The following is a 576,716-nucleotide window of genomic DNA, read 5'->3' as shown; positions in this document are numbered from 1 at the left end:
GTGTTGGTTCCGAGCCAAAGTATCTTGATATTTGAGATCCATACAAACAACCTTTAGCGTTTGTTAATAAGGCAATTTAAGTACATTTTTTTAACTGATCTCCAACATTAATTTTTTTTGAATCTAAAAACTTAAAATAAACAACCATTATACGGTGGCTCGGACTTCATTTTAAAATTGTAATCTCTCTGCTGTGCTGTTGGATTTGCCGCTCTAAATCTAGATTGTCAATGTACCCTTATTGTATAAACAGGATCACCATATATGCATAGGTGGATTGCCATTGCTATCAAAGTTGTGTTGTTGGAGTTTGTTGAGTGATCCAGAATCTCGTAACATTCCACTATATGTCGTTTACCTTTAACTGGCCCAAACATGTTAGCAATTACAGCATTCGCTGAGACTAATGAATTGAACTTATTAAATGAACTTTTCATGGCCATTATATAAAATCCTTTCAGTTACCAGGTCTACTAACCATTCGAACTGTGCCAACAATGAAGCCGCGACAGTTTGCAACTGGATCACCTGGGTTACGTACAGCAAGGACTGTATTAAGATCTTGTGGCAATCAATTTTTTTTGCATACGCCTTGCCTTTACTGCTTGTTGCATGGAAGTAGTATATTCTTGCCTCGTCTACTACATGTGCTAGGATCGGATCAATAACGCAATCAGTAGAGCAATCAAACGACAAGCGGGAGGACGTAGGTTTAAGTCCCACTGGATCCATCGTCTTTGCAGCACGTAGGAACAATGTGATGTTTATTTATACTGAAATACACAATGCTTACATACAACTCCATTATAACAAGTTTGATTTAATTGGGTACTTGAAGAACCTCGACCAACCTTGGTATGTCATTTTTTTAAAATATAAATTCAACGTTGCATTTGTACTCTGACATAAAATTTAGCTCAGACTTTTTACAATTCATTAAGTTTGGATTTTTAGATTTATCGATGTCATAAGCAAAAAAACTTGCAATCAAATGTTATTCGAAGACGGAAACGTGAACTTTAAACGGCTAGATTCTGGCCCTTGCCGACGCCGTCGTCGTCACAGTTTAAGTTCCCGTCTTTGTTTCGTAATGTCCCTGTTATGAACTGGTACTCCGGTTCTCAAATTTAGAATCACTTCTGGAACTTCTGATCATGTGTCTTTATATGCATACAAAAATGAAGATCTATTTCGTTATTTTCCTTTTTTTTATCGCAAGGATAGTGGGAGAACAATCTAAAAACAACTTAAAAATGAATTCTTTCTTCATGCGCACGTGATACTTTCACCACCATATATAAAAAAATATGACAATAAAAAATATATAATTTAAAATAACTCAAAAAGTGTTATTTTCCCTTTTTCCTACGAGAATTTTACTTTCTTTAATGCAATTTTTGCTTGCTATTTTTAAAAATCTCGTTAATTTTTTTAGCACAAAAATGCTCGCTTGTTATGTTGGTTGTTGGCTATATTTGCTGCTTTGCTAAGTTAGAATAGTTTGCTTGTTTGTCAAAATTGATTAAAGGTGCGACAGTATTTTCAACTTGCTCCATTTTTTAATAATATAACAGGAACTGTATCATATTTGCGCGTACCTTAAAAGTTTGGCGCAAATCTGCAAAAAAAATGTTCGTAAAAATTCTAAAAATTAATCACCCACAAAAAAAATTTCACAAAATTTTCTATTTCCTTTATCCGTAACAATTCATAGCGCAAAAATGTCGCACTTTAATTGAGACCTAAGAGTTCCGCAAATTGTTTGTAGGCATGAGGAATACATATTTGATTAGAAAAAATGTAAATATTTCAGGAAAATAAGAACTTAAAATCAAATAAATATATATTTGTTCGAAATGTGTTTATGAGTCGTCCTACAAGACTTCGTGTTGTAGTTCCAATGGCATCTCAGAGAAAACGTTTTTCGTCCTAACATCTGGAATATCTTGAAGACGTAACAAAAAGACGTTCATAAGTAGACTCATCGTTTATACGACAACATTTTCGAACGTGCGGTGAGCAACGAGATTTGACGTTCGGTTGACGTGCATATTTTGTTGGCCCGAGCTAAGGATGTCCTCCATTATTACACATGTGCAAAATAATGAAGATCCACTGAAAAAAATATTGAGTCATATTCCAGACGTACGATTTTTCTACTTTAAAAGGTTGATACGAGAAACTCACAGTGACCAATTTTTAAATGGAGAAAAAATAAAGTTATAAAGAAAACAAATCCTTAAGACATAAGCCATTTTCCCCAAATGTACTAAAAATTCTCTCAGGCATAATACCGAGTATAACACCGAGTATAATACCGAATAAAGTGTTAGCCAAATTTGGCCTAAAATGATATTTACTGACAAAAAATCAAAATTTTGATGTGAGTCACATCAAAATTTTTCATAATGGTCACATTGTGACCATTATGTTTAGCATAAAGGAAACGGACAAGTGTGAGGGTAGAAAAAAATTACTTTAAAAGCCAATTCGTCTGACCTAATTAAACTTTTAATTATAATCTGCGTACGTGTATTTTCCCTTTATTTTGTGTATGCTGTCAACTGAGTATATTAATGAGTAATTATTATTCTAAGCTCTGTCCCTGCCAATATTTTAGGATAATTATATTTCTGTAAATTCAGTTTTTTGTTCATTGTTCTGTTGTACTAGTGAAAATCCTTGTGTAAAATATACAGACTAAAGATGAAGTTGACATATGGCGAAGCATGTATCAATCAATTAAAACAGTATTTTATTAGTGTGATACTAATTAACAAGCCAATTATGTAACAAGTCAATCGAACATCGATAAACATACAAAGAACAGTGTTTAGTAAGGTAATCATTAGAATGATAATTTTATTTATAGTTTTATTAATGATATTAAGGAAAAAGTCGATTAAAAATTTATTTGACTAATAACAAGTTGTGCAGTAGCATCACCCTACCGCCGTCACTATCGTCACTAAACAAAACAAAACAATCTATTTGTGCTAAAATAAACAAAAATCTTTGAAGAAAGTAGGATTATTTAATTATCTCGCATCATTTTAATTAATTGACGTTAGTAATTAGCATTTCATTAGTGGACTTACTATTTTCCGCGGCACATTAGTAATATTTTCATTCTAAAATAATTACTGATAATCAGTTTAAGTATTGCTATCAAAGCAATATCATCATTTTGTTTCATAGCTACCATATCAGTAGTTCTTTTGACATCATTTCTAGAATGTAACATCAATTATGTATGATTCATTAATCATTGGTAAAACGGATGGTGTTTTATCATCAAGATTGATATTTTCCCACTCTTCCCTCACACAACGTTCTGAGGGCTTATCTCCCAACAGTGTAATGTCATCTTCCCATGTTTTTTTATTATAATTCCAAAGTCTTTTATTACCTTTATTAAAACGTTTTATGAGATGATAAAGCCAAAAACTAAGTTGAGAGAAAATCAAAGCCCGTGAAATTAAGGAAAATTATATATTCTCCTGCCTATAAATGCTAGCGTAGCGTTTATTTGGCGTATAAAGAAACAAATTATTTTTCTCTTCTTTTTCTGTATTGAATTTTCTCACAAGTCCAAAGAAGGAATTAAAAAAAGGATGAATATTTTTTCCACATGTCGTGTTTTGTGAAAACCTGAAAGCTGGGTTAAGGTTAAAGAAACTTGATTCTATTTGCCTTTTTCGTGTTGCAGGGGAATAGTGACGTGTGAAAAGGGACAAATGCTACAATTTAGCTGCAGTTTTTGACTTTATTCGTCATACATAACAAAGTTTTGTTAGAAGAGACACAAGATACTGTGCTTAGATGATTGTGTTTGTCCACCTAGTGTCCGAATAACTTTGACACCAAAGGTTCAGAGTAAAACTGATGAAATATTACCGTTTTCTTTGTTGGGTGAACACAGATATTTTAGTTTGTGTCTTTATAGGGTTAACTACATAAAAAGTCTTGGATTTCTTATGTAAAAGCATCAGTTACCAACGGATAACATCCCATAAAAATAACTATTCGTTGTTTTTCTTTGGATTGTTGATGTTATTTTATAGCTACACACCTGTAGAGTTACCCTGCAATTTTTCTTATGGTTATAGAAATAAAGATGACAGAATAGTCAGGTAGCTTTTTTGATACCTATACTTTACAGGGGTAGTGGCTAGTGTGTGAAATATGCCAGGAGAGTCTGGTATTACTAGCACCGCTATCCTTATTTTAAAGCTCTTCCGGCCAGTTTCTTAGCCATCTGTCCAACGCGGAAACTGAGTTAGCATGACTGAAAACAATTTTAAAGCAATCTCTGACTAATTTTATGATTTCGGGTTGAACAATTGCTTTTTTTATTATATATATGCATTATAAGTTTAATTTTAAATTAGAACATTGTGTTTCTCCCACCTGAGGTTCGGAAACATTGGAAACAAGACAGTTTTGCAGCAAAATATTTTATAACATTTGCAGCATAAGGATTGCACGTTACAAATCTCTTCAATGAAAATTAAACTTTATATTTAATCGCTCTACTTAATATTCATACATTTAGGAAGTTTAGGGACAATAATATTTCTTATGCTGCACATTCTTTTAAAAAAACCAGTTAAATCTGACTGAGTTTTTTTGTTTTTTGTTGTAAATAGATAGAAATAAACACAGCTTTAGAATTTTTATAGAAAATGGAGCCAATTTATATAATAATACAGAGACTGTGTCTGTCCGTAACAGGCAAAGTGGATGTGTTCATTTTCTTTTGATGTTGGCGAAAAATGCATGTCTAATTTGTTAAATTCTCTGACGTTACAGCGCGACGTCAGTAACACTACTTTAACGTCAATATCCTATATTAAATTAATGAAACCATTACAGTGCACCTGAAACTTTGAGGCCAAATAACTTGGAAAAGAGGTGGTGACGTCCATGATCTTTTACCGCGTAGGTAACTAGGGACCACCTAGGACCAACTTGGGTAATTTTCCCAAACCTTTGGAATGGACGGGTTGATGACGTCTTCAATTTGTCAAAGATACATGATCCTATACATTTTCTTGATCAGCGTTTCAAGATCTATACGATAAGGCAACGGGTAAACAAATTTAAATAAAAGAATTTTCGTATTTTCGCAGGGCCTTGCTGACGTCAGTTTTAGCAATTTTTAAACCTTTACATCTCCTCAACCGTTCATTAAAAGCACACGATTCTATACATTATTTTGATCAGAGCTTCAAGCACTACACAATAGTGGAAACGGATAAATTAATTTCCAAGAAAATATTTTTTGTATTAACAGGTCATTGCAGATGTCATCAAATTTCAAATGATGGTTCTCTTTTTCATTGTTCCTCTACCTAAGTGGATTTTTCCACAGGTTATATCGACTAGTATAATATTATTTTACAGTTATTGAGGTGAGAAACAAACCAATTACAAGCTAATAGAGAATTTGCATCCTGGATTGTAATCTTATCAGATCACATGGTTTTCTTTTTCTTTTTCCAGAAGAAACCTGAGCCTAAATTTTTTTAATTGATTTTGCAATATTTTCAAAAAATGTTTGATTTACAAGGCCTTTGCGAGGTTTCGAGAGCTTTGGTACAGCTATATAAACGACATTTGCCTTTTCTCCCTAAAATGAAATAGCACGTTGCCATAGGATTTTTCTTTCAATATGAGTGATTAATAATGTTCACTTATTTAGATGTTTTTTAAATCTATTTCATGAAAAGCAACCTTTTTATTTCGTTTTTTACCTCTATTTTCTCAGCCTGTCTAACGTCTCTTTAGACTAATTTTGTATAAAAAAACGTCTTTTAATTTTCACGAAATGTGCCTGTGGGAAGCTCAACTATAATTAGTCACTAAAGACCTGTTTTGTAGTTTCCGAAATATTTTCCCAAAAAAAAAAGCGGGGGCGTTTTTTAGGACCTTAGAGTAGCATATGTACAGCTAGCTAGGCAACTAACACTACCGTTACATTACCTAAATAAATATTTTTACTTTAATTTGGCTCATTGTCTAAATAACAGATGATGAAAAAAGGATTTCCAAACACGTCGCTGGCTAAACTTAAGTGTTCAAAAAGTGAACAACATTGAAGCACAAAGCACATGTTTCTATATATGTACAATTATAATGTCTTTGTAATTAGTGGCAGAATTCTTTACAACGCCGACTCGATACAACAATAGCATTCATGTAAATGTTATGTCTATTTCACAATGTCCAACCAACCGCAGTAACGAGAACTAATTGTATATTTCATTGACAAAATCTTTTCCCTTTATGTATCCGATTGTTGTAACAAATAGTAATTTGATAAGTAATTCTCCCTACGTGAAAACTATGGATGATAATTATGCAAGATTGAGTAGTCGTGGAAGTGCTTTATCAAAGGAAATTTAAAAACAAACAATATACATATTTTTTCAATTCAAAAGTATACTTCTTCTGTTAAACGAGAATTGTGATTTAAACAGTTATCTTGGTTCTTGATTTTAATTTTATCTTGAAAGATACCTTGTCACAAAGCTGGAGCAAATTGACGATATTTTATATACTTAGAAATGGTATCGGCTTGCATCTTGACCTCACTATTATTCATATCCATTGCATAACAGGACACTCCTACCAGTTGGGATACAGTAGGAGGGTTTCCTCCCTCCCCATCTGCGATTCCCGTAGTAGGACAAATAGCTTTAATTAACATTATAATCAAACCAACTGGAAAATGCTAGTTGCGTATTTTGAAAATTCTTTATTTGGTTAAGGAAGTGTAAAAGTAAATTAAATTATATATGTTAAGTGAATTTAAAGAATTTTAGTCAGCACCAGAAAATAAAAATAATATTCTAAGTTTATTAGAATAAGCCATATTAGCTGGCAGCAGCCTGCAGACCCGAAGGCATGAGTTGTTATCCTGAAACCAATTTTGGTCAAATTTACTTATTATCGCGACATGCACCATTCACTAAACACTTCTCTACAACGCGCGTCAATTTTTTATTGTTACTTCATGCACGTCTAAGAACACATGGCGTTTGCCATTTCACAGGTATTTTTCTAAATTTCATTATTTCCATCATCGCAGGTGCATGTTTGTTGAAAATTTATAGGAGTAGCGTACAGACGTGTTTTTCCTGCATATATAGGTGCATATCAGCAAACAGATAATCGTACTGGAAGCTTTTGTTTATTTATTTATTTATTTATTTATTTATTTATTTATTTATTTATTTATTTATTTATTTATTTATTTATTTATTTATTTATTTATTTATTTATTTATTTATTTATTTATTTATTTATTTATTTATTTATTTATTTATTTATTTATTTATTTATTTATTTATTTATTTATTTATTTATTTATTTATTTATTTATTTATTTATTTATTTATTTATTTATTTATTTGAAATTGCTTACCCAGGATAGCCTCTTCAGTTCCTATTTGTACTACTTTCCAAGGGGGTCCTGCGAAGGGGTCCTAACGCATTTAAAGCTCCCATTTAAGGTACAAAAGTCGTGCAAGCACAGCAATCGCTCAACTAGACAACCGCCTAAGATATTATCCTATGCTCATGCTAAGCGCTAAGCAAAGGTCAGGTTCACACTTTTATAGTCTCCGGCAAGACGGGGGGTTGAACCAAAGACCTCCCGCACTAGAAGCGAAAGCTCTACCACAAGGCTACCAGTTGGCTTCTGGGATAAATAAGCTACTGGATGTTAGTATGTAGGTATACCTCCATGATGTAAGTGGCTGGTTTGGGCTCTTAAAATGGCTGTAAATTTGAAAATAAATAGTGTTTTTACTTTTCAATCTTGGTAAAATGGGCAAAGAATATACTTGGTCGCTAGACAAAAATAAATGAAATTGGGCAGACTCTATGTTGCACTAACAGTGAGATAAAATAAAGCCGAAGCTAGGATACTCAGCGTTTTACATCAGATTAGCACTACAAGTGAACTGAACTAAACTCTTTTACTGTGGAATCACAGTCTGAGGTAAAGTGTTTTTTACAAACTAAGCAATTTTAAAAAGTCGGTCGAATATCAAGCTTGATTTTTAATAAAGTGTTTTTTTGTATTATCGTGCAATAATTATGCAGCAAATGTAGCTAGTGTAAGTCGCAAAATATTTTGCTAACTGAATTTACATTATATGTTCTAACTGGAAATTAAACATATAATGTAAATAAAAATAAAAAGACATGCGACCCGAAAAAAGGTATCACTAAATTTGAATGTTAAAAGAAAGAAAAATTAGAATTTATTTTAACTCACAAAATTAAAGTCATAGATTGCTTTAAAATTGTTTTTAAGGAGAATATTGTGTACTCAGCTCATAAATTGGACAGATTACTAAGAAGCTGTCTTGAAGAGTGTTAAATAAGGAAGGCGTAGTAATATTAGGTTTGATTCAAGCCTCTATCTTTGTCAAGCATGAATGTCAAATCGTCTTTCAATTCTGTGATCATTTAACCATTAGAAACAAATTAGAACAATTTGTATTATAGCTATTTCATCACTTTTAACTCTGAGTCTTTATTGTCAAAGTTATTTTATAATTAATCGAACCCCTGTTTTATTAATAATTTCACGGCACAACGGCGGTGTCTGTTTAACCCATTATGAGGAAAACATTGTAATATAATACTGTCCGGTCTCAAACTATAGAGTCGGGTTAGTAGGCCACAAACTCTACGAAGGAAAACTTTGTTCACTTTCCTTGCGTTTTTTGCAATATGCTTTATATGTAGTCGCTTCACCTTTGTTTATTGTATGCCACGTTTCTTACCTTCTTTCTCTTGGATATAACATATTTCTTATATTCGTGTGTTATTAATATTCTTTGTTAGTGTGACATATCTGTGTTGTTTGTGTGCTTGTGTGAAGTGAAGTATTGGGATGTTTGTGATGCCCTGTTACAGCAACGTAGCAACGTCGCGGAAGTGTGGAATATAATGTTAACAATCTTTTCAATGAACCAACTTTCTTACTTGCTGCTTTAAAGTTGCCATAACTGTTTTTGCTTTTTTCTGAAGTTTATCTTCCGTTCTTGTCATTAAGTCGTCTTTCAAAAACATTGGAAAATGTTATAGAGGTTTCCCCAGATCATACACTTTGAAGTCCAAGTCTACCTGAGCCTATTTAAACACCACGTAAGATCTGGTGTGGCTTATACCAAGTGATTTAAAACGATGTATCCCTTCTTAACACTGGGAATTAAAACGCATGATCTCCAGCTTACAAACAAATAGAAAGGTTAAGTGATTACATTCGGTATAATCATACTTCAACTGAGATGTGTATACAACATTGTCATTTCTGTGTGGTTGCACTTCGGCTTTTTAATATTGATTTATATCGTATCGGAAATATTTAGCGAATTCTTACTGAGTTTGCAAAAACCATCATAAAAATAGCATCCTTAGGTTGCTTTTCTTCATTCACAGAAGCAGAAAGCCCTAAACAGCAAAGCTAATTGAACAGAGGGATAGTTGGATGATGTTTCGTATCGTGCCATGTGTATCCCAAGGTAAACCTTGAAATGCTAAAAATGAGCTCTTCTTGTGGTTTGTGCCTTTGTATGTTTTAAAAATAGTGGCCCCAAAAAACGTTTTTTGAGAAACCATATTGATTATTTTTACACCATGTTAAACTGATATAATATCGAAAAAAAAAGATGAAATTCCAATAGCTTTGCTGTTACAATTCTTAAATTGTGAATCTGTGAAATTCAATAAACGTAAAAACGATAAACTTGTCGCAATGAAACTACCCCGCAGAAGTTAGGATTTCGTATTGCGCATTGCGCATGTTTCTATTTTTTGTATATAGTATTGTGATTGGTTATATTTGGTCACGTGCTTATATTCTGTATATTAACGCTACCGTGTATATTTTTTTCTCTTGCAAATAGCCTTTCGAGAAGGAAGTAGATCTGTGTCTTCTAATCCCGTTTTTACATACCTGAAAAGAGATAACTATTAGTTTGTGACCAAAGTTAGCATTGACTTCTTGCATCTAGGAAATTACAACTAAATTTATCAGGTGTGATACAGTAGAGAGTTCAAAAACATGTTTTTCTAGTGTTCCTGCCCATAACATCTCGAGAACTTCATTTAGGTTTGAGTAATGGAGTACTGTAGGGTGACCTACAAAAACAGTTATACATACAAGTTTCGTAGGGTATGAATGAATTGGAAATTATGTATTATGTATTATGGGTATTATGTATGAAGTTGGATATCATGGATAATGACCGTAGTGCAGAATAATGCAATACAATATTTAAAAATGTCAGGCTATAAAATCCCAGGTAATGTTCAGTTTAAACATTACGTATTCCGAACATTGACATTAACAGTGTTATTGAATTCACTAAAGCTATGGCATTGTACCTATAATTTGGAGGTAGCTAAATTAACTGAGACGAGGTTAAATTTTAACCTTGTCTCAGTTAATTTACTTGAAAGTAAGTGACGGTTTCCCCAAGAAAAATAATTCTAGTTAACTCGAACCTCGGATAAGTCAAACACATTCGTTTACTCGACCATTTTTTGCACTTTATATTCAGAAAAGACTAGATAAATATCAGATCTGTCAAGGAAAATTCAATTAACAAGGAACTTGCATGCCTTTTTCATGGTCAAGATTGCATCTTTTTCGGTAACTGTTACCCAACCCCTTGCAAAAAATCGCTTTAACTCGAACTTTAATCTCATTTTAGGCCAAATTTGACTTAACAGGCACTTCATATAACTCGAACATTTGTTAACTTTCCACCCTTGGAGGTTCAAGTTAGTTGTATAGCAATAAATATGAAGATGAGTGGTTACACAAAGCTTCTCGTCTGCCAGCTGATATTAAGATAAGGATGTTTAAGGTCGTCAATCTTTTTGGTAGCTGCTCCCACTTTCACATGCTGTTGATCATATTCGCGTTATTGCAGCTCAGTTATGCAAAAAAGGAATTCCTTATTTCAGTCTTCTTCAACTTATTTTTTGTAGTATAAAGCTCTTTTTTATTTTATTTTCTGTTTGTAAACTTTCCATGCAGTATTGTTCTACTATGTTTAAGACCGCACATAAGAATTTCAATACTTGTTTTACAATTAGCCATGGTAGCGCAACATTACATAAAAACGAAATTAGTTTGGAGAAAGTTCAGAAAGCTAAGCATGTTTACTTTGCTGTTTTGATTTCAGTTGTCAACATACGTCTGTGTAGAACGTAAATAGGTTGAAGAAATGAAGGTTGTAACAGCGTGGTTTCAAGAAAATTTCCTCTATCTAAACATAGAAAAGTGTTATTTTACGATACCACGATTTCACAACAATCTTTCTCCTTCTATCGATTTAGGTTCCATTGTTCTAAAGAGCGTCACATCAGTCAAAGTACTAGGAATTGACGTTGATAACAAATTGAGCACATACACAAGCTTTGTAGAAATGCCAGTAGAAAGCTGAATGCTTTAGTCAGGTTGGGTTCTTGCTTGAACAAATGGAAACTACAAAGCTTGGTAAATCCATTTGTCAAACCCCAGTTCAACTATTGTCCTCTCATTTGGAGGTTCTGTCTTCGGAGTGTCATAATAGAATATCTCATACTCATGAAAGAGCAATGAGGTTTATAATACAATGTGATAAAGACTTTTCTTATGAAGAACTGTGCAATTTAAGAGGTGAAAAAAATATTCATGTGCAAAATATATTTATTTTAATAATATGAATCCTAAATTTATTTGCTATCAGATCCATACCATATTCTTTTCGTAGACCTCAAGCGTTCCATTGTAAACAGCCTAAGACGATAAACGATGGTCTTGAAAGAGTTTCTTACAGAGGTCCTCAATTGTATGAAGAATTGTACCACTCTCAATACTTTCATTTATCGTCTAAAAGAAGGTGAACATTTTTCTTGTCCGTGTCGTCTCGGTTGGGCTATATCTAATCCAAAATATTCATTTTTATTTTATATCTACATCTTGTTTTTCTGTATGTGTATTTTATGTTACTAGTCGATTTTTATCAGCTCAGATCGCTTAGATGCTACATTATTGTAACTCCACTATAAATAATAAAATAAATAAAATATGAAAAATTAAATACGTTTGCTTTATAATTAGCATCATCCTTAATTCAATGATATGGGGACTGTTAGTAGTGGAAGAGGAACGAAACTCGTAAAACGTAACTTGTGAATGTGTATTTATGGCAATTTAATGTTGGTTAGCCAACAAAGCATTTTTATATTTCTTCACGATTTTTAAGTCTATTTAGGAAGAGGCATAATAGGACGAGTGGAGTCCCACAGAAAGGGGTATTGCCCAACCTCGTCCCCAGGGTTTTTTGCCTGCAAGCAAGCGATAGCGGTTTTGACATAGGCAACAAACCCTGGGGGTATCTCCCTACCATCATAACTTCGCTTGTGTTGGGTTGCAAGTTACAAAAAGTGATGATGTATGTCACGTGGCATTTTGCTGAAATCTAAAATTCTAATTTTAAATGATCTAATTTCGCATTTATCTTTGTCCATTTTTTGAAGAATACTTAAATGAAATATTAGCTGGGTGATAATGAACGTCAGGTTGGACGCTTAAGTGCAGGTAAATCCTGTTACACATCCATATGGGGCTTTTAGTATATAGCTATCGTGTGAAGTAAATTCCGCAAACCGCTTACAGCTTGATAAAGCGTTTTAAATGTATAACGTTTTAAAAAATTGTCCCGCAACTTCAGCCCTTTTCCAGTCATAGCAAATATACAGTCACCAGGCACTTTTTTACTTTGTGGAATATTTTCTCATAAAAATTAATTTTGGTATTTTTTCGTGGTGCACATATATTCGTTTCGTCTAACGTCCATTTCCAAAATTCGAATTAGTAAAGCAAAAATTACACGGGGTTCTGTGCTTATAAATCCCATCATTATTTTTGTAACCAACCAATCAGAATGGTAAAATGGCAATGAATCCAGTGATGAGAAGTAAGAATACATGCTATTTCAAAATATGTATTCTAACCAAGGAGACGAAAATTCAAATTAGAAGCTCAGTTAATGCTTTCTAGGTTTTACTATCCTAGTTGAAGAAATTGATGCAAAAATTTCATTGTCCACACGATTTGTAATTACCATCACATTATCATGTCGGCAGCACCCTGTTCACTTAAGTCGGGTTTCCACGAATGCGGTCGTATCGATCGTTGAGTGGAAGCCCCCCTTTAAACTTTCGCAAGGCAAGTTAAAAGCAGAAAGAATCTTACGCCCCAAAACGTAAGACTCCTATCAATACTTACGATCAATATCTCCTATCAATACTCCTATCAATAGTCTCACGATCAAACCCTAGCGAAAGAACACACTATATACTTATTCCAAGAAACAACCTTGACATAATTTAGTGTCTATTCTCACGATCAAACCCTGGCGAAAGAACACACTATACTTATTCTAAGAAACAACCTTGACAGGGTTCGTGTGTTGTGAAGTTTAGTGTCACGATCAAACTCTAACGAAAGAACATACCATACCTTGACAGGGTTTGTGCTCTATAAAGTATTAGGTCAGCCTGACCTAAAACAGATCTTAAATCAACATTGGTTTATCGAATTTACATTATATGAGGTTTTATCTAGTTAAAATGCGAAACAAAGAAGCCCGTTTTTGATTTCGGGACTCCGGTTAATGGTTCGAAACAACCGGCCTGGTGGCTTGACAATTTCCGCTATCCGCAACAACAAATAACAAATACATGAATTATACACAAAATATTTTAAACAAATGCTCATGCATTTTGTTTGTTTAGAATCTATCTGCACGTGCCGATCGCATGACCACATGTGTGATCTATTAAGGCTGAATCATTAAAGATACACATTCATCGCAAAGAATGGCATAAGAATAATTACATGAAAGCACGAGTTGACCAAACTATTAAGTCAAAATGTTTCATTTTCCTTCAACTTTCAGAATCAATATCGGAAAATACTTCAATTGTTATTATTAACTTCTTATGCACAATAAGCAGTAATCTCGAAAGTTATTACGTGTTTTCAAGACACACTAACTTAATGTAATGGAAACCAGGCTTAAATTAAAAACATAAATATTAAATACAGTTCAAAGTCCGCGTTGTAGTATTTGAGAGAAGGCGAAAGAGAAATCGTAAGTTTTAAACTTTTTTGTTGTCACCAAAAAAGAGTTTTTAGTATTTTATGTAATTTAGTGTCCTTGTCCTTATTGTTTTTTAAGTGTAAATATAGGAAGCGGTTATTCGAAAATTGTTCCATCACGATGTGCGTATTCTGTAAGCTCAGTTAAACTTTTTGAAGATATATTTTGAATATACATGGTTAGCTAAATCTTAACCTCCCACTTTGAAACAACTCAAGGGGAGGGGTTCACACTAGAATTTTAAAAGCATGCTATAAATTTAAAGCATGATTTAAAGCGTGTTTAATAATGTGAACGAATTTTTGCTTTATTAAAATGTCTTTCAAATTATGTTTACTTTCTTTAAACATGCTTTAAATAAATCAAAAATAAAGAGTGCTTCGAGGCACTCTTAATTTTTGCTTTTTTATACTAAGCATGCTTTATTCTAGTGTGAACCCCTAGTTTATGCGTATTATAAAAACAAAAATAACATTTATGAGAGGACAGAACTTATTTTCACAGCTAACGTGGCTATATTTTTCTTTTTATATCTTCTTATAATTAAAATTAAAATAACTAAACAGAAATATAAAATAACATTCTTTTCTTCTTAAATTAGATGTTTTTGTAAAAGTGAGCTGCTAACACCAAAAAAAAAAAGGGTAGTCTCCGTTAGCTCTCCCTGGTCTTAAATATAAGCGTTCACTGAAATAAAACTCACAGTTCGCAAACATGGCACGTGTGTTCATGCAGTAAAATTAAGCTCCTCTGCACAAGTTGAAAGGAGACACAGGTACTAAGGTACTACTCACACTAGTACTAAACATAGTTCTTACACAGCATTTTTAAAACAAGGCTTCTGATATTTAAGCAAAATAATTAACAATTCCACTATAAATAACCCTTAAAACACATCAACCCAATTCTTTACAAAGGTTGATAATAGAAGAAATAATAATGTTTTTAAACAATTAAATATTTTAGCTTGCATAAAGAAATACATACAGTTTCTATCATTTAGTAGCATCATAAGTTAAAACCAGGTTTTTCTTACGCGAAAGCATGATAAATCTTTTTCTACAGTGGATTTCGCCTATTTCGGTTTAGTTTAGTTTCCATTAACCTAAATTTTCTTACACAAGAGTTGCGTAATAATTGCACAACAGTCACCGGTACACCATTTTTTGGAAACAGATTTTGCACAATAAAAACAAAACAAGAGATGTTGCACTACAAATATTGTAGAGATGCGATGTTTTCTACCTTTGCAACAATAGAACAGTTTCACAACAATTAACGGGTTGAAGAGCCATTGTAATATACCCTGAAATGAATTTTACTTACTTACTTACCAGCCTTAAAGATAATATGCATAACATAAGGGCAAAGCAAAAAATGACTCAGCTGTTTTTTCTGAGCAATACAACATTTTCTCTGCAAGTTTTTTTAATAAACAATACGCGTTACCCACGATATAAAACATTTCCCACAGGTAGGCGAATCATGAGGAAGACTATAGCTCTACTTATAGGGGAAACCTTGAGGATGCTAACCATGTGTGTAACAGTTTGTTACCTAACAAATATTTCGAATGTTTTGCGCTGGAAATAGCTTTTATTGTTTCTTTTTTTATCAAGGGACGCTAGACCCAAGTTCGTACCACTCTTCGAATTGCTCTCTTTAATTTTTTCGATTTTTCTGCCAAAGCTTTACGTTTCTTCATTTTTGATGCAAGTCGAAATTGCATTTGATGGGACTCCATATTTGATAATAAAGGCATCTTTATTTTAAATCCCTTTTTCTATCTTTTTAAATGCTTTTCATAGAATGTTTTTACAGTAAGCTGTCTCTTTGATAATTCATAGATATGGCATTATGAGCCCGGTCTTACAGTATTATTGGAATAAAAAAACATCAATAATGATAACATTTTTTTTGCATAGCTCTGTTATTTTTGTTGTAAAAGCATTATATTTCATTATTTTGTCTTTGGCGATAAAATAAATTTTGCTCTGCAGATTATTTCACATAACAGAAAAATTGAAGTTCTGTTTTGAGGAGGAAATAAAGACAACGAAAAGGGCTGTGTTTGGTTAATATCTGGTGGTATTCTTTTATCAGAAAGCAAGGTGAATGCTTATATGTGATGAATTGAGGATATCAAATATATGTGAAGACTTTTTTCTATCGTTTTCAGTATTTTTGCATGTCTCATATGATCTTTCAGTAAATTCAAGATGTTGTTTTTGACATTGGTGTTTATAAACCTTTCTCCCGCCAATTATTTCGACTTTCGTGCAAGTCACTAAAGTTTAAAATTAACAGTCGGTGTTGTAGCCCCTTTTAAAGGCCCGTCTCTATTTAGCTGTATTTTCCAGTATAGCACAAAATGCCCGTGAGTTTTTTGTTAGCGCGTGCTCACTTGGACAAAATCTTTAATTCCATCAAAGAATGGCCACGTGAGCTTTTTGCGCTATAGCAGAAAACCCAGTCAAATAAAATATGTTTTAAAGTGATAAGTTTAGTAATATAGTTGTTTCACAGTTTTTTAGCCGACCTTTATTATTGTTCGTTTTAGTCCAGAGAATCAACAACTTAGAGAATGTTTGCTAAACCTGGGAAATGTGCTCCTTCTGTCACTAAAACATCCTGTATCTTACACTCATCTCTTTTCATTTGGTATTGTTTTGGTATTTATCACGATAGATGCTGCTATCCTTTTTCAGAAAACAAAACCTACGGTGGACGAACGAAATATTTAACACATATAACAGCATACTTGGTATGGATAAGTTCCGGAGTTGCATGCTTCGCAGATCTCATACAACTGACAACAAATTGGCTGGAATCGAAAAGCTCTAAAGAAGAATCACGTTCGGTGATTTTATTGGTTCGTGACGAGCTGATGTCCTTTTGGGCGTTTACATTGTCGGTTTTCGTGTGTATTTTATACTGGGGTATACTCTATGTTGACTACGATGGGATGCATTCAGAAGCGATGGAAAAAATTTCACCACTTTTCGGATGGTTCAACCAGTTTTTGCACACTCTTCCGATTATAATTGCGTTTATTTTAACGATTTGCGTTAATTACCAACACCCTCCCATTTGGAGAATCTTAATCTACATTGTTACCCTCGGTTCCGGCTATTTATCTTGGATTAACCATTGCGCAAAAATGAACGGATATTATGCTTACCCTTTTATGAATCATCAGTCGAGTAGCGAATTTATTATTTTTTGTATATTCTGCCATTTTGTTTTCTTCTTTATATATCTGATTGGCCGAAAGTTTGCTTCTTACGTATGGAGTGCTGAAAGAAGCAAAAACTATAATTCATCTAAGAAGAATTGATTTCTAATGAATATTTGACATGCATTTTTCTGTTAAAAGCACTTAATCAACGTCCAGTGCTCAAGCAAATATATCATTTTGTTTTAAATCTTGTTTTTATCTTTTTGTTTTAAGTCTTGTTTTTATCTTTAAAAACACTGACACCTAACTAAACTCTGGTCTCTTGAAATGTCTTCAAACTCAATTTAATTTTTTTGCTGGCTATTATATAATTGTAGTATATCACTTTGTAACCCCATCGCACTTTGTGATCCAATTTTGTCAAAATTTGTAATTCCATCGCAATGTGTACCCCAATTTGTCGCACTTTTGTAAAGCCACCTTTTTACACTTTGTGATCCCAGATATTTTTGCGATAGAATACACCCCTCTCATAATTTCTGCATATTTATTTAAAGCAGCTACATTACTATATCTGACTAAAGCGATAATTTAAGGAAGTAAAGTAAAGTAACTGAAAATTTAACATATTCGAGGTAAACTCATCCCAACATTTGGCTCTTGATTCTCTTCGACTGTATAACGACGGTACATTGTTGATAACACAACGCGTACTTCAGTATTAGCAATACTTTCGTAAATATACCACAAGAAGATGGCTTCAAAGGGGAACGCAACTTGCACAAAGAAATCATGAATGCTTCAGTTTTTTTGCGGTTCATAGGAAATTAGCAGCGCAGCGTTTGATTTTTTTTATAGCTGATTTATTAAGACCAAATTATTGATTTTTGAGTTGTATACAAGAAACTTCAAGACAGACTTCTACGTTTAATAAAGAGAAGTGTAAAATTTATTTTGGTTTCAATTAAAGAACATCCACCAACATATATCTTATATCTCACCTGCAGAAAAATACGCTATAGATCTAAACGTTTAGTTTTTAAAGTTGATAAATGTTTATGTTGATTCGTAACACGAAAATACATGCATATCAACAAAATAGGAATCTCTTCTTAATATGGACTGAATAGCCGGTATTTACGTTTCGTTTTAGAAATGTTCGGAAGAAAGAGTATTTAATTTCGTGTGAAAGAAGTTAACGTACCTATTTCCATTCATCTGTATTCTAAAAGAGTCTTAAAAACATTTGCACAACAGAGTTTTTCGCTTTTTCACCGAATATTCTGTCTTTTACGAGAAGAAATTTGGCTTTGCAAACAGACACATCACAAAAGAGTGGATGACATTTAGTAATCTTTCAGTGATGGAAAATATGCTTTGGGTATTTTTTTTTACCTATCAAGGATTTTGATATGATCACAACATGCTGTTAGGTTAAACTAAATGCGTATTGGATAAGTGAAGTAAAAAAAAAAACAGAAAGTACGGAATTTTGATGCAACCAAATACAATTTCCAAATACTCTTTCTTATGTTAACTGAGGTTACGTAGCTATACCTTGTACTTTGGCAAGGGCTTAAAGTTTATTGATAAGGCATCAGTCTCGATCAGCTTTTCATACTTAGCGTTGTTTTTCTATCTAAATTGGTAACGACAGGCTGGTGGATGTGATTTTATCTGAACTAACAATAAATAGGAAATTTTACGAAAACTTGTTTCGACTGTTTCAGCTGGATAGGGTAACAACGTGTTGTTTCCTGTGTTTTTTATTTAAACTGAAGTTGCGATAAAAAATCTTTAAAAACGGTATTAAGCGTAATAGGGTGCACAGACGTATGTAAGCACTTCACGCAGATGTGCCGCATGGTCTATGATGTATCTCTACTAATGGCTCATCCAAGAATAATGATTAATTTTTTTAACGAAAAACTATTCTACAAAATATAAAAACTTTTGGCAGAGTGATCTCCTGTGACAGATACCAAACAGTTATAAGCCGTTTTTTCTTCATTTTAACCAATGTCTTGGAAAAATTATTTGTCAAAGAATACATTACACCTGAAAGGTTGTATTTCTCTTAGCGGTTCAGTGGATTTGCGACATTATGGTGTTGGAACTGGTGGTGTGTTTTCTCTTCTTAATACGATGTAATTATAAGAATATTTTTTTGTGTGTTTTTCACCTATTAGGATGATGTATCATCACGTTGCATAGCCATGTACAAATCTTAAACCAATTTTAAGTTTTTGGCTATGAGTATACACCATGAAAACATAATCTACTGGCCTTTAACTAGCTAATAATTTTGTGAGTTTTACGGAATAATAAGTTTTACGGAAAGACAAAATGGGTTGCTACCATATTAACTATGAGATGATAATTGCAGACTGTGGTTTGTTTTTATTTAAAACGATGTTGCGGTTCACTATTGGAACTTTCACGAGAACTTTTTTCCTAAATTGGTAAGTGTTGGGTGACTGTCTTGACTACTTTTTGCGGAGAAACTTTTGCGAATTTCAAGTTTTTTGGCCTTTTTCGCGGAACTTTGTCTCGTGAAACTTTGGAAAAGGCCATTCGCGAAAGTTTATTCAGTACAAACTTTTTAAATTGTCGATTTGCGAAAGTTTATCCACTAAAATTTTTAAAAAAAATTGCTGGTTTTAAAAGTTAGTTCTTGGCTCGCCCTCACTTGGCTCTCCCTCCCGATACAAAAAAGAGACAACTGGCACTGGGAATGAGGTTGGAATAAACTTAGAAATAAACAAAAGCAATGATGTTTTAAACGTATGTATTTAAAGAAAATTAATCATGGACTTTTTTCTTCTCCTCTTAGCCTTTTTGGATCTTTACAACGAAACATGTTTCAAATGTCTAATAACTTCAGCGGTTTTGCTTTTTTTGGTTTCTTTTGCTTGCTGCTTTTTCTCCGAATTTTTAGAAAGCAGGGGATTATTAAATGAAAAACGTCCTCCTAAGTGCACCTATAATCTCAGTAATCCAAGGAAATTTAATTGCTTCACGCTAAAAGGCAGGAATGGATCCACAAAATAGCCATTTGGGAAATATGTTTAAACTGGTGAGCTTCTTTTAAATCTTTACGGAAGATTGGTATATCAATACTACCCATTGCCTGTCTGTCACGCAGGATAATTTTTAACGCTTCCTGTGACTTCTTCACGGGATACTATTTTACAAATTGCTGTTCATTCTTCCTTTTATCGTTTTATTGGCCAAAATAAATCTGTTAATAGCATTTTCAAACAAAATTGTAAAGGAAAAAAAGTTAGCCAAAGTCTGTCTTTATTCAAGCAAAAACCTGTATTTCACAACTAAGCAGTTTTTTCAAGTAATAAAACGGTGTCTTTAAATTCAGTGTAAACACCTTAATTTTTGGGTGTGATTGCCGGGCTCTGTCACCTTATTCCTGTTAGACCACCTGCAATTGGTGCACGTGCGTTCGGCTAAGCTGTCTATTCGGGGACCGAGTATGAGACGATATATTTCCTGGGATTTACCTGGAGATGGTGATTTTTGGCATCAGTAAAAAGATTTAACAACTGGTAAGATGGTGTCTCAGGAAAAACACCTGGATTTTACCTTCAGCCAGTTGACCCATAGTTCTGCTCATTTTACACTTATAATGTTTAGACAAGTACAAAAACGGCCCTCAGTCCCGGTGTACCAGGGTGCGATAGAAATCTGCCGGAAGGTCGTTTAACGACAAACATTGCCACATGAAATGTCAGAACACTCAATGATAGTACTAACTTCAAACTGAAAAACCTCCTGAAAGTAAAATGGATCGCTTCAAAACAAATATGCTAGGTATCCAAAACTCATGGGACTGACAAAGTGGATGAGGCATTTGAACTCAATGGATATGTCATCACTCATTTTCCGCGACCAGACGGTATTCACAGTCAAGGTGTTGCTTCTTTTATGACCAAGGAAACTTCTCAGCAGATCAAGGCTATCACCTTACCAACCAACCGAAGATGTTAATTCAGCTACAAACTCGTAACGAACAACCTCGTTTGCGTTCGAAACATATTCCCCAGACTCCTCATACAGCGATATCGAAAAGAACGAATTCTATGACCAGTTGCAACAAGAAATCAATGACAATGTAATTTAATCATCTTGGTTAATTTTAATGGTAAAGTTGAAAATGATGGTTGTACAAGATGATCTAATGTAGTGAGCAGGTTCAGCACTAGTGTAATGAAAGATGGCAGAGAGAGGCTTCCACAGTTCTGCGCTATTAAAAACTTAAGCGTTATGAGCACTATGTATAAGCACATAGATAATAGGTTTAACATCTGGACATCCCCGGATGGAAAAACACAAAACCAGATTGACTTTATTATTATTGTTCCCAACAGCCAAAGAGGGCTGGTGTAAAACTGTAGAGTTACAAATCTGCAGATATCTTCTCTGATCACTCTTTTCTGATGGCAAAATACTACCTGGAAACTAAAAAGAAGGAAAGGTTTCATGCCAGAATTCTCAAAAGATATGATGTTTCGAAACAGTCGAATTCAGAAACTGCGAGGATTTCGAAGTCAACTTAGAAGGAGCCTTTGAACCGCTCATGAACTCTGATAAGAAACTTGATGATCTATATGATGACTTTGTACATGTCACAAATAAAGTTACTGAATTCACTATTGGGTTTCGATGTCGTAAAGCTGTGGAAAAGATGTCCAAAGAAACGTCACAACTGTGTTAAGACAGACGTGAACTAAGAATGAAGATGATAACTGCTCCTTGAGACAGATCTCTACAGGAGAAATACAAAAAGCTAATCGAAAAGCTAAAGCTTCAGTTGAATCCGAGAAAAGGAGACTATTGGAGGAGAAAATATGAGGTTTTGCAAATGTGGAAAAAGCACTTTGAAGCTCATCTTAATACCGAATTTCTACATGGCGATGAAGCAATCGACTACATTCTAGGTGCTCCCTCTGATTCAGATGACTTCATTGTAAATCTTCCTATGTGGAGAAAGCTGTTTCCTCCCGATAGCAATGCTCTCAACACCTGGCAAGGTAGTCAGCAAAATCATGCTGAATACAATCAGAGAGAAAAATAAAATATTTACAAGCAACTCTCAATTTGTTTTTGGACTGGGGCGTGGCACAGTGGATGCAATTTAATTTCGTAGATTTTAAAAGTTTTGACACAATATGGAGAAAGTCACAGTGAAATATGATGAGGGTAATTAGCATCAAGAAAAAGATTGTGAAGATCATCGAAAACACGTACAACAAATCCACCTGTACTGTTGTAATTGATGATTACATCACAGAATGGTTCCATGTAGCTGTGGGTGTGAGACAAGCTTGCCTCCTGTCACCGACTCTTTTCAATCTGTTTCTCGTTCTAGACAACAATTTAAACTTTGATTTAAAATATCCAGATCAGCTTCAAAACGTTTGTAGCAAATTTGGATTGAAAATAAATTCAGCAAAATACAAAGTTATTTCTGATGATCTGGATGAACTCATGTTGTGTCATTTTCGGTCGATCGACAAAGTTGATAACTTCGTTTTCCTTGGATCAATGATTCCTAGTACATCTCTGGATGTTAAAAGAAAAACTTGCAATAACTCCTTTTGGAAATCATAAAAAAATGTTTGGTCAAGAAAAGATGTCGGCCGAAACTTAATACGTCTTTACTATGTTTTGATTCCTTCCGTCGCAATTTAAGGCTCAGAAACGTGGGCATTAACGAAACAGGACTTGTCCGTTTTAGAAGTATTGTAGCTACAAGTTCAAGCTACAAGATCGAATATCAATCAACGCTATTAAAGGGGCTACGGAACGGCTGTTGGTTTTCGACTTTAGTGACTTACACGAACGCCAAGCTAATGGCGGTGGAAAAGATTATAATCACTGAGGACAAAAACAACAACTTAAATCACTCTAAATATCAAATATAACTGAAAATGAGAGAAAACATTTCTACATATTTGAATATCCATGATTTATTCGATATAAGTACTTATCTTGCTTTTAACTCAAACTTTGTAATAAAATAAACTTTAAATGTTTTGAACTAGCTAGTTAGTTATATCCTTCGAAATTTTGCGTAAAAACATAAGTTTATTGTAGATAAAGCCAGTCGACGCAACAACAATGACTTTAAAATCTATTTATAGAGGTATTAATTATCTTCTTAAAGCTATTAACATAGCATTTTTTAAGAAATACAGCTCCTTTTGTTGTCTTTGTACCCTCGTCAAAACAAACTTTCGATTTACTGATATTTTATATATTTCACAGACCGTAGCTTATTTTACCTCCAAAAAGAATGCTGAAGGAAAATTTTTGTTTTTCTAGAAAATAAAAATAAAAAAGTAGCAAATTCATCATAAAAAATTAAATATTTTACACATTTCTTCCACATTGACCTTTTGAGTGGTCAGTCTATTACACGCCATTTTTTGAAAATTGCGTGAATTGAGCTTGTTAAATCGTTTCGTATCCCCTTTAAATATATGTTGGGTACGACAAGCAATATCACAAAGATAATTCGCAAAAGAAGTCTTAAATGGTTCAGTCGTGTCTGTAGATTGCCTCCTAACATTATAGTAAAGAAAGCCTTCATTGAGAATTTCATAGATACGCAAAGACGAGAAAGACCAGCGAAACGATGGATTGACCTGGTGAAGGAAGACACATTCAACTTCCCCCTGGTACCGTAGAAAAATACGCAAAGGATCTAAAAAAGTGGAGAAGACTTGTCGATACAAAATGGGCGAATCCTCTATTGGGGTGTGCTACAAAGTAAAGTTAAGTAAGTTAAAATTTTTGCATCGCAATTTATATTTCTCATTATATTTCTTATTTTTAACTCCAAGTGCTGGATTTATTTCCCTGTCTATTTTTATTTTTTAATGGCAATGTTATAAACCAATTTTTATTGTTAATTAGTCCATATTTTAAAGCACTTTGCAGATTTTCAATTACTATTTACAGGCGACTTTATCTATCCTAAATTTATAACTTCCGGCAAAGGATTTCTAATTAGAATACATGAAGTTACCTACAAGGTTTATTATTAGCAAGTGAGTTCAATAAAAGTATCCTTTTTCTAGTTCCCTACTTTAAAAGGTAATTTTTATATCTTAAGTGACATAGTAGGTCAATTTTCTGTCTCAGCTGTCTTTCGCCATTATCCCAGTCTTTCTCTGGTAATATTGCAACTTTTGCTACTTACTTACTGCGTGGTATAAACATCAGCGGGATCACACAACAAAATAATTTAAAAAATTAATAACGGGACCAAGTAAGTAAGTAACGGGAAGTTTTGACGTCCTTAAGGATTCCATCCTAACGGTTGGCTCTTTCTCCCCACCGACTGTACCTTGTCGCTAGAGATACGTACAGAACTTGCTTGCCTGCCACACAAGCCGATTATCGGTCAGTAGACAGCACTAAATGGGCTGACAACACTACATTTAAATTGTGCCGGAGTGGGGACTCGAACTGAGTCTCATAGCTGACGTATGTCATGCAATGACGCCAGATTAGGTTTGCAAGTTTAAGGATTGCAGTATGAACTCGAAGAAAAATAAAAATAAAGCAGAGAAACTTTATGTTTTGTAAAAAGTAATTACAATTCGACATGCATGGTTGCTCACGATTTCGCGTGTCGCTATATACGGAATAATCGCCGCCAGGTAGTATGTTAGTGATGCGCAAAGTAATTCCACATAAATACGGAATATTTGTCATCCTTTTGCATGCAGGAATGACAGAAAATGTGAAATATACGCATATTCACTAACAATACCAACAGTTTCTATAGGGTTACACCCTCAAATCGTGCACATATGCACCTTTAATCTGCATTATTTTTAGCACAGTTGATGCTATCGGATGTCTAGATATCCGCTGTTACGATCTGTTTCTAGGCGATTTACAAACTACAAATTGCAAGTCATGACAATAGAATCTGATTACTTTTTTTAAACAGTGCCAAAGTTTTCCTCAATCTTTTCAAATGACAGATATCACGGAAAAAGTCACTTTCCACAAATTCCAAGTGTTCTAACTTTCGTACAAAAGTACTTATTCTTAAGAAGTTTTTTTCCTATTTGCAAACGAATAAAGACAACCAGCAAGAATTTTAAATATACCCTGAGCAAAATATCAGAGCAATAACAAATAGGCAATTATCGACTAAAATATATCCAATATATATATTAATATATATATATATATATCAATATATATTAATCCAAATTCCAATCTTTACATAGCGGTTTGTATGAAAACATACAGTTCAGTTTATAGCTGCACGTGACAGTGCATTTAATATTTTAGTTTTTAATTCTTTATTTCTTTTCTAAACAATTCTAATGTTTCTATTGCAAGTAGATGTTTTATAAAGTGCAAATCATTTTAATTCGAAACCTGACGAGAACTAATTTTACAATGTGTTCAATTTGGAAAGAGCATTCTTATTGACTTGAACGTTAACTTATAGGACATTTACTGGTAGTAAACCAGTCCTGTGCATCTTGTAGATAAGTCAATAGAGATTCCTTGGTGTCGGACAATAGTAAAATAGCTAACTAATAAACTGCTGTTGAATGTAGGCATTGAAATTTGAACTCTGTGGATCACATTGTACATATAAAGCTTAATAACTTTCAAACGTGTTCACGATTGAGTTACGATTATTCACGATTGAGTTACGATTATTTACGATAGAGTTACGATTATTTACGATAGAGTTACGATTATTTACGATAGAGTTACGATTATTACAGTTACTTTATTTTTACAAATATCATTCTTCTGTGCGTTTTGTTTTTGTCGTAGATATAGTTTTCCTTATTTGTAAACATCTTTCTGTGTGTTTTGTTTCTATAATATTCAGCGTCTAAGAAAATGACACAGCTTTTGTCGTACATATGATTTTCCCTCTTTAAAACATTTTTATATTCAAAATATGAAAATACTTACGCACGTTAGAAACCATTTTTAATACTTTTTAAGTCTTACTTCGTCAGTTTGGTGGTCAGGTAATTTATCACTACATCTGAAATTGCTAAACACATAAACATATTTAGGACGTGTTTTGCTTACTGGCAAGATCAAAGAGGAGCTATAGGCAATGTGAACAATGACTCGCAATATGCTTCTGGCCTTTGATGAATTAATAAAATTTCTTTTCAGTATACCGAATTTAAATATTACTTTTTCCTACTTTACTTGATAGTTTTTCTTTTTGTATAAGAATTAAAATTCTTCAACAAAACATACGTACATATGTACTAAAATGTGAAAATAGCATTTTAGAGCTAAGACATTCCCGACAGATAAATGCAGACGGGAAAAAAATATTATAATTAATTACTTCCGGCGATTTGTGTTCACCAAGGTTACAACTCAATTTTCTTTTACAGATATTTATTAAAAATGTTAAAACTGTAACGTTTATTTTAGAAAAAGCAAACAAAATTAACACCACGAGGTTCTAAGAAGAAATAGAACCACGGATCTCAGTTTAGAAATGTATTTTTTGCACCACTTTGATTAAAAATATATATTAACGATACAAAATAGAAAGAAATTATCATAAAATGTTCGTATAGTTTTTAAACACTTATAAACATGTGTGTTTTGTCCGCCAGCTCTTTATCGACGCTAGATAATTCCTGATATATATTTTTCCAAATATTGCACTTATTGAAACGCATGGCTTGCCATCTTCCAAGATCGTAATTAAGGTCTCCCAAAAGGGATGTAATCATTCTTGAATCGATTCCAAGAAATGATTTTTCTTCGCAATCATGAAGAAAATATTTCCCCATGTTGTAATGATCCACTGAATGAAATATTGTATTGCATGATAAGATGGACACAGACAAACCAGTCGAAGCCAGGTGTTTGTTATATATCGTTCTTGCTTTTACTGTAAATCTTACGAAATTACTCACCTTCATACATTGTGTTATTTTATAGTGGTTTTGAATTTGTTGCGTTGAATTGTAACCAAGAATTTCTTGCAAGTTCTTACGTGGAATTCCCCAGATATCTGCAGGATAGTGATTGGCAGACTCGTTCATTCCTGAAACTGTTGCATGCATATCGTCTATGCTCTGTTTAAATGTGTCGCTCAAATCACTTCGCCTTTTAACATCGTTTAAATTCATTTCTACAACACTACCTGCCATTACATGAGTTAACGTGTGCGTATAAACACACCATACAGTGTTAAGGAATGAAAACATTTGATTTAATTCAGTGATTTCTTCATTATTCACAGTAAGCTTGTAGAGGATAGTATCTCCTTCTTCATTTAATTCGATATAAGCACGACATTCTTCCACAAAATAATACTCTCTTGTTTTACCGCGACATGGCATTCTAAAGTTCGTGTAACAAAAATGGTAATGCCCATTTGTTTCGCAGTCAAATCCAAGCACAAGTGTAGTCTCCAATACCATTTTAGCTAGTTGTATTTGTTTTTCGTAATCTGGCAATTTAGATTTCTTTGTTCGAAGTAAAAGTTGCTTCAGATATTTGATTGGTACACTCCATAGGTAGGGAAGGCAAGCCAAATGTAGATACTTGAGATATTGTGGAAATGAACATCTTGGAGCAATGACTTTTGTTGGATATATTACTTGGTCACCGCTTTCTTTTTGTTTTCTCAGTTTGGAAACAACAGTATCAACTGATGCAATTTCTGGATTTTTGCTGATGATATACCACTTGTATCGATCAAATGCATACCAGATGAAAAAACTTAGTGCCGCTGTTACAAGAAGTAGTTCCATATTTACCGGAGGTATATGTCGGAGCATGCATCTAAAGTGTACTGAAAATTATGCATTTACATGGACTATTTATACTATTGCCATGTTTATAAATTGCTTATTGCGTTGATCTTATAGAATTTCTTTGGCATGCCTTTTACTGCCGGAAATTTAGAGACAATGCCGTTCAGTACAATACGCTTCGAATTTGCGTCAACTGGGGTACCCTTTATTGCTAACACATAATATTTCTGGCTGTCTAAAGCATAATTTTCCGTAAGTTGGTAATTAGTGAAATGCCTGACTTTCTATTATGTATGTATAGTTAAGGCTGGATGGAGATGAAAATTCTCCAATACATTTGAAAGTGGCTACCATCACACTATTAAGAAAAAGGAAATCATTCCCGTGAATTAACAAAAAATTATCAAAAATATCATTTTGAAAATTGCTTTTCGTTGATAGTAAGGGACACATTGATAAAATGCAGATTTAGCCACTCTGCGTACAATTATGAAACTTTTTGTCCTAGTAAAAATAATTAATAGGAATACGTCCATACAATTTAATGATGCAGTCATATGATTCTAGAAAATGCCAATGAACTGAGTATTAAATAAAATGATGCAAGAGACACGAAACAAGAAAATGTACTGATGAGCTCAAAGTTCACTTTAGGATGCAGTCGTTTATTTCTACGTAATACAAAACAGAGGTAATAATCTTCTTAAACTGTATCACGTTTTTCAAACGTCATAATTTAATATCATCTCCTTTTTATTCAGTCATTATATTACTCCGCTTTTAACTCACATATTGATGTAAATTATGTGAGTCAATTTAAATTTATGTTTTAGAGAATTAAAATTGTAGTAGTATAACAAGAATATAGGTGTTTTATTTTCATTTTATAAATCAATCTACTTATGCAGCACCGGTAAAAAGTGTTGAAAATTTTGCTCAATGACTAATGCTTTACCAAATGAAAATTTTTTGCTGACTAGGATTTGTAAAGTATTTTGCTTTTTCAATGCGTTGAACAAAATACCTCAACGAGGGGTACGAGAAGGATACAAAAATCTTGAGTTTACATCGAGTAAAAATTCTAAGGTGAGAAGGAAATTTGGTATAATTTCCTATGCATTTATGATTACTTGTTATCCATATATTTTATCTTTTAAACAAGGTTTGCTTTAAAAAAATCATTTTTTCGATCCGGTAAAAATGTAAAATATTATACTCAACGTTTTTTTAGGCGACTGGCAATTTTTAATATGTTAATTAATTCATTAAGCTCATTCGATACATCAAAATGTTTCCTTGTTAATTGCTATTATTATAATACCAAGCCTTCGTACTCCATTGCAGTGTCATAATTACGCTTCATTGCAGTGTCATAATTATACTCACGTGGTTACGCCTTACTTGATTTAAACTGAAAATGTTAGTTGTGTCCGAGAATATTTTTTTAGGGTGAGATTAAAATATTCCTCCGTCGATCACAATTTTTCATTTCATTCCTTCTTATACCTTTAAGCTTAAATGCAATAAAAACAGGCAACCAAAAACTCGAGGTGGGTGGATTCATTTGATTGGATAAAATTGAGTAATTTGGACGGGTCGAAAAAACTGATTAAATAATTTTATTTTTTTTATTTCTTTAAATTTAATCTCCGAGAAAGAAACAACTGACTTCAGAAGGGAAGAATTGACGTTAAGGGAAGCATAATAGCTTACACAAGTCTCATTATTCAATACAAAGCAACAATGGAACAATGAATTTCTCACAACGCTTTATTCTTATACCTTGTATCATTTTCCATTTATAAAATGAAAATGTCAATTTTTTGTGTTCTTACACCTTCACATGTCGCCATATAGACCACATAAACACGTAAAAAATTGGCACAAGCTTTATCCTATCTTGCGGTAAAACTAATTTACTGAAAGCATCGAATGCAGCATCTATAGTAAAATCGCCTTCATTTTTTCTTGATTAACGTTGTTTTTTCTTGAAACCTTATTTAAACAAGCAAGCGTTATAAGTTGCTTTTATAATTTATTTCTTTAATCCACTGTCATTAATTCACAATTTGAGATTGTAGCTTCATCTCTTTACTCCCCCTTCTCCCCCCGCCCTCCATTCTCCCCCATTTATTATTTTCTTCCAAAGTTCATTTGGCCTTATTGTTGTTACATCATTTTCATGTTACTTGCAATAATTTGTTTTGAAGCAGCGATTTATAGCGTTTTTGCAGTCATGCTACAGACTGAGTTGCGACTCGATCATTTTTTTAGCGTTTAGCACCATAATAGGATTTGATACCAGTTGTCTAGTTATGTGATTGATGTGGTTGATTGGCATTTGTGGTTTAAGCTCTAAATGTAAATCATTGTCACATTTTGATTCTAGTTAAATTATGCACACAAATCAATATTGGTTTGCATATATTACATGTTTTTTTTTGTTTTTTTCTTGGATAATGCAATTAAGGATTTTAACATTCACATCTTGTATGGCAGTTGCTATCATTGTGATCAATTATGGCAGATCATTGATCAATTTTAAATAAATGTGACTTCATTCAACTAAGGTAAAGAAGAAAAACGTTCAATGAAATACATGTCACGTAACTCATAATTGACTAACAGTAATTATGAATATTAATGATAAAATAATACATTATTACTAACATTGAGGAAATGTAATTCTATCTAGTAAGATACGAGTTCAGACGTGTATTTATCTTGTTTTTCACATAACTCAAGTGCATCTTTAATTGTTCAGCAATGGACTACATATGCGTTCTTTAGATCGGGTCTGCAAGTGACGCTTCGTTTTTCCGCAGAGCAGATGAAGAGCACATGATACGAAACATCCACCAAGTTCGAAAAATTACAAATAATAGCAACTACAAAGAAAAGCGACACCGAATTTTACATCAAGCAAAAAAATTGATGTGGCTCTGCACAAAAGTTTTTATAGGCTGTACATATTGTTTATATCCAAATGAAATTTCTAAATCAATTTTTTCGCAGCAGAATGTGGCATGATAAAAGTTACTCAAATTTTGTTAGGGTGTTTACGCTTTTAATTTCTTTGGCTTTTGTTGCTATGGTGGACATGGTGTTTATAAGAGTAGGTAATCATTTTCTTGGAATTTAGCGTTTTTCTAATGTGCTTTCTAACATGTATTGTTTTGGTCAGAATTATTTGCTTGAAGTTGTAATTTTTTTTAAATAGTGTAATTAATAGAGATAGCAGTACCAATTTTCGGATTTAATGATTGGAAAAAAGGTTGTGTTCAGTAAAAATCTGCGGATTCTAATTGTAATTAGAGACACGAGAGCAATGTATTGGTAATATGCTAATACTAATGACCATGGCTCTTTGAAAGAAGGAAATGGTTTTTTTTTGGAAGAATTTAATAGTGATCATTATCTATACGATATAAAAAGTCCGATTTGTAAATCTCACATATACTGGTCTGCAAAATAGACTTTTTAAAAATCCACTCTAAATAAGTCTAGATTATCAATAAACAATTACTACGATTTTTTTATATGAAGTGAAGATTTTAGTTTAAAATACTAACAGAAAAAGGACATTATTTTTCAGATAATACCCCCTGTCAACAAAATAGCTTCCCCTGAAAATATTTCTTTTTATTGCTGTATTTTTTTTCTTTCATAACGTACTTTAACCGTACCAAGCCTGATTCGATTTTGACAAGCCTGTCAAAAGTTATTATACCAGGCCGAATAGGGTCAAAACTTTAATTTAAATATAACTTTATTTCATCGAGGGGCTTCATCCTGTAAATTTTCGACACGTGATTAATCTGATTTCCCAAGTTTTCTGAATATTACTCAATAATCGAGAAAAACTGGATTTTTGGATAATTTTCCAAGGTTAACCAAAAATGTTAGAATTCGTTTCAGAACATACGGAATTGAATCTTAAGCAGGTGGTAATAATTTGACAAATATCAAGCTTTTGATAACGTTTCATTCAATTTGGAAAGATCAATCAAAATTTATGGATGAGGGGCAATCCTCCCTCCCTCCGGTCATATTCCCCTCCCTTCGGACCAAATAGGTTTAATTGCTTTATCATGCAAAATACTTTGGCTCTGATAACTGTCACCCAATTGTTTGGCTTCCTGGAAGCCCTATCTTACTTGTTCCCGACTTAACTCTCTTTTTCATTTTACGGGATCTACAGAAATCGTCTTTTAAAAAAATTTAAAAGAGAATTTCTTTGTTTTTAGTAAATTATAAACCCGATTACCTTAAAAATGAGGACTTAGATTATTCTATGAGAAGGAGCATTTGTATAAATTTTTTGTTGATATTTTATCACTTTTATAAATTCAGGGGATTTGTAAAAGAAGACGGCATAAAGTGACTAAATTTTGGCCCTAATTTTACGGCCTGGAAATTTTTTTCGACCCATTGACAGATAGCTTAGTATCGATTGCATATCCTTGGACTGTTTTCCGTGTTTAATCGATAGTGACAAAATAAGAATACAAAATAGATCGAGAAGTAAAACAGAAAACTAAGTTATTTAAAAAAACTTTGAGTCAATGCTGGGGGTAGTGTTACACTCCATTAAGTCGCCTCCCTTTATGTCGCCTCAGAATAAATCCTGTAGTTGAAGAGTTATATAAATGAACCTTCCTAATTATCATTTAAGTGTTTCATGCATCATATAGTCTAACGTCGGCCGTTGCATAACCTTGGTACCTTCTTCATTTAACTGACGCCTTGAGAATGTTGCCAGCGTCACTTTAGTTACCCTCACCAAAAAATTTATTGATAACCCTATTAGACGCCACATGCAACTTAAATACAACTTATTTATTACCATAAGAAGTCAGATGTTATAATATAGATTGTTACTTACATCTCCTGCAATTTAAACGTAACATTGACGTTTCGAGGATACTACATCCGGTTGTTATAAGCAACTTAACCAGTAATCCAATTTACGTGACACCTTAATAAATAGATGTTCTTTTATGATTCTATCGTAGTAATATAACTAATCGATTAATTCACATTTACCTAATTTATTGAGATCATTTACAGGATATATTTGGAAAATTGTTTTTCCTTTTACACAAAATGCTTAGGTTGGCAGGTAGCAAAAGAGCAACTGGAGAAAACATACTGTTCTATTATCTTTTATATATTTTTCATTTCCTCTAGTGTCTTTAAACGTTAAGTGTCTTTGCTGATATAACAAACGCGTGTGATATCAGCAAACATTGCATAATCATTTAAGCGATTTAACATTTATTTACCCAGATACATTTTGGAAGCCAACTTAAATCTAAAAATTATCACAGTATTCCACGAGCTTTGTTGTTGTCGCGAACCGTGGATTTCTTGTCCATGACATGATGTTAAAAAGATTAGTTTGGTTAATCCCATTGGGACAAGTTTTATTTATTCCATTGGTATGTCAAGTATCCTTTCTATGCAAAAAAGTGTAGCTATCGAGTGATTATTTTTATACTAACTATTATTAACTGACTAGCCGGGGGACCTGGCGTCTAAACGCTGTGTTGATTCACGAATAACTATGTGACAGGGTGTTAAACGCTGTGCCATACTTTCAAGTGGAGCGTTTTAGCACAGATATGCAGTATGTCGAGTAAAGTGTACACCACATTATAATGCTTCGGGTGTAACGTATTTTTCCAAAATTAACTTCACTACACCTTTAGCTGAAATAAAAACACAGCTTACAACCTACTGTAGTTACCCCGTCATAGCAAAAAAAATCGGCCAGGTTTCATTTATTTACGGTACAAGTTGCCATGAAATTCTTAAAATTAATCGCGACACCAGGCTAAGCGCATGGTACAGTTAAACAATTTTGAACATTATTTCAGGCGTAATTGTCCAAAACTATTTATCACAACTTTGGTTTAAATAAAAACACAGGAAACAGCCTGTTGTTCACACCGGACTGAGCGCTCAGTACAAGTAAAAGGTATCGCACATGCGTATAAGGGTTGTAATACCCATTTCAAAAAAAAAATTGTCACAACTCAGCAATTATATTTTGCAGAATTAGTTTGCAAAATTTATTGTCAGTTTAAATAAAAACACATCCAAATGCCTGTATTATGTCACATAAAAGGTTATCTAGCTAGCTACCTAACACTGCACTTACTATAAAAACAGAAATAAAAAGCTTTAATAAGACAAAAAAGTGAAAAAACAAGACATTAACGCTTTAGCTTTCCTCAGTCAAGCTAGCTAAGATTTTTTTTTATATTCCTTCATCTGTAAAAATCAGGTTCTGCGGGGATTATCCGAATTTTCCGAAAAAGCTGCGCGCAACCATTTTGGACACACAAATTACGACTATTATTAAAGAGATAGCTATTTTCAACCTGTTTATTATAGCTACGGGAAATCCACAGCGCTGATTGGCTAAAAAGCCTTTATACTAATACGATATAATTTTGTCTATCTATATTAAAAAATATAACCTGAAGTCGATACGCTGACCAAGGGCAATATTTCCCGGAAAAAATAGATAAATATTGTATTTATTAACTGATAACTATTTTTGTTTAGGTTTGTAGGAATCAGGATTATTTTCTGAGGATTTACTTGTGACTCGCGAATCAGTCATAGTTTTGATCATATTTCTCGACTAAATAGTTTGTATTGTATTATTAAAAAATAAAATTTAAAAACCCTTATTCTTGATTTTGAAAGTTGAGAAAATAAGTTTATTTCCTTCGTTTTTGTGGGGATTTGTGAAAGAAAGAAAACAGCAAGATTCTTGGCGTGATATCCGAAATTCAATGCATGATCTCCGAAATCCAATTTTATATCTAACTACTTTAATTAAAAAATCAGTGTGTCTAATTACCATTTCATTATTATTTTTAGTAATATGTATTGGTTGGATATACAATATACATGATATTTATAGAAAGATGATGTTTTACTTAAGTTTAAATTCAATTTTTTAGTTTTTTTTTTTTCAATCAGTTTTCTTTATGTAGCGCCAAGTTACTCGCTGCAACTTTTACAAACATTTTTATCTAATCCAAGAGTTTTCTTTTTTTTCTCATAAAACACTGGTCCAATGAGTGCATCATTTTTCATTTACAGCCCTCTTGCTGTATTCATTACAACTAAGGTTACTGAGGCAAGGTCAGGAGTCATAAAAGAACTAAGTAATGCTCAGTTTATTACATTTTTTTGCATGCAGTAATACTATTTTACGAAATTGCATTCAGAAAAGGAAACATATTTGGCCAAATCTTCCCTACGCTTAACTCGATTCACCCCGGGCTTCTTCCAACATATTATGACAGGTGTTCCCCTAATAACTGTTGATAAGCTTTTCCAAATTGGATTAAACTTGGTGGATTTTAGTACTTTATGAAAAGAACAAAATGGCGACAATAAATATTTGCTTGTGTCAGCATTTTTCCTGTGACGTCATTTTAGTTAAATAATCCATAATACCATTATCTGTTTTTAATTCAATTGCTTTATTTCTAGAACGAATTTTAGCAATCTGTTAAAAATTTGTAAAAACCAAAAAAAAGCTATTTATAATATTTTCCGCTTTTTACATAATTCGCAGGAAAAAATGAAAAGCAATTATCCAACAAAAATCCAGTTTTCCGATTTTCTGATGAAATTCAAAAAAGAAAGTAAATCGGGTAAATCACGTGTCCAAACTTTGCAGAATGATTGAATTGATTAAATAAAGTTGTGTTGTGACGGAGATATGCATCAATTAAAACACTTAAAACGTAATTTCACATAAGTGGCTACAATCCTGTGCAAAAAATATTGAAATAAATGGATATGTTTAAATATTGTAGCCACAAAGAATTATTACGGAATTTTCATGTTGGACCCACGTACTCACAAAATGACCAGTATGTCCTATTTTCTTATTTTCTCAGACCTTTGCCTGCCGTCGTGTTCATTGTTCCAGAATCCGGAAATCGCAGAAACTGCGACTAGTGAGTTCTAAGTAAATCATTTTCAGCCTTTTCGTTGCAAATTATTCAATTTATCGCAGTTTATTACGATTATTTATTTAGAATACAGTCCTTCTCTCTAATTCGAACTTTTGTAATTCTAAAATCTCTCTAATTCGATCAAATTCAAAGTCACCGTCTAAATTTCTTAACAAACTCTCATAAATGGACCTCCATAATTTGATAATTTCTAATTCGATAAACTCTCTAATTTGATCTAGAATTTAAGTCCATTTTAGGTCACGGAAAAATTCTCTCTCTTATTCAACTTCTTGAGTGCAAAAAAGGCCCTAGGCACAATTCAGAACGATATTTCGAATTTTGAGTTTTCATTCATTCGAATATTTTGAAATTGCATTTTGAAAGAAAATATTGTAAAAGCAAAGGCATTCGCATTTATTTAGCTGCTGTACCGAAAAAAACGATTACCCAAAGAAGTGAGTTTAGAGTTAAAATACAAAGCCTTGCTGTAATCTTAAAAAAACAAATCTAAAATTGTTAATAAAGCTGTTCTCCAATGGTCTAATCCAACTGCACTGTTTATATTAAAAATGTTTTAACCCCTTTTTGCAACTTTCTACTGTCATTCGATTTCTTTCTATTTGCCGCGAATAAAAATACGGATTAGAGATTCCCTCTCTAATTCGATAAAAGTTTTATCCCACTGGAAAATCGAATTAGAGAGAGTAGAGAGTTCTTATAATACTGGTTTTATTAATGGTGCTGCGAAGGAGATCCTAGCTTTGATTTGAACAACAAATGCCAATCAACCACATCAGTAGCTTAAAACTGGTATCTATCCTATTCTCATTATGAACGCTAAGGAAACAAAGGTCGATTCGCAATAAGAGTCTAGCATGACTCGGCCGCGGATTAAGCCCACGAACCTCTGCTTCAAGGCTACAATTTCGCTACTTTAAGTATAACGAAACAAAACTGGAAGTTCAATGAAAGAATAAACTCTACTAAGATGAAAGCAACTTTGAAAATAATAAGCAATGAGCGCTCAGGATAAATAAGAAAAAAATATTTAAATAATGAATTAATGACCACGGACTAATAAAACAAATTGAAAAAGCAACATTTAATAAACGCTGACCTTAAAGTTTAACTAAGATTTTAAAACAGACATTTTAATCAGAAAAATAATTCACAGAAATGTACAATAGATGCTGCATTCGTTGCTTTCGGTAAATTAGTTTTACCGCAACATAGGATAAAGCTTGTGCCAATTATTTACGTGTTTTTGTGGTCTATATGGCGACATGTGAAGGTGTAAGAACGCAAAAAACCGACATTTTCATTTTATTAATGGAAAATGATACAACATACAAGAATGGAGTGTTGTGAGAAATTTATTGTTCCATTGTTGCTTTGTATTGAATAATGTTGCTTTCAAACAATTTCAGCTCAATGTACACTCAAGATTTTTGTATTCTTCGTATCCTTTTATTTTTAAAGGTATTTTGTTCTTAACGCATTAAAAAAAAAGAAAAAATAGGAAATGAATTTTAGTCAGCAAAGTATAAAGTCAGAAAAATATTTTAGTGAATAATAAACATTAGGCCGTCATGAAAAATATGTTGTGTTCGCCTCCTCCGACGGACTCACCTTAGGTAATAAAAACTCGAGTCGGTAAGTCGGAAAAAGTCTGGGAAAAAATTTCGCGAGATATTTTTAAAAAAGAAAATTTTTTTCGCCAGAACTAATTTTTGCAAAATTGACAAAAACTCGCGACAATTAATTTCGGTAAAAAGTAATAATTCCTTTAGGGCACTCCTGTGGCTACTGACAGTTTACAGGGCAGGGAAAAATGGTCTACAAACGATGTCGAGTGGCGCTATACTGTCTTGGCCGTGGAAACGAATTTGCTTGCTCCGATCTGAAAATTCCCGGCAAAAATACGCCCGATCGCCCGACCGACTCAATTTTGCGGGGTCTTTAGAACGCGAACACAACATATTTTTGATGGTGGCCCTAGTCATTCAACCAAAATATGGTTACTTTTCACAACTTTTTTAACCGACAATTTTGTATAATTAGATTGATTTAAAAAATGATAAGAAAGCAGTGTCCTTAGAATATTCTGTTTATATTCAGTGGTCCAACTCTCTATAATATAAATTAAAATTGACTTGCATAATCTACATCAATTAGCAAGTTGAAGCATAGTGTTATATTAAGCAAGTAAAAACAAATATTTAATTTTTATCTTTTGAAAATATGACACAATTTTAAATTTATATGGGGGAACTTTAAACACAGCATTATATTTCTTGTTTCGTGTCTCTTAAATCATCTTACCATTGGCATTTTATAAAATCATATGATCGCTTCGTTAAATTGTATGGACACATCCCCTGTTAATTAATCTCACTAGGACTTGCAATTTTTATGTTTCAAAAGAAATTTTTTTCGTAGAAAATTACATTGATGTCTCCTTTTGTGTCATCAAAAAGCAGTGTTTCAGATCATCTTTTTTATCATTTGCCATTATCTGGCTGACAGTGTGATGGTAGGTATAACCAAATACACATTCATCACCCCAATGCTCGCCCCATATCAGATCACTGCATTTTAAAGTTGGCTTTTGGCAGATTTTAAATTAAAATGATTTGTATTTTAATAAGAATTCTTTTGCAGTAGCAACATTAAAATTTCTTAGATAAAAAAATAAAATATTAAATGCATTGTCATGTTGCAGCCAGAAGTTTTCTTTTTACAATATCAAGGAAACAACATTATACCATTTCATTTCTGATGTGACTGCGGAAGTTTTCATAAAAAAGTCACCGAAAAAAAATACGGCATGCGCTAGTGCAATCGTTTATGCGCTAAAGTGTTGCGTGAATAGAATTCGAGCAGGGAACTGTATCTTTCCATACAATCCGCCCAGTAACGATTGAAAATTAGGTTAAAAGGTTGAGGAGCGACTCTACAAACATATTTTAGGGCGAATTTAAAATTCCTGCTGGCTGTTTTTATTTGTTTGCATTTAGAAAACAAAACTCTGAAGAATAAGTGCTTACGTACGAAAATAAGGTAATTAGAACGCTTAGAACTTGCAGAAAGTGACTTTTCCGTCATATTCGTCTTTTGAAAGGAATGAGGAAAACAGAACACAAAACTTACAGAAAATGATTTCTTGGATATTTTTGTCTTTTGAAGGAAATGAGGAAAATTTTGACAATGTTCTAAAAATAATTGAATTCAGAGTAGTCATGACTCACACTTTGTCTTCCGAACAGTTTGTATATCACCCAAAAACAAATTGTGACTGCGGATATCTAGACATCCGATAGCACCAAATGTGCTAAAAATTTTGCAGATTAAACGACTTCAGGGCTTAACCCTATAAAAACTGTTGGCATTGTTTGTGAATAAGCGTATGTTTGTAATTGTGTATAATTGATTTTTATTTGTATTTTGCATTCAGAACATGACAATTATCCCATATATGACAACAGCTAGAACCGTGAACAATCGCACGTTTAGAAAGAAACTGATATTGGAAGGGAATACAATTTTAGCATAAACTTATTATCCTTCGTTTTAAATATTGTAAAAAAAACTCCATTTCCTTGCAGTAGACATTTAGTGATGATTGCCCATTCTCAGGCCCATTTCGTAAGACACAAAAGTGCAACCACTTCTAGTATCTATAATAATAGCCGTCGTCTGTCTGTCTCCGCGCGGACCCCCCCGCTGAGTTAGAAAATCGTGCTACGGAAACACGAATATCAAATGCGATATAGTTTTATCCACTTTGTTGCCACGGGTGAATTTAAAGGACGGGCGAACCTGTGGATTTGTACACGGGTAACGACTAGTATGATGATATTATTCTACAAAAGTGGACGATTTAATAAGCGCATTAAAAAATCCACTTGGAAAGAAAACAAAAGGTGGTCTTATAAATTTTGATGACATCAGCAACGCATATTCGAAAATTAGTTTTTTGAAATTTGTTAGCACGTTGTATTTGTTGTGAAGAAGTTGAAACCCTGATGAAGAAAATATATCGGATCGTGTACTTTTAACATACGGTATTATCAACAAATATTATAAAATATTACCTATAAAACTGTTCTATATTTTTTATATAATTTTGAAGATTAACGTTAGTATTATTGCATTGGTTTGTGAAGCAATTGCAGAGAACTTATAGGCTTTAGGCCAAATAACTTGGAAACTGATGGAAATAACTGACGTCGACTTCAGCGTAGGCAACTAGGGACCAAAAGTTTTGTTGTGGAGAAAAGTTGTGGAGAATGACGTTTTCATATTGTTCAGCTAGTCACTGTGGAGGTGGGGTCAAGAACTATTGGTCGATAACACGTCAATACCACGGAAGTTATTGGGAAAAATGTTTTTAAGGGATAAAGGTGCTTTTTATATTTTACAACCTTCATATGCTGTGAAAAAGTAGAAGAAAGTTGGGGGGATCGGGGGACTCAGCATCCGTGCGCTTGTTTATTTTTTAAACCGCTAAGATGGAGCGCCTATTCAAAGGGGGCGGTTCCCAGCGCCTGTTGTCTCTTTTATAACGGTACGGAATATTAATGTGACACATACTGTTGTATTTAGAAGCAGTAAAATACTTTCGTCAAGAGAAAAATTAGGAAAATCTGGTAAAAAGGTACTCGTCGCCATTGTTGTATTTAGAAGCAGTAAAAACACGTGCGAATGCTACTCTATATATTTTCAACTGAACTTCACGTCTCGATAGCCTCAAACACAACACATACGCGCCAATCAGGTTTCATATTGGACTACTCTCCTCTAAGGCCATGTTCATATCGCCGTCCCGTTGTCAGAGAAGATATAAGATGCCCTGGGGACAAGGTTGTCGTACTATCTCAAGCGGGTAATTGATTTCCATCAAGTTGAAGCTTGGCAGAAAAATGCTATTAAGCTTTTTGTGCTAGCGGAATATGCGGTTGTGTGGAAACTACTTTGAAGAACATAATACCAAAAATTTCATCAAAAAGTAAACACATTAAGCTTCAAATTTATAGTAAGTATAAAAAAAATCTTTTTTTATAATTCGATTTATTAATTTCAATTAAATGGTGGAAATAAAAAGTCAACGCGTGTTGATAGCAATGTTTATAAATGTTTTTACCCTGTATAAATAGTTTCAATAATAATAATAATAATTATAAAAAACAAAAAATCAACTTACATTTTAAAATTTATTTTTCTTGTCATCATAAATTCGTTTTGTTAGTTGCTTTTAAAAGGCGCGAGTTTGATTAAAATTTTTTTCAACGAAATATACAACGCAAAGTTTGTGCACGCAATTTACAACAACAAAAACTGCATCAAGGGAACAATAATAAAAGCGAATTACCCATGACTTTTGCGTAAGAAAAAATTTATAATAAAAAATAGTTTTTGTGAAAACAACGAAAAGACTAAATAAAAAGACAGACAAAATACGGCTATAATTATAGAGACCAAGCGAGAGACCCGCGTACGCTTAGGGATGGGCGCTTAGTTTTGGTAAACCAGGTAGTTCATCTGTGTGTGGAGTACTTACATCAGTGCGCCCTATAGGCGTGTTACACGTTTAAAAGAACCTTTATCGCAACTTCGGTTTAATAAAATCACAGTCCAGCAAAGAGAATCCCTCAGCAATTTTATTTTGCGCAAAATTTGCAAATTTATTGTCATCTTAGATAAAATCACATCCTACAGTCTGTCGTTACCAATTTAAATGTAGGTGGAAAGTAAAGTTAAGTATCAAAGGCCAGTCCAGACTGTTGACTGTCTCATTAAATCGATAAACTTTAAAGTTTTGCCAAAGCTTTTATTATAGTTAAAGGAGTAACTTCCTTACTGCATTAGGCATAAGAAAGAGTCTTTTAAAAATTTTGTTAACAGTCAACTGTGAGGCAGTAACCACAGTAGCCAAAACCCAGTTGCGGTTTGCTACTGTCAGATTGCTGGAGGTAGCAAAAAAAATAAATCATGCTTGCTAGGATAAAAGGCTCTTGGATCAAAATAAGTAAAGAATACCAGTAAACAAGGATAGCCAGCTGACTTTATGATGCTCCCCCAAATTATAGGTTTGTAGGGAATCTTAAAATTGATTTGTTTAAGATTTATACATAGCTAGAAAAGGTGGTGATATAGTTTACCTTTATATGTAAAAACATATGCAGAAAAAAAAGTATAATAAAAATACAGACCTTTGAAGTTGGTGTCCACCTATGTTAACAATTGTCATTGCAGCATGGACATATTTCGCGATGGAAAATAAAAACATTTTCATTTATATCGCGAAGTTTTCTTTAATGACAACTGGTGTTTTTTAAACAACAAAAGAATGCCAATGATCTTTCTTGAATTTTCAATGTTTTATAAAAACTCGCTTTACAATATGTGACGAGCTTTTGCGTCTTAACCTACGTGTTTTTTTTCTTCCTTTTTATTTTTTTAATATGTCAGCCACAGGATCGTGTGAACAGGTGCGTTTCATCCGTTTAAATGGATGGGAAAAGCTTTAACTGTTTAGTTCAACCTGATGTGTAATTAATCGGGTAATACCTTATTGGTATGTGGCAAAATAATGTTCATATCTCATGAATTTGCCTTCCATACAATGAAGTGTGCAAATCAACTTTGAACACAAAAATCTGAATTGTGAAATTACAAAAAACGTATACAAGTAGCTAAAATGGTATTGGAGACTACACTTGTGCCTAATTTTGAAAAAAATGGACATTGTCATTTTTGTTACAAGAACTTTAAAATGCCATGTCGCAGGAAAAACAGAGTAGCTATTATTTCGTTACAGACAGCATAGCCCATATTGAATTGAATGAAGAAAGAAATACTATTCTCCACAAACTTTCTGTCATTGGTGAAGAAATCACTGAACATTTTCTAGCCATGTAAAAAATTTTTAACAAACTTATTTTAAGATTTTGAGGCAGCATCCTGCTAAAGTTATTTATTCTACATATTTTTTTAAAGTTTGGTATATTATTATTCATTTTATGTTAAGGTTGTGACTCTCTAGCTCTTTAGATACTTCTGGCTAAAAAGTGAAAGTAGGCAAATGCAGTTTGACTACACAAAACCCTTAATCATTAATTTTTATGCTATTTGCAGTTAGATAGCTACACCTATTATTACTGCCATGAAAACTTTTTCAGCTAAATAAAATCGCAGAGTGATTTATTTAGCTGGACAGGGTAACGACGGTCTGTTTCCTGTGGTTTTATTTAAATTGGAAGTTGTGATAAAGTTTTTTTGAAATAAGTTATTACGCCTATACGGATGTGCGGCACGGCATACCTGTAGCGCTCATCCCAGTGTTAGACAGGCTGTTTCCAGTGCTTCTATTTAACCAAAGTTGCGATAAATCTTTATTTTGGAAAAGGATATGACACGTATATGATGTGCAACATCCCGGAGTAACATTCATTTTTGGTGAAAGCACCAGGAACATATACAAAACGATTGGCCAACTGTTTTTGCTATTACGGGGTAACAACAGGTTGTACACTGTGTTTGTTTTTTCAGCCAAAGTTGTAAAAAAAAAATACAGAATTTTTTTTTAAAAAATACAAAAATTTTTAAAAAATATATTACACCATAATGTTGTGTTTGTTTCACTCGATTTACAATACAATGCATGCCTGTACTAAAGCGCTTCACCTGATTGTGTGGCACAATTTACAGTTCCTATTAATCGCCCCACCCTTCACCGCCGGGTAACATAGTTAGTTACTTGTAGTTTAACCCAGTATTTCGACGCCATGTCCCCCGGCTAGTATATAACTGTTGTCTTTACATGGCATCATGCAATGCAATATTTTATTTGGTGGATTACTACATCATGGGAAAGTAGTTACGATATCGAGAAAAAAATCTCTATTTTAACAATTTAATTTAAACAGGGACATAATTGCAAATTGAACGCAAACCATGCGTTTTCGAAGTGTAATGTTGAGACAATTATTATACTATACCCACCGTTAGCCTGTGGAAAATCCTTTGGATCATTATTTACCGCCAAAAGTATTTCGTGCTTTCTCAGTCCGTGTACCAGGCCAGTGTGATTTTTATTATCTCTTCTTCATTGAGAAAATGTTTACTTTGGAAAAACATGGCTAAATTTTGTGTCAGCAACTAACACATTTTCTCCAACTAAAATTGTTTACCAACTTCTAGCAAAAATTTGTTGAAAATAACAAACCAAATTAAATAGGGGCTAGATAGCAATTCTGCAGCGTCAACAATAAATATTGTAAATCCGCCTGTTCAACCTTTGATAATAAACGAAAAATGGTTTGGCCAAGACTGATTTCAATTCTGAAGAAAAAAAAAACATGGGGAAAGAAGCATATGGTATGGCGTGGAGCTAAAACTCATGAAACACACTAAAAAGGCACTAAAACGAGGGGAAACAGATAGTGAAAATGAAAAAGCTCTTATGTTTTCTCAAGGATATTTTAGGTTGAAAGTTGAATTTACTGGCGTTTATCACAAAATGTTACAAAGCAGCTCTGTTGAAAGTTTTTTGACAAAGCAGCTTAAATTAATGAAAGAAATTTAACTTAACCAAAACTCTGAGGTCAGTCATGTGGAAGTAGGCTTTCATTAATCCAAAGAAGGGCAAAATCACACTCGATGGTTTTTGCTACTGAGAAATAAATGGTTAAATAACCATTTAGCTAGCATATTTTTGTATTTATACTCAAGTTGCCAATTACAAGTATATCGGTGTTTTACTTAATACGACTTTAGCTAAATACACATGCACATAAATCATGGGAAGGTACTACATCAATAGCCGAATATATTTGTTCGAGATGCTGTTGGCTAAAAAGCCTTCTGTTTTTTAAATTATTTATATTTATATACTATTTGCTAGCTATATGCAACAGCAATGGTATCAAGAGATACTAGCAGGACAAGAAACTGTCTGTCTTGGAATATAGTTAAACACAAAGAGGTTATATACACTTTACTCTGTGCCTTATACACACACACACACACACACATGTACAGTCTGTCTATGCAGTCTACGACACTACACCACTCCCCTTTTTTTAAACCAGGAGGCTTCGTTCGTTCGTGTGTAGATCTTTTCACTTGTTCCATCACAATGTCTTGATCGAGATTATCCCATTCTTTCTATATGCTGCACTCCACAATTTGCATACTTTCATCTCCACTTTTTCCTGCATCTTGTTTCTATCTGCATCTCGTTCACATGTTACCGGCTGTAGATCACTGTGTTACAGGATTGGATATCGTGGATGGTTGCTGAATCCTTTCCTTCCTTAGATGATTGATAATCTTCTTAAAAAAGGTGCTATGCCATGCGATGACATACATAACCGAAGGGCTGTTATCAGATTCCACATACTTTAAAATTCTAAGAAGTAAAAAAAATGCAATCCATGGCTGCTAGTGTGAGAATACATATATTAGGCAACTGGAAGGTACTTATTACTATCCGCAATTGCTCCAGATAAGTTGGTGTTAATTTTAATCAAAGGTTTATCTCTTTTCATGGTCTTCTTGCTTTGTGTCCGTTACAGCTTGACAAGGGTTGCACACTTCACCATGGTATATTTTCCTAAAAAACCACATAGTGCTTCTGAAGAGTTTGTTGCATGATGGTCTTTGTGTGCTGATTGTACAGTTTTCTGTTGTAGCTGTGATTGGACAAATGATCCTGTCTCTTCGCAATATAATACCGGAATCGTCGACAGGGATTTCTATGAAGATGGCTTTGTAGGGTTGTAGCTCTTTCTGCCTTTTGTCAATGTATCCTTGTCGGACAAAAATGGCAAGAGATTGAAGCGAGGTTTGCTAACACAATTTTATCAGTGTTTATAGCTGGATCACCTCCCGTTACAGCGTTAGTGACTGAGTATAATTCTCCTTCTTGTTTGAATAGAGCCTACTTTTGCTGTGGATATCGGGAGAGTGGATATCAGGAGAGATAATCATATTTTTTAACTGAACCAGGTTCGTGTATTAACAGGAAGTTGTAGCCTTGTAGTTTTCCTTGATTTCCTTAAGCTTGTTGTATGCAGTGTTGCACTTGTCTATCTACTTAAAAACATGGATTTCTTGGTAGTTCTCTTAAGGTGCAGTGATGTTACATAGGTATAAACGTTCGGCTGAATTTATCATACCTAGAATGATCTCACTTCTGAGGAATTTAAATGTAATGTTATGGCATCTAGGGCAGCCACCTTGTCAGGATCTTGCGTGGCACTATTAGCAGAGAATATCACACCATAAATGTTTACTGATTTGGCATCGGTCTGCAAGTTGTTGTAGTACTTTGAATAATGTTAAACATTTCTTTGTTGAGTACGACCAAATACAATGTCCTCATCGTAGATATTAGCAGCCTGTTGAATGTTAGCCAAAGTGTTAGCAATTTCGTCATAGAATACCTCTGCGGCTGAATTAGTTCCAAAGTGCCTTTTGCGGTGTGCAAACTGAATATCACGTTGTGCTAGCACAGCTAGAGAGACTGGTTCGTCAATATAAAGGTGAACATGACGATATTTATGCTTCCTGATGCCATTGAATACTAATACTGTCAGGCTCCTAATTGTCTTTTGTGACTTCAAAAAATGGTCAAACAACTAACTCCAATTGAGAAATTTGTTGTTGAAGTTTGTTGATTGTCTATATGGTTTACATTGATGACCAATACATCTAAATCAAAGCTTTTATTTGGCTATTAAACTTTACATAGCTCTCTGTTAAATAAAAGGTAGCCTGAACATTCTTATTGTTGTTGTTGCCAGTAATTTGTTCATCAAATGTCTCCTTCATTGGTAAGGTAACCGAGTTGTATGTTTGCAGGTTTGCCTTGGTCAAAGAGGATTGTGTTTCAAGTGTTTTTTATAAACATGTCACGGGATTACATTTAGATTTGGTCCTGAATTTACCTGCATAGTGATCCTGTGTTGTTAATGTTTACATCGGTTACAGTGACAGCTTGCATAGTTTGCTGTCAGCTTCTTCTTCGCTGCATTAAGTTTGATTTCTGTTGCCCCATATTCGTAGCTCAAAATGAATTGTCTTGCCACAGTTAGTGTTCACGCCTTGCAACTTTCTTTGTGCAGAGCCGTTTTTCTGCAATAACGACACAACTCTACCATTATTGTTGTTTTGTTGGTTGGTTTCTTTGTTGCAAGCCGCAGACCTTGCTTATCCGCATAATGTGTCAGTTTTTTATGGTGGTTATTCTTCGCCGAATGATTAATGTGAGATTCCATAGTGTTTGCCTACATGTAGCTTACTTCTCGGTGTGCCAGCTCCATAGATTATTTGTGCCAGTTTCATTCTTCGCTTAAAAAGTTATTATCATAAATTATTATCTTGTATAATTGCTGTTTGAAATTTAGGAATCGGATGGCTCGAATTCACAGTCTTTAGCTTCAGTAACCCATTGATCATGAGTGCAGTGAGAGATTCCTTGATCCTTTATAATGCTCTTCAATCTCCTTTTCAACTCAGTGTATGTCGTCTCTGTATCTTCTTGGAAGCTTAAGAGCTCCCGCAACTGTTGGCGCCTAAAACTAGGAGCGCTGCCTTTTTCTTAACTTTTGGTGAGAAAGCTCAATCTTCTATCAGTACTGAATCTTACCATTAACGCGAAGCAATATTCCAAATTTCCTATCGACATATGCCAAACTTTGTATAAATTTAAAGTAGCTTTTTCGTGATCATTAGTTGAAATTCTTGCACACACGAGCAAAAGTTCTCTAAAGTACGCGCCATATTTGTTTATGTTTACGCACTGGACTCTTTAGAATGTTTAGGATAATTTAATTTTAACGGTAAAAGAGATATTTGGGATTACTCAACACATTTAAGTCTTAGCATTCTCATATACGAGCTAAAAAATTATTTGATTGGTTGCTATTGCTATTTGTTGCTAGGAAACGTATAAACAAAATATGAAACTTTGCACTCAACGCTAAACCAAATAGTTGACTAGAGTGCGCGACTTCAAACGCTACTTCAGCCGTCTATGATTCTTAAGCGTCACTTGCGTGGATTTAGAAGGAAACGGGTTTTTTACCGTTTAATCATCTTCCAGAGAACTGATGCGAAATTTAAAGAACAAGAACAAAGAAAACAGGGTGAAACTGGCTATTTCTTGGAAGAATAACTAAAGGGTTTCCGAAAATCTTGTGGTAAAACTTGCAGAAAGCCATATATGGAATAAAACGCGAATGTGGTCGAATCTATCGACGTCGATCTCATCGACCACATTCGTTCATGAGGGTACATGTGCTACGGGAATTGTGATAAATTCGGAAGCTAAGCATATTAACTGGTTATGCAAAATGACAATTATTTTAACTGGCACGATCAACAAATAATAAAACGAGTTACCAACTATATATTGTCAGCCTACGTGCAAAGTACATATTAAAAAAAAAATTTACGCCCAAGCCTATCAGCGACATACAATATAACAAATAGCAAGTGACTCAACCTCGTTCCCAGCGCATGTTGTCTCTTTTTTTATTTCGGGCCGTATCGCCGTCCGGTGTTGGAAAAGATAAAAGATGCCCTGGGGACGAGGTTGCAAGTAACTCTTACTAACAATATGTATATCGTAATAAGCAAATTCTCGATTCTTTAAAACCTTTTCGTTCTTTAGCGTATTTTTTATAGCACATGAAATTTGAGAAACCTTACAAAACTCCTTACAAAACTTATTCTCACAGATTTCTTTTACTACACAAAGCAAAAAAAAAAAAAGAAAGAAAATGTTAGTAAAACACAAAAAGCAATGAACGCAAATTACGCCGTAGAGATTTAACTGACCGTAAAATTAAGTTTGCATAATTAAAAGCTAAGTGTCCTCCGTAGGGACTCACACACTAACCATTTTACATAATACCAGGAGAATACGCAAAAATTTTAATTTATTTATATTCCCTGTTACTTCTATGTATTTTTGTAGGTCATTCCACAGTACTCCATTACCTAAACAATCCCTGAAAATTTTATACAAAACCAAATGACTTTGGTAATAAATTAATTGTTATGCCTTTAGGTAGTTTTTTTGTGACAAGTCTGTCATCTTTATGTTTATAAAATTTTCGCATATAATCTATTATTTGAAATTTGATGAAAAAGTAGAATAGTAAAAAGTAAAATGATATGACCAATGCCAAACATAAAAAATAAGTTATACCCCAGAACATTCAATGAACAAAGTGAAACAGCTATACATAATGTGTATTACAAAAAAGTGTTCCCTTATAGCGTTTGAGGTCAGACAGTATTGTACCACAATGATGGTCCATGGTGGATTTGCATCTGTTCTCCTGTAGAGTGGTACCAACCTACTCCATGCAGGTTATTGTGTTGTGGATAAAGAACGAATAATTAGCAATACAAAGTACTTTAATCCGAAATTTTATCGGGATTTTGGGAGGAACAAATTTTTACGATTAAAATGCGTTTTCATGCAGAACGTGAACAAAGGGAATGCAGAACAACTACAGTTTGCGATTGAAACGCTGATGAGAGAATAATTACCTTATTGGCGCAATCTTTATCAGCTTAAAGTTACAAGGTGATGAACATTATTTAGCCGCCGAAGTATTTGCGTATATTGGATTGAATAAAATGTCGAAAGTGAAGACAATGGTTTGATATTGCTTTATGGTTAGCTCTGCATACTGAATTGGTATAGACTGAAATAGTTATGCGCATGTGCCATGTATGTTGTGAGGAATAAGCATTGAGGGAGAAATAACACCTATAGTTATCACTTCCAGGCTTATGGCAATAACAACTGAATAATATTTTGATTCTTATAGTTTATACTTATCTAAAACTTTCAGGAATAAAAATAAATAGTTTTTTTTCTCTTTTAACTGGTAATTTTAGGGCTTTCCAGGGCTAGCAAACATCACGATGTGATGGGTATTTACAACTTAAAGCAATTACTAACCAAGTCTAGATCCTAAACCTTTTCTCATCTTAATAAGGTACATACATGCCTTACTAAATATCGTTCCCACATGTAATTGCAAAACTGATATATTAAACCACTGTAGTAAGTGAAAATGCTAAAGAGTAAGCTACTGATTCTCTGCAGCAACATATTTTCCCTATAAAATAAATGTTCTGCCAGGAAGGGGGTGATTTATCCCTGCAAGTGCTTTTCCAATGCTTGTGCTTAATCCTTAATTTCATCAAAATGACAGAAGTATCCATTTCTCCAGTTTGTAATCCTTTTTTCCCTTACAATATTACAGCAAAATATTTTTAAAATGGTTGCAAAAAACCCAAATATATATAAGAAGAATCCTCCCTTATGTTGCTATGTCCCTTTTTTAGTTTAATTCACCCCTAATAACTTTTACCAATGAAGAAATATCCCTTTTTTTAATGTACAACAATCAATAATAAGAAGTAAATTGCATCGTTTTGTATGATCTAAACTGTCTAAGTTAGTAATAAGAATTTCCTGCTCCTCGGGCAAAACCACAGTAACTGAAGGAGCCAAAAAAAGACTTGGACAAAGAGTTTGTATTCCTTCAGGCTCTCTGGAAGTTCATTGACTTTATAATAATAAAAATGCGTACTACAATAGCACATTGATATCACATACTCCCGTTTATCTAATCTCTTTCCTCTGACTCATAAACTTGAAACTTCGAACAATACATTGCAAGATATCCTTGATTGTGAAATGTTTAAATCACTTAAATGGTTTACATTGTAATATTAAATGAATTTGAATAAATGATTGTGCTTAGACGCGTACCTACGCAGATAAGTGCCATCAAGATATTGAACTTTGCATTAAATTTTGTCCATCCATCATACAAATTTCCACATCTGTTATGAAAAAGGTGGGCCGGAGCAACCTCGTCCCCAGGGCATCTTGTATTTTTTTCTGAAATCCCGACGCGCTGCCGCTTCAATATAAAAAAAAGAGACAACATGCGCTGGGAACGAGGTTAGAGCGAGGACATGTTCTTTTTTTAACTCCTTTTCCCGTCATTTTGCTAAGCTAAAGGGAAAAAAAATAAAGAACAAACAAAAGCTGAATTTGATTTTTTTTTGTTCGTTTGGACAATAAAAAAAAACATGGGGACGAGTTTTGTTTGAAGTAATGTAATCACCTCTTGGCCGGAACTTCACGTATCATGTAATGAATAAAACGAGCGAAAATTGAAATACATTGTAAGGTTTCATAAAAACGAGTTTCACTCACGATAACGAAAACTTCCCATATACATGACTAGGATTTAAAAGCTGTGAAATAGGAATAAAAATGTTAAATCTGGACGTAGCTCTGGGTAAAAGATCACAAGTTTCACAAATATTTAGAACATATCTTCTGTCAATAGTGAAATTAAAGCATTCATGATTCCTATCTGTAATGTGTGTGAATTTAATACTGTATTTCCTTTATCAACTACCTGGGCGCATATTTTTCAAACTTTAGGGAGGGGGTGGGTAATAAAAGGGGTGCTTAAAACAGGAAATCGCTTATGAATTTATTTTCAAACTCACTACAAACTATAAAAGCAGTAAAAGTAATCTTTTGTGTTGGCTTTTTTAACTGTATATTTTACTATAATTCTAGGAACATAGAGATTGTTACTTTACCTAACCTTATTATTGAGTAATATAGTTATGTGATAAAATGAAACCAGTTTTATGGGCTGAAAATACTCTATGGATCGTGCATTTTATTTCAAGGAAAATTATTGTATGTCACTCTCGCCCCCAGAGCTCTTATCTTAAAGAGCTCTGGAACGAAAATGATTGCATGTCGGATTTCTTATTTATGATATATTCAACTAATCATTTTACGATGAATTTTAGGACGTCTTTGTACGGATTTTTCCGCAGTTTCGACAACCATTTACCTTGCATCGATATAAAAACAAAACAAGATACGAATATTATTTAGAGAGGAGAGTAGCAGAAAAAATTATTTTGGACGCTGCACCTGCCGAAAACGTTAGAATTTGTAGCGTTAGGAATTTGTAACTTTGGCTAAATTACTAGTTCTAATACAACAGGAGATGTTTCTACAGTATTCAGCCTTAACATTCCAGTGGGATGAGAGAAAACACAGTTTTGACAAATAAATCCAATTACAACATGAAGTATGGAAGGAAGTTCACTTTAGTATCGAGGTCAACTTGATATGACACTCATTTTTTGTTTTTTGATGTATTATTTTGAACAGCATGGGAAAATTACCTTTATTTCTATTTTCAGAAAAAAAGAAAGAATCAGTTAATTTTTAGTCCTGTCATTGTAGTTATTTTTTTCTAGTTTTTTACTCATTTCTTCATTGTTCTTATAAAAACAGAATTGTACCACATCAACGATTAACATGCAACGAGACTAAACCTTTGCTAGTTTATGTAAGGAAAAATTACTAAGTTTGAAGAGGGCCGCGAATCCGGCAACATGACCATAATTTTAATTTTTTTGCTATGAAATGAAACAACAACAACAAAATCAATCGCTAATCCCGGACTTTATTTCCAACGTTGTGTAATTCGGGTCATTGTGCTGCTTCCTTTAAAAATAAAATAAAGCAAAATTTTAAGGTGGTATCATTTCTAATAAAATATATACAATTCATATTTCTTTATATTAGATATATTTGATAAAGTATAAATATGGATAAAATTACGTTTTACTATATTCCATTCTGTGTTTTTTTTTTATTTTCTAAATAAATCGCGTAGTTCTTTCCGAACTGCTGGGTTTTTCAAGAAATATATAATCGGGTTGCAACACGAGTTCGTCTGGGATATAAAAATAACAACTGTGTAAATATATTGAACAGTTTCTGTGTTTATAAAATTGACGACAGTTGAGTTGACTAGATCAAGAATACTCCACGATGTAATTGGTACAGTACAGCACAAATGACAAATAATCAAGATTGTCACTGTTTTTTCCAATCTTTGACAACAACTCTCCTTGACTGAAGTTTCTAACCTTCTCTGTGGAGAAGTAAAGCTGATTTCTAAAGCATGTTTCTTCATGATTCTCTTTTGCTTCCTGACCGCTTTTGTGATGAAGATGTAACAGATGACCAAACAGAACGAAGAAAACACCAGAACAGCATTACCAATACACAGATAAGGAAACTTTCCAGCTAGTTTCAATATAGGAATCAATCCAGGACATATCCAACCGAATGCTATGATTATAGTTATTTTTCTCCTTGTCATATACTTATCATAGTTGTTGAGCTTAGTCAAGCATATATATCTATCATAAGCGATTCCCGCCAGCGCGAAACAAGACGAACCAATTAAAAGAACGAATAAGTACCTTCTGATCAAATCAACTTTGCAATTAATCAGGGCTTTGTGCTGAAACATTTGCCAGGCGGATATAGGGCCTACAAGTAAACCAGTTAGTGCATCTGATATTGCCAGAGAAGTCAGAAGTTTGTTTGATCGTACTTTTTTACACCTTTTACTTAGAATTGCTAAAATCAAAATGTTTAGTGATGCCGCCATGATGGATACGATAACGAATGCGCCACCAAATAAATAGACCGCCGGTGGTCGTAGCAACGACATTCGCGGATTACAATCCATTTTGTAATTTTTTATGTGATTCTGTCTATGCAAACTAACGCTCTGATCTCTTACTTGTATTGATAACTTAGTCTCAACTTTATAACCTTTTAAACGTCAAGTAATTAACACGCAGTTCGTGCATGAAAAGGAAACATTTTTCAAATTACGTGTAATGACAGTGCAATTTCAATTTCCGTCCATATTTTCAATTCCGTTACTAATTGGTGCCAGTACAAGTGCTTATCAGACATCACGCTGGCGCACACAAGACCCCTTTTCAACCCACCCCTAAGATCGTTTTTAACGATACATTGAAATAATGCGTGGGATAAAGAAACATCCTGTCACCTACAAACATTATTATTATTTGACTTGAAGTATCTCTTTTCTCACATGATACTGCAGATTTTCTTGCACGCTCACATCTTGTATAATTTCTACATCGGAAATTATTGGTGTGTTTTTTCATTACGAACGTCCTGGTTAATTTAGTTGCACGCGATAAAGACTGGCTGTTCTTATTTTTTAAGGCTTTTATTTCGCTGGGTTTGTTCTGTTATGTTTTTAATAGGGAGAACACAATCAGAATCCAGAATTGTTCTTATTCATTGCCTTTCTTCTTAAATTTTCTCTTCCAAGTTTATGTGTTAATTTGGAAAATAGTTTGTTTTTTTTGTTCAGAATACAGCGCTATAATTGTGTTAATGAAAAATGGAAGCAGAAAAATGAAACGACCACAGGAAATCGTTATCTTAAGAAAGTATCTTAAGAGAGTAAAGATCCGGGATTGTTTATATTTTATGGCAAAAGTGAAGTTTATGTAAGTTCTTAGTAGAAAAACAACAATTTAAGCCTAAGGCTGATTTTCTATGTTCTTATTTTTTGGCTGAAACTGAGGAGGCTCAGTGTATCCGTTTAATTTCTAACTAATGCTTCTTACAACAATAAGAACACTCAAATTCTTGTTGAAATATTCTTTCTAACATAGAAAACAACAAAACGAGTCATATAAATAGGATTTTGTCGTTAAAACGTAAAAAAAATCATTTTATTTTAGAAAAAACTGGAGAAAAGATATTGAAAGACATTTTTTCTATATCCAGGCTAAATAAAAAATTTTCGTATCTATATCTTTAACAGAAATGAGAATAATTTAGGTGAATTTACGGAGCAATTTTATACACATGCGCTCTAAAACGGTTTTATAAGCATGAACAGAAATGCCATAAGCTTTAAGACAAACACAAAAACAGGTAAACGTTAAAATGAAAAGAAAGCGGCAAATGGCATAGTGTTTCCGACATTTACGCGATCACATCCAAACTTATTTACAACTTATATTATTGCTTTCAAATAAAAATAGTTTTCACATGAGCACTAGAAGACCTTCGACTTGAAATATTTTTATGGAGGGTTACGTCTCTACTTGAAACACAGTGGTCCAACGTGGAATGAGAGAAGAGATGAATCCACTGTATTGAAAGAATAGCTGCTAGTGTAGTAGCCATGTAATTTAAAGTCTGTTATTGGCAACACGTCTACATCATCTGATGACATCGTTATAGATAAACTACACTTTGTATTCTAAAGAAAATAACATATTTTTCTTCAACTTTATGATCTGATAAACATTGAATTTCTCGTTTCTGGGAAGCTTTCTTTTTTATTCCCCAATATTTTTTTAAGTAAAAATGATTTTTAAACAAGAATAAAAAATAACAATATTATTTCCACTCCCTTCTTAAACGGATTTTATGCAATTTCAAGACATTTTCCAGCAATCTAGGGGTGCCGACTTTTATCCCAGGGTAAAAATCATGGTTATCCTTCGCGCACACACTAAATTCAATATTCACCGGTTTCTGGGAGAGTTGGGGTCGTTAGTTTTACGCATTCTGAGCACCGCTAAATTAGGCAACTAAAATAGGAAGAGAAGAGTTTAAAATGGTTTCAAACTGCTTCACTTTTTCTAAGTATTTTTAAAGGTTTTTTAAAACTAAACGCAGAGGACAACAAAAATATTTGCATACTTACCATACATATCTGCTTGCGCGACGTCACGAATTCCTTAGAAATATAATCTTGTCGATTTTTGAATTTTAACCTGCGCAAATCCACGTCGGTGACTTCGACCGATGACGGTGTTGTGATGGTAATATTCTGATGTACTTCATCGCTTAGCAACCGCAAGAAAGTCAACTGTGAGCGGTGAACTTTTGTATATGTCACCTAAGGTAAAAACAAAAACTTGTCCTTACGTTACCTATTACTACTAACTTTACTAAGAAATTAAACACAGATGAAGCGATTAATGAACGAGCTGTTGATACTTGAGTTTAGTGACTTACACAGAATTTTAAAGAAAAAGTACTGGTAAAAAAATGAGAGAAAAATACATAAAAGTGAAACATCCACAAACTCACCCTGAAGCCTTCCTTAGTTTCACTAAACCATTTTTTCTCAGTAACATCATATGGATATTCAGTATATATCTAAACATAATGTTATCTGGAATCAACAAAATGAAACTAAAAAAGGTAAACTTCTATAACGACCCCCATAGTTTGCGTCAGTTCTACAACTTGAAAGATGGGAGGAAAGTAACAGGTTAATAGCTCGCAATTCTGCTTACCGAGTAATTTCTAGGATCGGCAGAAACACATGTTTCGCCACCAGCAGTGAAGTTACAAAATGCCAGCACAGCATCTGATGGATTGCCCTGATTTGGATCGATGTAATAGTATCCTGAAATATTACGGACATAAATATAAAGAACAATCTTTTAACAGTAACTCGAATTGAATGATTGTTACGTTAGCAGTAATGAATCAAACGTCTTCGGCACACTCGAATTACAGAGAATAATCTCTTTATAAAATGTTCACTAATAATTTCTGTGTAGTTCCTTCAATCACTTCTTTGTTCAGGTGAACTTTTTCGATCAAAATTTGGCGAAATATTTCGCTAAAAGACGAATTGACAAAAAGAAATTCATCAACTCTCTACTTAAGTGCCATACATAAACATGAATAGTGCATACCATCCACATATTTTTTGCTGCACTTCAGCATATCTTTACAATGTCGTATCGGATTGTCTTTTTTCCCTTCAGGTTCTTTTATCTGACCAACAGTTTTAGCGACCTTCGTCATCTTTTCATCAAGTTCAATAAATGTTTTCTCTTCTGTGCTTCTTCGTTTACGCCCGTGGCCGCCACTACCAGGCTCTTCATACACCCCTAAATTTTTATCTATAAACCCCGAGAGGAAATGATTCTAAACAAAGAAATAAAAAACAAATAAAAATACTTATGATAAAAAATAACGATAATAAACAAACAAACAAGCAAATAAAAACGGTAAGACGTGGATAAACATTGTAACTGATACTTACACTTCCCGGATTTCCCTGAAAAGATAAAAAAACACCATTGGTTACTTGACAGTCTCAGGGGTGCACCAATACAATAAAAAACGCTATTGTTATAAACAGAAACGTTTTGTCAGGAGTTATTGCTAAAGTGTTGACAGTTATTAGCCCCAGCTAGATTCGTATTATGCTTTTGTTAAATAGATTGAGTGAAAAATAAGAAAAATAAACGAATATAAAATAGTACTTACCGGCGGTCCTGGTGGTCCCTGAAATAGAATAAAAACATTACAGAAAGAGGAATAAACGAATTGGTAAAATCAAAAATTTATAACAATTAAAAACATTATTTTTAGTCTTCGCAAATTAGATTTTCGCGAAAATGTCGACTTCAAAACGTTACCATCACAAAGAAATATGAACGATGGAGGTAAAAAGGGAAATTATGAAGTATATAATCTTACGTCCGGGCCTTGTACACCCTAAAAACAAAAAATAAATATTGTTTAGTTAGTTCAAAAGTGTTATCAACATTTGCCTAACAGGTCTGAAAAAAAAATTTATACGAACCAAAAAACTGGTCACTATACCTTGTTGCCGTCATATCCTCTGTCTCCTTTTTCACCCTAAAACAATACAAGAAGTCTTCACAGAATGAACTGTTTACTTATGCGCTTGTTGAGTTTTACTATGGAGACTGCATTGTAAATAGCTAACTCGTCTAATTATATATGTATGTTCTTGTTGCGATTCCAAAGATGTACTTTAAGGGCAAAAAAAAAATACACTGGCATAAACTTTCTCGCAAAAGTTTGTGTTAAAACATTTTAAAATAAAAATCGTAAAAATTTTTTTTTCACAAAATAGCAGATAATTGCTTACCCGCGAATGTTTTACGCCCTAAATTTCGCATAGTTATCCTCGCGAAAATTTCTGCCGTTAATGCAATATTTTAAAGCATAGGTATACAAAAAATTACAACGCAAAATAAACATTGTGTAACGTTTAATAATGCTTACCTTGAATCCAGGCTCTCCCTGAAATAAAAAGAAAACAAAATTGTTTTGAATATTTTTTAATTGATAAAAATTCATCAAGCAGCCTTGATTTCTGAAATACAAATCTACGCGAACATAACGATATTGACACTGTTAGAAGTTTCTCCGCTTAAAATAATCTGCTAAATAACCCGACTCCTTCCACTGAATTTGTTTTTAGCAATTTACAAAAAACATCTTACCTTGGGTCCTATCGGTCCCGGTCGTCCATTTGAGCCACCATCACCACGCGGGCCCTGAAGGTAACATTACCATAAGAATAAAGAACTCTCGTTATGTTGACGACTGTTGTAAATTCTAAAATATATACATACGGTTTTTCCTTTCTCTCCACGACTTCCCATCATGCCGTCCATACCACGTTCGCCCTAGCAACAACGTCATGTAACGTCAGAAAATGCGACAAACATAGAATACAAAAACCGTCGCTTTAAATATGGAAATTTAATCCGAAGTTTAAGTTTTAAAATCTCAACTATGTTGTAATTGTAAAATATACCTGATTGCCTTTTGGGCCCATTTTTCCAGGTACGCCTATTGGCCCAGGACCACCCTGAAAATAATAGTCAAGAAGAAACAGTATACTAAAGCACTTGTGGTTCACCAATAAACACACACGTGAAAACTTGTCTTGTGGACGATCGAAAGTGTTATTATTTTTTTAAGACTTTATTTTACAACTGTAAAAAAAACAAAATAATATACCTGATCTCCGTGTTCCCCAGGCAAGCCTTGAATTCCAGCGCTACCTGGAACACCCTAAAAGATTTAAGATATTAAGCTTGCGAACTGGTTGTTTGCAGGAAATAACGAGAGCACAAAAAACATATCTCAAAAATGACACAGAAATATATAAGTATTCACATAATCCTTATTATATACTTAATTATTCAGGAAGTTTAACAAAATGATGCCATGGACAGTAAACCTTTACCAAAGTATCAATAAAATCAATAAAAAATAAAAAAAAAAAATTTGCATTTAAAACAAACTTATTATGTGTAACAAAGCATGAAAAGTTTATCTTAATGGGTTGCTATTTTTTCTTTTTCTATTCGTTAGATAATCTTTCTTAAAAGGAAAAAATAACTTACCACAATTCCAGGACTACCAGGTGAGCCAACTGGACCCTTGTCTCCTGGTGGACCCTGGGAAGAAAAGAAATAAATTATGCATGTAATACACAAATGTCCTCACATTTAATATTTTTGTGAAGTTGTTTTCCAAATTTTTTACGAACCTGACCTTAAATAAGATAGTAAATTTGAAACAAAAATTGTACTTACAGTTTCGCCTCTTGGACCTCTTGGGCCAGCTTCTCCTTCTGGTCCCCGTTTACCCTGAAACACACAAATAAAGCCAATGTAACCAAACCAGAAATGAGATATAATAGAATATTTCACAGCATATTTAAATGTCAGGGGAAAATTAATTTAAATTTAAATTCGCGAAAAAAACTTTCGCGAATGGATCGATTTAAAATATTTTGACATGAAAACAAAGATGTACAAAACATGTTTTTCAAAGTTGACAGTTTGTAAATGATTTCACTTACTTGTGGTCCCATTGCACCTGTTGGACCATTGATACCAGGAGCACCCGGATCGCCCTGTATATATTACAAAAAAGTCATTCCAATGAAAAAAAAAATAGATTAAAAACAAATGTGTAAAAACCAGGCTCGCATTAAAACTAAGATAGAATAAGCAAAAAGTTGTTTCAGATTTCGCAATTTCTAAAAATTAAACTTAATGCACGTAAAATTAAACCTCGTTTCAGTTTTTGCTATGAACGCACGTTAAAGTCAAACATTTTTATCAGAAATTTTTGGGTTACCTGTGGTCCAGTTTTGCCTTGTTTACCCTCAATTCCTCTTGGTCCAGGTGGGCCCTAAAAGAAAAATTTCTATCATTATAAAAAATGGTACACGTACATCATTTGTACGTCAAAATATTGAGAATGATCTCTAATAAAACCGGCTGTTAAGAATAGATAAATCATTAACAGCATTTAGTTATGTCCATAAACTTTACCCAACAATACTTACAAGTGGGCCGGTGGGTCCCCGTTCGCCAACTTCACCAGGTGGACCTTGCAAACCCTAAATATTAATTAAGTGTATAAAAGATCAATTCAGTAAATACAAAATCGAGTTTAGTCATAAAAATAAACTCTTTTCATTTTCTGTTTTTACCAGCATTATCATTACGAAAGCAACAAACTCACTTGTTCACCAATGCTACCTTTTCTCCCATTTTTTCCTGGTGAGCCGTTTAAACCCTAAAAAAACATACGTTTAAACATCAGAAATCCAATCAGATTCACAATCATTTTTATGGTACTGCAACTCATATTGAAAAAAAAGGAACCTATTTTAAGGTTTTAAGTTGCTTGGAGCGATAAGGTGGATTTCCCCTCAAAAACAAAATGGAAGAGATCGAGGCAGGAAATTGTAATTTCTGCAGTATGACTGCTTGATTTACATTTCCGTCCCGATCTGTTCCGATCCAAACTAAAAGCTGAAATCATTTCAACTTTTTTTGCGTATAAGAACAAAAAAAATTATAAAAACAAAAGAATGAATAATTAGCAGAAAGCCAATCAAATTTTGTTTTCTTCCGTTTTGCTGTTGAGAGGAAATTCAGCTATACAGAATAAGAACGCTGCATAAGTGACGCAAACAACATAAAATCAAGAAATTTATCAACAATCAATTCAACAATCAAGTGAAAAATGTTGAACTTACAGGAGGACCTGGCAATCCTGTCGATCCATCTGATCCAGCTCTTCCCGTTGAACCCTAGTGTTTTTAATGAAAAAAAAAATTAATAAGTTAAAAAATCCTCCATAACAAATTTTTTTAAATAACAAAATTCACATAATTTCATTTGGATTTTTTCTGTGGATTGAAATCCAGATAATCTAAATCATTCCCGCAAGATACAAACATTTGTTTATATTGAAACAGTTTAGAAAATAAAATATTTGGACTTACCTTTTCCCCTCTCAAACCAACAGGTCCTTTTGGTCCTGAAACACCTTTTATTCCCTAAAAAAGTAGAAAAATATATGAACACCGAGAGAACAATAACGACGCATTGCAAATAAAAAGCGAAAACACAATCAGAAGAAGCGTATAGTGATCTTGGATTACCTTCAAGCCTTGTCTTCCTATTTCACCTTTATTACCTTTCGGACCATCGTTACCCTAAAAGTAAATACTATATGTAAAAAAGAATGTAAACTACAAGCTTAGTGAAGGATAACAGTATGGCAAGATGGTACAATGTTAAGACGGTTTCCACGAACCTGAGAGCAAAAAAGATGCTGTTTCCTTTGCGTTGGAGAAATAATACTGAGAAAAAAAGAGATAAATACAAACTAATACATACGGACAGGCCTGGCTTTCCAACAATACCCTTTTCCCCAGGTACACCTATCGAACCCTATGAAAAAAATGGTCCATGTATTTTAAAAAAATGAAAATTAAGCAAGATAATAGTAAGCAACTTAACTAAAGTATATCTACCTTCTCTCCACGTTTTCCATGTAAACCAGGTTTTCCCGATGCACCAACATTTCCCTTTGAATATAAAACAATCGTCGCAAACAAGTCAAAACATAGAACCCAACCCGGAATCTAAACCTTTCTTTTCTTTCCTACCTTAAGTCCAGGTTTCCCTTGCTTGCCTCTATCACCTTGTGCACCAGGTTCGCCCTTAATAAAGTTATAAAAAAACTTAGAACAAAAAATTGCTTACAAGTAAACTTTGAAAATAATAACATACCCGCAAACCAGTGTTTCCACGGTCGCCTGGCGGCCCATCTTTTCCAGGAACACCCTATAGATTATGTGTCATATTTAAGCAACACTTTTCTCGTTACAAAACAATACATAAAAAAGGTAGTGTGCAACTTACAACAATTCCAGGAGGACCTGCTTCACCAGGAATACCCATTGGCCCATCTGGTCCCTAAAGAAATACTGAACATTATTACTGAGGCTCATTTCAGGGACGTTAATTACCTTAAACCTGATATTGTTAGTTTTTGGTCGGAAAAGCGCATGGCAAAGAAAATTTTGCGTTTTTTTTTTTGCTCACCATTGCGACACAAACTTTCCTGATTTAAGCCCAACACTTTAAAATGAAATGCAACAAAAACAAATGGTTTTACTTAAATTTATAAAAGCCTAAATATTAAGAGTTAGAATATACCTTACTTCCTCTTGGTCCTGCTTCCCCAATATTCCCTCGACTTCCAGCTGGTCCCTATAATACGCAAAAAAAGATAGAAAATAAAAAGGAAAAGTTGACAACAGCAGGAGTACTTTTAAAAACTACGAATTCATACCATTGGCCCAGGGAGTCCTCTTTCACCTTGAGAACCAGGAGGACCTTGCTCACCCTATAATTAAATTCAACGTTTTTTCTTTATCCCCTTGAAAAACTTTGAATGAATAAATGCAAGAAACGCATATACAGATAAAAAAAATCATAACAAATTCCATTATTACCTGCTCTCCTCTCACCCCATCTTTACCAGGATTCCCTCTTTGTCCAATATCACCCTAGATTAAACAATTCCACTACATCAAAAACAAACAAACCTATTCACATTAAATTTATAAAACAGATTCCCACCTTTTCGCCATCTTTGCCTATCTTGCCAGGTAGTCCAGCCATACCAGGTTTTCCCTAGATATACGGAGGTGAAATTAAATCCATCTCTATAGCACCTGTTCACGATAATAAATCCCTTATTATTATACCGTAACGCCTTTCAGTCCTCTGGGACCAATTCTTCCTCGGTCGCCTGCTTCTCCCTATCAATATAAAACAAGAATTACTTAAAAAGCAAGAAATCTGTGTTTCACAAGAAAAGTATTTGTGAGTTAACTAATTACAAGGTGGTCACAGATTTAAAACTTCGTAATTTAGGAGTTGAATTTAGGAGGAAAACACTAAAAAACCATTCCATATTTTAGGAGGAAATGAAGTCACTGATCAAGCCTCTCCTTATTTTAATGCCCTAGAAGTTTTCAATTCGAATTGAAGTAAGTATGGTCCATTTTTTGTCACATAAAACGTAGTAACAAAAAGTTACTATTTGATTAAAAATAATGTTACAATAAACATTTTTTTTAGGAGATTTTAAAAAGAACCAATATTTTGGATGAAAATTTAACTTTTTTGGAGATATCAGAGAAATACTCTTTCTTTTTATGTTATTAAAAAGATTTTAGGTGACGGCCCTACAATTCACATTTATGAATAAAATATGGAAGAACTTACCACTTCACCCTTTGGTCCTTGTACACCTGTAATTCCAATAGGTCCAGGAGCTCCCTGAAACACAAATTTTTATTTACGTTACATTAAGTACACATTCTTCAAGGTATTAATTACTATAAATGTTTAAGCCATTATCACAACATACTCTGATTCCAGGTTGTCCTGGAGGTCCAATTTTTCCAGGGATACCAGGAGGGCCCTAAATAATCAATGACATTTAGTAAAAATAAGAACACTTAGTAAGTTTTCATACCAACAAGAAGACAAACAAACTTACCATGGAACCGGGTATACCAGGAGGTCCTTCAGAGCCTTTCGGACCTTTAGTTCCCTAAAAAAAATTAAATGCGCTTTAAAAATTGATAGGGAGGATTTAATAAATTAAAAAACCTGAAAGCTACAATTTTAACACTATCCTTACCGTGACTCCTGTTGCTCCTTTTTCGCCAGGACTACCTTCATCACCCTAAGATATAACAAAAAAAAAAGAATTACAAGGTTTTTCATCTATCAAATCGATAGATTGCAGAGTGTCGTAGAACTAATTGTTATTTTTACTTCATATACAAATAATAATACCCCTAGATTTTCCCCACAATCTGTAATGAAATAAAAATGGTAAGCATTTAAATAATTCACCTGACCTTTTCTCCAAGTTTTCCAGACTTTCCAGGAGCGCCTTTTTCACCCTAAAAGAAAAAGCAGAAAATATCAATCTACCTGCATTTGCAATGAAATCATTATAAAGGATTTAAACCATTACATCATTCCCAGGTTTTCCTACATCACCGGTAGGTCCAATTTCTCCTTGTTTACCCTAAAAAAGAAAAAACATTGAAGAAAAATAACTTTAAGTAATTTAGGTGTTCAGAAATCAAGATGTAAGCGAGAGTAAAGTACACACTTGTCGGATGTCTTACAATAAAAATGAGCGGATTAAAATAAAATATCCTTATCCGCAAATTTGCTTTCTTCTGACAATAGTATAAAAACAAATCACCTGTCTTCCAGGTAAACCTCGTTGTCCGGGAGGACCTCGATCTCCAGCAGGTCCCTGAACCAAAAATAAATGTTTTAATCTCCAATTTATAAGCTAACTTTTATTTACAATGAAAGTTTCAACAGATTCCTACCCTGGGTCCAGGTAATCCATGTGGACCTGAAGGACCAGTTTTTCCTGTTGGACCCTATGAATAGACACATAAGAATTAAAATTTAGAAAATATAAAAGGACTAAGTCAAGTAGGATATGAACAATTAACAACCACTATGAGCATCACTGAATGTGAACTCAAAAAAAGACCAGTATGCTTTGATAAGGTGTAGTCTTTCTGTTATCTATGACGTCTATTTATTGTATATATTTATTGCTAGCAAGGTTAATAAGAGAAAAAAAATTTGTTAACCTTTTAAAATGTATAAGTACAGAATGTTTGTTTTTATATTAAAATAAAAAACAACACCAGGAGAAATAATTTCATTCTTACCATATCTCCCCTTGGACCTGGAAATCCTGGCTGTCCATGAGGTCCTGGGGGTCCCTAAAACATTTAAAACATGATTAATATAAGCAATTAAGAAAGATTAGTACTTTGAGGATACCGGCATGTAACTAAAATTAATTATTCCTCACGTCTTCTCCTGGTGATCCTGCAGCACCAGGCAAGCCTTGGTAACCATGTGGTCCCTAGGTAAATAAACAAACACGCAATATTAATTCTATTCGTGCTTTGGAGGAGGGCTAATTCAACCCCCATCCCCTGTTTAGCTTTCCCCGCAACTTTTTATGTGTTTATAGTTACGTTTTGATTCTTTTCAGGTTACAAGCTTTAATTTTCCGCAAATTGTACTTTTGGAAACATGAGGAAGGGTTTAAATTTTTCAAAATTGTCAAAGTCAAACCATCGCATATTTTTTTTCAAAAAAAATCTTTAAAATGTTTTGCTGAATTACCCCCTCCAGCATTAAGGAGCATCTAAATAGCCTAACAGGAATAGGGTTTAAGGCGATGGATTTATTACCAAATTTACTGTCTAATATCCTTTTTTGTTATTTTCAACATACCTTTGGACCGTTGTCTCCATGAGGACCTTCATTTCCTTTTGCTCCCTGTATTACAAATATAAACACAATTTAAAAACTTATCAATTTCCACTCAGAATAATTCACTTAGCATCGAGAATTGACCATACCTTGACTCCATGAACACCCGGCCGACCACGATTGCCTTTGGGTCCAGGTTTACCCTATAATAATAGTTTATCATATTTCAGGGCCTTTTTTGTGTAATTCCACAACTCCAACACTGTAATACTAAATTTAGAAGAACTACGTCATATAAAATGTAGCAAAACTGTGTCATACCCTGGGTCCTTTAATACCTGGACTACCTGATGTTCCATCATCACCCTATAAAAGTACACAAAATATCAATACAAGATAGTTGTTCTTCACCTTTCCATTCAAATTAAGAAGTACGTTATTTTGTAAGTGGTAACCTTATCTCCTTTCGGCCCAACATTACCCTGTGCACCACCTATACCAGCCTCACCCTATGAAAATTAAAAATTTTAAAACCTCACTATGGGAAAATGCAGGGGCGATTATAAAAAAAACTAAATTCCTCTCACCTTAGTACCAGGTTGGCCAGGATATCCGGACATTCCTGGGATGCCCTTGTCACCCTAAATATAAACATAAATCTTCCTAGACGTTTTTTTAATACCTCATCGATCTTTTAGAATATATATCGCCCTAATGAGTGTGCATTTATTCGACAGATGTAGTGTTCGTATATTAAGCGTTGCAACATATACCTTTGCTCCTGGGGGTCCAGGAGAGCCTTGTGCTCCAGGTGATCCAAGTCTTCCCTAAATCAATTTAAATAGATATACATATTTCTTTTATGTATATAAAATTTGGGCTAAAATATAACACATTATTAAAACACTCTACCTTTGGACCTTCGCGGCCTTCAGGTCCAGCTGGTCCAGCAGGTCCAGTAATGCCCTGAAACACAACAAAAGATTATTTGATTAATATGACTTTAAAATATAAAATTAACAAATGACATTGGCTACCCTCCGCGGGTGAAAAGAAAAATATTTATGTATTGACACACTAAACTGATATAAAAAGTAAAAAAACTAACTTACTCTCCCACCTTTCGGACCTTTCACACCTTTCTCACCTGTATGTCCATTTTTTCCCTAAAATTTAAAACAAATATATTTTCTTGAATAGCGACATTCCATTAAGACCAAGTTAAAATATTACATGTATAAAACTAGTGACATAAAAGGTAAGAAATGGATATACATACAGGGTCACCTTTTGTTCCCTGTTGTCCAAGTCGTCCTTTTTCACCCTGAAAATAGTAATTGCATTGCATTATACTTCATTTTTTATTATATAAACATCCTAAATATAGTGAAATAGATAGCATAAGCACCTTCTTTCCTTTAGGACCAGGATATCCCATTATCCCTGGAGGACCAATCGTGCCCTAAAATGAAGCCATATTTTTAGATCATACAACAACATTCGGCTACAAAATTCCCTAGAAGATTTTTGTCAATAGTCAAAGTTTGGGCATTTTTTGACGTTATTTTGAAATTCCAATTTGATTTATTCGTCTTGTTTTCACTTTTACTTAACTGTAATGATTCAAATTTTGACTTTATACATGGGCACTTAATCCAGAATGGTTGAAATGTTCAATTTGATGTTTGTTTTTAGTTCTTTTAGATATATAATACAAATTTGACATATACAAATTTAACAACAGTTCCTGGCCTTATTGAAATGTACAACTTCTAAAAAACATAATAAAAGTTCTACACCGTAAAAATGACTTGTTTGAATTATATGGTAAAATCTTTCAACACACTCAGTATATTTGAAATATCTCCAAATCACTACATAATTTTTCATTGAAAATATATCTTCTGAAAGATGAATAAATTCTCTACATCATGGTTATATTCTTTTTAAGGAACTTCCAAAAAAGAAAAAAAATTAAACAAGAGCGCAACCTCAAACTGTATTATTCAGATTTCTGTCACTTTGCTCCACTTTTCAACAAACAAAACTCTCTATTTAAAAAATACGACATTTTTTCTATTAACTAAAACTGTAAGAAGTTATTGTATTCTCTTTTTCAATATATTTATCACTGTTGACTTTGACTTCAATATATTTATCACTCTTGACTTTGCAATAACAAACGTGTGAACAAACATTAATGTGTGAACACAATAATTGAACTTTCGTATTTTAATATGAGAGATTATTTAAAAGGAATGATAAAAATGATGTTTGATAATAATTTGAACCATTATTGTACCACTTATGTGTGTGTGTGCCTATCTCACACACGTAATAAATCTGGGACCATGCTATAAAACTAATTACCCTTTCGCCTTTTTCTCCTTGTGGACCTTCCGTTCCAGGAAACCCCTACAATAAAATTTTGTTCAAATCATAGAAGTAAAGCAAAATTGGTTGTTCGCTTTTCAACGTAACTTTTTAAATTAGAGGTTTACTGAGTACGTACCGGTGCTCCATCAGAACCTCTGGGTCCTGTTGCTCCAGGTGTACCACGATCACCCTAAATAACAAAAAATTGCCAAAGGTTATAAGGTGCACATGGATTAATTGAAAATCGAAAAATATATTTGTAACTCCCTAATAAAATTTATAACAAACCTTCTCTCCAGGTAATCCCATACTTCCTGGTGTGCCATGTTTGCCCTAAATACACACACACAAATGGTAACAAAAATCTATGCTGTATCTGTTAAAATATTGTTTTCTTTTATTTTTTCGTGTTGCATATTGTGTCATTATTACGTTTTTATAAACACTTTAATTAATAAGAAAAGGGAAGTTACCGTCAGTCCAGGTAGACCAACTGGACCAATGGCTCCTGGGGGTCCAATTGCACCCTGAAAGTGAAAAAAAGAAAAGATTGAGGTGTAAAAGAACTAAATCAGGAATTAAATAGAAAATTAAAATTGGCTATTTGTTTTTTCGTCATATCTTCCTGATGTGAGGTTTACATTTCTTTTATAAACATAAATCCTAAAATATGTAGGAATATTATAACTCGTCAATAATCCTAAAGTGTTAATTCATAAATCCTAATCTGGCTTAACGTAGCTTAAAAAACATTATTGACTATTCTATTGATAATATAATCTTCTGAAAAATAACAAGAAAAAAGTTTTAACAAGATTCAGCACATAATCTAGTAAACTGGAGAAAAGAAATTTAAAATTAACATAGGGTGTATTAATAATAGAGCTTAAAATGATTCCTGAAAGAATTTGTACACGAAAAAGTGAAAATTAATCAAATTATATATTAGGAATTTTGGCATTACTTGGCCTTACCACTGGACCGCGTTGACCAGGTGGTCCAACTTGACCAGGTAAACCCTAAAAAAGCAAAGCAAAACCATGTCTATACATCATTTTATCTATCAATATGTTGCGACATTTCATTACTTCGAGGAATATATTATAACAATAATAGAATGTTCTGAAGGATGCATCAACTAAACAAACTCAAGTTTTTATATAATGGTTTTCTTATAATTAAATTTAAAAAGAATTACTTGTGGTCCTCTTGGTCCAGGGGGTCCTTTATATCCAGGTTCACCAGTTGCTCCCTAATCAATAAAATTGATTTAACAAATTATTTAAAATCCAGTAATTTTAACACACCAATAACAGATAAACAACAAATAAAATGGAGCCAATATATTTGAAATTAATCACTCATATAATTTTAATGATAAAAGCATGGAAAACCTTTCAGCATAAATTAATTAGCATATAATACACATACAGACAGACAAATATATAGGAGCATATACACACTTTTTCCCCTGGCAAGCCATGAACTCCTTGATCTCCAACATTACCCTACATCAAAATAGTCTAATATAAAAAAATGTCCAAAAAACATACTAAAGTGTTTAAAGAATTGAGGGTGTAAAAAATACATTATGTCCATGTCAAGGCATAAGTTTTATTACCTTGGCTCCTTCAGGTCCTCTTCCACCAGGTGGACCCGGTAGACCATGAAGACCCTATAATATTAACAGTGATTTTCATTATAATATATACTAAGTCTGTTAATCTAAGATGGTAGCTACAAGTAGCAATAGAGGATTTCCTGAGAAATTTTCCAACAGGCCACCGGATTTTTTCTGATAAGTTAATTTCTTCAGAGATCTTTATCGGCTTACAACTATAAATATTGTATGAAATATCCCATTAAGGGCACATAGTAGAAAATAAACGTTTTTTAGAATATGACTGCTTCTGGAACATTTAGAGAGTAAACATTGGTGTTCATTCAAGAGTAGTGCCTACAACATATTTCCAATCATTACAATATTCTTGCAAAACTTTTTTCCAAAAAAAATACATACCTGTTCCCCTTTGGGACCAGGTCTTCCTGGCATGCCAGCCATTCCATGGAAACCCTAAATAAAAGAAGGAATTAAAAAACAGTTCAGTTGCTCTAACTAAAAATATGTGCACACTTTTTTCAGCATACCCTATGTCCGGGTGGTCCTTCAACACCTTTATCACCTTTTTCCCCAACGTGTCCCTAAAAAAATAATTCATAAAATCCGGTTTAATAAGTAGAGTTTAGTAAAGTATGAATAGAAGAAATAAAATTATATACCTACTCTGTCTCCAGATGGTCCTCGTTCACCAGTCACACCTCGCCTTCCAGGATATCCCTGCAAAACAATGTTTTTTAGGTAAAATGAAACTAAATAAATCTTCTACATTTTAATAGGTTTAGAGATCACGTAAATGATATCCTGGTCACACTGTTACTTCCTAAATTAATATCTGGCTTAAAATACCCTATCTCCTGGTATTCCTTGCACACCTTGATCACCCGGATCTCCATGTGGTCCCTAAATATTAAAAAAACTATTATTATTGTGGAAAATTATTCTGGAATCAGGTGAATTAATGTTAATTACGATAAATATAGAATTAATTAAAGAGAATTGCCACATAGGTTATGAAATAAATTTGTAAGAATATTCACACAACTTTTGGTTATACATTGAAGCTGCTTAAAATTACGGAGTTATCTACATCAGGTCCCATGAAGTTCAAAATATCTGGGGAAAAAAGTCACGAAGACTTCACAACAATTAGCCCAATTAGCAACTAGTAATTATGAACTTCAAAGGGATAGCTTTACTTACAGTAACTATTACTTTTTCTCTCTCTGGTCTTATTCTAACATTCACTTCTTTTGTTGTAACATCTGGAAAAGTTAGTGCTTCCTGGGTATTTGAATATGAAGTAGTTAAAGGTGCCACTGTTGAATCGGTTATGGTGCCTCCATTCAAGCTCCCCTGTTACGTTCAAAAAATGGAGCAATTTAAATTAAACTGATTTTATAGTTTTTCAATGTTTTGTTAAAGTAATGACACAAGTTTGCTCTAGAATCAAGATGTGGTTGATAATAAAAATACTTCTCTCAGAAAATAAGATCAATAAGAACAAAATTTTAATGCAGCACTCACCAATGGGTCTGGCATTAAAGGTGGTATTAAAGTGGGTGCTAGTCCGCTTTCCCGTAAAATCGGTAAGTGACATCCAGGCATTAAGGTCTCACAATATGTCTTTGCAGTGCTCGCATCAGCAGTAATTCTGAAATCTTGAATTGCACCCTAAAAAATGGTATTGCTAGTGAAGTATAAAATAATATGTACCTACTTAGCCATGGGAATTAGGTAGCAATTGACAATGTCCAACCAAATCATGTTTTATTATGTAGTTGAGTTGTCTTTATAAACATGTTTAGTTAGTTTAGCTATTACATTCATTTTGATGTATATGTACATTCACATATGATTAAAACCTCTATATAAATAAATATATATATATGACTTTACCTGTTTACAATTTGTATTATGTACACTAACTACTTAATGCAAACTAATGTGAATAAAAAGCATACCAGAAAACCTGCTCCAGATCCATCCACATTTTCTCCAAAATTCAATTTTATTCTATCATCACTGTTATGACTAAATGCGTTGGGCAACGTATCTACCCTGATAATACTGCAGTCCATAAAAAATGTTAACAAGTTATTGTTGATGCTCAAACCTAACCGATGCCAAGTTTTATCAGTAATCTGTACATTATATTCTATAGTTGTCAACTTTAAATCAAAGTAATCAATAACAATGCTGTCTGAAATACGAATACCAAACCAGCGATTGCCATACTGAAAACGTATTAAATAAAAATCTTGTTTAATTGTAAGTTCTGAAAGTTTTAAAGTCACAACAACAGAAATATGATTTGTAGAAACTAATGTTAATTTGGGTAAAGATTTTGTAAACGGCTTTTTGGCAAGCAAAGCCTTATCACCATTGAAAAACTTTCCATTACTTTTGGGACGGTTAGGACAAAAGCCACTTGTTACTTCAAATGCTGTTTGTATGCTGTGTAGGTTTAGGTTTTTAATAACATCTATTGTGCCTAAAAGATAGAAAAATAAGTATGATAAATATATACAACTTTGTTAACAAAGTCAAATAATAATTTAAGCTTAATAAGAAAATGTGCAAAAAATTTCCAATACAGTTGGGAAAACAAAACCTTAAAATTAATTGGACATTAGGATAATAAGTAGGGCTAACAAAAGTGTTATTTTTAAAATGTGTATATATCTGCTATATTAATACAAAAAGTTGTCGTGACTGAAAACACAGCAGGTAAAAATTTGACTTTTCAAAGGAGATGTGCTTTTCTCATAAAAATTTGCAAATTCAATTTTGTTTCTTGACTATTTAAACATTGCCTAAGTACAAAGACTAACATCAATGATTATTAAAGTTTGTGAAACCATTGCAGTGCACTTTTAAGTTTGAGGCTGAATAAATTAGAAACAAGTAAAAAATAACTGACTTCATCATGCCTGTGTAACTAGAGACTACCTGCGACCAAAATCCATCAATTTAGGAAAAGATGTATATATGCATAATGTCATGAAATATTTTAAAGCAATATCTCTATTACCATTCGGCAAAAGTATATGTTCCTATATATACATTTTCTTGATCAGGGTTTCACGACCCATACAAACAGAGGCAATGGGTATACAAATTGTACTTTGGCTGGTTTGCTAACATCAAAAAAATTTTGAACCCTCATATCTCCCTCATATAACCCTCATATAACTGTTCATCAAAAACACACAATTCTTCGCATTTTTAGCATCAACTTATCAAGCTCTACACACCAGAGTCAACGGTTAAACAAATTTCTTAAAATAATTTTTTTTGTAGGACTGTACAATTTATGAAGTTGTGTTTCCAGAAGACAATAAATAGGTTAAATTCAACAACCCTTCTGTTTAACCTTCACGGCGTAAAGCAATGAGAAGAGGCAATGTAAGTATAATTTTAGGTAGTTGACCTGTCACAACAGATGCTTTTATTAAGATTTTGCAAGTGATCACCTTTTTTGAGCAATATCTTGCACCCAATCCTACAAAACCTGTTTTCCACCAACCACTCATATCCGAATATACAGATGATGTAGAAACAAATACAACTACCACAACCTTTCCCCTTTAACCACTTCCTGCCCCACCCCAGTATCAAATGATGATCGTCCCTACCTGAGTCATCCCGAAATCCCTCCCTAACTTTTAATGTAAATGAAACACCAGAAGTGATTCAACATCCAGTCAAAAAAAAGGGAAACACTACCCCAGCAATGTTTAGGCTGCCTACTCTCTGTGTAAAATGCAGAAGTTTCAGTACCAGTGAAAATGGTAATACAGTAGATCGTATATGTAGGCTCAGGATATTATGTCAGAGCCATGCTGTGTTGCCAGTGAAAAGACAAAGTTATTGAGAAAAGTAAAATCACGAAATTATGGTGTTTGGACGGTATACACTACAGGCCTATCAATAAGGGGGTTAATTGCTCATGCTCATGCAAAGGCTCACCCAATTCTGGGAAATGTACACTAGCTGAGCAATTAATTTCTCCCCCAATTCCACAAAAAGTTTTTCTGGCTGAGCAATATCAATTCATTAATGCTTTCTTTCTTACTATTTGTAGAAAAATAACCAAAATAATGAGAAAAGGTAAAAAATATTAAGATAAGATGGATAAAAAAGATTTTGTAATAAAATAAACTTATTCTATTTTTTCAGATTGCTCGCCCAGTCTGACAGTCAGGGTAAACACTTAATTAGGCGACGGCAGGCTAATTAGGGCATACCACCTATCTAGGCGACTCATTGTAGCCTAAGTAGGCCATATGTAACCTAGCTAAGACATTACAATATTTAATGGCTTTTCACACATTCCTTAGACAAAATCGCAAAAAATCTTTGTTCAGAATGGATAGTCTACGCGACCATGATTTCCAAATTGTCACTCGTGCCTTGATATGTTCGCGCAACTAAGAATTATGTTAAAATGAAATATATAACCTAATTAGGTTAAGTGTTGCCTATTTAGGTGACGTTTTCGTCCGGTTTGGGCCATAAGTTACCAATGCGCGATGCAAATAAGACGATAATTGGTCAAAATTATCTGCAAAGTGGACAGATTTGATTCACATAAAAATTGTAGTGCAAAACGCAATGATTTTGACATATTTACAACAGAAAGTTTTCGTTCGCCTAGTTAGACTACAGGTAGCCTAATTAAACTACATCACGTCGCCTAACTAAACAACTCGCCTAATTAGGTCATGCCCTAATTAGGTGTGTACCCTGACTGTCTAAATTATTGTAACTTTGGGAGAGTGATTTATTGCTCAGGTGTTATTTTCTTAGGCTTGCACACTATATATAGGACAGTTGAAAAAACTAACCTATATATTACCAGAACAATAGAGATTGAAATCTATAAATTAATAAAATAATAAGCCCTAATTTATAAGGTGATCCAAGTGGCATGTTCTCCCTCAAGCTGTGTCTGGTTCAAAAGTACCCCACACATGATAACATTTGCTGACTCGCTGGCAGGGGAAAATGACATATCATATTATATATTGGAATAAGTAAAATAATTCTATACATACATGGAAATATTGGACGATTATGTCAGTCCCCGAGCAGGTCCGTAACAAATTTCTGTCGTATGTATCCCACACATTTCAATTTCTCGGAGAAGAACGAAAACGAAAGTGTTTGTTGTATACGGAAATTTGAGGCAATCGAGACTGTGCAGTAATTGTCAGAATTACTCTGTAGCGCTTATCAGAATAACTAGGTAATTTTTATATATTTTCACGATACAGTCCCCTGTAAATGTAAAATGCATCAACTTTGGAAAAAATCCCTGTCAACAGGTGTCACAACCACACTAGCTTCATTACTGAGTTGGCGTCAAACTGTATGCAGATCCCGAATAAATCTATTCAAATCTGTAGAGGGTCCTCGATTGACGTAAAGTATTAGTGCACAAAATTGAAGGGAAGGAGGAGAGGGAATTCAATACACGACTGTCTGACACGTTATATTTGTCCTGCACTTAGACAGCTGACAAATAACTACTCATGGATTAAAGCAGAAATAATAAACACTGTCACCGCATGGACAAACGCTAACACATGGCGTGTGGAAAAGACGAGCGCATCAATAATCATCGTTTAATCTGTGAAACGTTGACTGTTCTGTTTGTTAGTTTACTTTGCGGTTTAAAAAGCATCAACTCCAGCTGGGATTACCAGATAATTAAGAATACATTTACGTTCTCGTATCGCCCACAAAGAGATTAATTGTTCTAATTAGCTCCTATTTGATTTTTGATACTTCAGTCCTGACAGTGATATTCGTTACACGTTAAAGTTAACAACTTTTAAATATTTGTTTGACGCACACACCGTCAGAAAACAAGATATTTCCGTAAGGTACAAAAAGACGCTGTTGGTTTTCTCCATTAGTGAAATTGCTTTCTCTGTGTTGTTTCTAGTTCGTGTGTTGTAAGTTTATGAGAGGAACAGCTAAATAAAATTCAAAATTGATCTTTTTAATAAGTTATTTAGGAAACACATCTTGATATTCCTTCCTTTGAAACGTTTAAACGCGGCTTGTGGTTGTTTGCTTGGCCAGACCGCAAAAATCAAAAAGAAATTAATTTTGTTGTTTTCAAAGCAAGGAAAATCTCCCGCCAAAAAACAAAGACGAAAAAAAAGCGGATAGAAAGTTCGCCCATTTAAATTTAGGAACTTTTTAATATACATAACTATTTTATCAGATTTCAAGTTCTTAAAGAAAACTAAAGTCACAAAGGTTATAAATAATTACTGGAGTCGTGGACGCAAAAAAAGCCTGGCTTTAGAAAAAACGTTGGGGTGAAGTTTTATTAAAAAACAGCTGAAATTCTCCAATGATTAATAGGTATACTCATACTGGATACTCATAAAAATGACATTCTTTTTTTGTGACGAATGTTATCAAAATCCAAAATTAGCTCTTGAAATTATTATTGTTATTATGATCCAACGTAACATTAGACACTTCTAAAAAATGTAAGTTTATTGTCATTTTTGTGATTAATCCGCCATTGATCACCGTTGAATTTTTTTTGTTTTTTAAAGGTAAATACTCAACAAGCTTAGTAAATAATTTACCTGGTGAATGTAAATTTTCTAATACTACCTATCATAAGGCATAACTTAACCTTCACAATGTTAGTGTAATTTGAGAAATCTGTAACTTAAATAAAAGTGATGAAAATTTTATTTAAGTACATTCATATACGCTTTAAATCTTTTTTAACTACAATTCCAGACATATTTCTGCAAAACGCCGTTTTTAGCGGCATCAATTAGCCAGTACTCTGCAGCCTAAGGTAGCTGAGTTGTACATTGGAAGACGCGTAGACCAAGTAACTGACATCATGCACATGTGCACTTTTCACCAAGTCCGCATTATGAAATAATCTGCTCCACTACCCGAAAAAAGTCCGTGAAATCCAGGCGTGCATAAGATCCAAAATCCTGAGTCCTCGATGAACTGGAACTTAGACAAAGTCGAAGTGCGTGTGACTTACATAGAAACTTTCTCTTCTCGCTTTCTCCACTGCTTGTGGTCATGAGCTTTTTGAATCCGCTCTTCTTTCAAATTTAGGTCATTGAAAAAATACAAAGTCCGGTCCTCAGATTATACACCTTGTGCATATTCCCGGCATGGCTATTGCGTGCATTTTTGACACAAAAAAGCGATTTGACTCTCATTTTGAAATACAACTATTATTATGTAGCCTGGGTAAACAGTGAAAACAACGATTGTTGAGCTTTGTGACAGTTTGTAAATAAAAATAAAAAAAAATTGATGACGATTTTATATGTTTATTATATGAGTATTATTTCGCTTCCTGTGTACCGCAGTTTATTTGCTTTTTCTTTAAATGTTATAAAAATATTAAAAATAAAAAGCGCTACCATAACTTAGAGCAATACTTTACTCTTTGAACGTGAGTGAACAGAACAGAAAAAAATCAACATTTGTGTTTATTCATACTAAAATAACACACGCCTTGAGTGTTTCCATATAACAACTTTAAAGAAGTTTTATAAAAGATTATTTAAATCATTTAAAAAAAAACACAAAGTATATATTCATACCTCTTGGTGCGCCAATCACTTCTGTGGATGAGAACTGAATACCGGTTAACACTGTAAAAAGTATCGATAGTCCAAAAACACTCTGCGTGTTTATAAAGTTTATGTCTATCTCAGGTTCATTATATAATCTCCATACATTCATCGTAAATCCAGTTACAAATTTATCTGTTTCATTTTATGTGAATAGAACTTGTTAGCCGGTGAACTGGCTTTTTAATGTTCCCTTAGGTGATTAGAAGAGAACTGGCGCAACAATTATGGGACTCCTCCACATGTAATCACAAAAGCTCCTTCTTCAATAGATTTAACCCTTAAACCTTCATGCTTACACAAATATAAACGATTCGTCAAAATACTGTTGTCGTCTGTTTATCATAACAAAGCACGATAATTCATGCTGTCAATAAACAATGGATATAATTTATGTGAACAATACTCTCTTGTTTTTACTATTTAGTATAACTGAGTTGAATATATTTCCGGTAAGTAGATTTCAAGCTAATAAAATGTTTGACAGACCGTGCTTCTCCCTGAAATTTTTTTAGAAGTTTAACAACAAAACATAACGTGAACCTATGAGTTTATAGCCAATACGGCAGACGACAACATTCTTATTATTTTTAAAACCTAACAGATTTGCTTTTAAAACCACAACACCATTTTGTCCTCGATCACTTAAAAAACAGACACACTTAAAATAAAACTAAGTGACGTCATTAAATCAAATTCATAGCATATCAGCGACTAAAGTTGTAAGAAAACATGTCTGAACTAGCATCCTCTAGGCTGGAAGACGAGAAAAATATTGTAATAAGAACCTTGGACGGGATGGCTATTCGGTTTATTGCTTGAAGTCAAGTATTTAAGCAAATATATTAAAGCCAGTAGTTATCCCCTGAGAAGTCCACGAGTTAACAGGTCCTCATATTTTCGCCGTCGCACGTATTTCCCGCGTTGGTATTTTGTGTTTTCTTGTTTTTTGTCAGTACAAAATAATTGAATTACTTGGTTGGAGGGAAGGTGGGTTCGAAAAAAAGCTGCTCGCCAACGTTGTGAACAGAATACTTCTAGTATTGTAGAGAATAGTCGTTAACCCGTGGAAAAAATCCACAGGCTCACCAGTTGTCTAAATTCCAACGGAATTTGCTTGTCGCAACATAATAGATGAAAAGATGTTGCAGATATTTCTTGTGCCCCTAAAACGCCATCTCGACCGCTCTATTTGTCGTCCCCATATAAAAAGATCTGGGATCAAGGTTGCCCACTGATTTTGTTCTGAGCACACACACACAGACAGACCGAATACGGGAACTAGTGTAATGGCCCAAACATAACAAACTCCATTTCAGCCTAAATTTTCTTCTTTTGATTTAACATAAACTTTAACATAAAAATTGAAAGGATTTATCATGTTTTAGTGTTTTTCAAAAGAAAATGGCTTAATGCCATCGACAATGCTGTTTCTAGGGCGGTAAACGAATTTTAGAGAGGTGTCAAAACAAAAGCTGCTTAAACCTTGGATTTGTTTATTTCAAAAACATCTGCTCAATAAACAATTACTACAAAGGGAAGGAACATTTGCAAGGAAATTTAAATGTACTTAAAATTTCCTTCTGACTGCGTAAATGTCTTTATATGAGACTTCAAACGGCGCGTTTCAAAACACTGCTATGTATAGCAACTTCACAGTTGAAAGCAGTTTCACTATTCAAATATTTTTGTTCCTATGCGCGATTAGTTTCTTGTGCACGATTTTAAAATTGGTAAGAAGATAGATACTTTAATTAAGTTTAAATTCAACTAATAAGGCCACCTTCTAATGGGCACTAAATTCTTAGATTTTTAGATTTGTTGCCAATTTTGCTCGGCGATTTCTTATTTACCTAAAATCTCCTAAAAAACGTTTTGATATCTTTAAAAACGTTATTCCAAAAGTTGACGAGTTATTGAGGTTACCATTAACAAAATCTCTTTTAGCAAAATATAAATCTTGCAATGTTTATATTCCTAAATTTACCTTAATAGGATAAATTCATCAAATACCAGACCATTTGCATAACTATTTTCCAAATTAGCAGGTGCGGGAAAAGTATAGCAATCCTTGCCGGGAACGAGGTTTATAAGAAATTTTGTGATGATCCCGACCTTTTAAAATTTTTGAAACATTTCAAAATCTTTTTAGTGTTGTTGTTGCTGTTTCTACATCTTTGAAGTACAGTACAGGCTGACTTATCTGATGAATAATTGTATCATTAAAGAGACATTTTGAAAATGAATGAGAACGATTAAATATAACGGCAGCTGTATTTTTAAGAAGTGGCAATAACTGTGTAATTACATGAAATGCAAATTTGATCATCAACATGGCAAAATGCTTCGGTGAAAGTGATTTTCCACTTTATTTGTTGGCTTTCTAAATATTTTCACTTTACATGACACGGCTATATGTAGCTATAAAAAGACTAGCTTTTTACTGGCAGAACTATAACAGACAATTCGAAAATAAACATTGTTGTAGTTTGTCGGAAGCTTATCGACTTTTCACAACTAATTTGCATAGTTAAAAAACTGAGAATTGAAACAACTTTGACTGTCTGGTTGGATTGAGCAAAAATGTGATGTCGTTTTCTTTGTTGTTCAATGATAGAATGCATGAGAATCAAAAAAGATATAAGCATTTCGTTGTCAACTTTAAAGAGTTTTTGTTTCCCTCTTTAAAGAAAACAAAATTCTATATAGACATCAACTTAAAATTGCAATAATGATGCATCTGAAGAATATTTCAGCTGGAAAAGAGATGCTCTGCGTGAAGCACCAAGTTATTATCTTGAACTGACTTCGGGCAACCAATGTATAAGCTACTTGAATTCTCAAACTTTTAAGCAATTTAAACCATTTTCTTAACAACGAGTAACAATTTATTTTTTTGCTTTCTCAATGACCATTCATCAGTGAAATTAGTCCAGACGTACATTGAAATAATGTTCGAACATATAAAACTTACTTTTTATTTTACAAAATTTATAAGCATAACTGGAGGCTTTTACAAACTAAAAGGCTGGGTGTACAATGCTATACACAGTGAAAAAACACATATGCAGGGACCACAGACACAAAAAGTTCAACATTCTTGCTAAGCAAACATTGAACAAATTCGCTATCAATTTTAAAGAAACTTTTTAGGTGGTGAAAAGTTGACTTTGTTCGTAAACAATGCGTATTAGTGAGTTCGAATTTATGAGGATACCAAAATTAAGTTTCTCTTTATACGAAAGCTCAGACGCAAACAAATGTTTCGGAGAGAGCTCGAAATTAAAATTAAACATTAAGCACATTCACAAGCGTTTTTACTCTTTTTAAAGCAGTCCGGGTGTTAATTTTCTTTATCTGGGTGAGTGAGCCAATTCTTTTACAGCATGGAGTTTCCATGATATTGACTGTTTGAGCAAAGAACAATAGCATGCAACCAATCTAAGTGCCGTCAGTGCTTTGACAGCAGAAAATTTGTTTGCCATGCAGCGTGAAACTTTATAGGTATTTTTGAGCAAGAAGGCGGCTGGTCTTTGAGAGGATGTCAAGGAGGTGCCGTATTTATTTTGTTTCTTATACATGCTATAAGATTTAAGGTTGATATGCATCTATGAACTTCAATCGTCAGCATCTGATAATTTGTTAAAACCAAAAACATAAAAAACATGTACTATTTGTCAATAATTAGAAATAACTAGTCGTTTAACACGTGGAACAACCCACAGAAATTAGCCGACGTAATTATTTCGCGCACCTGTTATGAGATTACTCTGTGGTAGTCATGGTTCCTGGAAATATACACTTATAGGCATGTACTATTTGTCAATAATTAGAAATAACATTCGAAACGACATGCATTTGAACCACTCTTTCAAACTTTTAAGCTCCTTATTCACACAATAATATCTTTTAGCAATAAAATAATTTGCTTCATGCGCAAATAAAAAATAGCATTGTTAAATACTTAAACAAATATTGAATTTTGGGATGACCACACCCTTAATCATCACGTGGTTTATATATAATATGGTTAATAATAATATTAGGATGAGATTTCATATAAACAACAATAGATTTTTTAAAACAATAGAGTAATAAAAATAAGAAAATAATTAAGTAAAGTAAGTAACGGCAAGTTTAACGTCCTTGGGGCTTCCATTTGAACGGCTGGCTCTTCCTCCCTCCGACTGTAACTATGTTACATTACCTCCAGAGATATGTGTAGCATTGCTCTAACTTGTTTGCCTGGAACACAAGCTGTTACACAGTCATTAGATGCCACCAAATGAGCTGACAACACTACATTTAAAGTGCGAGGGAAAGGGGCTCGAACCTGAAGCCTTATGATTACAAGTCCACTGTACTACCACGGCACCATCATAATTACAAGTCTGGTTAGAATCTTAGGATTTTTATAAAAAAGTGTGTATAAGAGCATATCTGAGTTACAGCTTTTATATGAGCACTAATGTACGAATGTCAAAGTTGCTCGAAATTGTGACACATGAGCATGTTTGTTTTTACCGTGATTGTCTTTTAATGTGCTAAATCGGTCATAATTTTCACATTTTATGAACCCAGTCAAGTGTGAAGATTTGAACACATAATGTATGTTATGTCCTTAAGACCACTAAATCAACTGCAGTTCAAATTCGTAAGAAAAAAAGTAATATTTAACCTTTGATAGTTAACACTTTACACTGCTTGGAAAGAGGCCTTCCTGTATTAAAATAAATTTTTCACAGGAAAGATTCCTTCCAAGCCGGGTAAACCCGACCGGGTCTGCATTCTGTTGACTTTTGTGTACTTTATTTCCTACGATGTAACAATGGTACCGGTGGTTTTGACAAAATATAGCAGCGAATTGGGCGGGGCGACATTTTATTATCCTCGATCAAGTCCCACCTTTTAGTGGTACCGTTTGAGGGTCTTCTTCGTGTGTATCTGGATGCAGGTTTCGTTATTTTTGGGGGCGCTGGAAGAAAAGGAACAGTGTTTGCAGCATTTGATGAAAGGACGTATGATGCAGATTCCTTTGCGACACCCTTTAGTCGTTTGTGCACAGTATTCATTGGTGTAAACGGAAGGGCGAACTCATTTTTTCTAATAATAATAATAACAATAATAAATAAAATGATAGAAAATAACATTATATAGATATATAGACATCAAAAACATTTTTTAAGATGATTGGCAAGATTATGAAAACAGTTACTAATGAAATTAACATTGTGTTTAAAGTTCTCTTTGCTTATGCAATGTTCCTAATGCTTTCTCCAACTTACACTGAAAATAAAAATACGCTAGAGGCATCCTCATAGTGCTTGAAGGAAACAGGGTTTAATTATAAATTTTAAAAGCTTATTTTCCTGCAAATGCGACAAAAAGCGGGAAGATTGGTATATTTCTGTCGAATTTGCAAATAGAGTTGAAATTTTTGTAGATCAACGTACCGTGCAAATGTCTCCTCCACCTTCTCCGTTGATGTTTTCAATTTAGCAGTATCTAACGGCAAGAGGGATCTTTCATATTTAACTTTATCAGATTGAAATTTCAATTCATCTCTTTCCTTCTCACATTTGTGCAGAGCATCTGCTAAACTTCTACAAAAAGTTTTACTTTGGGAGAGTTCGTCATTAACGTCTGCTACTTCAGCTTCCAGCATTTTAATTCTCTTCTCTAACCTGTATTCTTTTCACGTTCCAAAAGGTAGCTGTAAGTAGCATCTTCTCTCTCTATATGATAGGTTTTTTCCAGCATTTGAATATGTTGCACTAAGGCTTCCACTTCTTGTCTCAACAAAAAGCATTCTCTTGATTCTTCGGCTTTCAAACCTTCTTTTACAAGCAGGCAGCGAAAATCAACCTCTTCCATTTTTCTGTGAAACTCACTAAGTTTACGGCACACAAGTAATTTCTCAATTAAACAAGAAATCACACGAATTACGTTTAGCACAAATCCAGAAGTCTAGCACGATTATACAATCTATGAAGACTGACAATTGTCATATACTTGATAATATAACGTCATCCTTCGAAATAAAATTTGACGTCATCGGAAATTTATAATATAACCTAGTTGGTTGGGAAGGGAAATAGTGACCTTCTTCAGATCCATACTTGCAGAGGATGCTACTGGAATGGGTGGATTTACGGCCAATGTCGTTTAGCCCGGGAGAACGGCTGCATTAGAACATGGAATTCTATTCTGGGTCCCTAAGACCGAAATGAACAACTTATATTGCATATCTCCCACTTCGGGAATGTACGCTCTCATCTTAACGATACAAATGTAAGATATGTAATATTACACCAAAAAATAATACTCTACAAGTGTTTTTTTAGTTCCGCTGCAAAGTTTAACACAATAATAATGTAGTTTTCTTTAGCGTTACGTTATTCTTACTTAAATCTTTTTTTGGTTTGATTTTCTGTATCTATCGATGGGAACATAAAATCCTCACTGCCATTCCTTACAATATAACGGTTGGGAAATTTTTCCTGTTTTTGTGAATCCATTGGTGTGTTAGAAGACAAAACAACCAATGACTTTATCCCTAACGTTGCCATTATGTAAGAGTCTTCCTCACTGCCTTTAGATCGACCAATCATTCTTTTAAAATCTGAACGAAATTGCTTGTTCGAGATAACGTAAATAAATGGATTTGTTGCCGAGTTAAACGACGGTAACGTAAGCGTTACTATGAAATATATAATCTGTACCCACTTTGTCTTGCTCATTCTTTTCCAATAGGCGACATTAATGTAAGTTGTAATGATCGTAAAGGTAATGCATGGCAACCAGCAAGTTATAAACACAACAAATACAATAATTACTGAACGCAAAGTTCGAGTTTGCTTTTCTTTAAGCTGTCGTGCCTTGACAGAAACTGTGCGATGTACCTCGACTTTCAAAATCTCTGATATATGTCTAAGAGCTGTCCTGTATATATATGTATACATATATACCATTAAAATTGTTGGGATAATAAAGGAACATACGTAGACGGTGGTAAAATATTCTCGGTTAGAAATGCCACATACAATTTCTTTTTGATGTTTTATGCTAAGCTTATTTGGTTGATCCCACTTAAATATTCCAAGAACAGCCGTAAGAAAAGAGAAGATCCAAACAAAAGCTACGACCATAAAAATTCTCTTCCGAGTCATAACAACATTATATCGATATACGTATTTTAACGAAAAGTATCGATCAATTGCAATGACAAACAGGTGAGTAACAGATGACAGCGACAACATTGTTTCTACCAATATGGTAAACCAACACATGAAAGTAGGAAGGCAGAACAGTCCATTATCCCACGTAATTCTCGCTTTTAATACCAGTGTTATCGCTCCGATCAAAGCGTCGGCAACAGCCAAGGAAGAGAGGAAGATGTATGTTGTTTGTTTTCGTAGGTTGGGAGACATACGCACAACAATAACGACTAAAATATTTCCAACGATCGTCGTAGGAATTAAAACCATTAAGTATATAAATCCAATCAAATTGAAATCCTTTGGTTTGTGCTGTTTTTGACAAAAGTTTTGATAATTTGGTTTGACTGGCTGTTTAGGTACTGTAAAATTGTTGAACGGTGTAGATGTTTGTAAATCAGAGTGTTGATGGATTTTCCGAGAGTTATAATCTTCACTTTGAGACAAAACAGGGCACAGGTTGAATAAAAGAATAATAAATATTTGAGATTTTTTTACCTCTGACATCCTGCCTCTGAACTATGTTGAAAGTTATAAAAAAAAATCACATATATTCTCTACAACTTTGCATATAGTTTCACATCTGTATTGTAAAGATACAATAGAAGATGAGAAAATTGTGATTTTGTGAAATCAATAAGAAATACGATTTATATGATCTATATTGTCGATTTTTTGTGAATGTAGAATAGGTGTTTTATTAAAAGATATAAATATGAAGGTTGGTTTTTATATCATATTTTTATTTTACGTGACTTTCATTATCAAATATTCTTATCAAATATTCGCCACACAGCTTGTCGTCGTGTTGACATTGAAGAAAAATTACGGTTTAGCGATATGCGCCTTAAATTATTGAAAACACTTCAAACAAGAGCTTATTATCTGTTAAACCTCTTTGGAAGTTTCTTTCTGATCACTGACACATAAGAGCAGGAACAAAAATTTCATGAATTGAATAAGACTAGCCTGGTGACCCGGCATTGAAATTAAGGGCGCGTAAACCGTGCGACCCATCCAGGTGAAGCGCTTGGTAACTTACAGGGATACTTCACGCTGCATATTTGTGAAATTTTTATTATACTGCGGTGCCCTTCAAATAAAAGCAAAGTATACAGCCTATCGCAATCCCATTCTGGCAAAAACAGTAAGCAAGCTTTTTCTATTTGGAGAAATTACCTTTATAGTAAAAAAAAGTCGTAAAAGTGAACTTTTTGTCAAGTGATTAATATTTTAACAATTTTGTAGATTTTTTATCTCGATCACCATTTTTTGACGATTTTTCAATTCAGTACTTATGAAACCATATCGGTGATAAAGAGAGCAAAAATAGCCTTGTATCAATGTGAACAGTGTGAATAATGTTTTAAGTGGAGCGTAGCAGAGTAAAAAGGCAGCCCACACGAAAAAGAAGCAGAACTTCGAAGAGAAACCAGAGGAAATGTTCAAATGAAAGAAAATATATAATAATCATTGAAATTGACTAATTTATATAAAGCAGCAAGTTTTCATTTCTTTCGTTCTATTCCTTTTACCATCTATTCAAGAATGAAATAAAATTTCTGTCCGACAGATTTTTTGATGTTTTGAGAATCAACTAAATGATGCATTATGCATTTTTGTACTACATGATATTTTAGCGAACATAAAATTGAAACAAAAACGTTAAAAATTTATTTTTTACTCGCAAATTAAAGAAGAAAAGCAGTCAAATTATTCTGTTCGACAGATAAATTATACGTTAAAAGTTACTGTTCAAAGCAAGCTCCATGAAACTATTGTATTCAGGGGAATAATTCGTAATTTTTGACACGTGACCGGAAAATATATATCTTTTATTTAACTATTATAAACTTTAAACAAACTGTAAAAATTCGCTCTAGAATTAAAGTAATTACAAGCTCGTGAGCTTGTATTAAAACACAAATGTGTCCCACAAGAATGTAAATTTTTGCCTCTCTGAGCACCGAAACGGGAGTAGTCGTGTGTTCGAATCTCATCTTGTTAATTATTTTTACTTTTTTTTTTTTTTGCTGTTATAATGATAAGTGTTAAAAATCATTAAATAACTAACTGGTAAAGTAAAAGTGTCTCCACCAAAGTTTACAAAAGTGAATGTAGGCAGAATTAAGGTCTCCCAAGTGCCTGGAAAGTAGTCTGCAAAAAAGAAACGAAGACTTATCGACCATCAACTTTCTGCATTCCTCTTCTGGGCTTCACGTTCGAGGAATTTTCCGTTCAAGAAGATCTCACAAATCAATTTTGAAGATTAACTGCATAGTGCGTAACAAATATTATTGCCTATCCGAATAGCAAAACATGTCGTGTCTAACTGCGTAACAGAAATCACAATTTGATAGACAGCTTTTTGTAAACTTTATTCGCGAGCTTGTTTACGTATATCATACGTCTTGTTGAATTTTAAGCAGATAGTGGTATTTTTGATAAAGTTCAATCTCTTGATGACGTCACAGAAAAATTGCTGACATAGGCAAAAATTTATTGCCGCTAACTCTTTTATTTATGAGGTTCTGTAAGTGTACCAGATTCATTAAGAGGATCACATTCGCCTTTTTGAAATAATGTGGTTATTAAAAGGAAGAATTAATTCGAAGTCTTACTGAAATCTTCAACTGAATTAATAATAATAATTCGACTTCACTTGTCCCCTTAAAAAAATCTTTAATGTCCACCTATACTGTCAATGCGTCCTTTTCCATGACGAGATCATTTGTTATATTGAATCGGTAAGCAAATCAGGGTGGTTTGTGGGTATGAAAACAAAACGTTGCACATCCATTACTCCAAGGAATGAATTCACGCAATATTCTCTTCGAACGGGAACTATGTTTCATAGCAAACCTGTCGCCCATCTTTTACATATCGCATTTCGTGTTTCTGTAACAAAAAGACAAATAGACGCACTAATAGACAGACGGAATACGGCTATTACTATAGAGACTAGCCGTTAACTCGTGGAAAAAAACACGGGATCGCCCGTCCTTTATATATCGCATTTCGTGTTTCCGTAAAAAGACAGGACAGACAGACAGACGGGATGCGGCTATTATTAAAGAGACTAGTCGTTATCCTGTGGAAAAAGCCACGGGTTCGCCCGTCTTTTAAATTTACCCGTTGCAACAAAGTGGATAAAAACATATCGCATTTGATATTCGTGCACATTTTAAAAATTTCGTGTTCCCGTTACGGGACGCCGCTTTCGCGGACACACAGACAGACGACGGCTATTATTATAGAGACTAGTCGATAAAACCCGTGTAAAAATCCACTTAGACAGAATAACAGTAAAAAAGAACCATTATTTAAATTTTGATGACGTCAGCAATGATCTGTCAACAACAAAATATTTTTTCATGGAAATTTATTTTCACGTTGCCTCTATTGTGTAGAGCGTAAACTGCTGATCAAGACAACGTATATGATCATGTGGTTTTAATAAGTAATTAATGAGATATAAAGGTTTAAAATGTTTCCTGACGGCAGCAATGGCCTGTTAAAACCCCAAAAAATTTTTTTAGAAATTTGTATACCTGTTGCATTTTGGAGGTAATCCAGAAGTCCTTGGTAGGACTCTGCTCGAAGCTGGTTTTGATTTAGGCGAATAAATGCAAGCCGTTGACCTTCAACTTTAACATATGCATCTACTAAAAATTGCTGAAACAATTTACCTGCTAGATGAAGGGCAGAGAATTCTCGCCTAATAGCAATGCGGTAAATATAATATTCCAACTGGGTTAGCCTATTTCTAACTCCAGTTGCATGCTCCCTGACATGGGCCATGTTTGGGTCCCAACCCGGCTCACCACGTGGAAATAAAATGGGATACATCATAGGATCAATATTGCATGATGTATAAGGGATTTGTCGCAAAGGTTGATTACGTGGATAAACAACAATATCCCTTGCAGCAGGAGGTGCACCATTATTACCAACAAAGATGGCAGCAACTTCCTGATGCAAGGGGGCATTATACCTTCTGCGATCATTACCCTCTCGCATTACCATACTTACAACAGAAGGCTGTCTGTTTTCCGCAGCTACTCTGGCTGTTTCTTCACGTTCCACTTCAGCCATATTGCTATAAGCTGCAGCATATGGAGAATCTCTGTTAAGAACATCTTGAATTATCTGCATTGTTTCGCGATTACAATGAGCATGTGTTGGATTCTCAATACGCATGTTTAAGGCAGCTGCAGCTTCTACAATATACAATTGGCTAAAATTAGGTAGTTCATTCTGAGCAGGTAATAAAGCACCATACCTGTGAAATAATTGACCACATATTCTAAAACAGGGTGGTCCACGACCTGGCGGTGGTCGAATGTTTGCTAACAAAGAAGCAAAACTAAAAGCATTATTGTATACTCTGATATACTTGCGAAACTGTTTAGCTTGGGCAGAGTCGTTGCTTAACAATTCACGTATTTCAGCAGGAAATTGTAATATGGCACGCAGGGCCACTTTGCCATTGTGACAACACTTAAAATGATTTTCATTATTAAATTTAATAGCTCCACAATGCTGACATACTATATTAAACTCACCTGCAGAATGTGTAGGAGGTAAAACATTGTTAATCCTAGCAAAATTTAGTAAACGTGGAGCCCTAGCTACTCGATGACGCAAAACATCTGCCCTGCGTCTTACTGCAGCTTGCTGAGGTAATTCATTTTCTCTATTCGCACGATGACGTTGTGCATCAGCATGCTGTCGTGCATTTGCATCTGCAACATTTTCTACTGCTCGTCTTGCATTTTGGCGTAGAGCATCTGCTGCTCTACGCTGCTGGGCCTGTTGCAAAGATTCATTGGCCCTCCTTCGTCGTACAATTTCAAGATGATGTTGTCTTTGCCTTTTAGCATGCTCAACATCTTCAACATTTTCCAAGCGGGGTAATGCATAATTATGTTCCAATAAGAAAAGTTCATTTGGCTGAGGAAAATCCATTTTATGTGGTGTATTTTTTTAGCAGCTACACCAGTGTTTATTCTTAAGCTAGCTATATGTAGCCCACAGCTATAGGTACGTAGCTAGCTAAAGAATAAAAATTGACGCAGCTAATAAACAACAAACTAAAATTAAGCAAACACCAAAGATGTAGCTAGCTAGCTAGCTAATTGTATTCTCACAAGTAGAAATAGAAATTAATTTCAAAAGTAGAAATTAGGAAGGGTAAAAACGGCAAATAATTAATGAGATACTTTCCAAAGAATTAATCAGGAAAATTTCTTGTCTTATCTTGCCATAACTTCGTTGCTACATCGTATTTTCTATTTTCTTATCCGGGCAGTAAAAGTGTAACAATTGCCGCGGAAAATGCAATGCTTATTGATTGGCTTATACATATAATCAAGACTGTTGATTGGGTAATTAAATCGAGGCACAAGTGCAGGGAGGAACCGGATTATTTATGTAAATATTTATCCGGTGAGGGTTAAAACATGCGATAAACGGCGATTGAGGTCACGGGGGTAACTATTATTAAAAATGGCGTATTAAAGTAATTCATTCATTTTTATTTCTTAATTTATTTTTTTCATCAAGGTTCATAACTTAAAGTAATTAAATTAATTAAGGTAATAAATTAATTTCTTGAGTTTAGTTCAATTAATTATAAAGTTTTCCATTAAACAACCCCCTGTTTTCTAAAAATTCGCGGAAAGATCAAAGGTATATCGGTAACCCTTTTGAACAGACAGACAGACGACGGCTATTATTATAGAGATGTCATATCACTGAAAATTTGAATTCGGAAAATCTTATTTCTAATTTGAGTAGTTCTAGGGTTTTAATGATGACAAAAAAATGGGTTTCCTTCCTTTCTAGAAAATATATGCAATTTGATTTCTGTCAGACAGGCGAAAATTAAATTAGGTGGGTCTCAGAAAAACGTCAAACTGTAATAGAATGCCAAAATTAATTTCAAAACAATCCATGTATTCCTATTTAGAAATTCAAAACACTAAATGAAAATTTTTCTAAAAACCCCTTTGACAAATAAAATTGATCACCGCACACTGAAAAGGCTTCTGTGTACTGTTGCCTATATATAAAACATTCTTCTTTTCGATTCTGATTCCTTAATGTTGATGTGAAGAAAACTTGAATGTCGCAATTTCAAGAAATAAAGGGAACTATATGTAAAAATATATAGCTTATCAAATTTCCAACATTGATTTTGTGCGTATCTCAACACTAAGGGAGAAAGTAATATAAAGAAAAATTGAAGATAAAGTTATGCAAGAAATTTTAATATATTTTAATATATTTTAAGAGAATTAGCTCTCCCAATTAAGCCCAAAATCACGAACTTGCAAAAGTTTCTGTCTATAAAGTAGTCATTTTTCCCTATTGCCCATCTTTAGAGTATATTTAAGCTTAGAACATTGAACTGAAATATGAATGTATTACATGCATAAGTTTATATTATGTACAAATTTCAAACACAGGAATAAAATGAATACAAGTAAATAAATGAATAAATAAATATACAAAAATGATTTACAAAGGAACACATATCGGAAAAAAATTCTCATTATTGAAACTGACTGTAGCAAATTTGTTTCCGTTAAGTTATTGAACAAAAATATTTTACGGATTCTTTAATAGATTTGCGATTTTAAGTGCCTGGTTACTAAAATTAATTCTGTTGATTTGCGAAATATTTGAAGGTTAAATATTTATTTATTGGTCTAAGAAGGTTTTTTGGTTGGTCCAAATTTTCTTTAGCGATATTGAGGACAGACGAAAGTTTTCTTGATAATTTATCATCTGTTCCTTCTCTGCCTGTGATTATGTAGTTTTTTTAACAATTTTCTAAATCACAAAACTTAAAAGAGCTCATATTATGTAGACCTGAATTTTCTCATCAGCTTAATTTTTATCACCTCCTTAAAAATTCTTCACTCAGAGCTCACAAAATTTGCGCTGCGAAATTCAAAGTGATTGACGAGTAGTAATTCTACTTACCTAAAAAATATTTCAAATCCCGTGTTGCTAAATTAAATAGTTAGAAAATATAAGATAATTCCTAAAAGTTTGTGGAATTTGCTTGTTCACTACATGGGGTGGAGCCATCACTTTGACACATTTCACCATTACTCACCATAATTTGAGGTAGGACCAAATTTGTTGATGATATAGTGTGATGTCTTATAGTACTTTTGCTCTTACCATTGAAGCTTGTCTTTGAAATAAAACTTGAGTTATTAATAATATGTGGTGAATTTCGACCAGTCAGTTTTAAGACGATCTGCATAAAGGACCTGCGGAATTGTTTGTTTATAATAACATAAATAAAAGGATTCGTCGTCGAATTTAAAGGTGGCAGAAATGTAACTAAAACGAAATATAACGTCCTGAACCACATTTCTTCTCTAGATCTAATCCAAAACTCTGGCTCGATGTAATTTATGACTATGTAGAAAATGACACAAGGAAACCAACAAATAAAAAACACGATGAACACGATAATAACTGAAATCATTGTTCGAAATTCTTGTTTCTTGCGGCGTACCTCTTTGGTTCTTCTTGAATCCTGTACATTTATCCTTGCAATTTCCTTTATATGACGGACAGCTGTTTTGTATATGTATACATATGCATATAGCATGACTAAAGTTGGAAGAAAAAAAAACAATGTATACAGTGTTGTGAAGTAATTATAGTTTTTGATTGCACAAATGGCTTCGTATTGATGTTCTATACTAACCCCACTTGGTTGCTCCCATTTAAATATTTGAAGAAGGCATACAACAAAGGCAAAAATCCAAGTAAAAACTATAGCTATGGAAATTCTCTTTCGGGTCATAATCACATTATATTGATAAACGTATTTTAACGAAAGGTATCGATCAACTGCGATGACGAACAGGTGGCTAAGAGATAAAAGCGACAACATTGTTTCTTCCAATATGGTGAACCAACACATGAAGGTAGGAAGGCAGAAAAAGTTGTTGTCCCAGCTCATTTTTGCTTTAAGGGGCATGGATACAGCGCCAATTAATGTGTCAGCGATGGCGAGAGAGAGTAGAAACATAAATGTCGTTTGCTTTAACAAGACAGGAGATAAAAGAATGACACCACAAACAAGGACATTTCCAAAGATTGTGACTGGTATAAAAACCATCAATGAGACAAATGCAGCCATATTATACTTGTTAGGACCGTCTTGTGCATTGCAAAACCGATCTCTAATGGATAAACGCTTTGTGTCTGTTTTTGTTCTCGTCTCGTTTAACTGAGTATTATTTTTTGTGGACGTGTGATGACTCTGCTTTACAACGAGTAAAAATGCCAGTACAAAGATGGTTCCTCTAAGTACAGCTACCATGTTCAACTCAAAGTCCTGCCCTGAAGCGAAGTAAAAAAATCTACACTGAGAAACATTAACTGAATGATATTAATATATATGTATAAGAAAGAAGAATATTGTAATAAAAAGAATGTACGTTTTTATTCTCTTCAGCTGTTCATGTCAAAAAATTTTTTTTGTTATCTCAGATTAGATCTAATCTTACTTTTGTTGTTTTGTCGTTATTGTTATTAGTATTTATAATTAAGCTTTTTTTTTTCTTTTTCCAAACTTGACTTTTTCGTTTGTCAAATGTTGAGACTGGATATTCATAGGGGGAGGACTTTTCGAAGACTGGCATTATTTAGGTTATTAATTTATCTCGACAAATAAAATAGTAGCCTTGTGCAGCTTCTGCGAAGGAGTGTAAAAATTATAATTTTTTTTCATAATTCTAAATGCTCAATATAAGTCCTTGAGGAAAAATTGTTTTATAAAAGAACTTTAGACATTTTTGTTACAGAAAAGTAAGTTCGTAATTATTAACGGCTGGTAACATTTCAATTATTTTGTATTTCGAAATATGATTGATAGTGTTAGCTTCCTTCCCTCATATACTTATAAGTCCTTTTAAAGGCATATTTAAATCCATACTAGTACCGTGACACTTGTAAAGGAAGCTCTTAATACACAAAGACAATATTTGGCAGAAAAATCAGACAACTTTTCCAACAGATTGTATAGAAAAGTTTTGTGTTTATTGGTGATAAGATTCCCTATGTTGTTGTTTTCTCTCGTTTGTGTGCAAAACACAGCTGTGTTTTATCGGCGTGTTGATACAATTGAAATTCAGGTGAAGAAAAAACACGATAAAGAAAAATTCCGACGAAAGCACTTCTACTTGAAATATCTATCAATAAGTATTTCCAATTCTAGATATATAATTAAACCACTTAACCTCATCTGTTTTTCCCTAAAAACAACTTTCCGTAATTGGTGTAATCGTATACGCTGCAATAAAAAAGAAAATGAAACAATGAGAAGAAACATATTCGTATGTTTTTGCTGAGAAAGAACATGTTGGTAGTTAGATATCCCGTTAGGTTATCAAATGCTTCATTACCGTGCAATTACACTTCATTCCACATGTTGTGTGTTGATCAACCTCATCCCCATGACTATTCTACACCATTAAAGGCTGAGCAAAAAAGTATTATGCATCTAATGTTATCTTATGAATCATTAACCTCACATTTCCAAATAAATCTTTGGGTAGATTTATGCTAGGGCTCGACCAATTTTTAACTAATTTGATTCTTTATGTACTGTTAGCACGATATTGGTGAAATATGCATTAATTATAAAGATACTTCCCTACAGCGAGTTGAAGACATTTCTGGGAGAGTCAGACCTTAAGATAATAGTGGGCGCCAGTTTTAGCTTCCACCCTCACCCACTCATATAACTCCTCTAAATTTAATCGTTCTAGACTCATGCGTAGGTTTCTATAAGGTACTGTAGATAAAAAATGTAATTCTTTAACAAAGTATGGTATGAACATACTTAAAAGAAGCACCTTTTTCGTGAAGAAAATTTTTCTGCTGTAACCCACTCAACAATTTTCTTCAAACAAATTAATTAAACTTTGGAGAGATTCTTATTAAAGTCGTTGCGCATGACGCAAATTGATCATTACTATTTAATATTTTAATGGAATATGTGGGTGTGGTTTACTTCATTGATAGGAATCTTTTGCCAAGATAAATTTGAATCAAAGACTTATACTCATAACCACTGGTTGCTATAAACAATTTTATCCCTTATGAAAGCTTGCCTAAAATAGCACAATATGACGTTATATAATTTTGATAATAGATATATTTAAAAAAGACCATGGGCCGAAATATTTTTCTAGATTTCTGTTAACTTTCAACCCTTTTTCTATCACAAATGCAAATGAATTATTTTAAACACTGTTATTGTTGTAAAAACCACGAACCAAACAGGTGAAGTAATCAAAATTTTTTTAAGTGATCAAAATTTTACAATGCAGTTGAGAAGCTTAATCTTCTGACGTCATTCCATCTGCAAGAAAATCCAAAAGTTGTATCTTCGTATTGAGTAGTTTGTTTTGTTTATTTAAATTTATTTAAACTGAAGTGAAAACCCACATAACAACTCAGATTTAAAGCATAAATGCAACATTTTGTTAAAATTTCTTACTTTATTTCAATTAAAATATGTTCCTAAAATTTTCCTAAAATAAATACGCTCCATCGTTCGTGGTGAGCCAGCTTTGTTCAGTTTTTTTGACTCAGGTTGTATAACGGAATGCTAAAAGTGTGCCTGACTGTAAAATATAAGTAACCCTTGCTCGCCAACTAAATCAAAAGTCATGTTTATGAAGATTGACACCAAAACCAAGTTTTTATTTCTTTACGCTTGGACTTAGATGATAAAATTGGTATGAGATGATAAGCGAACAATTTTTTTGTTCAGACCTTCCTTTCAGTACTCTTGATCAATATGTTATGACCGTTTGAAGTACGTCTACAATAAACGGGTAAATTTTCTTCTGGTGAAAAAAGGTGGGACAAGTAAAGACGTGTATCTTGTCGGGATGCTTTCCTATTTATTGCATAAAGCGTGTTCTTAATACTTCGATTAACAAGAAAATAAATGTTTATCAGCAACACAAAATCTTAACTGGGTAACCTGAGGCCTAATGTGGTTCGAGTTTCTATTTTTGTTACAGGCTTAACTGTTGCTTACTTGTCGCTTGTTCGTTTTCCACTTGGGAAGACAAATTTTACGTGTTTTTGCATTTTTGTCGTACTTAATTTTTAACTTTTAGAACAAGGAAAGTTTTAGAAACTTTTGCTGTGTTTAGAAACTCTGTTGTCTTCTTTTTATGAATCACTTTATTTTAGTTAAAGAATTGACGCTTCATGTAGCTTTTAAATGCGTAGTACTAGTTCTAGCATTGTTTTTATTCACCTGCGAACACGAAATAAAAACAGGCGTAACTCCTCGTATGCTTATTGTTCTGTGAGAAATAGAGTGATAATTGAATTGAATTGAATTAAAACGTAGCGACAGTTACAATAGGTGTAAATTTCTTACACTAATTAACACTAAACATGTTTAATAAACTTGCTAAATAAGATTCAAGTTGTTCAAAACTTTCTGCTAACTGGATTAACAAAATTAGCAGATGGCTTTACGTTTTATTAATTATTAAAGTTTAACCGTGTCTTTGTTTATTAGAGGTGGTGAAGTAACATTGGGGTTAGTTAAGATTAGGGTTAGTTAATACATTAGAACTCAAATACATATGACTATGACAAACTCGGATTTGAACATTGTCAATGTGAAGTCTGAAGTGCGGAAAAACAACAACAAGAAAACAACAAAAACAAAGATAATAAAATCAACAATAGCTTTCGAGACTCTTCTTGTTCTAAAAGTTATGCAAATTTTAGAAGAAAAACGTGTGATTAAGTCTAAAAATTTCTATCGGCGAATTAGCCTAACTGGGGAAGTCAACACACGATTTTAATTTTGTGAAGTAGATTCCTAAAAACTAACAAAAAAGAAAGATTCAACCGAAATTTTGTGATGTTATTAAAAAGCACATATTGCTCTGACAAGTAAGTCTTTAAATTATTTTAAATCTTTTACGACAAGAGGGTTTTACGTCATTAAGAATGACAATAATAATACATGCACTATCAATGCATTGTCAATTAAGACGACTGATTGCGATAAGAGTTAAAAACGAACTGCTACAAGAAGGTCGAAGGCGTGAAAAAGGTGAGAAGAACTGGGAACTAAGAGAAGCGAATATAAAAACTAAAGAAAACCTCACACGGCGTGCACTGTGAATTGGGACAATATGCACTGTAAATTGGGACAGTATGCACTGTAAATTGGGACAGTATACACTGTAAGTTGGGTCAGTATGCACTGTAAATTTGGACAGTATGCACTTTAAATTGGGACAGTATGCACTGTAAGTTGGGTCAGTATGCACTGTAAGTTGGGTCAGTATGCACTGTAAATTTGGACAGTATGCACTTTAAATTGGGACAGTATGCACTGTAAATTGGGACAGTATGCACTGTAAGTTGGGTTGTAAGCGAGGATAGTAAATGATATTAATTTTAATTACACACTCTGCATGCTAAAATACCAAACAAGAGAAAGCATTCTAATTTGTTGTTTATTTTTTAAATGTCTTAATGAGCTTTCTTACCCTTAAGTGGACAGAAATGTGATTTTGTAAAAAAAATATTAGTAATTTGGCTCACCGAACAAGCTGGTTAGTCACCTAAGAATATAATGGATATAAATGCTTAATGCATGATAATTTTCTCCCATTACAGATAGTTTTTTAACAAATAGCTAGCTATAGCAGGTAGCTATAATTTCATGATGAGATAAAAATTTTTATAGATCAAATTTGGCTGGCCAGCCTATTAATTAAGATTTAGAAATTAGCTAACTAACTTTTTTAACAGGTTATACAAGTTTTAGCCGTGAAATAATTATAAAAGTGACGAAAAGGAAAACTTTTCCAAAGATTAAAAGAATAACAAGGAAATAACTATCCTCCGATTTTTTTTTAAACAAAAGCGAACAAGGAAAAACAGAGGTTGCTTTCCTGTTAAAACTGTACGGTTTGTTGCATGTTTTCATCTAAAGTCTGTAAATTTACTAAAACAAAAATTTAGGAGATTTAAAAAAAATGTTGTTAAAACAATCTAATTTTAGATAAGATTTTTATAGAGAAGAACGGGGAGGTGTTTCAAATGGTTTTAACAAGAAAGCAACCTATGTATTTCCTTGTTCGCTTTTGTTTAAAAAAAATCGGAGGATGGTTATTTCCTTGATATTCTTTTAATCTTTGGAAAAGTTTTCCTTTTTGTCACTTTTATAAAAATTCAAAAAGATTACTATCTTTCAAATTATATCTTGAAAAAATGTTATGGCACCGATTACTACATTTAAGGTGGAAATAAAATTGATTTCAGGCGTTTTTTTTCCTAACAAAAATGTTTTTCATGACTATCCTCCCATTTTTCAAAAACAACTCGATATTGACGCAATAACAAAAAGAGAAAAATAATTTTGTTTTGTCTAAATTTTGTGTCTCACCTCCCACGTGTTTTCCAAATAAAAAATTTAAAATATTTTTTCGTATCAATAAAATTCCGCCTTAATCTTTTATCATACATCCTCAGATAAATTTCTTTTTTTAAAAACAGTAGGGGGAACATTAACCAACACAGATTCCAAAGCTGCAAAATTATTGACAAAATTTTGAATTAAACATAAATTAAAAACGCAAGAATACCAATCAATAACATTCGCAGAACTCTTTGAGATAAATCTGGAGGGTACTTAGTGCTTTCGGAACAACATCGAAGGAGGAGTGCAGGGTTTGGAACTTTTTTACAAAGACAAAATCAAAGTCTTGAGATTATGAAATTATCAACAACAACAAAAAAGGAAATGAGATTTTCCAAGATATTTACGAAAACACAAACTAACGTTGTCTCCAGCAAACCACTTTACGTCATGTTTTAATTTTGCGTTGCATTTTAAAAACGCCATCTTCACTTAAACGTGGCGAATTTTTAAGAGAGAATATAAATATTTAATAATATAAATAAAATTAATTTCAATCCCTGTTGACGAATTTCAATACCTATTTTACTCCGCATGGTCCTGCTTTTTTACATACAAGAATGTGTGCGCATGTACACATTCTGTAAACTTTAATAACATTGGAAAGTCATCTATAAAATGCAATTTAAAACCTTACCATATAATTTTACACTAACTTCACTACGAAAAATTTAAGATTCAAGGATACATTTCTACTAAAGCTACTTTTGGGGGAGATTAAAAACTTTTTACGCCTTTATTGGTTGTAATTTTAAAAAATATTTTGAAATTTAATCTAATTTTGCTGCTCCTTGACAGGACGTTTATAGATAAAATTAACCCACCTTTCAAAATCCAGTTCTATACTCTTCCATGTTGCGGACACAACGCTGCGTTCCTTCCACTTGTAAACACGACAGGGGGCTCCACCTCCCACAACACCAGCGGTTGCCATATGGCTACCACAGCAAGTAAAGGGTTAAGGAGACTTTTAAAAATTGATGAGTACTTTACGAGTACAACAGAATAAAGTTTTTGTCGTGACTAAAATTCTGTAAATAAAACTTTATCGCGAGCTTGGTTACGAAATTTAAATAAAAAAACAACACGTGGTTTTAATTCGCCTTTCTTTCTCACAGTAAGGTTAAACTCCTTCAAGAAACAAAAATAAAGTTAACAACATTAAATTAATGACAGGAAAAATTTTAATCTTTTCGTTCAATGCTCTGATGAAAAAAGAAAACTTGCAAAAGTCTAACAAGTAGTACATCTATGTGAAATTAAGAAATTAGAAATGATGTACAATGTTAAGAAATATATAAAAGTAGAAATTCCGATATGTGAAATAGTGCAGGATTTTGCAACTTACTAAAAAAGAACTATCAAATGTTGGCTCAAAATGCTTACACATGAAAAATTACGAAAAACGTTCACTAAAACTGCGAAACATTATCGTGCAAAAATTTCTTCAAATAATTCCAAATATATAGAATGTTAACTTTGTGGGAAAATGTGAATTATTTTCAGAGTTGAAAACAGATCTTGATGGTTACAAAAAACCCAAAACAAAATGTTATGGAATTTTAATTTTGCAAACTTTAGCAGACCTGTAGACGAATGTGTCGCAATGCATTACAAAGTCCAAACACGATTCACAACATTGAATAACAGTGCTACGAAACACGCCAGAAAGAAACAAAAAACGATAAATAATTTTCAATGAACCACCACAAATAAATATTAATTCTCAAAAATCTAAAAACGGCTACTCAAATGTTGCTAACAATATTTCTAATAATAAAAATAACTCTCGTGCCTACATACGACATTAACCGCGACCCTTTCGATTCTTGTAAACCTCTTTTAAACCTTTACTTAACCAGTATTTAACGATCTATATTTAATTTAATGACCCAAACCTCCCGATACCAGATTTATGAACTTTATTTCGGCTGTTTTTCTTGCTCTTTATGTTCAAAATATCTGAACTGTAAAATCGAGAAAGGTTTCCATGCATATCGATCTCTTCAATCGTGTGGAGATCGAAACTTTTGGATTTGGCGAAGGATTTGGAACCACAGTCGACGTGATTTTCGGATTTAGTGAAAGGCTTAGAACCGTTTTGAGTAGGAATGCCATCTAACAATGCGCTTGCTTGCAATGAAGGCTTTTCTGAAGGTACTTTATGCATACAGAAAGCTCCTGAAATGAGGATGACAAATTACTTTGTGAATATAGTACAGTATAGTACAGTCACTTTAGCTAGCTGATACATTAAACAAATTACAATTAAGATGAAATTTGGCATATATCCTTAGAATATCGTGTAAAACATCAGATAAAAAACATTTAGCTATTGGAAAAAAGCAGTTTAGGCATTTTTGACCAGAGTAACTTTTGGGGCAATATATTTCTAAGAACCTCACCTGTAATACCACTGATCAATTTATTTCCTGCAGAAAATAATAGGCCAGCTGATTTCGACACTTTGGCTTCTTCGTCTTGGCTAAAAATTTGTTTGTCTAAACCACGACTTTTTTTTCGTCTTTTTCTTTTACTTGGACAATTAACTGTACCATTGCAAGTGCTTAAAACATGGGTGGGACTGGACTGTTGTGTGTTTACATGGGGGACGGTTCCATTCATTGCAATGCTTCCAGTGGAGGACGAAAGGTAGGGTCGTTTCAACGTGCCTAACACGGAAAAATATATAGACATTGTTACCGTAAACATTTTGTTTATTAAAAAATGCCAAACTAAACCAGACTTCAGAACACGTTTGCGCGAGGCATATTATATTACATGAACATCTAACAATAAAACTTAAAGGACGGACAAATTTCAACGTAAGCAACACCAGCTCACCATTTGTGTGCTTGTAATTCATCGCCGGTTCACTGTATCTTCTTCTGTTCTCCTCCACACGTTCTTGAGCAGGCGCGCGACGACACAATAATACAACCATTAACATTATTACAATTTCCAAAAACATCCAAGTAAATTGAGTCTCTGAGAGCTAAATAAAAAAACAGCTAATGTGCTATCGAAAAGTAAGTTATGTGACAGACACTCAATCAAGTCAATTAATGAAATATATCAACTCTAATAACACACAGAATGGCTATATTTTTAACAAAATTAAAATTAAATCATGAGAGTGTCTTTTTGGATCGCCATAAAAACTTTTGGATCACCATAAAAACTTTTGCGCTGCCAAAATCACAAATTTTTTGTAACTTTAACCATATGCTTTAACAGTTAACTCTCGGGAATAGATTTTCGCGGATCCGTTGCATTCATTTCGTTGGAGAAAAATTTTCAAAACACTGAAGAATATTCTTTTTTAAAAAATAGGATATGTGTGTTATGGAAAGAGATTTCGCGTTAAGCGGGGTCAAATTACTAGAAAAAAATTTAAAAATGCCTTGAAGTACTTTAAGGCATTTTTAAAAAGACAGATTTGACACATCTTGACATACTTTTGTGTGCTGGTGTTGTGTGACATTGGTTAAATCTAAAATCTGCTGCGTCAATTCTCCCACTTTCTTTGTAAGGTTAGATATGAGGGCAGCTTGAAGCTCGATCTAAAACCAAAACAAGCAAAGAAAATTATAGCATGTATAAGACGACCTTGTAAACCGTGTAAAGTCAGTATAGTCTTGCCTAAAGAAAGTTAAACAAAAAAATTTTTTTTAACAACACTTTTCATAATTCGCATTCTAATTTAAAATTCAACTAAAAAAGACCGAGTCAACTTATCAGTCTAATGCGCTGACGTCGCCAAAAACCTGTTAGCACGGCTTGTACTTAAATGTACCGTCTTGGACGGTACATTTAACATAAGCGAAAGTCGAATGAAATTATTTCTTAATGATACCATTTTTGATATTGAAGTAAAACTAGTTTGCGCATCACTAACATATACTGGCTGACAGCGGGCGGGATTCCATCTTCAGCCCCGAAAAAGGGAGGGAGCCACAAACGAACCCACTACATTATGTCCGACAATATGTTGGTGACGCTCGCAGATAGTTTATCTGCCGTGTGTTTAAAAGATTCACCTATATATGACATTATTTGTCGCTAAATCATTATTGTGCTAAAAATAATTTCCACCTCATCTGTCAACAAATCAAATCTTATCCACGAAAGGCACCATAACCTTTTTGAAAATTATAAACAATAACATGTAACCACCTGTTTTAGGTACTCTAATGAGAAGGTGTATAACATACCATATCTTGATGACTTTTCAAGCTAACATTCAGTGCAAATGATTTCTTCTCGTGGCGCTTGTCTACTTCTTCCACTGCAGCTCGATATCTAGCCAAAAAAGGGGAACACTTAATTAACTTTTAAGGAAGATTTTAGGACTGAATATATTGTATAAATACGAGCTTTCTTGTTCGCGCATGCGCATTTTCACAAAATTAGACTTTTGTTTAAATGCACACGTGCTAGCAAGAAAATGAGCTTTTTGAATAATTGTGCAACATTTAAGAGGTGCATTGTGTGCGACGTCAGAAAAAATTATCATATTCGCACATACCTTTCACTCATCTCCTCTAGGTACATCATGCTCATCGTGAGATTCGCCTGCAACGCTTTAACCTTAGCATTTAATTTAACAATAATGGATTCTTTGCTACCTGAAAGTCCTGTTGGATTCTTCACTTGAGTGGTGGAGGAGACAATAGTGTTTTCAGTAATAACCGCTTCTGATTCAATCGACACACTTTCTGTTGTGGAAACAGTAACAATGTCACTTTCTGTGGTTTGAACAATGCTGAACATCACTTGACGAGATGGTGAAGGTGAAATATTAAAAGGCGTTTCTGTATTAGGAGGGGTTGTATTTAATACCGAAGGTAACATTTCCGTACTAGATGCTGTCAAACTTTCTAGGGACTGTTCGGAAGGACTGTTTACTGAAAAAGAGGATGAAGAGACGTCTACAGCATCAGTTTTATTTTGCCGTGCAGTTGTAGAGTCACTAGAGGCATACTTTTGACTTGAATCTGTTTCGGTAATTTCAATACTCTCCTCATTAGTTTCCATTTCCAATGTGTTTAAAATATCTGTGGTCGAGGTGGTGTGTGATTGTGCACGACTTATTGTTTCATTTTCCAAAATTTTTTCAGCAACTATACCGCCTTGGACAGTGTCGTTGACTTTAAATTCTAAAACATCCACAGATTCCTGCGTTTTTTCAACTGATTTTAAAGAAGATGTTGAAGTTATAAAAAAAAGTTTTGTACTGGTTTCACTACTGGTCGTTTTTTTGTCCATTTTACTCTCGATTTGCACAGCATCCAGCGACTGTGTAGCCAAAGATAACGCAGTTGTTATGTCCACCCCATAGGAAGGCTGTAGATTAGGCGGTACAACGCTGCGTACGTCAAGTGACATAGTTTCTTTGGAACACATTTGTTTGTCTACTTTGCTTTTCTGCGTAGTTGCTATGTCGTTTTTGCTCTCAATGTTTACTGCTTTATAAACAGACGTAGTTTTTTCTACGACACTGGAGCTGGAAGCTGAGGATTTAAATGCAACACTAACTTCCATAGACTCTGTCACAGCCAACGGTGGAACAGGTAAAGGAGGCACTGAATTTTCTTCTACTAAAATTTCAGAACTATCCAACAAAGTTTCAGAACTACTCACAATTATAGAATCTATACGCGACTCTGTCTTGGTTTCTTTTATAAATCTCTTGTAAGATTTTTTTGTTCTATGCTTTTTAACATAACGCGAAACATTATGTAATTGCAAATTCAAGGTTGGACACATGTGTTTGCACAAAACAAAATTGAACCACAAGCTGCAGTTAGGATTCGCAGACTTGTTCAGATGTGCTAACTGTTTCTGTGGTACGCCATTTATAAAATAGTTTTCGTCAAAGTCAACATTGCTGTCAGGAAGTAAAGTCACAACAGGTAATTTTCCGTCCTCATTGGTTTTGTTTACTTTCAGAACTGTATCATCTTCCGGTTGGCCTGATAATTTCTTTGCCATGCCGCTTACTAAACCGACAACGGCTTTTTTAGCTGTGGTGAAGATGTTATCGTTGTCTGTCTTTTCAGTTTGTTGTTGCGTTTCATCAGTGTTACTTGCATCGTCTGTACTTTGCTCGTGTTCATCTTCGTCTTCGATCTGTTCAACTTCGGTTATTCCAAACACACGGAGAAGACTTAATGGACAGTAGTGTTCTTTTCCAAAATACTTTTTAATTTCAATCTAAAGAATGAAAATAGAAAGATAAATAGATATAAACTAAAGTTAAGTTATATGCTTTAAAATTTTAAGGATAAAACGCTAAATTTTACAAAACCTATTGCATATCTTATTTAAGGGAAATAATTTTCCCCTTCGCGAAAATTTCTACTCACGAAATATATTTAAGTAAGCCATTTGCGAAAATTAACTATCGGGAAAAAACCCTAAAATTCTCAATTCAGGAAAAAAATATTGTCTGTATAAACTGGTCAAACAAGATATGGATAGTAGGAAACTCGAACGAATATAAGAAGGCTATTCTGTTCAATCATCAATCAAATACAATTCCACTATTTACACTCTTTGCTACTACTATTTGTATTAGTACTTTTTATTTACCCTTATTTATAAAAACTAATCACCGTGGAAAAAATAAAAACACTTGGTTCGCCGGAATTTTTTTCCGCGAAGATCACCTTAAGGTATGTAAAAAATTAATAGCCATACGTTAGACAAAAACAACGAAAGATTACCTTGATATATTTTGCATAAAATCTTTCTTCGAAAGTGTACGTGTGGACATTTTTCTCTGGCTTTCCCTGAAATTTCCCCGCCACTTCCCATTCACGGGTTGGATATCGGCTGCTCACATGCACAACAAACGATTCCGGCGTGGACGAAAACATTTCAAAGTTGGCAAAGTCAATTGAATGAAGTTCAATTCGTTCACAAAGTTCTACAATAAACCATGCTTTTACGTTGCATGGATTCAACATATACGCATCTTTGTCTTCCTTCAACACAGAAATAATGTTCGTGGCTTCTTCGTTAGCTGAAATAACTTTCGCTCCACATTCCAGAGAAGCATAGTTCTTTTTAATTTTGTTTGTTTTTTTCAACACAGTCTTGTTCTTCTGCGAAACGAGCTTAGAAATATCAACAACGTCTTCTTCTTCTTTTTCTCTTTCTTTCTTAAGGTCGAGTTTTTTCTTCCATTCTGTAAATGATAACATGCCGCTATCTTTTGATTTTTCGCCTCCTTCAGAATCTTCTTTCTCCTTTTTATCACTAGGTGGTATCGTCTCACTTTCATTACTATAAACCACACCGTTTTTACTTTCACTCTTACCATCTACAACAGCATCAAAAGGACTTTTTCCTACACCATGTGACTTTAATTCTTCGTTTTCGTTTTTAGTAGCAATAACTTTATCATCACCGACAGTAGGGTTATCTAGTCTTGGTTTCTCATCTACTTCATTTTCACTTTTCTTCTCAATATCCGTAGTTTTTGCAGAGTCATCATCTTCAGCAATTTTGCTATTTGCGTCATCGCAATTGGTCTCCTCTTGGTCATGAGGTAAGCTAGATTTAAAATGTTAGTGTTATCAATTGAGAACATGAAAAAGTCTTGCATTAAATAAAATCTAGTGTTTTTGCAAAACCTTTTTACATCTTGCAGGTAAACGTACAACATACTCAAAATTACTACTAAGAACAAAAGTGAAAAATATATACAGCATAAGAATAGTAAAAAAACTTGAAAAATTCCAATATCCAAAAAACCCTTAAAGGAAAACTGCAACCTTATTCATGGTGAGGAATAAGGGGTTAGGGTGAAGGTCAGTCCCACTGCTTAAAATTTTATGTGTCTAGAGTCACACCGTAAAATTTTTGCTACCTTTCCTAACTCCTATTTAGTTGTAATTTATTAGAAAATTTGGGTTTGAAAATATGGCAACCATTTTTTCGAGTCATTTCTTCTAAAAAAGCCTGGAATGAATAGGTCTAATTTTTTTTGGATGACAGCTAGCAAAAATTAAGCAGCTAAAGAATTTTTTTTTAAATACGTTTATGCATGTTGTGACAAAAATAATCTTAACAGCTGTTCCAAATGAAAATCTGATAAATACATTGGGTAAAAACCTGATGTAAATAAACAAGAGGTTTAATAGTGATTATGACAAAAAAAAAATACAACTTATCGATCATAAAATAATTTTGAATGTCAATAATAAACAACAAATAACAATTTATTGGACATGTGTTTAAGTTACTTACGAAATGAATGCAGAAGAAATGATTGTGGAAAAAGAAGAATACAGTATTAATGTAGCATAAATGCAATTAAAAAAATCTACTAATTTTAAATCTTTTATTCCATGAACCTTTCCTTCACAAACAAAAGAACAAAAATCGAAACAGTACCGTTTCTCTTCATCTTCAATCACGGCTTCCTCCTTATCATGATTTTCCTCACTTGCACCAGTAAGACTTTCATACGAAAAAGTATTTCCTTCAATTTCAATTGTATTTTCATTTTCAAGATGGTTAATTTCCGCTTTGGCAGATTGTTTAGGAATGATTGATGCGGAGGGATTGACAGGTGGCAACATGCTGATCACTGAAGCCATCTGCATCACTGATGATGGAATTAGTAAAAGTTCTGGGGTAGCTGGTGCAATGGAATGTGAGAAAACAGCATTCACTACAGACGTTGTGGCATCTTCCTCATCTTCCATGGAGTTTGTGACCTCCACAATAACGTCGTTTGATGGCTTTGATAGAAAGAAGAAAAACACTAAAATTACCATTTGTAACACATACTAAAAACTTAATATGCATACCCAATAGGAAATCGTTTGTTGAGACCAAAGGAAATTAAGGCTAAGAAAAATTTCACAACACAGTGAAAAATGTGTCTGTTTACATGTTGTTTCACTTCCATTAAATTTAATTTTGGGTGAGTTTATTTTGCGTGGTAAAGAAACCCAAAGATTTCATAGTCTTAGGTCATTAGACTTAGGAAATATACAACTCAAACCTACTTTAGTTCCCTTTTGATCTCATGTAAAAAGCCTCTAAGTGAGGTAAAATTTGAATAGATACATAGACAGTTGAACATGGCTTGAGTATATCACTCCACAGTTTAGAGGGAAGTTAAAGTATTTGCATAAAAAAGGCTGGGATTAAGGATCGAGTTAAACACAAAAGTCAAAAATCCTTACTGTTACTGCTGTTTCATTTTTCTTTTTGACACTTGCACTTTCAGCTTTCTCTACACTTGAGTCGTCAGCAAAGCTGATAAAACCACTAAAATGTGAATTTGGAATATTTGTTTTAACTACACTAATTCCAAGCAAAATAGTAGAAAAATGGGATATACTAGTCAAAGTTGTCTCCCTGGACACTTTTATAAGACAAACACCTCTCTACTGCAAAAATTCATTCCACTGTACGTTTTTAGTACAAATCTGACTGTGCAAGGCAACATAGCCAATTCTTCAAGCACAAAATTAAAAAAAAAATCTTTTTGACAGCACTACTTACATTATTTTTTTACAAAAAAATCCTTACCAAATTTTGATACCTAAGAAATCAGGTATGACAGACGATGGCTACCCATTATTGTATGAAAATTATTTTTATGGAATGGAATGGAAATACACTGCTTAAGACAGCTAATTATGCAAAATTTAAACTGTGGCACTGTAAACAAAGATGGCCACTTTTTTCTTCTAATCGTAAACAGGTTCGACTGAATACATGAACTGAGTTAGTACGTCCAAAACAATTTAATTTATTAAAACTTTATCACCTCAAATTTTCAATATTTCCAAATTAGCAAAACTTCTTGCATACGAAAAACATTCAGTAGGTCTTTCTATTTTGGTTCATAAAGTATCAATTTCGTGACTTTTGCTAATAGTGCCAAAAAGCAATTCAATATTGTTATTTTAAGACATAATGTATATGTTGCATACTAGATGCAATATAGTCTCTGAAGTCCAGTAGTTTATCTTCCCACCAAAAAACATAAATGTACTCAAATACAGCACAACACTTAGTAATTGGGATGCTGATTTATACATAAAAATATTGGATACTTACCCTATCCATGATGACATACACACAATAAAAACTGTCCAACTAAAAACAACTTGATATTTACTTCCCATGTTTACAACTCATCATTCCTTTAACATTTTTTTTATTATATAAATTATTATCTACTGAAAATAAAACAGTGAACTTTATAGAGCACAGGAAGAGGATAAGACAATCACGGTACACCATCAACTGTGCACTAAAACAACATTAAGAAATATATACTACAAAACACAAGTTTAAAAAACACGTTAAACCAGTTTCTGTTTGTCTTACAAAATTAAAAATGTAGATTGTTTGTACTGTGCTTTTTATGGGAAACAAACATTTCTAAAGCTGCAGATATATAAAAAAATAAAAGTATTATCAATGGTCAGTTTTTTCTAAATACCTTCTATAAAGAACCATTATGGAGATAGCATTTATTGTAAAGCTGGATCTTCACTAATCACTTTATACTATTATGTTATTTAACAAAAAGTATAAAATAGTGAACTTTTCTCCCAGTATAAATGTTACAAATCAGGTTGTATGTACATGTATTTAATTCTGAAGAAAAAAATTTAATAACTTGGCAGTTTTAAACTAAGCCACTGGAGAATGTATTAACTGATTAAATGTTGTTTTTCTATGATGGTTATATAATACTACAAAACTGTTTTAAAACAACATCTGTAGCATGTGCAGTTTTAAAGTATCAATAATGGAGACTTATAAAACAAACACAAACCACAGAAAATGTTACAATAATACACAAAAATAGTAAAGAAAAAAAGAAAGAATGGACTAACAAGTGAAATAGTGAATAATTTTTAACAGGTTGAATTGACACTCTGAGAATCTTCCATACAAACATAAACTTTTAAACAAGCAAAAACCCGCCAACAAAAATATAGAACATGACTTTTGTGTTCATACAGGTTGTAGCAAACTTTTCTATGAACACAATCAGTCCTAAGCTTCAGAAACCACATGCAGCATAGACAGAAATGTTTGGTTAAATCTTATGGTCACTTAAAAAAACAATGTTTGAATGAAATTCTTTTAATGATCACTCTTTGACATTATTACAACTGCTGTAAATTAATTAGGACCACAGATGAGGAAATATCTTTTCACAGAAGGAAGTCCAATTAAGATAATTTCTAAGTGCATTCAACTCCAGAGAAAGAGAAAATTTGATTTAAATGCTCTGAATATGTTACTTACTCTTGCGTTAGTGTAAGAAAAAAATTTAACAAATAATTTTTCTTGTTAAGCTTTTTATTTGAACAGTTGTATCGCTACCTTTTGCAAAAATCATAGAACAAAGCATATAAAAACTATTTGTTTACAATTAGTTTGTACAGACAGACTGCAGGTTGTTACTATTACTTTTCTACTTTCTAATTATCTGTATAGGCTTTAAAAAATTAAATTGGTAAACAAATTTATACCATATTAAATTGAGTATTTAAATTGGTACAGGAAGATTAATTTAAAAAACGATAAAAGTTATTGTACTTTTAGTTTTCCACCGTAGATGACCCTGTTTACATTCGAAACTTTTTTATCCTTCACCCTTTCTGTGTTTCTGGATTATCTTTACTATTTTCTGTACATATAAAGTGAAAGTGACCCTTAGTCAGAAAGCTGATTTTATCGACAAACAAATCTGATATATGAAACTTAATTTTATTTGCAACATGCTTTTTTTAATAAGCAATAAAACTGGGACTGAGGCCGGCTGTTCTTATTTCTCCTGTATATTATTTTACAGTATAACACACTAACTAAATATGAAGCCAACCACCTGATACAGAAATTTTTAAAGTAATAGCATAAATTCTGGTTCCTAATTTAAGAGAGAGATTTAAGAGAATATCCATATTATTGTAAATTTGTGGTCAAATACATAAAAATTGTGAAAACAAAGCAACTAATCACTCAATTTAATCATTGTTTGCCCATGTATGATTTTCACAAAATTACATTTTAAAACAAGCCATAACAACTTTCTTTTCCGTTTTGAATATGAACAAAAACACTGTATGCATGTATGCTGTATGTGATTCTGCCACTACACAGATCAAATGACCATATAGTCTATTTACTTTAGACTAGAAATGAATTGCATGGTTTTACATAATTTGGTGATAGTTATGGTTAAGTCTCAACTTGGAAATTATGTTTGAAGTCATGTTCCTAGAGCCAGGCCCCTATAATACCAGCAATCAAGTTCACATGGCCTTAGAGGCTTAATGGCTTCTTGAACATTAATAAGGGTCAAAAATATAAATTACATTAAACAGTACTGAACCATCACATAACTTTAAAGTGTACTGTAAAGCTAGAGTGAAACTGGTAAATGTCTTTGAACAATGATATTGAAATAAATACCTGTGGTAACTTGTAACAAAAAATCTCATCACACTTTTTTGACTTCCACAAAGTACTTTGAAAACGTTATTCCCTATGGCATGCAAATTTGTCTCCACAAGTACCATCTCAAAAGACAAAGACATTCTCTAACAGTTGCATGTGAAAAGGAAGGACCATAAAGCTAGGGTAAATCGCTATTAAATAGTTAGGCACAACTGCAAATTAGACTATTATGCCAAATTTGGATAGTAGCTAAGTTAGGAAATTATTCATAACTTAGGTAGGGAAGCATCTCCCATTTAAGCAATTATAGGTGTGACACTCAGATTCTCATATTAAAATAAAACTTAAACTCGGACAGTTTAAAAAGCTCAAAATACCACAGATTTTTCCAGGATTGCTAAACCAACAACAAATCATCTACAGCATCCAAGGAAATGGTATGACCAATGTCATATTATGATGGATAAAGTTGCTCTGGCTATTGATAGGGAAAATGGGTGCTATTCATTGAATCAAGTAGGACAAAAAAAAACGGAATTGAAAAATGGCAGATAACCTCAACCTCATACCTTTCCTATACTATTGGCTTCTGTTTGTATGTCATGAAAAATACAAATACAAGTATATACAAATGTTTATTAGTAGCAAAACCAAGAACGAAGATTATTTTGACACATTTTTTTCAAATTTGGCCATCAAGGGTGAGGGGAAGCAGTTGAAAACATAATGGCTAGATTCCAATAAAAAATATAAAAATCGATTGTCAAATTATACATTCTCTGCATCAAATCCAATCATATTCTATAGCTACCCTGCACCATGCACGGATTACAAAACCCTTGACCTAAACTAAAATTGCTGTAGTAACCGGGCACAGGCGGCCCATTTAACGTCAAAGCATTGGTTAGGGTTTGCAGGCATAAAGCTATATGCAGCCATAAAGCTATGCAGCCACAAAGCCCTGCAGCGACACAACTATATTATGTGGCAACGAAACCATTTCTGCTACATCAAACAAAACTTGATGTATTCTCCATCTGTGAAACCAAAATTGATGACACCATCACTGACAATGACGTTAAAATTGATGGCTATGTTTGTTATAGGAATAATCGGAATAGACAAGGTGGGCGTGTTCTAATTTTTGTTAATGAAAACTTGGATAGCCACCTTTTGAAACACCTTTACTTCGAAAATGTTGAATCATTATGGGTGAAAGTGTGCCTGAAAAAAACTAAACCTATTTACGTGTGTGGGGTTTACAGGCCACCTGGAGGTAGTGATTTGCAGAGTACCGAAAACCTGTTTACTCATTTTAAACAGTGTTTTAACAAGCTCCCAAAAGAAAAAGAAGTTTTTATCTTGGGAGATTTTAACTGTAACATGCTTTCAAAATATGCTCTTTCCTCCAAAATAAAGGAATTATGCTCCACTCTTTTCCTAAAACAACATATTACGGAGCCAACTCGTGTTACTGAAAATAGTAGCACTCTTATAGACTTGATACTTTCTAACAGTTCTTGTATTTCTAAAACTGGTGTCATGGATTTAGGCATCAGTGATCACAATTTAGTTTATGTGATCAGAAAATTCAAAAGGCCAAAATTTGAACCTAAAACATGCAAGGTTCGTAGCTACAAGAACTTCAGTGAAGAGGCTTTTCTGAAGGACCTCAGGAATTTAGACTGGTCATATTTTAATAATTATGATGACCTTGATGAAGCATGTGAGAAACTGAATAAAAATGTTAAAACAGTGGCTGACAAACATGCCCCTTTCAAAACACATAGATTTTCTGGCCGTGTTGAGGCATGGGTCACTGATGAATTAATAATAGCCATCAAAGAAAGAGACTTCTTGAAACGGAAAGCATCAAAAACAAAATCCATCATAGACTGGGAAGCTTTCAAACAAAAAAGGAACCAGGTAATAGGTCTCAAAAATCGACTTAAAAACGAGTACTATAATGACGTTTTGCAGGACTTTCAAAAACGGCCAAAACAACTTTGGAAAACCCTAAAAAAACTGGTTCCTGATAAGTCAGGCAATACTACCTCGATAAAACGAGTAGTCCAAAACGATGGTACAGAAACTTCTCACCCAAAAGAAATTTCCAACACATTCAATTCATTTTTTGTCAGTGTTGGTGCCAAACTAGCCTCTAAATTTTCTTCTGACACTACTAATGTTAATCCACCTGTTAGCGGACACGATTTTCGGTGGGCTCGTATTGAGACCAAAAGTGTCGAAAAAATAATTAGTTCACTAAAACTTAATAAAGCTACAGGCTTGGATGGAATTAGTTCACGACTGCTAAAAGCAGGTTTGTCAGTTTTAAGTATTTATTTATCAAGTCTTTTCAACAAATCTTTATTTACTGGTTATGTACCTAAATGTTGGAAGACTAAAAGGGTCTCGCCTATTTTTAAAAGTGGCAATAAAACAGATCCTACTAATTATCTCCATTTTGCCAATTCCTATGAAAATTTTTGAAAAGTTAGTGCATGAGCAAATGTCTCATTTTATTTCTGAGCACAACTTCCTGAATGACAGACAGTCCGGATTTCGAAAACTCTTTTCCACAGAAACTGCAGTAGTCGATGTCTCTGATTTTATCTTACTGAGCTCGACGAACATAACTTTGTTTGTGCTGTGCTGATTGACCTTAAAAAAGCTTTTGACACTGTTGATCATAAAATTTTGTTAAAAAAACTATGGTGTTTTGGCATCAGAGATGCTGCCTTTGACTGGTTCGAGTCCTACTTAACGGGCCGAATGCAGCTGACTCTTGTAAACGACACAGGATCAGATCTGCTTCATGAAGACGCTTTTGGGGTGCCGCAGGGATCTGTGTTGGGGCCCCTGCTCTTTCTTTTGTATATTGATGACTTAAAATCTGTCATCAATTCAAACTACCACCATCTATATGCAGATGATACAATAATTATTTCGTCTCATAAAAACTTGGATACCCTTGTCTCCCAGGTCGAGTTAGAACTTTCGCAAGTCGACCTCTGGCTGAATAATAACAAAATGACTATTAATACGGACAAAACTAAAACAATCTTTTTCGGCAACCACAGCTAGTTAAAAAAAGTTGAGAACAAAACTATCAACTATAAGGGTATTCCTTTGAAGAGGAGCGAAAAAGTTAAATATCTTGGGGTAACATTTGATCAAAAAATGTAATGGGAAAAGCACATTAATGACATAAATAGAAAAATACTAATTAAATATTCTAAAATTAGAACCATTGCATCCTGTTTAACACCTCACACAAAAAACCTTTCAATTAATGCACTTGTCATGCCATATTTCAACTACTGCTCCTCGGCATGGGCTTGTTCCACCCAAGGTAGATTGGGAAAACTAGAAAAACGATTAAAATGTGTCAGTACCTTTCTTGGGAAAGAGAGGGAATATTCAATGAATAATTTACTCATCAAAAACGATGCCATATTAGTTTTCAAAGCCATGAATCACATTGCTCCTGATTACATGCGCTCAAAATTCCTTTTGACAAAAAACTGTCATAATCATCAAACAAGAGGAGCTTCAAAAAACAGGTTCACACTTCCCTTGGTCAACACGGAATTTGGCAAAAAAGCCTTCCCATTTAGAGCTGCAAAAGTGTGTAATAATCTTCCAGACCAAGTGACCTGTGATGGAAGTCTGCTTTCGTTTAAGACTTCCATCTCTAATGTATTTGGCAAATTCTAATGGAGATCACTTTTTAACTTTTTAATTTTTGTTTTTTATTCTTTTTCTTTTCAATTTTCACAGATTATAAATGTTACTATGTTTGATTGAGCTGAGGCAGTCTAAGGTTTATCATTTTTTGTTTCTTTTTTGTTCTAGTGGCCCCCAGTGGAAACAATCCACTAACTATAGGTTTTTGTGATTTTCTGGGCTAGCCACTTTAAATATTTATTATTATTATTATTATTATTATTATTATTATTATTATTATTATTATTTACCATGCAGCCACTAAAATAATTACACTGATTGACATTGTTGTTTCTAGCTAGTTAAAGTTGCTCAAAGTTTTAGGTTATGAATTGCCTAGCTAGCTAGTTAGTTTACAAAATGTGGCCTAATTATTAGGCTACGCATTAGCTATAGCCTGAAAAATTAAGTCATTATTTAAATTCCATAAAATCTAGCTGTGCTTCGCTAGCACACATTAGCCTGAAAAATCAAGACATTATTTCAATTCCATAAAATTTATAGCTAGCTAGCTAGCACGCATTAGCCTGAAAAATCAAGTCATTATTTAAATCACACAAAATCTATAGCTAGCTAGCTAGCTAGCTAGCTCTAGAGCTAGCTAGCTATTATAGCTAGAGCTCTAGCTATAATAGCCAGCTAGCTGCTTTTATGCATGAAATGCTAGCTAGATAAACTAATTGTTCTTCTTGTCTTGATCTGGCGAGAAAAAAAAACGAGTAAGTGAACACAGAGAAAGAAGTTGGATGAAAAAAAACCATGCACGCTGGACTAATAATCACATCTTAGATAGAAATTCCAGTTTCTCCACCAATATAAATGTCCGTATTCCTACTGTCCCGTCGCTACTGTTTACGAAATTATGAGTGAGCCTCTCTTTCAAATTATGACATTATCGATTTTCTCCACACACAGTGGCAGTTTCACAGCAGAATGGTCAAGCTGAGCAATACGTTTGGCTTGCCGAGACATACCGCAGTTTGGCTTTTAGTTGACCAACAATGTTGGATAACATTCAGCAATGTTGGATAACATTCATGATGTCGGTTTTTCACCCAAGTCTGTATCGCCGTCCCGGATGCCAGAGAAGATACATGGATCCTTGGAAGTTAGAGGATTGGTCAACCTCCTTCGAAGAACTATTTGTTACTCCGACGCATTGCATATGCTGGGATGGAGCTCGAGCATTGGTTATAGATCATATTACCTTTTGCTAGTAGTAATTTTTCCTCGCATGGTCGAAAAAATATATTTGCAGGCAATAAATTTCGCGAATTTTTCCTCAATTTAGCTACCCGCAATAATTTTTTTTTAAATATGATTCCTCGCCGCTTTTATAGAAATTACGACAATATTAAGAACAGATTATGTTATGGACTCCTTGCTATGGAAGCATTCATCACAAGTTGTTCTTACCGATAAAAACATTTCATTTCTACGTATGTTTCTTGAGCGCGAATGTTATAAGTTTTTCTTGTTTACATTTTGACTTGTACTTTATCTCATACGATAATCCGAAATCTTTTACCGTGCTTTTTATTAATTTTTCAAACCCAGCTCAGTGTGTTTTCAATAATAATAATATAATAATAATAGTTTTGCCATTGTCGATGCTTAACATGGTTTCTTGGGTTTGATTAGATTTATAACTAGGGTCAATTGCAAGTTAATCTTCCGGCCAGCGCAACTTTAAACTGACATGTCGGATAGATTGTATATATGCACTATAGTTACTATAGCATTAGGTAACGGGAAGTTGTAACGTCCTTTGGGATTTCATCGAAACTCTTCCTCTCCTCTGACTAAAACTATGTTATTTTACCGGCCGAGATATCTATAGCATTGCTCTAACTTGCTTGCCTGCCACACAAGCCGACTGGCGGACAGTAGATGGCACCATATTGGGCTGACAACACTATATTAAGAGTGCACCGGAGTGAGGATCCGAACATGCAAACTTACCATTACAAGCCGAATGCGCTACCGATACACTATCGAAAAACGTTACGTTGCTAGCACATGTTGCAGAAAAACGAGGAGATTAACTTCCAGGATATACCTCGCCTTCATAAATTCTCGCTAGGAGGTAATATCTTGTAATATCCATTTTGTTGTAGCTCAATAAATATCATCTTTCTCTGATTTCAGTGTCATGAAAAGATGCTTTAGCTTTATATTTCGTCCACAATTCTTTTCATAGGAAACTTATTTCCCCCCCTCCCATCAAAAAAAAACATTAAGCGCACTACTTCTCTTTATCGCCATTTTATCAAATTAAACAATGAAGACATTTTTTAGCTAAATACAATTTATTTACGAAGAATGAGCAGCTACAGATTCACCCAAGGCTTCTAGTAATTCTTTGCGATAATCTTCGAAATCTCCATCAATTTCTTCAATTGACTTATCCTCCACTACCCACAACTGACAGTTCGTTTCAAGGATTAACCTTGCATCGTGACTAACAATGACTACACCTAAAAGAAATATAAGTTTTACAGTAAAAATTAACCTTTCTAGATTTTGAACGAAAGAGCCTATGATCAACCTAAGTGCTAAATCCGTTGTAAACACAACCAAAATCACTTTAATACGTCTACGCAAAAACAGCGCGCACAGTTACTTGTTTTAACACTAAACCGACTTCGATATTAGCGACACAAAAATATTTCGTTTTCTTACCTCCAGTGAATTCGTTTATAGCATCCGCAAGCGCATCAATGGATTCGATATCCAAATTATTTGTCGGTTCGTCCTATGTTACATGAGAAAAATAGATAAGAAGAGAAGTTATCTTATCAGGGAAAGATTTCCGGAAGAATTTATTTTTCGTGAAGGACTAAAAAAAATGTTTTTTTTTAGTAATTGACTAAATTTCCGCCACCTCATTCTCCTTGATTTTTTTGAACGTATTATAAGACTAAGTTTTTATTAGGAAAATTCCACTTCGTAAAATGAAAAAAAATCACGCCAAAATCGCTCATGACAGCTTTTCTTTCTTTCCTTTTTTTTTTTAGTTTTTTAAATTACTGATTGATGCTCAACCCTAAGGCAGTGTTATTTTAACCAAAATTTGACCAATGAGCAAATAATAAATATACACATAACCCAAAAAGGAACGATTTTGGAAAAAGTACCAAAAAATCAAACTTTTGTGACAAAAATTATTATTTTTGTATTTATTTTCTTTTCTTATTTTTCTTTACATCGTCCCTTCGAAAAGAAAGAGCATTTGCGCAAACCCAAAAATTAAGCTTTATACGAGCAGTACGAACACAGATGAATGATTTTCTTCGTAAACATGCGCAAAGATGATTTTCTTCCTAACCATACGCAAAGACAATTTTTCTGTAAGACGCGCAAGGATGATTTTTTTCCTAAACACGCGCAAGGATGATTTTATTCGTAAACACGCGCAAAGATTATTTTTTTCGCAAACACGGGCAAAAAGAAACAGACATACCAGTATTATAATATCAGGTTCTCTAGAAGCCATATCTGCCAGTGCAACTCGAGATTTTTGTCCACCTAAAAGCCATCCCAACGATAAAAGCAAAGTTAAAAAAAGAGATTAAAAACAAACAAATGTTCCGATCAGTGAAGCAGCGAACATCAACCGTAAAAGCATAAAAAGAAGAGGAGAAGGCAACACGCGATCTTTTTTTCAAATTTGAAAGTTTATGAAATCTAACAGACATACAGAAAATTTGCCGAACAATTTGCAGAGGAAAACAAAAGGTAAAACAGGCCTAATTTTAACCTGAATAAATTCACAAGTCGAGCTATGCTAAAACACACAGAGAACCTTACTTTTCAAATGACATATGGAATGAAAGTGTTTATGAAAACCTTCAGCCTATGCACAATCAATCATACGTACCTGACAGGTCTTTGATTTTAATCGTGTGCGCATGCCCTGCCAATCCAAACCGACCCAGTAATTTTCGAGAGTTTTGATAGTCCATATTGAAACACCGCTGCAGGGATATAAAACAGATGAGTTTAAACCTCTCTTTGGTTATATATTGCTTTTGCATGCTTGTTGTTGCATGGTAATGTAAAATTATACATTGACTGAATAATTTTCGTCAAATTTTATTTATTGAGTAACTCGCTACTCGCAAAGTTCGGGAAAGTTAATTCTCGCTAAACTTGCATTATTTTCTTGTTCAAAAATCTATTTATACTTTTTTTCTCTTCGATTTACCCAATCACTATATCTTATAATATAAAAACTTTATCTTCAGCAGTCTTCAATTCATATTTCATACATAAAAACCCTTGAAAAATGAAATAAATTGAGAGAAAGAATTGCTATTAAATTTCGATTATGCGAAATTTGCTCAAAATTTAATTCCCGAAAAATATTAAGACTATGAGAAAATTAGTTGCCGCAAAAATTAATTTTAATTATGATAGACATATATGCGCATAAAAACAAGCCAACGCTAACCATAGATAAAATTAACGAAACACTGCACGAATCCAACATTGGCAAAGAAGGAAAAGGAAGAAATTTTTATATCACGCATGTGTTTATTTTTAGATACTAATGATGTGAAACACATTGTGCACAGATCAAATCTTATAATTTGCAAATTATGACAGGTCGAGATATTTTAATTTGAAAAAAAATATATGACTATCCCTAGAAACGAGGGTGAAATATGGAACAGGTTGGAACGACAGTGATGTCAGAAATGCAAAATCCAGTTATATGGTCCATCGTCACCACCATCATGGTGTACAAGCATAGCTATATGATATACAGCTGCTAAGTTTTTTTAAAAAAGCTGGCGATTCACAGCAATTTATTTTTACACAAAATAATTTCTTAGTCGGAAAAATACTTGTCTTTCTTAATACGGATGTGTTTAAAGTCTGAATAAAAACCGTTATCCTAAAAGCAGGGTGGATGGGTTACACCACGCAGTAATTAGTGATACTTAAGGTAGAAACAAACCAACCTGTAGATATTCAACAGGACTTTCTTCTAATGTTAACTACGAAAAAAAGAAATACTTGTAAAATCTTATACTTAAGGAAACGACTTTAGCCGAATCGAAAGAGATATTCTAAATCGTTTTGTTGTACGTATGAGGATTTAATAATAAAGTAGTAAAAAGCTGAACAGGGAATATGATAAAAAGTACAGCTATCCAACTATGGGTAACTTATTGTCTGCAAATGTTCTGCTAAAGAAGAAACAAACATTCCTAAAGTCATATTCTAACTCTTTGCATTTTCAAGCTCATTGGGCCCATCAAATCACGATGTAAACATTAAAAAGATTATTTCCTCTAAAAGGAATACAAACCTGATCTGCTGAATGCTGATTATAGAACCCAATCCTCTATAATGACAAAGAATAAATAAATTCCCACTTTCGAAAGTGCAGAATTTTAACACTACACTTCCCTCCAAAAATACAAATAGAAGAACATACCAGCCGTGGATTCTTTATGGATTCGCCATCAAGCTGTCAATGAAAAAACAGAACCATTAAGGGTTGATAGAAATAAAAGGAATAAAAACAACAACAACAACAGCAACAACAACAACAACAACAACAACGACAACAAAAACAACGACAACTAAAAAGTACCAGTGTCATCTTCCCAATCAACATTTTTAGAAAAGTACTCTTCCCCACACCATTGGGACCAACAATAGCAACTAAGATGAAATTAAAAAAAAAATTAAATACAATAAATATAGCAGAACAAATCTGTTACTTAGTTCCAATTAAAAGGTTAAAGGATTGAAACCGGTGAATAAAAGAAAAAAGGAAGTCAGTATTATGTGATCTCTTTTAAAACAAAATCATTAATGCATTAATCAAAAAATTCGAGCATAGCAGCTCATTGCTTTACAAATGTGCATTCTTTCTAGTTACCTTTCACCCTTCCACCCTGATGTAAAATAACAAAGTTATAAAAATGGAATTTTTATTGTATTTAAGTGCGCGAAAATTAAAAGTGCGCGAAAATTAAAAGTGCTCGAAATTTAAAAATGCGCGAAATTTACAATTGCAAGAAAATTGAAAGTGCGCAAAAATCAAAAGTACGCGAAAATTTTAGGGTGGGCGAAAACTGAAAGTACGGAAAATTAAAAGTACGCAAAAATCGAAAGTGCGCGAAAATTAAAAGTGCGCGAAAATTAAAAGTGCGCGAAAATTATAGGGTGGCCGAAAATTAAAAGTGCGCGAAAATTAAAAGTGCGCAAAAATTAAAAGTGCGTGTAGCCAAAAATTTTTTAAAAAAATAAAAAATAAAAACATAATTCAGAAAAATGTAGGAGATAATTAATGTCACTTTTTAATCACTTTGGAATCACCTAAAAATTGTCAAATATTAAATATAGACGCACAAAAATAATTGACATAAATAAATTTGTAGTAAATCTAGAACCCAATCCAAAAACACACACGGAATAGTATTATCTAATTGGAAGAAACAAACTCCAAAATAAAACCTGCTTTTGAAGATGTCAAAAAAGTACATACCTCTTGAATTCATATCTAAACCAAAGTCGACTTTGGTAAACAATAGCGGCTGGCCCTCATAACCAAATTTAGCATCTAAATGAAAAAAAAATGGAATAATATGGAATTAGATTGTGGAAGTTCACACAGTACCAAAATTAGTTGGACGTGTAGTTCGCACAGCTTTCGTAAACTTAATCAAATCGCTTGAAAAAACAAGTGCACTTCGTTCTACACCGTGAAGGAAATCTTTAGTTTATACCAGTGGCCTAAGCCTTAAGGCAGCTTGACTTGCTCAACCAGATGATCTTTTTTACACATGTCGTGCTAATGTCCACACCAATAAGCTATATACCGAAATGTTTTGACTCTTACCGCACTGTTAGTCCACTATTTCAGCCACAAATATTTTTTCAGTTAGCTAAGAAATTACGGTCCACATACACTAACCCAGTGGGAGCTTAGTGAATTAAGGTTTGAGCCACCGCTGTAAACCATACATTACAAACCAATAGTAACTAGGCAAGGCCTAGCTGCTGTTATGTTTTATAGTAGAAAATTCAACATGTCAAATTGAATGGAAAATATTTTATAGAACAAACAATATACCCTTCAATCCAAGGATCGGTGGATTAAGTGGTGGGGGATTTTTCAGCGTAAACTTTACTTTGTATTCTTTTGGTCGTTGTAGTAATTCAGCTTGTTGAGTTGATGTCTAAATGTAGGATGACAGTTGATATACACAGTAAACACACCTACAGAAGATAAATGCTTTAAAGATCAATACTCATTGGTTGACTTAAACTACGTAACGAAACTTTTTCGCCAATAAAAGATATAAACTTCCTCTAAGTTTCAAGCGAGTTTTCATATTGGGGTACAGAATTGTGGGCGATTGTGAGTTTTAAAAAATTTTTAACGATTATAACTACAAAAGAAATAGTTGGTATTTCTTTTTTTTAAAAAAAGATTCACCGCCTCACTTTTGAAACATTATGAAAGATTATAAAAACAGAAGGCGTAAGTGTTGAACCTGTTAATGCAGCAGTGATGATGGGAAAAAAAGAAAGCACTACCTCTTCCTGTTCACGCTTCGACATGTTCTTTTCTTTCTTTCTACTCGTAGTCACTTTGGCTTGAGCTTCCTAGTTCAGAAAAACAGATACCCTATCATAATTATGAGGGTAAAAGCCTTAATTAAAGACTGAAGACTATTAAAAGCTGACGCTTGTAACATATAATCACAAGATGTTTTAAATAACACCAAGTCGAAATCCGTAAAAAGACTAAAGAAACTATGCAACAGCCAGTCTAAAATGAGTAAAGTGCTAAAAGTCACAAAAATTTTATAAAATAACAATAGGATTATACATTTTATTTTGATTGGCAACCAGCCTTATAAAGCAACCTAACACGCGAATCTGATCTTATAAACGAGCAACAAGAAAAACTTCTCGGCCAAGTCAACCCAAAATGTCATGTTGCTCATGAAAAAAGAACCAGAAACTCACAGCTTGTTTTCCAGATTTTCCAGATGCTTTCAATGCTCGGATTTGTTTCTCCTAAATACCAAAATACATAAAATTAAAAAAATAAGACATGCTTGACTTAATTTGAATCCACTGAACATGAAAATATTACGTTATTTATAGCGGGCTTACTTGTTTTTCGTACGCTTTCTCGTGTTCACGCAGTTTCTGTTTGTACATTTTTTTAAAGGAAGCTGTAACGAAGAAAAACGTTCCGTTGGTTATTAAGGATATCATAATGATTCAATTATACTAATCAGCCAAATCAATTCCATGAAAAACCCCTGAGTATTTCAAAAAGTAACCATCTTTCCAATTTAAAATGCAGTAGAATCTCGATAACTCGAACCCCCGATAACTCAAACTTTCAATAACTCGAACCGATTCCGAATTCCCTTCAACCTTCACCAATAATTTCTCATAAAATACCCCCAACAATTCGAACCCCCAAAATCGAACCCCCGATAAATCGAACATTTGATAAGTCGAACCAATATTCATGTCCCTTAGAGCAATATACCCCCGATAACTTGATGTTGGGAGCAAAAATGGAAATCGATTTTATTTTTTAATTACTACTGTACTTTTCTTTCAATTAAACATATTTAACTGATTTTTCAAATATATATAAAGTTCTATTCTCTGGTGAATTTAAATACGCAAGGGACCATCACCATCTTTAGCAGTACAATTCGCTTGAGTATGACTTCGTAAATAATAGGATATGGTCTTTGCAAAATGCCCAGATCTTCCTTTTTTTAAATGTTGACTTTGTTAGACTGTTGCTCCATTTTTAGCCTTCAAACAAACTGCATACACATCAACAGGGTTTTCTTGTTCACATCGATTCCTTATCCATTGTTATTAATAAAGACATTTCAGCGAAATTGACTGAGACCGACATTAGTGAAGTATGTGTATGGTTTCATACGAAAAAAAAGAAACAATCTCTTAAAAACTCAAACTATTTTTTTGCAAAAGTTCGAGTTATCTAATGCCCCGATAACTCGAACTATTTTCTTGGTCCCATTGGGGTTCGAGTTATCGGGATTCTACTGTACAGGTTGTCTAAGCAGCACTATACCCGGAATCCTACTTATACTGAACTTTTTTAGCATCAAACATCCCACATTTATCAAATATTGCTGCCATGGCAACTCTCAAAATAGGATTTTAAAAACAATTTTTTTAGGGTGAAATTTGAAAAATATGAAAAGTCACCAAGTTTTAGCCTTGTCAAAGCTTTATTGTAGGTAAAATAAATGAGTAGTTGAATCTCACCAATTTTTATTGCTTTTCTAAAAAAAAACTTTGAAGGAAAAAATCAACATATATCCGATAAGAAAAACGATAGCTGGTGACTTGAGAAAATTTTGGCAGTTAATTAAATCAACAGAACCAAATGAGTAATCTAGTTGGTTCCATATCGATATGTAAATTAAATCAGAGAATAATTTATTTACATTTTGAAATAAAACACATATATTGTGAGTGAAAGAACTTCTTACTTTTAAGCGTGTTTTTTAAATTAAAATTTTTTAAGAAGTTAACTAACACTCTGTGAAAAAACTTAGGCACTAAACAGGCATCTCTGCTGGAGATGGTCAGCGTGTCATATTTCCACATTTTTTTCACGAAAGAACAAGTCTACTTACAATAATTTCCTCTGTAGTAAAATAACTTTTGTTGATCTGAAATGTAAAAAGGGAAGAAGAAAAATGTTTTATCTATCAGCTTGAAATTATTTGAGGAATAAATCATTTCCACTTACATGTTACAGAAGAACAAAAAATCAAACAGAAAAGAAATTTATTAAATTAGGTAGGATAGTATAAAGACTTGATATTTTATGCGACAGGCAGGAGGTCATTAATATACTCTGTCCAACCTACGCATGCATAAAAAGCAGACGTTAAGAATAGAATGATGATGAAACTGACTTTGTGATTAATCTCATACTAAAGTGTTGTATTTACCTAGGTGAATAATATCTGTGCACACGTTATCTAAGAAATGTTGATCGTGAGATACTACCAATAATGTCTTCTTCCATTGCTGAAGATAGCTAAAAAATTTAGTACATACTAAAACAGTTGCATTAAAATGTTTGCCCTGCTCTCTAATGCTGAGGAAAACACTTGCATCAAGAATGTTTGCACATGCTTGGGGGAAATGATTTACCCACCTTCACATAAATGAATATGTCAATTTTGTTTGAGTACAGAAGTCATCACTAACTCACTTACACAAAAGAATATCAAATGTAGGATCAATGCAATTTAGTGTTATTAGCCAATTAAATTACTGCAAAACTTACTTGTCCAACCAGATAACTGCATTCAAGTCTAAATGGTTGGTTGGTTCATCAAGTAAAAGTAAAGTTGGTTCCATAAACAATGCTCTAAATAAAAAAAGTACAACATTAAAACATAGAATGAATAAAATATAAATCTATCACTGATTAAGCTTGTACATACAAAGAACTTTTCCAGCTATGTGTAAGATATAATGCCACGAAAAGTTTCTCTAACAGACAAACAAATGAGCAAGACACAGATAAAGATTTCAGTTTTACCGTGCTAGTGAAACTCTCATTCTCCATCCACCAGAAAAATTTTTAGTTGGTCTTGTTTGCATTTCCGTTGTAAATCCTAAACCCTAATTTCATAGGAAGAAAATAAACATTTTTAATATAAATTAAAAACAAAAATACACCTCTAACCACAAAATAATTTTTTTGTTTACCTTGTGCTGTAAAAGAAGTTATAATCATACACTATTTGTGTGTATGTGTAACTTCAACAAAGTTTGTAATTTACAAAATTTGATATTAGCATATAATGACATTAGTTATATTATATTAATTAGTCTTTAAAACCTATAATTTTGAAATATCTGACCTCATCTACCTGGAACCAGATTTGCTATATGTTCCTATGTTGGGTCAAGTGATCTGTATTGAAAAAAACCCTTACTCTCTAATTTGTAAACTGTAAACTATTTGCCAGAAGCACATAATCCTAGACGCAATTTCAAACAGTGTTTTCTCTATTTCTGAAAAATATTTAGCGTGTAAAGGGTCCATCATGATGTCGACGTTAAAATCTAAAATTTATTGATGTTTTCCTTTGTTCGACTGTAGAAGCTGGTCTTTTCTATGGGCCGCACAACTAATTTATAATAATCTTAACAAAACACACCGATAAAATACGTCTTGCTCTTGCTTCTGCTTTATCAGCTCCAATTGCATCTAGCTCCACGTACACCTGGTAATAAGAAAAAAAAAAACTCGAACAGACAGTATTTACATATAACCTACATCAGTGACACTGGGCTGTTTTGAGTCCGCTAAACTTAACTGTTTAAGCACCTAGACGTCTTAGAAATTGGGAGATGAAAAATTTAAACTGCTCCTTGAACCCCTAATAGTAGCATTTGCTCTTGATAAATTTAGCTTTGTAATTCAGATTGGTCACAGACATTTTGAAATAAACTTCACAACTTTCCCATTGTTTTAGAATTAATTTATGAGCTTGAATGCTTTGACAATATTCTCAAAGGTTGCAATAATTCTTGAAATTGCATTAGCATGCAAGTTAGGAAAACAACGAAACTTGTTTTATCAATTTGATTAAATATAACAAAATATGAAACATAGCCTAACAATGTAACAAAAAACAAGCACTCTAATGCAAAAAAATTAGAGGAAAATTGTAGAGGAAAAAATGAAGATTTGTAAAAAAAAGAATAACAGGCAATGTCACATTCTTTCTGAAGACATTTGTAAGTATCAAAAGGTCTTAATTGCAACAATTTCTTCTTTAAAACTTTTATTTTCCTAATCTCTGTAAGATGTTATTTTTAATTGAAATAGTTTTATTGAATGTACAGTGTGCATAAAGAAGAACAAAATAAAAACAGAACTAGACAAACCAGAAGCAAAAATCCCCACACACCTCTTTTAATCTTTTATTTGCTGCATCACTTTCTTTTTCATCTTTGGAATCAATTGCTGTTAAAAGATGTTTTTCCTACAAATAATTTTAAACAATATCCGGAACACAATTTAAAAACCGGCTTACATAACTTCAATTCATATAGCCTCCCTTATAACATATTCTTTGTATTTTACAGATCTTGAACTTTCATAAAGCATTAATATTCTCTAATGTATAATGCTTCACAATTCTATGACATAAGTCTATGACATTTCCTTTGCTTTTCATTTTACCATACCTTTAGAGTAATGGCAATAAACATTCCACTGAGTTCAACCTAACAAATTAACCTGAAATCAATATGTCAGACCTTGGGTGATTAAGTAATCACACAAAAAGCAATGGGTGATATGCTTGAGTGCAGGTGTCACTCTAACGTTACCTCTTGAAGTAAGGATATTCTCTTTTTGTCTGCTTTTAAAACCATTTCTACAGCTGGAGTTTCATCGACTTGTATATCTTAGTAAAAAAATTAATTTGTTATGGGGGATTAAAACAATTAAAGCTCCTCTAGCAATCTTAAATTTGTTTATCTACTATCTGGAAAGTATATATAACAAATAAATAGTCATTATTCCAGCAAGCCTGAAATACTGTGTAATTCAGTGTCACCATGACTAGAGTAAATTAGAAAGTTTTTATAGTTCAAATTACTGTGATATTTAAAGTGACTGAAGATTTTTTAGGATCTAAAGGATCACGACTTTTTAATCAGTCTGAGCACCATAATTTAATACACCACAATAAAAAATAACTTCTGAAAAAGCAAAATCTTTGTGGAAAAAATCCCGCTTGGCAATGCATGATTGGACAAAATAAACATCAATTGGCAAACCACAGTTAGTTTGTCGTTATTTAAAATTAAAATGTTGCATTTAGACAAAAGAATTTAACAAACTGTGATTTTGTAGACATACCTTGTTCACACAATAGAACATCGATATTTGGTGGTATCGCAAGTTGCCGTCTAGCAATGTGAACCAATAATGTTGTCTTTCCCATACTAGTATAAATATGTAAGAAAATTACCTAGTGATGTAGATTCTTTGTTACTTGTTTCCAAACCTATTGATTTCATAAATTAGGGAAAAAAATAGGGAACTGCTGCTTTGTTTGTGTTGTTAATGGTTTTTGCATTATGCTAGGTGCGAAAGGTTTATTTTTGGTCTTTGTGTTACCCATTACCCATAACCATATTTGATAAATAAAAAATATGACATAAAACAAGATAAGACAACTGGTAACTAATAGTGTGTTGCAAGAACACACTTAGAGAGGACAAAATGCAATTGATATTGTTAATGGGCAAGACCTAATATACATGGAACAGAAATACCTACTGAAGCAAAGAAAAAAATACTGGAGATACTCAATCATTGTATACTAGTCTAAAGCCCATAGAAAAATCCACTTAGACAGAAGAACAATGAAAAATGTCTGTCAATTTTGATGACATCAGCAATGAAATGCCGATATACTTTTTGACGAAAATCGTTTACTTGTTGCCTTTATTGTGTAGAGTTTGAAACACTGATCAAGAAAATGCATAGGATCACAAGGTTTTGAAGAATAGTCAAAGAGATATAGACGTTCAAACATTTTCGATGATGTCATTAACCTGCTGGTTCAGAATGGGACATTTCAGCTTGGCTTTGGGGAGCTTGATTAATTTTGTTTTAGATGGTCCCTAGTAACACAGACTAGTTATTTAGCCTCAAACTTTAGGTGTACAGTAAAAGGCTTCTTTGTAATCATATGTTTAAATGACCGAAATAAGACTTATTTTTTGAATTGGTGCATTCTTCACAGTGAAACAAAATCTCCTTTGGGAAGCCGCATTTTGAGCTGGTTTAGTATTTTTAATCACAAAAAACTTGGCCTAATAATATAAGAGAAACTTCCTTATTTATATGAAAAATTGCTTAACCTGTACACAATTTTAAGGCACATACCCATTTGGTCCAACCAAACCATAGCGTCTGCCTTGAGAAATAGTCAGTGCTGCGTTAACAAATAAATCCTTTCCACGAGCAGCAATACTAAATTTTTCAATCTACAAAAAAAAATCAGTTAATTATGCAAAAACATGGAAAAGTCATTTTCTTCGCTTTGTTTTCAATCTAATTCTAAAAGGTATTGGAATTTTGAGACATTTAAAAATTGGAAAATTGAGATAGGGGTGGGGTGGCAGTAGGTACTAAAGTGCTTCATTCCATCCACAAATTTATATAATTGTAGTATGTGAAAAAACAAGTGGTAAGGTCAGCACATTTCGTGTGACATTATCAAAAATAGTAAAGTCTTGAAAAATACAGTCATGTACTTTAATTACATCCAGTTTCAGAAGCAAAAATTAAGAATAAAAAAAATTAATTAGCATTAGATACTTTCAAAATAACAATAAAAAAGTTGATAAAATGGCTTATTATGATCATGAAATTTTATAACAATCTTTTCACTTGACAAGAGAAACAATTTTATACTCAAATCATCATTTAATTAGAATTTACAGTACTTAGATTTAATACAAAAACCTATGACTTAGATGGCATTAATATTTTTACAAATCAGAATGAAAAAACTTCAAGGTAGGCTTTTATAGAGAGGCGTACAATATTCTGCAAGTTAAGTTCAAATATCTGTATTTTTTAAAAAAAAAAATCAGGATTTTTTTAGAAATTATTAGGACAAGTTAATTTTTTCAGGATTCCCATGAGTTTCCAGGACCATGGTATGGTGAACAAGTTGAGTTTTAGTTCTGTTTCAAAATTACAATAATGTAACTAACAATTGGACCTAATTGTTTGGAAGATAAAACAATTGTAAACATACTAAAAGTACAAAAATTTCACAATACGTAAATTTTTACGTAAGGGCTAACAGACAAAAAACCTCTTCCTATATGAGGTTTTGTTCACATATATAAGTAAGTCTCTCACATAACTCACATAAATGTACTATTAGGTTTCTGTTTTTCGATTCATTCAACTTGACAGCAATAAACAAATGTTTTTGTTGTGTTAACATGGAGACATCGCAATCATTAAAGAAAATAAAAAGGAAGCGCATCCTAAAAGAATATATGTCCTTGGTTGCTGAGCAAAGTTTTTTTTATGCTCACTTGTTTCTGAATAGACAATATTGTGGACATATTAGCCTGTGGTGGCTGATAATAGAAATTTTATATTGATGCTGGTTGCTAAAAGGAGAAAGTGGCTTGGTATTCAAAGGGTTAAAAACAACACTCTAGAGCTCTTTCTCATTATACAAAGACGTTTTCATTATAATTTTGTTTTCGTTTTGATTGAACTCTTATAATTGTAGACCTTCGAAAATAGAATTGAATGCTACTGCACAATTTTAACCTCGTTTTTTCCTTTATGCACATTTTTTATGAACAAAAACTTTTGTTTACAAGTAAATCTTAGTTAAGAATGTGACATGTATGTACAGATTTTAAATAACGTAAGAAAATTAATGAAAATTAATGAACACCAGCCATTCTGTAAGATCTTATATAAAAATTGATGTACAAGTGAATGCAGCTTGATAATGTAGCAAGTATACCAGGGGCTATTCAAACTTAAAATTGTGATGGGCATTTTACACCTCTCCCATAAAATTGGGTTAAGCTTTAAGCAATATTATAGAGAAAATGCAAAAATAAAAAAACTATGATGGTGCATTATTAAATAATCAACCATATTCATTTCGTACTGTATAAATAAGGTTGTACTGTCAACTAGTAACAAATTAAGATATCAATTCTCTTCAAATGCTAGAAAATAATGTATTTATAAGCCATACCTTTACATCTGTGGCATTTTCAAGTAATGCACCTTTAGCTGTTTGCTCTTGTTGCGATAGTGAAAATTGTGAGCCCTCCATCTCGGCTGATTCAGCAAGGTATTTTGCCTACAACATAGAAAAATACATAGTTCGTTTTAATAATAAAATAGGGTTTTCAATTCAAAATTGGCTCAAGCAATCTAAGAGAAAAATATAATTCCCTTTTTACGCCACTAGCTACTCCATCAAAATGTAAAAAACTACTAACTACTTCATCACTAACTACTCCATCAAAATGTCAAAAAACATTGAGAAAAGCATTGTATGGGACAAATAAATGTGATGACACTACAATGCAATCACTGCATTTGACCAAACCAATTATTAAAACTAATCCAACGCGATGAAACTTTTACGGAGGTGTGACTAAATGTATTTTTTCATTTTTACCATGTATGAACCTTTTTGTGGACACAGACTATCACAAGTTTTGGGTGTTTTTGCAAAATTTTATCTTAATAAAAATTTTTACTCTCAAAAATATTTTCTTACATTTCTTCATTTGAAAAAGCTGATGTCCTGAAGTTATTATGATCCCATTATCATTATTTAAAACAAACAACACAAAAAGGTTTAGCAACTTTTATAGGTAAGACATCATAGCTTTGAACTTGATAAAAACACCATATTTTCACAAAAATGTATTTACAATTAAATATACATCTCTATATTAATAATAGCCACATTGTTTGTCCAAAAGAAAAATGTGCTATGGAAATATAAAATGCAGTATTTTCAGGACAGGTGAATTTGTGGATTTCTCCACAGGCTAAAAACTAGTAAAAAAAATAGAAATAATGTTCTTTTTTTCTAATCACAAAGTTTAAGGCCAGGAATTTGTTATATTATAATGGTTATGCCTGATACTTTCCAGTTTTCTTTATTTTACAAAGGGTACTTACTCAAGGGTTCCCAGCTAAAAATTAAACTACATATAATTTAATAATAGATAAATTACAGGAAGCCTATAGTAGTTGAAATATGTTAGCATTGCTTTGCTAAGCAAAAAAAAATTACCTGCTTAGCTGCCTTCTTCTTTTCCTTTCGTGACATTGCTGGTCCTAAAAGAACATTTCATTAATAATTTACAAATGCAAAAGCTTTCAAATTGTTTTTATCAAGGTTTACCTTTATCTTGCTGTGTTTCACTTCCTTCACATATGTTATTTTCCTTCTCCTTTTCCTCCTCACTGTCATAATCAAACCTTTGTTCAGTATCACCTACATCCAGTTCTTCCAACTGTTCAGTAACTTTTTTTGTTGTGACAGCCTTCTTACCTAAATGTATCACAAAAATATAAAGGAGAAAGATTAAAATTTGATCAGTTACATCGTAGTCATCATATATTCATAATTAAACGTAACTGGCATAATTTATTGTTTAATATTCTTTAGTGATTCTGAAAGTGCATACGAAATTTCCACAGAATATATAAAATGCTAAGCTAAAGCAAGAATTTGTTTTATTTAGACCCTATTTGACTTATTCCAATCATGAAATTTGCTTTTAATGGTTTTTTGCACTTGCATTTTTGGTAAAATTAATATGCTTGCAAAAATGACTTATCAGTGAACTAAGATGATAGGACAAAAAGTTTTAGCTCTGTTTCATCAAACCATTTTACAACAATACCATACCATTTTAGGCAATATTGCATGTAAAAAAATTATTTTTTTGTAGACAGAATAATTAAAGAATTTAAAATCAGATGCCTAGACACTGCGAAAAAAAACTTTGAGCATGTGATTTATCACACAATTAACCTTTTCATTATTCACAAGACTGTAATAGACACTATACCCTAGAACAAACAGCAATAATTTATAAGTAGTCATGAAATATTATAAATAGTCAAGGAATGAAATAACTTAATGCATCAACATATAGCATTTATGCATCTACGCTATTGTTATTTCCCACAACCTTAAAGCCAAATTTCTATTTTTGTATGAGAAAAAACAGGCTAACAAATTGTAGGAAACAACAAGACAAATTAGGCAATGATACTCTATAACTAGATGTTTCACCTCTTTGTTTTCTTGCTCCTGTTTTTTTCTGTTCAGAATCCGTATTCTCCACTTCTTGAGTCTCCTCCTCAGCTTCGTCATCAATAGCTTGTTTCAGTGATTCTAATTTACTGGATTTTTTTGATTTACTAGCTTTAGATTTTTTCGATTTGTTTTGGCTAGGTTCAGTCTGATCGGGTGATTCTGTAGAAGCAACAGGCTGACTATCTTTTTTCTTCACCATGCTTTGTATTTTTATTATAATAGTCTTCGTGTTTTGTAATAACGATAATTAGATGCTAGAAAAAGAAAAAATTATGTTAATGTTCTGCCACATTTTTATACACCTACTGTAAAGGAAACAAATTTTGACATATAGAAAAAATAATTCTCTTTCGAATGACATATTTTATATTCCATGTAAATATTTGGAACATCCCTTTTTTCCAAAAAATCCTTTTCAGAGGTGTTATATCCTTCACACCTTCGACAAAATATGTGCTAAATGAGTTGAGCATATTTTTTTAAACATTATGCATGATATGGAACTACGGTATGAAAATATGCATAATATTTTTTAGATAGTTTACTTTCACCATCAATATATATATATAAATGTTGTTGTATAAAAAATTGTTAAAAAAAATCAAAGTTAAGGAGTATGCATATGAGCTTTCTCTTGTAACCCTGACTTCTGTCTGTTAATAATTCTGAACGCTTTCACGCATATTCAGCATAAAGAAAAAGTTCACACTTCCATCATCTTTCTGCATACTCAGTTCACACATTTTCATAACACCTACGAAAATCTTTAAAAACAAATATCTTGTTAGTAAATTTTCGCATACATGCCTTTACGTTTGTGGTCTTTTTTTCCGAAAGCTTCTTATTGGCTCATTGAAATTTTCGGTAATGGAAAGCTGAATAAATTATGCACAAAAGGCGCCCGGATTTTATTGTATAAATTACTGATTAGCGAATTATGACGACAGAAAGAAAAAAATATGCATTTTTTTTTAATGATAATTACAAATAATTTCATAACGACGTTGTTAGAAAAAAAAATACAGGAACCTTTTTAAATTTAATTTATGCTGAATATATTGGTGCAAAAACGAGAAGTCTGCGACCACACGTTCAGAAAAACAAGCCATTTTAAAACGTACGGTGAAAAAAATGGTGTGTATTTATTTCATTATATTTTCTTTTTGGAAAATTAACATCTCACGAAAATAACACCATCAAAAAAGTATTTCATCAACCATTCAGAAACAAAAAAAAAAAAAAAAAAAAAAAAAAATGTAAAAGTATTGATAAATTATAAGGGTTTTTCTGAGACTACTCATAGAGTGATTTTTTTCCTTTACAGTAACCTTAACCATGAGAGGTAGAAATAAAGAAGATAGAACTCTTTTGCTTCAACTGAAATCATTTGTGATGTGATAAGTTACAAACCTATTCATGTTGTCTTTTTAAATTCTGACGCATTAGATTCAGCAAATTTCATTGGTCAAAAAAAAATCAATGTTTTAAAAGTTAAAACATTATGTCATTGATTAGCAGGTAAAACAATTCTTCATTTCAAAATGGCTGATGTGCCTTGTGTGTCAACAACAACAAAAAAACACTGGAAAATGGCTTCACAAACATTTTAATAACCTTTGGATCTATTGATGAAATTACATCATTTAAAAAAAAGGGACTGTTAACTCTTCTACTTTTTAGCATTTGAGACTCAATCTTGAATCAGAGCTTTATCATGCTAAATTTTAAAAAATCTTCAAGCATTAAAACAGCTATATAGAGTTTCTTAAATATCAGAAATAATTGAAAATTTTTATGAAAACTTGCTCTTTCTCTGAGAGAGAAAACAGCTTGACAGCATTGGAATATTTGTGCTTTGTCCAAAAACCACTTTTTTACATGTAAGCAAATGACCCACTAAAAAATTACGTAATATATTTTTTGTACAAATCCAGTGAAATGCACATTGCGCATGGTTCTTAAAGAGATGCTAAACAATAGCAACTTGAATAAAATTTTAATGCACACTGAAATGAGTGTTAATGTTTAATATCGTGATTCTGAAAAAGTGTTACTTGCAGGATAGGTTCTGCTTGGAAAAAGTTCAGAAGTTACTTCCTTTGTTGACTAGCAGAGTCTTGCCAATTGAGTTAAAGGTAGGATTTTATCATGGTTCATGTGCACCACACTCATTGCACGAACACGATGTTAACAAACCTTTTCACAGCTCTGTACTTGATGAAGGTGATGCTGAGAAGCTAGATGGCATAGTTAGAAAAGAAAGTGATAAAACTACTAGATTTGCGAGGAAGAGCGAAGTGTCTCAAAGTAAATACTCCAATCACGGTAAACCTAAGCCAGAAACTAACATTCGTTATATGCTGAAAGATGGTCGTGGTGGTCAGGCAAGAGTTTTATCAGGGCAACCAAAAAGAACAGGTGGTTCTAGAGATTGGGTTAATGTTTTGAGGGCCGGTAAGAATGAACCAAGTAGTATAAATTAGAATCAGGTGTCTTGGTGGGAAAAATTGGCTTCAGAGGAAACTGTGTTGCTTCTTTTAGAAACGGATGAGTGTAAACAAGTTATGATTGATGCTAGGGAGAAGTACTCTTATCTGTGTGATCATAATGTGTTTCAATTGGTTGATGATGTTGGTCAAGCAACGGTGTCATGCAAGTGGGTAATTACAGAAAAGGAGAGAAATGGAGTTACATTGTTGAAAGCTAGGTTAGTAGCGTGAGGCTTTAAGGAGGTTGTAGAATGTAGTATTTATATCTTTGAAGTTAGAATCATTAGATATTACATCAGTCTCTTTACAAGGAAATTTATTAGAGAGAGATGTTTTTGTTCGACCGCTTGCTGAGTACAGAGAAAAAGATAAAGTTTGGTAACTTATGCGCTGTATCTATGGTCTTAATTGATAGTCTATAATCTTTTTGGTGGAACCCAACAGCTTCTCTTGCTTTCTAATATTCTTCCTTGCTCAATAATACTTTCATCCAATACTCATATGCAATCTTTCTTGTATAACCCAACACCATATGCAGCTATATCCGAGTTAACAACAACATAAGTCATTTGACACATAAACAAAACAGCAACTTTAATCAATCCATATTGTGGCCAGTTTAACGAAATCAACTCCAAAATGGTTAGTATTTGCAAAATAACAAAAATGTTTAAACTATGTACACATCTCTCCTCAGATCTCCTCTATTTTTATTTTTCTTGTTTGAGTACACAAGTTGCCAACGTAAAAAGAAGATTCTTGAAATCAGCTCCTCGTTTGGTAAGACAATCAGCGATTTGCTGTTCTTTTGAAACCTATGTTATTTCATTCACTTCTTTATTTCGAATCATTAGCCAAATCTACTCTTAAGTGATTATCCAAAAATTGTTTTGTGGAATGTACAGCATCGTAAAGTGTTTTACTATCTGTTAAACATTGAATTCATGGTGCAATATTAAAAATTTCTTCGAATAAACATCGAATCCAATATCCTTTGCCAGCAGCATCGATCAATTGCATGGTCTCTGCAGAAAGGGTACTATTCACTGCTCTTCAATTTTCTTGACTGTCACGAAATGAGGGATAGTGATTGAATTAGTTGATTCGCTTAGAAAATTTTGAATCCACCTTAAGACCCTTCTCCCTTTAGATTAGCAAATGATGCATCATGAAATACTAAAAGTTTAGCTTCCTCTATGTTTCCAACTGCCTTGAATTTCAATTCCACAGGTTTACACTTAGCTCTTGTAACACTTTGTTGGCTCTTCGCATATTTGAAACAGTGGCATCTTTGATGTTACCCATTAGTTCACAGCAATCAAAAAAAAACCGTCTGGACGTGCCTGTGTAGCCAACCAATTTAATTGTCCAATCAATACTCTCAAATCATGTTTTTGTTTCGTATTCAACAATTCATCTTTATCTTTGTGTTTATCAATGGGGAGTACTGTAATCCTCTGCAAATATGAATCTTGTGATACAATAATGCTATCTTTTCTTTTCATAAAATCTAATCCCAAATATTGAAATACTATGTTGTGCACTGTATCAATTTTAAAGGTCTGATGTAATGGCAATATCACATTGTTTAAAAAACGTTTGGTACCATCTTTTTGATAGTAGAACAATCCTGCATCAAATTTACTTACTGCAACTCCAAGCTTTAACAGTTCCTCCTTTGCTCTGAAATACCATGTTCTAGATGCATCCGCAAGGCCATAGACTGTGTTATTCAATTTCCAGATATATTCATCTTTCTGGAACTCTTTAGGTGGTTTAAGGTATATATCTCTTTCAATGGGTTTTCCTTGCAAAAAGGCAGCTTTAATGTCAATAGAGTTATAGTCCCATTCCTTACAAGCTAAAATTGACAACATTAAACGTAACGATTCCTTTGTGCAAGTGGGAGAGTCTGTCTGAATTGGTTTTTCAAACTCTTCAAAACCTTGTGCCACTAATCTAGCTTTCACAATTCTTTGTCCATCAACATTCTTCTCTGTCAGAATCCATCTGGTGCTAATGCAACTTTGCTTTTTATCTTCCACTTCATCAAAAACTTTATTTTCGATCCAGTTGTTCAATTCCTTCTCCTTGGCAGACTTAATCTCATTTTCATTGGCTTTATTCAAGCATATCAAAGCCTCTTGTGATACCTTTTCAGCAAAATCCCACTCTTCAACCTTTGTCCAGTCTAAATTCTTAACATTCCAAACTTCATTAACAATATTCAGCCAATACCTATACTTTCCACTTGCTTTCCCAGCTCTTGAGTGCACAGTTCCTGTTTTCCAACCAACTTCCGTTTTGTATTTCACTTTATCTTTAACGTTTGGCATAATATTCTTTGCTTTCACATTTGTCTTCAATAAATTGTTACTCTTAAATGAAGTATCCATACCTGTATCATTATTAACATCACTGTTAGTAAGTGATGCTTCACTACTAAATCCCTCATCTTCCAATATTTTCTTTCCAGTTTCCTGTTTTTCTTCATTGTCAATTTCCACTTCTATATGTGCTTCTAACATTTCTTCTTTTAATTGTAAGTGTGATAATACAGTACCGCCTGAATGTAATGTTACATGTACACGCATTACACGATGTTGCATAACTATGTCATGTTTACATAAAAAACTTTATGCCTATTGTTAACACACGTATTTTGCATGTTTCTATTGTTATCTATAGGTCCGTGTGTTAACAATAATATATACGAAAAAAATTTGTTTGAATTTAAGACATGCATGTTATTGTTTAAATGTGTTAACAATCACAAAATTATCAACTATAATATTCGGGAATAATATTAACACTCTTTTTACTGTGCTCAAAAGTTTAGATATTTATAACCATAAAAAATAAAAAAGTTTTTTGCAAGTATTTTTTCTTATCGCGCTTAAAAGCTTTATTTATAGAGAATATTTATAAAAAAAGTTTTTTTAGTAAAAACTTTGTTTTTAAGTTTTTAAATTGCGATCTAACGAAGCATTTCTATCGCTGTTTGTCGTTTTTAAACTTTTAAAATGCGATCTAAAAAAACATATTTATCACCACTTTTGGTTCTTAAATTTTGAAAATGCGATCTAAAAAAGCTTTTCTAACACCGTTCTTTGTTCTTTAATTTTTAAAATGCAATCAACAAAGCATTTCTATCGCCACTTTTCGTTCTTAAACTTTTAAAATGCAATCTAACAAAGCTTTTCTATCGCCGTTCTTCGATCTTAAATTTTTAAAAATCGATCTAAAAAATCATATCTATCGCCGCTTTTTGCTCCTCAACTTTTAAAATGCGATCTAACAAAGCTTTTCTATCGCTATTCTTAAAATTTTAAATCTTTATAACTCGTTGCATGTATAGACAAAACATATAACATTTCTTTCATGTGCAGAACAATAACATTCGCTTACGTGTTTACGAAATCGGAGATACTTTCACAAATAAATTCATGTGTGAATAAAAGATGTTCATGTGCTGAAACAATAGAGACACAAAGGATAATAAACTTTTTAAATATTTTTTTGTGTTAATCCCTTAGCAGCTGTGGTAATTATAAAAAACAATAAGCCAATTTCATGCGATCATTAAATTTCATGTGTGGGACACGAACTCTATTGTTTTTCACATGCAAAAATAGATCATGTATTCAACAATGAATATATAATAAAAACGAAAGTTCTGACGCTACTGAAAGCTCATGTAAAAGGTGATAACTATCGTGCACATGTAAAATTACATTCAGGCGGTACTGTAGAGTTGAATAAGTTTTGAAAGATTTTGGTGGGAAGAAAAGTCGTTTTGATTAGTACAATGTTTCAGACCAATAGAAGTGTCTCAACAGCAAGCTTCACAGAAAGATGATCTTACTCTTGAAGAAAAGAAATTTTTAAGATCTCTTTGTGGTCAGCTTGTATGGGTTACTTCTCAGACCAGACCAGATTGTGCCTTTGATGCATGTTATGTGAGTAACTATGGAAAGAATCCGAAAGTCTGTAATCTCATTGAGGCAAACAAAGCAGTTAAGAAATTGAATGCTACAAAACTATGATGGACATTTAATAATCTTGGTCATCCAGAGAATCTTGCAGTAATGGTATATGGTGATGCGACTCATGCAAGTCTACCTAGTGGTTCTTCACAAGTGCTTTCATAGTTTTATTGTGTGGTAATGGATATGTTTTACCTATCACATGGCGCTCAAAAAAGCTTGATCGTGTTACAAAGAGTCCACTATCTTCTGAGACGATGGTGTTAAGTTAGCCAGCAGATGCTGGATACGTTCTTGCATCATTGGTAAAGGGGATATTTAATGTTGCTCCATCTTTTGCATGTAAAACTGATAACCAATTGCTACGGGAGCATCTTGAAAGCACAAAGATCATCCAAGATCTGAGATTACGTATTGATATTGCCAGATTGCATGAAATGAGTCAACTCGGAGAAATTATTGTACAATGGGTACCTGGCGCTGAACAGATAGTAGATTGCATGACAAAGTATGGTGCATCGTCAGCTAGACTTTTTCATGTATTAAAGATGTTTGCTTTTTGAAAGCAAGCCTAAGTGTTAAATGTTGCGTTTAAAATGAAAAATATATTTTTGGAACTTTGGAATACAAAGTTGAGTTACAGAACGATACATACAATGACAATTTTAACTATGTGAATAATATGAATGGTATCATGGACTCGATACATACTAAATTGAATGGCATGAACTGCGTTTATCAGATGCCATGAACTTTTAAGTTGCAGAAGACAGTGCCAATGCTATATTGTGTTATAAAATGATTTTTTGGAACTTCGGAAATACAAAGTTAAGTTGCAGAAGACAGGGCCAATGTTTAATTACCGCGGATGCGAAACTCGCATGAATAGTTACATAGAACAATAACATTGCGATAGCTTTTGTTTTTTTAAGAAAATAATTGCCTCGCTGATAAACAATGACCCCACGCGATCGAACTCTTTTGAAAATTTTAATTGCAGTAATTAAATATAAAAGTTTAGATTGCATTTTAAAAGTTTATAAATGAAAAGCGGTGATAGAAAAGATTTTCTAGATTGCATTTGAAAAAATTTAAATACGAAAATGGGTCGATAAAAATGTTTTTTTAAATCGCATTTTAAAAGTTTATAAACAAAAAGAGGCGATAGAAAAGATTTTTTAGATCGCATTTCAAAAGTTTATAAACAAAAAGCGGCGATAGAAAGGATTTTTTAGATCGCGTTTTAAAAGTTTAAAAAAGAAGAACTGCGATAGAAATGATTTTTTTAGATTGCATTTTAAAAGTTTAAAAATGAAAAGTGGCGATAGAAATGTTTTTATTTGTTTCAATAAAAAAGTATGCGGAAGGATTATTTTACGTTGTTTGTTAAGAAGGAAATGTTTTCATCGAGAAATGTAGATATTGTATTTATTTCAGAATATACACCATTTGTTTTACAAAATAAACCGTAGTTGTATTCTTTTAATAAAAAAATGTGTGAGTCATTTAATAGTTGTGAACAATGCTTCTTATATGTTTTTTAAATTAAACGTGCTGGAATCTTTTTAAGTAATTAAATCAACAATACATTCTTACGCAATGTATATATTATAAAACTTTGCGAAAGATTTTTATTATTTAATTACCTCATGCTAGGGTGAAGGGTCTCCTTAAGAGACAAGAGAGGAGTTGAACGTCCTCCACCATGCCTTAGTTTAAAGGGGCGATTGTGGAAGTCCCATGAAATGCCACATAGTGATGGTGTCACTTTAAAAAACACCCAGTTCAGTCTGTGAACGGCTGGCGCTAGGAAGGGCATCCAGCTGTAAAACAATGCCAAAACTATATTGAAGAAGAACTACTTACTCACCTATATGAATGCCAAAACTCTTTATTAATGGCCGTAAGAATAGTTGATCAGACAAACTGCGTAAACGGGGCTGGAACTCTAAGGAGTGAAGGTGTCGCGCACGGTAGGACAGATGTCAGGTGTGAGCATCGTCAGACCGTTACCCAGCTATCACATCACAAGGTAGATAACACTAGGTTGAGGATGGCTAGTGTAAATGTTGGTACTCTGAGAGGTAGAGCAGGTGAAGTAGTTGAAATGTTAGAACGTAGATCTGTTGATATGTGTTGTGTTCAGGAGGTCAGGTGGAGAGGAGCTTCAGTGAGATTTGTGGAAGGTAGGAGGGCAAGGTATAAGCTTTTTTTGGATTGGTAATAATGATGGATATGGAGGAGTTGGCATATTCGTTGCAGAGAATCAGAAGCAGAGAGAAACAGATTTGCAGATGTGTTAAGAAGGGAAGACCAGCGCAATGAGGTATTCAAGATAACAAAGCAAATGAAGAAGACTAATCAAGATGTTGTAGGTGAGAAGTGTATACGTAATGATGAAGGTGTTTTGGCTAGCACAGAGGAGGAGAAAAGGGTAGCTTGGAAGAATCATTATCAGAGGTTGTTAACACTGAGTTTGATTGGGACGAGGATAATTTGTCTAATGATGATGTTGTAGAAGGGCCAGCTATGTAGATCAAGACAGAATGGGTAGTGGAGGCTATTAGGAAATTGAAGATTGGCAAGGCTGCAGGAGTATCAGGTATTGTTGCAGAGATGGTAAAAGCATCTGGATATATTGGAGTTGAGCTTATTACAAGTCTTGCTATCCAGATTATAAAGGATGGTGCTATTCCGATTGAGTGGCAGTCGAGTGTAATAGTGAATTGTTTCAAGGGCAAGGGTGATGCATTAAAAAGGGGTAACTATAGAGGTTTGAAGTTGGTTGATCAAGTAATGAAAGTTATTGAAAGAGTGATTGATAAGTTACTTAGAGAAAGGATTGATATAGATAAGATGCAATTTAGTTTTGTTCCAGGGCGTGGCACTACAGATGCAATATTTTTACTCAGACAGCTTCAGGAAAAGTATTTAGGAAAGAGAAAGAATCTCTATTTTGCCTTTGTAAATCTAGAGAAAGCTTTTGATAGAGTGCCACGTAAAGTTATTTGGTGGGCTATGAGAAAATAAGGTGTGGATGAGTGGCTAGTTACGATGGTACAGTCTATGTACAGCAATGCTAGAAGTCGTGTCAGGATTAACGATTCACTTAGTGATGAATTTAGTGTAAATGTTGGTGTACATCAGGGTTCTGTACTTAGTCCTTTGTTGTTTATTCTAGTCTTAGAAGCCCTGTTGATGGAGTTCAGAACAGGTTGTCCATGGGAGTTATTGTATGCAGATGATTTAGTTCTCATAGCAGAGTCGATGGAAGAATTAGTTGAAAAGTTTAAGAAGTGGAAGAAAGGACTAGAAGAGAAAGGGCTAAAGGTAAACACAGCAAAGTCTAAAGTCATGATTAGTAGCATTGCAGCCAAGTGTGACCTTATAGTTGGAAAGTGGCCTTGTGGAGTTTGCAGGAATGGGTTGGTAGTAACTCAAGCATTGGGTACATAAGAAGTGCAGTAGTATTAGTGGAAGGTTAAGAGCTGACATACAGTTTGTATACAAGCGTTGCAAAGGTGAGATTATAGAGAATGAAGTATTTCCAGCTTTAATGATGTACAACAGTGGCTCGTTAGAGATAGTTGAGAACTTCTGTTACTTAGGTGATATGTTGGGCAGTGAAGGGGGTGTTGGAAGAAGTGTTACTTGCAGGATATTTTCTGCTTGGAAAAAGTTCAGAGAGTTACTTCCTTTGTTGACTAGCAGAGTCCTGTCAATTGAGGTAAAAGGTAGGTTGTATGAGGCCTGTGTAAGAAGTGTTATGTTGTATGGTAGCGAGACATGGGCAGTGAAGCAGGAAGTTCTTGACCGTTTAGAAAGGAATGATATGAGAATGGTTAGGTGGATGTGTAACGCCAGTCTGAGAGACAGAAAGCTACTACTGACTTCGCCTGAGAACAACTAATTAAGGTGAGTGTAAATGAAAAAAAATGATTTCTTTTCGGGCTTTTTTTTCTTCGTGAAATCAGGGCAAAATATACTAAACTTTTTAATTATGAATTTTTTTTCAAAAATTCCATCTGGATCTCTGTTTATTTTGTTTGTTTACGTTTACTCGCTAATAACGCTGTGATAATCTTTGTAACACTCTTTCTGTGTCATATATGTGCTCACGTGCGCATATTTCCTTAAAAAAAAACAATTTTGAAGGGCTGATATTTTTCTCACTTTCCAAAGAGAAAAATATCACGCTTTAAAAATGGAAAACATGTCAAGTGTAACTTCAATGCCGCAAGTAGCCGCATGTGAGTAAAAACTTCAAAACTTTAAAACTCTTTTTCTCAGTGTTTATTTTTTGATAAAATGGTATCTACATCTGAACTTTCTCTCACAAACCTAATTAGCGTTGGTGTAGGAGAGCTGTTTTGAAATAAAGCTAAATAATATATCTAAAAAGGCTTCTTTTATTTTTTTGTAAAAACGTGTTTAATTTTTTTTACAGCCGTCTATGTGAAAGAAAACAAGTTGAAAAAGTAGCATTTGGAAGAATATGAAATAGTAAGAAAACTATAAAATTTTGAACAAAATAGTAAAAAACCTTTTTAGATACAGCTTAGGTGGGAAGAATAGTCAAAAAATTTTGAAAAAAAATCCAGCCGTTTTGTAAGAGTAACATCCGTTAGGAGAGACTGGGGTAAATTTTGTATACACCTAAACCTCAAACGACCTTAATATTTTTCCAAAAAAATTATATCACTCAATTGAGAAAAATAAAAGCTTCCAAAATATCTACATATCAGGTTATGAAAATGTTATTTAGAGATGATATAATCATGCGCACTTTCCTTTACACTCGCCTTAAGTTGGAGTCATCTAAATTCCTATTTCCAATATAATTATATTACAAGATGCAAAAGAATTTTTAAATGTAAAAAAAAAAACAAAGACACAAGATTATACGCATCTATTGTTTAATATTTTTAATGTTATTCACAATCCATCGCAACAATCACAATTAATGGTGACAATCGCGATAGCATCATTATTTTTATTTCGACTATCACGAAGTTCTTAGTTAACATTTTTTATCACGATGGTCACGATTGGATCACAGATTGTTCGTGTCGTGCATGATACCAACTCACGATGTTAGGTGTCCTGATTCCAGTACTGTGTAAGAAATAAAAACTATAAATATGCAATGACAAATTATTAGTTCAAATGCAAAAATTAAAAATACATCCTGCATTACCATATAAGAAGCAACGTAATCATGCTCTAAAAAATATATTTTCCATTGTTAATTTTTAATTTTCTTGTGCATGATATCACAGACAATTTTAGAAAGTTAAGCCAATCGAAATAAAGATTGATGGCATTGTAAAAACATGCTTTTAACTCCTTTTTTTGATGTCACAGGCCACCTGAGACATGACTGTTTCGCTATGATAAAAAAGCAGACATAATTAAAATGGCTTCTTCAATTGTTATGAGTTAAATCAGCAATGTATGGCATATCACTCTCTTAAATGAGCATTGCATGATGATTGCATGCCCAAGTTATGTTAAGGTGTGCAAAAAAGTATAACAGGTGTGCAGTTACAAAGATTCCACTTTCTTTCTCTTTCCATTTATGTAGCATTTTAACTACATCTCGACGATGATGATTTTGCTAACTTAGTCCCAACCCAAGATTTTATATATATAGAAAGTGATCTTATTTAATTTTAACATTGTTCAATATTTTTAACACAAATTAATAATTAAGTCCTTGGCACTAGGTTGTGAAATATGCATCAAATAAACCTAAAAATGATACCTGCTATATTGCTCCATTACCAAACGCAAATCATTTCAATGTGCTCAATGTGATTGCAAAGATATAAATAGCTTAGAATTACATTCAACACAAAAGAAAAATGATCTCCTGAATTGTGTTTCAAAGAGAGCTCGTAATATTAGCGCTGCCAAGCAATAGAAAGTTAAAGCCATTTCACTGTGTGAAAAAAATTAAATTACGTAGTTGAAGTAAGATTACGTAGATGTAGTATAGCGCATGCAATTATATTAATGTACATATTTTATCCTGTTGGTACTATTTTCTTTATTGAATGTATAAACTTTAAATGTCACAATAAATGACAGAAAATATAAAACTTATCACATAACCCGCACCACATTATAACCCGCATCAACGGTGGAAGTCGTAAAAATCAACTTATAACCCGCAGGTTATATACCAGAAAATACTACACATATATATATAAGTTGTATCTTATTATTATTAACGTTTCCTAAAATTTTGAAAGAAATTGATACAAAGGAAGTTAAAAAACTGGGGAATACACCTTTTCATCTCTAACAAACTCTTATAAAAACATGTTTTTTACCTCTTTTTTTCTGATATTGTAAAACGATGGAGAGCCGTAGGATATACAATTGAATTATCGTAAAGGTGTACTTAAAATATGGCTGATATGCCTTTTGAGTAAAAAACAAGAAAAACAAACTGGAAATTGGCTTAAAAAACATTTTAATAGCTTTTAGATCTATATGTTAATGAAACTACATCATTTTTTACCTATTAGCATTTCAGATTCACTCTTGAATCAGAGCATGCTAGCTAGATTTTAGAAAATCTTTGAGCATTAAAAAACTAGCTAAGTTATTAACACCTGACAAAAAGAGTATGCAGGGGAAATATATAGCTAGAAGCTGAAGATGGCAAAATAGTGACTGGTTTCCTCTGCTATAAATTATTAGTGCTGAAACCTTGGACTGGTGCCACACCAAAAACGAAGTGACAGATGCATGTGCTCAAACTTTTTCGCGTTTAAGGCTACCATCTTTTTTACATATTTAAATCGTATCCGTTGAATTACATTTTCACGTGATGACAACTTTATTGAACTTTCGCTTTCATTTCTCCGAAGCCCACCCCAGTGCAGGACATATTTATGAAGCAGGAGGCGTGTTGTTGATAATCGCGACACCTCTTACGCAAAGTGACAGGCAAAATAATGCAGGCGGTAAGTCATGGACCAACCCAATCCCAACTTTATTTTCAGGTAGTTTTGATTTTAAAATTAAAACTTAGCTTGAATATGTAGTTTCATTTTCAGTCAAAAATGCTAGTAGCCACAGTGCAAAAGTTTTGAACCATGATTTGACTTTCTTCAAATAAGGTCTGTATATGTTTTCCTGTCGATTTTTTTTATTTTTATCATGCTACGCTAGAATATAATAAAACGTAAAAAGCTATTAAACAACTTTCATAGTTAGCATACAATCCTCTTACTTTGGACATCTAACTTCAGTTAGACAGTTTAAAAAATCTCTGTGTTAGCTTCTCTGCATTGAGATAGCACGCAAGAAATTCTAAAAAGATCTGTCGTCTTTTAAAATATAGACATATGCTGCATCGGCGAGATCTGTTCCATAAATTACACACCCTTATTTTATCCTCTCTTTCTTTGTGTTTGTTTTCTCAGGCGAAGCGAGTTACTTCAGGCATCTTGCATTATCTTTCTAAACTTTGAAGGTTTGGGCACAACTTTGCTTGTTTCTTATTTAAGGATGCCTAGTGATACTTTATAAGGTTACATTTGTGTTAATGAAGGCATTTTTATGTCACATTTTAACTTTAACCGAGACATAATTTTTGCGTTCAAAACCTGTATATTTATAGTGTCCGATGTTAGGGGTAGAATGATTTTTGGTGAATTATGTCTTAAATCTCTGATAATTTAATGAATTAAGCCCTTTTAAAATTATTACAGCTTCAATAGGGTCATTCTATGCATTTAAAATTATTTATAAGTGTTTCTCTGATATAAATAAATTGTCCGAAGTTGGGGGTAATACAAAAAAATTGTAGTGTTTTTAAGAAATGGCACCAAAACGATCCTACCAACGGTGGTCAATTGAAGATATGGCTAATGCATTGGAAGAAGCTAAAAAAGACATGTTGTTAGGTAAAGGTTTCAAACGATTTGGCGTACCAAAGCAAACACTAAGTGACAGGATTAACATGAAGTGTAAAACTGATAAACCTGGCCGACACACAGAGCTGAATTGTGACAAAGAAACAGCGCTTGTCAATTACATAAAGTTTATGGCAAGCATTGCTAATCTGTTGTCAGTAACAGCTGTTAAGATGTTTGCTTGGGATATTGCCAAACAAAAGGAAAGCAGTCAATTCAATAATGTAAATGGCCCAGGACATTATTGGTGGCACAAATTTAAAAAACGGCACCAAAATGATAATCTTGATAAGGGAAGAAGTAGAATGGCAAACCTGAATGTTATAAACCAACATTTCAATTTATTAAAACATACTATGACAGATCTTGATATAATAAACAAACCTGACAGAATTTTTAATTGTAATGTAAATAAAATAATGTAAATAATTGTGGCGCCGTAGATTAGTGGTTATAGCTCTCGTACTCTGTGCGGGAGACTGGGGTTCGATTCCTCTTGACGGCGATTCAACATGGGAGAGTGAATGTTACCATAGCCCCGGGTTAACCCAAGCCATGTGAGGGAAATTGGGAAGATGGCACACTGTGTGGGCCGTTGGATGTTGCCAGGAGTTGTCTAGTAGAGCGCGGGCTCTAATTGGGTCTGCGTAGCTCAAAATGAGCATTAAATACTCTAGGACTCTCCATCTACGCCATGGCCCCTACTGGAAATAATAGACAGGGTATATTCCTCGATATTTGTGAGGCTAGCCATGTAAAATATGCACATCTATCTATGAGACGGGTTTGTTGCATTGTTGTGGAACGAAATGTAAGCAAGCTTACGCAGAGAGCAAGTGCAGTCGCGAACATATAACAGCACATGTTACCGTCTCTGCTGCTGGTTATCCATTACCCCCTTTTTATTATTTTTAAAAAGTGCTACCCAAGTGGCCCTACGCCTGAACAGGTTCACATAAAGCTCTATATGGCACTTCACCTAATGGATATATGGATAAGGAGTTGTTTAAGAAATGGGTGCAAGAGCTATTCATACCAGAAACTGAGCACGTTAAGAAACCATTGTTCCTTATCTTGGATAGACATGGTTCGCACATGAATATTGACAAAATCGACCTACTTATGCAAAAAAATTTTTACAACCTGACGTGGTAATTTTAAAGCCTTTGAAAACATTTCTTGAAACTAACAGATGATTAAGTTATCTTCTTTAGGGGAAAAGGAGCTGGTCAACATTTGCAAGAAAACTTTAATACTATCTTTAAAGTTGCATTTAAAAAGGGAAATGAAAATTGACGTCATCAAAACAGGCTTTTGGAAATACGGGATAGTACCATTCGATCCCAAAGCTATTGATAAGAAAAGGCTAATGCCTTCTCTAATCTCTGAGCTGCCAGAGGGACAACCACCATCACCAGTGTATTCACCTCACCCAACAGTTTCAACATCTGCCCCAATGTTGGCATCCATTTTTTCTTCCATGTCAATGGCAACGTTGTTTAGCACTGTAGTTAGCACACTATCTGCTACATCGGCTTCAATAGTAACAACACCTTATTGTTCACCAGCATCACCAGTACTATGTACTATGTGCCATAAGGGTCAGATATCAACTTTAATGTTATATCGTCAACGCCAATTTAGAAAAAAAAGCAATCTAATTCGTTACTGGCTGTTATTCCTAATTCCATCATTGAGTCGCTCATTATTCCATTGTCACTTGAAAAAACAAAATGCATTGATAAAGTTTAGGTACACATCTCTTAACAGGTCTAAAATTCTGATTTAATTCAAATCCTACAACTTTTGCAAAGCAGACGTGAAAAATAATAATTTAATGAACCTAGTCCTTCTTTGTGCAGCTTTAGATGTTACATCAAGCCATTGCTTTCATTAGCATGTGGACTAAAAACTGGACTTTGATATATACCATGTCTTCATTTTCATTGTATTTGCTATACCAGCTTTGCATAAGGAATTGAGCAATAAAATTTCCTGGGTAGATGTGCTATGAGTTTGTTGATTAAAAACTAGAAATAATGTTTTTGGTATATTTGTTGAGGAAGATTTGTAAAATATCATTGTATATTTTATTTTGGATAGTTTTCCTTTGGATTTTATTATTTAAAGATAAATTTTCCAAAGACTTCATTATAAAATTTACTTAATTTTTGAACTTAAAGGTAGTGTCTGCTAAAAACTGGAAGTTATTTTACATAAAGAATACATACTATTATCAACAAATTTCAGGTTAAAAATTAATAAATTCAAAGTACCAGTGCAATGTTGTTTTTCAAACTTTTAGAGCTTCCTTTCTTGTGCGGCTAATTTTGTTCTCCATTTTGTAAACACTACGCACACGAAAACGAGGCATATCTAATATGCTTCTGCCTACGTCAGTGGCCAGGTTCAAAATCAAGACAAAAAAAGGCAGACTACATAAAGAAGAAAATTAATTTGTAACTCTGTGCATTTAAAAGTTAGCCCCCGGCTATGAGCTAGACACTTTCAAATAAATAATTTATCGCTGCTATAAGTATTTTTAGATCGTGTACCTAAGGGCTATTAACAAAGTGGAAAAATAAAATCACAGATAAACGATAAACAACTTTATTTCATTTGAAAATATGCAGTATACAATGGTAACAACATATAAGTCGAAGTATGTCTATGTATGCTATAATAAGCAATACATAAAATAAATTCCTATGTTGAAACTTTTTTAAAAGGAATTTTTGGATGCCTTTAATTTTAAACCAGGCTAAACGATGAAGATCATGATGGTGGAAACGGAGTCTTAAGGAAAAAAATACAGTTTGATTGCAAAGTATGATGTATTTAGCACTGCACGATTGTGCGACCGAGCGGCACAATAGCTACTGGAAATAGAAATATGCGCTCAAGCTCAAAATGGCATCGATTCAAGCAAACTCAGTGGTCGAACTCAAGTCAAAAAATGATTTTGTCTTTTGAGTTTTCTTAAAATTGTGCAATGTTCAACCTTTGATGCGTACGCCTTAAGCAGACGTGCCAAAAGATTTAACTGGATTTTCGGCTTGAGCATTAACTATCTGGCCTATCTGGCTTATCATAAGCAAGCAAAGCTTGGTGCTCAGCATAAGACATATACCCTGATCATTTATTTCAAAATTTGTATTAGAGAAAGGGGAGCTTCATTGTCTTCCAGAACAACCCATAATTTTGCCTGAGGAAAAAAAACCTCAAATTAGTTCTTCTTAAAATTCCGGAGAGTGTATTAAAATTCAATAAAATTTGTGCAATTTGTTACCCTCTTTTAAACTGTTTAAAAGCTTTCTTACAAAGTGTAAAATCACTTTTTCGAGAAACTACACAATTTGTTAAAAATATATCAAAAACATTTCTTGTGAATTCTAAAAAGCATCTTCATGGTTTTTATAAGTAAAAGGTCATAAAAACAAGAGCCTCATAATTTCCCAAAAAGTAAGAACAAAATAAGAACAGGCTTGGGCTCATTTCGGTTTCCAAAACTAAGAACAACCCAAATCTGAATTTTATAACCTTTATAACCAAATTGCTTGTTGTTTGCGATGGTTTATTTCTCACATATAATGCATTAAATACTCTAAAAGAATGCCCAGTCTCTATTAAACGCCTGTATTCAATAAACACCCCTCCTTGAAAATAAAAAATATAGTAAACCTACTTCTCCAATAAAAGCTCTCTGTCAAAAAAGGTGCTTATTACAGTTCTCCTCCCTCAAGCAATTTTGATGTGTTGAATTTAAAATGAACATATAGGTACTGTATTTAATTTTGGCCTCTCTTGTAAACCCGCTTTTTTGGTATGGGTTGAAAGGATTATCATGCATCTCAGATAATCCAGCATGCGGGATTTCTGTGATTGTTATTGAGTCTGTCCTTTTTTTATTTCTACGGCTGAAATGCTGATCTTTCAGCGAAAAATAGGGTAAATATGTCAGAAAATAAATATTCAAATGTCGTAAAATAAATATTCAAATATCGTAGTTCCTTAATAAACAGCTAGTCTCTATTTAATACCAATCTCAATAAGCGTCCCCTTTTTAAATAAACGCCTGGGCGTTCATCACAGAATTTACAGTAACTACAAAATAATATTCATATGGGCGCGATTTTTTATGAACACGGTTAAAGAGTTGCATCAGAAGCAAAAACGCCATATTTTTACAGCGAAAAACAAAATGGCGATGAATTACAATCTTGTTCCCAACGCCTGCTGGGAACGACATTGGTCGATTTATTCAACCATGTCCTTGGTACTAAGAGAACAAAATAAGAACAAATTAGTCAAAAAGTTATTAAAAAAAAACGTATATTTGCTAAAAACTGTCAAACGTTCTCACTGTTGTTAGAGAATGTTGCAATTGAAAAAAACAACCTTAAAACGTACCGCGTAGCTTGATAAAAGTTTTTTTACACTAAAGCTACGTCGTGTATAACAAAAAATCCAAACATCTGAAGCAACAATTCCGTAGTGATACTACGGCTTATTGAAACAGAAGTGACCCAAATCGCAAAATATTTCGGAGTACTTTTTACTGTTCAAGGGGGTGTAATTTTATGTCATCAATGTCATGACAGCAAAACATATTATTGAGAAGAATTGCGATTACCTGTCCCGAAGAACACATATATTTGTTTCCAGGGGTGCTGTCGTCTTTTTGTGTGTTTAGACCTTAGAATTAACCAACCACTGACGTCAAACGCATAATTACGCATAGTAAAATTTCTACCAGGCTTTTTTCGCGCACGTTTTTCAGAAAGAATTTCGCTGTGCTTCGACATGGCTAACTAAAAAAGTTTTGTTTATATAAGTTTTCAGATAGTATTGATAAAAAAGGTATGCAATGTCTTTATTTGTGTATTAATATTGGTTAATATAAAAGTTTTTGTTTTGTAGCAGACACTACCTTTAAAATTCAAAACAATTTTTTGATCCCTCAGAGCCAAATATAGTGGTGCCTTGGGTTGATTTTGCAGCATCTTTCAAGTGCCCTGCTCACTTTCAAATTCATTGTGTTGACCCTGTTCTTATATTTGTAGTTACAGTTATATTTAGTTATACCTTTAACTATTGCTTTACAGATATACATCAAATTTCTATATAAACATGTTAAAAGCAATCAAATAAAATTTATTTGATTGCATACCTCTCACAACTGCAATATTTGTAAATCGTTTTGGTAGTAGATTCATATCTGTTGATACCAAAAAGTTTGCGGAAAAAAAAAGAACGTGCAACGAGAAATGGTCTTCTTTCTCATTATAATATGACACATTTTCCCCCAAGTCCCTCTTTTGCTTTGTCCTCATCTTCCTGCACATTGCATTGTCTTCTTCCTCCATATCTTGTAGTGTTGTCCCAGAGTAAATATGCTTCTTTACTCTGTTGTAATAAAGAGTAACAGTATATCACACCCTTTTTAATCAATCTGCTATTAATTGCTGCAACTGAATTGTTTGGTCATTGTATTTCTGAACCAGCTTTCTTTATTATAAGTAAGATCCAATCAGAAAAGTGAATAAAACCTTTTAAATCAAGACTTGCTGATGTCATTAACTTTAATAATTTATGATTATTTATGTTACTAACAATGGTATGTAACTGCAAAAGAAGTCTGAGTCTGTGATTTATTGGTGTTTCTTCTAACTCTACTCAAAATCACAATACTAATAGTTGTTGACAGAAAACCAAAGTTGGGGGAGAAGTCAGAACCCCTTATTTTTACCACAACCCTTTATCATTAGGAACCCCACCCTTCTTTTAAAGCCTTTTTTTTGTTGTTGTTCAAAAAATGTATAGAACCTACCAAAATGTTAAATAGTTACAACAAATTGATAGTGAGAAAAGGTTCTAGCAAATTATATTGTTCTCTTGCTAATTTCATATTTCTATATCTTTGCCTGGACAACCAAATGTGACTAAAAATACCAGCTTAAAAATAAGAACTTTCAGCAAGATCTATGCATAGATAAAGAGGTAACTTCAAAAAGAAAGAAATAGAAACTGGTTGCAAACTGATTCCAAAATAAAATTGCAATAATTTACTGTGAAATATATAGCAAGCCCACCGTTTTTACAACAATCCTTCTATTTAATCAGCCCCACCCTTTTTTACTGAAAAATTTTCAATTTTAATCTCTATAATAATACGCCAGTTCCGTGTGTCTGTAACAGGCAAAGTGGATATGTTCCTTTTCCTTTGATCTTACCGAAATTTTCTTTGAAGTAACCGAAAAATGCATGTCTAATATGTTATATTTTCTGACGTTACGGCGCGACGTCAATAACACTACTTTAACGTCAATATCTTATATTAAATTATGAAGCCGTTACAGTGCACTTAAAACTTTGAGGCCAAATAACTTGGAAACGAGGTGGTGACGTCAATGATTTTTCACCGCGTGGGTAACTAGGGACCACCTGGGACCAATTTGGGTAAGTTTCCCAAACCTTGGTCCCTGAATCCATTTCGGAATGGACGGGTTGATGACGTCATCACAAAACCTTCAAACCCCAATATCTCTGCAACTGTTTGTCAAAAGTTCATGTTTCTATACATTTTCTTGATCAGCATTTCAAGATCTATACGATGAATGCAACGGGTGTACGAATTTGTGAAGAAAGTTTTTTTGGAACTTTTGGTAGGGACTTCGCTGATGTCAGCAAAGTTTTTAAGCCCTTATATCTTCTTAGGCGTTTGTCAAAAACATACGATACTATGCATTATTTTGACCAGCGTTTCAACTCTACACATTACAGACAACGAATGACTAAATTTCACCAATTTTCCTTCTGTATATGCACTGCTGATGTCAGCAAAAAATCTAAAGCAACCTATTTTTCCATTGTTCTTCTGCCTTAGTGGATTTTTCCACGGGCTTTATCGACTAGTATAACAATATTATAATTAAAAAGAAATAATTTTTCTTTATTTGCACAAGTTTAAGATGATATCTTTTCATTCCTGCATTAAAATGGTCTCTCTCTTACTCCCTCCTCTCTTTTAACAAAATCTTTCGGAATATGCCCATAAGTAATTTGATTGTCCATTTTCAGTCCAAATTGTGTCACCTTTATCTGTAGAGTTGTACCTAGCAAAATAGGATAGTTTTTAGGAAATCTTAAGGTTTGCAATTTGTATAAGGGGGTTGTCATAAAATGTGTTTTGTTTATCTCATGTGAAAATAAGAATATTTCTACAATGATGGTTGAAGATGTTTCCCAGATAATAAGAAAGTTAGGTGTTACTCTTAGTATCTATATATATATATCTCTTTATAAATAATACCAGAAAAAGTGTTAGACAGTTTGCTGTTTAGTTATTGTGACTTAATAAATAAGTCATGAAATGTCAACATAATATCCATTAAATTTGAACCAAAACATAACCCTTCCCTTTTTATGGGACAGTTTTTTCTCAAAAATGGTAGAAGTGGGAACATTACACATGGTGGCGGGAAGGGTTAAAATAGAAAAAATAATTAAACATATTATTTTATATTTTTTTAGATGTATGCTGTGGTGGCTTGTTTACTCCTGGCTGTGCAAATATGTTTTTGTACAAACCCGTGTCCTGATGGATATTATATAAATGTTACCAAATCAAATCCGTCATGTGTTTCAAGTTCAGACAGGAACATTACATGCAAAAACTTAAGTGAAGCACTGCAATTGATAGCAAATTTAAGTTTAAAGAATCCATGTATCTTTTTACAGGATGACCAAATTTTAAAGCATCACCACATTTTGACAAAAGTTGGAAGCATTCTTCTTGTTGGCTTAGATCGAAAAATCAATGTAACATGTGATTTTATGGGTAGTAATATTTCTTCAAAAGATGTCGGCATTTCCTGGATAAACCTGGATAATGTTACACTGAAAAACATAGCTTTCTTGGGGTGTGGAATAAAGAATAATACCACTTATCCACCAAATAGAAACACTATGCACTACATGGCCACTGGCCTTTACTTGGAAAACATCACTAATGTCATCTTTAAAAAAGTAACTTTGTTCCAGAATTTAGGATATAGTACAATAATTAATAATGCTCTAGGTAGTATTAGTTTCCAAACTGTCATCATCAAAGAAAATAAAATCCCCCACGGGGTTGACAACAAAACAATAGGTGGTGGTGGTGTCTTTATTAAAATCGGTGTTACGTCAGATAAGGATCTTCAATTCACTGACTGTTTATTTCTCTCAAACCATGGTGCAGACATTCCTTACTACAATGAAAGTGAACCTGTTCCATTTGGCAAAGGTGGTGGCTTGACAATAATGCTAGGGAGCTCTTCTACAAATGTTATTTCCTTTAAAAACACAATATTTAAAAATAACAGTGCTGTTTGTGGTGGTGGCTTATATTTAAATCTAAATAATAAGGAAAGCAAAGTTTTATTTGACTCTTGTCAATTCAGTGATAATTTTGCAGTCAATATGGGTGGAGGAGTTTTGGTTCTTGCTCCTACTTTGGACCAACGATCTGGAGTTTATGTTAACTGCTGCAACTGTTTGTTTCAAAACAACACTGCAAAAATAGGTGGTGGCTATGCATTCAAGGTGCATTCGGGAAAATCTGTACGAAATAAAAATGGTACTCTGTTTACGGAATCGAATTTCACTTTTAACTCTGCAGTTTTAGGTGCTGCAATGTATGTATATTTAACTCGTTTAAAACTTCATAATGTCCAAATAAATGAAAATAAAAGATATAATTCTGAAACAGTATCTGAAGGCGCTGTAGTAATGTACAAGTCATATTTAGTTTTATCTGGACAAGATAATTTTGTGACAGGTAACAAAAATACAGCTTTTATATTTGATAGTACTTACTTTTATGTGAATGGGACAGTAAAATTTTTTAAGAATAAAGGGAAAAATGGAGGTGCAATATCAATGTATGGTCACTCAATTGTCCAGCTGCAGCCTCATGCAAATCTTGTATTTAAAGAAAATGTAGCTGAAAAGAAAGGAGGAGCTATGTTTATTGTTGTACCAGGACCTCCATTACCATTTTTAAATACAATTAAATTGAATCGCTATGATTGTTTTTTTAATGGATCATATGGAAATGTTACTTTCCAGTCAAATAAAGCAAACTCCAACGTTGGTAATACCATATATGCATCAACATTACAAAATTGTCTCAGAGATGATTCCGGATTCGTGGACGTCTTTACAAATAAAGCAAAATGGAAAAATTTTCATTTTGAAGACGTTAATGACATCTTCAAAATGAAAAAGAACACCATAGTTTCGACGGCACCCACTGCTATAGTATTAGAACCAAAGGAATGGGAAAATACCTCTCCTGGACTTTATGAAAAACGGGCTATAACCCTAATGGATGAAAGGGGAACAGAAGTCAGTGATGCGGTGGATATAAATATTTATCGTCACGGCAGTTTAAGAAGAAATGTAGTTGAAATTGCTGGTGGTTACAAAGAGTTTATGGTTACTAACAACAAAATAGAATTAGCTCTTATGGGAAAGATAAATGAGAAATTTAACCTGACCATTATAAATCCAGACAGTGGAGCATTATCGGTGACTTTAATCAACTTAACATTAGGATCTTGTCCCTTTGGTTTTAAGTATGACAAGACACAGAGAATTTGTGATTGCAATCAAAAAAAGCCATACCATAATGGAATAGCTCAGTGCTTGGGTGGTAAAATCTATTTGTTTAAAAATAGGTGGGCCAAACCGTTTCAAAGAAACAAAGATAGCGAAACATCTCAAGTGTGCCCTGAAAACTATTGTGCGGAATGTAAAAGTGAAATTGCTATTATTGAATGTTTATATCAGCCAAACAACCAGTGTGTGGAGCACAGAAATCAAACTTCCTATCTCTGCAGTAAATGTTCAAGCCCGAAATCTTCTGTTTTACTAAGCAAAGGAATATGTGAAAATTGTTCTGGTACTTATAACTGGATTTTAATGTCATTTATACATTTTCTTGCATGTTTTCTTGCAACCTTGGGGATTGTTTACTTAAATAGGAAAACATACGCAAGTTATTTAATTCCAGTTATATATTCTTATCAAATGATGGATCTTATTTTACCATCTGGTGTTAACACTGATTTTTTTATACTTTTCATTGTTGTTATAGTCAGTGGATCTACTGATCATAGCATGTATGAGGTCTGTTTTTATGATGGCCTTAATGATTTAACCAAATTTTGGGTGAGATATTGTTCACCATTTTCATGGATGCTTTCCTGGATGATTTGGTTAGGCATTTCAAACATTGAGTGTGCCCGTCGCTATATAAATCGTGACTCTTGTTTTAAAGCAATTAACACATTGCTGGTGATATGTTGCTGTGACTTCTTCAAATTTTCCTTTTCGGTAATGAAGTCAGTTGTTATTGATGATGAGCTGCGTGTATATTTTTATGCTGAAGCCAAGTATGGAAGTGCAGAGCATTTACCCTTGTTGATATGTGCTGCAATATCTTTAACTGCAATTGCTGTTTGCCTTGTTATCATATTGGTGTCAACATGTAGACGCTCTAAGGAGACACACTTTGATTCACTTCCTTGCTGCCTGTGGATGAAACCAGTTTTGGACTCATTTCGATATGGGTTTCGTAATGACGCACAATCAATATTTAAAGACAGAACTTGGTTTGCACCATTTTATATATTGTGTAGCTGCATCCTGATATCTATTAGCATTTTGAATGACCATTTCGATAAACACACATGGCAAGGAATAGTTTGCTTAATATTTATGGCCCTATTTATTGCTGCATGGCCATATCAGGAGGATTACATGAACTATTTTGACGTTGTAATGTTGACTAATTTAGCAGTTTTAGCTGTTGTCGTTGATGGTTCCAAGATCACTGACTATCAATTGGCTGTAGACATAATTCTGTACATTCCCTTGGTTGGCTTGTTAATTAGACTGTTCTACCATATTGTCACTGTGCATGGTCTTCTTCAATATTGCCCTCGAATATTCAGAGATCCAAGAGGTTTGTTGTTTTTCTGTTACCTCTTTCTTTCTTTTTTTCGCTTTTCAACCAGGTGGAGTATTACAAAAGTAGAACTTAGGTTATCGGTTTGTATTAAAGTTGGACTAAAAAATCACAGGATTAACGATAATTCATTGTTTACTGTGAATTGGATAAGCACTAATGAAATTAGTGTTAAAAGTGTGATATGTACTTTTACCTAGATCTCTTTCTATAATGACGAATTATGTACATAAGGTAGGAATAATTAGGTTAATTGTCACAAAAAGGACATCTATCCTGATCAATCAAATAAGTGTTTAAAGCATTGTGTATAGAAATGTTAGATTAAAGAATTAGGTTAGAGAATAGAAGAGAGAAGAAGAAAATTCTCCAAGTACTAGTTTATTTTTATAAGATATACGCTTTAGTTTCACAGTGATGTCATCATTAACCATGGCTGGTTTTAAGTCATACAACTTGCTACGAATGATGTCTGTCACAATGCTATTAAAATCTTGCCTTCATGATGGCTTTTTATAAGTTTTTTATAATTTTAAGTTTTCCAAAATGTATTATTGGATTATTGTATTATCTATTTATTATTGGATATAAATTTTCGACAATATTTGCTAAACAGTCTTAAATTAATTATCATTTTAATTTTTGAAATTATATTCTAAAACTGGTTTACCACTACACAAATAAAGAGCGGATTGGGCATTGTTATTGTAACAATAGTCCTCCTGCTTTCTGTTCCACCTGTCACTTTTCAATTTCCACTTGTAAAAAGTATATTTGTAGCATTAAAAGAAAGTTTTGAAAGGAAGGTAGAGTTAAAGTTTTGGTGGAAAAAAATATGTAAAAGTTACACCTATGAGAGACGAGGCTGTGTCAGTTGCAACTTTGCTTTAACAAAATCTACATTAAAGCATATAAAAAATACTGCCAACATTTGGGTATTTTCTTTACAAAATTTTTCAAGTTTTCAATATTTTTAACCAAAATTGCTCAAACATTTTCTATTTTCACGTTTTTGTCACATGGATACATATTTGTGCGTTCTGATTGGATGGCGGAAAAGTTGAAGTTAGTTTAGTTAGTTAGTTAACTTTTAATTCTGCGTAGTGATCACTACTGTTAAAATTTTAATCGAGAGAACAATGCCAGTTTCGCTCCACATAAAATAATCTGCCTAATGGAAATCCAGCTTAACTGCTTAGTCTTATTACACTAACTCATTGAGGCAATTTGACAGAAAAAGTGTTACACCTTGAATAATGCAATATACATTTTATTTGGTGCTTTTTTTTAGTTTTTATGCTTTATAATGAACAATTATGCATAACTTGTTTTTGCAACTGAAGGTGCACATAAACTAAATAGGAAGTTAATAATTAGTTTTTGTGAACTTATATGGTCCAATTTCCAACAATTTGATTTCACAAATTTTACAGAAAAAAACAATGTTGCTGTTAAATCAATTCATCTTAGGTAATTCACAAAAGGAAAAAATGTAAGACTTGATTGCTTTTTCATGAAGATCACAGGCAAAAATTTGTGCAGGAACTAATCAAAAAATTGACAAAAACTTAAAATCATTTCCCTTAAGGTAATCCATCCACATAGAAACTCTTTTTTTATGATGGAAAATACTTTTAGTTTTAAATTTAAGCAAGTTTTATCATTTTTATCATACTCATTTACGGCTGTTATGCTTTCTTTCTAATTCACGTTGGTACTAGGCAAGTGCTAATGCTAACAGATTAGTAAAACAGAGATTTATTCTAACAATTTATTAAAAATGCAATAAAATTTGATTTAGAGGGTCATTTCTTGCAAATATTTGTGTCAACTACTTTGGAAATTAATTTTATCACAGTTGAGTTTAAAGTTTTTTATTCACTATAACCATTATACAAGTTTTTTCTCTAAATCTGTTGCATTTTTTAACAAAATCAACCATTAAGAAGGATAATAATTGGTGGCATAAATGGTATTGTTTTTTTGTTGTTGTTGTTGAATAGGAACTAAGTTTTGACCAACACTCAAATTGGTACCAGTTCCTTAACAGTTGCTTATGATAATATTTTTTTTTTGATAAAATTTTACTTTTCCCCTCTTTAGCCCCTTTTTAATCTAGTATAGTTTCTAAAGTACCGAGCTGGGCACTAAAGGTCGCCTAAAAATCCACCTGTCCAGCACTAGTTTCTTATTGGATGAAAGTGTAATAAAACGCCATGCTGGGCTATTTAAATTCCTGCTAAAATTGTCAGATTCCCTTAATTTTTTTTTGTTTTTTGCTAATGTTTTCATTTTCTTCAATCTTTCTAAGACCATTACAGAGGCTGACAATTTTCTAACTAGAAATTTATGAAAATTGTGCATTTGAGATGCAGGAATTCAGATGTTTCTTTAATGCACATTTAGTGTATAATCTTTTATATTCGGCAATATGGTTGATATGTTATAATCTGTCAGAATAAAATCATTGTTCTTTTCATAGGCCATGCTGTTCCCATACCTGAAGTGCTCATAAACGATGACAGGGAAAATTAGATGTCCGCTGTCAAATTTTAAAGAAGATAAATTTGACAAAGACTGGGAAATCTCTGATCAGGTTTTTATTTAACATATAGTTGTAAATTTGAGCTTGGTTTGGCATAAAATTCCATGCAATTTTTTTTATTGTAATTTTTTACACTTTTTAAAATGTCTTGAGCAGATTTTTTTTATATAAAATTCAACTTTAATAATTTTATAATATTTTAATTTGCTTTTATGATCTTAAGTTCTGAAGAAAACATCAATTGTATGCAGGTTCTGTACATTTTTTGCTTTTTTTGATGTGATTTTGCTCTTTTTTATGTAATTTTGTAATTGTTAAAGTTGGAGCAGGTTGTCTGCCAGACCTTAGAAACCGTAAAATCAATTTAGGTAACCTTGAATACTTTGAAAACCAATCATTCCTTGAAGAAAATCAATGAAATGTAAATATATATTTAAAAAGTCATTTTTGTCGAATTATAAAACTTTGTCTAGTAGTAAGATGCTGCGTTTAAGCTTTTTGAAATAGTTGACTTTCAAATTTAAAATGTTCAGCACTTGTTGTTTTGTGGGACAATTTTTACATTGTCTGTGTTCTTTAAAGCCTTAAAATGTCGCAAAAGTTATAATAAAAAACACCTGATATTGGTGAAAAAACCTTTAAATTGTTAACAAAAATTGGCAGACACTTGTAGAAGATTAGTAACTACAGGGTCACTATTTGTAATATCTTTTTGGGGACTAATTTTTGCTCACACAAAAGTTCAATAGTGCGTGATATTTACTACAGAGATTATATGCAAAACCTTTTGTGTCAAATTTAAGTATGCACGAAAATATACTTTTTTTCAAAAACAAAAGGAACGCTGGAAATTTACCTTTTTCTCCTTGTTATTTGTAGGGAAGTAGGATCTATTGGTAGATGTGGGCAAATAGGTATTTCTTCTCCTAACTTTCCAAATATGTTTTTAAGGTATATATGTAGGTATATATACTTTTTGTCATAAGATTATCCTTATAGAAAAATTTTCATAATTTTTTTTCTTTTAAAAGATTTAATCTGTTGACTTTTTATGTGGCAGTAATTTTGCATACATTCGTTTTTTGTCTCTTTTTTCCATTAGAATCTGAATTGAAACAGTTTTTTTCAAACTTACCCCCAACAAAGTTTTTTTTTAATGTCACCGCCATTTTCTAGTGTAGGCTTCAAAAGCTACAGTCAAAATTTTGTTACACTTTTTTAAGAAAAATAAGTGGATTTTTACTAAATTTTGTTTGCAATTTTAAAAATTTAACCAAGCTGTATTTTAGTATTATAGAAACGTATAAATCTTTGTTAACCAGAGTTAGATGATGCACAGGTTGTATTGAAATTTTTTTTTGTTATTCTTATGAATTCTTAATTCTAGCCTAGAATTGCAGTTTTTTATCAAATGCATAAACAATACTTAGTCTTGGTGGAAAAATTATTGTTTTTTATATTTTAAACTTATATAAAAGTATATCTGTAATAGCACTTTATCAATTTACGGTGGAAATCTCTGTTGAATTAATTAATTAATTAATTAATTAATTAATTAATTAATTAATTAATTAATTAATTAATTAATCAATTAATTAATTAATTAATTAATCAATTAATCAATTAATCAATTAATCAATTAATTAATTAATTGATAATTTTTAATAATATACTGGCAATTCTAGCCTAGAATTGCAGTTTTTTTTATATAATGCATGAAAATTCTTAATCTTGGTGGAAAAAAAACTTTTTAATTAATTAATTAATTTAATTTTTAATAATATACTGGCAATCCCTCCTAAGAATACCCATAAAAACAACGCTACCCGATCTTTGCCTGCTTTACATCAACATTGAGGTAGAGTACGGGAGCCATCATAAAACTGAAACACAATGTATTATTGCAGTCTGAATAATCTTTATGAGGGATGGTAGATGAGAGGTGATAGGTACAAAAAAGTAAAAACAAATATATAAGTACACTTAAATTGTTTTCATAAGTTACTTTAAAGTCCAGAGTAGCTACGTCGTCTAAGATCCTGTAAAGTCCTTTATTTTGAAAAAGCTCTTTTAGTGTCATTGGGAATCAAAATTAGGCAAAATGTTCCAAAAATCTTTTAAAAAACTCTTGGCTTCAAGTACAAATTTTGTTGAATCCCCCTGCCATAGTTGTGACCTTAAACAGATCTTACATATGCTCCTGCTTATTATAAACTTAACCAGTTATCATCTTTTTATCAACAAAAGTTTCCGAATTTTTGACAAAATTCCTCTAAAACGATGGGGAAAATTCTTTTATTATCCTCAAAAATCTTTGAATTTTAAAGAGAAAGCTTTGTGGCCACCCTGTCCTTTATTGGCGTAAAATCATCTGCATGTTGATTCTTTAGGCTATGAGTTTTTTTTTTTCTAGATATTTAATGTTTTATTATCAACTTTAAAGGTAAAATCAATATTTTTGTATTGGGATAATTTCGGTATCAAATTTGATATAAGAATTTTACTTCTTATAAATGTAAAAGTGTTTTTAGAAGTTTAAGTAAATATTTTTTAAATGGCAACAGACAATTGATATAGACATTTGATACCTCTTAAAGAGAAATTTTGAAGCACTTTTTATGTAGAAATTGTGCTTTGCTGCTACCTAAGAAAATTTTACAATAACACAACAGAAAATCGCTGATTAAAATTTATTGTTAATTAAAGCCCACTAATTGTTTTAACAGGTAAAATCTTCAGGAGGAATATCTAGGTATTGTTCGCTAAGAAAATAACAAGATTTTTTTTAAACATTTTACAATAGCTCTTCTCTTCAGTTAAGGGCTAAACTATCAGTCAAGTTTGGTGACTGATAGTTTTTTTTAAGGTGCTCGATGAAAGGTCGTTTATAAAGTCTGAAGGTATACATGCGTATTCTTTTATGTTTATTTTAGAGAAAAAAATGAAGGATACAATGTTCATTCTGTTTTTGTTTACTTTGTTACAAAATATTCATAATGGTATTTGCGAGCCGTGTAATGGTTATGACAATCTCATGGTTGTTGCGAAAGAAGTAAACAGTACCCACATGGACAACTGTTGGAATATCAATTCAACCATTTATTGTAATTCCTTGTCTAAAAAAATGCAAAGTCATATAAAAAATAACATGTGTATACTTATAAAAACTAATTTGGTATTACAAACATCATTTACTGTTAGTAACATAGACCGACTAAAATTAACATCAACTTCCATGGAAATTAAATGTGAGTTATCAAAGAATAACAGTAGTAATGATATTGGTGTATCCTTTGTCTCGTCTTCCAATGTAATTGTTTCGAATTTGATTCTAAATGAATGCGGAAAGAGGCATCACATGCAAGACAGTAATGACCTTTCGCTTAATTCAGCACTGTATTTCCAGAATGTGACAAATGTCACATTGGAAAGTGTGAAGTTTAAAAACAGCTTTGGTTATGGTGTTAGTTTAGTGGATGTAAAAACTGATATTAAACTCACAAATGTGCTAGTTATAGGGAGCAAAGCCGTACCGCTTTTAATTAACAACACAGTAAAACATGAGTACTCTTCAGGGGGAGGTATACTCTTTAAATATTCAAAAGGTTATGAGCAACCTGGGGACAAAATTATCTTGAATTCTTGCCACTTAATTATGAATTATATCTCTGCTCTTAGCACCAAAACAATTCCAGACCATCTCCCTTTTGGTAAAGGCGGTGGATTGACTGTCATAATGTTAGGAAAGTTTACTAACAGTAAATTTGTTATTAATGGTATATTTGAAGGAAATAAAGCTGAATGGGGAGGTGGAGTATATATGTATTTCTCACGGTTAGCAAGAAATAACAAATTTAACTTCAACAAGGTTTTGTTTATGGACAACCAAGCCCAGTTTTCTGGTGGTGCTGTTTACATTGTGGAAAGTACCAGTAGTAATAACCAGATCACATTTTCAGCAGCTGAATTTCGCAACAACAAGGCAATGTATGGTGGTGGCATGAGTATTGTCGTGATGAATAACAACAACTGGAACAATCCAGGAGACAAAGTTCGACTTCACGGTGCTACTGTAAAAACGGACCTTGGAAAAGTATCACTTTATGCATGTAAATTTGATAATAACAATGCTATGTTGGGTTCTGCAATGCATATACAAAGAGTCAGAGTTGATTTTTATAACTTAGAAACAGCAAATGGAAATGTTTTAAAGGATCGTAATAGAAATGCTGGTAAAGGAGCTCTTTATGCGTATGATAGTGATTTGTTATTTTTGGGGACAAGCCACGTCACATATAACAACAACACAGCTTTAATTCTCGACTGCAGTGATTTGTCAGTAAATGGCAATCTGTATTTTGAAAACAATATTGGCTTTGATGGTGGAGCATTAGCTTTATATGGCCATTCACAAATAATTTTGGATTCTACTTCAAATTTGCAATTTAAAAATAATTATGCAAGCAACAGAGGAGGTGCCATATTTGTTATGATTCCAGGACCACCCTTTAAACCGTGGAAGACAACCGAACTTCAATTCTACAGTTGCTTTTTTAGGTTTGCCGAGTCTAGTGATAGTTCGTATCGCAACTTTACTGGACGTGTTTTGTTTTCTCGAAATTATGCTGATGAGAACTATGGCAACGACATATATGCTTCATCATTACAAAATTGCAGACAACCTTATCAAATGAATATGTCCGAAGTCATTACTGATTGGCCAAATTTCGAAATAAATAAAAATGATAGCCGCTCAATACTTACTTATGCAATTGACATAAGAGTTAACAATACAAATTGGATGTATGTTACCCCTGGAAAGATATTTGATGCTTATGTTTTACTAATTGATGAGCGAGGCAACAGTGTTCAAGGGACCATCGATGTGCTAACTCATAGTGATAATGTAAGTGTAGAAACTAATCCAGCATTTGCTGTCAAGGACAAATCAATCAAAATTTCCTTAATAGGCCCTGAATATAATTCGTACAATGTTGTAATTGCTTTAAGAGGTGGTGTGCCTGTATCAAAGACATTAACGTCCCTGCGGTTAGGATATTGTCCATTTGGATATAAATTTAATGAAAGTGGGAAATGCCTTTGTGATATGGTGAATAATATGAAGAAAGGGATAGCGGAGTGTTCTCCGGAGGAACTTTACCTCTTCCCTAACAGATGGGTACGGGTTGTTGAATCTAGATTTCCTGTCAATGTTATCAGCCATATTTGTCCTAATGGTTATTGCAATAAATGCAACACGACACAGAGTGCCGTTTATTGTTTTTATGAGAAAGACAAACAGTGTGACAGCTCGCGTAATCAATCTTCACGACTTTGCAGTGAATGCAAAACTGGTTTTTCAATACCAGTTGGTGGTGAAGTGTGTATTAAATGTAATAATACAAGAAATTGGATCTGGGTTTCAGTAGTTATAATATTCGGTTTGACCGTTTTTGTTGCTGTATTACTGGTATTTAATCTGGATATCATGTCTTTTTATATAAATGGTTGCCTTTATTCATATCAAATAATCGACATTCTCTACGCACCAGGTCAAAAAATTGATAAATTTCTGCAATTTATAATTGGAATTGCAGAGTTTACAACTAAAACCTCAGCATATCCATCACTATGTTTGTGGGATGGTATGAACAACATGCAAAAGTTGGCGTATAACTATATCATTCCATTTTGGATGGTAATTACCGTGTTTGCTGCTTATTTATATGCTAGTTACAAACCACGAACATATCTGACAAAGAAAAGATGTTTACGAGCGTTCACCATTATTGCTGTCATGGCATATTCTGATCTAATGAGAATCTCGTTTTGGCTACTAAACCCAGTGGTAATTGATGGGAATAAGTATCTTTACATATATGCGAAAGAAGAATTCTTAGGTGCTGCTCACTTGCCATATGCGTTGACAGCAGTATTTGTCCTAATCTTCTTTGTTATCGTGCCCGTACTTCTTTTATTTTCGACCCCATGGTTAAACAATCGAAGGTTTGGTCGCTTATCAATACCATTCTCATATTTTCAATCAATAGTTACATCATTTAATTATGGTTTAAAAGATGGCTATTTATGGTTTCCTACATTTTACTGTTTTTGTCGATTGTTTGTATTCTCGATTGGAGTGTTTCTACCAAGCGAACCATATCAGTACATTATATTGTCTATCTTCTGTTTGATTGTGTGTGCATCATTTTCTGTGATCCTGCCTTACAAGAATAAGTGGTACAACACAGTGGAAACAATTCTTTTAGCAAATTTGGGAGTAATTGCTGTTTTCAGCCTTGGTACAGAGAGCGTTTTTAAGGAAAAGGAAAAGAAGATCTGTCAAACTATCATATGGATGCTATCCTACATACCTATGTTTGTTGTACTTGTTGCTGTGTTGTATCGAGCTTCAAAGAAAATTATAATTCGTTTTCATCACAAAAGGCAAATTGGAGGTAAGCTCTAATTTATTTGGTTGTTCTACCTTTAGTCGTATGTTTTGTTTGTTTGTTTGTTTGTTTTTACTCTTTACACCAATTACACTCGCCCGTCATGATTGGAGGTCTAATCAGGGTAAGTCATTCTCAATTAAGAAGGGATATACAAATGTGCCATAATAAACCTTATGTGGAAACACTTTTTTTAAGTCTGAATGTTAAAATGTGCAAAATATTCCCTTAAAGTGCAACTGTAAGTTTAAATTTCAAGAGTTTTAACTCTGACAGACTGTAAGCTGTTTGTTATTTGACCAATTATTTGCCAGGCAAATTTGTTTAATTTTTATCTATTTATTTACCTCGTGCAAACTGTGTAGCAAATGTTTAAAATTTTGGCAATTTTGGGGGTCAATGGTCCGAATTTGGCATTGTTTATTAAAAAATGTTGGATAGTTAGAAGAAAACAAATTAAAAAAAAATGTGAATTGGTAATGAAACTGTGGCGAAACGAACAAGCATGAAGAATATTTTTCATTTTTTTGTTTCTTTATAGGTAGAGGATGGGCGCCTGTCCCAAATCGTGTAATCATGGACAGTGATGAGCTTGAATATCACGCTTATCAAGACTAAAAACAAAACAAAGTTACAACCTTTTTGGATAAGTGAGTGTGAATTTTAGTTCACTGTTTTGATTTTGATCAAGTGTTCATTATAGTGATTATAAATTTTCAGTCAATTACGACTTTGTTGTTCTTAATATGATTTTTTTATGATTCTTAATATGGATTTTTTGTAACAAATTATATATTAATTCTATTATAACGTAAACGTGAGATCCATTGTATAAACTTTTTGCCTGAGGTTGACTCAAGATTGAAATTTGAATTTGCATAAACTTTGTTGATTCTAAGCACTTGACTCATTTCACTTGCACTTGCAACAAGTGTCTGGCCGGTTTAACAGTCCTTTTTCCGGGTGCCATAACTCTGAAATTTCTGAAAAAAATCCTAGAAAATTGCGGAAATAAAAAAAAATCTGGAAAGCAATGTTTTCCCATTCTATTATTTGGTCTACATTCAGGTTTTTTTTCTCTGTCAAGTTTATGTTTTTTGTATTTTTTTATTTATTCATTAAATTTTTTTTGTATTTTTTTTTGAAACGAAATTACGCCGCGGTAAAGGTCAGAAAGACACCAGTAAAATTCCAGAAATTTGCTTTCTGAAAATCAGTGGCCAGGTACTTTGGGAAGAAAATTCGTTCATTCATGACCACATTTTAACCAGCATTTTTTCGGTAAATTTTTATAATTGTATACTTGTTTGATAATTTGTCTTTTGTCATTTTCGTTTGCTCCTGCTTTAACCTTCTAAATCTTTGCTATTCATTTTATATTTGTACATAGTAATGTAATTTTTAAAAAGTTTATTAATTTTATATATATATCTATTTTATAATACCCGTATACGTCTGTCCGTCCGTCTGTCTGTCACGCAAAATGGTAGCTTAGCTGCGCAGGTAGCACGCAATGTGGTATAAAAAGGACGGGCGAACCCGTGGATTTTTCCACGGGCACATTTACACATTAATGTATATAAATTTAAGTAATAATTGTTGATTCTTAGAACATGACAATGTAAATACATACCGTAACTTCTTAGTTAATCCCCAGGACACCTATTGTAACAATATTACATCTTGAAGGTGGCATCTAATCGAGACGCTGAAAAAATTTTACTTTACTGCTTTTAGTATTTTACTTTTATCGAATGTATGAACTTGCAACTTTTTATCAATTATATGGTAAGTTAAGTTCTAATGTGCTTATTTTTACTTTGTAAACAATGTTTTGCTTTTACAACTATACAGATGCTATTTCTGATCATTTGTGATTACTTTTTGTTGATATATTTGTTTGTTTGTTTTTATTTGTTTATTATTCAGGGCTAAGTCAGTATTTTATAGGTAGAATTGGGTAAAAAAAAGTTACAAGTAGTTGTGTTTTTGCAACTGGATGTAGCTGTGCTTTCCATATGATATTTTTATACATGAGTTGTGAATGTTTACAAAGTTCTGCATATGCGCGCGTATCCTGGCAGGCAATACAAAAAGATGTTCATCTTATCTGTTTTTGTTTCTGTCCTTTTAGACGTGAACTTTCATAAAATATTATAAGCTAATATATTTGCTACGTTTATTTTGAAGTGGATATACAGCTTAATCTTTTTAAACTGCAAATTTGAAATACCCAATCGTACTTTTATCATGTTCTGCTTTTGATTAGAAATAGGTAAGTCTGATAATTGCAGTTAAGGAGACAATGAAATCATAAATTGGTTCAATAATTGCTTGAAAATATTAATTATTTTCCATCCCGGCTTCCGGCTTAAAGCTGCCATTTTTGAAAGTTCCTGCGTTGAACTAACCGTGCAATGATGCAGATAAAGTTTAGCCCAGACAGCTGGGCTAAAATTTTACCGATTTTTTTTAATTACTTAACCTAACATTTTTATTTATTTATAGATAAAATGTATTTACTTCTGCTGATAACTTTATTTTTACCGAAAACCACAGCGAGTGAAGATTGTGGTAACGCTGTCCATTTTGTCAACGTTTCCACTGTGTATTCCAGCAAGACATCCAGCTGCACCACTGCTCAAAATCAAATTATTTGCTCCAGTTTTGTAAGTGCTATTAAGCTGCATGCCAAAAATCAAACTTGTTTGCGTATTTTGGATGATCAAGTTTTACTACATGAGTCTATAGTTATATCGCAGATTCATGACTTTCATATTGTCAATTGCTTTAAACTACAAACAGTCAATATAACGTGCAGCACAAAGAACCAATCTGGCCTTTCTTTCGTTAATGCAAGAAATGTGTTTATATCAGATGTGTTGTTTAAGCAATGTGGCGTAAAGCAGAGCTCTACAAGTTACCCAGCTTCTTCCACCCATCAAAACGTTACGCCGCCAATATCAACAGCATTGTATTTCAAAAAAGTTAAAAACATTAATTTTCACAACGTTCAATTTCTACAAAGTTTTGGCTATGGCGTTGTGATGTATGATGTTAGTGGATTGATTAGCTTTCAAACAGTCACCATAACCAACGGGCAAATAGTACCCTATTGTCTTGATGGTATTCGGAAAGAAGGTTATTTTTCTGGAGGGGGGATATACATTGAGTACACAAGCAACGCTTCACATGCAGATTCATCCAATGCGATCATTAAGTTACACAAATGTTACTTTTTTTCCAATCAAGCCGACAATGTGAGTGCTACACCTATAGGTGAAGGTTTAGCCGAAGGACATGTTCCTTTTGGAAGAGGAGCTGGTTTAACAGTGTTTTTCATGGGACAATCTAAGAATAACTCTCTCACAGTAAGCAATTCATCATTTTCAAGTAACAATGGAGCCTGGGGCGGAGCGGTTTATGTGCGATTTCGACACAAAGCTTCAAATAATAATGTTACCATTAGTAATGTAAATTTTAGTTTAAATAACGCTGCCTATGCTGGGGGTGCGATTATTGTCACTAGTACGCAACTTTCAGCTGAGCCCTACAATAATACAATCACGATAAAAGATAGTGAATTTCTACGAAATATTGCGAAGGTTGGCGGAGCCTACAGTCAACAACGCATCAATCTTGACTTTAGAAAAGAGGAGAAGACATTATTCATGAATTGTAACTTTGTCAAAAACAAAGCTAGCATGGGAGCTAGCATTCAACTCAAACATGTTCAAGTCAGATTTGTAAACGTTAATATAATGGACAGTAATTCACGTGCGCAAGACGCCTTAAAATTTAGACATGGTGGTGTGTATGCGTTTGAGAGCTCCTTGCATTTTTCCGGACGAAACCAGATACGTGGCAATCGAGGTACAGCATTAATACTGGACTGCTCTGATGTTTATGTCAAAGATTACGTGTTATTTTCCAAGAACAGTGGTAATAATGGCGGCGCATTATCTTTATTTGGACATTCAAAGATTTATTTGTACAATTCAACCAGACTGATGTTTTCTAAAAATACTGCCCTAAACAATGGTGGAGCTATTAATGTCAATATACCAGGACCTGCGGCTGAGGCAGCCAACGAAACAAAGTCGAAAATCTACGAGTGTTTTTTTCTGTTTCATGGTTCAAACAAGTTGGAATCTCCTCACACGTTTCAAGGCAATGTTACTTTTTTGGATAACCATGCACTTGGAAGTGGTAGTGGAGACTCGATATTCGCGACAACTCTAAAGGATTGCAAATCAGTTACCGATGATACCATCCACGATGTTATTTTTAAATGGAATAACTTTGCTGTTCCTTCTGGAAGCATCGCTACGCTGGCTGTAAAGATACATTTAAATAAAACCCAATGGCATGTGTCGCCTGGAACATTGTTTTCACCAACTATTGCGTTGCATGATGAATTTGGCAATCCCGTGAATGATACGGTTGATGTTAGAATAACAAACCCTAACACTTGTATTAGAATTGAAACGAACAAACGCTTTGTGGTAACAAGGAGTAAAATAACTTTGAGATTTTTATCCTGTAGTGAGGAGTATAAAAGGCTGGGAAATTCTAAAATTAATATACAAATTTCTTCTGTGAATCAAATCTCAACTTCTACAACTATTCACAATGTATCATTAAAGTCCTGTTACTTTGGATACTCCTTCCAAGGTTCTCAGTGTCACTGCAATATTAAGAAAAACCAGGCTAAAGGGATTGCGTTTTGTTTAAATCACAACACCTATCTTTTTAAAGGTAGATGGGCAGATCCAAAAATCGGAACAAATCGGGACCGTGAAGAGACGCAAGTGTGCCCTGCAGGATATTGCAGGCCATGTGCTTCCCCTTATAACAATTACGCGTGTTTGTATCGCCCTGAAAAAAACGAACAATGTAACACTGGCCGAGATCAAACGTCGCTCCTTTGCAGCAAATGTAAGGAAGATTTTAGTGTATCTCTTGGAGGCGAAGCCTGTTTATATTGTAAAGGGGGGCAACGATATAATGCTATATGGTATATTATTGTTATTATCATTGTTATTTCTGCGTTCATTTTATTCGTCATATGGCTTAACGTAGACATTTATTCAAATTACTTGAATGGGTGTTTGTATTATTATCAAGTTATTTCTTTGCTGAAGACATCGAGCCTACAACTGGAGGACCCAATCAAAAGTTTCATTGGTATTTTAAACATAGAAAGCCCCGGATCGGTGTTTTCTGGTAAATGCTTGTTTGATGGCTTGAACGACTTGCAAAAAAACGCTTTTAATTATATAATTCCTGTGTGGATGATTCTATTTCTCATTATCATTGGCAAATACGCTAAACATCACCCTGATAGTTATTTTTCCCGCCAAAACTGTTTCCGTGCATTCACTATTATTAGTGTTACCGCCTATTCTGATTTTACTCGAATTACTTTCAAGTTACTCGAATATGTCGAAATCAACGAGGAGAAGCGAGTGCAAGTTTATGCTGCTTTAAAGTGGAACGAAGGAGAACATAAAGTTTATGTGATATTTGGATTTATCGCCATTATTGTTGTTGTGATTGGTGGACCCATGATCTTAATTTTTTCCTCATGGTTGAGTGGTTTGCATTGTCGTTATTTTGTAAATCCGTTTGTGCGTTATAAACCAATCATCGACTGTTTTAAAATGTGTTTCAAACATAAACACACCTGGTTTGCATCATATTACTTCTTGTGTAGGACAACACTACTTAGCATTGGTACGTTCGTACCCAAATCTCCGTTTCAAAACGTTATCATGGCGGCAAGTTGTTTTGTTATTTTTGTCTTCTTCGCCATGAACTTACCTTACAGATACAAATGGATGAATTGGTATGACATCATGATTCTGGTCAACCTCACTACCGTGTCGATTTTAGCTCTGGGTATGCGAAGTTCGCGAACAGACCTGCTAAGGAATGTCTGTGGTCAGTTGACAAGAGTGTTGATGTACATTCCTATAGTGATCGTGCTTGGCCGACTGATTTACGTGTATGGTGCAAAGTTTTATCACTTCTGCAAAGATAAATATATTTCACTTAAAAATAGTAAGTAATTTTTATCCGAAAACATCGCCTTAATTCTATAGAATGTATTGCGCATGACAAATTTTAAGGGAAGAGATTACAGAAGAAACTTTTGCGGTTATTTAAAATTCGCAAAAGATTTTTTTCCGCAAAGAGTAAGGTCAGTTATCAACCGCAAAACTTCTAATTTTGTAAAACTGCGATATTTTTTTCCACAAAATGTAAAAACATTGTGGCGAAAGAGGAACTGCAAGTTCTTGTTTTGCTGCAAATTTACTGCTGAACTTTGTTTTAATACCGCAATTTTAAATGATTGCAAACTATTAAGGTTCGTTTCCATGTGACTGCATTTTTCTTTATAGTGCGCAAAGCTCACAAGCATTTTCCGCTATAGCTCAAAAAACTCGCAAGCCTTTTTCGTTATCGCTCACAAAGCTCACGAGCATTTTCCCCTATAGCCAAAAAACTCGCGAGCCTTTTTGGTTATAGTGTGCAAAGCTCACGAGCATTTTCTGCTATAGCTGAAAAAACTCGCGAGCCTTTTTCGTTATCGCTTACAAAGCTCACAAGCATTTTCCGCTATAGCTCAAAAAACTCGCGAGCCTTTTTGGTTATAGTGTGCAAAGCTCACGAGCATTTTCCGCTATAGCTGAAAAAACTCGCGAGCCTTTTTGGTTATAGTGTGCAAAGCTCACGAGCATTTTCTGCTATAGCTGAAAAAACTCGCGAGCCTTTTTCGTTATCGCTTACAAAGCTCACAAGCATTTTCCGCTATAGCTCAAAAAACTCGCGAGCCTTTTTGGTTATAGTGTGCAAAGCTCACGAGCATTTTCCGCTATAGCTGAAAAAACTCGCGAGCCTTTTTGTATTAACACGTGCACACTTTGACAAAATCTATATGCATTGATTATTTTTATCAATGTATATAACCTTGGCAAATCATTTTGTTCAGAAACAACATAAAAACAGTCTTCGAAAAGTTCATGCATTCATGGAAAAGGCAAATCAGGTGCATAGAAAGCCTTTTTCTTCACTCTTCGCGTGATATTTTCTTTTTCTATTATGATTCATTACTAAATTTCAAAACTCCTTTATTTTCAGATAAAAAGAATGTGGAAATTCCAAAAAGATTATTGCAGAAAGAGAACGAAATGGAAGAAAATTTCTAACAAAACTCACTATGCTCGTGTAATTTTGACTCCAACCTTAAAAGAAAAGGTTGGGGATATATACAAGTTTATATTTAGGAGTTTTTGTATGTTCATGTAGATATATTTAATTATTTTAGATGATTTGTAGATTAGTGTAATGTGTATTATATATGAAATTATAAGATATTCTGTTATTACAAGCTCGTGAGCTTGTATTAAAACGCAAATGTGTCCTACAAGAATGGAAATTTTTGCCTCTTTGAGCACCGACACGGGAGTAGTCGTGTGTTCGAATCTCATCTTGGTAACTATTTTTACTTTTTTTTTCTTTTTACTATCTCGCCCGCGAGGACGTGTTTACAGACTGACCTAACGAAAATTGAAATTTCGAGAAATTTTCTATCAATATTATTGCCTATCCGAATAGCAAAATATGTCGTGTCTAACTTAAGCTTTTTATACACTTTTTTGACGAGGTTGTTTGCGTATATCATACGTCTTGTTAATCTTTAGCTCAAAGTTTGCGGTTAACATGTTCCATTCGTCTCTTAGTAGATTTGCATTTTAACTGCTATGAAGTGGATCTTTATGGTTTGTTTGTTTGTTTGTTTGTTTTCGAATTATCCTAGAAATGAGGTCGACATTTTCTTAATTTTTTTTCTTTCCTACCTTCATACCTGTGTAGTTATCTGTACATATCTGCTTTACTAGTTTTTTTTTCTACCATTCATAAAACACAGAACGAACAATCGCGCCGGATTTTCATTAGAAAGGGTTAGATAAACTTTATTATCGTGGGAAGATCAAGCCTCATGATTTTCTTCAGCTTTCTTATCATCCATTGGATCTTCATTTTTTTAAAATTTTGTGTCTATGTTTACCTGACTATTTTAAATTTTTATTTTTATAGCATATTTTATGAAACCTTGTAAAATATTTTATGCATTGTATTATATTTTAAAAACTGACAATGATTTGCAAAATGTTCTCTTGGTAATGTAATTGTAGAGAGGGAGGGTTGAAAGAAGGACGAAGGGTTGGATGTTGGATGTTTTTATTTTGTTAGAAAGTTATGTTATTTCTTTGACTTTCGTTGTTTGTGATGCTGTTAAAACTTTCATTGAAAATTATTTTTAACCTGAATAATTTGGGGGAGGGATAGTCACGGTAAATTAAAATAGGTGGTAAATTTGGTGTTTCAACCACCCCACTTCTACCTGAAATTACGTTGCCAAAAATACTTCAGCTTTAAAAACATTTCATATTTTTACCATAAACTAAAACTTTAACCGAAAATCCAATTTTTTATCTACAATTATAATTTTAAGCAATTTTTTTTTTGTAAAATAATTTTGATTGGCAAAAATTGTAATACTTCTAATTTTAAAGAAATTATTTTTGTCGCGTGTTTGTTAATCTTGTGATGTGTTTGTAACAAATATTTAAATAATTATCCAGGTTAGAGTACAGGTGACAGTAGATACTCGCCGCGGGAAAGGCGGAATATTTTTTAAGTATTTCACCCAAAGCACTTTAACGTCACATATTCCGAAATATTGCTTTCTCAAAATGGTAACCCGGATAACACGCCAGGCGAATGATGAAAAGGCTTGATCACAAAATGTTATTCCCTCAAAATATATTGAAATCTTACTTTTCACAAAAGTTAATTTTTAAGAATTTTAGAGACAAAAATTTAAAACCATGTGTTTTTTTTATCGTCGATGCCATTTTATATTTACACGCTATTTCAAGACCTCCTTTAATATAAAAACAAGACGTATGATATACGCAAACAACCTCGCGAATAAAGTTTACAAAAAGCTGTCTATCAAATTGGGATTTTTGTTACGAAGTTAGACACGACATATTTTACTATTCAGATACGCAATAATATTTGTTACCCACTTATTTTTCAAAATTGATTTGTGAGACCTTCTTGAACGGAAAATTCCTCGAACTTTTAATTTTCGATGGGTCCGTCTTGGGTGAACCGACTGACAGGAAGAAGAAAGACCACAAACCCACAAACCCCAAAATTTGCGAAATTCATTAATTCAGTTAATTCTGCCTACATTCACTTTTAAAAAGTTTGGTGGAAACACCTTTATTTACTAGTTAGTTAAACAAGTGTTTTGAACACTTGTCTTATCTTTTTAAAAAAGAAAAAAGAAAAAAAAAGTAAAAATAGTTACCAAGATGAGATTCGAACACACGACGACTCCCGTGTCGGTGCTCAGAGAGGCAAAAATTTCCATTCTTGTAGGGACACATTTGCGTTTTAATACAAGCTCACGAGCTTGTAATAATGAACACCTATGCCTATCACGAAAGTTATTTTCCGCAAAGAATGAAATGTTAGTGGCGTGTGGTCTTGTGGTTATAAAGTTCGCTTCGTAATCACAAGGTCTGTGGTTCGGTCCATAGCGCGGGCATATTTAGCAAGTGTATTTACCACAGCTACAGTTTAACCCATGCCATGTGAGGGAAATTGGGTAGGCAATGTCAGTGTATACTTAATGTATACACTCCGAACACAGGACCCACATTAATAACAGTGTTTCCAACACTGAAGTGGCTATATCCTGTATAAATATTCGGAATAATAATAATTCACCCTTTGTGTAAATTGTGAAATACTAGTCGTTAGCCCGTGGAAAATCCACGGCTTCGCCCGTCCTTTTTATACCACATTGCGTGCTTCTCGCTATTGCGCAGCGAAGCTACCATTTTGCGTGACAGACAGACAGACGTATACGGGTATTATAATGTAGAAGTCGTTAGCCCGTGGAAAAATCCACGGGGTCGCCCGTCCTTCAAATTAACCCGTTGCAACAAAGTGGACAGAAATATATCGCATTTGGTATTGATGCGCATTTTAAAAATTCGTGTTTCCGTTACGGGACACGGCTTTCGCGGACACACAGACAGACGGAATACGGCTATTATTAAAGAGATATAATATAGATAAAATGAATTTTGTTGCATCACAGGCGCGAGCAAAATTTCACCGTGGCGCCGGGCATATATTTCTTCCCTTTTTTCATGCGATGCAGCAAAATCGACGAAAAAATGTACTAAATCAAGTTAATTTGATTTCATGCAACACTTTTATAGTGCTGCATTCATGAAGCCGAAATTTTAAAATGCTGCACCGTGGCGCATTGACTGCAACATTTTTTCTTGCTGATTTATTTTATGTAACCCATCAAAAGCGCAGAATTTCATACAGAATATAAAACAACAACAGGCAACTGCAATACAGGTAGAAAGAAACACGAGTGGAAATGTTTTAATTATATTTTAAAATCTGAATCATCAGTTCGTGAAAAGAATTCACACTTTTTTCGTCAATGTATTAATGAGCGAAATGGGAACTCATTTTTTTTTCGCTTCTGGCATATGAAAGTAGCCATAACAGAGCTAAATATTGTTGCATGCATTGTGCTGCATATCCGGCGCGACAACAAGATGTTTGATGCTACAAAACTGCATTGCATGCGCACGAAGAAGAAAAATCGCACCGTGGCCCAGCGCTTAGAAAATAGAAGATTTTCCTGCGACAAAAATCCTTAAAATTCTGTTGTGCGGATCCTTTATTTTATTTATAACTATATTTTCTCATTCCCAGGAATTGTTCCCCGATGTCTTGTAGGCAGGGATCGAATTCACTGAAATGAGATTTGTGGATTAATTAACGTGGATTAATTTTAGTGTAAACGTCCTATCTGGCATACTTTCTTTAATAACATTAGAACTGTTAACCCAATACCTGTGAAACTTTTAGTTGCTGATTTTTTCGTCATTTGAAGGACGAAAACATTCCAAGCATGTGGTGCGCCACGCCCATTCTCAATGTAAGTTTGGTGTGATGGCCAACTAACAGCTAATAGCACGCTTGTTGAAAGCGGTGGTTGGCGTAGTGCAAAGATAATCAGGAAGGTCATAATATGCCCGAAAAATTTTTTTGTGGCACTATTTGTGAATCATGTTGTGCAAACTGACAAAACAAAAGGCGCACTGACTTTTTTATTTTACGGCACAGGTTTGGACATTTTATTGCAAGACACGAATTACCAACTGATTATCCGTTCGTTCAATTAGCTTATGAAAGATGTTAAGGACTTGATATCTTTGTGATTAAAAGAAAGAAACCAAAGGATGCTATTTCTCCCAAAATGCTCAAATTGTTTTTTGATAAACACTGCACAAGGATTTCAGATATTCGATTTTTTAGTCACGTGCTTTCTCAATTTTAATAGATTTTTCGGAATCTAAAAACTTTTAGTTGTACGCTTAGAAAATATAGCGTTTAAAGGTTCTTATATAGAAATCACTATCAAAAAGTCAAAGTGCGACAACATACATATAAACGAAAACGTTGTTCATATCAATTTACGTGAATTATTTTTTTTTTGTTTGCCAAGTAGAAATTAAAGCTGACGTCTCGAGCTTTTTAATTCCATGATTGTTTAGCACAAAGAAGGGATTAAAAGTTCTAAAAAACACTTGATATCGGCTACAAATGAACTCGTTAAATATTTATGTAGAACTTAGAGGAATTTAATTTCAGTTATATGAACTTTGGACTGCACGGTTTACGCTCTGGGGGAGGGGGGGGGGACACTGCAGCGTCTTTCCATGATGTAGAAGGAACACGTAATTTTAAAGTTTCTGCGTGTGATGTAGAAAGGCGCATGTGATGTAGAAGGACGCATGTGCTGTAGAAGGTCGACTTGTTGAAAATTGCGAAAGAAAAATACAAAAACAGTTACATAGAACACTCGAGAAAAGAAAGATTAAAGATTATAGCTTATTGATGAATAACATGATATAAACATACCTGCTACTCTCTAGTCTTTGGACTAGAGAGTAGCTGGTATAAGTATTGGTATTGGATTGCTGCCGCCGCGAAATCCAATATCAGGTCCAACCTGTAATATTCGTAATTTATTTTGCTTGAGAGAGGCCGAAAAGAAAATTCGGAAAATGATTACCGGCCAGGCTAGAAGAGACGTTTGTAATGTTAAAAGTTGCGCGTGTGATTTTAATGTTTAATTTTGACGCTTCTGTAAGTGAGCATGAGGTTTCTCTCAAATGCGTGTAACACACCCGAATTGCGTGATACTCGATTTTAATATTTCCCTATTAGATTTACGCTGACGCTACTCTTTTAGTGACATCCACGTCCTATCCTGAAAATTTAGCGTGTTTTGTTGGGGGTGCTTTTGCTTAGAAAGTTTTTTCTGATTTCTATGATAAGAGCTGTAAAACTGCAAAAGGTTAAAAAATTTATATTTAGGGCGCAAATGGGCGTAAAATCTAAAAACTTTTAAGAAGTATTGTGGGCGTAAATAGGTGTTGGTACGTAAGGGCGTGAAAAATTTAAAGGATTTATGGCGTACAAAACCACAATTATAGAACTTCAATGATTAAAAAACAGGAAGTAGCAAAAAAATATTTTAGAAAAATCAAATAAGATAAGATAGTCAACCTCGTCCCCAGGGCTTTTTAGGGTTTATAATATTAGGACGGTTCCAATGAAATCCTAAAAAACCCTGGGGACGAGGTTGATAACATAGTATTTGACAACGACAACAAGTGTAACATATACCTGCTTTCTGACGTATTAGGTTAACAGTTCTGTTATTCGGGAAAGTATGTCAGGTAGGACGTTTACACTACAATTAATCCACGCTAGGATCTCACTTTAGTGAATGCGCCTTCTGTCGTTGGGACATGAGGTGCAAACCCTGAAGATGATGATCTTTCTAAATATAGATATCAATAAAATATCTAGCGGGTTTGCATAATAAAAATATTTTTTCTTTTTTCTATCTACTTGGTGAGAGAACGTTTATTCGTCTTATGCAATTTTCACACGAAGTTGCTTGCACCATGGCAACAAAAGGTTGAAATTATCTTTGTGTGTTTTAGTCTATTTTTATCCAAATACACCTGAATACATTTATAGTTGAGTAACAATAGGTTAACAGAAGAGCAAAACCCTTTTATCGCAAGAAAATATCTTTCATGTTTCTAACTGTTTCATAGAAGCTTTATTTGATTGGTTTGTTTATTTTAGAGATAAACAAGTCACACAGTGCAAAATAGTTTATTGACACATGTTACAGAGAAAACGATTTACTGTTAATACCTGCATTGTGATGTTGTAGAAAGAATATTTTAGCATGGCCTTTCAACCAGCTTCAACTTCGTACAGTTATACGGCATACCCACAAAGAAGTGTTTCAGAGCTAGCGTTAGCACTCTCGCAGGAGGAGTGTACAGGTTAAGAACTTTTATATTTTTAATATTATTATTTTATTCTTTTTATTATTTCTATTTCACTTGTACTTCTAAATATTTCATAAAGTGGCCGACTAATTATCGCATAATATCGAATTCAGATATCTCCAGGAGATTATAGTTGAAAAGTTGTTTGGCATAAAAAAATCTTCATCTGTTTTATCTTTTACGATATTTTTTACTGTATTGGAAGGATTTTAAGTACATGGGCAGTCTAAAAAATAATTTGAATTAAGGTTGCTAATCAGTTATCTTCGATAGCCAAATGTCTTGTGTCTTTGCCTAGAGATAGGCAAAGACACAAGATATTTTCTTAACAATTCTTCTTGGGTAATAAATGCAATCATTCTGGAGCATTGAATACTGAATCTCATGATAACGTGATTGCAAAACCAATTTATTTTTGAGCAATAAAAATTAATCATTTTTCATCTAACCTCGCAGATGAATTTGTTTTTATAATTATCAAGTACTTGAATTAACCTTGACATACTTATCCAATAAAAAAAATTTCCACAAAGATTAAAACAACTTACAGTGCTCACGAGACTTTTAACATGCGAGACGCTCCTCCATGGTGGTCGTATCATGTTATTTTCGTGAATCTCCCTTTGACCGTGTTATTTTTGGCATATTTTGATACAAAACGTAACGTTCAAGTGTGCAGTAGAATAAATACAGCAGATAAATAAGCAAATAAGTAACTGTGAAACAACTACGCGTGTTTGTACTGATGCGTGAGAATTTTTTTTTAAATTTAACCGACATAAAAACAATTTAAATACAAGATCTAGTTACTGTATAATAATCCTTGAAGACATTAAACTGTTATTATTTTATGTGTTGGTTCTACACACCAGTCATGAAATTCTACACAACGTAGCATTTCTTAACTTGTGTCCACATCCGCACGTAGTAAGTAGTTTTTGCACAATTGCGCACAGGTAAAGCACAGTTTTTGCGAGCGCAAATTCATAATGGCGCAAAAACTTGGCGAGACTAAGATAATATTCCCTGTGATCTCACATAACAGACCTCTCTATTTGAGTATTTAGGATTTTTGGAACAGGGTTGCACATTTTGGTCCCGGGGATTATTCATTCTGTTAGGAGAAAAAGATCTTGAAAAAAAGGTTTGATTTAAAACTGCAACTATAAAATGCATCAGTAAGATTAAGTAAAATGTATGTTAAGCGTTGTTAAATTATAGCAGACACTTATAAATTTCAAAATAGCCGCAACTTTAGCATGTCATAGGAGAGAGTCCTGGGAACAAGGTTGAGTCATTTACAACCTTGCTCCTGGTAATGTATTTACGCTTTTTTTAAGAGGATTTTCTCTAGAAGAATTGCAAGGCGCCATAAGGTTTTAGTAAGACAGAGAAGAAAGTGTTTGCATAAGAACTGCGGGATTTAGGGCGAAATTTTTGCCCTTTGAGTTTTTGTGGAAAAAATGTTTGTGGTTCAGAAAATTGTTTCTCTGGTTAGTCTTTATGAATTTTGTGTTATAAAAAAGACCTTTTGTGTTTCGCGACTGACCCAATTTTGGCAGGAGGAAGCTTTTGCGAATTTCCAAAAAAACGGACCAGTTCCTTTAGCAATCCAAAGCCGGTGTTTTATAGAATTTAATCTAGCATGCTGAATTAAGCGTGAAATTTTTCGTTGTTTACCCCGCTAGTAAATTTACTCACCAGTAAATCTCCCGGTGTTTTCTAGAGCTAAAGATTCCCGTGGATTTTCTAGTTATTCAGGCTAGTTTCACGCTTTTTTAAATATAATAATATATTTTTTAAGAATACTCAAGATGAAGTTCTGGATAAAACTATGGATGGCACGCTGTTCGAAATATGTGATTTTCCTTAAGTGCAATAATAATCTATCTGAAACGGTATTATCCTTGTTCTTATAAGCAATAAGAGATTATCAAAACTTTGTGCCCATTTGAAATTTGGGTAGATCATGGCGTTAAAAATGTCTGGTTCATCAACAAGAACCCAATAAAGAGTACGCTTGTTGCAAGACCTATTTAGCTGCGTAGTGTGCATGTCCTACCTTGTGTCGCCTATGGCCTATAGGACTTGGGTTTACTTGAAATTAATGATACTACGTATATGTTGGCGTCGCAAACTAACGTTGCATTTAAAGAATACAATCACCCGATGTGCACAGCTAATAACTAGTCTTCATACCAAGTGTAGCTTAATGACATGCTCAGTGAAGAAAATCCTCTAGCAACTGAAGGTCTTAACATGCCTCAAGAATACGATGCGCAAAGTCTATTCTATCCTTGGCATTTCTTTTTTTTGTTACTGTGTTAGGTATCTTCAAATATTTATTTATCACAAAATGCGTGGAACAGAACTTCCAAGGAAAAATATATTTATAAATGTGCACAAACACAAGCTTGAATAGAAATTTTTAATATAACGGGATAACTTTGAACGTTTGTTTTTTTAATCTTAATTAACTGATGTATAAATTTGTATCCTATTATTGATATAAATGCCTTTTCTCAGGTTTCAGTTGAAGTATTGTTTCCCACAATATCTAGTGTTTTGTCTGTTAAAAGAGTTAGACTGCTTAAACAACAGCACGGTTAAGGTTGAAAGATCTGAGAATGCAAACTGATGTAGAAATCACCCCTAAAAGTCTAGGATAAGAAGTCAATAAATGTCAAGGGTTAACAGGGTTGCTCAAGCAAACGCTCGTGTACATAAAGAAGTAAATAACCGCCCGTGCTCAAATAAGGACCCATGCTTAAATAAACGCCTAAGCCTACTAGGATATTTTACTGCATTTTTTAAAATAGCTCACGCCATTACGAAAAATAGGGTTGTTTTGATGACAGCTTTGAAATTTTAGAAAAAGAGCTCCGGATAATGCAAAATCTATTTCCGAATTAAAAAAATAGCATGACACAAAAACCAGAGAGAGAAAAATGTGTACACCACTTCTTAGTCGACTACTCGTTACAAGTGCTTGGCACTTTACATTCTTCTGCTGTTCCTCTGATGTTAGGGTGTGGATAAGGTTAACTGAGACTGTTCCTTTCATGGAAGGGTATGAGACAGGGGAAGTGGGTGCATTTGCTCTCATGCGGGATAAGGGTGTTTTATGTTCTTTCTCTAATAGTAGGGTTTAAGTTAGGGGGGCTTATGTAATTGCTTTAGTAAAATGGTGTAGGGCAATGATGGTTGATGCAGTTATTTTGATGGTAGGGTGGGAGATAGGGGTGGTTGATGCAGTTCTTTTGATGGTAGGGTGGGAGACAGGGGTGGTTGATGCAGTTCTTTTGATGGTAGGGTGGGAGACAGGGGTTGTTGATGCATTTGTTCTGTTGGTACGGTTTTGGTATGGTTAGGTTATGCAATTGCAGCAAACTGCAATAAATGAGAAACTTCTTTCTGCAAAATTACTAACTTTTTTTTTCTCTTTGTGCAGTGGAAAGTCATTCCGATGTTTACGACTCGTCAGGAGTAGGAGACACACCAGAAAACGCTGGTTTTGATTCCACTCTAGCACCGCGATCTAACCCCACTAATGCAGCAAAGTCTAAAATTCCTGTACAAATAAATTATCGAAAGATATCGGCAGAAGAAAATTCAAGATCTCGAGTGAAACTTCCAAGAAACAAATCCTTCGACAGTACAGCGAAGTTTTTGAAGAAAAACGACGAAACGTCAAGAAGATTTCGGTCTTTTAGTAGCTTGTTACGACAAAATTTCGATGGTAGCAAAGCTCGTAAAGTATCAACGCCAGAAATTCAGCGTCGATCGGTTGATCGAAGGTGCTCGCTAGAATCGCACGAATTAAAGTCTGATCGCTTACAAATGATTTTAGCAAAGCATGCCTCTTCGTACTTACATTTAGAAGACAGCACTGAAGCCATGAGTGTAGCTGATAGCGGCAGCTCTTTGATCGATATTAATGAAAACGCTATATCAACGCCAACTTCAAGATCCCGTAAATTGTCGAATATATTTCGTAAAAAGAGTACTCATAGTAAATCATCAAAAGAAAACGAACATTTGCGCGGGAGAAAGTATGGATGCTCAAATCGAATGAGTTTGGGTGCAAATGACCTAGATGGTGTTATTAGAGAGCGGGATCGTGCACTAGAAGAATGGGGAAAGTCAGCCACAAAATGTGAGGAGCTTATCGAAGAGCTTGAATTTACGTTGTCACAACTAATTATTGTAAGTATTACATTGTATTTCGTTTTGTTAGGTAAATGGTTTTTTTACCCCAATACCCTGCAGCCCTTATGTGAGAACGAAACCTTCCTTACTCGAGAGCTTATAGTTTAGAATTAACAAATTTTTTTTGATATTATGGCTTAACGTGTAATTACATTTTTGCGGATACTAATTTTCAGGAATTTTGAGCAAATTCGCGGAAATAATTGCCTGCCAAATATTCTTTAACATCTCGTTTTACCATTACGAAAACTCAATAATTCGTTAAATTCTTTACCCAGAGCGAGAGCAAACGCAATTTTGTAAAACTTACATTGTTTTCTTAGATTAACTCAGCAAAATCTACGTCATAACTCTATTCTCCTAGCTCATACCAGCATTTCTGTTGCGTCAATTTTTTCTTTTAATTTAGTCAATTAATTTCTGAAATAATTTGCTACTACATCAGTCGCAAAAACATTGGTAAACACACTCTTACGTCAATCAAAAATAAATATCTGTCGGCCTAAAAGGGCCGACGAAGAATTAGGACTAAAATCAGTTTTTGGGTGTTCTGTTCACATTCAGGCTATAATGCTGATTGACATATATGATTTTTTACGTGTGATTGTAAAGAGGACATGAAAGTAAAAAGTAATACTTCTTATCAATGTGTTAAACCTTTTTTTAATCAGCAAAATGTATTCTGTGTAAGGATGCTATATCCACAGGCTGCATAAATGTAGCTACAACTTTTTGCTTTGATTTCAGGAAGAATCCGCCTTTTGCTGGTGGTAACTTTATCTCTTGGTATTGTGTTCCAAGAATAAACCGAATTTAATTTTTGACAAGAAAAAGAAATAGAAAATTCGGAATTACTAACCCACGGTGTTCTTACTCTAGATTCGAAATGATCGCAATGAAAAAACCGAAGAATTAAAAGGTGTTATCATTAACTATGATAATGATTTGGATGATCGAGAAGCAGAACTCGATGATCTTCAAGAAGAGCTAAATGAGACCCGACAACTCTTGGCTGTCGCAAGGACGGAACGAACAGAGGCGTTTGATCAAAGGGACGAGCTACTTCAACAATCATATTTATCTAAACAGGAAGTGGAAACTGTTCGAACAGAACTCAATAATGCACATGAAGAAAATATAAATCTTCGACAAAAATGTACTTCGCTTGAAGAGGAGGTAATTGTATAATTTTTATATATTTTAATAAATAATTTTCATATTTTTTAATACTTTACTTATTAATATAAAAATATAGTGCAGTAAAAAAACTTAGCCAGTAAAAAAATATTAGTTACGTTCGCAAAATTTAGTCACTTTTGAATTTGGATTAAATTTTACGTCATAAGTCATAAACTTTTAACTTTTAACATGTAAATGTTATGGTGAAGATGATCAATGGGGAGTTATACATATTCTCCGGAGTTTTAGGTATCAGGGTTGGGGTTAGGCTATTGTAATTATTCATAACAACCATGCATAATTACCAAATGTAACATAATCCCTGTAACTTATATACAGAAATAAATGAATCTATTTTCTTCTCCATACAACAATCTTAACTAGACACTTATAGCGAAATATGTCCACCGTTCGTATCTTTTATTGAAGTTCTTAATGTAAATGCACTAAAAAAAGGTTTAAAAAAGGCGGTAAAAATATAGACGTTAAAAAAGGTCGATCGGAAATTTAGGTTGGTACAAAATATTTTGTTACTTTTCACCATCTTTTTTTTACAACGCCATATATGTAGAAAAAAATTAAAAATAGCTTTAAAAGTTTGACATGTTTTGTGGTTTTTGCGTTTCTGATCCGAGTTTCAAAAAAACTTCTAATTTAGGGATTTTTAGTATAATATTATTCCCGCAACTCGAGTGGAGAACCAGAGAAAACAAAATCTCTTATGGATGTGGTAACAGACTGGGATTTTAAATAAGAAATACCTTTAAACCAATTCAATTTTTCTCAACTCAAGACCTTTCCTTTCTTATATCATAGATTAGAAATATATTCATATAATAAACGCCGTAGGTTCCTTCGTAGGTTTTGTTACTTAAAAAAGAACGTGATGACGCATTAAGATTATGGAATACAACAGTGGAGGAGAGAAAGAAGCTGCACGATGAACAAATATTACTTACGCAGGCGCGAGATGAATCTTTGCGTAAAACTTTTGGACAGTTAGAAGAAATTAGTGTTTTGAAATCCGAGCGCAACCAACTTTTAAGACACATTGAAAGTATCAAAAGAGGTGTCGGCTACAAAGAAGATAGTAACTTTGGGGAAATAAATGGACACGATTCAGGTTTTAATTCCACAACATCTCCGGATAAAATGGTAATAACCAACTTTATTATGAAAAACGTACGTGAAAATGCATTCTCATGTAATATACCCTGACAAAAACCAATGTGACTATGCCAGGGATTTTCAAGCATCTGTATCGCAATTATCTCCTCCCAAAAACCAATTTTAAAGAACGAAAATATCGCGAGAAACAAGATCACTTCAAGGATTTTTTACGAGATTTAACTTTCGTGATAAGCATAGGTGTTGATTACTTTATGATTTAAGGAGGTCTTGTAAAGTTTAAATTAAAATGCCATCGACGATAGAAGACAACATGAATTAAATCAATTCAAAGAACTAGTTAATGATTAGTACATGATACTTTAAACAATAACAATGAAGTGATAAACAGGAATTTTTTTATCAATAATGAAATTCCGAAAAAATATTTTGAGCGTTTTCCAGCCTTTTCAACCATTTGAACTCTTTCTCTTTCCCTTACAACAAAACAATGCATTATTTGAGCAAACCTATACATGTCTAATCACCCTTCGGGTGAGCCAAAACCAAAAAAATTATGTAGTTTACCATGCTAAACTGAACAATAACTGAATTGATTTTGTTTAGAGTGAAGATGAAACCTCAGCAACAACGATATCAGTTAGCACATCAGAAGATAATGATTTTTTTGATGATTATCAAGAAATAGCGATTTGCATTGATACGGTAAATTACTCAATACCACACGTTTTTCATTCTAAAAATTATGAACACAACGTGTCAATGTTTATAATTTACAACAGTTTGCAGATTTATATACATGCGCACGCATTCTGATAGGTAAAAAAGCAGCACAATATAAGGCAAAGAGGCTGCTGATGGAATTCATTAAACAGATACTGGATATTGTGATTTTTTTCTGAAATGTTTATATATTCGTAGCTTTGTTTCCTTAAACATGGAGTATTGAGCTCGTCCTCTGGCCAAACCCGAAAAGTAAATCAAATTTCAATAGAACATGTCATTATTTTTGTAGTTTGACTCGAGACATGGTTTAAAGTTGGACAACGCCATTGATATACCTCATGTGATGGTGACATTTGTCACATCACAATTGGAGCAAAAGTGGAATATCAAGTAAGCTTTTTCTGTGTTTTTTTTCTCATTTAGCTAGCTAGAATATTCAATTTAAAAATTCCAGACACTTTAACAGAATCAGGGTTTTATGAATTACTAAGCATTTTTTTTTTTGCCAGATGCATTTTCTTTCAATGCATAGCAATGCGAGTCCTTTATGTTAAAGAAATCGTTCCTTAGGCACAAATTTCGTGCCTTTAATCAAAACTTTGCACTATACTTTATCGGTAAAAATAAAGGCAAAAAAATTAGTCGGCAGAAATAAAAAGTCGGCAAAAATATTAGTCACTTGGACAAAATTTAGTCACTTTTTGCCGACTTTTTTTTACCGATAATATGTTTTAAGGACAATTTAGGACGAGTTTAATCATGCTAAGATTTATTGGCTTATGAAACTCTATATTTGTTTTCTAAAACCATCATACGAAAACTTTAGACAAAAGAAAGTTCTAACAAAAGAAACATCTGTGGGACGGTAGAACAAGAAATCAAAATAATTATACTGTTTATGTAGGAAGCACGATCGAATTATCAGTGTTAATGGAGTATCGGTGAGTCGAGCAGATAAGAAGACTGTGGAACGATTGATACGCGATACTGCAGGGAGAACTATATCTTTGGTAAATATTCGACTACACTATCTTTTAATGCTGCAGCTGCCACGATTGATAACACTCGTTTATTAAACGCACAATAAAATAAAGAATGTATTCCTTTTTATCTATTATTGTTAAATGTTAAATTTTTGACCATAATTTCTTTTTTGTGTAGGTCTTGCGACGGGAGAGGCTTGTTCCTGGAGAAAAGAATCAAGCTGATATAGAAATAGGAATAGATAAACAACCTTTAGGTAAAATATCAGTATTCTGCGTGCATCGCAGTTCTGATTATCTCCACTGGACAGTTGCGAAATATTAGTTTTTCACCCGCCCTTTTTAGAAACAAAAGACTTTCTTAATGTTCAAATTACAAATCGTTACATATAGCCACCGATAATTAAAGCAGATTGTTATCTTGTATGCAATTAAAAACTTATTCTATCTAACTTTGTTTCACGTTTTAGAAATGCAGTATTTCGTTGAAATAAGTAATACAAATGAAAACTCAACAATACATGGATTGCGTCGACTGAAGAAGGGAGATCGTATTATGAAAGTAACATTCTATTAACTTTTGTTTATGTTTCTACCACCACGAAATTTCCTGCTTATTTAACTCGCGGCTTTTATTTATTTAAATCTGATGTCTTAAACATAATTTTGACATGTATTTCGCCGCATCTAAATTTTTGTCAATTTTGAAACTTTGAGAAACGCTGCCGTATAAAGACCAATAGGCCTATAGATATGCTGCCAAAATCTCAAAGAATTGGACTATTGATGGTCACGTTCCCAGGAAAGTTGTGGGCTACTGATTATGTGTATTACACTTAGGGGGGGGGGGGGAGAGCTATTGCTTGTGGAAAAAGACAAAACGAGACTGAACATGTAATAAAAGATATTTGTAAGAAAGAAAAAAAGTCTTCTGAATAAAGGCCCAGTGGGTCTAAACTCGGGTATAAACCAATGGTATCTTAAATAGGGTGGGTTTATATCTGGAGGGAATAAGGTATTAATTTCCATATTTTTTGAGCAATCAAAAAATTAAACACCTTATAAAACTAAAATAGTGATTAAAAATTTTTGTATGCTATAGCTGCAAAAATACATATTTTTGTATGCTATAGCTGCAAAAATATGTATTTTTGTATGCTATAGCTGCAAAAATATGTATTTTTGTATGCTATAGCTGCAAAATACATATTTTTGTATGCTATAGCTGCAAAATACATATTATTCTATGCTATAGCTGCAAAAATACATATTTTTGTATGCTATAGCTGCAAAATACATATTTTTGTATGCTATAGCTGCAAAATACATATTTTTGTATGCTATAGCTGCAAAATACATATTTTTGTATGCTATAGCTGCAAAAATACATATTTTTGTATTCTATAGCTGCAAAAATACATATTTTTGTATGCTATAGCTGCAAAATACATATTTTTGTATGCTATAGCTTCAAAATACATATTTTGTATGTTATAGCTGCAAAAATACATATTTTTGTATGCTATAGCTGCAAAAATACATATTTTTGTATGCTATAGCTTCAAAATACATATTATTCTATGCTATAGCTGCAAAAATACATATTTTTGTATGCTATAGCTGCAAAATACATATTTTTGTATGCTATAGCTTCAAAATACATATTTTTGTATGCTATAGCTGCAAAATACATATTTTTCTATGCTATAGCTGCAAAAACACATATTTTTGTATGCTATAGCTGCAAAAATACATAATTTTCTATGCTATAGCTGCAAAAATACATATTTTTCTATGCTATAGCTGCAAAAATACATATTTTTCTATGCTCTAGCTGCAAAAACACATATTTTTGTATGCTATAGCTGCAAAAATACATATTTTTGCATGCTATAGCTGCAAAAATACATATTTTTCTATGCTATAGCTTTAAAACTTTCAGACTTTCTTATTTTTGGACAGAGTTATGACCCAATATTTTATTTCCCGGTATATATGCTTTTAATCAATTTTGCAAATATATTAAAAACGCGTCCTGAAAAATAAAATTATTGAAAAAAAGGAAACTATGCCTAAAACCACCGGTTTGAGTGCTTAGTACAAGGAAACCATTTTGCACATCCATATGAACTGCTTTCGTCAGGGTTTACCCTGATTCTGAAAATTTGGTCTTATGTAATCTCTGGTTTTCTGGTTGACATCTCAGAGATTTTTACATTTGATGTTTTAGACGAAATAAAAATTACAAGAATATAATCCAATTTGCAACATGCCCGAAGTAGTGTATTATTATTTCAGACTAGTTAAGTGCCGTTAAAAAATCCACTTGGGCAGCAGAAACTTGAAAAAGATAATTTATATTAAAGAATATTAAAGAGTCAGTAATGCCCTTTAAATAAAATAATTTTTTTAGGTACTTCTTTAGCGGTTGGGTTTGGCTAGGTTTGGGTAACTCGATCGACTTCCTTTGTTACCCATACGGAAGTCAACGTCAGTTTGTTTCCAACTTATCTGTATAATGCAATGGCCTTGATAATTGTATTATACAGTTTTTAGTTTTTAACGTCAAGTTACTATCTTTTAGATCAACTCACAAGATATCAATGATGTAATGTCTACTATGATAAAAAAGTTGGGTAAGCGAACAAACGGAAAAGCAACTTTACGAATTGTAAGAAAAGGAGGCTTTACTAAAGACGACCTTATTGAGCCTCAAAATGAGGGTGTGTCACCTACAGTTAGTATCCTATTTTTGATTTTTCTATATACTTCTAACGACATGATCTATCATCGAATGTTATTGCAGTATGCATACTTTTTTAACCTTTTAAAAGATAAAATATACAAAATTAACTTTAGAAATCATCTATTCGAGCTTCAATATCATTTAACAATTTTCCACGTCGAAAAAGATCAACAACATATTCTGACTTCTCTGTCGCAAAATCAGTATTTAGCGATGTATCGTCGTTATTTTCAGATGTTTCGGAACCGCAATCTATCACTGAAGATACAAATTATTTTGCTACGCGCTCATATACTGACTCCATGAAAATTCCTGAGATTCAAGTTGAGACCTTGCCTGTTTTAGAACTCAACAACTCTCCACAATCTCGTCCGAAAACCTTACTTGTCAAAAAGTCGCCTCGCTTAAACACTTCATTGTTAAATCATTTAAAACCGTCGAAATCCAGAGTACTTGATGACATCTCTATTCAAAGTTCAGAGTTTTCCCCAAATTTAAAACCAAGTCCAAGACATAGCCGACGATCAAGTCCAGGTTTAAGACGCTCAGTTTCAACAATAGAGCGCAAAACAGAGCGTCCTGTGTTAACATATTCGAATGATGATTTCAGTACACTGCAATTACCACGTTCAAACTCTAGTGATCTTAGTCTAGCTGCCGCAAGTGAGACGCCTTTTACTAATGTACCTGGGTATGCCACGCTACCAAGAAGATACAAAAGAAGAATAAATACTGAAGATACAAAGTAATAATCGTCGTTTTAGGTTTATATAGTAACAGTGTTTATCAAGTTAAATATAAGAGGAAGCACATATATATATTTTTGATATTATTCTTAGACAAACAACCCGCGTCATTCGAATGGAGAAGCATGCTACTGATATTATAGGAATCACCATTACTGGTGGAAACAAAGTTGGAATCTTTGTAAAAGAACTGGCACCAGATAGTGTGGCCGAACTGTCGGGGTTAAAAGTTGGCGATAGAATCTTGCATGTACGCAGCAGGTTATTTCTGACGTATGCTTAGCAGATCTTTTTTAGGAGAGCTTTCACACTATTTTACTAACAGATTTGTAGGAAACTCTGCCAGGCTTTCGGATCTTCGGGTATGAACTTTAACTTAATTCTTCTGTTTTAGCTTAACTCTTCAGATTTAACAAAAGCAACCTTAGACTTCGCTACTAGATCTTTACTTAACCACCGTTCGTGTATACAACTACGAGTAGAGGTTGCCTTTTATGAAAGTATGTTATTTTTTTATTTCGGTGGTGCCTTTAAAGAAAAGAAAATACCTCTACATCCATGTTGCGAGTGCAGTGACAACCTTTGTTTAGTTACTTCCCCTAATTTTATTCTTCGTTTAATTTTCAGATGCTTTTTTTTAGATTTCGATACTCTGTTAGAACAGAAGCCGTATGAATCTATTTACGTAAGGTTGGTTGCAATTTTTATTTTTGCACCCACGCTTCGTACTCGCTGCCACTTAACAGCGTCACCAAAAAAATTATCTAAAGGTATAATCAAATCCAAAAAATTCTTCTGTCACTATACAGCAGGATTTTTCCGTCTGGTTCTTTTTGTTCAAGGAACAAAATACCGCATACAAGGTGGTGCAAGAAAAGAATTAAAAGTATACAGCTTTTCGAAAATTCGTCTCGTTTCTTGAGCAGTCTAAAACTGAACGTTTAATTTTTAAACATCAACTACCGGATTGTGTCTTGCATAAAATTTTAACAAATCACTAAGAGAAACTATTAGAAACACGGTGCAACAATATGTAAATGCAAAAGTAATCACATTTTGTATCTTTTTGGCTGACTAAACCTAAGTAGAAAAAAATATGGTTTTTGTAACGTTCTTCTAGATGTTTGCAACAATACACTGCTGTTAACAGTGACGAAATAAGTTTTGAAATCGGCGATATATTTCATATCACAGATACTCTACATAACTTTGATATTGAAACACTTACTTGGAGTTGGTATGGGACAAGAACAGTCAAGAAGACATTAGTAAATGTTGAAGGAGTCCTGCCAAGAATTGAAACGTAAGATTTTCTGATCTTTTATCACTAATTTCCCCTCTCAGTATTTTACTACGTAGGATATATCTTATTATTGAAGTTTGCTAGCTTCTTTATCATTCTTATCTTTTAGCATTCCCTCATTGTTTTCTTAAGTACTTTATGTCCTTGCAGCATTTCGTAACAATATGTCCACGATTGCACAATCAAAGAAGAACGACCTCTACATCATTCGGATCTTACCACAGACTTTATCAGATAATCATGTCGCAGTACTTGAATTAGAGTTGTTCATCCAGTCCCAGTGCAAAACTCGAAAAAGTTACCCCCTTTGACTGTGGTCTTCCTGATCTGCCTTTCACACTACTCCACAAACAATCATTTACGCTATTTCCGTATGCTTAACTTGCCGGAGCTATTATTTACATTTAAAATCGTAAACGGTGCAAATTTATACGGACAACAGCATAGTACTATATTTTCAATTCCCAGGAGCGCCATTATGTGGACACTGCCATGTCAAACCAGAATGTTGGAAAGTCCAACATGACTGTTTATCTGCCCTACGCGTTTGCAAAAACGAAATTGTTTCAGCTCACTGGCTGCCGAATCACAAAAGATCTGTGCATAGGGTTGTAGTTTTGTAGTTTTTATGAATGAGTTATGTAATCTTGACTTTAGGTATATAGAAGAACCCAAATCTCCTACACCGCTAGACACTGATAATGACATCATCATGGACGATCGCAGAAAGAAGAGACTTCTAAAATTTAACAAATCTGCAAATGACTTGAAAAAATGGTTTGGAAAAAAGCCAAGCTTTATCACGAAGAAAAGAAAATCTCAATCACGAGGAAGAGAAAGAACCTTTTCATTTAATGGTAAGTGTGATCTTCCTCCAGGGCGTGATAAGTAAAAGTGTGTGTCATTGAACCTCGTTCTCGGGGCATCTTGTATCTTGTCTAAGATACAGTTCAGGTTGTGTTTCATTTGGAAATTAAGAGTTGCACGATTGGAAGAAGGATGTGCGCTGACAATATTTGTAAAACACCAGACCATTTTACGCAATTGGTTCCTACTGATACCTACAACAGACTGTATCAAATATTTTATTTAGACAGTTTTTTGCCTGACATATAAAAATCTCTTTTTATTTCTAGACCTTCGAAGAAATGTGTTTTATGAAATTCTTCTGGAAGAACCTGTATTCTGTTGATATATGACAGATTTAATATTTTATAATCCTAGCAACTCGTGAAAGAAATATACGAGTACATATTTGCATAGTTATAGTAAAAAGAATGTACGATATAGAATTTTTTTGAAACAAGAATTATAATACCGATAGTCTGGTGACTATCGGTATTATAATAGAATAGTAATTATAGTAATAATAGTAATTATAATAGAAAACTCAAGCCAAAACCCTTGCCTTATTCGGGCGTATTAAATTTCGTGCAGTAGTAACATGAAAGAATTTGGCTCTTTTTTTCGTGAAGTTTCAATTTTCTCACAAATAACAAGGAAAAAATGTTAGAATGTATTGTTTTAGGCAAGATTGTGGATGCATTCAAAATAATTCTGTTTTTGTTTTTTTTGCAAATCGTGAAAAAAGTCAGGAAAAAAGCAATCAGTTGTGCTTTTTGAAAATGAATATTTTCGCGCAAAACATTTTACGCGTAAGTTCTGTACAAAATTTTGCGTAATGATGCGAAAAGGTTAGCAACGAATTAGAAGGTTTAAATAGGTATACGCGGTTAATAAACTGTCGATAACTGGTTACTAATAAAATACTGGGGGTAAGATAAAGAAAAAGTATAAAATATCATGACCTTGCTTCGCACCTGTGGTATGCCATGAAGAGTGAACCAAGGACGATATCAGTGACCATATTGATGATTTTAAGGAAAGAAAGAAAGCCAGTAAAACCAGTTGAACTGTTTCTTAACGACAAAACCTTGCTAGCCAAAGGTGCAGAGTTTCTAAATATTTAATTACTGAAACAATCAACATCTTTCACAAGAAATCCATGCCATAGTACGGAGGTAGTACGTAATAAAACGCCCTCTTCCTCAGAAACAAAAATATGTTATCAAATATATGCTTTTCTTAACAAAACAAATTTAATAACTACGGGATGTTAAATCTCCATCCGGCTGTGAACGGTTGGACACAAGGAAATGGGCCAACCTCGATCCCAGGACTTTTTTCTGTTTTTAATATAAGGGACGGCGTTTTAAAAAAGAGAAAAAGAGCCCGAGCGTCGAGGTTGATCCAGAGCATCAGTGGCATGTAGGCTAAAAAATGGGATTTTAACCAGGGATATTATTGGTTGTGAAAGATTTCAAGGTTTTATTTTTCCAAAAATGGCAAACTTAATAATTAATAAATTAAAAGTTCAATAAATAGAAATAAAAAGGATGTGGTTTGTGCTGCGCATGCGCCCGAGCAGTAGTTCGAAAATATTACAATATGGTTACTAATAATTGTAACATAGACGGTAACAATATACAATAAATTAGACGAAACATACAGTTTATTGATAAGTTTGAACAGAAAGTAAATCTGCTGTTATTTCCTTTCTTGAAGCGCAACCACATTAACAAGTTCTGATTACATTAATAACTACAAGTTTCGCTAAAAAAAAAGCAGAGAAAAGTGGGTATGGGTGCCCAAATTTCCTCTTGTAGTCAACTGTGGTAGGTATTCTTCCGTGCACCGTTTCCAATAGTGATCTGCTAGGAGTGTGTCTCCAACGCTTACAGTTTGTCAAATCTTTTTGTGCGAACGAAAATTGGACACACTGTGAATGTAAACTACGAAATCATTTGTGTCACTTTCGGAACTGCCAAATGAATAGCTCTCGCACCATGCAGGTGAAGAAACATTGTCAACGTTCCGTATTATTTCGTATAATATTTTCACAGATAAAGTAGTCGACACCTGTAATAAAAAATGCAGGTTTACTAATAGTTAGTCTTGAATAAGGTCAGTCATTAACTGCCATGCAGGTTTTTTAATCCACTTTTGACAAAATAAACTAATTCTTAGACCACTCCTCGTACTTATATAATCTAACAGCGTTGTCGAACATACTTAACAACAGACGTTCACGTCCACCATGGTCGCTGTTCTGATATTCTGACAGCAAGGAGTAATTCAATGGTTTGTAGAAGAATCAACTGGTGTTAAAAACGGAAAAAATTTCTTGCATTTTTTAATCATCCATAAACTGTGACTAGTTTTTTTTTCGACGATGAAAAGGTGTACAGATAGCAGATGCCATCTAGGTGATTCCTATTTTGATAGTGATGATATTGACTTTTCCTTTCTGTAGGCCTTTTCCCTATTCTGCAATTCAGGCAATGTTAATTTTCCCGTAATTGCACTAGTAGATTGTTTATATTCTCCGTACTGAACTTGCAATTATGTAGAAGTCTGTTAACTCACAGTAAAAAAAGGCATCATTTTTTTGCACGGAACACTTTTTTATTCGCTAAAGTTTTTGACCGGTTATAATAGTTAATTCTTAGCGTGCAATTCTGAAAAGTTTTTCAACAACGGACAAGATAGTGACCACCCAAATACGGTTCTTATCATATACGGCGTTCCATTCCCTCCTGCATTTACCCCTGTTGCGTGAAAAGCTCGTGGCAAATCCGGTTCAATTAATAGTTTCATATCGGTTGCAGGAATTTCTTTTATGTTGAATCTCCATTACGATCACCGTTTGTTTGTTGTAACGGAACCCTAAATCTTAATTCGCTAATTGCATAATGCAGATGTTACTTTATACCTAAGTTATTAGTTAGTTATTTTTGGGCGATTATAAAGCTTGTCTTTTTCACTGCAACTTTCTCTCTTGTTATCTTTGTACTGCCGATGGAAAGACTTTAATTTGTTGCAGATAGATGTAATGTATCAGTCGGATACTTTTGGATTAAGGTACTTTGACTTCCAGAATCTAGGACTGCGCAGGTGTTACACTGTTTTTATGAAGCATGCCAGCTAAAGCTAAAATTCACTTCACTTCACGTGATTGGTTTTATTTTGAAAATCACTTGTTTTTTTAAGGTCCAAAACAAATTTTCGAGGCTTTAAGGCTGCGTTAGTTAAAGGGACTGGGGAAGGTCTGCGGACCTATGAAACATCACAAAACAACCATTTTTGTTGAAATATGGTGTCGTTTGCTGTCATATCCTCCTGTCCTTGGAAAGAGAAACTGCTTCTACCACCACACTTACTCAGTTTTTGTAGTGTTAGTGACGTTATTTAGCTCATCTTTGCCTCCATATTTTTTTCCTAATAATAGCTTAAAATGTTTGTTATATATGCCTCTTTTAGCTACCACACAAAAGAGACCTTGTGTAACAAGAGTGTTTTTTTAAAGCAGTTTTAATAGCTAGCTAAATCACTCTGCTAAAACTTTCTTGGATTCCATGCATTTCTTATAAAAAGGCTTTTCAGGAAAATAATAGCTGGCTAGCTTCTTAGATGCAAAGTCTTAGGCCTGTTGACTGTTTTCCTACTTCTTGCGCTTAAATGATAAACACTGTGTCACAGAAAAGAGTCACTGGTCAGCGTATATATATGTATATATAGCGTATAATGTCCTTATTATGCTATATATATAGACAAACACCTCTATTGACATTTTGTGGCAACTTTTCTTGCTTCATATAGCTATAGCTCTAGGTGGCTTGCTATCTTGATAAATTCTTTTTTATCGTTTTTATTTTCTTGACAGGCAAAATAAGGCAATTCAATTGGCTAATAATTCTTTTTAGAAGACCTGATTGGTTAAAAAACTATTTGTCTGCTGAAAAAAATGTAAACAAAGCTTGAGCAAGTCATCTATAACTTTATGGTTTTGACTATTAAAAGCCATCTATTAAATCAACTTTACGAAGTGTGTTTGCTCAGGGTCAGGCAAAAAAAGGAATCTTCAGAAACGTCCTAGTCGCATCATTCACGACGCAGTTCTGTTTTGTGTTTTTTTCTAAAGCTAATTTTATGATAAAAATAGCTGAAATACTTGCCCACTTATTCTCCAGCTCTAGCTTGTGACTGTTTTAAACATTTTTATGCACCTTCTTTTATTTCTAAAGAAACAGAGGCACTGTTAGGTAAACTTGGTGAAGTAAATTAACAAAGGGAATGTGAGGAGAAGAGCATAGCGATGAGAATTTATTCTTAAATATTCTCCAGCCTGTCTAGTTGCATAATAATATAGTTTTTTTCATTTATTGAATGCTTACAAGGTATAAATTAAAATGTCTTACTCCACTAAACAAAGATTTTCTCATCAGTAGGTACCCCAACAATGCTGTATGTTTTGTAAAGTAAAGTACTGTGAAAAGGTTTGTTAACATCGTGTTCGTGTAACGAGCGTGGTGCACACGAAGCACGATAAAATCATGGTCTTTATGTATAACAAACATTCAAACATTCTATCGTGGCCACCACGCTAATATTATTATCTTGACAAAGGATTGTGTGTCCCACGATTGTTTTCGCGAGCTCCAACATTTTTAAAGCCAGTATAATTTTTTTTTCTTTTCAAAAAAGTCTTTCATTAAAGTTAATTTGTTTGTTTCAGATTTTATCAAGTTTAAAAAGCATATTGGTAGTTTTTGCTTGGTGTATACTTTTTCGCATTGGACGCCATTTTTTTTACGAATTGTCATTTGTCTAGAAAAGTTCAATTTCTCTGCGGCGATAGAAATGATTTTTTAGATTGCATTTTAAAAGTTTAAGAACGAAGAGTGGCGATAGAAATGCTTTTTTACATCGCTTTTGATTCCAAACGATTAAAATCATAAAGCTAGCTATATAATAGATATAGCTAGCTTTATGACAACGAATTAAAACAACAAGTGTTCATTTATTTTTTTGCCGTTAATTTTTGATTTAATTGATAAACTAATATGGTCTTTGTTGTTTTATAATAGAAGTTATATATCATGGACACCACAGTGTAATGTTTAATTTTTGTTCGTGTTCAAAAATATGCATCATGGGCTATTGTGGTTCGTGCGTAACATGAAATAAACACGAACCACAATGTTAACAAACCTTTTCACAGTTCTGTACACAAGTTTCTGGTGAAATTACCAATATGGTAGATCCTAGCCATGCAGTGTTGCTAATTAACAGAGAACTTTTTCCATAATCTTAGGAATGATCTTCAGGCTGTCAAATCCGACCTTAGCTATCGCAAATTCATTTGGATTCTCGCAACTACCACTTCATGAGTCCTCCGAATCTAGTTGGATTCTCGTGGTTCTTAGCTTTCGCGAATCCAATTTAGTTTCTCATAAATTCCATACGGGAATCCAATTTTTATAGTTTCTTTCTCTAGTATTATTATGATATGAAACACTTCATTTTCTTTATGTGAGTGGAAGATCATCACCAAAGCCGACTGGCTGACTGAAACTTGCCCTCAGGAAATGCGCCTTTTTTGATATTTTGTGCTTTGAGATTAAAGGCAAAGTACAGAATCCATGGTAACTATATATACCTTACGGAAATACCCTTTGAATACAGGGGTCCTTGGAGAGACATAGTAAACATATCATTGAGACGAGACGTCGTTCATGTAATAAACTTTTGAAAAGATGACAATAAAAAAAATCACATGCAAAAAAAGTTGAAGTCGATAACCAGACTCATCCTAATAATTAGGTTCCCAATGATCTGGACGCAAGGGCCTGATTCGTGATGATCAATAATCATTCTGTAAAGTATTCAATTCCAATAAAGTGAAAATAAAATGGTAACCATCGGCAGCAAATGGTTGATCTTGGCAGCGAACAAAGTGTTTGTTCGTAGATTCACCAATATTTGAAGAGTAGAAATAGAGTAGAAGTATTGTGACTAATGTTATTAATTGTGTGAATGTGATTGGATTTGCGGTATCAGAGGTCACAAGAGTCAACGCGCAAATCAAATACGCGGATTCGCATTGGATTTCACAGCCTGATTTTAGTTCCATAGCTGTGAATCATAATGCATTGCAAAGTGTTTATAATTGCCATCTTTTCTGATATGTATTATTTTTATTAAAGGAGAGATAATTTTATATATATATATATGGTATATATATTATATTTCATATTAGGCCCAGTCTTGAATTTCATTTATTATCTTTTAGAAAATGAAATGGCATCTAAAAGTTCAAATGATGATGATAGTTCAGTGTTTCAGAGTAAAAGTACATTGTTCAATTATAAGAATGAGACTGAAAGCCATAATGGTGCTACAGAGGAGAACCTTGTTGGTAATGTGTCGAAATTTATTGCCTACCCACCTGATAGTAGTGGAAAGGCTCAGCGGGGTTATTTAATGTTTCATGCTTGTTTTCAAAGTGGAAATTTGGGCCGTGTAGACTGTATATCTGAGTTTGAATATGATTTATTTATTCGACCAGACACGTGTAATCCAAGGTTTCGTGTTTGGTTTAATTTTACAGTTCAAAATGTACGATCCGGACAAAAGGTTATATTTAACATTATTAATTTCAGTAAGACAAAGAGTTTGTACAGAGAAGGTATGAGTCCTTTGGTTAAATCCACAAGTAGACCAAGGTGGCAACGAATACCGGCAAAGAATGTGTTTTACTACAAATCTCCAGAGCACAATAAAAATTATGTCATGTCGTTTGCATTTGCATTTGATAGGGAGGCTGATGTTTACCAGTTCTCATATTGTTTTCCATACTCATATAATAAACTACAGCTGTATCTTAATGATATAGAAAACATGAACCTTGATTACATAAAAAGGGACCAGTTATGCTTATCTGTGCAACAAAGGAATGTTGATCTTCTCACCATAACAAGTCCAAAAAATTTAAAAGGAGATAAAAAGCGAAGAGTTGTGTTCTTTACTGCTAGGGTTCATCCTGGCGAGTCCCCAGCCTCGTATGTATGTCAAGGAATTATAGATTTCTTAATATCCAACCATCCTGTAGCTCAAGTGTTGAGGGAACATCTTGTATTTATGATTGTGCCAATGTTAAATCCTGATGGTGTCGTGCTTGGAAATTACAGGTGTTCTTTAATGGGTTTTGATCTTAATCGTTATTGGTTAGAACCTTCTCCTTGGGCTCACCCATCAATTGTTGCTACAAAACAACTTCTACTGCAAATGAATTCTGATCCCATGGTCTCTTTAGATTTTTGTATCGATATTCATGCCCATTCTACAGCAATGAATGGATTTATGTATGGAAATGTATACGAGGATGAAGAACGTTTTGAGCAGCATTCAACATTTCCACGTTTGTTGTCGTGTAATGCTGATGATTTTTCCTTCAGCAGTACTTCTTTTAATAAAGATGCGGTTAAAGCTGGCACAAGCAGAAGAACACTTGGTTTATGTTTGTCAGATCGTTGTAATTGTTATACATTGGAGGTATCCTTTTACAGCTATTCCTCTGGTTGCTCCACAGCTGTTCCTTATACAGAAGAATCCTATTTAAAGCTGGGAAGAAATGTGGCACGCACATTTGTTGATTATTATAAACTAAATAGTTTTGCAGCCCAAAAGCTTCGGAAAAACTTTCTTGGTTATGATAAGGTGAGAAGTAGAGTAAGCAATGAAAAAAACGACCATCAACATTCTGAAACAATTGAAAGTCAATCAAGCAATGAAGAAAGTTGTAGCCAGCGAAACAGTTGGAAAGTTCCCAAAAAGACATTCTGCATTAACGATGATCATATTTTGAACCATCATAATTATATGTATGGAAAATTAAAACTGAAACACAGAAATAGCAAAACCTAGTATATAAACATGACCTACTGTAAACATCAGCTTTCCAGCGCAACAGGTTAACAAGATTGAGGAGGTTCAGTTACACTAGACTTTAGCCACTCTGATTTTTTTATGCCTTTTGTCTGGTTTGGATGATTTTATCTATGTATGTAATACATACTTCAGAAACAAAAAGCATTCATTTTTAATTTTATTAAAATGTAAATTACATTGTAGATATAGTTGTAAATTTAATAAAATAGTTTTCTGTTCATTTTTTATTGTTTATGTGAATATTTACAATCCTTTTACTTATTTTAGAAATGCAAGATTAGTGTATGTTAGCGAAATACCAGTTTATCTTAATAAGTACATATTCACAAAAACCATTTTAAATGCATTTTATTTCCTAGTGTGTCAAGCAAGCAAGCAATTTTGCTTACATCATAAGAAACTTTGCTCTGTTTTTATTGGTATTGATTAGAAAAATTAGATTAATTCTGAGAAAAATATCCCAAAAAATGTGTTAGTGTTGAAAATGTGCAAGGTTGAAGCAATAGGTTTAAAAAACCATATACTCTTAATTTTAAATCTCTATTAAAAATAATTTTAGGATATACAAACTTTATGTCTGTGGATTTTGGCAATCCAAAACTTTTACCTTGGCAAGAATATGCAGAAAATGAGTCCAACAAATTTAAAAAAAACAATGTGATATTACTGGAAAAGGATTTTTTAGAAGCTGCTCAAAAGGAAGGCCTACTTCACACTTTAACGGAGGACGATCTTATTTCTAATGGAAGCACCTTCTCTAACAAGAAGCCATTATACCCTGGTGATGCATATTTGCTTTTGTTGTCTTGCAAACGGCTTCGGGATGTCTGCTTAATTGATATTTGCAAAAAACTGACAATATGTAACTTGAGCAATAATTTTTTGCAAGATATCAAACCAATTCGATGGTGTGTCAATTTGATCTGTTTGGATATACATTCTAATCAGGTATATATATGCATAGTAGTTGTTTTTTTCTTCGGAAAAGTTGTTTTTCTTTATGTTACTTGGTATTGGACAATAAAGTCTTTTCTGTAGTGGTTGCTTTTTCAAGACAGGCACACCTAAATCTTCCAAAGTAACTTAAGAAAAAGTAGGCTGTCCTAAAATCTTATTTGAACCCAAAATATTGAACTCACCTAAAATATCCTTTCTCTTTTCTTTCAAAGTATTTATTATTATGTTGTAAAAAATGATAAACCAGTATTTTTGTTAGCAATTCCTACTGTATTATTTTTCACTTAATAACTATCGGTAAGTTAACATTCCAATGATGATCATCATTAATAGAGCAATTGAACAAAACAACATCTTTGATATTCATGGAACAAAAGACTTGATTATTAGTACGCAACCCTAAACTTTGAGCAAGGTGTGGATTGTTTTTATGCATACACTCAATCATAGTGTCATGTTTTTCCTGCGTGCGCAGAAATGGAGGTAACTTATTCGCTTGGTTTGTTTACATTTTTACCTCAATTGGGCATTACGTAATCACTTAGATGCACGCGTAAGTAAATATCAGGACTGTGATTCCATGCATTTTGCATTGTTTTTACCAAATTTTGAGCCCTAAACTGACCTCTAAAATCTTTGCAGAGCTGAGATTTTAAAGCTGTGACAACCCCAAATTTCTGACTCACAAAGATCGCTAATCTTTCTTATCACCAACTGATTGATAAATGACAGCTAGTAGTTCATACCAACGAGATGGCAAAATTTATATTTTAAAAGTTTTTTGTTTATTTAGATCAATCATTTACCCAAGCATGACTTCTGGCGTTCACTTTCCAAATTGACAACACTGTACATGCATGATAATGGAATATATAAACTTGAAGAGTTGAAATATCTATCCTCCTCGCCAACATTGTACAATCTAACACTAAATGATACACCAATCAGTATAAAAAAGAACTATCGACATTGTGTAGTGAACGCAATATGGACTTTGAAAGCACTAGATCAGTGCGTCGTGTCGGATGAAGAAGTCATAGAGGACGCAGATTTTCCTTTTCAGTTCAAATCTATGCATTCTCGATTCTTTTTTAATTCGTCTTACCTGGCAGCAAAACAGGTAAGTTCTTGTTTGTATTAATCTACTCAATTTTGCATTCATTATTATATGTAGCAACTTTCGTTTGCTAGTACTTTTATTATTATTGAATACAAAATGTCGTCAGAAATTCACTAAAATGCCTGTCCTACAAAATCTACTAATTTTCCCTTTGGTTAGTCTGTTTAAAAAAGGGAATTTAAAATTTTTAGATCCCAATAAACTACTAGTAACATTACTACCTGTGTCATATTTCAATTTTGCTGTGTTTTTTCGTCGATATAAATGGGTTTGATGATAGGATTCAGATTATCTGAGTTTCTTATTTTTAGGGAAATAACACCACCAAACTTTTGCTGCTGTTAACATTAAGCTTTTGATACATGGTGATTTTGTTTTTTAAAACTTTTACCAACATTTTAACATTTTATCTCTAGAGAGTTTTTTGTTAACTTCCATGTTTTACTGCCAAAAATTCGTGGTCGTCCCAACAATACAGTTCAGGATCAAACAAATATTGAGTTTTTCCGAAAAAAACTGTTTGTAAAGTTCTATTTGTAGTGGTGTCAGAAAGTTTAGCAGGTTGCCACACCTCCTCAAAACTATTTAATTCTCCTCAATTTTGAAAAGTCTCTCCTAAACTCATCTAAACTAAAGTCGATTTTGTAACAACTTTATCTTTGTTCTCAATCTTCTCAATTTTTTTGGAAAAGTATGAAAATGTCCTCAAATCTCATCATTTTTTTAATGAAAATATACCGCCGTCTTCTGAAAAATGGTTGAGAATTGTTATCAAAAGTCCTGAAATCTCAAATTTTATAAAAAGAGTGGCCACCCTGTATAATAATTCAACTGTGTTTGTTTTCCAGGATCAATCATATAGCAAAACTTTGCTTCTCATTAACCAAGACATGTCAACAATCAATTCTATTCAATCGAGATGGTGTCCTGTGTTGGTCATTCAGCGTTACATTCGGGGCTTTCTTGTCAGACTTCGATATAACTACGTTATGGATGCGCGCTTGTGGTAAGTCTGTGTTTTCTTTCCTATTGTCGACTTCGTCGTCGTATTGCCGTTATTGTCGTCGTCGGTGACGTTGGTGTCCATGTTATCGCTGGTGTCAGGTGTTGTTTTTGTTTTTTTCTGTTTGACGACAAGATGAGCATTGTCGTTTTGTTATTGTTTCCATTGTCGCTGTTGCTGTTGTGTTATTGTCATAGTAGCCGTCATCGTTGTGTTATTGTCGTCGTCGTTGTCGTCGTCTTCGGTGATGTTATGGTGTTTTTTTGTTTTGTTTTTTTGTTCTTGTTGAAGGTAAGATGACAGTGTCGATGTTTTTCTTTTCCTTCGTTCTTTTTTTTCATCTGTTTCATTGATTCAAACTGTAATATAGGGCTGCTGTATCTATTCAAAGATTCTATCGAAGTTTTAAAGGCTACCCTAACCCTCCACCGTCCACGCCCATCACACAACAACAACAAGACAGTTTGATATATCAGAGCCTATCCTCTCTAAAGTTGGACTACGAAACATATCTCAAGTTGAGACGCTCCAGACATAAGAGCTTTATTCCGTTAAAATCAGATAAGTCACTTCAGCCTGAAAAGAAACTGCCACTCTTAATAGAAGGTGAAGTTATAAATGTGCGAAAACATATCAATATTGACCTTGAAAAGCTACAAGGAAAGGCCGCCAAAATATTAGAAAAAGAAACAAGCTCGCATATTGGTAAAGTTAAGCCTGGCAAGACGAAAATCCAGCGGTTGGTTCTATCTTCTCCAGTCGAAAGGGAGCAATTACCAAAGGATGTGATCCAATTAGCTAAGACAATGGGTCTGCTTGAATCTATAAGCGGTTTGAAAAAACGGTCTAAAATAGGTAAGTATTATACACAATACGAATTTCTTGGAGAAGTAAAGCAGACAAGTGAAAAGAATAATGACAATGCAGACAGTGGATTTCGTTTAAGCGTACAGAAGCCTCACACGATGAAGCACGACCCCTTAGTGGAGCTGATCACGCGCACCGTGGAAGGGGCCGAAGACATAAGAAAATCTGTCAGAGAAATAGAAAGGCAGTTGAAAAGTGCACCAGCACTAAAGAAAAAGTTACAAAAGAAGAAGGTGAATGCTGACCAGAAGCTGTTTCTTAAAACACAAGGCTCAATGGGACTGTCTTATTTTCAGGCAGTTGACAAAGCATACAGAGACCGGCGTAACGCAGAGGTTTTAGTGGGGCGAAGGAACCATGTGGGACATATACGGGACGTCGAACGTAATTGCAGGGATCGAGTGAGACGACACAAGAAGAATTATCAAGCTGACGCTGTGGAGGGAAAACTAAGCGAACGAATGAAAATACTCAAAGCTGTTGAAGATCGTAGACAAGCCAATAACGTATCTTTCGACCAGCTGACCGCGAAAAGAACAGCTAACCACGAGACGCGAAATACCGCTCGCGAAAATTATAAATTCGCGCTCGAGTTTAACTGTCAGAATGCTTCGGTTGGAAAAGCTTTGGCGAACCACGATCGGATAAGTCGCAAAGAAGAAACGACGGAACAGAAAGCGAAAAAAGTGAAAGAAATTAAAAGCATAATGGCGGAGAGAAAAGGGTTGGCGGATGATTATATGGGTGGTAAGAAGTCGGCAATGCAAGCTGAGACTGTAGCGATGAAACACAAAATTAGAACGGTACTAGCTGAGAAAGAGCTGAATAGGAAAGCGGACTTGTTAAAACTTTTAAAATCGCGAACAGAGAAACAAGAAAGGGGTTTGAGAACACCTGCACTGGCCATAAAGGAGTTGCCACCACCAAGTGTTTGAACGTAATTTTTTTGTGCATGATGTCTGTTGCCCTTTAAGTAATACTTTACAGTAATTGAGATTCTTTGTTGTCAAAAACTTTAATTTGTAGATATTTTTCCAAATATAATTCCCCTGTCTTTTATTCAGAGAAAAGTAAAGTTGGTGTCAATACTAATTTTCTACAGCTGGATTTAAATGTTTCGATTGTCGATTATAAAAGTGCAGTCAAATACAGCAAACAAACGTGACGGCCAACTAGCCGATTGTACAATTATGATCTTACATTTTCGTCGACAAGAAAAATATCTATGGTGAAAATTATGCTACGTATTAAAAAAAGAGTGAATTTTGACACACTAAATGTTTAACTGTCTTTCACTAATACTATTCACGCGGTCTCGTTTTAGTCGAGCACCAATCATCTAAACCTTTTGAATTATAATTTTGCACCCTAAAGTATGTCAAATATTATTTTTAAATTTAGGTATGACAATGTAATAATTGTGAATTTAAATATTTAATATATTTATTTATATTTTTATAAGTATAAAGTGTACATAGTTTTTAGTTGTGAAGGATTGTTGTTAAACAAAATGAATGAGTTGTAGCTAAACAATGGTTGAGTATGTTTGTCTGATAATACTGTTGCAATTTTCGCTCTTACTTTTTGCTTTTTTTCTGTCCATAAGTTCTCGCATATCTTTTTTTACACTCTTTCACCTTTTTTTTTTCATACGTTTTCACTTATTTTTTTGAATGTGTTTTCACCTATTTTGGTTTCTAAAACTGCTGAAAATTAGATAATAAAAAAAAAAATTGTTATGGGCAATGCGAAATTCACGCAACCTTAAAAGGGTGAGTGGGTAAAAGTTTAGAAAATTATTTTTTAGGGTAGATGGGGTAAATATTTTAATGCTGTAATCTATTATTACGTAATTAATAAATGACGCCTGACGAATGTCTGTACTGTAATGACTGACGAAAACACAAAATTTAACACCCTTATCGTAACAGAAAGTCCTGCTAGGCAGAGGATAGCCATAACTTGTCAAAGCGTCCTGTTTTAGTAAATCTTTGAAAGATCTAGTTTCTCCATTTGGCACGGGGCTCAAATCATTTGTCTCCTTATTCTTTATTCTTTGGTACGAAGATGATAGCCTAAACTAATCATAATCTCTGTGAAAATGCAGCGTTTGCAGTGTTTTTTAGTCGACACAAGAACACATTCCAGCAGAGGGAAAGTTAGTAATAGGCAAATCTCGACGGCTAGGAAACTTTGTTATTCTATTTACAATTTTAAGCATAACATCTCAAACATATTCTTAAAAATCATCCCCAACTCTCAAATTTCCCAACATATGTTAGAGCAACATATTTGTATTAACAACAGATTTGTAATAAAAAAACATCACCACCAGGTGACAATCCTAAATGATTCTCTTCAATCCTTTACCATTTCCATATATTTTGTTGAAATTCACAATTAAGCTGTAATTGTGCATCGATTTTGTAATACAGACAGCTGCTTGTAACATTGTTTTCCTTATAGAATACATAAACACACATATATTTCTAATGTTGCTGTGAAGACAAATATGTAAGTAACCTTCTTTCGTTTTTGTTTTTAGCTTATTACTTCGAAATGCTCAGAAAAGAATTTTTTTTATGCATTATGCTAAGTTGGATACGTAAAAATATTGTTACAACTTAACATACCGGTAATGACGGAGTAAGCGCCCGGGCGCTTATTTCAGAATTTCATCTTGACAGGGGGGGCACTTATTTGGCAGGGGCGGTTAATTCAGCAGGGGTGTGTATTAATTTTTTTTTTCAGAAAGGCCGATTTTTTAAACTTTATTCTCATAATTTTTATGAATAAAAATTAGAAACAAAAACAAAAAAGAAAGAAAGAAATATATAGTATTTTTTATATGTATAAGTTGTTTTTCGTGCCAATCCACAAAGCGCCCCCTTTTCTAAAGGGGGCTGGGGCTCTTATTAGAGCAGGAGTGCGTATTTAGAAATTTTTTCCCTAACACCGGGGCGCCTAATCCGTCATTTACGGTAATATTAAAATGAAAAATACAATCGTGGACAAAATTAATGAAGCTACTTTTGCGCATGCGTAGACTAGGTAGAGAGCGTAGGTAGAGAGCGGTTAAGTGGCATCCTCTAGCGTGTTCGTGCAACGAAATAGTCCACGCTGGCGCCCACAAAGGTCGCGAAATTCAGGAAAAGTGGTCGTGCTGACGTCAACAACAATAGCGTCTTTCAAGAGTATGGATTTAAGCAAATAAATGAAGTCCTAAATCCGCATTGAACATTGACAAAATTGAAATGTGCGACTCTAATATAGAAACAACTAATATAATCACTTGTGGCGGCAAAATTCGAAATCAGCCGTCTTGTTTTGCTATTTTTTTTGTAGCGGGACATAGCAAAAAAAACATTTAAGTTAGAATTTATTAGACCACATTTAGGACAAATATACGATGTTTAGAACGCATTGTTTTGTGTGGTATTGTAACATATAATTATAACGTAATCTGATGGCTGGCCACCAGCATGGCGGATGTGGTTTCACTACACAATAATACAAGTATGCATTGTTCTGCAAATTTTCTAATTTAAATTTCTCGCGTAGCCATAAAATTGGCGACATAAAATTTTAACGTTGAAAAAGGCGCACGTTTAGTAAACCAGGGACGAGTAAATCACAATGTATGCTATTTTCATACGAGGGAAATTTTGCTTTCATTATTCAAAATCATTTCCATATGTCCCTTTCTACGTGTCTGGTATAACTAAGATAAAACAAATTATAAATTCGTAAATTTTTGATTGACTGGCTTAATAATTATACGTGTAAAGATGAACCAGTACAAATTATTATTAATCGAGCTTTGCCTCGTTCAAATGCTTACGCTTTGACAAAATTGTTTTTTAAGGTTTTAAAGGGAGCAAAATTTCCAGAGAATCTGGCACTTTCAACTTTTCTACTTTTGGTTTTTAAACTTATCACGGTTTTCATTTATTGAATTTGATTAAATTTTGTCACTTTTCATTTTACACAGAATTGTCAGGATAGCATAGCAAGTTATTTGACCTCATTAAAAGAAAAGTTCTTTCTGTATTTTTATATACGTACTATAGCGGTGGATGAACGTCCATTATGCCGAATCATTTTCTTGAACTCTCCTAATGCTTTCCTATAAAAACTTCAGTTAACTCGAACCTCAGATAACATGCCCTCTCCATCGCCAAGATTGCACTTTTTCTCGGTAACCATTGTCTTGTAACTTTAAACAGCATTAAATATTTTTTGATAAATATTTTGTTAATTTTAATATTCTGATTTTGAACACTTTGACTTAAATGCTTTGGAAATAAAAATTCGCCCCGTATAATCTTATCCAGGTAAACAATGACTGAACAATTTTCCGGTAATTATTCTCTAATTAGCTAATCAATGTTTGGGGCAAAATGTGAAATTTGAAGCTATTTTGATGAAGCACGGCATAATAACCTGGTAACGTGTTTCTATTTTTAGAAGGATTTTAGTTATAAAATTACCTGGCTAAAATCTTCAACTTTGTATAACGAGGACCACCCTTTTACTTGCGTCGGTAACTAACGACCTTTTTAACTTTGCTCTGTGAAGTAGTGCAGGCCAAAACTTGTTGTTTTTAGTGTTTCTCAAAATTCAAATATCTTGGCATTTTTGAAATAAGTATTTTTACTAAATAATAATTGGAACACGAGGGATATTTTTTCTTTCTAAGTGGGACGAAAACATTGCACACGCGTTCATATTGTGTGTGTGGTATTTGTTAAATACAGGGTGGTCGTGTGCCACACTGATCACTTCCTATACTAGTTGATCAGCATTTCTGTCAAACCACAACGCTGTTGCGTGTCAAATTGTGTAAAAAAATTCCAAAATAACAAACTTTAGAGTTTGTGAACAGAGCTGAGGGACAATCTAAAAGCCATTGTTTTTATTTGACAAGATTTGTGACACAACAAAAACAATCATTGTTCTAAGAACAATTTTTTATGGGTAGCCTTATGTGTCCTGCTTTTGTATTATGACAATGTAGCTGGTGCTAAACTTCATATTTACATTTTTCCACTTAGTTTCATTTGCCTACCCAGTTTGTCACCCAGAATTATGGCTGTGATTAAATATTATTTAAAATCTCAGATAGTGAAATCGAATGCAGTTCAGTTCTTTTTTAAGGACGAAGTTTTGAGACTGGCTTTACTTTTATGTGAATTTTTTGCATATCAAGAATAAAACTACTTAAATTTCAAATTCTCAACCATGAACTGAAAAATTGTAAAGAAATATACCCGAAGATGTTTTAGTGAAAATGTTTCGGGATTTATACATGATTGGTTGGTTTTTAATGTTAATTTTATTTTTTACGCAGGGACGAAAATATAACCAACGTCGAAAAAGAATGTCGCGAACAAATCCAAGCCTATGTTCATTGTGTAGATAACAACCCGGACACTTGGCAAACTGTTTGTCAGTCAGAGAAAAGGAAATTAAACCAATGCTCATCAGCGAAGTAAGTCAAATGTTACTATGGGACATGTGATTGCAACACTGAGTGACAATTAAGTTGTTTGTCTCATACAAGATTGTAAACAAAACGTTGTACACAGTGCGCTGCTACAGAAAACATCCGTTGTTCTGTAGATGGGAAAACAGTTCTTAATATAGCTACCTTTAGTATAACAAGCTGGAGTGATTTTAATTAGATAGACTAAATATTTTTTTGTATAGAAATTATACCTTTTTTAAAATAGCCATGAATGATGTTTTCAGAACATGACTCAAGAGTCTTCTTTTTTAATCACTTCTGAATTTCAGTAAGAAGGACAAATCATGTATTTAATCTGTTTCCTATCAGAAAAACTATCAATGGCCTATTTAAGCAAGCTGGTTCTTTATACCCTGCGATCCAACCACAGCCTACTTAGAGAAAGCAAGAGTATCACATTTAAGTACATGGTGAATTGAGGAATAAATTTTTGATTGTGCTTTTGCGAGAATGTGTTTTTTATTTATCTTGTAGCTTAATTACAAAAAAACACTCTTACGCGAATTTTTTATAAACATCTCTAATTTTCATTTTAGCCTCAATCGCTAACAGAATGCTAAACAAGATTTCAGCCATACACTATCTCTCGCTTTAATGTTTAATTTCGTGAAAAAAAAGATTCAAAGACTTCTTCTTGTTAAATTATTATTAAATAAATTAGATTGCTTGTTAAATTATCCAGGTTTAAGCCTTCTTGCTTAACTTTCTGAGTAGTTGCTTAAATTTTTAGCCAAACCTCAAGCTCATGAACTAGGTTACTTAAAATAAAGTGTAGCCAAACATAACAGCAAGTCACACTACCTTGCGAAATTTGTGTCGTTAAACACGATCCGTACGCCAGCTTCATATCTGGTACAACTATTTCTTTTTTAGCCCGCTCATCCAATTCATCAATGCATCGTGTGAAAAGGAATTTCAAAACTATAATACCTGCTTAAAGGATAATCCAGACAAACTTCATTATTGTTTCGACGTATTGGAAGCCTTCAATGAATGTGCGTCCAAGGCAGCTGCTATTTTTACGGCCAAAGACAAAAAATAGGATGAAATGTATTTTATATTTATCATTTTTAGATTTTTTTATATAGGTAAATACATTTACATTGTTTAATTTTTTTTTACGCTTACTCTTGAGAAAACCGATCTCAACGTTGAGTTTGCTGTTTTAAATGACGATGACGACAGCGACAGAACTGTAAACGTTATTGCGCGCTTTCCTTATAAAAATATTTAAATTCTAAAAAACCTGGTCACGATTCTTATTTCTCTAAATAGATTCTTATTTCTCTAAATTAGACGTGAATACAGAAGAAGAAGACTAAAATATATTTATGGCAGCTGCGATTGGTTTGAACCAGATACCAAGAATGGTGGGAAAAAAATGTCTTAACACGTGATCCCTATGAGGAATTTTTTAAGGGGGCTATAAAACGGTCTCATATTTTTTACTTTAGTCTAGTCAATGGTGGTGAAAGAATTTATGAGCAATTTATGAGCAACAATAGGTCTATTGTTTGGGACAATATTGTCCCAAACAATAGACATTGTTGTCTAAACAATATACCTATATTGTATGAAAAGCGTGTATTGTATGAACAAATATTTTTTAAGAATCAACCATACATTGACCGTTGGTTATATTGAACTTGCAATGCCAGAGGATACAATAGAATAGTCTTGCTTGATATGACTTTTAACTTCCGGTGCATGTTTCAATCTCTAATTAACTCGATTTCTTAATTACGTGTGCTAATTAGAATTCTGGTGTGTCTTGTTAGCTAATAACATCACGAATTAAAACATAATGTCCATCACGGGATCCTGGATAGACGTTTAGTTAGGCAAATAAAATTAACTCGCTGCGCAATCATTGAAATTGCTTGGTTCCTAATAAAAGTAATTTACTATGACGCGGGGAAAATAAATGAGGTACTAAAACTGAATGATTTCCAGGTATCTATTTTAGCTATTATCTATTAATCTATGTATCGTAACCGTGTCGTAGTTCAGTCGTAATTTTGAGCAAGCAGTTGGTTAGACCAGTTGAAGTTCAAATTTTGTGAACAAACGCACCCACTCTTTAACTGCTAATTCATTGCCAAGAACAGTCACCTGTAGGTGTAATGCAAAGGTTAAAATTGGAGATTGGGGTTTACGAGTTGGCAAAAAGAAGTGAGGAAGGAAGGAGTAAGTGCGGTTCACCCAAAAAAGAAAAAAAGGGTAGGTATTTAACTTCGTGATTAAGTTCCCAATTGACAACAAACAGTCGCTATGATGTGGTATGATGATGTATTCATGTAGTCAGCAATTTTGCAGTCATCAATCGGTAGGTCACTGGGTGGTTATTGATTTATTGAAACTAGATATCTTGTTACAAAGTCGTGGAACCTTTGATAAATTTCATTAAAAGGTAAGGGGTTTTTCCTCCCAGACTATTGAATTTTGTTTGTTTGTTTCAAGTCTATGACATTATTTTTGTGTGTTGACAATCAAACTACTAAAAGGGTTACATCGTTCACTATTTGTGAAAGTTCTCCGTCGTCAACGTAAAATTGTTTTACAGATGAAAGTTTAGCCCAGTAGTTTAGATTCATTTAAAGGAGCAAGCAAAGCTGGAAGAAAGAAAAAATTCTTAAAAATAATAGAGCAATATAATAGTAATTCCCTATTTTCAGAAATTTCGCTTCCATTGTTTTTCATATATTTGGTTCATCGCCTAGGGAAACAAATCTTAATGAGGAAATATATTATCTTAATTAGCAATGGAAAATCTATATAAACTGGTATTGATGTGGCTGGACTAATTCGTCAATTTCCAGCGTGCTTTAACCACAGAAAACGTCGTTTTGTCATTATTTGGACAGTGGTTGGATTTTTTTATTTTCAAATATGCCATATTTGGCCTCGCTTTCATTAAGAGATAAGCAGGGACAAATTAGTTGCATTTTCATAACAGGTTATTTATATCTGCGTGTTTTAATGAATGAATGTTGTGCGTTTTTGCATTGAATGACGTTGTCTCGTTTATAACTTTTCTGCTGTCTTTCGTTATAAATGATTGAGTGTAACAAAAAATCGCGCACTTATATACGCAGTTTTAGAATTACCTAATAAATCGGTAAAAGGATGACCAATTTTTGAATTAGTGACTAATATTTTTACTGATCAAAATCTTTCACCAACCATCTATTTTTTCCGACTAAATTTTTATGTCCATTTTGCGTTTTCATTTTTAAATGCATGCAATGCAAGAAGTGTCTTAAAATAAGGATAAAAGCGTTAGAAATTTTCATTTTAAATGAAATTATCCCTTCATAAATTGTTCATGAAATTATGTATATGAAAAAGAGAATTAACTATTTTTCTTTGTATACTTTGTATTTCTTTATACACTTTATAAAGTTAACAAGTATTTTCAAAAGTGAGTCCGTAAAAAGTAAAAATATTGATAAAATTTAGCCGGTAAACTGACCAAGCGTTGTATGTTATAAATATTCCTCACTACTAAAAATTTACTGACTTTTCAACAATGCCGACTTTCATTTTCCTAATAAGATATATAAATAACGTAATTTTCAGTTTCCTGACTTGGTCTTGCACAAATGATGCAACGTTGAAAAAGAGCTACTTCGTGCATTGTTAACATAGTTTTAAGTTCGATTCGCTGCGTATACATATACATACATAGGTATAGGGTTTATAGTGGCTTATTCGTGCATTGTTAACATGGCGATTCAAAGCGTGCAATATAGGTCTGCGGTGCAGTCAATAAGAATTTATTTCTGCATAGTTTTAGGACTTCTTAATCAAGAATGACATTCCTGTATAATTTTGAAATGCTTTCAAATTTTGCACTGAGTTTCATTTTTCATTTTCAATGTCCTGGTGACAAAGTTTTTTTTGTCAATATCAAAAATTCGAAAATAACCAAAGTTATTATTCAGCTCCAATTTTTCGTCCTCGTTGTTAAAACGAGACATTGTTAAAGTAAGGCTCACACAATGCAATAAGGCCACATGTTCATATAGTGAAAAAGCACCGATCCGATAGTTCCGATAGTGAAAAAGCACGGTAGATATATTACCCTCTCGTTATGCATTTTAATAAACAGACAACAACAACCGGTGAAGGAAGATGTAGTTTCGAAGCAAGCAAATTTCTCAGAACAAAACCGAATAAAAAGCGACCAATAAGCACAAGACTATTTACAGGCGTATTTATAAGTGTGGTCATATCATACACTCTCAAAACAGTCTGAGTGTGTAAATTATCTTTGTTTGGGTGAGTGAAACCATCCGTTAGAAATATATGAATTTTCTTGATATAGATCACATGAATAGTAAGTAACCAATCAATAAACGCGGTCAGTATTTTGATCGCAGAACATTCTTTTTTCACAGCGTTGTTTGTTCTCTAACTTAACTTTCCGATTTCCCGTTTTTTTGTCCATGTTAGTGGTAAACAGACGTTTGATCTCCTGGCTATACAACGATCAGTAAAGATGTCAGATCCATGTTGACTCAAGTTACTGTTATGCTATTGTTCGTGTTTAAAGTTTTGTTAGGAAAATTTTCGGCGACAGTTTTATTGTCAGTGGGAACAGATCAGTGGGATTAAAAACCCCTGTGATATAAAGATCAGTTTCAATTCTTTCTTGTTTCACAATAATTGCTTGTAACTTGGTTTCGGCGTTAGTGCTCAAGATTTTCCTCAAAAGTAGTGATCTGCTGTCATATAGCCAGAAGCTAAATGTTGCCTTGATTACCTCATAGCCGTTGTACTGCTAGGTCCACTTTGTGTAAGGAAAAAGCGAGATAAAATGTTTGGTCATTTTAGGCTATGTTTTAATTAACTAGCTATGACTTTTTTTGCAAGTAGAAACCATAGAAAAAGACTTTACTGAAATTTTATGTTGGGCCAACCGCCCTATGACCTATAACGAGGCTAACTGTTCAATAAGATCTTTCTTAAGCTGACTTCTTTGAATAGTTTGCATAAAATGAATTTAAAAGACCACTAATGAAATTTTCGTTCAGAATGACTAACAAAAGATGGTCAGTATGGGTGCGTTTACGTCATATTTACATATCTCACCAATGAAGCTTTACTGTGAATTATCTGTGATTTATTTATGCTTGCATAAAAATATAGGCTGGCACTCTCGAGTTAAACTCTTTCGTAGAGGCTCTGCCTACAAAACTTATGCTTAGGAAAAGTATCGTAAAACAGCACTACAACAGAGTGCCTTTTATAAAAAATATGTTATGAAAATAGGCGGGGAATTAGCTATAGAAATTTAATAAAACAATTATGATTATCCATCGAGGAATAGTTGATCTACTGACTGGCTTAATGGCCATTGATCAGTTTGGCGGATATAAGGGACTGAAAAGTATTTTTATCTATTTATTTACTAATTTATTTATTTATTTATTTATTGTTCATGTTCATGTATACTTTATTCTTTGTTTATTTATATTTCTTTATCTGTTGGCAGGTGTTGTGTTGTGAGTGGGAATTTCAATGTTGGTACATCACCACGCTTTCCTGTTTTTCATTGGCAAGCAGAAGTATAAAATATTGTTTTCCTCTACTCTCACAAAACAAACGCATTCGAAGTTCGTACTGTTAAACATTGATAACTAGCATTTCGTTGCTCGAAAAATTGATTTACCTCATTTCCGTCAAACGACTTTGCTCTGCTGAAACGAGCAGCAAATCTTTATACTCGGAAAAACTAAAAATACCTGGAAACATAGATGCGAATGAAAGAAAATCCGAACTACTTTCATTTTCATTTCCTAAAATTAGCCGGGAATAAAATCTAAAGTTTTAATAGGTTCATCTTGTCAAGCCAGAGAAAGTAAGTTCGTATTCAGTCTTCTATAGCAATTGCGTCACTAATTGCTTTGTGGTAAACAGAACCGAAACAGTAAAAATTTTGTCGTGTATTTAATGGCGTTGGTTGTCATGGTGACAGTTATGATATATATGCATGATTAGGTTAAGATTATCACTGTAGTTCAACTGTACAGCGTGGAGATGGTATTTCAATTGGTTTTGTTAACTTTATATATATATATTTTTTCAAGTCTTTTTCTTCCACAGCCTCTATTTTATTCTTATATATTTCCAATTTTTTTCTATATTTATCTGTAAAAAAATTCAAGATGTCCTGAGAAAGGGGCTTATTCCATCTTTTGCAATGGTTTAGGATCACGTTCTTTCTGTCTCCATATTACCTGTAAGTTCCTTTATATTTCACAAAATTTTTATTAATTTTTTTTCGATTCATAGACAAGAACGTATTAATGTGAGTTTGAGAAACAATTACTTTGAAAGTTTTTTTCCATACACATGATGTAACTTTAAGGTAATCTATTTTTGCTAATTCTTATAAAATTTTATTATTATTTGTAACCTGTCTCCCTTGTTTTTTACTATCAAATTTCACAACTTTTTTTTAAAAAACACAAAAACGTTAGAACTGAGAAAGTGTAAAAACAACAATAAGCATACCCATCTAAAATTCTTATCGCCTGCATTTATTTAAAAATAATCGGAAGCAAAAATAGGCCTGTATGTCTCGTCTTGGATTCGTTTTTAACTTTTGTCCTAATCACGGATGTTAAAAGCATTCGGATTGATTTATCGCAGTTTATTTTATGCGTGGACGACATTTTTCATTCGCGTTTAATTTCCTGTTTCATACTAATTGTAGCTAATGAAAAATGATGTATTAGTGATTGTTCACACGTACTAAGGGAATATAGTGCGCAAACGATTGTTCACACATACTAATGAAATATGGTATGCAAATGATTGTTCACACGTACTAAGGAAAACATGGTGTGCCAAATGATTGTTCGCACATATTAAAGAAATATGGTGTGCAAATGACTGTTCACACATACTAGTAAAACATGGTGTGCCAAATGATTGTTCACACATACTAAGGAAACATGATATATAATTAATTGCTCACACATACTAAGGAAATGCGAAACGTGACTAACAAAGACAATAAAGGTTCTTAAAACAGATGATTTAAGCCAAATCAAGCCTAAGTTATAATTTAAAAGTTTAGTTGTTTTTTCGACAACATTTTCGCTTTTTGTATTACGAGTTAAAAAGGCGCTCGCAAATTGACACAGCTTACAAAAATTGATACAGCATACCATGTGACTAAACATGCACGAAAATAAAAACATGTGCTGTGGAAAGGTAAAAATATCCAAAATAAAGAATCGACGGATAAGTAAAAAATTAATAATGTATGTCCTAGCAATGGTCCGTATCTCGATATACATACACAAAGCTTGTGCATCATCAATCCAGTTATGTATCTTTGGTCCACAGAAAGTCGGGTACTACAATATAGACTAGTCGTTAACCCGTGAAAGAATCCACGGGTTCACAAGTCCTTAAAATATAGCAACAAGGGTGAAGATATATCGCATTTGGTATTTCGTGGTTCCTTAGCACGACTTTTTTGCGCGTATAGACAGAATATGGGTATTTTTTAATATAAACATTTAAAAAGTTAAAATGTCAGTTCACACTTACTTAAATACATTTATCATCATTTGAACCAGAAACATACACTAATTGACCTCATTAATCAAGGTGATGTTACAACGAATAAACTCATTATGTTTCCGCCATCATTAAAAAAGTCCCGATGTAGCTGAAATCGGAGGTTGTTATAAATGTCGAAGAAGTTAAAGAAGAGAACATGAAGTTAATGTTAAATGTGATGTGTTGATGTCTTGTTGGTTTTTGTTATTGATTTTGTTGTTATTGTTGGTGTTTCAGCCTTAAAAGCATCATTTGCTTTTGTTCATCTTATTCACTTTCTTTTTCGTCTGGTTAATGATTGGATAAAAAACAGGTCATGACAAGAGATGGTGACTTTTGGTTTTTTTTAAAAAAAAAGGTTTGAATGTTTATTCAAATAAAAACACTGGCCATTTTTAGACTAATATAGTTATTAAAAACGAAAGCTTTACAGCCCGTGGGTTTGATGCTGTATTTCCGTATTCTATTATTCTCTCTGTATCATATCTTTTTAACGAATGGAGAACTCCTTGCCACTGAAACATTTTTGTAAGAGATTTATAAGCAGGTCTTGCAAACAATTGTCGATATATTTTATTAAATGATTTAACTTTTTATGTGTCGCCAAAACATGTTCAATCATCTTCTATAAGCTGGTATCATAAATTTGTTGATGATGTCTTGGCGCTGGTTTAACTTTTTTTTTTGCAACGATAAATAGAACAGGTTTTTGACGGTGAAATTTATGACAGCGAAACGTTGAAGATTTGTAAGACTCTGTCGATGTGCTAAAAAGGTTCTTGAAAGAATTTGCGCTTTTTTTTTTCTCTGATCTCTGCAGCATATCTCTTCCTTTTCCCCTCAAATCGCTGATTAATATTCACGTGAAATGTTTATTATTTGTTCATTACATTGTTATTGTTGTGTTCGGGTTATTTCTGTTCGTAACAGTTGGATATTTGTGCAAGCAAAATTTTAATTAACTTGCGCTTATTTTGATGCCGTGTAACTACAACCAAACAGTTGTAGAATAACAAAGCTATGCGCTAACCTGTTTTAACACAGTGTGATTATAGCCCTAAAGAAAATAAGTATTACATTTCATTTAGTTGCTAATAAAACTGAAAGTAGAAGCATCAATGGCGTTTAGCATATAAATTATTAACAGTGTAAACACAGCCATAAAACGTTCATAAAAGTACAGAACGGAATACAAGACTTAATCGATCGAAGCATGTTGGCCTACGATTTCTTGTTGATTTTATTAAGTGTGGTTTACACTGAGCAGAAGAGCTATGAATATTATAATAATGATGTTATTGGTATCCAAACCCGCTTTTTACGAAGGTTAAGTTTACACGCACACAAATACCGCGACAATTTACATTTGAAGAGAATACATGATGCAAGAAGAAGAAACGCAACCTGCATGGGTAAGTTTTTTTAATGTCAATAAAAAAGACACGCCCGTTTCCTTTATTTATTTTTTGAATTTTTGTCACAAAGATGATATTAAAATAGTTAAAACAACGAGTAATAAATCTATTTCACGCGTGGGATAAATCTCCCGCGCAAATAAAAATATTATTTCAAAAATTTGCGACAGTTTGCTGGGAAGTATATATAGAAAATCCTTTGTGTAAACTTTTTGAAACGGTTGATATCTTTAAAAAAAATTAAACTGTGCATCATTATTATAGTGTCAGAATTAATAAGTTTGACTTTCAAAGTAATTATCAGATGATCACATGTGTAAAATTAGGTAATTATTGGATATTGGTGATTGAAGCCTATATCTAGCATAGATTTATTAGTCAGAAAATTAAGGGAATCTTACAGATTGGCTACAAAATATTTTTCGTTAACCAATCAAAACAAAATGCAATGCAATTATACGATATCCATCTTCCTTAAAGATATACTTTACAGTACGAACTTCTCCAAAAAAACTTCCGGAGATTAGAAAATCGAAAAAGGTATTTCGCGAAAGTTAAAGAAATTTAATTCTTGCAAAAAATATAGTTTTTTATCGATTTTTCAAAGTTTATGTAATTGAATTTTAAAAACATTCCGCTCGTAAAAGTTTTTTTTTCATGAAATATAAAAATTAATCGCTAGCTTGTTTAAAAATCAGGAATTCAATCATCGCTACCCGCATCTACCATTTTGGCTCACAGACAAACATAAAGAATAGGGCTATAAAGAAAGTTTGTGCTATTAGCGAGAAGATATTCCTTAAACTTTTGAATTCATCCCGATCCGTTGAAAAACATTGTGATATATGCTTGAAGTTCTTACAAAAAGTTTGTTTTTTCTGTGATCAACTTTGAATATTGATTGAAATTAAAACAGTTTGTTATATAATTTAATTACAGATTAAGAACTCCACGGAAAACTTTAAGAAAAAACAATTTGAAGTTATTGCACAATAAAACAACATTATCTGGTGTACTTACTGAAAACTAAAGAGTTCTGAGGTTCTGAAATAACTGTTATGAAACTCATCATAATTTGTCGTCAACGTTTTTGGAACAAAACGAAAATGTTTAAGATTTTCTTAAACATTACTGTGTACGATATTTTTCCGTTTTCTTAAGAAAAATATCAAAGAAAACAGGTGACGAAGTTGCTTAATGATGCGAGATAGTTTGTAGCAAATATTATTTTCTTCATGAATTTAGGAACGTTAATTTAGTTTTATAGCCCCCTGCACATAGCTTATCCATTTTATTTTTATTTAACCTCGTGCTCAGGCCTTAAAGACTATAAATACGGCGTTTAAGTAAGCACTACGGTTTGATGTCGGGCCACAACCCTGGGGATGAGGTTGGGTTTTGAGTAAATTTTGATAAAAATTGCTTTTTATTCCAACCTTTTTTTCTCTCTATCTTGAACTTTTGAAGAACCAGAAAATTTGTTTCAGGCAGAAAAAAATCGAGATACAGAAAGTATGTTCTAAGGGAAAAACTAGCTAGGGACCAAAAATGTTTTTTGAGGTGGATAGTCCTTTGTATCTAAACGTCACTTTCTTTTCAATGAAACAGGTTTATTAAAACTTAGTTAACTAATCCTTCTTTGAGGATATCAAATTTGAGCTTTTTTCATGCCAAGGTTTAGACGTAACGAATGTCAGAGCAAGCCTCGAATTAAGATCAACCAATAAGCACATTTAGAAGCGTATTGACGTGCGTGGCCACACCTTACCTTCGTTAAAGCTGCTTGGGTGTTAATTATGTTTGTTTGGGTGAGTGAGTAAATTAATTCGTTTGACCCTCATATTGACTACGTGAGAAAAAAAAATAATAAGTAACTGATTATTTTCCCAAATTCCGATTTTCTAATGGTAAGAAAATTGACGCTGGGTTTCTCCCAATTTTTTAACTAAATTTTCATCCTTTAAAATGTAATTTTTCCAAAAGAAATAAAAAACGTTTGAGATGCAGAGCTTCCGCAAAACTTATTCGGGGAGGTATACGAATCCACAACTGTTATTAGTTTTTCCTTCGCATCGATACGCATCAAAAAACGAATGTATAGAAATCAGGAGTCGTTAAATTGAGTGGGTTGCGTTACACCCACTTTTAAAATGATATGATTTAAAAAAAAACGTTAAAAATACATGATAATCGACCTCAACACGTTTGTTACCCCTAATAGCCTGGATATTGGTACTTAAAAAAACCACAAAAGGAATTTGATCGTGTTTGTAGGGCAGCGGTGTGGCGCATATAATTACAAAGTTGATTTCGTTAATACATTCTTGAAATTTTTCTGGTTTTTCCTTCTTTCGTGTAACATGTCTTCATTTTTGTCATTAGTGATGATTAGTCGTTGAAACTTAACTTCGTTGTTATGTGAGCGCGACCAAAAGACGTCATTGCAAATATCTGTATAGCTATTAGCAGACATTATAAAGCGTTTAGAAGTTTGGTACTTTCTTTTAATGGATTTGTTGTCTCCCTATTAAACGATTAAAAGCAAAATTCTTTGAAAGCTGAAGTCATATTTTCGCCACGTTTCTCACGTAAATTATTATTTAATGTTTTTGCTTGTACACTCACAAAAGCCACATTTTTTAATATGCAAATAGATGATGTAATACCGGCAGAATTTCTCGGAACAGAACGACAAACAAACTCTATGTATGAAAATTATTATGGGAACATTTTGTTATAGCAGTCGTTTGCTTTATAATTAATACTACACTATGTTCTGATTGGTTTAATTATCTAACGGTGCTTCGTATACGGTGTAATGCGAATTCCTAAACGTGAAATAACAAGCAAACGGGATATTAACCAATCAAAACATATATAAATGCCTATATCATTTTTAATCTACGTTTTTAACTTTAAATAATTTCGTCCCAGTGTATTCCGTTATTTTTGCTGGATTGTCAGAGAAGAGATTTAGTAGTCATTGATCTTTTAAAATGTAAAAATGTCTACATTGTATCCCTAGAAGATATCTTTTTTGCTTTTTAGATGGTTCCGATGCTAAATACTATATAAGTCATCACGCACACTCGAAGGACTGGGTGATACATCTTCAGAGCGGAGGAGGGTGTATAACGTTCGACGAATGCAGCGATAGAGCAAATGGCCCACTTGGTTCGTCTATTCCACTGGATTCAAAAATCACCGGTGAATGCATGTTGTCAAATGATCCCAAAATCAATCCAACATTTCATAAATGGAACAAAGTTTTAATTCCATATTGTAGGTTCGTATAGATAAAGAAATAATTTCTTTATTTAAATCTTAAGAAAAAAACATTCGCCTTTCTAAGAAATTTTGACGATAACTTGGATTTAGAATTTCCCCCTCCCCAGATTCTTACTTTCACCCAGAACCCTCTTCACTAACACACTAGTGTGGTACCAAGGGTGGCATGAAGAACTGTAGATGCGAAAACAATAGTTGGGAGCACCTTAGACTTTTTTCCTTTAAAAACTCATCAACAGCGCAGTTATTTTCATGATCTTACTTTTTTCAGTGGTGATGTGTTTGTTGGGCGTCAATTAAAAGCCAATCATCCCTACCGCATGCCAATGCTCGGTCATTACATTGTTGTAGCTGTCATCAAAGATTTGATCAAAAAATATAAAATTAACAGAAAAAGAACAAAGGTAGTTAATAAAATTTATTTGAAATACAGTTTAGCCGAAAATGAGCTTTCGCAGATATCTGGACCACGAAACTGTGCCACAATTGCCTCACATACTTGACTCATCGTTCTTAGCTATCTATGGTGGTAAACACAGCAGCGTTTTAGCCATGACTCCATCACTTTCGTGTAGACAAAGTTCATAGCTTTCAAAACACTATTTTTTTTTATTCTGTCACAGTAACATTTCAGAGTTTGTATAACGTTTTATTCAGTCTGAAAGTCTTAAAATTTAAAAAAAAAACTAAGGCAGGCAAAATCAGTCAGTCCTAAACATTCGGTCCTAAACATTCAACGCAATTACTATATAGCAGAAAATATTCACGTGTTTTTTAGATACTTTTTGGCGGAACGTCAGCTGGAGGTGTCGGTGTAATAGCAAACCTTGACCATGTACAGGAACTTGCTTTTCCGGCTCAGGTAAGCCAAAGTACTGCAATTTTAGGGTAACTTTTTGAAGAAATAGTTTTTTTTTTCTATAATTTAATTCACCTGTACGGATATAATAAATATTGTAGAGCTTTTATGAGGAGGAAAATACGTTCCAGGAGATCTCGGACCTCTAACTACTCCAACCTTAAAATCATACATATCGTATGTTGATATTTTGTCTGGTAGATTCTGAGCAACTTAAAATACATTTTAGTATAAACTGCTACAACAAGTATTTATAAGTTTAAACAAGTCCTTCATTTTTTTTTTAAAGGTGAAAGGTTATAATGATGGCGGTTGGTTCACGCTTTTCCCAAACTTCGGTGAAAATCAGAAAACAAATGGTCTGATGGAGTCTGGGCTTCCCAAATTCTTCAATACTTTAACAAATGTGAGTACTTATATTTAAAGAAATGACAAAACAAGAATACCAACAAGGTTTTAAAAATTGTACTCTGCCGTGCCTAATTTCTGGGGGTGGGTCATAATTTTCGCTCTTTTATATGACCTAAGAATGCCCCTCTCCATTTGGCATACATCTCCCCATAAGTAATTCAACGCGTCACGTCCCGGCTCTCTTTTCTTCGGTAATTAGGCGACCATTTAAAGGTGTCGATATTAATTGTACATTTTTTGTGGCCAAGGATGAAGGATGGATGAAAAATAAACTTTTTTTTGACCAGTACAATGGATAGCTATATCAACCCTACCTTTAAGAAGAGCCTCAAAAAATGAACGTTTTAAAAATTGAGAGAGTTTTTGATTTAATTTAAATGCAAAATGTAAACGTTTTGATGCATTTACCTTATTTTTTGTCTTCTGCCCTCTGCGATCTATTCAAATTTGCATCTTATTAAGTGTGAAATTTCAAGAAAGATAGACATTTTGCATGGCCGCTCCATTACAATGGCTCAGGGGCAAAGACATCCTGGGAACGTTGCTTTCTCGCTTTCTACTTTCAACAGAGTGAGTAATTCCGTCGGCCAATCAGAATCTTTGATTCGTCTTGTACACAATATAATGATAATGTCAAAAAAAATAAATTAAAATTTATGTTACACGTCTTCTTTGGTAAAGAATTCAAAAATAAGTAACTTCTTTTATTTAAGTGCAACTCTGTTAACAATGCAACGTCAGAGAAACACGAAATTTTTGAAGCCTCGCTTGCCACGGTTATTGTTTTGATTTGAATTTGACGCATTATCGAAAACTGAGTTTTTTAACATGTCGGCGTTCTATAGTGAGCAAACGAAAAGGTCTATTGACGATGAGCGTTCTTATAACGTTTTTTTAAATACATTAGGTGTTCGAAAAGAACTGGGATGGCTTTGTTGATGAATCATGTCGTAAACAAATGCCCAAAGCAGCTGCGTGTTTGTATGGAGAGTTAGGTAAGTTCATCCACCGCTCATGTATCCAAATTGTTAGCCGAACTTACATTGTTTTCTGTTTTCAAAGATATATACCCAATCAATTTTACACTAAAAATACGCAGAATACACTGAAAATAGAACTAGCTGTAAAATTTGCCTCACAATATGTCATAATCCTGTGTTTATGCTTTCAGCTATAACTTATTTAAAGACGCCAATCTTCGTGCTATCAAATTTTTGGGATGCTTACCAAATGACGCAGATGGTTAGTATGGAATACCAGCCTGTCAATTCACCGCCACTTACGAAAGCTGAGCGACATTTTGTTTCGAAGTTTGGTAACAACACACGCAGGTCGCTACACAGGGTTCGTAACTAGACACCAACTTCATCGCTTTTAAGTCATATTTTGCCAGCAGACTGCTCTAATCTATCTCTCTGCTTTGTAGGTTCTTTTAAACAAAAATAATGGAGTATTTTCACCAGCTTGCCATGCTCACACGTTCTTTGAAAGTTGTATCGATGGCATCTTATGCGGAACTCCGAAAGAAAGAACTTATGTTATTGATGGTAAGTGTGGCTCTATAATAATGCCTGTCTGTTTGTAGGCCAAAACGGGGTGGTGCTAAACCACGCACAAAATTTTTTTCAACAAGCGAACCTGTGGATTCTTACCGACTTTTGAGTACACTCCGCAACAATTGCCGTATTTTGTTCGTTGGGCAGAAAATGACCGGCGAAATCATCAATTAGTCTACTTAAAGAGGAAAAACTTTTGCAAAGAAAATGGCCCCTTATGTTTTTTTCAAGGCGTTATATGTTTTTTCCTGGTTTTGCGATAGTTTGATGTACATAAGTCATGTGCAAAAGATCACAATATCATTTACGCTAGGCTGAAACAATTTAAACGTTAAATTAAAAATAAAATAATGTATTTAGGTCAATCGGCTTACGGCGCATTAGCAGAATGGTATGAAAGCGATGGCCGCAAAGGATCATATATTGATCAAGCAGAAGATGACCCATCATGCAATCCGAGTTGCTGTTCAATACATTGCTACAAATGTCGACCGTTTAAAATGAGCAAACCAACTGTTTCAAAGATAAAAACAAAACAAAGAAAGAAACACAAAAAGAACCCTATAGTTTATTATTCGTCGACTTCGACGAATTTTACCTCTATATTCTATACTTTAACGTGCTTAATATTTTCCATGCTTTGGAACAACAGCTAGCGATAGCTGGATGACATATTGACAAAAGATGTACATAACTTTATTATTTTATATGATGAACGTTAGAAAACACATATAGTTAGATGTATATATTGTATAACCTTGATAAAAGATAAATTATTTTAAAAGAGATCATTTCAACATAAGGAGTAAGAAATTTTAACTTCTTTTTATAAGTCAAATGAAATACATAACCTCCTATATACCGTAACAATGCAGACGTGAATGGAAAATATTTTGAAGCAAAAGGAAGCAAATTTGAAGTCCACTTTTTTCATATTGGATACATATATTCCCAATTGTGTTTCTGCCATATTCATAGCTGACTCCGAACTTAGGATCCTTAGGCCATATTCTACTTTTTCTGACTTTAACCTGAGATAAACCCGGGTAAATCTTCAGTCGGTAAAAATATATCTTCTGAACTAAGTTTAGTTATTTTTTACTTGCTAAAATTTACAGTCACCCTTCGCCGAACAATGTTGAAGATACGTGTTGTATTCTCAAACATTCGGTTATTAATGCGCGCTAAAAATATAGCCAACGTTTAAATTTCCAAAAATTCGGGTTATTAATGCGCGCTAAAAAATAGCCCACGTTTTAATTTCCAAAAATTCGGGTTATTAATGCGCGCTAAAAAATAGCCGTTTGTATCCTCAAATATTCGGGTTATTAATGCGCACTAAAAAAATAGCCCAAGTTTAAATTCCCAAATATTCAGGTTATTAATGCGCGCTAAAAAAATGGCCAACGTGTTCTATTCTCAAATATTCGGGTTATTAATGCGCTAAAAAATAACCAGCGTTTGTATTCTCAAATATTCGGGTTATTAATGCGCTAAAAAAATAACCAACGTTTGTATTTCCAATAATTTGATTTAATAATGCTTGCTAAAAATAGAAAAGCAAAAATCTAGAAAAGAATAAAGTCGGTAAAAAATCTTTCTACACTAAAAATAGTTAAAATAGTCAGTTTTCTTTTTCAGCGTCATTAAGCCAAAATTTGATCACTCCTGGTGATTTGCACTCATCTTCCAGCAGACAGCTGTTTTTCATATTGTGAAATATTTTTAAAAAAAAATAAGATCACATGCAACCATTATACACTCCGTTTATTTCTTTTTAAACTTCTTAGACGTCAGAAATTTTCGCTTTTTCTCGTTGTTTTTTCAGCATAATCGCGAATTAGGCTTTTGATGAGGTTTGTATACGATTCCTATTTTTGCAAAGTTCGACTTTTTAACAGTTGCGTATATAATTCCCTTCCAATGATCTTATCGAATACACACTTATTAAAACACAACAACTTATTAACAAAGCAAAACTTAAATTTAAAAACAAACTAAACATCGAATATGCAACAAATCAGGTTTGCATGAAGTCTAACTAAACAATTAAAACACTCTTAGTTGTGATTTATTCCACAAGTACAAATTAGGAACACTAATAAAACAAGAATTCCTATTTTTTAGCTTCAAATTCCTTATCAGCTCTAATTTTCGTCGAAACCATTTTTTTGTCGGACCTAATCTTTGTCACCTTGGAAAAAAGGCCGAAGAATATTATGGACCATTTTTATATTTTCTTGACTTAAAATAAAGTCGGTGTTAATTTTGGTTACATTTGAAAATCAGGGACACTGTCCTTATTGATCCGAAACTTTAAAAAAATATAGCGTGACGTCATAATTTTATCCTGTGACATAAAGAATTAAAGAGAATACAATGCTATTAATAACTCAAAAAAACTTATTTCATGCGCGAAAGAAATTGATAAAAACGGACAAAATTGTAAAAATTGTCGCGAAAAATTATTAACTTTAAGCAATTTTCGACATATTTAAACTATTATTCGTCACTCCAAATTTCCGCCACCTTAAAATTTTCGTCACTTGGGACCAAACAGTTTGAGACAATATGATAGCTAAATAAGAAAAAATAGAGAACGACTCAGCATGAATTTGTTGAAAATATAAAACATAACTAAACTGAACAGAGGAAATTAGTGTTTTCTACAACCTCATAAATGTCACTGCGTATCCAAACCGAATTGTACAAAACTGTGTAAATAATATATACCTCATTTACATTTTTTTGCAAAATTACAGAACTGCCTTATCATATGTATGGATTTCAAAAGCGCAGCATGTAATTCAGCCATTTAACTGCAATAGTGGATTACTCACGAAATTTCTTCCGTTATTTTTTCATTCTCACTATCACCATCGCCAGCGCATTCGCCGTCAATGTCTCTCTGCTGTTTCGCGTTGAGTATTGCACGCTTAAAAATATCACAGAATAATTCCACAGATTCAGGTGTGTCATCGTTCCCCGGGACCGGATAGGTGATCAACCGAGGGTCGCAGTCTGTGTCGATTATTCCAATGGTTGGAATATTACACATGGCTGATTCTGTTATCGCTTCTCGTATTCGCTCGAATCGCGACAAATTAAACGCGATTATCAGGTCCGGGAGTCTGTCAGTTCCAAGCATCTTATAAGAGTTTGTTAGCATTCCTTTCTGCCATCCACGTGTTACGAAGTATTCACCCGACGCACGGGCAGTCTTTTGTATTAGATAATCGTACCGCGGGTTGGTCGTCATAAACAAAACAATCCCTCGTTTGTACACGATATGACTAAGCACGTTCAAGGCGCACTAAAAAAAATTGGAGATGTAGAAAAACGTCATAACAATTACAACTCGAATATTTATCACTTTGCGAATTATCAATCAAATTCTCGCGTAAAGACAGCCATTCGCAAAAATTTGAACAAAAAGAACTTTGATATTGCTAAACTCGCGAAGATTTTATATTGCCCGCTTTTTGACAGGAATGAGATGCCAAAGGAAACTCGCACGACATTTTATCATCATCTTCATCAATTACAATCAAACTATTTAAACACATTACATTTCTGGTTTTTAAATAGTTTTTTAACATCAACACATTTGACCCTCGTTGCTTTTCGCTTGCGTATCATTGGTCATCTTTTTTTTTATATTCGCGAAAATTACTAGGCAACTTAGGATTTTCATCACACAAACATATCTATTCTTCGTTGCAGAATTTTTTGATTTGACAATCAGCGACCACGTGTTTACCTCTCATTCGCAAAGAAGCATATCGTCAGCATGTGGAAAAACAGGGAGAAACTTTCTCACACTAAGTTTTTTATTTTTTAAACAAAAAATGCGTGCGTCGGTCAATCATTACAAAAAAAAGAATGTAAAATAAATGAAAAAAAAAGAAAAGGAGATTCCAAGGGCGGAGGGAATACATGAAAGACTAGCACTTACCTTTAGACATTCAACTGTTTGGTTCAAGTCAATAATATGCTGCGTTGCTCTCTGGCCATAAATATAGGGTCTGGTGAGTGGTTCCCAGGTTCCTTCATGGTGGCCGAGGTGAACTCGACTGTCAAACAATTCTTTCATATTGACTAGTTTATTCACGTTGAAATAATCGTTATGTGTAAGGGGGTCTAAAAAACAAATAAATGTATCACAACTTTCAGGCTATCGTGAAGCCACATGGAAAATAATTTGAATAACCAAAGCCAAAGATGTAAATGCAGACAAAATAGCTTACAGACCTATTTCCTTGGGTTGGACAGTAGTGTATTGCATACATTTAATAACGCTTGGGTGCATCAACCTCGTTTTGTCTAGAATGAAAATAAATATTATCAGCATCAAATATAAATATGAAATTCCCTTAACTACCCTGGTTCTAACAATGTTAATATTCTTGTAACAAGAAGAAATCTGCGTTTTTTTAGGAAAATGCCTCGAGATTGAAAAACAATTTCGAAGATCTTTTAAAAAAAATTCATGTTCACCCAAAATTGTTTGACTTGATATCAAATTCTTACGTAAACTGTTTTACTAAGACTATAATAACCATATCTCTTTATTTAAAGCACTGAACTCGATTAATAAAAAAATCAAACTAAAGAACTTACATGACGTCACAAATTTTCCTATTGATCTCAATCCACAAGTTGCCATCATATATTTTGTTTAATTTTTCATATCTACAGAAAAGAATAAAAAAGGAGACATTATATACTTTATGAATGAGTAATGGCTAATGTCGCTACGCGTAAATAAGGCTTATATATTATTTGATAATTTAGGGTATCCATTCTACAACAAGGTCCAACATCTTCCACCTTCTGTAACAGAATAGATTACCTTTTGCAAAGGCGTTAAAACAGCTCATCACAGCTGAAAATTCTTAATTCGTTTAAAACAGTTATAAAATTTTGTGTATTTTGCAATTTCACTTCACCCAGTAAGCAACCTTTTTAGCTTGAAAACTAACATTGTTAAGTCTTGTTTCCATTTGACTGCTTTTTTCCCCCTATTTTTTTCCCTAGTACAAAAAGCTCACAAGTTTTTTGTTAGCATGTGTACACTTTTGCTAAAAGTTTTTGTTCAAGTGCACCGACAAAATTTTTTATAAGTCTTTTCTCCATAAAAGCAAGAAAATCATAACAGAAATATACTCATCCCCAAGAACACTGAAATTTTTTACCTTGAAAGATTGTTATATTTGTTATATGGCCTTTTCACAAAAAAGAAGAAAATCAGTAGACAGTTCAGCGTTGGTATTACTCTTATTTGTTTTAACTTTTCGACAAATCATAGTCTCGTTGTGTTTATATAATCTTGTTCTAATAAAAAAAAGTATGCAAACTTTAAAATCATGTATCTTAATATTGTCATCAAGCATACCCAACGTAAAAAGTTAGAACTAAAAACACACTGATAAAACATGTGTATCCAGTGGAAATACAAAAAAACTTTTGTTAGTGTAATCGTAACAATGCAATATTTGTGCATAAGTTATCGAAGACGGATGTAAAAATATACAAGATGTTAATGGATTAAAAGCACTACAACAAAAGCATCATACACAATATGATAAACAAACTATTTTCCATATAATTAGAATTTTGGAATAATGATAAACTTTTGTGTGTAAAAACCGACTGCCTATTCGCTTTAAAATCTAGACTACTGTTAAAATTGCACTTCATAATATTTTATACTCAACTGAAATTTTTAATTTTTTTTATGCATCTTATATAAGATGCATAAGCAATATTGTAAATTATCGATAAGCACCAAAATACAGCAAATTGACGGAATCTCAGTAAGATTAATATCAAAAGCACATAGCAGTGATGGTAGAAAACAGAATTGTCTCACGTATGACAAAGTTTATAAATATTAAAGGTAAAACCAGCTTTCCTACAATATCTGTTAATAATAGCAAAAAAGAATTAGGAAACATTTTAAGCTATATAAATCCATCAACTTTTTTCTCCACTTGTTTACATCCAGTTTTGGAATAAATATTTAAATCGTTGGGAAAGTAATGTAGTTCGTTTGCAACCTCTTCCAGTACAACTTTCTGAACTCTTTTACCTCGTTTTTTTATTACAGCTTCAGCACACAGCATCACATGCTTTCTTTCCATTGGTAAAAAGGGAATAAAATGGTCTACCAACCCAGCTAAAATTAACTCAGATCTATGCAAACCACCGTCCATATTAAATGCTGCTATTGATAAAATCTGTTCCATTTCTTTACTTGAAAGTGCCTCTCGAGCTCTTCCAGATTGGAAATGTTGTAATGTTTTTTTGTTGATATGATCGCCAGCTGTATTGCTTAAAAATATAAATATATTTTTGCGATAGTTTTGTCCTTCTATGTTGACATGAAAATCCAGAAATGGTTTTAGAACATCTGTCAAGCCAATTGGCATTTTATCCATCTCATCAAAAATAAAAAGCGAACGTTCGCAATTCTTGGTTTGTCTCTGTATGAAATTTTTTAACTCATCCTTATACTTATTTAGGTCAGCACTGTGTGGATAATTTAATGTTGCTATTTTTTTATGCACAAACTGACTGTTCAACCCTTCCCTATAAACATGCTTAGCTATCATATCAGCAACATAGTTCTTCCCACTTCCGGTCCATCCATGAAACGACAATACCAGTGCTTTCTTTGGGTTGTCATTCTGAAGATGTCCCAATACAGCTTTGTAAACTGGCCTTTTTACAAGATGTTGCCCAAACAACTCTGCATCAAAGGTTTTATAAAGTTCAGTTATGTTGTGATTAGTCCATTTTTTTGTGCAGCACTCTTTGAAATGACACACTCCTTTCCAATAACCAGCTAGAAAAGTCAAGACCAAATGATAATATCAAAGTGAAATACACCTTTTTTATAAACATCAGCCTTATCATTTATACTTATCATTTCAAGCTTTTAGCTATAGCTAATTATAGCCAAGGTCTAATTTTGGATGTATTTATTTTAGTGCGGAAACAATTTTTAATGGTTATTTAAACAACCAGATAAGCTGACTTCGAGAATGTCCTGGTCCAGTTTTAAGAAACTTAAAAATACTGAATGTAACAATATGGATAAAAATATTGACCAATTCAGGCTGAAATGGATATTTTTTTTTTAGATGAAATTAACCTCAACTTCATTTTTGGCAGACTTTTTTGCTTACTAAGCCAAATTTTGTCAGAAATCAAGCTTTTTTATGTGGAATAATTTTAGCCTACATACCAAACTATCTACATTTTCGCAAGTTATTGGGTTATCAGCAAAAATTAAGAGGCCTGGGACAAGCAAAGGAGTGTCACTTTTACAAAAAATTTATATTAATCAATTTACCTTTATATTATCTATGCATTGATAAAGTTTGAATGCACATCCCTTAACAGGTCTAAAATTACTGATGACAGAAAATGTCAAAATTTGCGATATATACTGCCTAACTAGACATCATAATGCATCATAAATAAATCCGAAATTTTTGAAATGTGAATATCTTGAGAACGAAAAGAGCTTTTTAAAAGGATTAAAAAGACTTGTTAAACAACTTTTTAAGCTCTATATGATATAAGTCTAACATCATTTTATACCTTAGGTTCCTTGAGTTATAAAGGTAAATTATTAAACATAATTTTTTTGTTACTGGTTGAAAATGATGTGCTATAGGTGCTAGCATAAATTTGTTACCATTCCTTGAAAAACTTGTCCTTTGTCCCTATGGTTAAACGTACCTGACAAACCAGCAACTAAACCAGCAACTGCAAATCCTGCTGTAACAGGTTCCAGACAGACAGTACACGAACAATAAAATACAATAATTTGCATTAACACCTTCATCGCACTCTGTTTTTATATCTAAAAGTAATACATAGAAACAGTTCATTAAAATAAATTATGATGCTGATAGCCACAAAAAATATCCTTGAAATACTTGACACAAATATTTCCATTCACAATGTTGTTTATGTTTATGTAAGTTACTATAGTTAAAATTACCAAATCTCTTCATTGTGCCTGAGGCTTTTGACAGGCAATCTGCTTAAATTATGCCTACCCCATTTTTAAACACTTGAAATTTATCCACGTTAATAAAAGCGTCCAATATGTGTTTCCCATAAAATCTTCTACAACAAATTTGTATTTTTCAAAGGGAGCATGATTATCAAAGCACTGATGAAAATATATACTAACATAATATATACAATATTATCTTCCTAAACTTGTGTCAATTACGTTAGTTGTTATTGTTTTCAAATGGAACGAAACTTTGTGGAAATTATATTTTGGGACCAAACTTAATTCCCGAAAAACGAATAATTTAGGGCATCTCTAGTATTCAATTCCCGCGAAACATAAAAATGGGCCCATCTATCCGTGAAATTTAGTTACTTCAAAGTATATTATGTTGAAATGTACTCACAATAGGAGTTTATACTAAGAATTACGTTGAGGCTCTTTTTCACTATCCTTAGTTGTTTTCAATGGTATATAATTTATCATGCAGAGAAAAAATATGTTGTTACGTTTTCCTTTGCAATGCCTAGTCAATGTTTCATTCACAAAAGTTTGAAGAAAATGCCAATCACAGCCTGCCTGGCCAGCCATTTTAGCGTTCAAAATTCGGTCACCATGACAACCAGGGCAAAAAAAGCATTATCTAGCCATGTGTGCATAACTCAGTCGTCCTGTTTATAAACAGGCAGTTTTTGCAATCTGGGCAGAACAGTTGCAGAGCGAGGTTACCAGTTATGAAACTTTTACTATGCGGTAAGAATATAAGTTATAATGTGTAACAATGCGCAGCGGCGAAACATTTGTGCAAATCGCCAGCCCTATGCGAAAAAACACAATAAAAGATAAGAAAGGTATTTAGTTTTGTTTATAAAAAAAATAATGTATTTTTGCAATAAAATCAAATTACCGTAGGTTAGTGGTTATAGCTCTCGTACTCTGTGCGGGAGACCGGGGTTCAATTCCTCTTGACGGCGATTCAACATGGGCGAATGAATGTTACCATAGCCCCAGGTTAACCTAAACCATGTGAGTGAAATTGGGGAGATGGCACACTGTGTGGGCCGTTAGATATTGCCGGGAGTTGCCTAGTAGAGCGCAGTGCCTAATTGGGTCTGCGTAGCTCAAAATGAGCATTAAATACTCCAGGACTCTCCATCTCTAAGCCATGGCCCCTCCTGGAAATAACAGACAGGCTATATCCCTCGATATTTGTGAGGCTAGCCATGTAAAATATGCGCATCTATCTAGGGTGTTTTTATCACCATTATTTGGATTGATGAGAATTCTAAAATACTGACGTTTTACTTTGAGCATAGTTGTTCGCACGCCAAAGACATCAAGATTTTACCTTATTATTGCTGTTTGGTTACACGTAAAGGCGGCATGAAGGTAGTCTAGCCTCTAGTAAACTAAACTCATCATTCTTCCCTTTTTGATATTTTTGATGAGAAACGGGAAAGCGATAGCGCATTAAAAAAAGCAGGGTTACAAAAGCAGGACAGACACAAAGAGCGAGAGCAGAAAAGAGAGACATGTATATGTCCCACACAAAGTCGGGCCTTATACAAAGTCGGGCGAAAATATTTGTCTTGCTTTAGGGGCACGACTTTGAAAGTTTTTGCCCTAATTGGTGCATGTATGAAAAATTACAGCACTGATTGAAAAAAAGAGAGCATTTTTAAGTGTTTTATTGGCAAAAAATAAAGAAATAATTTACGATGAAATAAAGTGAAACTTTTTACCATAAGTATAAGGAAACCACTGTATTGCAAAAAAATGCCTTTTGGTCAGTTTTGTGCTATTAAACCTAATTAGGCGCAATCAAAGAGGGCGTTTTTTTCACGTTCAGGAAAATAATACTTTAAGGATAGTTATAAGAAAAACTAAAGAAGGACGCTCCTATTAAATTAGCAGCCTTTATTCGTAAAGCTTTAGAGCTTATTAAAGATGCGCATTTACATAAATCCCGACTTACTTTGAGCATAGTGTTTTGCGTGTTTTTTTAAAGAAAGAAGTCAAAGGTACTGCAAATCCTGGCGTGTAGATAGTGTGTAGTTAGAAACCGTTGCCTGATGTAAACCCCACAGACACCATACTCAAATTGGTTTGCCAAGGTGAACTTAAAGAGGCCAAATGTCAAGTATCTGTTGACCACAGTATATTACCAAGATGTAACAGTATAAATTTCTTGATGATAAAGATGTACATTCTCCTATTTTTAATATTATTGAGATCATCATACTGCCACAATCCGTATTGTCCATCTCCTTTGGTTGTTACTGGCGTGCAAGATTGTCCGTCTTTAAATCGAGGGATTACACTATTAGATATTCAGCATCAAACACCTTCCTGGTTTAATGATCATATGACATCTACAAGATGTGGTCGAAAATCGCTAACGCGCCATTGAAATATTATTTCAATGGCGCGTTAGCGATTTTTTTATTGCTTTTAGGACATCAATACTGAAACAGGGTAGGTTTTCTTTTTTAAAATCACCAGTTTCAATAAAATTTTAAAATTGTTTTTATAAAAAATAATGTTTGTTTCTGTAGGCTTACCTCGCAATTCTGTAATGGAACAAGAAAAAACAAACTAATATCCTGTCCTAAATTCCCGCCACTGCTACCAGTCCACATTACCGAATCTGGTACTGGTAAACAAGTCACAATAAATTCGTTTCCAGTGAAAATTACAATGGCCATTTCAAGAAAGATAACTAGAGCGTAGGTCTTTTTTCATGAAAAATAAGATACATTACATTACATTACATTACATTTTTAAACTAACAAGCTTAAAAAATGTCAAATTTACATTTTCATATTATATTCACACCTTCTCCTTTTTGTAGAAACGAACTGATGGCTATTACACTTTGGGACAAGTCACATTACACTGCAAAGCTCCTTTACAATGGAAGCTGATACTTCCACGACGGAATGAAAAACTGATTGGTCGCTCAAAACCGCGAAGTGTTACCAAATGGTTACACACATACGTACCCTTTATATGCTATGATGTATAATGTTAAAAAAATATATTGGTTAACACGTGCATTTAAAGTTAACAGGCAACACAATGATGAGTTTTACTTGTTTGTGCTTTAGTGCGAAAGGACGGACAGAAGACGCAAATTTTACGAAATTTAACGAATAAATGTACTACACCAATAGCCATGTAAAAAACCTAAATAACTTGAACTGAGATACTTAAAAATGCTTTATTTTGTACAACTGATTCTTTAACATCGGATTTCCCATTTTTTGGCACATTATGATCAAATTTATTATCGCAAGTTAACTAAAAAAGGTTGTTCCATTTTTTATATTTGAGTATGTTTGTATAGATGATAATGCCGACGATGACAGAATATTTCAAGCTGCAGAAATTCTAAGCAACCTTCGTAACGCAAATACAGGTTAGTTTATATATAAAACGTTTGTCTTGACGTTTTTATGCCCATCTGTTTAATGTTTACCATAAAATTACGTATTTCTATGGTTTACGAAATGTTTCTTATGATATTTTATTAAGTGAACACAACCGATGGCTTAAATAGTACGGAACCCATGGATTTTAAAGTAGAAAATAAAGATCAAGATCATTATTCTATTGTATTGTTTCTGCTTTTACTGTTGCAGGAAAGAGGACATGGAGAAAGTATGTGCCACACTAATGATCTTGAACAACAATCTTGTGACTTGCCTTCTGTAAGTTCTGTTCAAGAAAATATGTCAGCTGACGCGGAAGAAGATCATACCGGTAATAATTATAATCGTATATTAAGAATTGGTTTTTTTATTTCCACGAAGAAAATTGCTTAAACTTTTTTGCTATAAGTTATTATAAAATATATTTCTATGTTGTCAGATAATTCTGAAAGTTGTTCACGCTTCTCTCGTTGTAACATCATTGTTGTATTTTCATATCCTGAATTGAAAATAATTAGGCGGCACGAAAGTTCATGCTGCGTGGTTTGAACTTTCTTCTTTTCTTCATATCGCAAGTTTGTTTTGCTTTGGATAGTTTTGCCCTACTTGGGGTATGATTTAAAATGTTTAACTTGTGGTACATGCCCTACTTAGGGAGAAACAATTCCACGAATTCGCGTAACAAAATGGCGAAACATTTGAAATTTTGCGGCAAAGAGTAACCTTGTAATTTTATTTACCATACGCATAATCCCTTATATTAATCTTTTGAGTATAAACCATAATAAGATAACACATTTTCCTTAGATAAACAGTTTTAATTAAACCTTATTTTCATTTTATGTGTGTATTAGAATTCCTCATGGTCCAGACTAGGTGGCTTTTTGGTCTGTAAAATAATCACTATTTCGTGGTAGATATTGGGCGACGACTATCAGGGGGAGACAAAATATGTTAAGATAGTTGATCATGAGATTTATAGAAGACATTTTACGGTAAGGAAGCTTATTTTCTATCTATATTTGCAAATGCAACATTATAGTACTTCTTTTTCCAATTATATAAAGCAAATAAAAAAAATTGCTGTTGATCTAAAATAGAAAATATATACTTTTTCGATCGGATTACAGGACAGGATTTGCAAACTCACATCTTGAAACGGCTGAAGACACTCCGGCGTGGCGGCACATAAAGTTCTTCCTGTGGCTGCCCTTACTGAGTCCAAATATCGGCTACCTTGTTTATAATGACCAAAAATATGATTTTAAATTTTGTCTAACCAAAATTTTTAGAATCGATTAAAAAGCTGGGACTTGCAAACAAGTAACAGAACAGAGCACATGACATTCACATGTTGGCAAACAATCTAAAAATTTTTTATAGATGGGCATAACCTGACACCCCCCCCCCCCCCCCCCCACCAGAATTTTTTTACACTCTAATTAGACTTAAAGCTGACCCAGACAATTTTGTGTCTGTCCTAAAATCAGACAAAAGATCATTGCAGTAAAATTCCACAGGATGATTAGGTACAGGCCCACTACTTTATTGTGATAAATTCTCAGGCCAGGATTAAATTTTACCATTAAGCTCATCCGTGCAAATCTAGCATTTGGCGTGGACTTATTTTTCGCGGATGAGCCATTTCCTAATACTTAATATTGCGTTTCAACATTTTTGACTATTTTTTTAAATGGCAAAATTAGCTTTCAGTTATTCGAAAAAGCGCTCCAAAAAATGAATTTACAAAGGTAGATACTTCTTTGTAATTTATGACCAGAGATAGTTTGTTTTAAAAGATAGAATAGATTATATCTCATAATTTTTACTTGTTTCTTTTCTTATGGGAAAACGGGAAAGTATGAACGCTTCGGAAAGTAGAGATTGCAACCACTGAATTTTTTTGGAAATTTTCCTATAGCTATAATTTTTGTATAATTTTTGTGGATCAGACGATTTTCGCAGGGACTTAATTTAGCCTATTACAGTAGGTCAAAATCCGTGAAAATTTATCCCAATAAAGTAGCTGTATATACTTGTGTTTATTATGACGTTTTGTTGAAACTTCATTAGGAAGTCAAAAAAAAAAAAAAAAAAGAATAGATACTTGATCAGAAAAGCCAACTAGTATTTTTAATTAGAAAATTGTCTGTCTAGCTAATGCCCTAGCAAGTGGGAAAAACAATATACATGTATACATGTAGATGATTGCAAATCGAATCCTGCTTGCAGCAAGACAATACTTTAGCAATGCACAAAATAGCTGTACTTCTAAATGTTATGGGAATATACATTTTTTTCTGAACAAATTATTTTAGGTAATTTTGTGCAATGGGTGAAATAAAAAAAGTAATTTTGCGTAGCCCTTTCATAGTCATATCTTTAAAATTGAATTATTTATATATCTAAGTTCACTAATCCATGTAGTCAATTTGAATTTTGTGAGAATGCAAATTTTGATATTCTTTTAGGATATAGAGTGTATTATTTAGGCAAAGAAAATGCCGCGAAAACAAAAATCTCAGAAAGGTATTCCTTTTTTTAAATATGTAACAACAGTGTTAAGGTCTGAATAGATGGAACAATTTTGCAGATCAATTTTCAAAATAAAATATTAAACTAAAATTTATCTAAAATTGTTGTGTATATATCATCAAAAAATAATAGAACGATAATACTCAAATGACGTAAAAACACAAATCAATATTCAAAAATTGATTTAATAAATGCAACTGGTTTGATTTTATTGCATGAACTTTTCGTCATAGCAATATTATTTCAAAGGAAACCACCAGTGTCTCACTTGATTTCGAAACTCACACTCAGCATTTAATTCATTTTAATGTTTGGGAACATAAAAAAGGTAAATAGTAGTGAAGAGAAACAATCTGAAATTTATGTCAGATAATTTTGAACGTTTAGATCGTATCAAAACCTGCCAATTTTAATTCGCTCAGAATGGTATCAATGCTCCCCTTTCATTTCTGTGATGGAGCCAATCTTTCACCCATACAGTTCTTTTTTTTCTAACTTTTCATTTATTTGAAAGAATAAAACTGCTTGAAAGGATTAAGGAGCACAAAATTGTTTCTTCTTCGTTCTTCTGATGTTATGATAAATTAAATTCAGATTGTTCTTTATATTGTATTGTGTATGCATACAAAAATATCAAATCAATTTAAGAACCGAATACTTATTGACTTAAAATTTTTGCGTGTATTTTTTTCAGCAATATTCCAACAAATAATATTTTACAAAAATTAATCTACAAAATTGTTCCATCTATTCAGGGCCTTTAAGGAATTTGAAAAACAGTTGTAGGTAAATATGTTCATTCATATGTGGTGTCTATAATAAACCAAAGATTGTTATAACATGTACACTAGACGTTTAATTGTTTCTCAGTCATTTATTCTAAGTTCTGAACATTTAGAGTGTATTTCATCAATTGTTGACTTTTTTGCAGGTATGACATTACGAGTTTGTTATATGTTTATTAATGACATACTATTTGTATTCTAATTTAGCATTATCGACCAATACTGAAGAAAGTAAAAGAATTGAAAAGGTTTCTGCTTTTTTCTTTAATTACTAGCATGGCTTATTAAAAAAAATCCACGGCACCAGGTTTAAATTTTTTTCTTTTGCAAAAATTGCCATGCCATATTTTCCAACCTCCTTTAAAAACTTAGACCTGCAAATATACAATGTGCATTAAAGCTTTACCAATATAAAATAAATATACAAAATATAATAAAATAACACAATATGAAATAAAATAAAAATGCACTATATATTGGTGAAGTTTATTTAAAAGAATATTTATTTACAAGTGTATAATTATGACAATAGAAAGTTAAAAGTTTTTAAAACAACATTAAAAGGTCTGAAACATAAGTTAAACATTGTTTATCCCCTCTGATTCCCTTTTATTAATTTTCATTGGTTTAGAAATGGTCATCATAATGACCATTAAGTCAAGAATTGTTTGACATATTAAAAAGTACACCAAACTTTAGTTTTTAATAAACATATATAAATACTCTAATATTGATGACCATGAAGGAATAGATAATAGCAGATTATTTTTATATTAAAAAATGCAGAATATATTCCAAAATTACATATCAAAACTAAACACAGTTTTTAGGTTTTGCAACTTTATAAATTTGTCTCCAATCAGTAACACATATAAATAATTTAAGTCTTCAACCAATTTTACATGTCAACAACTTTAGTGTTCAATCAATGATACTTGCAATTTCTTCTTGGGAAGAGCTTTTTCCAGGCTTCTGAAAACTTGAGAAACAATTTTTTTTCTCTGGACTGTAAAAGTACAATTGGGAGCTTTATAAAAAGTTTTCCTGAAGGCATCCTATGATGATGCCTAGAGAAAAACATTAACTTGTTATCTTTTACTTCATGGTCATCAACATGTAACAATGACAACATGTCATTTCCTATTTAAAGCCGTCTAAAGTTACCTAATAGGTGTAATTAAAAAAAAATACATTTTAGAATAACTGTGAAGTTTGTTTTGTAATAAAAAAACAAACCGGTAGCATTTTTTTTCTTTTCTGATAACTACATTTTAGCACATTTTTGCAATTTTAAATGTAGACACAATGGAGGTCAAATTTTTATCTCAATCATAGATTTCTTAAAACAGAATCCACAATAGAAATAATTGATTAAAATCTTTAGACAAATGAATCAGAAAATTTGCCAGATGCTGAAAATGATGTAAAAGAGAACGATACAGCTAGTGATAGTGACAATGAAGAGGGGGGAACTACACCAAAGGTTGGTTCTTGTATTAATAATTTTTTAGTTGATTAAAAGGTTACCTTATAGCAAAATTCTTAAAGATGTGTCAGAACATTGTGAAGTTATTACAGGAGGGTAAGCTGCAAAACCTGTTTGGGCAGGTAAGAGAGGAATTCAGAGTTACACTATCAGGTTAACTCTATTTAAAATAGTGTGTAATAATGTATAATTCTGATAAGAGGTCCTTAAAATATATGCAGTGAGTGCTTGATACAATGAATTTGTGGGTTGTTTTCATTTCGCAAAGAGAAAATACCGGGAAAATTAGTGAATATTCTTCAATACCATAATTCAGGAAATTTGTTCTTTTTACCTTTTTTTGTAACACTAACAGCAGATTACTAATTTTTGGCTTATCTGCAAGAGATTTGGCTTATTCTTGATGAGATAGATGTAAAATTAGACTAAAAAATTATGATGATGTCATTGATTTTATGATGACGTCATCGTTTTTAAGGTTTTTAAGTCGTTTTGTTCCATTCGGAGTGTGCAGCTATACGAAGTACGGCTCCGTATAGGCATGCGTATACGGAGTATAACTTCTTATATAGCGACATGTTTACTCCGTCTAGACGGAAATATTTAGTACAAAAAGCTGCAAGGGTATAATGCCGACACTGGTTTGGCTAGACAATAGCGAACGCAGCAAAAGCGTCGAAGTCTAAACTAAGCATTCTTATCAAAAGTTTATTCTGGGCTATTCCAGTTTAAAAAATCGTGCCTAAGACAAGCAAATAATTTGTGTAAGAAGAAAAAAGTCTAACATATGAGACAAACATGCAGGGTACCAATTAGTAATAGTAGAACTGCCAACTGCCACATTCGGTATAGCATACCTCGTATTTGAAGCATGTCACACTTCGTATGACATACTCCGTATAGAATACCCAGTCTGACATACTCCGTTTGGCAGACTCCGTATAGCTAAACCAAATTCCGTATAGCAACTATACGGAGTATTACTCCGTATAGAAACCACACTCCGTACGTTACAGTTTTATTGAAACATGGTGGTGGAGAAATTGAATTATTTACATTAGAGTCAATTGCAGACAAAAATTAAAAAATTTGATTTTTGAACCCTAGAATTTTTTGCTGCAGTGACATCATAAGAATTGTTTTGGAGCTGACCGAATCGCGTAATTGAAAGACCTTGAGCATTTCTGACATTATAGATTCCAATCTAATTCTATTTTTAGAAAACGGAGAATCTACAAACAATACCAAACATATGCAAGGAATCTGTAGAGAATAAAAATGTCAAGGAGCAAAAAGCAGAAGAAAATCAAAAGACCGGCTCTGCCCTAACAGCTGTAGCTGTTGTAGGTGCGGTAATTTGTTGTGTTTTTGCTGTTGGGTACATAACTCTCGGAAATCCAATTTCACGAAATCATAGTTATCGGAGTGAAGAAGAGTTCAACGAGCAAATCAAGGCAATTAGAAATAATTTTACCAATCAAGATGAATTTTATTGGAGGTTTCTAACCAACAGTGGGTTAAGACATTTACACAAAGTTCACAGCGGTATCCTGGATGATTTACGGCCAATGTCCCTATTAATTGCTGGTCACAGTGGATCCAGTGGGACGTTAGACTGTTTTTTAAAGAAGCTAGCCAGTGCTTATACTGAAGCAGAATACGTTACAATAAATGCAAATGAATTTACGGAAAAAGTCCAGTTGGATGAAATGATTAAAAAAAGCATCGGTGACAATCAGAAGGTTCTTGTGATAAAGAATATCGAGAAGTTAAATTTTGACTCGGCTACCTTGTTTATGTCGTATGCTGATGAACATAACGATGTAGCATCGTTTCCGCAATCTACCTTGATCCTATCGACGCAACTCCCCGATACGTACGATAAAAACACGAAACGACACGAAGCGGAAGAAAAGGTAGCAAGCTTTCTAAAAAACACTGTGTGGAAAGGCAATGATAAGAATTATGTTGCTGCTCTTTGGACTAGAGTTGGAGACGGTACTGTTGTAATAAGACCTGAAGAAAACAATCCATGTGCTGAATGATAGTTTTCAGTTTGTACTTGGTACTATTAATGTTTATTGTCTTGCCCTTTTAACTCTATTTTGAGGGTAGTTTACAATATATTGTGCGCAATTAATTGGATGTAACTTTTCCTTGTGCAAGATGTTGTATAGCTTTCTTAGATCATATCAGTTTGATTTAAAGAACCTACTATCAGGTTCCTATTAAACTGATTTAAAAAGAATGGATACCTTTTTGGATTTCTGCGCATTTATATCCTTCTTGTATATAATTGTATATAATTGTACACTAGTTGCTACAATTAATTGTACAATATTGCGTGCAAAATATTGTAGAAGTGGAAACTACCGTTTGCTGCGGTATTTATCACAAATAGAAGACATATTGTATACCGAAATTCTTCATGTAATAATATCATGAAACAAGAGAAAGAGATGTTAAGGATGTTAAACTTTTATCGACATTTCAAAATAATATACGTGCAAATATTTCAAAAAAATTTTTCAAGATTTTTTTTCTTCTGTTGCCACTGCCATACATAATTTTTACCACGAAAACAAATTCTGTCATCGAAAACAATTCAAGCTAAATTCGGACTCGGCCAACCACTGTTTTTACCTTTTGACCCCAGTGAAGAAGTGGAGTTTAATTTAACCCGCGTAAGTTGGTGACACCGTTCCATCCAATCACAGCACAGACAGAGAGGCCTGCGTCAGGGTCATGTTCTTATCGCCGTCCTGATGTGGGAAAAGATACAAGATGTTTTGGAGACGAAGCTGGGTAGATAGCTATTTCTACGGTATAAAAGTAATATCTGAGTGGCTTAGTTTTATGAAAATAAACCTTCGAAGGAGAGAATTGTCAAGAAAAAGAAGTGTTTACAAAAAGATATATTTATGAAGAATTTAAACGTGATATCATTCTCGTTACCAAAACTTTTTGAGGTTGAACCTCGAAAGCAAGTAAACAAACCCCAAGGCTCATTTGAAAGAGTTTTGCAGTCGAGAATGGCAGTTATATAGCGTTATACATAAAACTTCCCGGTTTACAAAAATAAGAAAAATTCGTTGCGTGCAGTGCTTTGCAGTTTGGAATAACATGAAACAATTAAAGCAATTAAAATTACGCGAAATATTTTTCGAATTCCGTAAAGCATGGGCCTTTAAGGTCATCGTAGAGTGTCTTAAAAATGTTACGAGAAACGTTTTTTTTGTCTGTCTTCTTAAAAGTGTCCGCTTTAAGGTATAATGTATTCAACACTTCTTTTTGAGACTATCGCTTTCTGAAGATTATTTCAATAGGACTTTACATAACATTAGGTGGGCGGAAAACTCGAAGCACTCGAAATACCCTTTGTACAAATATTACAAATATTAAAGCAGATTTAAATTGCCGGCGGGGTAAAATTATTTTTGACATGTATTTAATTTAGGGCTGTTGCAAAAACATTTGTCAGAAAGAGAAAAACCCTGATGACGATGCTTGGGCGGCAACTAATTTGGCGGATAATGAAATATTTGGCCTTGGGTTGCTTAGGGGTGAAAGGCTTTTCGTTCCTTAGGTTGCTTAAAAATTTTCAGGATACCTTGCTACCCTTACGTAACCTCGTTCCCAGGACTTGTTCAGTTTTTATATGATGACTTACTCTGGGAGAATCTCTTGGATGGACTATGCATGCACTGCATACATTCTTAACTGATCGTTATAATTGTATTCTGGTACGTTTGTCATACACCAGGAATCATGTGTAAAGTGCGGTGCGTCGCTGAAATTTTAATTTACCGTGCTCATTTAGCTGGTTAATAACATAATCGGTTATTTGGGTATCTCCTGGTAGCAAGGAATGGTTAAACAAGACAAATAATCAAAATACTCTACTGCCTTAAGGAAACTAAATATAGACGGAAGAAATTTTTACGGGACTTATTTTTGCGAATATGGGCCAGGTGCAATAACCGTTAACCAACCCTTAAAATTGTTGTAAAATTGCGTGATCTTAAACGTCAACTTCAAATGCTATTTTGATCTCCCTGTGCAGTCAACACCTATGCCTATTGCAATTTTTTTCGCTTATTCCGGACAATTATACAAACATTTTTTTTTGGACTGACAAGTTTCATACCTTGGATTTTTATAAAGGTAGAATTTCTTCCCTTGTATCCTTTTTTACTGTAAAAAAAAAATAAAGATAAATATTGACTACTACTTACATTTACGGGCATAAAATTTTTAGGAACTTTGTGAAGGGAAATTCTCAAGCTTCTCCCTGAGACATTCCAATAAGCTATCCGGGCCTACATTCGACGCGAAAAATTATTTTTAGAAATCATTTCTTTTTAAAACAAATTTTGATTCTGAGAAAAGTTTTTGTTTGTTCAGTAACAGAAAACAAAACAATATTTTGCTGTAAACTTCAAACAAATCAACAAATTTTTTTCTGCAGGAGAACAGCTTCTGAAAAGTGTACCATTTTGGGAACAATCTTGCTGATACAGCAGTGTTTAAGTCTGCGAAGTTGATTATTTTCACAAACTTCGCAATGACGGCGTGAATTTAATTGCAACTAAAGATAGGCCTGGCCAACACGTGAGTACAGGTGTAAAATAAAACTGTTATGACTCGAAAGGAAAATTTATTCTTTTACAGCATATTTTCGTACACTGAAGTGAGTTTCTTTCTTAATCTGTCGTAGTGTCTTTAATCCAGCTTCGTGTTTCGTTAGTGCTCGACGCATGGCTCTCGTCTTTTTAGTACGCAAGTCAAGGGGTTGGTATTTTTTGTTCATGTGAAACTTTCGAAGATTATCGCGTTGGGAATGAGAGATGACAGTCATCACACGAGCAATCGATTTTCTTACCACCTTTCTAAAAGCAGAAAAAAGATAAATGTGCATAGAGTAATTCAGGGTGGCTCAAATTTACTGAAAATTCCGGGTCGGTTTTGCGATTTTTAAATAGCGTTCAAAAAATTGTATGACGCAGTTAATTCGTGTGATGCATCTAACAGGAGAAAGAGCAAAAAAAAATTTTAAAGGATTAATTTTTATTATAGGATTATTTAAAAGGGCTTTATCTTTTCCCTAAAATAAAAAGCTTATGACGTGCCTTTAAAGCATGATCGAGATTTTGATACCTTTATGGGAAAATTTTTTTGCAAAAATCTTTTTTTTTTAGATTGGATTGTCAGCCGGCTAGAGGAAACTATCTTCAAACTGGCTTTCATGTCAAGGAGGATTTGGTAAAGCTCCTTTGATCTGATGTATATTACATATATTAACAATTTTTTCCTTGGAAACCCATCTCATATGTAATTTGCAACATACTGAAAACACCACAATCCCAATCATTAGGAAACAATTACTGATTAGGAAATATTTGATGCAGTAAATAGGGAAAATAGTAACTTTCCACATTTCCACAACTTTAGTGGTGTTTTCCAAAGACAATAAAAAAGTAAACAAAAAATGAGTGGGTCTTGTGGGTCAATTTGCTATGTTCAGGTCTTAATTTAAATATGAGGAAGAACTACATTGTTCAGAAAACAATAATTTCTAGAAACCTGATTACGTGATATCTAAACAAACACCTGTTGTAACGATATGTTAACACTGCTCTTTACATAACTTTATGGTTAGACCTAATCTCCTGTCAATAGTAAAATCAATATAAAGAAAGAGTTCAAATAATCAGATTCCAGAAATCAAAATTGTGTTAGGTAAAGGGGCATTTTCAATTTTCCAGATTTGCAGTTAACACTTGTAGTGTGACATGTTTTTGAAAATAGCCTTGAATAGCCTACATTCCTAAATATTTTAGCTAAAAACTGACATTTTTGATTTTCTCCCTACTTTTTCTATGGCTTAGCTGAATGAAGAATGAATGAAAAAGAAATGCATGATCCATGTTAAAAAAATAAACAAAAAACGAAATACAAACTGAAGATATAACTGACATTGTCTTATTCTAACTTGCATGTCTGTTCCTATTTTGCACATACCAAATTTATGCATTGGACACAAAAAACACAGATTGAAACTAAATATTTTAAGATATATAAACACACCGAACATAAATTTTCTTGAAAGAATGTGTTCTCATTATTTTAGAAGGAAGTATGGCGAATATCTGAATTTTTGTAAATAACTTTTTATTAATTTCCGCTGGAGAGAGAGAGAGAGAGAGAGATAGAGACAGCCCAGAGCCTAAACGCCTGAAACTTATCCAGGCTAAAGCTTAAATCCTCGTTTTGACAGATTTTTTTTGAGAACGAGGCTACATTGAGTTTTAAGTCAATAATTTTAAAGTTTATAATCGAAAGTTAAAGCTCGTGCAGTGTAGCATAATGAAGATTGTCTTATAATGCACCATCTTTGATGTTATATAATTACGTCATTTCCTTCCGTACTACAATTTTGTAAGCACGTAGACTAAAGCTATATTCAGCAGAACTAATTAATTATTCATGAATTTTAATTTCAAGAGGAATTGTTGAGGCTGGATATTTTTGGTGAAAGATAATGTATTATAGCTAAAAAATTTTATATCTTTTTTCAGATTATTGCTAATGGCAGAAATCTTTATGCCGCAGGGCTTCTTGTCATTATTTATTTCAAATCCTGAACGTATTCAGAATGGTTGTAAAATGCTAACAAACAAGTGGGTTTACTGAGTGACATAGTTTCGTACTCTATAGAATATTAAAACAGAGCGTCCCAGGTGGCAACAAGGTTTTTAAACCCATCAATAAAATGAGGTCAAAATAATACTCCAGCCATGATAATTCTAACATGATTTTTTGGTAAGAAATGGATGGGATCACATTTTTGTATCACATTAGTATTACAAGTACTAGTACAAATTTTACAAAAAGAAAGTTATTTGTTAAATCTGAACAAACTTTTTTGTCACAAGAGGAGGGGAGATCTCCTTAGCAAACTTGCCACGCTTATCAGCTACAAGTTATTAAAGATGTCTTTTTTCACACAGGCAAGCATTACTGCAGGTAGATAAGCAGACCACAGTAATCAAAGAAATATTCAGAAAAAGAAACATCTGCCTAAAATTAGTGAAATTTTATAAGAATTGAAAGAATATAGTCAAATTTAATTTCAATTCTTCTTGAATCTTCTAGAACCTTTTGAATTATTACTTTCCGCAGTAAGCCCTTTCGACTTTAACAATTGCTTGGCAGGCAAAAAAGATGCAACGTTGGGTGAAGTGAGGCCCTTTTTAGTCTGTTTCTTCGCATTAAGGTATCATTACGATTTTATATGAATATATGCCAATCGAAAGTTATCCATCTAGACTTGATAATAGTTTAAAGAAACAAAAATGTCTCGATAGAAAGAAATTGGCTGAAAAAGACCTTTCTTCGGCAAGCTTCTACATCTTTCTGCCTGCCACGCAGTTGTGGGAGGGTGCCGATAAGCCGCAAACGGCCGCATATATAAGGGCGACTTTTCAAATTAAACTGGCGGTTGTTGCCTGGAACCACCTGCACTTTCCCGAACTCGCCCAGAACATTCCCGACATGCAATTCCTTGTAACATACCATGCGGACGATAGTTGGAAGAAGGCGCCTCAAGATAAAGGAGTTAATAAAGTTTATATATAAGTTATTTATCAAGTAAATCATATTTTAAACCAACAAAAACAGTTCTTTAAAAAACTTCGCTACCACATAGTAAGTTTATTTTAATTTTTATAGTTTTTGAATCATTAGTTTTTGTTTTCCTTTTCTTTTTCGGGCATTGTTTGTGTCTATTCGGGGTTTTTTGGGCAAATACTTGATTTTTTTTAAAACCCCGAACTCTCATAAAAACGCCCGCACTTTTTACAGCATATGCGGCTTATCGGCACCCTTGTGCAGTTGTTAGAGCCAGAAGGGCTTTCCGTGCAAAATGTAAACATATAAAAACGTCTATGCTACCCAAAAAATCTTTAACCCTCATTAACAGTCATTTTACCCTGTGTGTAAGTTCTGCTTTACCTACAAAATGAAATCAAAACAACACAAATGTCAAGTGAAAAGGTTTGGTTTACATTATATAGTGGTTTTAATAGTTGAAATTGTATTTGAGTAAAACTGCTACATGTGACTGTGTGGAAGGTGTACATACATACATACATACTTTTAGCATATATCCAATAAGCATGGTAAGTTTGGTAAGGAAATCACCTACCCCGAAGTACTAAGACGTTTCATCAATATAAAATAGTGTAGAATACTCACATCTTTGAAAGCTTCGAAGGAGCTCCACCAGTAACTTTTGCAACATGCAATTGTTGCAATTCTGTTTTCAACTCATTAAGTTGGTGAAGGAGTTCTTCCTTCTTTTTGCCCCGCAGTTCATGAGCTTTGACTTTGGCCTACAATTTGGTAATAAAAACAAGTAAAGACGTTTCTGTCTATATTCCTAATGAAGAACAATTTTCAATGAAAATGGCGGTAAAAGTAGTAAAGCAAAGGCATAATGAAGAAAAAATGTAAGTGTACAGGCAAAAATAAAAAAAAATTAAGCTGATAATTTAAGATTTAATATTGATGTATACCATCGTTTAGCACTGAAACTTTGCTTTGGCAGTGAAAAGAATCTTTGAACGTGGTTTCAACTAATAGCCTTATTTTTATCTCGATATTCTCTACGTAAATTATAACTTTTTCTAATTAACTCTTACTAATCAAGACGAAGGAAAACATTAAAAATGGCAGCGGAGTTGGCAGTCACGTTGGAGTTCAAGTATGAATTGAATTTGACCGTATTTGATCTATTATTCTTGCTTCTTAAGTATTATCATTATAAAAAGTGTTGAGGACAGGTTGCCAAGGTAAAGGCGTTAAGCACGGCAAGGGAAGGGTACGGCAAAGGCAGGCATGGAAACAGGAAGAGGAATCAGCAAGGCAGGGGTGCAAGGCATAAATGACTTGCCGAGAGCTTTGCAGCTTAATTAGGATGTGTGATACAGTCTAATTAGCCGTTTTACGGCTTAATTAAGATGTAAAAAACCTTGATCGTCGAAAACACACATTTAACTGAATTTTAGCATATATGTAACTGAGGAAATCCAATATTTACATGCATATAAACATCTCCAATACCTTAGTTTTTTTTATAGTACCCGGAGATCCGCTAAATTTAAAGTTTTAAAAAAAGCCGCTTAAATAGGCTGTATCACGTGGCGTGATTTCCTAACTAGGTACAGTACAGCTTAAATGAACTATTGCTACAATGAACCATTGTTTCTATTCCATATACTAGGGTGCCGATAAGCCGCATATGCCCTAAAAAGTGCGGATGTTTTCTGGCGAGTTTGGCGTTTTGACAAAAATTTAGGTATTTGCCCGAAATAACCCGCATAGTCCCGAACAATGCCTGAAAAAAAAAAAAAAAACAACAAATGACTCTCAAAGAATTATTAAAAATTAAAATGAACTAGCTATATGTGGTAGCGAAATTCTTAAAAGAACTGTTTTTTATGATTTTTGATAAGATTTACTTGATAAATAACTTATATATATAAACTTTATTAACTCCTTTCTCTTCAAATGCATTCTTTCAAATGTTGTCCGCCATGTTTATGTTACAAGTTTTTGGATTTCGTAATGCTCGGGGGTGTTCGAAAAGTGTGGGCGGTTTCGGCGGTCAATCGTCAATTTAATTCGAAAAGTCGCCCAAACTCGTCCGTATATATGCGGGCGTTTCCGGCTTATCGGCACCCTCTTTTCCATATCTCTTGAACCCGGGGTGCTGGAAGTACCTTTTTTTATAATGTAATGGTCAAACTGACATTGAAAGAGCTGCAGCAGTGATTCTGCTAAAATTTGGATTTTTCGAGAAATTGAAAAAAAAGCTTTTTCTAACTCGTAATTTAGATGTATGTCGCCTAATTAAGCTGTATGATAATGCTTATTAAGGAGATCTCTATATTAAGCTATACAGCTTAATTAAGAGGATTTCCCTGACTGTTGGAGGCACCGGGTAGGGTATAGTAGGCAGGCAGCAGAAAAGGTATAGGATGGGTAGGCAAAGGCACGGTCAGTGCAAGCAAGGCAAGGGAACAGCAAGGCAGGGACAGGCACCTTAATAGAAAATCTCCCTCCTACAACTAAAAGATTACGTATTATACCCCATATAGCTAATATCATATACTTATGAATACCTGGTTGTTGTAGGTGCAAGATAATTATGTTTTTCCAAGCCCTGTCCAGGGTTTGAACCTGGATCTCTCATTTGCATGAGTGTCATAACCATTACACCAATAGGGTTTGAATATTATACAAAACTTAATGGGTGAATATTATATACAAACAAAGTTTACATGTCATACTTCCGTTATAGAAAACGATCAACAAACATATTTAAAGATTTGCATTATATAAGTATATATACATTTTGGCAATTGCATGAGAACTGCTCTTCAAGTTTTATTATTGTTCCAGCTAAGTCTGCAGTTTTATGCTAGCTAGCTTTAGATGTAAGTGAGGCTAAAAAGGGGTTCGTTAGATGGATAGATAGATAGATCTGCATATTTTACATGGCTAGCCTCACAAATATTGAGGGATATAGCCTGTCTATTTTTTCCAGGGAGAGACATGGCTTAGATGGAGAGTCCTAGAGTATTTAATGCTCATTTTGAGCTACGCAGACCCAATTAGGGTCCCCGCTCTACTAGACAATTCCCTGCAACATCTTAAGACCCACACGTTGTGCCATCTCCCCAATTTCCCTCACATGGCTTGGGTTAACCCGTGGCTATAGTAACATTCACTCGCCCATGCTGAATCGCTGTCAAGGGGAGTCAAACCTCAGTCTCCCACACAAAGTACGAGAGCTATAACCACTAAACTACGATGCCACAGCGTTACATCATTACATGTAAAAAATAGTGATAAATCAGCTATACATATACATTCTTTTTCTCCCTTTTAAGCAGAGAACCCAAATCACAACAAATCTTCGCTTTGTAGCCATACTTCATACTCAGACCTTTCCTTTTGTTAGTCTCGCTAACTTTGAAGATCTGTTGTACCAGATGTTAAAACTAACTTGGGAAATTGAGACAACAAGGGCTAATTTTGTTTAAGTTGCGCATCCCACTTTGTCCCAGACCTTTTGTCTTTGTTATATAGCTGCTTGTACAGGAACTGATCGTTGCTTTAGTTTGAGTGTCTCGAGTCCAAACCCTTACAGGTTGGTCCAACTCAACATTTCACCTAAGGGAAATGGCAGAAATTTTTATATACGCCTGCACTATTAACAGCAGAAAATGGGCTTCGCTACGCTCCCCAAAAACAAGTGATCAATATATAAAGGGTTGTGGAGTAGGGAACAGGGTCCCCTAGGTTCGCAAGCAAGATATTATAGATGGTTAAAATGTATAGAAACTGAGCTTCCGTATATGTGCTCTAATTTGTCCAATCAAACGATTTTAACTTTGCAGCTTTAGTCTGAGAGTTCCCAAGACTGGTGCATGTTTTGGCTGTCCCTAGAAATCTCAGGATCGTGCATGTCAATAGTTGGGCCTGTCCTATCCTATAATGGTCTTATAACAGCACAACTGTCTTTATTCTTGTGGTCAGAATGTTCTCCTTCGTTGCTCTCTGATGGGGTACAAGGTGGACTTTTCATGGTCAAACCTTTACAGTAGAAATCTTAATGAAACAGATTTTACAAGCAAAACGGCGCAAAATGCCAAAAATAAGCAGCATCTAAAACATACTAAATATTTGACTAAAAAAATCCTTGAAAAATCCAATATTATATTTATGAAGGTTTCCCCACAAAAACATTACAATTACGGCATTTGTACACCATTTCATAATAGCTGCTTAATCTGAATATTGGCCCGTGATTGGTTCAACCAGTATTATGACGTGAATCCGACCGCAAGAATGTCAACAGTAGTTGGACCTGTCCCATCACATCTCACGACACAGTTTTAAGTGTAAGATTTGTTTGTCAATAGTTTGGCACGTCCCATCTAATGATTTTTAAAGTGCAGAGTCCTTTTTTAATAAATGGGTCATAACAGCTTGAGACAATTACACAGATTTTAAAGATTAAGTTGAGGAAATATCTTTAAAAGTTCTCTAGAAATCTTTTTATTTTTTTGAAAAATCTTATCCGTTCTCAAGATATTTGTCTTAAAAGTTGCGCTAATTATGCAAAATTGTGACATCATGAGTTAGCATTGAGCATAATTATAGTAACTAAATATTGAAATTTATGTAAAATGTTTAAAATGTGTCAAAGTGAACAGCCAGAGAACTTTTTTAATTCCATATGGCTTGTCAAAAATGTAAAATATAACACTCTTGCAGAGCTAACTCATGACATCATGCATAATAAGTGAATCTTTTCAGTCCAAATTCTGAAGAACCAATCAAGAATTTTAAAAAATGTATTCAAATTCCTAGACAACTTTTCAAGCTTTTTAGACCAGTCCCAGACCAGTTCCCTAATTTAAGTTGGGCTGTAGTTGGGTCAGAACAGTGACAAAACGTTTTAAGAATGAGGATAGGTTTGTCTTGTGAATCATGTTTTAGAATACTTAACTAGACTTCTTTACTAGAAACGTAACTAAAAAAACATAAACAAGTTTTTTTTAAAAATTGATAAATACAAAAATTTTTGGGGTGACAAATATGTTGTCTGACATTATTTTATTTAAAAAATTTCTTGTTCAATAAGGCATTTGCTAAAATCCATCCTACAATTCTTCTGTATTTTTAAAACAAATCACTGTGTCATGCTCCTGTGTTTTCCCATAAACCAACTTTTTCATGAAAGCAGCCATACACATGATTTATGGCAGATAATTTTAGGAATGTAAAACTATTTAATTTAAGTGTTGTTAATCGGACTGGTTTCAGAACATGACTCAGTTTGCTGAATTGGATTAATTGTAGTATAACAGCCGTTGTGTGAGGGGTAGACATGCATTATTGATGGAATATATAAGGACATTTAAAATTTATGAACTTGTAGAAATTTCAAAATACCTTAAGCTTTCAAAATATGTGTGGAGTGCAACCAGATTTTTATAAACATCATATTTTCACACACAAATTAGTATTTTCACGGAACTAGTTGTAGGTCAAAACAACGCTTGCTAAATACTTTCTTTACAGTCTGAAAGTTATGACCTATAGCTATATGCATAACTGTGTTCTGTTTTTTTTTTTAATATTTCTTTTTATTTTAGTGGTGGCGCGGAACTGTTATTTGATAAGATAAAGAGACATGAGATAAAACTACCACTTAGTCAACAATGTAAGTCCATCATATAAAATTTTGTTTAACCAATGGTGTCAAAAAATTGACACTTTGTTCTCTATGCTAAAAGTGTTTCCTCATGCCCTTAGTCTTTTTTGCAACTGCTTAATGCAATATGATTGACTGCATATCACTGTAAAAAATAGTAATGACCTGGCCCTAAAAGCTGACATTTTGGAAAAAGTATTTCACATAATGTTAAAGATCAGCTTAAAATAAAACCACCTAAAAAGTTCCCCTCGCAGAGACCAAACTAGGTATATATGCATAAAAATGAACGTTATAGAGAGCTGTAAAATAAAAAAAGATTGTAGCTTCATCATTGAAGTGTGTAGTTCTGGAGGTAAATTCCTTAAACAAATCATTGAAGGCAAAGGACTAACATGTAACTTCTAGAAGAGGCATACAGGCCATCTTTTAAGTAAAGAAAAACTGTTGTAAAAAAGAATAGTGGTATGAAAGTTTTGAGGTGGCAATATTACGTATATATTTTAGCAAGAAAAAGAGAAAAATTGTTATATTATTTTTTGGGGGAAAAAGCATTATAGACAAAATTTCTGCGAAAATACAGGTTAAATACCAAGAAGGTTTCTTCCCTTGTCGTAAATAATGTTTAAGATAATATAAGCAAATTAACTGTAGCTTATGGATAAATCCACACGTTCGCCTGTCCTTTATTATATTGCATCAAGTATTATTATTATGGGAAAAGCTACAGAGAGTGAAGTTGGAAGTTGGAAGTTCGGAATAGAGGGTATTTTCGTTTCAGAGATTCTACTTGTAAAAATTCACGACATTTGCCAATACCAATTCCTGCTAAAATTTATTACCTGAAGGTATTGGAGAGGTAGTGACTGATCTTAAAAGCTGTTTTTTGTAGGGAATATTCAACATTTAATTATGTGGATCAAGGATAATATGCTAAAGGAGAGACCAGAATTGTTTGTCCAAGGTGAAACTGTGTAAGTGTAAAGGTTTTCTTTGGATCTTGCAAGTTTTTGGTTTATTTTATAATGTTTGCTGTTTCTGTAGGAGACCTGGAATATTAGTTCTTGTAAACGATGCTGATTGGGAACTTATGGTAAGAAAAATTCGAGTTTATTAGAATAATACACACATTTTTCTTTGTTTTTTCTAGCATTTTTTTGGCGCGTTGGCATATCTTAACAAATGTAAAATCTTGAAGTCAACACGGGTTGCCACTTTTCTATGTAAATTTGTTGTTAGCTCGTTAATTAGGTTATGCATTGAGTTGTTAATAAAGTAGAGTTAATTTTCTTACTGTTTGTTTGAGCAACTTGATTTCTTTACGCATGTTACATGTTGTTTAGGGGGATCTCAGTTACGAAATTCAAAATGGCGACACAATAACGTTTATATCGACTTTACATGGAGGATGATACAGAACTCATTCGAAATATACAATTTGCCAATGCATAGCTTTTCACTTTACTTCAGATGTAACAACTGTAGACCTAATAACAAGTAATTCAAAAGGAAATTTCATGTACAATTCTTTTAATTTATTTTCTTTCAATATCAAACTCTTATTGTAACTATTATATCTTTTATATTTAGTCGGTAAAGAATTTCAAAGTAGTGGTACTCGTAATCGCATTGTATACCCTCTCAATTGTTTCAGAAGGGACGAGAATTGTCATGCTGTCATACACACCCCTACTTAATTATTAAAGACCGACTTGTTTTTTTGAAAAAAATCTCCGTGATTTTAATTACTTAATTCGCCTTTTTAATGAGCAGCACAAAATTTTGGCTGAGTCTCATTGTTGTTGATATAAGTTTCTATATTTGACATACACAATGTTTTTTACAAGAATATTTTATAAAGAAATTGAGCCTCGATAACATCAACATGTTGAAAATATTAAGAAAATCTCTAGCCTCAGTGTGTTAAGATTTAATTTTTGGAGACCTTCATATATACATTTATAGTTACTAAATCATCAATTTTTAAACACCACACAATCAAGTTTCTTTTTCTCTATTAAATACATCCTAACAAAGTTATCTTAAAAATAACAAAAGAAGTCTTTTTTTCTTCAATAAACATAAAAGATTTTTCAAATAAATCGTAGTTATTTATAAAGAAAACAAACAAAATAATAGAGGAATATCAATTAAGAAAAAAAAAGAAGAAAATTTCAGCCCATATTCAGGCATTTTACTAAGAAAATTTAGGCTCAGGTCTAAAACTGTTTTTGTATAAAAAAACCCTAACATTTAAATTGAATTTTGAACAACCGTAACTTATTATGACGCCGGAGCTTGTTGAGCTATGAGCTTTTATAATTTTTAGAATAGCTGTTTACATCATAGCTACATTAAGTTGATTAACTTTCGCGAGGATTAATTTTCGCGAATGTTATCTTTATTCCCAAAACTTGTACGCGCGAAAATTCCCAGAAAGGTCAATTTGTGAAAATAAATAAATAACTTTGCGATATGACTAGACTTGTTTACTGAAATTAACTTTGCGAAACTTTTAACAAAACAAAATAATTTTTCCGTTATTTCTTCTCTATTTTTTGCTAGGTCAAATTTTATTGTTGATAAAAATAATGGCCAGCATCTGTGTTATTAGGAAGTTCCATTAAAGGTTACCTTGGCCTGAATAAAATAAATTAAAATTGCGAAGTACTAGATTCGTGAAAATTATTATTTGCAAACAAAACTTAAAATGGTTCATTCGGAAATAATTCTTCGCGAATTATCTCGACAACACCAATTCGCGAAAATTATTTTTCGCGAAATGCATATTTTTTAACCTCGCAAAAAAAGCCTTCGTTTTTTCACTCAAACGAATGTGGTCGTATCAATCGACGTCGATCGAATCGATCGATGAAAATTTAGTTTCCACTCAAACGAATGTGGTCGTATCATCAATCGACGTTGATCGAATCGATCGATATTTTTTATTAAAATTGGTTTCCACTTACAATCGACCATGCCTCGATCGATGGCGACTCATTCAAATTTATTTCAAAACAATAGCACAAATTTTAATTGAAATAATGATATTGAGCATATTCTTAGAATTTCATGACTTATAAATACGATAAACAAAAATATTTTGAAATATTCTTCTAAAATTTCTTAGCCATTTCCCTACAAACTCTTTGTTTGGTGAGACTGACTGATTAAAAAACTTTTGGAGGAATTTTCCCAAGACACTGAAATCCGTGAACTTATTCTACAAATGTTATCTAAATTCCTCAACATTCATCTGCGAATAATCACTTATCGGTGATGCATTTTCATCTCACGTTTTCGTGTAAAATAGTATTTGCTGTTGCTGCATCTAATATGCAGCAATTAATTTTACGTACGTTTTTTCTTTGTTCTAATACTTTCAAATTAAAGAAATGAGACACATAATTTGATGAATGTGAACTTGTATTATTCATACGCTCTACTGTTATACAAACAAAAAACTAACAACTAAAAATACATTGTATTTTATATTCTACTCGAAGAAATCTTGGATTGAAGTTTGCTTTTTTTTTATATTTGAAGTTCCTCCACTTTTTCGTAACTGATGACAGCATTCTTGACTTTCCTCGTCAATAATAAGTTGTTTTTTTGTGTCCGCCTTACACAGAACTTTTTCAAGGAAAAATGTCATTTGGTGCGAAAAAAGTGTCCGTTTTATTAAGTGTCCGCCCTATAACTGTCCGTCTGTTAGAAATTTTCTTGTGAGAGTTTGACCTGAAATCAGTCCGTTCCAAGGATTGAGGTGTCCGCTTTAGACCATGTCCGCTTTAGAGAGATTTAACTGTACTTCAATTTCCTGTGATAATTTATTTTTTTTGTTCATTTGAAAATATTATTGAAAGTTAATTTAGGCAAAATACTCCTTGCGCTTCTACCACAATTACTGAATCCAAGCATCCGCACAAATTTTTGAAATATTTAGTCATCCGATTTATACGTGTATTTGTATAACTGCTTTAACTTTTTTTAATGATTTTTTACCCGAAGATAGATCCGAAATGTGTTGTTTAGAGAATTTAAACTCAATGCTGGTCAATTATTTCTAATATAATCTAAATCCCACAACGTTTTCGGTTTATCATCCGAAATAGGTTCTGGAAAATAGCATTTCAGGACTACTCATCGTAAAAAGTCTTTCTCTAGGTGTCGTAATAATACTAACCACACCCCTTTGGTCGATCCACAAGTCCAGCATCTTCAAAGCAATATCCTGACGCATTTTTTACCGTTTCCCTTTTGAAAATATTATAAGCAACTGAAAATTATTTTTACTCAATTTTATCTTACTGGTGTTTACTATATTCTCATCAAATAATACAAAACAACAGACAGTTCCCTGTAAATTTTTTTCTAGATGATTCTTTTAAGTGAGTCTACTCAGGGACTGGGTGAAAAATAAGGCAAAATAATATAATTGAAACGTTGCAGTTTGACATATTAAATGTATGGATACTGTTCTGCATAAACGCTTTATTAACTTCGAGACTGTCAAGTATAATTCAACGTCAAAGCGCTATTACGATTAACATTTGAAAAATTAATGGACGCTATGCCAAAATTTTACAAACAGTAAAAAACACACTCCATTTTAAGTTGTAAAAATTTTAAAATAATAACAAGTGGCTTATCATAAAGAGCTCTAGGAACGAGAATGGGTAATGCTAAGGAACAGAGATAAGCGAGATAAAAATAACAAATGTTTTAAAATAACTTGGTGAAGATACATTACTTGATAATCCAAATTTAGATATTTTACGTAATAAATATTCTTTTACAGCTATTTCCTCAATATATCTACTTCTTAACAAATTTACTGCGAATAAATCATATTGAAAGTATTACCCTTGCAAAAAACACTTACGAAAGAAGGTAGCGTCGTAGGGAAAGATAGCGAAAAGTTAGAAAGACAGCGAAAGAGAGATCGACCACGGCGAAGTAAATTTAGTGTTCAGTCGAGTCAGTAACAGTGTTGTTATGCTAGAAAAGACTTTTAAAAATTCACGACACAGATTGAATAGATAGATAGATTGAATTTACGTTAAACATTTTCAAAAAGAGTGGGATAAATTCATATATTAATAAAAATATTAGCTTCTTTTAACAAATTATTCGAGTCATAGAAATCCAACCAGAAGCATCGCCCTTTACACAATTTGTTTCCCAAAAAAATCTATTTTATATTTTTCTGGTTTATCTTATTTCGAAAATAAAATAAAAACATGTCGTTATACAAAAAAAGAAGCGAAATTAAGGAGGAAACAAACTAAAGAACATATAAAAATAACTGAAAATGAATAATTCACAATAAATTCGCAATTTCTATTCCTACACGCAAACAAATCCACATTTTTTTCTTCCGCAAACGATTTCTCCCCCTGGTTAAGTATGAACAAAATATTTCTGTAGTAAGTTATACATAGTCAGTTATACACTATAAAAACGCAATGAAAAAATCTAGGCAAGCGTCCCACGCATATTGTGAGGTCATAAATAAATAAACCAGATTAAATTGATAAACACGCACATTATTAGCTTCTAAAGTGTTGTAAAGATGAGGCATCGAGTGGCACTTGAACAAGCGACCTCTACCTTTCTGGGCGATTGCTCTACTATCCCTCTCAAGTCCCACTTCACCTATTATCTTGGTAAGACCCGGGAAGCTGGTTAATAATAATCACACATACACACATATATTCACAGTCAAATATACAGCTTTTCTAGTAGGTAATTATTCTGTCGTTGTTGGTTATATTTTTGATCAATCTGAATTGTTGTTTATGTGTTGCATTTATCATCAAATTATAGTACATGTTGGGTTAAATTTTTCAAAGCGAAAAAAAAATATAAAGTATGGGAAAAAACGCCTCTGTACTTTACTCACTCGTGTTCGTTACCCAGTGGAGTCTGTTGCTACACATGAGATGTTCTAATTTTTTTTAAGATTCGAACTTAGGTTCCAACTACATGATGCTTATTAAAAAAAGTGTGTGAATTAACATGCAAAGAGAACATTAACTATCAACAGACACTGGCCAAATATCTAGTTTTGTTAATAAAGCAGGCTTCAACAGCATTCGACACATACCGTAAACGACTATATTAATAACATATTACAAAAATACCAAATGTATATTTTGGGGAAGTTTACCAGCGTGTACTCTGGACATAAAACCTTCATAAGGTTCACCCACAGCGTTGATTCAAGCAAACATTTTTTCAAAGTTATTCACTATATTGAATCTTGAATACACGCAGGAAAATTTACTAGCTCGTCTACGGTACATATCGAATAAAACAATCATAGCTACATGTGATAAAGTACTGAATAGATAATTTAAAAGAGAAAATCATACATAAAAATAAAGATAGTGAAAAAAATAATAGCACACTTGATGTTAATAAATGCACACACATATATATATAGAAAGACAAAAAAAGTGACTAAAATTTAAATAGAAAAAAATAAATTAAATAATGAAAACACGTTGATGAATATTAGATTGTTTGAGTGACTTAAGCAAACAATGATCCCATACGTATTATTTCGTAATACCGCAATTGCATATTGAAGTTGAAGATGTGCTCCGAACGCTAACTTTCATTTTAAACTCATTTTAAAATGTTTTTGAGATCATATATATTATCGTTATTCGACACTTGCGTCATATTTGACATTGTTATAGACAAAACTACACATTAAAATAAAAAAATACACCAGACACGCCACATCAATATGTTTTTTTAGCAAAAACATAAGCTTGCAAGACATTTTTGTGGTGTTTTTACAACTTCGTAGTTATTTCATACTCATTTGATAAACTTTTTTCAGCAAGCTCAATATTATCTGTTTCGGTAAGTATTGTATCATTTCCAGTGTTTTCAACCATCGTCAAAGTGGTACCGGATTGTTCAATGTTTGAATTGTACTGGTTAATAGCCATTTCTTTTGAAGGATTTTCCACGTTTCCATCAATTCTAATAGCTTCCGTATCAATGTTTGTACAAGTTCCTGCAATGTCTTTAACGTTAGATTGCTCATAATCTTTGACATCGACATTTACAAAATCTTCACATTCAAACTGCCTGTTATCATTTGAAATACTTGAATTAGCATTGATTTCAGAAGGATCTGTCTGAAGCTTAATAATGGCATTTTGTTGCTTATCAATACTTTTATCAACTGCTACGATCCAATCCACATTTGATTCTTTAGGGTTTTCTATTTCTCTTAATTCAATGAACTGATCTTTGATATTGACTTGAGTTGAAAAGTCTTCAGCACTATTTTCCTTATTAATGACCCAATCAACTACAGAGGTATCAACAGAAGATTCATTATCTTGTAATTTCTCTAAATTAGTTGTTTCCATTCTCTCATTCGTTTGGCTTTCACTTAAAATGTTTTCGGGGGTGTTTTTTTCTTGAACGTTGCCAGTTATATTATCTGTTTCATAGTTACATGTTTTTCTATTGTCTAAATTCCCTGTTTCGTTGGATGTGGTTTCAGCATTTTTGCTCTCGCCAAGTGTATCTTCTGTATTTGACATTACAGTTTCATTTTCATTTTCATGAGCTGTGAAATTATTAGGTGGCGAAGAAACATCACTAACTCTGTCGCAAGTGCTTGATTGGGTGGCTTCTAACTCATTAAAACTTTCGTCCACAAGAAGACTAAACTTATCTTCCTCTGGTGATTTTAAACCAGGAAACATTTGACTCATCTCGCTTTGTGAAAATGAAGAAGAAGAGTCTATGCTTATTGATGAAGATGAGGTGTTGCCTAAAGATGACGATGTCGTTTGGGGAGAGGAAGAAGATCCACTTTCTAGGGTCTCATCAGCTGTTGGCTTTAATTTCTCTACCCTTGTGTCAAGCTTGTTTTTCACAATCTCAATAGTATTTTCAGTTTGGACAATATCATTACATGTGCTCGTAACTTGATAGTTTTTAGTAATATCTGGTAAGTTTTCTGGAACTGCTTTCTGTCCAATATTAGTTTTATCATTATCGCAACTTTCACTTACTGTTTCGCATACGCTTTTTCTCTTTTTCTTTTTTTTCTTCTTTTTCTTTTTTCTTTTGCCACTAACAAGTTGTTCATCATTACCTAAGTCCTCCCTAAGTTCTTCACTTTTAGGTGATGCAGAACTACTTGTAGAAACATTTTTCATCCCTTCTTTAACTAAGTCTACAATGTTACTGTTTGTCACACTAGGTATTACATTTTCAACCATTTTTTCAATAGCTTTTAGAACATTATTTTCACCATTAACAGGTTTGTCATACAAAAGTTTATTACTATCACTGTCTACACAATTACGTTTTTCTGATGGAACAGTATTTTCCAATTCATGCCTGTTGCCATTACCAGCTATTAAATTCTGAGTGTTTCCTTTCTGTTCAATAGTATTAGTTCTTGAAAAATCATTGACAGGCTTGGTATTATTTGTGTGCAAGTCCAGTTTGGCATTATTGATACATTCAGTAACAAGATAATCTGAAAACAAAGATAGTGTTGCTATTTTTATATCGCTGTTGATGAACTGTTGAATTTGAATTGTCAAATGATCATGCATATCCTTATTTACCAATTTTAATGTTGAATAAGATAAATTATTACAAAATTCATTGAGTAACTCTGTCTTCTGTCTAGTATTATCAAATTGCACTGGTTCAACAACAGTGGTATACTTTTCAGTAGCTAAGGTGACTTTATTAACAATGTCATCAAAAGAAGTTTGTGTGGAACTAGAAACTAACGTTTTATTTCCTTTTGCATCAACGTTAACTATATCACTTTGAAAAGTCTTATCAGCAGTACCATTTGTTTCATTTGGTGTTGACATTTCTTTCTCTGCTGTATTATTTGGTATAAGAAATGGTGATACTATTCCTTCTGCATCTCGACATGCAGTGCCATCATCATTACGAATCAATTGCAAAGAAGCTGACAACACGGCATGAAATCTTTCAGGATTTAAATCAGCATGAACATGGCGTAAATTAGATCCAAATGTTACTTCGCTCTCTTCTGCCACTGGTGACAGTTTACTTTTTGGTCGAAATGGTTTGTGAAAGCTAACACTAGGCGGATTCAAAGCAACAGGTAAACTCAAAGGAGGTAGCTTTTTAACAGCATCACTATCATTGCCAATGTTTATCTCCCATTCCAGATCAAACTTTTTGGCAGAATTTGGGTAGCCACACTGTTTGCAGTGTTGCAATTCCAGCTGATGCTGCAATGCTTTGGTGAGCTCCTCCCTAACCCTAATTTGTTGGTCTTTCCGACTTATCAGTTTTTGTATTTCTCTCTGTTCTTTGCGTAAACTTGTCTCGAAATCCATCATCTTTACTTCCAAGCTTTCCATGTTTTTCTCATAGATTGTTTTTTGTCTTTTCCGCTTTCTTTCTGACAACTTCAGTAAACAAGTTAATCTTTGCACCTCTCTCTCGAACCATGACTTGTCCTTTTCCAAAGGAGCTGCCATTGTATTTTTATAAACCTGAAAAAAAACTTGACAAATAAGATATAGTTTAGCACATGATCACTATAATAATGCCTTTATTGCAACAATATAGGATTGCTTCAAAAAAAGAAAAAATTGATTTAAATGTTATGCTTGTTATGCAGTGGTTTTATACTTCTGCTTATTATTATTACTTCTGTTTATTATTGTAGTCATTTGTTGTGTGTGGCTCTTCAATAGCTATTATTTTTATTGTTCTTGAAGTTTTCTCGTTTTTTTGCGACTCACTGTAAAATGGCAAAAACAGGCCTTTTCAGGAAAATTCTAATATGTGTGTGCCAAAAAGCACGCCTCAAGTATTTTAGGTGTGTTTTTGGGTGTGCTGCACTGGTTAACTTCTTATAAAATTTGTCATTTTACAGGTGCTATCAATAGCACGCCTAAGCCATTTTGCTTGTGTGTGGAGGTGTGCACGTGCTATTGCACGCCTCTCCTGAAAAGGCCTGCAAAAGAAATGTGAATTATCTTGGAACTTATTAGCTATAACTCGATCGGGTGGTGGTGAGAGATAATCATTGGTACTGACTTACTCAATTGGGTTACTTAATAAATTGGGGCTCTCCTGACCAGAGAAAAAAGCACACTGGTACACAGGCACAGCTCACTTTATAGATGAATTCCAGGATGGAGTTATTTTTTTACTTTTCAGCGATAAGCTCTATGGCTGTGGCATTTGCGTGGCAGGGAAAGAGATGACTCGTAGACTTCTTTTAAAGGTAAAGATTATTTGAGGTTTAAACTATTATCAAGTGTAGTGCCTTCTGATTTACTTAAATTTACTTAAAGCCCTAACAATGCCCTTGTGAAATGGACTGAAGAAAACTTTGTTTCACCTAAGCGCCTAGCTAGCTAACATCTTTTTTTAACTTAATATGTTTTCAGTTATTATGATATGTAGTAATACACGAAGTAGTGGTTTAAGAAAAATTTGCGCAGAGGCTACACTGCACAGAAACAGAAGAAAAAAGCCCAAAGCAGTGGGTATTTTTTTTTGGTAAAAAAGGTCATTTTCAGTTTTAATATTAAAGTCATGTCTTCTAAATTGATTTTAAGATAATTAGTACGGTGCAACTAGTTGTACAGATAACTTGAGTTGGATAAAATAAGGATTATGTTATTTTTCCTTAACTGTGAAAAGGCGTATATGCTGAAAATGTAAACAAAGAGATTTATCTAGTGCAATAAACAGTATGTACTGTAATCAAGATGGGTGGGTGGTTTGAATAATAAACTTGAGAAGAATTATAGAAATTTGTATCTTTAAAACTTTTAAAGACTTTTTGTGAATAAAGTCTTCAGGTTGGTGCAGCATTTTAGTTAGGAAACCACTGGAGTGTGACTGAAGGAGCCACATCCATAATAGGACACGCCAAAACGAAAATGTAGGACTAAAATACAAAGCTGTTGAGATTCCATCCCCTCTTGCCAATTCAAAACTTTAGCTGAATTAAATTGTTCATACCCTGGCTGCGTGCGTCAACTATATGCTAAACATGAAGCTTCGCTTCTCAATGAGAGCCATGTTTACTCGTTCGGCATTGTTTGGCTTGTACGTTCGCACTTACTAAACGTTTATATAAAATTACACAAAACTATGAATACCAATTTTGGGCAGTATGTGCAACCACGTGGTGATTTCGCAAAATGCAAGCGAGTGGAGGCGGTGAAGACAAAAGCACAGGAGGGGCGGACCCCTGTCCTGGTTTATTTTTAATTTTCAATTTTCCATAGAAACAGAAAAGTTATCACATACAACCTCGATCCCAGGGCCTGTAGCGTTTTTTGATATAAGGATAAAACGCGTACGTGTTTCATCTTCATATCAAAAAATGCTACAGGCCCTGTGATCGAGGTTGGATCACATAAGCATGTGAATTTTGTTGCATATCGTTACAAGGCTGTTAAGGATGATTTTATTAATAATAGTTTGCATTACTTTAGGACAATTAAGAAAGGCTGCTTTGTTGAATGTCAGCAACAGCAGAGAACTTCATGACGACTTGTGAGCAAAATTCCATTTAAAATTAGTTTGAAGTGAAGATTCGATTGAAAATACCATTGCATATATTTGGAGTACCAACAGTAGGGCTTTTAAAACAGAAAAACAGACTAAATTCACTTAAAAAAAACACTAAACGTTATGTGAAAAATTCAGAGTCAGTAAGCATAAGTAGCCATGATAGTTGTAGCAAAAAAGCTGATGGAATAAAAACTGAATTAACTATGTACAAAACTATCGCTTTATATCCCTTCAAGAGTAGGACTTTTGTGCAAAATTATTGAGAAAATGCGAGGGCATTGCGTCAAAATTATTGGCCGCCTCGTGATAACGGCTCAGAGGTCAAGAGACCTTGGGGACGAGGATACAACTTTTGCAAAAGAAGATTTTAAAACAATCAAGTTACAAAATAAACGAGTTCTTATTTCACTGCTGCTGAAATGAGGAATAGAAAAAGCAACTATTACTTTTCGAATTTAAGCGCGCGGTTTAAAAGATCCATAGAGAACTTTTCTAACTATTTTATAAAAAATCCAATCTCGTTGCCAGGGCAATTTTTCGCTTTTTTGATATCCGAGACGGCGCGAAGAAATGATCCGTATTTCATTCTCAACAGAGAATGCTTCACCCCGATCAGACCTCTGATCATGATGGGCGAGTATAATGCGTGTAAGTTATATATAAATGATTTCTTCTTCGCCGTCCGAGATTGTTAAAAAGAGAAAAATGGGCCTGGGGACGAGGTTGTAAAAAATCAACTTGTCTTTTCGCGGAGAAATGGCATATTTAAGAAGAGCATTTATTCAACCTTGTTTTTAAGGATTTTTGACAATGTGTTATTGTTTATTGACAATTATGACCGTCTCGCCATCAGATGTATAAAAATAGAAATAACAAGCTCTAAAAGGTTGATGTTTGACCTTTGTCCGTGAATCTCCTAAAATTAAGATTTTGAAAATTTGTAAAAAGTTTAGGATCCTAAAAGATCGCCAACATTTAAAGTTGTACGTCATAGAGATCATAAAAACATCATCGCTTTTCCCTTTGTTCACTCGCATATTCATTTATGTAGTAGTTGCATACTGAATCAGATTCTTTTTCTCAGCGTTAGGATGGTAATACCCAACATAGAAAACAAATCTAACTGCACGTTTCTTTAAAAAATTAATGTAGGAATTAGTTTCTAATATTTAGTCTAAATTGTTCCTATAAAAATACCTATATCGCGCGGACACTATCAGACATTTCCAAAAAGTTTTGATTATCCGCTACATAGGTTTTTCTCAAATTGGCAATATATGCTTCAAAAACTTACTTTTGGGTCTTAGGCGCCAGAGGCGTTACCAGAGATTTTTGCCTTTTTAAACATGAGAGTTAAGGGGCGAAAAAATATTATGTTTTTCGCCGTCTTCTCTAGATACATAGATAGATGGATGTGCATATTTTGCATGGTTATCTAGCTAGAAGGCCATGGCTTTGAAAAGGGATTCCTAGACTATTTAATGTACATTTTGAGCTACGTAGACCCAATTAGGGTCCTCGCTCTGCCAGACAATTCCCTACAACATCAAACGGTGCACACATTGTGTCATCTTCCCAATTTCCCTCACATGGCAGAGGTTAACACGGGGCTATGGTAACAATCACTCGCCTATATCAAATCGCCGCCAAGGGATCGAAGCCCGGTCTCCCGCAAAAATTGCAGAAATTATAACCACTAAGCTACATATCATATCAAATCAATCTCATATCAAAAAGGCAGAAATCGCTCGGAAAGAGGGTGTGAGTGGTTAGGGTAAAGTGATATTGACTGTAAATGTATCAAGACAGTAATTGTTAAAAAATAGCCCAATGGTATACCGTATTTCCTCTAAAGAACGCCGCCCTCTAAAGAACGCCGCCCTCCAAAGAACGCCGCACTTCTATATGAAAATTTGTAATAAACGCCGCCCTCTAAAGAACGCCGCCCTCCAAAGAACGCCACACCTTAGATGCGGCGTTTATTAGAAAAAAACCATTTTAATAGGGAAAGTAAAAAAAGTTGGTATTTATATGAATTTGATCTGTTTTCTTTCACAAAATTCTTCTACATCTAATGACAAATACGAATATTTAGTTTTACGCTTTAACAGTTCACTGTAAAGAATTTTAGCATAACTTTTGCTAGATGTAAAACAAATGAACTTTGCAGGTACACTCAAACCAATCTCTCGTTTTCGTTTCCCAGTAACTGTCGCATTTACATGATTATCTTCAATTTCAATAAAAAACGATATCAGCTTTGACAACTCTATTGGCAAATGTCCCACTAAGGTTTCGTTGCCGTCCATGAGTTTGTACGTTCCAATTGCATTCTTGTCCAGTTCTTGAGCCTCTACTCTCTTGTCTTCTTTGCAAACCAAAGATTCTCCTATAATGGGTGTCCATATATTTTTATAAACATGATGTCCGCGAATATTTGTAGAGAATTTAATGATGAAATACATTTCAAATGTTTTAGGAATCACTCGAGCCATGTTCTTCTCAAATCTCTGACTTCCACGTGTAGCTATCATATATTTCGTATGAGCGTGCAATCAACGATTGATAAAAATAGAACTTTTTCTTATAGAGAAAAAATTCTATTCAAAATCATTTTCCGCGCTTTTGATCTCGTCGAAAATAACACTCCCTTGGATTGTTAATAGTGTTTAAAGAAAAAGTTGACACCAGTAAACAATACTACAAGATAATTGCTCCCAATCTGTATATATCAACCTTACACACTTTTATGTTTGTAAGTGAAAGTTCATTAGAAAAATGTCGCACAACGAGGAGAAGCAGTTAATATCCCATAAAGGGGAAAAAAGAAGAAGCTTTACCTTTGAATTTAAGACAACAGTTGTTGATCACGCAATTAGTACATCAAATCGCGAAGCAGGAAGAAAGTACGGTGTCGATGAAAGAGTAAGAGAATGGAGAGCTAATGTGGAGAAGTTGAAACAAGAAGCAGCGAAAAGATTCAAACTAGAAGGAGGAAGTTGCAAAATCAAGAATCTTGATTTAGAAGAAGATCTGCTTGAATGGATACATGATAGGAGAGCTAATTCTTTGCGTGTTTCGAGAAAACTGATAATGAGAAAAGCAAAAGCAATGCACGATGAAAAAGCTGGAGAGGACACTGTTGCAAAAAATAGTTTCCAGGCTAGTCGAGGTTGGTTGGAAAAGTTCATGAAACGAAATTGTCTTTCATTACGTCGTAGAACGACAACAGTTCAAAAGGATCCAGCGTATCTTGTGGACAGGTTGGTGCAGTATGTAGTACATGTCCGCCGAATGTCAAAGAAATACCAATTTAACGCCGGTTCGATTCTTGCAATGGACGAGACTGCTGTTTGGGCGGATATGACAGCACCTACAACGGTGTCACAGCGTGGCGAACGAGAAATTATGCTTAAATCGACTGGTCATGAAAAGGTCAGAATTTCTGTATGCTTGACAGCAAAGGCAGACGGAAGTAAATTTAAACCATTTATTGTTTTTGGTGGTGCAAAACGCGAATGCAAAGAACTAAATACTGAATTCAAAAATAAATGCGTAGTTGTGTCCTCAAAAAATGCATGGATGAACGAGGAACTCACCTTACACTATGTGCAAACAGTTTTAGGAAAGTTTTCCTTTAATCGACGCTTGTTAGCTTGGGATTCATTTGAATGCCACATGATGGATTCCGTGAAACAAGAATTGTCAAAAGGCAGAATTGAGAATGTCATAATTCCCGGTGGCTGCACTAAATATATACAGGCACCAGATGTCTCATGGAATAAACCATTTAAGAGTCGGATTATCGATCTTTATAACGAATGGATGGTTGAAGGTGTTCAACAGTTCACAAAAGGAGGAAACCAGAAACCTCCATCGCGACGAAAGCTAGTGCAATGGGTTTTAGACGCATGGAATGGCTTGAGCACGGAAATGATTATCAAATCTTTCAAGTCGTGTGGTTTAAATTTAGCTCTTGATGGATCAGAGGATGGACAAATCCATTGTTTTAAAGAAGGATCGTCCTGTTCATCTGGTGCTACCTTAATGAAAAAAGCAACTGAGGCATTGGAAGAAGACCAATCTTCTGACAACCCATTTGAAATTTATTATTGTGATGTAAATGAAAGCTATGAGTCCTTTCATGTTATCGACGAAGACTCGGACGGAGATAGCGACATTGACATTGACATTGTTTAATAGACTTTTCATAGTTTAATTCTTTTGTTATCTATATTTAATCTTAAAGAAAATACTTAACGTCAACTTCTGCTTTTTGTCTCACTCATGGTTTTGTAATAAACGCCGCCCTCCAAAGAACGCCGCACCTAAAAATTGCATTTTGTAAAGAACGCCGCGGCGTTCTTTAGAGGAAATACGGTATGCTATCTTTTCATCGAAAAAAAGTAAAACAGACTTCACAAAACGATTTGAGATTTTGCTTTGTCTTGGCGCAGACAATTTATTATTTTAAACTTGTAATACAATTCCTTTAAGTGCAATTACAATGGCCCTGGGACCAGTTTCATAATTTCCACACAGACCCGTGTACAAAAATATTGAGACCTGTCGTTTGCCACGATAAGGGCGGTCAATAGTTTGTTTATAAAAGCAGCTTAAAAAAGTTTTCTTCCACAATTTTTGGCTAACACGATATCAAGGAATCTGAGTCAAAAATTAAAAAGGTCTTGACAAAAAATGACGCACTTTGAAAGAATTAGTTAGTCCTGTTACTATTTAGGGGCTTGGTGTTAATAGTACTTAAGCTGGTACTTTTGTAAAATTGTTAAACAGCTAGCAAACGAACGGATCGAATCAAAGTAGCTATCCGCGTCTCGTTGGTAAAATTTTAAGATGTAGTGGATTGTTAAATTCTACGCATACCGTTACATTAGATGACATCGAGTTTTGCTATGTCGATAGTTTAAGGTAAATTATAATTTATTGATTGTATATTTATATTGTAAAGGCAAAATTGTATAGCAAATTTACACCGGCGACCTGTTATCGGTATTACAAACAGAACTAACAAATGTTGTAATGTGTCAACAAAAATAGAAACTTGATTTGGAAAACACAGTTGCAAAAGATGCACAAAAATAAAAGGTGCTTGAAGGCTACCTTTTTGATTATGCATCAAAATTAATAGGAATTAAGGTAACCATGCCTGGGTGACTACCAACTTCATTCAATTCCAGGTTTGACTAGCGCTCAGTCTTGAAATTATCTCCCTTTTTGTGCAAAAAGGTCGGTCATATTATTTTTTTTCGATACCGTTTGGTTGATCAGGGTCGTATCGAAAAAATGGCAGCTATTGGTGGTCGAAAATTTATGAAAAGTACAATTCACTACAATGTTTCCTTTCACTAGATTGTTCAATTGTTTTGTATGATATTTCGTTTACAGAAGAATTAGGCTATATCTTATTTAACCAGCCAAATGCGTGTACTTATTTATATAGGATTAGTCTTGTTAAATTTTAAGGGAGAAAAGGCCCTACCCCTCTTTCTGCTGCGCCCCTGACTGACCAGAAAAGCTTGTCTCCCACCTTGCCTGTCATCAACTGTTTTGAAAATTGGCCACAAAAGTGGTTTGCGAGTACTTAAAGCTACAGCATTTCCAAATTAAATAATGGTGTGTCATCCTTTTATGCTCTCAATGAAGTGGTCATCCCAGTTAAGGCTCACAACAACCAGCAGACCACGAAATTGAGGAACCTGTTCTATGCTATACTGGTTTAAACCTAGCTTGGCTGTCTTAAATATGTTCCACTGTTGATATTTGAAACTCACAAAGCAATGTAATATACATTTTGTTGATTAATTCAAATATCTGTCAATGAAAGTGGATGCAATTTTCAGCCAATCTGACCACCATACAACAAGCAGAATTTTGAAGTCACCACCAGGAAATCAGCAGTTCTTTTAAAGAGAACCAGCAGTTAATTATTGATTTTACTTCAAATAAGAAACCAACTGCTTTCCCCAAGGTATTGATTTTCATGCACAACACTTTGTAACCTTAACTGTGATAAAAAGGGCTTTCCAGGAGCATTTTTTAAATACTTTATCCGCTTGCTTGCTATAGCTTGTATTGTATTATTTTTATTTTTCAACATACAACTTTATATACATTTATATATTATATACTGTACAATCTATATAGCAGCAAATAAATACTACTACTACTTGCGCTAGCAACCTTTTAATTTTCGTGAATTTACTGTCTTGAAATTTTAATGAGATAAAGTAGCCTTCAATTGAACATGCTCATACCACACAGGGCTGACCATCATTTTTATCTATTAGGCAACTCCAATTTAATTAGTTGTTCTACGGGCAAAGTCGATAGTAGCTTACGGTCGGGCGACGAAATAAAAATAATTTTATCGAGAATGTATGGTTGGAACAACCACAAAAACAATAAAATTAACAATGGAGGAGGGTGTTCAGACATATGTGCATATTTTACATGGCTAGCCTCACAAATATCGAGGGATATACCCTGTCTATTATTTCCAGGAGGGGCCATGGCGTAGATGGAGAGTCCTAGAGTATTTAATGCTCATTTTGTGCTACGCAGACCCAATTAGAGCCCGCGCTCTACTAGACAACTCCTGGCAACATCCAACGGCCCACACAGTGTGCCATCTTTCCAATTTCCCTCACATGGCTTGGGTTAACCCGGGGCTATGGTAACATTCACTTGCCCATGCTGAATCGCCGTCAAGAGGAATCGAACCCCGGTCTCCCGCACAGAGTACGAGAGCTATAACCACTAATCTACGGCGCCATACAACTGTTTTTTTCTATGTATTTTTGCATAAACGCATGCAGTTTATATTTTTTGGTTGCAAAGAAATAATAATAATTTATCTCACTGAAAAAATGTAACTAGTTCTCAAGATAAAAAGATAAAAATACTTGCATGCTCAAAAACTTGTTTTTAAAAGTTATGCAGCAAAAATTTTTCTTGTGTTATTTTGAAAGTTTACAGCAAGAATTATTCCTGTGCTGTTTTGAAAGTTGTACAGAATATACTTGCATTGTTTTGAAAGTTTTACAGGAGGTTATACTTGAGCTGTTTCGAAACTTATACAGCAAGTTATTCTTCTCCTACTTAGAATAATGAAAAAAACAATTTTAGTGTTCTTTTAATGTTTTTGGTGCAGTTTTATAGGAAAATCTAAATTTAAGTGCAAATTCTTTTTCGGACGGACTAGGTATGATTTTTCAGTTGAGAATATTTAAAGTCTTTTGCAGCGTTAAAATCATTTTTTTAAAAATCATAACAGGAGGTTGTTACGACAACCGTATTCTATTTTGTTTTAATTATTTTTCCTAAATTGTATCAACTGTATTAGCGTAATTTTAAACATATATATTAATCATAAAGAAGGAGGGTGTTACAACAATAATGTGTCTTGTTTTTTGATTGTATTATAACTACTTTAGCGAAAGTAGCTAATTTATGTTATAAATCACATTAAAATTTAAACTTCTGTTTAACTACGTAACTATTTTTGTGATTACAAAATTAGCGCATTGCGCCTTTTAGTTTTATCGCAACAAATTACCATGAACAAAAAATCAACTTCCAGTGGCCTTAACAACAGTGGTCCTAAAGTAACGTTATTGATTCACCTTGTTTAGTATAATTGTAGATTGACATTCAACCAACAAAAAATAACATTGATTATCTTCTATATGCTCATTATATTTTGGAGATGGGATGAGAAAATGTTTTCCTTTTTTTTATTTAAAACTTTTTGCTTGATATTATTATTTTTCGTGAAAATTAGGGTTGGTCAGGCCAGTAGAACAACCATTTAAATTGGAGTCGCCTTACAAAAAGGAATGAAATAATTAACTTCCCCTGACCATATCTAAGTATTTTGACTCAGTGATATAAAAAAGCTGGCTGCAGCAAATTGAAACTTAAGAATAACTTTTTATTTAAGTCAGTAATTTAAGAGTGCTATAGTTTCTTAAATTTTCATTTCCTAATTTTTCCACAGTACATTCAATGATTCCCCTAGGTTAACATTTTCCCCATCAAAACATTCTTTCCTAAGGCAGAGTTGAAACTGTCAGCCTCAGGTTTCAATTTTGGCCCAATTATCGGGAAAATTCTGCCAGCGTCATCCATTGTTAAAATGAAAGCTACAACATTGGAGAGGTTGCTAAATAATGAGCTTGAGGAATCATAATAAATTAAATAATTCTTAATCTGTTAGTAATCTGTTACTAAATAGTATCTCTTTCACAGTGCTGATTTTATTGAACTGCATAGTTGATAAAAATCAAATATCCATTTGAGTATGGTTTAAAATCCAATTGAGGGTTATATTTTTTAATCTTCAGGGATTTTTCAATATTTTAATTCCTTAATAGAGCTTACGAATATTCCTTGGAACACTTAGGTAAATCAGTTAGAATACCAGTGTCAATCTCTGTCACATTTTTGTATTCTACTTCATGGTAAGCATAATTCTCTTTCTATTAACTCAGCAAGTTTAGCTTGTAATAGTTCAAATTGTTTACATTTTGAAACGAGTACTTCTTTCAGTTTTCGGTTTCTACTTTTAAACTGTCCCAACCAATACATTTCAAATTATTGTCACCTTAAGTCTATATATTATAGATTAACATTGAGGATTACATATCATGCCTGATGGGATCAATATGTGATAGCTTTTTTTCTTCTAAAATTCCATTGCATCAAGCCCTTGTTAGCGTCCTTGATGGGCAGTATCGATGCATTGCAATGTGTTGATTGGAGTAGATATCTTTTTTTTTCTATTTAATTTGTAGAATAAAGAAAGATTGCACTTTTTAGCATCCAAGAATTTTTTGGAAATAAAAAGTTCCTCTTTTTGTAAGAATTAATTTTATAACCACTTTCACAAACCTGAATTCATGCTAATTCTTTTGATTTGTTGGACTTTTGATTCTTTTAATTTTGAAAAAGTTATTTTATTGAAGTAAAGATTAGAAAAATAAGCAGGCCTTGCCATGAGCAAGTAACCTCCCGAGCAATTAATTAAGGTGTAAGATATCTAGTCACAGGCCATGATTCTGATTTATGTCCAAATTTACCATTTCCTTTTTCCTGATTTTACATTTTTTTTAATGAGGTTTGCAGACATTTTTGTTAAGCATAAGTTGAATTTTCTTCGTGATATGTAATATTTCATGTTTTTGTTACATACTCTTAACTTTTTTTGCTTTGGTTACCCCCTAATTTTAAAACAGGAACAGGAAAGTGAACTTTCTTTTTAAGCTCCCTCTCTATAAGCTCCCTATATAAGTCACTTCATTTAATGCTTGGTCCTTAAATTAATACCTTTAAAAAGTTTTCGCTTTCAATGGTGTGAAATGTGTTCTCAAACGCAAATGATTTTAATGTCTTCCAAACCTTTGCACACAGATTTAAGTGGCTTTTCTTCATAACGAATATTGTAATCTGTTTTAAAAGTTGTATATAAAGAAGTAAGGCTCCTGAATCTTTAATTCAAACACAGTCAGAAATGCCTCAAAAGATTTTTCTGATGTTTTCTGAGGTTTATGCCAAAATCTTTTGATATTTATGTCAAGGTGTAGGGTATTGTTATAGATGCAAAAACAAAACATGACGTCATGCTAAAACTCATTAGTGTCAGCCAATATTGAGGATCAGTTAAGAGCTGGAATAAAAAAATTGCCTTTACATGTCTATGCACATAGAAGGACAAAATGACTTGCACTATCTATATAATTATAATATGTATTTAGGTAAATATAAAACTAATAATAGACACATAGAACTTTCAGGTGCGCTATAAGATGCAATATTGTGAGAGTGTGTGGTTGTTTTAAACTGGGGATGCATTATTTTTGCCTAAATTTCTTATGGTCTAGCTGAGTGTAAGAGTACACGTTAAATTATTGCTGGTATGTTTTTAGATAAGATTATGACTTAAACAACTACACAATGGGTCAAAATCAAGGAAAAGAGGGAGGCCACAAGGTGAAGAGTGGAAAGACCATTAAAGAAAAACATAAACATACTGCTACAATATCACAAAGGACATTTTCAACAGGCTCTCAAGTTATAACAGACTCTGAAAATGGAGGCTTTACCTTGCCGTGGGATTTGCGAGGAGGAAATCAAGAAAATAGTAATCAAGTTGGTGAAAACAATACAAATCATGGTGAGTTTTGTTTTAGGTGAAACCTCATGTTTTAGGTGAAACCTCCTTGGGTCATTTTGGTAATTTAATCTCATGCATGTCCCCAAACTTAAAGCAGTAGTTGTACACTGCAATACATCCTGTAGTATGTTATAAAATAATTCATGTGACATATAAAATAAAACTAATATGGCGTAACAAAAATTGAATTTTGTTCAATTTTATAGTTCAATTTTGCTATATACATCTTAAAAACAAGAGAGAATCTTAAGCATTGTTATTATTATTAAGAAATGTTTTCTCACGAGGCTTAAAATTTCTGTTTTGTTATAAAACCTTCAAAAGTGTATGTTACAAACCTTTAACATGACCATTATATTGTTAATTTAAGATTTTTTATGCTGCTAGTAAAAAAAGATATGATGTAACACTTAAACGTAATAAAAAAACGCTACATTGGTGTCATTGGGAGACATAAATAAAAAATTTTGGTCAGCATAATAATACAATGCATTTACAAACAACAGAAGTGCTTCAAAGTGCAAAAGATCTACATTTTAGTCTTCTGACCATTGAAATTATTCTATTTATCTCTAGACTTTATGAAAAACAGACCTTTGCCAACATTACCACCTGAAGAAGGTGGAATTGCACCTGCAAGTTTTGACATTGACTCTATTGATGATTCGGAAATGTTTTTTGTTCAATACGACTTTGATGCTGGTTCAAATGAAAATCAGTTATCGGTTTCTAAAGGAGAACTTATTCGTATTATAAGTTATGACGACTCTAAAGTGTGGTGTGAGGGACAAAATAAAAATGGTAAAATAGGTTGGCTGCCATATTCATATGTCGTTTCTTATACTAGTTTACATAAGTTTGACTGGTATCATGGCAGAATATCCAGAAACAGGGCGGAATATCTATTAAATAGTGGAATTAATGGTAGTTTTTTGATGAGGGAGAGTGAAAGTGCAGTAGGTCAACATTCATTATCGCTACGCTACGATGGTCGCGTTTATCATTACCGTGTTTATTTCGACGACGATGACAAGGTTTATGTGAGGGAAGAAGCTAAGTTTAATACATTGGAAGAACTTGTCGCCTATCATTCTGATGAACCTGGAGGACTTGTAACTAACCTAAGATATGCTGCACTTAAAATTGACAAACCTCCAGTGTATGGCTTCTCTCCCACTGAGGATGAGTGGGAAATTCCTAGAATGGATATATTTATGGGTCAGAAACTTGGTGGTGGTCAATATGGAGAGGTTTATAAAGCTGAGTACAAAAAATATGGTGTTACTGTTGCTGTGAAAACTCTGAAGGTACATGTACATAGTTTCATTTTTTTAAAATACATATTTTTTCTGCAAACATTTTTCAAGACACTGTGAAAATTATTAAAAATTTATGAAGCTTCACAGGTTGTTTTCACAAGATTTCATATTTAGAGTAAGGCATCAGTAGTTAAATACCATTTAAAAAGACCATAGAAATTGTTTTTTTGTACAAACATTATGCCAACCTGGTTCCCAAGGCATTTTGTCCTAACCACCACTGTACAGCATCAGAATTAAGTTGAACCGATGCCTGAAATAACAAAAAACGAAGCTGTGAACAAGATGCTACATGACCTAGAATTTTTAGAAAAGTATAGTCAGCCCTCTTCAGTCTTTTTAAGTAGCAAAAGATTGTTTTTGGTTACCTGCGTCTGAGAGTACATTTAAAACACATAATACAAACATGCCAAGCTAAGTAAATTCTTTCAAACTAAAAGAGATGTTATATATGGAAAGATTAAGCAAATCTTATAAAAGTGAAAGTAAGAAAGTAGAAAAGTAGAAGTCTTTGAATTTTAACTAAAATGCTGCACATATTTGCAAACATAATTTGGTAAAGGATGCAGTCTGTAGGATAAAAATGAAACAATTTTCCTCCTAAATCAAGTTTTTAAATTATTGACAAAAGTGTGTTCATTCTATTGCAAACTACTATGTTTATACACAATTTTAAGAGGGTAACATGCCACCATTACAAAATTTTTAAATTATCCTGTTTATATATTTTAATGTTTTTTAAGGAATCTCAAACAGATGTAGAAGAATTTTTGAAGGAGGCTGACGTGATGAAACAAATAAAAGATGACAACCTTGTCAAGCTCATTGGTGTTTGTACAAGAGAAAGTCCAATTTACATAGTGACTGAGTACATGCCACTTGGTAATTTGTTGGAATACTTGCGTCAGGCTGAAAAGGCTGACTTGCCAGCTACAACTTTACTTTATATGGCTTCCCAAGTGTCTTCAGCTATGAAGTACCTAGAAGATCGAAATTTTATTCATCGGTTAGATTTTGCATATTTTTATGTGATTTTGTTGTGTTCAGTTAATCTATATAATAATACTTTCTGTCTGTGAGCCATTTTTATAACCAGGGTTTATAATCCTCAGATATTTATCTGTCTTTATTATTGCCAATTTAGGAGTATATATGCCAAATTAAATTTTTCAATAATTTGCTGACAATTTGTTATACTTTTTTTGTTTAGAAGTTTATATTGGGTAATACATCTTTAAAATTTAGAAAACAGACAATTGTAAAGCATTAACAATATTTTACTACCTTAAGTGGATTATACTTTACGTGATCCACATTTTGCGAATTTTAGTCCGCCTGAAATATTTGAATTAAGATCTGTTCGCGAAATTAAATTAACACAAAATATCAAAATATTGATTCTAGTCCACAAAATTTAATAAACATCGTAAATTAACTTTTTTTTCATAACTTTACTTTTTTATTTATTTCTCCCCCTTGAACACCTCCAGACATGTCTAAGCAGAATTTGATGTGCTACTTTTAATAAATTGCACATATAAAACCAATATCAAATTGCATGTCTGGACACCATGAAAATCAATTTTGGGTCTGTAATTTGCTTAGCAAATCACACACCCACTTATATATTTTTGGAAAATATTATATTTATGATAACAAATAAATTCTTAAAAAAATTCTGAAGCGAATGCTTGATTTTTTATGCTCTTGCTGAAGCTGTTTTATTTAATAAAAATGTTTAAATCACAAATTCAAAGCTATAATTTATGTTGTTAATTTTAATAATAGTGTTATTGTGAAAAAAATACATGTATTATCTTTTTAGTGACTTGGCCGCAAGAAATTGTTTAGTTGGTGAACATCACTTAATAAAGGTTGCAGATTTTGGATTGGCCCGTTCCATGCAGTACGATTATTACAAAGCACATTCCGGTGCCAAATTTCCAATCAAATGGACAAGTCCAGAAGCACTTGCATATAACAAATTTTCAACTAAATCAGATGTGTGGGGTAAGAAATCTGTTACTTTGCTTTAATTCATTTTTTTTTCATTGAGAATTTTGTGCATTTCATTGAAAAACTAATGTGTATATATAAGATTTTCTTCCATAGTAAAAAGAGACTATAATTGTGTGTATTTGATGATATTTCTATGCAAAAAAGTCTCTCTGCTTTAAAGATGTGCTATGACTGTTATTTTATTACATGTATTTTTTATTACTTTACTGTGATATTTAAGCCTTGTACTTTCCTATCTCGAGGCTAGTACTATGTTAATCTCAAGTTAAATACTATAAAATCTCAATTATAAAAACTGTCTAAAAAGATTTTGTTTAGTTTGCATTGGTTATGTTTACTGGTAGTTAAAACTGTGGGTACGGTGATATGAATTAGTATGGAGCTTACAAGCTCAATCTTTTTCTAAGTGTTTATATTTAATACAGTTTGTTGTTACTGTTTCTTTAACTTGGTTTAGAAAAGCTCAATTTAATATTGTTATTTTACATACTTTATGTATCTTAAATTTCTTTAAATTCCTTTAAATGAAACCAGCCGTTCTAAATTTATCTTTCTTTTTGATCTCCTTACAATATTCCATTCTTGTGATTAACCTATTAATACTCCACACCATCTTCTTGAAGAACCCCAAATATTTTTCAGACAATCTTTCAGTGGCTAATAGTATGTCTGTATTTTGGCCTTGTTATGACACCAATTGCCATACTTCGAAACCAAAAGGTTTAATGTCACTTCATTGGAAATGTGGCTTAAGCCTTTTAAGAAATTGTTACTGCCCAATACATATGAATATAAATTATCTAGTAAGTTTGCAGAAGTAGCTGCCAAACAAATTCTACAAAGGCATCCATCTTATGTAATTTTGTTACTCTGCATTTGTATTAAATTTCTTTGTAGCGTTTGGTATTTTGTTGTGGGAGATAGCAACATATGGAATGTCACCATATCCTGGTCGTGATTTGAATCAAGTGTATGGGTTAATTGAGCAAGGTTATAGAATGGAATGTCCAGAAGGGTGTCCTGATCCAGTTTACAAATTAATGTTGGACTGTAAGTTCTTTTTAAATTTGTTGTTGCAAAAACAAAAAAGTTTGTTGTTGTGAAAATATCTTTTGTAACCATGGTTAATTTTTGTATTCTTTTACAACGTCATATGGAGAAGTCATTTTTTCCGGTATATAACCTGCACATCGTATAACCCGCAGCTCAGCTTTTTTAGGGAGTTATAAACTAGATGCTCTTAGATAGCCCGCACCTTCGTATAACCCGCATAAAATTTCAATCAATGTGTTTTACTTACCTGCACCTTTGCATAACCCGCATCGTGTTAAGAAAAAATTCAGCGTATTTTTACTTACCTTAATCACTTTATAAACATGTGCTTGTGTTCTGTTTTTTCATGATGGGGGCAAGTGGGGACGTTTAAACTCGTGAACCTTAAACACGAGAACGAGTGTCTGAACTTTCGACTCTCTCAGTCTTAACTTCCTTGTCTCCGATTGCCGAAATAATAATAAATTAAAATTAATTTGACAATGCTGTTTTCCTTTTATTTGTAAACATTAGTTTCAGCCAATAATAACTCTTGTTTCCTGCGATTAAACAAACAAACAAATAACAAACAAACAAAAAATAAAACCCATGCTATCAGGTTATAAATCTAAAGTAAAATCTCTATTTTTTATGTATATTTAAGTTTTTTTTGGCATAAAAATAAACAACATAATAATTATCACGGATTGTCTGTAACAGCGATGTACGGAACATTCTTTTCTAATGTTTATAGAATTTTGTTATCTATTTATATCTCAGCAATCACAGTGTGCATGATAAAATGAATGGTGGCAATTGGGAGGAGATAGTTGCATGTGTCTTATCAATTGTATTTTATATTTATTTTTGATATTTTCAGTGGCCACCTGTTGCTCAAAGGTATCAAAGATAAAAAAAGAAAATTATTATCTATACTTTAATTTTAACATTTTTCAATATTTTTAACAGGAATTAATAATTAAGTCCTAGGCACTAGGTTGTGAAATATGTGTCGATTAAACCTAAAAATGATACCTGCTATATTGTTCTATTACCAGAAGCAAATCATTTCAATGTGGTCAATGTGATTGGAAAGATATAAATAGATTAGAATTACATTCAACACAAAAGAAAAATTATCACCAGAATTGTGTTTCAGAGAGAGAGAGAGAGAGCTCGTAATATTAGCGCTGGCAAGCAATAGAAAGTTGAAGCAATTTCAATATGTGAAAAATATTAAATCACGTAGTTTAAGTAAAATTACGTAGACATAGGATCGCGCATGCAGTTATATTAATGTACGCAATTATCCCATTGGTACTAGTTTTGTCATTAAATGTATAAACTTTAAATTTCACAATAAATGACAGAAAATATAAAACTTATCACATAACCCGCACCACATTATAACCCGCACCACATTATAACCCGCACCAACAGTCGTAAAAATCAACTTATAACCCGCGTTTTACATACCGGAAAATACAGTAAATTGAGATAATGCAATATCGTTTTTTTGAAACCAATAAGCACAACTTTTTTGGCAGAGATAGTGTGATGCCTGTTGAAATCTTACATTCATGGAATGGAATGACACATTTTCTTATTTCCTGCAATATGTGATGCTAGTTTCGTTTTTTTTTAAAAAAAAATAATTATATCTTATTAGGTTGGCAATGGAATGCAGCTGATAGACCAACATTTCAAGTGATCCGGCATCGTCTTGATTACATGTTTGATACAAAAAATGTAGACGAAGGTAAATTTTTTTGATTTGAGCGCTCTCTGAAGATAAAGCTTAAATAGAACTACGTCTCTACAATGTATGGGGTTTCTTCTGTTCATTTTATAATGTGTAAAAATTTTGTCATGTGAAAGATTTCTTTTTATTTATTGGGGAAATGGTCTACGATCTTTATATCTACTTTTTATAGAGATTGAAAGAGCTTTGAAAACACGTCCTCTTTCAATGCACTTAAGTGATATTGAGGGCATGATTCTACCACCTAAGCCACCAAAACGAGGACAACCAAATGACAAACCAGATGCTTCAAAATTGTCTCAAAGAGACTTGCCCCCTCCATCAGGTAAACCATGTCTGCCGCCACCAAGAGCACCAGCGACACGACCTAACCAAACAGAAAACAAAAAGAAAGAACGTGAACCAAAAGAAAAGAAACCGCTTATTCCAATGTCAATGAAAGCAAAGAAAAATAAATCAAAAGAAAAAGATGAAAAAGATTATTCTACAGCCATAAATTCTGATCATGTCAATAAAGTGACTACTAGTGCCCATACAACAATAGACAACGGAAATACAAAAATATCTTTGAATGAACTTCAAGGTGGCCTTCAGAAAGTACTTACAAAGAAAAAGCAGATAGCAAGCAATGAAAATTTAGTTAACGTAGCTAACCATGCACTGAAGAATGAGCGAAGAGGAAGTCTGTCTGTCAACAAACCTCCTCCGCCCCCAAAGCCTAAGTTGGACAATGAGAATGACCGTTCTGTACACAACGATTTAATTAAAAAACCAAAAAAGCCACCCCTGCCATATCGCCCAGCCACGCCTTCAAAACCAACCATTGAGCTGCAAGAAGTAGAGGAGAAAACTAGCACCCTAAAGCCAACATTACCAGCAAAGCCTGTGCTTAAACCAAGGCCCAGTAAAATAACTCGCAATTCTTCACCTGTACCACCCCCAAGTGTTGATTTGAATATAGATGATTTTTTAGAATTTTCTACAAAAAATCTAAAGCCCGAATTAGTTCCAATTTCAGAAAATATGCAACAGGTTTACAAATCTATCAGTAACCTTATAACACTGGCTGATTCAAGACAGTCTGAAAATATTGGGGTAAAAATTGAAAGTGCTACAAAAGAGTGCATGAGTTTAGTTGATGGATTGTCACAATACCGTGACTCGATTGGCCCTGTTACAAGAATGAAAGTAAACAAACATCTGAATACCATTGAAAATCATGTGAATGATTTTTGCAACTTATCTAGGAATTTTCCACGTATTGCAACGGCTACTGATCTGGAAAAGCTTAGTAAAACTCTTTGTATTTTATGCCAAAGCTTAGAGTTGTTAAGTTCTTCGCTTCCAAATTTATGATGAATTAATTGTGTTTATAATAATGTTTTTATAAATGTTTGTATTGTATATAATTATTACATGGAGCAAACCTCATTTCAGACTATATCATAAATTTACATGTTATTATGTAATTTAATTTATGTAAGTCTATTTGAAGCTACATGGAATTTGTACAGTTTGGGAAACTCACCTATTTCACACCACAATCAAGAAAAACAACATTGAATAGCTCTTTGTACATTATTGTATAGTTGAAAAAAAGTTTAGGAAATTTAAGTTAAGAATTCTGTAGAAATGTTTCCTGTCATTTTTCTTAAATTTGTTTTATCTAGAAAGTACATAAATTGTCATATACCCAAGATAATTTAATTAGCTAAAGTAAAATTCAGATTTTAGTTGTTCTGTCCCCGAAATTTTGTTGACCAACTGTTTTATCCAGAAGGTATAGTAATCACTGCAATTAATCTTTTACTTAATTTGATACTACATGATAATACGTTACACACTAGCAATCCATTATTAATTCTACCTTGTTTTCAATTTTTCAATTTTTTAGCTATCATGAAGGATGGGTTAGAGGCCAACATGAAGCTGTGTGTAGAGTGCTATCAGGTTTTTAAATAGAGATAAACGATTTAGTACTAATTAATCAGTAATTTGTTGAACAAAACGAAACATTGGACGCTTGATTTAGCGTACATGTTACATAACCTAAAACGATACCTAACAGTTGTTTTAAAGTTCTCCTAGAAAAACTTAACCTAAGATGTTTGTTGTAATCTTTGACAATTGCCAAACTTTTTCACTTGTTCTTGGAAAAGTATGTACTTTTACTGAGATATGCATGTACATTCATTTGATTTTTTAAAAAGTGCATTTCAAGTAAATTGTATCCCTAAGTTTATAGAGATATGATACATAATCCCTGAATTGTAAATAAGAAATTCATTTCCTTTATCTCTTTTATATTAGGCGAAAGTCATTTTTTTAGTTCAATCTTATATGTTTTAAGTTTTGTATCTGAAATACATTACACTCAAAAGTGCTTACTGTTTCATTCCACAGTTATTAGGCGAATCATGACCTGGTGGGAGCGTTCTAATGAATTGAAACTCTGTGTAAGCACTTCATGTTGCGTGTTATGTATTTGTGTCTGTAAGAAAAAAAAGTTTGTTGAAAAAATAAAAGAAACTTAAATTCTGATGTGTTAGATGTGTTTGTATATAATATAAAGTCCTATATTTTGTAAATGCAAATGTACAACGTTACTTTTATAGAGTTCCTAAGAATAGATTATAACGACACAGTTGTTACATGTTGTTTTTTTCTCTCAACAATGCCTGATTGAAATTAGATAGGCTTGAATTGTTTAAAAAACTTTTCCATATATTTCTTCATAATTAAACGATCCTCTCTAAATGTCAACCTGATGTTGGTCAAAATAGATCAACATTTTGGAACAGTTTGCTGGGATTTTAGAAACGTTTCCAACCAAGATTTTTAAGTTGTAATTATGAAAACTGCAAGAGTAAATATAAAAAGGTTACCCTAGAAAATAAGCCAGCACATATAAATTAGGATTGAGATGAAAAGGTTTTTTACATGCAAAAGTGAAGGTGTCTCTAGAAAGGTTAACTTTGAATAGTGACAATTTTACCTATAAACCTCATTTTAAGCTTAGAAGGAGCTCAGAATAACAAAGCAAGAATATTATATTGGGAATCTTAAACAACAGCGTAAGGGTGTCCATAAGCACTAATGAAAAAGGCTTAGGTATCAACTACTCTAAAACTTTGTTTGAAATTGTTTCCACTGTTTCCTTATTTTGATTTTTTTATAACTTTAAAAATACCATTGTTAAATAGAACTATACTAAACCTAAAAAAAGGAAATGAAAAATCTATATGAATGTGAGAATCTGATTTCAGGAAATATAAATACTTTTACTATGGCTACAGACAGACCAAAACGAAGTAATGCTGGTAGTCGCATGCAAAAGTTAATTGAAGAACAAGAGGATGAGGAGGATGATTTTTATAAAACCACATATGGGGGTTTTAATGAAGAAGAAGATGATAACGATTACGAAGAAGAAGAAATAGAAGAAGATGTTTGTGATTCAGGTGTGAATGTACTAAAGCAATAATTCTGTTTTTATTATCAGTTGTAAATTTTGATTTGGATGCTAAAGGACAAATTTATTATAAAGAAATAATGAGAAATTTTGAACTGGCTTTCTTGTGATATATTGATGTTAACATTTGTTGGTACATTGAAAACAATTTTACTCTTATTATCATTTCAGATTTTAGTATGTCAGAAAAGGAGGACGAAGTTGAAAATGAAGAGGAAGAAAAAACAAAACGAAAACCGAAAAAGAAAAAACTTGTTAAAGTGTCAGGAGATGCACCTGACAAACCAAGAAAACCTGCTGTAAAGAGAGTGTATGAACCAGGTAGAGTTAGTGCACTTATTTCGATTACTAAATAAACTGGAAAAACATTAGAACTGTACAACTAAGCATATACATAAAGTCATGCGTTATTAAGGTTAAAAAAATTCTGCCACTCTAATTTTGAACAATTTCATGCAAAATTGCGATGCTTTCTACGAAAAACAGTCTTCATTTCATTCGGTTCATATTTTAAGTAATTTATTTCAGATATACATTCTACACGTTGTATTTAAAAATACACATTTTTTAAAACAAAAATGAAATATGCTATGTGAAAAATAAGTAACACTGCTTGTCTTTAACATTTTCTATTGACAACATGTAATACATGTAGCAATAACTTCAAAGAATTTCCTTAACTGAATGAGTGTCCAGGATATAACTTTTCTTTTTCTAAGTCACATTTTTTTATCAGTAGCAGGCCATGTGCTATTATTTGTCATTGTTAGTTGTTTCAGACAGGCGTTTTATTTTGAATTATTTTATATTCACCTTTAATTGAACTCAATAGTTTAATTTAAAAACAAGTGCCTTTCATTTTATAAGAACAAAAACATAGCTATACAAAGTCTTCTTGTTCTAAATTGACAAAAACATTGGTGTGTGAAACTTATCAGAATAAATTGGCTGTATAAAGTTTAGAAATGGTAATTTTTTGTTCACAAATATTGTAAAGACGGTGTTTAAAGCTTAAAGGGAACCCAAGGTATAAAATGATGTTGGGCCTATATTACAGAGCACCTTTATAATATCAGGAATTAATAAAGTTTCAATGCGACATCCCTTAACAGGTCAGAAATTACTGATGACAGAAAATGTCAAAGTTTGCTATTGCTTAAAGAGGACATCATAGTTTATGCATCATAATTAAATGTGAATATCTTGAGAACTGTGAATATCTTGAATGTGAATATCTTGAGAACTAAAAAAGCTTTTAAAAAAACTTTAAAATACTTGTTAACCAACTTTTTAAACTCAATAATATAAGTCCAACATCATTTTATACCTTGGGTTCTCTTTAAAAATTGATTTAACTTTGTAAGGAAAAACAAAAACACACTAAACAAAGCTTGAAAATCTGTGTATGTTGCTGGAAAATGAGAAAACCACTAACCTTACAAAAGCTATCCATATGAAACTTAAAAGTTGCGTTATTTTGTTTTCAAAAAATACAAAAAATGTTAAACCAAAGCATAAGAAAAGACAAGCAAAGTTTGCCATCTAAATATTTTGTACCAATATAGTGGTTTAAAAAGAGAAGGATTTTCTATTGAAAGCTTAATCAGAAATGCCCACAATACCCTATTTTTTAGCAGTAAAAATTGTTAACCAGTTTTTACACATTCCTAGTACATGCACAAAATAAGTCAAATCAGCCAAATGTGTGGGTTATTATTTCGAAAATTAGGTTAAAGATAGTGACATGGAGTGTGCATGCTTGATGAATCTTATCACCCTGAAATCTCACCCAACCTCACCAAACAATTGAAAACTTCTTTGTATTTACATTTGTTTTTTGTCAAAATACCTATGAAATTTGAAGTATGGCTGTAAGTTTGGTTCTATTGAGTTTGAAGTTATGAAATTGCAATCACAAGTTTGAATGTACTTAGAAAGTGCTAAATGTTGTAACATATAGGCCAATCACCATACACCCTTTTTCAGGAAACAATTTTTCTTTAAAAGAAATTTTGGTTAAAATGCTCAATAATGAAAGGATTAGTCAATCCTTTTATGTTGTATGCTTTCGCACATGGCTAAATCCAAACCAGTAGATAATTGGTGTATTACTATTTAAAAGGTCATTAAAATTTACTCACCATTCCTTAAACCAATGCTGTAATGCAGCAAAATCTTTTTAAAAAAATTTAAAATTTCTTTCATCTGCTTGTACCACATTAGTTTTTCAAATCTTTATTTCACAATGCCACATCTAGGCTCTTTTTTAATGGAACAAGAATAAAAGTTCAGGTTTAAATGTGTGGCCGTGATAGTAAATTATTATGAATACTTTGCCACAAAATCACTTTCAGCAAGTACAAATATTATTTTTATTATTATGGAAACAAATACAGTTTTTTAATATATTTATTGTCAGTGCTGACCATGTGAATATGAGACGAAAATAACACTATTTCTAGTTTAATCGTGACTTAGCCTTTTTTGTTATTTATTTCAGTCCAACCTCGTGATAAAAATGAACGAATGCGAGCTAGTACACTTATGAAGGCTGAGTTACTTTCAAAGAAAAACGCACAACAAGTACTAAAAAGACATCCAAAAATGCCACAGTTAAGGCGGCTGACTCAAGAGGAACTCTTAGCTGAAGCAGCTGTAACACAGGAACAAAATTTAGCTTCCCTCGCACAATTCCTGAAGTTAGAAGAAGAGAAGAAAAACAGTAAAATGACTAAGGTTCATTTTTTTCTTTTATTATCTTTTTATAAAAAGTGAGAATAATTAAAGGCATTATCCTTCATACTTTAGATACGATTCCAAGGACCTACCATTCGTTTTCAATCCTTGCGCATGCCGTTGATATCTTCTCAAGATGGTGAAGCTGAGGAAGAGTACTGCACGCGAAATTTTCTAGAATTTACAGATTCGCAAAACTTTCCTAAAAATTACTTTCCATCACGTAAAACAAAATACCCAGAAAAAGCCATATGTGTTGTAACTGGACATCCTGCAAAATATAGGGATCCACAAACAAATTTACCGTATGCATCTATAGAAGCATTTAGATACATTCGTCAACATCGTAAGCGAATAAAGGATGAGCTGCTCTTGAAGAATGAAGCATTGCGAAGAAAAAAGAGAAAAGTTGACACTATTTCTTAAATTATATATTATTATTAAAAACGTTGTAAATTATTCTGTGAATAACTTCAAGTAAAGAATGTATAGAATTCAAAAGTTTTTGTGTTGATAATGTCCAATTCTGTGTTTTTAACATATTCAGTTTTAGGTTTGCCACAAGAAATCTTATGTATTTGACAAGCATTTTATTGAAGTGCTTCTTGTGAATTAAAAAGAACATTAAAAAGGGGAGTGATTGCAATTCAAAGTACATAACCTTGAATTGCAATCACCTTCATGTTTTTATGATTAAGTAACTTGTACCCTGTTTAAAGAGAGCACTAATTTAACAAGTACAGATATCTTTGCTAAATAAATTTTACATGTATGTTTTGTTTAGGTGATAATTATTCAGTAGGATTAGAAGTACAATGGGGAGTCAGATTGCCAAACTAAAAAGGCTTTCAAGGATGCCAACAGCCTCATTAAAAAACGTTGATAAAGTTTTAGAAGTTAAGTCAGCTGCTCAACGACATCCATCAACTGTGGAGGGCTATAAAGAATTGTTAAAGTCGAATCCATCTTTCCAAAATATAGTAAAAAATAAAGACGAAAAACTTCATAAAATGCTGGAAACAGTTCGAGTTGATTCTGTTGGTGCTGCCCCAAAGGATATTTTAAAAACTGGAAAACGAGCAAGAAAAATAAATGTTGTTCCTGAAGGAAAGTTAACACCGCAGCAGTTGGATGAATTGTTTACAAACTATAAAGTGGCACCCGAAACTTGGACGCAAGATGAAATTGCTACAAAATATAAGATAGACAATATGGTAGCAAAAAATCTCCTGTCATATTTTAGTTCATTTCATATTTATAAAAAACCTGAAAGTAGAGAAAAAAGTAAAGATGCAAATAGATTTTTAAAAAGTGATTGAAAATTACATTTCATTTACTGATTAGATAACCCAGCAGTCATTTTTAATATCAAATATTTTTATATTTTAAATCCTTTCAATAGAAGGTAAGAACTACCCACCGCATTAATTACACATTCCAGTGGGAAAATGTGTGTTTGAAACAGTGTTTTTCCATGTTGCAAGTTTTGGCCCAACTTGTGCATCGTTTTAATGAATGCGCAGCATAACCTAGGAATTGTTTTCAGTACCTTTGCTAATTACATTTTAAAGGGAGCCCAAGGTAAAAAATGATGTTAAATTTATGCAACATAATTAAATCTGAGATTCTTTAAATTTGAATATCTTGAGAACGAAAAGAGCTTTTTAAAAAATTTAAAAAGACTTGTTAACTAACTTTTTAGGCTCCATAATATAACCCCAACATCATTTTACACCTTGGGATCCCTTTCAGACACCTAAGGATTAAATTGATAGTTTTGGTTAGCTATTTTTAACTCATCTGTGATGCTCTCTGGGAAAATCGACCACTTCTCTTTCCATATTTAAAAATGCGAAATACGGAAATTTCGTATTACAAAATACGAATTTTCATATTTTTAAAAATACGAAATTCTATTTTTAAAAATCAGAAATTCGTATTTCCTATTTTTGAAAAATACGAAATACGAAATTCGATTTTAAAATATAAAACATACGAAATTCTAATTTTAGAAATATTTTTTAGAAATGTTACGTGTATCAAGTAAGTGGTTGAATAAATTGAGTAGAACAATTACTCAATTTCACAAGTTTGTTTTAAGTAGGCTTTTAATTGGCTCTGATTTCACAGGGACGTTTCTTTGTCATTTTAGAATGAAATATGGCAACTTTAAAGCTTCGCAGAGACGTTTTTTGGTCATTTTAAAATGGAATACGGCAACTTTCAATTCGTATCAAAAATGACACGTACTCTAACCAAACATTACTTTTTTTTATGTCTTTGTATTTTAAATCTACGCTATTTTTAGAATTACGCGTATTTTTTAATACGAATTTCATATTTTTAAAAATACAAATCTTGTATATAAAAATCAAGGAATTTTTTAATGCGAATTCCGTATTTTTTGAAGATACGAAATGCAGTTTTTAAAAAAATATGTGTATTTTTAAATATGTAATTCTTATTTGTGAAAATACGAAATACGGAATTCTATTGTTTTAAAATAACGAATTAGAAATAGAAGCGGTCAATTCTCCTAGAGACCATCACATCCAATAAATTTTTGTGCCAAGGTGTGATTGATGATTGTGCAACTAATATGATGCAGCCTAAACTTATTTTAAAAATTTTTTTAAAAAATTTTAAAAATCAGCTCATTGTCAATGAACCCATTCTCAAAATAAATAAAAACATGTCCATTAAATTTTTCTTGAATTTACCGATTTGTGTTGTTTAATTGCTATTTTCAAGTCAATTTAGCTAAATCAAATGAAATTCTTTTGTAAAAGTTGTTATAGGCATTCACATCAATTTTCCTTTTGATAATTTCTTGATCATTAATATCGTGCCTCGTTAATTTCCTGGAGGAAGGTACATCTGATTTCTACTTTCGCTTTTTTTTATTTCTAAAGAATAAAAAACCCTTTTAATAAACTGAAGAATGTTGATAAGCATTGTCCAGACTCATTTAAATTATATCTTGAGACGTAAAAAGACTTATTGGCAAGCATCAGAAGGTATAAGGTTTTAAGTGATATTTCTACCTGCTGTAACAAAAAGTAAAACCTGGATCAAAAATTTGAAATTCTAACATTTTAATGTCATAAAACAGACGGCAAATTTTCCTTTTTGCTACACTAATAATAATTTAACACTCCCAACCTCTTACAGTGTATGCAAATTGTAGTTTTTAAAAGAAGTCACTTATCACAGAAACCAAAAGTACAATAACTTTAATAAATGATTTCAGACTAAACTTATTATGAGGCGCTTACTTAACTTTCTTAACTTAAAGAAATAAACATAAAAATTGTGTTAGCTTCACTCTCTGAGATTCATAATTTAGGTAGTTTAAGTTTGGCTTGAAAGATTTCTTAAGGAATATTGTAAAAATTTTCTTTAAATTATTTCTTTAAGGCCAATGTACATGCTAGTTGGGTAGGCTAAGTTTAAATAAATTAAACTATTGTATGTTTTCTCGTCCAATACATACTTTAGCTACCTTGGTCAGAATAGCATTTGTATTATTCTTCTGGCAATAAGAACATCATAACAACTTAATAAGAACAAGATAATCTAGGGTAAGGGATACACTCGCCTGAATTTATTATATGACTTACATAGAATAATGTTTTAGGAACCTCTGTATATAATGTTTATTGTCTGCCAAAATATCACCAATCTCATTGGCAAAAAGTCAAGTCAGAAGACTTTTTAGTGAATAGAATATTGTAATGGTGAATTGTTTAATTTTTTTGCGTGGGTTCTTAATAATTAAGGAGGCTGCTGAAAAGCTGCAGAAAAGATAGAATAATAGGAGAGAAACAGATTTTATAACATACGAAATCGTAGCTCTAACACTTAATAGTCAAGCTAAAGCTAGCTCATTAAGAAAAAAGTCAAACTTTTCTTTATTTTGTTGCCAATGGTGCACATGTGTAAGTACCTAATTTATTGTACAATCTTGTGAGTACAATGCGTATGAATCATTTCCATACATCCTGTACATAAACTCTTTGCTAACTTTCCTATATCACTCTGCTAAATAGAGAAACTGCATTCTCTATTTCCCCAAACCTGTATGGATACTGAGTGTGATACAGAAATTATTATTTAAAATGATCGCTACTTAATTTACCTATTATATACCTTGCGTATGCCTGCTGTCAAAATGTCTAAAAAACAGTTTTAGCTTGCGTAAATGTTGATACTTTCTTGTTTACCAGAATATGTATAATGAACTTATTTGATAAACAAAAGAAAGAATGTTTACATGGTATAGATCAAAGTAGAAAGGGAAGTTTCGATGCACCTATTCACGAATTGATTGTTTTCATCAATTCTCATAATGATTTTTTCACAACGAGTTCATGTTCTGGACGAATAGTTCTTTTTATGGAGGTATGTTTTTGTTATCAGTGTTAAGATGTACTATGGATACCCTACCCTATAAACCTTCATTTTTATTACACAACCAAGCAATAAGAACAGACTATTGTAGTGCACATAAAGATAATATTGACAAACATTGCATAATTTTTTTCTCTTAATGGTAATATCACTGTTATCCTGGTAAGGCAAAAATAAAAGGTAATGCTTAGAATGCAAATTTTTTATGGACTGGGAAATTAGAGGACTTCAATATTTTCCAGTAACCATTCAACCAATTTTTGGAAACATTGTCAGATTGACTTAGTGTTCTTAAGAAGACATGTTTGGTTTTTGATATCAAATTTATTAAATTGTTTTGAAATTAAATTTGTTTCTGTTTCCTTTTGAAGGGTGAAACGAAGAAAAAAGGTTGCAAATGGCTCCTTGCTTCTCATGATGAAATCGGTGCTACTCATATTGTAAGTATTAGTAACAATGTTACTTAGTTAAATGGTTGTGATTCAGTCACATTTTTTACTAGTAATTATTTGTAACAAAATAATAATAAGTAATAAAAACTCAGTAAAATCTAAACCTTTTAAAGTTGATTTTTTTTCAAAGCATCAATATTGTCAAATGCTTTGTCTTGAGCATTTATTTGATACCATCTTCCTCTCTAAGTCAATGAACCCTAATTTTTTGATTTTACTATAAATTTAGACTAAAATATGAAGTTTCTAAGTGATCGTAGTAATGTATATAAAATTTTTTGGTTTCTATTTATTACTTGTGCATATCTTATTTATTTAACAACTGCTAATTGATATTTTTACAAACTCTTAATTTTTTAAACTCAATCTAAATAAACAGTTTTATTTAATAAAAATAACTGATAATCCAAAATTTAGCGAAGAAAATGTTTGCCAGGTAAAACATGTTGGCATTTTTCAAAGAAAAAGTAAGATGAACTGATAAATTTTTATTAAAAACTGTAAAATAAATTGTTGTAAACATGGAAACTTTAATTTTAAAGCAATTCGTATTAGAATATTTATTTCCTAGCTAAAAGAAGAGTTTCTTCCAAAAATTTTAAATTAGAAAACAACAGAAATCCTGTGTTTAAAAGTATAATCGTTATGAATTTAACCTTGATCAAGTTTCTCATCCTTATTACTAGTATTTTTGGTTATTATCAATTTAAAGTTTAGTTCAAGTTCTAAATCCGTCATGTAGGCAAACTACTATAATGAGAAAATGCTTTTATAACAGATTGGTAGATTGGCAAACTGTTCTCATACCGTTTTCGGGAAAAATGTACACTTTGTACCTTTCATTTTTATCTTTAATTCTTTGTGTCTTCTAAACTTTTGGAGAATTAGAAGATACTTTATTGTCATTGGATAAGAACCTTTATTTGTATTGTTGCACTTTTTATAGATGGAGAAAATCGAAGAACGATCGGATGAAGATGATAAAATAGATCTCAAATATGAACCATTTATATTACATGTGCAATGTCGAACTTTAGAATGTGCTAAACTCATGGTATCATTGATTTTGTTAATTTTTTGTTTATTTTTCTGCTTGTAGCAACTTTAATTAGGAGCTTTTTTAATTTATCCTAATATCCTACAAAGTCTCCCAAATTGTGTAGATTTTAAATTGTCTAATATAGTAACATAATTTAACAGTATGGTAGCTTTTTGTCTTTTCCTGCTTGCGCATGTTTACTCATGTAATATAACATTGACCTGCTTATTTTCAGCTGAAGATTGCATTAGGTTGTGGCTACAGAAATTCTGGGATTGTCATCGGGAAGAAAGAAAAATTTATGCTGGTAAAATTCTTTGTATTTTCTATGTTGCAAGCTATAATGCAAAATGATTCTTCCAAATGTGTTTACGTTTTTTGACAGATGTTCAAAGCCATTTGCGAAATTTACTGTTGTCAGCTATTTTTAGGGTATTCCACAAGATGTGTCTGATTTAAGACGCAAGGATAAATAGCAGAAAAATATTTTCTGCTAATCACAACATTATTTAGTGTGGTTATGTTTCATAGTGATGTTTAGAATTTGCTACTGAGGAAAATTTGTTATTATTGCCAATTGTTTTAAGAAATCAATAGACTTTTTAGTTATTTAGTGAAATTCAAAGTTTAGGAGATGTGAAACAAATCTAGTTTTTTCATATGCACTAATTATTTTGCTTAATAATTAGGATGTCCGATGTTAGTGCTGTATATTTTCTCTTAGGCAGTGAGAAGTACGCATGGTGCAGAAGCTCCTCTTAAATTTAACAAGAGTGTCATTGTCTCAAATGAGGTTTGTTACAGCAGTCATATAAAGAGAACCAAGTATCTTCTGTTATGCACAAAATCATACCCTTGCTAATAAAATATTAATACTGTTAAAAAAAATTACTTTAAGACCACATGTAGGCAGAGACTTATTATTAGAATTAACCTATCTAGTTCTCAGTTAAGACGATAGTCTCTTAAGGTTGGTGACCCCCTTATGAAATACTTCAAAATTAGACACAACAGACAATATACAAAAATTAAAATATAAACAAGACCATTAAAGTTAAAATAAGCACCAATAAATTTCGGTAAATTTTTTTTTATTGCTATGAATAATTTTAACATCAAGAAACAGAAGAGTGCCATTCAATTTGATTTTAGATGGAAAAAAAATGGTGACGTGTTGGCTATTCAAGTAATTTCTAAATAGCTGTGCATGATCATGTGCAGAGAACATAGTGAAAACATAACTTTGAAACAAGTAACAAGCGATAATATCAGTTATTTTGTCCCTGCTTTGGTAGTATCACATTTTAGGATAATGCCCGTCTGTGAGCTAAAGGTGGTAATTTCAAGTAGTTTCCTAGAAAACAAAGTAAAACTAAGGAAACAGTGGCGTATCCAGAGGTTAGTTTGGGCACTCCGTGAGCACGAAGCCCAAGAATTTGAAAATCAGTTGAGGGGGGGGGGGGGGGGACTGTAAGACCCCCAGTGGGAACAGGGCAGAGCCCTGTTGGGAGGAGAGGCGACAAAGCCCCCGGGAAATTTTTTTGGCTAAAATCACATTTTGTTGTGAGCAAATTAAAATGTGTATTACTGACTTTATGATCCTAAACAATGTCGCTAATTTAACGTGTTTAACATTGAATGTATACTACAGGATTTATATGACAGCTAACACTCCAAGCTCTGCCGTATTTTGTTGGGTTGCGATGGAACTGATGGCCCAATTTGGTACTTTGCTACAGGAAGCCTGATGCGCAATGCTAAACCAGTCCACGTAATCCAACTTAAAAACAAGGGAGTGCGTACATGTACGCACTCCCTTGTCTCCCAAGCTAATAAAATTGCCAGAACACAAGAGAGCTTCGACCACTGAGAAACACAGTTTCTCCTTACAGACGAACTACAGTATTCCTTTGTCTCTTATATATAAAATAAATCGATTTTATTCAGGCTTAATGTGATTTCTTATACACCGTAAAATGATTACAGTAAGGTTTTTTCTTTTATGGATAAAATAAGAAAACCTTTTTTCAACCGGTTTTCAATATTTGGGCACTTAGTTTGGGCACCCAAACTGGTATTTCGGCGTCTAAAACCTTCTGGATAGGCCACTGATAAAAAAATTTAAATTTTTTTTATTTTTAACTGTCCAAATTTTGTGCCCCAAAGTCGATAATTACATTAACGGTCACCACCATTATCAAACAAAAGCCAATTTGGTTCATACATATTTTGTTGATTTGTGACATCACACGGCTGACATAGCTTAATAGGATTTGTAAGATGATGGATAAAGATTCAGTCACTTTTTCGTCTTCTCAAATAGAATGTCTTGCATACCTCTATTTGTAAGGAAATTTTTAGCCGTAAGGGGACAAATTAAAACAGTACTAGCACGTTTGAAAGGTTTCTAGGGTTTTTTCTGCTTAGGTCATTTCAACATTTCAAAAGATAAAAGGTTAATTTATTCTAAATTTCACAAAATTAGACATGTGTTTCCTGGTTAATCACAGTGTTACAAGTCCTCAAGGGGAAGGGTACGTACAACAATGATTAAAAAAATTAATAGAATGTTAATCAAAAAACTTGTGACTTTAACATATAATCTACAACAATATTTATCAAATCATTAAAAATTGATAATTTTATGATCTAATGATAACGACATTGAATATCTGAATATGAAATGAAATGACTGCTGACTCAACGTAACCACATTTAAACTCATTCAACTTTTTTAACGCATTTTTTTTCTCTTAAGCTTTTCAGCCAATGAAAGTCATGTAAATGCAAGCAATTGCACAATCAATTTTATTTATGAAAAATATAAAAAATTTTTTTATGCGCTAACTCGCTTTTATAATAGTAACAACTACCTATTCGAAAAGAAGTTGATGCTGGTAAGTAGAGCAGAGGGACCTGTTGATATTGACTCTTTTTGCATTTTTCTGAAAAAAACAAAAACGACTACTTCTTCAGGGAATAAATAATAACTTTGCAACTCGTTTTCATCCCATCTTTTTTTCGTTGTTGTTTCCTGTTACATCTTCTTTTTATACGCTGCCATACACAAGTTGTTGTAATTAAATTTTGGAGTAAAACGTAACTTTAAGACAGCCATTTTATTTTGAACAACTTTTCTTTTAAGTGAGATATTGACTTCCATTAAGTAACTTAGAGAAAAATGCTCTCAAACTTTTTGGCTAGAGCAGAAATGCAGTAGTAGGGAGACCTACCTTCAGTGAATTTGTTTAATAAATACTTTTATTGTTTTTTAATTCCATGAGCTATTAATTTACTGTACTACTTAAGTGTTATTTATGTATGCAGTGAATAAAGCTGACTCGCTCGATACCAAGTAAATAAATTCAAAATTTGACACCATGTAAAACTGTACATCACTGTCAGTTTCACATGTACTGGAAATAAACTCTAAAAAATGGAAAATGTATAGAATAAAAAAAACCTTAGGGAATATATACATTATATATACAGTTTCGTTTTACCATATTTGTAGTATATCCAACATATTACAGACAATGTGAACAGTAAACTTGGTGAAAATTTTGAAAGAATAAACAAGTAAGAACTTGACTAAATCTGTTAATAAATTTTAATTGCCTGTCATTAGCCAACTTTTTAAAATTATAAATATTATTGATAGACTTTCTAATTATATTATATTTAGTCGTTAGCCTGTGAAAAAAACACCAGTTAGCCCATCCTTTAAATATACCTGTCGCAACAAAGTAAATAAAAATATATTGCATTTGATATTAGTGTTTCCGTATCACGTCTTTCTGACTCAGCAGGGGGTCCGCACAGAGACAGACAAAATACGGGTATTATTAAAGAGATGTATATAGTTAAATATTTCTTTAGATTTTTTGAAGCACTAAAAGCAGGTCTAAGTGGCGGCACTAAATAAGGTCAGTATAGGATATGCTATGTCTTCTGTGTACTACTTAAAACAAGCGCCACCCACCAAGGTCCCCAAGAAAGTATTACCATTTTTGCTTGGTAAACCTCAGCCCATCCTCCATTTCTATAAAGTAAAAGTTTGTTTTTTTTTACCTAAAATAACAATAAATACCTTCTTAAATGACAACCTGCGTTTTCTACAAAATATAAGATGCTGGTTTAAGTAGGTTCCACTTTTAACGAAATTATAGTTTCTCATTTTCCATTAATTTTTTTTTTTCAAGTAAGATATGTAAGGTTGGCAGGAACAGTACAAGTGTACATCTTACAAATTTTTTGCAAGAAAAAATTCCTTGGAAATATCACTTTTTAAGGTATTATAAAAAAGGAGCTGAGAAAATAACGGTCATCAAGTTATTTCATTGAAAAACGAGTAATTCTAGGGGTTAATTGTGATCACATATGAACAAGTAGCACCTCGCCTCAGTATAAGCTGTGAATATTACTCTTTGGTCAGAAATAACAGAATCAATACCTCAGAAAGGTTCTTCAGGTGACCATTTTAGGCATTCCTTTAAAAACATATTGTGCATTCAAGTTTTAAAAACTAAAAATCTACTGCTTTCTTTAATGCATAGTGTTTCCAACTCTTTTTTTTACTTCAGAGAAGCTTGGTATTCTTAAACATTCCTATGGTTAACATTTTATATTCTTTTTAGAGTCATGAGTTTGTTGTCCTGCTTTCGAACAAGAGTTTATGATGTCTAATGCATATTTGCATTTGCAAACAAACCTGGAGGAATTACAAAGAGACTGGAGTTTGGTGATATCCTCAGACAAAACTGCATACATATGTACATAATTTAAGTTAGACACTACAACAGTTGTACAGAATGATTTTTCTATTTTATCTGAATAGACGTTTTTGAAATTACCTCTTGGGTGTTGATGTGCTTTCCATATATGTACTCTCCAGTTTATTACAACTTCTGTGTGGGTTTTTTTCAAAACCAGTCATTAAACCCAAGGAAAAATCTATGTAGCCCAAAGAACAATAAAAAAAATATTGGAGGTTTTAGAAACTTTTGTGATGTCAGGAGTTTATAAACAAAAAATTGTTTTATTGGAAATTTGTTAACTTGTTGTATTTATTGTTAAGAACTTCAAGCTGTGATCAAAATAATGTATAGGATCATGTCTTTTTAAAGAAACGGGATTCATGAAGCGTAATTGTAAATGGCGAAATCAACAGCAAATTAGCTGTAAAATATATTTTTGATCTGTACAAGAAACAAGAAAACATGGTAAATTCAAAATACTAATTTTAAGCACTCTTAGGTATTAAAAACAAAGTAGTTATTTTGAATTCTTTCCAGTTATGAGTTTTTCTAAGAAAAACACTAATTGGTTAAAGGTTTAAAGCAAAATATTTCGCTGCTAGAAAGTAGAACCTGTTTCTATTTTACGGTGAAGCAAATTTTTCAATGCATAATCAAAAACAAACGAAACTGCACATGATCAAATTCATTTGGCCAGATAATTTGCAGTCCAATTCACTTCGTGAAAATCCCTCTTAAGGGTTTAAAATACAAAAAATACACCAAAAAAAAAAGTTTTTTACCAGGAAATTATTATAGGACGGCGCATGTAGTGATTTTTAGCTGTCCAACCATTATAAGTCATTGTATTGATATTTCTTTTAGTAAAAAATATAGATAAAAAAAATGTATTTGCAGAACTGCTAATCCTAGCCAATTCAGAGAAAGGCTTGCATTAACAAATACACCAAACATGGTAACTTTTATTGAATTTTTTATGTAATGATAATTTTATATACTTTAGTTATTGACATGTGCATTAGTATTTCTGTTCCGTACAAAATGTACTTGAATTACTAATGAGTCTATGAAGTATAAAAAAACAATGATTTTTTAGGGAACTCCGATTAAAGATATCAAGATTCCAGAAAATGCACCAAACAATATTTTGCTAGATAAACATATTGAATTTATTAAAACATATGAAGAAAGCAATAAATATGTAAGTATTCATCAATTAATTGTTTTGGCGAGTCGTTAAATGTCTGGTAGCAACTATTAAAGCTAAAATCTACTTTGAAATCTTTTTAAGGGAAACTGTTTTCAAAGATTAATTGAACAATTAATTGCTTTATTTTGCAGTAGACATTGTTTCTTTTATTAATACTCATATTCTGTTTGTATAAGATGGCTGTCTTAACTATATTCCGAACCTCTCGCAGAATAATTTATCTTGCTGATGAGCGAATCCTTAAGCTAATAACTAGTAAATTGATAATTATAGTCAGGTCGGTTGTGACGAAAAATGCAAGTATAGGAAATTTAAAAAATAAAAACTTAATAGAAATGTTCTTATTAGATACCTGATTCACCTGGCCAATATAAACACCAATACAATGAGTCCATTGTTGCATAGTTTTATCTAATGCTACATATTATTAGATTTTCTTATAAAGGAACCTTTGACTTAGTTTTTTTTCAATGAAAAATAATGCAAAATGGTGGTAGATTTGGCCTTTGGCATTTTAGGTGGGATCTTTGGGTGATTTTTTGTAGGTTGGATCTAGGACTGTACTGTCATTTCTTCACGCACAACTATTTAGGGTGAACAAGATGCAGCAACAACAAAAATGAAATTAACAAATACAATAAAGAATGTGAATTGTTCTAAACAAAAGCACAACATAATCTTTACTTGCTTCATAATGTAAATTGTAAATTCAATTGTAAACATCAAACCATACAAAAACTTGGGTATGATTTGCATGCCAATTATGCATGTTTGTTCCTTAAATAATACAAACATAGAAAATGGTATATATTATCTGCTTCGATAGTTACTATGTAATTGTCAATCCTGTTTGCATTTATTTAAAATTGTGCATGAATTGAATCCGGTGTTGTTTGTTTTGCTAATGTCCCTTTGATGATTTTATAATTATGGTATCAGTTACAATACAGGTCTTTATAATCATTTCAAAGTAGCATTTTTTTCATGTTAGGAATACATTATGACTGAATACTTACGTATGAGTGGTGTTTACTGGGGTTTGACTGCAATGGCTTTAATGAAGAGATTAGATTCAATGGATAAAAAAAGTATAATGGAGTTTGTTCAGGAATGTCAACATGATTCAGGTGGCTACAGTGCAAGTGCTCAGCATGATGCACATCTTTTATACACTCTTAGTGCCATACAGGTTAGTTGTAAGAAATGATTTGTTTTAAAACTCGATAATATCATGTATACCGTAATGTTCTAGAATAGAAGCAAGGTCTCGCAAATTATCTTTTTTCTACCCAGCTCTATCTTATAGTGGTTGGTTTATGTAGTATCTGAAGTGAAGAAAAGTAAGACGGAAGAAAGTCCTTGGAATAAAATCAATGTACTATAAGTCTAAAATTTGCAGTCTTTAATTTCGCATTTTTTAAACAAAGACGAAAATTCATTATTTCGCATTTTACTTTTTATTGACTTGTTCATAACTTTTTCTTAAATAAGTATAAAATTCACTTTAGACATCAGCAAAAATAGCTAGCTTGTTTGCAGTTTTTTATTCTGGATTCTGGCACAAATTTTTAGCAATATTTAACTCTGCAACCTTTTTTTCTAGGTTTTTTTCTTTCCTAGGAACGTCAAAAAACTGGATTATTTCCCAGATTTGAATTCACACTAAATGCTATTAAAATATTCCAGTATGCAGTTACATATCAATTACACATCAAGTTTTAATGTAAAGTTTTGAATCATTTTAGGTTCATCTTTTTAGGCAGAAACATTAGAGTAATTTAATTGGCTGGTAGAGACTTCAGTCTTTCAATATTAGAATATGTTCAGTATTTAAGCCAGTTAATCAAACGTTTGATTATTCTGGTACTTTGTATCATTAGTTAAAAAAACATTTTACAAAAATAATAAATTTTTTTTTACTGATAATGCCATTATTCTCTTCATTAGAACTTTTTAATTTTGTTTTTTGCTTTGCATCTTAGATACACGCCTTGTTTGACGAGCTAGAAGAATTGGACAAAGAAAAAGTGTCAAATTTTATTGCAAGTCTTCAACAACCTGATGGTTCGTTTTACGGTGATAAATGGGGTAATTTTTATCACTAGTTGATTTTGTTTTCTCTCTGTTTTGCTCTCTTAGTTAACTCTCTTGTTGAACTTTGTACTTGATAAAGGCCGTCGTACGGCCAAAACGTCGTAAATATATTTCACCTAAAAGAGTTGTTGTTCTTTTTTCCCTTTAATATCATACACACTGAACCAATTATTTAAAATTTGATAAATATCTAAATTCTTTAGAAGTTTTTACATTGAAAATCTTTTGTGCCCCTTGTAATCAAGGGGCTTTGTGACAAAATTAGATTTTCTCAAAGTTTTATATTGTCAAACTTCAAAGTTAGCGTAATGCTTCAAAACATTTCTGTGTGTTGGAGAAAAAAAGGCCAGCTAGGAATGGAAACCCAAAGACAGCAAATTTAGTAACTACTTTCTATATGAACATACATAGAACACTGTTTTTTATTTCTTAGGAGAGATTGATAGCAGATTTTCGTTTTGTGCCTTAGCATCCCTGAAAATAATGGTGAGTATTGTTAAAAAATAAAATTAAGAATAAAAAAATGAAGCTTTGACTCCCTTGTGTCATCAAAAATTTGTGTAAAAATGTTTTGTTTTCAGGGTAAATTGGATCGCGTAGATGTTGTAAAAGCTGTAGAATATGTTATACGTTGCATGAATTTTGATGGAGGTTTTGGATGTACTCCAGGTTCAGAGTCACATGCTGGACAAGTAAGTTTTAGATCTAGCTTCAATGTTATATATTTTAGACAAGAACTGGCTTTATGCTGCAAACCACACTTAGTCTAATTTAGGAAGCTTTACCAAGGTTTTTTTTATTGCACAGGGCTAAAAAATATATTCTGGCGAATCTGTGTTATTCTCTCATCGCACCTCTATGATACGGTTTCCTTGTTGTGCCTTAATATCGGATTTATGCGGAGCACCAAAATGGCTTTTATTACAGAAGGTTTAAAGATATCTTTGATGCATGTTTTTATTAATCATAAGGAATAAGAAGCAGTAAAAGGGTAGTGTTAGGTATCAAACGTTTGTTATACATGAAAGGAAATCAAATGTCATAAGGAATAATTAATAGTTTCACATTTCTTGTATTCAGCCTTTCCATTTTGATTTAATTTTTTCAAAGTTTTGGTGTTATTTTTTTCTATGAAAATCCATATTATAATACCCGTATACGTCTGTCCGTCCGTCTGTCCGTCTGTCTGTCACGCAAAATGGTAGCTTAACTGTGCAATAGCGAGAAGCACGCAATGCGGTATAAAAAGGACGGGCGAACCCGTCGATTTTCCATGGGCTAACGACTAGTGTACTTAATTTGTCCACTTTATTGTCTAAAAATAGGAACCAAAATTCTTTAGGGACAGGAATTTTAAGTAATAATAATAATAGTAATAATAGAAACATTTCTGTAAATAAATTTTTAGGAAAATTATTTTACAAAAAAGTCAATGACTTGAGAGCAGCAGGGGACAGCACAGTTAGTACAATTATTACTTTACCCGGCGTGCAATCTCAGATCTCTAGAAAGTTTTAAATATTCAAATAGCGAATAAATAAAAGTAAAACTTTATCCCTGTGGAAAGTTTCTACCATTAAAGTAGTAAAAGCGTACAGTGTAGCCACCAAAACGTAAAAGACCATGTTTTATTGAGTAATTTTATGTCATAGTTTTGTTTTTCCTTCTCTTCAGATCTACTGCTGTGTTGGTGTACTCTCTATAACTAACTCATTGCATCTCATAAATCCTGACCTGCTGGGTTGGTGGTTATGTGAACGACAACTACCCTCGGGTGGTTTGAACGGTAGACCAGAGAAGCTACCCGATGTTTGCTATTCATGGTGGGTTCTAGCATCGTTGAGAGTGCTTGGTAAAATCGAATGGATAGACAAGGTAATATCTTGTTCTGTTGTTTTGGATTTTTTTTATGGTTATCAATTGATTCATAGTATGATTGAATTAATTAAAAAAGAGGGAAAGATAACAAAGAAGGTATTACACCGCAATATTTTCTATCCTAACAATTAAATAGTTTTTCTTTTTGTCTAGGACTCAGCTTTAGTAGGGTGAAATTGACTAATTCCATGCATTGGTGACTAAAATTTTCACCTGCTATTTTTTCTCATCGACTAATAATTCTCTCCGATTAACTTGAACGCAGGGTTTTTCCCCCGATAGGGTAACGGTTCGGTTAAATACGCCTAATTTGACAGTCACTTTATTTTTATAGTTTTTTTCACTTGAAAAAGAAAACGTGCGAACTGTTTTCATATTGTGTTTTTTAATTATCTTAGTGTGTGCTTTACAAACCTTTTTGCTTATCATAGTCTTGTTTCACCCCCCAAAGAAAAATCCCCAATTAGGAATTTTCGGGACATGAAAACAATCATATATCAGAAATTAGATTAGCTGCAGATATTTTTTAAATATTGGCAAGAATTAAATTTTAGAACTGCTCTCAAATAACTGTGCGTTCATTTATTTTACAGTTTGTTTCAATTCTTAGGTTAATCCAAGGTTAAAATAAGTTTAAAAGTTTTAGGCGAAAATAGCTAAAAAAAAATATAGGTAAATGTCTGGACTTAATACATATTTTTATCGAATGGACATTCTTATTGCATTAGAACACAAGATTTATATTTGATGCTTTTTATAATTCGACTTTATGATTTGAAATACTTTACTACTAGGATAAGCTAGCAAATTTTATAATGGCTTCTCAAGACGAAGAAACTGGTGGAATATCGGACCGACCTGGAAACATGGTACGTCTTTCTGGTTTTAACCAATAGACTATGGTAAACGTATTTGTGCGGTTATTTCTTCTTTTTTAATAGTATGGATTTTTGTGAGATTCTGTTACTAAAATGTGCTGAAAATATTTTAGATAAAGAATTTTGGTTTTGAAATATTGAAAATAGGTGTATATTTAAGTGAAATAATAAATTCTGCGCTAAATTCATTCCCGGTGGAGAGTGGTATTTATGCAAACATGAATTTAATGATGTTGATTTTATGTTGATTTTATCGATTAATTGTAAACAAAAGAGTTTTTACTTAAAATTATAGTTTTGTTTGTGGTGGATGCTACGTTGTAATAGAACTTCTCTATATTTTCATTAAACGTGTAACTTTATTTTCTAGGTTGATCCGTTTCACACCTTATTTGGCGTGGCTGGTTTATCGTTGCTAGGATACAGTCGTAAAGACATAGAAGAAGTGAACCCAGTTTTTTGTTTACCGCAATCTGTAGTTGATAAATATAACATCAAGATTCAAATTTTATGACGAAACTTATGAAGACGTCGACTCCTGTTAGTTAGACCACAATAATCTCGTTTACGTTATCAGTAAAAAAGTCTGTAAACAAATTTTTAGCGGGCAAGAATATTAGTGACCTGCACAAAGCTTTTTTTTATTGACCAATTCTTAAAAGAATTGATATATAACACTTTTTTCCTCAAAGCAAGCGATGTTTCAAATAAAAATAGATGAAAAAGGAAATTAATAAATTCTGCTTCTGATATAACAATAATTTTCATCAGAAAGGAGAATTAATGGTCTAATTTTATAAACGTTTTTGGTTCCCAAAGCCTTAAAAAAGGAAAAGACAATTAGCGTAAAATCTTGTGTAGAGACAAAGTGGATAACATCATTTCGTCGGTAAAAAAAAATGTCGAAAGAAATTTTAACCCGTAAAAATTTTTTTTCTCATTTAGTCAAAATTTGGAACTTGTTACTGTCTTTTTTATTGATAAGGTATAGGGTATATATTTATTTTCATAACTTTGGTTTTGTATATTAATAGATCATATATCAGTATATATAAATTGCATTTTTACCAACTCTATTATCTGAAAGTCAACCTTTCTTGACCAGTATGTGTGAACGCTGCTCATCTGGCCTGGTCGACGAGCCCTGTGAAAAAATCCAACAAGACAGCGTCAAAAAGTATTTCGGATATAAATAATAGCTAATGCGGGTGTCTTGGCTTGTTACACTGTGCGTTTTAACTGGTACAGTAGCTCTGATGAGGTCTTGCAGAACGTACTTTATTCAGCTTTCACATCAATAGTGGTTTTGGACTATGACTGATAACTAGCACGAAGAATAATTGCTCCCGTGATCAAACGAAAGTTTTTTTTGCACGTTGAAAATGGGGTATAAATTGCATAGGATGGAAAAGTTGAACTTTTTCTGCGTAAACAAAAGCCATATGAATGTTATCTAGTGCTTAACTTTTAACTTTTAGGTTAGAATACAATGTTGTTCGCAGGCAGACAATTTTCAATTAGAAATTTAAGAAGAGCTTGGAAAGCGGGACAAAAGACGCTTTTTCAAGCTTCTCGAACATTTTCTTGTTCCTGCAGACATCATTATGAAACACATTTTCGTAGAAGTGTTGAAACACCTGAAGAGTTTTGGGAAGAACTGGCACAGGATATAAACTGGTTTAAGAAGTACGAACGAGTACTCGACAACTCGAATCCTCCATTCACCAAATGGTACGTTTGTTAAGCGTTTTTTTTCTATGAATTTCATATTCAAGTTTCAAGAGTGCAGCGTGCTTCTACTTTTATGTATGTTTGCATTCTATCTATAATGTCATTACGTAAAGAGTTCGTCACTAATAACGGATATAAAAAAAACACCTTTTGGCACTTCTTTTTTCTAACAGTGTGATCATTTATGATATATAAGAGGAGTTTTGACTTTGTTGTTTCATTTTTGAGCAATACATGTTCGGACTTTTTCGGAGTGCTTGCTGAAAACTTCGAAAAGGTCAGTCACCTGGAACATTTAAATATTTGAAACTTGTTGGGAGCAACCAAATTTCTCCTAAGATTAACGAAGACAATTAGGAAATGTTACACTAACACATTCATGTTGCGCTAACACATTCATGTTTCAGGTTTGTGGGAGGTGAAATGAACACGTGTTACGAAGGGCTGGATGTTCACGTGGCAAATGGGTTTGGTGACGACAAAGCGTTGATCTATGACAGTCCTGTCACTGAAACAAAGCGTGCTTTTACGTATGATTACTTGAAAGAACAGGTATGATAATTGTGTGCGGTCGGCAAAATTTTTGAAAGGGCAATCTGAGAAATATTTTGTCCCGGGAAATGTTTAAAAACTGTCTTTCACGAAATGTTTTGAAAAGGGCCCTCTGCGAAAAAAGGTGTGTTCCGCGAAATGAACGATTAAAAGAGACTTTTTAAAAGTATGTTCAGGAATGCTTTCTTTGTTACTTTTTGTAAGTATTTTGTTTGTAACGGCATAAGTTTATTAAAAAATCAAAATAATATAATTAGTGCTATTTCAGTCAATATTACAAGTAAAAACAACGCAATAATCTCAAACGTTGCTCGGGATTATCACTTACTTTTATCTTCTAAAGTAAAGTAAAATATTGCAAGCATAGATTTTCATGGAAAAGTCCTACCTTGTTTTTTTTATCAATTGTTTAGCATGATTGCTTTCTTTGTTACAGGCATCGAAATTCGCAAGAGTCCTTATCAACAATGGCGTCCAAAAAGGCGACCGAGTGATAATTTACATGCCGATGATTCCTGAGGTTTGTACATCTCTATCCCATAAGACGGTAGCCGGTCTTTACATTGTGTTCAAAGAATTACTAACTTTTTTGTTTCAAAAAAGTTTATTAATTCTCGGTAGGCTATTATAGCAATGTATGGTTGCGCAAGAGTCGGTGCCGTACATTCCGTCGTGTTTGGTGGATTTGCACCCAAAGAATTAGCAAGGCGTATCGATGATGCTGAGGTTTGTCTATTTTTTTGTATTTGCTATTTTTATTAGCATCTTTATTCGTTGGGTAACACACTTTTTTCTTTCTTTTAGCCGGTTGTTATGGTGACGGCATCGTGCGGTTTAGAACCTAATCGCGTGTTACCGTACGAACCCTTAGTTAAACATGCAGTAGAGATCGCGTCACATAAGCCCCACAAAATCATCACGGTTGATCGTGAACAGGTATTTTGCATTTCTTTATGACAAAAGTGTTTTCTGGATATAAATTGTATAAGCTATAACTAAAGAAAAGTATAACCTAATGGTATTGGTTTATATAGAATATGACAAGTTCATCTTTATCGATTTTTTGTTTTTATTTGTATTGAATGAATGAAAAAATGAATGAATTAATGAATAAATGCATAGATGAATGAATATAGAGAGAGATGCGCATAACCTAAGGTCCATTTTATTCAGTGTCGTAAGATGAAGTACGATCGTGACGTCGATATCGACTGGAATGACGCTGTAGACTCAGTGAGCGGGCATGATTGCATCCCGGTCAATTCCAACGACCCCCTTTACATTTTGTACACGTCTGGAACGACTGGATCGCCTAAGGTTGTGTATTATGTTGACTTGTTAAGCTCCTTTTATTTTTTAAAACTTTTAGGTAAGATTTCTCTGTGCTCCCAAAATTTTTTATTTTTTTCTTATTCTTTTCATGTTAAGATTTATGACTCTCTATTGCTATAACTTTCACTTACAATAAGTTACCAACGGTATAAACTCGACATAGAAAGTCTAAAAGAATTTATCTGTGTGAGGATTGGGTGCGTAAAAAATATTGCGTTAAAAAACCTTAAATCTATTCTACGCTTTTGTAGGGTATAGTCAGACCTAATGGTGGGCATGCCGTTGCATTGAAGTGGTCAATGAAGAACATATATAATATTCACCCGAATGATGTAAGAATAATCCATGTAATGTTGTGATCTATTATGGGCAAACTGCTTGTATATTTGTTTTGATCTGCCCAATTTTGGAACATAGTGTACATTGCCGACGCAGTTTGCACGGTTTTTTTTATACGAATATGTTTTATAAGAATATCAGGAAACAAACTGAAAAATTGACCATTTTTTTTAGATTTGGTGGGCTGCTTCTGATATCGGTTGGGTTGTCGGACATTCATATATCGTATACGCTCCTCTGTTTAATAAAAGTACCTCCATTTTATTTGAGGTAAGTAGTCCAAACAGTTAGAAAAATCAGAAAGTTTATTAGAACATATTATATGACTTTTTTCGTATTAGGGCAAACCCGTTGGTTCACCAAATGCGAGTACATTTTTTCGTATTATCGACGAATACGATGTATCAGCATTGTTTACTGCGCCAACTGCGATTAGAGTGATTAGAAACGAAGTGAGTGGTTTCCTATTTTTCGATGCAGATTTTAAAAGAAGTCGTAAAACTCTGTTATTTCAAAACTTTGTCTGGGTAATACCTGACACGACAGAGTTTGCAAGCACAATTTATTTGCGGCTAATGTTTATGTTCAAGTATGGAGGTATCGTTCAGTATTTTGATAAACGCAGCTCTCTATTTACTACTCGTATTCTTTCCAAGAAAATGTTTTTTTAAAAAATTTATATTTCATATAGGATCCTGATGGCGATCACGCTAAAGCATTTACAATGGAAAGGTGGAAGGATTTGTTTGAAAAACGATTTACTAACACGCACACTCACGCTTATCCCCCGAGCATATCCTCCTAGCCCATGGTGTGTATGTTAAAACAAACCACATAGTGGTTAACACCTGCAATGGAGGTTTACATAGAGTAGTATGAAAATTCTAAGATGCCTTAAATGCCTTCAAACTTCACAGTAAGGTAAAAAAAAAACAAGAAACTTACGAAACTGTTTTACAGATGTTAATACCTTTAATTGTTATAATAGTCGCTATTTGTCTGTCAGTCAATTTAAGAACCGTGGTTTTCTAATCGAAAACGCCAATTATATTCGCACCTATAATCATAGTAATGAATGATCCCCGTCTAAGAAAAATGCGTGACTTCATGTAAGCAGGCAATGCACGAAATAGCGATGCTAGAAATATGTACGACGGACTAATCCTCGTAAAATATCGTTAAACGTTCTTACCACATTCACATGGTTAATAAGCTTCGGATTTTTTTATAACAAAAATAATTGGAATCATTTTAACTTTTTGATTGTAAAGATAAATCTGAGGTGCAACAAACGAATTGTAGTACTATATATTCGTGTCGTTTCACAGGGGGTCAGTTAAAATTCGTTACCCACTATTATTATTTTTTTCAGGCTTCAAGCATTGTTTTTGGCTGGTGAAAACGCCGATATTAATCTTTTAAAGTGGTGTAAGAATGTTTTTCGAAAGCCTGTTGTTGATCATTGGTGGCAAACAGGTTAGACTGATGAAAATTTAAACGTAAAAAAAAACATTCAAATTAACATTAATGATTAATTTATTTTTATTTGTTCGTTTTAGAGTCTGGTTGGCCAATCACAAGTCATCATTTAGGCCTTGGGTTACCAAGCGATTACAAACTCGGTTCTATTGGTAAACCAACACCCGGTTGGAATGGTGCGTATTTTTGCTGCATATTGGAAAATATAGTTGACTCTCGTTATCTCGAACATGCGCTATTTGGAATCTCCGGTCTAAAGAGAGTTAAAAATAGCGAGACTCAACTGTAGAATGGGAGGGAATTCAGTCTGTAAAATTAGTAAAAGTTTTTTAAAAGTAGGCCTCTAAATCAGTGTACTGTTTGAAGACATTTTTAAGTTGCGTGTAGGTAAAAGCTTAATAACCAACACGCTGAAAAGTATGTATTTTTGTGTGATTCTTGAATGATTCCTGCTGATGGTTTATTCGTGTAGGCGTTCATTATGATATATCTATACGCATTTTCGAATGGCCAAACCTTTTACCTTCATCCCTACTTGACTGATCGCATCTATAATTCTATATTTTTTTGTTCAATCCATTTTGTTCAAGTTTTTCTTAAATTCATTTTCTTAGTGAAAGTGTTGAGTAAACAATACGAAGAATGCAAACCTGGAGAATTGGGACAGATTTTTGTAAAGTAAGGACTGTTTTGAATTATTAACAGATTAAAAAAGCTGTCGGTGTTGTCGTTGTCGTCCTTTTTGCATTTCATGGTCGTTGACGTTCTCTTACATTCCGTAATTTTGATTGCCGTTTTTTGTAGTCGTTGTCGTTGTTGTGGTCGTCATTATTGTAGCTGTTGTCGTTTTCGCATCTGCTTTCGTTGGTGTTGTCGTCGTTCTGAGATCGACGGTAGATGGTGGTCTCAAAAGGCACATCTGAGATTTTTGGAGGTCGTGTTCGAAGCCGTTGTTGTTCTCGTTTTCGTTTTTTTTTTTACAGTTGGTAGGGGTGTCGATGTGTGCAAACACATGCTTAACATTTTTTTTGTCGTTGTTTTATCGTCGTTGCTTCCGTAGTAGTCGTTTTTATCATTATCGTAATTTCCAATGCGGAAATTGGAATTTTAAATTTTCAGATTTATCATGGCTTGTTGATTAACCTAATCAAGTAATTTCTTCCAAACAAATCTACTTTTAAATCATAGGTTACCGCTTCCACCCGGCGCCATGTCAACGCTGTGGAACAAAGACGATCGCTTCATTGAAAGTTACTTCGAAACAGTAGAGGTCTGTTAGTTTGTTTTTTTTAGTTTTTTTTTAATAGCCACGGACACACAATTACTTTATAAAGGAGATCTTATTATCTTGCAATTTAATTGACCACTGTTTATTTATTTAATTATTTATTTTTTTATTTATTTTTAGGGTTTCTATGACACCAGTGATGCGGGTATGGTTGATGAGAACGGCTACGTTTCTATTGGTGGACGCATTGATGACGTCATTAACGTGGCTGGACACCGGCTGTCAACACAACAAATGGAGAGGGTAAATGAAACATTTTCATCATAATAATGCTTATGTGACATATTTTCTCCGAAAATTTGAGCAAAATCTCCAACAAAAACATTCCTCGTCTGATCTTTCACCAAATTCGTTTATGCTTAAATAAATTGTAATATTTTTGATTCGTTCTATTGCAGCCTAGTCTCTTACGTAATTAGGTTATGTTAAGGAAATTGTAAGATGTAAAGTGCAGTGGAAATATTTGTATAACTTTCGCAGGCAATTGCACAAGATCCAGACATTATGGAACAAGCTGTCATTGGTGTGAAAGACGAAGTAAAAGGTTTAATACCAGTTGGTTTGGTTGTTCTAAGAAAAGGTGGGGAGAGGTTTCTGATTTTTTGGTTGGTCAAGTTTTTTAAACTGCCAAGCGTTTATTCACCCCTTGAATACTCTCAAGTTAAGAGGGTGGTATGATAACTTTGGGTTTTACTATGGTGTAATTTGATCAGTCGGCGTCGACAGGAATATTACGATTGATCTTATAGTCCTGTTGTTTCCTGAAAATATTCTGACAAATCAGACCCCAAAATCAAGGTTAGAAACTTCCGACTGTTTTCGTTAATGTCTCAGTGTGTTATTTGGCACTAAACTATGTTGTTGTTTTAAGTAAGAGCAATAACTTTGGTTTTAGTTTCGATATAATTTTCCAAATGTTATTATTCGATAAGTTGACAGGTTTAGATTTTCTTTTTTTTTTCTTGTCCTCTTATTAACTAGAGAGATCTCTGATCAACACCATATGATATTTTGCAGTTACTTTGTCAGCTTCCGAGTAACTGCACTTTGTCAACTTTCCGACTTTTCAAAATATTCATATTCTGTTTATTTGTAACTTTCTGTCTGTCTTCTCCAGGGTGTCAAAAAGACGAAGAGACTGTAAAAAAAGACGTTATTCAAGTCGTGCGTTCTGATGTTGGGCCAGTTGCTGCCTTCAAGAAAGTTATTATTCTGCCTGTGTTACCCAAGGTTAGATTTTACGTTATTCTTGTTTGCGTAAAACATTGTTTATCAACTTATTTCAACTCAACCTCAAAATACTTGATGTATTTTCATGTACTTTAATACTGAAAACTTTTGAGGGCAAAGGTTCCAAAAACAGTAAATGTTCGTAACTCTTCCGTTGGCGAATTTCAAGAATTAATTATCACGGTATCTAAAATCCAATTTTTTACTTCTTTTTTGGAGGTCATTAAAATGATAAGAATGTGATTTGGTAAAAATGCATTTGCGAATTATTTTTTCTGGAAAGGTTTCATAAAAGCTAATACTAAACGCATTGAGTATTGGTTTATGCGGTTTCTCTCATTTGAGTATCGGTTTATACGGTTTCTCCCATTTGAGTATTGGTTTATACGGTTTCTCCTATTTGAGTATCGGTTTATATGGTTTCCCCCATTTTACATGCAGGGATTCGGCATTTTACACGCAGGATTCCGCATTAATTGCAAACGTCTCGTTCAATAAAAAGAAATTAAAAATTATAATTTTATTGTTAACAAATTTCTATATTTGTTGACAGACACGTGCAGGGAAATTCATTAGAGGAACTCTCAAGAAGATCATGGATGGTGATGAGTATACGGTAAGTTTAAATGCCCTATATAAGCCCTGAGTCCATATTTCATCAAATGCGGTCGCATTGTGAGTTGAATTGTTTAAATTGATTTTTTGATTAGCTACGCGGGGTTTTATTTTAAATTACACCTGGTTCTATATTTGTTCGAAAAACAGCTACACTTTCCTTTTTGCAATTGTCCAAAGAAAAAAGTTTTTCCTCATGTCTTATTTTTTTTTTTAGGTTCCACAAACTATAGAAAATCCTGACGATTTTGCTGTCGTCGAAGCGATATTGAAAAAATCAGTATCTTTTGATGGCGATGTTTAATGATAACGCCTTACAAACATCACCTGTGAAGATGGTGCATATTTTTGTCGCAAAAATTTCTATAAGGGTAGCACTTATAAAGCCAATTTCCTGATTCTACCTGACTTGTTAATGTAAAGACGATATTAATCAGTACAGTAGACATATGAATATTAGAAATTAATTTCAGAAATTATCTATACAATAATTAATCAACGCGAAATTCCACTTCGATCTTTTAGCACGTCTGCTCGAGGTACATGCATTAAAATGCCTTTGCCTGCGCTGTTTGTTTTGAATGTCAAAATTGCGAAATTTTCATGAGCCATTATAAGCATTCCAGTGCTTGAATAGCCGCCATTTTAAATTTTTGCTTGCATTTTTATTTCTAGTGGACCCTACTGCTCAAACGCACGACCGCCGCGCGTCGTCGTGCCTTCCGATCGAAGTGGACTTTCGCCTTTAACGATTGACTAGAGAGGATAGAGAGAGAATTAATGTGAAAAATTGTAGAAACACTAAACTGAGAATAGTTACCGCATACACACTTTCCCTAATTAAGCTTGGAAAAAATAATTTCAGTCTTAGCAGACCTCTTGTCTCAGGTAATTTTTGGTTTCACAAAACGTTTTGCTCACATTTTTTCTACTTGGAGTATGCAGAAATTTACCGTGTATTTTATTAACTCTCGTATTTTTATCAATTTTTTACGCTTTTTGTATTACATAATTCTTTCGCATAAACGTAGTTATCTGACTAATGGATATTTTAGACATGCACTATATACGGTTAGAAATTACAGCATTTTTTTTGTTAGATTCTATAATTTTGTTTTTTTAGTAGAAAGGTACAAATTTTAATAGTTATTAATTTTCACGGAGTTAGGCAGTTAGCCAATCACGAATCATAAAAGGATTTGTAAAAGAGTACTGGGCTTTTAAAAATATTTAATATGTTTTACATCATTCGCCATAATTTAATGCTATTTGGGGTAAATTTGAAGCTGTCCAAACAGTTGCTCTTAAAATGATTTTGATGTATTATCTAAATTGCTTAGTAAGCAGAAATTTCCATTTTAGAGATATATAATGAGTGTTGGAAGAAGAACATTGTGGATATTGTGGATACATAGTCTACATATAGTAACTGAATATATAAGTAGTTATATGTATAAACAAAATTTGTACTGTTAGTAAATAATTATGAAAAGATATTTTTGCAATGAGTTTATTCAAACGAAGTTTTAGAATGGGGAGGCAAACACCTAAGTTCAAAGTGAAGTAAAAAAATCTCCCCCGGTCAGTTTAGGAAAAAAAAAAGAACGATGAACGAATGATGGTGATTTTTTTGGTCAGCTAAGGGGCCATCCATTCAGCACGTGTACGCATTAAATGACTGATCTTTTGATTTACAAATTGAAATTTGTTAAAACTTTAGTGGAGTAAGGCAAAGAAATTCTTTAGTAAACCACGCCCACTGGACGTTGCTTCTTGATATTCATTATTTCCATAAAGAAATAACACCATTAATTAAAAAAAATTAGTTCAAAAGTTTTTCAACGTAATAATTTCGGAGTCTGAAAAAGAAAATTGACTTTACATGTTTAATGAACCAATGCAACCTTGTCCCCAGGGTATCTTTTTGACACCGTCCTGGTTATAGAAAAGAGACAACAGGCGCTGGGAAGGAGGTTGGAACCAATGGCCCCCGTTATGATTATCAGGAAAATTATTGAAATTTTAACTTCCTGGACTGACTGAAAGTGCCCCCCCCCCTGACAGCTTTTAAGAATGATTTTCTAATTGGCCTCAATTCCACGTTCAATTTTTTTTTTCGATTACACTCCTTTTCTGTTAAATCCATTTCACAAGGCTAACAATTAGCATCCAGGCTAGAATTTTCACTAAATAAGTTTTTAGAAAACTATGCTTGGGACCTTGTTCTTGCTACTGTATTTTCAAGTGCTGTACATGATAGCGTTTACTTTAGACCACTCAAATGTTGACCTAATTTTTCCTGACAATTTTAGAATTTCTTTCTTGCTTCTCCTGTAGTTATGGCTAATAAACTAGCTAAGGGAAGGAAAAAGAAAATGCAATATACATAAAGAAACAGAAGATGAAAGAAATACAAACTGAACTGAAGATAAAAACTGAAGAAAAGAACATTACCTTAAGTAAACTTTTGCAAATTTCACGAATTTTATCCATGCCTGCACGAGAATTCCAAGAAAAGTTAATTCGCAAAAATAAATTTTCGCGAAACTTTTTAAAATGACTTTTCGCTAAAACAAAAGGATTTTTTCGTTTTTCCTTTTTTTCTAGGTCAATTTCTTTTTTGTAGTTGATAAAATAATGATCAGCCTCTGTTATATGAGCAAATTCTATAAAAGGCTTCCTTATCTCAATAAATAGGCCTGAATTTTTTTTCACGGCAAACTATATATACTTTGTGTTTCTAAAGTTGCAAGAATATATATTATCAGGAAAATAAAAAGCAAATTTGTTTTTTGATTTAGTACTGGAACCCATTTCCCTCAACACATATCAGCTGATCACCTTTATTCAAATGTCGACATCAATATCTGCAAATTTTCTTCTCAAACCTTCTGAGGGAGTGAGGTAAGGTAAACCAAAAAATAAAGAAAAACATGTCATAAAACTTACTGCGAGGGGGAAGAAAGTAATAATTCATGCAAACTTGTTGGTTACCTTTTTGTAATTTAGTGTACGCTGTCCTCACTTTATTCAAGGCTTCTTTATGGCGCACGCATTTAATAAATAAAAAAAAAAACGTGTCGAAACTTTGACGTCATTTTCGGCCAAAATTTATCCAAGGACTGAAAAAATGATACATGCATTGATACAAAAAAATGGCGTAAAAAGATTCTTCGGCAAATTGACACAGATGTTTATACTGCTTATTGCGATTTCTAAGGTAATATCTTAAACAGACAATTTCCGCGGGTTTGCGGATTTTAATAGAAAAAGGCGAAAATTTATTTCCACGAAAATTTGTTCCCTAAGGGTATATTACGGACCGAAAAAAAATGTCCACAAGTCTTATAGCTATTATGCCTTTCACGAAAATTATCATTACTGACATACAACAGCCGAATCTGATTGACACTGTCTCAGTGTCGTTGTTGGGAGGTGTACTTCTTCGTCATACGAGAGAGGCCTTAAAAAGGCGCATTTTTCATTAATTTTGGCAACATAAATCCACCGGCTAAACAACGAACTCGTGAAAATTACAGTCTAAATATGGTCACGATTTAAATGTATTGACTACAATTTGATTATAAGTGATGTTGATTTCAATAGCTAGTCTCTGTTTTCCTCACTTTCGTTTTTCTCTGGTATGAAGATTGGCACATAGGCTAACGCGTAAGACATTTTAAAACCAGGCGGGGGTTGCTGATTCGTGCTAGTTTTCGTCTGAGTGGTATTCAACGAAGGTAATGGCAACATCTGTTTCGATGAGGCTATCGAAACGTACCTCTTGGAAGCAGATTGACCTGGTTTCAATGCAGGTGACTTGTCTTGGATGATGGCGGCATTCGCTTGAATATTTTGTTCTTCGACTCGCTTACTTAACTTATCTAGGTTTTCATGCGAGTTCGTCATGTGCTCAACAACAAGTTCGGGAGATGGAAACTGTGCGGAGCAAAACCAACATGTGAATGGTGAGGTGTTCCAAGAATGAGAAGGATTTTGCATGTATTCGCGTCCATGCATTTTGAACGTGTGAACGTCTAACGCTCTCTTGCTGCAAAACACACGAGAGCAATGTGTACACATATTTACCCCAACGCCTCCTTCACCAACAATAGTTTTGCGTTTTGATTTGTTCGCCGTCTTAGAAGGCGGTTTCCTGATTGGTTTAGGCCTGAAATCATTCGTTTTTGTCTTCGTTGTCACAACAGCACCAACAGTTTCGGGCTTAGATACGTTTGAAATTTCTTTCGATGCTTCCTGAGGCGAAACGATCGTGGATGATGGCAGCATCAACTTAGATTTGTTGAAATCGAAATTATCTGTTCCTGCTAAGCAGTTGAAATTATTCCCACCACTGTACATTTGATCACCTGAAAAACAAAAAGACTATATTAAGCTTAGATAGGTAGCGTCTACTTAAGCCGTCTTCTTGTTAAAATCAAGAGTCGTAAAAGAGTTTTGCTGTCAATCAAATGAAGTACAAGGTTTAATTAATTGAAAACAGTAGAGCAAAAATTATATCACCTTTAGAAAACTTTGGTCAACGACGTAACATTTGGGGTGCAACATACACACTACAATGTTACGTTTCTTTGACCAGCGCTTGAAACATAAATAAACGCAAAAGCCCAATTTAATTTCGGAGAGGCACAAGGTCTACTGGAAACAGCAATGCGTGTACAAACATAAAATGGCGCGATTCATACTAATTCATTGGTCAAAATCATAAAATTGCAATAGTATATAACTTTCAGCCCTCATAGAAAATTCAAATTAATTTTGACTTTTGAAACAAACAGCGCAGGCTCAGGCTCTCCTAAATATTGCCCAACATTGAGCACTTTAATGTGTGCGCTTTAAACTGACGTGTAAAACATTGAAGTGGACTTTTGACTTAAAAATGGTGTAGTAAGTAAACATACCAGGTAATGGTTCATCTTCTATGCTGCCAGAGTTACCTCTCTCAACGCCTTTATTCTTGTTAAACAACAAAGATCCAGTCTTCAGTAAATTCATATCTTGCGAAGCCTTGTGCATAATCATGTGTAGTTCGTAGGCTTCCTTGCTTTCAAGCTTCTTGGGACATTTCGAGCAACGAAAACTGTCCACTGGCGACAACGAAGCGTCCGTACTGTTTTTAAATAACTTTAGCCCAACCTTCTGTTTTTCAGTCAGTTGATTTTTTAGTTCTGTCACTTCGACGCGCCGACTTAAGTTTTCTAAGTTGTCGTGCGTACTTGTCATGTGCGCAACAACATCCTCTGGACGATTATACGTCACCGAACAAAACCAACACCGAAACGGAACAATAGCGCCGTCACTGTCGGTAGCTTTGATAGAATCGTATATCATTAAGGGAGAGAAGACTCTGTCATTTTTCAGTGGTCGGTTCTTTTTCTTGTTTTTTTTCTTCTTCTTCTTGTGCTTCTTTCCTTTTTCATGTTCTTCGTCTAACGTGTTTGTAGATAAAGCGATTTTCTGTGAATTGGTAATAGTGTTCACGTTAGCGTCAGAGTCTGTAGTTTTCACTGCAATACTTGGGGACATCATTACCTCAACACTGCTAGATTTACTGCTGATTGTATCAGAACTACACGTCGTATGACTTTTGTCGTTCTCGTTCGGCAAAAATTCTCCATTGTTATTCTTGCATGCTAAATTCGCGTTTTCCTGATTGGTAGACGCACTGTTGTCTATGCTTTGGATTTTTTGGTCGCTGTTCTCCGAGGCTGCTTCAACTTGGTCCGGCAGATTGGATGGCATGGGACCTTTAGATGTCTCCATTGGTAAATTATTAGAACCGCTGTCAGAAACAGAAGGGTAGTCGGCTTTCAAGTACTTCTTAACAACGCACTGAACGTTGGCTTCGCTCTCTTCATGCTGGAGTAAGTTTAGTTTGTCTAAATATGGCGTAGAAGGAATAAGCAATGATGCTGCACGTTTCTCACTTTCGGCATGTAATGCCATGTGGGCCTGGTATTCCTCTTCACTTTGTAGCGTCGCTGGACATTGCGAACAAGACCATACACCGGAGGAGCTTACTGCGTTGTCACCGACGTTTTCTGTCAGTTCTACACGCTTGCTTAACACTTCTAAGCTTTCGTGCTCACACGTCATGTGTGATACCACTTCTTCAGTAGTCCCAAACGTCTGGACGCAATACCAACAACGAAACAATGGAGAAGAAGTTGTGTTTTCTGACGGAGCTTCCGTGACTGTTAAATGAGCTTTTATAATGTGCTCGTCCAAAGTTGAACGTAGTTGGAAATGCATGGAGCACGTGGGGCATTTTTGCGAGCCGCTATCAGCAGCACGTTTTCCTTTTGGTAGAAAGCCGACATCCTCGGCGTGTTCCGGATGTTCATCAAGGACGTGTGATCGCAACAACCGGTAGTCGACAAAACAGGACGAACAGAACTGACAGTGATGTAATCTTTGCAAACCGTACTGCAAACGAATTTCTTTACGTTCCAATGCGCTCAGCTCGCGATGGTAATGGTTTTCCGTCAAATGCTCGAAAAGTTTACGTATCGATTTTACTTCTTCGTTACATTCCATGCAGTGAATGCTCTGCCTGATTTTATTTGGCGTGCTTAGCCCTTCCACCGTTTCTTTGCTAGCCGCTTCTTTGTCAGGTTTTAAAGAAGCAGAAATCGCCTTCGCTTGAGCATCTGTTAAGTTTAACTCGCGATGTCGGACCAAATGCTTTCGCATATTTCGACCGGAAAAGATTTTCTTCTTACAAAAGGGACAAGAAGCAAGACGGTCGAGCTTGTTTTCGTGAGTTTTTAAATGACGCCTTAAGTGATCGGGCATTGAGAAAGAGCGGCCACACGTGTCACATATATGTGGTCGACTTCCACTATGACGTTTCTCGTGAGCTTGACGCGTTGAATTCAGTCGGAAGCACTTGCCACAAACTTCGCACCTGAAAGATTAGAAATTGCAGCAATAAAAGACACACAAACACGATGAGCAAGTACAGGATTGTCACTTTTTTTAGAGTCGAATTCAAAGAGATTTGCAGACTTCTGATGAAAATGCTCAAGATATTTTGAGAAGATGGCGATGTTTTCATAAAAAATCGAGGAGATTTAAGGACATTTTCTATTTTTCCGGAAAAAAGGAAATATTTGAAATCCTAAAGATAACGGCACGAGTAAAGAACAGATTATTGCTGTAAAAAAGTACCATTTCTATGTATTTCGAAAATAAAAACATGCCACAAGCTGTAAAATTAAAAATGAGGAGAATTGAGAAGAAAGTTGTTTAAAATCTACTTTTAGAGGAGATTTGGGGAGCTTTAGGAGACTTTTTAAAATTAAGGAGTGTTTTGAATGGCTTAAGCTCCGGAGGAATAACGTATAGATAAATTATAAGCAGGGAGAGAATGTGTTTGCTAACACCATTGACGTGAGAATAAAAAGTGAGAAAAAAGAGCACGTAAGAAACATATGAAAGCATGTGGGCATTCTACTCCCTGCAAACGCACCGAGATTAAGCTCGTCTTACCAGGGTAAATTACATACCCCTTATCAAAAACCAATAACAACAGCAAACGGGAAAACTCACATAAACGGTTTTTCTCCTGTATGTAACCTTTCGTGAGAGGTTAACTGACCAGCTTGTGCATAGCTTTTATTACAGTGACGACATTTGTAGGACTTCATACCAGTGTGTTTTGCCATATGAGCTTCCAAGGAGGAGTGTGATGTGAACCGTTGAGGACAAAATGGACATTTGTGTTTGTGAACACCTAGAATGAAAAACAATGTCGACTTTTCATGAAATACAGTCTACCCGAAATGAAACTATTGCGCATGTGTACAAAGTGATGAAATGAAAAACTCCATATAAACGAGACGAAGAGTCATTTCGGTTTAAAATCTGATTTTGAGTTCATGAGTACATTCGCTACCACATAAAATTTGGATGCACATTTGTGGTGATTGACTTTAGTGAAAATTAGAGTATTATTAATTAACACTAGTGGATAAGCCTGTTGAAAAACTCACTTATTCACTTCACAATAGATAGATAGATGTGCAATTTTACATGGCTAGCCTCACAAATATTGAGGGATATACCCTGTCTATTATTTCCAGGAGCATGGCTTAGATGGAGAGTCCTAGAGTATTTAATGCTCTTTTTGAGCTATGCAGACCCAATTAGTAGGGCCTGTGCTCTACTCCCGGCAACATCCAACAGCCCACACAGTGTGCTATCTCCCCAACTTGGATTAACCCTGGGCTATGGTAACAATCACGCGCCAATGTTGAATCGCCGTCAAGAAGAATTGAACCCCGGTCTCCCGGACAGAGTACGAGAGCTATAACCACTAATCTACGGCGCCATAAATGACCCACACAAAATATTGTTTTTTTTAAATTTGTTATCTGTTGCCTTCATTGTTTACTGCATCAAACCACCTGTTCCGAAACGGATGGCGTTAGAAAATTGATCTCATTTTCGTCCCAGATGCTTCCTAGCTAACCACACAGTGAGATAACATTTGTCATACTTCCAGCTAGTTCTGCAAATTTTATTTCCACAATATTTTCCTTCGGCAAAAAATTAGGTATTTTATCAGCAATATAAAAGGCAGCATAGCTTTTCTTTTTTTACAAGACAAAAACGGTTCAAACACACCCGACTCACCAATATGCTTGTCAATATGCAGTTTTAAATTTCCCTTGGTAGCAAAACTTTTTCCACAAATACGACATTTGTGGTTTTTCTCACCTATAAAATACAACACAAAAAAACGTAAGCAAAAAATTCATTGATAGGACAGTTTTTATCACAGCCAAGCTTGTTGATAACTGCGTGCTGTTTGAAGAAAATGCGGGTTTTGTACAAGAAGATGAAACGAACCAGTATGTCTCCATAAGTGTCCACGTAATTCAGCTCTCGTCGCAAAGGTCTTCGGGCAGTAGTTGCACTTGAATGATTTGTTTGTCATATGGAATTCTTCTCTATGTTTACGTAATTCCAAATGGTGAGGGAAAGCCTCGCTGCAGTATACACAAACGTAAGGATTTTCTTCTGTGTGGATGCGACGATGGCGTAAAAACTTTGCCTTTGATACAAATGGCAGATGACAGTATTCACAAACAAACTGACCTAGATATTAAAAAAATTATTTTATAGGTAAGAATTGTGATGTCTTGTCAAGTTCTTCTGTTCAGACTTTCTCAAATTATTTTCTTTGTCTTTTTTGCTACTAAAACAAAATAAAGAAATTGGCATGCTTAGTTACATGCAACAGAAAATTCAGGGAGTTAAAAAATTGCTGTACGTATGTACAAGGAATGATCAAATTTATAGACTCGGTACACGGTACACAAAAAAATTTGGGTACTGTACGACAATTTACATTCTTTATTTTGTTTTCTCAAAATGTATGTCATGGTCCCGTAATAGGTTATTTCTTGTACACTACTTCACTTCACACATGTTTTTTTAATTTAATTTTTTGCATTTATTGAGCAAGCATAATTTTCACTGCCTTCTGTTATTCATTGTCAACCCTTGGACCAAGTTCACAATAGCACTTACCCATTTTCTTTTCAGTGTTGTTTGTTAAGAAGATATTGTTGGTTGGTGGTGGAAGAGGAATTGCAGTGGACGAAGGTGGAAGTTCAGATGGCAAAGTTTGATGCATGATACTTGATTGTGAATGTTGATCTGGAATGATTTGAAAAAAAGTTTTTAACACTTGAAAAAGGTTCTTAACTGAAAGCTACTGCTTTATATCTTAAAAAAATGCTATCTTCTAATGCCATTGGCTAATTTGGGAAATAAAGAATATTAAATCAGCTTGATATAACACTGTGTTTGGCGGTTACTGACCACTTTTAATGATTTACTGTAAAATACAATCCAGGTGTTTAAATTACACACATCATCTTGTAAAATCCTTTAACTGCAGAATTTGCGTATTTTGCAGTTTAATCTGATAAATAAATTTTCTGTGAACGAAGTGAGCCAAAGCTATTCTTCACATTGTTACTCTCAAGTCCTTGAGGACAGGGAAAATAAGAATGTTCAATTTTGATCTTTCCGAATTTAACATAGCTCAATTTTTGTGTGTTTCTTTTTTATAGTGCTGTTTTAATAATGAACTTAGTATAAGAACCTCCTTGAAAACTGCTTTTAAAAAAGCTGTAAAATCAGACCTTTCTATATTAACCAGTTTTTTGTACCAGTCAAGTAATAATAATCAACAAAATTTTTCCAAAGTTAGTTAATATACAGAACACAAAACATTTAAAACCATCAAGTTTAAAAATACCCTGAACATACTCCCAACTATTACCCTGAAGTTACCCTGAACTATTACCCTGAACATACCCTGAACTATTAATTCATATTCATCTTGGTCTAGTACCCTGTCATCTGACAGGATGACTGATGTCACGGATGGTTGTTCTGATATTGAACGACTTCGGACGCCTTGCAGTATGCCATGAAATTTTCGATCAGATGAGTATATCAGCTTGAGAAGTCCAAGAGTTATTCCTTGTTCAACAGTTAACACAACTTCGTCATTTCTATACAATGATATCTATAAAAGAGTAAAAGTATTGATATATTTAAGTTAAGTTGGATAGATAGATAGATGTGCATATTTTACATGGCTAGCCTCACAAATATCGAGGGATATACCCTGTCTATTATTTCCAGGAGGGGCCATGGCGTAGATGGAGAGTCCTAGAGTATTTAATGCTCATTTTAAGCTACGCAGACCCAATTAGAGCCCGCGCTCTACTAGACAACTCCCGGCAACATCCAACGGCCCACACAGTGTGCCATCTTCCCAATTTCCCTCACATGGCTTGGGTTAACCCGGGGCTATGGTAACATTCACTCGCCCATGTTGAATCGCCGTCAAGAGGAATCGAACCCCGGTCTCCCGCACAGAGTACGAGAGCTATAACCACTAATCTACGGCGCCACATTTAGCTATTAGCTAGTCAGGTTAGAAATAATCCAAAAATGCAAAATCTAAGTGTCATGTATTAATAACATATAAGTGGGATTGACAAAAAATGGGATTCCCATTTTTTAAACCAATCAAAAAATTTGATGTGGGGAACATGTGATTTTACGCGGAAACTCCCTCGCTTAAATAGGCAGCAAAATCCATCTTGTTTTCATTCAAACAAAACCGCATAAGAGGCAAGATGGCGACAAGTCGCAACGATATTAATTTTTATCTCGCTTATTTTGATTGTATACATTTTTATATGTCTAGTCTACAGGCAAATTAAACTATACCTTGGTTAAAAGCGTGCTATCTCATAAAATCTTCGTTAAATGAACATGGTTTTATTAACAAAGCTACATTTTAAGTTATTCCTTCCATTAAAAACAAAACACAATGCGACCAGGAAAAAAAAGCCGCATATTAGCATTCAAAGTTTAACACAGCATATTTACGCTGTAATTTGCTTATTTAAGTTGTATTGAACGTTAAATTTGAAAATAACATACTATTTATACTGTACCATCATATTTAAAAGTTTTCCCTGACTGTTAAGCATGGCGAATTTGTGCCACTGTTGTCACGCTATGCAAAATTTTTAAAATTGATTTGTCAAATGAAATAGATTTTTTTATGTAAAATACTTCTTTAAGGAACTGGTCAGAATCTTCGAAGAAAAAGAAGTCTGTAAAGCGTAAAAAATTGTCGCTGGTTCCCTAACCCAACTGCCTTTAAATAAATAGCTGACATGTGATGGTCACCTGGGTTTATTCAAATTCTCCCAACTAAGCAGCTATCTTAATTTGGCATATTGTACCAGTATGGAGTTTAAAGGGATAACTGTAGTTACAACCACACTTTTAAATAAAATTAGGTAGCTAGCTAGCAGCCATCTAGCTAGCTAAAAGCTATAATTTGAATTTGCCCTCTGGGATCTCCACAGACATAAACTCTAAAATTACCTCTCTGTTGCGCCTGGATCCATCTAATTCCAAGTCTGCCCCAAGGAAAGCTGAATTGTAAGTGTCATCATCAGGTTTGCTAAGGATATCTTCCCCTCCTTTCAAGATAGACATTTTATAACGTTTTTTTTCTTCATAACAATGGACTTATGATTGTTTTTTCGTTTTGATCCATTTTTGGAATTGGCGCGCCTAATGAATTACTTACTTATAAAGTGCCAAAAATGCCATAATGTTATGCGCGAACTTCGTGTGCCTGGTACATAGTTTTCTCGCTCGACGTCTTCACACAACTTTGGTTTTTAACACAACATAATTTTTATATATATTTATTTGTTCCTGCAAACAGTCCAGATACTAGGCAGTGCGGAGCACTCGTGGAGACGACTGGCTGTTAGCATAAGGGCGAATCTCCACGGGACGAATTTTACGACGATCGTCATAAATACTCGAATTTGATTGTTCGCGATTTTCGTCATGACGAAAAGTGTAATTGTTTTCTACTTTTCGTCACAAAAATCGTCACGAATATCGTCCAGTGGAGATTCGGCTTAAGACATTCACACGCTCATCTTGCTTTGTCAAATTCAAATTTAATCCACTAGAGCTTTTTTCTTTTTTGACCATCAAGGCGGCAACTACGCAATAGCGTTTTTGACATCAGGCAACAACACCTGCATCAAACGTTTTGCGAAGTAGATCTTTTCATCGTGCCCAGGACTTCTTTATCGTGTCCTGATATGTGGCTGCACGAAAGAACGCGCCAGCGCATATATTCTAAAAACGAAAAAGAAGCTCTGTGAATTTTTGTTCCCGTCACAAATAGAACGTTTTTTACGTCACAAAATATATTTTAAGATTGAAAACATTCTTGCTAAACAACGTGACGAACGAACAGACGAGAAATTGTCTAAAGCCGTTCGGCAATACCCTGCGTTAAAATTTTTCAATCAAGCGCATTCCTTATACAATGTTGTAAAAATCATCATTTCCCCGTCTCTTTTCTTCTTTAAATATTTTTCTTATCCACATACTTTGTTCTATTATAACACGCTGTTTTCGCTATCGCAAGACCAGAAGAGGTAAACAAACTTTGGGCAAGTCATCGATTTTTACTTCGGCTAATCACGTTTTTTACTTCTAGTATTCTCCATTTTTATCAACTGTGGCACGTAAAAACATCTATGTTTACTGCCAGATTCGTACTGTAAAAAATCGCAATTTTTATTAAGGACAAGAGTACCCTTCTCTATACAGTTTTTTCATAGGCAATCTAAAATTTTAACAATCGCCACTAAAAATGCTAAAATATTAAACAATTTCTTTATGGTGAAAAAGTTACAACACAAATAAAATACTTTCGAAAAACACAATTCGTCTATATTAACTTATCTAAATAAATGTTTGGGGTAAAGTGCCAAAAAATGTTGTGTCGAAAAAACGGTAACAATGACGCCGAATGGAATAAAGCCTTAACCTATTTGCGCTTTTAATAAAATTAAAGATAAATACATGAATACGAGCAACCGTTGAGCTCTGCATGAGGGCAAATTGTTCCGTGCCGTAGCACTGTATATGTACTTCCTAATGTGCCTTGAATTTTTTTTGTACCGTGGGGTAGATTTGTACTGTGACACAAGCTACAGTAAATAAGCGTGTGAAAGAATGGATGAAATACGAGTTATCTCCTGTTTCAATCACGTGAGCAGACGTTAGCAATTTCCTGGTCAACAAAACACTTTTATGGAATTTTAAAAAATTTTTAATTTAGGTAAATATTAAAAAAAAAACCTATAAATTACGGACCGATCTACGACACAGAAACATGTGTACATAGAAAACCAGGTAGCTTCGTAGTACATGCAACAGCTGAAGGTTAGGGAAAGAAAGAGAACGTTTTGGCAACCGTTATTTATAATTTATGCAGAGAGTACACAGGTTCCACCGGCTTTCTTGATTTTTTCTTCAGCGCGACGACTGAAGAATTTTGCTTTAACGATAACTGGCTGTTTTGGCAAAATTCCTTTACCGAGAACTTTGTAGTATCCCTGAAAATAAAAAAGTTCAACATTTTATTTTAGATGTACAAAAATTCAGTTTAAAAGACGTCGGATAGGCTAACACAAGCTAAAATTAACCTTATCTATATTTTAATACCCATATACATCTGTCTGTCACGCAAAATTGTACCACCAGTAGCAAGACACATGCAATGCAGTATAAAAAGGACAAGGATTTTCCATGAGCCACAGACTAGTATATATTTTTTGTCAAAAATAATAAATTGTGAAGATGTAAAAAGTCATTAAACAGCTTTTTGAGTTGACGACTATTTGAGCCAAAATGTACAGGCTTAAATATTTGTACCTTTTGGCTAATGAAGGTGTATCAAGCAAAAATGCTTTTGAGATAGAAACACAGAGTTCGAATTTTGTTAAGAAACTAAATTTTATTTAAAGAACTAAAAAAATATTTGTGATTTCATATTTTTCCTTTTTCATCTTTTTTCATGTTATTGAGTGTATTTTTTTCACAAATATTTGAAGAACATTTTATGGGTACACAATTTTGAGAGTTTGGCAAAAAAAACATTTAGACTGATTATAAATACCTGTAAGAAAATTAGTACCATTTACACACGTGAGGCAAACATCTTTAACTATCTTACATATGCTTGGACACTCAAAAATATAAAATGGTGCTGTACCTAAACGAAAAATAGTGAAATAATACTTACAGCTCTGATGCAATCAATAACTGGAGCAGGCCCTTCTTTGCCAGCATAATTTTTTCGAGTCTGTTCACTCACTAATGACCACAACTTATCTAAGTTGATTGCGGGACAATGGTATTTATTCATAGTTTTGTGAAAGTGTCTCATACCAACTTTTCCAAAGTAACCAGGATGGTATTTATCGAATAACGTTCTGAGATGGAGCAGACCACCTGCCTTTCCTCGACCACCAGGATGTTTTCTGTGTTTACCTGGAAAAAATATTATTTACCTTAAATAATACATATTTTAGGACACTGGGCACAAACAACATTTTTCAGGCGCCGCAGCAAAATGTTGCTTGTGGTAAGAAATGTTGAAGTTAAAAATTATGTAGTGGACATTGTCCCAACAACATATTTCTTTGTTTACATTTTCAGCAGGAAACTCTTTCAGCTCTGTTTAACTTTGTGGCAGGAAAAAAACGCTATGTGAAGAAAAGTTATTTACAGTCCATTTTATCTCATGAAGGCATTGTTAGGGCTTTAAGTGAATTCAAATAAATCAGAAGGCATCATCTACACTCAATATTTAAAACCTCCGAATAATGTTTCCGCGAAAAGAAATCCACAGGCAAAGACCTCTATTCACCAAATCATAGCATCTATTTTCTTGCCATGTAAATGCCAAAGCCAAAAAGCTTACCACTGAAAAAAAACAAATAATGTCACACTGGAATCTATCTATAGATACCGTAATTGTAACTTTTCAGTTATCTTTTAAAAAGTTAACATTTTCCTTTTTTGTTATTATGTTTAAAAATAACTCTATAACTCTATACCTTCAATAACTTTGATATGTATTTGATTTAGAAATGTACTTTTGATATATAAAAAATGTTTATACAGAAAAATGTAACTGGCTTTATAAAGCTTTTCCAGGGTTACCACTAATAAAATGAGAACAAAAGTAAGGATATTAAGGAGTTTTAAGGAGACAAATTAACATTTTTTTAAGGATATTTTGCTGCGAACGAAAATAACAAAATAAAAAATAAGGATAATCAAGACCATAAAGTCTAGGATTTAATACTGGTGCCCAAATGTGATCAAAGACTTGCCAAGATAGGCGATATATCACGAGGGTGCCAATAAGCCGCATACGCCGTAAAAAGTGTGGGCGTTTTCGGGTGAGTTCGGCGTTCTAAAAAAAATTCAGGTATTCGCCCGAAAAAACCCGCATAGGCCCGAACAATGCCCGAAAAAAAAAGATATAAATCAAAGTACTATAAAAATTAAAATAAACTTACTATGTGGTAGTGAAGTTCGTAAAAGAGCTGTTTTTGATGGTTTTTGATAAAGTTTACTTTATAAATAATTTCTATATAAACTTTATTAACTCCTTTCTCTTCAAGCGCCTTCTTTCCAACTATCGTCCGCATGGTTTGTTACAAGGAATTGCATTTCGGGAATGTTCCGGGCGAGTTCGGGAAAGTGCGGGTGGTTTCGGGAGACAACCGCCAATTTTAATTAAAAAGTCGCCCAAATTCGCTCGTATATATGCAGGCGTTTGCGGCTTATCTGCACCCTCTTGATATCTTAAGAGAGAGCCCCTGATTTTTTATGCTTTGTTCCTGTTAACAGGAGATTCAAATTCCACCACCTGCGGGGAAATTAAAAAAGGCTGTACTAATCCAAGAAAGCGTACTGCATGGTTTGGTTGCTGTTTTTCCATGGGTGCTTAAGTTTTTACTTTGTGCTCTTCCCCTTTAATTCAGCATATGGTTGTTTACAATGAAACAGAATAGTAAACGATAGCGATATCACTCACCGATACGTCCATGTCCAGCGCTGACGTGACCTCTCTTCTTGCGATTTTTGCTGAACCTGGTAGTCTGTAAGAAGATCAAAACAACGTTTACCTCGTCCTACATACAAACTTGTGCCACAAAATAAAAAAGAAATAGTCAAATAATAGAATTGTGCAAGGTATAAAACAGATAACCATGTTTAAAGGAAAGAGCTTTGGCCTCAGCAGCTCAGGATAAGAATAGATAAAATTGATATTATATTAAGTGTCCTCACCATCTTGAACTAATGTAAAAAGGGTTAATAAACTCCGGCGATCAAAAAACAACAAACTGCGCAGAAAGAAACCGGTGCCGATGCGAATCGAAAGTAAATACCACAAATAAAGGACCCCCGAACCTATAAACCACTATAGTAGCAGCTTTCCCCACATCATGGTTAACCAATTTCCTTATAAGACATCAAGCTCTCGTCAAAAAAACAACAACATCGTCAAAATAGTAACATACAAAACTTTAATGTAACCGCCGTAATATCATTTTTTTTCAATTCTTTGTTAATTTAAAACCTGAGAGTAGAGTAGAAGGCATAATCGCGCTTCAGCTTAGAACTACCACCAACAACAACTTCGTCCCCAGGGCTTTATGTCTCTCACTGGTAGTGCACTTGTATGACGAAAAATCTTTGTCTCGTCGTCAGATATACGAAAAGAAAAATCAAGTCCTATGATCAAGATTGCGTCTACAAGAAAATACAAAGTTTCGTAAAAAAAAGTCAAAAATAAATGTAAAAAACAAGAATAAAAAGAAAAAAGTTTTAAAAGGAAAAACAGACTGTTTTAAATCAACTTTATTTTAACTAAGACTAATCGGCGCAACAACCCTTGTCCAAGTGTAGAGGAAGTATGGTCCTAACAGTCTGTACAAGTTTAGAGATATATGTGCCTCGTTAAAAAATGGGAAATTATAGCTGCAAGTTGACAGCGATTATAGGCAGTCAATAGTCAAAAAAGCAAAAGCAGAAGCACACACAAAAGCTCAGTCAGACCTAATTTAGAGTCCACCTACAGCGATAAAAAACCTCTGACAAGTCTGCTTGCGGACGAGACACGGAATGCGTAGAAGCGCTTCAAACAGAAAACGGTGGTGATCACTGTACAAACGATCCTCACCTTTATTTAGCTAATATACCGACCCAAGATTTCGTGTGGTGTTTACCACAAAAAACCGAAGCATTGCAACTTCTCACCCTTCTTCCCCATAAATACTACAATATCTGCAAGGGTGATTTGTAGTGCTGGATAGAAAACTTCACACACACCTTTAGCAGCAACTCTGTTCTTTGAACAGAATTTTCATCTTTTCAGTAAGAGTCTCGTCACCCTCAATCTCTAATTATGGTAGGCTTTCTTTGAGTTTAGTTTGATAACAACCCATGAGCTTTTTGTTTTGCTTTACGTTCATCGTGCAATATTGCCAGTTCTTCCTTGACCTTAGCTTAGTATCGTTCCATATCTGTTGTTGTGCCAGTGATGCTTTTTCTTATCCTTCAATATCCTAACTTTCGCCTTCGCAACCTCGCTATTGTAAAAGATCATCTTCTTTCAGGTTTCTGCGTCAAGTTTGAAACTCAACGGCTCTGTTGATAAAGATTTTTGACAGGATGCTTTCTGTATCAACTAGAACATTTTAAGGGAGTGGCATCATCCTAATCTTATCAGGGTTCACCCAGACATCATCTTGATCATTCAGAATTTTTTTGTGCTATAGCTTGTTTTGTTTAATCGAAAATTGTTTTTTCTTGTTATCACTATACCGTCATAGATAAGCTGGTTCCCCTGCAGGTTACAGTAATGATTGTGTTGTGTATTTGGGAGCCACACTGTCGTCCGACTTATCACTTACAGTGGTGAGAACATTGAGTGGTGGGAAGTTTTTTATTAAACTATAACCCTAGGATTAAGAATATTGCTATAACTGTGAAAGGACTGATTAATGAAAATTTCAAGCTGATCGTAATTTTATTTGGTAGTCCACATAGTTCAACTTCACAGTTACCATTGGGATTTTCATTAACAAAAATTATGCACTATTTGTTGACTTCCAATCCTTCAAGGTCGAAGACCTTTGCAAACACTCAGCGACGTTGTCATAAACTTTATTGCGTGGCATGTACAGTGAATCAAATGGTAACTTGCATTCGGCTTGGTTCAGCGGAAGCAAGGGTAATCAATTCTTTTTAGGCCTTGAATGTGTCGGAGCAAGCGTGGCCGACGAGAGAACTGGTGTGTGACGTTTTTCCCTGATATTTTACTTTCCTCAGCAAGGGTTTTAATGACTTCTGCCAGCTTCAAGCAGTACGAAGCATTCAGTCATCTTAAATGCGTCTTTTATATCAAGCTTTGCCAAGAAGACAAGATTGTAGTCTAGCTTTTCGATACTTTTTTTTACTTTCTTAGCACCTTGACTTTGGTCTTCCAGTAGAAAGTTTCGTTTGCGTCTCAGTTACAGGATTTCCATATCATTTGCATCCATGATAATCGTAGACTGTCACGGTAGTAGGCTCGTGTCTGTCGACCTATCATTCTTCCTTCCTATTTCGAATGACACGTTCTCCTTCCTTTCCACATAGCGCATGATAATTGTGTCTGTCAGTCTGTAATGATATTTTAGTTTTAGCCATGAAGATGCGATATAGCTAAAGTTTCCATCTTCACCCTCTTTACAGATAATTGGTGTTTTGTGCCCCTTGTATTCATGCTGTTTCAGGTGACATGCTTGCGTGAAGACCTGTTTGCAAGCCTTGCTTTCTCAGCTTTTTTCAAAATATCCATCTTCGTTATGTAGAAACAATACCATTCCAGCATACCTAGGTTAATGTCATCCAGCCCTTGTATGTATTGGTTCTTACCATAGACTAGTCTCTGTGGTGCCTTCCAGGGTTTGTCTTTGTTTCGTGCACTCCGATTTTAATATTGAAGTGTTCAACAATGCCTTTCATATCCACGAGCTTCGTACGCGTACATCTCCTCGCTTTAACTTTGGTTCCCTATAGTATTTCTGAGTAAGGTTAAGGCTTTCTGTGTGTAAAACTTTTTGCCCTAATTTTATTCCCACGGCAGTGCACGGCAAGACATCGCCACATGTATAAATTGTTGTTATTCCCTTACAATTTATACATCTCTTCTTTCTCGAACACTCTGGTAATGGTTCACATTTTAGCAGTGGCTCTCATATGTTTACGATCTTGATATGCATATGCCTAAACAAAATCTTTCCGTCGTACGACCTTGCGGCTAAATTACGTTTCTTTTCCTAAGGCGGGCCCACACTTTATTCGCCGTAGTCGCAATAATAAGCGACCATCCTCATCCGCACATGCGGAATATGTATTTTTAGCATACTGCGTAATTTACTCACATTTGCCAGCATTCGTCGCAGTAACTGGAATAAGTAACTACCACGCGAATAAGAATTTATCATGCAATCAGATTTCGATTTATAAAATTAAAACAAGACTTGTTTTAAACGCTAATTACCTATGACCTACGTGGGCTTAAAAGTAGAGACTTTGCAGCCTGCCGACTTTTGGTTGGTATTTAAAAAATGACGAAAAACTGCCCTTGTTTTATTAATTTTATCGTGTTTTTTTTTACTTTTATAAGTTAAGTATAAATATGTGCGTTAGTTATATAAAGACATGCCTATGATAGATACGTAGAAAAGCACTTCTAATCAAGACGTCAGGCTGGGTTTAATCCAAAAAGCAAATTTAATGGATCAAAGTAAAAAAAACATTTGAAATTACTTCAATTTATGCAAATAAATTATTTTCTGCATATACAATTTCAACCACTTTGTTTAGAAACTCTTCGCCGTGTAGCTATTTATTAATACAAAAAACCCGGCCAAAGTTCCGCAAATTTTTCCAGATCACCTCCATAAGATTTTGGCGCTTTATGCGGTAGTTAAGGGGAGCTCTAAAAGTAGAAATAATTTTTCATTTTAGATAGATGTAAACTAGGTTAGTATAAGATAAGTAATAACGCAATGTAATTGCGCACCTTTGTAAACCAGGAAACTCACAGAAGACAAAAAGCTAGGCTTATCAAACCTGTTTAAATAGTATAATGCCAGCAAAGATTATTTTGAGAAATCCTTTTAGAAATATCTAGAGCGGGGATGGATTGTGTATTCAGCTTGTAATCATATGGTGTTTCAGGTTCAAGTCCCCACTCCGGCGCACTTTAAATATAGTGTTGTCAGCCCATTTGGTGCCAGCCACTAACTGCTATACGCATGTCGGAGTCGGAGGGGAGGAAGAGCCAGCCGTTAGGATGATATCTCCAAGGACGTTAAAACCTCTCGTTACTTATTACTTACTTAGTTCACAAACAAAAACGAAGATCTCATTCTTCATTTCAATTCACTATGTTTTTTTTTTAAGAAAATTTTAAGAATTGTTCATTAAGGATAGATGGATCAATCATGTGTGTACTGTTTAAACTAAGCTGACCACAATATGAAGTTGAACACTGACTGGAAATGAGCAATTTAGTGTAGTTCGTCTATGCCATAAGCATGTCATTTGTCAATTAAAATCTTATAATTAACAGTTTCAGAAGCTTTTGAAAGGTCAATAAATACACCCAGGTATATTTTAATGCGCATATTTTTTTAATTGCGATGATTACTTTCTTAACTAAACACTTGACGAAGTTATAACGTGTTGTTTTGAAACGAATTCAAAAAACGTAGTTCTAAATTATGAGACTTGGTAATAAACATCGGATTTTGCTTTTGCCCGACAATTTGGATTGCCTGTTATAGCAGTTGTAACGAATTACACTTGATCAAACTAACTAAATAAAGAGATCATCGGTTGATTACCACTGTGGTGAGAGATTTTTTGAGGACTTATTAAGAACCCCTCGTGTCTTCAAAATAAGGTTTAATTAGATCCTCGCTTTTTTATGCAATTAGCATTTAAATAATATCGGGTTTTTTTATACTTGCATGTTCTTAAAAGTTTTTTATTATATCTGCAATTTTTTATTATTATTTTACTTACTTCGATAAATAAGATATTTCACCGTCTATTTTCGTGACATAAATTCCAGCAAAATATTTGACTTATTTTTGAATGGTGGGCTTCTGTACTAAAGTGAAATCTTAAGAGGGACACTTTTTGAGCATAAATCAGACAGTCGTTAAGGCGGAGATTTTTTTGCATTAAAATAAAAATTCTATTGTAAACACTCCTCTCTTTCCTGACCTATCAACTTGTATCTAAAGACCATAGCATTCACGTGTTTACCAGTCACTTTGCATCAAATTTTACAATGTGTAATCTTCAAAAATTGAGAGAAAGTATTGGTCCAGTTTTTATGAACATTCTTAACTGTTCGTTTTTGTAGCAGAATAAACGATGTGAGTATTCAATCAAATTTTATTTTACTCAAAGCTTGTAAACATGATTTAAGTACAACCTTTTAAAAAGAATACTTAAATGTGTCCAAACTAAATCTCACATTTGTCGTAAAAAGTCACATAAAAAACATTTTTGATCAAAAGCCCGCCTAGAACCAAAATTTCTATAATAAATAAAGCAAACATCCCGTTAAAGCGGAAATTTTTTTTGCACCGATGGTGTTTGTTTTAGAGAATTCCACTGTATCACTTTATTCTTTCGTAAAAGTTATTCAAATGATATAAGAGAGAGATGATAGGCATATTTTACATGGTAGCCTTAAAATCATAGAGGGATATACCATGTCTATTAATTCCCCAGGAGAGGTCATGTCTTCGATATGGGGAGTTATGGAGTACTTAATGTTCACGCAGACTCGATTAGGGTCCACGCTCTACTAGACAACTCCCTGCAACAACCAACGGCCCACACTGTGTGCCATCCCACCCCCTCAACCATTTCCCTTACATGACTGTGGTCAACCCGGGGGTTATAGCAACATTAACTCGCCCATATTGAAGCGCTGAGATATCCAATCTCAAAAGATAATGAACAAAAAAATGGAAAATTTAATTTGGCTCTCTAAGTTTCAGATAGCCAGCAGTAAACAATGTGATGTGTTTTCATTTTTTTTCTTGGAATAAATTAATAGAATACAGTTGACCCTTGTTTTAGCGAATTCCTCATTATATCGAACACAATGTCTTGGTCCCTTGATTTTCGCTAACAAACCTCTCTTAGAATACCTCTATTTAACGAACTCGCTTTTAACGAATTCTTCATTATATGGAACAAAAATATCTTAACACAACGCCTGATTTACCCTCAAAATAGCGAATAGTACCACATTTTAGAATCTCAATGCTTCGAATCACCAAAATCAAATCAGAAATTCAATCTTTGAATTTTATTCAATTGTTTGTTTACATATTTAAAAAATGTCGGCTGCTAAAAGAAAGAGGGTGAGCTTCGGTGAAAAATATAAGGCTATCAAAGAAATTGAATCTACTATTACATTTATTTGCAAAAATCTTTTCACTTTTTATTATCTTTATTGTATGTTAGCGTGGCGATAAGGTAATGTCAAATGATCGAAGAAGAAAGGGAAATTGCAATGTTAGTTGATAATTGTCCTGCGTTCCCTCATGTCGAGAGACTCCAAGCAGTAAAGTTTATTTACCTTCCTCCTAATACAACCTCTAAATTACAGTCAATGGACCAGGGAGTGATTAAATCGTTATAGGTCCACTGTTGTTATTTATGCTGAAGAGAACGTAGTGGAAATCGAACCTCCAAACAAACCGTCCCGATTTGAAATATACGTAGCTATGGAATTACTTAAGAGATGCAGTCTTTTTAAGGAAGGAAGAGGTAGCATTCAATAAGAGAAGGCATCTGGAGCAGTTCAATCTAGTATAGGATAAATGTCAAGAATCGAAAAAGCAACAAACAGCCATTGAAAATTTCTTTCATAGACTTTGATTCTTTAAGTAACTGTTCATGTAACTCTTTATAATTATTAAACTAAGCAGTATTAAAAAATCGTGAATGTATCAGATTTAAACCCATTTTTGAAAAGTTCGCTTTTAACGAGTCCCTCATTATAGCGAACTAAATTGCTAGTTCCCCTCTGGGGTTCGCTAACACGAGGGTCAACCGTATCTGTGGTAGAGGAAAGCGTAGACTATAAGGTACTCTGTTTTAAGACGCATGTCATCACAACATGTTGTACACTTTGTATGAGCAACACGTTACATTTTTACAATTGTCCAAACTTTGTAACTTTACCAATAAAGTTGGTTGGGTAAATTTATTTTTTCTGCGGGGATGTGATGATCCGTGTTAAAATGGGGATACTGCACTCCTTTGACAGGGTATTCTGTAAAATACACATACATCGACCCACATAATGGCGGCCATAGATGTGGAGACAAAAATGTGACTTCGTAGCTTAGCTGTATATTTCGTGTTCTAGCTAGCTAGCTATATATATACTTTATAAATGTTGAATTACAAATTTTTAACATATTTTAAATAGGCGTTTTTCAGAGGTTCTGTTACAAATAGAGTTCTAATCAAATAAGCTATTTTACCCCCAGCCAAACTAAAAAACAGTTTCCAAAGTCGGAAACAATTTCTGTTTTACAAAAAAAACATAAAATCTAATTTCCGAATTCGGAAACTGTTTCTTTTTTTTTAGAGTTCCAATATACAGAAACCGTTTCCATATCTGTACCTTATGCCAAACTGTTTATCAGTCAGGAGACCAGCAAGAAAAGTGTTTTGTCACGCTTTTTCTTACTTTGGGCATCTATTGATAGTTTATATCATTAAAAAATAATAGTGTAATCAACCTTAAAGAGTAAAAATGTTTAGTGGTTCTGTTCTAAAGATGGTATGTGTTCTAAGTTGGGTCAGAATAGTTCAGCTTCCATAGAGTTTTGTAAATACAAACAAGGAGGGTGCCGATATAGGCTGTAAATGCCTGCATATACGGGCGAGTTCGGGCGACTTTTCAAATAAAATTAGCGGTTGTCCCCCGAAACCGCCTGCCTCTTCCCGAACTCGTCCGGAACATTCCCGAAATGCAATTCCTTGTAACAAACCATGCGGACGATGGTTGGGAAGAAGGCGCTTGAAGAGAAAGGAGTTAATAAAGTTTATATATTAAGTTATTTATAAAGTAAACTTTTTCAAAAATCATCAAAAACAGTTCATCTAAGAACTTCGCTACGACATAGTAAGCTTATTTTAATTTTTAGAGTTTTTTTTTAATCATAAATTAGTGTCTATTTTTTTTTTTTTTTTTTTTTGGGCATTGTGTTCGGGCCTATGCGGGTTTTTTTGGGCGAATACTTGAATTTTTCTCAAAACGCCGAACTCGCCTGAAAACGGCCGCACTTTTTACGGCATATGCGGCTTACCCTCGTATACAAACATTGAAAAATCATTGTATATTTTACGCTTTAAAGAATGGAAATGTTAGGCCAGTTTAGCTACTCTAGAATACACACCTCTACAATAATTCAGGAAAACTAACACTCCATTGCAGCTTATTTAGCGATCAGAGGAGGTAAATATCACAGTTTTATAAGAGTTTATTAAGGATAACCGCGTTTTTTTGTGATAACTTTTCATGCAGCAATTTGCTTTTAATGAAAAGTTGTATCTTATTATTATTAAGGTTTCTTAAAAAATTAAAGAAATTGATACAAAGAAAGTAAAAAAACTAAAGAAAACACACTTTCGTCTCTACAAACTCGTATAAAACATGTTTTTTACCTCCTTCTTCCGATATTGTAAAACGATGGAGATCCATAGGAACGCATGTACAATTAAATTATCGTAATGGTGTATTCCCTAAACACAGACATTGAAAAATAATAGTTTATTTTTGCCTTAATGAGTGAGAGTAATTGGCATTTTAACTTCTGTAGAGTTCCATAAGTACAAAATGGCGTATGGACAAATTTAACCATTACAATCATTGATAACAGCAATTGCTTTTCAGCATCAGGGAGGTGGTTCTCAAGGTTTTGGATTTACGACATTGTAAGCAATTAAGGTTTTTCAAAAAAGTAAAATGATTTGTAGACAAATTTCCAAACTCTTTCATAGGTGGGAGGTAAGCTTTCAGTTGAACACTCATTTTGCTGATAATAGCACATAGTTAAACTGCAATAAATCCCTAAAAAAATAAACATACAAATTAATAAGAATCTTAAAATCCTTTATAAATGGCTGAGATCAACAAAATAAGTCTCTAAAAAAAGAAATTAATTCTATCTCGTTTACGGCAAAAGGCAGTCACTAAAACATCTTGATTTCGAAATGAGCAGCCAGAAAATAATAAACAACAACTATCAACAAAAATCAAAATCAAGAGCATTTAACTTAGGAACATCACATAAAATATCTTTATCCCAAAACTGAGTAGAATATATATATAGGTATATATTGTAAATCTCTGCCACTATGTTTTCAGGAAGACTTTTTTTAATATCTATTATGCTATCTTTAAATTAATTTAACATAAGTCGGTTCTTTTTGGTTTCAAGGAATTATCAATATTACAAAATAAAGGCAATATGGTTTATTAATTTTAAGCCTAGCAGGGAGCATTACATTAAGCTTTACTTTAATTCTAAAGTTCTTCATCTAGAAGATTGTATTAAATAAGAAAATTTTGCTTTGCCATTTTGTCATTTCAAGAAAATGTTTTGCTTATCATTTCTCCAACTCTCATAATTCTCATGCTTTCTTTTTATTTACTTTTCTTTTCTTCTTCTAGACTATGTTAGATCTAAACTTAAATTCCTCTGCATCAATTCTGTCCTTAACGTCTAACCAAATCTTTTTTGGATTACCTTTTGGATTTGCCCCAGGAACTATTAAGACTCTTCACTTTCTTACCCAACTATCCTTTTCCATTCTTTCCAAGTGTCCCAACCAACTCAATCTTTTTATTTGGATAACATCTTTAATGCTATGGATACCTATAGCCTTTTTTTTACCTCATCTGAACTCTTTTTGTCTCTCAAACTGGCGTTACATATCCATGTGACTATTCTCATATCATTCCTTTTTAAACGGTCAAGATTTTCCTGCTTCACTGCCAATGTCTCACTACTACTGTACAACATACATTTCTCACACAGGCCTCATACAACCTACCTGTTACCTCAATTGACTTGGCTAGTCAACAAAGGAAGTAACTCTCTGAACTTTTTTCAAGCAGAACCTATTCTGCAAGTAACACTTCTTCCAACACTCCTAGACTATATTAAGGTAGTATAAATGTATGTCTAAAATACCTAATAAGCATGGCAAGCTTGTCATCTCCCCTTATTAACTAAAAGCATTCTATCAATATATTTTTCTTTACTATTTGCATCTAAAATTAGTCACACAAAGATATAATTTTCTGGGTAAGCTTGTTTAGGCCCTATATAATTACTTGCAAATATTGATTGCAAACTGACATGCAGATCCTAAGTTCTTCTGGGGTCTACAGAAAAAAAATAAAAAGGCCTGGGACAAGCAAACAAATGTCATTTCAGCAAAAAGTTTTATGTTATTCAATTTACCTCTAGAATATCTATGCATTGATAAAGTTTCAATGCACATCCCTTAACAGGTCTAAAATTACTGATGACAGAAAATGTCAAAATTTGCTCTCACTTAAATATGACATCATAATTTATGCACCATAATTAAATCTGAAATTCTTTAAATGTGAATATCTTGAGAACGAAAAGAGTTTTTTAAAAACATTAAAAAGACTTTTGAACCAACTTTTTATAATATAAGGCCAACATCATTTTATACCTTGGTTCTCTGTAATGAACAACAAAAATACATAAAAAGATGACGTAACATGGTTGTTGTGATAATCATAAAAAAAGATAACAAATCGCATAAACAGGCCTCGTCAGGAAGAAAAATGCTGGTGTGCGAGCTTGCACGACATGATACTTCTTAATAATTTTGAGGCGTGCGTTGTTAGCACGGCATAATTTTTAATGGCGTGCGATGGCGTGTACTCATTTTTGTTCCATTTTTTTTCGAATAATCATAGAACTCACATACAGCAACACTAATTTTGCCATGTTTTGAAAAGCAGGTAATTTGTTGTGACGAAACTAAAATGTGCGATGCGTTCATTATTCATTATTTTTGAAAAAAAAAGTATACGACGTAGCAACAGAACGAAGAAAAATTATAAAACATGCAAGTTACAGTCATAAAACTCTTTCAGTTAATAACTTTTTTGTAAATATTTTTTTAGAGATAAATATTTTTTATTTTTATATTTTTTAAAAAAAATATAATTAAACATTAAACTGTTTTTTTATAAAAAAATCCCTCACGTTATTATTGTTGCTTCGATCTTAAAACATTCCCCCCTAAACAAAACAATTACAAGCTTTGTGACGTCCTGTTTCTATGGCGATGTTTTAAAACTATACAGATTGTTGTCTGAGTTGTAAAGCAATGTTTGTTGAAAAAGATTCAGAAAGAAAAGTCTGCATGTGGCAATTGATCACCATAACTATAATTAGATATCATGCTGACTCTGTGCTTGCGAAAGAACATGCTGGAAGTGATTTCTGCGAAAGAACATGCTGGAAGTGATTTCATATAATGAAAGTAGCGAAAGCATTTAAAGAAGTAAAAGAAGGAAAAGTTGAACTTTAAAATTTATTTATTAATTTCAAAAGAGCAACTAAATTAAAAAAGAATTAAATGGTGAATTAAAATTAATGTCTTTGTTATTCTTTAATATAACTCGCGAGTAACATGATTTTTAAAGATTTACTTGCGAGTAGTTTAATTATTGATTACCCTTATTTATTTTACTCGCACTCGCATTGTACTCTCACTCTGAATTATTTTATTCACATTTATTTGTACTCGTACTCTCAAAGATGTGTAGCTTTACTCACGATCGGCACTTTATATTAATCATGTGCGCATTCATTGAACAGAACATTATTTATTTTGGTGTGCGATTAGCGCACGCCTGAGGTATTTAGTGTTTTTTTGGCGTGCGAAGATCGCACAGGAACATTCAAACATGGCGTGTGTGGGCGTGTGCGCGTGCGATCGCACGCCATTCCTGGCGAGGCCTGCATAAATAGAAGATGATCTCCTAATGTAGCATATTAGAAAGGCAAATTTATGTGACTGATAATTTTATGTTTAAGTGGTAATGTGCACACATAGATCTCCTTTCAACTCTGGTTTGTTATCACCCATAGTGTACCATTTACCCATGTGCCTTTCTGGTTAGCAGTCGACACTAGTATTTAAGCTGTAGTTGCCTGATAGTTTTCATTTTCAGTACTAGCAGTTTTTTTATATGCTTATGTCTGCTGCTCAATAATTTTTTCTATATTTAATTAAATTGATTAATTAAATATAGAAAAAATTTAGCTGATTTAGCTTGTTGTGTCAGTTTTTGTGTTAAATGGAATGCAACCATTTTCTTATCTCATCAAATGCCACAGGGCTCAGAAGAAAAAGATTAAACATCAAAAACCATTTAACCTGATTTAATCTGCTGAAATATATGTTGCTTTTCAGAAATCATCTAAATTGAAGAAGAAACGTACTCCAAATTGTCCTGGCTATGAGGAATTTCTAGCTCTATAGAATTCAGTATTCCCAGTCGCTGTTATTAAGGTTTTTATTCCAACAATACATCAGCTATTCTATCAATATCTTCAACATGTTCCTAAAACAAAATTTTCCCAATCCACAGATTCTGTCTCTGTAATTTCAACTAGACCTGACAAACAAATCTGATCTCTTCGCCTGATGAACTATCTGTTCTTTAAAATCAACTAGCTGTTTGAGAACAGAAAAATCATTTCCTAAGACAAAGTTTGCAAATTGAAGAGCAAGACTTTCTCCATCAGAATGCTAAATTAGCTAGTCTCTGATCAGCATCTTCTAGAAATGACGCTCAGCACTAATTTCAAGCACTTCATGGCAGCAATTAAACCAATTGTGTCTACAACAATCTTGGCCTTACAACTCTCATCTTGTTTTAACTTATTGTTTGCTCCGCAACAGTCTGCCAATTTGTTGACCAATTACACTTACTCATTGTTACAACAAGAAAATCCTTTCAGATGTTTTTTGCCAACAAAAAGATTGTATCTCAGTATAAATTCTGCACCCTCCACTTCCTTCCAGTACTGGGAATGGTAAGCCTCTTCATATTGTTGATTTTGTGTTATGTCTTTGTTCTGTTGTACAAGGTAAGTTATTTCTATCAATTCTGTTTTGCAAACTAGACTATTGTTGACCATTGGCAAAAAGAAGCTGAAAGTAGAATTTCTTTCCATTGAACAATATAACAACAATGTAACGCCTGGTAAACGATCACTGGTCAAAATTTGACATTTGACCATCAGGATAGGAAAACAAATAGTTTAACTGACCGGCAACTACTCTTTAGCTGCAAAATGTTTTTTTTTAATGGGCCTTTAACAGTAATAATATTGAAAAAAAATGCTAGCAAAGAAATTGCTGTTCTTTTTAGGTAAAAAAATCACTCATTTTGGACATATCTTGAAACAATTTTAGGTCTAAAAATGGTGACAAACATTTTATTGTTTTTTTAATATTTGTTGGCCAACGTTTTTGGTATTATTTGCTACACCCACCAGCATGTTGGCCAACATTTTAGGCCAAGGTTTTATTATTTTCGAATCCTTATGTTACTGTTTAAATGTATAATGTTGTATTAAGACGAAATGAGTAAATACGTTGGTATGTTTGGGGTATGGCAAATTGTACCAAAAAAAATGTTGAATAACATGTTGTTTCAAGTTGTGTCAGCCTGAAAACAAAATCAAAAACACCAAGAAAATTTTCAGAATGTTGGCAATTTACTTAGTACCAGTCCCCTTATATTTTTGTTGCAAGCTGGTTTGCAGTAGAATTTTAAACAGTATCTATAGCCTACAACTTTTTTTATAACTGACAAGTTAACCCAAGGTTGTGAGTGGCAAAAACTTTAAGGTCATGTACATGTAAATTAGTACCGTTGTAAGGATATTTTAAATATTTTTTCGTGTTGTGTCTACATCCCTTTATGTTAAGTTTATTAATCTATATTCAGAATTTATAACAATATAAAATATTGAAACTTTTTGTGGAGCCAACATGACATCATAATTTATGAAGAATAATTAATGTCAGAATCTTTGATTCACCTCCAAGCCCCTTTAATGAGAGGCCTGATGTCAATTGAGCAACTAAGCTGTATGTTGAAATTGTTGAATTTAGCAGTGTGATCTGGCATCTGTCAAAGCCAAAATACTCGAATGTCCTAACCTTGCAGTTTTTGCAAAAAAATTTGTTCTATTTGTTTTACACTCAGCTATTTTTAAATTTGTAAGAACAGAAAAAAAATATTACTCAAGCCTTCCCTTTGTTCACTCGCTAATGATCCAATTAATTTTAATTTAAAATATTTATAGATAAAAAGAAACACAAATTACAATGCTTCCTCTATAGATCAAAGTGTTGCATGTGTTGGTTAAGTGAATTAAAAACGTGTTTAATTATTCTGGTTAGGGTAATAAACTTCTAATACCCCAAGTTTAAAACATGTGCATTGGCGGGGTAATCTTAATTATACTTGTTAATTTGGTGCATAGAATAATAGAATATTTTGTTTGTTTAAGCATGTCATCTTGTTTTCTGCTTTACTTTCTGAAAACTTATTTTTTCCTTTGGATTGTTATTTGTGTCATCAATTATTTCCGTAGTTAGCTTTAATTTTGTGTCTAGCCTGTCAACTACAAAATAATTAAATGTTTTGTTTAATTAATGATTTGTTGCTATTCATGTTAATTAATTTTTCTTGAAATACATATACATTGATAAAGTTTAAATGCTTAACAATGCTTAGCTAACAAGTAAAAAATTACACAAGACAGAAAGTGGTATGTATTAAAAATTGATATTTCTTAAATGACATAATAATTTATACAGCTTAATTAAGTATTTAAATATAATTATTAACCTTTTTCATTTATATCCCATTTATATTAATAAAAGCATTAAATGTTAATGTGTAAAATATCATTTTTTAACAAGCAAAAGAAAAAACAGTGCATGCATACATTGAATTAAATACATTTTTGTGTTTTCACAATAATTTAATTTACCCACAAGAGATTGTCAAGTGATTTTTCACTGAGAGTTTTATAGACCTATTTTTTTGACTAATTTCGAAGGGTGCTTTTCTGTCTATTTTAATGGCACTTTAATGCTGCTCAACTTCTCAAATTGTATGAAAAATGACTTTACAGATCAAATTTCTTGTAAAATAAACAAGTGTCTGTGATTGTTTCAAAATGCGGTGAAGAAGAAAAATGAAACAAAGAAACATCAAGCTTTTTTTGTCTTTTTTGCCAAAATTAAAACTGTCTACAATATATGTATTGAAATTTGTTGTAGCATTAATTATTATATGTTAATAATTTTTATGTCTGAAAAACTTTCTAGATTTATAAAAAAACTATTTGTTTAAAATAGATGATAATAAATTTAAGGACTTAAAATTAGTTTTTGATACCAACACTATAAATCTAAAAGATCAGAAATTTAAATTTTAGTATAAAATTTAAAGATTATTATGGATGTCTTTCACATTTGCAGGTCTTATAAAAATCTTTACACTTTTATATCTTAGGGTAAAGGGTCTCCTTAAGAGACAAGAGAGGAGTTAAACGTCCTCCACCATACCTTAGTTTAAAGGGGCGATTGTGGAAGTCCCATGAAATGCCACATAGTGATGGTGTCACTTTAAAAAACACCCAGTCCGGTATGTGAACGGTTGGCGCTAGGAAGGGCATCCAGCTGTAAAACAATGCCAAAACTCTTTATTAATGGCCGTAAGAACAGTTGATCAGAAAAACTGCGTAAACGGGGCTGGAACTCTAAGGAGTGAAGGTGTCGCGCACGGTAGGACAGATGTCAGGTGTGAGCATCGTCAGACCATTACCCAGCTATCACATCACAAGGTAGATAACACTAGGTTGAGGATGGCTAGTGTAAATGTTGGTACTCTAAGAGGTAGAGCAGGTGAAGTAGTTGAAATGTTAGAACATAGATCTGTTGATATGTGTTGTGTTCAGGAAGTCAGGTGGAGAGGAGCTTCAGTGAGATTTGTGGAAGGTAGGAGGGCAAGGTATAAGCTTTTTTGGATTGGTAATAGTGATGGATATGGAGGAGTTGGCATATTCGTTGCAGAGAAGTGGGTAGAAAAAGTAATAGATGTTATGCGTGTTAATAGTCGTATTATAGTAATAAAGTTTTTGATAGGTAATAGGATTGTCACTTTTCTGTCAGTTTATGCTCCACAGTGTGGACTCAGTGAGGAAGATAAAGATAAGTTTTATGATGAGTTGATAGCAGTCACATCAAAGTTTGGAGACACTGAACTTGTCATGGTGGGCGGCGACTTTAATGGTCATGTTGGGAAGTCATCTGAAGGTTATAGAGGTGTGCATGGAGGCTATGGATTTGGGGGCAGAAATAAGGAAGGGGAGAGATTGCTTGAGTTTGGAATGGCAACGGACATGGTGGTTTGCAACACATCATTCAGTAAGAGACAGAGTAGGCTGATAACATATGAGTCAGGTGGTTGTAAGACACAGATACTTCCTGGTTAAAAAGTCAGACAAGAAAGTGGTGAAGGACATGAAAGTTATTTTGGGGGAAGAGTGTGTTTCCCAGCATAGGTTCCTGGTTTGTGATATTTTCTTGAAGAGTGTTAAAGAAGCCAAGGGAAATTACAGGCCCCGTCGAAAAGTCTGGAAGCTGAAGGAAGAGATTGTAGCAAGACAATTTAGTGCAAAAGTTCAGCAGTTAGCCTACAATAGTCAATGTGATAGTGACAATGTTGAAAGTACTTGGACTACTTTGAAGAATTGTCTTGTAGAAGCTTCTGATGATACCTGTGGGTGGACGAAAGGACCAGCTAGACATAGACAGACCTGGTGGTGGAATAATGAGGTTGACCAGTGTATAAAGGAAAAGAGGAAACTTTGGAAAGAGTGGAAGTCAGGTGGTAGTAAAAATATTTACTTAGAAGCTAAGCGTCGCGCTCGTACAGCAGTGTATAAGGCAAAATCAGAAGCAGAGAGAAACAGATTTGCAGATGTGTTAAGAAGGAAGACCAGCGCAATGAGGTATTCAAGATAGCAAAGCAAATGAAGAAGACTAATCAAGATGTTGTAGGTGAGAAGTGTATACATAATGATGAAGGTGTTTTGGCTAGCACAGAGGAGGAGAAAAGAGTAGCTTGGAAGAATCATTATCAGAGGTTGCTTAACACTGAGTTTGTTTGGGACGAGGATAATTTGTCTGATGATGATGTTGTAGAAGGGCCAGCTATGCAGATCAAGACAGAATGGGTAGTGGAGGCTATTAGGAAATTGAAGATTGGCAAGGCTGCAGGATTATCAGGTATTGTTGCAGAGATTGTAAAAGCATCTGGATATATTGGAGTTGAGCTTATTACAAGTCTTGCTAACCACATTATAAAGGATGGTGCTATTCCGAGTGAGTAGCAGTCAAGTGTAATAGTGAATTGTTTCAAGGGCAAAGGTGATGCATTAGAAAGGGGTAACTATAGAGGTTTGAAGTTGGTTGATCAAGTAATGAAAGTTATTGAAAGAGTGATTGATAAGTTACTTAGAGAAAGAATTGATATAGATAAGATGCAATTTTGTTTTGTTCCAAGGCGTGGCACTACAGATGCAATATTTTTACTCAGACAGCTTCAGGAAAAGTATTTAGGAAAGAGAAAGAATCTCTATTTTGCCTTTGTAGATTTAGAGAAAGCTTTTGATAGAGTGCCACGTAAAGTTATTTGGTGGGCTATGAGAAAATTAGGTGTGGATGAGTGGCTAGTTACGATGGTACAGTCTATGTACAGCAATGCTAGAAGTCGTGTCAGGATTAACGATTCACTTAGTGATGAATTAGTGTAAATGTTGGTGTACATCAGGGTTCTGTACTTAGTCCTTTGTTGTTTATTCTAGTCTTAGAAGCGCTGTCGATGGAGTTCAGAACAGGTTGTCCATGGGAGTTAATGTATGCAGATGATTTGGTTCTCATAGCAGAGTTGATGGAAGAATTAGTTGAAAAGTTTGAGAAGTGGAAGAAAGGACTAGAAGAGAAAGGGCTAAAGGTAAACACAGCAAAGTCTAAAGTCATGATTAGTAGCATTGCAGCCAAGTGTGACCTTGTAGTTGGAAAGTGGCTTTGTGGAGTTTGCAGGAAAGGGGTTGGTAGTAACTCAATTTTTTGTCAGACTTGCAAGCATTGGGTACATAAGAAGTGCAGTAGTATTAGTGGAAGGTTAAGAGCTGACATTCAGTTTGTATGCAAGCGTTGCAAAGGTGAGATTACAGAGAATAAAGTATTTTCAGCTTTAATGATGTACAACAGTGGCTCGTTAGAGATGATTAGTCATAACAGAATCACCATCTAAAGGTGGACAATATCTGATGATAGACAATAAACCTGCCGAAGTCATTGGTGAAGGTTTGTTATTACTTTCGACTACTGTCTTCTGCATTTTTTATGAAGTAAATTTAGCAATTATTTACCAATGAAAAATTTTTGAATTTCTGCATAAATTTCTGCGAAGACTGCATTTGCCATCATTTTTCTTATCCCATGTTTAGGTTCCACAGGACTTTGGAAATATCTATAATAACCATAATCTTCGACTGAATGAAGTCATATGATTTATTTATCCTGATTTTTTTCTAATGTACTTTTAAATATTTTTGCCAAGCTTTGTGTCGATACCTAAATACGGTCAATGGCAAAACCAATTAGTTAAATGTAAGCATTACAATGCAAATTTAACATTGTTGTAGACAAAATGAAATGCTATTATTGCCAAATAATGTTAAAAGACAGATGTTGAAGATCCCTAACCATGTCACATACACTATACCTGAAAGTTTTTGCCTTAGTTTATTACAGGGTGTATGGATTAGCATTGTACCATCTTTTTCAAGTTTAGTATTCCAGCTGTGTTATGACAGAACTGTTTAAGCAAGTTAAATTTCCAACTGTATTTTATGCACATGAGTATGATTTTCTTCCTTTAGGCACTGTTTGAATGACATGATTTGTCACCAAATTAGACAAAAGCATCTTTTCTAGTCAAACATTGCCCATAATAATCTTGTGCATTTATGTGTTTTTGGTAACATCATTGCATTTTAGTAGGCAATAAAAAACAAAGTAAATTTTAATGTTAGTGTGCTAAGTAAAAGAAGGAATACTTTCAAAAGATTGACAAAACAATCTTTTAAGCATGACACAAAATTAATTAAACTTGTCACAATGACTTGTCACAATATGGTGACAAAGCTAAGCAATTAGCAAAATTATCAAAAAAGTTCGCAATGAATATTAAGTAAAATGAAAATTTAAGAAAGCACAGCCTTCACAGATGATTATAAATTTTTGTAAGAATAAACTGTATAAGAACATGGGTTCCGAGGTCCAAACATTTCTAATATTTAAGAATATTTAAGAATCAAGTATCAAAATCCACTTGAAACTTTAAAAATGACATAATAAAAGAAAAATTAAAAACAGTTTAAGATCACTTAAAGGTCTCCTTCAAGGTATAAATGTTGTCATTGGAAACAAAATGTGTAGACCATGTTGTAATAGCCATTTCTTTAGGATTCTGTAGTATCATGTTCAATTGATGCAAACAAGAAATGTTGATTCAGTGGCATTCTAAGATAATTTTATATGCCTTAAAAGAAACTTGCTTTTTTCACAAGCTCTATTTAAACAGTTATAATTTTACAACTTTTTATTGTTATATTTTAAACATTACAATGCTACAACAGACAAATATGCAAAACAATTCATAAAAACAGTGGGTTTGAACAATGTGGCTTGTAGCATGATTATATTTATTAAGCACTCATTAACGATGCATTAAGTACAGGATTGTTTCAAAAAGCTAAAAGACGGATGCTTATTTCTATTGTAACTCACTTTGTTGTCTTTAACATCTATTATTTATTTTTTGAAAGGATCAGTTCATGAGAGAATTATGCCATGTGTACATTTCAGTGTAATAATGCAGAGAAAAAATTTTAATTCAGTGACAAACACAATAAATTTTGTTTATGTAGTTATTTTTAGTGTTATATTATTTTACTTTGTAGAAAGTAACAATAACATTACAAAACAGTTAGATATGAGCTTTCTTAACACTTCAAAAGTCTAAATGCCTTCTTGTTTATAACTATATTGACTACAGTGTAGTATTAAAAGTTCTGTGTTAATTTTCACACATCTTCTTTGCTTATTTTTTTGTATGTAAGTTAAAAAAAATTTTCTCATACTGATATTAACAAAGAAAAAGTTCTAATACGTTATTCTTTGTGTTGTCCATGTACATAGCTGTTAAATGTATGTTTTATATTTTTATATATAGGCATATCATGTTTTTATTTCTATATATATTTTATAATAAACTCTTTTAATAATGCATTTTGTTTTAATAATATATTATTTGATTCTATTGATAGGCTAACTTCTTGCTCACCTCAGTATTCTTTACAATTTTTTTCTCTAGTCTTACAAATATAATTTAGTTTGTTTCTGTGTTTCTGTACACAAAATTTAATGTTAGAGTTTTTAGTTGCATCTTTTGTAATGCATCTTCTGTAATATACTTTTTTAATAAAGTTTCTAATAAAAGATTAAAATTTAAATTAATGTAGATCGTTTTGGGAATATTGGAATGTATATATATATAGAAACTTTCCGCTGGTGGAATATATGTTGTAGCATGTTTTGTTAAAGTTTTTAAGTTAGTGGCATAATTTTAAAAATTTGTTTTTGAAGGGTAATGTTCAATACTTTCTACAATTTTGTGAGAAGAGTTTTGTGGCTGTTGTATGTGTTTGACCTCCCTGACATGTGATAATACATGACTAAAGGTTTCTGTATCAGTTAGAGGTTTATGTATTGGTAAGCTTTATATGTTTTTCATTCTAAGTTAGCAAACTTAATAAATATTATTACTTAAATGTGGAAGAATTTAAACAAGTAAGAATTAGTTTAAACTAAAGTTGTATAGTTAATGTGGTTATTTTGTAATCACATCATCAACTGGTAATTAATTTAAAGTATGTTGGGTTGTGTTTTCTTTTGTTTTTGTTAATTATCCGTGATCTGACGAGGGGAATTAGCACAGAAATAAAGTATTTACAATTTTCTTCTTTGACAATAGGAAAGGTTATATTATGTAGAGTTTTTTTAAAAGAGAACAAAAATTGTTGTTTTTTAAGTACAAACAGAGAAAACTTTGATAAGTTGTCAGTTAATGTCATCATGTGTTAAGTGTTAGCATAGTGATATACGATATACCATATACATGTCTTCATCTCTGTTTGTTTCAACGTCATATTAAATGAGTTTTTTCAAATTATCTCATGTCTATGTGTGGATATTTTGTGTTGAATTTAATAAAGGTGAAGAGGAAGAAGTGTAGCTTTTTGTTGTGATCAAACATTTGTTATGATCTTTGCAGATTAATAAAGTTTACCAGCAGTCATTTTCTTTTGCTTAGTCATAATCAAGGTAAACATAATTTTTTTACATCATAAAGTTTTGTTGTATGGATAAGGAATAAAGCGTTTAGAAAGGATGACAACAATATGTGTTTACTTTGCATTCAGTAAAAAGATGTTAAATAAAATTGTTTTTTACTTTTTACTTCAATGATCGAAAACAGTTTTAAATTCTACTTTGTGTTGTATATATGTATATACGAATTATATACTTTTGTTCTATTTTTGTCTCCAAAAAAATTCTGATTTAATATTCTTTAAATACTGTAGCGAGATCTTTAATTTTAATTTCCAAACATTTTTCTATAGAGATTTATGTACAATGAGTAAAAGGCCACGTAGTAGAAGTTCATGTTGACAGTTACTTGCCAACATAAACAAAGTTAAGTTTGAAAGACTGCACACGTTAAGTTAAATTGTTTTATTGCTGATATTATTCTGCGCAGATGTCATTATAAGTTTTTAAGCAACAAATAAAAGAAGATTTTAAAGGGACTTTTCACCTGCACAATGATTTGAAATTTATGTTTCATTGTTCGAGAAAAATATTTATAATTAACCCTATGTTTATAGAGCCAAAGTTTTAAAAGAAGGTTTTCCATTGTAATGTGAGAAGAATTTTTCAGCTTATCAATATCTTATAAAAAAATTTTTATAGTTTAAAGAATTCTAATAGTATACACATTGTTGAATGAAATACACTTGTTTTGTACCTAGCGTGTTGTGGACAGATTATTAATGCATCTCTTGTTTACCTAGGGATAAAAAAATAATATGCTGGAGGTTGTAGCAGACCAAAGAAACTTTCACATTGATTCTAGTAAACTATATCATAGGAAAACCAAATCAGAAACTGTTGAAAATGGCTCTCGTTCAGGGTATGCGTATTTTTTGAGTAAGTGTATCAAACTTCTTGTTTCTTGAAAGTAATAATTTGTTGATACTCACTTTAATTCAGGTCTCCGTCATACTTGGGAAACATGCTTATCCGTAGGCAATATTTTGGATCGATGGAAATGGTAGGTCATATAGATCCTGTAGTGATATGTACAAAGTTTTACTAATATATTTTTTTGTGAAGTCTTGATTCGTTTTGGAAATGAATTATGGTCAATTTCAAAGGTTTCCTATCAATAACATTAGCCTTGTGCAAAGTTGATAGCCTCCTATTCTTATACAGGATAATATTGGCAGAATACAAGATAAAATTGGCAGAATGTGTATTTTTACACAACTCAGAAAATGACCATGGTTAAGGTTGAGTGTCCATAATCAGTGACTTTTTGTATGTTTACCTATTAGAAATATTTTGCCAATAATTTATAATAATTGAGGTTTCAGGGTCATCTTGAACAACAAAAAATTAATTTAATTATTTTTTCTAAAATTTTTTATTGTTATAGTAAAACCTGTGTTAACTGCCACCTCTCTCTATAACAACCACCTGTTTATAACAGCCACGTTTACATTAAACAAAAAAAGTTGCAATGGTTTCAGAAGTTTTAAGCCAATTAATTTTTTAAGAATTGAAACAAACATTTTCTTAAGAAACTTTATTATTGTAAAAGAATGAAAGCTGCAGGCACCAATGATAAATTCTTGCCCAATTTGTCTCAGACAGCTAAAGTTTTGTCTGTGACAGCAACCTATCTTAAAAGACCAATATTTATGGTTCCGTTTAGTGGCCATTATATACAGTTGTGACTGTATAGGGAGCTAAAGTTTACCTTGTTAATGTGTGACTGGCAGTGATTAATTTGTGTAAAGTTTCATTTTTTCTTACAGATACCTGTTCAAGCTGAATCAAACAGCCCATTACTGAGAAAAGCTAGCAGATTTCGTGTCGAGCCTAGTGATGATGTAAAGGTTTGTACATTAACTTGCTGTTTGTTTGGTAACATTTTCTTTGGTTTTAAAATTGTAATTTTATTGAAGTGATTATTCAGGATCACAATTTCATATTTCTGAGTGTAATTTTCTTCTTTCTCTGCCTGCAATGCTACCATTCCCGTTGTTGTTGTTATCAAGTTTATATCATTTTTAGTTATTTACTTTTTTACCTTTCATTTTAGTTTACTCAGTTAATTGCGAGATCCCCATCGTTAGCAAAATTGGAAAATCCAGAATTCCAAACAAGATGGTACTTCAAATTTTTTTTAGGCCAAGGTAACCTAATTTTTTGTTAGTGCATACATTTTATGTATTTAGTTGTGTGGAAAATCCACTCTAAGCTGGCTAGCAGTTGAGGATATGTATTTGCAATGATGTCACAATCAGTGATCCATTAATACTTTTCTTCTCAGTTGTCTTTATTATGTGGTGGTTGGAATACTTGTTTGTTTTGCAATGGCAATATTTTATAAGGAAACTTTAATTTTTTTCCGTCCCAGGATGTCAGTTATCTGTATTGCATTTGTTCTCATCTTAGTCCATAGCAATTATGTGTTTGTCGATTCAAACAAGGAAACTTACGCGCTGTCTATATGTTTGACTGATGTTGAAAATCATGGTATCCCACAGTATCGAGCAATATTATGGCAGAAGTCAGTAAGTAGACAGTTCTTGTGAAAACTGGACAGAGAACCATTCAATCTCTTGTGACGTTTACTGTATTGTTATGTTTTTGTTACTATTTTATAGGGATGTCGTAGAATATCTTTTCCCTATGTGCCAAACAAGAGCAACTCTGCCAGAGAGGTTTTAAGGTATTGACGTAATAACAACAACACATATCTCTTTCAATAAGGTATTTTTAAGTTAACATATGACAGTTGTGTTTAAACATCTTGTGTTTAAACATTCACTGTTGTTTTTAGGTTTTTTGGAATGGATAAACTTGAAAAAACTCCAAAAGAAATTGTGGCTCCAGAAGTTCAAAAGGTAACAAAAATATGAAACATAAATTCATCAGCATGACCCACTTAAAGAACTGTGTACTAAAATCTATTTCCTGTAAAAAGACCTGCAGCTTATTAAAATGAGATAAAGCACATGCTTTCTAGAAATTATTTAATTAACTACATTAGTATAATAGTGTGTGGTTCATTATGGGTGTAATAACGTGTAGTCTCATGTGCATTAACTTTGTCTGTGTTTTTTTCTTCAGGAACTGCTAGTCTTAGAAGAACAAGAGGTATTTTGTTATGTTTCAACCCCCTGACATTTTAAATGTTACATTACAAAATAAAGCTTAGAATTAACTTAAATAAATGTAATAAAAAAAACACAATCGTCCATTTAATAACTAAAAAAAACAACCACTTTTGTTTTACCCTGTTGGATTTAAAACAATGACTAATAGAGATATATCACCCATAAATACTGAACAGAAAGACAAACTTGCCAAAACAACAAAGTTCTTTCTTTTTCTTTAGGGTTCGGTCAATTTTAAGTTTGGTGTCATTTATGCTAAGCATGGACAAAGCACTGATGATGAGATGTTTGGAAATGGTTAGTGACTAAAATCTATTGCATTTTACAACACACATTGCCAAGATTAAATCTTACAGACTTATCTCATGATAAAAAAAGTATTTAGACATTCCAAAGATATAATCAGTCATTCCAGCATTATTTCGAACTTTTAAGGATGTTTATTTAAAAAAAGTTTTGGATTTTGAAAAATTGAGATATATACACATATTGAGTGAAGTCATAATAACTTGGTATAAGCCTGCAATTATACTGAATTAATGTAATATTGATTTATGTTTAATATGGTTAGCCTCACTAATTTCAAGGAATATACCCTGTCAATTTTTACCAAGAAGGACCACAAAGCAGCTCCACAGTGTTTAGCGTCCTTATCTGTGCAAGAGAAATCTTTTTGAACTTACTGCCCGACTAGACAATGGTCTTATATGTGGATTGAACCCATAACCTCTTGGATACCCGAACTAGAAAATAAATGTATGATGTTTGTGGTAACGTTTTTCTCATTTAGAGAGTGGTAGTGAGGAATTTGAAAATTTTTTGCATGTTCTGGGCGATACAGTAGATTTAAAAGGTTGGACTGGTTATCGAGGTGGATTAGATGTCAAAGGTACACTTTTAAATTCTGCAGATGTTTTTGACTTACATGTCATAAGGAAATTAGTTTACTTTGTTTTTAAAATCTTCAAGAGAACTTTTTGTTAAAAATTTCACTTTTTAGACAACATGACTGGTATTAATTCACTGTATACAATGTTTGAAGGACATGAAGTTATGTTTCATGTTTCTGTTATGTTACCCTATTCCAAAGATACACAACAGGTAAGCTCTTGTTTGACGAAATGTCAGTCTGGTTTAAAAATTTACATGTCAGTTATGTCATGACGTCATTCATTGTAGTTTGTGAAGCTAAACTAAATTATTTATGATACATTAAGTTTATATTATGTATTCTGTATAAATATATTTGATTTTTTGGGGGGGTTTTAAGTAATAGGTTATACTACATAAGCTTTCAATTCACGGTTGGTTTCATGTGGTTGAACAAGTTTCTTTTATTTATACATTAGGTTGAACGTAAGCGCCACATTGGCAATGACATAGCTGTCATTGTGTTTGTCGATGGTGAACCAGAAGAAGAATTGGCATTCAAACCCTCGTCGATTAGAACAAAGTTTACTCATGTTTTTGCTGTTATTCGTTACAGCAAAAAAAACAAGAGCTATTGGTAAGGAAATCCCAGTTCAAATATTTCACAACTTGGTGTCATTTTGAGCAAAAAAATGGGAAAAATCATCTTTACCACTGCTTCTTATAGCGTGCATTTCCCATTTCTTTAATTATGTAAATCTTTGTCAATCATTCACTGACTGGTGATTCTTTTAAACAGGTGATATGATTCATGTTCACATCTTAAAAATACACAAGTGCTGAAAAAAATTATTCTTTTTAATTTGTATGTTGCAAAAATAAATGAAAGTGAAAGAAAAATGTAAAAAAAAAAGATTAACTTTATTAAGCATAAAAAAGTTGAAATTATTCTATAAATATTAAAAGATTGTATTGCCACTGTATTTTTGGGGTTTTTTTTAATACAAAAGCAAAAAATTTGTTTTTAAGAAATGTAGAACAGAAAGTAGAAACACAAAAAGTGTTATTACGAAATATACATTTGTGAAATTTCTAACAGAGAGAATTGTCTTTTTTTTGGTTTTGTTCTGGCCCACCCAGGTAAAAAGATTTCAAATGTACAATAACAAATGGGATATAACTTTAAACACTTCCTTAGCAATTATACGTAGTTACAAAACTTTTATCCAACTTTCATAGCATGACTGATTACATAAAATGCAACATTTCCTCCTATATACACCCCTCTTTAAGTTTAGTTACAACAAATATGCAATTAATCTCTGTTTGTCTAGTGAACCAAAGATGAGTTGAGTTTTAATAATTTTTTATGTTGACTGAGTAAGAAAAGGTGAAGGATTGAGACCAGAAAGGGATAAATTGTCTGATAAATAATTAATATTTAAAGACAACGTAGATATGTTGAGAAAACTTTTATATAAAATAATTGGTTCAAAATTCTGTGCTTTATCAATAAAACTGGACATTTTTGTTGTTCTTTTTTTATCAAATAATGTATTGTAAGAATTAGATATTAAATTAATTTCAGTGCTTCCTGAAATTTTGGTCAGTGGTCAGGACCAAAAGCCAGTCAGAATATCTATTGACCCATAAGGTCTGCTTGTACAATCCAGATAATTCACAATCATGTTCAGCATTTCAAAAATACAAATCTTTGGGTTACTTTGTGGTTAAGATAGATACGAATTTCATACCTTTACTTTGTTTTTCAGGCTGTCGGTCTATTCAGAAGAAAATGTTCCAGTTTTTGGCCCACCACTGCCAGTGCCGGCACGTTTTGTCAACCCACAAGAATTCCGCTCCTTTTTACTCACGAAATGTAAGTTGTTACGGTAACAATCAGCATCGAGAATGTTTTTTTGCTTTTCTGTTTTTCTTTTTCACCTTTTTATGTTTTTTAATTTTTTATGATTTTGCCACAATAATTCCATTTACTGTGTTTCAAATATATGATTATAAAAGAACAAAGCTGTAATAATTTATTAACGTTGATATAGGTGGGCAAAGTTAAGTATGGGTATAAGTTCTTTTTTGTATTTGTATTATGGCTTTAAGAGTGTCCACCTTAAATTGCCTGCTCTAAAATTCACCCTATGGTAAATTTTTAGGCAATAATCTTAGTGTTGTTGTTTTTTCAAATGTATTTTTATTATAATGTTAAGCTTCTCTCCAACACTTCAAAGATTTTTTGCAAAGCCTTAATTAATATTTTAGAAAACAAAAAAAAATATCTATTTTTTTTATTTTTTCTGTTTAACATAAAAGGTTAAACACAATTCCCCATTGTTTTGTTTCGTTTTAGTGATGAATGGAGAGAAAGCAGCTTATGTCAGTCCAGTGTTCAGTCACAAGCGTCAACGAACACTGGAGAGTCTTATAAAAGGCTTACAAAATGATCAGTGGGCTAAAGTCGAGGTGTGTATATATTTGGTTGCTTTACTGCAATTGATGCATATATTTATGACCATATTTCTATACTTGATAATTTGGGTCAAAAATAATTTTATCCTAGGAATTGAATTTTTGCACAAATTGTTAGTTTTATTTTCTTCAAAACCCCCTTGTTGAGGAGTGGGTGAATTTGTAGGATTGTACACAGGTTGCAAACCACTCACATATTTGCTGTTGGGTGAGGTTAGATTTTCAATATGCACAACCATTATGAAAATATTGTTTTCTCAAATTTTAGAAATTTGGTATTAAACGAGCAATGAGTGATCAAATAAACAGTATCGAACGAAGAAGAGCATTCCTTGAAGTTGGACAGGTAAGCAAAAAAGCAAAACACAGTCTCATAAGCGATCCCGTTCTAAGTTACTAACCCAGTTACAAAACTTAATTAAAGTAATCATGCCTGGTAATCAAAAATACGTATATGATCTGATTAAATGTCCTGCATCTTGTGAATAATTATTTTTTTCCTATTTGAAAACTTGAATGTTTAAGAAGCTGATTTATAGTGGTATATAGGTAGAATCCATAAAGTGGAGTAGTACACTATTTTTTGCATTTTTAGTCGCTGAAAGTCAATAAAATCATGCAAGGTCATGCACCTACAAGTGTCAACAATGTTGGAGGTTTACTGGCTGTCAAGAATACTGTACGTATCTTCACTTGTTTTTATGTTTTCGCGTGAGAATAAGTTTATTCTAACAAGTGTAAAAGCTCAAATTTGTTATCACAGCGACTCTTTTCATTGTTTTTTCGTGTGATAGCTGGTATGAATGTATCAAAAGTTTTGACACTGAGTTTATAGCCTTTTGAAAATCAGGAAGATAATATCCCTTGCTGAGTGAGTCTGTAGAATGAAAAACTGCGTGCATTTTATGGCCATTAAAAATTATTGTTTAATTATGACCTCTAAATATATTTTTTCGCACATGTGAACATGACTTAACAAAGATTATATCAGTTAACCAACTGTCTCATGCCATTCTTTTCAGTTCCTTAATTTTCTCATCTACTTATTCAGCCCTGGGATCCACAACCCGTACTCTCCAACTTTCCAAGAAAAATCATATGTGGTGATTCCTTTGGTAATTCCCTTGTCGTGTCATGTGATCTTGGTATTTATCATATCACAGGTAAAATTTAGTTTGACGTGTGTTAAGCATTTTTTATAGATGTGTATTTATTACATTAACTTTTTTTTCTCTTCAAGTAAACTCCTAAAAAAAAGGTATCCTTTTGAACCATTTTGAATGGCAAATAACTTGTGGATCATTTGGATCACATTATGTATGTTTATCCCACTTTGTAAACTCTCAATGTGGATTTTAGACATTATTTAAGTTTGTCTAAATTTGACGTCCGTCAACAGCACGATAAATAGGTCAATTGATCCAAAATGAAAAATAATTTTATACAAGGTATAATGTCAAAAATCAAATAGTTTACTACAGAATATGAAGGAAAAAGTTTCTTCACCAATCATCATGACGAATCCTTTTTTTTTTTGCAATTCCAAACAGACCAACCTTACTGTAATGTTTGTAACAAAGAGACACCGTCCTCTGTTGTGGTGTGAATGACGAGAATAGCTTTTTTATGTCAACATTAGTTAAGAAAATGTCTGTTTTTTAAAACGTGATCAGACCAAAGTTAATGATTTAATGTCTCTCTTTATTTCTGGTCTTTTTTTTTGCGCCCATGTTTTACACGGGCGTAATTATCAGTTTAGTATTATTAGAAGAAAGAGATTGATGAAAATATAGAAAAGCATTGGTTAAGTTTTTTGACCAATGCTTTTCATGATAAATTTTATTTCATCTTTAGATAGCGGTGCTCGCCACATATTTGATCGCAGTATGACTGCCGATCAAATCAACGTAATGGACGAGTATGGTATATTTGTTGTTCGAGTTAAAAAGAGTGAGTTTTTTTCCTCGATTTTTTGTGCGAATTGCTGTCTGCATGTCTTCTATTAATCCAAGAAACATCAGATATGCGTGTTGTTGGATTTGTAGCTTTTAATTTGCGCAAACGCTTCCGTTTCAGCTTTTCCTTTGGGTAAAATTTATGAAGACCAGGCCGGCTGAAATGTCTATGTTTTTGCTTGTTTCTTAGACGGCAGAATCTATGTAATACCACTCACAGAGCTAGCCAATGAACGTCCTTTTACTGTATGCAGAAGACAGTGCGCGAAATATTACTTAAAAAAGTCAAAAGGTATGTATGGAATGTCGTAGAAAGTGTGGGTGTTTGTCACTAGTGTTCAACTAGATGTTGTATTGAAAACATTTATGAAAAATGCCCATCCTGTGGTGGAATTATGATGCGAGATATTCATTTTGAGATATTTTGATATATAGAGATATTTACATATTTTTTTTGCAAATGCACGTCTTTCCTAGATTTAAAGGGTTAAGTGTAAAACCTTTTAATCGAATAGCAAATGTGTGTAGCTATTCTCTAAAGAAAACACAACACATTCCTTTGCGTATCACAGCCACACACAATTTGAGTATTATATGAAGAAATTTTTGGTCGATGATGACCGAATCACGAGACTTAAATCTAAATGCTGTATACAAAAGATGTCGTGTACTCCATATTGGTCTGTGTAATAAACACTCTTTATACGACTGGTTGTTCTTATGTTTCGAGCGTTTTAAAGTCTGATTTATATTTATTTATTTATTGATAATAAAAACAGCTCCAGCCTTGATGACAAAATTTAGACTGGGGTTGTTCTAAATTGTTAATAAAGTGAGCCCGAGGCCACAACAGCATCAGTAACTACACCAAAGTTCAAGAATTGTATTCTCGTAAAATTATTTCTATCAAAAGTGTGTGTATTCTTTGTTTACACGTTTTTCTATTTGTTCAGGTTGTCACGTTTACTCCATCAGTCGACCTGAATCACCTTTCCTTGCATTGGCATTAGCTGCAGGAAAACGCATCTCACTTTTTTATTGGGAAGAATCGAGTATATGGTACCAGAAAGAAAATTCCAAAATTCCAGACGCCCCGCCCGCTCGTTTTGCAAGTGAAAAAGTAAGTACATATACTCTTGGAGGAGTGAAAATTTTGTCGTTGACAAAGGCAACCCAAGGTATAAAATGATGTTGGACTTATATTATAGAGCTAAAGAGATGGTTAACAAGTATTTTTAAATTTTTTAAAAAGCTCTTTTTGTTCTCAAGATAATCACATTTACCTTAGGGATGTGCACTCAAACTTTATCAATGCATAGATACTATAATGGTGAATTGATTAATATAATTTCTTTTGCCAAAATGAGACTGGTTTGCTCATGCCAGGCCTCTTTATTTTTTTGCTAACGACCCCATAACTTAGGATCTGCATGTCGCTTTGCTATCAAATTTTGTGAATATCTTGAAAACGAAAAAGGCTTTTCAAAAATTTAGAAGGACTTGTTAAACAACTTTTTAAGCTCTATAACGTAAGTCCAACATCATTTTTTATACCTTTGGTTTCCTTAAGTTTTAAAGCATTTTGAGCCTCTGCTTCTTTAAACATATATTTTATCACACCACATAAGTGGCAGTATGATTAGGACACGCGCCTAACTACAGTATTTTTTGTTTTTCACATCTATACATGAAAAGAAGAACATGTTTAAGTTTCATTTGGTTTTATTTTCATTGTATTCTTTTTTCATTATATATTATAGTTTTCAAAAAAAAAATCTTTCGTGTTTCTTTGATGTTTCTGAAGTTTTTGGCAATTGAGCCTCATGTTTCTTAAACTGGTGTTTCTTAAATAAAATCGTGTATATTACGCACCTTCTTTTTGTCATGTCAGGATTTTTACGTTAGCGAATCTCCACGTACCATCACGATTGTGCATGACATTAACGACCAGTTATTATTGTGTATCGGTCTGCGTCAGCGGTTTGACGTCATCAACGTACAGACGAAGCAAGTATCAGTGTTGAAAAGCATCATTAATTACCGGGTATGTCGTTGCAAGCTTCTTTCACACAATATGTCTCCGTCATAAAATACGCCGCCGTCACAAAATACGTCGCCGTCACAAAAATCTGAAATATATCAACTTCCAGATTATATTAGGCGTGCTCAGTTGTGTTATGTAGGGCAAATTTTTGATGATTTACTATATGGTATTTCTTCTTATAATAGAAGCCGAAAATAGTGTCAGCGCTGGACGTATTTGACGAAGAGAAACCCGAACTTCTTCTAACGTATAGTCGTGAGTAACCAACCGTGACCTTGAACTGCTTCTTGTTTTGAAATCCGGCATTCTATTCTGTTTTGTTTATTCTTTCTCATTATTTGTAGATACATCAGTTTTTGTCACGCTACGTGAAGGGCTATCCGAAGTAGTCAGTTTTCATTGGAACCACGCGCCTATAAATATTGGTGAGAAACTTTTAGTAGTTTTTTTTTTAAAAAAAAAATAATTATTAAGTTAGCATGTGAAATTACAGATGGCAACATTAGAGGAATTTACGACATCTTGTTTCGTTTAGTATGTGCTTTTCCCTTCATCCTGGGTTTCTCTGAGAATAACATTGAAATTCGCTTGATGGTTAATGGCAACTTGGTGCATACGCATTGTGTACCTCGACTGAAGTTAATCACGGCTAAGGTAAGAAAAAATTTAATCAAAGCTGTACACGAGAGGTGTCATTTTTTTCATGAGAGAGTCACTTTTTTTAGGGTTCTAACAGGCTAGAAAACCAGTACCCTAAAAAAGAGGTCGTGTTTCGTGTTATTCTGGCATAAATCAAAAAAAGGAAAACTTAGACTTTTTCAGTTGTAAAATGTTTTCTAGTGCTATTGAGCTTTTTAAGCAAATTTTCACAAATTGTTTAAAATATTTTTCCAAGTAACCTGTGCAATCATTTTTCATAGGAAGACATTTACTTTACGTCAACTGTTACAACAGAATCTCCCGTGAACATCAAAAAACGGAATAGTGTATCGATTCAGTCGCAAGCATTCTTGAAAATCGGGCTGTCCGAATTAGCTGGTTTAGACGCATTAAAGAATGACGAAGAAACGGATCTCGATGATATTGCAAACGTGTTGAGACAAAGAAACATCGGCGTGTATGAAGATCATAATAATTACAAAATGAACGCCATCAACAGACTACGCGTGGCTGGTATGCCGGCCAGAACTTACTCGGACTCGGCAGCATTTTGTTCGCCGAGAGACATCAGCGAAGCTGAAATACATATTCATGACTCCCCTTTGTCATCTAAAGAAACGTCTCCAGCGCACGTGACTACTACAGACTCTCATTTAAATAACAGTGCGCCTAAAACTCGCTCGAGATCGAATTCGTTCGTTGTTAAATCGAAATCTTCGGAGAACCTTAATAAATTAGACGGGCATAGAATGATAATCAGCCCGTCGAAATCAATTGAGAACATTGAAAAAGTATCAGAGAGAAACGTTAAGAAATATTCAGTTAATACGGACGGTGCTGTTCCTTTATGGAAGCTGGCACAACAGAATGACAGGACTCGGAGTTTACCCACAAGTCCCGTCAACCAATTACCGCAAGCCAGTTTCTTTTATACACCGCAAAAACGTTTCGTAAAATATCAACATTCGAATAGTCTCGCTCGAATTGAACGAGTCGGCGCTAAGTTTATCGAGAAACGAACAGCATCTGTGAAGTCATTACCGGAGAGTGTAAATGCCAGCGTAACAGCGAAAAAAAGTCCTCAAAAAGCGAAACGCGCGCAAAGTATTGTTGTAACGAGTAAATATGACACGATGTCGTGGGATTTGTCAGTGACGAATTCTTCAACGTTACCGACGCACAAAAAGTCGACGATAGTATGAGCATTTCCAAGAAAGTTACTACCATTTAATATCAGATGTTATAAAGCCGTTAGAGCGACTCCTGCAAAAAAACGACAGTTCGTGATGAAAACATGGATTGAATACGAAAATATGGAGTTATGATTATGATATGCAAATTTCTATTTATTGTTGTTTTTACCTGTCATTTTGCTACTGCTTGTTAGAATAAAAATGATTTTTCTTTATATATATGTACATGTATGGAAATATAGTATGCGAGTGTCCGTTCGAATAATACACGTTGGTGTTTGTTGATAATGGAATTGTATATATTGGTCGAGATAGATGTGTATGTAATACGCCTATTTTCATATCATATTGTCCGTAAATAAAAACGAGATTGGTAGGTAAATTCTGTCAGAAAAGTTTATCAGAAATGTGCAAAATATTTTCAAAATTTCAGAAAAAAGCCAGGAATATCAGCAATTTCTTTGATATATCAGGAAAAATCTCAACATTTTATTTTTCAAAATATATTGGCAAGAATTAAATTTCAAAGCAGTTCTTAATTAAATTTGCATTCATTTTTTTACAGTTTGCTCAATTAATATGCTTGGAGTTAAAAATTGTTAAGTGGACACCCTGGGTAACTGTTAGCTTTTGTAACCAAATGCGTTTGCAGTGAAAAAATAATCACTACTGCTTCACTGTACTTGCCTCGATTTTAAATACGCAGCCTCGTTTTTTACTTACGGCAAAATAGATATGAGAAATGGGGTATTGTTTGTACTCCTTCGCACTTGTTCAATTGTTCTCCACTGGTGTTGTTGAATATTTTGGTTTACCTTCGCTCAATCTCAAACGTTTGCAAATGCGTATTTGTGCACTAATAAAAGGACGAAAGCACAGATTTTCTTCAATGTAGTCTACTTCGTACCAGCCTTTTTATTAGACAGTGAGACGTAGCGGTTACAAATTGTAAATATGTCAGTTTTATTGACACAAAGTTATTTTTCTAATGAACTATTATCACATTCTTATTTTTTATAATCGATTATGGATGTGATAGCTTATTGCTGATCTATATAAAAAAGAACATGAGAAATTAGGATTTTGTTGTAATGCTTGACTACCCAAACTTTCCAAGTTCACAGCTATATTATGTCTTTTGGTGGCGAAAGGCAAAAGGCGAAAGTCCACTTCGATCGCAAAGCAACACGTACTTAGCGCTGCGCAGTCGTGCGTCCAAGCTGCACAATGTCTACTGCAAACAGAAGTGCGCGCACAAACTTAAAATAGCGGCGATTTAACCACAATCATTGGTTGAAATAATGAAATTACGTCACAGCGCTCTTAAAAAAGTCAAAATTATTTTCAGCGCTCCTAAACATTGAGCACTTTAATGCGTTCGCCTTATCCGACTTGCTAAAGGATTGAAATGGACTTTCGCCTTTAAACTCTTAGTATATACAGCATCAACCACGGTGCATGTGAATGTAACAAACGCGCTCCGCTTATTAGTTTTTTTGTGTCAACAGCGCTGACACTGTACGTTAGCCACCATGACACATTACTTCGGACAGTTTTTTGGTTGAAAAAATTTTAATATTTAAAACATGCTAAAAAAGAAATACAGGGCGTGTTAAATATGGCGCTCTTTGAAACCAATTTTTTAAAACTGTTAATTTTTTATAATAAATATTAATGAGAAAAAAACTCGGTTTGTTATGCACTGATATATTTTTTAATAATTTAAGGACCCTCAAACACTCAACGTTGAATAATTCAATTTTAGTGTCGCTTTCAATAGCCGTATAAATTTTTTAAATATCATTGGACAGTTTGACCAATAGCGATCAGATGTTCTCGCTTCCACTGTACTTCAACTGCGTTCTCTCCAAAACAAAACAAACCAAAAGCAAAGAGACAAGCAGAAAAATTTAAAGGCGAAGTAAAAAAAAAACAGTTTCCTTATGGTGATGGTGGTAGCTAGTTTAAGCTTAGCAGCTGGTACTGTGTTGACATTTCTGATGGCGAATGCTGTCGTTGTTGCGAGAGGATTTTTATTACCTTATACGTGTGAAAAGGATAGAGAAAGTGAGACGGGCGAAAGCAACGAAGAGCAGAAAAGCAAATGGACAAAAGAAGATGAGATTCTTTTAATTACATCCTAGTGAGTTTTGTTTTATTTTAGGTTGCCAGCTCCCTGCAACTTTAAAACTAACTTGGAAATTCTGAAAGTTCGGTCAAGAAATGATTTAGGCGCGGGTCGGAATGGATGGCGCCACATAGGTTCTATTTTGTACTAAATCGCGCACACGTAGATGAAAAATATACAAAGTATGCCCTAAGTAGGTCCCACTTATCCGAGGTCCTATTTAAATGAAGTTTTTCTGGTTTAATTTATTAAGGAAGTTCAAAGTATAAGTGCCCTCGAGAAATCCGGTTCCGGTTAATAAGTCCCACTTATCCAGGGTCTCACATAACGCGAGTGTACTGTAATTAAGCAACGTGAAAAATGTTCTTCGGACACGATAATGGTGGTTTACTTGGGTACGTTATAGAAAGAAGCTTTATCGCTCTTCGAGCCGACTACTGTTATGCATAGTGTATATTTTTTTATTTTCTTTTATAGCCCACAACCTTGACAGTTCGCTCGCCAATATGACATAGCCGCCAAATAATCTTTATTTTTGCTCATTAACACTGTAGCTTTTTTTACATTTATTGGTATCTTTCAATATTTCATTTCCTGCTTTAGATGCAGGATTTTTCATCTACTTTATTTCATGTAAAGTTCGTGTAGTTTGTTGTATTTTTCCTAACCACCACTTTATGAATAACCGGAAAATAGAAGTTAGAAAACGAAGCGCGCGAAAGCCCAAGGCGAGTACAAAATCCACAAACGTTATTTATCGATTTAAATAGGAAAACAATATTTTTGACTTTTTAGTTTCTTCAGTGTTTCAATTTTGTTCAATATTTGTACCTTTTTGGCCCAAACAAAGACGGTCCTCAGTGACGGAGAATTAAGGCTGAGACGGAGAATTTCTTTAAAAGTTTATTTTCATGCATCACCGAAATAAATTTTAAGAATGCATAGCAAAAATATTTTCAAAGGTGACGAAAACTTTAACCAACGTAAAAATTATATTTTGTTTTGGCAAAAGGTATATATTGAGTTTTGAATGGAAAACAATGCTTGTAATTATTAGAATATTTCTAAGTTTTAAAGTTTTTTATATTATATGTTCATTAAATTTATCAAAAAAAAAAATGTTTCATAAGGGTGTATTTTCTGGAAGAAGTTGAGTCGAAAGGTTACGGCACCCTCGTCCCCAAAGCCGTTATCAATTACATTAACAAGGAAATATGCCCTGGGAATAAGGTTGGGTTAAGGTTAAACTTCTACAAACAAATTTGTAACGCAGAACGACGCTTTAAAGTTTGCTGAAAAGAAAACACGACAACCGTTGTGATTTTACCATGCGTCATGTTAAAAAGGCAGGCAGGTGTTTGAAGATTTTTTGCTTTAAATCCGCTAATCCAAATACAGTTAACTCCCGGTAACACAAACCTCCATTTATCTGGTCTTTCATTTTCTTTTTCCCGAGCAAAAAGATTGAGTTTTACGAAATTAGCCTCAAAGGGAAAAAAAAAAATGGGTCGAGTTAACGAATGTTCAAGGGGCCAAAAAAATGGTTTGAGATAAAGAAAGTTCGAGTTATCCGGTATTTGAGGTACTGGAAGGAATTGTAAATATCTTCAAATATTCTGATCTTAAAGGTCTACAGAAAATGCTTAGTACAACACAGCAATCAGGATCTTCTATCTGAAAAAATCCCGATAGGTCACACCTCTAAGAACTTAACCTTCCAGCACGAACATTTTTTAAATTGTCCTCAAACTTTGACTAATACTTTCCCATTGAAATCACTCCATCAGCCAATCATTTTTGCTGATCCCTATCCAAAAATACTTCCCACCAAAAATTTATATAAATTTTGTGAAATTATATATTTATTTAAAAAAGCTAGCAAAAAAGTACAATGCACTGCCAAACTTTGCCATCATCAAGATTATATATATTCTTGTTTTACTTAAACAAAGCTGTCACTATTAACTCGAGCTATTTTTATCCTGATAACTCAAACTATTGAAGTGTCTTGGTGATCTATATTTAACTTAGAAACTATGTTAATATTAATATGAAAATATGTTACAAACATTTTTGTTACTCACATCTTGGATACGTTTTTAGCCAATGTTAGCTACCTCAAGGGAAGAAATTTTTGCGGGAAGAATATTTTGCGAGTTACGAAATTTAATTCCTGCGAAAAATCCGAGGTTTCTAAATTCGTGAAAATAAATTCTCGCAAAAAATGACACGCAATTATTTTTCTCACTATTGATTTAGAACTTTCTAAAGTTGTTAACATTTTAGCTATGGTTAAGATATGATATCGTGTGTTTTGTATTTAGGCCGATGTTGTAAATTTATTTTGACATTCCGCCCGAAAAGGACACGTCGCTGTAAGCGCTCCACCACAATTTTTGGGGCATAGCTTAGCATACCACATGCTCATCCCTTTCTGATTATTTTTAACATTCACGGGAACTTATTCTTAACTTAGAAAATAATTGAGGAGTAACGAAAAGATGTATCCATTTTGTTTCTATTTCAACCGCTGCACGTAAATTTATTTACGGCAAAGTTTTCCAAAGTGTTCCCCTTTTGTTTAAAATGTCATTTGTTTTACCAAAACGGATTCACGAAAAGAACCAAACGCGATCGGTTGAAGTAAAAATAGCACATTCTAAATTTATCTTCCGAGCACTTCACGGTTTACTTCATAGAACCAAACAAATATCTTCCGAAACTCGCATTTGATTTTGTCAAGTTCTTTTCCACTTCTTTGTATGATGGTAAGTGAGTCAAGTTACCAATCGCTGCTACTGCAGGTTTAGTGCTAAGCATCTTTTCAGAAACCCGTCTTAAATCATCTGCAGTTACACTTTCTAAAAATAAAATAAAGGTTATAATTTTAAAATTAAAAAAAAAAACGTATGAGAAAGTGAGATCGGAAACCCTAGGTAATCCCCAGAACCCGATACTCTGCAAGAATCGAGACCCTGGTTTTTTAAATGAAAAAACAAAATTTTATCTGTTTACTTTCAATACGTTTGTTTAATTTATTGAATAAAGTCAGCTCAAAAGCACTGGAGGGTGAAGAAATTTTTGGGTTAACTTGTGGTTCACCTTTTGATAGATTTTTGGCGTGAAGTTTAAATTCCCTCACAAATAATAATAGGAAACAAACTTCTGGGTGTTAAACAAAATATAGATGCGTTTCTATTCTTTGTAAAATGTACAATTATACTTTCGCACATATTAATTTTCGCGTGTAGCTATTTGCGCGTAATGTTTGTATAATATTTTGCGCAATAACGTGTTTGCACGAATGTGTGAAAATTATTTCGTTCCTCATCGATTTTTTTCAATAAATGTATTACGTAAGCAAAATGCTTAAACCGGCATACCTGTTATTTTAATAAAAAAAAAATTAATGAGAAAAAAAAGTAATATCCAAGGGCCGAGATTTAATTTATTTTTTCCTGATTTTTTCAAAATGTTCAATTTAAAATTTTTTGAAATTATTACGATTACGTGATTACGTTGGTTCTGTCTAAATAAGTACCTACCTAACGAATCATACAAGTTTTGCGGACTATGTCGAAATCCTAGCCCAAGAACTTGCCTAAATTAAAAAAAAACAAAGATTAAAAATTAAAGGCATGTAAAATTAAAAACAAAAAACAACAACAACGACAACAACAAGCGCAGAGGCTTTAACAATAAAGACAATATAAATCAACACCAAGCGAAAAAGGTTCATGAGACGTTTTTCAGAATAATCTATCAAGGCGTTCTGGCCTAAATTTAACATTTAAAGTGAGCTTGCTTTACTTACAATTTACAATTAAAAAATAAATAAATACAAACCTATGACGCTAGAAAAATTTATATCGCTGTTGCTAACATTGACAAAAACATTAAAAAAGCCTGCGCACGAAGCTGTGAATAAAATTAATTGTTGTTGCATTATCTGGGATTATAAGAGCGACAAAATCTTTCTTAGTGAACATAAAAATACGATCTGCACTTTTTTAAAACATTAAAAGTGAAACAAACTTTTTTATAAAAGATAAAAAAAATTAAGAACAAAATATTAAAAACAGAGTGACTTATATAGAGAGCTAAATTCTTTTAAATTCTTTTTAAAATTTACCGCAATAAAAAGAAAAAACAAAATTCTTTGTTAAAGAATAAAAATTAGAAGATTAAGACTACGGGTCTGTGTTTTACTGAGAAATCCAAGAAATGTTTGAGGGATAAAAACAACGACAACGAAATTCCCCACCTCCCAATATCTTCGAAACGTACGATTCTGGATTCTAAATTCATCATTAACATGGACTGTGCTTGCTTCTTTGCTCGGGCAACTTCGATCTTAAAATAAAAATGAAAAAAATCTAAACAATTTAAACTAATCCTAAACAATCCAATCCTGCATTATCTTTAAAATATATCTTACATAAAATATGGTGTTTCTATATTTCTATATATAATCTCATGCAAAGGTTTTCGAATGTTTTAGCCAATCTAGGGGGGCGAAAGTTTAAAAATTTTCTTCGCCCGTCGGCCTCAGCCATGGTCAGGCCTCCCGTAAAAATACTAAATAATTTAGCCCCTCCACTTTCAAAATTGCTCCGCCGGGCCTGTAATTCTGATGATTGGTTATCAATTCTGCTCTCAAGAGTTAATTACAAGGTATATTTTATGAGACACCTCTCTTTTGTCCTTTTTCATTTTCCACTTACGATTGTGTTGGGAGAAATTATTAAACGTCTTATAAAAAAAGCAAAGTTTCTTTACAGGTACTTTCAACACCTCACAACATATTGAAAAAATTGAAACAATGAATTGATACACATTTTGACAGAGATTTTGATAAAAAGAAATTTAAGAGTGTAAAACGGGATGTAATTCTACAAGCTTGTAGAACATCTCCTTTCAAATTACGAAACATTCAGGTTGAATCCCAGAAATATGTTACCTATAAAAAGGTGTAAGGGATATCAATGTGAGAAAAATGTCCAGAAATAGGTCTTTGCTTTTTATGGACGATTTAAAAATGTTTCGCAAACGTGGCTGGTTTAAACAGTGTGGTTTTCATTAAGACCGGGATTGATTGGATATGAAAGAGATTACGTTACCAATTGAAAAGAGAAATGTGTGATCCAGATGCTTGGGGTAATAAAACTTGATTGTGTTAAAGAAAATTTACTAAAAGAAACTTTTGCGAGTCGAAAAAAAATCGTATTTTTTTTCGACAGAAATAAATTTCGCAGTAGATGTAGGTATTGATTATTCTCTCTTCAAGGGCTAAAAATAGCGTGCAAAATTACTATCTAATGTCAGCAATTGTGGATCTCTTAACCATGCTGGTTAATAAGTAAAAAGTTTTGCGGCTTGAAAAGAGTTACGCTACTCTTTAAATTCCAATGAATTGAAAAAAAATATGCAGCGATAAACTCATGGGCTGTGTCTGCATAGTCATGTATTTTTAAATTTAGACACAGAAGGAGACGAAACAGTTAGATAAGACAAGCAGGTTTGCAAAGCGATAATTAAAAAGAAAAAATAGAGGAATTATGTAAAAAATAGCATGTCCATGTTTATACTTGATACTAAGGAAAAAAATTCATATAATTCGGCATTTCTAAGCATAGGGGACTTTTGAGACGGAGATAAAGAATTTGATTTGTGCTGCCCCTAAACAAGCATAAATACTGGAGCCATATGCAAAAATACGCGTGCAATATGTTGGCACAGGAGTACAAGTGACGTCACGACAAGAATTGTTTAAATCTGTATTAGAATTCGTGTAGAATGTATTAAATGATGTGTCAGAAAAATGGTACCAACATATACAAGTAGAATGATTGATGACGAAGTTTTAAAATATTGTCGGATTTATGATGCAACGTGATAGAGAAATCACTAACAGAAAATCGGATATCTAAATAAAAAATGCAATGAAAAGTTAAGTAAGTATGCAAACGTGCAATTGGAGAAGTCTCTCTAGGACCAATATTAGAAGATCTGTCTTGTACTACAGTAGCAAGTGCTGGAATTTGAAATTTTAAACATAATTACGCCAAATCTTCTCATTTATACGACTAAAAATTAATTAGCTTCGGTATTATATAACCGCCCTTCGATTACATAATCAGTAAAATATTACTGTGACAAAATAAACAACAACTTTTGGTCACAAGTTACACTTAATCCCAGCATCGAACCCGAGGCTATAGAGATTGATTATTTTTAGAATTTAATTCTGACTGAGTACTTTTTGGAGGATGATGATAGTGCCAATACTAGCAGATGTTTGGATCCATTCTATTACGTCTGGCATTCTAAACTGTTTCATATATCTCATTAGTCATTTAAAAACCACCAGTACTACTTTTTCCTCCCTCTCTGCTACTTTTTTCTCCAATATGTTTTAACATAGTCGACCAAGACCGCATTTGGGCAATTACGGGTCAATTTCTTCGTGAAAAGAAATTTTTTAAATAATTAGAGCCTCCAGAGTACAGAAACGCATTAAATTCAATAAAGACAGTGCAGTGGAACGGTTTTAAAAAGAAAAGAAAACGACTTAAGATTCAGACTATTTGCCACTCATTCAACATACAAATCTTCCCCCGTGACTGTTCTTGTCAGAAAATACAGAAGCTTCTGTACTTTACCTCCATGACCAGTCTTCAGTAGCTTCTTAATATCTCTGATATTACCATGCAACTCTTCTTTCAACCCATACTTCTTGTATTTCAACAATGTTTCCCCTTGCTAAATCCTTGACCGCCCATCTTTTTTACTTACATACTCACACAATCCATACTTTGTTCCCGTCACACATTTTTAAACACACTAATCAGACCACTACCGCCATTTGCCCCTTCAAGTACAACCTTATTACAATACTAATCAAATTTCCTGTGCACAACCTAGACTTGGCAATCAGCTTCACTCTTCTTAAATATCCCTTCTTAACCTTCATTTTCATATCCTTTTTAAGAATGTCAGCACATTACAACACTCCCAAATACTTGTGTTGTACCAGTTCTTGCTACCTATTTCACCATTTCTTCGTTTAAAATTACAATATTTTCATTTGTAGTCTCGACAACCTTGAATCTCAAACTCCATCCCGATGTCCATCGAACACCCTCTCATGCTTCTAATTGTTCCCCATATCTTCTGAACAGTTTACGGTCATCCATAAACATTAAAGTGGTAAATCCTCTGACCCTCTCTACCAAAGCAATAAAAATAATGATTTTTTTAAACTTTAATTAGTTTATATTGTGTAACATGTATTTACAATAAGTAACTCCAGTCATTTTCCCATGGAACGTTTCAAGATTGACACCAATTAAATTTTGAATTCAATGTGTCAAAACAGACGGTCAAAATGTTATTTACCTCATGGAAGGGTTCCGTCACCAGGTTCATAAATTCTTTCGTGATCACTTTCACCACAGCATCAGCCTATAAGTAGAAAGATTTTTTTTTATAGGAAAAATATTTGAGCTCTTTAGGTTGACTTATACATAGAAATTAATATATTTTACACGTTTTTGTTCAGGTTGGGTGATAAACATACCTCGTTTGGTGGAGCGCTAGATTGAATACAAAACAATCCTGAGTCAGCATAGGAAAAGTTATATGCAGTGGAGGAGTACATCCAGTGTCGCCTGTTCAAAACATTCGTATATAGGCGAGAATACATTCCTTTGCCAGGCCCACCAGCCGAAAACGACCCTCCTCCACCAAGAAGCATATTTAAAACAGCAAAACTGAACATGTCCGGATCTGTGTATTTAGCACTTTCAAATCCAACCGCTATATGAACGAGCTCAGGAAATTGTGTAATGCCTGGCTGCAAACGTGGTTCTTTCCGATGTTCCTAGCAACAAATTAATTATTATGTCATAATTTTATATCCAGTGAGACTTTAGTGAAATTTTTAGTCTACATATATAAATATTGTTCCTTATCAAGCCCATGCCAGCTCATATACTTGAAAGCTTGAAATTTAGGATGTTTGCAAACACAAATTTACTGCAGTAAACTAATGACCACAAGATACAAGGAAAACTATTTAAAAGGTATTTAAAAATGTTTCGGTAACATTGCACTAGTCTATTGAAAAAAAAAAACGGGAAAATTTTCACATGCAAATACAATACCAAGGTTAGTGATTTCTCTTTCACAAGACCTAAAATTTCTGGATTTCTTGGCTTTTTCTGAAGAAGTAATTACATTCATTGCTGATCATTATCTGTAGTAATACATTCAATGATAGCTAGTTTATCACACAGCAAGCATTAGTTAAGACTAACCAGAACTGAAAGACATAAGGGTTTATACAGAGGAAATTAAAAGGTAAAAGCAACATTTAGACAAAATCAAAGGTTAACCATGTTCTCCCATGTTCCTGGCTTCTTACAAAATTAAAAAAATTACCTGTCCAAGAAAAAATGTTGATTACCTGGTTTTTAAAATATAAAATTTGCGAAAGCAATGCATACCTTCACAAAACCTCCTGTGTACTGTGCAATCGAGCAATCTGGTTCAACATGTGCCTGTGACAGCCAACTTGGTTGTTTATCAACAAATTGCATGTTACAGTGTTTCACAAGTTCATTGTGGTCGACATTCACGCCTGCAATTGTTATTCTATTTGGTGTATAATATCTCTGCAAGTAATGTTTTAATATGTTTGAATTCAGAACAGATATGTTTTCTGGAGGGCAATATTTTGGCATACCAAGGCTATTTCCATTAAAAGCAGCCTAAAAAATTAACAAAGCAAAAGTTTAATTTTGTCAGGTTTTATTAAAATTAGTTGGTAAAAATATTAATGACATACATTTTTATACTGGCATTTTGTTTTAACTTTTTTATCGTTAAGACATACAATTTCAATTAGGATGAGGATTTTACAGTCAATAATAACACAAAACGTACAGCATGAATAAGATCTGTGAGTTGTGGTTCAAAGTCAGGTCTGTAATCTAGCGATTCCAGTTCAAACCCAATCGTCATTTTTTGCTCCTCAATCTAAAAGAGCAAAAACTCTTAATAGCTAGAATCTAAATAGCCTAAAAAGGTAAATGCAAGAAAATTTATTTTGCATTTGTATTAAGTTTGCAATCGCTAATGTCATTTTTTGGTAACTTTCATAAAAATCACTTAAATATTTTAATCCTAAAAATTTAAGGGATATGCCTTGTTGAGATCACAGCAGGCAGGATCTACCATTTTTTAAATATTCTTGCTAAGTGCTTCATGTTTATTTAATAACAATGCACAATATAAGTAAGAAGGTTCGTGAATGCATGACACATACCATACATGGTCCACGAAGTTTCTAGCACTGTAGACTGTATTATGCAATCAAAATTTAAAAACAATATGGGTTGATATAGAAAAACAACTTTAATGGTGGGGGATAAACTCCTACGTACAAGACAAGTGTAAACAGCAAAAACGTGAATATGGATATGCTGGCAGTTTCAATTCCTGTAAAGTGATGTTCCTGCAAACAAGGATGACTTTTTTATGACGGTTTAAAGTGTGATATAATTTTATTTTGAATAGTTACGTTAGTCTTATTAAAGAAGGTGCTGATACAACAAAATTAGTTAGACAAATTTAAATATACAAATATGTGTGTTACTTGCAGGATAGGTTCTGCTTGGAAAAAGTTTAGAGAGTTACTTCCTTTATTGACTAGCAGAGTCCTGTCAATTGAGGTAAAAGGTAGGTTGTATGAGGCCTGTGTAAGAAGTGTTATGTTGTACGGTAGTGAGACATGGGCAGTGAAGCAGGAAGATCTTGACCGTTTAGAAAGGAATGATATGAGAATGGTTAGGTGGATGTGTAATGCCAGTCTGAGAGACAAAAAGAGTTCAGATGAGCTAAGAAGCAGGCTAAGTCTCTGTAGAATTAAAGATGTTATCCAGATAATCCAGATAAGAAGATTGAATTGGCTGGGGCACTTGGAAAGAATGGAGGAGGATAATTGGGTAAGAAAGTGTAGAGACTTGATAGTTCCTGGGGCAAAGCCCAGAGGCAGACCGAGAAAGACTTGGCAGGAGGTTATAAGGACAGACTTGATAGAGAGGAAGTTGAGTTTAGATCTAACACAGTCTAGATCAGATTGGAAGAGGGTCATTAATATACCCCGTCCAACCCATGCTAGCATGGAAAACGGACGTTAAGCCGAGAATGATGATGATGATGATGATGTGGGTACTTTACATAAAACAGAAAGAAATCATAGCAAAAGTTTGACTGATGCTCAATTTTTACCTCATCTTCCGTCATGTTTGCTCGCCATATAGAGTCACAAAGGACATCAATTACTTCTCCAGTATTATATTTAAATGCTGATGCAGCATAAATTATGCAATCCCTACAAACAATTTATATTTATAAGAAAATAGTTATATTTTATTGTTTTTCCTGAAATCCATTTACACTATAGACAACGTTAGATCAACATTCGTCGGTCCATCATTGGAATCAACAACTTTTGAATTGTGCAATTTCATGTTTATTTCATCACAATTTTAAAATCTCCATCAAAATTCTGCATGAAATAAAGTTAAGTAATTGGGACAAAAATTACATTGTGACTTTGCGTTTTCAAACAGGTTTGAATGCCTAAAAGGGTTATTAACGTATGAACATGGTGTAGATGCAAAGCCTTAAACTACTTACTTAAATGACTGACAATCGACATGTCCACCAAGGCTTTCCATTTTATGCACTATTTCATCATGACTTGCAAAGTTGTCTGTACTCTAGAAGAAGGTATCTACACATTAAAAGGATTTTAAAACAGAAGCACGAACTAATATCTACAATGCTTTTCACAATACCTGAAATGCCATTTTTTCCAGCATATGACTTACTCCACTTGGATAATCCACTTCATATCGTGAACCGGCATCAATTAATGCTAAAGTAGAACCAAAATAAGTTAAAAAATTGAAACAAGTTAAGCAAAAGAAGTTGATTTCCACTTGTTCTTAAAAGTGTGCAAAGTCATTACATTGAAAAGTCTTAAGAAAAACAATCTTTCTTCTTTCGAAATAAATTTTTTATAAAACCGCTCTCTATTGAAACATCAAAAGCATGATGCGTTCAAGTAAGTAGCACCAAAATTTCTTGAAATAAAATCGACCTGTGCACTAATGCAGGGCATAGCCAGCGTAAGTCAGGCTCTGCGATCAACTGACCTACTTTTTTCATTTCAACACGTCGTTTTTTCCACCGCCACCGCGAACACATTGATGGGCGCACCAATTGTGCATCCAGCACAAATCTTTTCCCGGGCGGCGCACACAAGCTTCGCGCTTCGCGCTATGCACATCGTTTTCGCAGTATTCACTTTGTTTTGCAGGCTGAGGTGTTGAATCTCCACTTTGTTTCGCAGATAGTCTTTTTCACAGGATTACCTGCAAAATTATGCCTATGTACGGTCTTGTGTCTTCCATTTATGGTCATTTTGGACGCATTCTATTGGCTAGTAGATTTCGCAGAGAGGTTAAAAATTTGCTCCATATATGGCTTTAGAACATACTCAAGAAAGTCAAACAAAAAAACAAGGCTAGCGTAGTTGTGAAGATGAAGAAAGTATGATGTTGCTGTCAAACGATGGATAGCTTTATAACTTGCATAGAGCTCATGAAAATTCTCTATACTCGAACCATCCAATTTTTGTATCTGTATGCAAATCTTCAGATTTGTTTTCCTGTGTAGAAAGCACTTTCAAGTTTTCAGTTAGCTAGCTATTCACCATCTTCTGTAACTCTGTGTAGACAGCAGATCTTGTAGCTATACAGAATAAAGCTATTCTTATAAGCCTTTATAACAGTTTATTTAAGAGAAATATTTTAACTTCTTATCCTGATTGTGGTCAGCTATGATTCAAAACGGTTTTAAATCAGAAGATTTTTCCTCATCTGCCTTCAAATAAAAATTTACAACCATTATCTATTTTATTTTGCGATAATGACAAACATTCTGGGCAATTTAACCTAATCCCATCAGTTTCTTTAAGTTTGAGTAAAGCTACGTTAAAGCGTTCTGCTCAATATTGTAAGCTAGGTTGTCATACGTTATGATAACAAAGCAAAAGAAAAGAAAAAGGAAACGTGTGTATCATCTCAAAGTTGTTCCTTTTGCATTAGCCCAAACATTAGTTAATCAATGTGGTACTTCTAGCACTAATGACAAGACTTCTTCCATTTCTAAAAAGCAAACCTTTAACTTAAAATCTTTTTCGTCAAAGGGATATCTAAATCGAAACCTATTAAACCTAAACAAGTTTTATCTGCAGAACCTTGGTAGATTCATTCCCTTCCGGTTTTATTAACGGTATTGGGAAATATAATGTAGGCACTCACTACGACAAGCTCCACACCTCAGTGATCACGATTATTCTTCCCATTGTAACTTGCGAGAGGACGTCTTAAGGTTTATTCATTGTAGTGAAGGCTCTCAGGTTTGTCTTTTTCAAAGGTCATTTTAAAAACCTTATGAACTTTCTCTTGATATATATACAGAATTGATAAGGTTAATGTTGTGACGATGCTGGCAATATATCTGTTAAAATTAGCAGTTGTCATGCTAACATTTTAAAGCAAAACAGATTAACTTTATACATATCCTTGTTCTTCTATTGCTTAAATTTAGTTGTCTGTAATTCATGCTTTGTACATTATTTCTGAAACATGATGAATCGAATCAAACGTAACATATTTTTACAAATTTTCCAAAAGTAGGTTAAAATTTTACGCAAGAATGTTCTTTACTTAACTAATAATCCCAACTATGCCCATAATTTTAATGTTTGTAACATGATGTGTGGAACGTATTATTAATACAAGGGTTTTCAATGATTTGTATGAAGGCATTTTGTCCATGGTTCCATTTCATTATATTTTTGAATTTTTTATTATATTTATGAAGAAAGAAGATTTTGATTTGGTTATTTTTTAATGACCTCCAATCTGCAGAAAACTTTATTTTGGTGCTAAATATGAAGAAAGAAGAATGAACATTTTAATTGTTCCTTTAATAACCTTCAATCTATAAAAAACATTATGATGGTGTTGTGTTGTCTTATTGCTGGTTTGATTACACCCTTGATGACAAAGATTTTAATGTATTTTATGTTGTCATTTATTCCCCTTTTTCGATCAATTCAATCAATACTTAACGTCTATCGCGTATGTCAGAGAGTCAGTTTTGTGGCGTTTCAGTGCTTAAAGGGCGTAAAAAGGCGTTGGTTGGGGGCTCACAACGGCCCCCAAAACCCCATTTGGTTATTATTGCACCTGTGGTGCGATGTTGACCCTGCGGGTCAATGGTTCGACTAAGGTTAAATTTTTCTGGCTAGCCTCTGCTAATGTTCTTGCTCACAAAGGAAAAATTTTACTTCTGTATAAATAATAGCAGCACTGGAATGGAGACACTTAATTTAACTCTTAACTCTATAAGGCATAAACAATTAATCAAAGCCTTATAATTGTGCTTATAATAGTAAAGGGGACAATTTCAATTAACTACTTTTTAATTAAATCTTTTTTTTTTTTACATTTCTCTTATTAAGAATTGACAAAACGAAGTAAACTGTTATGAATTAAGAAGTGAAATTCAGTTACAATTCAGTCAGAAAAACCTGCCAACTACAGTACAGTCTGATTGTAAGCTACTGCATATACGCAATTTACATGCATAATTAATTTTATAATAGACCATTGTTTTTCAGAGAAAATAATTACATTGCTAAAAGATGAATAGATAAGGAAAACTTATTCTTCAAACAATAACCTACACAAGACATTTGAGAATACTTTCAGTGCAGAGTCAATAGAGTTCATAAACGCAATTAAAAATATAAAAATAAATTTAGAAACAAGTTTATTGTTTATTTTAAGGCAGTCTTTTTCAGGAGAGGCGTGCGATCGTAGGCGCACGCCTTGGGACACGCCTAAATAGTTTCAAGCGTGTGATTAATCGCACGCCTGAAAAATAAATATTGAGTTTTCAAAATCAACCTATAAAATCCATTTTGTCGCGTGCGATGGCAGCCCTCAAAAATTTTTTTGAAGACTCGTCAGACAAAATGTCGGCCACATTTCCACTTTGCTTGGACATGTCTGTAGCTTGTCTCAAAAATTCGTTGTACAAAACGTGCCAGAGATTTCCGTCTTGGCCGGACATTTTTAATTATTGAATAGTCTTGGTCTTTTTAACCCACGAGCAAGCCTATTCATAGCCAACCTGATCATCCTAGCCAATTCACCGACTCCTGAATTAGTTAAAAGAACTACGTAGACATAAATCTCTCTTGCCTGGCCCCTTCGTAGTTGGTAAACAGGTCTTACATAAGAAATCCAGTCGGTTCTTAACAAATGTGGAGGTGAATGCCGACGGAGCACGAATAATGCAAGTCTAGAAAGCTGCACTTACAGGCGGAACAGACATTTTATCATGGATTTAATTGTAGATAATTTCTTCGTTTGATAAAACAATTGGAGACCTTAGCAGGTTCGAATTTAATTGATTTTTTCTTTATGCCGCAAGTGTTATTTTTATTTAAACAATTTCAAAAATGAAACCCATGTGCGGTGTATTTTTTTTTCTGTATAAATTTTGTTAAAATGTAGCTAAACTTTCTGAATGAATTTTGAAGTTTTATTTAAGCCATGTGGATAAATATTTTTTTTATTTTGAAAACGAAGTATCCTTTTGCCTATTTGCTTGTGATGACTATTTGCAAAATAAACAATAAATTTATGAAAATGACAGTATAATCATGCATACTATTTTTGGACATGCAGAAAAGGATGTTAAGATTGAGAGAGTTGCTATGCGTAGACGTTCGATCATCGTGTTTGGAGTTCACGATTCAAAACGTCCCCGACTTTTCTACTGCAAAATGAATGCACAACAAAGATTAACCTTCGAGCCCGTATCGCATGCGTAACATCCTTTGCACGTGCGTTTTACATCGCACACGTTACTTGATTTACACATGCGAATCATCGCACACCTACTCAAATATTCCTGAAAAAGACTGTTAAGGGATATTCTTCTTAAATAAAAATATATTTTAAGTGCATGATATAAATACATTGTTTATTACATATTCATTGTGTCAGTCCTGGTCATATGAATTTTAGCAGCCGAGTGATACTTCACTCACCTCGACTGTCGTAGGTGCGTCTTGCCTTAATTGAGGAGAGTGATTATTCAGTTTTCATAATTTGAGGTGCGTATGAAAAGTGTGGTCGTCTGGTACAGTACAGTCCAGATGTAAGCGTACGCGTCGCTCAAGTTTCACACCTTTTTCTCGGAGGCGGTAGTTGTTTGTCTTTTGTTCTTATTAATTATCTTGCGAGTCTTATAAGTCATTAACTTGCGCGTAATAAACAAAAGATTATCGAAGAAAAAATAGCTTATTATAACTGCGCGTAACTATTGTTAAATAGTGTTAACATAACTATTCCCAATAGCATAATTGCAAATGTTATCAACTCTATCAATGTGACACGAAGAGCCATTGTTTAAAATTTTTATTAAACAAATATTTTGCGTGGAAACTAAATAAACTAGCGAGAAGGCATTGTTGGTTGCGCGGGTTAAATAAAGCTTTTAAGAGATAGAAATTATTATATTTTAACAAAGATTGAAACTTTAATTTTAATAGAAATGTTTTTTTAGATTGCATTTTAAAACTTTAAAAACGAAAAACGGCGATAGAAATGTTTTTTTAGATCGCATTTTAAAAGTTTAAAAACGAAAAACGGCGATAGAAATGTTTTTTAGATCGCATTTTTAAAGTTTAAAAACTAAAAACGGCGATAGAAATGTTTTTTTAGATCGCATTTTAAAAGTATAAAAACGAAAAACGGCGATAGAAATGTTTTTTAGATCGCATTTTAAAAGTTTAAAAACGAAAAACAGCGATAGAAATGTTTTTTTAGATCGCATTTTAAAAGTTTAAAAAACGGAAAACGGTGATAGAAATGTTTTTTTTTAGATCGCATTTTTAAAGTTTTAAAACGGAAAACGGCGATAGAAATGTTTTTTTTAGATCGCATTTTAAAAGTTATAAACGAAAAACGGCGATAGAAAAGATTCGTTATATCACATTTTAAAAGTTTAATAACGAAGAGCGGTGATAGAAATGATTTTTTAGAAAGTTAAAGAACGAAGAACGGCGATAGGAAAGCTTCGTTAGATAGTGTTTTAAGTATTTAAAATGTTATCAACTCTATCAATGTGACATGGTGATCCATTGTTTGATAGTTTTATAAAATAAAAGATTTGCGCGAAAACTAAATAGACAGCGAGATGCATTGTTTAAATCTTTTTAGAGATAGAGCTGTTGCGCTGAAAAAAAACAAAGATAATGTTTTTAACAATAAAATGTAGGTGATACTATAAAACGTCAAAAGTTATATTTTTAGATTTTTTCTTTCTTCGGTATTAAAATTTAATTTGTTTTCGAAATCTTATCGCGAAGGGAAAAGTCCCGAACGTAGGGTTTTCCCGTTTGCGTTGCTAAACGTTGCTTTTTATAAAAAGAACTTTTAAAAGTTTCGCATGTTAAAAAATATATTTCGACGATAAAGAAATATTACTAAAAGTTTTAAAAGTAGCATTAGTTTTTTTAAAATATTCAGATCATTGCATTTCTTGTTTTTTAAAAGAGCTTGTGTTTTTTAAATATATCAGATTAAAATCGCGTTACTATAATTAGTTTCGTTTTGTTAAAAAAAATAAAATTCAATGGCCTTCGCGTTTAATTTTTTCTCGCGCAGAGTATTGTTTTTAAACAATGTTTCTTGCTATGCTTTTGTTCTTAACACGAAGCAATTATTTTCGCGCAATTTGAAAGGAACTCTCTATCCTATTGTTTTTTTTTAATGAAAGCAATTATTTTTGCAAGTTGAGCGTACGCGTACGCTTACATCTGGACTGTACTGTAGGCCTACTGAGTAATTAAATGTATTTGCATCTTTATTAAAGGACCGTCTCAAAATTTCCGTACGTAATTCGTATAATTCGTATCAAAACTTCGTATATATCAATGACAGCCCTTAAAATCAGCGTAAGCATTCGGCACTGCCGACATAATTGCCGACGTAAAATATGAAGATACCGTAGTTGCGTCGGCAAAAACGGTTGGCGTTATTATGAAGAACGTAGAGTATAGAGAACATTAAAGTCGGCCCCTTTCCTTTATGCTGACACTCTTATGCTTGGCTGGTGCATTACACTGAGACTCGAACGAAAGACGGAAGACCATTTGGAACCATGCCACAAGTCAGTCCGACCTTCATCATCACAGAGAATGCTGCCAGAAGAGTGCGCACCCATGCAAGTCAAATATAACCAGAACATGGGAGAGGTTAGGTGTCCTGTACCATAATACAGCTTTCGGACGAATGTTCTCGTGATGTAATACCAAAGAAATAACATGTTGAATAAAGTTTAAAAATCTTTTTAAAAGGGGAAAGAGAAATCAAATATGTTTAGTAATAATAATCGAAAAAATTGTATATCTTATTAAAAAGAAGTCCAGAAGTTCTGTCTGCCACACAACACAGCAGCCAATAAGTCAGCCCTGCCCTTGGTTTTGTGAGAAGAGATGTTCTGTGAAGACTTTAACAATTAAGTCTCCTGTACAGTTTTGCTTCATGTTAAGCTGTGCCAGTGACAAGCATTTTCGAACCATGCCACCGGCGACTTCTGCGATATACAACCTAATGATGACGCTGCTCCATTGTTGCAGGAGCGTGCGGAGGTGTGATCGTGCACCTCAAAAGACTAGGACTGTTGCGTTATAGCAATCTAAATTTGAGTAACTTGTAAAGTCAGCATGACGCAAGTCCAAAAGACTCACATAAGGATTTTTAAAATTAATGCTAACAAGACAAACTTTTTTGTTGTGTTCGAAATTAACTATCGCCACACTAAAATGTCTTCATGGTTCATTTGAAAACTACCAAAACGGGCATGTATGATGTTAAAAAGTTGCGGTAGGTTGCTTTGAAAATTATCAAAACAATAATGTAAAAAGTCACAACAGTTCTGTAGGTCCAGACCATTTCGTACGAGGCATGCCATTGCATGTGCACTCCTCGCCTATGCGCGTATATTTGTTTAGGCGTGCGATTAATCGCACATGAAAATCTTTGTTTTCATGTCTGCAATAGGTTTCTGAAATTATCAAAACTAAGAAAAAAAGCAAAATAAAGGGGGTAAAGGAATTTTGTTTTTACTTTTGCTTCTTGAAATTTTAAATTTTTAAGATCGCACGCTCACCGCATGCGCAGAATTATTAAGGCGTGCGATTCATAGCAATAATTAGGATGGTAGCTAAACACTAGGAATAATTGTTTCTTCAGAAATTAAGAAATATTCATTATGCCCATGGCCAAGCCATATTAAATTCACTGTTTTATTCCTTATTTAATTCAGGAAATGACCAAAAAACTTAAACTATGTTGAAAAAGAGGTGTATTACTAGCTGATTAGCTACAAAGAGGGTGCCGATAAGCCGCAAACGCCCGCATATATAAGGGCAAGTTTGGCGACTTTTCGAATTAAATTGGTGGTTGTCGCCCGGAAACCGCCCTCACTCTCCCGAACTCGCCCGGAACATTCCTAAAATGCAATTCCTTGTAATAATACCATGTGGACGATAGTTGGAAGAAGGCGCCTGAAGATAAAGGAGTTATAAAGTTTATATATAAGTTATTTATCAAGTAAATCTTATTTTAAACTATCAAAAACAGTTCTTTTAAGAACTTTGCTACCACATAGTAAGTTTATTTTAATTTTTATAGTTTTTTGAATCATTAGTGTCTGTTTTTCTTTTCTTCTTCGGGCATTGTTCAGGTCTATTAGCTACACACTATCACCACTGTGGTGAAGTGAAAAACAGCATAGCACAATTTTTTTGATATCAGGACAAAATATTTTAAGCTTTGATTTCATGCAAACATTTAGTGAACAACTGTGGTAGTGCTGACTTAACCACTCAGGGAAAGATTCCACATTGAGAGTGACATTGTTGCGTTTTGATTTTATTAGCAGCAATATAGGCTAGCTATAGCTACATAAGTAGCAGTTAGCTAGAAAGATATCGACATAACACGCTACTTTAATAATTTTACCTCCTATCGTACAGAACTGACCAAAGCTGTCCTCTGATGCGACTTTTAGGCCATTAGATAAAGTTGTAATTTTCACCTCACCACGACCACCACCACGTGCAGGAATTATTACTTGGCCAGCATTGGTAAAATCATTTTTAGCGACATCTAATGGGGTAGTTAATGGTGGTAACACTTTATCACAATAAAACCTTTTAAAATTTAAAGCATTCAATGCTCCTTTTCTTGAGTCAATACGAAACGGAGCTAAATTACAAAAATAGGAGCGTGATCGACGTAAAGCTCCTGCAGCTCTAGCCGCCATGATTCCGTAAATTAATATTTTGCTGAATGCGCACTAAGCAAAACTTATCTATTTAACTTAAGACTGTGTCCATGATGGTATGAACGTGGCAAGGAGAAAATAAAAAAGGACAAACAAAAACAAGCAAAGAAAGTAGCTATCTGTACCACTAAAATGTTGCCTATAAATGATTACCAAAGTATGTATAGCGATGGCATATCTTAAATTTTTTTATTGCAAGCATGAGCTAACTATAGCTAGCTAGTTATGCCGGCTAGGAGCAACTTTAGTTAACTACAATCTCGCCCTTTTGGGGGGGAAATTGTAGTTTTTCCACTGAAATAATGAAACTAATTATCATAATATTTTTTTTAATTTTAAATGTCCCGGTACACAGATACAATGTCATAATTTTTTTCCTTAAAAATTGAACAAACACTCACAAATATTAGTAGCACAGTCAGTAGAGAGCGTAAGACTCTGTTCCGTACGATGTCATTCACTGTACGAAGTTGGGCTTTTTTGCCGTAGCACTGAGAGTAACCATCCTCGTACAAAACTGACCATCTTCGTACAGCGGCGAATATCGTCAAAATATAAAACTTTTATAATAAAATAATAACTTTTTTAAAATATCTTCTTTTCTTTTATTTTGTTTTCAAAAAGAATACATTCGTTTTACGATCTAGATGCCTATTTGAAAAAATACTAATGAGGCGAGCAGGTTAGACTCCTGTCTGGATCTCATCAACCTCGTCCCCAGGACCTATTAGGCTTTTCTTGGTTTTTATGGTAGTGACTTTTGAATTTTATGCTATATTGAATTTTCGTGCAAAAAAACTGTAAATCACCCTTGTCTCCAGTGCCTTTGCGTGGCTCGTACGAAACTGTTTTTGTAAGCATGGTTTTGTTAATAATTGAGTGAGAACGGAGAAGAACGCAAAAACTTTCAATATATTATTTTTTCTAACCTTTTAAGTTATTACGATAGGAAAAGGTAGGTAAATATCGACCTTTTCGAGTACTTTTTCGAACGCACATTTTTAAATTTACATTAAAACTTTTAACGCGTGTTTTTATGTTCAGCACAATGAAGACTGAAAAGAGGTACATGGAAGAAAATTTTTAGGAATGACTAAACGGAATTCCGTAATAATACCCGAACAAACTTATAAAACAATGATGGATTCTTTATGTGGAAGAATAGACAACGTTCCACGTGCTATGAAACGAAAACTTTGCAGAAAAAAATTCCAAATTGTACAAAGTTAGTATTGTTAAAAAAATTCAACTTAAGTAGAAGAAGTGAAGTAGGCCCAGCCTCGTACACAGTTATTTAAGTTGTACGAAGTTGGTATTGTTAAAAAAAATTCAACCTAAGTAGAAGAAGTGATGGAGGCCCAACGTCGTACAAAGTTATCTCAGTTGTATGAAGTTGGTTCGAATCAGAGAAATTCAAATAAATTAAAAGAAGTTAAGTAGGCCCAACCTCGTATATAGTATTTGAAGTCGTACGAAGTTAGTATGGATAAAAAGAATCAATTTTTAAGTGGGAGCAATGACGTTGCCCAACCTTGTACACAGTTATTTAGGTTGTACGAAGTTGGTACAATCGTTAGATAATAATGGTCAAAAATTAACGTTCAGAGAATATTTAAGATATTATAATGTTTACTGAATGTAGTTAGCAATGCTTAGATATTCATTTCTAAACTAAATTATTCGTTGCATGATTTTTGTACAGCAATTGTAATGCCCATCTTCGTACAAAATTGCCCATCTTCGTACAAGTGCGAAAAATGACCAACCTCGTACAACGGGTCAATTTCGTACGGAACAACTCATTTCCAAGTGGTTGTGGGTTTGATCCTCACAGAATGCTCTTGTCCAGTTGGGCAAGAATTTCGAAAAAGATTTCTGTAGCTCAAATGAAAGCTTAAGGACTCTGCTCGAAACTGGTGATACTGACCACATAAAATATAAATTAACTTATAATATTTCTTTAAATCATAGTCATAAACTTTCTGTTTCTTGAATGTATAACAAAATATTTCAATCATGAATGCCCCAGAAACGATTTTCACTCTCAAGTTACGTAATAGGTCAAGTTGCAATAATTCCATCAAAGATTATATTGAAAATTAAACATAGCAAAATAGCTTAAACAACAATATATACTGTAGCTACCTGTGAATATATATAATAAGAAATTACACTGAGCTAAATGTTATATTTTGATATCTGAGTCATAATTATTTAGCTAGTCATTATGCACACACCAATCCAATCATTCAACAAGAAAGTCTCTAACTGCTTTTTAAAATGCATTTGCAGATATAGTCTTGCAACAAGAGTTGCCAAGTAGTGTTGTTTTTGCTACCAACAAAAATCTTGAAATGCATAACTCGATTTAATCTTAGCTAGCCATATACAACAATACCTCTGTAAAGGTTGCAGCAGTTCATTTTTTTTACTTTATTGAAGTTAGTTTACGTTAAATACAAGGTCTTGAAGTATGCAAACATCTTTTAACGCCATGTTGGAAGTTGGTCCTGGCCCGTCAATTGACAGGGCAGCATGTCAAAAGATGGGCCACCGTGTCCAAAGATGGTCCGTCTCGCCTTAAGACCGTGTTCTAAGTTGGGTCAGAATAGTTCTATAGCTAACTTCACCTTGAACCATGATAAAATGACAGAAGCTAGATATAGCGAAAGTAAACAGCAAAGTGTGTGTTTCCTTTTTATGCTATTTTTTTCAAAATGCTATATACAAGAGCCCATTAGTATATGTGTGTATATGTAATAAAACACGAAAATCTACTTTTATTTTTGTCCATTGCACTATTTCCATAATTTTTACCCAGAGTTTTATGCAAAAGGAGCAAGTGTTAACCAATTGTTCCTTATTTGGAATAGTATAGTTAATCAAATGTGTGTGATTTTTGACCCCATCTTGTAAAGATAAATTGGGTGTGGCACATTGAATTGAAGTCTATTGGATATATCTGTATAGTTTTTTATGTATTTAATTTTAGAAATTGGTATTGGTGTCACAGGGTTTGGCCTGGTATTTTTATTCCTTGGTATGATGCTCTTTTTTGATAGAGGCTTATTAGCGATAGGAAATGTAGGTACATTATTATGATTGTATTTAAAAATTGAATAAATTCTTGCGAGAATTGAGTTTCGATTTCTCAATTTTTTGGCTTTCAGTGAAATACTTAAGTTATTGCCGCTTTCCCCATTCGCGAGCATAAATTCTCACAATATGTATTTTTTCAAAACTATTTGATTAATAGTTCCAAACTTGTAATAAAAACAATAAACATATGTCTTGCCATTCATAAAAGAAATTACTGAAACTATCCGTTCGTGAAATAAGATTGTTGTAAAATCCAAAAAATTGCAAAGTTTGGATTCACAAAATCGCGAAATTAAATAATTACGACAATTTGTTCTGTTAGGGTATATGCTTATGGCTATTTTGTCAGTTTTTGTGTGTAGATTTCAGTTTTGCTTCTTGTTTTATATGTGCAATAAATTTTTGAAATACAGATAATATCCCTATATATGGGTATGCTTTAGTAAATGCCTAAATTCTTGCTCTCGAGCTTTTGTTTATAAGTATTTATGTTACCTAATAAGACTTGTTGTATTATTGTGATTTTTTTTTCTATTTATAGATATTGTTTATATCTGGTTTAGCTCTAGTTATTGGTTTGGAAAGAACTTTTCGTTTCTTCTTCCAAAAAGACAAACTGCGTGGTAGTGCATTTTTTCTAGGTGGTATTCTCGTAGTTTTATTAGGATGGCCTGTAATCGGTATGGTGATTGAAATTTATGGATTTGTGCAGTTATTTAAGTAAGTTTTCTTCGAGCTATTTTCAAAACTTTTGGTGTATTTGGAAGTGTCCTGTTATAAAACCTTGATGAATGAGTACCATATTTTTGTTTTTAGGGGTTTCTTCCCAGTTGTTATCAACTTTTTGCGGAGAGTTCCAGTGATAGGAAATATTTTAATGATGCCAGGAATTAGTAAAGTAAGTTTTGTTTATAATGGATTGACTTTTTATATAGGTCCTGTGGCATCTTTTCCAATAAAAGCTGACATATTACAGAGACAGATTGATCCATATCTGTGTAACTAAACTGATGTCAATATACACTTTATTTATCCCAGTTCCATAAATTAAACTCTGTATTTTATAATCTAAAACACTCCACCCAAAAATACGCCCGCCCTGTCAACACAAACACACACAAAAAATCTTGATGCAGGGAGGTAGTATTTTTCCGTTGTTTGAAAGGCTGTAGTGTAGTTACTTTTCTTTTTCTTGTAGTTAGTTAATTATGTGGCAAATGATCCGAATAGCATGGTGTAATCGTTCAGCTGTGTGCATGCGTTTCCCAAATTTATCGCAATATTCGTTTTAGTGGCTTCCAGAAGAATGACATCGACATTCCGTATTAGAGCAAATTTTCGTGTGGGCGTATGTTTATGGAGAAAAAATCCTGGTGAAGATTTTTAAGAAGTTAAAACTCTCCGTCCGTCAGACAGACAACAGACCGTCTTTAAAGTGTTATTTATGTGCGAAATTTGGGAGGGGAAATTGAATTTTTGTAAATTGCCTTGGTTAATAACATTTAAATAACAAACCACTTTCAAAGTAATTTCAGTATGATCAGTTATTCAATTCTCCGTATATTTATTTTTGTTTGGTTAAATGTTGGTAAATTTCCCTATGTTTGGTTTAAATTAAGAAATATGTTTTGCTGTTTCTTCTTTGGTTCTCTTGCTGTGTTTCCTTCATCCGTGTGAATAGAAAATATATTCTTAATAAGGTTTCGCCGTTTATTGTCTACTATATATGTATATGAAAATATTTTTATTTAAGTTTTATAGAAGGTATTTTCTTTTCTTTTTTTTCTTTTCTACTTTCTGTTTTTGCGCTTGTTATATTGCAAACCATTATTTTCTGATTATGTGTTTGTTTTGTTGCAGTGTTTTTCGTTAAAATGCGCAAAGCGAAAAGTTTAAGCTTTGTTTCAGCTGGTCTGGCATTAAGGGTGTTTGCCACTAGCATTTTTCGGGAGAAATGTTTCAGCTAAATGTGTATTTAATTGCCGCTAAGACAAAAATAAAAAGATTTGATTTTCCGCGTGTACAGGTGTCAGAAAGGCCTGCAGGTTATTAAAAAATGATTTTGCGGCCAATCAGATGCCTTTTTTCCCTACCCGGTGAGCTGGAAACCTTATCTTTTTATTTTTGTTTTATTTTTGTTTAACAAAAAGGTTTAATATCACTAGTTATAAGTTATATAGACATTGACAAATCAAATCACTACTAAAATAACAAGTAAACCAATATTCCTGAGAAAAATATGCGCCAACGTTTTAAATAAGTTGGCTTTTAAGCTTTGCACACCCTTACCCTATTTCTCAAATTCGCCTCCATATTCGAATTCCGGTATTTTTGAAATAAAAGTTTACAAAGTACACGTAAATGCTATGAATTAAACTGTATCGACAAGTTTATACCAAGCTAACAAATTCGTTTAAAAAATATAGCGGTTAAGGGAGTCCTCCTGTAGTTTGGACTGCGTCGAAATTTAAGTCCTTCAGATTTGATTTAGGTGTTTAAATGAGCATATACTATCAAAAGACTCATTTTTATTTTTGTCTGTAAGATCCTAAGTCTTTAAAGGTTCGCGGCACAAAAAAGAAAAGACTTGTGACTTGCATGAAAGTGTAAATCGAGTTTTCTGCTGCAAGTTAGGTTATAGAAACCTATTCGATACATCCGAAAAATACGGTAATATCGACTAAACACGCCCTAGATATCCATTCTGTTATTACACAGCCTTAAGTGAAGTAGTCAAGCGAGTTCCAAAAATTATCTTGTGTAAACAGCATTACCCAGCTACAATCTGAATCATCTGTTAATACAATTTACCTAATTTCGAAGAGTTCTCTTCTCCATTTTCAGAGTGAACTTATGTCACTCTTATAACATGCAAATTGTGGTGGACATCAGCATAAAACTTTTCTACCAATTCTGCACATGACGTTGATTATTTCGTGGACACACTAAGAAGTGCGACTTGCATCAATTAATCGCTGTTCGTCTCATCCAGCATGCGCAACAGCGATTTTGCAGTTTGTCGTAGGGCTGTACGACGCTTAACGAAAAAAATGTCTTTGTGCAATATTTTGTCCAAAATATTGTAGTCGTATTTAAATGCTTGAACTGCACAGAATGAAAACTTGAGACTAGCTAACAATTATTAAAAATGAACATTCCCCTGTGCTAATCATAACAGTCTCAAAATATTTAAAGCATTTCAATTTACGTGAAAATGTAAAGAAATATTCTTATCAAGAAGTAGAAGACCAAACTTTATAACCTTAATCCTGGACATTACTTTTTGCAAATGTTTGTTTTGGTTATTTCCTGAAGTGGACAAACAGAATCACCTTGACAAAAATTTGCAGCGATCTGACTACGAAAGCTTTACTTTCGATATGTGCTTAAAGAAGCAACATTGAAAATGCTGTTTCCTGCAGATAATTTTAAGATTAAAGAAGAAAAAGCAGGACTTATTAAGCAAGTTTTTATCCTCTGCAACATAAAAATTCATTTTTCATGTTGGGCGCCTTTGGTACCAGAATGTAGAAACAAATATTTAGGGTCTTTTTTTTAAAACTGTTTTGTAAGGTTTCCGAAAATAGTCAGTTCGGCAACTTTCCTGATAAATACACCCCTCCGATATCAGGGAAATAATTTAATAAACCGGCTTGAGCAGTTACTCTAAAGTACCGAATAAACGGGAGTTTAAAAATTGAGGGGTTTGGATATTTCGAAGAAAAACCTATATGGTTGCTCCATTTAGTGGCATGTCACTTTTATGCAGCGTTGTTTTTTATTCTTTTTTTCAAACTACTTGCATCTCGCTTCTCCCTCTTGATTTTTTGAATGCGCTTACCGTCCATGACTAAAAAGCAGGTGCTTATTCGAATTTTTAGCCACAACAACTTGTAAACGTTATTACAACAACTTAAATTCTTCGTAAAATGTAAACCTTTGAGGATATCTTAGAAACGCAAGGCTAACGAATGAAAAAGTTTTATGAATGTTCTATCTTTACTTCTCAACTGCCGTGTTTAAATTATTTTATCCCCATAACTAATTATTTCTGACGTCATTAAACAGAAAACCATATGACGTCAAATTTTTGACAAGACATTACTGCCTTCGCAACATGACCAAACAGATGTGACCGCCAAGAAATCAAATTTAACAGTTGACAGAGAAAACAAAAATAACAAATGGCCAACTACCATTTGTCAGAGGAATTGGCAAATTCCGTTGTTAATGGTACAGTACACGGACATGAATATGTCAAGCATGCACCTGCATACGCTATTCTATTCATTTTCGCTGCTTGTATATTAGGAGGTGAGTAACAACAATAGGAATTTCTAAGTTTTTGTGCCTTCCTACAGAGGGCAAGTTTTCCAATTAGCGATGGGTTAGATACGTTGAACGCTTCTTTGCCAAATTCAACAGGATGAACTTCTGCAATTTAAAACCTTGTTTTATCTTGATTATAACCTTGTTTTTTTTTTTATTATAGCTATTGTTCGCCAATTGATGAAAGATTGGTCTCTACCATATACTGTTGTACTAATCATATTTGGTGTATCATTTGGAGCAATCTCAAGGCATTATCCGGAAGTTCAAAAGTAAGATTTAAGTGTAAATTGAGTAATTGCAATTAAGTAATTGCAATTAATATTCTATATGAAGGTATAGACTAGCTATGAAGTATTCCTTCTTTTGAAACAAATGAAAAAAGAAAAAAAGTTTTCTACAAAGAAATTCTGGTGACGAATAGAACATTCTCTGGACTTTAACTGTATTTGTAAAACAAAACCCTGATTATTGTTTATATCCTAAGATCATTTTCAAGCGCTTAAAATTGGAAACTATAAGGAACGGTTAATGTAAGTAGGTAAGTAAGTAAACAGGAATCATAACGTCCTTAGGGATTCCATCTTAACATTGTTGGTTCTTCCTCCCCTTCAACTGTAGTTGTACTGCGTTGCTACCAGTGATACGTATAGCATTGCTCTAACTACCTTGCATGCTACAAAATTCCGTTCACGGTCATTGGATGGCTTTGATGGGATGATAACACTAGATTCAAAGTGTGTCAGAGTGGTATGTCAAACCTACTACCAATGATTTTAGGCCCAACCTGCGTTACAACAACACCATCTCCATCATATTTTAAAGGTTATGTGTTGTTACATCTCATAATTTTCTTGCTTAGCGTTAAATCTTTTTCAATATTTACCTCTAAACAAATCAGATTAAGTTAAAACGGTAAACACGTTGTGTAATACAACGTTGTCTGTAGCACTAGGTCCACAAAAATTGAAATCCTATTCTCAACTAACTTAACACGACCCTAACTTAACACGGTCTATAGACGAGATAGATCATCTCTAAACACGGTGTCTTAACGGATTGACGCATCTTTTGACATGCTGCACCGTTAATTGAAGAGTCGGGATAATAAATAACAAGAAAAATAAATAATCAGAATGATAAAGGGGAAAACTTAAACTTTTGCAATTTTATGTGGTGCGACTAGCAAGCTGAGATTGAATTGAGTAATGCATTTCAAGTTATCTAGTAGCTAGATCAAAATGTAGCTAGCTAGCTATTCATCTTAAAATTCCGAACAAAATTTTTTCATCGTTGGGCCTGGATCATCTTGCACCAGGATCCAGAAACTAACAAAAAATCTAAAAATCTAAGGATTATTCGTAAAAATTTCGACGGTTGAAAAGTTCAAGAATTGTGTCAATAGTTTGGTTTGGACCATCTCATGACGGTATTCAAAAAGTCCAGGAGTCAGGTTTTAGTAGTTCGGTCTACACAATAACAGGTGCTAAAAAAAACAAAGTTCATCGTGAGTTTGAAAGCCATGTGCCAATATTTAGGCCTGGCACGTCTTGAGACAATAAAAATTTTAATATACGTTCCTCTAACCATGGCCATGGGCTGTTAATAGTTAATAGTTTGACCATCCAAACTGCAAACACACTGGTCCATCTTTTAGCGGGTCCTCGTGTCCAAAGATGAGTCAGTCCCGCGTTTAAAATTGGGCCAGCGTTTGTAGTTTGGTAAAAAGGGCCCCTCTATTTTCAAGTGTGTAAGACTATATCCGCTATCAATTTATCAGGTAGAAGATGTTAAAGAAAAAAGTATTGTTAAAGTATCAAGAAAAATTGTAGCTTGCATTTCTTGATGAAAGCATTTAACAACCGTACATGCTCGATTAAATGTCACATTATTATGGGCACCTAAAAGGGCGATTATTAGAAAGTGGTGGGCTATATCAAGTATCATATCAATACTTAACAACTTTTTATTTATTTATTTAGTTACACAAAGCTGGCAGTAGACAATCCACATTTGCTGTTGGCGACGTTTTTACCTGTGCTTTTGTTTGAATCTGCTTTTGCAATGGATGTTCACATATTCTACAAAATGTTCACTCAGGTTTGAAGTCGTTGTGATTTTGTTATTTGCTAAAGTTAATCATTTTTTCTTAAAAAATCAAACACTAAAAACAAATGCATGTATTTAGATTTTTTTTGACTACCGCCAGTTTAAAATTTAATTTTTCAACAATCGCCAAAAGGTTTTCTCCACAATCTTTTCAAATAATTCGTTCTTAACTATCAGCACTTACACATCTATTTAGGTGTGTATACTCGCAGTTCCAGGTATGACAATGGCTGCTGCTTTGAGTGCCGTGATGGCAAAATACGTGTTTTATTACGGTTGGTCCTGGATGGAGTGTTTTTTGTTTGGTTCTATAATCAGTGCTACTGATCCAGTTGCTGTGGTGGCATTGCTTGGAAGTTTAGGTAATTGAAATTCTGTATTTCTCTCCTGTTTCATATGTCAGCAGTTTTAGGTTTATAGGTTAAATTATTCTTAAATATGACAGTACCTTTATATACAATGTTTTTATAAAAGTCAGGTATATTAACTTCAGTCTTCAACGTACCTAAGTTTTGCTAAAACTTGAGTTTTGAAACATCGTTTTTTTTTTTCTGAAGATCTAAACGCCAACATGGTTCTAACTACACTTCCTGAATACAAAAATCTGTGCCTAATTCTTGAAGCAAACCTCTGTTTCCCAATCTCTCCCTTAATTGGTGGGAACTAACAATCACTAATTACTTTAAAAAAAGTGTGTTTTTTTGTAAAATAGTTTTTTAAAAAAATTTACAGGCCCTTCCACTTACAAATCTCCGTTTTTACTGTCCCGACTATCGTCATATAATGGCTCGTGTACACTAATCTTAACGCGAGAATATCTAATTCTAAACTAGTGGGCTTTTAGATGACGCTCAATACAACAGAGTATTTGTAAGTACGTTTATCATTGAATCCTCACCTTTAAGAATAATCTTTACAATGTTTAGGAACGTCAAAGCAACTTGGAACGATCATCGAAGGAGAATCTCTGTTAAATGACGGTGCAGCTATTGTGTTGTTTCATATTTTCTTTAATCTTTCATTCAAAGAAATGACAGGTATGTTAAACATGTAAATAACTAAACTTTCAGGAAACATATATGAGTTGCTTTTTTCAGCTATCATGAAAAAATATATTGTTACACGGCAGTTTTTGTACAATTATTTTAAAAATGGCAAACAAACATCAACTGACGTATATTAGAGAGTCAGTAGGTTGCAAAAATTTCTACTTTGGTAGATGTGTTAATCTCTTAAAGAGTGCTAATTGCAATATCTAATCCCTTTGCATTGCTAACTGTCCACATGAGGACCTCCGACGCCCTGAAATAAAAGGATTGGAGACTGCGCTGCCGTTACCGCAAATTACAACCCTCTATGAACCCTGTTATAACTTTTCGTTTGCAAACTAACAGAACCATCAAACTCATTCACCATGCGACACCACAAAAAAACGTTTTAATTGTAGCACACCAGTGTGTCTCACTATTCAGCCGATAAATTATTTTTATATGTTTTTTTCTTATCACTAGTAACTCAAATTGGACTTTACTTTCCTCGTGTTGCGTTTGGTGGAATGGCTCTTGGTCTTGTTGCTGGCAAAATTATTGTCTTTTGGTTACAGCGCGTTTTTAACGACGCTATGGTAGAAATTTCCGTCACCCTATCTTCTACATATTTGATATTTTACATCGGAGAGGAAGTATTAGGTGTGTCAGGTGTGCTGGCCGTGGTAATGTTGGGAATTGAAATCAATCAACACAGAACGAGTATAAGTCCTGAAGTGGAAGTGTTTTTACACAGGTAACTACTGTCTACTGTTGTCAATAATGTATTACGTTATGAACTCTGTTCTGTAAAAGTTGAGAGAAATCAGTCATTCATAGCTGGTTAAAATAAAACTTACAGGAGGAATTTTAAATTTTTGTAATTTTGGCACTGATAAAGCTGCAACTTACTGGCGTTAGTTTTCATTTTAAGGCGTTATGGGGCGTATCTTATATGTGTACATATGACAATTCGACTACGAATAGCAAAAAAAATAACGTCATATGGGTTGCCGTAAAGTAGGTCACTGTCCAGCTAATCATTGATATATGATTTATCCTAACATGGGTCACTCGCCTCGCCTCGCCTCGCCTCGCCTCGCCTCGCCCCCCCTCCCCTGCCCCGCCCCCTCACTTTTTAGCTACACAATGATCTTTTTTAAATAATATTTCAAACTTAAAAGGGAGCTGTTTTAGGGATCTCAGAGCCTATTAAAGTGAAAAATGTTTCTTCAGAAACTCTAAAATTTACGTATATTTTGTTGTTTATCAAGATTTTGGGAGATACTTGCTTACTTGGCAAACACTCTTATCTTTCTCTTGGTTGGAGTTGCTATCATGGAAAGAGCGTTTGATGTTATCGAGTCATTAGATTGGTTGTACATAATTGTTGACTATTTCGGCATTATTGTTATCAGGTAAGAACTTTTGAAGAATATCTGATTTTCAAAACAATGATAAATACATTTTACACGTATCTTCACTGTATTGCCGTTTAAGCCCCTACGAGGAAGTGCAAAACATAATATTGTTAACGTATTGCTGGTCTGTTAGCTAAGATGGCGTTTATCCAGGATTGTGGCGGTAAATTAAAATTTACGATATCTTTTATTTGTTTGTATCTGTTCTCCAGAGCAATTGTTATCATCTTGTTCAGTCCGTTTCTCACACGTCTTGGTTATGGCTTACCATGGAAAGATGCTGTTGTTATGATATGGGGCGGTTTGCGTGGCGCAGTAGGGTTGGCGTTAGCGCTACAAGTCGCTTTGGATCATGAGACGGTTGGAAACAAGGTATAAAACACATTTAATGCTTAACTTGGAAGTCAAAAATTAATTCACAAGCCTCGTAGTAAAAAAGAAAAGAGTTAACACTAGTTTTAATCTTCCATAGATTTTGATTCACACAGCTGGCATTGTGCTTCTTACTCTCCTGATTAACGCGACCACGATACGCCATTTATTAAAACTGTTGGGGATGTCAGAAATATCGGAATCTAAGAAAGCTTCGATGAATAATGCTGTTAAAAGGTAACTTAGAATTTTATTGTGTTCAAGCTTTAGATTACTGTATATTTTTATCCCTTACAAGTACGACCATGATGCGACTTTAATTATAGCTAAGTTGGTGTTCACGAAATTTATAAAATTATGTATATAATTAGCGCTGCATTGTCCAATAAAAGGATTGATAATTAAGAGACAAAGTTCATAAATCTTTTCCTCTGCAGGTCCAAGGCTTATTAGAGAGCAGATAAAAGAAATCTGCAAATCAACTCGCAGTATTTCGAATGCTCTTTTATTTGATTTTTTTCGGTATCTTTAACTAACTAGGCCTCTTTGACATGGAATTTTTTTAAGAGATTTTTTGGCGGTCATACAGAATAGCGATCGTAATTGCAAGAACTAATTATTCAAAAGTATAGCTTGTTTTCTTGATTCTCGCGCGATTAATTCCTTCATAGGCTTAAATCATACATCTATTGCGATTTTCCCTGTTTGATACGAATTTTCCGTCATTTCATCCTTGATCCGATCTCCTGAGAACCTAATCACATTTGATCACGATGTTTTTAGATTGGATCAAGGACAACAACAATCATTCGCTATGCTTAAAACTGATCGATTTCTTGCTGATGCTGATTGGTCGTATGCTGAGAAGGCTTGTTGTATGATTAATCCATATGCCGAAAGTGATCTCGAGGTATACCTTTTATAGAGACAACACAATTTATAATATCCAGAACACAAGTCGCTACCTGAGAATCAAGTAAATTTTGTTGTGTTGCAAAACAATTGGACAAAAAGTTGTCAGACAAGTCAAATTAAATGTTTCGTCTCTTTCTAGGACACAGAGTCGTATCCGCCATATTTGCTACGTTACAGCACGTGTCCAGAATGCGAAACCAAAGTGGTAAATGTGCCGTCACCAAAAGAATTTTCGGAAATGGCGGAGGCTGGTAGAATAGGTATGCTGAAAGCACAAAAAATGAGTTTCTGGAGACAGTTTGAACGTGGTGTATTGTCAAGTGACGCTGTCAATGTGCTTGTTAATCTTGCTGACACATGCTTGGACGTAAAAGACAGGTAGATAGATACATGTTATACTGATCCTAATGTGACATAGGAACACTTTTTGTTTCATGACAACACTAACGTATCTTCAATATGCTTTACCATAATTTTTACGGCTATAAATTTTGTAGATGTAATCAAACATATATTTTTTAACTATATGTTACTTTGTTTTATTTATTCTTTTTATTTTTCAAAAATATCTTATCACCATGGGGGTAAAAATAAGTGCTAGATTCGCAAATCGCAGTATTTCGCATCACGTTAAATTTACGTTCGTTAATAAAAAACTTAAATTATATTTCATATTTTGCTTCTTATAGATTGATCAAGTTAACGGATTTATCATTTCATTGGAAAGTTCCAAGATACTGGGAAAGAACAGTAAGTGCGAGGGTGATGAAACAAGCAGGTTGTCAGTCAAACTGCTTATCAAATTATTAAGTTTACAAACCAGGTTGTCAATCATTACTAGAATGGTTATTTCATTAGCGATTTAAAAAATTGGGGATACGTAAAATGAGAATGTGACCTTAGTGTTATCCAATCAAAACACACCAAATAAATCAGATTTTAAATAGTTATGGTTTCTGAATTTGTATTTTACACATTTATGCACAGAGATGCATTGTATATTACTTATATTTAAATTTTACATTTAATTTCTCTACTTAAAATATCAGACTGCGTTCTCTTTTTTAGCGTGTCCGTCTAGAAAAATTCAAACAGGTTAGAGCGTCAGAAACAGTCCCACCTCCAAGAAATTTATTTCTTCGTTACAACTACTTAATAGCGACGCATGTCGCATTTGATGCAGTGATGAATGCATTAATTGCTTTAAATATGGTACCCATTGCGTTTGAATTGTCTGTTAGCGAAACAGTATGGTATATGAAGTACTTGAAGATCATCAATTATGTTTATTGTGGTGTCTATATAATGGAAGCAATGATAAAGGTGAAAATTCTCATTCACAATTTTGTTCTACCTCATACCTAGGGTTTGATAGTTTTTATTTTATTTTGGGATAGATCCTAAAATTTTACAAGCTCTAGGGAAAGATTTTGCCTTGATCTTGTTCCGAATATGTAAATTTGCAAAACTATGCGGTTCTTTGTTGCTTTTTGTGAAATATATTTCCCACATTAATCAATTTCAACGCAACCTAAAAACAACTTAATTCCCAACTTCTTGTTTAGATACTGGCCTTCCGAGTGTACTACTTCAAAGATAAATGGAATTTGATCGATCTAACTATCGTTGCACTCTCCGTCATTGATGTTATTGTTGATTTGGTAACCGAAGGTGCAACTGGAAGCTTCTCCCCAGGTGTTTTAAAACTTGCTAAGATCTTTAAGATTTTGAGAATGGGTCGATTACTGAAATTAATGAAGGTAGGAGCTTTTAGAATTCCTTTACTCAGTTTTATGTGCCTTGCTTTTTTATATTTCTTGATAATAATTGACGTGTTGTACATGTGCGCAACGAAAAGCATTGTGGCGGTATAACACCCCTAAGGCTTGTTTCCCAACTTGTTTTCCTTGTAATTGGTTTGCAATTATTAGCGAGAAAAAAATCTACACCACTTTATCTGTCGTGCTTCTTTGTTGTATAACAAGTACTTGTATTAAAAATTTAACGATGGCTGTATTAAGAAAGTTGTTCAACAATTATGTTAGGACTAGGTTAACACTAATATTTTTTTTAGGGTTTGATTCCAAAACTAATTGACATGGTAAATAATAGAATCAATCGCCAATTGAGTTTTGGCTACGATATTGGAAAAGGATTCGTAGTTGCTGAAGAAGAAATAGCCAAAATTATTGACCAACTGGTTTTGGATCCAAAAATTGCTGGTGATTTAAAAACCCGTTCAGATTATACGAGGCTTCAAGTTGTTAAAAGTTTAGGTTTGTGTTCACTTTCTTCACTTGCATCACTTATAAAACGTGTTAAATTATGATTAGGTATAATAGGCTAAAAAAACTGAAAAACGCACTAGTCCGAAAAATGGAGTCAGGGAAAGTCTAATCATATGCTAAAAATTCAATACTTTTCCCTCGATTCTCATACTCTGATATAATAAAATTCCAGATTTTATTGATAAGCAAAATAAGAAATACAGGGATATTTTTGTTGTGACATTAAAAACAGAATAGTGTGGCATTTTTAACTCTATGATCAGCATATCAATTTTTACTGTCGTTTCAAAAGACGACTGCAATAACATAAATGCACCTTTCAGTAAAAGACAGTTAGCAAAAAAGGTTGGTAAAGGTTTTAGAAAAAATATTGGTCAATTGCACAAATTTACGTTACTGATACGGTATGTGCGCCAAAGAACATTTGATATGTCAAGTTTTTGCTTTAGACTCGACACCTTTCAATTTCCACAGTTTCTTGGTACTGTTAGTGTTATTTTAGTTTCTATAAGATTTTTTGTCCAATTTTAAGTAACTTTTCAGCTGTATTGACTGCATTCTGAACGGTTTTATTATTTTGGATTATTTATTTTAAAGGTTTGCTTCAAAGAGAACATCCTGGCATTGCAATTTCAGTTAAAACAAGGCAAGCGATTCGATCAGTCTTAAACAATGCAAGAGACGCATTAAATGACTTGCGATCAAATGGTGTTCTTGATAAGCACGAAGCAATAAAGTTGGAGCGCGTAAGTTTTGTAATTTCAAAAGTATTTCAATTTGCTTTATAGCTGATTAGTGATTTCCTTCAGTTTAGCCACCTGTTTAATTAATTTCTTGATCTCATTCCCTATATCTTACGAAAAATATTTTTTTATTTATTCTTTGTAGTTCGCAATGTGTATAAATGATAGTGATGCAACTCTCATCCGTGAACATCCGACATTCCTATAACGTTGTTGTTAGCGTGATTATAAATATTTCTTTGCACGACGAAACGATTTTAGCAGAATATAATACTCTCTGAGATACGAATATTTTTAAAAAAAATCTAAGTAACGTGGCAAATCTTCTCCTGTAAATAACATGCGTATAAAGTCTATCCGTTCGTCAAAAGTAAATGGTGCTACGGAAATATTTTAAGTGTTATATATATTTTATCCGAAATATGTACGGCAAACGAATTTTGAAGAGTTCTTTTACAGGCTTCGCCCAAATGTAGTTTAAACTCCAAATTCCAACCTGAAATGATTCACAAATGTACAGATGTATCAGACATATGTTTTATTTACTCTTTTTCACTCTTTTATCGAGACAACGCTTACGCACAATACTAAAAAACATTTCCTTTTAAGGTTGCTTTCTCCTTTTCAGGATATCGAAGTAAAAATGAAACAACAACTTCGTGCTCCTGCTTATATTCCACCGAAGAAACCAGAAGATATTCTTCGTAGCTTGGTTTGGTTACAAGGACTAGAGGAGGAGGCTATCTCCTATATAACAAGTAATGCTGAACTATCATCTTATGATTATGGAGATACTATTGTTAAACAGGGAGAATGTTGTGATGGAATTTACTTGATTATTTCTGGAATGGTAAAGGTAAGTGCTTTTGAGGTAAAACAAACCGAGTTGATCTACGATCGTCAGGTGTAGTGGTGGTTAGTGGTAGTGTGTATTATTCTTGTGCAATAAAGTCGTAGGTTCAAGTTAAGATTAATTTATAACGTTAGTTATAACGAAGTAAAGAAATCTCAGTGTTTAGGATGAAAATAGATTTTTTTTCCTTCTTTTTATCATGGATGTAGAAATAATTATTTCTTATCTCTATTTCTACCTCCATGTTTATTTTTCTCATTTTTTCCATGTTTATCGTTGCTGCAGAGTTGTAACTAATACATCATTGAATCTTTTGATGAATCTTTGCATTTCAAAATTATATAGATAATCTTAAAGCAAAATAACCAAAAAAAAAAGAAAAAAAAAGCAGGCAACCTTTCTCTATAATACAACAGACCATGTGCTCCATTGTGTTGCAGGTTTCTGTAAAATACGGGTTGCTTTAATAGTGTTCTTCTGACTTATAGCTCGTCGGTGTCTCTATGGGAACAGTTGATTTTCAACAGATCTCTTCATTAACATCATCCTTGCAAATATCTGCGGATTATTTGTACGCTGGAAATGTGATTGGAGAAATGGGATTACTTACGGATTCTGTTCGTAATGCGTCAGTGATTTGCGAAACAACTGTGCAGGTACCATTTTTTTAACCGCTTTTATTCCCAGGTATCTTTTGCCTTTATTGATACAAGAGAAGACGAGGGAAAGGGTAGGGAATTATATGGATGTTAATAAGTCATTGTTTCAGACTTTCTCTTTCATTCAAACTTCAGAGTAACGAGAAGAAAAATTAAATTTATAATTTTTTATTTCATTTTAGGCGTACTTTGTAGGTGCAGATAAAATTCATCGTGCAATGAAACGTTTTAAAGGTTTAACTGAAGGCTTATGGAGAGTTTGTGGAATTCGGATTGCGGTACCACTTCTTATGGAACATGATGTGTATAAGGTATTTGCTTTAACGAATAAATCGAAATTTTTTGGCGCGCCTTTTTTAATAACTACATTATGACCTTGTTGTGGACCATTGACAATCTCTGAGGCGTGTTACGTAGATAGAACTGGCTTTCCTAATTGCTTGTGGCTGCAATATAGAAAATTTCTCCTCCTTTAGGTAACTTGGAAAACATTTTTCTGTGTTTACGTTTTTTTATATGTTTTTTTCATAGTTCAGGGTTTGTTAAATTTTGCTTTATCCCCTTTCCAGGATCCCTTTCCTTCTTGTACCAATGTTAATTTATAATATTTCTTATTTACATGCAGCTTTCGAAGACGTTTTTGTATCTAAAAAGTGCAGTCATTTACCACGTACTCAGCCTTCATACCTCGTATATTTTGAAGAAGATTGAGCGTGTTATTTATGTTCACCTAAGATTTTATTTGTTAGCTAAGTGTAACTTATAAAAAGCGGCCCAAAAGTACGATTCTGATGGAACATACATCAAGCTGTGTTCAAATATGCAAATTTTAAGCTTATATATATTTTCATACATTATTTGTTGTTTAACTGGCTAATTATTTTAAGAAACATTATTGGTACGCACTTAAGCACTAGATTTTTTTTCTCTTCTGGATTAGATAAAATAATGGACTACGATGTCTTAAATCGTTTTCCTTGACGTCAGGCCCTTAGAACACCGCCAATTACGTGCACAGGCCTCCAAAGGCTGTAATACGGACATTTGCAAACTAATAAGAGCCGTACACGTAAATCACGTAGTTCCATGGGCCCAGGAAAAACACTGTCACAGGGAAATGTTTATGATAAAGACGTTGAGTTGATACTGGGTAGAGCTGTATTTTTGTGTGTACGCATATGCTTTTTCTTAACATTTACAGATTTGGTCTAAGGAATACCTCCGCATGGTATGTGAAAACAGCCACCTGGCTCATTTTGACGATATTTCTATTTATCATGTTCCTGAAAACGTCAAGGAGGCAGTGCTGATACAAGGAAATATCATATGTTTTCACACGAAGGAAGTTTTTAGAGCGCCTGCTTTATTGCCTAAGAACAAGAGAATATACTGGTTAGTAGAGCTTTAATTAAAAACAGATTATTGTGGTAATAGACGCAGAAATACTATTAATATTATATGCTATTTGAAACAAATTTATTTTAGTTTAGTGTAATTTATAGTCAAAATTTATGTGAAGGAGAAAAGTCAATAAAGTAAATTTTATGTACTAAATGTTTTTATGCTATATGATTTGTGTTTAGTTTTGGTGAAGCTAAGCCCCAGGTACTTCTCATTCTTAATCAAGCAGGAAATGCAACATCAAAAGTCAAAGCAATTATCGACTTAAAAGGTATATTTTACTGTTTTGGGTGTCGTTACTAGCGCTACTAACTGTTGCTGACGGCAATATCAAAGAACTACTGACCGACGTCAAAGTGTTGCCTCATCTTTTGAGGACAATACACGCTCTTTTATGACAATATCACAATTCTAACCAGACGGATCATTAATCTTATTTCTCTATTGTTCTAAACAATAGACCAACTCTTTTTAACCTGAAATCTCACCCTGATATTCATTTTAAAAAGAAGGCGTATCAATGCCGCCCTCGTATAGCAGCAAATGCTGCCTTATAATGACTACTACTGGTTAATACAAGTTATTACTGGCTAATACTGATCAATTCTTGTCAATACTGCTTAATACTGGTTGCATGTAATAAAATTACTACTACGTTTGCTTGATTAAAGTCACGTTAAGTACATTTTTAAAGCTTTTCAAGTTTAAAAACAGCCACAGAAATTTGTTAATGTATTACTCGGTGAAAACACGACAACTTTTATTAGCGCATTCATTGATTTATCTGAAAAACTTTAACAGTAAATTTACTCAATTAGGGTAGAAAAAACAAAAATTCGTCATCCATGTTTAAAACATATTTCGTGTATCTTAAGTGCAAAATAGTGATTTGGATGCCATTTTGAAAAAAATATGACTAGTAAGAAATAGAATCATATACTCAGTGATACCACAGTGACGTTGCACACCAATTTTTGAGATCTTATTTAGTTGCGCCTTTTATTGTGTATCTAGCCGAATGCCTTACAAAGCATCTTAACATTTCTTTAGGCGAGCCCGAAACTTCTACTGAACATGAACCTGAAACACCCCGACCTAATTCAAAGATGGAGGTAAGTCTGCCCATAATTTTTCCTTTAAATGCTACTTGGTTGAGTTAACTAAATGGTATTCTTTTTTAATAAACTTTTACATCTTCTAGAATGGAAGTCATCGCTCAGCTGGTTGCCAGGTGAAACAAAAGGTTATTGAAGATAAAGGTCCACAAAACGAATGAAATTTATAAATATTTTTTTGCATTTATCAAAAACTAAAATGATTAAAAATATATTTTGTTAATTTTCCCGCCTTTTTTGAAAAAGAATAAGACCTCGAGTAATTGGCAGGTTTCCAAAATGGAGAATAGGCACCGGAGCGCGAGAGTAGGAAGAAGAGACAGGTATCCTGTGTAGGGTAAAATGCTTCTTTACCTTTTTTAGTCCTTATTAACCCTTCCAGTATTCGTGGTCGTAAGTAAAGGTTGGCTACCAAAAAGATCTGAAAAAGTGGAAGATGAAATCAGCTTAGTTTAGGGGAAAAGAAAATGCTCAAATTGATATATTTGTTCATTTTGTAAAAAAAAACAGACACCAGAAAGTTTCAAGGTGAAATTTAGTTAAAAATACTGTACAGTTCTTTTTTAGCAAAATATCAAAATAATTCATTTGACACATGGTATATTTTTACTTTCATGAAAATGAAGACTTCTTAGGGAATTTCGCGATTATAACAATCATACTCAAAAACCTTACGTGTTACGCTGACACAACCCTTTTGTCTGTGAATTAGAGGTGTCCGGTTTACAAGTGTCCGATAATTGTTAGTCAGAAAATTAAATGTTGGCTCAATTTTTGATGAGTGATATGTTTTCAGTAACAAAGAAATAAAATTATCTTTAATAATCTCTTCACTACCAAATTCATTTTATTGTCGTGAAAAAGTCCGACTTGCTTTTCGAACCATAGATTGTCCGTATTTTCGACATTTCTTTCTTGCTTTTTTGTAGTCTTTAAGTCTTGCAAAATACACAATTGGGTCTATGAAAACTTGTGAAAAAGCCAGGCATATTAAAACTAGTTTAACCAGTTTATTTACTGCGTTTTTATCTACATCTATCCAGGCAATCGAGAATATAGGAGCATTGCATATTATAAACATACAAATCATGATAAGAACTGTCTTTGAAGCTTTAATCTCTCTTTTTCGATCTTTCACTAACCTTCGAAATTCTTTGGCAGCTTTTGCAGCGATACTATTTCCACGAGGTTGATGTTCTATTTTCTCCGGTATGTATATCGTGGGTGGTATCATAACCGATTCAAAACTGGATCTCACCATATCAATAATCGGGTTTGAGTAGGAACTTTCGGTTACAATATGCGAAGATGATACTTCACTCGTTACGCTAGTTTTGCGCATGTCATTTGCAGTACTATACGAAACACGCAATACTAGGCTATATGATATAACCATAACTAGTAGGGGAAATGCAAAAAACAACACGTGATACGCTATTATCCAATCGTCGTCTTTGTTTTGTTTGTAAAATATATCCTCGTTACTGCGCATTACTCTTTGACAGCCAAACATATGGGATTGAAATTCCATAGCATTGACCCAGCCTTCTTGAAACACGCATCCTGGGATCAGTAGGGTCACGATTGCTGGGAGTAGCCATAGCAACATTATAATAAAAGCCACATGTTTTTTCCTAACTGTTCTTGCATATCTGTAAGGAGAGACAATTAACATGCAACGATTGACACTCTCTGCAGCTAGATGAAACGTCGTGGTACATATTAAAGCCATACCTAAAGTGCTTGTTCCTGCACATATATTAAATAAGTCATCGTTTGCTGAATATATTGCGAGGTTAACAAGAACAACTACTTTGAACAGGTCACATACTGCAAGGGACACCAATATGGAGTACGGTTTCTTCCGCAAAATTCTATACTTTATCACGGAGACTAGAATTGATACGTTGCATACGATTCCAGCCAATGCGATAGTGGAAAATAAGAAAATTAGCCACATGGTAACTTTAGTTAATTTTTTTTTTCAACCTTCGTTGTTACATAATAATGTTTAATGTTTTTTTTTTTACCTAAAAAAAGCAGAAAATAGATATAATTAGAGAAAATGATTTTGTTTTTCTCTGTTCTATGTTAAGACAGTTTTACCTTTTTGGTAGCTTTCTAAATTGGTATAAACATAAACATAAAAAAGTATTCTTATTAATCAAAACATAGGACTCGTAGCTATATATTGCCCACGCTAAAAAGAATGTATGCACAGAAGGATGATATGTTAAAGGAAAGAGTAATTTTTTCTCAAATATGTTGTTCTGGATACAAAAATAAATCAAAATTACAAAACAACTATTTCAGCTTCATTCAGGATGGCAAACAATTCTGTGTCATATCATTATATATGCTAAAATATAAAAGTTTTTCCTTCATCCTTGACTGTGTTACGTTTCTCCTTAAGTATATGTGTTATCACTTAATCAAAGAAAATAATTATACGATTATACGCAACCAAAAGAACACACAAAAACATGAAAAACACACGTATGAATACATAAATAAAAATAATAACTAGAGAAAAAATAACGTATGTTAACAATGATTCCGGGAATTGTAAATCATCTGCATGACAAAGAGTACTAACCCTCGCAGTATGATTTCAAACTTCATTGCCAATTTGATGAAAATATTTAACACTATGGAATAATTTTGTACTTCCAGCCAACGTCAAACTGGGGCAAGCGTAGATATGTATACCTTTCAGCTATTAGCTGCTACCTGCTGATCACTGAACTAAATACCATCTATGTACAAACGAAATATTTCTTGAAAATATCAAAAAAGATGTCAACACATGTGGCAAAATATGTGTGTTTATTAAACGAATCGATGAAGCGTACGGTATTGATTGCTTTAGGTTAGCTAGATAGTGTTTTGAAAGAATGACAAATTGTGGTTCAAGCGAATGACTAGTTTAATTTTTATCATCGTAACAGAAAGAAACCGCATGTCATCAAATAAACAATACACGAAATAAGGATTGTTTTCATAAAAATGTTCGAGTAATGCAGGAAGTTATTTGTAAAGCTTTAGATAAAAATGTTGAATGAAACTCAAACTTACCTCCACTTAAAAACAGAGAGACACTAGGAGGTACTTTAATCACGGATAATATCAGTGCTAAAGAATTACTAGAACAATGGTAGTCTTATTAAAACATTCTTGATGAGGCTGTGAATGCTTTCATTCTTTACAAAAGTTTAGTCCCTAAAATATTTTCAAGATATTACGATTAGCGTATTAAAAATTACAAATTTATAACGGCGACATCTAGTTTTAATAAATTTTCCCACACACTATTTTTTTCTTTTCAAAAAGCGCGCGAAAATCAAATTACACGAAATCGGAGAAACGAATAACAAGATGTTGAAGTATTATAATGCTTTTCCCGCACAAAATTAATCATAAAGTTAAATAGCACCAATGATCCATGTTGGTTGGTATAAATCCAATATTGTTGAAACTATTCAGCCACAAAAAGCTATCCCTTATGCAAAATGACAGGTAAGATTTTTGGATCCTTAACAATTCAAAGACGTGCAGAACATTTATGTGTTGATAAAGCTGTGCGCTAAACATGGTCGCACGAAAATTAAATGCGGGAAAAAAAAGACACACGAAAGGTTGTTAGTCTTGTAGATAACTGACAGTAAGATAGGACATATTCTAAAAAATCTCTTTTTTTCCACCGAGTTTTCATAATCTTAAAAACTACGTTTCTGTCAACGTGTACAACAGAGATACATAAAATGCTTGTGAATTATAAGTTATAACAACAAGTGAACACGTTTAAAACGAGACATCATTAACAACATACAAAACCAATATCCAACATCATTTGAAAACTGTACAATCACGCATTGAGCACTCAGCTTTTGACGAGTTCAACGCGATGTTGAAGATGTTGTAGGAAGATCAATTATAATTGTGAATTATGACAAAACCAAACATGCGTATCAATGACATCGAATTAATAAAAAAAATTTGTTGCTTGGTAACATTTGCATGTGCGAATCACAATGTCAGAAAAACACCGCGTACGATAATATGTCTGTGGGTTAAAATAGAGATGTATAAACACATCAATCCTCGTGTCTTGATAAATTCCTCACTTCTCTGTCTTAAGAGGGAAATGCAACGAGGCGTAAAAAAATGACAGCATTTACTATTAATGATATTTTGGAGGGGCCAAGCAATACCGTAGACTCTCGATATAACGAACCCCCGATAAAACGAACACCTTTATTAAAGGAACCAAAGTTCGTTCCCTTTGGATTCTGCCTTAAAAAACTCTTATAAATTCACTTTATAAAACGAACCCCCGATATAACGAACCCTCGATTTAGCGAACCAAATTTTCCGTCCCCTGAACCAACAAAACCTCTATAAAACGAACTAAAAGTATCAAATGCTACAAAATACGACAAACAAAACCAAAACACATGCAATGTTTTCAATATTTTTTACACCACGTAGATAGCACTTTACGTAGAAAAAAAAGAAAACGTAATGCAATGTCATCCAAATTGAGTGTTTCGAACCATAACATTCGACGTTCAATATTCAAACACTAAGGTGTAAACAAAACGCAAAAAACTATTCAAAATTTTAAGGTGAAGAAGGCAAATTAAAAAACAAGGGAATAAAAATGAAGCGAGTAAATATCACTATAACCGATAAATATAAAGCGCAGCAGAAAATTATTTGACGGTGTTCTATAGTGAAATATAAATCAAAAGTGTTTTTCATCCAAGTTCTTCTAATGGACAAAAATTTAAGCGATTTTTGGAAAATTGATATAACGAACATTTTTCCATCCCCCTTGGCGGTTCGTTACATCGAGAGTCTACTGTATATAGTTTATGATTAGAACCTTTACCATTATGTCCCATCTTGGCCCCATTGCTACGATTTCCGATTTACTCCTTCTTTAAAAATACAATTTCTCATCCTGATTAAGTTATCAAAGAAAATAATTTTCAACGCATTTTCAGTCACGTTTGCTTGAACACGAGGGAAATATAAATACAGTGTTGCGTCTTTCGGTCGATATTGGATCTAAAAGCCAAGGTTATTCGAAATTGACGTCACGCTGAGGGTGAAGAAGAGGGTGTTTTTTGAGTTATATTTCAAAGGGATATATTATTTTCAATATTACATATCTCTTTTGTGCCAAACACTTCTTTCCAACTCTGTTTAATGTACTAAAATACAGCAAGATTGGAGATTTTGACAGGGTGTTCTTAATTTTTCCTGTCTAAAGCGTTTTTAATTGTGTGTGGCCTTATGGGAATGTCATCATCATACGCAAGACGTAAACATTAAATTGCTTAGGTGGTCTTTGAGTTCAGGTTGTTGTTTCTTGCGGATTCTAATTCAAAGATCCAATTTTAAACCTGACCCTGAAAATGGTTATTTGAACATCAATTCTACAAAAAAAAATGTAATTAGCGCATCATTAACCTCGTTTGATCATTTACCCTCCATGGTTTGATATTGTTATTGGTCAGGTTAATGTTTTAATCTTAACGTTACGTAAGTGTTTACATCTTTCACTGCTACGAAAATCTTAAATAATTCAAAACAATTTCGGTTTTACTGCAGCCGGGAATAATGTATCAATTATTATTTCACACTAAGCCGTGAATTAAGGTTTTGACCAACGTCTTATAAAGTTTAATTTTTTTAATAAAAAATTAAACATTGTTGAAACAGTAATTAATCTTTTATATCCACTGTTTTCGTTTGGGATATGATTGCAATAAGGACAGGGGTATGAATATGACTCTTAAACAACAAACACATATGGACAGACACTTCTTTTCCTTTGAAACAACATTTATTTAAAACATTTATTTATTTAAAACTTACCAGTATCAATTGGAGACATTTCTTTAACAAAGAGCATCTTTCTTCATCGTTTAAATCTTGCAAATACAGGCATTCGTACGAAGTTGGTAAATCACAACATCGTCTGGGTTTTTTTCTGTTCCTATAATATGCTAACGGGATGGAGACGACACGTCAAGCATACCATATGGCAAACAAGCTGGATAAGTAATATTTCCACATATTAACTCTAATGCTGAACTGTTTAAACAGGAAGTGTTTTTCGTTTTTATTTTCGTAAATTCGCTATCGTCATGCAAACGATCCACCAATGTATGTCCTGTTATTACAACAAGACTTTGTTTTGGGCAATTTGTTTGTTTACAAATTTGTGCAATATAATAATCTGGTTTTCACTTACTGCCAAAAGCAATTTAGTAGTGATTCGTTTGACACATATTTAAAAGACAGTAATCTGTATTAGAGTTATTTACATTAAAAAACTGTCTACCACTTATTCCAGTAGGTAAGATGACATTTTTTGGCTTTGAAGTTTAATTATATGCTAACACGGTTATGATTCCTTGGATTTTTTCTACAAAGAGAAAAACAGAAGTTCCCTCACGAAATGAGGTTAAAATAGGAAAAAGACTAGATTTGTTTGATTCAGTGAAATTTCAATGTTACATTTAGCGGCATGTTTATGTGACTTCTTACCGAACAGGTCGCCAGATTTTTGATGGCTATTTACTTTTACCGACTGATGGCCTTGTGGTAGAGCGTTTGCCTGCAGTGCGGAAGTTTCACTTCTTGCCGAGTCATGTCAGAGACTATAAAACTATGTATCGAACCTTTCTGTCAATGTTCAGCATGAGAAGAGAATTGATATCTTAGGTGGATGTCTAGTTGATCGGTGTGCTTGCATGCCTTCTGTAGCTCAAAGGAGTTTTAAATGCACTAGAACCCCCTTTGCAGGACCTCATTAATAACAGTACCGTTAGAAACTGTAGAGGCTACCTTGAGTAAATAATAGTATTAAAAATAATGAGAATAAAATAGCTCTAGGGACGAAAATGAATACTCTCTAAATTGTACATAGACCACAATTTTCTTATTTCTTTCTGCTAACCTGAGACTTTTCCTAATGTTTTAACGCATATGCTGTCATACAGAAAAAAATAATTCTCACCGTGGCGCCGAGTTACTCAAAAAACTACATTTAAGTAGACAGTCAACGGAAAGATTTCTTGCAATTCCTCCACTTATTTGCACTAATTTTCAAAAATACTTCACATGTGTACTTCTCATTCTGCTGATATACACTTAACCATGACCACATAAACTCATTTTATACAACACGATCGTAAGCGATTTAAGCTATATCTCTTTCGCCAACGCAGGCTTTTTAATTAAAATTAAAACGACAAACTCATTAATTTCAAAAATATGTTACTAATTTTCTCATTATTAATTGCACGCAATGTTAAGAAGTTTATATGCAACTTGAAGGTATTCTCCAGGGACCAGAATTATTTTCAATTTACAAGTAAGCTATATATAGGTATTGTATAATAGTTTAAGATTGATTGTTATCATATTCAAGGCGAATAAAATCCCTTAGTCAACTTATCCCCAGGTTTCTAGATGTTTCATTCCTGTCTACTTGATAAAAAATGGGATACGAAACTTTACAACAACTTTACATAGTCCTAAAAAATGAAATTATCATGCAATCGTTACACAACCATGGTGTTTAGTGGATCAATCTTTTAATCGCAAAAAAGAATATATTCTATAATAATATTCAAGATGAATTAGACAAAAAGTTAAGAATATCCTAAGAACATGCTCAACTTGAAATTTTGCTTGCAAGTAAACGTTTGTTTTTTGTTCTCATTAGTTAAGCTGCTTAAACAGCAGCATCTTAGGGGCAATTTTATACATCAATTCGCATCCTTAGATCTCTCAGTCTTAACTGTTCTAAAAATATGCAATGAATGCACAACGACAAAAAAAAACACTATTATTATATACAGGGTTGCATGCACTTATCTGCATTGGATACAATTCAAAATCACTATTCTTCTAACTGTTCTAAACTTTCTTTACATTCATCCGTTCTCTATGCTGCTGTATCATCTGATTCTATTTTTGCTTAACAAAGAGGAAATGCAGATTACACAACTTCGTTCTAAATTAATCATCCTTACCACAATAAATTTTAGTTTTCCTGTGGGTGTAAGGGTGCGAAATATTTTCTCCATGCACTTGTATGGTGCAACAACAACGACCAATTAAAGCCAGCGGAGGCAGAATCTTTCTTTTTGTTATAATCTGATAAAACTAGGCGTATTGCTATTTATTTCAATAAATATGGAGGAATATAATGACGTCACATCTGTCAAATGGTGAGGCTATTGCTAACCACAAAAAATCATTGACAACCTTCTGTTGTTGCAGCAGGATATACGACGAAGAGGAGGGTGTAGGAAAGGGAAAATCTCTATTAATCGAGCAAAAATAAGTTAGGACTGGATCAGTGAGGATAAGTAGTACAAGCTAGATTATAGTTCAATAAATCTTTTGTACAATACATTACAAATGGGTTATAGCCTGAGCTCTATTATTTGCCTTGTTTATTTTGAATATAAATTCAATGGTGATGTTTTTATGTCACTCAGTTACAATTTGAGATCGAAAAACATGGGTAAATGTCTTAAAACATGTTAAAAATTTTAAATTAAAAAAAAATAAAATGAGGACAATTTGACCATAGAGCAATAACCCGTAATTGTTTTTGTGGTGTGTCTGCATACACAATAACAGAAAAAAACCTCGCCCGTAGGACCAAACATGAAATCTCTTTAATAATAGCCGTCGTCTGTCTGTCTGTGTGTCCGCGAAAGCCGTGCCCCGTAATGGAAACACGAAATTTTTAAAATTGGCATCAGTACCAAATGCGATATATTTCTGTCCACTTTGTTGCAACGGGTTAGTTTAAAGGACGGGCGACCCCGTGGATTTTTCCACGGGCTAACGACTAGTCTATATTATAATACCCGTATACCTCTGTCTGTCTGTCTGTCTGTCTGTCTGTCTGTCTGTCTGTCTGTCTGTCTGTCTGTCTGTCTGTCTGTCTGTCTGTCTGTCTGTCTGTCTGTCTGTCTGTCTGTCTGTCTGTCTGTCTGTCTGTCTGTCTGTCTGTCTGTCTGTCTGTCTGTCTGTCTGTCTGTCTGTCTGTCTGTCTGTCTGTCTGTCTGTCTGTCTGTCTGTCTGTCTGTCTGTCTGTCACGCAAAATGGTAGCTTAGCTGTGCAAGTAGCGAGACGCACGTGATGCGGTATAAAAAGGACGGCCGAACCCGTGGATTTTTCCACGGGCTAACGATTAGTTACTGTTACGGATTGTTACGAACTGTTACGGATTGTTACGAACTGTTATGGATTGTTACGAACTGCTATATACTGTTTTGAACTATTACGAAATGGTACAAACTGTCACGAATGGGTTAAAAACTGTTTGCCAGAGCTATTTTTTTGTGAAGCAGAGATTTATATTTTTAAAATTTACTAATTCCTTCAGTGCGCCAAATCTTTCTTACAATCAGGAAATTTTGACCGTCGAAATCTTCTTATAAAACTGCATGATTATAGTGTAACGTAACATTTGGATGAATAAAAGATTCTCAATACTTGTTAGGGCGAAGAGTGCTTACAATTGTCAACATAGTTATAAAGAATTGAATTAGGTAAGTATAATTCATAGGTTGTCAATACCCTTTATTGCACACGAAATATAGCTAAAGCATCATACTAAGTATAGCTAAAGCATCACATAATTTCAATAGCATACTATACTTTGAGGGCATAGTTCTTGCGAATTTTGCGAGATTTTGTCAATTTGTCAAAATTCATTTCACGCAAAAATTGACGCGATTTGAACTTGTCAAACTTCACAGTGGACTTAGGTCAACTCTCAAAATGGTCTAATTGTTCCTGTCCTTTAGCGTAACTTTTATGGGCCTAACGTGTTAGAAAGTGCGACTAGCGCAATTTAAACGGTATCCACATAACCTACGCTTCTGTAGAATTCGCGAGTGGATGCTTTTTGCCAGCTTTGTAAAAATAGCCAAAAAAGTGTTATTGTCTCAACAATTTTTTGAGGTATTGTAGCCACCCTCTTCTCCAATGTCTCTTGGTCCCTAAGCTGTTATTACAGAGCAGCTTATATTTGTGCTACTATCAAATTAATCAAAAGGCAAATGAACTGGGAACGAGATTGTTATTTAACATTATATGCTAGGTATGTCAGTTTCAAGTTGAGCAGTCTTTAGTTCCTGTCTAAAACGTCATCAAATTCCTCTCTTTTTTTGCCAAATTTGCGTAATGTCAGATATTCGCAAAAACTAGTTCTTGCGAAAATTAAACATGTTTTTCAAAAAATTCCTTGTACAAATTAATTTTTCTAAGGTAGCTCCTTCACAATTGAGTTTGTGTGTTGGCTACTACCGCTTAAACTACGGGTACGCCCACAATTGTAACTGACGTATACATGTGTTGAAATTCTGTTACAATTCGAAATAAACTATTAAAATTATCTACTCGTACGTGTGTCGCCTTTCGCAAACTTCTGACTCATCTATCTGTGAAAGTCTATAAAAAAAATTGATATTTACGAAACTACCATATTACCCACGCCAAAAAACACTGTTCACCTCGCATAAATAAGACACGATATTGCTAATGACCACTTAAAATAAGTAATAAGGAAGAATACCTGCATTGCTATGCTGCAAAGCAAAAGACGATTCTTAAGTTTTTACTTCTTTTTAATATACACTGTACGCAATTTTTTTAAAAAAGTTAAAGAACTTAACTCTGTTTGTTGTTTAACGTGCTGTATAAGAATTTCTATCAAATTTCATATCGTTTAACTGAACATTTTCGCATTTTTTTTATGGTGCAGAGACACGATAAAAATCAGTACTAGAACTTCAAACCACGTGACGTATTAACTTACTTATTTATTAGCTTATTAGAAGCGACAGTAATACAGAAATAAAATTGATGATTACGTGGATGGATAGTAATGAATCTCACAAAAATGTTAACTAAGCTTTCTTTCAGGATATAAAGTTTAGACGCGAAAGGAAGTCTTAAAGAGCAAACTTCAAATTCATATTAAAAACTAAAATATATTTAGGTGCGTCAAGATGATATGAATAATCCTCAACTACTTCTTCCTTATTTTAATCTCTGAAGAAAGATCCTAGGACTGTACTGGATATGATTCGATTTTCTTTATTAAGTTACTACTACGAACTAGATTCACGTATTATATTAAGTGACAAAAAACACATATTTAGTTCCTTAATTTTTGTGACATGACTTTTTATCTTTGGGCATCAAAACCGCAATACAATAGAAAAAGAGACGCGAGGGCTTAAAGCTTTAGCATTAATTATAAAAGATTTTTTAATCAAAAGGTGATGTTATCTAATCAGATCTTAAATATCAATGGATTGGGTCTAAATTTAATTCTTGTAAAATACTTTTCACTTACACATGGTTTCTTAAAGAAAGTTTTCATTTTTTTTCATTTTTTTAAAGTGCGCACGCGCTAATAAAATTACTCGTAAGCTTTTTTACGCTATAGCGGAAAATATAGTCAAATGGAAACGAGGCTTAACAGTGTGCCTACCTCATATATTGAAAAAAAGTAAGAATTTAAGAATAGTCTTTTGTTTTGTACGTAGCAATACAGGCATTCTTCGTTAAGTAGTCATTAGCAATATTGTGTCTTATTTATCCGAATTTTTTTGCGTGGGTAATATTGTAGTTTCACAAATGTCAATTTTTTTATAGACTGTCACTGATAGAGAAGTCAAAGGTTTACGGAATGCAACACACGTACGACTAGATATTTTTAATTGTTCGTCTCTGATTGCAACAGAATTTCAACACAAGTACAAAGACATCAGTTTCAATTGTGGGCGTACCCGTAGTTCAAGCGGTAGTGGCCAGCACACTACGTCCGTCTTTAAAGAGTCACTTAAGCATGGTTTCACTTGAGCGATAACAATATACGATATAATTCAATACACGAGAACGATTTACGAGTATGTTCCAAACGACGGTTGCGTAATTTTTAAGCAGTATCCGTTGTTACGTGTATTTTTCGTGGGAAACGTCCTGTGTCTTCTTGACATAATTTTTAAAATTTTCACACATATTATACATTGAACCAAGCAACATAGCTTCAGTTTTTTCGGTTCCAAGATTTAAAATTAATTCATTCTCCATACACCATTTAAAAATATAGTTCATGTCAGATGAGAGACGAGTGTCAATGATATCAAAGCCTCTCCCAGCAACAAATAATATGGTATCGTGTGCGTACTTTGCTACTTCAGAATATTTTACAATGGTAGAAAGATCATTGAAGAACATTATAAATAACAGCGGGCCTTAAATTGATCCACTAGTGATTGGCTATTCATCAGATCAAAAGATTTTATATCGCACATGCTGAAATCTACCAAACAAATAATCTGCGAACCACTCGCGTTTCTGTTCAACGATACCAAACCTAGCTAGTCTAGACAACAGTTTACCATGGCTCAACACATGTCGAAAGCTTTTCTCGGGTCTAAAAGCACAGCTGCAACTATTTTACCTTCATTCACTTTTGATTTTACAGAATCCAGCTAGATTGCAGCAGCAAGTTCTGTGGAGGGACGAGGACTGAAAGTAATTACTTTCCAGGTGTATGGTTAATTGCTCATAAACAACTTTTTTTTAATTACTTTGGATAAAGCTGGGATCACGGACATTGGTGTATAGTTATCTACAAATGATTTTACGCCAGATTTCAACACGTAATACTTTGGTGCGGTTCAAGTCATTCGGAAAAGACAAGGTTTCAAACGATAGTTTAATAATATATGTCAGAGGTTGAGCGATTACCTTCATGCAGTCCTTAAGTAACCAAGATGGTATATCATCTAACCCAACGGCTTTTTTATATTTCAATAATTTCAGATGCCTTAGCAGTGATCGGTTCGACTCGAAGTTTTGGGGCAGTTTCATTTTGATGATCTTTGTGGAATGGTCTGATAGAAATTGTTAAGGCAAATGGAGATTGGAGATTTTTTAAGTGATTGAATGAAATTAGAAAAAATAAAGTGTTTATCGGTAACCAAATTCCCATCTACTTGTATGGTGGTGTATTCACTTGAGAGTTCGATTTAAATACCTTATTTATTTTTCCAATTACAAAAAGGTAGGCCAGTGTGAGGGGTTCTTTATCCCGAACTCTCAAGGCAACTACCCAGAACTGTTATAAATCCAGCCTCTTAGATGGCCTCGCCTACCTTGTTGTCATAGCCAATAAATCATTCATCGTCGACAGTTTGATTTACCCACCCACCCACTCATTCTTTTCAATATTGTGTTTTTTTATGTATATCAATCACTTCATCCATTGTCTTAATGTCTACAATTGTTATCGTACCAACTAATCCTACAATGAAGCATAACCCACGCATCAACTCGATAATCGTACCATCATTCGACATCAGAAAAGCACTTACGAAACCAGTATATTAACCTCTGAGGTCTTTTACGATCGCCGACGATCTACCACACCAGACACTCTACAATACGGGAGGAACTGATCAATTGGCATCAGAGGCGCGGGCTTGCTTATACCAACGCTCTTACCTAAGGTTTCCTTGGTTATTCAGTTTTGCTGCTCGTTGTTATCATGTTTTTCGTTCAGAGGTAGAAGCACTGACGCCATGCGTTGGCGAGGATGTCGGACTTCCTTTGTCAGCCAAATGGTATAAAGGTGCTAACGAATTAGTTGCGTTTCCGCGAGATACGCAATAGCGGGTAGTAGGCATTTCCACGAGATTTACGAGATTTACTAAGCGTTTTCAAGAGATTTGCTGAGATGTAGGCGATTCCACGAGAGTCGCTAAGATGTAGGCGATTCCACGAGATTCGCTGAGATGTAGGCGTTTTCAGGAGATTTTCTGGGATGTAGGTGATTCCACGAGACTTGCCGAAATGTTGGTGATTCAACGAAAGACATCCCAGATACTCACTTGGGGTGTCTCTCCACGAGAGACGCAGGTGTTTTCACGAGAGACACCACAGGCGAATTCCCATCAAAGTCTCGGTCGTTTCCGAGATATGTCTTAAGTGTAAGAAAGGAAAAAAACGCATCTGGTTCGGGGCTCCCCGATACCGAACTCAACATTCTCCCCCTCACCCAAAACTTAAGAGTAGTTTACATGAAACAAGAGAAACATATCAGGTTGCTATCTTTGTTGTTGCTTTACAACCATAGCAATTAAATGGTCAGATACGAGCAATTTTAATTAATGGATATTTTTTGTAAATAAAAGGTAACAGAAGGTTTACGAAAAATATTTCCCCGAAAGAAATCTTAAATAGTCCAATAACGAGGTATTTTAACATGACTAATTTTCGCGAAATAATTAAGTTAAAGTGTTTTACGAAACCTTTTTTGAAGATCGCAGCACCAGGAGAGAAGATGCATTTCAAGCTCGTATTTTTTTTTTAAATTACATAAAGTACATTACAAAAGACACATATACAACCAATATGAGTTCTCTTTTAGATCATTGGAGAAAATTTAGAGTTACGTAAAGAGAATAAGGAAGGAAGAGAAAACAACAGGCGGGCAAAAAAACCCGAAAAATAATAAAAAAAAGTTTACTGCAAAAATATATTTTAAATATTCAACAAACAAATATATATATAACCTTGTATTAAAGTTCATAAAAATTGATGGTTATCTTTCTCAAACAAAATAAAATTGGTTTAAATCCCACCTATTAGATGTAAATATTATCAAATGGAAAATTATATCCTGAGTTCTAAATAAATTAAAAATATACCTTCACACACAAATACAGTATAAGCTAAAAAAAGAAGTTACAAAAAGCTGTTTGTTTTTATAAGCAACCCAATTTCAAAAGCCGGATTTTACAGAAAAAAATCGTACGAAAATCAATTGTCATCAATTTTCCATGACTTTCCCCGACTTGTTCCATTTCATCACATTTCCACGACTTCTGGGACTTACGCGACTTGTGGCCACCCGGCGTGTGCATTTGCGCTGTTAGCTTTTCCCTGAATAATTCTTTTTTAAAAAATGAAATTTTTTAAATAAAGGTTTCATAAAAATAAACCCTCTCAACTTCAAACGGTGCTTATAACAACTGTTCTTTTGTGAATGTGCACACGATTAAATTAAACAACAGTTAACAATCATATTCTTTTAAAAACATTAAAAACGTGAACTTGTGTCATAGAGACAAGAAATAAGAAGAACTATGAACAATTCTGCAACGACTTTTTCCTATAAAGGAACAAGGCTTCGATAAATGCTTATCTCACTAAACCTAAAAAACAAGCGAATGATCAGCATATATATACGTAAAAGATGGGGTAAAAGTTATTGTTTTGTCATTATTTGGAACTATAAAAATAATAATTAAGTAAGATAATATATAATTCAAAAAGTATAGCATAACAGGCTACTTTGACTTTACCTTAACCAGTAGTATCATAGTCATAACAAACACACTACACTCTTTTTATAAAAAAACAAATACGACTAATTTTTCATACTCCATAAGCAAGATGCGGCTAAAATTTTTATGTCAGGATAATCATATGTGAAGCATCCCTTCGGAATATTACAAACACACAAAAAAGTGCAATAAAAACACACACGACAACAAAAACCGTTCAATGGCACTCCATGTGTATTATTGAAGAAAAAAAATGGTCCTGCATGGTCCATTATACCTCTGGTGTATGGTGCACATAAATCGTAACCTGTGCATATATTAACAAAAAAAAAATCAAATATAAATAAAAACACACATATGCTAAACTTATATTCAGCTTTGTATTGTTAAGCATAATTCGGACTCGGTTTTTTTTTTCTTCAGAGAAAGGAACATTACCTTAAAAAAGATTGCATGCTCATATCGATTTAATCTTGCAAGAAAGTAAACAAAACGCATGGTTGCTTTAATTAGTCGAACATAAATAACAGAGATGCCTTAATTCTCTATCATCCATAGCGTTACTTACAACCCTAACAATGCTTATCTCGCCACAAAAATAATAGTTGCTTTTAGTTGTTTTTGATCCTTATCTTTAATCTGTACAGGCCATACATCACAATTTGTATGATAACAGCTAAGAGTAGCGCTATAAAAAAAAAGAAAACAGCTTTTCCAGCATCATCTTTCCAATTCAAAACCTTGTACACATATCTTCCAGAACTGAGAGTGTAAATGATGGATACCATCAGATATATAACTGCCACAACAATGGAATACACAACATGATATAAATGTACTGGAATGCGATGAAATGTGAAATCGATCAGCAGCATAGCAAGCAAGGCACTGTGATCATTTATATTACTAAATCGCATGTCAAACGTATCAAAATGACTTGGCTGATACACAAAACCCCAATACATGAGGTCAGTAACAATAGTAATAACATATGTTACATTGTACCAAGCCCAGAATAGTTTCACGTGCCAAGGTATTTCTTTTCTGGCTGCAACAATCTCTGTATGTTGGTCAACATTTTGATCTTTTAATGATTCAAACTGCAAATTTAAACCGAACATTCCAGACAGAGCAGTGATCCATATAAAGTAAACAAGCATTATGACCATGGTCCAATTAGTCAAAAATACTGGCCAAATTCTACTGGAGTGGACGATGATAGAAAACAGCAGCGTTGATAAATGGTAAACTGTGAATATGACTCGAAGACACCAAATAATCCATCTTGGTACACACCAGAACTAAATGACAACTATAACACATCATTAAGCATACAAAATATAACTAATTGTACCCGCAAAAACTTTAAACAAAAGATAAGTGCAACTAGGGTGACTAGGTTAAGAGATTTAATTCTTGAGGGAATACAATTTTTGATTTTTGCCTATTTTGCGAGAATTAGAACTTTGTAAAAATAAGTTAATAAAAAAATTAATTCCCTTAAGCAATCAGATGAACTAGAGGATTTTCAATACATACATATATCAGAAAATATTTAATAAATAATTTAAAAATTTACAGCTAAAATTGATTGCAATGTATCTGTTTTCTTGTTAGTAAATATTAATTTCCAGAAATTATTTAGGGTTACATAAGGCTATGGTTAAAAACCTGTTTAGCTAGTGTCGCCCCCATGCCAAGTCAGTTGGCAATACTCTCCTACTGTCATGCCCTTCTAAACTCTTTAAAATGCGTCCTTCTATGCTTTCCTTGATAAAGATAGAATCCAGAAGAGACTTTATAAAATAATGTGACATTAGCCAGAAGATACAGTTGGTAAAGCAGCATCTGTTTAGACAAAGGAACTTATCTTTACATAATTTTTATTTAGTAACAAGTGGGAAACTCATCTAAATATACTATAGTGTGCAGGCACTTATGGCACCTTCCTCTAACATTTGTCCTGTGGTACCTACCCTCATTTTCATATGCATTTTTAATGACATAAGAATCACATGCAATACAGCCAAAATTCAGTAGAACTCCTTTTTACCAAGGTATACAGAGTTTCCATAATTTTTATTCTAAAGTAGTACAGAATTGATTTTTTCACAGCAATAAATACCGATAGTTAGGAATTGTTTTGTTGGGTGTAAGAAAATAACCTAGAAAACTTTTTGCACATGAACTTCATTGCTTTTCTATGTTGTGTATTTAAACAAAGAAAAATTGATTAAAACATGAAATAGCCTGTGCTGTGTTAATCTGGCACACCATCAGCATCATCTCAAGAAATTTGATTTCCGAATTTGAGGTTTTCCCAGTTGTGATCACTTTTCCCATCCATATTTTATCTGACTTTGATGTTATTTCATTTCTCCAGGAAACTAGTTGAATGGACAGGAAGGTGTTTAGCACAAAATTCCATGAATAAATAGGGCTGAGGGTTGCCTATGACATTTTGAAGTATATATATACGTCAAAAATGGTAAAATACAATTTTTTACGAAACCTTTAAAAGTATATAAAGAAAATAAAAATTAACATTAAAGAAGTAACATAAAACACCTACACATAAATATTAATGTAGCCAGCTGGGGCATAACTCTTAAAATAATGTATCCTGCGAGTTGTAGTGTTTGTCTTGGTTAAGGCTTTGATTAATTATTTCAAGTTTAGGTCAACCAAAATGGATGCAAGTTTCAGTTCAATCTGACCATAAAACATCCATCTCTGGTTAAATTTACAAAGATCTCTGATAAGGGAAAGTTTGTGCTGACCAGAGTAAAAACCTTAATATTGCTGGTTCTAGGGATCTGATGCCTGGATCATGGGATACCTGGCTTGTAAGTTAAGCCTAACTGATCAAGAAGTACCTTAGAGATTTTTTCAGAGAGGCAGCATCTATACTTAAGTTGCTGTGAGAAATATCAATTTGACATTTGTTGATGGATGAGTTTTCAACTTTGACATTTGTTCCGTAGAAAAAATAATGATCTACAATATAAAACTTAAAAGATATTCTTATGCTTTCTTTTTTTGGTTGCAAATTTCAAAGACTACTTAAACAGTGTATATGCCAAGAAAGAGGAGGCACTAATAAATTTAAGTGACACAGATACTGCTTTTTGCGTTTGTATAAACAGGAGGGGTGTTATTCTAAATTGTTTAAGGCTCCTATTTGTACTAAAGAGGTCTTTTCAAATTTTGCTTCTAGCCTTTACCTCTCCCCCTACCCACCCTCTCTCCTCAAACGATTTGACTTTGAGTCCACCGCTGAGCTACTGAGCTACGTTAAGACTGGAGTTCGGTGTATTATCCACAGCTACCAAACAAGGCACTCCACTAACACTTTACATTAAACTAAAATAGAACATTAATAAACGCAATTTTATTTCGTCACTTTGGGAAAAATTTAACCTTAAATCAATATTTATTTATTACGTACCTGCATACAATAGAAATCGTTACTGTCATCGTGCTTTAACGCAAAATTCTTAATTTTGAACTCAGATTTAAAGCTCATGTTTATTTGTTTACATTTGCAACAGCTTCGACTACCATATTTAATTTTGTTTATAGTTCTCCTTCGTTGTGCCAGAAACACAGGGGTCCCAAATAGACTGTTAGTGAATAAAGAGCATTGCCTATTTCAGGAATTTTTTGTATTTTATATGAGATTTTATTGGTTTGTGTCATCATAATAAGGCTTTCAGGGCTATTTTGTATGACACATTATAATTCTTACGTCGCTTTGGGTGTTTTTTTTTCTTCTTTTGTAAAACCTTAACGTTTCAAAAAAGGACAAATTTGCCCCAGTCTTTATGTTTTGATCTTTGTTTGCGCGGTCCAGTGGAAAGTATGAAAGAAAAAATTTGAGATGGACGGTAAGTTTTGGAAATCGTAACAAAACAAAGGGTTCCCGTTGTTGTGCCTCATTTAAGCATTGTTCATGTGTGTATTTAATTAATCATATTTTTGTTTAGAATTGAGGTCATGGTTCGAAGTGCCTGCAATCGCCCATTTCTTTCACATTTTTAGGGGCTCCTTTGACCTGACTGACTTTGAGATTGAGGTAAGTTCCGAGAATTTATACTTGTCATTCATAAACGAAAGTGTTAGCTGCTAGCTACTTGCAATGGTGGAGATTTACTTGAAAAAAAAAAACTTATCTCTTTTGGTCATTATTGGATTTTGTTTTGTAAATGTTAGCTTCCTTTTTAGAACAGGTAGCTAATGAAAGCAAGTTTGTAACAATTTGTTACCTAATTTGTGCATTATGATGTTATGGTTAGCCACATTAGTTTGGAGGAATATACTCTTTCTATTGCTTCCAGAAGATACACCACAAAGGTGGCTTTAGAGTGTTTAAAACATTTTAATTTGAGCTTCCAGAAAATCCCTGAAATCTCTGCCTAAAACACAATGTACAAACCTTTAGCTAGCTAGCTAGCCAACCTTTTTTTAGTTTCGACAAACAGGAAAATAATTTAACTGTTTTTGCTTAAGTTAGTTGTACTTACAAATTACTTGGTAGAAGTCCTGACCAAATATTGCATTCTAACAAAAACATGACCAAATATTGTAAAGCAAACCATTTATTCCTAACCAAACATGTGAACTTGTAAAAAATAAATATTCCTATTTTACTGTTTGCCTTTGTTCAGACATATAACTACAACATAAAACTTGCTTTGTGTAGATGCTTAACTTAAGTGTTTATGATTTACTCCTACTAAGTTTCCGTATTTTTTGGTACATGCTATGTTTATAATTGCTAGAGACTACTTTTTAGAATCATTTCCAGATTGTATTTTTAACAGTCGCAGAGATTTTAGGGAGCCAAGTAATGCCTGTGCCTACTTGCCCTGGTGTATAATAATAACGAGGTTTTTAACTTTATTTGACAAAAAAATTGTTTTATTTAACCACAATGCAGGTGAAATTTTACAACAGTACATTTACAAGCTTGATCATATTTAATTTATACTAATAAAGTAATAAATTATCCTAATTATTCTTTAATGTGCTATATTACCAGGTTTATGTTGCCATAATTCTTATGTGATGATTCTTTATGTTTCAAGTGTCAATTATGATACCAGGGGTGGGGGGTATTTGTATTGTAATGACAATTTTAAATATTTTATCATCCAGATTTTTAAGTAGACAAAATATAAAAACAGGCTCATTCTAAAAAGCACCACTTTTACATCTGGCTCTGATTATGTCATTGATATCTTCAGATTCTCGTTAAACTTTAAACCATTTGCAGGGCCTATAGAAAGAAAGCATTTCTAAAAATTGCAACCAAATTTGAACAAACCATGCAAGTTTATAACCTTTTAAAGATGTGTTGATTTTAAAATTTCCCAAAAAGTGTTGTCTGCATCCCAATATTAAGAGCATACCAAATCAGTTATACATTAATCTGCTTTATTATTTTTAAAACATTGGAAAATTTACTCACAGTAACAAAAATATTAACTTTTAAATAAGTAATTTTACATAAAATAACCTTGCGGTCCTTAAAAATGGTCAAAAGACTAGTTCTCTGCCAACTTTTTAATAGAGAATAACTCCGCGATAGGCCTGCAAATATATAAAGCGCTCTATCTACATAAAAGTATGTCTGAAAGGGAGTTGATTAATGTTAGATTCAGCCTTGTGATGGTTTTTACTCATTTGAAAATGAAAACTTCTAAAAAAATCACAAAGTAAGTGTCAAACAAACAGTTAGAATAGAGGTTCCAACATTTTTTTATGAAAAATAATGTGTGTTTAAAAATGAAAGACTAGCTGCATTTATTTTTTTGTGTGTGTCAATTTGCTTTATATGTTACATTATCTGTTTTTTGGATTAACTATTGCTAAATGCTATTTCTAAATCTTAGTAGACAAGGCATTCAGATAATCAACAAAATGTTAAAATATCTTAAAATTACTGTACTATATTTGACAATTATGATAAATTATCATTGATAGAAATAGATGAATAAAACTGAGATATAATTGTGATTGTTTACAAGGATTTAGATTTTTTTTGGTTTCACAACCTTAAATTTTTCAAAACAATTAAAATATTGCATCTTTTACTAAGCATTTTCGATCAAACATTGTTGTTTTCTTTGGCCTGCAATGCAATAAAAATTACCAATCTGCATAACAGTGAATGCTATCTAAAAAACAAAATGTCTATCAAGAATGTATTAAAAAGTTCAGTTGGACCCCAGTGCACTTTCCCAATTCCTTCTTAGTGAACTTTATTGATATATCCTTAAATCATTTTTTTTTGATAAATTTGTTTTTGTTTTTTGGTCTTTATGTGATATAAACCATTTTAATTTGACTTATTGACTATTTGATAAACCTGATCAGATCATCATCAACATCATTCATCATTCTCGGCTTAATGTCTGCTTTCCATGCTAGCATGGGTTGGACGGGGTATATTAATGACCCTCTTCCAATCTGATCTAGACTGTATTAGATATAAACTCAACTTCCTCTGTATCAAGTCTGCCCTTATAACCTCCTGCCAAGTCTTTCTTGGTCTGCCTCTGGGCTTTGCCCCAGGAACTATCAAGTCTCTACACTTTCTCACCCAATTATCCCCCTCCATTCTTTCCAAGTGCCCCAGCCAATTCAATCTTCTTATCTAGATAACTTAGCCTACTTCTTAGCTCATCTGAACTCTTTCTGTCTCTCAGACTGGCGTTACACATCCACATATAAATCACATATAAAATAACTTTTAGGGACTGCAAATAACATACTCAAATTTTCTATTACCCGGCCTGATTTATGCTGTTTTAATGAGTTTGAATCATGTTGTTTTCAGATGTAAATAATGTTATAAATTTATTAGCTATGAAAATTTAATATACCTGCTGATATACCTAGTATATTATTTTACAGGATTTTGAGGAAACATTATTTTTGGATAATGCCGACAATGTTTCCAGCTTCTTGCCAGACCTTGTTATACGTTTGTTGCGTGGCATGTATAGAACCAAGGATGGACTTCAAGTCACGTAAGTACTCTACTTGCTCTAGGACACAAGTGATGTAGCCTTTCTAATTTATTTGATGTTGGCAAAAAAATGCTAACACAAAATGCTTTTTGCCTGCTTTTATACACAAATAACTGCTAAATTTAGAGAGCAATTGAGAGCAAAACTTTTTTAAGTTCAACTAACATCCACCTCAAATATGGAAACCACATTTTTCCAACATGAATCAAGAATTTACATCAGTATTCACCTCAACCAGTGCTGAGTGCGCAGGCGAAATAAAAAAGATGTGAATAAGTTTATGCAGATCTTCTGTGTTAATTTTCTATATTATAGCATTGTCTTTATTATGGCACAGTCTGAATATAAGCATATATGGAAATAATATGCGTGTCTTTTCACATAATGCAAAAATAATCTTGTGTATAAGTTGACACCAGGACCATTTGTTTTTAAAACTGCTACATTATATTGAATGCAATATTTTACAATTTATAGTAGTAACTAGAAAACAATTTTGTAAAATTGTATACTAGAAGGATATAAATACTCAATAGGAACAATCGGAACAATATATTGTACATCGTGGTTACATCTGTACAATATCTAGGACAAGAATATACAGTTTTGTACAATTAATTGTGTACAAAATATTGTAGCAGTAGAACATACCCTTAACCAGGCAATTAAAGTTCTTATAGTATCACAGAATACTGTGATTCAAAAACTTTTGTTTTTCGAATATGGATAGGGATTAAAAACGATTTATATCAACATAACATATAAAGATTATAATTTTTACCAAACTAAACCCTGCATTTCATGTGATGATGTTTGTTTGAGCGATTCCTTTTTATTTTAGTGCGGAAAATTACAACTATTATCTTCGTGATCTTTTAAGCCATCATTATGTAACAGTTCAAAAGAAAGCAAACCCGTTAGAGGATGCAGATTTTAAGTATGTCGTAATGTAAAGCCTTTTTTGTTTGACTTTATTAAGTAAGATCACTGAATGTAATTAAAACTTACTTATACAGAAAAATATCTGTCTCTAGGAGTTGTGATAGCCATTATGATGTACTTATCTTTTTGTTCTTTAAAAAGAAGACAATACCATTGTACTTTTGAATTGAAATAAAGTAAATAAAAAATATTGATAAAAAATGAATTTAAGTCAAGCTGGTTTGGTATGATAAGATAATGGCAATAACTTTTTGACTATTGCAAAATTTACAATCGAGCATAGCTTCAGCTGGTCAGAAATTTTTGGGTAGAGTTTAAATTATAAGGTTCCATTAAAGATAGATCATGTTAAAGCACTTGTGGATATCTATAGTTTATATATAGTTTTTTATACTTTGATTAGAACACTCAAAACTCGCACAAAAGTAGAGGTTTTGTTTAATATTTGCAATTGGAGACTTGAATTGCATGATGCTATGGAACTAACTAAGGTATGTTTAGGTTATATGGTTTTCATTTATACAATTTTTTGTTTACCTTTATCTGAAGAATAGATAACTTGTGAGGAGTACATTTTATGATATATTTTAATGAATTTGTGTTGTTTTATGCTTTCGTGTTTTTATCCCTTCACATGATGGTGTATTGTAGTATTTTAGTTCTAAACACCAATACTATACAGCACAATGTTTTTGGTATAAGTTGGGAACCAGGGAAAATAGTATTTTAATGTTTCTCTCAGGAAAGTCAATAGAAATTTGTAAGGAAAATCTAGGATAAATTTTGACTTTCTGAACAATGTATCATTAAAAAGATTAACCAGCAAATGTATAGTATTTTATTTTCACCTTGTTAAGGTCTGCATTTGTAACTGTGACTTCAGTGAATATAGCAGGTGTATCTACTATTTTATAATCCAACTGCATTTTTTTAACTTATGGAAATTATAAATATTCTTATGCATGTGTATAGAAGTCATTGTATGTATTTAACCAGGATTTGGAAGCTGACGATATGCGCGTTACACCTGTTGGTCGTGACAGTGAAGGGAATACATACTGGTATTTCTATGGTGTGCGTTTGTACAAAGAAGCCTTTTCTGTAAAGACACAGGATGCTGAAGGGGAAGACGGCGAAGTCACCAACAAAACAAAAAAGAAACCTCCGAAAAAAGTAAGCAAGAAGAGACGAAGTAAACACACAACTAAAAGTGGAAGGTCTGTACGTAAGCGAAAAAGATTTAATTACAGCTCGCAAGAATCGGCGGATGAAAGGTAAATTAACTATGAACAGCACTATTTTTATATTAAGATCAATCTTTAATTTTTGCCTTTGTTGAGAATCTTGCATCCACTGTAATAATGTGGATGTATTATACATTCTATTGGTTTCCCATTTCTATTTTTGTTACCTTTGTTTCTAATATTTAATCTCGAACAATTTCTGGATCCCAAAGATACAAGTACATTTACAATTGTATTTACTTTAATTTCCTTGTCAATTTTTTTTTTCTATGCGTTTTTAATATGTTGTAATAATTGGCTTTGTGAACGCGGATACATTAAGTGAAGTCGTGTGCGAAAACTTTCCTGCAAAAAATAGCCATATTTATTTGGATTGCATATTAATTTTTTTTAGTGAAAAATCTGTTGAAATTACAGACGATGACACAGAAGATGTCAAACCTGATGTTAAACCAATAAAGTTAAACTTGTGTTCCAATGCATGGTCGCTTGAATGTTCCACGCTGAGCAACTGGGACCAGTTGTTGGAGAAGCTATCTGCTACTAAAAATAAAACCGAGAAAGAGCTCCTAAAAAACCTTCAGCATTTGAGAGAAGATGTAAAAAGAATAACAGATGAAAGGGTAGGGAGGATTGTGCAAAAAAATGTATATTGATTCAAAAGATTGGCAACAACTAATTTTTTCCAATGTGGAATAAATGTATTGATAGTGTATTGATTTTTTAATGCCATTTTTCATTTTTTTAAACGCTTTTTTGATAGGTCGAAATTTTATAATAGTAAACACTGTTCCTAATTTTCTGCAAAGCAAATGTTTTAAAGTGAAATCAAAACAAACGAAGCTGCATGCTTCAATGCATTTCGTCCTCTAAATCACTCTGTGGAGATCCACCTTAAGATACCTCTTTTTGTAGGAAAAGGCTTACCAAAAGAAACTGTTAGCCATGGCTCCCAGAAGAGTGTCTGAGAGAATCACTGTGAAGATGCAACAGATCGAAAAAGAGCAGCGCATTTTGGAACAAGAGCGCCTATTAAAAAATCAATTAAAAGCAAAAGAAGCTGAAGAAAGGCAAAAACAACTGGAAGTAGAACGAGAGAAGGAAAGAGAGAAGCGATACAAGGAGCGGGAAAGAATTCAAGAAGGTAGTTGTTAGTTTAGCCTTTGTGTCGTCTCTTACACGACGAAGAACTTACGAAATTCAACCTCTTTAAATTTGTGCAGCATTTGTGTTATTTGTTGTAGTATGTTTTCAAACGCTTCTTTGATCTGTTCATATTTTAAGAGGAAAAATAGTGGAAAAGAATGGAGACATCCTTGTAATCTTTGTTAAGTTTTTAACGCAGCTTATTCGTTTGTTTAGAACGCGCTCTTCGTGTTAAACTTAGAGAAACTCAGAAGCTCGTTGCTGATCATCCAGAGCTTGCAGAGGAGATAAAAGCAGTGCAGGTTGGGAAAAAGCGACGGCTGGAGAATAGAGAGGATTCTAATGATGATGATGAGGACGAGGAAGATCAATATAAAATAATGGAGAGAAGTAAGTATTTGATATGATAAGTTGTTTAACTGTCCTTAAATTTCTTATTGTACTTATTTTACAATTTTTTTTATGTTTGTACAAAAATAGCATTTTGCAAACAGCAATTACATGCTTTGAGGTGTTAAAATTGGTAGTTGCCTTAATTATTCCCTTTTACATATTCTTGCTAAAATTATGGCTCTGCTTTCGCCTGACCTGGATGTCTCTTTGATTTTGTGGATAGATTAGGAAAACATAAGGATTGTCTTAAATTGATAAAGGGTCATGATAGAATGCTCTTTCAGGTGGAAAACATTAAGGGTCGTGATAAAATGCTCTCGCAGGTGGAAAACAACATTACTCAATGAATAACCCCTAGGTTATCAGGGTAAATTCTGCTCTACTTATGACTAATATTTTGTTCTCACTTTCCTCTGGATTGGTTTTTATAAAAACAAACAATTCTTGAGGTTTCCATTTTTAGTCTTAATTCGGTAGTAAGAACTGGCACAAATAAGATAGGTAATTCTCCACAATATTTTATTAAAAAGTATTTCTCCTTGTTGTTTTTAGTTATGGAGGTTTTGAAAAAAGATGACGACGCGTGGCCATTTCTTGAACCTGTAAATGAAGAAGATGCACCAAATTATTATTCTTTGATTGAAGTAATTCATTGTATTAATAACAGGTTATCCAAACCATTTTTATTATTTGTTTACGAGTTAAAGTGATCTGTATAAAAATGTTTTTAGACTCCAATGGATTTTCAGAAAATAAGTGAAAAAATCGAAAAGAAAGAATACAAAGATAAACACGAGGTAACGTCCAGATAAGGTTTTTTCTCATTTTAGTCCCAGGCTCATGGTCTAAAATTCGATTTAGCCTCATAATTAGTTGCTAAACAATAGTGATATTTGCACTGAACGTTATTATGTTGTTTACAAAACAATTTTTTAAAAGACGTTTAAAATATTTTCTTTTTGTAGGTTGCTTGTCACAAAATCTCATAGCTAGAAAGAAAATAATTCTGTCTAGCTATGAGATTTTGTGCGCAGTAACTTGTTGTGTTGTAAGTTTATCCCTTTCCATAAGTTTGAATGTGTGTTACGGCTTTTTTTTAATTTTTTTAAAAAATCGCCTTTGTTGTACCAATGTATTCTTTTCCGCATATGTGTATACAAACTTTGAAAAATCCATCCTAATCTATAAAAGTGTTAAAAAAGTTTTTTACCAATTTGTTTTATTTCGTTACAGTTTGAAGAAGACGTAATGTTAGTTTTTGACAATTGTGAAATGTATAATGGAACGTACAGCTGTAAGTAATTCCTATTCGGTATGATTTTCTACTTGTATTTTGAGGCGGCGGAAAGCATCATCAAAAGTAAGCCAGCAGACACATTTTTTTTTAATATAATGTTATAACTTTTTACTTTTTAAAAGTCGGTGTAAATTAGTTTTAAGCTATACATGTAAACCAGCTTTAAATAAAAAAATGAATAAAAATGAGTAGACCAGGACTGTATAACAATAAACGAATTTGGTTTAACGATATTAAATAGAATTTCAAATTTTATTGTTAATATTAACTTTCTTTTCTTAGCTTACACAAAGTTAGCTTTTGAAGTGAAGAAAATTTTCGAGAAACTAATGAAACGTGAATTTCCACCAGATGTTGAAATTGATGACGATGATTTTTTCGAAGTTGATCAGCCAACGCCCAAACCAACAAAATTTAAAAAGCCTAAACTAATAACTACACCATCAAACATATCATCTACAAATTTGTCCACGCCATCCACGCCAATTACACATAAGAACACTTCGATGTCGGATAGTATAACGCCAGAATTTGCTCGGGCGCAAATGCTTCAAGCTCAAGCTCGTATGAGACAACTCCACCAAAGTGCTTCTCTGTTGCAATCTACCAACATTCGCCATATAAAACCGCCCATTGCTATGTCACCTAGGTTTGCATTGTCATCGGGTGCAATAGCTAAAATGACACCAGCTCAAATGCAGTCACTACTGTTGAAATATCCGAAGTCAGATTTTGCGCCCTCTCTGGCTAAAGGAATCAAAGTAGCAGGTACTTTTTTAACTCTAATATTTCTATCTGTTAATAGCGAATGCTTTGTATATCAAGATGATAACTTTGATTTTTTAAAAGACTGGTTTGCATACTGTCGCCAATCCTAATAAGCGTTTACCCTTTGATTAAAAATTTTAAGTGAGCGCCCATTGACCAAATGAGCGCCCAGCTGGTTAAACTGGACTTTTCTATTAGCAATTCATGTGCTCTTTAAATCAAATTGCGTTGTAGGTGGTAAATGAGAGGAGTTTGACAGGTAACACTAACATGATTCTAGTGTAGTGTTTTTTATTGCTAATTTGTCATCTATCTATGTGCGCACGCAGCAATCAAATAAGCGCCCAATCCGAATAAGCATGAAGCGTAATAGTCCAAAATTAACGCTCAATTTACAGTATAGCACTTCTCATGATACCTGAGTGTTTTTAATTACTTGCTTTATTCAGTATGATATATATTTTTTAGGTCAACAGCATGCCCTTGCTCAGAAAGTGGTAACTTTTAATAGCACGCCTATTAACACTACGACGCTCAATCCTCTACAACAGTTAGCCAACACTGCTTTGTCACCGGCTCCTAGAGCGGTTAATACTGGTACTAGTACACCGGTACCGGCTCCCAGAACGGTTAGTATTAGTCGCTTACCACTTCGTTTCTCGTCACCTAATACTGTCGTGAAAACCGTTTCCAAGACGATGAGTCCTGGCCAAGTGCTGGCTCAGTTCCCTCACAAGTTGCAACTTCCTACTGCAAGTTCTGGGCGTGATAAGCTTGGAGGTTCCAGAGGACGTCCAAAGAAGATTATAGTACCGATCGCGAGCATGACACAAGGTGGTTTGCAGCAGGCTAGTTATGTATCTGGGCTATCTGCCACTGGTGTTCCTGTCACAGTGAAGTGGGAAGACCTAAAATTGCAATTGATGTCGCAAATGAAGAATGATGTTACAAACAAGAACCTGCAACAGGTTCGTTTAACGCCTACTCTGCCCAGCAACAGCACGATGCCTGGATTGCGACCAGTAAGTGGAACCCCTGTGGTATTGTCGCGTATTGCAAACACTGTCACCACTGCAGGTAAGTTTAATGTGTCTTGATCAGTGGATCGGTGGAATTTAAAAAAAAACACAACTAGCGGTCTATTCCGGACCCGAGAGCACAATATTTTACTATTTAGTATAAATAGCACTGCAGATAAATTCCTTTAACTGTCACTGTATTTGTTTCTTTTTTACTTGCTGCCATAAAGAATATCGTCTAAAACCTACGACTTGTCATTTTTAGGTCTTTCCGGTTTAAAGACGTTTTCCTTCTCAAACGTTCTAAAACCCAAGGAATTTCCATCTGCTCGAAACGCGCTGATAATTAAAAAATCAACAGCTGTGCCTTCGAGCAAATCAGTGATCACAAGTCCACTGAAAGCTGCTTCTCCTATTGGTTCAACGCTGGCCAATACTTCTGGCATGTCCAAAGTACAGGAGTGGTTGAAATCAAGTGGTCCTTACATTGCGAAAAACGTGTCACCTCAAAGCAACGTTTTGCCTATAAACCACAATACAGCAAACATTGTTGCAACGTCCTCATTAGGAGCGGTGGGTATAGCAAATCGTGGTTTAGTATGTACCACATCAAGCTCCTCACTGTCAACTGCAATGAAGCTGACTCCCGTTTTAAAGCTACAACGGGAGATTGATGACGTTGTGGTGACAAAACCGGCCACTGCTCCCATTCCGACTATCAATAAAAATGTAGCAACAAACCTGACGACAAACATTTTAAGTGTCCGTCAAGACGGCTGTGCCGATAGTAATATGTTGGAACTCCAGAAAGCTGCAATACAAGCGGCAGCCGTTAACCAAATCAGTGCAAAGCTTCAAACTCATCTCAATGACAAGAAGCAAGCAATGCCATCATCTCCTTTGAAAATCAACTCGCAAACGCATGGTATTGTGATAAGTCCAGTCAAGATGGTGACACAAAAAACCACAAGTGGTTTAAAACCACGAGTTAATAATGCAGCATTTACTAAAATTCCTAAGGGAAGCTCCACGACATACTTACGTGAAGGAGGTTTAGTTACTCACAATGAATTTCACGGTGCAGTCATCACAAGCCCGTCTTCAGCTGCGTCGCATGTACAACTTGTGGTTAACCCCAGCCTGTGTTCTTTGCCTACTGCCAGTTCATCTTTAGTGCAACAAATTAAACTTCACACCTCCAGCAATATGAACTCGTCTACGCCGCTTGCTTTTCCAAAGTCTGTCCCAGTAACCCCTCCTAACGTCGTGCCAGTTGCTGCTCTCTCCACGCCTTTATCACATCAGCTGCAGTTAAGTCAGATGATTCTATCGAACGCACCGACCATCCCTCAGACAAATACCTCACAACCCATCCAGTTAGTGCAGATTCCCGACGCCGGCGGTTTGGTGACACCTTATGTCAAACCAAGTGCCAATCAAGTCATTATACAACAACCTCTTAACAACCAAGGTCAGATAATTCGTTACGTAATTCCTGCCCAAGGAGCAGTGGGGACTAGTATGTTAAATTTAAATCAGTCAACTGCGAACGTAAGTATGAATCAGGTAGGCGCTGTACAAAATATTATTTTAAAGAACTCTTCCAACAATGGTGTAACAACAGGTGCGGTTATTCGCCAGCCAGGCATTGCTAACCTAGTGCAAAAAAATTTGCCAACTGTGCAGATCACAAACACCGTAGTACCGAAAGGTCAAATTCTGCATCGAGCTAAAACATTACAAGTTGTTCCCAATTTACCTCAAGCTTATGCAAACGTAATTTCGATATCCCAACCGCATTCCAACGTCGTCACGATATCACAACCACGTTCCAATATTACCTTGATATCCCAGCCACGTGCTAACGTAGTGCTACCATCACAAGTGCCTTCAAACCCTACTGCTTTCTTTTTAAATTCTAATCAATTGCAGAAGTCGCCGTTAAATTCAGGTAAAATTCAGACACCTATATCCAACTCAGTGCAATCACAGACAACTATACTGAACCCAGTGAACATTAAAACTCCGGCATCAAGTTTTGTGAAGATTGCAAATGGTACACCTCACAAGCCAAATGGTGTTCCAGTAACGTCATCGACAAACTCCACACCTGTCTCGATTGTACAAACTCCTTTAGTAATGAATCCTTCACAACTGCAAAAATTGACTGATGAAGGGCGTATAGTAGTGACGCCCTCTGGTCAATTTCTTATGATTCCATCAAAGGGAATCACCAAAATACCTGCATCAATTCCGAAGTGAACTGTGTCTACCCTTTCTGACTTTGTTAGATTTGTTTTTGATTTATAAAGTTAGCCAAGAGCTAAATTTCTGTTCCTAAAAAAGTTTAGTTTTCACAATTTAACCATAGGATTAACAGCCTTGATTTTTCTTTGTTGATTTTTTTTATGTGAATAATAAAAGTGTTTTGCTTTTAAGTTTTATCTACAGTATTCATAGAGTAGCTTGATATTTCTTCTTCAAAGTTGCGAATAGTCAAAATCCAGATAAAAATTATCCAAAAATTTCTTCCAACAGTAATATCTTCCCTCGTGGTTAAATAAATATTATTGACTCTGCAGCTTGTCTTCGTTTCACTGGAAACCTTTAAAACGATTTAGTTTTTTATAAATTAATATTTGCTTGTTACTGCCAGAAAAAAATAAGTTATTACAAACAAATATAAATATCTATTTTAAAGAAAGCTATTTATTTCAAAGCAGTTATTTTCTTGTCATAGCACCGTCCCTAATTTTGGAACACATTTTGTTTAAGGAATTCAAAATATCTAACATGGCCTAATTTTTCTATTGTTCTAAACAATAGACCTATTGTTTTCAACGTAACACCCAGGCTGAAATTCTTATATTCGTATAAAAGAAGTAGACTGTTAACCAGATCAACCGTAAAAAAATATTTTCGTTTTTTCTTTTTGCTAATAAGAAGACAAAACTGTGCAATTCGAATTTCTTCAACTCCGTGGAATTATTTCGCTATGGGAAAAATTAAAAAATTTGTGCTGCGGTCAGACAATTCTTTTAATGTAAATCCGACATAATGACTTTTCATTAGATATAGGGACATGCTATCTCTCCTACTCACTCTCACCTAGATACTCCATATTGTTTACATTAAGTAACAATTTATACAATTACCAAGAAAATAGACAGCAAGATGTAGAATCCTTGAGAATCGAGACAAATACGAAGAATTGGTTTAGAAACGTCTGTCAATATACAGCTTTAAGAATTCAAGGCTGGCTTCCACTTAGCGTTCCATATTTAATTTGCAGACAGGAAAGCTGCACACTTCGCCTAAACATAGGTGACGAAAAAAGAAAGACAGATTTTTTGCCACCAGTTTAATTTAAAAAATCCGCGGTGAAATCAGCGAAGAAAGGCACGGTAGCGTATGTCAGCGCTTGTTTTCAACCCACATTGTGAAGACCAGTTTGAAAAATTAGCAGCAAAGCACGTGGCTGTGTTTTATAACTTCGTTGCATTAAACAGAAACAAAGTGGTTTTAAATTATCCACGGTATAATGCAATTCTCTTGCTAAAAGGCATTTTTTTTAAAAAAAAAAAGATGAAAAGAGCATAATACATAAAAATAGCTGCACTGCATTTTTGAATTAAAGCTCAGGTCACAACGGTCGTTAAAACCGCCCCAACTTTATTTTATCTAACAGTTTAAGTTCCTACATAAATTTATTGATACGGTCGCGATATTGAAACTCAAAATTGCGACTACCTGACAAGCTAAATCTCGACTCAAAAAAAAGAGTGCGTCATGTGTTGCTAGCAAAAATGTTTAATGTCGGTATGTTTAAGACACATGACTAAGTAAACGTGATTATGTAAATAAAGTGGAGCTACTTTGTGAATTGCTAACAAACTTCCTGACAGTGATTCGGTTTGATCCGATTCTCAGTCGGCGTAGGGGGTAAATACCTTCAAAAAGACAGTTGGAACGGTTGTTAAAAATCGGAGGTAGGTGAATTCAGGGATCTGATATAGGGGTGACAATAGCCGGAGTATAGGGAGGGTGATTTCTTTTTCATCAAAAAATCTTGGAATGCGCTTCTTGGTCAGAAAGTTTTTCTTAACTGTTATATTTTGTAATATTGTTTTCTATGCAGGATTATATAGTTTTTGTTACTAATGATGTTTTAATGGTTTTTGTTGAAGAATGCACATTTTATTTTATTTAGTTTTCCAAATCTACTGAAATTCATTTCGATCCCGATAAATGGAGATATCTAATAAAAACGTGCATATATGATTTTTTTTAATATAGGTGACGAGGTGTTAATAAATTGAGATTGGTAGTTAAAGTTTCTAAAACTTGTTGTGCAGGATAGCATGACGCGTTTTGCTTAATTAGGCAAAAGTATCGACAAGCGTGGTATAAGATCAACCCTTCTCCTCTTTTGTTAGATCTGTCAAAGTCAGTAAGTGCAGCGTCGTTGACTCAATTTCGGAGGTCTAAAGCCTTTTTTCCACTTAGAAATACAACGTATCGTTTCGCAACGTTGGTTCATAAAATAACTATTCTTACTTATTTTTTTGTTTGTTTAATTTTTCATACGCGCACTTCTAAGAAAGGTTAAATCACATCCAACTTTTTCACACATCGACACAGATGAACCGATTTCGGTATCGACGCGTATTATTTTTAAGTGGAAATCCGGCTTTACATTGTTGATTTGATAACTTCAACTTTATGCTTGTAGTTGGTCGTAGTTTGTAGTTGGTTGCAGTTTGTAGTAGGTTGTAGTTGATTGTAGTAGGTTGTAATTGATTTTAGTTGATTGTAGTTGATTGTAGTTGATTGTAGTTGGTTGTAGTTGATTGTAGTTGATTGTAGTTGGTTGTAGTAGGTTGTAGTTGACTGTAGTTGATTGTAGTTGATTGTAGTTGATTGTAGTTGATTGTAGTTGATTGTAGTTGGTTGTAGTTGATTGTAGTTGCTTGTAGTTGCTTGTAGTTGGTCGTAATTGGTTGCAGTTTGTAGTTGATTGTAGTTTGTAGTTGATTGTAGTTGGTTGTAGTTGATTGTAGTTGATTGTAGTTGATTGTAGTTGGTTGTAGTTTGTAGTTGTTTGTAGTTGTTTGTAGTTGGTTGTAGTTTGTAGTTGGTTCTAGCTTATAGTTGCTTGTAGTTTGTAGTTGCTTGCAGTTGCTTGGGTTCAATTTTTTAAAAAAATTTTAAGCCTCGTATTAGTGATAAGATGTTGCTTATAAGTTTGCATAACAAAGCTTAGAAAATTCAATAATAATAATTAAGATTTTTCTAGAGAGTATGCACGTTCTCACAAATTACATAATTAGCATTTTTTTGCTTTACAATAGCATTAAAGTGTTGTATCCGTAAATATCAACAAACGATAATACTATCACTGTGAGGGACGGAATTTCGTTTTGTTATTGACGTTTACCTAGGGTGACGTCATGACAATAAATTGGGACAAACTTATGATGTATTATTCTTTGAAAGCGACTGTAATAAGCCTATTAACTAATCATTTGATTAAATCAAAAAATCTGTCAACAATGCATAATAAATTATTTTGTAATATGAAAATGTTTTGTTTTTTCTAAGCTGATCTGTCTGTCTCGAGCAAATAAATTGACAAAAACTGACAGTACTGTTGGATTTTTTATAAAACTCAGACAAAAGTGGAACTGAAAGGCTATGAGCACTTCCTTTTTTGATTTACGATGAGTTACTTTTTAGTAAATTAAAACTGGTTTGTTAAAACAGTAATGATAGTAAAGTTTTTAATTTTTTTGCACAATACAAAAGTCTAAACTCTTCTGTCCTGTGTAGTGATATTACCAAATAAGGTAGTGTCGAGGTACAACCTTCCACCAAGATGGATTTGAAGTGAAAATCTCAGAAACCTCGTCATAATAAATGACCCTTTAAACTTTCTAAATCTTATTTTAACGTTTTTGTTATCTTTTTATTCTTATTTTTGTTCATGTATTTTATCTTTACGCAGTTTCGTTCTCCAAAGAACATCCTTTCTGGTTTTCTTATTCTTGTCTTAATGCATCATCAACGCGTTACGGAAAGTTTAGTGCTAATCCAATCAAATATAATTTAACTGATTTAAATTTCCTCTTTTTTAAAATCAACTTTGCCATCACGCAAAGAAATATCCAGACGTGAAGAGCTACGTAAGAGATTGAAATGTAACCTCTAATCTGCCTTGAACAAAAGAATAAAAATTTCTAGCATCAGTTGAACGCGCTCTCATAACCCTCCCTTCTTCCTCCTCCATTTTGTTTCTCGCTTTGTAAACCAAGTGTTTTCCTTGGTTCATTAGTCGTCTCATAGTCATGACGACACAAAAAAAATCTCGATAACCATAATCCCTAATTACCTCATTTAATCAACACAAGGGAATACCATAATGCAAAATTAACGCAAAACAATAAATAGAAGTTTCTATCCAATCCCTTTTGTATTTGATAATACTGGTTTTATTACCGGCCTGGGAACGAACTTGTTATTGTTTTAGTCATTAAAACGGTCAATGGAATTAGTTTGCAATTATTAAATTGTAAACATCGTTGATACAGGACGTATATTGGGGAAAACAAGTTGTTTTCATTACTTTAAAAGAAGGGAATTTAAAACGTGCATACAAGCATTAGTATTATTCCAGTTAAAAGCCACACACTTCGACTGTCTTCAAAATTTGAAAACTATATACCAACAAGATGACAACGGAAGAACTAAAGAACAGCAAACCAAGTGTTAGATTTCAAGAAAAAGAAGAAGTAGTAGAAGGTGAACATATTGTCAAATTAGAAGTTCTTTGTGCCCGGTTAAACACAGATTGTTTCTATGGTCTGTCATGCAAGCAAGCCAGAGTTTTATTAAAGAAGGACGGACCCAATAAATATTCACGACCGGCTTCACAAAGCAAGCCATCGTTAATTCGTAAGTTAAAGGGCGTAGAAAAGCATCATTGGTCAAAACGCGATTGGGATCGTGTTTTCAACGGACGGTTAGATGATCCATACGTAGTTATAAGAGACGGCCAAAAGTCAGTCATACGCAAAAAAGAGTTAGTTAGAGGAGACTTGGTTTGTTTACAACCGCGACAGATAGTACCAGCAGATATGCGAGTTATTTCTTACGAAGGCGAGTTAATTGTTGACAATCGAATCATAACAGGAAGTACGAGCGAGTTAAAAACAATCAGCGCAACGTCAAATGACTTTTTGCTGAGTCAAAATATGATATTCGCATGCACTGAAATTTTAAGCGGGAAATGCGAGGGGATTGTGTTACATACAGGTGATCGAACTGTGTTTGGAGAACTAACGCAATTTGCAACAAAAGTTAGATATGTTAAAAATCAAAACGGCTCGTCATTATCGTCGAATTCATTTGACTCTATGTCGAGCATCGGAAATCTATCGTTGCCGAGCAGTTTTTCTGATCAACATTCAGAACTATCTGCCACAAGCACTCTTAGCTTGTAAATCTTTTTTTTTATGTATATATGTAAAGAAAAATATAAATAGTATATTTACATGACAAGATTTTAAAAAATGTTGGTGTTTTTTCTAAATTCTCCTTCTCTCTTTAATTTATTTTGTTTAGATGTTAATAAATTCTTTTGGTTTAAGATTAAAAAACAAATAGCTAGCCTGCCCTCTTGATTGTCGCAAATAGCATTATTAACATAACTTGATTCTCACGAGATGAAATTATACCATTTTCTTGTTCTTACAAAAGTAGCGCGTTTGGTTTAAGTAAGTATTTATTTTTTGCTGTCGACATGTATATTTATGTGCCAGCTTGGCTCGCGCAAACTGGGGTCGTAACACATTAAAAATTCTGGTCAGCTTTCGTAACTTTTGTGCACAAACCAGCTTTGTTTTAGGGTTTTTTTGGTGTTTTAAATGGTAAGGGCATACAAAGCGATTTGTTTTGGTTTCATGATGTTACTAGTAATTTTCCCAGCAAGTAACAAGCACGTGAGCCAAAATTATTAATAATGGCGGCAATTAGAGGAAGTATAATGGCTACTATAACACAGGAAGTTCTATTTTTACTACAGGCTCTATTGTCCTCGATAAAAACACATGATGGTTGTTTTCTGAACTTTTTTCTCGTAGTTGAGAACATGATCAAATTAACAAGCCTTAATTCTTTTTTGACAGCATCATAGAATTTTTTTTAGCAGCTGTTTAGTGTAATTCATATAAAATTAAAAATTAAACTTCAAGTATCATATTTTTTTTAGCAATAACACAAAAAGCTCGACAAAATCTGTTGTTCCTTCTCGGTTTCTTCTAAAAGAGATTTTCACATAAAAGAAGAAAAACGTTGATAATTTTAAGCACACATTATTTTAAGTATCGAATAAAACTATTATCACCAATCCCTTTTCTATGCATTTTTTCTAACATCGAACAACAGGTCACTATATTTCTATAGCCACAAGTGATATCCAATCAATTTATTTAATGAATGCGGGCAGACAATGTCATAAGGGTAAGTGTATCGATTAATTAAATCTTTCGATAGAAATTAGAAAATTAATCGTATATAATATTCCAATTAATTTTTCTGTTTTTGCACAAATCTTCCCTGATACAAGGCCTATTAAGTCTCAATTATTAGATACTAATTCATTCCCAGTCTCCAGTTGTATTATTTGCAAAAATATCAGTGAGTTAGACATCGGAATTGTTTTAGTATTTGTTATAAAGCAAAGCAAATATAATCAAGGTGGTGTTGCAGGTACAGCTGTGGTTTAATCTTATATATATAATTAAAAATGCAAATCTGGCTGATGTTCAATGCCTATTTAACGTTTACGTTATGTAACATATATTTTGTTTACTTTGGATCATTAACACATATAAGGATGAGTCACAATTTACAGCAGCAACGCTAACATCATTAAGCTAACACAGCATCTTTTAAATTCCTAAGAAATACTGAAATTCTTAATTTAGCAGCCTGATATACCAATTAAGGACGTCAAAGGAGAGTATAGTCGAATCAACATCCTTATCATCGTCATTTTTTTTAAAAAAAACAGGACAGGACAGAACAGGACAGGAAATTTTGCTGACTCAGATCGTATACACGATTGTTTTTTTTATGTTCAGCGCTCATTAGGATGCAATTAACTGTTATGACGTCAATGTGTTTCTATTTTTAGCCAGTGAAATTCGGAATTTATTGAAACATGATTAAACTGCGTGTTGATCGTTTAAACTTATTATAGACATTTTTCTGCCATTTCTCACTCCTGTTTAGTCAATATGTCCCGCATAAAAAAACTGTTGGGTGGAATCCTTGGAATTTTGAATATTAGGGGGTAGGTGGGCCCTTGAAACATTTAAAATCTTCTTTTCTTGAATGGTTCAAATATAACATAATATTCTAAAAGCAATAGCAAGTGTTATAACACAAGATGATAAGCATTCAGTACATCAATTTACTATTTTCTATATCAGAAAGAAAAAAATAATGAAAAATTTTCAGAATGTAATTTAATTTTAGAGAAGAATGGTTTTTCTAAAGTCGCATTTTATTTACCTCCTGTTAAAATTTTTTATTTCATCATTCTCTTTTGATTCGTTGTCTAACGAAGTACTGTAAGTGAACTCTTTATAATTTCACTGCCGCCAACATATAAGCCTTTTGTTCCTGGTTTTACACTCTTTTTTTCCTGGTTTCTTTGTATCTTGCCCTAAATTAGGAGAACTGATTTCAATCTCATTTTTTTGTTGCTTAACACCGACTGGTAGCCTGAGCGTTCGCTTCCAGTGCACTATTAGTGTCTTCGCAGAACCCTTAACAGGACTTAAAAAGACTATTCTTCATAAATGATGAACAACATGACTTGACTACAAGAAAAACCATTATTGGTATAGCCTGAGAAAGAGTTGTAAGAAGAACATCCTGGATTGTTCTTATTTAATAGCAATTCACCTCGCAAAATTGAATTGGGCCAAAAGCTGGTCCTATTTGGATCTTCTTTTTTAGCAGAATATAAGGGTTGTGGTGTTATAAATTGATCTTATGAAACAAAATGAAAACGTATGAAAGCGTAAACGTTAGTCACAAGGTAGGCAGCTACTGAGCTTGTACGTTTGTTTATATGCTCAGCAAATTTTCAATGATTTTTATTATTAAAAAACACACTCAAGCAACTAATTGTGTTTATTAAAAATTTATCAAACTGCAACGATGGAATACCAAAAACAACTTAACCTATCAAATTGACTTTTTTTTGAAGTTGGAGATAAAGTTCGAAATAAAACAGGTTTTAAGTTCAGCGCTTCCAGCGATGAATTACGTATTATTACGTCGGTTTCGCGCGTAAACATCGCCTTATAATTTAGGCGAGGCAAAATACGAAATGGTGCGTTAATAAGAGCTAGGAGAATTCTAACCTCTACTGATCTTCTGATTGGTTCTACTTAGGAGAATAGGATTTTGTCCTTCAATGTTTACATGGCAGCAGTATAATAAGCTGTCATGGAAGTTTTAACGAGTTTGAATTAAAATAAGCTTATAAAAAATTATAGATAACTAAATAGATAAAAATATTATTACGATAAGTAATAAGAATATAATGAGAATTTAGCAATAAGAAATTAGTCTCCGATGTAGTTAGTGCAATCTTTATTCTATTTTTATTCTTTTCATGTTGTCGATTTACCTCACAGTCCATTGAATCTCCATGTTTACATCAATTTTCTTTCACAACCCAAAATAAAATTATTAGAAGGTATTTCAAATCGTTCACATTCAAGGACGTACTTACACCAACCTCGATCCCAGGACTTTAAAAGAAATCGATGGTAATGTGATTGAGTTTTACTTTAAAATTACCAACAATATTGTAAGTTGCGGGTAAGAAAAAGGAAAGTAGTATGATGTATTATTTAAAGCCTAATTCTAAAGACAGTCTTTAAACCACTAGGAATTTGGTTTTCATACCAGCTGTGTTTATAAAAGAAAAGTTTTTATGCACTTCAGGGCGTAGCCGTCTGAGGAGAGGAAGCGGGTAGAGGGGGAACCTCCCTGGAAAATGTCAACTATGGTTGATATGGAAGAGATTTATACAGGGCAGAGTGTACGTTTTGGCTAATCTAAGAAATAACAATCTCAAAACTCCCACCCCTTGTCTAGCGCTGTGTCTAAGAAGAGCCATAATTTTTGACTTGATATCTCCAATAACAAATTTTTGAACATATCTAAACACACGCAGCATATTTTGATCATTTTTAGCTAAGATACCTTGCCGTTTACTATTCAGTGGATTAAAACTGACATTAAATCGATTACAATTTTTAATTAAAATGGAGCAATCGAGTTACATTTTAAGATTCCAACGATTACATTTCGTCTTGACAACAATTAACAAATCACACTCTAATGTACATATAAATCGTCTACCTAAATTGACATGTTTGTCTGTTTGGCATCAAAGTACAATTTGTCATTTATATAATGAATGGAAATTTTAAAATAACCACAAGGTCGATAAAAACTCATTTAATTGCTGGTGGAGGTTTTGCAAACCGTTTAGCTTGCTGTCATGTAGTAAAAACAACAACACTAACAAAAACACCAACACCAACAACAACAACAACGAAAAGAACAACAATAACCACAACAAAAATAACAAAACCAACAGGAAATTAAATCGCTTTATTCTTAGTCAATTTCCGGGCAGTCATTGTCTCCCTCCGTACGATCTTAATCTTCCTATTGGAGGAGAATAATTACTGATAGGTTTGTTTCGCTGAGGTGAATTTCAGGTGTCTATTTTGTAACACTTGTGCATTTTATTCCCCATAAATTTATGGTGTTAGTTCAACATCGTGTGCACATGTCACATCTTTAATAGATTCAAATAGCGTGTATTTTAGAAAAAAGGTTGCCTTGAAGATGAAAAACACAGTCCCTTTTCACACTTTATTACAATGGTAGCACACGGTAGCCTATGGTAGACTTACCCGCCCCCCTCCTCCCCTTAAAAAAGATTTTGCTTTCTGTGAGGCTGTGATATTGATCCTTGATAATCAATTCACGCGAATATTAGTTTTAAAATTGTAACCTAACACACATAGATCGTTCTGGCAGTGTGCTCAAATATTGAGTAATTTTTTTATTTAAAGTGTTCAAAAAAAAATAAGGCAAGCTTATTTAAATAGTATCTAATTTAATCCATTACAAAGATTCCAAAAAAATAATTTTGTTTACATCACGTGACTAACATTCGTGTACACTTTTGCCGTAATAAGTTTTACGCACGCGCATTTGTTCAAACTTCTTACCACCAAGTTGCGTGGTGTGTTGATGTAGAAAAAAAAATCATTTCCCTCAAAATCGCAGACGATCTTACTGAAACGTCTGTCATAATTCCTATCTTCCCTACCGGATTAACGAAAAAATTAATTAATCTGCACTGTGTATAAATCCACCGCTGGCAAGGGCTGAGATGTAAACAATGTTTAAAATAACTCGATATTTTTAAGAGTGTTTACTTATATTTTTTTCAGTGAGAACTTGGCAAGATATTGTCGCAACGTTGTACAAAAAAAAAAAAAAACAGTCGATATTGTGATATTATAGTGCAGCTTGACATTTGAACCTCATAATCGCTTTAGAAACCGTTGTTAGAAACCGCTAACCAACCGACAATGGTGTCCTCGTGTCACCATTAATTAGCGGTTTGTGGGCGGCTAATTAACCCTAATCTTTCTTTTTCATTAACACCCGCCAAACGAAAGCTGATGACGTCAATGAGCTAAATTTGCTATGACAAATATTCGTAATGGGTTGCCATAGCTAATTACATCTGTTAGTGTTTCTTTGTACTTTTCTAGTATCGTGCAAATAACATGTTTAGTGCCAATGCATCGGTGCCAGGGTAATTACCCTTGCGGCGTTGTGTTTTGTCAAAAGGTGCAGGTATATTTATAAGCACACATCAATAGACAGATTAATAAAAATTTTTTTCTGACAAAAATAGATACCCAAAATGTTACAGTATCAATTTAAAATAGTTTTAAAAATAATTTTACAAAATTAAAATATGTAGAAACACTATATATATAACTAAAAACCTTTGCGAACCATTAAACCCATGAAAGACAAAATTTAGTCTTGTCATTGAGAACTATTGAGACATCATAAGAGTCATTTTAGTTATTTTAGAAGAGTAAGAACATTTAATATTGTATATCAACATAAGATTATGAAATTTGAATATAATTTTTGTAAGACAATGTTTCATGCCAAGTGAAGCATATAAAGCATAGACATGGCAAAATATTGTTCAAAGAAAGATAAGAAATAGTTACAAAGATATATAAAGTAAAAATGATTCCGAATGTCAAAGCAGAATGGCGTGAACAGTGTCATCAACGTGGTACCAGTAATTAATTTTGTTACTAACTCCTCCAGTACGATATATCAATGAAACTTTAGTCATTTATTCAACACGCGATGTATAAGCTCCCGTGACAACTTTTGTGGTTATAGACAGATGAATTGTCTGCATAGGTGACGTATAGTGAATTCTCTGATAGGGTGGGATCAATACATGCCATGCATGCTACACACAACCTAGTTCGATAAGTAATATGATGCACTTGACGCTCATTATAACGGTTGTTTCGTAGAGGAAGGATGGGAATGAGAATGTGCTGACGTAGCGTTGTTTAGGGATTGGCTGTCCCTAATCTTCTCTAAAGAATTCGGGGTATTGTATATTTAAATCGGACACATCAAATTCTCATTCGCCAATAAGAAAGGATCGAAAACTTTCCTCTAGTTTATACATCAAACCTGCAGATCGTTTTGTGCAGCGTCCACTGCGACTTCTTCTATCCAACATTTACAAAATCCTTTCTTTACACCTCCTTAGACACAGAATACGAACTTTCATTTAAAAATGTGGAATGAACCCACATAAACCAAGTATATAATAAAAGCCTAACAAGATGTCATGTGGCTAGAGCATCTTCGCGCTTAGCAACCCAACGCTTCCAGAGAGTCAGGAAATCACAAGTGTATCTTAAAAACCGAGCAACAACGGGGAAGATCATTGAATATTCTGAAATCACAAAATTTAAATATTGATTATTATGGCAACTAACCAGTATTTTTAAATCATAGCTAACTTGAATAAATTACATATCATATAACATACATAACATATAAAATCACAGATTCACATTAATTTACAATAACAACTTTAACTAGTATCTTTAAATGTTATCTTAAATATCCTGGAAATTTTATGATGCAAAAACATTAATGTAAAATTGAAGACTCGAGTTCGTGAGCTTTAAGCAAGTTCAATAAACTAAGTATTTTAATTAGTTCAGCAATAAATATATAAGCATTTGAATGTTTCTGTATTTGGGCATCGGATACTTAAAATCTATCCTGCAAGATTTTTGAAATTGCTGGCGGTGGATGCTTCAAACTGAAAAAGAGAACATTTGTAACATGAGGAACAAGAACGTAATTTTATAACAAACGGTATGATGAAGCCAGTATCCCCTTACCCGGTTTGTAGGGGCTGAAATTCTCCAAAGTTGGAACAATTCCCTTAGTTAGGACCGATAAGTTAATTACATCATCAAAAACTTTTGTACCAGAATATTTCTGAAACAATTTTTCAAAAGCATATGATCATATAATCAGCATTATAGGCTCTTCTCAACAGTGGGAACAGTTTTATTAAATTTTTGACGTGACATCACAACTTTTACTTGCCTAATCAAGTGAATCAGGTTATTTAACTATAGTATATATAAAAAGAGAAAAAACAATGTCATGAAATTGCTTACAATACATTTTTTTTATAGGTGATTTTTTTAATATAATTTGTTTTTTTTTAATTCAATTTCTTGAATTTTTTAAAAAAATTGATTGCAAATTGCTTTTTCTTTATTAAGTCCTTTGATTTGAGACACTGATTGGTTGACATTTATTTCATCAACAAATCCAAAAAGTTAAAACAAACAAACGCATATAACATTGATAAGTTGAGACCGACAAAATGGATGATGCAGCGTCTGCTATAAATGTTGAGACAATTCTATAATTGACTAAACCATAGTAGACATTTTGTCATGGTTGCCTTATCTCAAGCTCATTTTGTAAACATCAAAAGTTAAAAAGCTACTGTAAAAGAACTAAAACTTGATAAGGTGCTCTTAGACTAATATGAGATTCCATTAGATAGATATTCATTCCATTTCTATGCTGATGACAGAGGAGGGAAGGGCTCCCTCTTCTGTACTCTAACTCCAACAATTAGCCATGCAGGTGCCTTTGTGGAAAAAATAAATAAAGCAAGAAAGTTCTGTTGATAACTAAACTGTAGACATGATGACGCTGGGCATTCTCAGAAGAATTTTATATGCATTTCCAAATTGAAAGATTTAGACAAAGTAATTTTTCACTTTTTTTATGGACTTGGGTGGGTGTCAATAATATTTGGTGTTAGTGTCACGTTACCCGGTGGCCACGTTACCCGGTCACGATTCGGAAGAACGGCAATCATGTTCAAAACATTATTGGAATAAATACTTAATTTCAAAGATCATGTTTCCATGTTATACCCACATACTTTAAACCTTGTCAAAGTTCACAACGGACTTAGGCCTTAGTATCTTAGGTTATTTCGTAAGATGTTACATCTCTGACTGTGATAATTCTTCCTGTCGTCCTCATGGCTTATTTTCTCCGTTTTTTGAACTTTTATGGACCAACACAATAATGGTTCCATAATGTTGACATCACAGAAACTGCGACTAGCATGTTTTTAACGTCCTTACTAACCCCACATATCTGCCGAAGCAGAATTCTCCTTTCCGTTACAGATCATTTAAAAGATTCTGTTTTGTCATGGCAAAAATAAATAAATTATGAATAGTATTGTAGAGCTACAATATTCTACGCTTGTTGTCTCTTCACACCCAGTACCCACTATTATAAGTGTGCTTCACTCTAACATTTTGGCAGTGAGTATCAAGGGTCCTAAGAACTAGTTTAAAATGACATACAAGAGTTCCAATTACACACAGGCATACAAGTTAAAGAAGTGTAGTGTCTTCCGAAAATGGCGGACGCTTTTCTTTAACGGAAATTTAACGGAAATTTTAATGACGCAGTTTTATCAAAACTATGCAAAACTGTTTCAATCAATATCGAAATTTAAACTCTGTACAAATACGAAAAAGAGAAGATTAAACTTGATATTTGTTGATACTCAACGTTAACTTTGTTCGTAAACTGTTTGTTGTGAAAGATGTTGCAAGAGAAAAAAGCCGTTACTTCAGATGTTATTTACAAATTCAGCTGTGAAGATTGTAAGAGGACCTTTCGAACAGAAAAAGGTTTGAAACAACATGGAAAATCTTATAAAAAAACATTCACTAATAGAACCTGAACCTCAGTGCATTGAGGCATTCCGTTATGCAGAAGATATAAAATACAAATGGGGATCATTTGATGACAGTATCTTTGAAAAGACATTATCGGATGTCTATGAAAAGACTGTGTATTGGAGAAAGACCTTGTTCTTGTTACCTGCTGGTACCGCTGGTAAACGATATATAGATGAGATCACCAACGAAAAAAAGACAGTAGCTTATCCTGACGATGTTACTGCTGCTGGAGAGCAAAAGCTGTCTAAGACGTTGGTGGAATAAATTCTGCTTACTGGGGCCAAAGTTTGGATAATTTCAAGAGGCAACAAAATCTTGGTTAATAGTAAGAATTGACGTATTTAAAAAAGCAAAAATGGTTTTCAGTAATAGCAGTGTGAACATCACACTAACATGTAAAAGACATCTTGGTGCTGTTCTTGGATCGTGCGAGTTTAAAGATGAATACATGGCTCATAAGGTCAAAAATTGGTGCGAAGAAATTTCCATGTTATCTGAAATTGCAAAGATACAACCGCATGCAGCCTACAGCTGCTTTGTAAGTGGATATAAAAATAAACTTCTTACTGTATGCGTACGATTCCAAACATTGGCAGTTATTTGCAACAGGTGGATAATATCATTTTGTTAGAATTTATTCCTCCGTTGACTAAAGGTATTAAATGTTCGGAAAGACGACTGCTGTCCTTGCCTCCGAAATTGGGTGGTTTAGATATCCCAATGTTTTCAGAGATTTGTGAAATTAAATACTCCAACTCTATTATGATGACGGAAGTTTTAAGATTCGATATTGTAAAGCATATTCGTAAATTATCACCTGCAAATGCTGCTGCTAAGAAAGCAAAGATCAGGTCAGAAAAAGAAGGAAGAAATAAAGAGAAGTTATCACAGATTAGAGAAAGTTTGAATGTAGAAAAGAAACGTTTAAATGACTTGAATTGTGAAAGCGGGGCATCAATCTGATTGACAACGTTGCCATTAAAAGATGAAGGATATGTGTTAACTAAGCAACAGTTTTGGGATCTCGTTTGTATCAGATATGGTTGGGAGCTTTCAAGGCTCCCTGAATTGTGTGAATGTGGGTCGAAATTTAATATTCAGCATGCTCTTTCCTGTAAAAAGGGGGGGTTTGTTAGCCTTCGGCACAACTACATAAGAAATATTACTGCTGCGCTTTTGAATGAAGTATGTAAAGATGTTTGAGTTAAACCCAAGTTGCAACCGTTAACAGGCGAAACTTTCGATCAAGAAACAGCAAATTGTAATGATGAGGAAGGTGCGATGTGAGTGCTCGTGGTTTTTGGTGTACAAGTCAAATGACATTTTTTGATATAAAGGTGTTAAACCCAAACGCCAACAGATATGTACATCAGGAAATTCCGAAATGTTATGAGATGAATGAGAAGGAAAAAAAAGAATGTACAATGAGCGTGTGCTTTCAGTTGAGCATGGTAGCTTCACTTCGGTTGTTTTCGCTGCAACTGGTGGTATGAGTCTTGAATGCAAGCACTTATTTAAACGACTAATTAAATTGATTGTTGAGAAATGGAAACAGAGATATGACTTGAAAGCCTGCTGGGTAAAAAGAAAGGTCTGCGTTTCCTTAATTAATTCCATTAAACTTTGTATAAGTGGCAGTCGGTCAATATACCATTGTAATGAAAGTTTGTCGAGATCGATAGGAAACAGTGCTGATGAACCGAATGTTGGAATGCTGTGATGTTGGACATCACCGAATCGATGTCCAACATCACAGTTTATTTTTTATTTTTTTATTTTATTGTTACGTAAACCCTTATGATGTATTGTTACTTTTCCACGCATAACGTCTCCAGTTAAATTAAATGTTTCATTGTAAAAGTTTTTACTGGCCGGTTTATGCCATAGCCAAAAGGCATACAAGTTATCATTAAATATCGGTGTAATGGTGCGATTCATGGTTGGATAATTTGACACCGACCGACGATCCCATTTTCAAGACTCACGATTCTAACATTGCATATTTGTGTCGCCGTCTGGTAAGTCTTCATTAGATTACGCGCTGGTGGTCAAAAACATGGCATATAATGAGGGCTGTGATTTTGCTATGGAACTTGGCCCACATGAAGAATAAAATCTATTCGTAAGCTGTAAGATCGTTTATCTGTATTCAGATTGCTTAACTGACAGATTGAGAATGAGAAAGGAGGTTCTTATTAACATAATTACTGAGGTTGAATTTTTTTTGATCTGGATATCATCGATCTTGTGGCCTTCAGGCGTTGCACTGACGCACCCTATCTCTTTACCTCTTTTAAGGATTCTGTCTCGATTGACGAAAATCAATAAAGGAACACTATATAATAACAAAAAAACGCTCTTAAACATCCTGCTACAATCTGCTACATTAACCCCCAACGAGGGTTTGCGAACCCCAAAACGACAAATAACACTGTAGACATTAAACATTCCACAGAAAACACCATCTGGATGAAGGTTCATGACAGCACGTTCGTGTTTCTATTCTTCACAAAGACCTGAATACCTCGATCGGACCCTCTATCATAATGGGCGAGTTCGAAAATGTACATTTTGACCAGAAGCACAGATATGCCTTTGCGGTACATTCAATACCCAGAATCCTTCTGGGGCGGTGCCACAATTTCCAAAGTGGGGGGCTTAGGCATAGTGGGATATTTTGAGATTTTAATGACAATCAACGAGCGAAGTGAGTTCCTGAAACAGCTGGGGTCCAGGAAGCGAACGTAAAACAGCTATACCATGGAATTCAGAAAAGCTTTGTTTATTGGCAGAAAATGAAAAATTATTACTTGTCTTTTCGATATGAGAGAAGACGAACTCGTGTCAAAGCGGCAAAAATCCCTGGGGACAAGGGGAAAAAATAAATATGTCTTTTTATTTTGCACATTTAAGCAATAAGGAAACTATTGCGTGGACTTTTTATATCCTTCTTTTTGTACACAATTTTACAGAATTGTACATTATTAGTTATTACAATAAATTGTACAATAATGTGTAAAATATATTGTAGTGGTGGAAACTACCCTTTACTACCTTTTTCTCATGCAAAAGTTGGTCGCTTCGTGTAATAAGGCCTCATTGCCTAAGAAACCCTGGGGATGAGGTAGGGAAGGTTTTGTCATGTAAGACTGATAACAAAGGCATAACAGATGCCAAGAGCTACCACAACTAGATATTTCGAAAGTTAGAGGAGCACTGGGAAATAGAGTTGTCAACCTCAGGGTTTCTTAGGTTTTTGGAGGGTTCTCCTGTCTCCACACAGCTTTGCCAATATAAAAATTTAAGAAGCCCTAGGAAGGGGGTCGGGGGGTTGCAAGTCAGCTGTCAAAATTCTTAATTTGCTGGGAAGTCGAGACAAGTCTCGATGCACCAAAGAAGTCGAGAAAATTTTGTCCTTCGTTTCTTGTTTTTGCTCGTTTCATGTTTGTTTTAGTGTTAAAGAAGTCGGAAGAAACTTTTTTTTACTTTTATAGACTTTTGGTTGGTTTGGTAGACAGTACAGTAAAACTGATGTTAAGGCAGGGATGATGTTTGGCCCACGTCATGTTGATAGACCAATAGAAAATAAGAAAAAAAATGTATCCAAATATCCAGCCATAATATGTGTGCCGTTAAAATAACAATATTTAATGATAACTGGCGCGCCTTGTTTAATGAAAGCTTTTAAACTATTTCTCAGGGCTCTTGGCATGCACGGCTAAAATTTTAGAGCAAAGTATATACATAATTGTGGGTTAATGTAATGCTGTGTTCTGCACAGATTATGAATGCTGCTCGGATTATGTATAACAGCTTACCCTGTTTAAATATACTTTGCTCCGATTATGTTCGTTCTATAAGTGAGAAATAATATAGACATGTTGCACATATAAGGGGCCATCGACAAACAGTTTTGTCTCTGTAACGGCAAATTGGCCGCGACTCGGTCCCCCCCCCCTTGCCCCTTAAGGCAAGCCTATTTCCCCTACGTAAGTTTTCGTCTCTGTTAACGGCAAATTTGCCTTTAAATAGAATGTTGTCCCCCACTCCGTACCTTACAGAACAATCTTTGTGGAGACTTATACGAACACAAGATACATTTTTTTAATAACCAATTTTAGATTATGGCAAATTTTTACTGTGGAAACATTTTCTAATTTCTTGAATTTTTTTCATTTTCTCTAAAAGAAATAAAAAAGGTAAGAATGTGAAATTCCTCTTATATTTTTAACGAATTATGCATTACCCCCTCCATCCCTAACAGCCAATTTGCCGTTACAGAGACAAAAACTGTTTGTCGATGGCCCCTTATATGTGCAGCACTTTTATATTATCTCTCACTTATAGAACGAAAATAATCAGAGCAGGCCAGTTTATGTGCAACACTTTTACGTTATCCAGGGAATTCCATGAGACGCGTGCGATGGCACGCGCACGCGCCCACACACGTGCAACAGCCATTCAGGCGTGCGATTCATCGCACGCGCTAATTACGCTCTTTACTCGCGTAAAATTAAAAAAATTAACGAAGGAATTATAAAAGTTGATTTTCTACAGTGTAGTTAATGTCGCCGCTTAAGGCTATGCTTTAAGCATTTAACTATTAAAACTGTATTCCAAAAATCAATCGTTTTACATTGACAGCTTCAACTGTATCATTAAAAACAGTTTATAACCACTTGTGGTTAAATTAAATTTTTTTAAAAATGTTAATTAAACGCTTTATTTTAAAAAATCTAAAGAACAACTTTAAATCTAAAAACAACTTTAAACTATTCCAAACAAGCCGTCTCCCAAAAGCTAACAAACAAAACTTGAAACCTCAATAAATAAAAAATGACTCCCATTTTTACCATTTTTATAGATAATAGATAACCTACGGAGAAAATATAACCCTGGGAACAAGGTTGGGGATAAATAGCACTATAAACAAAATGGCAGACCATTGGAGTAAGTGCAACGTGTGGCACGTGTCAGCAGCGTCTCTTCGTCCACTGTTTAAATTTAATTATTATGTTATTTACCTATTATAAATTACTTCCTACAACGAACCAAGGTGTTTTGTTAATATATTTAGCACTTTTACACTACTTAAAGAACACTCACGGGACTGATAAGAGTGAAATTAACCAGGAAAAAAATCGAAAAAACGCACGTGCAAATTTTCTCAAATAGATTTACGCGTGCGATGTTGTTTTCTTCGTGGAATTCCCTGGTTATCCCTTACTTATAGAATGTACATAATCGGGGACAACCAGCTTTCAAATCATTTTTCATAACATCTGACAAGAAAATAGCCCTGGTTGCAAAGTTTTTATTGTTCTCAAGTAAAACAAAATTTTGTGGAAACTCAATTTTGTGATTCGCAACTTTAATAACTTTTCACCAAACTGAATTCCTGCAAGAAAATAATAATTTAGGTCATCCCCAGAATTAAATTCCTGCAAAAAATAAATGTGAGTCAACTCATCCGTAAAATCTAGTTTAGTGAAATTTAGTTATATACTTCAAAGTATCTTATGTTGAAATGTATTACAAGAGGAAGACTTTTTTCGCTCTGCTTAGTTTGGTGTTTTATCGTGCAAAGAAAATTTGTGTTAAGACTTTTTTTTTACCAAGCCTAGTCAATGTTTCATTCACAAAAGTTTGAGGAAAATGTTATACACAGCCTGCCTGGCCAGCCATTTTATTAAGGTTCATAATCTGGTCACTGTAATCAGAGCAAAAAACCATAGTTAATCAAAGTTTTTTCATTCATACATCACCAAAAAGCATTTTTAAACACCTATCAAATGGTATAAAATTAATTTGTAACTTTTTAACTCGTGAAAAGTACAGAGACATTTTTGAAACACTTCAAAAAAGTGACTTCATTTACAAAACTACTTTGATTCCAAATCTCATTCGATGCTCTTCAGAATCGTGATAGATGTATGTAAAACCGATGTTTTAATCATTTTTTACAAAGTCCCTGTTTTTGATTTATTTTACTTTTTCTAAAAAAGCCATTTTTTAACTTAAACTGTCGTCTTTAAGATGTAATATCCAGAGAATCGTCGATTTTTTGAAAATAAAAAAAAATCGCTTTTAGATAAACATGTTGGCCTCAGCACAGTAGCACTCTCCCTTGTAGATCTTCTGTAGTTTTGTAAAAGAGATTTGAAATGTAATAGATGGTATATGGGAAAAAAACACTACGAAAAAGTGTTTTAAGGATTTTTTAAAATATCACACCTTTCAAGCATACTCAATGATGGTGATACTTTTACACTTCCGAGGCGATGGATATTCAGAAAGTTGTCCTTTTAAATTTTATTATTCGCAAAGACGCGACTGAGAATACTATAAAATAGAACTTTCTAAGTCGTTTAACATTTTTCTGTGACTTTCAGAAACAGAACAGGATGGCATATACATTTTTTACAAGTGTTTTTTTTTCAGATGGTCATATTTCTTTTCGGAAAGGAAATATAATTTATTTTTAAAAGTTTGGTTTTCTACATTTGGTTTTCTACATTTCCTTGCAAAATCATCATTCACAACTTAATGTCTATTTTTCATGTTAGCATGGTTGGACAGAGTATATCAATGGCTTTCCAATTTTGATTTATACAGTGTTTTGTTGTACATCATTGTCTATAAACTGACCTTTTTAACACTTACATAGAAGGTTTTAAAGTTCTAAAATTGCATTCAATGTCTGACAAATAATTATGTTACTACTAACCCTTCTCCAGCAAACTTTACAAGACCAATGTTTTTTTTGGGTAAAATATAGGATAACGTTAATCAATGATAAATTTTCAATTACAAAAAAATCTAAGACCTGAAATTAATTTTCACTGCTGAATTTTGTGTCTCCTTCCTTGCTTGACATATTCTCAAGAAAACAATTTTCTCAACCCAAGCTCAACATCATTTTTTTAAAAACATTTATGTTAATAGACATTGTTTATGGCAATCTTTTCGTTTTCTACGATCCTCTTTTCAAGATTTTTAAACGATTAACAGTGATCTCTTAACTTCTACAATGCTGTTTTCAGGAATTTAAAACAATCTACAGCGATCTTTTCGCTTTCTACGGTCCCGTTTTCATGATTTTTAAACGATCTACGGCGATCTTTTCTCTTTCTACAATCCTGTTTTCATGATTTTTAAACAATCTACAGTGATCCTTTCATTTTCTACGATCCCGTTTTCATGATTTTTAAATGATCTTATACGATTATCTTTTGGTTTTCTACGATCCTATTTTCATAAATTTTAAACGTTCCACAGTGATATTTTTGCTTTCTACGATGTCGTGGAGAAGATCCCTAAAGACCTTAGATAATAAATCTAATTAAAATAAACAAAGTTCGTATGACGAAACAAACTATATAATTGTTGTAAAAATTTCAATATAAAGACTATTAGATAATAGTCCAATTATAGCTAATAAATGAACTTTGTATAAGCAAATTTTTATACAAAGTTTTTTGAAATGATACGAACTACATACAAACTTATTTTAAATGATACAAACTTTATACCAACTTGTAACTTTGATGATATGAAAAAGTTTGTATTAAAAATTAAATGATACGAAAGATTTAATAAATCGATACGAAGTTTTTGATATGAATTTTACAAACTACGTATGAACATTTTGAGACAATCCCTTAATTCAAACTCTTTACCATCAACAAGGTAAAGACCTTCACAGGTGCTGATTTGGACGTTATGTAATTTGGGCACGTAAAGTCAGTGTTACATTACATTTATGTGATCACGTTGACTGCAAGAATAGAGCCTTTGCAAGCTAGCAGCTGGGGAGTATTAGCCAGTTTATGTTGGGTGTTAATTCCTGAAAATAAGAAAGGTGCTGTTGTCTTGATGATTATAAGTGCTGCATGCAAATTCATATTGCTGCATTATTGTATTATCCTTGCAACTTGTTCAAGTTGCAAGGATAAAAAAGTGTCTTCTAAATACACAATAAATGTTCTTGTAATTTACATACAGACTTGCAGTTATGTTTTTTCTTTTAGAATTCAAAAAATATTATGAAAGTTACTGTTCGGACTCTCGATTCTCAAAGTTATGAATTTGATTCAGAAAATGAAGAGGTAAGCCTATCCAATATAATAATAAGAGACACCGTGTCGAGATAAAATTGATCCTATATATTATTTGTTCATGTTTCAACTTTTGAACACTATGGAAAATGTTACAGATTTTTATTTGTATACTTACATGGATGGATCATAGCTGACGTCATCAAAATGTTTGACATCATCAATTCATTGTTTTGCGATTTATTGTCGATTTTTTAATTTGCAAGTTTAACTTAGTTCTTTCCTTTCTTGTACTTTAGATTACAGTCAAAGAATTTAAAGAGTTGATCTTACCAAAAGTTGTAAGTTTTTGACTATATATTATATTTTTTTGTGTATGTGTGCGCGATCTTGGAACAACAATCACTGGTCCCTGTCAATAGCATTTTAGTGGTCAATAAAGAAAAATATTTTCTTTTTAAATTGAATTAAATTTCTTGAACGTTTGGAATAAAATATTTATTTTATACACTGGTAGACCATTGACCAATGTAAAGTGAGTACTTTTTCTTAGAATGTTGCAGTGGACAAACAAAGACTTATTTTCCGTGGAAAGGTTCTTCATGATGATAAAAAAATAAAGGAATATGGTAAGGAGTTTGTTATAAAATGTTATAAGTATTTTTGTATCACTTGTTTTGTCAATACAGGGTATTACTAATGATTGCTTCATGATAAAAAAATGAGAGCAAAACAGTAGTGGTTCATATAATAAGGAGTCAATTTAAGTCTTCTTTCTGTTGAGATCCAGTCATTTCCCCTTACATATTTACCCTTACAAGAGCTCAATTACATGTAAATTTATCTTTATGATGAGCAATTCATGTGTGATTTAAAAGACTCATGCATTTAGTTTGCATGAGTGGTCACAAGTCATCTTTTTTCTGCCATTTAACAATAGCTTAAATTTTTTTATAAATTTGGCAGGAAAAAGTTAGAACTGTGCATTTGGTGTTTTAATTTGCAGCTGCTATACCATTTAAATCTTAAATTAAATTACAAAAAACCAAAAATCTTTGGTAAGTTAATAAAATTAATTCACTTTCACAACAGCAAAGCTGAATAACATAATAGCAAACTTGTTTATATGTTTAGCAAAAATAGATGCTAAAAGTATGCATGTTTCATGAAAAGTAGACACTGCAACTAAAACTATTTGGAAACTGTTACAGAGCTATTATCATCAGGAACTTGTGAGGGATGTTTCATCTTGTGAATTCCAAACACAATAGAAAGTGCACTACCAACTTTTAATAAACACAAAAAGCTTTATCATCTCTGCACTTTTTTATAGTACCACAAAAAGCACAAACGTAAAATACTTAAATTTTGTCATATTCAGGAGTGCAGCTACAAGTGAAAACAAACCTATAAGTTTGAAAAAATGCGGATTTAATTTAACACCTTCTATGGATAAGGTGTACAAAGCCTCCAATATTTAGGACTTACTTTTGTTGCTTTGATATTTCAGAACCACACATTTGTACAAACTACCATTGTTCTGAATGTGCTGTGTTTCCTATGAAAATATTTTACAAACTGCTTTGTGTTGAAGGCATTGCATATTCTGCGAAACATTTTGCTTAATAATCTAATTTTATGCGAGCAGTATTAAGCGTAAAATTATTTGCAATGTGTGGGCAGATCATTATTATTCTTATTTTTTACCCAGAATAGCCTTTTCAGTTTCTAATAGAACTGTTATCAATGAGGGTCCTGCCAAGGGGTCACATTGCATTTAAAGCTCCCGTTTGAGCTGCAAAAGCCATGCAGACGCAACATTCTAAAATATCAATCCTAATCTCCTTAGACGGAAAGGATCGATTCACACTTTTATAGTGTCTGGCATGACTCGACCAGAGTTTTAACCCAAGAAATTCCACACTGGAGGCAAACGCTTTACCACAAGGCCATCAGTATGATAGACCTAAGTTAAAAAAAAGATCCTTAGCTTAAATTTATTAATGTTTTTTGCTTCTCTTATAACCTGCTAATATCATTTTATTATCCTAACATTTTCAAAACAAATTTTAGGTGTGGATGGTTGCGTTATTCATCTAGTAGAAAGAGCCCCACCTCCTCCAGCTAATCGTGAGAGAAGTCAACCGAACGGTAAACATTAAAATCAATAATCGTAAATTTTAATCATCTATCTCCCTATGTCACAAGAAAATTCAGCCTCTAATCAACAGCTGTTAAAAAAAATCTTTCAGAGTGTATCAGCTTTTATGGTACCTGGTAATTATAAGAACCCCATCAGCATTTTCATTGACAATGGATGAATGTCAACTGTGGAAGGGCTAAAAATTCTGTATGAGATCTTACCATACTGTATACACTGTTGATCCTCCAGGGTTTTATCATTGCCTTTTCACTTTAGTATCACAGCTATTTCAAAATAATATAAACCTGCTTTAAAAAATATGAAAATATAAATTCAGTAACTTTTTAAAAATCCTTTTTGTGGTTTTGTGATTGTTTAAAATCATCTTTTTTTACTAACTCTTTGAATTGCATTATTTTTTGCCCATCTAGTCTCGTCTCAACAATCATCTAATCAAAATGTTGGTAATGGAGGAGTGCCAGTATACATTGGAGCATTAAACACATCTGCAGACAATCTTAATGGGGTTGCTCAGGTAAATGTGACTCTGTGGACAATTATCTTTCTGTTCAATAGTTTTGTTAGTATCATTACCATATCATCTAGTAAAAAAGTAGTGAAAAATCACTAGTCATTAGGAAAGTTAGTGAGTGCACATCTTAAGCATAATGTAAGCCTAAATTAAACCTATACCAACACACTAAAAGCAGAGAAAGAAAGATTACCTATAACCTAAAATACATTTAAACACCACAAAAAGATTGACACAGTGCTATTTTATTAGCTTTTTAAAATAACAAAAAAATTATATGCTTTTATCCAATGTTTTACTCCAGTATACACTACCATGCAATCTGATTCTCATTCCCACTTTTATTTTAATTTTAGCATTTAGTAGATAGTTTGGTATCACAATTTGGTGCTGGAAATGTATCTGCTAGCCAAAGGGTATGTTATTCACAATAAATAACCACAGAGATAATTTTTTTTTAAATTTACTTATCTTATTTTCACTATTATTTAGGGCAACAGTCTGAATGTTAACATCAATGTTCACACACAGAATTCTGTAAATATTTTTGTTTGTTTGATGACGCAGAATAAGATTTCAATGACACTCTTAGTCCTGTTTCACTTATTTTTTGTTATAATATATTCTTTCTAGGAAAGATCTGACGTTCAGAACCGAATAGGAACAGCCAGACGTTTCTTATCGCATGCTGAACACTTGCTACGACATGTGAGTCAGGTGCGTTGGGTTTGAAAATTGAGATGTAAACTTTTCCACGAATCAGGTCCCTTCAGACTGTGTGTTTTTTACTTTCCTGCATAAAAAATGTTACTTTCTTGTTTAGACCTTCTATTCAGTTTTCTTCTTGTTCCTCTCAATTTTTAGAATTTAATTTACATTCCTTAAAAATGAATTAATTAAAAAAAACTTTTAATCTTATCTTTTTTTGTGTTCATATTTTTACTCTTTTCCTATTTATTTTTTATGTTTAATTTAGGATTTCTTAAAAACATCAAACTCTGTTGTCTTCACCCCTTTCAACATTCATAGTACCCTATGACTCTGCTTGAGATGATTATTATTGCACTACAGTATTTTGGCTGCCAGAAAATATAAAACGTAGAGCTTCTATTTTCATACTTGATAACTTAAACAAGGAACTATTAGTAACTATACTAGTAATATTTCTAGCCCACACACCAGTCACCATCCCAGTGTACATGTAATGATGAACAACAGACAAGTGAAGATACCCAACGAATGGACACTACTTCAACAACTGATGGAAGTGAAAACGATCAAAATACACAGCAAGAAAGTTCTTCAGAAATTAATGAGTGAGTTGATTTTTCAATATTTTACACTAGGTAATTCTTACAAATCTTCATTGCCTGTCATTGCTTTTAATGTTTTGTGTGGTCATTTTTATGTTTTGACATACCGTTTTGTAATGACCCTTTTCTTTACTTGCCTTGGTGAGACACAGAGAACAATGCTTAGCTTGAAATAATGGTTAGTTGCAATACCCATTTCTAGTAATATGTGCTATGTAGTTTGTTTTTAAAAATGTGTAAATGCTCAATACATTGTTTTTTAGAACGAGCCCTCAAGCACTTGGTCACGAATTTGATAGGTTTCAACATTTCTACCAGCATCTTCAGCCACATTTACAAAGATACACATATTTGCTTAATAACCCCCAGGCTGCAGTGAGTTTCTTTTTTTAGAATGTTTATAATGGAGAACAATTGTTCCATGTTTGCAATTTCAAATACTCAGTAAAATCACTAATAATACAATACACTAATAATACAATGTAATTTTGTTACATGTTATGGTATATTGTAGTGCTATACTGTAATTAAATACTCCTGAATGTGCCATTTTTTTCTTTTATAAAGCATACTGTGAAACAAAAAAAGCTTCTTAAAGCTTATAAAAAACTACATTCTGGTATTTTGCTGTAAAACCTAAAATACTTTTACAACATTTTTACATTGCCCTATTTTGTTAAGAAACCATTTAAAACAATCACTACGCTGTTGGAACAATATACATGTTTTGTAGTAAAATACTCATCAGTGCACTTACAGTATTATTTACAAACAAAAGGTGTACACTGAATCACAAAACATGATATAAAATAGTGGGGTTTAACGATTTTGCTTTATAACCATATTTTTTTGTCATTTTAGGATCGATCACCTAGCGATGATCTTCTTTCAGACCAGATGGCTGAAATCTTTCATGATTTTAGTCACATGTTTCATGCACTGTCAGATTTGTCATTCAATTTTAATTCACCTTCGCCGCAATCCCTCATGTGCTATCCACAAATGTCTCCAGTTCGGTTCCCACCACCTATGCCTCATGTTCATATGTCTACATCAACGACTAGTAATCAAAGGGCGCAGAGCCCAGCTACTTCCAATGCTGGGGTGCCTACTGGTCAACCAGGAAATATATCAGGAAGACAGCCAGTAAGTTTCTTGGAGATATTTGCATGCTTTATAAAGCAAATTCTATAGTTTAATAGGGTGCTGCAATAAAGTACCTTTTTTGTAAAGTTTCAAGGGTGTTAGAGGAAGAAAGAGTCTTTGGGGTCAGGAAAATTTATTTATATTTAGAAAAAAATTGAAGAATGTTAGTCGTATTACAGTTGACTAATTTTAATTGGATCTTATTTCTTTTAATAGGTGAGGCAAAGAACACCAGTGGCTGTTGCTGCTATTTCAACTGTTGTGCAAGTTCCAGTTATGCAATATGCTTCCTCGTCTCACACCCAATCAACAACCCCAACTGTAAGTAGCAATCCAACAACATCAGTTAGTCCTCATCCCATGCAAGGTATGTTTGGACCAATTTTCAGCAATAGTCCTTTTCCACCCCCGCATGGTGGTAATTCTTCTATCCAAGTTGGTGTTATATCGGGTAACAATGGTGCAACACAAACGTTTAACATTGGACAAGATGGTCTAAATCAGGGCCAGGGACCTCCTGGAGGTCAGTTGCCATTTGGTTTGCAAAACATCATGCAAAATATCATGCAAAACATGGCAGGAGGAAGCACTGCCCAACCAACAAATCCAACAATGACTTCTTCTGTTACATCAAGCACAGAAACAACTATGAATAGTCAGCCCCAACAGCCTCAAAGTCAACATCAGAGCACGCATAATTCTTTCCACCAAAGTATGCACCAAGCTGCTCACCAGAGGGCTCACCAAGCTGCCAATCAAGCCACCCAAGGTAGTGCTCGCCATAACACCCACAACCATCGCCCACACCCACACCACCACCACCACAATCAAGATGGATCTGTCATGCACCCAGACATGCTGTTACCATGTCATTCATTTCACTTTGGTCCAACATTTTTTCATGGTAATAACATGCCAGGAGAACCTCATGTTGTTGCTGAAGTGAGTAGCATTGTTATTGATGGTAATGGAAGACCAGTTACAACGTCAAATGGGACCACAACTTCTAACAGTACAACTGAAACTTCCACTGCTAATCTATCAAGTAATCTTTCTTTTATAATTCATTGAAGTAGATGTTTCTTAAATCTCATGTAATTCTCTTTATCATTTTCTGTCAATAACTTTAGATACTGCTGGTGTTCCCAATATGAGAACAATATCTGATATGCTAAGTGGTGTTTTTGGTGCAAGTAATAACGTGGCTGCTCAAACAGAGCCTAGAATTGTATGTATACAATATATTTCATAAAATTATGGAATTAAATGTGGTTATGATATAACAAAAAAAAATTGCCTTGGCTATCAAATCCTATTAATTATTTGTTATTTTATGTTTAGCCTGTTTCTAATGGCAATAACACCATGGATGTAGATGGTGTAGATTCACAAGAGATTCTCCGCGATGTCCACCAAATGTTTCAAGCCTTTATGGGTGGTCATGCAAGTGGTATAAGTTTCCGTAAGTGCCATACCATATATACTTTGGGTTGTTTTATGCATCGGTTCTTTTTTTAATAATTTTATTTTACTTGTTTAGCAACAAAAACTTACTCAATAATTTTGGTTACATTCAACTAGAATTAGTTGCTTTTTTTCTTTAGTTTCTTATTTACTTCACTTAAACAAAGTAAACCTTATTTATTTCCCCTACAGACAGTCCCGACAGAATTAAAAATGAAGTTGTTTTAGGAAAACGAGTTGTCTTAATGCTGTGGAATTGCTTCTGATCTTTTAAAAAATCCCTTCACTTCTCTTAAAAATTATGTAACAGCGTAATAGCTAAGTTAATTTTGTAAGGCCTGTTTTACACTAAAAATGTAATAACAAGTTGACACGAGGAAAAAGTTAAGTAGAGTTTTTATTATCAATAGATCTCCTGATACAATATGCATATGTAAAAGAAATGATATTTTACCACCCTGAACTTAATTTTTTTTTTCATTATATAAATATTATTTGTGTTGTTTTTCTTACAGCCAATGAACGAGAAACTTTACGTGACTTTGTACGTCAGAACTTTGGTATACTTGAGTCAAGACAAGGTAACACACACTTAATGATCTGCTGATGTAATAACCACACCTAAATTTGATATTTTAAAAATTTAGTATTGACCAATGAAAATCAAGTGAAGCAGCACTTTGTATTTTATAACCTATTATCCTTTTTTTTAGAAGACCTTTTGACTGATTTCATTGACATGCTTGCCGATAACTTAACAATGCATGATTTGATTGGATTATTTATGGGTAAGTGTAACCAGGGATTGAGAAGCTGCTGCAAATGATAAATGTTTAATGCATAACATCGCATCTGTTAGCACTAGCTTTCAAATGTTCCTTAAAGAAGGAGATTTTTGTAGAAAATAGATATTGTGGACTATTTTAGTGAAATTGGTAATAGTCATTCGATAAGAAGACTAGACTACAATTTATTTGTACTTGTTATCCACTTGTTTGTTGTGTAACCAAAACCATTTAGTCATGTGGAAGGACTGTTGCATATTGTTGACAGGATGAATTGTCCAGCCAGCAAAATAACAATTTTTCTTCTGCTCTTTGCGAGTTTAAAAAATTGCTATAATAAATAAGGTCTTATCGAGGTTGTAAAAAACGAATTAATAATTTTTAATATTTTCAAGGACCCGAAATGTGTCTCGAACTGTCTGAAGCATTTTATAAGTTAATAGACACATCATGTCAGTTTAAAAAAATGTTTAGGTACTTCAACGGAGGCCTGGGCTCGTCTACATGCACCTTTTCGTCAACTGATTGAAAAACATTTTAATGACAATGCTCGGTTGAACGAAAGCAACATACCGGTTAGTATCTTTTTGTCGTTACCATTGCAATTTACCAATACAATTTTTCAAAGCTGTGTATTGACTGTTTAGATGTCTGCAACATTTATATCATACTGATAAATAATTGTAAACAATAACAAATACAAGTCTTTGTGTTGTGGTATATGAAGCATACATGGGTTACATCGTATATGCTGGACCTAAAAAAAAACGAAATTAATAATTTTTAGAGAAATAATAAGATCTAAATAATTTTTAGATCTTAAGATATAAATAGTTTTGAAAACATCTTTGTATCGTCTCTTGATACGAGGTGTTGTGTTTGTACTGTAAATAATTTACTTTTCCATGGATTTAAAAATTCAGTATACTTTCTTTCATACCTTTCCCTAAAAGGAGGAACCGCAAAAATTGTAGTAAGACAACACAACAATAATAGCAAAAAACCTTGAAAACTGAAATTGTTAGAACAGCAGACATCCTGCTTTAAGAAATTAGTCTAAAATATTGTAAGCAGTTAGCAAAGCTATGGTCATTTGTAAAATGCTTGAATATAATCATTAAACACTAATAGTGTTTGGTTGCTTATACTTGCTTGTCTAGAGCATGAAAAACGATAGGGAATCAAAAACTTCAATTAATCTGAAATTTTTACATTTAATTTTTAGGAAATAGCTCAAAAAATTGCAGATAGCATGGGTGAGACTTACACTGAAGTGGAGGTTAGCTGCATATTTTTTCATGTGTTCATTCATTTATTCGTTCATTCATTTATTCGTTCATTCATTTATTCATCCATTCATTCATTCATTCATTCATTCATTCATTCATTCATTCATTCATTCATTCATTTATTCATTCATTCATTCATTCATTCATTCATTTATCCATTCTTTCATTCATCCATTTATTTATTCATTCATTCATTCATTCATTTATTTGTTCATTCATTTATCCATTCTTTCATTCATCCATTTATTTATTCATTCATTCATTCATTTCCAAATATACTATTTGTATAATTTGGTCTATTTAGGGACAAGTAACAGTACATGCTGAGGTAGACCTTGAAGCAACATTAAGATCGCTCGATGTTCAATTTTTTAAAAAGTTGCTGCAGCTTCTTTTAAATGATAGTAAGTAATTTTTATTTGCAGTGAGTAAGTAAATAACGGGAAGTTTCAACCGTCCTTGGGAATTCCATCCTAACGGCCGGCTCTTCCTTCCCTCCGACTGTAACTATGTTACATTGCATTAAGATATCCGCGCACTGTTAATTAAACACTTTTATTGGTCTATTAGTTTTTTGAAAAATGGATTTATGAAAAAAAGTTCTTGAATTATATGAATGTTAATTTCTATCCAAGGATGTACATATTTTCTTCTTTAAGCTCCAGACTTTTCAAGAAATATACGGGAATGGTACGTCGATTACACCACGTGGAGTTTTGCTGTTCTCGATTATTCAGTCACTGGTGGTGCTGACAGATTTATGATGGCGCTTGTAGACTCACCTTCGGTATGTTTTAAGTTTTGTTACTCTTCAGATCACACGAGGAGGAGGAGGAGGAGGAGAAGGAGGGGAAAAAGAAAGAATAAGTTAGTTAACTTCGATTTCAATTCAGATTGCAATTTCCAGTAAAGCGTCTTATTTATTTGCTAATTGTGATAAATTTTATTTTTAATTTTTCCAGTGGTGTTTTTCTCTGTGATTGTGAAGTCGTCCCTTTAATAATTTTATAAAAATCGTTTTTGACGCCTGCCTGAAGTGATGTTGCTTTCGTAATTGATTTTTCGTTCCCTTTTGGTTAAAATAAAATATACATGAACAATGTTGAAGTTAGAGGAAGATAAGCAAGCTATGTAGAGTTCGGATCGTGTCTGGATTTAAAGTGCTAAAACAAGAGGAAGCAAAATCCATAATAAATCTAAAATTTACAACAACAAGATAATTTGAGACTTGTTTCATTTTATAACACTAAAGCGGTGACTTTAATCACACCAGTAACATAGAGTTCAACCAACACTGCAATTTTTCGTAGATTTGACTTCAGAATTTACACTAAGTTTAATTTTGTAATAACATTTAGAAAGTGACTGGTGTGTCTATTTTATGTAGGTTCGAAGCATGTTTGACGACATGTCGTCGTCAGTACGACACTTGGCTTTGCAAACGTTGGTTAGTCGGATCCGTTCGGCGTCTGCTGGACGACATATCACATCTTCGGAGTTGAACTCTGTTCTTATAAAACCAGGGGCTAAAGCAACGGTAAGGAAGGTATGATTTTTAAGTATTTTTCAATTTCTGATGGCATTGCTGTTAAAAGGGACACTGCAAAGGAGAGTTCATCAAAATTCCAAATTAAGCCACAGACACTTAATTATGTCAATCAGACTGTTCCTTCTGAAGTTGTTACAATTATTATATAATTGTCTACTAAAATCTGTTGAATTGAATTGAAAATTATGAAAAATTGAAAATTATTCTCAAACATGTTTAATTGTTTGTAAAGTAAAGTATACGTCCAGGCTAGTCTCTAACACCAGAATACGCTTTGATTGGGTTTTTTGTTTTTTTCTAAACATATTTGTCAATCAAACAAAAATTTTACTTAAAAACATTAGGAGTACAAATATGTCTGAGCAAATTGAAAATATGATTGATAATACTTGCGCTTATGTGTACTGTGATTTTTCTTTTTAGAACCCCTGCAAAGGTACTGGTGACGACAGAGCCGCCAAACGAACGAAGAAAAACGACGACAAGGTTGATGTGAATGAAAAATGGGAAGAAAACAACCCAGGTTTTGAGCTGACTGCAGAAAGTGAACCGGGTAGTCCATCATCCCCTGAAGACTGGCATTCACGTGTACCTAGTGTAAGTTTTTTAGTTTTGTTTCGATGACAACGCGACTTTTAATGATAAACAAGATCTCTGTTATTCTTTCTGTTCTCTTTATTATAAGCCCGTCAAGTGTCTCTTGAGGGAGGCAACAGTTTGTTACTCTTTGGAGGCCTTGTTTTATTAGAGCGTAATAAGTTACTAAAGCTTAAAAGACCTTGGTACAATTTTCGAAGCATCGTATTAAACGCAATATTATATTCTTATATTCTCACAATTCAACTCCTTACAAAAATGTTACGTGAAATATTCTTCTCGTTTACTTTTCACTCTATTAAACAGGCATCTCAAACCTTTTAAATGATTTCATTGTATTTAAAGTTGAAGTACCTTTACAAAGAATACGCATAATGGAATTAAAATCTAGTTGGCTAAAATTTACTTTTTTGACAACAGAACATCACACTAAACACTCTGAGTGTATCGTACCAATCCTTTTTCGATAGGATTGGGTTGTGATCATTAATCGTGATGGTGAACGTCAACGATCAATGCCTCCACAACGACCCTACAGTGATGCGTATTTGAGCGGCCTCCCACCCAAGCGAAGAAAGGTAAGTGAAGTAATTTTGTGTCATGTTGCGTGCTAATGGATTGAATTATTTTATAACGTCTTCTTAAACCTTTATACCACAAGACTAATCATTTTTATCTGAAAGAGCTGCCTCTATCTGGCCTGCTTGTAAGTCACAGCTGTAAGAACAAGACCTACTGAATTTAAGAGGTCAAGACAAAAATCAGAAATAATGTTGCGGAAAATGTTTTACATTATTTTATTATATTTATTGTAGATGATGACACGACACTCCGCTGAAGCCGATAGAATAGATGTTAATGAATGCGTAAAAACGGCCGTCGAACGTACTGACGTGGAACGAAAGCACGATGTTGACGGTAAGTAAAAAAAAAAACTGGCGAGCTTCAAAGAAATGTGAACAAAGGTGACCTAAAAATAAAAACACTTCTGCAGGCAGAAAGTATGTTTACAAAAGTTTGCGGATTTTTGTGCATGCGCACGCATTCTGGTAGGTAAAAAAAAGAACAATATATGGTAAAATTGCTATTAATGAAATTCACAGACTTTTAAACAAAAAATCCAAAAGGTGCAAAAACGCTTTGTTAAAAGCACAACTTTTACACAAAAATTTTTTTTTGATTGAATTTCTTTGAATCTTTGAATATGGTTACTTTCTACCTACTGAAATGCAGCCGTCTACTGTTCTCAATGTACAATCAAAACATTGCGTCGCATATAATTATATTAATGCGTCGCATATAATTATAATAATATAATTAAGCGAAACAACCAATCAAATTGCAGCAGTAGTATTGCTTCCTTCAGTATCTATTTTTATCTAGTCTGCTTTAAAGTGTAAATATCTACATAGACGTTTATTAAAACATTTGACTCTTTCGTTTATGTCTCGATGTCCTCATGTTTTCCATGGCACTATGTCCTTGTGTGTTCCATTATAGTCGAGACGTTTAATTAAACTTAAAAATCATTAAATTACTAAAAAGGTTTCCGCGTTTTAAATTGTCTTTATCTAACAACTGGTCCTAGTAATCAATATTCCTAATAAAATTTTTCTCTAGAACTTAAAAAGGAGATTGAAGATACCAACCTACAAGCGATGTTCGACACAACATTTCGTCATGACGTCCGGCGTCGGTTACAAGAAGATGACGACTATAGACCAAAACAACATCCGAATACTGAGAAATATTTTATGAAGGAGAAGAAATAAAAATGTTGTAACAATAAAAAATGCATGTACAGGCTTGGGCTTCACTAAATATAATCTTTTTGTATATTTATTAGTTATTGAAGCTTCACGAACACCCATTAAAACTTGCCCGGTATTTACTCGGTCAATAAAATAAAATGGTCGGAACCAAATTTGAAGTTATGTTGTACTGTTATCTTTAAATTACTTCGCAAACTGTTAAATATTGTTAATTTTTGCGTATTATCAAGTGTGTTCACGTAAGCAACTTCGTTACAAGTGTATATAAATAATTTTATTCACAGTGTGTATAAACAACTTCGTTACCAGTGTATATGAGCACCTTTGTTCACAGTATAGGTAAGCAACTTTGTTACCAGTGTAAGTATCTCCGTTCACAATATATATAAGCAGCTTTGTTACCAATGTATACGAAGAACTTTGTCAGTGTATGTAAGCAACTTGCTTACAGTTAATGTAAACAACTTTGTTACCAGTGCACGTAATTAGCCAGGATAGAAGATTTGTGGAAATTAACGATTTGATATTAACGACACGACTTTTTTGTTATCTTAGTGGTAGAAGGGGATTTATAAAATTAAGTACCACATATAAGTAAGCGAAGGGGATTTATAAAATTAAATGCCACATCTAAATAAGCTTATCCTCATGTTGCATTTTGAGTAAAACGCTGGTGACTATAGCGCTTGAGTCACGGTGCGATTTTTTCATGCGCATACAATTCAATTTTGTTGCATCAAACAGATTGTCGTCACGCAGCCTGTGCAGCGAAATGCATACACCGATATAAAATCTGTGGAAAGAGAGAGAAAATTATATGAATTTTTATATGCCTGTTAGAACAGATGTCTGGATGTATATTTTACAGAACATAGCCTAGTGTGTAATAATTTCTGCAATTTTAAACAAATTACTTTGACGAAAATTGCCTGTTTCTTTAATTCTGTATAAAATTCTGCACGTTAGATTTTGCTATATTGAATGAAAAAAAAGGGAGAAAGTATGCCCGGTGCCACGTTACAAAAATTTTTGCGCGTGCAATGCAACAAAATCGCAATGCATACGCATGAAAAAATTCCATCACGGCTCCACCACTATAAATGTTACATATTATTTAATAAATTATATAATGTATATCATTATATATTAATTATTTACATTGGTTATTCTTTTTTCACAACCCAGATCGAAACGCCTGGGTATGAGAATGATTACATAGTGACGATCAAATGCATACGTTATGCACTTAAATTTTATCGACGTACCGTTCATATCATTATATAAATTTAGGGTAAACATGACCACGTATGATGTGTGTGTTATTGGTACTGGTGTGAATGGAAGTGGATCGGCTAATTCACTTCGAAGCATAAGAAGAAAGTTTTATATTGTTAGAACAGGTGCGTTTCCTTTTTTTAACTGATTTTCTTTAAAATAATTTCGTGTCCTTGGATGAAATTGTGGCTCAAACCTCGTCGAGGTTTAATGGTGGCTACTACCTTGACAAAAAAGCAGATGAGTGCTGTGATAACAGTGTATAGTGAGCATCCCTTCCCAACAGTCACAGAGTGTAAATAACAAGTCGTTACAACAAAAATTTTCTTGTTAGAATGTTGTTTTATGCTCTTAGTTTCCAATCCCTCAAAGCAGAAGAAGTTCATGCGGACAAAGTCAAACATCAGGTGTTTGTATCCGTGCGAGTGTATCCGTGCGAGTATTACGCGAAAACATCACGCCACTATTTTTCCTTGTGGAAGCAGTTAGAAAAAGAACTCAACGAAAAATTAAATGCATAGAGAAAGGGCAATGTAGCGTAACCGCCAGAATTATTTGGTGTTTATTTTTTTTTTTTTAGGTTAAATGACATGTTAGAAGTATTCAGTCATGGCAGAGAAAAAAGAGAAATGCTGCAATGTTTTAAATTCACATGGTATTCAATATAATGTCCTAACGGCTGAAGAAATCAACTGACCGTTTCCACTGTTAAATTACCACGTCATCATTTCGGCAGTTTAGAACACAAAGGCGGCATGCTGTTAGCTTTTAAATGTGTGTTTGCTTTGCAGGTAGCGAAAGTGTCTGCTCGCTTTAGTAACCTCAGTTGGAAAATTTTAAATCTCAATCTTCCCACCTTAACCGTAAGCCTGGTAACAGCTGTTTTTTTGTATTCTACGCTTATTTAAAGTCCCAGTGGTTTCAAAATGTAATTTTCACAACAAATAAAAGTGACGAACAGACATCTCTGCAATGGCGCAGAATAACATTTAGACCTAAGGTTTATATTACAGCTAAATGTAGCTTAGAACCGTGCCAGCAAAAATTTCTACCTCTGAGACTGGTAAGATTATTTGAGTTTGATTCGGAGTAAGCCGTATTAAAAAAGTTAAAAAGGAAGAATTTATCGATACAAAATTTAATCTGTGTCTTCTTCGCTCTTTTTCTTTTTCTTTCTTTTCTTTTTTTTCTTTTTGGATGGTGATTCAGATTGTGAGGAAGAGTCAGTTCTCTTTCGTTTTAATTTTTGTTTGTTTTGCCCGTTTACAATATTCTCTTCTTCATAAACAATATCCCTTTCTTCAGTGAGAATATTTCTTTCTTCTTCATCATGTTTTTTCTTTTTCTTAGGCGTTTCACAGCTTGATTTAAAAAGACTACCTTCATTGTTATTCACATCTTCCTCTGTTTTTGGTTTAGTTGAATTGAGATTATGGCTGAAAAAGAAAAATTGTGTGTAAATTACTTTGACTAGTCTGAAAAAATCGAATTTTGAAAAAATGTCAAGAAATTACATAGCTAATATCAACCAAACAACAGTAGCCGCGTGTTGTTTTTTATTTAACCATTTCAAAACAGATACTTAATGGATCAAATTTTTCACAATTTCACAAATTTTCGGCAAAATAATTTAATTGTCACTGTAATTTTTGTCAGCTTCGATATTCACGATATGTAATTCTTCCAAAACCTTTCTTTTATTAACATTTAAGGACAAGTCATTATATCTATGTTAATTCACCAATTGTTGATCCAGCACACACTTTGTTTATGTGAACAAGAACAACAAAAATAATGATTTCCTTCGCTTCTGCGAGCATGGAGAGTCGTTGATTTGTTACCCAAGGACCCTAATTCGATGACAGGGATGACGATTTCTCTAGAACTTGTAGAACTGCAAGCTTTTTCCTGCAAAAAATTCAACTTTGTAAAATGTCAAGTTCCTTCCTGCAAAATGCAAAAAATTCCTCCCCAAACACTTTTTCCCATTAAAAAATGTTCATAAGCTCCAGTTCGTTTTTAACTTATAGATGGTCCATTACACAACTCCTCATATTTAAGTTAACATGACCTCTGGAACTACAATGTTACAATGAAAACGAAGCCTTACTGGACTTTTTGATAAAACTCTTGTGCAATGTCGCCAAGTATGAAAAGAATATCGTGGTGCACGTCTAATTTATGAACTTTAAAAATGACCTTATCACCAACTGCTATATTTTTTACTATTTCTTTTTGTTCTTGTGTCAGATAGTCTTCCCTTGGGTGACGTATGGAGCCATTGATGCAGTTATGGATAAGGCAACCAAAATGATGATCACCTAGAAAAAAAGAAATAAAAAATGGACAGTTCACATAATGCTTAGCATATGCTTAAAAAAATGGCCATATTTAGGCTTATGGATGCTTATAAATGTCATGCTTATAAAAAACATGTACTTCAGCACAAGAATATTTTTTTTAAAATTGTAATCGGGATGATCCTTAAACAACAACTTAGAGGGTTGTAGCTAGCATTCAATTGTCTTTATATTTTCCCTGCTGTTTATGACTAAAAGAAATTTAAATTGTTATCACAAAAAACAGCACACTTAATTACACTCAGATAATTGAGTTTCACACAACCATATTCTTTGTACTATTGCCCTATTGTTTTTAAATTCCTTGACTTTTTCAGGTTTTTCATGTTTTCCAAATGGTTGGCTACCTCACAACTAGCTAAGTAGCTAATATTAGTTTAATTCAAACATTGAAAGGTTCTGTAGCACTTTCAGCAAAGGTGGGTGATAATGGAATGGTGGAACGGGGGAAACTGTTAATTTGGAGAAAATCCAGGTAAAAAAGATTACATGTAGAGAATAGGAACAACTGAAGAAGCATGATCTGGACAATCTATTTTTAATAGTAAAGTAGCAGAAACTATTATACTTTAAAAAGAAATATATAGAATCTTTTAATCTAACTTGTAGCTATACTCACTAATTTTGTTCACAGTACCATGCAATATTTTTCCAATTACTGGATTAAATACCAAAAAAATAACACTGACGGTTAACATAAAAAAGTCTTGGTCATCGATAATATTGGATTTTATTACTTTAATGTTATCAAATGCCAGTGGAATCCCTTTCATTTTCTCGTTATAAACAAATAGTTCCTTGCATAAACTTTCTGTCAATCCCAACCGTATATTGTTAATATATTTTGGAGACATTGGAATTTTCATTTCATGGCGTATTTCAGAAATACAGGAATATTTATGAGAAGATAGCGTTTTTGCATCTACGTAGGTCAGTTTGATAAAGTGTTTATTATTATATCTTTTTCCACTGTGGTTATCCGCCATTTTAAAAACATGTGAGATTGTTGTCGATTTTATTCGGCTGCCGAAGAGTTAGTCAAAGCTCCCTATTCCTTCATTTAATTTACATCGATGTCAGTATATATATGTTTGCATATATCAATAACTGTCAAACAAAACTACCCAAAACATAATCTTACCGTCTACATGCCTATAGCAATAGTGTGTCCTTGCGTTGTTCCTTCCTCAGTAACTCCTTTCCGCCAGTGATAAATAGTTTCGACAGCTTAACATAGCTGTACAGTTAGTTTTTCTCACCTACCGATGACTTCTATGGCGTGCATACTTTATCTGTTCCTTACTTTCAGTTAGTTTTTTGGCGTGACAGTTTTAAATTGTTGATATTTATATAAAATCATATATATTTTTATTTTGTATTTTTTTCAAACAGGACCCTGATTGATTGATAGCAGTAACGAATATATTTAGGTCATCCTGTAAACATTATTATAAGTAAATAAACATATAGAAAATTCTGGACACAAAGTTTTTACGTTATGTAGCATCACTGACCAGTTGATAGAATTGAAGGCATTCGTGGCATCAACTTGCAATAACTCATGACTTTTATCGTCGTCAAACAAGTTAGTCGCAGCATGTACAACCCATCAAAGCTCCGGGTCTCCAATTCTCTTTGAAAATAGCTACAGCTCTCGCTAGAGATAGATAGATAGATGTGCATATTTTACACGGCTAGACTCAGTAATATCGAGGGATATACCCTATATAGTATTTCCAGGAGGGGCCATGGCTTAGATGGGGAGTCCTAGAGTATTTAATGCTCATTTTGAGCTACGCAGACCCAATTAGGGCCCATGTTCTACTAGACAACCTCCGGCAACATCCAACGCCACACACATGGAGCCATCTCCCCAATTTCCCTCACATGGATTGGGTTAAACCAAGGCTATAGTAACATTCACTCGCCCATGTTGAATCGCCGTCAAAAGGAATCGAACCCCGGTCTCCCGCACACAGAGTACGAGAGCTATAACGACTAATCTACGGCGCCAAGAGTGCCAGAGTACTTTACACAACTTTCCTCAAATCGAATTTAACAGAGCCCAACCTCGAACCCAGGGCCTGTAGCGTTTTTTGATATGAGGATGAAACGCGTACGAGGCCCTGGTACAACAGACTGAAATTCGCCCAAAATTAAGCATGCAGAGAAACGTAATGTATGCGTGACGTTTTCGATCGAAGATGGTGTTCTAGTGGCGGGAGGGTACTTTAGCCAGCGCTACCTATAGCTACACTGTAAAATTACAGAGTAAATACAACCCTTAATGGCTTTCTAGTCATTTTGTGGTGTATGATACATATAGTATTGTATAGTGGAAACAATCCACTAACTATAGGTTTTTGTGATTTTCTGGGATAGCCACTTTAAATGTTTATTATTATTCTTATTTTAAATATTATAGAATAGAATTTCTAAATTTTACATCTACGTCAAAAATAACAGATGATGCGATGGAACCCTTCGCAATTTTGGAGAAAATTCAAAGATCTCTGGAGTGTCGAAATTTTCCTGACCTTAACTTTAAACCCAAACAAGTCAAGTGCTTGGAGTCCATAGTAAGAGGACAGGATGTCATTGGGGTGTTTCCAACAGTATATGGGAAATCTTTAATTTTTCAACTGTTACCAGATGTCATGAGAAACAAAGACGAAAAATCTTCAATTGTCATTGTAATCACTTGTTTAAACGCAATTATGGAAGATCAAGTGAATTTTCTGAAAAAAGTAGGAATGACTTGCTACATCCTACGTGACTTAAATTTTGAGGAGAATGCTGTACAGACGTTATTTGAGGATATCTGTCTGAGTGATAAAACAGAAGATGTCTTACCATCATTTGTATTGGATGGTCATTGTGACTTCCTATTTTGCCATCCAGAGGCTATATTGAGTGAGAGAGGAAGAACTTTGATGAAAACGAAAATTTATCAAAAAAATGTCAAAGCTTGTGTCATTGATGAGGCTCACTGCTTGGACACCTGGTAAGTACTACTTTATTTATATAGGTATATATATAGCTACAACTTTAAAAAAGTTAAATATTATATATATATGTATATATATATATATACAAGAATAATTTCTCTAATAAGGAAATATGCAATAATGTAATGTTAATTGCAAAATGCTAATAAAATAACAAAGACAAGAATATCTGTACAACAACTGAATAACAAAAATGTATATATATAATATAAAACAGATATAAAATTATATATAACTAACAAAATTATTATATATAACTAACAAAATGTTAATCCTAAAATATATATATATTTCTTTATCTTTAAGGGGAAAAGAATTTCGCAAAGAATTTGAAAACTTGGGAGCAATGCGAGCTTTTTTTAGAGAGGTACCTTTTATCGCACTTACAGCTACCGCAACAGAAAAAACACTGGCTAAAATAAAACATATACTTGGAATGAAAACCCCAACAATAATATCTGTTAATCCAAACAGAAAAAATGTATACATGTGCAAAGAAAAGAGAAAAGTTGGTGAAGAAGGTATTGAAAATATCATCTTGCCACTTGCAAAGGAGCTAAAATCACTAAAGAAAAGTTTTCCTCAAACTATTATATATTGTGGATTGAGGTTTTGTGGGTATATATACAAGTTAATAAAAAATGTATTAAAGGAACACATGTATGTTGAAAACATAACAAACCCTAGCAATTGTTTAATTGTGCAATTTCACGCACCACAAACAAAGTCAATGAAAAACGAAATTCTCCTTGAAGTTGCAAAAGAAGTTTCAAACATTCGCGTTATAATAGCAACTTCTGCGCTTGGTATGGGTGTTCATGCACCCTATATCGAACAAATTTTCCATATAAGTCCACCAAGTACCATCGAAGACTATATGCAGCAATTTGGAAGGGCTGGTCCAAGAGGGCAAAAAGCATTGGCAAGATTGTACTATACCGGGCATGATATCAGCAGTAGGCGTTTAAAACAAAATAAAGTTGATGAACATATGGTGAATTTTTGTACTACGACACAATGCCTTCGTAAAGTATTAAAGTATTATATATAAAAAAGATATATGTAATTTTTAAAACATAGGTAAGAAAGAATGTATATTTTACCTCTGAGTTTCTTTGTGGTACATTTTTGTTCTGGTGACGATATTACCCTTTTCACACTGCAATTTTTCCGAAAGCTTATCTGTGCATTCCGACACAAAATCTTAAATTGTACAAAGTTTTCGATTTTTCTTTCACATTTACGACAGATTATATCATTTATGTTATCAGTTTGCACAATTGTGATACCCACAGTGCCTTGTATTTTCTCTTGAAGTTGTTTTGATGTTCCAATATTTCCAAAAATTTGACTAAATCGTTTTAAGTCAGTCTCAGCACACAGTCTACACACTTTATCACATCCACTATAAACTTTATGTGGTGTGATATTTTCTTTCCCTTTGCCTAAAAACAAAGATTTATATTAGTTGTTATTTTTTGTATATATATATTTCCTTTTATTTATACAGCTAGCTATACTTTATTTCCTAAAATATTTTTTAATGCTCTAGCTAGTATTCTTATCCCAAAAAATTGTCAAATAATATCCCTTGAATTGTGACATAAAAAAGATTACTTGTCATTGTTGTGCATCTTCAAGCTAGCTAACAGTATCTAGCTAGTTAGCCAGCATACATACTAAAAAAGTTGCATCTATACCAAGTTTCTGTTTACTTTTTAGCATGTGAAAACAAAAATTAAATTGCAGTTTTTTTAAAAATATAAGTATTGTGTCCCAACAAAAGGTGAGAAGTACCTGCTACTTTCGTTAGCAGGACAGATGTTCATCGCACCATTCCATTTGACTTGTCAGCTGCCTTTTTCCCATCAGTGAAACAACAAAAATAATGTTTAAAAATTTTGAACAGCACCGATAAATTTGTAACGATGCAAGGAAAGTCAAAAATAACGTGAATTAATAAATATTTTCTTCATAAACAAGTTACCAAAAAATCTGCGTAATGCTCATCGCCATATTTGTTGTTACTATAAAATGCTGTGCTTGCAAAAAATACTTCTGCATTTATTATCTTTTTAGCATAATTTAAAAAAGCCGTATACGCATTCTCATTGGTTGAGTAAGTCTGTTGTACCAGGGCCTCGTACGCGTTTCATCCTCATATCAAAAAACGCTACAGGCCCTGGGTTCGAGGTTGAACAGAGCCATATACCGTAGTACTCAAAGTACGCTAAACAGTCCTTGTTTAGGAGTTTAGTAAATGTTCTGGTCGTAAGTTGGTGAGTTGGCGAGACGTGAGTCGGTGAGTTAGTGAGTTGCAAAACTTTCCGAATGTTGACAAACGGAAAAATATGCATACGATCTTCTTGTCGCTCTCCATAGTAGAGCTTTAATTTTTAAGAGGTAATTATATCATCATCACATCATATTCTCACCAACTCACGACTCGCGAAGTCACTAACTCACCGACTCGAAGATTATCTATACCCTTTGTTTAGTCTAGGTACGTAAACGGCGCAATTTATAGGTCAATCAGGGACATCATTGACCTGTGTAAAAATTACTTCGCGGGCATTGATTTTTTAGAAGCATATAGATATGCATATAAAAGCAATATTTACATATATTAATGTACATTACATAGAGGAGTGACTAGGTGTTAATTTGAACCGTGTTATTTATTGCCGACCATATCAGTGTCGTTTTGTAAATTTTAAATGTAAGTTTTAATTTTTTTAACTACATGTGCCTGTACTATTTAGCTAATTGAACTGGAAAGTAAAGCTGCAAATCTAACTTTTTCTAGACTAAAAAAACCCACAAATTGTGTCCAATCAATTAACATTTCTTCTTAGCTACGTAGAACCTAAACAAAAAGTCAAGTGCTTCATATAGCTAGCTGGCTAATTGATATTGTTCTGCCCAGATTGCGAAAACGGCCTTTTTTTGCACTGGTTATGTTGTGGTGACTGGATTATGAACACTGATACAATGGCTGGGCCAGGCAGGCTGTGATTGTCATTTTCTTCAAACTTTTATGAATTAAACATTCTTTGGAAGATACACCCCTAAAAACTAGGCATGGCGAAAGAAAAAAGTATCGATGTAATTCTTGGTATAAACTACTCCTGTAGTAAATACATTTCAACATAATATACTTTGAAGTAACTAAATTTCACGGAACCTAAATTATTCTTTTTGCAGGTTTGGTGAAAGTTTGGTGAAAAGTTATTAAACTTGCGAATCCCAAAATTTAGTATTTGCCATGAAATTTCGTTTCATTTGAGAACAACAACAACTTTGCTACCAGGGCTATTTGCTTGTCAGAAGTGATGACAAATGATATAAAAGCGGTGGGCCCTGATTATATTTGTTCTATAAGTCTTGAATAATATTTGACTGTCATACGTAAGTCGGCCTGCCCTGATTATGTTCGTTCTATAATAAGTGAGCAATAATATTACACTGTCGTATATAAACTGGCCTGCCCTGATTATGTTCCTTTTATATTTGCCAAATAATATTTTTGGAGTAATAAGCCGGCCTGTCCTGATTATGTTGCCCTGATTATGTATTTTCTGCCCTGTTCTTAACTGGGGCAAGCTGCCAATGTTCATTATCCGGGTAGAAGCTACCAACTAAATTGTTTCAGTCTCCTATGCTTTACAAACTGAATTTCCTTTTGACATTTTTAGATTATGTCGGAAATAAAAGCTCTTGAACACTCAACTTTGATTGTGCCATATGAAAGCTTAAATCGTACCTTCCGGAACGCGCAGAAAATAATTGATCGAGAAGTTTCACATGTGAGCTCTTCAAATGATAAACTGAAGAAAATTTCATCAAAAAATAGTGCAAAAGTTAAAGAAACTGAAAAAGAATTGGATGATGTATTAAATAAACTAATACTGTTAAAACAGAAAGCTATTGACACATTAACACAAGAGGAGAATAAGTTGTCAGTGTGTACTTCCCGATTATCTTACCTAAAAGAGCAAGCCATTGTGAAGAAAAACATAGTCTGGAAAAGAAATCGATTAGATCGCATGCTTGTTGATTATTTATTACGTTGTGGATACTATGATTCAGCTATTAAGTTAGCAGAAAACTCTTCAATAAGGGAATATGTTGATCGGGACTTATTTATGATTGCAAAAAATGTTGAGACAGCTTTAAAGCATAAAGATTCTTCTCTTTGCTTGCAATGGTGTCACACAAATAAATCTAAATTAAAAAAAATGCATAGCACTCTGGAATTGAATGTAAGAATTCAAGAATTTGTCACATTGATTAAAAATGGATGTTGTTTTGATGCTGTTCAGTATGCCCGTAAACATTTCTCTTCAGACAGTGGATCTGTTCCTGATATACAGAAAACAGTCATGGGTCTACTAGCATTCAAGCCAAACACTCAGATCAAAAGATACAAAGAGCTGTTTGATGATAATCGTTGGAATTTCCTTGTGGAGCAGTTTCGGAAAGAGAATCTTGCCCTCCACCAACTTCACTCACAGTCTATGCTTGAAATTGTGTTACAGTGTGGGTTAGCTTCATTGAAAACACCACACTGCTTCCACGAGGAAGAAAAGTGTCAAGACTGTCCTGTGTGTTGTCGTCTGTTCAATGAATTAGCCAAGCCGTTACCATTTGCTCATTCAAGTCAATCAAGGCTTTTATGTAGCATAAGTGGTGATCGCATGAACGAACACAATCATCCTTTGATGTTGCCAAATGGTAATGTTTATGGAGAGATAGCTTTGCTAAAAATGGCAGACTCATATGAAGGTTATTCTATAAAGTGTCCTAGATCTCAACAAGTATATTCAATTGATGAAGCCAAAAAAATATATGTAATGTAGCATGTATTTTACTTAATTTTATCTATTTTTTTGACCACAATGTAAACTTCCCTGTGTTCAATGTTTCTGCTACAGTGATGGAAACTTCAAAATATTCTAAATCTTAATTTAAGTACAAATGTCACGATGAAAGGAAGGAAATACAATCTAACTTAACAAAAGTATGATTTCAAACGCAGACCTGCAGCTCAGCTTAAAATTTAAAAAAGACAAAATTTCTAGGTACTAGTACAAAATCATAAAATAGAGTAAAATTTGTAACAGTTAAAAATTTTATGCTTTTTATGATATTTATGCTATTTTCATTTTTTATTTCTTGATATAAAGACATGATTTCTTCCTCTCATTTGATTTTATACCCAGCCTATTCTATTCACTGTTGTGTTTAATTAAAAGTTTACTTATCGCCTTAGAGATTCACCTATTCTTGGTAATTCTAATTTTGTGTTAGAAATCATTATTTTCTAATCAGTGATAAAGCGTAAATATAGCATTAAATTTGAGTATAAAATAGCAAAAATAATAAAAAATAGCTACTTTCAAGGGCGGCAGATCTGCAAATATCCTTGTTTGTGAAGAATTTCAGATTTACCTTTCATTTGGCAGATTGTGGTTCATTGACAGATTGTTTATTTGCATTGATGTTACTTTAAGCTCTGTGAATATACGCCTCACTAGGCAAATAGTATTTATAATTTTATGCAAAGATTACATTGCTACCCTATATTGCAACCAGTTTTTAAAATCATTTTGTTTATTTATTAGCACAGCAAAGTTTTTATCTTTTTTACTTCCATGAGTTAATACCGGAATCAAGTTTTGGACTGCATTGGATTTGTTCTTAAATTTCTCTAGCACAGATTTTTTTTATGCAGCTTCCCGTAAAGCCTGGTCTATATTATCCTCTTTTGTACTTTGTATATACTAATTTTCAAATATAATCCAAAAGTATGCAACAGCCAGGGTTGAATAATTGAATAATCATCAATGACTTATTTTCTCTCAGTCTCAGTATGTTTTTTTATGTTTTTGTAGAAAATTTCTATTCACTTTCTTTTTAAAATCTTTAATTTTTACATTGTCATTACGGTACTTAAATATATAGCATTATTAACATACTAAGAGTTATTTTTTTTGTCAAATCACGGAACATGTGAAAGGTGAGACTATAAGCAGTATCTACAGTACTTTGAAAAAAATAAAAAATAAATATTGACATTTAGACAATAATATGTATATGTCCAAGTGCTCTGGAACTTAGCATCATTTTAATATAAAAATTAAGAGTTGTGTTTTTAACATTTGTTTTTATATTCCATGCTTCTCTTTTTACACTATACCAACAATTCTAAATCTAATCAATTATTTCAGTACCCATGAAATCCACATATTCCAGAAAGGCTTAGTGGTTTTAGAAGGCACTAAAACATGCATTAATGGTAACATTGTGCTTTTTCTAGTAATGATAAACAATTGATTAAAAATCTGTTATAAAAAATCCTGGAAAAAACAGAAAATTCAGTTTCTTAATTCATTTTTAAGGTAAATAAATGTTTATTCATAAATATTTAACGTTGTCTTTCAGAGTAAACGACAATTGTGTAAAAATATAAAAATGAGACATGCTAAGTTTATTGAGAGGAGCTTGTAAGTCATGTCAGACACTGCAATCCAGAACAACTCCAATTAAAGGTAAGTTTACTTCTTCCTAATTCTAATTTATTGTTATGGTGCAGCATCTGGATAATTCTGCTTTGCAGATAGCACTAAACATTTACGTTCTTTATGCATGTAAAATGTGGATTTAAAACACGATATTCCGTCCTCTTAATTAAAAAAAATGTTTCTGGGGGATAAACGCACATGTTAAAATAACTCCATATACCATCACATATGTACATGATCGTGTATAGAGTTACATAGTTTACACAGTGAAATTGCTTTATATGTCTATTGCTTTGCAATGTTCCTATTAGGATTTTTATGCTCTCTATATAAGACAATCCAGGAGAACATTTTTTCTTTTGTCTTATGCTATACTAATCTATTTACATCTTTGCAATCACATTTAGTACATTAGAATGATTTGCTTATGTTAATAGGGCAGTATGGTGGGTATCTAGGTGTTATTGACATGTATTTCACCACCTAGTGCCCAGGACTTAATTATTAATTCCTGTTGAAAATATTGAAAACTGTCAAAATTAATGGTATAGATGATAATTTTTTTTATCTTAGCTACATTTAAACAACAGGTGTCCACTCTAAATAAAAATAAATGAATTAAAAATACAATTAATAAGATACATGTAACTCTCGCCTTCCAACCGCTATTATCATTTACACTGCGATTGCTGAGATATAAAATGGATAACATTAGAAAAGAATCTTTCATGCATCGCTGTTTCAGACATTTCGTAATAATTATTATTTTTATATTTCTTATTAGTTTCGAATGCTAGATAAAAAAAAAATAAATAAATAAATATCTAAAAATATAAGTTTTTACACTTAAGATAGAAAAGACATTCTAAATGACATTGTGGGGCATGTTTTGAGCAAGTTTGTAAAATAAAATATCTACACAGGAAAAATTTTTAATAATAAAATAGATGGATTAAAAAAATCAGAAAATTTATATAAATATCAATGTTTTTTTATCTACACATTTTTTATCTATATTTGTGATAAAATTACCTACATGACAGCATACAGGTCTTATTGAGGGACCTGATATTTGTAAAGAACGTGTAAACATTGGCAGAATGATCTTTTCAAGAGAACCAGCCATATAGGAATAGTTACTCTTTTTTGAACTCTTAAATGCTATATGAACCTGCTGTTTTAATAGGATGGCGTTCACATTATAAAGTGTACAATTTTCGATGCATTGCCTCATCCTCTGATGTGTTCAATAAACCTGTTGCTGTCAAGAAACAATGTGGCGAGATTTACGATTCTGTCGTTCAAGATGGAAATGTGTGGGCAAATATTCAACATGATATAGTTGATGCAGAGACTTTTGAATTTCTCAAAGAACGGTATAATGAACGTATACAAGAGATAAATAGCCAAAAATTAGAGGAAGTAAACAAAATTACAAGTAAAAGTAAAGCTAAGAAAAAAGCCCATAAAACAAAACCTACAACATCAAAGTTTGTACGAGGGAGTCAACTGACCTACAAAGGCGAACAAAGTGTTTTGGCAGAAATTGACATATACTTGTATTTGGGTGATGTATGTATTTTTGTTTTCTGTTCAATTTTTAACTGGTAAATACTGCAACGTCTTATTTTTCTTATTTTATGCTGACAATAATTCATTGTACTACGGAGGTTTTTAAGATTAGTATTTTCTAGAAAGTATATATTGTTGTACTCACAGCATGTGTAAACCTTTTGTCGTGAGATTCAAAGTTGTCTATTTACTTACAATAAAGCCTTGGATGCCTGGCAATCAGTAAATTTTGTTGCTTAAAAAATTATGTGAATGTCCTGAGAATGATGTGTTTTTTTACATTTACAAGTGGTTAAAATAAAGACAAATGAAGGAAGTTTTTTTTTTTAATTTACTGATTAAGGAAAAGTTTGCTGGTAGCCTGAGGGCCATGTTTATTATTTTTTTATTTTTATTTTCGATATAGCTACAAAGCGCTGTGAATTTATTTAATTACCATCGCAGACATGGTCACAAATTTAACATAGAAGGCTACAATAAAATGATCCATGCTTGGGCCAGCCATAAAAGTTGGAAAAATATTCAGTTACTCTTACGTAACATGAAGCGAGAGGAACTGGAGCCAAATTATCAAACTTATGCTGGTTTGCTGGAAGCCTGTGGCAATCTTGACGATGTTGTGAGAACAGAAAGTGTTATAAGTGAGATGGAAGATCAGGTAATTATGATTGTAAACTGTATGACTATGTCAAAAATTGCGAATAAGTGAGTGAATATTTTGTAAACTTTGTAAATCAAGGAGAGTATAATGGACATGTGCATATAATAATATTCATTGAAATTATGCAAAAGCATCACTGCAACTATAAGCCGTAAATCGCACTATTTCTAATACATTTTTCAACTATTTGAATATGTGAAGTTAATCGATTTCGTATAGATTTATCTATAAATCAATGTGCTGGTAAACCTGTTTCTATATCATAATATCCAACTGTCCTTCTGCAAACCAAAGATGTAGCTGCCAGTTAGGGTAGACAGAAATAATTCTATTTATTTTTTCACAATTTTATTGGACGTTTGCTGAATGTTTTATTTTAGATTGTTTGGATAAAAATTAAGTAAAGATTAATCTTATTTTATAGGGGATTGATGTGCGTCAGGTGTTACTTAAATCAAGTCTGACCAAACAGCAAGTGTCGGCAATAGTCTATGCATTGGGTAAAATATATCCAAATTATTTAAACCAAGCTAAAACATCACACACATCTGTTTGTAAATCAACCATATATCACTTGAGAAATAACGATGCTGCTAAAATTATCAAGTCACAAATTGATTTGGAATTAAAAGGTAGTTTTTTTATGGTGTTAATAAGTTTAAAGCTTAGCTCATATTTTCAAATATAAGTTAATCTCAAAACTTTTATAACACGTTAGTATTAAACTAAATTTTTTTTTTTTTTGCAAATGCTAATTATAAAAACTAGAAATTTAGCTTTAAACGCTGTATTTTCCCTACTTCGCTCACTTCCCCTCCACTATATTGGCAAGGTTATTCATTCACACTTTTTCGGATTTAATCTGATTTATTATCATTACGTCACCTGTTTATATAAAAGGGTTGAGAAATTGGGATTTTACAGCCACTACCTTATATGCTTCCAGTGACTTTATTTTGAAGCAAGATAGCTCCACAGCTATGAAGCTGTGGAATCAATGTTATAACAGAGCTGGGTTTTTTGTTACTGAGGATACACAAACCTATTTCTAATCATCAATGTATCGCAAGCTAATAAAAACTCAAGCCTCGCTTGCCTAACATTTGCAACTCGTGATGCTAGACTAATTACTAAAAATCGTTTTTATTTCTTTTCACAAACACAATACTGAAATTTAATGAAATAGAAAAGTTACACATTTTTTAAATAATTAAGGTTTCTATTAAAAGTTGTACCAGTAAAAGCATGTTTTAATAAAACAAAATCCCTGCATAAGAGCTAGTTTATGTCAATAAAATATATACAGCATCAAGAAAACACTTTTAAGCATGGAAGATAAGAAATTCATTAAGGCAACAAAAGTTTAGCTTTGCAATTTAGGTAGCACCTAAATCCTTTTAAAGTCCTTTTAAATGGAGAAAAGATTAAACAGGGTTGCAGAATTGTAGAACCCTCCTGTTTAGTTACTGAGCAGCAAGCCCAATAAAAATATGCCTATTTTATTTAAAGTGGTAGCCAAATTGTTATTTTGTGCCAATTACATCTGCAAAAGGATTACAGGGAGATATATATCATGGGCGAAAATCTAAAAATATCTGCGATAGTCAACCATTGTTGTATGGGTTGAAGGCTAGTCCAATAGAACACCCTGGTCTGCAAATCTGAGCAACTTCAGAGTAGTTTCATTGTGATGTGGTGTTGTATATATTCCCAAGATCTTTTGTGCAAATCGACAGGCAAAATAATCATTGGATAAGCCGTAGACTAACCAGCCTATTATAAAATTTAATTTTCAGTCAAGGCATCTTTTGATCTTGAAATTAAAATCTAGTTTTTGCATGCAGATTAATTTACATGCAGTAAAATAAGCTGCTTGTGCGGTTAATTATACGGTAGAGATATGTTTGCTTAAATTTATGTATTTTTATTGGATATCAATATTCCGATAGTCATCTACCTAGTTCCATGTTATGCTTCAATGAAAAGCAAAAAGAGAACAAGAAATGACTGCGTGTGAAAGATATTCATTTTTAAATTTTGTGAGTAAGCTTGTATAGGCCCCATATGTTTACTCACAAAATTTAATTGCAAACCGACATGCAGATCCCAAGTTATGGAGTCGTCAGCAAAAAATTAAGAGGCCTGGAATGAGCAAACAAGTGTCATTTTGTCTAAAAAATTAATTAATTCACTTTTATAATATCTATGCATTGATAAACTTTGAACGCATATGCCTTAACAGGCCTAAAATTAATGATGATAAAAATGTCAAAATTTGCTATTACTGAAATATGACATCATAATTTACGCAACATGTAATTAAATCTGAAATTCTTTAAATGTGAATATTTTGAGAACGAAAAGAGATTTTTAAGAATTAAAAAGACTTGTTAACCAACTTTTCAAGCTCTATAATATAAGCCCAACATCGTTTTATACCTCGGGTTTCCTTCAAAATCATACTGGCTAATTAACCGTCTAAATGCAGACTTTACTGGCACTGGCCTTAACTTCATCACAACAAATATGACAGCTGTTACTGTATAATAGCCATATTGTGGATTCAATTTATAAATGCTCTTTAAACGACAATGCTGATTTTATAGAAAAACATTGAAAAGACGTAGCCAGACATAAAAAACATGGAGAAGTCATACATTATAAACAATATTGACATATTATGGAAATTTAAGCAAAAAAGATCCCCACCGTATTATAGTCATATAAGCGTGGACTAACTATCCTGTTACATGCTAATTATCAGTTCTCCCTGACTGTTAACTTTCTTCTTCTATATAGTCTGGCCCATTTTATAATCTGTCGATATTTCAGATTTTATGCACAAACGTGGAAATTCCGTCAAAACGTAAACATCGAAGCTCGTTTATACCACTAGGATAAAATATTTTATTTTGTTGCTGTGAAGCAAACACAATAAACTATGATGTTTTAGCTATGATGCATCATAGCTAAAATTTGCAGGATTATTATTACAAAATCTATATGCCTCCCTACTACTTTGTGGCTAGCTTCAGGTTGGTAAAAAACAACACAAGAAGTAAAAATTGCTAGCCCAGAATGGACTCATACCAAACTAAATGGAAGCTTGAGAGAAAAGCACAAAATAGCTAGCTAGCTGTCTGTATGTATATATTGCCATCTAACTGACACTGACTACGTTAGCTGGTCTGCTATATATGTCTGTGATAGCCAAAATAATAAAAAACATTTTACTAAGATTTACATAGGTGTGATAGTATAGAAAACATACGAAGGATTTACCAGACAAAGAGAGATCTTTTTTAAACCTGAGCTATGCAGTTTTTAAAATTTTAGTTTTAAAAGCTGCAATTTTACTAACTGCGTCCGAGATGTGCATATGTTAACTTAAATCCCACAAAATCAGGATTTGTTCGAGCTTTCAGCCGAAACTAGAAGCTGTGTGTTCCACAGCTAATGAGTAACAAATCCAAGTTTTATTGACATTGTTATATGTACAAAAAACTTCCATGTGACTATTCTTACAATTTTGCTCCTTTTGCTGATAAGCCATGTAATGAAATCAAAACATTTGGATTCAAAATGGCGATCAGAATTGCACAAATAGCTTGTTTATGTAATCTTTGCACTCTCTTATAATTCAAATGTAATACCAATGGCATAAACAAGTGTTCTGAAATTAAGTTGTTTTGTGGTGGGTGAAGTCACAACGCAAAACTTCATTTTATTTGTTTTTTTCCATAATGTATAAAATTTGAATCACATAGAGTTTTCACTAATTATCAATCAATACTAATTGAAGAGTGGCAGTATGACATGAAGATTTCAAAATAATAGCTTAAAATTTGTAAGCATTTTACATGAAGAAAAATATTGCAGTAGTAACGATGAAAAATTTGGCGAAAGCTTCTTTATAAATAGTATTATTATTATTACACATAGGATCATTAGAAATTCCATCTATTGATGTCACTAAAGTTCATAGCAGTTTGGCTGTTAAACGCTCTCGTTTGTATCAAACGATAATTGATCAGTGGAGAAAGGATTTCATTACAGAACTCGTTCAAGTCCGAAAGTTTAAGAACAACCGAGGTACTGTTGCATACTTACATATGTTTTGCATACTTACATATTTCTAATAAAACAAAAATTTGGAAGAAAAGTCATTGTGTCAATATTGTATGAAAGTAACATCTTTTATGTTTGTAGCTTTCATGTACAACAGGTGTGTTACCTTTGCAAGCGTTCTTACACCTGATGAACTGGCAGATATTCTATTTGATAATATTGTTCCATTGATATGCAGTCAGCCTCAGGGAATTCCAGTTAATTTCATTTGTAGAAGGCTTGGGCGAATGATGTATTCAAGGTTCTGTGCAAAGTTTAAAAACGACAATGGTGTTGTTGAAAAGGTATGCATTTATTTATTAGCTAGACTTATCTGATAACATCAGAGAATATTATAATCCTTACTAAAATCTCAGCCTTCAAAAAGCCCCATCCACCCTTCAATTTTGTTTTGAATTATTTTTGAAGTATACCAGATTGAGAGAGGGGGGATGTTAAATTTGGTAACTTTATATTTGCATATAAATTACTTGTACAATTTATTTTTATTCCAAACTTTATTTTTACCCCTCCCTTAGCGTAGCAGTATACTCTTGACTTGCTTATATGCCTCCTGTCCAAACATATTTCAGTGCCCAAACAGTTAGCAGTTGATATTTTAGAAAGTAGATTTCTAAAGGGAGAGTGTATGTGATGTTTTCTCTAATTATTATTAGGTACAGGGAATATGTGAAGAATATACATCAGCTACTGAATGGATTGATGGATCTCTTGAACCGCGTAAAAAGTGGAATGAAATTAACAGTATGCTACCCTATTTGGCATCAGAGGATATTGCACCAACTTTATGGCCTACAAAGATCAAGGCAATGGTATAAAACGTTCTTTTCTCTGCTTGTCAACTTTAATTTTGAAATACAATATTTTGTTCTCAAATTCTTAGAATTTTGATTTTTTTAATTTAATTGTCATACTGAGCAAAGCATGTGACTGCAGATTGTATTTTTGGTAACACGAAACACTTTATCTTTTAGCAGACCCAATTTTGTGTAAAATTACCAATTTCAATTACTTAAGCAGTTGCATTTTAATTTCGTTTAAGGTATAATTGAAATTCCTGAAGATTTAAAAAAAAAAAAAAACCTGTTAGTTTTTTAAAAATTTAGCACAATAATGACACAAATATTGTGGACGTGACTGTAATCGTACGGTTATTGCTAAGTAAGATAAATGCATTTACAAAAAATTAAAAACCATATAAGCACAACTTACTGTAATAACGTGCAATAAAAATGTGGAAGATTTATAATTGATGCTATCATGATATTTTTAATTTATAGTTCATCAGAATTTATTTGTGAACTCTGTTTGCATCAGATAGTTGCGCATTAAAATGTTTGTTTTACTCATCCTTTTTGTGTTCAATGAATTCAATTTTTAGTTTAGTGATATTTTTTCTAGATGATTGAGAAGGCATGCTTAATGCGCCTTTTGGCTTAGTTAAAGCCAAAATGTAGACATATGTCTAAGCTGTGTGACCATGCAACATGTTTTTATTTGCTTTAATAAGACACATTCTGATTGTTTGTGCAGAAGGAGTATCATTTAGTTACTTTCTTTTGATAGGCATCAAGTGTTGTACTCGACATATTAAAAAAAGTAGCGACTATTGACACAAGTATTTTTTTGAAGTCCAAGAGAGGTAAAATCGAACCATCATTGAGTCATCACCACGAATTTATTGGACATCATCAAATTGGGATATTGAAATTTCACCCTACTGTTGGACGTCTTTATAGTAGTTATTTGTCTCAATTAGGAAACATTTCCTTTGAGGTAAATAAATTACCAATTTGTATACCGCCACGACCTTGGACATCATCCAATAGTGGAGCTTACCTTCTGCTGCATAGTAAGTATTAGTACCAAGGACTTGCTCAAACTAGTTGTAGTAGACTCTTGGAGAGTTTTCTATGTTGCTAGAAGTAGTTGTATTATTGCCTTGCTAAAAGTAGTTGAATTATTTTCATGTTTAAAAAAGCCAGCATGCTGTTCTTAGTTTGGTCGCACTGTTTTGTGTTTTTGATTGAAATAGCCACGATACCACGTGTTTTTATTTCAGATAGTTTTACAGTACATGTTTAAAGTAGTTTTATCACAGTGTTTTTAAATCAATGTACTATATATTTTCTTGTTTAAAAGACTGTTCCATGATCTTGATCGAAATAGTCGAACTGTTCTTGTCCAAAGTAGTTATATTGTTTTTGCTCAAATTAGTTGCTTTTGCAAGTCAACAAGTATATACCTTTAAACCACCCCAAGGTAAATCAGAAAGTTATTTAAGTGCTAAAAATTGTGGTCCTTGCAGTAAGTGCATTTTGTTATGTAAACATTTGTTCATGTTTTGGAAAACATTCTGACCTTTAAAATTTATGCTGGGAGTGTATGCCTTATCAATTAAAATGAATGAATTACAGAATACGAAAACAGGTTACACAAATGTACACACAGCTTATTATAAGAGGAAGCAAATAATTAGCAAAGAGTTTTCACTAAAATCTAGCAAGACAGTTAAGTCAACTTGATCCATTTACATTTATTGTTTAAGCTAATTCAATCCACAACCTTGAACATAATTGGTAAAAAAGAAAGACGGAATTTTAAAACCTACTTTGTCCTTAATCTGGTCACACTGTCTAACACACTCTTCAAATATTAATGTTCACAACGAGCTTAGGATCTTAAGTTATTTGGTTAGTTTAAAATCTTAAACAGTACTGATTGTAGCTGACGCCAGCACGCCTAAATTTCCCAGTTTTTAGGGCGTTGACGTTGCTTACTTTGCCTAAACTCCTGCCAAAGTAAAACATTTACTGGCTACTAGCTACAGAGTAATGACGAAGTGATACTGTGTAGCCATTTCGAGAAAAATCACAGCCATTTCCACAGATATTAAGTCCAGGGTTGAAGGTGAATGCTTGCACGCATGCTCTTAATTGTTGAAACTTACCTGAAAGCAATACTAAACGACTAGAAACGTGGAAATAGGAGCTGTATAGTCTAAACATGTTTTTATTTTTCCAGGTGATCTAGTTCGTACGGTAACAGGCGAATACAAACTTAACGAATTGTCGAAAGCATCGAAAAATGGCGATATCGACAGAATATTCGATTGTTTAAACTATCTTGGAAACTGTGCGTGGAAGGTTAACGAGAGAATTCTTGATATTATGATCGACCTATTTAATGGTGATGGAGATATGAAGCTGGATATTATTGGTCCAAAGTTGCCGTATGTGGAGCAGTGGAAGTCAAAGTGAGTGAACTGGTTCTTTCCTTAGTCAATAAGGTTGTGTATGCACTATATTACCAACAGTAGCCTTGGTAAAACACTACGGTCAAATGATGCCAGAATAGGATTTATAACTTAGTTGGTTATTTAGTTGAATTATTTCTGTCTTATACGGCTGTTGTGGCTAAAATGTGAGCTTTGAACGCATTCGGATCCTTCTTCGCAGAACGCTTGTTAATAAAAGTACCAATAGGAACTGAACAGGCTATGATGAGTGGATTTATAATATCGTGTTTAAAAGGTAAGACAAAATAAATAGTTCGTAAGTGCGGCATATCGTATTGGTAGTATAACATTTGTGTTGTAGCAACACACATCACACCTGACCAACTAATTCGTGGAAATCTATTACATTTTTATTCTAAAAGAATGATAAGGTCGATGTTTTAATAACTTTAATAAGAAGTGAGATAGGTGGCAACAATGTTTTGTATCCATACAAAACGAAAATGTTATATATTTTAAATAAAATAATTAGAAGCTTAAATTTTTCGATAAACCATCGAAAGATTACTATTAGACCTAGCTAGTCTGTTTATATAAGCACCCTTTAATTCAAAATCCTTAACACATTTTTGCATTCAATTCGAGAATCTTAATTTAAGGTCGTACATCTATAGCGGACTAATTTTTCGATGATTCGTTTTTTTTTCAGGAGAGCAATGACTCTGGAAGAAAGAAAATCTCGCCAGCGCCGCAAGAAGTTGTACCACGAGTTGTTCGCACTTCGGATGGATCAGCTCTACAAGTTATCTGTTTCCAATTATTTTCGTCACTCAGTGTTTTGGATACCAAACAACTTGGATTTCAGAGGGCGGATCTATCCTATTGCTCCGCACTGCTCTCACATCGGTAATGTTTGATTTTCAAGTGTTCGAGACAAACATCTCATTTTTTTTTAATTCACGTTGACTTTTAAAGTGATTTTAAGTACAGGTCGCTAAAATTTGCATCCTTTCATCACAAAAAGTTGAAAATTTGCGTCTCATTTTTAGTTTTTTCGTTAAAGTGCTACAATTATGTAAAATTATCGTTGTTGTGGCAAAGGATTTAACCCTATTCGGTCCGGGGTTTTTCGAACATACTATAACGGGGGGGGCGGATTCCGCAATAACTTTTCATAGGATTGTTCAAATTGAATCAAACTTGACACACTTATAGTACGTCATAAAAGGAACAAAATGGCGGCAATAAATTTTTGCTTGCGTCAGTACATTTTCTGTGACGTTATCAGAAGCTTGAAAAGTCTTAAAAATGCCACTATCTGCTTAAAATATAATTACTTTTGTTCTACAGTGAATTTGTACATTCTGTTTGAAGTTTTTGAAAGCTAAATAAATTTTTTTAACATATCTTCCGGTTTTTACATGGATCGGATAAAAAATTGCCAAAAATTGCCCGAAAATCCGTTTTTTCCGATTTTCGGGTAAAATCCGACAAAATCGGGAAATCGGATTAATCACGTGTCAAAATTATTCAAAATGATTCTTCTTGATGAAACAAAGTTGTGTTGCAAGTTTTAAGTTCTTAGGATAATCCTAACAGGAGTTATTAGATTTTTCCCATTATAAGGATTTCATAGAGATTTTAGGGGTAGTTTCGAGTAATGGCCAACATCAAAGCCTCTGAAAGGTATAGGACCTAAAAATTTAGCATGCAGGTGTCTATGAGATAAATGTTGAAACTCAGTAAGTATCATAGCTATATAGGAAAGCAATCAGGAGTTATTAAAAAAAACCGTCAGGGGGGGCGGAAGCCCCCTCCCCCGGACCAAATAGGGTTAACATTTGACATTTTAAAAATTAGGGATGAAACAGTGATGAACAGTGACTTAATCAAAAAGCTTCAGTTCACCTAAATTAAACATAACGTTAGGGATAGTATCATTAAAAGTCACGTGGTCAATACTCACACATTTTAGGTAGTGATGTATCACGTGGTTTGTTATTGTTCGCTGACGGGAAACCTCTTGGTAAGAAAGGCTTGAATTGGTTGAAAGTGCATCTTGTTAATGTGCATGGTCAACTGAAGAAATCGTCACTTCAAGAACGAATCGAGTTTGTTGACAGACATATCGATGACGTCATGGACTCAGCTGATAACCCGCTCACCGTAAGTTTTTACTTATTTTTTTTTAAATTTAAAATGGTGGTTGTTTTCTGTGGGGAGAAGAGAAAGAGAGAAAGAAAGAAAATGGGAAGGGTGTGTGAAAAACGCAACTAACTATTCTCCTCCTTGGTTGTCAGGGTCGGAAATGGTGGCAGGATGGTAGCGATCCATGGCAGACGTTAGTTGCTTGTATGGAATTAACAGATGCAATACGGTCAGGTGACCCTGAGAATTTTGTCTCGCATATACCTGTGCACCAAGACGGCTCATGTAATGGATTGCAACATTATGCTGGACTTGGGCGTGACGAATATGGCGCTAAGTGAGTGTGTTTATGTATAATATGCTCATTCTTGTTTCGTTACCTCACCTAAAATCCTTAAAAAATATTGAAAATTTGCTTCTTAAATTCTCCTGATTTTTTACTCTAGCCCTGTTCAATGTGCGGAAAGAAGTTTTTTAAATAGTGTAACAATTATACAATGCTACGATACGACACCTTGTTAGTTTTAACAAATTTTGCAAAGTTCATAGTTTACACAAACAAAATACGATCGTTTTAACACTTGAAAACATAGGGCATAACTTTTTACTGTAAAAAGGAATGTGAACTATTGCCGGAAAAACATTCGCGGGAAAATACGGAATTTTCACTTTTTAGTCTTTTTTGTTTTTCTTGATTGTGTTTATGTTCTTCTAATTCTATTCCTCCTTACAAATATATAACTTTGGTGAAGGTTAAAGTTTTACTTTATTTTTTTTTAATTATTTTACGAATGTTTACAGGATGAGCAATTCAGCTTGTAAGAAAAAAGTAAGCAAAGTTTTTAACTTCTTCAGACAGGTGAATTTAATGCCATCAGATAGACCTCAAGATGTATATATGGAAGTTGCCAACTTGGTTGAAAAGACTCGAAATGAAGATGCAGCAGAAGGGTTGGCCATCGCACAGCTACTGGAAGGTATGAAGTTATTGAGTTATTTTGTTAATTTGCCAGTATAGTCTAATCACTTTTTACTGCCAAGCTTCGTTTAAACACGTCCTTCTATTAGACGCTCCTCTCGTTAAACACCTCTCTCGACTAAACGTTCATCTCTATTAAACGCCTCTCTGTTTCGATGTTTTTTTTAATAATCGGCCCATCTGGTATTTGTCCATCTAATATACCCCTTCTGATAAATACCCCCTTGTTAAATCTTTTCAATACGAATCTTGTTAAAAAACCCATTTGACTGGCGAGTGAGAGAAAATTTTACAAAAGTTTATTATGCCCCCTGTCTTACACGTCCCTTTTAAATAGATAGCCCCCTAAAAATAAAAAAGAGAATAAAAATTCCGGGGAAACGTTATCGTAACTGTCGTTTTTAGGTAAAGTTACACGTAAAGTTGTCAAGCAAACTGTAATGACGGTTGTCTATGGTGTAACCTTTGTTGGGGGTAGATTGCAAATCGAGAAACAGTTGAAAGAATTGGGTGTCGGCAGCGATATTATTTTTAAAGCTTCTGTTTATGTCGTTCAAGAAGTGTTTAAAAGTTTGACAGAAATGTTTACGTCTGCAAGGTTAATACAGGTAGTTTTATTTTTTAATCCTAGATAAATTAAAACTATTTTTTTAATACCTACAATTTGCTGATTTGATAATAAAGGCTTATGTTTTATCTATGTATTGCGCAAAGTTATAAAAACAATCTACGAGATAAAATAAAAGCAATGACATCCTTAAGGTCTCATTAATTTCCTGTTTTCGATCTTTCGAAAGAGAAAATTGTGAAACTTTGATCTGAGACTGAAGGGTTTAAATAAGTCAAGTTTGGGTGGATTTAAAAGTGTTTTTTCGAAGGACTTTTATCTGACCTGTCCGATGTGAAAGAGTTAACGTAATCATAACGCAGGATTATAGACCCAAAACCTTTTGATGTATTTGGTACGTACGTTGTTAGGCTCTGGTGCTAATTCGTAAGAGCTCTTCCTTCGTTGCAACAGACAATGTGACCAGTCAATCGCCAAGCAACATTTTTTTTTGACGGACAAATATTTTCTCTGACGATTTATGTCTTAGAATACTCACTGGGTTAGAGCCTAGAGTTATTTTAATTGTTTTTTAACTGTCTTGCATAGCGTCTGAAAAAGTGCAAACAGAAAATTTAAAAATTAGCGGAAGTCTGAAATTCTCTCTCTCTCTAAGTGACTAATATTTTTTCTAACAAAAAAATTTGACTGAAAAGGCATAGGTTTTTGGGGGAAATTGTTCGAAAGATGAGAGTCCTAAGAATATCGCGCATAAAAGAGGTACAACTCGATGTGACAAATTTTTACCCTTTTTTTAGGATTGGTTGACAATATCAGCTGCGCAAATCGCGTTAACTGGCAATTGCGTCGATTGGGTTACACCTCTTGGACTCCCTGTGATCCAACCTTACCACAGGGAAACCACGGAGAGTATTTCTACTCCACTGCAAACTGTCTCGTCTTCGCATTATTTTGACTATACACAAATACCGAACTTAACAAAACAGAAAGGAGGTTTTCCTCCAAACTTTATACATTCACTGGATTCGTCTCATTTGATGCTCACAGCACTTCGTTGCCAGGAACACCAAATGACGTTTGCTTCTGTACACGATAGTTTTTGGTCACATGCTTGTGATGTCGATCTCATGAATAAAGTAAGTGGGCTATCCTCGTCCAAAGAAAATTGTTCTTTGACCAATAATAGTTTTTTATCATCAACATTTATCTGATGCATGTTTTTGCAAAATTTTATGTCTCTGCGATGTGTCACTGGAAAAGGTGTAGTAAAAGTTCAACAAAAGTGCTAAAACATCTAAGGCTTTTTGGAATCGTAACTAAAGTTTAAGAAGTTTATTTTTTTTCTGCGTTTTGTGTCCGCTTAAACGTTACAACCAATAGGAGAAATTCGTGCACAATTCCAGTGAAAATGACGCTGGCAGTTAATAGTTTCTAAAAGAAGGGGGGAGTATATTTTAAACTGGAAGAAATTATTGCAAAACATTTGTTTGTGATTAGACTTTTTATACAAAATGCAGATTAAGTGTAAGTTCTCGTGAGAATGCAGACTTCTTTTTTATGAAAAATTTACATTTTGAATATTGTTAGTATTATAGTTAGTTATACCACAAAAATTTCGTATCGATGTTTACTGTAAAGTAATGTAAATCATATGTAAGAATTTTAAACATTTTTGCGAATCAATTGTTCTTAAAAACGTATCAAATTTTTTTTACGATTGTTCGACATATGCGTATTTTTGCGGAACTAATTTTCTTTTTAATTGACTTAAAAGAAGCACATAATTCTGCGGATAGGGTTCAAAATTGCGAAAAAAAAGCTCCGTAATATTAATTACCGCAATTTTTTTTTCAAGGTAGACTGAATACTTGTGAAATCTATCTAACGGGTATGGTTTTGTTATTGTTTTAGTTCTGTCGAGAAGAATTCGTAGCTTTACACCAGCTGCCTATTCTGGATGATTTGAAACAACATTTTGATAAAAAATTCGCTGGCAAGCCGTGAGTTTTAATATACTCAGTATTCAATATACTCAGTATTTGTTTTGTTTTTAAAGTGTTTTAAAACTTCTGTTATGATAGAGTGCTAAATAATCACCCCTGCCTCCTCTCATTAATTAATTTATTGAGAGAGCAGAGTATTTTCCTGTTCAATTTTTCCTGCAATCCAATTCTAAATGTGAGATGAAAAAAATCGTTGCAATGCAATGACATTAATTTGAATAAAGCGACCATAAAGGCTTCTTATTGAAATACACATACTTTTTTCTTCCGTATTTAATAATTGCAACTCCTTATTATTAATTTTATTTAGTAGTCTAAAATATATATGTTATACGCGGGTTTACCTTGTACTATTTTTGATATTTCAGACTTCGTAAACCTCTGAAGGACGGAACGAAAGCAGCCAACTTTAACGCATTACCCGAACAAGGTGGGCTACTAATTCACTTAACCTTGTGTCTTTACCAATGTCTTCACCTGTATCTTCACCTCTGTCTTTATATGTAACTTCACCTGTGTCTTCATCTGTGTCCCCACTCGTGTCTTCACTTGTATCTTGCCAGTATCTTGACCTGTGTTAAGAGAAGGTTGTGGGGGAGTTAAATGAAAATTTGGTAAAGACTTCCTATGAAATTATATATAGTTGATGTAATATGTTATTTTCTTTAGGTTCCTTTGATATCAAGAAAGTTTTGGATTCAGTTTATTTTTTTAGTTGACGAAAGCTGTATAAATACTGTTTTTTTAAAGTTTTTTTTGCAAAATACACTCGTACAAACTATTTTTAACCTAACTGGTCCTATATATAAAACCACAACCTCGTTTTCAGGGCTTTTTTGCAAAAAGCCCCGTGGACGAGGTTCATCAAACCCAACAATTGTTTTTCCTGTATTGCGTCATTTACTTTTTTTTCTTCCGTTCCAATTGCGCGACTGATGGTGGATTTTCTATCTCCTATATGAATGTGACTTTTCGGTCTAGATGTCGCTCATTTGCACACAACATCCATTACGTTTGTTAGAAATGTTCCTATTCCCATCAACCTCACCTTTTTGTCTCTCACAGGCGCTACGCTTATCTAGCTGCCTTATATACAGAGACAACGGCTCTGGGATCGAGGTTATATTATATGGTTAAAAAAGCCGAGTTTGAAATAAAGCCAATTTATGGTCTGTTAGACGAATACCACTACACGTAAGACATTACATCTTTACAGTATCTCGCTAACCCCAGCGCCTTATTGCTATATAATTAGTGAGAAGAGTACTCTTATGAGAGTCAATACAATAAGAGTAACGATATGACGTAACTTTCATATTATGTCCAAATATATAGATAAAACATTGAAATAACTCAAATGGAGCCAGATTTTATCGTTAAGACAGACCATGATATCTCACATAGGTGACGATTAAGAATAAACGCATACTGCTAAATCGGAAACGTAAATCTCACAGTTATTTTCAGACGGTTGTTACCGTTTGTGCTTGATGATAACATTTCGGTACCACATGTTTGTGAATCCATAAACCAAATTCATTGTTATATTTTCCCCACTCTCTTTTTGTAATAAGCAATATTTTCAGGACTGCAAAAAATTGTCCACAAAAAAAAAATTTTTGTGGACAATTTTTTGCTCGTCACCTGTCTGTTTTTCAACTGAACTTGATACTGCTCATCTTCTACTGCCATTCAAATTTTTATTGCTAATATACGACACTGTAAAATGTCATGTCACTTGGGTCTCTTTCTCGTCACTTTCTCTATAAACCGCTCTTGATTAAGGCAACTTGCCATTAGGACAACAAAACGTTTGGGCCAACAAAAGACATCCAATGTTCATCATTATCTTGTACAGCACTACTTTTTCTGCATTTAAAAATGTTATTCGTCGGAACTGTATGACCTAGAATATATTGTTGAATAAGAGAATGTACATTATAAAGCAACAGGGAATTTCTATCCTGTCAAGAATTACCTAGAACATAATTGAGCATTTACAAGTTAAGGTTTATCTCATCCACCATGCAATTTTTTATGGCTTTCTCTGCACTTAGCCTTTTTGCACTCTGGGTCTAATTGCTTGCCAGAACTTCTTAAACTTGTCCAAACAACATAATCACGTAGGCATACTGTTTTTTTGTGAGGGATAACACCTCTATATCGTTAGCACGTAACGATATGTTTTTGTTATTGATTCACATGCGCGAAATCAATTTGGGGAAATGACATGACGGAGAAGCTGTGATTTTGAAATTTAAGAATATATTTTCTGTGTCCACTCCGTCAGGAATTTAAAAAATATAGCCACAATGTCAGGAAAACTTGATATTTTATGAGATGTCGGGAAAAATGTCAGGATTTTTGAACCTTAGACTAAGCCTTTGTAATGCATATGCTTTTTCAATGCCAGTTTTTGTTAGCTTACAAACGGTCTGACAAACAGAAACAAAGTCGTCGTGATGTTATCTCTTTATGATTTTAAAACATCGTGCAACTTCTGTTTTTAAATTCACAAAAGATAAAGTAAAACAAAAAGCAAAGCAATAATCTCGTAAACTGAACCAAAGCTGTGTGTGCAAAATTTTTTAACTAAAATTTTCTGTGTTCCATTAGATGTTTGTGTTATATGTAAATTACTTACTCGCAAAGTATGTCAAGAAGCTGCGCTGCTGGGAGAAGAAAGAGCCTAAACTCAATATGCTGCTTTCTTTTATTTAAAGGAGTAAAACAAAGTTAAGAAACCCCTTCGATTTTTCTATTCTTATGGCCATGAAAAGGCCATAAACTGACCAAAAAATAAATAAAAAAACATATTACAAGAAAAGGGTTAAACATTGTTTCATACGGCCCAACCCCATGGGAGAGTCCAATGTCAAGATTTTAGTTCGAGAGAGGAAGATGTAAATTGAGACTTCGGACTGGCGTCTGCGTTAAAGAGAGGGGTCCGTTATAACGTGTGCGCTACATATATAGAGGTTTTGTTATTAGAGTTCGACCGTCGTTTCAACTGTTCGTGACGAAGTGGCCGTTAGGCAAAGAGGGTTTTCACGCAGTAAATGGAGAGAGGAGGTTTAATATAATCCAGGTATTTTTTCATTGGGCCCAACAACCTTGTTTGCAGGGCATTTTGCTTGGCTTTAAGAGACCCTGGGGACAAGGATGATCAGGCCTCACATAACGCACTTAATTAAAAATGACATTTCTGCTACCTAAAAATTTATTATTATATAAAAAGAAGAATAAAAATAAAAATAATATAATTGTAACATAATTTATTCTTCACCTAAGAGATAAAAGAGAAATAAACCTGGGGACAAAGCTGATTTCCCGTACGGTTTCGTGTGTATGTAACAAGAAAACGAAAGTGTATGGAAGTGGGAAGGTGCAGATTTGTTTCGTGTTTGCTGTCTTTAAAATGTTTTTTACCTCGCATATTTTAAACAAAAGGGTCGTAAATGAATAGTTCGTGGTACGTACCTTGTAATAGTAAAGACGCCATGATAGAGGATTACGAAATTGCAGTGCCACTTAATGTAAAAAATGACGAACCAGTTGATGCAAAATTATTTTGGCAAGGACCCAGAAAAGCTTGGCTTAAACTTTCAGGTAATTTTTTTGATTTCCTAATGACGTAATTGATTTTTATTTTCAATGTACTTTTGTTCTCTTAGGGATGACACCTACGGTTTTTGTAAAAAGGGACAATCAGGAGGTGTAGTACACTACTTGTTGGGATCTTTCCCCAACCAGGGGGGCTGTCTCTAGCTAGCTAGCTACCCTAATCATGTTAATTTACCTAATTAAGTGAGTCTACAATGTTCTAAAATGTCAAAACAAGAGACAGGACTTTATTTTATAGCTATGCATAAACAAACTAAAAGTCTTTAGATACTTCTTAGATACTTCTCTTTATCGCAACTAACCTGACATATAAACGCCGAAATGATTTGGAAATTTCCAAACCTGGACTTCTTGAGTCAACCACAGTGGAGATTGTCAGAATAATGTGCCTAACATCATAGTTTCAGTTTCCTGTACTTACAGGCATCCCTGATGGACCTAGAAGAATTCAATGAGGATTTTTTACCTATTTTCTTGACAAACTATTTTGCAAACACAATAAAAAATCTTTCTAAAGACTTCAATGTTGACCTACTCAAGTTAGATAGCCACCCCCAATCATCCACCTTTCTTAATCTTCTTGAATCTGCTAACCTTATGCCCAAAATACTTCTTCCGACCAGAATAACATCCAGATCCAGAACTATCATTGACACTATTTTCACAAATCACGCTGATACTGCAATGGTCTCTGGAAATCTAACATGCTGAATATCAGATCATCTTCCACAATTCCTCATTGCTCCAAAGGTATCGTGTTTTGTCCCCTGAGATCACAATACCTTTATACGCAATATGAGAAAATTTAACAAAGAGAGTTTCCTTGCTGATATCCAAAATATTAATTAGGACACAACTCTGAATAATAACCAGTCAGATATCAACCCTTCCTTGGACAACCAAATTGTCTGTCTAACTAGGTATATATAGCAAAAAATTACATTTAAAAAACTATTTTGAAAACAACATTAATAACTCACGTAGGATCTGGCAAGGCACTAGAGAAATAATAAACCTCAATAAAAACTCCCACTTTGTTTCTAATTTAATTGCGTCAAGAAATGATAGCTTCTCTGACCTAAATGGAATAGCTAACTGCTTTAATAATTTCTTCTCTAAAATAGGCAATGAAGTTCAAAACAGTGTCTATTCTAATAATGTGGACTTTTCCAGCTAATTAAAAAATCCCTCAAACAATAGCTTTTTTGCACAACCGACAACCCCCTAAGAAGTTGAAGATCTGATATCATCTTTCCAAAAAAATAAATCTACTGGCCCTAATAGTATCCCTAGTAATATCATTTACCTAGTCTCTAACGAAATCTCCTATCCTATTTCTAGTGTTATAAACCTATCCTTTACTGAAAAAAGCAAAAGTTATACCTGTACATAAAAAAAGGTTCCAGGCTTAATGTAGATAATTATCGACCAATTTCATTGCTTTCAAACATTAATAAAATTTTTGAACAACTAATATACAAACGCATATACAACTTTTATCTCAACAAAGAAGTTTATTTGAGAGGCAATTTGGCTTTAGAGAAAATCACTCGACTTTTCATGCTCTTACCAGCATAACTGAACGTATTCGAGAATCTCTTGACAACAAAAAACATGTCTGTAGAGTTTTTATTGATCTTAAAAGAGCCTTTGACACTGGTGACCACAACATCTTACTTAAAAAACTTGAAAATTATGGCATAAGAGGTATATCAAATAACTGGTTAACTGTTAAAAATAACTGGTTCAGATCCTATCTGACTGATAGAAAACAGTTTGTTTCAATTAATGGTTATGACTCAGACGTTTTAGACATCAGCATAGGTGTCCCTCACGGTTCAGTCCCTTGCTTTTTTTAATCTATATTAATGACCTACACATTGCCATAAAAAACTCTATTGTGCACCATTTCGCTGATGACACTAATCTTCTCCACATTAACCACTCCATAAAACATCTTAATATACTCTTGAATCAAGACCTTCGTTCACTATGTAACTGGCTAAAAGCTAATAAAATTATCCTAAATGTTACTAAAACTGAAGTCCTATATTTCAGACATCCAAATAAAGCTCAATGTCATACTATGAAGCTTAAACTTGACGGTAAAAAGTTATACCTTTCTCAAAGCGTTAAGTATCTATAGGAGTATTTTTAGATGAATTTCTATCCTTCAAGCCCCACACTATCCAACTCATCAAAAAACGCAGAAGAGCATGATCTCAAAAATTAGGCACTTTTTGCCATTAAGTATATTACGCACAGTATATTTTAGCATATTTGAGTCTCACTTGACATACTGCTGCAGTGTCTGGGGTCAGAAGGGTAACTCTCTTGTTGATAAAATTATCTCCTTACAAAACTCGGCCATGCGTTTACTTACCTTCTCAAATTCAGATCTCCAAGTAACCCCCTTTACGGTCAATTAAGTATCCCAAATTCAGATCACATATTTAACTACAAAATGCTCTTTTTGTAAACTCTGTTTTGTCTGGTACTGTACCTCAACCTCTGATTGGTTTCTTTACATTGAGAAGAGATGCTCATGGTCATGCCACCCAAAAATCCTTTGTCTGACTCGCAAGAATGTCAGGACTACTAAATACGGTACTTGTTCAATAAGAAATCAATGAATAAGTGTATGGAACAATCTTGTTAACCCTGGCATAATTAATTTAAATTGGCCCATAAAAAAATCCTGCCTATCCAAGGCTATTAAATTTCACCTTAGTAATCTCTAATTGCCCAACACATGCTGTTTCGTCCGTATAAAATGTAGTATCTTGTTCTACTCTTATAGTTATATTTTCAATACATTCTTTTAGATTTAGATATATTTATAAATATATATAGATAGAGATATTTACATATTTAGATAAATATATCATATTTTTATTGTAAACTATGACAATGTACATAGTTTTTGTCTTTTTTTTTCTTTTGTTATTTTGTTGTTATTTTTTTTTATGTTATTTTTTTCTATTTTTTTTTTGTTTTATTTTATTTCTGGGAGAGTGTGGTAGCTTAGTTCATTGAACCTTCTAACACATTGCCAATTTTTCTTTGTTGATAATAAATCTTCCATTCAAGGCCATCGCCAGATTATTAGTACTATATGACGGTCATCGCCAGATTAGTTGTACTATATGACGGTCCTTATCTCTAGCTTTTCCTAAGTTGATATAAAATCAACTTGTATTTTACTTTATTTTATCACTTGAGATAGAAAAGATATATCATTTCATTTATTTAGCTAGTTCTGGCTTAGCCATCTAGAAATAGCTCCAGCTAGCTATGCTAAAAATTTGAATATATATTTTGAATCAGATACTACATTTGGGAATAACCGTGAATTAGGCAATGATAGTACAATTAGTCTACAAACACGTGTGTAGATAGATAGATAGATAGATGTGCATATATTACATGGCTGGCCTCACAAATATTGAGGTATATACCCTGTTTATTTTTTTCCAGGAGGGGCCATGGCTTAGATGGGGAGTCCTAGAGTATTTAATTCTCATTTTGAGGTACGTAGACCCAATTAGAGTCCCTGCTTTACTAGGCAAGTGAATGTTACCATAGCCCCGGGTTAACCCAAGCTATGTGAGGGAAATTGGGGAGATGGCACACTCTGTGGGCCGTTGGATGTTGCCGGGAGTTATAGTGATATTGTTCACGCTAATGCTTATAGTGATATTGTTCACGCTAATGCTTCATGCTCTGTTTTGTTATATCGAGTCTCCACAAGTGTCAATGATCTTGATCCATAAGGGATTGGATTTAACTGTGCAGTCTATCTGATTGTTTCTGCGTAAGTATTGTTTCTTATCTGGTTGGGCTTACATCAACGATAAGTTTGGTTTCAGCATTTGGGTTGTAAAAACAGATGATTTGAGGAATGATTATACATGTGTTGAGTTTCGAGAATGATACTTCTTGTTTTGGTCATCAGTGGCTCAGACTTCTTTGGTGAGACGTCTAAATGGAAAACGGCAAGCCAACAATAATTAAGGACAGCCAAACCAGCAACATGCTTAAAAACATAAATCATCATTGTAGTGTCCACCATTATTACAATATTACTTCGCATTCTTCATAAATTATATTTATTATTAAAAAATTAATACAAAAAATTTTTCGACAGAATGTTTTAAGATAAAAAAGTTGACATCACCAAGCTGAAGAAAATAAAATAAAATAAAATAAAAAATTCTACCTATCTATTTACCTACCTTCATATTCTAATAAAAATATATTTTTTGTTTCTTATAAAAACCATGAATCTGGTTTTTAATGTCATTACGAGCTTCAAAAATTCAATCCAAAAACACTTTCACTATTTTGAAAATACATGTATAACATTACATCAGCTCACATTCAATCCACCTTATGGAGAGTAACTGTGGTCATACTGTGTTAAAAAATATGTAATTAGGTCACATATCTTTGCATCTAATAGGAGTCTTGAGCTAAGAATTTCAGGAATGTCCTGATCCAACGTTCTTTCTAAATGGGGGTTTGCATGTAACAGGAAGCATTTTATTTTTAAGAAGCACAGTGCTATATATGTTTGAATCATTTTGAATAAGCTTAAAGAATTGCATTTTACAAGTGTCTGTATATACATGTTAACTTTGGACAGCATAAATATATGACATTTATTTTTATTTTACTGTTTTACTTTATGCAAAGACCGTTTGGCTGAGATAAGTTACTGTAGTAAAAGAAAGATTTCGGTTAAGTGACAACATTCAGTTGTTATACCTGCTGCAAACAGCAAATAATGAAATCAAATATCACCTTGTGTGTATGCTGGGGTTTAGATATTTTAGCGTAACTAGCATTTTCCTTCTTGTTTATAGTACTCCAAGGCAAAGATTTCCCTCCCATGGATCCAACTGGTAAGGCAGATCCTTATTGTATTGTAAAATTTGGAGATGAGGAGCACTTTACATCAATTCAGTACAGAACAGTTGAGCCAGTTTGGAATCAAACATTTATTTTTGAAGTTGATAACATTCCTCAGACAGCCTTTTCTTTCCCTTTGTCAACTGTTAACAACAGTGGTGTTCTTCAGCTCTCACAAATTCCATTATGTGAGCTATTGTATTACATTTACATTGACGTCTGGGACAAAGATACACTTAATAGGTAAGGTTACAACACTTCTAATGTGTTTAGTTAAAGATTTTATTTTTAGTACAGTTATTTTTCAACTTTCCTAAGCTTTTCAAATATAAAAGATACACCATCTCTCATCAAGTATGTCTGAAATGTTTTAGTGCATGCCCTGTCATTAGCACTTGCAGATGAATGTAGACATGCTGTAATGAGCAATTCATTGCATATACTATTTGACTTGCATGTGTTTTTGTTGATATGTAGCTTCTTACAAATATGACTGTGTTTTACAGTAATATCCTAGCTCTATACAACTTCATTTATTTGATTTTGATTTTGCATTTGTATTGTGTAAAATTTAAAATCACGCTAACTGTGATTCGCTTGTGTGATACAGTCTGAATGTAATCCATGTGAAACTTGCATGAATGATTAGACAGTAATTAAGTTCATGGAAAGGAACAGAAACATTGTCATAACCTTTTTTTGGAAAAACAATTACCTCACTGATAAACAATAACACTATGTGATGGATTATTTAAAATCAATAAATTGTGAGATGAAATTTAGTAATTTGTTTTGTGAGACAGAGAGCTTTTGAAATTATTAATTGTAGTAATAAACATTAACGTTATTAGCAATAGAGAAGGCTTTTACCATAATTCGTTTGAGAACCGTCATAGCAGGATGATAGTAACCTAAAACGTTGTAGAAAGCTACTGCGTCATTATTATTATTATTATTATTCATGAATTTTTACCCAGGGTATGTACAAATCAGTATTTATGTATATACTGCTATTAATTTGTGTCCTGCGTTAAAGAAAAAAGAAAGAGAAAAAGGAAAAAGGAAAAAGAAAAGTTGAACTGAATAAAAAAAAAGAGAGAGAGAAAAAAGGATACTGTGAACTCCCAGCAGCACAGACAATTAGACAATTAGACTGGGCTATGATTACACAATTTGTTTAAAAACATAAAACTAGAATGTAGAAATGTAGCAATATTTTTTTAAAAGCTATCAAAAGCTTAAATTGTGATTCGTTTGAAAGAAATGTTGAAACAGGCTTTTAATATTGTCACAGAAATGGTTTCAAGATGTGAAAACATAGTTTTACAGTTCCATTAAAGAAACTAACCTTATATATACTTTCTAACAGCTGTTAAAAGTGAAAAAGGAATGCCTAAAATTAGTTTTATGCAGTAACTGTTAAAGTCAGATTGTTACCTGTAGATTAGTGAGATGACCTTTACCCTATGCAATTCAGTTCACTATGATGACACCTCCATTAACTAGGGTACTATAATAAAAAAAGTAAATCAAACATTAGGATTAACAGTAACTTTGTCAAGTTGTCACTTTCGCTTTTTGTAGGACAATTTGTTGTAGAATTCCTTTTAAATTTATTTTTAATTTATTTTTAAAAGTTAACAAAAGCTTTTGAATTGTTTCAATTTATGCATGGAGCTCCGTTATGTAAATACAAAATGATTGCCTCTCATACAACATAATATAGTACTTCACAAAAGTTTTTTTTCCCTTGAGTCATTAGAAATTAAAATAAATGTATTTATTTTAAGCTAATACATAAGGATCCACATCAAAAAACATGATGTTTCTTAACTGAGGCTGAGATTGTTAGTACTTTTAACTGCAGTGAACTTGTAAAATATTGAAAACATTTAAAAAGTAAAGTGATAGGGATTGTGCTAAAAAGAATTTAATGGGTAATAAATAGGTGTCTACTCCATAATTTTTTTTAAAAACCTGCCTTAAAATTAAGAAATATCCAGACCAGACCTAAAAAGTATGTTTCTTATTGAAAAAGAGATGTGTAGTTTTTCAATAAATTTAAACAACTGTACTTGTACTGTACAACTGTCACCAAAAATATATCTGATATTTCTTCGTGGGAGCATTGTGTTTGAAATGGGAAATATAAAATCGCATAAAACTAAGACAAACTGCTGCAGTCCTGCACACAAAGTGTTTACACTGTAGATTACATACAGACTTATTGTATATCACTCACATTAAAACAATTTTGTACGTATTTTGCACCAGCATGTGCACCTGGATCACACATGCCTTTGAAACGTCCAAAATGACATTTTTCTATATCTTCAACTTGTTTTAAACTCAAACACATTAGCAAGTTAAGGCTGCAATAAGGATATAATTTTAATGCAAACTTTATGGGCACCATAAGTAGACTTTATACAGATGCTTTTGACAATATCATATTTAAATACGAAAATGTTCTAAACTAAATTTGTTTCAGTTTCACCCAAAAAGCGTTTTAATTTTTAACAAAAATAAGATCATGTGATATTCTTTCAAAAATTTATATAACAGCTTCATAGTTTTAGACTTTATATTTTTGTTTTAGACTTTATATGTAATTTTTGAGTTACAATTTTTTTGGAAACTTAAAAAAATAAAGTTAGAGGCAGAAACTGTTTCATGTTTAAATGCTTGTTCCAGTCTATCTCCAAAATAAATAAAGTTCATTCTTACTAACATTACCAACATGGTTATAAACAAAATGTTGATGTTGTAAAATGTTGTATGTTTTAATTAACCAGTGCAGTATACTGCTACCTTTAGGGATGACTACATGGGCCGTGTTATTATACCTGTTTCTTCTATTGAAGTGGGAACTTCATGCAAGTGGTATCCAGTTGGACGGACTCCATCTTCCCCTGCTGCTACTGGTCGCATTGAATTAAGTATAACACTAAAGAGTCTTGATGATGCGGAGGTATTTTAAACTATTCTTTTTAATTCAATTCTGTTTTAAGAACTAATAATTTATTTAAGTTTAAGAAAAAAATTGGGAGCGATTTTCTAAGAATTTGTGATCGAGAGGATAAACTAAGCTGTTTGTTTACTAATTTATAAAATCAAAAGGAAAGACAAGCTCACAGGCAATCTGGTAATCAGGGAGAACAAATAAATTATCAGGAAATTTTAAAAATAAATTGGGAATTATCAAGGAATTTTTTCCTAAGCTTTGGCCAGGAATGTTGCTGCAATATATACAAAAAAAAACAAAGAGAATATTTTATGATATGCACTTTGAAAGTTAAGCCAAAATTTAGGATAGTCTGGTTTGTTTACAGAATAAGTAGTAACAACTTGCTTCAAATTCTAGCCCCTCCCAAGATGGTGCATTGATGATTTGTTAATAAAAGATGGAGAGAAATGTGCAAATTTTCAACTTCCAATCAAATCAGAGGATCAGGTAGTTCAATACCCAGGTACAAGTCTTAACTAGATGTTTTGTAATTGTGATGTAGCTAGAAGAAAAGCTCTGCAAATGTATTTGACACAATGACGTATGAATTGTAGAGTCACTTTTAAGTAGTGAAAGGTTTCTTTAAGGTATTTTTAACCATTTGTGATGCTCTCTAGGAAAATCAACCGCTTCTATTTTTAATTCGTATTTTTAAAACAATAGAATTCCGTATTTTCGAAAATACGAATTGCGTATTTAAAAATACGTGTATTTTTTAAAAATCTGTATTTCGTATTTTCAAAAAATACAAAAATACGCGTATTTCTAAAAATATGCATTTCTAAAAATAGTTGCTTTATTCTATTCTAAAATGACGAGAAAACATCCCTGCTAAGTCTCAATGTTGCCGTATTTCTTTCTAAGATGACGAGAAAAGGCCCCTGTGAAGCTCTAAAGTTGCCGTATTTCATTCTAAAATGACAAGTAAACGTCCCTGTGAAGCTCTAAAGTTGCCGTATTTCTTTCTAAAATGACGAGAAAACGTCCCTGCGAAGGTTCAAAGTTGCTGTATTTCTTTCTAAAATGACGAGAAAACGTCCTGCGAAGCTCTGAAGTTGCCGTATTTCATTCTAAAATGACGAGAAAACGTCTCTGCAGAGCTTTAAAGTTGCCGTATTTATTCTAAAATGACGAGAAAACATCCCTGTGAAATCATTAAGCCAATTAAAAAACTTTTAAAAACAAACTTGTAAAAGTGAGTAATTGTTCTACTCAATTTATTTAACCACTCACTTGATACACGTAACATTTCTAAAAATACGAAATTCTATTTTTAAAATAAGAATTTCGTATGTTCTATATTTAAAAATAGAATTTCATATTTTTTATTTTTAAAAAATATGAAATTCATCATTTTGTCATCATTTTTGGGGATGCATTTAACTAAGTTGGCATGTCATGATTCACAACATTTGAATCTCGTGTCCTGCCACAACAACATTTGTTATCAACTGTTATGCTGCATTGTTATGCTGCAGATGCAGCATAACAGTTGATAACAAATGTTGTGTCTTTGTTGAAATAGAAATTTTGTTGTAAGGTGGAACAACATAAGGTGACCCCACATCCATGGTGATTTATGCTCCATCAATGATTTTCTTTTATATGTGAAAAAATAAAAGTGTTTGATATGTTGCATTATTTAAGCAATCGGAGAATGTAGTGTAATGAATTTAGTCCTGAAAAGAAGAATTAAAGAAGCTGAAAATATATTCTCCAATACGAATGTTAACATCACTATTGGCAGAAAAGACATCTTGGAGCTGTAGTTGGCAACTTTCTGAAATTGCAAATATCCATCCACAATCTGCTTATTGCACACTTACAGCAAGTTATGTACATAAATTCACATATGTCATGAGAACTAATTGTAATCTAAAACAGTTTTTGAAACCTGTTAAGGATGTTATAAGGCTTAAATTAATACCAGCATTATGTATAAATGGAGATTGTAGCGGTTGCAAAAGAGAGTTAATATTACTTCCAAATTGGTGGTTTGGACATTCCAATATTAACTGACTTTGCAGACTTGTAGTTAGAAACTTCTAAGCTTTAAAAAAACATATATTCCAATATGTTTAAAAATATGCTGCACACACACCAAACCAGAATATCATAAGATTTTGATGAAAAATCTGAGATGGAGAATCAATTGAAATAAATGATATAGCATGTAGTACATGGTTATTTGAATTACCAATGAAAATCAGAACTTTTTCGCTTATCAAACATGCGATTTAATTATGTGATAGTTAGAACATGTCTTGTATGCCATCAATATGTGTGTTTTCAAAAAAGAATGCCATGAACATGCTTTACAATGCTAAGATGAGGGTTTTATCAGTCTGAAGCACAACGAGTTACATGATCGGCGGCAGAAATGTTGTCAAAAGTTTGTAAGGGAGTAGCTGTAAAACCAATCATATCGAATACACCCTTTCTCCCCCAGTTATGTCAGCAATAATATGAATACGCTGTTCCAATCAATGAAAAAAAAAGGAAAAGAAAGTTTTACAAAGCTATACTTGAAAATGAATACGACTTGTTTACATTGCTCATATTTTTTTGTACAATAGAGGGAGACATAAACACCATTGTGTAAAATTTCTGAACTGGTCTCTATAAATAGTCTATGTCAAAAGGAAGTTGTTTAATATCCGCATACAAATGTTGTAATAGGAATGTAATGATAGGTGGCACTAAGCCTTTTTAGTTAGTTTTTATAGTTGAGTTTAATATTAAAAGAATAGAATTGTCCTTTTAAGGTCAGTTCTAAAACAAGTTTGCCCTGGTGTAAGGAATTTAATGAATTAAATCCCATTTTATTGGCATCAATTGCAACGCTTTTATCAATTGTTATAATTCTTGTTTGCCTGCTACAGTTTATCGATGTGATTATAGATTATAGATAGATTTATTTAATTGTTAAACGTTGTATTCATTTGTTATTAGGCACTAGTGAGCATGTTGAACTGGTTATTGATGATGTGTTGGTTGAAGTCAGTGGCCATCGTGGTTTGGGAAGAATTTTTTTAACTGACTACAGATTAGTTATTCTATGCACAGATGCGAGCTCAACAAATCTGGCTAAAACATCAGTATGTCATATTTGCGATTTTTTGTTTTCCTTTTGTAATGTAATTCAATAAATCCTGTGAAAGCCTGCTAGGTACTTTTGTGATAGGGTTATACAATGGTTATACAATGCAGAAGTCAAACAAACAAAATTACAATAGAGAATACCAATTAATGATAAAGAAAAATTGCATCTTGATAGTTGACTATTTTGGCTTACGGGAATAAACCTTTTGACCTTGAATTGAGAGAGCCTGCTCATTATGCGTGATATACCTATGTTAAATAAAAACAGATGCTGTATGCTGCTATTGTTATTTGACAAAGCATAATTTTTGCAATTAATATATTCTTGCGCTTCATTTAAGCTTATACTATATAATTTTTCAAATTGTAATCATTGGTTATTCTTGAGAATGGGTGTTGACATATGAAACGCGTCGAAACAAATGTTGTTTTTATTCCTTAGTCTAGCTGTTGCTAAATCCAATAAGTTCAATTTCAAAAGACTTGTTAAAGCTGTACAATATAAACCTAACATCACTTTTCACTTTGAAATCTCTGTAGATAGAATACCTTATAGAAGTTTTGTAAAACTTTTTACAAACATTCTAAACTTTTGAATATATTTTTAAAAGAAATCCTACATTTTTGAAAGTAAGAAAGTTCATAGAACAATTTCTATCTTGTTAGCTTGCTCCTCCACCAAAGGGCCACAAGGTTTCTACGTTTTAAACGATCTTGAACAATTTTATAGGCTTAACACTCATTGATGTTACGTTTTTGTAGATCATTCCTCACAGTAATGCCAGGCCTTTTGTAATAGTAAAGACTATTTGTAATTAACTTGTTTTTATTTGTTTGTTTCAGGATTTATCAATGTGGGTTCCCTTGAATTTAATCACCAGTGTAGAGCGTGGTGATGAGCAAAAGGTGGTTTTTACAGTTTATATTTTTTCAGTATGTCAAATATTATATAGTCAGCAACACTCATAAATGCGTAACTCATAAAAGTTAGTTTAGATATACTGGAGTTTAGCTTATTACAAGTCTTGCTAATCAGATTATAAAGGATGGTGTTATTTTGAGTGACTGGCAGTTGAGTTTTTCAAGGGCAATGGCAATGCATTAGAAAGAGATAACTATAGAGGGTTAAAGTTGGTTGATTAAGTAGTAAAAGTTATGGAAAGAGGGATTGATAAGTTACATAGAGAAAGAATAAAGATGTAATTTGGTTTTGCTCCAGGGCATGGCGCTACAGATGCAATATTTTTACTCAGACAGCTTCAGAAAAAGTATGAAAGAATCTCTATTTTGCCTTTGTAGATTTAGAAAAAGCTTTTGATGGAGTGCCACATATAAGGTTATTTGGTGGGCTTTGAGAAAATTAGGTGTGGATGAGTGGCTAGATGGTAGTCTATGTGCAGCAATTCTAGACGTTGCGTCAGGATTAACGATTTACTTAGCAACCAATTTAATGTAATTGCTGGTGTACATTAGGGTTCTGTACTTAGTCCTTTGTTGTTTGTTTTAGTCTTAGAAGCCCTGTCTAGGAGTTCAGGACAGGTTGGCCATGAGAATTTTTGTATAAAAATGATTTGGTTCTCATAGCAAAGTCGATGAAAGAGTCACTTAAAAAGTTTAAAAAGTGAAATAAAAGACTAGAAAAGAAAGGGTTAACAGTGAATGATTAATAGCATTAAAGCCAACTGTGACGTTGTAGTTAGAAAGTGACCCTATGGAGTTTGCAGGAAAGGGTTTAGTAGTAACTCAATTTTTGTCAAACCTTTAAGCATTGAGTACATAAGAAGTGCAGTGGTATTGGAGAATGGTTAAGAGCTGACATTCAGTTTGTATGGGAGCATTGCAAATTACTTAGGTGATATGTTGGGAAGGGGTTGCTGGAAGAAGTGTTACTTGCAGTTTCTGCTTAGAAAAAAAACAAAGAGTTACACCCTAGCAGATGTTAAGATGTTAAGAGAATGATGATGTCTCATCAACCTTTTGTTTTTAGGTCATTAGAAAAACTGAATCTGGCAATGCCGGTGTTACTGATGTAAAAACACTTGTTTTAAAATGTGAAGACTTTCGAACGATACGATTTACATTTTTAAAATCCAAACCAAACGTCCATTCCTATTTAGAAACAAAGACACACACTTTAGATGAAGTGAGTGAAAGTAATTTCATTATTGTATGTGAGATGATGACTTGCAAGCTTTATTTTCAATATGATATAACAATGATATATTGCACTTATAAAAATTTAAACTTGAGATGAATAAATTGAAACTATATTTCAGAGTGGCTGGATTGCATTTCATTATATTCTTGCGTGCTGCAGATTTTGTGATGTCCTATTGGTTGTTTTTGTTGGTTAAAAAGCCTTTATTTTTTTTAAAAATATAAGAAGTTAAGCGGAATAAGGCCACAGTCACATGGTAGCACAGTCATTAATTAGAGTGTCTGAACTCTGATGCTTTTGTTAAGCTGTATTACCATTCTTTTATTTGTGAATCTATATAAAAAATACCTTAGCATCATTACAAGTCTGTCAAAATACAATCTTATAAAGCTTAAACACCACTATCTGTTGTTAGAAAACTAAAGAACTTGAAAATTATGTTGTATTAGAACATTTGTTTGGAATTGACCATGTGTTTTCACCTAAATTCAAATTCGTGATCGTTATGTGGGTTTTTATTTGTAGGTAAAGGAGCTTGAAGAAGATATTGAAGATTTATCACCTATACTAGACCGCACATTAAGTGTGGCATCAAAAGCCGATGTTACGTTGGGAAGAAAAATGGAAATGAAAAGACAAGATACTTCAATATTGGAAGCAGTAGCGGTGGATAACAAACCTAAAAGGTATCCTTTAATACTGAGGTTATTTTTTACCTCTTCCCATCAAAGTGCTGTGGTTTTGGAGTTTTATATTCTTCTCTTCTGACAGTTTTTGTTATATACAGTTCATATAAAAGCAACAGCCATTTTATGTTTTTTTAAAGTTGATTTGTTTGTATTATTGAGTTGTTCAGCTAATCTTAACAAACGTTAGTACCTAGAACTACTTAAATTAGGTGCTTTGTGTCATGTTTTGTTTACAGCAACTATATGTTGATTTGATTTTATAGTTCTATTATTTTTCATTCAGTGGTTGTGTATCAAGAATGTTTCACATATTTCATAAAAGACTTAAATTTATTGTTTGGAATGCAAACAGATTCCCTCCTGCCAAAGCATTTATGAGGTATGAAGCTTTATCTCCATAATTTTTGGGTTAGTTACGCTCGTGAACCTTAATAGGGATGAGCTCTCTGTTTAGAAGTTGTTTTTTTAAAAAACAATATTGTTCTGTAATATTCGCAGGTAGGTTAATGCATGCTATATACTAAAAATGAGCTAGGTCAGGCATGTTTTCATATATCCTTGTTATAAATTCTTTGTTTTTTAAATTTTAGCTTCATAGTGTTTCTCTAAAAAAAACTCTGAATATGTCAATGCTTCGTTAGCTTTCAATTGATATTGTCAGGAAAAATACGGGTGTATTTTTGCTGTTTTCGTTGTCTTTGTTTTCATTATTACTGAGTGTGACTCTTATTCTTCAGTTGCAGACCTGATTTCTATTTGAATGGTTGGGATGTTTATAATCCAGAATTGGAGTTTCAACGACAAGAGGTAGGAAATGCCAGTGCTTAAATTTGGAAGATATTGCATTGCTGGACTGTACATGTGGGTATTGGCTGTGTAATCCTTTCCTAATTTTAAGTTTTTAAACGTTTTATATTCTTTATTACCCAGATGTCATATTAGACATGTGGCAAATATACAACAAATTAATTGGCTTCACTTTAGATCACCAGGTCTTTTGCTAAACTGGTTAAAGTCCATGACCAACATTATGGTGGTAGCTAATGTAAACAAAAAGCAAATAATCTTAGTGTTAATTTTTTTTTTAAAGAACAAATTTCTTTGCTGACATTGAGCCAGCTGTAGAAGTGAAAATTCATTTGTCAGTGACTTCCTACCCAGGTCCTGAGAATGACGATTTCTCTGATAATTTTGATGTAGATGAATGACGGAATGTCTTAACAATTTGATGAAAAGTCGTGCTACACATATATAGGAGAAATTGTTTAGCAATTCTGTGTCTCGAATCCTATTTAATGACATAGCTTAAAAAGCCTACTCTGAAAATCGAGATTCATATTGACCATAATAGCGCAAGATTTTATTTGCATTAATATACCAAAAATATACTAGTCAAACATAAAGACGCCTATAATTGATTACATCTACATTTGTCATTAGCATTTTGAATAACTTACAGATAATAGTCTTCAAATATAATTTTTTTTTTTTCTGCTTGGAGTCCATTTGCTGAACATTGCCATACTAGTAACCGTGTTATTCGAGTAATAACTGGTTTGCACACAGTGTTGTGCATGCTTTGAGAAGTAGTTACAACTCTCCTCTATTAATTCATTTAGATCAGTGATTCATGGAAACTGTCGAAATTGAATGGAGATTACTCTATATCACATTCTTACCCAAAACATATGTATGTGCCATCATCTGTTAAGGTTTGTGCGGATTAATAATGTTTTTTTTAATTATAGTATACATTATATTAATTATTATATTAATTATCATACTATTAACCTAGTGCTAATTTTTGTACTAAGTGTACTCTTTATTGTCTTTACCAGTCTTTTTATAATTTGAAAAACGTTTTTTGATTTTCAGATAATCAAATTTAAAGTTTTTTGACATTTGAGTACTCTGCACAAATTATGATGTCATATTGGACCCACAAAAATATTTTCTATTGTTTTAATTTTTAACCTGTAAAATATTTAGATTTATACTTTACCAACATGAGGAGTTAAATGAAAAACCTGAAAAGTCTTCAAAATGACGCTAATCTTGGTTATACGACTAGTGAACATTTCCTTATCTTTTATTTTGTACCTTATTTATTTTCTTTACATTTTTTAGGATGCTGACATAGAAGGTTCTGCTATATTTCGATCTAAGGTACCAGGGGTTAATACAATGTTGGCTTGTCAACTTTTTATTAAATTTTAATAGAAATAAGTAACTGTGTCATTTATTTTTATCTACGAGGACTACGTTAGAAAATTTTGGAATGTAAAATTTTAAAGCTAGATTGAAATTCAGTTCAACTATAAAATAATCAGTTTAGTTCAGTTTCATGCTGCTGCGTTACTTTTAAGCTAAAAATATTTGCAGAAAGCTGTTATAACATTTATGAATTTTCAGCCACAGGAACAACACAGGACAATTTTTTCAGCCTATAGTAATAATTTCGATTTTATTGCAGTCATCACAAAAAGAAAAATATTTTGAAACTAAAAAACTTTTGTGCTTTCTTAAAAATAAAATTTAGAAAGCTTTAAAAAGTTCGATGTGTCCACGTGCAACCCTTATAATCGATATTCGACATCGGAAATCCTTACGTCAGATTGATATCTGTTCGGTTAAAATACGACGTCTGAAATTGCGGCCTCAAGACAATGTGTAACGACTTGTCCGTCTACGCGACATAGCAGCGACTCAGACAACAGTATGACGTTATGTGCCTGCTGGTAATATACAAATCAATTCCATTTAGCAACAAAAAGCTACGCTAACATTGCTAGGCGTTACTAACTAACTTTGGTACTATATTGGCGAAAAAATTTATTTTCCAAATTTCTTTTGTTTAAAATTAAATTTTTATTCGATTACTGACCAAATCAAATACAGACATAGCACTAATTCACACGGGACTCTTTTGCCTCTTATTGCTTATTGTTGTATTCTAGGGTCGCATTCCTTCGCTTACGTGGTTTCATAAGAGTAAAAAAACATTTATTATGAGATGTTCTCAACCAAAAATCGGAACAATGGGAAAGGTATGATGTTATATAGTGATATATTAGACTGATTTTACTGTTATTTTATTTTCATATGACAGCTTCTACTGGATTTGTAAAATGGGTTATTCACGTAAACGCATATTTAAATTGTTTTTTAAATTCTTTTCAGTTTTCAGTTGAGGATGAAAACTTTGTGCAAGCAGCCAGACATATCAGTCCAACAAAAAGACTGGTTATATTCGATGCTCGATCGATGCTTGCAGCAGGAGGAAATCGGTTAAAGGTTTGTAATGATTTTGCATGTTTCAAGGAAGATTCCGAAAAAAATTCAACTTTTGCTTTTGTTTTTCTGTTAACCTAAAACTAATTCTTCCCATTTTATTTCAAGTAATTGACAGCTCTATCCTACATGGAGACATCATCTGTATGGCCCAGTAAGTTGAACCAAAAATAAAAGGGTTTAATGAAGAAGTTAACGCAAGAAAAATACTTAAATTGCACACAAAAACTGATAAATTACTAGGATAGTATTCTTACTTAAGTCACTCACAATTCTTTTGAATTTTTTCATTGTTTGTTGTTCTACTTTTATTTTACAAATTTTCTACATAGGCCATTGGTGATTTTTTAGGGTAAAGGAACGGAAGATATTGTTAACCGTTATCATGGCATGAAACTTCTTTTTTTGGACATTGCTAATATTCATGCTATGAGAGATAGTATTGATAAATTGCAGACCGTATGTGAGTCTGTACAAGAAAATAAATGGCTGTCGCAGTTGGAATCGACACAATGGCTGTCCCACATTAGATCAGTGCTAAAGGTAAAATTGTGGATTGAAACCCCTCCCTTTAAAAAAATTAACAGAAACACTCCTCCCCCTTGTTTATAACAATATTTTTTCATAGGGTGCCGCTTTGCTTGCACATTACGTGACTGAGAAAAATACTTCTGTTCTTGTTCATTGTTCTGATGGATGGGATCGAACACCACAACTCACTGCATTGGCCCAGATATTGTTGGATCCTTATTATCGAACCTTTGATGGGTTTAAGGTATAGATTTATAGTAGCGGTGTTTCTGTGTCATTATTTTACTGAAAGAAGATTCGAAAAATAACGTCTTTACTAACAGCACCATCGGGTTCATTAGTCTTCCCTTGTTATGTTTTTGCTAGGTTTTGGTGATGAAAGATTGGATATCATTTGGTCATCGATTTAGCGATCGTTTGGGCGACCCTTTAGCACCTTCACAAAGATCGCCAGTTTTTCTCCAGTTTCTTGACTGCGTCTGTCAGGTAATATAAAGTTTTGCACTAATTTTATCATAAACAGTTTGTTTCATAAAAAAAAACGAATATTTATCTTGATGACCCGTCATTGAAACCAATGATTTGCTGGTTTTACTTTTACTACTACTACTACTACTACTACTAGCTTACGTTAATTAAAAAGTCTATAAACCTTAACGCACGTTAAAGCGGTTGCATTCATGGCGCCACCTTTTCATAAAAAGCTGAACATTCGATGTCAATTTTCATTTTTACATTTTAGATATTGATTCAATTTCCAAGTTGTTTTGAATTTACCCAGGGGTATCTTGTTCGAATTGCAGAGCACTTGAACTCTGGATGGTTCGGCAATTTTTTGTGTAACACGTTAAAAGAAAGAGAACAAGAGAATATTGTCAGAACAACTGTTTCAATATGGGCTCACTTGGACGCAATGCAAGAAGAATTTAGAAATCCTCAGTTCAAACCAACCGATGAAGTAAGATTTGCAATTTTTTTCGCCTTATTTTTACGCCTTTTGTATAAAAATATAGAAAGTGCTTTTGCAAAAGGAGTCTTCACGCACTCCCATTGAAAGTCTGAGAAGTGCGCACGAAAACCTGCTGAAAGATTCTGACGGAAAACCCGCTGAAGGGCTAGGAGTGCACTCAAAAAAAAATGGAAAAATGTAATACGCACGACATGTAGTATTGGTGGTCTTCAAATATTTTGGAATTACTCTCTGTTGATCTTTAGCAGAATTATGGAATTCTTAATGAATCTGGAATTTTGGAAATTTTTTTGTCGTAGAATACAAAACAACAGAAGTTTGTTTTTATGCATATACACTCTATATATATATTGTCATTAATTTTAAAATGTTTAAGCAACAAATTATAAAAAACTACATAAAAAATGATGGCCACACGTCGTAGTCTCCTATGGATTCGAAAATTTACACCCAGAATATTGATATCCAGCAAAAATCTCCAAACATTCTTATGCAATGTACAATTGCTTTCTTTCAAAGTATTTCTATTATAATATCCTTTTTTTAATAAATATCAGGCTTTATTGTCAGTAACTCTTCAATTACATAATATTTTGTTAAAATCTCTAAAGATATGGAATTATTCTTATACGTTGTTTAGTGTTCTCTTCTTTCCCAACCCTCATAATTAGTCTTAAAAGCCGTTAAAATTGTAACAGTTGTGACCACCTTGTTATCTTAAAACTTTTCTTGGACTTTATATTTGCTTGTGGTGAAGTGAAATCTTAAATTGAAGGTAATTATGTATATTTTCAAATGGGACCTAAACAGTGCGTCCGCTCTAGCAAAATTTCCGATATTAAGAGTTTTTTCATGAGGACCCAACCTCCGATCTAAAAAGAATAAAATAAAGAAGAAGAAAGACTAGGAATAAGATCGCAAAGAGCTATGTAAATAAAATAGAAAAAATTTACTGTAAATGTCATGCCCATATTTTTTTTGTTTTACTTCTTAGACTTTGATGCCCATTTGTAGTCTACGACGTTTATATTTCTGGAATGAATATTATTTACGCTTTGACGACGTTGCATTTTCTGGTGTCGAAGCTTTAGAAGATTTTGAAGACACTAAAGAGTTGGAGGTGAGATAAGTGTACTATGCTCCTTCTTTGAGTCAGTACTCTATCTTTTGTCTTGGAGAGCAAAAGCACGGTGTTTCTTCTTGAGGCAGTACACTATATTTGATCTCAGTTTTATTGGATTTTTTACCCGTTTGAAAAAGTTACATCACACCCCCTGCAAATGTAAAGTTGTAGTCAAAATATATTTGTCAACATCAGTTTCTTTGTTTGGTTATTCCCTTCTTTTTTCTCCTTCAATTTTTTTTATTTAAAAATTTTTCATGTACTGTATATGATTGATTAAACGCTCGGAAGCTCCAACAATAAGATAAAAGAATTTGCTTTGACATTCGTTTAACATTTCTAATGTGAATCTATAGTCCTCTCGGTGCTATTTTTTGCTTTTATCTTTAATTGTGAATGTTTTCACTTTCTTTTTTTAGGACTTGATGAGCCCGGCTAATACCGTTGTTTGGGTTCCGGACGAACGCGTGCGAGAGTGTCATGATTGCAAACAGAAGTTTACTGGTATTAGGAGAAGAGTATGTTTTTTTATTTTTGTACCAATTATGAACATTAGAAAGGGTGTGGCTGCCAAAATGCTTCGCTCTAAATAACTTCTTAATTACTTACCATTTCTTTTCTTTTTTCTTTTAGCATCACTGCAGGTACGTGTTCATATATTTATATATATTTCGTTATTTGTTTTTTAAGTTGATTCTATTCTTTTATTAAAACTGGGTAATCCAATTTTGATTCTAAGGCTACCTATGTGTCTTTACAAACTAACGGTTATAGTTAGTAAGGCAAATGACCGTCCCACCTTCGCATGCATCCATACATTGCGTTTTAAAAAATGGTTGTTTTTAATGTCTAATTACTCTCCGTGGATCAAACAAATGAGAGTTTCTTTCAACATTCAGATTTTGATCATGCATGTTTGTATAATATAAATTTGATGTTTAATAAAAATTTTGATTTTCTTATTTATTATCATCAAAAGATGATAATAAATAAGGAAAAATTACCTATATCAGCCTCGCGGACAAAATGATAATTTTTTCCACCACACTCTAAAAGAAGTATCAAATTTAAGTTTAATTTAAGAGAAATAAAACTAAAGATGAAATGTACAGTCTCGAACTAAATTACCTTCAACAATCTTTGGAAATGTTCTAAATACGAAAAAAAAACAAAAAACTATTCTTCTTGAAGTATTTATCTGAACTTTACACTTATCCTTTGAGAGCGTGTGCAGTTTTTAAATAGCCCAGTGATTTTTTATATTTCAGGACAGCTAAATAACTAAATGTGGCATAACTTAATATGACAAACCTTGGAAGAAAAAAATGCAAATTATTTCCAAATCTAATTAGATTTATTTTTCATTACAGAGCATGTGGTCAAGTGTTTTGTGGTGGCTGTACCCGACATCGAGCAAGATTACCTTACCTAGGATACAACTCTCCTGAAAGAGTATGTGACGTATGTTGGGTCATCGTGTCTAAAGTAGGATCTGATGAAGAGGTAGTGATGCATCGTTTCTTATTTCTGTCGGTTGCCCTAGGTTATTTACCTGTTTGTGCGCTAAAACCAAATTTCTGTGAGGTGGAAGAGAGGACGCAGAATGCGAACCGTAAATGTTTACACCACAAGCTACAGTGTGTACCACATGTCCAATTGTGCACTTTTATATCAGTGCTGTACCTGTAAGGAATCTGAAGTTGCGACTGATGACAAAGTTATGTGATATGACTTCAAAAAGTTGTTTAACAAAATATTTCAAGCTTTTCTACAAGCACATACTGCCCCTTATAAAGGCGGTCAGGAAAGCTTATTGACCTTAACTAGCTCCCTCTCGGAAATTCTTTTTTAATAGACCTAATTCCATATCCATCTTTTTTTCTATCAATTATAAGCACCAAAATACCAAATAAAACGAACCCAAATTAGTTTCAGAAAATTTTTAGTTTGCAGCAAAGTAGGTCTATCTTTATTAGTTGCAAAATTAGTTTATCTACATTCCAATATTTGATAGTAGCATGTATATGCTCGATACTGTGCCATTTTAATGGTTTGTTTATTATTCTTAGTGTTAAATCAGCTAGGTGTACTAGCTATCTTTGAATATGATGATATGAGTAGCTAGTTGGCTGGCTGACTTATTCCAAGAAAACCTGACATTTAAAGCGGTTTATGAAAGTTGTTAATGTTTCGCTGACATATATGCTGTGTCTCCAATTATTGAGGCTACCTTTTTTTTCAAATAGCATAATTTAAAAAACATTAACTAAGCTTTCAGACCTGAAAGTGCTTTTAAAATAACAGTTGACCCATTGTAAGGGTCCTTGTTTTCAAGTGAGATAACAAGAGTAGTTTTATCAGTATTTAAACTCACATTTCACACATAAGAATTAGTACTAAAATGTGGGGGCTCTTCCAAGCGATTCACTTCTTTTCCTTGGATGTTCTTGCTTATTTTTATCACGTTTTAGGCCTTTGTCCTATGTCGAATTTTGTAAAAAAAAAAATTTTTAATTCCACAATATGGAATTAATTCTGAAATTTTGTATTGCGAGATTGATCGTAGTATTTTTTGGGCAAATGAAATTTTCCAATGATTTTGCTTGGTCTACGAGAGGTTAACTTTACAAAGCATTTTTGCTTTCTTCTTGATAAAAGGCACAGAATGGTTATTTAAACGGTTCCGACAAAAGAAATTTCGCAACTGTAAAATTTTGTCTACAAAATCTTGTCTGTCAAACTTTAACTTTGATTAGAGAAAACAATGCGAACATTTTTTCTTCACAAATCGACGCTATGAAATAACTCCATGAAGATTTATTTCTGTGAATAAATTATTTTAACAATTCTGCAAGAACATATTTTAAGGGAGAAAACAAAATATATACATATGAATCTAGTTTGTAAGAACATTGCGGGAGCACGTTCACAGCTAAAATTTCGACCTTCTTAATATATATATAATATAATATATATAATATAAGTTTTACTTAAATTTAAAAAACCCCGCAAAAAATAGAAAACTCCTGTATTTTTTTAAGGGCTGGCCACTAGCAGGCTAGTTTTATTTTTATTTTTTGAAATGATCAGAGTAATATGAAGTACCACCGAGTGTTTTAAATGCACATTTAATTTTAGTTCTAAATTTACTGGCAAGCAGTAAAATGAAATTTATTCTCATCATTCTACAAACGTGGTCAGGCTTAACCTTAGCTAATACATACGATATTTTTTATCACACCAGCACTACCAATTCCCCTATATGACTGTGTTAACTACGATTTTCTCAAACTGCCATTAAAAGCTGTTAAACGTCAACAATCCTCAAACTTGGATAAACAACTACCATCCCAAAAGTTGCTCATAACTGTTTCGTTTTCATATTATTCTGCATTTTTGCATGCATATTTCGCGACAACGGATATGAAAATAGGTCTACTCTCTAACACCTTATATTGCAGAGTGAAGTTTGGATATAAACCCTCTTACAGGTCGAACAATTATAAGAAGGGAAAATACCAGCAATTTCTAAAATTTGTTCAGGATAATTTATTTCCAGAATGTTTAAAACATTATATTGAAAAGGGAAAAAAAAACTTACGGAACTAGTTAACATTTTTTTAGTTTTCGCGAAAACGTTATTTCGAAGCTTTTTCCGGGGTGTATTAACTTTCGTGAATGAGGAGAAAGGAAAATTTTTCTTTATGTAGTTTATTTGCATTTATCCTTTAGTTTTAGAACAATTTTTATTAAATTTTAGGATGAATATGAGATCATAACTGAAGAGCCCTCCACTATTGGTTGTTTCTGAAAAAAGAATATACGTATCAAGACAAACATTTCACAGATGAAGGCTACTCAATCTCCTTTGACAAGAGGCCAATTCTTAGCGGGAAATACATGTTCAGGTTTACAGTGACTGTAATTTTGGACGAAAGATATAAAAAGACGTATATTTATTAGCAGTTATAAAAAGGTTTTTAGACAAATTGTAGTTCTTATTTTCAAGTGCTCGTTTCATAAGTTTAGTAGTTTTGTATAAAATTGGATCTGCAAGTTTGATTAATAAAGGTCTTGCTATTCAAACGAAACGTTTTTACTGCTTTGTGTCGGATAATTCGTAAGCTTACCCCACTTGTTGGCAAAAGTTGGTCTTACAAGTTTTGGCCTATTCTGTTTTGTTTTTTGAAAAAATTATTTTTTTATTACGTATTTGAATTTTTACATGCTGCAATTTGTAAATAGCATAGCGATAAATATTTCACAATTGTTAAGATTTTTTTTTTTCTCTCCCGTAACGCGACGGAAGGTAATTCGCTCAATTTTCAGTCTCGTTCTTTTGTCCCTATTCTGTGGCCAAATGGTACTACATTGGCATTTTCACTGGTATTTATTTTCGCGAATTTCAGTTTGTTTTGCGAAATTCACTTGAGCATTGATTCGTGGAAGTTAATGTTTCGCGTAAAAATTACGGTCAAGAAGGGTCTATTTTAAAGTTCAATCCTCAAGATTTTTAAGGTTAACTTATGCTTATTTTTGAAGTAAGTGCTTGCAAAATTTCTTAAATTACGATTTGCAAAAAATACATGCTCGTAAAAATTTTTATAACTTACTCGCGAAATTCAAAATTTGGGTGAATCTTCCCATTCTCAAGTTTGTCCACTCACGACGGCTTATAAATTGTTTAGCGAAACAACTAGGGTCTATTCTGACTAAAAAATATCTCTGACTTTTTTTAAATTTTGGTGGTTGTTTTGAAAAATTGCTGAAAAACTAAGAGATGGCAGCAGAAATAGACAAAGTTTGAAAAACATGCCACGAAAAAATTAAAATAATAAAAAATTTGCCCGAACTTTTATTTGAAGCAAAATCAAAACCACGAGTTTTGCGAGAACTATAGGCATAGGTGTTGATTATTATATGTTCAAGGTCTTATATTAACATGTACAGTTAAAATCCATTGTCATCTACAAAAAAACATGATTTTGAACCGATTTCAAAAATAACCAAGTGACAAAATCTCAAAATCTTACATGTCTAAAGTAAAAACAACTTTGCAAGGATTAACTTTTGCATTGGAGGGAAAAGCGATAAAGACTTTCCAAAATTTTCGTGGGGTCATACTTCTGAGATTACCGCAAAAAACTGGACATTATTTTTTCCCTTCAGAGCAAAGGCAATGTAGTAAAGTGATAATTGATGGATTGGGGATAAGCATTGAAATTCATTTCTGTATTTCTTTTCTGTTTTACTAAGACTGGAAATTATGCTTTGCTATACCTTCAAGGCAAATTAAAAAAACACTAACATTCAAGTAATAATCTCTCATGCATTTTATATTTTAAAATAACATTATTTCACAATAATTCATGTAAATAAAGTAGGCCTCTAGGCAAACCAGAATCACTATCAATAGTAGACATAGCATTAAACAGATCTTTGGTAGAAACCCAAGCTGGTGGAGTGTCTGGCCACACATCCATAACTAAGAACATGTCTTTTTTTTCATGGTAAGCAGCTAAAGGACTGAAATGACCAGTCAAACCTTTGTATCCAAGTTTACTCATGTCGTAATTGATAATTAAGCCTGTCACAATGCGACCAATAAAATCTTTTGCGAATTCTCGGAATTCGTCTTCGGATTTAAAAAGAAAAACTGTGCTGTCCTTATCTATGTTTTGGAGGAATAATTTTCTTTTGCTTTCCTCAATTTCCAACTGTTTTTTGTAGGCATAATATGTGCTTCCTCCAAGTCCAAGATGCAAAGCAACATCAGAAAGTTGGGGAAGAGTTAAACCAGTGCTGTCTAGATTATTCGGTACCATTATATCTTTCTTTAATTTCATAATACGAGCAATATCATTTTCATCAACATTAATAGTTTCGCCAGCTTGTACCCTTTCAAATAACTTATCTTGTTCTGACTTGTCTGTTAGTGTCATAAGTTTTATGCGGTAAGCAATATTTATAGAATTAATCAATAAAGACAATGATGCAAGACCACAATACTTGCGATTTACTTGGTTCTTAAATCGGTTAATCATAAGATCGTTTATTACGCTTGCCTCATCCTGCATCTGTCTACCAACTAGGGTATGAAGGCCAATCATTCCACCAGGTAATTGCTGTGGAGCATATTGAACAGCCATTATTCTACAAGACAAAAAAAGAATTGGTAAATAAATAAAAAGGTAAAACAAGTAGAAAATAGCCAGCTAGCTTTATCATTGGCTGACTATTATTAGTTTTTATTATATAATATAGAAACATTACTTTATAGCTAGCTCGTAAATGAAATTTTGTGGTGCTATCTATATCTCTTTCTTATTTGACTTTGGCTTGCCAGCAAACATTGAACATAAACATTCGGCCCGCAATTTACAACAACGGCCCGATATTGGACTTTAAACCTGAGGAAAGTTTTTTTAATATTTTGCATTTTCGTCGTACGATATTATTCTTACGCTATACTTTACCCTACAACAAACTTGTGTAGCTAATTGTACATAGTTTTCTGTCATACTGGTCTCGGTGCTTTCAGAAGTTTTTTTCCTGGAACACCTGGAAAATTTATGATTGCGTAATCAAAAAATTACAGAATGTGGTTTATAGACGGGGGTTAAATATATTGTATGTTTGTTAAGTTGAGAACATTGCCATGATGCTTCAAAGCATTTTTTAAATTTTGACTATTTTGATTTTTTTAAATATATTGATTATTAACAATAATGTCTATACTCAGGCTTTCTATCAAGTAAAGATGTCGATGAAATTGTACTTCCTCCCGAATATCTAAAAAAACACCTGCGGGTTGATCCGAAACAAAACGGTTACGACGAAGGAGAAGAGAATGTAAACATTTCGGGGAAAAAGTAAAATAAACTTCTGCTTCTTGTACTGTTTATTTATACTTTAGCCCCTGTGATGGTATTTTATGGTGTGATTGTTTTGTTGGACCTTAGAATTAGGTATAGCTTAACAACATGCTTACACTACACCTTGTTTCAGTATGTAAAAAAATTCCTAATATTATAGAGTAAATTCAGACAGCACAAACAATAAAAGAGATAAGCCGTTCAAAAAGACCATGGAGTTGCAAATTGTAATGACCCTTCTTGTTTCTTCGAAATTTGCAAAAATTGTTAGCTATATATTTTGTTTTGTTCACCATATATTATTGTGAAATATAGTTATAATTAATTGTAATTTTGTGTTCTAGCTATAAATACAGCAATGACTATATAAGAATAGATTTATATATATAATGAAGAACACAACAGACCATACCTTACCGGAAGATAATGGTGACAAAGAGAAAATAAATCAACATGTAGAGCGTTCATCTAATGAAATTCAGAATAACAATTTAATTGAAGGTTGTATGAATACTTCAAATAATGGATGCATAGAAAGGATTGAGGACAGAAGATATTCCTTAAGTAACTTAGGTAAAGAAAAAGACCATTTAATTGAACATGAGTTGTCAAAAAGAGCCTTCTCGGAAAATGATGTTTCATTTAAAGATCCTATTAAAAAAATTTCGTTAATAAAAAATAAAATTGAAGATAAGATCATTTCCAGTGGGAAGATATGCAAAGAATGTTTTGTTCATAGCATTCAATCACAACTTAGTATGCTTGGAATTGTTTCTGCATCAAATAGAAATAGTGATGTTCTTGAAGATGCTGAAATAGCAAATGACATGACAGAATGCAATAGCCTGCTGGAAGCAACTAATAATGAGGGTGAATGCTCAAAAGAAAATAATCATGAAGGCCTTCTTAAAAGTTTACATCGCAGAACTGTAAGTATATTGGTATAGTAAAGAAATGCATAGCCTAAAACCTATAGTTTTAAGATTTCCTTTTTAGAGTCTTTTCTAGTTCTATTTCATACATAATTTGCATGAGTATATATAATGTTTTTATTGTAACACAGTAGTACAGTAGTTGAAAGGCATTATGTCCTTTATCAACAGTCTCAGTTAAATTCATCCTACATTTCTGTCATTAACATAGTAAGGGTTCTCCAGACTTATATATGAAGTCACTGACTGATGAATTTCCTTCTATATAGCAAAAGAAAAAGTTATATATGTTATTATGATAGAAATTATCAAAAAAGTATGCGCGGGGACAAAAATTAGTAAATTTATACAAACATAAAAACTTATTAGAACAAATTTCAGGAGTGCAAAACTAAATTTTGCAATAATTAAATTTTGCAAATGATGAATGCGTCAGTGGCAGAATTCGGGAAATTTCATTCTTAGGAAAATTTATTCCATTAGGGTGATGAAACTATTCTATCCCATTTTTCAACGCTGGCCTAACTATAATTACTTAGCTGTACCTTTTGTAAATGGGACGCTATGTTGAAGTTGGGTCAGAGAATTAAAAGATTGAAAGGTGCAACTGTCAATGCCTGCCTACACAGCATTTAAAGATTTGAATGAAAAAACTGTAGCATTATAGAGTATGAACCACTAATCCAAACTATCAACGCTTGTTCTTATACAAGTTTTTGACTGAGGAGTTCTGGTGTTTTTAGATGGTCCATGAAAAGTGTTGATAGTTGGGACAAAGCGTTGACAAACCAGGGGCTGATCCAGAAATTTATTTTGGGTGCCGATAGCAAAAATACATGGCTTTAGCATATGCATCGTCTTCTTTTTTAGTATAGAAAATAGTTTCTTTATAAAAATATATCTTCTCTGTGATTAAAGATATATATAAATACTAGCCGAATTCCCGTGGAAGAATCCACTGAATCTCTTATTGAGTCCTTATGAGGGGTGCCAAATAAAAACATAGAACTCAGTAATTTGAATTTTCAAAACTCACATTTCAACCTCGATCCCGGGCTCTTTGTCTCTTTTATAACAGGATGGCAAAAAGAGAAAAAAGCCCTGGGATCGAGGTTGCTCACAATCTGCATTATTTTATGTTTATAACCGCTGAAACAAAACGTCTAAAAATATAAGCATGTGCAACAAAAAAATAATAAAAAAAATTATGAAATAAAAATGGAACATGTCCAAAAAAATCAAAGACGTCTAACAACCGTTACGTAAAAAGCGAAGTACGCAGAAACTATATACTTGCTTTGCCATTCAAGAAATATACCAGGGGAAAAAAGGATACTAAGCATTAAAAAATATCCAACATTTTTTAAAGTCATACAAAATCAGCTGTTTAGTGTATTGCAAACGGCAATCCTTCTAAAGTTATACTCAAAATATAAGAAATTAATAGTTGAAAACACATAAAAGAGAAATATAAAACTTGAATCATTTGGTATGTTGTATATCTACCGAAATATTTCAATCCAAAATATTATAAGAACAGACCCAAACTTGAAAATCACGCATAAAATTAAAGAAGATAACAATGCAGCGTTTTCGAATTTAAGAATCGAATATATTTCAAACGGCAACGTAACAGATGTAAACATTGATTTAACTTTAGGTTTTAGGTTTAGGTTTAGGTTTTTTATAACGACAGAAGAAAAGTAGAAAGTAGAATACTTCTTTTCAACTGGAAGTTGTCTGAAAGCACTCTAGGCCACTTGGCATTGATCCCTTGTTAAAGCATTATTTAGCAATAACCAATATAGAAATTGGTTGATAAACGATTAATGAAAAAATGGTATTTGCCATTTTGAACCTTTTTTTGTGTGTGAAAAAGCATCTTGATTCGTAAATTTCAAATCCAGACCTGCTGATTCAAACCCTGTATATCATTATCAGTCAAGATATACTTTATAAGAGCTAGCATAAAGTATGTGCAATACGTTAAACACTCCATAATTAGAACCTAAACTTAAAGTAATGTTATCATAATAGTTGTATCATAACTCAAATTTTAAGTCTGTAACTCAAAAACATTTTAGCAACAGTTATGTTTCTTAAACGAACAACCAACGATTGATTTATTTATACTAACAATGTTTCGACATCTTTCTTGTCATCTTCAGGTTTAAATCTAAAATATATTAAAATCAGTTTATAAACAGCAAAGAAAATTTGTATCATACACATTACACAACTAATGTTCACACTAACTGATATCTAGCAATCAATAAAATATATGATAAACTAGAATTATCTTCAGAGAATGATACTAGAATTTAATCACTAGAGCGTGACTCTTAAATTATCTTTGGTGTTTAATGGCGGCTTTTGATCATTTTTAAACAAGGGTTCTTAAAGAAATAATGTTTACCTTGTCATTACAATATGCTCATGAAAAGAGTAGAAATGAGAAATAGAAAAAAACTATTAAAAATATATACAGTAGACTTTCTATAATTCGACTTCATATTATTCAAACATCTCCTTAATTTGAATTCTTCGGCACCATGAAAATTTTGTAAGAAACTGTAATCTCATTCAAGTCACTTCCTATTATTTGAGTCTTTATAATTCGAACATCTCCATTTTTCGAACAATTTCTTCTGTCCCTTGCGGGTTTTTTCTCTGTTTTTGAAAATCGTCAAAAAGTTAATTGTGCATACTAAATAGAATGTTCTTTTCATCAGAGATTCTGTTTATTTAATTTGAGGCTCTATGAAATACTTTGCTAATTATTTTTCTTTGTTAGTGGCATAGGTGGTTAGGGGTTAGGTGCAGCAGAATGTATTTTCATTTGTTTATAATCAACCCCTTTTCAAACTTGAGTCCTAAATAATAGGTCTGTATAGAAAGTGGCTTGCCAGAAATTGGAACTAACATGTATTTGAACAATTTGTAAATCCTCTATTTAATGTCCACTTATTAACCTCCCCTAAAGTTAGAAAATATCCAGGCTGAACCCAAAAAGTTTTTTCGTGTAATAAAAAATGTGTACTGCATGGTCTTTAATGATTTGAAAAAGCCTGACAAGAAATTATTAATTATTTTTTTAGTTATCAGAAATAGATTGGCATGAGCTGACAAGGTTTGCACAAGGGGAATTCTTTGAACCAGAATCTTCAACAGCTAAAGAAATAGTAAGCTTGTATTTTTTATTATAGTTCAATTAATGAAGGCAACGATACACAAGATGATTTCTTTTTATTTAGTTCCTGAAAATCTCTATACGTTTCTATCGAGTTTCTATCTTTTGAGAAGTTCCCCAGTTGTGAAACAAAAACAAAGATTTTAATATATTGGAGAGATTTCAATTAATTTCAACTTTTAGCCAATCGAAACAATTCATTTATTACATACAGTGTGCAAGTGAGTTTTTTAAATAAAATTATAAAACATAAAGACAACTAGGTTTTCAAAACCAGAGCCGAATAAATTTTTATATAAAGGTAAAAAAATGAACTAAAATGATTGGACTGATTCATGTAGAAAAGAGCTGATGGCAAAAGGCTATTGTATATCAGAAATGTTTCTAGTTTTTTAAACTATTTTTTGTCTTAATTTTTTTTTCTTCATATTATTGTTGAAAAAAGTTAGTTCTTGTGTATCAACTTTCTGCATGCACATCATGTGTATCACATTTCTTTAAGCAGTTGCTCTCTTTATGTGCACCATTGATGTTCTGCTATAAAACAAATTAATTGACTCGTATTGCCAACCTAAGAGTTCAATCCTGTGGTCCAACACATTCATATTTTGTTAATACTCCTAAGTTTTACTGAAAAATTATAAATTTTTTCAAAAGTGAAATTTTGGTTTATTAATTTAAAAATTGTGAAAATAAAACCGCAAAATACGGATTTTTGGTATATTATTGTGTGTCATGTAAAAATGTTTCATGTAAAAATGATACGCAAAAAATGAAAAAACAACAATAACAGAATAACACAGCATTTGTTGTTTTCAGCCCCTTTTTTTAATTTTACGAAAATGAAAACCGCAAAGGATTCCTCCTTCATGATTCATCCTCCTTCAATTTTAACTGCAAAAAATCATTTTTTTAAAAAAACTTGAAAATAAGTCTATTTGGTTTAAAAGCATAGAAGACATGCTCGGGACAATTCTTGTAGATTTTTTCTTGTTTTTGTGTCCTAAAGATCACTGCATTAAAAATTGTATTTTTTTACGTCGTTGACAATTTATGATGTAAAAAGATGTTGCATATCTTGCGACAGTTTCTTTGTAACACAACATCTAAATTTGCCTAAATATTTCTACTTACTACTTTTAGCGGCGTGTGATGGAAGAAGGTAAAGATGAGCTTTCCAGCGCTTTCAAACTTATGCAGAACATGGATTTTGATTTTGTTGTTGAAGAAGCAGAAAAATGTGTTCAGTGTGTTATAAACACTGGTTGGCGTGTTGTATCACATTGGGAATTACCACAGTGGCTAAGGGATAATGATTTCTTGTGGCACATGCACCGACCACAACTCCCATCAATGAAGGAATGTTTTTGCAGTATGTTTAGGTATGGTAGAATATAAACGATAGATCTGCAAAGAAATGTTTGTATACTTTTTTATGAGAAACCTGTTTATAAGGCGCTAAGTACTAAAAGCTCTGAAATTTCAAGAAACTACCACAGCTATTTGTTTACGAAAAACGTTAAGAACGTTTTTAAGGTGCTTAAATTTAGGCACTGCCTTGATATCGCATTGTCTGCTTGACATAAGTGTTGAATTGATGTGTTTGTTAGAATACACACATAGTTTTTAACTACAAAAGAACACGAACGGCATATATGTTAAACATTTGGGACAATTGCCCCTTTTTTCTTAAGAAACAACATTTTAGTACTAAAATCAGGAATCTACTAGGCCTTGTTTAAGGCACTAAAAACCTTCCAAAATATTGGATAAGAAATCAGTAGATTATAAAGAAATGTTGTGAACATAAGGAGGAGTGCATACTTTTATATTTTGTTACTTCTATTTAGAATCCACACCGAAACAGGGAATATTTGGACTCATTTTGTCGGTCTTATTTTGGTTGTCGTTGCAATGTTGTTTTTGTACTTACGACCCAGTACAGATTTGGGTGATTTCCCCAAAGGCTGGGAAGAATATCTTGTCTTCACTGCTTTTTTTATTGGCGCCATCACTTGTTTGATGTTCTCGTGGTTGTATCATACTTGCTCATGCCATTCGAAGAAGACTTCGAAATTATTTAGCAAGTAAGAAATGACAGGGTTTTTTAGCTAAATATTCTTCAACTTGATTTTAAAGTGTCAGATTGTTCAGAATGTTCCACAACTACGGAGGGGTTTGGGCCGCAACACCAAATTTTGGCAAATTTAATTGACCATTTCGATTTATAACCACGCCCCTCACTACTAATTTTCGTACAGAATCCTTCCCTCATATCCCACTTCAAAGACAAGGCAGTCAAAATAAATCAAAAGCATTGTGTTTGAAGGAGATCTATTGTTACTGAAATATTACCCCCTCTCATCTATGATTACCCCCCCCCCCCCTGTTGCAGAACTAAAGATGTATTAACACCCTCCCTAATTATCGATTTGAAGAACATCTCCAACCTCTCCCCTGTTCAATAAGTTCTACAATTATATTACCGCTGCAAAACACATTTAATGTAATACTTTCTTTTGGTAATTGTTACAGTCTTTAGTGATTTAAACCTTTGTTTTGTTACAGTTTTTATTGAACTTGTATATAAGAAACATGATATAATTTTAGACTGGATTACACCGGCATCTCTTGTATGATTATGGGATCTTTTGTGCCTTGTATATATTATGGCTTTTACTGTCAATTCTACGAGAAACTTATTTATTCTGTTTGTGTTACCGTTCTTGGCGTTGCTAGTATCATTGTTGCATTGTGGGATAAATTTGCCACTCCAGCATTCCGTCCAATTCGAGCAGGTAAGGTGTATAAGAGAACATATTAAAATATTTTATCGAGGAGACGTTTGTCGAAAAATGAGACGCGAAAGTTTATGCCCTTAAAGTAGATATTCAGCTTGTTTATGTTGTGCTGTTAATCTCACCATAGGTGTGTTTTTGGCTCTGGGTTGTTCTGGTATAGTTCCTGTCATACATATGTTAACTCTGTATGGTGTCCATCAAGGTGCAGAACAGGGCGCTGTCGGGTGGCTTGCTTTAATGGGTGTTTGTTATATCATTGGGGCGGTGTTGTACGCCATGCGTGTTCCAGAAAGATTTTTCCCGGGAAAATGCAATCTTATGGTACGTATTAGAGTCTATTAACGCCCTGTTTTTATGTTCCTTCTCTGGGCGACTTTTAATTTAAAAAGTATACGGTCAAATTAATGTTTTGATTTTACTAATTTTTCTGATGGCAAAACATCGAGAAAAGAATATTTGACCATCTAGTCCAACGGTTTTCGAAGCGCTTGTGGCAAATATAAAATAATTAAAATATGTGTATAAAATTATTGTCTAAAGAATTAAAATTTGAGACACGAGAACATTTATTTACTTATTTATTAATTTCACCTTAATTTTGTATTTCGCGTACTTTTGCGAACCACTCCTAACGCAGATCAAGTTTCATTTGCAGATAGACAGGAAACCCTACTCTGACTCGAGGAAGAAGCATAGCGAGAGGAGGCTTACCTGGCTAACATGATGATGACAGTTTTGATGGTAAACTGTTAGTTGTTCTTTTACTTTTTTAGTTTCAAAGCCATCAGATATTTCACGTACTTGTTGTTCTTGCTGCGTTTATTCATTTGCACGGTTGCTGTGAAATGGCTTCGTATCGAATGCGTGCTGGTAGAAACTGCTCCGCCATCATTCCAGCCGCTCAAACCTTTCACAATTCAACGATCAATTCAAGCTTTTAAAAGCACCTTCCATAAAAACAATCGAAGTACCAACTAAAAATGGTGGGCAGTCGCCATTGAAATGACTTATTTTTATACAATTTAAAGATGCCTTTTTTGTTTACGCCGAGTTTCACATAGTCGGCAACGCAACCTACATTTTATGGACTGTACACGAGGTTGACTAAAAGAGTTACTAAAGAAGCCTTTTAAAGTTTTGTTGTGTTTATTTATTTATTTTTTGATACTCAGATTTTTATCAGTTGTATGGTCTGGGAACTGGTTTATCTCGTATAAATTTGCACAACTTTTTATATGCGAATTTCTGGTTGGTTTATTATGTGTAGTTAGCTACTATTTTACAACTAGAACCCAATCCACTAAGTATATTTAGTATTACCAAGCCTTTTCTTCAACATATAAAAAAAATTCTACGTTGCGGGTAGCACTAAAGATTACCCCATTAGATTCGGCAGATGACCAAAATGACAGATCTTTATTCAGTTTTGTTGTGTTCTATATTCCGTCGTTCTATGAAATACACACAAGAATTGCGATGAAATATTTTTGTATTATGATTTACTAATGAAAATATAAATAAGCACGAGCATGTACAGTTTTCTTTATACAGACTCAACAATCGAATATATATATATAATTCGAGAAGGAAGTACAATACGAAGCTAAATATGTTTTTGAGGAGAAAGAAATATTTTTTCAACTTCGAAAACACTATTTCCTTTATTCTGACACCGTATTAACAAAATTTCAAAGGTAGCATTTTTAGGCCTCCTTAGTAACTACATAGGACAACACATTTGTCGGCTTTGTTTAATTTTGTTAACTTTGTTTATACCCCGTGGCTAACAAACTTAAAAAGTTCTGGAAACTGTTTTAGTAGTAAATATTCAGAAGAAGTACGATATTTTTCACGATTTTAGAATTCTTTAAATTTTTATAGAAGATACACATCATCTATCGTCAAAATTCTCATTCTCAAAAACACAAAAAATTAGCTTTTTCCATAGTTCCTGTAATTCAACATAAGGGGTTTTGGTCTAGAAAAATTTGGTTTAAAAAAATAGATCAGTAATAATAATGATTGCCCTGGACAGGACATTCGTGTAACCTCCACGGTATATAACAAGTGTGTACCGTAAATGCTCTATAAAAGTTGACGCCCTCTTTAATAAACGCTTCCATTTGATAGCAAAAGGGGTGTTACTTAATTTTTTAACTAAACCAGGGAAATTAAATTAAAAGTCGTAAATAGATCATCGACGAATGGATGGATGAATAAGGAACAAACATTGGATTGGCGTAACAAATTAATTGGAACCTTTTTTTGGAAAGCTAGTATGGGATACTAAAAGAATACGTAAAGAAAAGTTTGAATCACATAAAGGTGGAAATCTCGGGTCGCTGCACTAAATACAAACAAGCTCCATATGTATATTGGAACAAGCCGTTTAAAGGCTCCTTCATGGAGTATGAAATTACCCCAAAATAAAATTAACTAAAAAGCAATTCATCAAGTCATTAAGGGTTGTGCTCAATCTCCACCCTGCTGTATTAAGAAAAAGCTTACATAAGGTCAAGCATGTCTGTAAGCGGACTGTGATCTATACGGGGATTTTAACCCACTGACTATGATGTTGAGAATGCAGCCTTCAACTTTTTTGGATGAAGATTCTGTTGATTAATGTCACGGGAAAACATATTTTGAAATATATTTACGACGGCGAGACGAACATTTTATAGTATCGCTGACCTGATTTCAGAAAGGATACAAGATCCCCTTGGGACGAGGTTGAAAGTGGAGATTTTAAATAAACGCCATCCTCCAAAAAACACCGCCTTAATTCTTGTCCCTAGAGCTCTTTTAGATGAAACCTCAAAAGTAGTTTTTCGCATTTTGGAAACGAGTTTGCATTTTCGGTATTTCGTCAACAAGGCATGAATTAGACATGCAAATTCCGTATGCAATTGCCCAAAGTCTACATTTCAACTCATATCCAGTAAGACCTACATTAGGCAAATGGAAATTGCAGGTTATCTTGCATTTTAATTTTTTTACTGATTTTAGAAAATTATATTATATATCATCATTATTATAGAACATAAATATTATTAGAGAACAAAAAGCTCTAATCAACATATTTACATCATGAAAAAATCAGCTTTTTCTTGCCTTACACAATTAAAATTGGACATTTTAGTACAACCGAAGGAGCAAAACTAGATTTTCACCCCGACCGTAAAACGTTACATATTTAGTTAGTATTTACGGACACACGGAACATAATATTCACACACCCTCCGCGTCAATATAGAAAACCGAAATAGTTTTGGGAAAAACCTTATGTGTTCACCGTTCCTGTGATCCGATTTGTAAGCTGAGTAAAATGTATTTCAAGACACATCTATGATAGCTGAGCAACCGTCATTTAAAGGTATTTTGTCCTTTGATGATAACTAGACAAGATATCCTGAGAAGGAGGATGTGTTCAGGCTGTTTGATAAGAATCAATCTTGCTTCCGGGACTTCGAAAATTGTTGAATTAAATAAAAGGATGATCCTTAAAGAAAAAAAAATAATATAAAGTGAATAAAAAACAGTTAAAAAAACAGAGGAAAATTAAAATTCATTCACATTTATTGGCATCATGAATTCATCAACGAGAAAATGCGGTGTACATTACCAATCGCAAAGAAATTTTTTTTTAATAAAGTTTGTTTTCTTGTAAAAACAAACTTATTTATCAAGAATAACTTATAGCAGGTTAAAATAAAAGGAGATCAATTTGCAAATTTTTCCGCACTTTGTAAGCATGCGTATAAAATCAATTGTTTTAAACCACCTTAAAAACATCGAATTGATGCGATTAGGATCATGCGCATAAGGTTTATTCACGTAAAATTGCGTTAAGGTTGATCTCAATTGAGCGAATTTTGGTCGCTTGGGCTCTAGTGATTGGGATGTGAGGCTGCGCATAAGGTTTGCTTACGAGATCGTCAAAGAAGTTCAAAAAGTTTGAACTTTTTAATGATCGGTGGCGATTTTTGACGTTACGAGCCAATCAGAATTAAAATTATAAACATTAAGCTCAAAGAAATGAGTAAAAACATTTGTCAAATTGAATAGTTGCCTGTCCACACTCGGATCGCTAGAGCGACTAAAATTCGCATAATCCTTAAATTTATTTTTTGTAATCTACATTAGTGGAACTTACCTGCGAAATATCCAATCATATTCTAAATTAAATTATCTGTATTTGTATAACGCCGATGCCTTTAGAGACCGTTCGCTTAGACTGATTACAGTAGAGATCAGCCTCGAAACCAAACCATCGCGCCCTCTGGTCGAGCGCTCGTGGATTGTTCGTACTTGTACCATATAGGGCAAATTGGGCTAAACTAAGCCACAAACTGTGTGACATCGTTCGACCTTGTATTAAGTCAAACTAGGTGTAGAACAATACCAATGATTTTCCGTCATGTGATTAACGAATGCTACTGGTTTGTTTTGGCGTGAGTAGTGTTTCAACAAGTAAGTGCCATTCACTTTCGTTTTTAAATGAATTGCATCCGGTCCTACCTGTAATGTTCTGTTATGATTAGTAATACATTAACCTTCATATTTTTCTTGTCCACAGACGCCAGTATTTTCTGAGCAGATAATATGAAATGAAATATACTAAAAAAGTCCATATTGTTAGCTTATAGCTAGCATGCAAATAAAACCTAGATAGCCTAATCAACATAATAATTATTTGTTTGTAGCTACAGCTATTGTTCGCAATCTATTTCTATCAGAATGAGTAGATACAACACGTTAGGTATGCGTAGATTACAGAGATTTTTAGGGAATGGGTAGGAATGAAGGTGCCTCCTTCATGCTTCGTCATATGCACAAATATATAATGCATATCCAGAGCGTCAGGATATGCATTATAGGCGTCTTCATGCCCTGAGCATCAGGTACGTGAGACAGATGAGATGCACTGAGCGTCAGATGCATCGACATTTCCTGAGTGTCAGGCACATGCTAATTATGGTGTTTTCTTCCCTACCCTAAGCATCAGGTGTACCAGAGATGCCTTGAGCGTCAGGGGCTTCATCATGACCTGAGCGTCAAGCGCATCGACATGTCCTGACCGTCAGGCACATGCCAATTACTGGTGATTTTATTCTACAATGTTTCTACAATGACTTGTATCAACAGATTACTTGCGTAAACAACTTACAAAGGATGCCCAACACACCCAAATTTTCCCATATTGTAAAAGGAACAACAAGAGAAAAAAATATTGCTATAATTCTCCAATTTGACGTGATACAATGTAATAACACAATAATAACTTCACATATGTAACTGACACTGCCATACGTTATTGACCAACACTCACAGCTGATATTATACAGTCATTAAAATATTGAATTTGAATAGAGAAACTGTTAACGTTAAATGATATCAAGACTAATTTAATATGTCAAAAATTGCACTGAACACACTAAAGAACCCTCACATTCCATAGCCTAGTGATCTTATTAACATTGGCAATATTAGTACACCAGTTTTCTAAAACATTGTAACTAGACAATTTCCTAAAACAGTCACTAGACCAACTTTTTTAGTACCGTATTTTCTGGTATATAACCCTCGGGTTATAAGTTAATTTTTACAACTTCCACTGGTGGTGGGGGTTATAATGTGGTGCAGGTAATGTGATAAGTTTTATATTATCTGTCTTTTATTGTGAAATTTAAAGTTTATACATTCATTGAAGAAAATGGTACCAACGGGATAAAGTGCGTACATTATTATAACTGCATGCGCAATTGCTTTAAATTTCTATTGCTAATATTACGAGCTCTCTCTCTGAAACACTATTCTGAAGATCATTTTTCTTTTGTGTTGAATGTAATTCTAATCTATTTTTATCTTTGCATTCACATTGAGCACATTGAAATGATTTGCTTCTGGTAATAGAGCAATATAGCAGTTATTCCTGTTAAAAATATAAAAAAATGTTAAAATTAAAGTATAGATAATAATTATCTTTTTTTATCGCTATCGGGCAACAGGTGTCCACTCAAAATATCAAAAATAAATGTAAAATACAATTGATAAGAGACACGCAACTATCTCCTCCTCATTGCCGTCGTTCATTTTAACATGCACACTGTGATTGCTGGGATATAAATAGATAACAGAATTCTATAAACATTAGAAAAGAACGTTCCAGACATTGCTGTTACAGACAATCCGTGATAATTATTATGTTGTTTACTTTTATGCCAAAAAAACTTAAATATATACATAGAAAACAGAGATTTTACTTTAGATTTATAACCTGATAGCATGAGGGTTTTTTTATTGGTTTGTTTGTTTAAACAAACCAGTTTGTTTGTTGCATGAAGTAAGAGTTATTATTGGATGAAACTAATGTTTACAAATAAAAGGAAAACAGCATTGTCAAATTAATTTTAATTCATTATTATTTTGGCAATCGGAGACGAGGAAGTTAAGACTGAGAGGGTCGCTAGTTCAGACACTCGGCTCTTGTGTTTGGGGTTCACGAGTTTAAACATCTCCCACTTGCCTCCATCATGAAAAAAACAGAACACACGCACATGTTTCTAAAATGATTAGGGTAAGTAAAAATATGCTAAATTTTTTTCTTAACACGATGCGGGTTATGCAAAGGTGCGGCTGAGTAAAACACATTGTTTGAAATTTTATGCGGGTTATACGAAGGTGCGGACTATCTGATAGCATCTAGTTTATAACTCCCTAAAATAGCGAGGTTATACGATGTGCGGATTATATACCGGAAAATATGGTAGTGTGTTCAAGTTAGCACTGCATTTTAGAAATACATTAAGCATAGGATCATAGAAGCTAAGAGATCGCCGTAGATCGTTTAAAAATCATTAACACGGCATCATAGAAGCAAAAGGATCGCCGTAGATCGTTTAAAAATCATGAAAACGGTATCGTAGAAGCTAAGAGATCGCTGTAGATCGTTTGAAAATCATGAAAACGAGATCGTAGAAAGTGAAAAGATCGCTGTAGATTGTGTAAATTGAACCTACAAATACGCAATTTTGCTAGTTTTTTCAAAGAAGTAAACCTCATATTTTACTTCTTTTATTTCTGGTTTCGTTTACAGTTTGTATCATTTCCTTTCGTGTTTTAAAAAAATTTCATTTAATTCTTTTGTTTCTGGTTTCGTATTGAAATAATTATGCACAATTACGCCAGTACTTTTGAAGTTGTTTAAGTTCGTTTCATGTATTAAAAAGGTCGTATAAACTTCGTTTATATTTTTATTTTAAACGAAGCACTTTGTATGACATTCGTTTCACGAAATGAAGTACTTCTTAGTGTTCGTATGATTATACGAAAAAACGGTACAAACATTTTGAGACGATCCCTAAATAGACGCATGTTTAAACATCTAACTTTATGAAAACTCTTTTTTTCTGTACCCCCTTCTTTTGCTATGTAAATAAGTTTCTAAATGTTGGAAGATTATCTCTTCCTGTTCAAATTTCTTAAAATTTTCTAAAAGTTTTTGACTTTCTAAACCTAAGGTTTCTTATAGACTGGTTTCTTATAGACTGGTTTCTTATAAAAAAATGTGTACTACGCATAGTCTATACATAATTGGCACTGTGTTATGGCCATTAATAACACTGTCATATTGGACTCTAGCGAGATAAACTTACATGGTTTTATTTGACCATTGACACAAGAGAGGCATACGCCTCCCCTTTTACAAGAATAACTTCTTTAAGAACAACAGGGTGAAAATTGCCTAAATTGTAAAAATATCTTAAGAATTTGCTTAGAATAAAATTGTTAGTTAACCAAGAAATTAGGGAAATCAAAATGAGACTACCCTGATAAAACATCTTACTAAGATCTTACTAAGATCTTACTAAGAATCTTACCTAGATCTTACAATATTCTTGATAAGATCTTCCAAGATCTTGGCAAGAACGTGCAAGATCTTCCAAGATCTTCCAAGATTCTTACAAAGAATTGTGGTAAGATCTTACTACGATCTTTCTAAGATTCTTAAAAAGATCTTACAATATTCTTGGTAAGATCTTACAAGATCTTTGCAAAAAAGTGCAAGATCTTGTAAGATTTTACAAAATTCTTACTAAGAATTGTGTTAAGATCTTACAACATTGTTGATAAAATATATTTAAAATAAATTTTCAAAGATCTAACAAGTTCTTTCATTATTCTTTGTATGATCATACTGTACAAAATCTTACAGTTGCAGAGATTTTACGAATATCTTAGGGTTTTAATTAGAAATTAGAGAATCCTAAAAATTAATTTGTAACAAAAGCGTTGGACATTCTGATGATGACAAAAAATAGGATAAATGATATTCAACAACTATATTTTTTATGAATATATTATATACAAAGAAAGGAAAAAAATCATTCGTTGGAATGTTGAGTTTTTTTCTTTTTCTTATCCTGTCCCATCTGATTTACTGATGCTCGGCACATGCACCACATCTTTTCAAAGTCTTTGGATGGGTACATGACTTTTATTAGTTCTAAAATAATACAAATAAAATGTATTTAAGTTATATTTCTAATAGTTTTAAACTGAGTGTATATTTTTTATCATTGTTTTCTAACATTGAGCAAAATATCTACTTTTTTTTCATTTATAAGGAAATTGAGACTGAAATAAACTTGACTAAATTTAATTAAGTTAAATATTGTGAAGATGAAAAAATTAAAAGCATTTGATCAGAAAAAGAAAAAAAATGTAAATAATAATTGAGTGAAGTCCATTATTCACCTCCTTTGTTTCGATAAGCCCTAAAGAAATAAGGTATCGCCAATGATTTATTATTTTTAGAATGATTGCTATACCTTTCAACAAACCAACTTTGCGAACATCCAAAGTGATTTTTCCAGTTTTGGACTGTTTTTGTGGCTCGATGATGCCATTTAACAATTCCTCATCAGTCCACAATTTCTTGGCCAAATTTCGAGCGTATTTAGGATACTTATGTGGCACCCGAGGAACATCCAGCAGATTTGTGCCATCATCAAGTACCTAATAAAAACAAAGCCTTTATCAACTAAAAAATAGGTTAATTTTTTGGGTGTTTTTCTGGAGGATAAATAAATATATAAATTTCTTCATAATTGATGTACATACATTTTTTGTGACAAGAATTTATATGATGTAAGATAAGTGACATCAGTAATGTATAAAGATATATACACTTTAAAATTTATTGACATTCCGTATGTGTCGTAACGTCAGTAATAAATTTTAGCAACCTAAAAGCAACTTGCTGTGAAAAAACACACACATACATTTATACAAAATACTGGCTTTCACTAGTAGATCAAGCTGCAAAGATAATTTAAAACTAATGTATATACATATCTTGAAAGTATCAAAATTCTTATTAATTTAATAAATATTCTTTAATGGCTAAAGGCTTTCAGTATCTTGATAAGATTGTGAGAATTTTAGGTGACTAGAGTTTTATCAGATTTTCAAGAATCTTGATAAGATCTTGACAAGATATTAGCAATTTTGGTTACAAGAATTTATAAGATTTTTCGGGAATCTTGATAAGATCTTGATAAGTTTGTGATAAGATCTTGACAATTTTTGGTAACAAGAATTTATAAGATTTTTCAAGAATCTTGATAAGATCTTGATAAGATCTTGTAAGATATTATTGAATAAGATTTACTAAGTTTTCTTAAGATTCTTAACAAGATCTTACAAAGATCTTGCAGGATCTTGTCATAAGTAAGATCTTACAAGATCTTACAGGATCTTACAAGATCCTAATAAGATTTTATACCAGGGTAATCGTTAACCTGTTATATTTGGTTTGATTGATATCTCTGGGAGGAAAAAATATAAACATGCTGTAAATGCGTAACAGTATACTAAAAAATATGTGTGAGCAACTCATTCAAAAGAAACATATTCAGCTGTAGCGAAACTTTTTGCTGAAAAATAAGAATATGTTAAGAATACTTCACCTTCATATTTCGCCAAATCATAAGAATACTTCAACCTGAAGGTTATAGAGGTGTGCATGGAGGCTATGGATTTGGGAGCAGAAATAAGGAAGGGGAGAGATTGCTTGAGTTTGGAATGGCAACGGACATGGTGGTTTGCAACACATCATTCAGTAAGAGACAGAGTAGGCTGATAACATATGAGTCAGGTGGTTGTAAGACACAGATAGATTACTTTTTGGTTAGAAAGTCAGACAAGAAAGTGGTGAAGGACGTGAAAGTTATATCGGGGGAAGAGTGTGTTTCCCAGCATAGGTTGCTGGTTTGTGATATTATCTTGAAGAGTGTTAAAGAAGCCAAGGGAAAGTACAGGCCCCGTCGAAAAGTCTGGAAGCTGAAGGAAGAGATTGTAGCAAGACAATTTAGTGCAAAAGTTCAGCAGTTAGCCTACAATAGTCAATGTGATAGTGACAATGTTGAAAGTACTTGGACTACTTTGAAGAATTGTCTTCTAGAAGCTTCTGATGATACCTGTGGGTGGACGAAAGGACCAGCTAGACATAGACAGACCTGGTGGTGGAATAATGAGGTTGACCAGTGTATAAAGGAAAAGAGGAAACTTTGGAAAGAGTGGAAGTCAGGTGGTAGTAAAAATATTTACTTAGAAGCTAAGCGTCACGCTCGTACAGCAGTGTATAAGGCAAAATCAGAAGCAGAGAGAAACAGATTTGCAGATGTGTTAAGAAGGGAAGACCAGCGCAATGAGGTATTCAAGATAGCAAAGCAAATGAAGAAGACTAATCAAGATATTGTAGGTGAGAAGTGTATACGTAATGATGAAGGTGTTTTAGCTAGCACAGAGGAGGAGAAAAGGGTAGCTTGGAAGAATCATTATCAGAGGTTGCTTAACACTGAGTTTGATTGGGACGAGGATAATTTGTCTGATGATGATGTCGTAGAAGGGCCAGCTATGCAGATCAAGACAGAATGGGTAGTGGAGGCTATTAGGAAATTGAAGATTGGCAAGGCTGCAGGAGTATCAGGTATTGTTGCAGAGATGGTAAAAGCATCTGGATATATTGGAGTTGAGCTTATTACAAGTCTTGCTAACCAGATTATAAAGGATATTCCGAGTGAGTGGCAGTCGAGTGTAATAGTGAACTGTTTCAAGGGCAAGGGTGATGCATTAGAAAGGGGTAACTATAGAGGTTTGAAGTTAGTTGATCAAGTAATGAAAGTTATTGAAAGAGTGATTGATAAGTTACTTAGAGAAAGAATTGATATAGATAAGATGCAATTTGGTTTTGTTCCAGGGCGTGGCACTACAGATGCAATATTTTTACTCAGACAGCTTCAGGAAAAGTATTTAGGAAAGAGAAAGAATCTCTATTTTGCCTTTGTAGATTTTAGAGAAAGCTTTTGATAGAGTGCCACGTAAAGTTATTTGGTGGGCTATGAGAAAATTATGTGTGGATGAGTGGCTAGTTACGATGGTTCAGTCTATGTACAGCAATGCTAGAAGTCGTGTCAGGATTACAATTTACTTAGTGATGAATTTAGTGTAAATGTTGGTGTACATCAGGGTTCTGTACTTAGTCCTTTGTTGTTTATTCTAGTCTTAGAAGCGCTGTCGATGGAGTTCAGAACAGGTTGTCCATGGGAGTTATTGTATGCAGATGATTTGGTTCTCATAGCAGAGTCGATGGAAGAATTAGTTGAAAAGTTTGAGAAGTGGAAGAAAGGACTAGAAGAGAAAGGGCTGAAGGTAAACACAGCAAAGTCTAAAGTCATGATAAGTAGCATTGCAGCCAAGTGTGACCTTGTAGTTGGAAAGTGGCCTTGTGGAGTTTGCAGGAAAGGGGTTGGTAGTAACTCAATTTTTTGTCAGACTTGCAAGCATTGGGTACATAAGAAGTGCAGTAGCATTAGTGGAAGGTTAAGAGCTGACATACAGTTTGTATGCAAGCGTTGCAAAGGTGAGATTATAGAGAATGAAGTATTTCCAGCTTTAATGATGTACAACAGTGGCTCGTTGGAGATAGTTAAGAACTTCTGTTACTTAGGTGATATGTTGGACAGTGAAGGGGGTGTTGGAAGAAGTGTTACTTGCAGGATAGGTTCTGCTTGGAAAAAGTTTAGAGAGTTACTTCCTTTATTGACTAGCAGAGTCCTGTCAATTGAGGTAAAAGGAAGGTTGTATGAGGCCTGTGTAAGAAGTGTTATGTTGTACGGTAGTGAGACATGGGCAGTGAAGCAGGAAGATCTTGACCTTTTAGAAAGGAATGATATGAGAATGGTTAGGTGGATGTGTAATGCCAGTCTGAGAGACAGAAAGAGTTCAGATGAGCTAAGAAGCAGGCTAAGTCTCCGTAGAATTAAAGATGTTGCACTTGGAAAGAATGGAGGAGGATAATTGGGTAAGAAAGTGTAGAGACTTGATAGTTCCTGGGGCAAAGCCCAGAGGCAGACCGAGGAAGACTTGGCAGGAGGTTATAAGGACAGACTTGATAGAGAGGAAGTTAAGTTTAGATCTAACACAGTCTAGATCAGATTGGAAGAGGGTCATTAATATACCCCGTCCAACCCATGCTAGCATGGAAAACGGACGTTAAGCCGAGAATGATGATGATGATGATGATGAACGAAAAACACTACTCTTATAAAAAAAAGTGTGTATCAAAGAAAGTTAATTTCCTGAAGTGGAAATAAAGGGGTTGACGATATATAGCAGAATTTTTTGTATGCCGGAAACCAGAGCTATACGTTAATCTGGTGTTTGCTACAAGCGCTGAATTTAAGTTAAATTCTAATCTACCAGTTCTGACATTGCTGGAGTGGTATGGGTAGCTCATCTGCTGCTGGACACAACTCTTCAGTCACAAGTCTAATTTTACACTCTAATTATAAACAGGAGATTGACAATTGCTGAACCATATCATTCCATCTTTTTGTCGCACGACTTATTATCAAAAAATTGTTTGTAAATTTAGCTTCTGTTTATTCCTTGTACTTGTATATACTACAAGCTTATATTTAGACTGAAGATGGCATTAGAGTTGGTTAAAACACGCCTATACCAATTAAAGAAATATGAATTTTTATATTTATAATGCAATGAACGTCACAAGACAAACAGAAGAATTGCCTAATCTAACAATTTTGTTAAAGTAAGCACCAAAGGAATGCCAACATGATAAAATGTTTAATATACATCTTTTTTCTTTTAAGGAACCCTTCTTGTCAATATGGATGTTTCCCAATATAGACTTCCTGTAAATGGAAAGCCTAACCATATTTATACCTTCGCATCTAGAACCGTGTTAAAAAAAAATTTATTTCCTGATTTCCATACACTCAGTGATCTAATTTATATAATTGTGACAAAATTGTGTAATGATTGCAAAACAAAAGGTGTATTTACTTTTCTCACAACGAGTGAATGTTATAAGTCATAGCAAAAGCATGATAAAGTGCTGCCTTAATTTTGAAGAAAACCTACTTGCAACCATGGATGTTTGCTAATCTATATTATAATACCTGTATACGTCTGTCTGTCTGTCTGTCACGCAAAATGGTAGCTAGCGCAAGTAGCGAGACGCACTTGATGGGGTATAGAAAGGACAGGTGAACCCGTAGATTTTTTAACGGGCTAACGACTAGTACAAATAGAATTACAAGAAAAGCCTGTCTAGTTTTATACCACCCATTACTCAGCATCTAGGGACCTGTCAAAAATGTTATTTCCTGATTTTCAAACACTCACTAAATCTGTTCAAATTCAAAAAATGTCATGTATCTAGATACAAGAGTAGCCTAATCTGACACAAAATTTGCATTCTACATCAATGTTAATGTTGCCTTAATTATTGTTTAGATTAAGTCATCTTGGGAGCTAAACTCCTTTTTAAGAGGCTTTTCGACTTAGAACCCATCATAATGGCAGCATCTTTGACCTGTTTGGAGATACTCATTTTTGTGAGAATTGTGTCTTTTGTGTTCCTTAACAATGTTTTAATGTTTCTTGCATGTTTCTTAAGTTTTGCGATATTTTAACCCAAGTATCTTATAAATTTTTATATAAGCAATTGAAATTCTAAAACAAGGCTTAAGGATGCTTATGAAAAATATGATCAGGCCCAAAATTTACGCTTTCCAATATATAGATGGAAGGATGATGACTAGATAGATAGATTTGTCTTCCCAACTGCTCATAACTGCAAGGTACATCTGAAGAACTTGTGTAGTGTGGGTGTTGGGTTCTTATATATGCAACTAATAATAATCAAGACCTGGGTAGGGTCCAGTATAAGCAAGTGAGACTAAAACCCCTGGCAACCTTAAGATCAGGTCTATAGGTAGAAACCTCCCTCACCGTGCGAGGCTCTACATGACATTCTCAATGACTAAGGTAAACCTGATGTATACAAACCACAATGCTAAAGAACTGTACTTCTGTCACCACAATTAACATGAGCAAAACTGATGTTGTGTGGGTAAAGGGGTGACCTAAGAAACAACGACTTCATCGGACGCACAGGCCTTGTTTCTTATACCGCTTTCTGCTCAGGTAGTGAAATTGATCCATGATAGAATCAAAACAACCCAACCTGACGTAAGCAGTCGGTCATTATGAAGGGTCTTGAATACCTCTATATAATTCTTGGTATGTTTGTTGGCCATGCTTAACAGATTTGATAAGTGATTGATAACAAACCATGTGCAATAATTAGCAAGTTGAATAAGAAAAGGAAAAAAATGTGCTGTCACGTTGCTAAAAAAACTAAGTCTCATGATTTTATGGGTAAATATAATTAGTAGATGAAAGGTACTTGCAAAGGTGAGATTTTAATTGGTTGAGAGCATCACTGTGCCTCAGGTAAGTGACTTAATGTACAGTTTGTGAGTAACAAATATAAAACAGAGGGCATAAGGCAGAGGGTCTGCGCTGGAGACGTGAAACATGCGGGCCTAGGGGTAATCTGGATGAATAGAAAACTAGTCTGACGACTGACCTAGCATGTATGTACAGTGCAAACAGTCCGTAAAATGTGCACAAGGGTAGAGTCTTCACTATAAAGGGGTAATGGAAATGGTGAAGGTACTCGTACATAAATAATGGTAGATATAGTACTCAAAGTAAGTTTGTTAGCTTAGGGTTTTTAAGAAGTTCTCACGTTATGCAATTTCATTGATAAATCATCATCATTCTCAGTCTATTTTCCATGCTAGCATGGGTTGAACAGGGTATTCTAGTGTAAGGTTACTGTAAAGAATTTTTTTTAGGTTTTTTGCAAAAAATTCATCATCCCTTTTTTCTAGAAAAAAGCTTTTTCAGAGATCCTTCGTGTCTTCGAAGAAATATGTGCAAAATGAGTTTAGCATTTTATTAACATTATGTATGATATGGAACTCCCGTATAAAAATATGCATAATATTTTTTAGATAGTTTACTTTCACCATTGATATATACATAAATGTAGTCGTATAAAAAGTCATTAAAAAAACTCAAGTTAAGGAGTATGCATATGAGCTGCCCCTTGTAACCCTGACTTCTGTCTATTAATAGTTCTGAACGCGTGCACGAATATTCAGCATAAAGAAAAGGTTAACCCTTCCATAATTTTTCTGCATCCTTAGTTCACACATTTTCATAACACCTACGAAAATTTTGAAAAACAAATATCTCCTTAGTAAATTTTGGCATACATGCCTTTACGTTTGTGGTCTCTTTTTCCAAAAGCTTCCTATTGGCTCATTGAAATTCTTTGTAATGAAAAGCTGAATAAATTATGCACAAAAGGTCCCCGGATTTTTTTTGTATAAATTACTTATAAGCGAATTATTACGACAGAAAAAAAAATATGCATTTTTTTTAATAATTATATATAATTACAAATAATTTCATAACAACGTTATTAGAAAAAAAAAGGAACTTTTTTAATTTTAATTTATGCTGAATATAATGGTGCAAATACGAGAAGAAGAGGAAGCCATTTTAAAAGGTACAGTGAAAAAAAAATGGTGTGTGTTTATTTAATTATATTTTCTTTTTCGAAAATTAACATCTCACGAAAATAACACCATCAAATAAGTCTTTCATCAAGCAGAAAAAAATTATAAAAAATATAAAATTATTAATAAATTATAAGGGTTTTTCTGAGACTACTCATCAAGTAAGTTTTTTCCTGTACAGTAACCTTAAGCAGTTTTTTTCTCTATCTTATTTTTGCAATTCACTACTATATCATCCCCTTCTTTTATGACAGATTAAATAAAGACTTTCTTTTATATTTAGATGTAAACCGTTTGCAATGGCTGTACCTTTTAAATTGGCTCTTTGCATTTGTTCCTTCACATTTTTTATGTACTATGGGTCTTCACAAGTCATACCTCAGGATTCCGTCTGGATAAAAGAAAATGATCTTATTAAAGGATTTGTAAATTCCTTTCAAACATTTGGGACCAAAAAGCAGCTTGACAAAGATAATTTTATGGAATATCTCACAGGTTTTAAGGAAGTAGACCAATTTCGGAGAAACTTAAACAACTTGAAGTTATCACAGAAGTGTGAGAGTTCCTTATTAGACCTTTTTACACCTGCATTGAAGTTTATACAAGCAAATGATACAAAGGGATTGATCCAGTGGTTTCTCACTAAATCAGAGCTTCATTACTGTAAGATTTTCAAGATTTTTTTAATTTCTTTATTTTTGTCCTTATATTGTCTTTTCTCTCTTTTTATATATATATATATTTATTTTAAGTTGAAGGAAACACAAGGTTTGAAATGATATTGGATTTATATTATAGAGCTTGAAAAGTTGGTTAACCAGTCTTTTTAAATTTTTTAAAAAGCTCTTTTTGTTCTAAAGATATTTACATTTAAAGAATTTCACATTTAAGCGCTAATGTAGGTCCAACATCATTTTATACCTCGGGTTCCCTTTAAAACTGAACCTTTACTGCCTAATAGCTCTTACTGCTTTGGTATTTTCCCAGTATTAAATGTTAAAATATGGAAAAATTGCATCAGTATCGTGGTTGTTGGGAGTTAAAGGTTAAAACATGTTAATTCGTGAGCAGGTATAGAAAAGCATAAACCTTATAAATCATTCTTTTTTTCTCCGAAATCTTTTGAGTAGCTTAAACATGACTTTTATGACAGACAGATTAAGTAATACTATTTCTGTTTATTTACGCCAAGGATATGTGCAATTAATAACAATTATTGCATTTTTAGAAGGATTGGAATTTCCTTAATTCCAGTTACATCTTAGCACTTGTGTGCCCTCGAGTTGTTAAAAACTTTAATGAAAACTGTACTTATGGCGCATTCACGCATATTGTTTTGTACAGTCTTGAAAGTTGTGCTTTGTGATTTCCACACCCTAAAAAGCATGATTATCTGTTTCTGCAGTTTGTAATTTGTTGACGATGTTGTTAGTAATTGTAATAATGACTTACTGTTGTTAGTCCAGTAACTTTAATAATTAATACAACACAACTCAATCAACTAATCCAACACAAGTTCGATAAATAAGTCAGCACAGCAAATTAAGCCTCAGGAATATGTAATATTAACAATGTTTTTTTCTCACAGAGATTAGTCATTGATTGAAGCTTAAAAATGTCTGAAAAGGGATACAAACAGAAGGTTTAAAAAGTTAAAAATAGTTTTTTTAGAGCTGCAACCATGACTTATTACCACCTGCTCTTTTTATTTTGGCCTTTTTGAACAATAAGTTTGCCTGTGTTCTACAAAAGCTTGTCAGCTATGCACAATAAGTCAGCCATAAGCACAAACTTGGTAAGGCAACAGCAAAATTTGTAATTAAGTTTTTTCATTTCATTTTTATTGTGAGTGAATGTACATTCACTTGTTTTAACATTTTGTTTAGATATTGATGCATGGGCAAAACCTCCAAGTAGATTATTTGTTGGAAACATAGCTTGGTTGGGAGCATATGATGAATGTAAACAAATTAGCGGCTCTCACTATTGCTTAGCTAATACTCGTGTGCTAAATATTGTAAGTTTCGTTCAGTGTTAAAATTTCCAGGTTAAGATGAAAAAATTTTTCAATATATATACCATTTTTTTTTTGTTGATATATGCAATGAAGCTACAATCACAATGACAGGATCAATTGTTTAAAGACGAACTAACCAACTCCTTGTAAAAAAACATTCTTACATATAACGAAAAAATATGCTGTCAAAATTTTTACATTTTTGTATTTTTTTAAATCAAAATTTTGTCCCTGAGAAGCATAAATTTCGCTAACAGTCGCTGTCATTATCAAACAGATATCCTGGTTTGCATATATTCTATTGATTTGCGGTGGCATATGATGGCAGTGGAATAAGGCCAAGGCATTTATGAACTTCTGAAATTGATTAAAAGAAATGTATAAAATATCGTGACTATATTGACTGTTTTTATTAACTTTTCACAATATTACTTGGAGTTTTTTCTATTAAAAGCAAATTTACATGGTGTTATTTAACCATTTCGACCTTTTAAACCAAGCTTAAATAAGATATTAACATGGAGTGTATTTTTCCATATATATAAAAGATTTGTGCACTTGTTCTGAAAACATCATTTTTGCTTTGTTTTTATTTTGTTTGGTTATTAAAATTTTTTTATTTACATTTGCGTCCGTTAATACATCACACATGCATCATTAGTTCCTTTTTAAGAAAAGCCTTAATATTTTTATCTGGTCCACTGGTCACAAAAGGAACAGGGGGCTGTTCTTTTTGTGATTTGTTTTTCTGTATTAAATGATAAATTTGTGTATGTATCCAATTTCCAGTATATTGTGTATTTAGCCAAAAATTCACGGTTATTTTGGAACATGTACACCAAAAATATGTTCAGCAAACGATGTTCATCGTTTATTACAATATATTCAACCATGTATGTATTAATTTTTTTATATTTTATTTTTGGAAAAAATTTTGATAATGTTAAATAATTCTGAGAAGCTTGAGTGTTTTGTTTGGTTATTTGTGATTGCATTGAAAAATTTTGAGAACAAGCATTGTCGTTCTTTTTAGTTGCAACCTATTCTGTGTTTTGGAAGTAAACATTATAAATTGAAAACCAAACAGTATTGAGTATGATCATTTTGAAGGATACAACAGATGGATATTTTCTTACTTCACACCATGATTCAATTGCAAATTATAAAACTGATTTATTTTTCCCCTTTTATTTATTTATTTAATACAATGCAGGCTTGTTTTTTTTAAAAGAGAATGCAGAAAATTGATTTAAAATGGGGTAGTTATTTGTATGCAAATCTTGGGCACAATCTAACGGGTGAATGTTTTAAAAAATTTTGAATACAACGTAAGTGCTGCTAAAACATCATAATGATACATTTGTTTCTAGTTTTTGTTGGTGTTATTGACTTTGGAGGAAGAAACGGCTCTGTGCCACTACCAATTAATTGTGATGATGACAGCAGCACTCTACCAGCTTCAACAATCGTGTTCATGTATGTTGTTTTAACAAAGTTTTACTTCAATACAGAAAATGCAATGTTGGATTACCTCTCCTTCATAAGATTTCTTAATTCTAACATGAAAAGTTCCTAAATACTGCCTTTGTGATGAATTAGAAGCCCAAATGTCTTAGATGTCTAATTTAAATTAATTACCAGTTATATTACAGTCTAAATTTTGCACATTTTTTCTGAACATTCTTTCGCCATACTTATTTACTTTCCTACTAAAGACACTTTAACTTCTTGTGACAGTAATTAATAAGGAGATCAATAAAATTTTTCTAACTTAATCTTTGTCTGATTTCATTTCCAACCAAACAGCTTTTGTAAATATTTCGTATGTAAACTTTTTCTTTCTTGTAAAGTGCACATGATGAATACCGCTCATGTTTTGTTCAGCATCCCATGTTTTAGTGTTGTCGCTCCTGTGTGTTAATGACTTTATCATATTTCTTCTAATTACATATTTTTAAATTCACTTTTGAACTCTACTCGTGTCTGGCAATGCAGACAAAAATATAATCTTATCATATTTGACACCTAAATATAACTAAAAACGACATAAATGTACCTTGCATATATTTTATATCCATAATTTATTTTTTATAAGCGCTTACCTTGCTTTTAAATCAAGTTTTCTGGTAACAGAAACTTTAAACTTTTCGGCCTAGCAAGCTAGCTATTTTCTTTTTAATTCTGCACAGAAACATGCCAAATGATTGCATAATAAAGACAGTTGAACAAACTACTTTAAAAATTTTTTAGAGGTGTTTATTACTCTTTATGACTATTTTTAGTATAGCTTTTTCAACAAACACAGTTCCTTGTGTTGTCCTTTGCTTCTCAATCAATAACTTCAATTTTACTGTAATGTATTATATATTTTACAGACCACGGCTTATTTTACTGCTGAAAAGAATAGCGAAAGATTATTTGTATTTCTCTCCTATGTAATTTATTTTTTCTTTGAAGTTACTAGAGATTTTTTCCTCTGTAAGGTTTGCACTTATTGCATTTCCTTTATACCTTATTGGAAGTACTGACTTCCAATGGGTCACTAATTTATTTATTTTTAATGCAGCATTGTTTAAAAATTATTATTTTCTAATAACGTGTGTATCAAGAAATTTCGTTGGGTTCTTAATAACGTATAAAAGAAATGCAATAAATGCAGAACTTTACACAGCAGAAGGAAATATGTAGTGAAGAAGAAATATCTATCTATATTTTGAAAGTACTATTAAAAAAGTAACAAATCATAAGAACATAATTTTTCAGCAACAAGTTGTCAATATTGTTGCAATAAAATGCATATTTTCTTAAACTTCAACCTTCGCAGTGATCTGGATATCACACAATGTTTTTATGACTTGCAAGGATGAAGAGAAGCGTCTCAATGACAAAGAGGGGATTCACATGTAAATATAGCATGCTTAATATTTATATAGGTCATGCTATAAATAATGCCAGTTTCGGTTAAACGCCAAGTAAAATAAGTCTATAGTCCTAAAGTTTTGTTACTTACTTTGTGTCCCCCTCCCCCCATAGACCTTAATTGAGCTTGTAGCCCCTTTAAGTTATTATTAGGGCGTCCTAGTGGATGGTTTTATTAGCAGGCAATATATCTTATTTAAGTTTTTGTAAGCTGTGAATAATATCATGGTAATTTATGTGTCTTGTTTAGTACACTAACCTGCTTTCTTGCTGGTTTGTGTTTTCTGGGCACCTTCATGGAGATACTTCAGGACTGCTTTACACCAGACCAACTAGTGCCTAGTCCTATACTTGTCAATGTTCCAGACGGTGAAAAAGAGGATGATAGCTCCATTCAGTACCAACGATTTGATTCCCACATTGAGCGAACAAGAGGTATATAGGAATTTTAAACTCTAATGTGGTGTGATAATACTTTCTATGTACATGTTTTTTTAAAGCAATAAAAATTTCAACCAAGGTTCAATGTTGGTTAATTTATGGGTTAATGGTGAGGCATTTTTAATATTTTCTTATTTAGGTTTTTATATCATAATTCATACTTTTTGTTTAATACACTTATTTGCTTTCTTGTTTCCCTTAAAAATTTGATTATTATATTTTCAGGCAACGCTGTGACGAACTTTCTTATCAGTTTTTCTGTTATAAAAAACACAAAAAGCATTCTCTCAACTCATGTACCAACTGGTGTTGTTGGCTCATTAAATGGTATACGTGCACTAAGCATGACTTGGGTCATCTTGGGACACATTTATTATTTTGGAGCCCTATCGAGTGTAGGTATGTACTTGTTTTCACTTTTTAAAGGGGCACTCCAGTGAAAAAAAATATTTTAAAAAAATGTTATTTTAATAAGACAATACATAAATATGTCAGAATAAACCTTTTACAATCGTTAAAAATCTTTATTTATACCTTAATCGCGCCTGTAAACATCTTCAATTTTAAATGAATTTGCAAGGCCGCGTAAAGTCAAGAGGACTAGGTCCGAATGAATAAGCATACGTCACATTGTGCAGAAAGTCCGTAAGCTCAGCAGCGCACCTTCTAAAAGTTTGTTTACTTACTGTTTACATTGTTCGTTGATAAGACGTCTTGTAATAATGACGAAGATTATAACTTAGAAAACATAGAATCTTCATGAAAAAGGCTTTACAAAGCTACAGCCACGCGACTTTGAACCTCTTGTGTCTCACAAGGGAGAAATTAATAATGATGCAAAGTGACGAGGTGTCTTTTACTGACTCAAAGTAACGCTCTTAGCAAAATATTTTCTTTTTAAAGAAATAAAAAATATATATAATCGCTTTTTTTAACATTCTTTTCGTCAAAAAACTTTATCATTTGCTTCAGTAAAAAAACTTTCTTACTTTACAAGCCAATTTATTTTATTTCACAATTCAGCAATATTTTTCCTCCGCACGAGCTTTTTTGCGCACAAATGCAAACAAATTTTATGTAACGTTAAAATTTTCGCCGTGATGTAGGACCATTCAAATGCGTGATCGAAAGATCGAATAATGTTCGGGTCGTGATAAGTTGGTAAAACAGGGATATTAATATTGTATAAATAAAAATCATTCTTATGATTATGGTAGGTCATAAATTTGTAGAAACTACTGATTTATAAGTGGTTGTTTTGACAAAGCTGTTTCATAAACTGCATTATCAGCATTACATGCAGCCTTATAAACAGTAACAAAGATTGAAGAAAATGGGTACATTTAGCCCCTGAAAATATTCGGCGTGTCCTTCCATCAAAAAAGCTTCTTTTTTGAAAAACAAAGAATAGAAACTTGAGCGCTACGAAAGATACATGTGTTACTAGAAAACATTTTTTGTCTATGTTTGTATTGGAAATTGGTATAATGTTCTTTTATTTAATATAAAAATGTACAAAACGTTACTTGGTTGTGTTCTGTGGATATAAGTACAAATAATGAAATGAGAAGAAATGAGAAACTTTGATCGCGTTCACGTGAAATGGCATTTTTACAAAGTGGCTATATTTTAATATGGAAGTTTATTTCCTGGAGATCTCTTTTAAAAGAACTATCTGTGAAGTGCGCTAACCAAATATAAAAACTTTGATCGCTTGGTAGATCACCTGCACTATGTATTTTGTTTAGCCATTTTTGAGTTCGTTCTTTTTCACAACAGACGGGATTCTGTGAAAACTTACTTTACGCTTCTCTAATTGATTGGTACATCGAAACGCAGAGCAACTAACCATTTTTTAAAGATTTAACCGTAAATTACATACAAAAAGCGATTTAATGTAAGCTATAGGTCTTAACATGAACGTTCTCTGCGCTCGCTTAAACTTTCTGCACGATGTGATGTCATTATTTATAATCGGGTCCAGTCCTAAATGAAATCGCGCCTGTCTGTTTTTTTTATGAGACAAAAATTGAATATGCGAAGGATTGTACAACAATTTTAAATAAAAACAAGTAAAGTAAGTTTTTTTGATTTCTTATGCTTTTCTGAGTACGTATATAACAAAAAAGAAAAAAGTGATTTTTACTGGAGTTCCCCTTTAAGTTATAATTACAAATAACTTGATTTTACAAATCAGAAAATCAAATCTGTAAAAACTTAAAATTCCATTCACCCCGTTCAGTTCAAAGATGTGATGTTTGCTATATGGAAAAAAGCATTCACCATGTTTCAAAAAAAACCGAACAAAAACCTTTTATACCATCTGCCTTAAGGGAACTATTGAATGTGGATAAAGAATTTCAAAGATATGGAAATTAATGTATTTAATTTTGTGTTATATCCCCAAACATGAATTCTGCATTTTTTTTAAACAAGCAGGAACATTTGCGATCTTTTATTTCACTTTCATCTTATTCCTAACTTGCTTGCAATCTTCCTGTAACTTTAGTATGAAATTCACTGCAGAAATAGATACAAAGCGATAGATTTTTAGAATTACTAATTTTTAATCCTTAATTCATCAATTTTATAAAAAATATATTAAATATGTTCTGCATTTCACACAATTAATAGAGTCCCATCCGCAATTTTGTGTCTGCAATCTTTACGTCTGCAAACAATTAGTTTTCATGAGGTATAGACAACTATTATTTCAAACCAGCGTTCGAGCTAGACAAGCATCACTATAGTTATCAAACATACTAAGAAAATTGGTTGAAGAATTTTCTGTTTTATATATGTTAAAAAAATCATAAAGTATATATTGTTATTTAATTATTTTTTCAGATAATATTACCATTGCTGAAAAAATTAGCCAGCGATTCTCCTTTCAAGCAATTGCAAATGCTTACGTATCTGTCGACAGTTTCTTTTTGCTCAGGTAAGTGGCAAAATGTTTCATTTCTTAAATGCTTCCCACAATCCTGCTGTAAGATGGTATTAAAATTGATTTTTTTTCATATTTAGTGGTATATTGGTGTCTTACATCACTTTGAAAAAGATGGACAACTGCAGTGGCAGACTCGGACTTCCAATGTTTTATATACACAGATTTGTCAGGTTTGCCTTTAACATCTATTTGTTGTTGGTTCATGAATCTCTCCACTAAAAGAAACACCAAAAACTATTTTCACAATAGTTGCTTTCTATTTTCGTCAGACTTTAATAAATTAACTACTTTGTGGGATAAAATTTTACAGAGGTAAACTGTTAGGGTTGTATCAAACTTCCTTTTTTTGATTTTGTGAGGACTTATTTTGCAGAAAAGGGTATATTAGATTTTTTAAATTTGTTTAATTTCCTATTCTTTAACATTAGTTTGATATCAAATTTCACGTCAAAGTTCTGATTGGTTTACTATATTCGATCCTTTAACCTTTTTTTATATAACATCACACATGGTACATTTTAATCAAAAACACGACTTTGAAAAAAAGTGGAATGTATACTTACACCATTTCTTTTCATATTTGTTGGTGAAAAATATTTTAGCAAGGATTTGATATTGGCGGTTAGGGCCAAAAATGTTGCCAATTCCATTTTTAAGCAACAAAAAAAACACTAATTTTTAACACCACCCCCTCCACTCCCCCATGGTTAAAACCTAAATTTAAATTTGGATTACAATAAAATACCCAGCTAATCAAGTTGCTCCTTTTTATCACAAATTGTTTTCATAAAATGAAAAATATAGTTTTTAGGGGATTGTTTACGGATGCCATGCCATTGTAAAAAATTGTAGGCATGAGGGGATACCTGGGCGAGGGAGGAAGAAATATATTTATCTATCCCTTATATTAATATTATATATATTTTTTTAGGCTGACGCCAAGCTACATGTTTGCCATATTCCTTTACAGTAGTTTTTACCCACATATAGTGAGCGGTCCATTAGGGATAATTGTAAAACATACCGAAGAACCAAACTGCAAGAAGTACTGGTGGACAAATTTACTTTATATAAATAATATCTATCCATCACATATGATGACTGAGGTAAGAAAATATTTCTATTTGACCCTCTATTTTTTTGTGATAACTTTTGAATTACACCAAATTTAATAAGCTCCATGAATATATATTTATTTTTGATATGACATCATACGTATAGTCATGGTGACATATCTGTGTACAAGTGGTATCAAAGAAAAAAAAATTTTTTTTTCTTTGATACCACTTGTTCTATGCGTTACTTGTAGGTTTTTTAAATATATTTATTTGTTTATGGGTTTATACCTTTTATTATATGTCTTAATTATATGTATATAATTATATTATTATTATATACATATATGTCTTTATTATATGTCTTGAATTAATTTTTTAAATTTATCATATATTCAATCTTTCCATTTTTTGTAATTCCATCATCGTCATTTTTTATCACAGTGATGTTCATGGCTTAGTAAACATGTGTACCAAGTTTCAAACAATACCATATGTCTTGGTGGCCTTATTTAGACTCCCCCCCCCCCCGACCTCTCAGACTCCCTAAATAGACCACCCTGAATAGGGTTAACCTAATTTACGGGCTAGGCTCCTTAACAAAATCGGTCATCATAAAGTCAGAGTAATATAGAATATGTTTTGAGACACCTGTGAATACGTAAAAAAAATTCTAATCTGTACATGTCACTTATTTGGCCTTGGTATTATGATTATTAGGCATAATAAACCTGCTACTCGTTGTTCTGCTCTGAAATGTAAGTTTTTAAAGGAACGAATTGAAGTAGTTACTACATCATAGCTGGAATAACGAAAACGCATTTGAATATTTCAACAAGAGAACCTGTTGTATTAGGACATATAGATTTTATTTATAGATTTATTATCATTATAGATTTTATTTTTTACCATAGTGTCTTGGATGGTCTTGGTATCTGGCAAATGATATGCAATTTTATGTTATTAGTCCGATATTTCTTTACGTTATGTATCGGTACGTTTCCTTCTCTGGCTGATTTTTAATTTCTCGAAGAAGTGGTTATGGTTCCCACACGACATTCTGATATGTTTGACTTATTTAGCCCAAAATGACCAAACTATTAGTGCCAGTTCCACCTTTGGCTGTTCTGTCTTTCTTTTGATATCACTGTGTAAATTAAAAATTTGACGTTATATTTTGATTTAATTTTCAACAACGTTACGTTTTTTTATTGGCGTAGTGCTATTTTGAAAAAAGGAAATGAAATGAATGTGTGAAGCAGTTTTCTAATGCGACATAGCCTTTTACTAGTAGAATTTATCATTTATTGGATTGAATTTATTGGACTCTGCAAGTTTTTTTATAGTTTCAAATTCCGTGGAGCACTGTTATCAACTGGAATCGGTATTTTGTTGTGCGTTGTTATAAACGGAGCTGTGATTGGCTCAAAGAATCTTCCCGCTTTAATCTCCGAATCGTTTTCACCCAAAGCTAGCCCAGAACAAAAGTAGGTGATAGTAAAATTTCTATTTTAAAGTTGCCAGCGAAACATATGATACGCCCAATACCTTCCTTTTTTTAATACAAAGAGTTTCAGAACAATTTAGCTGTTTTGCGAGAAATTCGTGATATGGGGAGCCTATATGCTATTTTAGTAGTCCACTGGAAGCGAGCCTTAATGTTTCGACCTAATTCTCAGGTCGTTTATAAAATCATTTCAGGTGAAGAGTTTGCCTATTTAAGGGTGCTTTAGGTAAAACTACTAATGTAATTCCATACTTATGAGACGTTCTCTCCGCATTTGAGGTATTTATATCGAGACATTCTTTTTTCCCTCTTTAGAAGTAAGACGGTAACATTTGCTGACGATGTTTACATCAAACCTCACACGCGAATTGCGCCCTATTTGGTTGGACTTTTACTTGGCTTTATTCTGTCGAGAAAAATCTACATCACTAGAAAACCACATGTTGTAAGTTGTTTGTATCGCATATTTGTGTTTCATCTTTCATATTTGCTAATACGCTAAGCTTTCTTAAGATGAAATATCTCTTTCTGTTTACCCCTTTTTGTTATCAGTTTTAGAATAATTTTTTCAAGACACATCTTCAACTTAATCCAACTGACAGTTTCTGTACTTTGATTTTAATGCAAGTTATGATATGTACCATATCCATGATATGTAGGAAGTGACTGGGTAGTCCTTCTTTTATAGAGCATTGCGATGTTCGGTTGGACAATTGCGTTTGGTATTGGAATGTCAGTCGTATATGGACCATATACTGTTTTTAAAACGGACGGTGATTCCTTTAACCGAACAGAGAACATATTTTATGGTACTTTTTCACGTTTGGCGTGGGCGTTGGCTTTAGGCTGGGTGATTTACGCGTGTCATAATAAAATGGGAGGTAAATATGTAGCACATTCATTTGCTATTCTTTTATGCCAACAGGCGGCGTTAACAGAAGGAGATGTACTAACGTTTGATACAAATTTAGTTGGTTTAAAAATGAATCGTGGTAGTCAGGATAGGTGGTGTTACAGCCGGATTTTTTAAAACAAAACGATGCCGAGTTGTGTATTCCTCCTTTAAAAAGAAAAAAGTACCAGTGATTAGAATTTTGCAGGCCTAAAGGCATTTTTTTTAAATAAAGTGATTTTCTTTTAAAGGTTGTTTTGATGGACAACAGCGTAATTTTAATTCATACACTACATAGAGCGAAAACGTCCAGGCGACAGAAGCTAGGCAAACATTCTCACGGGACTTTTTATAACGCCCAACTTTGTGTGGGGCAAACGCCAAATGAAAATTCCTGTTTTTTCAAAAGATGTACATTCGCAGCAATTACTGCTCTGTAAAAATTCAACGATTTGTAAGTGGCTTGTTCAAATACTGTTGAAAGTAACACGACAACACGTCTTTGTTTCAGGTATCATAAATCGTTTTCTTTCATGGAAAGCATGGATTCCTTTAGCACGATTAACTTACGGAGCATATCTTCTTCATCCAATTATTTTGTTATTCTACTATAATTCACAGGAGAATCCATTTCACTTCCAAGATACCACTACGGTACGAAGTTTTAGTTTAATTAATTGTTATTTCGGACAACGTTAATATTACTGTAATTCACTTGTTACTGAGTGTTCTTTTTTTATTAGATATTCCTCTACATTTCGGTAGTGGTGATGTCGTATTTGTGTTCTTTTATAATGGCGCTACTCATTGACACACCAGTATATAATGTAGAAAGAAGTTTGACGAAATATTTTGCAAAGAGGAACGAGAATGTGATATGAAATCTCAAAAAAACGACGTGGAAAAAAAACTAGGGTATGTAGACGTGATGCGCAATAGTATGTCACTACCAAACCTGTACACACGTGTGGACGAGTGTCGAGTTTGATGAAATTGTAACATTCTAAAGCAGTTAATTAAGTTTGTGTAAAATTTATTGGTATGAATGATGTTGGATAAGCATTCCTAAAGCACTATTGATATATTTGGTTTTAGTTTTGTTTTTGTTTTTTTTTGCAATTACGAGATGTGAAAAGTTTTGTTTCCGTTACTAAAAGACGGTGGGAATTTGCATATTTTTACAAAGGTTGATTGAAACATTTTGGAAATTTAAAAATAATCTTTTTTTTTTTTTGTTAATACTTTTAATATAGATTTTTATCAAGATAAATTTCATTTTTGTTAGGAAATTAGGAAAAATGGCCAAAAATGATGATGTCAGCATTTGTTCTTCCGAAATTCAATATACGATAGTGTTTCGCATTGGTGTTTTTTTAATCTCTCAAATTAATGCCTACCTTGGAACTCAAAAATTACCGTAATCAGATTTAAGAAAATCGCAATCAGCTTGTTTTAACGTGTTATTAACGCGTTGCGTCATTATAAGCTGACCTGTTAAATATCGTCATTTCTCTGTTTATACCCGTTTCTGTTAAATGTTATTTTCACGAAGAGTGAATTGTTAATTAACCTATATTTTACTACTTTGTAAATACGCAAATTTTATTATAAGCACCTAAATTTTATCACGAATGTTGTGGTTTATACTTTTGTAAGAAATATCATTTTTTTCGGCGAATACTTGTTCTGTCTGCTTCGGTTTTTTTCTTCAAGACATTTCGCTATGTTTACATTTAAAATAGGCGGTTTTCATTTTTTTGTGTTTCCGTGGGATACATTATTTAATTTCAAGTTTTTCAAGTTCAAGAAGCAAAGGTAACAGTCAAGGCTGGCAAAATGTAAAAGCAAACAAAATACAGCTACATTTAAAATTATAATGTTAAAGAACTTTTTAGTACTGGTGTACCATTTTCCTTAGCTGATTTATTTAACCTTGCAGAGTTCTCAGACAAATATCTATATGATGTGTTTTTCATTTTCACAACTTTTAAGAAGTATATTTCTAGAGGTACACTTTTAGGAGTAGCATCCATCCTCGTTAAATCATTTAGGTAATTTCATCGTAATTTCATTTAAAGTTTTTTCTGTCGCTTTGGACTAAAAGACTTCTTCATACGCGAGACAACGCGTAAAGCCATTTTGATTGGTTAAAGTCAAAAACGCAATCAAAATGTTGCAGGAGGTGTTTACACCATAAAAATTATATTTCCGGGTGCAAGCGCCTGAGAAATGCTCGTATCCTCAACGACCAAACCTTTGTAGTTTGGGTCGCCTATAATTTCCTGTCAAAAGTGCAATTATGTTATTGGTAAAAGGTAAAAGGTAAAAAAAGTTTTTCCCTGATTTCTCGAAAAAGGTAAATTTTAGCAGAAACACCGCTGCAGCTCTTTCATCGTCAGTATGACCACTATATTATAAAAGAAGAACGGTATTTCCAGCACCCCGGGTTCAAAAGATATAGACTATAAACAATGGTTCATTGTTAGCGATAGTCTATGTAAGCTATACTGCATCCTAGTTAGGATGTCACGTCACGTGATACATCCTATTTAAGCGGATATTTTTAAAACTTCAAGTTTACCGGATCTCCGGGGTGCTACGAAAAAACTAATGTATTGGAGATGTTTATATGCACGTAAATATTGGATTTATTCAGTTACATAGATGCTAAAACTCAGGTAAATGTGTGTTTTAGACGATCAAAGTTTTGTACATCTTATCATACATCCTAATTAACAGCTTAATTAACAGGATTTCCCTGACTGTTAAAAAGCCTACACCCTGGAGGTAGCTAGCTATATGTGTATGTAATGTAAGTAGCTGCAGTATCTTATATATTAATTCCCTTGCGTGACTAAAACTGTGAGTCCACGACACGGAAATCACGGGTCACTTTTCTATGACGTGGCCGTACGCTAAAATTTAACTAAAAAGATTAGGGATGTACTTCATAGAAATCGCACATAAGGTGTAAATATATAACCCGCTGCTAATAACGATATAAATATATATACCCTTATGCCAAAAAACTCTATGTTAGCATATATATATAGGTATCGCTACATATGAAACGGTATTAGATATTCACAAAGCATACGGACTGTTAAATGAAGTTCCTAGCATAAAACGGAAATTGTGTTTACGAAAAAGATGGCTGTTCTTTTTGAGTATTCTCTACTCTTTCATTCAAAATAAATCTTTAAAAAAAACATTTGAAGAAGAGCATGGTTTTATAAATTAATCATAGCAAGGTTCTGTAAGGTTTTTTCATGTTTTATTTTCAGTTTTGATTATATTATTGTTGCCAGACATGTTTTATAGCTAGCATCATAAAAAGCCAACCACCACTAACAACTAGCTAACTAGCTAGCTAGGAGTATATATATATATATGTAGCCATGTTCTTTATACCTAGCAAAGTCTCCAGTTTATATTTAAGTGACTAGCTATTAGCTGCTGTAGCTAGCTAATGCTAGCTTTAAACTAAAGATTCCCAGTATATATATTCCCACAACACATCAAACGTTATTAACCCTGAAAATTTTAAACATTTTCCTGGGTTTTTTTTGGTTTGCGAAGTTCTTTTCCTCCAAATATTCTGAAAATAAAGTTCAGAAATTACTTATTTTTAAAATGTAAATTTAATTTGTTTCAAATTGTGGGCAAAAACCTTAATCAGTGTGCTAAAAGAACTGACTTTTCTTAATTTAGAATTACTAAACACAACCATTTTCTTACATTTAGTGTAAACTTTTGTGCGTATGGCTTATATTTAATACACCAAAAGAGCTACTTTGTTGATTTCAATTTTATACTCTTTGTAAGCTATTTTTTTCTTCTTTTTGACATTTTGAATTAACTTATTGTTGTAGAAGGCATATAATATACATGCATATAAAAAAATGGAATTTTGCAAATTTCTGTTTTACCACTCAATTTTTACATTTTATAAGTTATTTGGAACAGAATGGTATGAAATAGACCAAAATGCCTGATCTTAGTTGTGTTTAATTTACAGGCTGCGTCTGTGAAACTTTAAGGGGAACATTTGGTGGAAGACAATGGCATGACATATACTGATAGAACTGATTTTTGTTGTGTTAGATGTTATATCTGAACCTTTTTGACATTTTATGTTAATTTTGCGAGGAAGGACCATATATATATACACAGAAGAAGAATTCAATTTTACACCATGCAAGCTTTGTTTTTCTATATTTTGTATAAATTTTTACTGGGGAGGACTCCGTGCAATATATCGAAATGACTGATCCTTCTCGATTTAAATTTGATGTGTTCTAAATCGTATATAGTTTTGGAAATTTTGTGTAAGATTTAATGGGTAAGGGCTAGATGCAATATGTCAAAAAAACTTTTTTTGTTGAATCAGAAGCACTCCTTACAACCATTCTTTTTTTTTACAGTTGTGAAGATTTTGTGAGGAAAGAGTGTATGCAATATTATTGAAATAACTGATTTTTGTTGCAAACTGTCTTTCTTTTTGGATTAAAATATTGTTTTAGAGGGCATATGCAGTAGATATATGTACCGAAATAATTAAATTTTGCAAACTTTGATTTTGTCGTTACCTCTCATTTTTTACATTTTGATTAAACTTTTGTGGGAGACCGCCGGTATGCGAAGGACCAAAATAAGAGATTTTAGTATTATTTAGAATTTGTATTTTGTGTTGCAAAATTGGTGCAAAAATTGACATAAAATGAACCTATATACAGATTGATTGCTGTTGTTTAACATGACTCATTATGACTTATATATATATTTTATGAAAATTTGTGACAGATTACTATGTGAGATTTGAAATTTTGTTTACTTTATTGATGGTAAAACAGCATGCAAATTGCTAAAAGGACTTTATTAATTTTAGGTTTAAACACCGTTATTTTGTTGGCATTTTGTCTAAAGTATGGTGAGGAAGGACCGTATGCAATATATAAAATAATGTTTTATTGCATTATAATTTATCCTTGCAAATCCCTTTTTAACACCTTAGATAAAAATTTCTACTTAGGCAAAATTTATTGTTTATTTTTCACATTTTGTGTCAACCTTTGGCAGGGTTTGCAATAAACTAACTGATTTTAACATATACAATGAGAGAGATTTGTGTTTAACATTGATCAGCTTTTTTGTGTATATGTAGCGTTTTGAGTGATTTAAATTTTATGAGTGAGATGTATGTTGAAATGCTTTTAAAAACTTTTTTCCGAATAATTTTCGCATTTGTCAGATTGTCAGAGCAGTAATATTAGTAGATTTAGATTTTAAATGTCACATATATACTGCAGTTGTTGGACACCTTTAATTTTTTTGGTCATTTATATAATAACGCGGTTGTAAGATGCGCACTGCTGTATTGTTTGTTTTTTGATGGACATATATCTGCTACATAAATTAAATGGAATACAGTGGATTCTTCCACGGGAAACAGCTAGTTTTAATTGTTTTTCTTTATGTAAAGTTCTGTAAAGTCATGTAAATTAGTCACCCTGAAATTCAGCTGTGCAAAAAGAATGTGTAAGTTTGGATTTGGGAAAGAGAGAGCACTCGCATTTTTCCAAACGTCCAATTGACGTTCGGCTAAACTTCAGAAAATGTACACAAAAAAATTTAATAAAATATAAACTGCAACACAGTTACGCACTTACTCACTGAGTCCACTTGGAAATTCTCATTCTTTGTGTGTAGCTAGAAGTGCGTATTTGCGTTTGCAGCTTTCATATGATAACCAAGATTTTTCTGCACAAATTCTACAGTTGCTCCTGGCGTTCTTCACGAAACCACCCACCCACCATGACAAACGTCCATGTAGCTTTGCAGCAACAAAGAGAGATAGAGAAATGTTCGTTCTGGCGCAGCGCACGCACATCAAGGGAAATTCCCTAATTGTACTGCCAATAACCAACACAAAATAATATGAAATGATATCATACACCAATAGCCAACACATAATAATATTAAATAATATAACGCATGTTCAAAGACATATATACTATACATGCTGACATCAACAAAATTAGAATTGAGTAAAGGGAAATTCCCTTACTCAAAAATATGACCGCACCAGAAAAATTGTTGATTGAAATTAAAAAAATATATATAATAAATGGAGAGAACCATTAAAGAATTGAGAGCAATCGCTAAAGCGCGAGGCCTACATGGATACTATAGGCTACGTAAAGCTGACTTAGTTGCTTTATTAGAGACGCAGTCTACCCCATTCACATCAGACGTGATGGACATTTTTGAACAACAAGAGATGGCAAAGACTCGTCCCATTAGAAGTAAGATAGAGCCACATGTACCCACGTTTGAGGAAATGAACGAGTTTGAACAGCAAGAGATGACAAAGACTCGTCCAGTAATCAAGAGTAAGCTGCGGGAGTGGTCAGAGTGACCCCTCGAGCATGTACCGGAGAGTGCCAAGAAGACCCTGATAGGTGAAGTTAAGGAGGAGGCAAAGGAGGATCATGCAGAGGATGATCAAAAGGAGCATGATTTTAAGCCCCAGAAATATAAGCATGCTCTTCACAAAACATTCAGGAGTTACCGCATAACTGGCATCGATGGAACAGATATTAATGCTTACTTGGACATGATTCGATCACATGTGAAAAAACTCATCGAAAACCAAGTGGAAGAAATGGGATCTGCGAAAATTCAATGCTCCCTCTGCATCCTATGGAGGAAATCCATTGATGGTACAAACGAGTTTATCGAAGTAGACAAGGTATTCCACAGCAATATGACATCTGTATTCCAAGGTACCATCATAGATGAAATTATGGATACGATGTTTACTCAAATCAGAACGCATGTAGAAAATCCTGCATTACCCAAATCTGGGTTTAACATAGGTCGCATTCAGCATTTAGATGTTGATTTTCATAAGCTGAAGCTAACGCGAGGCTCCTCATACATCGAAACACCCAAGTGGATCGCTACGAAGAAAGCCATCATCAACCCGAATAACAATGATGAAGAATGCTTCCGATGGGCTATAGTAGCCGCCTTGCATCATGAGGATATATCAAAAGATCTATCAAAAGATCCTCAAAGAATCAGCAAGCTCCGGCCATATGTGGATCGATATAATTGGCAAGGCATTGAATTTCCAACATGCATCAAGGACATCAACAAATTTGAAAGAAACAATCCCGATATTGCCGTGAACGTTTTGTATGTAACGAGGAAGAGTTTTAATATCTTGCGGCGATCAACATTTAATGAAAGAGAGAAGCAGGCTAATCTGCTATTGCTTACCGATAATAAGTAAAATCATTATACAACCATCAAAAATATTTCTCGATTATTAGGTAGCGAGATATCAAAAAACCACGGCAAAATGCACTTTTGTATGAGTTGTTTACAAGGATTTCAAACGATAGAATCAAGAGACAATCATTATACCTACTGCAAAGACAATGGTAAAGATCACGATGCCCAGCGAAAAGGAGAAGTGGCTATATTATCAAGATGGTCAGCAACAATTCAAAGTACCCTTCGCCATCTATGCGGATTTTGAAAGTCTACTGATCCCGATGAAAGAGAATGCTCGGGATACAAAGACCCTAAATTACCATGAGCCATGTGGGTGGGCAACATATTCAACATTCTCATATGGTGAGGTCCCTGATCCCCTGTATAAGTGCAGGGGTGAGGGATGCGTAGAAGGCGAGGTAAAAAGGCTTTACTCGCTGTTTCCCCAGAAGCCTATGTTACCATTAAAGAAAGGAGCAGAGGAATGAGTATGATGCTGCGGGCACCTGCCATATATGCATGAAGCCATTCAACGATGAAAATAGAAAACTTCGGGATCATTGTCATTACACAGGGCTGTTTCGAGGAGCAGTCCACAATACCTGCAACCTCAAGTATATAATACCCAATCATGTACCAGTCATATTTCACAACCTATCAGGGTACGATGCTCACTTATTTATACGTGAGCTTGGTGAAAAATATGACACTCAGGATATAGGATGCATCGCCGAGAATACCGAGAAGTACATCAGCTTCATGTTAAAATCAAGGTACCCATTGCAGGTATGGAGTATGGTGACGGTGAATTTTATAAAAAGATCGAAATCAGATTCATAGATTCATGTAGATTTATGGCATCCTCATTGGAGAAATTGGCAAGTAACCTTATTGGTACGAATACGGCAGGCATGAAATGCCAGCAGTGCGCTGATACATGTCTGGAATTTTTATGCATCGATGATGAGTATGTAGCAAGCTTTTGGTGCAGCAGTTGTGAATCAAATACCTCGAAGCAGCTCGACAAGGATCGAGTTAAGGCCAATACACCAGCCATGAGCTACCATTTCAGTGATGATGATTTGTACCGGGTCATGTTGAGGAAAGGAATATATCCATACGAGTATATGAATGATTGGCGAAGATTCGAGGATACTGAGCTACCATTGAAGGATGCCTTCTATAGCAATTTATTATATGAATGGTATAAGCGATCACGATTATGTTCATGCCCGGAAGGTATGGAATGTTATTATTCCAAAGGGCCCAGAGACTACCATTGGTGACTACCACGATGCTTATTTAGTGACGGATGTCCTTCTATTGACTGACATCTTCCTGAGCTTTCGAGGAGTGTGCCAGGAGAACTACAAGCTCGATCCTGCCCATTTCTACAGCGCACCCGGCTTAGCATGGAAAGCAGCGTTGAAATAAACAGAAATAAAGCTGGAGCTCCTAACAGATCCTAATATGTTATTGATGCTTGAAAAGGGTATTCGAGGTGGTATAACCCAGGCTGTACACCGCTACGCGAAAGCGAATAACAAGTATATGGATGATCAATACGATCCTGATAAGGAGTCGTCATACTTGCAGTATCTCGATGCTAACAATCTCTATGGCTGGACCATGCTTCAACCCCTTCCAACCCATGGTTTTAAATGGGTGTCGAATATTGAGGTAATCAATGAAAAGAAGATCGGGAAGCTGGTATCTGATAACAAACATGGATATATCCTGGAGGTCGATGTTGATTACCCGAAGGAGCTCCACGACAAACACAACGAGCTTCCTTTCCTGCCGGAGCGTAGGATGATTCACAGAGTTGAGAAGCTAATACCAAATCTCGAACATAAGAAGAAATACGTGGTACACATCGGAGCTCTACATCAAGCCCTAAAGCATATTAACCTAGGTCCACCGTGCTATTCAATTTAAAAATAGTGCTTGGCTCCGGGACTATATTGATCACAACACGAGGCTTAGAACGGCCGTCAAAAACGAGTTCGAGAAGGATTTTTATAAGCTTATGAATCTCTCGGTCTTTGGAAAGACGATGGAAAACATCCGCA

General features: G+C 33.3%; 44 protein-coding genes and 4 long non-coding RNA genes across 58 annotated transcripts; 29 read left to right on the top strand and 19 right to left on the bottom strand.

Moving 5' to 3' along the window:
- The first annotated feature begins 14,035 nt into the window (after positions 1–14,035).
- Positions 14,036–17,894, top strand: LOC130612501 (androgen-induced gene 1 protein-like). Of its 2 annotated transcripts, none has more exons than XM_057433824.1 (2): positions 14,036–14,171; positions 16,741–17,894. In XM_057433824.1, the coding sequence occupies exon 2, from the start codon at positions 16,765–16,767 to the stop codon at positions 17,515–17,517; it is 753 nt and encodes a 250-aa protein (XP_057289807.1). In that variant the 5' UTR covers positions 14,036–14,171; positions 16,741–16,764; the 3' UTR covers positions 17,518–17,894. The 2 variants fall into 2 exon arrangements, with proteins under 2 accessions (XP_057289807.1, XP_057289808.1); XM_057433825.1 differs by lacking the exon at positions 14,036–14,171 and adding an exon at positions 16,273–16,291.
- A 34,880-nt stretch (positions 17,895–52,774) lies between these two features.
- On the bottom strand, positions 52,775–54,409 carry LOC130613244 (trace amine-associated receptor 5-like). The gene has a single exon (XM_057434583.1). It carries the CDS (start codon positions 53,761–53,763, stop codon positions 52,873–52,875), a length of 891 nt encoding a protein of 296 aa, XP_057290566.1. The 5' UTR covers positions 53,764–54,409; the 3' UTR covers positions 52,775–52,872.
- Positions 54,410–54,688: 279 nt separating this feature from the next.
- Positions 54,689–77,455, bottom strand: LOC130662686 (collagen alpha-1(I) chain-like). Of its 2 annotated transcripts, XM_057461593.1 has the most exons (69): positions 77,114–77,455; positions 71,468–71,997; positions 71,031–71,177; positions 70,707–70,859; positions 70,353–70,406; positions 70,170–70,223; positions 70,034–70,087; positions 69,906–69,959; positions 69,507–69,560; positions 69,349–69,393; positions 69,084–69,137; positions 68,860–68,904; positions 68,359–68,412; positions 68,174–68,218; positions 68,022–68,075; positions 67,880–67,924; positions 66,918–66,971; positions 66,789–66,833; positions 66,622–66,675; positions 66,422–66,475; positions 66,283–66,336; positions 66,097–66,150; positions 65,965–66,018; positions 65,831–65,875; positions 65,659–65,712; positions 65,531–65,575; positions 65,100–65,153; positions 64,954–65,007; positions 64,600–64,653; positions 64,467–64,520; positions 64,230–64,283; positions 64,111–64,155; positions 63,888–63,932; positions 63,744–63,797; positions 63,612–63,665; positions 63,467–63,520; positions 62,944–62,997; positions 62,816–62,869; positions 62,689–62,742; positions 62,526–62,579; positions 62,390–62,443; positions 62,093–62,146; positions 61,961–62,014; positions 61,837–61,890; positions 61,702–61,755; positions 61,565–61,618; positions 61,327–61,380; positions 61,168–61,221; positions 60,919–60,972; positions 60,399–60,452; positions 60,220–60,273; positions 60,009–60,062; positions 59,728–59,781; positions 59,459–59,512; positions 59,267–59,320; positions 58,878–58,931; positions 58,672–58,725; positions 58,487–58,540; positions 58,355–58,408; positions 58,134–58,151; positions 57,705–57,740; positions 57,579–57,596; positions 57,366–57,383; positions 57,139–57,153; positions 56,786–57,020; positions 56,378–56,490; positions 56,169–56,237; positions 55,780–55,974; positions 54,726–55,329 (listed from the first exon to the last, which is right to left on the bottom strand). In XM_057461593.1, exons 1-69 carry the CDS (start codon positions 77,253–77,255, stop codon positions 55,168–55,170), a joined length of 4,740 nt encoding a protein of 1,579 aa, XP_057317576.1. In that variant the 5' UTR covers positions 77,256–77,455; the 3' UTR covers positions 54,726–55,167. The 2 variants fall into 2 exon arrangements, with proteins under 2 accessions (XP_057317577.1, XP_057317576.1); XM_057461594.1 differs by lacking the exons at positions 70,353–70,406; positions 70,707–70,859; positions 71,031–71,177; positions 71,468–71,997; positions 77,114–77,455 and having other exon boundaries at positions 54,689–55,329; positions 70,166–70,182.
- Positions 77,456–80,969: 3,514 nt separating this feature from the next.
- Positions 80,970–82,808, bottom strand: LOC130662783 (uncharacterized). The gene is made up of 2 exons (XM_057461714.1): positions 82,597–82,808; positions 80,970–82,246 (listed from the first exon to the last, which is right to left on the bottom strand). Exons 1-2 carry the CDS (start codon positions 82,806–82,808, stop codon positions 81,952–81,954), a joined length of 507 nt encoding a protein of 168 aa, XP_057317697.1. The 3' UTR covers positions 80,970–81,951.
- On the bottom strand, positions 82,597–94,609 carry LOC130612959 (uncharacterized). Its single transcript, XM_057434290.1, has 6 exons — positions 91,415–94,609; positions 87,912–89,313; positions 87,223–87,258; positions 85,411–85,522; positions 84,922–84,943; positions 82,597–84,879 (listed from the first exon to the last, which is right to left on the bottom strand). The coding sequence occupies exons 1-6, from the start codon at positions 92,711–92,713 to the stop codon at positions 83,545–83,547; spliced, it is 4,206 nt and encodes a 1,401-aa protein (XP_057290273.1). The 5' UTR covers positions 92,714–94,609; the 3' UTR covers positions 82,597–83,544.
- A 4,344-nt stretch (positions 94,610–98,953) lies between these two features.
- Positions 98,954–108,104, bottom strand: LOC130662776 (SUN domain-containing ossification factor-like). Its single transcript, XM_057461707.1, has 10 exons — positions 107,951–108,104; positions 107,068–107,152; positions 106,268–106,617; positions 104,593–105,424; positions 102,393–104,080; positions 102,079–102,166; positions 101,323–101,427; positions 100,709–100,859; positions 100,270–100,536; positions 98,954–100,045 (listed from the first exon to the last, which is right to left on the bottom strand). Exons 1-10 carry the CDS (start codon positions 108,016–108,018, stop codon positions 99,744–99,746), a joined length of 3,936 nt encoding a protein of 1,311 aa, XP_057317690.1. The 5' UTR covers positions 108,019–108,104; the 3' UTR covers positions 98,954–99,743.
- An 8,226-nt stretch (positions 108,105–116,330) lies between these two features.
- LOC130662782 (ATP-binding cassette sub-family F member 1-like) lies at positions 116,331–132,206 on the bottom strand. The gene is made up of 26 exons (XM_057461713.1): positions 131,929–132,206; positions 131,029–131,178; positions 130,918–130,961; positions 129,859–129,966; positions 128,004–128,104; positions 126,969–127,054; positions 126,434–126,510; positions 126,010–126,084; positions 125,254–125,319; positions 124,629–124,711; positions 124,371–124,454; positions 124,030–124,118; positions 123,709–123,744; positions 122,186–122,247; positions 122,036–122,086; positions 121,601–121,669; positions 121,134–121,239; positions 120,546–120,620; positions 119,646–119,716; positions 119,487–119,519; positions 119,358–119,393; positions 119,008–119,043; positions 117,921–118,017; positions 117,504–117,568; positions 116,723–116,795; positions 116,331–116,517 (listed from the first exon to the last, which is right to left on the bottom strand). The coding sequence occupies exons 1-26, from the start codon at positions 132,149–132,151 to the stop codon at positions 116,354–116,356; spliced, it is 2,160 nt and encodes a 719-aa protein (XP_057317696.1). The 5' UTR covers positions 132,152–132,206; the 3' UTR covers positions 116,331–116,353.
- Positions 132,207–145,263: 13,057 nt separating this feature from the next.
- On the top strand, positions 145,264–162,492 carry LOC130662780 (uncharacterized). The gene is made up of 3 exons (XM_057461711.1): positions 145,264–145,401; positions 153,889–157,366; positions 159,852–162,492. The coding sequence occupies exons 1-3, from the start codon at positions 145,393–145,395 to the stop codon at positions 159,902–159,904; spliced, it is 3,540 nt and encodes a 1,179-aa protein (XP_057317694.1). The 5' UTR covers positions 145,264–145,392; the 3' UTR covers positions 159,905–162,492.
- A 277-nt stretch (positions 162,493–162,769) lies between these two features.
- Positions 162,770–168,475, top strand: LOC130662779 (uncharacterized). Its single transcript, XM_057461710.1, has 2 exons — positions 162,770–166,372; positions 166,908–168,475. Exons 1-2 carry the CDS (start codon positions 162,835–162,837, stop codon positions 166,982–166,984), a joined length of 3,615 nt encoding a protein of 1,204 aa, XP_057317693.1. The 5' UTR covers positions 162,770–162,834; the 3' UTR covers positions 166,985–168,475.
- A 366-nt stretch (positions 168,476–168,841) lies between these two features.
- On the top strand, positions 168,842–175,842 carry LOC130662777 (uncharacterized). 2 transcript variants are annotated; one of them, XM_057461709.1, is made up of 2 exons: positions 168,842–172,429; positions 173,361–173,417. In XM_057461709.1, exons 1-2 carry the CDS (start codon positions 168,880–168,882, stop codon positions 173,369–173,371), a joined length of 3,561 nt encoding a protein of 1,186 aa, XP_057317692.1. In that variant the 5' UTR covers positions 168,842–168,879; the 3' UTR covers positions 173,372–173,417. The 2 variants fall into 2 exon arrangements, with proteins under 2 accessions (XP_057317692.1, XP_057317691.1); XM_057461708.1 differs by lacking the exon at positions 173,361–173,417 and adding an exon at positions 173,510–175,842 and having other exon boundaries at positions 168,846–172,429.
- Positions 175,843–179,713: 3,871 nt separating this feature from the next.
- LOC130662781 (uncharacterized) lies at positions 179,714–194,199 on the top strand. Its single transcript, XM_057461712.1, has 17 exons — positions 179,714–179,850; positions 183,308–184,062; positions 184,945–185,241; positions 186,106–186,399; positions 186,979–187,077; positions 187,388–187,488; positions 188,003–188,108; positions 188,260–188,338; positions 188,552–188,643; positions 190,666–190,818; positions 190,941–191,572; positions 191,667–191,823; positions 191,968–192,073; positions 192,215–192,263; positions 192,694–192,876; positions 193,534–193,733; positions 194,013–194,199. The coding sequence occupies exons 1-17, from the start codon at positions 179,751–179,753 to the stop codon at positions 194,066–194,068; spliced, it is 3,459 nt and encodes a 1,152-aa protein (XP_057317695.1). The 5' UTR covers positions 179,714–179,750; the 3' UTR covers positions 194,069–194,199.
- A 4,802-nt stretch (positions 194,200–199,001) lies between these two features.
- On the top strand, positions 199,002–202,001 carry LOC130662555 (cytosolic carboxypeptidase 6-like). Its single transcript, XM_057461447.1, has one exon. The coding sequence runs from the start codon at positions 199,948–199,950 to the stop codon at positions 201,640–201,642; it is 1,695 nt and encodes a 564-aa protein (XP_057317430.1). The 5' UTR covers positions 199,002–199,947; the 3' UTR covers positions 201,643–202,001.
- A 149-nt stretch (positions 202,002–202,150) lies between these two features.
- Positions 202,151–212,251, top strand: LOC130662554 (leucine-rich repeat and IQ domain-containing protein 3-like). Its single transcript, XM_057461446.1, has 6 exons — positions 202,151–202,614; positions 203,417–203,743; positions 204,592–204,749; positions 205,117–208,127; positions 210,964–211,104; positions 212,014–212,251. Exons 1-4 carry the CDS (start codon positions 202,240–202,242, stop codon positions 206,546–206,548), a joined length of 2,292 nt encoding a protein of 763 aa, XP_057317429.1. The 5' UTR covers positions 202,151–202,239; the 3' UTR covers positions 206,549–208,127; positions 210,964–211,104; positions 212,014–212,251.
- Positions 212,252–219,807: 7,556 nt separating this feature from the next.
- On the top strand, positions 219,808–227,064 carry LOC130612072 (uncharacterized). Its single transcript, XM_057433362.1, has 9 exons — positions 219,808–220,130; positions 223,182–223,419; positions 223,693–223,825; positions 224,200–224,283; positions 224,570–224,686; positions 225,599–225,686; positions 225,863–226,035; positions 226,118–226,238; positions 226,608–227,064. The coding sequence occupies exons 1-9, from the start codon at positions 219,932–219,934 to the stop codon at positions 226,901–226,903; spliced, it is 1,449 nt and encodes a 482-aa protein (XP_057289345.1). The 5' UTR covers positions 219,808–219,931; the 3' UTR covers positions 226,904–227,064.
- Positions 227,065–228,519: 1,455 nt separating this feature from the next.
- Positions 228,520–229,506, bottom strand: LOC130612958 (28S ribosomal protein S2, mitochondrial-like). The gene is made up of 3 exons (XM_057434289.1): positions 229,119–229,506; positions 228,921–228,961; positions 228,520–228,597 (listed from the first exon to the last, which is right to left on the bottom strand). The coding sequence occupies exons 1-3, from the start codon at positions 229,504–229,506 to the stop codon at positions 228,520–228,522; spliced, it is 507 nt and encodes a 168-aa protein (XP_057290272.1).
- A 1,999-nt stretch (positions 229,507–231,505) lies between these two features.
- On the bottom strand, positions 231,506–235,785 carry LOC130612073 (torsin-1A-like). The gene is made up of 3 exons (XM_057433363.1): positions 235,628–235,785; positions 233,997–234,120; positions 231,506–233,094 (listed from the first exon to the last, which is right to left on the bottom strand). Exons 2-3 carry the CDS (start codon positions 234,100–234,102, stop codon positions 232,211–232,213), a joined length of 990 nt encoding a protein of 329 aa, XP_057289346.1. The 5' UTR covers positions 234,103–234,120; positions 235,628–235,785; the 3' UTR covers positions 231,506–232,210.
- A 931-nt stretch (positions 235,786–236,716) lies between these two features.
- Positions 236,717–238,098, top strand: LOC130612315 (uncharacterized). Its single transcript, XR_008975434.1, has 4 exons — positions 236,717–236,754; positions 236,835–237,005; positions 237,131–237,697; positions 237,921–238,098. It is a non-coding gene; the product is annotated as an uncharacterized LOC130612315 (long non-coding RNA).
- Positions 238,099–238,323: 225 nt separating this feature from the next.
- On the top strand, positions 238,324–244,656 carry LOC130612313 (uncharacterized). Its single transcript, XM_057433621.1, has 5 exons — positions 238,324–238,705; positions 240,182–240,239; positions 241,238–241,278; positions 242,415–242,513; positions 243,737–244,656. Exons 2-5 carry the CDS (start codon positions 240,212–240,214, stop codon positions 244,559–244,561), a joined length of 993 nt encoding a protein of 330 aa, XP_057289604.1. The 5' UTR covers positions 238,324–238,705; positions 240,182–240,211; the 3' UTR covers positions 244,562–244,656.
- A 2,497-nt stretch (positions 244,657–247,153) lies between these two features.
- Positions 247,154–251,247, bottom strand: LOC130612308 (60S ribosomal protein L35-like). The gene is made up of 3 exons (XM_057433616.1): positions 251,093–251,247; positions 250,773–250,909; positions 247,154–247,405 (listed from the first exon to the last, which is right to left on the bottom strand). Exons 1-3 carry the CDS (start codon positions 251,093–251,095, stop codon positions 247,174–247,176), a joined length of 372 nt encoding a protein of 123 aa, XP_057289599.1. The 5' UTR covers positions 251,096–251,247; the 3' UTR covers positions 247,154–247,173.
- On the top strand, positions 251,206–257,421 carry LOC130612309 (ubiquitin-related modifier 1-like). Its single transcript, XM_057433617.1, has 5 exons — positions 251,206–251,280; positions 255,746–255,813; positions 256,697–256,778; positions 256,849–256,897; positions 257,148–257,421. The coding sequence occupies exons 1-5, from the start codon at positions 251,246–251,248 to the stop codon at positions 257,214–257,216; spliced, it is 303 nt and encodes a 100-aa protein (XP_057289600.1). The 5' UTR covers positions 251,206–251,245; the 3' UTR covers positions 257,217–257,421.
- A 3,082-nt stretch (positions 257,422–260,503) lies between these two features.
- Positions 260,504–267,048, bottom strand: LOC130612079 (serine-rich adhesin for platelets-like). Its single transcript, XM_057433368.1, has 2 exons — positions 266,818–267,048; positions 260,504–265,331 (listed from the first exon to the last, which is right to left on the bottom strand). Exon 2 carries the CDS (start codon positions 265,314–265,316, stop codon positions 262,611–262,613), a length of 2,706 nt encoding a protein of 901 aa, XP_057289351.1. The 5' UTR covers positions 265,317–265,331; positions 266,818–267,048; the 3' UTR covers positions 260,504–262,610.
- A 10,253-nt stretch (positions 267,049–277,301) lies between these two features.
- LOC130612702 (tyrosine-protein kinase ABL1-like) lies at positions 277,302–286,350 on the top strand. The gene is made up of 7 exons (XM_057434052.1): positions 277,302–277,567; positions 278,144–278,874; positions 279,630–279,892; positions 280,712–280,896; positions 281,803–281,955; positions 283,607–283,696; positions 283,872–286,350. Exons 1-7 carry the CDS (start codon positions 277,348–277,350, stop codon positions 285,053–285,055), a joined length of 2,826 nt encoding a protein of 941 aa, XP_057290035.1. The 5' UTR covers positions 277,302–277,347; the 3' UTR covers positions 285,056–286,350.
- Positions 286,351–286,940: 590 nt separating this feature from the next.
- On the top strand, positions 286,941–290,408 carry LOC130612705 (vacuolar protein sorting-associated protein 72 homolog). The gene is made up of 4 exons (XM_057434056.1): positions 286,941–287,160; positions 287,343–287,492; positions 289,672–289,907; positions 289,980–290,408. Exons 1-4 carry the CDS (start codon positions 286,986–286,988, stop codon positions 290,331–290,333), a joined length of 915 nt encoding a protein of 304 aa, XP_057290039.1. The 5' UTR covers positions 286,941–286,985; the 3' UTR covers positions 290,334–290,408.
- A 252-nt stretch (positions 290,409–290,660) lies between these two features.
- Positions 290,661–293,705, top strand: LOC130612707 (NADH dehydrogenase [ubiquinone] 1 alpha subcomplex assembly factor 4-like). Its single transcript, XM_057434059.1, has 2 exons — positions 290,661–291,121; positions 292,060–293,705. Exons 1-2 carry the CDS (start codon positions 290,723–290,725, stop codon positions 292,078–292,080), a joined length of 420 nt encoding a protein of 139 aa, XP_057290042.1. The 5' UTR covers positions 290,661–290,722; the 3' UTR covers positions 292,081–293,705.
- A 301-nt stretch (positions 293,706–294,006) lies between these two features.
- Positions 294,007–300,623, top strand: LOC130612706 (tRNA wybutosine-synthesizing protein 3 homolog). Of its 2 annotated transcripts, XM_057434057.1 has the most exons (8): positions 294,098–294,308; positions 294,689–294,757; positions 295,716–295,823; positions 296,044–296,115; positions 296,533–296,601; positions 299,323–299,387; positions 299,688–299,734; positions 300,446–300,623. In XM_057434057.1, the coding sequence occupies exons 1-7, from the start codon at positions 294,144–294,146 to the stop codon at positions 299,731–299,733; spliced, it is 594 nt and encodes a 197-aa protein (XP_057290040.1). In that variant the 5' UTR covers positions 294,098–294,143; the 3' UTR covers position 299,734; positions 300,446–300,623. The 2 variants fall into 2 exon arrangements, with proteins under 2 accessions (XP_057290041.1, XP_057290040.1); XM_057434058.1 differs by lacking the exon at positions 299,323–299,387 and having other exon boundaries at positions 294,007–294,308.
- A 783-nt stretch (positions 300,624–301,406) lies between these two features.
- Positions 301,407–307,258, top strand: LOC130612704 (geranylgeranyl transferase type-2 subunit beta-like). The gene is made up of 9 exons (XM_057434055.1): positions 301,407–301,520; positions 301,662–301,766; positions 302,767–302,964; positions 303,758–303,863; positions 304,303–304,355; positions 304,451–304,561; positions 305,544–305,744; positions 306,542–306,616; positions 306,996–307,258. Exons 1-9 carry the CDS (start codon positions 301,518–301,520, stop codon positions 307,137–307,139), a joined length of 996 nt encoding a protein of 331 aa, XP_057290038.1. The 5' UTR covers positions 301,407–301,517; the 3' UTR covers positions 307,140–307,258.
- Positions 307,259–308,079: 821 nt separating this feature from the next.
- On the top strand, positions 308,080–316,704 carry LOC130612703 (acyl-CoA synthetase short-chain family member 3, mitochondrial-like). 2 transcript variants are annotated; one of them, XM_057434053.1, is made up of 19 exons: positions 308,080–308,356; positions 308,764–308,908; positions 309,345–309,428; positions 309,530–309,634; positions 309,713–309,844; positions 310,082–310,225; positions 310,492–310,572; positions 310,754–310,849; positions 310,921–311,031; positions 311,271–311,311; positions 311,952–312,055; positions 312,139–312,234; positions 312,673–312,736; positions 313,247–313,328; positions 313,467–313,589; positions 313,827–313,926; positions 314,464–314,576; positions 315,130–315,192; positions 315,409–316,704. In XM_057434053.1, the coding sequence occupies exons 1-19, from the start codon at positions 308,115–308,117 to the stop codon at positions 315,493–315,495; spliced, it is 2,013 nt and encodes a 670-aa protein (XP_057290036.1). In that variant the 5' UTR covers positions 308,080–308,114; the 3' UTR covers positions 315,496–316,704. The 2 variants fall into 2 exon arrangements, with proteins under 2 accessions (XP_057290036.1, XP_057290037.1); XM_057434054.1 differs by lacking the exon at positions 310,082–310,225.
- A 1,567-nt stretch (positions 316,705–318,271) lies between these two features.
- LOC130612700 (uncharacterized) lies at positions 318,272–327,368 on the bottom strand. The gene is made up of 8 exons (XM_057434051.1): positions 327,141–327,368; positions 325,545–325,758; positions 324,750–324,878; positions 324,066–324,314; positions 323,850–323,933; positions 322,764–322,947; positions 320,114–322,119; positions 318,272–319,561 (listed from the first exon to the last, which is right to left on the bottom strand). Exons 1-8 carry the CDS (start codon positions 327,252–327,254, stop codon positions 318,798–318,800), a joined length of 3,744 nt encoding a protein of 1,247 aa, XP_057290034.1. The 5' UTR covers positions 327,255–327,368; the 3' UTR covers positions 318,272–318,797.
- Positions 327,369–329,036: 1,668 nt separating this feature from the next.
- Positions 329,037–332,024, bottom strand: LOC130612709 (60S ribosomal protein L27a-like). Its single transcript, XM_057434060.1, has 4 exons — positions 331,938–332,024; positions 331,684–331,747; positions 329,878–330,125; positions 329,037–329,188 (listed from the first exon to the last, which is right to left on the bottom strand). Exons 1-4 carry the CDS (start codon positions 331,938–331,940, stop codon positions 329,060–329,062), a joined length of 444 nt encoding a protein of 147 aa, XP_057290043.1. The 5' UTR covers positions 331,941–332,024; the 3' UTR covers positions 329,037–329,059.
- A 20,850-nt stretch (positions 332,025–352,874) lies between these two features.
- Positions 352,875–366,715, top strand: LOC130612903 (GTPase-activating Rap/Ran-GAP domain-like protein 3). The gene is made up of 25 exons (XM_057434236.1): positions 352,875–354,156; positions 354,237–354,297; positions 355,064–355,144; positions 355,351–355,444; positions 355,707–355,825; positions 355,919–355,983; positions 356,095–356,158; positions 356,385–356,411; positions 356,653–356,728; positions 357,222–357,320; positions 357,432–357,532; positions 357,781–357,938; positions 359,074–359,180; positions 359,664–359,776; positions 360,051–360,128; positions 360,378–360,461; positions 360,834–360,945; positions 361,637–361,732; positions 361,928–362,029; positions 362,691–362,857; positions 363,629–363,781; positions 363,967–364,036; positions 364,126–364,206; positions 364,317–364,435; positions 364,702–366,715. The coding sequence occupies exons 1-25, from the start codon at positions 354,053–354,055 to the stop codon at positions 365,641–365,643; spliced, it is 3,273 nt and encodes a 1,090-aa protein (XP_057290219.1). The 5' UTR covers positions 352,875–354,052; the 3' UTR covers positions 365,644–366,715.
- A 2,891-nt stretch (positions 366,716–369,606) lies between these two features.
- LOC130612904 (mitochondrial-processing peptidase subunit alpha-like) lies at positions 369,607–387,277 on the bottom strand. Of its 2 annotated transcripts, none has more exons than XM_057434237.1 (11): positions 386,947–387,277; positions 378,628–378,707; positions 378,467–378,549; positions 378,056–378,158; positions 376,709–376,801; positions 376,270–376,533; positions 375,342–375,644; positions 375,161–375,226; positions 372,027–372,115; positions 371,308–371,363; positions 369,607–370,623 (listed from the first exon to the last, which is right to left on the bottom strand). In XM_057434237.1, the coding sequence occupies exons 1-11, from the start codon at positions 387,248–387,250 to the stop codon at positions 370,451–370,453; spliced, it is 1,614 nt and encodes a 537-aa protein (XP_057290220.1). In that variant the 5' UTR covers positions 387,251–387,277; the 3' UTR covers positions 369,607–370,450. The 2 variants fall into 2 exon arrangements, with proteins under 2 accessions (XP_057290220.1, XP_057290221.1); XM_057434238.1 differs by lacking the exon at positions 386,947–387,277 and adding an exon at positions 378,988–379,058.
- On the top strand, positions 387,269–392,006 carry LOC130612906 (vesicle transport protein GOT1B-like). 2 transcript variants are annotated; one of them, XM_057434240.1, is made up of 5 exons: positions 387,269–387,428; positions 390,264–390,355; positions 390,912–391,090; positions 391,187–391,268; positions 391,663–392,006. In XM_057434240.1, exons 1-5 carry the CDS (start codon positions 387,404–387,406, stop codon positions 391,678–391,680), a joined length of 396 nt encoding a protein of 131 aa, XP_057290223.1. In that variant the 5' UTR covers positions 387,269–387,403; the 3' UTR covers positions 391,681–392,006. The 2 variants fall into 2 exon arrangements, with proteins under 2 accessions (XP_057290223.1, XP_057290222.1); XM_057434239.1 differs by having other exon boundaries at positions 391,569–392,006.
- Positions 392,007–394,456: 2,450 nt separating this feature from the next.
- LOC130612775 (sodium/hydrogen exchanger 10-like) lies at positions 394,457–407,828 on the top strand. The gene is made up of 23 exons (XM_057434132.1): positions 394,457–394,684; positions 394,863–394,971; positions 396,682–396,799; positions 397,005–397,170; positions 397,735–397,845; positions 398,320–398,590; positions 399,108–399,251; positions 399,467–399,626; positions 399,727–399,863; positions 400,410–400,536; positions 400,681–400,919; positions 401,231–401,291; positions 401,610–401,864; positions 402,107–402,301; positions 402,616–402,817; positions 403,427–403,575; positions 404,201–404,428; positions 404,914–405,081; positions 405,267–405,395; positions 406,286–406,476; positions 406,668–406,756; positions 407,536–407,597; positions 407,687–407,828. Exons 1-23 carry the CDS (start codon positions 394,555–394,557, stop codon positions 407,759–407,761), a joined length of 3,516 nt encoding a protein of 1,171 aa, XP_057290115.1. The 5' UTR covers positions 394,457–394,554; the 3' UTR covers positions 407,762–407,828.
- A 279-nt stretch (positions 407,829–408,107) lies between these two features.
- On the bottom strand, positions 408,108–409,595 carry LOC130613233 (5-hydroxytryptamine receptor 1F-like). Its single transcript, XM_057434572.1, has one exon. The coding sequence runs from the start codon at positions 409,558–409,560 to the stop codon at positions 408,448–408,450; it is 1,113 nt and encodes a 370-aa protein (XP_057290555.1). The 5' UTR covers positions 409,561–409,595; the 3' UTR covers positions 408,108–408,447.
- Positions 409,596–422,180: 12,585 nt separating this feature from the next.
- LOC130662484 (protein rolling stone-like) lies at positions 422,181–426,669 on the bottom strand. The gene is made up of 2 exons (XM_057461367.1): positions 426,454–426,669; positions 422,181–424,306 (listed from the first exon to the last, which is right to left on the bottom strand). Exons 1-2 carry the CDS (start codon positions 426,529–426,531, stop codon positions 423,617–423,619), a joined length of 768 nt encoding a protein of 255 aa, XP_057317350.1. The 5' UTR covers positions 426,532–426,669; the 3' UTR covers positions 422,181–423,616.
- Positions 426,670–426,744: 75 nt separating this feature from the next.
- Positions 426,745–439,568, top strand: LOC130662483 (mucin-17-like). Of its 2 annotated transcripts, XM_057461365.1 has the most exons (15): positions 426,746–426,892; positions 426,992–427,080; positions 429,924–430,039; positions 430,881–430,976; positions 431,385–431,472; positions 431,978–432,255; positions 432,620–432,848; positions 433,141–433,369; positions 433,588–433,761; positions 434,317–434,408; positions 434,496–434,561; positions 434,998–435,058; positions 435,344–435,829; positions 436,298–436,906; positions 437,114–439,566. In XM_057461365.1, exons 1-15 carry the CDS (start codon positions 426,886–426,888, stop codon positions 439,108–439,110), a joined length of 4,617 nt encoding a protein of 1,538 aa, XP_057317348.1. In that variant the 5' UTR covers positions 426,746–426,885; the 3' UTR covers positions 439,111–439,566. The 2 variants fall into 2 exon arrangements, with proteins under 2 accessions (XP_057317349.1, XP_057317348.1); XM_057461366.1 differs by lacking the exon at positions 430,881–430,976 and having other exon boundaries at positions 426,745–426,892; positions 437,114–439,568.
- Positions 439,569–461,309: 21,741 nt separating this feature from the next.
- On the top strand, positions 461,310–474,018 carry LOC130613178 (large proline-rich protein bag6-like). Of its 2 annotated transcripts, none has more exons than XM_057434505.1 (25): positions 461,310–461,413; positions 461,662–461,703; positions 461,916–461,991; positions 463,436–463,513; positions 463,937–464,040; positions 464,394–464,453; positions 464,530–464,574; positions 464,671–464,754; positions 465,208–465,353; positions 465,614–465,725; positions 466,212–466,496; positions 466,713–467,541; positions 467,627–467,724; positions 467,838–467,958; positions 468,476–468,541; positions 468,674–468,748; positions 469,220–469,320; positions 469,971–470,024; positions 470,339–470,438; positions 470,694–470,821; positions 471,422–471,580; positions 472,007–472,180; positions 472,651–472,758; positions 472,996–473,098; positions 473,801–474,018. In XM_057434505.1, exons 1-25 carry the CDS (start codon positions 461,351–461,353, stop codon positions 473,950–473,952), a joined length of 3,363 nt encoding a protein of 1,120 aa, XP_057290488.1. In that variant the 5' UTR covers positions 461,310–461,350; the 3' UTR covers positions 473,953–474,018. The 2 variants fall into 2 exon arrangements, with proteins under 2 accessions (XP_057290488.1, XP_057290489.1); XM_057434506.1 differs by having other exon boundaries at positions 461,311–461,413; positions 471,422–471,571.
- Positions 474,019–475,237: 1,219 nt separating this feature from the next.
- Positions 475,238–476,068, top strand: LOC130613184 (uncharacterized). Its single transcript, XR_008975618.1, has 2 exons — positions 475,238–475,352; positions 475,808–476,068. It is a non-coding gene; the product is annotated as an uncharacterized LOC130613184 (long non-coding RNA).
- A 212-nt stretch (positions 476,069–476,280) lies between these two features.
- LOC130613182 (DNA-directed RNA polymerase I subunit RPA43-like) lies at positions 476,281–478,621 on the bottom strand. The gene is made up of 3 exons (XM_057434510.1): positions 478,207–478,621; positions 477,338–477,548; positions 476,281–476,663 (listed from the first exon to the last, which is right to left on the bottom strand). Exons 1-3 carry the CDS (start codon positions 478,571–478,573, stop codon positions 476,366–476,368), a joined length of 876 nt encoding a protein of 291 aa, XP_057290493.1. The 5' UTR covers positions 478,574–478,621; the 3' UTR covers positions 476,281–476,365.
- A 1,040-nt stretch (positions 478,622–479,661) lies between these two features.
- Positions 479,662–482,143, top strand: LOC130613180 (ATP-dependent DNA helicase RecQ-like). Its single transcript, XM_057434507.1, has 2 exons — positions 479,662–480,591; positions 480,902–482,143. Exons 1-2 carry the CDS (start codon positions 480,062–480,064, stop codon positions 481,644–481,646), a joined length of 1,275 nt encoding a protein of 424 aa, XP_057290490.1. The 5' UTR covers positions 479,662–480,061; the 3' UTR covers positions 481,647–482,143.
- LOC130613183 (uncharacterized) lies at positions 480,578–482,787 on the bottom strand. The gene is made up of 2 exons (XR_008975617.1): positions 482,393–482,787; positions 480,578–482,040 (listed from the first exon to the last, which is right to left on the bottom strand). It is a non-coding gene; the product is annotated as an uncharacterized LOC130613183 (long non-coding RNA).
- A 292-nt stretch (positions 482,788–483,079) lies between these two features.
- On the top strand, positions 483,080–486,753 carry LOC130613181 (E3 ubiquitin-protein transferase MAEA-like). Of its 2 annotated transcripts, none has more exons than XM_057434509.1 (2): positions 483,080–483,098; positions 484,291–486,753. In XM_057434509.1, the coding sequence occupies exon 2, from the start codon at positions 484,294–484,296 to the stop codon at positions 485,452–485,454; it is 1,161 nt and encodes a 386-aa protein (XP_057290492.1). In that variant the 5' UTR covers positions 483,080–483,098; positions 484,291–484,293; the 3' UTR covers positions 485,455–486,753. The 2 variants fall into 2 exon arrangements, with proteins under 2 accessions (XP_057290492.1, XP_057290491.1); XM_057434508.1 differs by lacking the exon at positions 483,080–483,098 and adding an exon at positions 483,167–483,314.
- Positions 486,754–487,014: 261 nt separating this feature from the next.
- LOC130613177 (DNA-directed RNA polymerase, mitochondrial-like) lies at positions 487,015–503,204 on the top strand. Its single transcript, XM_057434504.1, has 18 exons — positions 487,015–487,146; positions 488,306–488,691; positions 489,098–489,349; positions 489,777–489,984; positions 493,295–493,444; positions 493,562–493,764; positions 494,137–494,292; positions 495,047–495,332; positions 496,505–496,736; positions 497,428–497,624; positions 498,694–498,884; positions 499,019–499,203; positions 499,722–499,843; positions 500,251–500,453; positions 501,211–501,549; positions 502,325–502,413; positions 502,785–502,846; positions 503,086–503,204. Exons 1-18 carry the CDS (start codon positions 487,077–487,079, stop codon positions 503,133–503,135), a joined length of 3,381 nt encoding a protein of 1,126 aa, XP_057290487.1. The 5' UTR covers positions 487,015–487,076; the 3' UTR covers positions 503,136–503,204.
- Positions 503,205–505,748: 2,544 nt separating this feature from the next.
- Positions 505,749–530,847, top strand: LOC130662278 (uncharacterized). Its single transcript, XM_057461100.1, has 23 exons — positions 505,749–506,025; positions 510,906–511,194; positions 513,769–513,922; positions 514,316–514,421; positions 516,911–517,056; positions 517,904–517,966; positions 519,048–519,203; positions 519,744–519,904; positions 520,191–520,286; positions 520,645–520,714; positions 521,527–521,619; positions 522,035–522,073; positions 522,865–522,954; positions 523,088–523,201; positions 523,550–523,741; positions 523,827–523,973; positions 524,096–524,215; positions 524,472–524,687; positions 525,694–525,819; positions 526,242–526,340; positions 526,456–526,466; positions 527,193–527,325; positions 529,583–530,847. The coding sequence occupies exons 1-23, from the start codon at positions 505,875–505,877 to the stop codon at positions 529,631–529,633; spliced, it is 2,823 nt and encodes a 940-aa protein (XP_057317083.1). The 5' UTR covers positions 505,749–505,874; the 3' UTR covers positions 529,634–530,847.
- Positions 530,848–531,131: 284 nt separating this feature from the next.
- Positions 531,132–532,359, bottom strand: LOC130662281 (glutathione gamma-glutamylcysteinyltransferase-like). Its single transcript, XM_057461102.1, has 2 exons — positions 532,096–532,359; positions 531,132–531,975 (listed from the first exon to the last, which is right to left on the bottom strand). Exon 2 carries the CDS (start codon positions 531,969–531,971, stop codon positions 531,180–531,182), a length of 792 nt encoding a protein of 263 aa, XP_057317085.1. The 5' UTR covers positions 531,972–531,975; positions 532,096–532,359; the 3' UTR covers positions 531,132–531,179.
- A 657-nt stretch (positions 532,360–533,016) lies between these two features.
- LOC130662280 (adiponectin receptor protein 1-like) lies at positions 533,017–541,147 on the top strand. Its single transcript, XM_057461101.1, has 7 exons — positions 533,017–533,626; positions 536,728–536,811; positions 537,963–538,201; positions 538,670–538,906; positions 539,430–539,617; positions 539,748–539,941; positions 540,394–541,147. Exons 1-7 carry the CDS (start codon positions 533,087–533,089, stop codon positions 540,559–540,561), a joined length of 1,650 nt encoding a protein of 549 aa, XP_057317084.1. The 5' UTR covers positions 533,017–533,086; the 3' UTR covers positions 540,562–541,147.
- Positions 541,148–543,937: 2,790 nt separating this feature from the next.
- LOC130613290 (nose resistant to fluoxetine protein 6-like) lies at positions 543,938–569,056 on the top strand. Its single transcript, XM_057434641.1, has 16 exons — positions 543,938–544,090; positions 555,866–556,245; positions 557,469–557,599; positions 558,405–558,492; positions 558,970–559,075; positions 560,769–560,953; positions 561,185–561,358; positions 563,807–563,900; positions 563,987–564,079; positions 564,841–565,015; positions 565,879–565,958; positions 566,311–566,451; positions 566,787–566,916; positions 567,160–567,352; positions 567,875–568,017; positions 568,107–569,056. Exons 2-16 carry the CDS (start codon positions 555,882–555,884, stop codon positions 568,242–568,244), a joined length of 2,235 nt encoding a protein of 744 aa, XP_057290624.1. The 5' UTR covers positions 543,938–544,090; positions 555,866–555,881; the 3' UTR covers positions 568,245–569,056.
- Positions 547,953–549,228, bottom strand: LOC130613292 (uncharacterized). The gene is made up of 2 exons (XR_008975641.1): positions 548,452–549,228; positions 547,953–548,126 (listed from the first exon to the last, which is right to left on the bottom strand). It is a non-coding gene; the product is annotated as an uncharacterized LOC130613292 (long non-coding RNA).
- Positions 569,057–576,716: the final 7,660 nt, after the last annotated feature.

Source organism: Hydractinia symbiolongicarpus, chromosome 10 (genome assembly GCF_029227915.1).
Source record: "Hydractinia symbiolongicarpus strain clone_291-10 chromosome 10, HSymV2.1, whole genome shotgun sequence".
NCBI lineage: Eukaryota > Metazoa > Cnidaria > Hydrozoa > Anthoathecata > Hydractiniidae > Hydractinia > Hydractinia symbiolongicarpus.
Note: the sequence above shows the minus strand (reverse complement) of the source record. Positions and strands in the feature narration are given on the sequence as shown.

Excerpts from the sequence above, each read along its gene's own strand:
- LOC130612501 (XM_057433824.1), top strand. The coding sequence starts at position 16,765 with ATGTTTGCTAAACCTGGGAAATGTGCTCCTTCTGTCACTAAAACATCC.
- LOC130613244 (XM_057434583.1), bottom strand. The coding sequence starts at position 53,763 with ATGGATTGTAATCCGCGAATGTCGTTGCTACGACCACCGGCGGTCTAT.
- LOC130662686 (XM_057461593.1), bottom strand. The coding sequence starts at position 77,255 with ATGAATGTATGGAGATTATATAATGAACCTGAGATAGACATAAACTTT. Across the intron at positions 61,619-61,701 it reads ATGGAAAACGTGGAGAGAAG|GGTTCGATAGGTGTACCTGG; the intron begins GTAGATATACTT and ends TTTTTTTCATAG. Across the intron at positions 59,513-59,727 it reads CAGGTGCAATGGGACCACAA|GGTAAACGGGGACCAGAAGG; the intron begins GTAAGTGAAATC and ends TGTGTGTTTCAG.
- LOC130662783 (XM_057461714.1), bottom strand. The coding sequence starts at position 82,808 with ATGCTGGAAGCTGAAGTAGCAGACGTTAATGACGAACTCTCCCAAAGT. Across the intron at positions 82,247-82,596 it reads GTGGAGGAGACATTTGCACG|AAAAAATGAGTTCGCCCTTC; the intron begins GTACGTTGATCT and ends TATTATTATTAG.
- LOC130612959 (XM_057434290.1), bottom strand. The coding sequence starts at position 92,713 with ATGGTAGCTGTACTTAGAGGAACCATCTTTGTACTGGCATTTTTACTC. Across the intron at positions 89,314-91,414 it reads AAGCAAATTCCACAAACTTT|CCAAATGAACTTTTCTTATT; the intron begins TAGGAATTATCT and ends GATTTTCCTCAG. Across the intron at positions 84,880-84,921 it reads GTGAAACTATATGCAAAGTT|TTCAGAGGCAGGATGTCAGA; the intron begins GTAGAGAATATA and ends CTTTCAACATAG.
- LOC130662776 (XM_057461707.1), bottom strand. The coding sequence starts at position 108,018 with ATGGGAAGTAAATATCAAGTTGTTTTTAGTTGGACAGTTTTTATTGTG. Across the intron at positions 107,153-107,950 it reads TGTATGTCATCATGGATAGG|TGGTTTTATCAGCTTTGCTG; the intron begins GTAAGTATCCAA and ends TTCACATTTTAG. Across the intron at positions 104,081-104,592 it reads TTTATGCAAAATATATCAAG|ATTGAAATTAAAAAGTATTT; the intron begins GTAATCTTTCGT and ends TTCATTCTTTAG.
- LOC130662782 (XM_057461713.1), bottom strand. The coding sequence starts at position 132,151 with ATGGTGAAGAAAAAAGATAGTCAGCCTGTTGCTTCTACAGAATCACCC. Across the intron at positions 129,967-130,917 it reads AGAAGAAGGCAGCTAAGCAG|GCAAAATACCTTGCTGAATC; the intron begins GTAATTTTTTTT and ends TCTATGTTGTAG. Across the intron at positions 124,712-125,253 it reads GAGCAAGACGTATTTTATCG|GGTTTAGGATTTACAACGGA; the intron begins GTGTGTTTTGTT and ends CTATGAAATTAG.
- LOC130662780 (XM_057461711.1), top strand. Across the intron at positions 157,367-159,851 it reads AATATTCAGAGATCCAAGAG|GCCATGCTGTTCCCATACCT; the intron begins GTTTGTTGTTTT and ends TTCTTTTCATAG.
- LOC130662779 (XM_057461710.1), top strand. The coding sequence starts at position 162,835 with ATGTTTATTTTAGAGAAAAAAATGAAGGATACAATGTTCATTCTGTTT. Across the intron at positions 166,373-166,907 it reads TCACAAAAGGCAAATTGGAG|GTAGAGGATGGGCGCCTGTC; the intron begins GTAAGCTCTAAT and ends GTTTCTTTATAG.
- LOC130662777 (XM_057461708.1), top strand. The coding sequence starts at position 168,880 with ATGTATTTACTTCTGCTGATAACTTTATTTTTACCGAAAACCACAGCG. Across the intron at positions 172,430-173,509 it reads ATATATTTCACTTAAAAATA|ATAAAAAGAATGTGGAAATT; the intron begins GTAAGTAATTTT and ends CTTTATTTTCAG.
- LOC130662781 (XM_057461712.1), top strand. The coding sequence starts at position 179,751 with ATGGCCTTTCAACCAGCTTCAACTTCGTACAGTTATACGGCATACCCA. Across the intron at positions 192,264-192,693 it reads TATGAATCTATTTACGTAAG|ATGTTTGCAACAATACACTG; the intron begins GTTGGTTGCAAT and ends ACGTTCTTCTAG. Across the intron at positions 192,877-193,533 it reads GTCCTGCCAAGAATTGAAAC|GTATATAGAAGAACCCAAAT; the intron begins GTAAGATTTTCT and ends TCTTGACTTTAG.
- LOC130662555 (XM_057461447.1), top strand. The coding sequence starts at position 199,948 with ATGGTATATATATTATATTTCATATTAGGCCCAGTCTTGAATTTCATT.
- LOC130662554 (XM_057461446.1), top strand. The coding sequence starts at position 202,240 with ATGTCTGTGGATTTTGGCAATCCAAAACTTTTACCTTGGCAAGAATAT. Across the intron at positions 202,615-203,416 it reads TGGATATACATTCTAATCAG|ATCAATCATTTACCCAAGCA; the intron begins GTATATATATGC and ends TTGTTTATTTAG. Across the intron at positions 203,744-204,591 it reads CTTACCTGGCAGCAAAACAG|GATCAATCATATAGCAAAAC; the intron begins GTAAGTTCTTGT and ends TTTGTTTTCCAG.
- LOC130612072 (XM_057433362.1), top strand. The coding sequence starts at position 219,932 with ATGTTGGCCTACGATTTCTTGTTGATTTTATTAAGTGTGGTTTACACT. Across the intron at positions 224,687-225,598 it reads TCTTCAATACTTTAACAAAT|GTGTTCGAAAAGAACTGGGA; the intron begins GTGAGTACTTAT and ends TAAATACATTAG. Across the intron at positions 225,687-225,862 it reads GTGTTTGTATGGAGAGTTAG|CTATAACTTATTTAAAGACG; the intron begins GTAAGTTCATCC and ends TTATGCTTTCAG.
- LOC130612958 (XM_057434289.1), bottom strand. The coding sequence starts at position 229,506 with ATGACGACCAACCCGCGGTACGATTATCTAATACAAAAGACTGCCCGT. Across the intron at positions 228,962-229,118 it reads ATGCGCTGGCGATGGTGATA|TTTTGTACAATTCGGTTTGG; the intron begins GTGAGAATGAAA and ends TTATTTACACAG. Across the intron at positions 228,598-228,920 it reads TACGCAGTGACATTTATGAG|GATAAAATTATGACGTCACG; the intron begins GTTGTAGAAAAC and ends TTTATGTCACAG.
- LOC130612073 (XM_057433363.1), bottom strand. The coding sequence starts at position 234,102 with ATGAAGGTGTTAATGCAAATTATTGTATTTTATTGTTCGTGTACTGTC. Across the intron at positions 233,095-233,996 it reads TTTAGTTGCTGGTTTGTCAG|CTGGTTATTGGAAAGGAGTG; the intron begins GTACGTTTAACC and ends TGACTTTTCTAG.
- LOC130612313 (XM_057433621.1), top strand. The coding sequence starts at position 240,212 with ATGCCGCGAAAACAAAAATCTCAGAAAG. Across the intron at positions 241,279-242,414 it reads AAAGTAAAAGAATTGAAAAG|ACAAATGAATCAGAAAATTT; the intron begins GTTTCTGCTTTT and ends TAAAATCTTTAG. Across the intron at positions 242,514-243,736 it reads AGGGGGGAACTACACCAAAG|AAAACGGAGAATCTACAAAC; the intron begins GTTGGTTCTTGT and ends TTCTATTTTTAG.
- LOC130612308 (XM_057433616.1), bottom strand. Across the intron at positions 247,406-250,772 it reads CCTTCGAAGCTTTCAAAGAT|AAAGGTGGTAAGAAAATCGA; the intron begins GTGAGTATTCTA and ends TTCTGCTTTTAG.
- LOC130612309 (XM_057433617.1), top strand. The coding sequence starts at position 251,246 with ATGGCAGCGGAGTTGGCAGTCACGTTGGAGTTCAA. Across the intron at positions 255,814-256,696 it reads ACTACCACTTAGTCAACAAT|GGAATATTCAACATTTAATT; the intron begins GTAAGTCCATCA and ends TGTTTTTTGTAG. Across the intron at positions 256,779-256,848 it reads TTTGTCCAAGGTGAAACTGT|GAGACCTGGAATATTAGTTC; the intron begins GTAAGTGTAAAG and ends CTGTTTCTGTAG.
- LOC130612079 (XM_057433368.1), bottom strand. The coding sequence starts at position 265,316 with ATGGCAGCTCCTTTGGAAAAGGACAAGTCATGGTTCGAGAGAGAGGTG.
- LOC130612702 (XM_057434052.1), top strand. The coding sequence starts at position 277,348 with ATGGGTCAAAATCAAGGAAAAGAGGGAGGCCACAAGGTGAAGAGTGGA. Across the intron at positions 279,893-280,711 it reads GATCGAAATTTTATTCATCG|TGACTTGGCCGCAAGAAATT; the intron begins GTTAGATTTTGC and ends TTATCTTTTTAG. Across the intron at positions 281,956-283,606 it reads TTACAAATTAATGTTGGACT|GTTGGCAATGGAATGCAGCT; the intron begins GTAAGTTCTTTT and ends ATATCTTATTAG.
- LOC130612705 (XM_057434056.1), top strand. The coding sequence starts at position 286,986 with ATGGCTACAGACAGACCAAAACGAAGTAATGCTGGTAGTCGCATGCAA. Across the intron at positions 287,161-287,342 it reads AGAAGATGTTTGTGATTCAG|ATTTTAGTATGTCAGAAAAG; the intron begins GTGTGAATGTAC and ends TTATCATTTCAG. Across the intron at positions 289,908-289,979 it reads AAAACAGTAAAATGACTAAG|ATACGATTCCAAGGACCTAC; the intron begins GTTCATTTTTTT and ends TTCATACTTTAG.
- LOC130612707 (XM_057434059.1), top strand. The coding sequence starts at position 290,723 with ATGGGGAGTCAGATTGCCAAACTAAAAAGGCTTTCAAGGATGCCAACA. Across the intron at positions 291,122-292,059 it reads AATATAAGATAGACAATATG|AATGAAATATGGCAACTTTA; the intron begins GTAGCAAAAAAT and ends TTGTCATTTTAG.
- LOC130612706 (XM_057434057.1), top strand. The coding sequence starts at position 294,144 with ATGAACTTATTTGATAAACAAAAGAAAGAATGTTTACATGGTATAGAT. Across the intron at positions 294,758-295,715 it reads AAATCGGTGCTACTCATATT|ATGGAGAAAATCGAAGAACG; the intron begins GTAAGTATTAGT and ends CACTTTTTATAG. Across the intron at positions 299,388-299,687 it reads AATTTTGAAAGAATAAACAA|ATTTTTTGAAGCACTAAAAG; the intron begins GTAAGAACTTGA and ends ATATTTCTTTAG.
- LOC130612704 (XM_057434055.1), top strand. Across the intron at positions 301,767-302,766 it reads ATGAAGAAAGCAATAAATAT|GAATACATTATGACTGAATA; the intron begins GTAAGTATTCAT and ends TTTTCATGTTAG. Across the intron at positions 304,562-305,543 it reads CAGAGTCACATGCTGGACAA|ATCTACTGCTGTGTTGGTGT; the intron begins GTAAGTTTTAGA and ends CCTTCTCTTCAG.
- LOC130612703 (XM_057434053.1), top strand. The coding sequence starts at position 308,115 with ATGTTGTTCGCAGGCAGACAATTTTCAATTAGAAATTTAAGAAGAGCT. Across the intron at positions 313,329-313,466 it reads GTTACTTCGAAACAGTAGAG|GGTTTCTATGACACCAGTGA; the intron begins GTCTGTTAGTTT and ends ATTTATTTTTAG. Across the intron at positions 315,193-315,408 it reads TGGATGGTGATGAGTATACG|GTTCCACAAACTATAGAAAA; the intron begins GTAAGTTTAAAT and ends TTTTTTTTTTAG.
- LOC130612700 (XM_057434051.1), bottom strand. The coding sequence starts at position 327,254 with ATGTCTATCTTGAAAGGAGGGGAAGATATCCTTAGCAAACCTGATGAT. Across the intron at positions 324,879-325,544 it reads ATATGAATTAATAGTTCAGG|ATCAACATTCACAATCAAGT; the intron begins GTATGTTCAGGG and ends AAATCATTCCAG. Across the intron at positions 322,948-323,849 it reads GCATATTGACAAGCATATTG|GTGTTCACAAACACAAATGT; the intron begins GTGAGTCGGGTG and ends TTTTCATTCTAG.
- LOC130612709 (XM_057434060.1), bottom strand. Across the intron at positions 330,126-331,683 it reads CGCTGGACATGGACGTATCG|GTAAACACAGAAAACATCCT; the intron begins GTGAGTGATATC and ends TATTTTTTCCAG. Across the intron at positions 329,189-329,877 it reads TTATTGATTGCATCAGAGCT|GGATACTACAAAGTTCTCGG; the intron begins GTAAGTATTATT and ends TTTTATTTTCAG.
- LOC130612903 (XM_057434236.1), top strand. The coding sequence starts at position 354,053 with ATGCTGGAGGTTGTAGCAGACCAAAGAAACTTTCACATTGATTCTAGT. Across the intron at positions 354,157-354,236 it reads GAAAATGGCTCTCGTTCAGG|GTCTCCGTCATACTTGGGAA; the intron begins GTATGCGTATTT and ends ACTTTAATTCAG. Across the intron at positions 355,445-355,706 it reads CAAATTTTTTTTAGGCCAAG|TCCATAGCAATTATGTGTTT; the intron begins GTAACCTAATTT and ends TTCTCATCTTAG.
- LOC130612904 (XM_057434237.1), bottom strand. The coding sequence starts at position 387,250 with ATGGCGGCTAGAGCTGCAGGAGCTTTACGTCGATCACGCTCCTATTTT. Across the intron at positions 376,802-378,055 it reads CAAACATGACGGAAGATGAG|ATTGAGGAGCAAAAAATGAC; the intron begins GTAAAAATTGAG and ends TTGCTCTTTTAG. Across the intron at positions 370,624-371,307 it reads AAACTTGTATGATTCGTTAG|AAAGTGTAACTGCAGATGAT; the intron begins GTAGGTACTTAT and ends TTTTATTTTTAG.
- LOC130612906 (XM_057434239.1), top strand. The coding sequence starts at position 387,404 with ATGTTGCCTATAAATGATTACCAAA. Across the intron at positions 387,429-390,263 it reads GCCTATAAATGATTACCAAA|AAATTGGTATTGGTGTCACA; the intron begins GTATGTATAGCG and ends ATTTAATTTTAG. Across the intron at positions 391,269-391,568 it reads TGATGCCAGGAATTAGTAAA|TTAGTTAATTATGTGGCAAA; the intron begins GTAAGTTTTGTT and ends TTTTTCTTGTAG.
- LOC130612775 (XM_057434132.1), top strand. The coding sequence starts at position 394,555 with ATGGCCAACTACCATTTGTCAGAGGAATTGGCAAATTCCGTTGTTAAT. Across the intron at positions 394,685-394,862 it reads CGCTGCTTGTATATTAGGAG|CTATTGTTCGCCAATTGATG; the intron begins GTGAGTAACAAC and ends TTTTTATTATAG. Across the intron at positions 406,477-406,667 it reads AAGAACAAGAGAATATACTG|TTTTGGTGAAGCTAAGCCCC; the intron begins GTTAGTAGAGCT and ends ATTTGTGTTTAG.
- LOC130613233 (XM_057434572.1), bottom strand. The coding sequence starts at position 409,560 with ATGTGGCTAATTTTCTTATTTTCCACTATCGCATTGGCTGGAATCGTA.
- LOC130662484 (XM_057461367.1), bottom strand. The coding sequence starts at position 426,531 with ATGAGCTTTAAATCTGAGTTCAAAATTAAGAATTTTGCGTTAAAGCAC. Across the intron at positions 424,307-426,453 it reads ACGATTTCTATTGTATGCAG|TTCTGGTGTGTACCAAGATG; the intron begins GTACGTAATAAA and ends GTTGTCATTTAG.
- LOC130662483 (XM_057461365.1), top strand. Across the intron at positions 430,977-431,384 it reads TTAGAGGATGCAGATTTTAA|AACACTCAAAACTCGCACAA; the intron begins GTATGTCGTAAT and ends TACTTTGATTAG. Across the intron at positions 435,830-436,297 it reads TAAAGGAATCAAAGTAGCAG|GTCAACAGCATGCCCTTGCT; the intron begins GTACTTTTTTAA and ends TATATTTTTTAG.
- LOC130613178 (XM_057434505.1), top strand. The coding sequence starts at position 461,351 with ATGAAAGTTACTGTTCGGACTCTCGATTCTCAAAGTTATGAATTTGAT. Across the intron at positions 468,542-468,673 it reads TATACTTGAGTCAAGACAAG|AAGACCTTTTGACTGATTTC; the intron begins GTAACACACACT and ends CCTTTTTTTTAG. Across the intron at positions 470,439-470,693 it reads GCAGCTTCTTTTAAATGATA|CTCCAGACTTTTCAAGAAAT; the intron begins GTAAGTAATTTT and ends TTCTTCTTTAAG.
- LOC130613182 (XM_057434510.1), bottom strand. The coding sequence starts at position 478,573 with ATGGCGGATAACCACAGTGGAAAAAGATATAATAATAAACACTTTATC. Across the intron at positions 477,549-478,206 it reads TGGTACTGTGAACAAAATTA|GTGATCATCATTTTGGTTGC; the intron begins GTGAGTATAGCT and ends CTTTTTTTCTAG. Across the intron at positions 476,664-477,337 it reads GAGTTTTATCAAAAAGTCCA|CCATAATCTCAATTCAACTA; the intron begins GTAAGGCTTCGT and ends TTTCTTTTTCAG.
- LOC130613180 (XM_057434507.1), top strand. The coding sequence starts at position 480,062 with ATGGAACCCTTCGCAATTTTGGAGAAAATTCAAAGATCTCTGGAGTGT. Across the intron at positions 480,592-480,901 it reads GCTCACTGCTTGGACACCTG|GGGAAAAGAATTTCGCAAAG; the intron begins GTAAGTACTACT and ends TTTATCTTTAAG.
- LOC130613181 (XM_057434509.1), top strand. The coding sequence starts at position 484,294 with ATGTCGGAAATAAAAGCTCTTGAACACTCAACTTTGATTGTGCCATAT.
- LOC130613177 (XM_057434504.1), top strand. The coding sequence starts at position 487,077 with ATGCTAAGTTTATTGAGAGGAGCTTGTAAGTCATGTCAGACACTGCAA. Across the intron at positions 487,147-488,305 it reads CAGAACAACTCCAATTAAAG|GATGGCGTTCACATTATAAA; the intron begins GTAAGTTTACTT and ends CTGTTTTAATAG. Across the intron at positions 489,985-493,294 it reads AATTGATTTGGAATTAAAAG|GATCATTAGAAATTCCATCT; the intron begins GTAGTTTTTTTA and ends TATTACACATAG.
- LOC130662278 (XM_057461100.1), top strand. The coding sequence starts at position 505,875 with ATGAATAGTTCGTGGTACGTACCTTGTAATAGTAAAGACGCCATGATA. Across the intron at positions 506,026-510,905 it reads AGCTTGGCTTAAACTTTCAG|TACTCCAAGGCAAAGATTTC; the intron begins GTAATTTTTTTG and ends TCTTGTTTATAG. Across the intron at positions 522,074-522,864 it reads CTGCTATATTTCGATCTAAG|GGTCGCATTCCTTCGCTTAC; the intron begins GTACCAGGGGTT and ends GTTGTATTCTAG.
- LOC130662281 (XM_057461102.1), bottom strand. The coding sequence starts at position 531,971 with ATGGCTGTTCAATATGCTCCACAGCAATTACCTGGTGGAATGATTGGC.
- LOC130662280 (XM_057461101.1), top strand. The coding sequence starts at position 533,087 with ATGAAGAACACAACAGACCATACCTTACCGGAAGATAATGGTGACAAA. Across the intron at positions 536,812-537,962 it reads CTTCAACAGCTAAAGAAATA|CGGCGTGTGATGGAAGAAGG; the intron begins GTAAGCTTGTAT and ends TACTACTTTTAG. Across the intron at positions 538,907-539,429 it reads ACTTCGAAATTATTTAGCAA|ACTGGATTACACCGGCATCT; the intron begins GTAAGAAATGAC and ends ATATAATTTTAG.
- LOC130613290 (XM_057434641.1), top strand. The coding sequence starts at position 555,882 with ATGGCTGTACCTTTTAAATTGGCTCTTTGCATTTGTTCCTTCACATTT. Across the intron at positions 559,076-560,768 it reads GCTTCAACAATCGTGTTCAT|TACACTAACCTGCTTTCTTG; the intron begins GTATGTTGTTTT and ends TGTCTTGTTTAG. Across the intron at positions 565,016-565,878 it reads CATCACATATGATGACTGAG|TGTCTTGGATGGTCTTGGTA; the intron begins GTAAGAAAATAT and ends TTTTTACCATAG.